A 576,716-nucleotide genomic window follows, 5' to 3' on the forward strand; every position below is an offset into this window, starting at 1 on the left:
AAGTCTCTGTTGTGGTAGTGCAGCAAGCAGAAGAGGAACGGGCAGGGGCTCACTGATGGTGGCGGTCTCCGTGTTGGAATGCAATGGGCACCCTCCACTGAGGAAATACTGGGATAGTATTTCCAGTGGAAGCAGGCTACTTATATATTTTTCTGTAAATGTCACTGTGTCTGTGCCTTCTGCCCTCTCTGGTAAGCCACCACTCGCACATTATTTCTCCGTGAGCGGCCATCAATGTCTTCCGCTCGACGCTCTAATACATGGACATGGTCCATCAGTGAGCGCAATGTTACATGTATTTCCTGAGTTTTCGGTTGTAGTTCAGAGAGAAGATGTTTGATGGTCTTAACTATGTCTGTTAATTTTTGATGACCACGTGTAGTAGTGTGAGGTCAGTTGTGATGTGATCTATCTTACTGTCCAGAGACGTGCGTGTGTTTGTCAGTGCGGTAGTGAATTTTGCCACTGCTGCTAGAATCCAGCTTCTCCCCAGTGGTATTAGCGGATTCTGGTTGGTCTGGTGGGTCATGGTCCTTTCCACCCTGAGCAAAAGAGAGACGTGCAGATGCTCCAAGCGATCCTGTGCGAAAGCGTCCCATAGCATTGTCATGTCTATACAGTAGAAGTCTATTTGTTTTGTTACTCTTTTTAATATATGTATATATAGGGGACCCGTTTGCCGATGTTCAGCACAGTTATGGCAGCCTGAGCAGCCCCTCTAATTGCAGCAGAGATTTGAGCTGAGGCCTATAGCAGGTATTGTGTTAGTTGTGCATAGTAGGTGCTATGTCCAGCCAAGTTAGCAATAGACAGGCTGTATTTGCTGGGAGGCTAACACAGCTAGCTCTGATGCATCTCAGCAGGCCGGAACAACCAACAGGCCCTCAGTGCATTAATGCTATTAAGGATGGGTGGTAGGTTTTAACCAAGCTTAGTTTACATGAGTCTGGAGGTCCTGGAGCAGAAGCGCAAGCGAGGTATATAGTGTTTGTTCGGCAGCGGTGTCAGCGCATGGCTCACCGGGTGAGAGGGGGGATGTGTAGTCAGTTAAGGATGCAATTAATTTGCACTTACTTCAATGGTGGCTCCTTTATGTATAATGCAGGCTGCTTCTGAGCAGTCCCAGTTAAGGAGGATATCACAGTAGATCTTCACTTCGCTGCCAGAGGAGTGTGCGCTCGTTGCGTTGTGTCCATTCCTGGAGACTCTCTGCTCTGTTTCAGGTCTCTCAGGGTTGACAGGGGTGCGAGTGAGGGGGGTTTCCCAGTTTTACCATGCACCGACTCCAGCCCTTGTTTGGCAACTCGGTCAGCTCAGTGGCGGGGGTCTTTTAGGGGGAGGTAGCGATTTTCCGGTTTGGGTCGCCACAGGGCCTCCGGCCTCCATGTTCATTGCTCCTCCCCCACCTCTGGCCTCATCAGCGGCCTCAGATCATGGGTAGCTGGGGACCAGTGCCTCACCACTCTCTACAGTGCTCCGCGAGGGTTCAGGCGTGCAGGGAGGACTTTGCCTCCTTGTTGGGAGCGAGTGTTGCCAGGTGCGACTGCTCAGTGTCTGTGTGTCATGCAGTTAACGGGCGAAGTTCACCTCCGTGCTGAGGGCCGTGCCAGGCCTGGCTGCTCTTCTCCATTCGCTACCTCATCGCTAGTCACCAAAGCCAGCCAGTTTATCCATGTGTAGCACGGGGGTTGAGTCCTTGTCTATTTTGGGTAGATGCCTGGCACAGAGCAGGATAACTGATAATTAGATGGGGGTAGTTGTCAGAGCGCACTCACAGTGCGTCTGTCACGTTGTCCATGCAAGCCATGCCCCTGCCACCTCTGGATGTAATGGCCATTTGTGATCCGCTAGACGCTGTTGGCTGAGTTAGTTCACCCTGGTGTTCTATGAGCCTGCCAGGTGGTTCACAACAATGAAGATTCCTTTGGAGTTTCAGCCATTTCCAGAGGCATAAGTGCCGTTGGCACAGGATCCATGACACCATCCAACCCTGTCTGTAGTACCACATGGCTGTAGTGTTGCCCATGAGCACTTGTACAAGCCTTCCCTTGATGGATGGCAGGAAGGCTTTAAGCATCAAGCAGATGACCCTCATCTCTAAAAGGTTGATATGGGTCTGGGGGCTTCGGAGCTCCACCTCTCATGTGGCCACTCAAGCACAGAAATAGCACATTTGTCACCACTATCAGATCTGGGTGGAGAAAGAAGAGGGTCTGCCACTGTTCCAATTGCAGTCCAGCAACAACCACGGCACATCTTTTGCAGTCTCCTCTGAATTTTCAGTTGGAGAGGTCCCCTTGATGTTGGGTCCACTGGGTCTTCAGATGCAACTGCAGAGCCTGCATATGCCACCTGCCATGCTCGACCAGTCACAGGATTTCAGTTACAGCAGCCTCAGAGTCGACCTCACTAAAATCCAGGGCTGAAGCTGAAAGAACAGGATCATAGCCTGAATGCCCTGGACTCTTTCCTGTGGAAAGGCATTAAACCTGACAGTGTCCAGAATGGCTCCAATGAAGGGGACAGTCTGAGAAGGATTCATGGTTGTCTTTGGCACATTGATAGTAAACCCCAAAGATTACAGGAAGTTTGATGTAGTCTGGAAGTGGTTGATGACTGCCTGGGGTGAATACAGCTAGTCATCGAGGTAGGGAAAGAGTAGCACACCTAACTACCATAACTTTTCTGAACACCCGAGGGGTGCTGGTGGGACCACAGGTGAGCACAATGAACAGAAAATGTTTCTATCTCACCAAGAACCAGAGGTAGCACAGAAGGGCCGGCTGCAAGGGGTTTCTGGAAATAGGCATTGTGCAGGTTCAAAACCACCATCCAGTCTCCAGGGTCGAGAGCAGACAAGTCCTGGGGGAGGGTGAGCATTTCAATTTGTTTTTCTGCAGGATGGCTTTGAGAGGGTGCAGATTTAGAATGGGTCAAGGACCTCCATCCTTCTTGGGCACCAGAAATTAGCAGGAATAACTACCAGGCCCTACTTCTGGCACAGGCACCGTTTCGGCAGCCACTTTGGCCAAAAGGGCTTGCACTTCTTGCTGCAAAATGGAGAGTTGGCGCTCAGTCAGGCTCCAGGTGGATGGTAGAAAGTGTGTCAGGGACATAGGGAAGGACAGTATGGGATTCCTTGACCAAAGCCACAAAAGGAAAGCTGGAATTGTTGGAGAAGGCAAGGTTGGGCAGAGTCCTCCTCTTTTTATAGCTATCTTGAAAAACATCATATCCCCAGGTCTTGGGCTAGGATCCAACACTTATCCAGTGGTACCAAACTGTTCTGCTCTGCTGCCTGTTGTCTTTTCTCGCAGGGATTCCTACCTACATAGTGTAGGAAGTTGGCTCTGTATGTGCTATTTCAAAGTAAGGAATAGCATGCACAGAGTCCAAGGGTTCCCCTTAGAGGTAAGATAGCGGCAAAAAGAGATAATACTAATGCTCTATTTTGTGGTAGTGTGGTCGAGCAGTAGGCTTATCCAAGGAGTAGTGTTAAGCATTTGTTGTACATACACATAGACAATAAATGAGGTACACACACTCAGAGACAAATCCAGCCAATAGGTTTTTGTATAGAAAAATATCTTTTCTTAGTTTATTTTAAGAACCACAGGTTCAAATTTTACATGTAATATCTCATTCGAAAGGTATTGCAGGTAAGTACTTTAGGAACTTCAAATCATCAAAATTGCATGTATACTTTTCAAGTTATTCACAAATAGCTGTTTTAAAAGTGGACACTTAGTGCAATTTTCACAGTTCCTAGGGGAGGTAAGTATTTGTTAGGTTAACCAGGTAAGTAAGACACTTACAGGGCTTAGTTCTTGGTCCAAGGTAGCCCACCGTTGGGGGTTCAGAGCAACCCCAAAGTCACCACACCAGCAGCTCAGGGCCGGTCAGGTGCAGAGTTCAAAGTGGTGCCCAAAACGCATAGGCTAGAATGGAGAGAAGGGGGTGCCCCGGTTCCGGTCTGCTTGCAGGTAAGTACCCGCGTCTTCGGAGGGCAGACCAGGGGGGTTTTGTAGGGCACCGGGGGGGACACAAGTCCACACAGAAATTTCACCCTCAGCGGCGCGGGGGCGGCCGGGTGCAGTGTAGAAACAAGCGTCGGGTTCGCAATGTTAGTCTATGAGAGATCTCGGGATCTCTTCAGCGCTGCAGGCAGGCAAGGGGGGGATTCCTCGGGGAAACCTCCACTTGGGCAAGGGAGAGGGACTCCTGGGGGTCACTTCTCCAGTGAAAGTCCGGTCCTTCAGGTCCTGGGGGCTGCGGGTGCAGGGTCTCTCCCAGGCGTCGGGACTTTAGGTTCAAAGAGTCGCGGCCAGGGGAAGCCTCGGGATTCCCTCTGCAGGCGGCGCTGTGGGGGCTCAGGGGGGACAGGTTTTGGTACTCACAGTATCAGAGTAGTCCTGGGGTCCCTCCTGAGGTGTTGGATCGCCACCAGCCGAGTCGGGGTCGCCGGGTGCAGTGTTGCAAGTCTCACGCTTCTTACGGGGAGCTTGCAGGGTTCTTTAAAGTTGCTGGAAACAAAGTTGCAGCTTTTCTTGGAGCAGGTCCGCTGTCCTCGGGAGTTTCTTGTCTTTTCGAAGCAGGGGCAGTCCTCAGAGGATGTCGAGGTCGCTGGTCCCTTTGGAAGGCGTCGCTGGAGCAGGATCTTTGGAAGGCAGGAGACAGGCCGGTGAGTTTCTGGAGCCAAGGCAGTTGTCGTCTTCTGGTCTTCCGCTGCAGGGGTTTTCAGCTGGGCAGTCCTTCTTCTTGTAGTTGCCGGAATCTAATCTTCTAGGGTTCAGGGTAGCCCTTAAATACTAAATTTAAGGGCGTGTTTAGGTCTGGGGGGTTAGTAGCCAATGGCTACTAGCCCTGAGGGTGGGTACACCCTCTTTGTGCCTCCTCCCAAGGGGAGGGGGTCACAATCCTAACCCTATTGGGGGAATCCTCCATCTGCAAGATGGAGGATTTCTAAAAGTCAGAGTCACCTCAGCTCAGGACACCTTAGGGGCTGTCCTGACTGGCCAGTGACTCCTCCTTGTTGCTTTCTTTGTTCCCTCCAGCCTTGCCGCCAAAAGTGGGGGCCGTGGCCGGAGGGGGCGGGCAACTCCACTAAGCTGGAGTGCCCTGCTGGGCTGTGACAAAGGGGTGAGCCTTTGAGGCTCACCACCAGGTGTCACAGCTCCTGCCTGGGGGAGGTGTTAGCATCTCCACCCAGTGCAGGCTTTGTTACTGGCCTCAGAGTGACAAAGGCACTCTCCCCATGGGGCCAGCAACATGTCTCTGGTGTGGCAGGCTGCTGGAACTAGTCAGCCTACACAGACAGTCGGTTAAGTTTCAGGGGGCACCTCTAAGGTGCCCTCTGTGGTGTATTTTACAATAAAATGTACACTGGCATCAGTGTGCATTTATTGTGCTGAGAAGTTTGATACCAAACTTCCCAGTTTTCAGTGTAGCCATTATGGTGCTGTGGAGTTCGTGTTTGACAGACTCCCAGACCATATACTCTTATGGCTACCCTGCACTTACAATGTCTAAGGTTTTGTTTAGACACTGTAGGGGTACCATGCTCATGCACTGGTACCCTCACCTATGGTATAGTGCACCCTGCCTTAGGGCTGTAAGGCCTGCTAGAGGGGTGTCTTACCTATACTGCATAGGCAGTGAGAGGCTGGCATGGCACCCTGAGGGGAGTGCCATGTCGACTTACTCGTTTTGTCCTCACTAGCACACACAAGCTGGCAAGCAGTGTGTCTGTGCCGAGTGAGAGGTCTCCAGGGTGGCATAAGACATGCTGCAGCCCTTAGAGACCTTCCTTGGCATCAGGGCCCTTGGTACTAGAAGTACCAGTTACAAGGGACTTATCTGGATGCCAGGGTCTGCCAATTGTGGATACAAAAGTACAGGTTAGGGAAAGAACACTGGTGCTGGGGCCTGGTTAGCAGGCCTCAGCACACTTTCAATTGTAAACATAGCATCAGCAAAGGCAAAAAGTCAGGGGGCAACCATGCCAAGGAGGCATTTCCTTACACAACCCCCCCCCAAACGAAAGAGGATGAGACTAACCTTTCCCAAGAGAGTCTTCATTTTCTAAGTGGAAGAACCTGGAAAGGCCATCTGCATTGGCATGGGCAGTCCCAGGTCTGTGTTCCACTATAAAGTCCATTCCCTGTAGGGAGATGGACCACCTCAACAGTTTAGGATTTTCACCTTTCATTTGCATCAGCCATTTGAGAGGTCTGTGGTCAGTTTGAACTAGGAAGTGAGTCCCAAAGAGGTATGGTCTCAGCTTCTTCAGGGACCAAACCACAGCAAAGGCCTCCCTCTCAATGGCACTCCAACGCTGCTCCCTGGGGAGTAACCTCCTGCTAATGAAAGCAACAGGCTGGTCAAGGCCATCATCATTTGTTTGGGACAAAACTGCCCCTATCCCATGTTCAGAGGCATCAGTCTGCACAATGAACTGCTTAGAATAATCTGGAGCTTTTAGAACTGGTGCTGAGCACATTGCTTGTTTCAGGGTGTCAAAGGCCTGTTGGCATTCCACAGTCCAGTTCACTTTCTTGGGCATTTTCTTGGAGGTGAGTTCAGTGAGGGCTGTCACAATGGATCCATATCCCTTCACAAACCTCCTGTAATACCCAGTCAAGCCAAGGAATGCCCTGACTTGAGTCAGGGTTTTTGGAGCTACCCAGTCCAGAATAGTCTGGATCTTGGGTTGGAGTGGCTGAACTTGGCCTCCACCTACAAGGTGGCCCAAGTAAACCACAGTTCCCTGCCCTATCTGGCATTTGGATGCCTTGATAGAGAGGCCTGCAGATTGCAGAGCCTTCAAAACCTTCCTCAGGTGGACCAGGTGATCCTGCCAGGTGGAGCTAAAGACAGCAATATCATCAAGATAAGCTGTGCTAAAGGACTCCAAGCCAGCAAGGACTTGATTCACCAACCTTTGGAAGGTGGCAGGGGCATTCTTTAAACCAAAGGGCATAACAGTAAACTGATAATGCCCATCAGGTGTGGAGAATGCTGTTTTCTCTTTTGCTCCAGGTGCCATTTTTATTTGCCAGTACCCTGCTGTCAAGTCAAAGGTACTTAAGAATTTGGCAGCACCTAATTTATCTATGAGCTCATCAGCTCTTGGAATTGGATGAGCATCTGTCTTGGTGACAGAATTGAGCCCTCTGTAGTCCACACAAAACCTCATCTCTTTCTTTCCATCTTTGGTGTGAGGTTTGGGGACTAAGACCACTGGGCTAGCCCAGGGGCTGTCAGAGCGCTCAATTACTCCCAATTCCAGCATCTTGTGGACTTCCACCTTGATGCTTTCCTTAACATGGTCAGACTGTCTAAAGATTTTGTTTTTGACAGGCATGCTGTCTCCTGTGTCCACATCATGGGTACACAGGTGTGTCTGACCAGGGGTTAAGGAGAAGAGTTCAGGAAACTGTTGTAGGACTCTCCTACAATCAGCTTGCTGTTGGCCAGAGAGGGTGTCTGAGTAGATCACTCCATCTACTGTGCCATCTTTTGGGTCTGATGACAGAAGATCAGGGAGAGGTTCACTCTCTGCCTCCTGATCCTCATCTGTTACCATCAACAGATTCACATCAGCCCTGTCATGGAAGAGCTTAAGGCGGTTCACATGGATCACCCTCTTGGGGCTCCTGCTTGTGCCCAGGTCCACCAGGTAGGTGACCTGACTCTTCCTTTCTAGCACTGGGTAAGGGCCACTCCATTTGTCCTGGAGTGCCCTGGGAGCCACAGGCTCCAGAACCCAGACTTTCTGCCCTGGTTGGAACTCAACCAGTGCAGCCTTTTGGTCATACCAAAACTTCTGGAGCTGTTGGCTGGCCTCAAGGTTTTTGGTTGCCTTTTCCATGTACTCTGCCATCCTAGAGCGAAGGCCAAGTACATAGTCCACTATGTCCTGTTTAGGCTCATGGAGAGGTCTCTCCCAGCCTTCTTTAACAAGGGCAAGTGGTCCCCTTACTGGATGTCCAAACAGAAGTTCAAAGGGTGAGAATCCTACTCCCTTCTGTGGCACCTCTCTGTAAGCGAAAAGCAGACATGGCAAGAGGACATCCCATCTCCTTTTGAGTTTTTCTGGGAGCCCCATGATCATGCCTTTTAATGTCTTGTTGAATCTCTCAACCAAGCCATTAGTTTGTGGATGGTATGGTGTAGTGAATTTATAAGTCACTCCACACTCATTCCACATGTGTTTCAGGTATGCTGACATGAAGTTGGCACCTCTGTCAGACACCACCTCCTTAGGGAAACCCACTCTGGTAAAGATACCAATGAGGGCCTTGGCTACTGCAGGGGCAGTAGTCGACCTAAGGGGAATAGCTTCAGGATACCTGGTAGCATGATCCACTACTACCAGGATGTACATATTTCCTGAGGCTGTGGGAGGTTCTAGTGGACCAACTATGTCCACACCCACTCTTTCAAAGGGAACCCCCACCACTGGAAGTGGAATGAGGGGGGCCTTTGGATGCCCACCTGTCTTACCACTGGCTTGACAGGTGGGGCAGGAGAGGCAAAACTCCTTAACCATGTTGGACATATTGGGCCAGTAGAAGTGGTTGACTAACCTCTCCCACGTCTTGGTTTGTCCCAAATGTCCAGCAAGGGGAATGTCATGGGCCAATGTTAGGATGAACTCTCTGAACAGCTGAGGCACTACCACTCTCCTAGTGGCACCAGGTTTGGGGTCTCTGGCCTCAGTGTACAGGAGTCCATCTTCCCAATAGACCCTATGCGTTCCATTTTTCTTGCCTTTGGACTCTTCAGCAGCTTGCTGCCTAAGGCCTTCAAGAGAGGGACAGGTTTCTTGTCCCTTACACAGCTCCTCCCTTGAGGGTCCCCCTGGGCCTAAGAGCTCAACCTGGTAAGGTTCAAGCTCCAAAGGCTCAGTTCCCTCAGAGGGCAGAACTTCTTCCTGAGAAGAGAGGTTCCCTTTCTTTTGCTGTGTTGCAGTTGGTTTCCCAACTGACTTTCCTTTCCTCTTGGTAGGCTGGGCCATTCTTCCAGACTCCAGCTCTACTTGTTCACCCTGTGCCTTGCACTGTGCTCTTGTTTTCACACACACCAGTTCAGGGATACCCAGCATTGCTGCATGGGGTTTTAGTTCTACCTCAGCCCATGCTGAGGACTCCAGGTCATTTCCAAGCAGACAGTCCACTGGGATATTTGAGGAGACCACCACCTGTTTCAGGCCATTGACCCCTCCCCATTCTAAAGTAACCATTGCCATGGGATGTACTTTTCTCTGATTGTCAGCGTTGGTGACTGTGTAAGTTTTTCCAGTCAGGTATTGGCCAGGGGAAACCAGTTTCTCTGTCACCATGGTGACACTGGCACCTGTATCCCTCAGGCCCTCTATTCTAGTCCCATTAATTAAGAGTTGCTGTCTGTATTTTTGCATGTTAGGCGGCCAGACAGCTAGTGTGGCTAAATCCACCCCACCCTCAGAAACTAGAGTAGCTTCAGTGTGGACCCTGATTTGCTCTGGGCACACTGTTGATCCCACTTGGAGACTAGCCATACCAGTGTTACCTGGATGGGAGTTTGGAGTGGAACCTTTCTTGGGACAGGCCTTGTCTCCAGTTTGGTGTCCATGCTGTTTACAGCTATGACACCAGGCCTTTTTGGGATCAAAGTTTTTACCCTTGTACCCATTGTTTTGTGAAGAGGCTCTGGGCCCACCCTCCTGTGCAGGTTTTTGGGGGCCTGTAGAAGACTCTTTACTATTTTTAGTTTTGGTTGTCTCATCACCCTTCCCCTGGGGAGTCTTTGTGACCCCTTTCTTTTGGTCACCCCCTGTTGAAGTCTTGGACACCCTTGTCTTGACCCAATGGTCCGCCTTCTTTCCCAATTCTTGGGGAGAAATTGGTCCTAGGTCTACCAGATGCTGATGCAGTTTATCATTGAAACAATTACTCAATAGGTGTTCTTTCACAAATAAATTGTACAGCCCATCATAATTACTTACACCACTGCCTTGAATCCAACCATCTAGTGTTTTCACTGAGTAGTCAACAAAGTCAACCCAGGTCTGGCTCGAGGATTTTTGAGCCCCCCTGAACCTAATCCTGTACTCCTCAGTGGAGAATCCAAAGCCCTCAATCAGGGTACCCTTCATGAGGTCATAAGATTCTGCATCTTTTCCAGAGAGTGTGAGGAGTCTATCCCTACACTTTCCAGTGAACATTTCCCAAAGGAGAGCACCCCAGTGAGATCTGTTCACTTTTCTGGTTACACAAGCCCTCTCAAAAGCTGTGAACCATTTGGTGATGTCATCACCATCTTCATATTTTGTCACAATCCCTTTGGGGATTTTTAACATGTCAGGAGAATCTCTGACCCTATTTATATTGCTGCCACCATTGATGGGTCCTAGGCCCATCTCTTGTCTTTCCCTTTCTATGGCTAGGAGCTGTCTCTCTAAAGTCAATCTTTTGGCCATCCTGGCTAACAGGAGGTCATCTTCACTGAGAGCATCCTCAGTGATTTCAGAAATGTGGGACCCTCCTGTGAGGGACTCACTATTTCTGACTAACACAGTTGGAGACAGGACTTGAGGGGTCCTGTTCTCCCTATTTAGGACTGGAGGAGGGACATTGGCCTCCAAGTCACTAATTTCTTCCTCTGTGAGGTCATCATCAGAGGGGTTGGCTTTTTCAAACTCTGCCAACAGCTCCTGGAGCTGAATTTTGGTAGGTCTGGAGCCAATGGTTATTTTTTTGATATTACAGAGAGACCTTAGCTCCCTCATCTTAAGATGGAGGTAAGGTGTGGTGTCGAGTTCCACCACCTGCATCTCTGTATCAGACATTATTCTGCTAAGAGTTGGAATACTTTTTTAAGAATCTAAAACTGTTTCTAGAATCTAATTCAAACTTTTAAACTCTAAAAAGACAATGCTAAACAGGGACTTAACACACAAGGCCCTAGCAGGACTTTTAAGAATTTAGAAAAATTTCAAATTGCAAAAATGAATTTCTAATGACAATTTTGGAATTTGTCGTGTGATCAGGTATTGGCTGAGTAGTCCAGCAAATGCAAAGTCTTGTACCCCACCGCTGATCCACCAATGTAGGAAGTTGGCTCTGTATGTGCTATTTCAAAGTAAGGAATAGCATGCACAGAGTCCAAGGGTTCCCCTTAGAGGTAAGATAGCGGCAAAAAGAGATAATACTAATGCTCTATTTTGTGGTAGTGTGGTCGAGCAGTAGGCTTATCCAAGGAGTAGTGTTAAGCATTTGTTGTACATACACATAGACAATAAATGAGGTACACACACTCCGAGACAAATCCAGCCAATAGGTTTTTGTATAGAAAAATATATTTTCTTAGTTTATTTTAAGAACCACAGGTTCAAATTTTACATGTAATATCTCATTCGAAAGGTATTGCAGGTAAGTACTTTAGGAACTTCAAATCATCAAAATTGCATGTATACTTTTCAAGTTATTCACAAATAGCTGTTTTAAAAGTGGACTCTTAGGTCCATATTTATACTTTTTGACGCTAAACTGCGCTAACGCAGTTTAGCGTCAAAAAGTTTTGCGCCGTCTAACGCCATTCTGAAGCGCCATGCGGGCGCTGTATTTATGGAATGGCGTTAGACGGCGCAATCAGACCGGCGCTGCCTGGTTTGCGTGGGAAAAAACCACGTAGACCAGACAGCGCCGGCGTAGGGGGAAAATGGCGCATGGGCGTCTTAAAATGGGGCAAGTCAGGTTACGTCGAAAAAATCGTCTTAACCCGACTTGCGCCATTTATTTTCGACGCCCATCCCCCATCAACATGACTCCTATCATTGTAAAGATAGGAGTCATGCCCCCTTGCCCAATGGCCATGCCCAGGGGACTTCTGTCCCCTGGGCATGGTCATTGGGCATAGTGGCATGTAGGGGGGCACAAATAAGGCCCCCCTATGCCACCAAAAAAATATATTTAAAAAAAAAAAATTATACTTACCTGAATGTCCCTGGGGTGGGTCCCTCCATCCTTGGGGGTCCTCCTGGGGTGGGCAAGGGTGGCAGGGGGGGTCCCTGGGGGCATGGGAGGGCACCTGTGGGCTCATTTTGAGCCCACAGGCCCCTTAACGCCTGCTCTGAGCAGGCGTTAAAAAGTGGCGCAAATGCGCCGTTTTTAGCCACGCCAACTCCCGGGCGTCTCTTTTGCCCGGGAGTATAAATACCACGTAAAGGCCTGGGAGTCATTTTTTAGACGGGAACGCCTCCCTTGCATATCATTAACGCAAGGAAGGGGTTCACGCTAAAAAATGACGCACATTCCGGGAACTTTGGCGCTATTCGCCTCTAACGCCATAGTATAAATATGGCGTTAGTTGGCGTTAGTTTTGCGTCGAAATTGCGTCAAAAAAAACGACGCAATTTCGGCGCAAACGGAGTATAAATATGGCCCTTAGTGCAATTTTCACAGTTCCTAGGGGAGGTAAGTATTTGTTAGGTTAACCAGGTAAGTAAGACACTTACAGGGCTTAGTTCTTGGTCCAAGGTAGCCCACCGTTGGGGGTTCAGAGCAACCCCAAAGTCACCACACCAGCAGCTCAGGGCCGGTCAGGTGCAGAGTTCAAAGTGGTGCCCAAAACGCATAGGCTAGAATGGAGAGAAGGGGGTGCCCCGGTTCCGGTCTGCTTGCAGGTAAGTACCCGCGTCTTCGGAGGGCAGACCAGGGGGGTTTTGTAGGGCACCGGGGGTGACACAAGTCCACACAGAAATTTCACCCTCAGCGGCGCGGGGGCGGCCGGGTGCAGTGTAGAAACAAGCGTCGGGTTCGCAATGTTAGTCTATGAGAGATCTCGGGATCTCTTCAGCGCTGCAGGCAGGCAAGGGGGGGATTCCTCGGGGAAACCTCCACTTGGGCAAGGGAGAGGGACTCCTGGGGGTCACTTCTCCAGTGAAAGTCCGGTCCTTCAGGTCCTGGGGGCTGCGGGTGCAGGGTCTCTCCCAGGCGTCGGGACTTTAGGTTCAAAGAGTCGCGGCCAGGGGAAGCCTCGGGATTCCCTCTGCAGGCGGCGCTGTGGGGGCTCAGGGGGGACAGGTTTTGGTACTCACAGTATCAGAGTAGTCCTGGGGTCCCTCCTGAGGTGTTGGATCGCCACCAGCCGAGTCGGGGTCGCCGGATGCAGTGTTGCAAGTCTCACGCTTCTTGCGGGGAGCTTGCAGGGTTCTTTAAAGTTGCTGGAAACAAAGTTGCAGCTTTTCTTGGAGCAGGTCCGCTGTCCTCGGGAGTTTCTTGTCTTTTCGAAGCAGGGGCAGTCCTCAGAGGATGTCGAGGTCGCTGGTCCCTTTGGAAGGCGTCGCTGGAGCAGGATCTTTGGAAGGCAGGAGACAGGCCGGTGAGTTTCTGGAGCCAAGGCAGTTGTCGTCTTCTGGTCTTCCGCTGCAGGGGTTTTCAGCTGGGCAGTCCTTCTTCTTGTAGTTGCCGGAATCTAATCTTCTAGGGTTCAGGGTAGCCCTTAAATACTAAATTTAAGGGCGTGTTTAGGTCTGGGGGGTTAGTAGCCAATGGCTACTAGCCCTGAGGGTGGGTACACCCTCTTTGTGCCTCCTCCCAAGGGGAGGGGGTCACAATCCTAACCCTATTGGGGGAATCCTCCATCTGCAAGATGGAGGATTTCTAAAAGTCAGAGTCACCTCAGCTCAGGACACCTTAGGGGCTGTCCTGACTGGCCAGTGACTCCTCCTTGTTGCTTTCTTTGTTCCCTCCAGCCTTGCCGCCAAAAGTGGGGGCCGTGGCCGGAGGGGGCGGGCAACTCCACTAAGCTGGAGTGCCCTGCTGGGCTGTGACAAAGGGGTGAGCCTTTGAGGCTCACCGCCAGGTGTCACAGCTCCTGCCTGGGGGAGGTGTTAGCATCTCCACCCAGTGCAGGCTTTGTTACTGGCCTCAGAGTGACAAAGGCACTCTCCCCATGGGGCCAGCAACATGTCTCTGGTGTGGCAGGCTGCTGGAACTAGTCAGCCTACACAGACAGTCGGTTAAGTTTCAGGGGGCACCTCTAAGGTGCCCTCTGTGGTGTATTTTACAATAAAATGTACACTGGCATCAGTGTGCATTTATTGTGCTGAGAAGTTTGATACCAAACTTCCCAGTTTTCAGTGTAGCCATTATGGTGCTGTGGAGTTCGTGTTTGACAGACTCCCAGACCATATACTCTTATGGCTACCCTGCACTTACAATGTCTAAGGTTTTGTTTAGACACTGTAGGGGTACCATGCTCATGCACTGGTACCCTCACCTATGGTATAGTGCACCCTGCCTTAGGGCTGTAAGGCCTGCTAGAGGGGTGTCTTACCTATACTGCATAGGCAGTGAGAGGCTGGCATGGCACCCTGAGGGGAGTGCCATGTCGACTTACTCGTTTTGTCCTCACTAGCACACACAAGCTGGCAAGCAGTGTGTCTGTGCTGAGTGAGAGGTCTCCAGGGTGGCATAAGACATGCTGCAGCCCTTAGAGACCTTCCTTGGCATCAGGGCCCTTGGTACTAGAAGTACCAGTTACAAGGGACTTATCTGGATGCCAGGGTCTGCCAATTGTGGATACAAAAGTACAGGTTAGGGAAAGAACACTGGTGCTGGGGCCTGGTTAGCAGGCCTCAGCACACTTTCAATTGTAAACATAGCATCAGCAAAGGCAAAAAGTCAGGGGGCAACCATGCCAAGGAGGCATTTCCTTACACATAGGGTCACCCTTGAGTGCCTGTTTTCCATCTCCGATGAGAGGCAGAGGTGTACCTTAACAGTTTAAACATGGTGAGGTTGAAAAAGGAATACAGGAGTAAGCAAACTTTAAAACAGCAGTCTAATTTGCCATTAAGAAAGAGGAAAATGATATGAATTACCCCACCTCCTTTACAAATGTGAGATTCATCAACCAAATAAAATAATTGAGTGACTTTTTCACAGCAAGATGAATATGTTAATTATCTTTGTAAAATTGTTTTTAGTGGATGATCTAACTCCATTTTCATCTAGTTTACAATAACCCCTGATGTTGGACTAGATCCACAGAATTAAACCCCAAAGCTCCCATGCGACTTTGTAGTGACTTCATGCTGGCCTGGAAGTGAAAAAGCTGAGTCACATACAAGCACCACCTGTGCACACTGAAATCAGTTTCATAATCTTTCTCCTCTGCACCCTCAGATGTGGAGCTCTTCAATCAAGTTACTGGTGTGGTGTGCCAAACTCTTAACTTGGAACCTTAGTATGATGTCTCAGACCAGAATCAGCAACACCATTGCAGATTTCATCACTCCTCTCGCCATAGACTCCAAACATTACATCTTCTTGGGAGACATCAAGGGGCATATTTATGAACCCCTAGCGCCACTGGAGCATCACTTTACGTGACACTCCAGTGGCTCTAACCTCTGCTCCATATTTACAAGGAGGTGTAACGCCACTTTTTGTGGTGTTACACCTCCTTGTAAATATGGGCCCCTCCAACGCAGTTATCTGCGTCAGAGAGGTGTGCAATTGGTGTTGCTGTGGGCGTGCCACAGCAACACCCATTGCATTTTGTCGCTACCTCAGATCTACAAGATTTCGTAAACCTGAGGCATCACCAAAATCTAACCCCCAGGAGTGGTATTAGCAAGGCACAAAGAGAAGGAATACTTTTATTACTCCTCGGAGCAAAATCCCAGAAATTATTGTTTATGTGCAGGAACGTGTCCCTTCCTGGGCATAAAAAATCATTTGAAAATGGCTCTTTGGCACTTCTGTGTGTGCTGCATTTCGCAGCGTCGCCCTCTGTCATTTTCCCATAAATATGGGCCCAACTTTCACCTGGACGGACCCTACTGACACCAACTCCACCAACCTTTTGGAAAGACTGAACAACATCGGCCTCAAGCAACTAATCACCGACCCCACGCACAGAGCAGGCCACACTTGGGACCCCATTGTCTCATCTAGCTACAAAATTATGTACACCCACAACTCTGACCTCAACTGGACGGACCATTCCATCGTACACTTCACCATCACTGAACATACTCGTTCCTTCCCCACCCACCACAGCACACCCTCCCGCAGCTAGGCCAAGGTCACTCAGCAACAATGTACTGGTGCCCTCAGCATTACTCAGCCCAACTATCCCCCAAACCTGGACCAAGCAGTACAGAACTTCAACAACTGGATGTCAAAGTAGCTCCCACAAAAACCAGCCAAACCTCACAGACCAGCCAAACAAGCCAAATGGTACACCCCAAAGCTTAGCAAGACAAAACACAGATGCAAACAACTTGAGAGAAGATGGCGCACCAGCAGGAACAAAATCAACAGAGCCACATTTAAAACAGGCCCTAAATGACTACCACAGACAGATCAGAACAGCAAAGAGGAAGGCCCTGACTGTCCGAATCGATCTCCGTGCCAACCAAACCACTGAACTCTTCACCATTGTCAGAGAGTTCCCTGCAGCCACTGAAAACACCATCCCTGCATCACTGAAGCTCTGCGACTCACTTGCCAACCATTTCGACAAGAAAATAGCAACCATATACAATAACCTCGATCCTCAACCCTCTAGCACACCCAGCTTCTAATCAACCAACACTACCAACCACCTGCTCAATGCCTGGAAATAACTCAATGAGGCAGCCACAACTCCCCTTATGAGCTCCATCAACTCGGGAGCACCCAGTGACCCCCTCTTCTGACCATCTCTTCAACCTCGGAAGAGACAAGATCAGCTGCCAATTTTCCACCATCATCAACGCTTCTCTAACTACGGCCACCTTTCCCAATGCCTGGAAACATGGCGATGTCAGACCACTCCTCAAGAAACCCTCTGCAGACCCCAACGAACTACAAAACTACCTACCCATGTCCTTGCTCCCCTTCCCTGCCAAAGTTCTGGAGAAGGCCATCAACCTCCAACTCACTGAACACCTAGAAAGAAACAACCTACTAGACTCCTCCCAATCAAGTTTCAGAACCAACCACAGCACCAAGACAGCTCTGATTGCTGCTTCAGACAACATCCGCGCTCTTCTCAATAGATGAGAATCCGCTGCCCTCCTCCTGCTCGACTTATCTGCTGCTATCGACACACTTATCCACCGCCTGCACCAGATAGGAAAAACCAACAACGCACTCAGATGGATGGCATCCTTCATCACAGGACGCACCCAGAAAGTCTGCCCCCCCTTCACATCACAAACCAGGCATTACATCTGCGTCATTCCCCAGGGTTCATCCTCTTCCCCACACTCGTCAACATCTACATAATGCCCCTCAGTGACATTGTGATATCTCACAAAATCAACATCATCTCCTAGGCCGATGACACTCAGCTCCTTTTATCGCTCTCTGCCATCCAAGAGGAATTTCCACAACTGCATGAAGAGTGCCTCAGCGTGGAAGAAGAACAACTGCCAAAAGCTGAACACAGACAAAACGGAAGTTCTTATCTTCAGCCAACGCTCCACTCTGGAACAATTCCTTGTGGCCAGTGGAACTCAGCTCCACCCCCATGCCGAAAGACCACGCCTGAAATCTCAGCATCATCCTAGACCGTGTACTTTCCATGAGATGTCAGGTCAACTCTGTCACCTCAGCCTTCTACCACACGCTAGGCATGCTCAGATCATTTTTCAAGTGGCTCCCCATCAACACAAGAAAGACCGTTACTCATGCTCTTATTACCAGCTGCCTTGACTACAGCAACACACTCTATGCAGGTACCAACACCGAACTCATGCTCAAAACAATACAGAATGCTGTGGCCAGACTGGTTTTTGACCTGTGCAACACATCTCCCAGCTCCTGATCCAGAAGAGATGCCACTTCAAGCTCCTCCCCCAAGTCTACAAAGCCCTCCATGACTGAGGACCCGCCTACCTGATCCGGCGCTTTCACTTCAAGCACCCCACAGGAACTTCTGCTCCCCGGGCCCTCGTACAGATCCCTACCTCTTGCTGCTGCACCGCCAGGGGTCCCTCCCTTTCCTTTCTCACCACCAAGGCCTAGAATGCCCTCCACCTCCGTACCACCCCCTCGCTGACCAAATTCAGGAAAGGACTCAAAACCTGTCTTTTTGATTAAGACCTATTTCAAGCGCCTGGCTACTCTCACGGGTGACAAGCTGCACTTTACAAATACTTGATTGATTGATTGATTGAGGAGTCATCTCCACGGAATGAGGAGGTGGGAGGTCAGCAAGTAATCTGTGGTTAGAGAGAGTATGGAACAAAAACAGCGTTACTAAAAGTAACTTGTTCTTCTGATGGATATTTCTAGCAACAGATATCTCACCTTTAGAATAGGTAATATGAAAGTATCACCTAAAAGTGGCAGGCCTTGGGAGTTGACTCAGACCAGAATGGTTTGCAGGACTGAGCAAGCAAAATGGTCTTCAAGGCAGTAGTGTTTTGTGAATGTGTGCACTGAACCTAGGATTCAGCCTCACAAAAGTCTATAACCGGCACCCCATTGCTAATGCTGTTTCACTTGCCTTTGCTCTAGTGGAATGAGCACAGAGGCCTTCGGAGGGTTGTGTTTTGGCAGCGTGTAGCAAATGTTGATGCAGAGGACTATCCATCCCTTTCTGCACTGCTTTCTCCTTCTTTGCTCTGGAGGATCCAACAAAGAGCTGATCATTCACACAATGCTCTTTCATGGGGTCATTGTATAAACTAAGACCTCTTTTTGGGTCCAGTCTATGAAACCTCTCCTTAGAAGGGAGAGGTGGTGCAAAACAAATGCTGGCAGAGTGGTAGTCTCCTCAACAAGAAAAGAGGATATAACTTGGGTAAGAAGGCTGTCTGGGTTCTCAGCACTATTTTGTCTTGGAAGAAGTTGGTGTAGGGAAAAAGGTTTTGAGAGTAGTTGAAGTGAACAGCTGTGCATTGTCTCAAAATGCATAGATATGCAAGTCAGCAGTAAGTATAAGCCCACGTTGTGGTATAATGAACAGCTTTGGGTAAAACATGAGGCAGACCTTTGATAAAAGGTAAAAAAAGCATCACAGCAGCTGATTTAAAAGGAGGGGGAAGACCAGGTCAACTCAAAAAAAGGCTAAAGAGGCTGACAGCCAACCCTAAACAATACCCACTGCAAAGTGTTGCTTGGCCAACAATAGAACAAATAATAATACATCCAACCTTTGGCTTACAGAGGGTTGGTATAAGTAGCGCCACACCAAGCAAAAAATGTATCCCAGCATCCTGCAAAGATGGAATTTGTCGAAAGTAGTAGAGCTGCAAGGATCACACTGACTACTTTGGGTGGCCAATCAAATGCATTTAACTACTGTTCAATCTCCATAAGGTTTGGGCTGTGGAGACAAAGAGGATCCACAAGACTGGGAAACCAAGAAGACTCGGAGCTGTCCTCAGTGAGACCCAGGATGGAGCACAAAAAATCAAGTTCATATCTTGAATGTCCCTGGCCTTGAACACAAGCGTGTTTAGTACACCCCCAGCAAAGGAAATCCTCTGCATGGGTCACAGGTGGGACTTGGCGGATTGAGAAAAAACTTTAAAGATGTCAGTTCAGCTGTCATCCAGAGGTGGCGCACCACTGACTGTGAGCCTCCCTTGAGCAGCCAGTTGTTACCCCCCAATCTTCAAAGATTGGCAGCAACCACCACTATTACTTTCATGAAAAGCTGAGGTTAAGCGGAAGAAGAGCACAGCAAACTGAGGGGCATATATGGGCCCCTTTTCGTCACTCTCACATCAGGCAGCATGGCGCAAGAGCAACACAAATACAAATTTTGATTTATGAAGTCACCCCAGGTGACCTTGCAAGGCCTTGCTTGGCTTCATAAATCTTGAGTAATGTAACGCAGCGCAAATTTCTGCATTGCATTACTATTGCCAGGGAAGGGTTTCCATGGGTGTTCTCACACAACATTCGTGGATTTTCACACATTCTCAGATTTACAAGATGAGGTGAACCTGGGAATGGGTCAAAAAGATACACCTCCAATGGTGAGGTATTAATGAGAAGAAATATCTTGATTTCCCATGGTTTTTTTCCTCATTCTATGTGCAATGCATCCTGCAGCACATATAAAAAGAGGAAAACAATTCTGCATTCACTGCAGGCCCCCTTGCACCACGTTGTAAAGGGCCCTGAGTTGTCGCTTGGCAGCCCATTGTGCGCCACTGCAGGAGAAAGGATAAGAATGCGCCATATTGCCTTAAAGACAGCGCATTCCTGTCTTTTTCCAGTGACGCAGAGCAGCAAGGTTTTTTGCTGGCATTCACCACTTTTTCATAAACATGGCCCTACGTGCTCGACCCCACTGTTAACTGCAGGTAATATTATATGGTTCCTACTAAAAAGGTAGGACTGCCTATTAGGACAACAGAACTTCAGGATGTAGGGACTGAGTCGGTCTACACCATCAGGAAATGTCAGCCCAATTCCTAGCTAGCTCACAGTGTCTCACCAAAACCCCTAAACTTCCCCGGGTAACAGATGATTTTGGCAAAATCAAAATCAAATCAAATCATTAACATTTATAAAGCGCGCTACTCACCCGTGCGGGTCTCAAGGGGCTAGGGGAAAGGGGGGGGTTACTGCTGCTCGAAAAGCCAGGTTTTTAGGAGTCTCCGGAATGCGGAGTGGTCCTGGGTGGTCCGGAGGCTGGTGGGGAGGGAGTTCCAGGTCTTGGCTGCCAGGAAGGAGAAGGACCTCCCACCCGCCGTGGAGCGGCGGATGCGAGGGACGGCAGCGAGCGCGAGGCCAGAGGAACGGAGGAGGCGGGTGGGGACGTAGAAGCTGAGGCGTCGGTTGAGGTATTCCGGTCCCTTGTTGTGGAGGGCTTTGTGTGCGTGGGTGAGAAGTCGAAAGGTGATCCTTTTGCTGACTGGAAGCCAATGCAGGTGTCTCAGGTGTGCGGAGATGTGGCTGTTGCGGGGTACGTCGAGGATGAGGCGGGCCGAGGCGTTTTGAATGCGTTGCAGGGGTTTTTGGAGTTTGGCGGTGGTCCCAGCGTAGAGGGTGTTGCCGTAGTCCAGGCGGCTCGTGACGAGGGTGTGGGTCACGGTTTTTCTAGTGTCTGCGGAGATCCAGCGGAAGATCTTGCGGAGCATGCGGAGGGTGAGGAAGCAGGCGGAGGACACGGCGTTGACTTGCTTGGTCATGGTGAGAAGAGGGTCCAAGATGAAGCCGAGGTTGCGGGCGTGGTCTGTGGGGGTCGGTGCGGTGCCGAGGGCCGTGGGCCACCAGGAGTCGTCCCAAGCGGACGGGGTGTTGCCGAGGATGAGGACTTCCGTTTTGTCAGAGTTCAGCTTTAGGCGGCTGAGCCTCATCCAATCTGTGACGTCCTTCATGCCCTCTTGTAGGTTGGTCTTGGCGCTGGCGGGGTCCTTGGTGAGGGAGAGTATAAGTTGGGTGTCGTCGGCGTAGGAGGTGATGATGATGTTGTGCTTGCGTACGATGTCGGCGAGGGGGCTCATGTAGACATTGAAGAGTGTCGGGATGAGCCTTGAGGTACGCCGCAGATGATCTCGGTGGGGTCTGAGCGAAACGGTGGGAGGTAAACTCTTTGGGAACGGTTTGAGAGGAAGGAGGCGATCCAGTCCAGAGCCTGGCCTTGGATCCCGGTGGAGCGGAGGTGGGTGATTAGGGTGCGGTGACAGACGGTGTCGAAGGCAGCCGAGAGGTCGAGGAGGATGAGGGTGACTGTTTCACCGTTGTCCATCAGGGTTCTGATGTCGTCTGTGTCTGAGATGAGGGCGGTTTCCGTGCTGTGGTTGGTTCGGAATCCAGTTTGTGAAGGGTCGAGCAGGTTGTTGTTTTCCAGGAAGGTGGTCAGCTGTTTGTTGACGGTCTTCTTTATTACCTTGGCTGGGAAGGGCAGGAAAGAGATGGGGCGGAAGTTTTTCAGGTCGCTCGGGTCAGCCGTAGGTTTCTTTAGTAGGACGTTGACTTGGGCGTGTTTCCAGCATTCGGGGAAGGTAGCAGAAGAAAAAGAAGAGTTGATGACGGCCTGGAGGTGCGGGGCGATGATGTCGTCGGCTTTATTAAAGATGAAGTGAGGGCAGGTGTCCGAAGGGACGCCGGAGTGGATAGAGTTCATGATGGATTTGGTTTCTTCAGTGTTGATGTGTGTCTAGTCGTTGAGGGTGATGGCCGGGGGTGCGGGTTCGGTGATGCTTGGTTGGGTCTGGTGTCCGAAGCTGTCGTGGAGGTCGCTGATCTTGCGATGGAAGAAGGTGGCGAGGGATTCGCAAAAATCCTGTGAGGGCGTGATGGCGTTGGCGTTGGGGTTGGAGAACTCCTTGACGATGCTAAAAAGTTCTCTGCTGTTGTGGCTGTTTTTGTCCAGTCTGTCGGTGAAAAAGTTCCTTTTGGCAGCGCGGATCAGGTGGTGATGTTCGCGGGTAGCGTTCTTGAGGGCGGTCATGTTGTCAGCGGTGTGGTCCTTGCGCCAGGCCTTCTCGAGGGCGCGACAAGTTTTCTTTGATTCTTTGAGGGTGTCAGAGAACCAGAGAGGTTTTTTGGTGTTGGCCTGTCGATGCGTGCGTTTGAGGGGAGCAAGGCTGTCTGCGCAGTTGGAGATCCAGTTCGTGAGGCTGAGGGCTGCGTCGTTGGGGTCGGTGGTGAGGGTGGGTTGGTTGGCGGCGAGTGCGGAGAAGAGTTGCTCTTCGGGGATCTTGTTCCACTGTCGACGAGGGCTGGGTTGAGTGAGGAGGTGGCGGGTCTCGCGTCGGAATGTGAAGTGGACACAGCTGTGGTCGGTCCAGTGTAGAGCGGAGGTGTGGCTGAAAAAGATGTGTTTGCTGGCGGAGAAGATAGGGTCAAGCGTGTGTCCGGCGATGTGGGTGGCGGTGTTCACCAGTTGCTTGAGGCCGAGGTTGGCGAGGTTGTCGAGCAGGGCGGTGGTGTTGGGGTCGTTGTTCTGTTCCAGATGGAAGTAGAGGTCGCCTAGGAGGATGTAATCCGGCGAGGGCGTGCGGGGAGATGAAGTCGGCGATGGCGTCGCTGAAAGGGGCGCGCGGTCCGGGGGGGCGGTAGACGAGGGATCCTCTGAGGGTGGTCCTGGGGTCGGTGCGAATCTGAAAATGCAGATGTTCAGCGGCGAGAGGGGTGTCTTCGGTGGAGGTGGTGACGCTGATGGAGTCTTTGAAGACGATGGCGATACCTCCTCCTACTTGGTTGGTGCGGTCTTTTCTGGAGATCTTGTAGCCTTCGGGGATGGCAGTGGCGATGTCTGGAGCTGATGAGGTGTTCATCCAGGTTTCCGTGATGAAGGCGACGTCCGGAGCTGTGGAGTCCAGGAGGTCCCAGAGTTCAACGGCGTGTTTGTGGACAGAGCGAGCGTTGACCAGGATGCATTTGAGGTGGTTGATGGCGCGTGGGCTGGTGGTCGTGGTAGTTGCGTGGTGGAAGATGCGTTTGCAGGAGTTACAGGCGAAGGGTCCGTGGGTGCGTTTGGGGTGGGCTTGGAAGCAGGTGTTGGAGCGCCCGGGGTTGAGGGCGTGGAGGGTGGTGGGGTCGTAGCGGGTCAGCGGGGTACGGGAGAGCTGGGGACCAGGGGTCGTGGCGCTGGGCGCGGGCCAGGCGCGGATGGGCGCAGACGGGCTTGCCTCTGGCGCGCCCGCTGCGCAGTCGCGCAGCGGCCGCCATAAGAGGGAGGAGGTGGGGGAGGGGTCAGCTGGGGGCGAATGGGAGCTGGGGGGCGGGGGCGTGCAGGAGGTCGCGGCGGGAAAGCGCGAGGGAGGGGGGACAGGTAGAGTGAGAAGAGCTGGGAGAGGGGGTTTTAAGGGTGGAGGGGGGTGAGTGTTAGAGTTTTAGGAGAATAGGGAGATAGATAGGAGTAGGGTTGAGAAGATAGGGGAGGGGGGGTGGTAGAGGTGGGTGAGGGTGAGAGGTAGAGTGAGAGGATAGGAAGATAGGTAACAGAGGGGGTGTCGGGACGGGGGGAGAGATAGGGAAATAGATAGATGGAGAAATAGGTGGAGAGATAGAAAAATAGGTAGATCGGAGGAGGGGGTGAGTGAGGGAGTTAGATGGAGGGATAGGTAGAGGAGTGAGGGAGGCAGGTAGCGAAAGGGTAGATAGGGGTGATAGTGAGGGGGAGGCGAGTGAGGGAGGGGGGTGAGGCAGGAGCAGGAGGGCAGAGACAGGGGCGGGAAGAGACAGAAGTCGGAGAAAAACCGAAGAACAGAAGAACACAGAAGACCAGAGGAACACAGAAGAACAGAAGAGAAGAACACAGAGGAAGATACAGGAGGCGAAGAAGCAGAAGAGCAGAAGAACACAGAAGAGCAGAAGAGAAGAACACAGAAGAACAGAAGAGAAGAACACAGAAGAACAGAAGAGAAGAACACAGAAGAACCGAAGAACACAGACGAAGATGCAGGGGACGAAGAAGCAGAAGAGCAGACGAACAGAAGATCACCAAAGAAGATACAGAAGACGAAGAGCAGAAGGCATTAGACCACAGAACAAGATGAGGAAGAAGAGAGGCGACAGGAGAGGCTGAGGAGCACACAGAAGAAGAGAGAAGACGGGGAAAAGAAGAGTACAGAAGAAGATTGCAGAGGAGGAGCGAGGAGGAAGAGACAGAGAGGAGGAAAAGAAGCAGGAGCAGGAGAGAGGGTGAGTAGCGCGGGGCAGGGCGAGGGGCTGGGAGGTGGGGGGTACTTACTGTGAGGTGGGTCTCAGGAACCTGGAGGAGCTGGAGGAGCTGCAGCGGCAGGGGGAGCGACCTACCCTTGGGTCAAGATTCGCTACCACTGTCGCGCAGCGGCCGCCATAAGAGGGAGGAGGGGGGGAGGGGTCAGCTGGGGGCGAATGGGAGCTGGGGGGCGGGGGCGTGCAGGAGATCGCGGCGGGAAAGTGCAAGGGAGGGAGGGGGACAGGTATAGTGAGAAGAGCTGGGGAGGGGGTTTTAAGGGTGGAGGGGGGTGAGTGTTAGAGTTTTAGGAGAATAGGGAGATAGATAGGAGTAGGGTTGAGAAGATAGGGGAGGGGGGGTGGTAGAGGTGGGTGAGGGTGAGAGGTAGAGTGAGAGGATAGGAAGATAGGTAACAGAGGGGGTGTCGGGACGGGGGGAGAGATAGGGAAATAGATAGATGGAGAAATAGGTGGAGAGATAGAAAAATAGGTAGATAGGAGGAGGGGGTGAGTGAGGGAGTTAGATGGAGGGATAGGTCGAGGAGTGAGGGAGCCAGGTAGCGAAAGGGTAGATAGGGGTGATAGTGAGGGGGAGGCTAGTGAGGGAGGGGGGTGAGGCAGGAGCAGGAGGGCAGAGACAGAGGCGGGAAGAGACAGAAGTCGGAGAAAAACCGAAGAACAGAAGAACACAGAAGACCAGAGGAACACAGAAGAACAGAAGAGAAGAACACACAGGAAGATACAGGGGACGAAGAAGCAGAAGAGCAGACGAACAGAAGATCACCAAAGAAGATACAGAAGACGAAGAGCAGAAGGCAGAAGACCACAGAACAAGATGAGGAAGAAGAGAGGCGACAGGAGAGGCTGAGGAGCACACAGAAGAAGAGAGAAGACGGGGAAAAGAAGAGTACAGAAGAAGATTGCAGAGGAGGAGCGAGGAGGAAGAGACAGAGAGGAGGAAAAGAAGCAGGAGCAGGAGAGAGGGTGAGTAGCGCGGGGCAGGGCGAGGGGCTGGGAGGTACTTACTGTGAGGTGGGTCTCAGGAACTCAGGAACCTGAGAGCTGGAGGAGCTGCAGCGGCAGGGGGAGCGACCTACCCTTGGGTCAAGGGTCGCTACCACTGTCGCGCAGCGGCCACCATAAGAGGGAGGAGGGGGGGAGGGGTCAGCTGGGGGCGAATGGGAGCTGGGGGGCGGGGCGTGCAGGAGGTCGCGGCGGGAAAGCACGAGGGAGGGGGGGACAGGTAGAGTGAGAAGAGCTGGGGGAGGGGGGTGAGTGTTAGAGTTTTAGGAGAATAGGGAGATAGATAGGAGTAGGGTTGAGAAGATAGGGGAGGGGGGTGGTAGAGGTGGGTGAGGGTGAGAGGTAGAGTGAGAGGATAGGAAGATAGGTAACAGAGGGGGTGTCGGGACGGGGGAGAGATAGGGAAATAGATAGATGGAGAAATAGGTGGAGAGATAGAAAAATAGGTAGATAGAAGGAGGGGGTGAGTGAGGGAGTTAGATGGAGGGATAGGTAGAGGAGTGAGGGAGGCAGGTAGCGAAAGGGTAGATAGGGGTGATAGTGAGGGGGAGGCGAGTGAGGGAGGGGGGTGAGGCAGGAGCAGGAGGGCAGAGACAGGGGCGGGAAGAGACAGAAGTCGGAGAAAAACCGAAGAACAGAAGAACACAGAAGACCAGAGGAACACAGAAGAACAGAAGAGAAGAACACAGAAGAACAGAAGAGAAGAACACAGAAGAACCGAAGAACACAGAGGAAGATGCAGGGGACGAAGAAGCAGAAGAGCAGACGAACAGAAGATCACCAAAGAAGATACAGAAGACAAAGAGCAGAAGGCAGAAGACCACAGAACAAGATGAGGAAGAAGAGAGGCGACAGGAGAGGCTGAGGAGCACACAGAAGAAGAGAGAAGACAGGGAAAAGAAGAGTACAGAAGAAGATTGCAGAGGAGGAGCGAGGAGGAAGAGACAGAGAGGAGGAAAAGAAGCAGGAGCAGGAGAGAGGGTGAGTAGCGCGGGGCAGGGCGAGGGGCTGGGAGGTGGGGGGTACTTACTGTGAGGTGGGTCTCAGGAACTCAGGAACCTGGAGGAGCTGGAGGAGCTGCAGCGGCAGGGGGAGCGACCTACCCTTGGGTCAAGGGTCGCTCAAGGGTAGGTCCCTCAATCATGAGGGTAGGGTCCCTCAATCATGACCACTGTGACTCCCAAGGAAGCTGTGGGTACAGATCTTACCCTTTCTCTGTCTACTCATGCATGCCCAGGGTAAATGCAAGAAAGATACGAATAAAGGTTTTCAAACAGTTATTGGAACAATTGTTTTTTTGCATAGAGAGAATCACCTGCAAATATTAGGTAGATGAAACAAAGCATTGTAATCAGCATTACTAACATGGTGAACAGAATAAATAATTCAACCATGGCAATCTTATCTCCATGTCTTCCTACCTATCACTACTTACACTCTGAGAGCATAGTGGGTGTACCCACTGCCAGATCTCAAAGGATAGCGTGAAACCCCCATACCTGGATAGTTGAGCCAGGGTGTCGGTCTAGGGTCTGGTTGTCAATCCTCTGCAAGGTGGAGTCAGTCTCAGCAAAGCTGCATATCGAACACAGGATCTGTTTCAGGACAATCATGGCCAGAGTGCACCTCTGAACCATGTAAGGCAATGCACAGTTAATATCATCAAAACAACACTGTGTTTGGAGACAGCTCCCGGAATCTAGACATATCACTGCATCAGAGCTGTCCTTCTAACGGTCAATGCAAGCATTAGGATATCTTCTTCTATGTTCCTGATCTTGAACAGAATATACAGACTTCATGGCAAGAAAGGCTTACTGAAACAAGCAACATGTACCGTAGGTTCTCAGAACAATATTGTGCAAGAATAAACATGTTAAATAACTCTGTTAAGAACAATGTCGGACGTGGCCAAAATGGTGACTGAGTAGGACATGTTTTCCACACCTCTGCCACCGGGCCCTTCAAAATGACCTCTAGCGTGGTACCGAGCCCCTAAGAAGCAGCCTCCCTGCCCTGTCTTAGCTGCAGAGCACACTTGGAGCGGTGAGACCTGCACACAACACTAGGCACCAAAAGACGACCACAGTGGAGCTTGGAAGGGCCCAATGCATACCCCAAAAAATGGCAGCCACACACTCCTGTATCCCCATCGCTTGCCTCCCCTCCTCCTACAGCGAACACAAATGAGTGGGGGGGACCTGACGGCAACCACCAGCAGAGTCCGCTTTATCTTCTGGATGCCTGGCCTCCAGGGAGGGAAGGGGGCAGTGGGCTCTGTGGCCTCTCCCTATTGGAGCGCACCTGCAAGTGGCTCCCATCTGGCGGCAGGAACCCTCTGCTCAGCTGGAGCGCACATTGTATGGCGAGTGGCTATCTCGTGGTTGCAGGAGCCCCCCGCGCTCACATGGAGGGACATCAGTTGACAGGGGACCACAGGGCTGGGGATACCCCTCGACAGTGTGGCTCATCTACGGCGCCCACAGCAAAGGAGCCACCCACTGTTACTTGGTTAGTCTGGGGGCACTGATGAGCGGACGCACTGCCTCACTAGCGCACCATGGATAAAGTGGACTCCTGTCCCAGTAGCACTCATCAACCACCTGCACAAAAGGCCTTAGCAGTAGGGCACTGACTGCCACCCTCCATCCAGGGGATTCTCTGACCCACTGAGGGCCCCAGTCAGTAGCCCCGATGCTGGTGACTTCCCACAGTCTGGCTGGTTGGGGTTGAGCAGGCAGGCGGTCCGAGGTGCAACAAAAGTGCCCTTTAGTGGATGTGCATCAAAGACTTACAACGCCGGGACCCAGGGAAGGGGGCCTGCGGACCTCTACCAGTGCAAACCTTCCAGCCTGGCTTCCTGTTGCACTTGGGGCCCTTTGGCTGCGACCTGGTTGTCAAGCCGCCCTGACAATTAGCAGAACACCTAGAAGAACATCTACTGCCCTGCACATCAACTCACAGCCTTCTGACTACCCAGCAGATGACCTTGAAAATCAAACATGGGGTCCCTGGCCTTGAGAAGGGGGTGGAGGCTCTCCCTTGAACCTAGGGTGGATTTGGATCATTGCTCCCCACTGACTGCCTCAGACTTTCGCCACCTGTGCGGGGCCGTGCCCGGAATGGCACCACACACCCACAGCATACACAGATCTCCAGCACACAGCCGTCCCCCCTCCACATGGCAGTGACTAAAAACAAATGTGACCATTGGTATGACAGATGCTCACCCACTTCACAGTGGCCACTGCCAAAGATACTGCATCGGACCCATGGCCTCTCTCGCAGCCCGAACCTGGAGAGCCGTCTGACCAGGACTAGACCCCTGGGACCTGGGCCTTCCTCTTTGACTTCCTGAAAACAGACCTCGAAGAACTTAGAAAGACCTTCCACAGGACATACAGGAGCTACAGCAGGACCTGTCCACGGTTTGTGAGAGGGTCTCTGTAGTAATCTGCATAGCCAGTAGAGTTGGAAGTCCTTTATTCCAGTAGTAAGTTCTTGAACAGCAGTGGTAATAACATAACAACTCCCAGCACTCCAGCTTCAGCTTCAGCCTCCAGTCTCCTCTCTCCTCCACCTAGAATGCTCCTTCCTCTACATTCCATTCTCCTCTTACAAGCCTATCACTACACATCTTCCCCCTTACACATCCTCACAAATAATACGCAAAATTAAATATTATTTACAATTTGAAAATTCCTCAATACTCACTTCCATCCTCTACTTAATTTTGCACAAGTTTCCCATACTCCATTCTCTCCCATCATCCAACTTAACCACAGTATTAGACACTTTTACTACTTTTTGTGGTTTAGAGAATTTGCTTTCACCCTTCTTCACTATACCAAATCTTTTCACTGCCACCCAATCACCAACTTCCACACTGATCTTCACTTTTTTCCTGGTGTCATAGTTTAACTTATTACGCTCCTGCTGATCTAATACTTTCATTCTCATTCTTCCCCGATGAACCCACACCTGCTTTTTCTCACATAACCACCAAGGAGATTCCTTTGTTGATGGCTCTCTACGTTTAAGAGCAACAAATGGTGACACTCCTGTTACTGAATGTAGGGTCACCCTATGTGCCCACAACATTCTGTTCAATTCCATTCTCCAATTTAGTCCATTAGCCAAGGAGAGCTGAATATTTTCCATAATAATTTGATTCACTCTCTCCACCAATCCATTAGCTTGCAGATGGAACAACGCGACTTTCTCATGCTTAATTCCTAATCCAGTCAGAAACTCCATACTTGCTGACACTAATTGCACGCCATTGTCAGTAACCAAAACTCTTGGCACACCTTCCTCCAAAAACACTTCCTTGAGAAACTCTATAACATTGCTAGTAGTAATTTGTTCCACAGTTTTAATTACAAACCATTTACTATGGTAATCTACCAAAACGACAAGAAAATGATTCCTCCTACCCAATCTATCCACTGGTCCTATAAAATCTAAGGCCAGCTTCTCCCATGGTTGTGTTGGGAACTGTACACATCCCAAAGGTGGCTGCCTGAGGGCCCTAGTTTTATCACTGTTTCTACATGCTACACATTCACTCACCATCCGCTCCACCTCTTTATCCATCCCAGGCCACCAAGAGAATTGTCTTAGTCTCCTCTTGGTCAAACTCCTCCCTAGATGACCTTCATGCACTAACTTTATCAACCTCACTCTCAATTTCTTAGGAGGAACACCTTTCCCACGCCTTAGTACTTTCCCTCCCTGAACACTTAGGCCCATATTTATACTTTTTTTAGCACCGCATTTGCGTCTTTTTTTTTTACGCAAAAGCAGCACAAAGTTCCAAAATACAATTGGAAGTTTGCACCAATTTTGCGTCAAAAAACAACGTAAATGCGGCACTAAAAAAGTATAAATATGGGCCTTAGTTCATTTCTTACTTCTAAATATTGTTTCATATTTTAATGTAAGTGACTTTCATCACCATCTGGACTACATATGAACCTTTTCAATTCATCATATTCCTCATCGCCTACCATGGCATCCTCCCATTCTTCTTGTCCTAAAGCCAATTCCTCATCAATTGGAGACGCCTCTACTTCCATTTCACACATTAGTGAGACCTCCTCAGAACTCTCATCAATTGGCAAACGTGACAGAGTCAGCCACAATGGTTTTTTCGCCCTTTACAAATTCCACGACCAAGTTAAAGTCTATAGTGTTAATCAACCATCTAGATATTCGAGGTGTCATGCTTCCTTCCAAACCCGGACCACATTTGAAAACCTGCAGCAGTGGTTTATGGTCTGTGCAAAGTACAAAAGGCAGTCCCCATAGATAGTACCTGTAATGATTAATACCCCAACAATAGGCCAGTGCCTCTTTCTCAATGGCCCCTGAAGTCTACGAGACTCATATCCAGTGATTTTTTCTTCATTCTCCACCATCTCCACTAGAATCAGTCATTAAGATTGTTTTCTTGCTCACAACAAAATGCCCGGGTGTAGGAGCACTGATAATGGAACTCTTAATCCTCATAAATGCTGTCTCACATTCTATTCCCCACTCAAACACTGTCCCTTTTTTTAATAACAATCTCATTGGTTCAACAACCTCAGTAAAATCATGCACAAATTTCGAACACTATTCTGCTAACCCCAGAAATGATTTTAGCTGATCCTTGTTACATGGTCTTGGCGCCTCCCTAATCGCTCTTACAATACTTTTTTCGGTTTTATTCCTTCAGCAGACACTTCATGACCCAAATAATTCACTCGATCTTTCCTCAGCTGACATTTTTATCTTTTCACAGTCAACCAATGAGCTTCAATTCTCTCTAAGACTTTCTCTATTAGCTCATCATGTTCTTTCAGAGACTTCCCCACCACTATGATGTCATCCTGGAAGCACAACACATTTTCCAGCCCCTTAAAAACATTTTGCATTATTCGTTGAAATACAGCTGATGTGAAGGCTAGCCCGAAGGGCATTCTACAGTAGCGATATGCACCCAAAGGAGTAACAAAAGAAGTTGGTGGACGCGAATCCGGATGCAGGTTAATTTGATGGTAAGCTGCAGACATGTCCAGTACACTAAACACCTTACCACCCCCCACCATGCTCAGCACCTCCGTGATGTTCAGCAAGGGCTGTCTATCCACCCAAATGTTTTTATTCAAATCCCTTAAATCAATGCATAAAGAATCTTGTTCCCCTCCTTAGGTGCCACGACAATAGGCGCCAAGCATTCCGAGGACTCTATTGGTTCGATAATTTTCTCCTCCAGTAATATGTTAAGCTCCTGCTGGAGTGGCTCCCTCATCAAAAATGGAATTGGCCTTACCTTGTGAACTACTGGTATTTCATTTTCCTTTAAAATTATGCAGTGTGTAAATTTCTTCAATTTACCTAGCTTGTCGGTAAACACGTTCCGAAATGTTTCAAGAAATTTTTCAGACCATTCCATTTCTGTTCCTTGAGTCTCCATATGTTACGATATTCACCTTTTTCACAATCATGACTGGTTCAACTGCATTAGGATCCAGCACTATCTCCAAGTCCTTCTGATGTCGCTATCCTAAAAGATTAGATCCTTCACGAGTCACGTACACCTTCCCGTGTACTCCATTGCCTTTGAACAAAATATCCATCCATTTAATTCCTAAGATATTGATTCTCTTCCCTCCGTATCCAACTGCTTTCACATCTGCACTCTGCAAATCTCCAATCTTTCCTTTCAAAACTTCTACATATACATCCTTGGATATCAAAGTAAATAAGCTACCAGAATCCACTAGTACCCTTACAGACTTAGACTCCAAAATTATGTCACAATGGGGTTTTTCCAATTTGATCGCGTGCTCCTTCTTCAAGTTCCTACCATTTTTAGATTCCATATTTTGCTGGTTAGTTTCCAACACGCCATTAACAGTTAGGACAATCTCCTCATCCTCTTCTTGTGCATTGTCCACAGACTTAACACTATTATTTAAAAAATGTCCTTTTGACCTACATACTTTGGCCAAATGACCTCTTATTCCACACACCCTACATGTTAGGGTACGTGCTGTACACATGGGATTTGAAGCGATATGTCCCGGACACCCATACCTATAACACAGAATGTTAGGATTTTTCTTCATTCCTTTGTTTCCAACAGTCTTTTCTTGTTTCTTCGCTTTAAACTCTTTCACCCCAACTATATTTTCTTTGTCTGAATCCTTTATATAACTCTTGGCCTCAATTTCTTTCATCCACGTTTCAGTATGTTCCATACTTCTTGCTATTTGTATGCACTCTTCTAATGAAGGATCAATAGATAACAATTTCTCCTTCACCTTCTTGTTGTTCATACAGCGTACAATCTGGTCACGTATGAGAGAGTCACTCAAATCCCGGAAATCACACGTTACAGCTAATCCCCTTAATGCGGCGACATAAGTCATTACATCTTCATCATAAACCTGGACTCTAGAAAATAATTTATGCCGTTCGAACACTACATTTATCTTAGGTGTAAAATGTCTCTCCAACATTTGCAATGACATCTCATACAAGTTCATGGGTTGTCCCTCACCCATGCCCAAGGACACTTCAGGTAAATCATCGTATACTCTCCGGCCTTCTGTCCCTAAATGATGTAATAAAATTGCTTGTTTTCTAACAGGACTATACTTGTCTTCTCCAATTGCTAATAAGTATGTAGTGAAAATGTTCTTCCATCTTTTTAGGCGATTGTTGGTTCTCCAGGTAGTGGTAAGAAACATGGGAGGTGCTGAAATGCTTTGTTTAGCCATATCTGTAATAAAAGTAAAAATAACTAACTACCAAAAAAAAAAAATTCATAAACTAAAATAAATAACTAAAACAATAATCTAAAATAACTATCTAAAATAATAATCCTCTGTGATTGCTTTCAATTCACACCAGAGTTAGATAATCATATTTAGTCTTTTTTTTTTCTTCTTCTTCTATTTCAGTAGATGTGTATATTAGTCCTCCTTCTATTTCAACTGCTTCTAACTTCTAACATCAACAGTGAATAGTCCTCTTTCTGTTTCAATAGCTTCTACCATCGACAGTGAACCACTCCGTGCTTGCACAGTTACACTTCTGCAGACTTCCTCTGAGATATAAGTAATTACTTCCTTCTTTCTTTTCCTTTTTAATGCTCTTTCTTTTATTTTTTTGTTTTTGTTCAACGCGCCGTGGGTCAAACACGATCCAACCTTGTTATTATTATTTTTTCCATAGTAGCGCTTTTCAAATGTATCGCAATTTCCTTATATTTCTGTTCAACGCGCAGAGGCGCGTTGAACTCCATCTTAGGATAGCCTGCTTTCTTCCTTCGTTTTGATGCGCTTCTCGCATGAGCGCTAATACACATGACGGAGTATCTCTTCGAATATACTCAGAGTTTTGATGCGCGTCTCGTGTGCGCGCTAGTGCACGCGATGGTGATTTCTCCGAGTATAGTCAGCGGGGATGTGCGAGCTGAGAGTCCTGCATGCGGCAACTTTATAAGTAAACATTGCACACCTTTATTGTTGACACGCAAATCAAAATACATTAAAATAAATGAAAAAAAAACCTAAAATCTACTTCAAGAATTACATTTCTTGGAGTAATATAATGTCTATCCGATTGGCAACAGATTCAGACCAACAACTCACAGTTTATACACTCTGCAGTCCTTCGTGCTACTGCTTTTCATACTTCAGAGTTTAGGTTCAGATCCTCAATATCACCATTTTTACCCATTTCTTCTCTTCTCTAAGTTTTCCTGGTCACCTCCACTCTTTTTTTTCCCTACCCTTTTCTTAATTTCTTCTATTGCTCATGTTTCATCCAGGGGTTGGGAGCTGTTGAATTTTCTCTGCCCCCTGCACAGAGTCCCTCGTCGCCAATTATGTAGTAATCCGCGTAGCCAGTAGAGTTGGAAATCCTTTATTCCAGTAGTAAGTTCTTGAACAGCAGTAGTAATAACATAACACTCCCAGCACTCCAGCTTCAGCCTCTCTCACTCCCAGCCTCCAGTCTCCTCTCTCCTCCACCTAGAATGCGCCTTCCTCTACATTCCATTCTCCTCTTACAAGCCTATCACTACAGTCTCCACATTAGAAGACAACGAAACCCTGCGGGATAGAAGGTGGAGATGTTGCGCCAGGTGGTCATCCAGCTACACGAACAACACAAGGAACTCATGTCCCAGGCAGAGGACCTTCGAAAACCACTCTTGGTGCCGCACCATCTGCCTGAGGGGGTCCCCGTGGGAGTGGAGGGCTCAAACATACAAGTATATACCCAAGTGTTGTTCCACTTTATCTTGGACCGAGAGTGGTGCTATCTTCTAGCTGGACAGGGTGCACCGTGTGGGCTGGCCCTCGAGACCCAACACCAAACCACCTGATATTCTGGCTTGTGTGCATAACTTTCAAAATAAGGAGGACATTCTTAAAAAAGCCAGAGACAAAGAACCTATCCATTTCCAAGGTCACACTATTGGGCTGTACCAGGACATCTCGCTTGCCACCCTACAGCGCCGCAGAGATTTTCGGCCCATTACCAACTTCCTGCACTCTAAGGAGGTCCCATAAGGATGGGGACATTCCTTCAGACTGGTCCTTCGATGGGAAGGTCAGCTCCATGAGCTAAAGACTCTTAAGGATGCCCGCCCGGTCTTTGTCATGCCGGATGACTCCCCCCTTGCTCTATATCTGGTTCTCCTCTGGGATCTCCATCCAGATCATTACAATGGCAGACAATCGGCAAACACAGGAAGTACCTCCAACCAGGACCAAGGGAACGCATCCAGGAACACAAGGCAGTGCTGGGAAGGCTGGCTTACAGAACTCGCAGAGCACCCCCCCCCCTCCCCCCCCCCCCCCCCCCCATGACTGACATAATGGTACCTAATAGCACCTCAGCGCCTACCTTAAGCTCAGCCACCCTATAATCTTTATGGCCTGTGGCGGAAGAGGACTATGCTCTCTTCCACCACTTACCTGCCCTACTAGAGCACTGGTCCATGCCCAATGCAGTTCCTGCAGTCACCGATGGCCTTTACTGGTTTACTTTTTGATTGTTGGGAGAATGTTATTGATGTTTGTATTCCTTCGTGCCTCCCACTGGCAACACTGTACTTTAGGCAACAGTGAGCTCCTTGCTAGCGCATTAGCTCTGCATACTCATCCCAAGACATGGTTTTTAGCCACCGCAGACAGGCCTCTTACTCCTCTCTACCTTCAGGAGATTAAAGTGACAGCCTCAATATAACAGGCCTCAACAACCCTACTTAAAGAGCGGCTCTCCTACCATTCCTTGAAAGCTCAGGCAGTGACATATGCCTTTTACAGGAGACCCATCTGCTCCCTAAGGGTGTCACTAGAATGCAACACCAGGCCAACTCTGGTCTTCCATCAATACGAAATGGGTGGAGTGGCAATTCTGTTAGCCTGAAGCTTTCTAGCCAAAATTCCTCACTAAGATCAAGGTCCTGGCCTACAGCTGCTGAATGGGCTCCTTCCACTTTACTTTGGCAAACATTTTTGCCCCCATCGAGGGCCAAGAAGTATTTATCATAAGTGCTCTCAACCCTGTACTTCATCCCCTAGATGCTGCAATACTGGTCTGAGGGGGCGACAGGACATTAACCTTGTCATGGACACTAATTTCAACCACTCCACCCACTGCTTCCACCAAACCAGGACCTTCTTAGCCACGGCCTTAGCTGGCTTGTGTACTGCGGGCTACGAGATATCTGGCGCACAGCACACCCCACGTCATAAGACCATAATTATTTCTCCATGGCCCACAAAACCTATGCTCGTATCGACTACTTCCTAGCGACCCCAGCCTTACAAACCCTCGTACATGACGTTTCGTAGCCCATAGATCGCTGTCTGATCACACTTCCCTGTCCCTCGTAGTGAAAATTCCTTCTCCCCAAATCAGGCCATCACACTGGTGCCTCTGAGACAGCCTGCTCCGTTTGCCATCCTCAAATGAAGTGCTGCGTCGGTTTGTCGCTGACTACCTATAGAACAATGACTTCCGGGAGACACCCTTGGCCTCCATTTGGGAAGTGCTGAAACTACTCGTTAAATAGGAGCTCATCTCTTTGTCGGCTGTGGAGAAACACTGCCGAAAGGAGAAATGGCAAAACTTAGAGCAGAAAGTCCTGGAGCTGGAGGCCATACATAAGCGCACAGAGGCCCCCTTAAGCGGTTGGTCGTAGACCGAGCACAATGTACCATGGCGCGTGGCAAACACAAATACTATTTAGGGAGTAGCCACCGTGGTAAGATACTGGCACGTCCCCTGCGGGACAAAATCCATGCAGGCTCCATCCACACGATCCATACGGAACCGTCCACAGAGGTATCCATTGATGCACATATAGCCAAGGCCCTTCAAACCTTCTATGGCAACCTTTATGCAGCAAACAAGGATGTTAACACTGAGGCACTGGAGTACCTGGACTCAATATCAGTCACCTCCCACTCCCCCAAAGCGACTCAGGGGGATTGGACAAATCCATTATGATAGAAGAAGTCATCCCAGCCATTGCACGCTTAAACTCAAGTAAGTCCCCTGGATCAGTCAGCTTCACACCACTCTTTTATAAAGTGGTCTGCCAGGACCTAGCCCCATTGCTTACACACGTTTATAATTCACTTGCTGACACCGGATCTCTTACTAAAACAATGGTAGATGCCTTCATCTCTGTGATCCCAAAGCCCAGTAAGGACCCAGCCCTCTGTGGGTCTTACAGATCCATATTAATTTTGACTGTTGATGCCAAACTCTTCACTAGCATTTTAGCTCGCCACCTTAACCCTCTCATGCCCGGCCTAATGGAGCCAGACCAAGCGAGCTTCATACCAGCTGCCTTAACACTCTCTTGCCCAACCTAATAGAGCCAGACCAAGCGGCCTTCATAGCGGCCCGCCAATGCGGCAACAACACCAACGCATTTTACACGTCATAGATAAGATCCACAGAAATAGGCTGTTCTCCTCTTAAATGATGCTGAAAAAACATTTGACAGTGCCCATTGGCCATATCTGTTTGACACCTCAGATGACTTGGTTTTTCGCGATAGATTTTGAAGGTGGATCCAATGTATTTATAGCACTCCTAGGGCATCGGTGTGTGACAATGGAGTGGCGTCCGGGCCCTTCCCTGTCAATCAACCAATCATAGCATCTGTAAAGCACAGCACTATCACCACTAAGGGTATCTGGGTGCTGAGGGTGCTGTTTCTCTGTCAAAAAGCCACATCTTGAGTTTCCTTCTGAAGTCCGCCAGGGAGGGAGCTGTTCGGAGGTGGAGGGGCAGACTGTTCCAGGATGTAGGTGCTGTGTAGGCGAAGGAGCAGCCTCCTCTGCGGCTGCGATGGATGCGGGTGTGTGTGCAAGTTTTAGCGAGGTGGAGCGTAGTTGTCTTGCTAGGACGTAGGTCAGTCATTGGTTGATGTAGGATGGCTCTAGGTTGTGGAGAGCCTTGTATGTGAGAAGTGTGAATTTGCATCTTTTCTGGAAGGGAAGCCAGTGGAGGTTCCTGAGGTGTAGGGTGATGTTTGAGCACTTAGGGAGGTTGAGGATGAGTCTGTCTGGCTGCAGTGTTCTGTAGAGTCTGGTGCCTTTTAACTAGCTGGGAGGACACTCTGGCATAGAAAGCATGCCATAGTCGAGGCTGCTGGTGACCAAAGCGTGCATGACTGTCTTTCTGGTGTCGGTAGGGATCCATTTGAAGATTTGGCAGAGCATACGGAGAATGTAGAGGCAGGAAGAGGCGACTGAGTTTACATGTTGATTCATGGACAGTATAGTTGGATCATGGATAGTTGGCACTTGAGGATGATACTGAGGTTTCTTGCACGGTCTGATAGAGGGGGCGTTGGTCTGAGTTCTGTGGCCCCCACACAGAGGTGTTCTTCCCAAAGATCAGGATTTCCATTTTGTCAGTGTTTAGTTTGAGGCAGCTGGTTTTCATCCATGTTGCTACGTTGGTCATGGCGTTGCAGAAGTTGGCTTTGGCATTGTGGGGGTCTTCGTGAGTGAAAGGATTAGTTGAGTGTCATCGACGTAGGAGACTATATTGAGTCCGTAGGATCTGACGATGTCTGTGAGGGGAATCATGTAGATGTTGAACAGGGTTGGGCTGAGGGAAGATCCCTGGGGTACGCCGCAGGTGATATTGAGTATAGAAGTGAAGGGAGGAAGGCGGATGCTCTGCTTGCGGCCTGAGAGGAAAGAGGCAACCCACTTAAGGGCGTTTTGTTGAAGGCCTATGTTGTGGAGTCTGTTGAGGAGAGTGTGGTGGGAGACTGTATGGAAAGCTGCAAAGAGGTCCAGAAGGATCAGATCTGCAGACTCTCCTCAGTTGAGAAGGGTCCTGATGTCATCCATGGTGGCGATCAGTGCAGTGTCTGTGCTGTTTTCTGTGCACCGGGAAACACAGCAGGGGTGCCCCCTTTACCCCTCTGTCCATCCTGTACATGGAGCCCCTCTCTCACAGACTGAGAGCGAATATGGCAATTTCTGAGATACCATTTGGTGGAGACTGCCACCTTATAAGCCGCTATGTTGGTGATGTGATCCTAGCTATCATGGACCCGCTGAACTCCCTTCCCGCTCTTGTGGCAGAATTACAGGACTTCTGGAGCATTTCCGGGTTTTAAGTTGACATGCAAAAATCTCAAATTCTCAATCTCTAGTTAACCCCATCACAGGAGGCCTATCTACGCTCCAGGTTCCCCTCTCAGTGGGCCACTGAATCTGTACCCTACCTGGGCATTAAACTCATCCGACAAGCGGCACCTTTCCGTCTGGTGCCGCTTGCACCTATCTTGGCTAGGTAGAGTATAAGCCCTTAAAACGACACTCTTACCACGTATTCTCTACCTTTTTCAGACCCTCCCACTGACCCCTCGACCACACACATTACTCTCCCTCCAAATGGAACTTAATACATTTATCTTGGAGGGAAAGAAACCTGGGGCCATATTTATACTTTTTGACGCAAAACTGCGCTAACGCAGTTTTGCGTCAAAATAATTAGCGCCGGCTAACGCCATTCTGAAGCGCCATGCGGGCGCCGTATTTATTCAATGATGTTAGCCGGCGTTAGCCGCCGGCGCTGCCTGGTGTGCGTGAAAAAAAACGACGTACACCAGGCAGCGCCGGCGTAGGGGGATATGGAGCTTGGGCGCCAAAAAATGGGGCAAGTCAGGCTGAGGCAAATTTTTCGCCTCAACCCGATTTGCGCCATTTTTTTCGACTCCCAACCCCCATTGAAATGACTCCTGTCTTAGCAAAGACAGGAGTCATGCCCCCTTGCCCAATGGCCATGCCCAGGGGACTTATGTCCCCTGGGCATGGTCATTAAGCATAGTGGCATGTAGGGGGGCACAAATCAGGCCCCACCTGAACTTACCTTAATGTCCCTGGGATGGGTCCCTCCAGCCTTGGGTGTCCTCCTGGGGTGGGCAAGGGTGGCAGGGGGTGTCCCTGGGGGCTTCGGAGGGCACCTCTGGGCTCCTTCCGAGCCCACAGGTCCCTTAACGCCTGCCCTGACCAGGCGCTAAAAAACAGCGCAAAAGCGGCCGGACGTCATTTTTTTTGACCCGCCCACTCCCGGGCGTGAATTTTGCCCGGGAGTGTAAATACGGCACACATGCCTCGGAGTCAATTTTTTAGACGGGACCGCCTACCTTGCATCTCATTAACGCAAAGTAGGTGTCCACGCTAAAAAATTACGCAAACTCCATGGACTTTGGCGCTAGACGCGTCTTACGCCAAAGTATAAATATGGAGTTAGTTTTGCGTCGGAATTGCGTCAAAAAAGACGACGCAATTCCGGCGCCAACAGAGTATAAATATGCCCCCTGGTTTGCACAAACACCAGTTTACCATTCCATCCAAGGCAGGGGTCTTGCAGTTCCCTTCCTGTCACATTACTTCCAGGCCTCACAGCTCCGCTTCTTAGTGGAATGGAGACGCCCAGCCTCACAGAAACACTGGCTCTTCATGGATCAGGCTGTAGCCAGCTCTCACATATGGAAAGAGCCTTGGCTCCCGGTAACCACCTAGCACAGGGACCATATTCCTCACCAGTGACAGGGTCAGTCCTCAAAGCATGGGATACCGTGGCGCTCAAAGCAGGTCTAACTTCTTTCGCCTCCACTGTGACCTCCATCCTGTCCAACCTGGTCCTTACTCAGAGGTTGTGCCTCAACAAATTTCAGCAATGGACAGACGGGGCTATAAACTCACAGGCTGCTTGTTTTGATGCCAGTGGGATAATCCCATTCGAGCAAATGAAATCTGACTACGCCCGGGAGGAACCTGATCATATACAGTATCTCCAGGTGAGACACAAGGTAATGCATCCCTTAATCAGACTTCATGCTGAGGCCCCTTACCTTTTGAAAAATGGGTTTTCCTAAAAAAAGACGACAAACATCTCATCACTGAACTTTATGCCCTATTCAATGAAAGTACACCTGTATCCTAAACTGCAGGGCAGACTAGATGGGAGGCCAAACTCAGCAGGATCCTCTCAGCCCAAGATTGGGAAGGCGTGTACTACAGAGCTTGGCCTTCAGCCCACAATATGGCCATGCCTACAAGTTACTCTCCTTTTGGTACCTGACCCCTGCTCAGCTCCAATCATGGAACCCGGAGTGCTCAGAGGAATGCTGGGGGGGCCTCGGAGGGACAGGCACGCTGCTGCACCTCCTTTTACATTGTGCGATTGCCCGAATCTAGATCGATATGGGAAATGTATCTTAAATGCTATTGATATATATATATTGCCTTTTATATTATGACACCGAGATTCCCAGCCTACGCCACCTTAGGGTTACCTGACCCCCTTACATATGCCCTTCATTCTGTGAAGAGGAAACTCATGGCCTTGGCACTGGGGGATGCGCACCAGGGGATTCTTTCCCTGTGGGGTACCGGTGGGATTCCTGAACGCACTGCGAGGCTCTACAAACTGTGGTTCATACTGGAGATGGAAACGTTCTCTCTAGTAGACGACCAGAAAAGCGATTCCTACCCTGAACTATGGGAGCCATTTATCCGTATCCTCTCATCTGAGTTTAGTGAGCTTACTTGCCCGGTTTACCTCAAACTGCTCCGTTTATTCCCTCCGCCCGGCCCAAAGGCCAACCATACACCCATCTAATGTCTTTGCTAGCCCTGCATACTAGATTCCCGCTACCGCACCTAGCAAACCTCCATTGTAACCCATGTCAGCCACATCTCATGAAGGAGCAGTGGGGCGGGGTGGTTTTGTTTGTAGTAGTTCTGTTTTTTAAATACCACATCAACGCTGCCTGCCCCGGGTTGTAGGCGGACAGCTGCGCATAACGAGGTCTGTCTGTTCTAGTTGATGCTGCCGGCTCCCTGGGTTGTAGGAGAACAGCCGTGAAAGCTCACGTCATATGGTGGTTATGAATAAACAGAATTGATTCATAAAAACAATGTCAACATAAACACTTATAAAAAGTAAAACTAAAATGGAAAACAAAAGCAGACCCAAGAAGGCTTCATGGCAATAATACTGGCGGGACTGAAGAACAGATATATAAAAATTCGCATGCTGCTAGGCCAGGAACACCATCTAATCCATTCGGTCCAGAGCGGAAATACTCTGAGACAGGGGAAATATTTTGCATACCTTTGAACTGCATCACAGTTGTATCTGAATAAGGCAGATAGCCTCTGATATTACTGCAAAGCAGAGACAGGATTTTAGTCTAGTTTTGCTTTCTCTCCTAACTCAACTTAGCCCTGGAGTGGAGTGGGGCCCCAATTCCTTGGTGTCAAAATCAGGTCCAGGGCTGGCACCAGTAGAGTTAGTGTCAGCACTGACATGGAAAGGACTGGTGTGTACCCAGGGCTGGGGTAGAAGTCTGAACAGGCATTGTTGCAGATCTCACACCCAGTTAGCACTTAGGGAGAGCATGGGCAAACAGCGCACGAGAGGGAGCAAGAAGCATCTGAATAAGTGGCAGCATTGCCACATTCAGGGGCCTCGGGGCACATTTGTCACAAACACTGAGTCATGACCAAGGGCACACAATGTGTGAGTCCAAGAACATCTGCTTCCTACAGCTAAGCAAATGAATGGAATCCTGTTGTTTTCAGAGGTTACATAATTCCTGGCATAATGCCTAGAGTAATTTGGGGATGTCAGAAAACTGAGAGGTTGGAACTGACGTCTGGACCCATGTTGAAGACAACAGGAGGAAAGAAAGTACTGAGAGTCTAGCACTTATATGTAAGACTGGTCTATCACTTCTGGAGTGATACACAGTTACATCAGCGCTAAACAGCTCCACTTATCGGCATGCAGAAGCATTGTTGTACAATTCTCCAGACCCAGTCTGGTGCCTAGGGATATTGTAACAGTGAGAAATCTGCAGTTAAAAGTATCATCAGAAATAGAAGTTAAGTACCTCCAGCAACGCTTTTTCTGGTGGAAATGCTATTTAACTGCAGCCTCTTTAACTCCACAGGTACCAGGCTTGATTCAGAAGACTCCTGAATGCCAGCTGGTGGCGCAATCAGCCTCCATAGCGACTCCATCTCACCTCTGTACATGAAATCAGAAAGCTGCATATAGGTGCCTCCTTGTGTGCAGGTCAGTTGCCTCCTAAATTTCCCCACTCCCTCAGATGTGGACCATGACCAGCAAGATTCAGATCTTTCCGGTAGTTTGACAAAAACACAACTTTGGATGTTACCACAGAACAGAGAGGTGGGAGGCGGTAAGGAATCTGCAGTTAGCATGTCCAATAGAAAATGCATTACTGAAGGAACGTAACTTGTCATTTGCGTTGATTTGTAACCAAAAGTAATGCAGTGCAATGTCCTCTTTTGCATTACTTTCATCAAGGGGGTGTTGTTCCATGGGTGGTGCAAAAGTATTCCTGTGCATCCATCCATGAATTGTGATGCAAATCCATATCTACAAAGAACTATAGACATGGATTTGTGCTGAAAGGCTGCAGCTCCTTGAGGGTGGTGTAACAAGAAGAAATATGTGTATTTCTTCTAGTGTTTTGCTCTGTGCATGTGTGCTGTTTTTTGCAGCCCACATTCAAAGACAAAATTACCTAAAAGCATAGTTTAGTGCAGGAAGAGACCCCTTCCACTGTGGCACAAGGGTGCCTGCATAGGGACATGGCTACTGAAAGTGCACCAGCGCAGGGAGAGTCCAGAACTACTCCATTTCATTGAAGATTTCACGCAGTTCTGCTCTCTCCAGTACACGCAATGCGATGTAGCAACTTTGCTTGCTGCTCAGCTTTGCATTAACTCTTTCTAAATCCGGTCAATATCTGTAGAACGACATGGAAGTTTTGAAGGACCAACTATGCAAAATTACCCTCTTTGCATACTTGAGAATCAATGCACTAGAGCCAGATTAAAGTATGGACAGATTCCTGGCATCTACCCTAGAAAGAAACGCCCTAAAGCCAGGGTTGTAGTTGCACTTTCACCTCGGTGAAATGAGACTCAAAGGCCCTTTGGAGCAACCTTTATGGCCAATGCATGACACTTTTGGTGCAGAGGACAACCCATCATAATAAGGCAGCTTTTTTCTTTTTCACAAAGACAAGCCCAGGAAATAGTTGATTACCAACCCGCTACTCCATGGTCATATCAATTAAGAAATCAAGGCCATACATCGGGCCCTACCAGTGTAACCTCTCCTCCTCTTTAGGATGCAGAGAAAAAAGAACATAGAGAGCATGATGGACTGCCCCACGTGGACGCATGGCACCATTTTTGGTAAAGAGATGCTAAGGTCGTAAGTACCACATTGTCTGGGAAAAAATAGTATATGGGTGCTGTACTAATCAAGGGCAAGCCCCCTGAGCAAACATGCCCTGTGTCATCTCTGGGTGTAGACAATATGCATGGCTGGCAAGATGATGCCTGCCAAGTTCATTTGCACCGAAGTTGAGGGACCCAGCTAGATGACTGACAGTCAGGAAGCTTCTGTGAACTGCCGGCTAGTGCCATAACCTCAACAGCTCTAGGCAGATGAACTGTGAGCCCCACATTGTGATTGTGCTGTACGTTGACATCTGGATACATCTACCATTGATTCATTCAGCTCCAGAACATTTATGTGGTGCCACTTCTCCACCTAAGACAAGAGACATCTGAACCTGATATCTACCTCATCCAGGTTACCTACCTACCCAAGAAATGATGCAACTGTCAGTACCATGACTTCCAGAGAGGGGTATTGTGAATGGCCTGCCACAAGTCAGATTGTTATTAGTCATCCACCATTGGAGGTCCCAAATCTCATACACAGAACTTGTCAGAGAGTTTTGATGAATGCTTGCCTCACTGCACATACAGTTTTTATTGAAGGGCCCGCATGTGCCACTAAGTGTAGGGAACCAGCATGATAAAAGATGTGAATAGAAAGGTTAAGGCTAGAATAGTACCTCTCACTCAAAACATCAGGACCATAGCATCAATGTCCCAGACTCATTGCAGAGGAGGAAAATCCTTCAAGGTAACAGTGTCAAAGATTTACCTGATAAAAGTGCAGCCTCTTTGAAAGTTGAAGAGGAGAGATTGACTTTTTGATGGAAAAGCCTAGGTTTGTCAATGGTATTGTATTGTGCAGGTGATCGGAGACTAGCTGAGGCAGGTCCCCTACTTGTGAAGATGGGTTACGGCTACTGATATGACATTTGTTAAGGCCCACTGGGTCAATGGACAGGTCAGGACACTGAACTGCAAGTGGTCTGATCCCATCATAAAGTTGTGATGTGAGACGCAGGTCTTTGACTTGAAAGTAGGGCTCCTGAAGCTCTAGGGACACTATTCAATCCTCTGGTGCCTAGTGAACTTTCTACCCCTCCCCCGACCCCCAGGCTAACTCCCTATCAGTCTCATAAAGTGGAGGGCAGAAGGACTTGCGTACCCTCTACTAATCTGGAGCCATGGCTCAATGCCAGGCCAGTTAACCCCTTGTTTCCCTCAAAAACCCTTGCCTTTAGTGTGCTTTCCACCCCATGGGGAAAGTTTGGGGCAAACCCCCTCAAGCTATCCCATAAGAAGGCAGAAAGAGTGTTTTGCCCCATTTGTGGTGGGGGTATTGTTCCATGCTAGGGTGGAACTTCTGCAAACCCATGTTGTTTCTGCCATGGTGTCTGGGGGGTGGGGGATTGCAAGGGTTCCAAATGGAGGTAAACTCACCCAATCCATTCCCAGGGGACGGGGAGGAGACTGCTGTGCCCATTCTGGAGTAAGGACAGTCTAAAGCCTGGGTTAGCCAAAACACCTTTTACTTTTTCCCTGGTGCCTAGCAGGCTTTCTGCTCCTGCAGGGGGCAGATTGAAGGTATACTGGGTGGACGCCCCAACTGCTTCTTTGTTTTCAGCCTATTTTCCTGGTGTCTATTGAGGAATCTAACCCCCACCCCCAAGGGAGGCAGCAGAAAAACATTTGAGCAATTCAGGGATAGGGGACACGGCTCAATGCCTCAATGAGCTGCCACCACCCTTTTTTACCAGGTAATTTCAATGGTGTGTAGTAGGCTTTCTGCCCCTCTGGGGGGGGGGGGGGGGGATTGGAGATCTGAAACACACTCAATCGCCTCTCTGAAGGAGGAAGAAAGACTGATTTATCATTTGTTTCTGGGGGGGACAGCTTGCTAAAACTTGGGGTGGCTTCTCCTCCCCACCCCACCCAGGTGGTCTCGGAGGGGGAGCTCTGCTCGGGGATCACCCTCCTGTTCCCCAGCAGCATGTCCTGAAATGAAAACAAGGAAATCCGTCTGCTGCCAGCCCTAAGGGGATTCCCTGCCCTGGGTGTTTGGACACGACCACATCAAGGCACCTGGCAGGGACTGCTGTCGACCTGGAGATCACATCAATAGCACCTAAGCAGTCAAATGGCAACAGGTTGCAAAATCTCTTTGAGGAGATTTGCCCTAGTCTCCTTAAAGGTGGGGGACAGTTCTATCCCTTTTGCCACCGTTCCAACCACAAAAGTGAAATTACTCTAAGGGAGATTAAGGACAGATTTCCAAGAGGGATCTAGGCCACTGGCATTTTCTAAGTCAAGAAATAAGCTAGCATCAGTAAAAAAATAAAATTAAAATAAAAATAATGAAAGAGTAACAATTTATCCGTCCATCATCATCATAATCAGCACCATGTTGGCAGGTTGAAGAGCTTCTTGCATGGCATCACTGTCAAACCTCAACAGCCTCCATCCTCCTGCAGTATTACTATCGGAGGCAGGAGACCAGGAGGGGGCTTCCTGCGCCCTTGGTTGTGCCTTGCTATGCCCTGGGGTGCCTGGTTGGGACGGTAGCTTAAGATAGGTCTGAATCCAGTGCCAAAACCGAGGAACTGGCGAGGTCTGCGGGATAGGGGTGGACATACAGTGAAAGGTCTGAAGAGCAGACGATCAGAGGGGAAGGAGTTGGAATAGTTGCAGCATTGCTCCGAAGGCCTCGACTTGGTGCAGATTTAACAATCATATCAGAAAAAAAGAAGCTTAATAAGCATGAAGAAAAACTATAAGAAAAAATAAATTGCACAACAAACCCACCTGTTAGAATTTAAAACGCGTGATGTGAAATGTGAATTAAAAGACTTCTGTGAGAAAACAGGTTATGAATAGAAAAGAAAAGGGCAACACACTTAAGGGCCAGATCAGGCAAACAAGCACCGGCAAAACCTATAGATCTTGGCGATTGGCTTTGCCAATGTCCATGTCTTTTAGCCATGTTGTTTAGCAGCGTCCTAGCGCTTTTGCCCCCGAACTTTCAGCCATGTTGAACAGTAGGCACACTGCTATACAACATGGCTAAAAGCCAATGACAAAGCCAATAGCTCTCGCATTGCTAATGCTTGTTTTCCTTGCGGGTGGGCGGAAGAGGCAAAGCACACGACAGGAGGGAATGGGAGGGAAGAAGCAACATAGACAAGAGGAAGGTGGGGGCATAGATCAAGAAAAACACGCTCACATTAAATTTGCACAATGGCAAGTAAAGTGCAAAACACTCCATGTAGCGCACATGAGTAGGACGCTTTCCTGGCAGATCATGTACCTTGGTTTCCTGCTAATGTCATTGCTCATTGGCCCCATTCCACGCTCCCGAGCTCCTGGAGCTGCTCTGTCAGGTTAACAGAGCAAGGGGTAACGCGCGGATCTCCCATGTTTTTCCTGTTTCTGTGGGAGTAGTTCATCCGGTGCAGGTTGTATTTAAGTTGAATTCCAGGACGTGCATTGCTCTCTTTATTCGGTTATAAAATGAGGGCTAAAAGCATCAGAAAAAAGCTGGTTGTATTAACTACTCGTGCATGGATCCGTGAAAGTTGAGACCTGTGCGCGCGCAGGGTGAGCCTGATCAGTGAACCTGAACCAGGTGCTCACGCAAATGAATAAAGCCAGGAAAAACTAGTAAAAAAAGAAGTAACATGAGAGGGAAGGAAAAAAGCAATGAACCGAAAAAAGGGGCGTCAGAATAAAACAAAGGTTTTTTTCCAGAGCGGTATCTGTTTACCCCTTTGTCCCTGTGCTGGTGGCGCCCGTCTTTACATTTTGCCCTTTTGTGTCTCGGCCCTTCCATGAAAGGCAGAAATGCAAGCAGCCGCTGGGACCAAGTGTTGGAAGCATCAATGCACTGCAGCTGCCTGGAGGAGGCTGCTGAGTCGGGGAGGCGAGCCTGCCTTAGGCTCATCATGGCCCATGCATGGGCGTCATTTAGGGGTCGCGGATGCTACCCCTGGCTTCACCTTTGCTACGCCTGGCACTGCCTTTGCGACCCCTGGCCTCAGAGGTGGCAAATTCAGTTCCAAGAACACATTGGCAACTCGTCCTCATGGACATCAGTTGGGGCTCCGCTCGCTTTAGGTCAGTTTTTTTAATAACACTAACAGTGAATGATAATGTATTATTTACTAATAGTGTAACAAAAATGGAGAGCAATTAGCTGGAATATGCCCTTCCATGGCAGCTGAGCTAAGTAAAAAAAAAAAAAAAGTTCTTACATTTATGCTGTGTGCGTGCTGCGTGCATGCTTGGGGGAAAGAGTATGTATGTGAGAGAGCGCATGTAAGTGTGAGTTTGTGTGCATGTGGAAGTATGTGTCTGAGTGAAAGTGGAGGTCAAAGGGCGTGTGAATTCACTTCCGCTACCCCTAGCACTTTGGTGAATTGACGTTCATGAGCCCATGCTCCCATTAGTGTTAAAAACGCGCAAAGTACTACTCTCTGTTTAAAGCACACAAACACAGGACTCCAACTGAGAAGGCTGTGACTTGCTTACGAATGTGAAGTGCAGGGAAGAAGGGTCAACAAGAAAGCCAAGACAAGTGTGGGTGGGCTGGTGGGTGGTAAAGAAGAAACAGATGGGGTAGGAGGTGAGAGGGAAAAGAAACAACAGAGATGGGGCTGGGTGGGAGGCAGTGCTTAATTTGTCCTTGTTGTTTCCGGTGCTGAGCACCAGTACTTATTTTTGAGGGCCGGGGCTTATTCTTCTGCCTCAAGCATTTGCTGAGAGCAAAAGACACATATGGGAAAGACGGAGGAAGAGAAAAACGAAAAAGCGTCACAAAGGTAGAAAGTAGAAAGCTGCAAGAGTGAGCTGAAGGGGCAGAGGTGGGTGCAAATGGATTGAAGGGGCCCGAGATAGCTTCAGGATACGCGGCTTCAGTATTCCGTGTTCCCACATTTAATTGCAGCAGCCGCATGTTTAAGAAGAGGGCTTTGAGCACCTGCACCTTTTTATTTACAAATTAAGCACCGGTGGGAGGAGAAAAGAAGCAACACAAATGGGGGGCCTGTGGGAAGCGAAAGGAGGGACTGAACACACGAGCACTCACATGGAGTGCTTAAACAAGCAAGCATTTGCAATGCAATGGGTCTTGCGTTTGCTCGAGTTAGAGCTATTAGCATTGTGTATTCCTAACTGGACTTTTCTTGCTACATAAATTGAAAATGAAAAGTAAATCAGTTGACATAAGCAAGCCGATTCAAAGCACCCTGGCCACCATGAGTATGAGCGCGAAGGAGGGACACAAAAGGAAAAAAAAAAGTTAGCTCTCAGTCAAACGTATCGGCAAACATGCAATTATCCATGTAACCGGGTCAATGGCCAAGGTAGTAACAAAACTGCCCCAAGGAGGGCCAAACGTAAAGCATTTACCAATAATAACAAAGGATTTTTTGAATTACAAGCCCATGAACAAGTGATAGTGATGGGCATGTGGTGGGCGTGGTTAAAAGCCCACAGATAGATTACAACAGGCCGGAGCACTTGCGCGCTCGACCTAAAAAAGGTGAAAGGACATCGCTGAGTCATTCTGTAGGTGCACACAACCATTATGACGCATGTACATGCCTACAACACTTACATGGAGTGCTTCACAAAAAAGATAAAAAGTAGTTCCCTAAATGTAAATAGTGGAAAGACACAAGTCGCCCAAACAAAAGGATGGTTCTGAAGTTAAGCTTCAGGGGAGTACAAGCACAATAAGAAGATGACAAGCCATTGAATAAAAGAAAGCAAATGAGACACCGAGCCAAGCAAATGGTACACATTGGGTGGGATTAAAACCCACTGGAAGTATTTGGTATGGCCCATAACAGGTTTTTGCCTATAGACAGCTTAAAGCTGTCTAGCAGCCGAGACCGAATGACAAACACGTTATCATACCAAGCTAGTTATCAGCCCCTCCAGCCCAAATATTTTACAAAAATAACTGGCATACTGTCAATCCCCTTCCCCACCAACAGTCCATGCAATACCCTTTCTTCTCTTCCTGCAAAAACACAAAATATTAGCTGATGTCTTGCCACCATGAGCCATCATCTTTCATACCAACCCAAGTTCAAAAAGATGATGAAAGATGGGAAATCCCACCCATGCTCTTCACCCCATTCTGAGAGCTCCTCCTAGACCTATGGCAGCCAACATTCTAAACTTCTGTGACAAAGGTGTGCTACTATGGGTTGTAAGACAAGTAGCTGCCTAGCCTTTGAGAGTGCACACATCATGATATTCCTGCATCACACACCCATGGTGCAACACCACCAGGCTTCAATGATGGGAGTTAAACACAAACAGAGACCTAGGCCTTAAATACTCAGCTTTTTCCAGTTAAACTAAAGATTATGGCAAACCAGCGCACATACTGCTTTACAGTGGCAGAAGAGGCAGGGGACTGGTTGGAGAAGCAAGAGAAAGCACCTGTCCCCTGCGAATGTTACTTGCCCTTGGCTAGGCCCTCTCAACCAGGTAGGTGCACCCATCTCTGCTATCCTTTCTCCCCAGACAACATTGTATGCTCACAGGTTTTTCACCTCCTGATCACAGAGCAAGAGATTCAGATGCACTATGTGACCTACAAATCTCCAGCCTTAGATGGCCTTGCAATTGAATCTTATAGCACCTATATGGATCTGCTGGTCCAAAGACTAGCTGAGTTATACAACTCTGCGCTACATGAAAGGGCACTAACTCCTTTTATAAGGAAGGCTCTCCTGGTTTCTATTTGCAAGAAACCCCTAGCCATTGTGAACAACTATAAGATCCAGAGTTAAATTCTGGCGGCCAGATTATTTGGGACCATGCCTGATTTGCGCAAATGTGGTCAAAATGGCTTTATTCCTGGTAGGTCTAGTTGCACAGGTGCCTCTGGTCTTGGTGTTAACTGGTCGAACTCTTGCTTGTTCCCACTTAACCACAAGTGCCCTGTGCACCACATAGTTGTGGTTGGGCACCTGGTCGTACTGGTAATCCTTACACTTCTGATACCCAGGTATCAAAGTGTATCACAATAACAAAGACTTACTAGATTGCATCCTGATGAGGGCAGTATCCTTAACGTATGGCCTACATTTCATTTTTGAGGTCAAGTCAATCATTCTTTATTCGGTCAATTTGACCGTACAAGCACAAATACTCATGTAGAAAAACACAATCCAATAAAAGAAGTGAACAGACTTCTAGAACTGGCATACGCCTGATCACAATGAAATTGAAGGCACTTCCCTCTCTGGAAAATCTCTCTGGCATGAGACAGCAGTTCGCTGGGACAAAGTAGGCACTTTCCTTAGGCAGAAAAGAAGCGAGGGGATTACAGAAATGAGCTATTGTTTATTGATGGGATGATCGATTGACTACTTTTATAGGAGCTGTGAGAGGCTACACAAGACATCCTGGAGAGCCTCTCCTGTGTCCTCGCACACTTGAAAGTTACACTTTGCTACACTGAGTGAGCTGAGCCGCGCCTGGGCACACTGCCATTCCGCTAGACCTCCCCAGTCATTTTTTATGTCGAGCATAGCAGCGCGCATGCGCTGCTTTTTGGACGTGTTGGTATGTATCTGGGCTTTTAACAATGCCCACCTCACGCCCATTACTACCACTCGTTCGTGGGCTTGCCCTTAAAAATCCTTTGATGACATTGGCAAATTGCTCTCAACAGCTTTTTTTCACCAGGAAACAAGACAAATAAAAACATCCAAAAAAACAATTTAGACAGGATCTCCTACGCACATCCAACATAGCACATTTATATTATGTAATTAAGTATCATTGTTCTACTTCAAATGACAACAGAAGATGTTCAACAGACTCGTAACTTCCACTCAGCGCAATCCAATTACTATAGCAGGCGGATGTCCCAACTCCCCAACACCACTACTAACTTCAGTGACACACTTAACATCCTAAGCTAAGGGGCTAGCTAAATAAGACAACACCTTTGGCAGGCCTCTGGCTATACACACTAAACGTAATACCCAATCAACCCATACATATTAATACACAGTTATTCTAAACAACAACAGAAAGAAACTCCCCAAACTCATCCAGAAACAAGTCTGGAGTGATGTGTAAGCCAAATAACCTAGAGAGCCCCTATGCGTTTGGCAGGACCTCTGACCAATATGCATTAAACTTCATAACCAATCGACGTAGCAATCATAAAAATATTATTAGAAAGCTTACTGTAAACAACAACAAAACCAAACTATAAAAATGTTAGTGACGTTACTGCTCATAAACCCAACCAGAGTTTAGTCTATAAGTGCCTGTGGGGACTCAGGCTACACGTTTTTCAGAGCCTCTCTCTCACATAATGTTTAAAGATTTTAAAATAACATTGCCCTTGTTGTAAATAATGAGTCAGATAAGATGGATAATGTCATTAGAAGGCATGGCTGCAGGATCTGCCGTGTTTTTTCTTTTTTTGTTTCTTTGGTACAGGTCTTCAGGCTTTGAAAGGCCCTGCTTCAGTCAGTTGACCTCAGCCCCTCAAAAAGTGTAACATGTCTCTGTCAAAATCCTTTAAATGTGCACTTGAAGGTACAAGACCATAAAGCCAAACTAATGGCTCAATGCTTGTTATAAAAATACATTTAGTGTAATGTCTACGTGAAGGAGACACACAAAAGGAAACAGAAGTTCGCTTGCAGTCAAACGTATCGGCAAAAGTGCAATTATCCATGTAACCGGCAAAAGTGAAATTATCTATGTAACAGGGTCAATGTCATGCAAAGTGCTCAACTACTGCCCAGCAAGATCGTGCTGCGTAGGAAATAAAAATAAAAAGTAGTCCAGAAGCTATTCGGAAAACATGGAGCCTCGTATGTTTTCAGTAGTTTACCGGTGCTCTTGAAGAGGGTTAAACACCAGAAAACGCTTGATGTATGCATGCCTTTCGCAAATTAAATCAAGCAAATTTTAAAAGGTCAAGGCCACCAACCAACAAAAGTGATGGGTGACATGGACGTGGTTAAAAGCCCACAGGGAGATTACAACAGGGGGCAGAGCGCTTGCGCCCCCAACCCTAAAAAGTAGCTTTAAAAATGGGAGCAGTGGATGGACACAAGTACTTCGTACATGCTCTAGGGGAGGGCCAAACACAAGAATAGGCATGACGCACCATGCCATGGCAAACTGCATCAAAGGATATGAAAGTGATTTTGAAGTTAAAAAATGGTACGCTTGCAGGCAGGCTGTAGCCCAATAGAATGAAAACAAAATGTCTCAGAGACAGCGCATGTGCTGTCCAGACGAGACCTAAAAAAAGCCCTGGAGGAGTCAATCTGCGCCAAGTGTAATTAAGGAACGCAAAGAGCAAACCTAGTGCTGTTTTTTTTCTTTAAGTGAGAAAGCATGTCCAGGGAAATATTTCCATTTCTTATTTTGAGGATGAACGTTATAAGGTTTTGAGTACCAATGCTGCATTATGGGATTTGAGACCTTCTTCAAAGTGTATATGGGGTATGGCTAATGCGCCGATCAAGATGGCGGCATAGTGCTGAGCTCCGTGTCAAGGTGGAGCTTTTGTTTATTTTAAGACCTTCAAACTTGTGCACTACTCTTAATGAGGCAGTTCCTAATGTTTCGCTTTGGCCTCATCTTCAGCGCACAGGGAGGCTTTTCCGAGCCTATCGTTCAAACCCTGAGTCATGGCAGTGAGTTCCTGTCATGCAAGCGGCCACCATTTTGTTGGTGTACCAATCACATTCGCTTTTCCTTTTTCCTACAAACCACACCTGAAACAACACATTGGCCTTACACTCATGTGCTGCTCTGAACGAGGCATCTCCTCAGCTTCTGCTTAGTTTTGTCCAGGTTTTCAGCTATTGGGGAGGCTTATTTAAGCCCATTCTTGATCCTGGAGGCACGGCAGCGAGTTACTGTCAGATGCTTGTGGTCACTATTTCACAGATGCACCCGCCGCGCTGTTTCTCTTTTTCTCACTAACCGCACTTGCAACAACGCATTGGCCTGCCTTTATTTATTATCAACATTTGGTGTCAGTCCTGTCCTCAATTCCATCAATAAGTGTGGTAAAATTTATACTGCAGCAGTGAATGAGCCTATAATGTTGACTGTCAAATACTTTACTAGTGTATCACTTAATATGACTTAATATGAAGTGATTCTCTCTCCCTACTTGGTTTTCATTGCACCTTACAAGTGCCTCATCTATTTCCTTTTGTGTGGGCTTGAACAGAATCTTCTTCCGTCTTGGATATTAGCCTCTATTGTACTATTCAACTTTCACTTTTAATACTATTTCTTCACTGCATACTGTCAAAGAAATCTGCACACATATGCCATCTACATAGTATATGGGAAGAACCAGGCGTTTCCAGAAGGCTCCAAATCATTTTGTGAAATACGTCACAAAGGCCAGAGATAGCCTTGCTTTTTTGAAACCCTTTTCATCTGGAGCGAAACCTAAAAGGCCCAAGAATGATCCCCCATCACGTCCTCTCATAACCCTGTTTTGCATACCACACTTGATGAAGTGAGGGGCCTTAAACCTTTTATGTCTGCAACTAACGGAAAAACTGCAACAAATCAAAGATCGCTGAATTACTATGGACAGTAAGACGTTTGAGATGGAAGAACAAGTTACTGTTCTCCAGAATGAGGTTACCAAGATCCCTGTGCTAGAACAAGAAATTCAAAAACTTAAAATACGTACTGAAGACCTTGAAAACAGAAATAGAAGGAATAATCTTCACCTGTATGGTCTACCTGAAATTCATGAGGGCCAAGATCTACTCACTTCCCAGAAAAAATTCTTACCTGACCTGCTAGGTCTTCAAAATAACCCCCTATCCCCAATCAATATTCAATGAGCACATCATCATGGCTGCCCTAAACCCTACTCATTTTAGACCTAGAGGCATCATATTGTTATTTATGGAATTCACTGACCTGTTGCGCGTTTTGAAAGCTACTAAAGAAAAACATTGTCTTATTTGGGCTTGGTCATAACATTTTCATTTCTCAAGATCTCTCGAATGCTTCAAAACCCAGAAGAAAAGTATTTCTTGGCCTTCGACCTCAAATGAGACAATTGAATCTAGTTATGGCATTCTACATTCCTGTATATGTAGAGTTACTGACGAGTGCACTCTAAGATCTTTTGACGATACTGTGAAACTAAAGTAATTTCTTCAGAATATTTCATCAAATATTTCAAGTACCAATGCATAATGTTTTTAATATCATTTTGTGATGCACATATATATTACAAGTTGTTCCTTATCCTTTCATTTAATGGCTTTTAAATATAGTATTTTTTTCCTCCATCTCTCTGCTGTTCCTCTTGTTAGGTGCCGACACGTTTCATGCTAATTTGTTATGCTCTTTACCTCAGATCTAGATTTCTATCCTCGATCTTCCTTTTCAACTTTCCATCTATATCCTATCCCTACCTTTGACCCTTTCTTTTCTTTATGTATTTATATACATTTTTCCTAATTTCCTTTTTTTTTTAACGTATCAATATAAAACATACAGTGCCTATATGTTTTGTCGTTATCATAAACAGTGTCTTTTGTTTCATGTTTTTTTGCAGCTCATCATCCATGTTCCTGTCTCTCCTATTCATTTAATCCGCAGTATGTTTAATGTTGTTTCATGGAATGTTTGTAGTCTGGGACATCCAATTAAAGACAGAAGGTACTATTTCATTTGTCTAAATTTAACCCCCATGTTATCTTTTTACAGAAAACCCACTGTAATGATGTGGAATCACTTAAACTAAAAAGACAATTCATAGGCCAGGTTGCTTTCACTCCTGCCATTAATTGTAAAGGTACTGTTGTTATCATGTTCCATAAATCTCCAAATGTACAGTAGACTCAATGAGATAATGATGGGTGATCGGTCATGGCCAACGGTATCACTTATAATAAACAAATCTCTATTTTTATTATATATAGTCCTGTTAAACCAGATCCTGCATTTTGGAACTCCATTAAAATAAAATCGGTTAACATTGATAATCCCAACACCATTATAGCAGGAGAATTTAACCAGTGGCTAGACCCTTTTATTGATCGGAAATCTAAATGTAACCATGATACATCCTACAAAGCATTCCAGTCTATTACCTCTCGTCCATTATTTGATGTTTGGAGGACGGGTCACCCTGATGCTTCTGAATTTACAGTTTTCTCTAATGTTCATCATACCATGTCAAAAATTGATTATATTTTAGTTGCTAAAACCCTACTTCCCTCCATTCAATCCTACAAAATTGCCTCCATTTTTATTTCGGATCAGACCCCTGTTTTATCCTCTTTTGATTTATCTCTTAACAATTCTAAAACTGGACGCTGGAAATGTATTAACTCTCTCTTATCACTCAAACATTTTATCACAGAAACCACTGCTTTTATTTCTAAATTGTTTTCCAATTAATCAGCTCAAAGATACCTCAGTTTGTAATAACTGGGATGCTTTTAGAGCATCTTTTCGGGCTTTTACCTTTGCATTCTCGCCAAGAGGAAAACAGATTGTAAACTCTCAATATCTTATGTTATTACAACAAATTAAAACACTCAAAACATTCTTATGATACCTCTAAATCCTTATCTGCTTAACATGATCTAATTGCTGCCAAATCTACCCTCAATAAACTTGGGACTATTGATATGTGTAATATCCTGCTCAATGTTAAATCAAATATCATGGAGGCCAAAACAAAGCATAAAATGTTAGCTAATTATTTAAAGATCAAATGTGACCGTAAAAATATTGGGCCACTTTGTAATGAACTTACTAATATAAAGGCATTCTCCGATTCTGATGTTTTTCAAAATTACTACAAATCCTTATTTAGTGACGGCACCACTCCTTCAGAACATGACATTAAAATGTTTTAGTGATCTTCCTACACCTCCTATTACTGATCGTTCTGAAACCCTTGAAGCTGACAAAACCATTCAAGAAATCATTGATGCCATTTAATCCTTAAAACAAAGCTAAAGACCCATACCCAGATGTTTTTTCTATAAAAATACTCTCCGCCTTCTCTCATATATTTGCTCCCAAACTCCTTGAACTTTTTAACTCCTTTCTTTCGAATTCAAAGGCTAATGGCTCCTTTGTGGAATCACTAATTGTGATTATTCCAAAACCAGATAAGGATCATACCCTTTGTAAAAACGATTGTCCCATTTCATTAATTAACTTTGATTGCACACTATTTGTCAGATTTTAGCATCACACCTTTAAAATGTTACTCCCCGTCGTGTTAAATACAATCAGTCCGGTTTTAAGAGTAGGCTTGCTGCTGATAATGGCAGGTTGTTTTCTAATATTCTGACACCTGCTAAGAAATTTAAATCCCCCCTTGCAGCCTCATCTCTTGACGCTGAAAAGGCTTTTGATCACATTAATTGGCAATTTACGTTTACCACTCTCAAAGGGTTTGGTTTTGGTCCTCATTTTATTTCATTTATTAAATTATTGTACTCTGATCCTCGTGCCAGTATTTTTGTTAATGGATGTTTCTTCCTGTGTTTTACTCTAGAGGTACCAGACAAGGTTGCCCTCTCTCCCCCTTTTTTCATTCTCTGTTTAGAACCTTTTCTTGAGTCTATTCGCTCCAACAAGCTTATTTCTGAGTTCACTCACAATTCCCTTGAAATCAAATTGCCGGCTTATCATCATGACATTCTAATATGCATGTCTAACCCCAATCCTCCATAAAACCTTTTATAAATGAAATTGATCTATTTTCTAGCATAACTGGTTATAAACTAAACTTCTCTAAAACTGAATTCTTACCTTTGAATTCCTTGTGCTATCAATACATGTTCACTACTACTAATTTTACTTGATGCCCCTTTAAAATTAAATAGCTAGGTGTTTGGTTTTCTCCCAATATTTCCAGCATAATTAGTCATAATATTCATATTTTAAAACATAAAATAAAAAAATTACTCTCCTCCTGGTCTCCTTGTCATGTATCATGGTGGGGACTACTAGAAACCCTCAAAATAATGATTGTACCTCATGTTCTTTACACACTTTAAATGACACGTTTTAAAATACCAAATTATTACTTTTCTCAGATCAACTCTATTTGTACCAAATTCCTATAGAATAACAAACACGCTCGCATAGCTTTGTCTAAACTTAAACGTCGAAAGAACGAAGGTGGGGTATGTTTTTCTGATTTTAAATTATACCATTCTACATTTTAATCTGACAATTTTATGCCTTAGTCAGTACCTGTCATGATTCCCCTATACCATGCTGGATTGTATTTGAAAGATTGCTATTCAAAGATTTATCTTCTAAAGATGTCATTTTCATGTCTAATTGTGCTTCCATTTCTAAATATAAAGTTTTAAGTATTCCCAACATTTACTGCACACAATATTTTTAGAAGGTTTAGATTTTCATCAACAGTTCCTCTCCTCATCCATTTGGTATAATAAGTTTATAAAATGTTTTCACACATCATTTTAATTTAAACATTGGAAAGAAAAGGGTATTTTGTTTGTTCATCAACTGGTAAGACAAAATTCTGTTATTATTTTGGACTGAAATTCCTTTATTTCTATTATAAAAAACAATCATAAAAGTACAAAACATTACAATTTACAAAATTCATATAATGAACAATCAGACATGTTAAAAACCTTAAAACGTTAAAAAGAAACATGGTCATAACCCGATCATAGGTTCTTAAATAAAAAAATCATATATTCTATCTACAGAAGCCCAAAAACCTAAGGCCCAAAGTTCATAATTTTGTTCCAACGCAAGGCATTTTTTTTAAAGTTAGAAACTGCCCCTGCAACCATAGAATCATCCAGCAGTTGTAAATATAAGAAAGCAGGGCGATATTGATAAAAACCCTTAGTTTTAAGAAAGGGGTTAAGAAATCTTCTTCTAAGAGAATCATAAAAATTACAGGACAAGACCAAGTGTTCTAAGGTCTAGAGCGAAGCATTGTCACATGGGCAATTTTTTTGATCGCAGATGGCTCATAAGGGCGAGGCGGGAAGCATAAGTTGCAACGGATGGAACCTAGTCAGAACCTGGTGAGAAGGACTCTTTTCCATGGGTTTCTAACAAAGGAAAGATAGGGTTCTGGGCCAAGAATAGTATTTGAAATAATCAGGGCCCCGGCTGACTTAATACCTAAGGCCGTGTTTCCTCTACTTTCACTGAGCTGCGTTAATAGCAGTTCCTTCACAGTGTTTTTGTCAGCCCGTTTTGACGTTTCAGGATTAAAAATTAATTCTGGGCGCCCTGCTGATAAGGCTAAAGATCTAATATAGTTGAGCCATGGGATTTTAAGGCCTAAGTCACAACTGAGGCAGTCCTCAATGACTTCCCTGTTCAACTTTGCCATTTCCCCACTCCAGACAGATGTCCACAACAACATAGGTGCAATTTTAGCATGATCTTCCACAAAGACCAGACCCAACTCCTCATGCATAAACCAGCTTGAGATAGCCGGTCCCACCCCTAACAGCTTTCTGCAAAAACTATTTTCTTCGCGCTGAATAGATATACAGTTGGAGTACCCCCAGATTTCAGCACCATATAACAGTATAGGTAAACATTTCATCTTGTAGATCTGCAGCAATGGTAAAACAGGCTTGCTCCCAACTAAACGAGCAAATCTAAAGAGCGCCCCCCATGAATGGTCAAAGCAAAGACAGCGGTTTGCGAGACATTTGGTCCACGTACAGTGCTCATCAAAGGTGACACCCAGATATAAGGAGGTTACCCTTGTTACCACCTGATCCTTAATTAAGATTGGTGTGAGTTTTGGGTTCTTCTTCCCACAAACCATAAAATGTGTCTTACAAAGTGTTAACATCCAGTTGCAGGTCGCCCATAAAATCAACAAACAGATCCACCAGAACTTTAGGACCATTCAGTGTGCGAGAAAGGATGACAGCGTCATCTGCATATAATAAAGAGGGGACAGGATTATTTTTTCCCCCAAGTCTCCCGATAAAAATGGTACCTCACTTGCGTGGGTAGGCCTAATGCTCGCGACAGGAAACACAAAATGGACTCATCACATTTTCACATTGAAAGCTGACATGTTGTTTGCAAAGTGCCTATCTGTAGATTTTGGCCTCTAGCTCAGCCGGCACCTAGGGAAACCTAGCAAACCTGCGCAGGTTTGAAAACTAGACACCTAGGGGAATCGAAGATGGAGTGACTTGTGGGGCTCTGACCAGGTTCTGTTACTCAGAATCCTTTGCAAACCTCAACATTTGGCCAAAAAAAAAACTTTTTCCTCTCATTTCAGTGACAGAAAGTTCTGGAATCTGAGAGGAGCCGCAAATTTCCTTCCACCCAGCGTTCCCCCAAGTCTCCCAATAAAAATGGTACCTCACTTTTGTGGGTAGGTCTACTGCCTGCGAAAGGAAATGCCCCAAAACACTATCTAGACCCATCAAAATTATCAAATACAAAACTACCTGTTTTTGCGGGGGAGGGGCACCTGCGTTTTTGGCCCTGGGATCTGCATCCATCTAGGGAAACCTACCAAACCCAGACATTTCTGAAAACTAGACACCCAAGGGAGTCCAGGGAGGTGTGTCTTGTGTGGATCCCCAAATGTTTTTGTACCCAGAATCCTCAGCAAGCCTCAAATTTGGCTAAAAAAAATATTTAAAAAAATCACATTTTTCGCACATTTGGGAGTGGGATCACCACACCGGGACAAATTTCCTTCCACCCAACGTTCCCCTCAGTCTCCCGGTAAATAATGATACCTCATTTGTGTAGGTGGGCCAAGTGCTTGTGACAGGGAAGAACCAAAAACATGTTGAAACTGAGGGGGAACCAAAGCAGGTCCAAAAGGGCAGTTTGAAAAAAAACATTTTTAGGCTGACAAGTGCAGCAGAATTTTATCGGTATAAATGAGACAATGCTGGGTGGTAGGAATTTTTTGGATACCTGCAGATTCCGGAAGGTTCCATCACAAAAATGTGGGGAAAATGTGTGATTTCCAGCAAAGATGGATGTTTGCAGGGCATTGTGGGTAAGAAAATGGTGCTGGGTGCATGTGAAACACACCACCCTGGAATCACCCAGATGTTTAGTTTTCAGATGTGTCTAGGTCTTGTGGATTTTTCTACATGGCAGAGTCCCAATGTCCATAAAGTGCAGCACTCGAAATTCCAAGTGGGAAGATTTTGAGAGTTAGCTAAGCTCTCATGGCCCATATGTAAAACAAAAACCCCAAATAATCAAATGTCCTCTTGCTTGCCATGGGATAAGATGTTTTAGTGTGCGGGGGAGAGCTGAAAGACTGTTACCCCTTTCAGTTGGGGTGGGGGCATAACCAGGCCCATACTGGTTGGTAGCCACCACCCCACTATTTTTTTTTAATTCCCTGGCATCTAGTAGACTTTCTGCCCCCCCCCCCGGGGTGCGGATCAGGGGTAATTGCTCCATCTGCCCCCTGGTGGGCAAAACAACTTTGGGCCCATTTATTTGGAGTGGAGGTATGGCCATAACCCCCACCCTCTTATTTTGGAAAAAAAATCTTCCCTGGTCTCTGGTGGGCTTTCTGAGGAAGCAGAAATGGCCTAAAATAAATTTGCCCCTCCCCCCCCACCTGGGGAGCGACCCTTGCCTAAGGGGTCGCTCCCCTTGCGTGAAATTGACGCAAAAAAAAAAATCCCCGGTGCCTAGTTGTTTCTGCCCCCCTTGGAGGCAAATTGGCCTAACAAAAATAGGCTGATCTGCCCCCAAGGGGGGGCATAAATGGTCTAAATACAATGTGCCCCCCAGGGGAGTGACCCTTACCTAAGTGGTCGCTCCCCAACCCTAAAAAAACAACAACAAAAAACAAATAAAAAAATGATCCCTGGCGCCTAAAATTCCTTTCCTTCCCTTTGAAGCCTCTCAGGCCCTCATCACATGATCGGAAGAGAAAGGCTTGGCATTTCTCTTCCGATCGCACTGGAAGCCGAGCTTCCAGCGCGATGGGGAGGAGCCTGCTGATGAGCTCAGCGCGTGATCGTGCACTAAAGTCATCAGACGTCACTGGGGGGGTCAAGGGTGGAGGCGGAAGGGCTTACCCTTCCATCCCTGCCATGGGGGGGGGGAGGAGGGAAGCCCAGGAGCACTGTGCCGGTGGACGTAACCATTACGTCCCCGGCACAGAAGTGGTTAAAAAAATCTTTGCCATGGGTAACTAGATGTGAATTCAGGCCATTGATATATAATAAAAATAGGATTGGTGCCATAACACACCCCTGCCTGACTCCCCTAGCTAGTTTAAAGACATCAGAGCATTCCCCTGCCTTTCCAAATCTAACTGAGGCGTTAACATCTTGGTTGTGCACCCGAAGGAAATTTACCAAAGGTGGGGCTGCCCAAGACCTTCCAGGATTGACCATAGCTTTGATCGAACAACCCTATCAAAGGCATAGCTCAGGTCCATAAAGGCAAGGTAGACAGCGCCCTTCTTGGCTACCACATATTTCCCCACCAACAGGTTAAGATTAAGGCACTGTTCTATTGTCCCTATGCCCTCTCTAAAACCATATTGAGCCGGGCAGAAAATATGATTTGCTTGGATCTATTCTTCGATACGAAGGAGGACAATGCGTCCCACTATCTTAACCGTGGAGTCCAGCAAAGAGATGGGGCGGTAACACGCTGGGTTCTGTCTACACCCGGTTTTAAAAACCGGCACTATTACTGCTGACTTCCATGAGCTAGGGTTACCAGTTTGCTATGCAGTGTTAGGAACATTCGTCAATAGCGGAGCCCACAGGGCAACGTTTTCCCTATATAAGCCCATTGGGGCACCATCTGGGCAGGAGGCTTTATTGGAAGGGCTTCCCATGATGGCAACCTGAACTTCCTCAAATTTAAAATCTAAGTGCAACGGAGAGGGAGCAGCCACGTCCACCTTCCCCAATTGTTATACATTGTTCAGCGAGTAAACCCTCTCGAAGTGGGCAACCCATTTTTGGACGGGTATGGTGGTCCCTATTATGTCAGGAGAAGCTTGATAAGCAGGCTTCCCATTCACTATACGCCACAAGGATCTCACATCCCCGAGCTTGCAGGCACCCGCTAACTGCTCCCACCTCTCTTCATTGAGACATTGATTCCTAAGTTGTATTGCTTCCTTGTAAGCAGCGCTAGCTTCACTGATAGAGTGGGGGTTCCTTGGGTGGTCCTCAAGGACTTTGAGGAGGGGTTTACTGGCAATACAGCAATTCTGATCAAACCATTCATCTTTATGGTCTTTTAACGGTCCTTGAAGATCCAACATAATGGATCCGAGGCTGCTTTTCAGAGACTGAAAATCACCCAGAATGGCCACTGGTGGGGCCTCAAATAGTAAGAGGGAGCTAGAAAACACATTCCTGCATCTCTTCACAACCTCCACCACTAAGGATGGGGATCAAAACTTTCTGCCAGCTGAGCCTCCTACCTTGGTCTTTTGGAATCAGCCCAAACACACCTGGAGTCAAGTTCACAGTCCCAGTAGCGGGAATAACCATTCTAGCTTCAATGGCATTATGGTCACTAAATGGTTGGTTGTGCATTAGCCCCTTGTTAAAACACTCAGCAAAACTATTAGAAATTAAAATATAATCAATTTTGGTCCCTTTTCCCCCACCCAACAAAAATGGGTTTGAGTAAGTCACCACTTGCCACTCTCTCCAGTATAGTACAGAGACCGGCATGTCTCACTTCAGTCACCAGCAGTTTACCTCTAGGGTCAGGGGGTTCTGTGGGCGATACCCATTCATCCATAAGGAGCATCTTGGCATTAAAATCTCCTGCTAAAAGGACATTAAAACACCCCAACTTAGGGGCACCCTCTTTTCCAAGATCAGAAGTGCTTGGAATAGAGACCTGATCTGACCCCCCGAGTAACAAACTGAGTTATAAAAATTTACAACAAAGAAATGAAACTTTTCAGAAACCACAACCCAAGATATCTGTATATCACTGTGCCTAAGAGGGAGTGGAACAACTCGCAGCTGTACAGTTACTCGAAATAATAGAGCCAAACCACCACTAGCTCTTGACCCTTGTAAAGGAGTTGCTAATACAACGTGGGTCTCAAAACCTTCTACAGAAAACAGCTCCTGTGCCCATGTTTCTTGAAGTAATATGACGTCATACTGGGAGATGAACGTAATCCACTGAGGGTCTGAGAGTTTATTCCCCAGACCTGCACAGTTCCATGAAAAGAAACTTAGTTCCCTGGGTGCGCATGCGGGAATACCCTCCTGAGGAGCGCAACCATCTGGCTTAACCCCACCGGAACCCCCAAGGGCACAGTGGTAGTTGTCAATCTAATTCACCAAGATCAGACACAGGGGTGAACCTATTTCTGGTGGATATCGTGGGAGCAGACCACAGCCCTAATCTCTGCTCCAGATAATTAAAACCCTTAGCTACCAACGGGGTGGTGGGCTTATAGAAAAATCCAATGGGCAGAATCCTAATGCCGGGTCCCATCATAGAAGGTTGCCTGGGAGTGAAAATCAACCTCCCCGCCATATCTGGGGTTCTACAATTAATCACCACACAGTCACCCTCAATCAATTTATTTGTAGGACCAATCCACTCAACTCTTCGCATAAATAGTATATTCCTAGAATCCATGGGGTGAAAAGTAGTGTTTTGGCTTAGCCAGTGACAGACTTTGTTCTGCAGGTTTTCAGTTGACTTACCATGGGAAACTCAAGGGGTGGTGGGGGGGGAAACGACACCAGCTAATACTGCCATGTATGGGCAGCACTCGGGTGGCAGATTCAGACGGGGCAGTCTTCTGGATGGTGCAAATCGAGGAACCTTACCCCCGTTATTTCTATGGACCCCCTCTATGGATTGCCCCTGAATCACCATTTCCCTCCCAACTTCACGAAACAAGGGGCCTTTATATTACCTAATGAGGAGCCTGCAGCACAAGACTGTGAGGGTTGAACATTAGAAGGAGCTGAAGGCAGAACTCCTGAGAGAGGACAGCCTCTCTCCCTAAACTCTAGATTACTAACAGCTTCTCCCTGTAGGTGACTATCCTCGCATCTTCTTTCCTCCAGCACCGGTGACCAATGAGTGGTCAGCGTGGGATATGGCCTATTCAAAGTGGAGATCAATGTCTCCAATTTGGATAAACTTTCTAGGACTGGAGCCAGACACTACTCGATTATGTTTTAAAATTTATCCAGTACAAGATCCCACTCCTGGCTACCATCCGGGCCCCCCCCACCTTGCTGCTCATAAAACCTGCTCGCTCTGGCTGCTTGGGCTGTCGCTTCCCTTTAACTGGCGGGGCACTCAATTTGTTTATAGGTGGGGTCTGTACTAAAGAGTCCACCAAGTACTCCCTCCCAGCTACTACCTCTCTTGGGAGGGAGTCGTCAGGGGAGTCCCAAGGGCAAAATATCCGGGGACCATACGGAGTAGTGGAGGGAATGTGGTACCATGGAAGGACCCTCAAGTGGCCTGCCACTGGGGCCTCCCCCGGCTCCAAAGATAACCTCCTTTCAGCCAAGTCAATTTCTTTTGCAATCACTCCCATAGCCCAGGTTAGGAAGGAGTCAATTGTAGATCCCTTTTGAGGATGCTACCTTACTAACCTGTAGTTTGCGTCTTCCCATATTGAGGCCCAGACCAGCCTCCTTAAGCCCGCCCTTGGCCGGGCGCGCCCTGAATGCTCCCCGCGCAGCAGTGTGCCCCCTCACGCTTTATAGCGCTCATTGGAAATGGCAAGTGGGTGCAGGTGATGTCAAAAATGGCCGCCTCCTGGGGCCACAAAGCAGTCTGGGGTATGTAGTCCCTTGCAGCAGAGTTTAGCACGTCCCGCGCAGTGGTGTGCCCCCTCGCGCTTTATAGCGCTCGTTGGAAATGGCAAGTGGGAGCAGGTGATGTTGAAAATGGCCACCTCCTGGGGCCACAAAGCAGTCTGGGGTATGTAGTACCTTGTAGCAGAGTTTAGTGCTTCCTGCGCAGTGGTGTGATCCCCCTGCCGCTCCATAGCGCTTGTTGGAAATGGCAAGTGGGAGCAGATGATGCCAATAATGGCCGCCTCCTGGGGCCACAAAGCATTCTGGGTTATGTGTTCCCTTGTAGCAGAGTTTAGCGCTTCACTAATCCCAATTTGGCCCAAGTGGGCATTTCAGATATCATAGCTCATTTGCATCCTCTCCCATCAACCCTCAGCATACAATTTGTCCAAATTCAACTCACCAGGGGATTTGCTTTTAAACAGGATTATATCTTCTGATTCTAGTAATCTCGGTTTCTTCTCCCTATCTCCACCTCTTTGTGTCTGGATAACCCTGTAGACTCCACAGCCAATCAGCACTTCGGTTTCCTGGACTTGGCTATACCACCCTGAATGCGCCCGACATCGTCTGATCTCGGAAGGTAAGGAGGGTCGGGCCTTGTTAGTACTTAGATGGGAGACCATCTGTGAATACCAGGTGCTGTAGGCACAAATTCTGTTTTACTTTTACTCAACTGCAAGCACAATACAACTTACCAAACCTTTCTTCAAGAAAAACAAGCTTATATCTTCTGTTCTTCAATCTTCCTTAAACACTAATACTTTTCTTACCTCTCTTGCACCAATTACACCCTCATCACCATATATAATATTAGCCATGCTTCAATTCCTAAAGCTGCTTTAATTTATAAACTTATTATCTCCTAACTCTCTATGTTCAAACACCCTACTAAATTATTATGGGAGAACGACCATTCAGTAACATTTACTGCTCGGCTGTAGGATAAAATGTGGCTAAAACTGTTCAGTACCTCCAAAGCTGCTCGTATTACACAATCTTTATTTTTTATTTATAATGGAGCTGTTATTACTCCCGAATGCATCTCTAAATTTGATCAAAGTTCCTCCTCACTAAGTTGGTCTTGCTCTATATCTAATGGCACTCTAACCTGTTTACTATACTATTGTTCTCATGTCTTTGATTTTTGTAAGGTTATTTGGTCTAAATGCACACGCATATTCAGACATAATTTCAAACTATCTATTCAAAATGTTTTTTTTAGTCACTATAGGCATCATTACTAGACTGCCAGACTCGTGGATGGAGGTCAGACCGCCACCAATGTGGTGGTCTAAGCGCCACATTACAATCCTGGCAGCTGAACTGCCAGGGTCAGAGATCCCAGCAGTCTGGAGGTAGGTGGCGGTCCTAATCCGCCAGGGCAGCGCTGCAAGCAACGCTGCCCTGGGGATTACTACCTCGTTCTCTGCCAGACTTTTCATGGTGGCAAAATTGCCATGGAAAGGCTGGCGGAGAACCGGTACAGGGGGCCCCTGCACTGGCTATGCGCTTGGCATGGGCAGTGCAGGGGCCCCCTGGCCTGCACCCTCGCAATGTTCACTGTCTGATCTGCAGACAGTGAACATTGCAAGGGTGCTGGTGCACCCTGTAGGCTACAGCATTGCTGCCAGCTTGATTTCAAGCCGGTGACAATGCTGTAGCATGTTTCTCGCTAGGCTGGCAGGTGGAAGCCGAGATTTCCTCCCACCAGCTTATCGGCAAACTCTTAATGGGGGCCGGTGGGGAGGTTGCCTGTGTGGCAGCAACCTAACCGTCAGAAGTTTGGCAGACGGTAAAAACCGTCTTCTGAACTCGTAATGACCCCCTATGTCTCCTGATTTTATGCACATTTCACCTAAGCCTGGGTTGTTAGACCTCTTCATTGCTTTTGCTCCTAAAGTTATACTTTCATGCTGGAAAGACACTTCTAAAATATCTGTGTGAACATGGTGGAATTTTATTTGTGACGAACATAGAATATCCAATGTATCTTTATTAACTACTTTTCAAAAGATTACATCTGATCTATACTGGTTTCCTTTCAATACTTATCTATCTTCTTATTTATCTACACTCTAATATATCTTGCTTAATTCTTTCCTCTTCTCTTTCTTTTCACTATCTCTACTCACTTTTCTTCTTCTTTCCTCTGCCTTGCTATTCCCCAATTTTCTTTTTTCTCCTTTTTATATATGAAATGATATGATTTTGGTTATATTTAATATGTTTTTTTCTGACTTTAATATTCCCAGTTATCTGTATAATTACAGATATTTGTTACCGTTAATATATTACTTCAAATAAGCATTTTATTATTTATTGTTGAATCTTCCAATAAACAATATTTAACAAACAAAAAAACAAAATGTATATAGGGCTTTGAGATATTTTCCTCGTACAACAGTTGTAAAGAAAATAAAATGTTAATACATTGTTGCTTTTGCATCAATTTAGTATTGTTGCTTTATTTGTGGAGTTGTTTCTTCAAGTTTCCATAGTGTTTTAGCATGACATACGTGAAAGGAACTGAACGGAATTTTAATTACATTTCCCTCGAGAGGTAAAAGAGCAGTTTCTTTTCCATTGTGAGAGCACTGTAGTGAGTAAAACCTATTTAAGCCTTAAACATCGTTTAGTAATATACCTGTAGTTGTGGTAACTTTAAGAAGTGAACGCAACCCACCTGTGATATTTCTATAAGTCAGAGGTGCATCATGCATGCTTTTTCGTCAACAAATTATTATTTTCCAAACGAAACGTAATGTATCTAAATTAAATACAGTTCACGTGGTCAGCAGTTCTTTACATATATATGGAAAATGTCACTTACCCAGTGTACATCTGTTCGTGGCAAGTTCCGCAGCAGATTCACATGCTATGCACAGGTCCTGCCATCTAGTGTTGGGCTCGGAGTGTTACAAGTTGTTTTTCTTCGAAGAAGTCTTTTCGAGTCCGAAATGACTCCTCCTTTTCGGCTCCATTGCGCATGGGCATCGACTCCATCTTAGATTGTTTTCCCGCAGAGGGTAAGGTAGGAGTGATAGAGTGTAAAGAGAGAGATGTCCATGCAATGGAATAGAGATGTATCTACAGAGTTTAAATAAAGGAATGTTTATATACATATGTACACATTTTAATTATAACTTAAACGGCTACAGGCTTCCAGGGAGGAGAGAGGGCGCATGTGAATCTGCAGCGGAACATGCCACGAACAGATGTACACTGGGTAAATGACATTTTCCGTTCGATGGCATGTGTAGCTGCAGATACACATGCTATGCATAGACTACAAAGCAGTAATCCTCCCCTAAGCGGTGGTCAGCCTGTAGGAGTTGAAGTTGTCTGAAATAATGTTCTTAATACAGCCTGTCCTACTGTGGCTTGTGGTGTTGCTAGCACATCTACACCGTAATGCTTGGTAAAAGTATGAGGTGTGGACCAAGTGGCTGCCTTACAAATTTCGGTCATTGGTATGTTTCCCAGAAATACCATTGTTGCTCCCTTTTTTCTAGTGGAGTGTGCCTTTGACGTAATGAGCAGTTGTCTTTTAGCTTTCAGGTAACGAGTTTGTATACATTTCACTATCTATCTGGCTATGCCTTGTTTGGATATAGGATTACCAGTATGGGGTTTTTGGAATGCGACAAACAACTGCTTAGTTGTACAAAATGATATTGTTCTGTTGATGTAATAAATTAGAGCTCTTTTAATATCTAATGTATGCAGTGCTCTTTCTGCCACTGAGTCTGGCTGCGGGAAGAGGCCTGGGAGTTCCACTGTTTGGTTTAAATGAAACGGTGAGATGGCTTTTGGTAGAAATTTAGGGTTTGTGCGGAGTACAACTTTATGTTTGCATACCTGTATAAAGGGTTCGTCAATAGTGAATGCTTGTATTTCACTAACTCTTCGTAATGAAGTGATTGCCACTAGAAATGCTACTTTCCAAGTTAAGAATTGGATTTGACAAGAGTGCATGGGTTCAAAAGGTGGACCCATGAGTTGTGTAAGTACAATGTTAAGATTCCAGGAGGGTACTGGTGGAGTTCTTGGAGGTATGATTCGTTTTAGGCCCTCCATGAAGGCTTTAATGACTGGTACCCTAAATAGGGATTTGGTCTGTTTATTTTGCTAATAAGCAGAAATTGCTGTGAGATGTATTTTGATGGATGAAAAAGCTAGATTTGCTTTTTGTAGGTGGAGTAAATAACCTACGATGTCTTGTATGGACGCATTCAAAGGTGTTATGTGTTTTGCTTGACAGTAGAAAACAAATCTTTTCCATTTGTTAGCATAACACTGCCTAGTGGTAGGTTTTCTTGCCTGTTTAATGACTTCCATACACTCTGGTGGAAGATTCAGATAGCCAAACTCTAAGATTTCAGGAGCCAGATTGAGCATCGCTGGATCGGGGTGTCTGATCTGCTGTTTGTGTTGCGTCAGCAGATCTGGCCTGTTTGGGAGTTTGACGTCTGGTACTATTGACAGGTCTAGCAGTGTGGTGTATCATGGCTGGCGTGCCCACGTTGGTGCTATAAGTATGAGTTTGAGTTTGTTTTGACACAGTTTGTTGACCAAAAATGGAATGAGTGGGGGAAAAGCGTAAGCAAATATCCCTGACCAGTTGATCCATACAGCATTGCCCTTGGACTAAGGGTGTGGGTATCTGGACGTAAAGTTTTGGCATTTTGCGTTGTGGTTGGTGGCGAACAGATCTATGTCTGGTGTCCCCCACTGACAAAAGTATTTCTGGAGTACCTGGGGGTGAATTTCCCAGTCGTGAGTTTGCTGGTGATCTCGACTGAGGTTGTCTGTTAACTGATTGTGAATCCCTGGAATGTATTGAGCTATCAGGTGAATGTTGTTGTGAATTGCCCAATGCCAAATTGTTTGTGCTAGGAGGCAAAGTTGTGATGAGTGGGTTCGTCCTTGTTTGTTTAAGCAGTACATTGTTGTCATATTGTCTGTTCTGACAAGAATGTGTTTGTGAGTAAGAAGAGGTTGAAAGGCTCTTAGTGCTAGAGAGACTGCTAGCAGTTCTAAGTGATTTATGTGTAGCTATTTCTGTTTGCTGTCCCATTGTCCCTGAATATTGTGATTGTTGAGGTGTGCTCCCCATCCAATCATTGATGCATCTGTTGTGAGAATGGTGAGAGGCACAGGGTCTTGAAAAGGCCGCCCTTTAAATTTGTGGGATTCCACCACTGAAGCGAACTGTGTGTTTGGCGGTCTATCAGCACTAGATCTTGGAGATGACCATGTGCCTGCGACCATTGTTTTGCAAGGCACTGTTGTAAGGGCCGCATGTGTAACCGTGCGTTTGTGACAATGGCGATGCATGATGCCATCATGCCTAGGAGTTTCATGACAAAACTAACAGTGTAGTGCTGATTTGGCTGGATTTTTGGCAACCTGGTGTGGAACGATTGCACTCTTTGTGGGCTTGGACTTGCAAGCGCCTTTTGAGTGTAGCTCCTAAGTACTGCTGAATTTGCGATGGTTGCAGGTGTGATTTTTGGTAATTTGAGAACCCTAGTGTGTGTAGGGTATCTATTACATAACGTGTGTGATGTTGACACTGTTTTTGAGTGTTGGCTTTTATTAGCCAATTGTCTAGATATGGGAATACATGCATATGTTGTCTGCTTATGTATGCTGCTACTACAGCAAGGCATTTTGTAAAGACTCTGGGTGCTGTTGTTATCCGGAAGGGTAATACCTTGAATTGGTAATGTTTTCCTTGTATAACAAACAAGAGGTATTTTCTGTGAGCTGGATGGATGGGTATATGGAAATATGCATCTTGTAAATCCAGTGTTGGCATAAATTCTCCCTGTTGCAACAATGGGACTACATCTTGTAGTGTCACCATGTTAAAGTGTTCTGATTGGATGTAAAGGTTGAGAGTCCTGAGATCTAATATTGCCTTAGCATTTTGTCTTTCTTGGGAATAAGGAAGTACAGGGAGTAAACCCCTGTTCCTTTTTGATGATGAAGCACTAGTTCTATGGCTTGTTTGAGCAATAGTGCCTGTACTTCTGTTTGTAACATTGCAAGATGTTGCAATGAAAGTTTGTGTGCTTTTGGGGAAATGTCTGGAGGAAATTGTGTGAACTCTATGCAGTAACCATGTTGGATAATGGATAGTACACATGTCTGTTGTGATGTCTAACCATTGGTCGTGGAACATTTTCAGTCTTCCTCCCACAGGTGAAGTGTGTTGAGGGAAGGTGATAACAAAGTACCTGTTTGTTGTTAGTGGCTTGCATTGAGGATTGGAATTTTCCTCTAGACTTGGGAAATTGTCCTCTGTAGGATCCCCGAAATCCCCCTCTGATATTGTGTCTGGTATGAGGTCTTGGATTGTGAGGAGGATGGCTCGGAGGGCTGTGCCCTAAAGCCTCCCCTATATTGAGGCTTCCGAAATGTGCCTCTGTATTGGGATGAATAAAGGGCTCCCATCGCTTTAGCAGTGTCGGCATCTTTTTTCATTTTATCTATGGCTGTGTCCACCTGTGTGCCGCATAATTGCTGTTGATTAAAGGGCATGTTGAGGACAGCATGTTGGATTTCAGGTTTAAAACCTGATGATCTGAGCCATGCATGCCGTCTAATGGAGACAGTCGTATTTATTGTCCTTGCGGCTCTATCAGCTGAGTCTAGCACTGACCTTATTTGGTTGTTGGTAATCGCCTGTCCCTCCTCTACTACCTGCAGAGCTCTCTTTTGGTGTTCCTTGGGGAGATGTTGAATAATGTCCTTCATCTCATCCCAATGAGCCCTATCGTATCTAGCGAGGAGGGCCTGCGAATTAGCTACGCGCCACTGATTGGCTGCTTGTGACGCCACCCTTTTCCCTGCTGCATCAAATGTTTTGCTTTCCTTATCTGGAGGGGGTGCATCTCCAGAGGACTGCGAGTTAGCTCTTTTCCTCGCTGCGCTGACCACTACCGAATCAGGGAGCAGCTGTTGTGTGATGTACACGGGGTCTGAGGGTAGGGGTTTGTACTTTCTTTCTACCCTTGGTGTTATAGCTCTTCCTTTAACCGGCTCCTGGAATATCTGCTGGGCATGTTTGAGCATACCGGGGAGCATGGGTAGGCTTTGGTATGTGCCGTGGGTTGAGGACAGTGTATTAAATAAAAAGTCGTCCTCTAGAGGTTCCGTGTGCATTCTTACATTGTGGAAAGCTGCTGCCCTAGCTAAAACCTGCGTATATGAGGTGCTATCCTCAGGTGGAGAGGGCTTAGATGGGTAGCACTCTGGGCTGTTGTCTTACACACTGGGTCATCATAAAGATCCCATGGATCTGTGTCCTGATGTGACTGCATAGTGTGTGTAGGAGACTGTGCAGTGGGTGTAGCAGGTGGAGAGACAGTGCGTTGAGGACAGTGAGGAGAGAACTGGCGAGGCGGAGATTTTTCTCTTGGCACTTTAGCCTTTGGCTGATCAGTGTCCAAACGTCCATGGAAGGACAGTTTTCTTTTAATTTTGAGGGGAGGTGCTGTGAGGATCTTGCCAGTGTCCTTGTGGATCTGTATCCTGGCTTGTCTGTCATCGAAATCCTCCATTTGTTGTAGCTCTTCCTCAAATCTATGTCTTTCTTTTAGCTGCTTCGAAAGTCCATGCTCCTCTGTGTAGGAATGTCTTTTCGGCTCCAAAGCTGGTTTCTTCGGCATCGAAGGTCCCGGGGTGGTAGCTGAACTCGGTTCCGAAAGTGATTTTCGGGGTCTCGACTCGATGTTGTATGGTTTCGGAGCCTGTGTCTTGGCTCGAGTCTGAAGACTTCGAAGCGGGTGTGGCCTTTTTCGGTGCCGAAGGTGTTGCTTGGTCACCGGTCGATTTTTTACAGGTGGAGCCCTGGCCTTCCGGCAGTGGCGTCCCCGAGGCCTTATGTTGGTCTTGGTCGGGGCAAGCGTACTCACATGCTGGCCCGCTGCCGGTCGACGTCGGATTCCTCGGAATCGGAACCTTGAACGGAGATGGCAGTGTGAATCATCTCTTCTTTCGCGTCGAGGCGTTCGGTGCTCTTGGACACCATCTGTAACCTTCTCGCACTTCGGTCTTGAAAGGTCTTTTTGGAACGGAAGGATTTGTAGGCTTCACAAGTATCCTCTCGGTGGTCTGGAGACAAACACAGATTATAGACCCGATGTTGATCTGTGTAGGGATACTTGGCGTGGCATCGAGGGCAAAATCTGAACGGGGTCCGGTCCATGAAGCTTTGACGCTTCTTGCGGTCGGGCCGACCAGGCCCAAGTTGGGCAACCGAAGATGTGTCCCCGCCGGTACCGAGGTGTCGATGCTAGATGGGACGCGATCGAGAACAATAGCAACGAATTTCAGTGAATTATAAGTTTTTCCGACTCGAACAACTGGAGTGAAGAGGAACACGTCCGAACCTGATGGCGGAGAGAAAACAATCTAAGATGGAGTCGATGCCCATGCACAATGGAGCTGAAAAGGAGGAGTCACTCGGTTGCGTGACTCGAAAAGACTTCTTCGAAGAAAAACAACTTGTAACACTCTGAGCCCAACACTAAATGGCAGGACCTGTGCATAGCATGTGTATCTGCAGCTACACATGCCACCAAACATATATATATATATACATATATATATGTATGTATAATATACACACACACACAAACACACACACACACATCAGGTTAAAATCCTCAACACCTTCCCTTTTGCACAAGATAAAAGGTGTTCTACATTGTGCATTACCTATCATAGCAAGGCAATGTGACAACTTTACAACTTAAGAAAAGACAGCACAAGTAGGTTTTTAAAATATATATTTATAATTAGGTTCAGTCAAAATCCACATCCTTCCAATCGCTCTATGTGCAAAAGTACGCTTAACAGTATTGATCAGAAATCATATTTTTATTGCAGTTAATACAATTTAAAGTTCAGCTTATAGATTGCATAATACTAAGCTGAGAAGAACAGTGAAATAGCATGTGATGCTGTAATTACTCATCACACCAGTTAAAAGCTGGCATCTGGAGCCTGTATGATGTCACAGATTTCCGCTTCTGGCATCATCTTCTGTGCACAGGCCAGATTGCGAAATACATTTCCTGACTCCGATTGCAGATGGACCTGCTTTGAATACCTCAGTTAGAACGGGAGTTAGAAGAATTTGCTGAGGATTTAATGTTTTACCATTAAAAAGTATACTGACAGAATACAGAGCGCGACTCATCTGAATATATAGGTATTTGCTCAAAGAACTTCAATTTTTTACAGTGGTGGATGATGGTTTATAGAAACACAGCATTTCCTGTACAGAACTACTAAGCAAAATAGCATGCTTTTTCAGCTTTTCTTAAGAGGCATCACTGAAATATTTAAATATGTCCTGCACTAAGCATAAGTTTGCTCCAGAAAATAAGGAAGAGTTACACAATTCTATGGGATAGCATTGTGGCCATAACAATTTATTCTCATGACCTAGGATCCCAAATATAACCTTTGGAAAATGTGAAATATATTTCGCTTGATGATAGAGTATACCACTTAAAATTGTTGATACAGTTAACACTCAAGTTTAGAAACGTGCTTGGTATGTATAACTTCACAGTGGCGTTTTGAAAGGTTAACACCATTGAAAGTCAATCATAAACAATGAAGAAGAAAAGAGTTCCCTGAGCTAGAAAGTTACATTTATACAGCAACCACTCAATAATTCCCACAACACCTGCTGGTGGAGTCCTTCAGCACACCGACCTTGGAGGATCATTTCAAAACTGGATTACATTCAAGACACAAGACCATGCTTAAGACAACTGACCAATAACAACTGCAAAAATATAAACATTACAACACAGAATATTTAAAAATATTTTCTAAAATATATAATTTATTAATCTATCTGCTTGAAATCCTTTGGCTAGGTGATGCATTCTTAATCGTTGTTTAATTTACAAAGTACCACATGCCAAAAGCTACTGAATGGCATTCACTATGTCCTTTACATAAAAAATGTAATTACCATGTAATATAGTGAACATGCTCAAGATGCAAAACAGGAAAAAGAGACATACTGGGAGAAATATAACATAAAAAATACACAGCATCAAGCTCAATGAAGGCAAAAAATGAAATTACATTTTAATATTAGCTGGGACTGGTACTCTAGGACATCCTATACTGTATTAAAAAGGAAAAGAAACTTAGATTGATCACTTCAGAGGTGGCCTAAAATACTGCAATAGCTATAACGTCTGCATTGTGGCAGAATTCGCATAGCAAACAATCACCTGTACCCTATTTTATCTTCATTTTTAGTCATCCGTGGCTTGTTCAGGTTGGCGTTGTTATCAAGAAGTTTGGTTATATTTGTAAATTGCCAATATTCTAATGTACTAATGTTCAAGATAAACAAATGACAAAAAATTATGTTTAATAGAAATATGAGCAGTGTTTCAAAAGACTGTTCTTTTGGAACCACCGGACAATGGCAATTCAGCCAGTCCTAGAAATAAAGGGCAATGAGTAAACACAGCACAATTGTGTCTAAATACCTACTGTTTATGACATATGGTAGTCCATGGACAAAAGCTAGCTTGCTATGACCAGGCAATGTTTAATTATTCATTACTGAATGTCATCAAACAGACACTAAAATGTTCTGTACATACCATAAGCACGGTTCAGACACTAATCAAGAATCGAGAAGCAGAGTCAAGATCAACCACTTCAACCAGCAAGTTACTAAGTTTCACAATTTTAATATCACATTTTGCACATGTTAAGTACTATGCCTTACCACCACCGTTTTGAAACTGGTCAGTGCAGTCACCTGGAACTAGCCCCCACATTTGTATTGTGACTGGTCCTTGCAAAACACAATCTGCAACTAGGGACTTGTGCTTAGCTGTAGATTTCCAATTTCACTAAAAAGTAAGGTCAAACTGCACAGGTGTAGTGTATAAGGAAGCACAGGTAACCGACATTATCCCTAGTAGACCCTGAAATTCCATAATATTCATGTATCAACGGGTAACAAAAAAAAAAAAAAAAATCGAGATGCAGCACATTCCCTTGGATGCTAAGCTGGTCCTGAGTGGTTTAAACAGTTGAGTTTGCAGACCAACTTTTCCACCCCCAAATGCATATAGGAGATTGCGTATAACCACTTCACAAAGTTTTTTAATTTCTTTTAGTGTTGTGCAAGCGATCTTCATTTTAATTTAACTATATATACATATATTTCATTGAAGTGAGGTACTCCTAAAAATATGGTAACACTGGAGGAAATTAATAGAATATTCAGTGAAAACTGCTTGCTGTGGCGTAGCACAAAAGGAACATTATACTAACGTTTGACTAGTTGACATGCCACAAGAGAATTGTGCCAATGTAGGTTTACACATTTTGTGCGATAGTGACATTAATCTCAAACGTCGTATTTTGCATTACACGCATTTAGTTTCAGACTTTTTTACAATAAAATACTATAAACATCTCCATCTTTATTCATAAATATTTGTTTTTAAAATATGTTTCTGAAACATATACAGTTAATGTAATTGACCCATCTACCCTGCCTGGGTTTAATTAGTGGAAGTCCTTAACGTCACCACTATTGCCTCCCTGAAACCTTAAGGCTAAGTGTGCTTGTAAATCAAAATGCAGACAAGAAAACAAGAAAATAAGTCAGCTGTGGCCCGATTGCTACCCGCGGCACGTGCATATAAAGCCATACATTATGTACATTTATACAGCATTTAAAAGGCATCATGGATGAAGTTACATAGTACAGTGTAAGAATAGATCTAACACATACACATTTAATCAAGAAACATACTGTGTAGAAGGCTAAATGCAAACCCATTGAAAACAAGCATTTTGACACGAGATATCTGTTGACAGGTCATAAAAAAAAGAACAAAGAACCCCAAATTCTATGAAGATTATTGTACTCCAGAATACCAATGCACATAAGAAAAGAAGACCCTGAGCCTTTCTTCTTATCCCCACAGTTCTTCCGTCCGTCCAAATTTGTAGATGAGAGTACTGTGTTCGAATCAGATGGGGGAGGGGGCACAAAATAAGAGACGTCAGTAAACTAAAGTACATACAAAATGGCATACAATGTGCAAGTTGTTTTAGTTAAATTACAATTGTTTAAATCGTGTGGTTCATCAGCTCGCATCCTCTGGAAAAACATTAGCTATATATATTAGCACAATGCTAGAATTTCATGTTTTTCATGTAATGTTGTCACAGTTTGTACCAAAGAAACTGAGTACTTAGAAATGGGAGAATGCACCTGTGTTGTGTGTCCTATCCCACTCAAACATGCTTGTCCCTGATATAATAAGTGTTTCCATCTAGGATGAAGGCAACCAGGATGGAGACCGTATTTACAAACAAATTTAGAGTTGACAAACCACTATCATCAAATTTCAGAACTGCATGGAAGTCATGCTCAGCAGTGCCCTTAAATATTTTTTTACTTACCTATATCTTTGGCGCCAGTTGAGGTATCTTCACAAAATCTTCCCAAGAAATTTTGATACTCACGTCAGCTGCTTTCTGGAAAGTTCTGGGTGATCTCTCAAGCAGGGGCTGAGAAAAAGGGACCGGGGGAGGGGGGGAGTGGGTGGGGGAGGTTAAACAATTTGTGTGTTCCCATGGTAATTCCTATACGGATTTTGAACAGGAAAAGTGCCTGAGCGGAACTACACCAAATTTGGCAGAAAGGTAGCTCTTGGTCAAGAAAGTGCCCTTCTTGTTATTTGGTGTAACTCCGTTCAGTAGTTTAAAAATATTAAAGAAAAAGCAAATTTGTATACATAGGGACACAAAGGCACCACAAGCCCTTCCAATCTTGTGCTGAGATCTGACTGGCTGCCAGCACTTCAACAAGGAACTGTTGGCATCCATGTTAGGACTCTGCTTCAGCCGAGGCCCTGAAAAAAAGATTTAAAAAAACGAAAAAGTGGCCAGGGTGGGGACCCCCTGATCCCTTATCTTTGATGCTGAGGTCACAGAGACCCTCTTGGAGCAAAAAAGCATTACAAAAAAAACCTTTGGCAGGAGATGCATTGAGTCCACAAAAAATGTAAAAAACAAAAATAAAACCTAAGTGCAGGCTCCTGCGCTTGTTTAAATGCAGCCCCCGGGTGGGTCAGGTCCCGGGCAACGTCAAATTTTAAATGCAGGGGGGCCTCCCGGCCCCGCTCGCAGCCCTGGAGACCACCACCTTTCTAGGGCTTATGTGTAATTAAATGCGGTGGGGCCACTCAGTCCCCTCCCCACAGCCCCTGGGACCACCACCTCCCTGGGGCACAAATTAAAAACAGTGCGGGGTGGTCTGGCCCTCCCCCAGTAGCCCCGGGGACTGCCAACCCCTGAGGGTCTAATCAAATACACTGTGGGGGGCTGCCAAGAAGTCCTCGGGTACCACCAGCTCTTCGGGGCTCAAATTAAATACAGTGTGGGGGCCATGTGGCCCCCTCGCAGCCCCGGGGACCTCCACCTCCTCAGGGCTCTAATAAAATACTTTGGGGTAGGCTGCAGGAGCACCACCACCCAGAACTGCCACCTCCCCTGGAAACAAATAAAAAACAGTGCAGGGCGAGGGGAGGCGCCTGGCCCCTCCCAGCAGCCCAAGGGCTACCACCTCCCCGCGACTCTAATCAAATACACTGCGGGGGACAGCCCTGCCCTCAAGCAGCCCCAGGCACCACCATCTCCCTGGGGCGCCAATAAAATAGGGGAGGGGGTGGGCACCTGGAACCTCACCAGCCCAGGGGACTGCCACCTCCGCAAGGCTCTATTCAAATAGAGTGCAGTGTGCCACCCGGTCTAGCCGCAGAACCGGGCATCGCCACCTCTACAGGTCTCAAATTAAATACAGTGTGTGAGGGATGGAGGGGTAGGGGATGGTGGTGTAGCCCTCTGCACACTGGGGGACCACCACCTCCCTGGATCTCTAATCAAATACAGTACAGGGGAGCCAACTGGCACAACCTCCTTCTCCCCCCCCAGACCCAGGGACCACCACCTCCCCATAGCTCAAATCAAATACAGTGCGGGTGGTGGAAAATCCCCCACCCACTCCCAAAAAGTGCAGCCCCGGGGACCACCAACTCCCTGGGGCTACTTAATGTTGGAAGGGGGGCCAATGATGGCCCTGGGGACCACCTCCCCCCAGGGCTGGCTCCTGCTTTGTCCCAGGGTGCCCACCCCCAGGACATAGTTGTTTGCTGTGACTTGGTGGGGGGGAGCTTTGACACACATACAAGGCCCTACACAACTTAGGACCCACCCACCTCAACCACTGCATCACCTTCTACTCCCCCACCAGACCTCTCCCCTCAACAGACACTAGCCACCGTACCCCATAAGGAAGACCCTTCGCTTACCTCGCAGCAAAGAGCAGGAACACACTGCCCCTGCACCTCAGGCTATCACCATCATTACCGCAATTCAGGAAGGACCTTAAAACCTAGCCCTTAAACTGAAGGACAACCCATCTTGTGCCTTGATACCCTTACAGGTGTGTAGTTGCACTCTATAAATCATGATTTGATTTGATAGCACTGGAAAAAAAACAGACACACGGCCCTCCCTCAAACGTTAAGTAGCCCCAGGGAGGTGGTGTCCCCGGGGCTGCAGGTTGTGTGCCCCACTCACTGTATTTGATTTGAGCCCCAGGGAGGTCGTGAAGCAAGAGCCCTAAATAATTTTCTACCCCTAGTCATTTTTAATCTCTTCCATACCAATCCTCTTCTCTTTTTTTCATCTGACCGGCTCTACACTAACTGCCTAAAAGATCTCCGGCAAAGAGCCCCTTTGTGGGGCCCGTCAGGCATTGCAGTGCCGGCCTGACGAGGAGCATAGCCCTATGATGAAGCATGTCACCGGACGGTGAGTGAGGGCTCTTGCTTCAAGCAATATTGCTTCCCCCCCTCCCCCTTTTTTGTCTCTGGAAACCTGTCTTTACTACTATAACCCTCGATCTCTTTTTTCTCTGATTCTGATTTTTCTCTGATTTTGGAACTGTGTGTATACTTTGTGGAGTATATAATTGGGAGAAATACACACTGGACCAGGAGATATTCGTTTTTTCTCCAAATCTCCCGTTCTGCCCCTCCTTTTTTGAAATTGACTAACTATAACTACCTACTGACAACCACCACTAGGTAATGTATATATAAAATAACATATCCCTCCAGTTTAGCCAGCAACTCTGAAACACATCAAGATATAGCTCTGATGGTGATAGTTGGCTCTCTAAGGCAATTTCATACTTTTTGAAAACTACATTACTGGGGTCAAATGGATTCTACACTTGCTTAAAGTCATACCAAAGCTTTTGCGTCATTATACATCAACACACATTTTAAATATGCTACCATGTTGTATTTGCAGTGAGAACTGCAGATTTAGTTAAGTCATTTTTCTACTGTACTCCATTGCATCTTTTCCCAAGGACTTCTTTCCACAAGTAGAGCTAGGCAGCTGCTTGTTAGAGTCTATCTTGTATTTAGATTAATCACATATGTTTTCCCATGCTTGCTGCATTATAAAAAAGATAGAAGGGGAAAACTATTGAATTTAGCATGATGTGCTCCAAAGGTTCACACGGCAAAGCGCTGGTCCATTGACATTGCGAATTGCACCTATAGTAGTTTTACTGCTTGCTAAATTTTTTCATTAACATTTTTTACACATCTATGAGCTTTTCCAAATATCTGTTTTTTTCCACAGAACCAGGTGCATCGTGTGCTGGGAAATGTCTTCACTCTGAGATCGAAGGGGGCAAGCACTAGATCAGATTCTACACCAGGCACCAAGGTAAGGGAGGGATTTCTCCAGGGGAAGTGAGGTGGATATAGGCCCAGCACTGGACTTGGTAATTTGGCTCAACACTGTAAGCAAGCTGAACTAAATAAATTTTTGTTTTGCTCTTAGTATGTGGCATGTCATGATGTGTTAAAGGTGCACCATAATGTCGTCTGGGTAGGAGATGACACAATAATAGAATTGTCGATTAGGTAGAAAGGCGAGGAGTCCCACAGCAGATGGTGTAATCCATTGTATAGAGAGAACGCGGGCTCTTGAAAATAGTGTGGGTATGAGCAAATGGGAAGGTGACCCAGGATTCGAAATACAGACCCATAAATGATGAAGAGGCTCTCTGATCTAGCCACTTGCTAGCCAACCCAGGGGCACAACCCAAGACTGGCTGAACTACGCAATCTTGTGAGTGTGAGTGCGCGATACAATTCATCCCTCCAGCCACAAGATCAGTTAAAGAAATAACAAAGGGACACCTCCCCTACTTTCTGTTGCCTACCCTTTTCCTAATCCACAGAATGGGCTGTAACACAAACCCAGCGGGCACCGCCTGGTTTTCAGTGTATGAATAAAAGAGACTTTATGGGGGAAGAGAAATCTTAAAGTAATGAACTTCTACTAAAGGGGACTCTTCCCAACTATAAGTACCACCACTAAGGTAAAGGTATGTGTGCGTTTCTGAAACAGTGGGTAGGACTCATTTAATGATGAGAAGAAATCCTTTCCTGAGAGAGGTACCAATGACAATTAAGTATCCTAGGGAGGAATACTAGAAATAATGAAATTTAAGAGGGAAGGTCCTAGAAATATAATAGATGCCTAACGATGCCCCCGTTTCTAAACTGGTAGGAAAAAGCAAATAAACAGAAACATGAATCTGAATTACTTGACATGAAACAGACTCAGGAGAGGCTGAAATCCCAAGTAAGCCACATTAGAAACAGAGTTAGGGTTTGTGCTCCTATTGTCCCGGCTTCTCCGTCTATTTCACCAGATCACTGAACCATAAGAAAAAGTGACAGAGGACGAGAACCAAAGGGACCAGGAATTGCTGGATATTTTAAACCTCCCCATGTCGGCTGCTTATACTGGTGGTGCACCAGTGGATGCACATAGAAATGAGGCACTAACAGCAGGACTGCTGGAGGAAGGTCTACAAGGAGGTGACATGCAAACGAGTTCAGCAAGCAAATGACAGTAGGAAAGAAGAAGGCATGCATGTAGCAAGATGAGATGCAGACTCCACTACTGTGTATTGGTCCAGGCCGAGATTTTGCTGTCCCAGCTGAGTGCAGGGATCCATGTAAGCACTTCCCTAATATCACCCGAGAAAGTGTGAGACAGACTGCAGAGAGACTGGCTGGGAGTAGGATTGAAAGAGAGGAAAGAGGACTCCCCTCACTCGAGCAACACAGACAATGAAGACCCTTCTTTGTCAGCCACAAACACTTTCCTTTCTCTAAGAGACTACCCCGGCCGTGCGGGAGGAGTCACTTTTCACTTTCCCTGGACTCCTTCTGATTTCATGAGTATTAAGTTTCCCAACATTTTTTGACTCCTCCTGATTTAATGAGCATTACGTTTCCCAACATTTAAGAGAACACTACCCAGTTCTGTGAGGAGTGCAAAGTATTTCAAATTCCTTAAACCTAACTGAGTTGATGTGAATCAATTCTTGCGTTTGGGAGTGCCAAGTGAAGTAAGAGATCAACTGGTTGAGAATAATTCCTGCTTCTGCTTCTTCAGATGTCCAGGTCCAGCTAGCTCTACCTGTTCTGGGTGGGGCGGGTCAGCCAACCAGCCCCTTTGCAGCTGTACAATAATGCACCCACCACCTCTCACCATTACCACCTCTGTCTGGGGTGAACAGTTTTCTCTGAGTTACTGACTCCCCTCTGGGTTTTGCCCAAACCCTTCCTCACTGCCCTCATTCTCTGGCTCCTGTTGGGATATCTCATGGCTGCGAAACAGGCTGTTATCGGAAAGAGAAACTGCGCTATGCCTGTCCTTAAACAGAACCACCGAACTGTGTACTATAATCACTCCTACTTGCTGTTGATAAATCTTTCTTCCTGCTAGATTTGCACTTGCATGCCCACTGATGTCTTAAGGGGGTCTGCTTTTGATCAGAGAGCTCCCTTAGAAAAAATGAGACTTGCACTGACCGGCTCTATAAAGGGCAGATGGTATCAGAGTCTGCAGGCACCAACCTAGAAGACGTCGAGTCGGGTGACTGTTACAACCCAAAAAGCTAATTTTGTCAGACACTGTTCATCTTGATTGCTCAGAACATTAACAGTTTTGTGAGCACTGGGACCCTAGTAACTGGAGCCTTATTGTACGTCAAAATGAGTGTGACACTATTCTGAAGACTGTACCAAACTACATTACCCCCTTTGAACATCACTTTTTCTCTAACATGGTTCCTAATTATGGTTTATGACAGGGTAGCTGTACACGAGTAAAAATGACAAGATAATAGAGGAAACTGCCCAGGCAATATCCACCTCTTTAGGCCTAATAACTGATCAGCAAGACTCCCAGAAGACCATGCTCGTACAGATTAGAATGGCCCTGGACGTTGTCCTAGCGGTCAAGGAAGAGGTCTGTGCCTTACTTGGGTCAGAATATTGTACAAGATCCCCAACACCTCGTAGCCTTCGTGGACAAATAAACTACATCAAGAGTAGCATTAGGAAGCTTCACAAAACTACAGGTACTCTTGCTAAGGATGAAAGTGGCATCTATTAAATATCTGGGATATTTGGAACGTGGGGAATGAAAGCTTTTCAAATAATATTTGCAATTCTAAACTCAATCCTGTACATTTGGATTATATTGGGCCTATGTATAATCCAACATGCTTTAGGAAATGAAAATGTTGCCCATGCTTGTCCTCTAGATAATGGTAATAATTATGTAGAGAAGGGGAAATGCAGAATTTATCAGATTAACCGCTATGAATTGTGGAAAAATGTCAACACACTGTGAAAAAGGAGGTAATCTCAAAAAATTGTACACCTACTCACTACCGAAGCTTCAGCAGTATTGCATACTAACAGGCATTTTAAATGTACTGCCCTGGTGTACACTGCACATTTAGCCCAGCTGTTCAAGTGAACACAGCCTGACTTTGAAAATGACATAGTCAAGTGAGATCTGCAGCCGAAGTTAGCTTTCTATGACACACCAGTGTATCTCCTTCCTGACGTCTTCTCGCATTCTTCCCACGAGAAGAGCTACGCACTTGCCCATTAGTGTCCATCTTAAGTTTTGGTTTAATCAGTGTTCTTTCCTCTGCTTGCTACACTGTAGAAAATGTATAATAAACAAAAAAAAATTAGCATTATCTGCTTCAACAGTTCAGACGGCAAACTGCTGGTCCGTTAACATTTCCAACTGTACTTTTTAAAACTATTTTTGAAGCTTGCTATACTTCTGCATTAAACACATTAAACGTCTATGAGCTTTCCTGAATATCTGTTGTCTGTCACATCTCCTACAATATGACTTTGCATCTAGGGAATCAGAAAAGCCCAAATAAAAATCTCCTCTGATTGTTTACATACTGAAGAGCTTCTGAGTTAGTTTATCTTTACAGTGAACCTCATTTATGGTACATAAAGCAACTTTTTCTGCAAATTAAATCCTCTACTTATGGACACCTTAAGGATTCACAGCCATAAGAAAATTATGCATAGGAAAAACACCTAAGCATTTTCAACTTAAAAAAAAAAAAAATCAAGCACAGGCTGCAGTGGGAATTAGGTGATGCTAATTTACGCCCACAAACCCCGCTGCACCTACAATGTACTAGTCCCCTAGTTCTTATTAGAAATTCCACGAGACATGGATTTCTCCAACATAAGAGAAGCTGGGTGGGCTGGTTATCAATTGCCTAGATATCCATGATGAAGAACTGCAATTACAAGTAAAACACTTCCTGCTCCATCGTGTAATAATCACTAGCCCGGAAGACCAAACAGAATGAGCACATGTAACAAGAGTGGGGTTATGGGGGAGAAATACATGATATAAATCATGGAACAATTTCTTAAGGGTACTTGCCTTTCCTTGGAATACGATTTGGCATCAGAATCAATGAAGTAGTACCTTGAAAAGGCATGGACAGATAATCAAGTGGAGCATATTTAATATACTAAATGCGGGTTATCCAACTGAGCTCCCTTATACATTGGTTGAGGGTTATCTAGGTTTCGATTGGCACTTAGGTTAGCATTTTGATAAGAAGCAAATGCAATAAACTACCACCTCGCTATCTGTTTAAATGCATGAGCACTTGGTGGTGACTGAGTCGAGAGTTGTACCTCCCTCAGGTCTTTTGCCTTGCCTAAGTTCTCCCTCCCAAAACATCAGAATCAAATAATAAATGTCGTGGATCCTCTGTGGAAGAGGGAAGGCTCAAAGTGATATTGTATACATTACTGTCCTCAATAAACAGGAGACGCTGAGGGCCCTAGGTAAGACTTGGGCACATTGATGACACGGTTGAACAGCAGGGATGTTGTTACCTGTGACACCATCTGCAGTGAACTGGCTTGGAGCAGTCAGTTGCCCAGGTAAAAGAATACGGAGATCCTGACCTGCGATGATCTGTGACCACGCCCTTCACCTCTGAGAAGACTTGAGGTGCTGATGTCAATCCAAAAGGGATGACCGTGGTCTGGAAGTGACTGGTCCCTACCATGAAACGCAGGTACCTGCTGTGCGACTGCACGACTGGTATGTGCAAGTATGCATCCTGAAAGTCAAGGGACATCATCTCGTTTTCTGCTTCCAGCACCAGAAGGACCTGAGCATAGACAGCATCTTGAACTTCTTGGACAAGTAAGAGTCCAGGAGACTGAGATCTAGGATCGGATGAAGACCATCATCCTTCTTGGTGATCAGAAAGTAACGAGAGTAGCACCCCAGCCCAATTTCCTGCTCTGGCGTCAATGCTATCCTTCCTTTCTGCAAAAGGAACAGATCACAGACAGAATGTGGAACAAATCAAACATTCACCCCTAGTCTCAGAACTGGGTTCAATACATATTTTTTTCTGCTCACTATGCCATCCAGTTTGGACCCCACCAAAAGCAAATCAGTCTTGACCCTGCTCGCCATGGGAAACGTCCAGCCCAAACTGCCAACCCAGGTCCTCCCTTGACCGGAAACAAGCATTCTGGGACCGGTTTCGGGGTATCCCACCCTATCAACCAGGTTAGCTTGAATCCAGAGGCACAGTGAGCATGGGACCCATGCCTGGGCATACCCTTCCCACTTAGTGTGACAAAAGCAAAAAGAACAGATGGACAGAATGCAGCATAAATCAAACATTCACCCCCAGTCACCGATCTGGGTTTAATCCATCAGCTCGTGCTGCAGTACCCGCAGATGGTCCTTAATTTGAAGGACCTACTGGTCTGTGTTTTGGTCCTATAGGCTTGTAAAAGGAGGATACCCGTTCTCCTATGGACTGCACATACTACTTTAGAGGGAATTAAATCAGCTTTATTGATGGTGCTGGGGAGGAAAAAGGAGGAGGAGGAAGCCTGGTTCTGGCATGCGCTTCCCTTTCCACTGAACTTGTACTGTCACAAAAAAGGATTGTTGCAGTTGCATGGCCTGGCGTTGCCTATACTGGAACCACTCCGAGAAAACCCTGAACCTTCTAAACTGATTAAAGTCCTTTGCTGGGATTGAAGCCCTAGAGACCTGGCCGTCTTTCTTCTATCTTTAAAGTGTACCAATGATGAGTCATCTTTATGTCGGAAGGGACACCCTCCATCAAATGGCATGTCCATAAATGTGGCTTGGACCTTGCCAGAAAAGCCTGTAGGATGAATCCAGCTGCAACACTGTAGGGCTATTCAAGACGCTTTGCCCATGGCTACAGAGTCTGCAGTCCAGACTTGCCATGATTATGTGTTTGGGCACGTTCTGACCATCACAGACTACCTCATTAAAATTATGTTTGATATAGTCAGGAATGTTGGGCACAATCATTGCAGTCATGTCACATAGGACGTGTATAATGACCAAGAAGACAAGCTTCATTGAGGGGAGGGCAACACCAGGCTATCGGTGGAGAATACTTTCTTTCCCATCCCTTCCAACTTTCTGGACTCCCTATCTTGTGCATGGCTGACAAATATCCTGGGTTACGGCTGAGTTAAGCTTTGTGCTGTAGATGCAGGAGGATGCCGGTACCATAAGTCTCCAGCAAAGAATAAAAGGTTCCATACCCTGGTGATGGCCTGTATTGCCTTGCAACTGTGTGACTCGCTGCTGGAACTTTGGTTACCTCTGCCTGGGCCTCCTTCGTGGACTTCAGGAGCATCTTATTAAATGGGAGCAGCAACTCTACTGACGTGGTTGCAGTCTGGGGACTTTGGTGAGAGTGTTTGGTTTGTGCTCCACTGAAGGGAGAAGCAATTCAAGCACAGCTGCTGCTTTCTTTAGAACTGTGTGAAACAACGCCATCTCTGATGGGAACAAGCCGTGTGGGTGGGTCTATGTATGTATCTGGTGATATATCTAGCCCATCTGCCTTCTGCAGGGCTGGCAAATCTGCTGCCTCACATACTGGGAGAAGTTGGAAAGGCTTGTTTTCACCGGTGTCTGAATGACACACAATCCCCTATTCACCTTTCCTCCTCAGGCAAACCTTGGGGCTCCATTCTTTAATGTAATGTTCTAAATGGGGCTAGAGGTTGTGATGGCGCCGGCACTGGGGTGAGAGGGACTGGTGAAGGCCCCAGTGTTGGAATGACACTACTGTGCTGAGTGGGTCCAATAGAGCTAGAGGGACGCTCAGCACCAATGAAGACCTGATGGCAAACCCTCAAACAGAGCCCATACAGCCCCATAGGTCTTGATAGCGCTCCACAGGGGACCAATTCCCACCTGAACATTCATTGTGGCATGGAGGAATACAGTTTGGTGTACTCCTGACAGCAGAAACTCTACCCAGGGTCGGTACCGTCAAAAGCACTGGCGATAGAAGTGGCACCCGAACAAGAATTTGCACTGGAATTGGAGCCTCTTGAAATGGTATGGAAAACCAGAACTGATGCCAGGGTGGATGGTCCAGTCATGTTACCACAACTCCACTTCTGGCAGCGAGATGATGCTGGCGACCCCCTTCCAATGCACAACAGCTATATTAGAAGTTTCCGGATCCAGTCTGCTGCCTGGGATATTCCAGAGATCAGGAATCTACTGGCAGAATTAACCATCAGAATCCTTGGTTTTCGTCTCACTCAGGGATTAAGCTTAACTTTTTTGTGGCCTGCTGTTTGTTTCAGATGAGGATGATAAGAAGAACAAGTTACTTACCTTCGGTAACGCTGGTGCAAGGACAAATTCAGAAGGTGAAGAATCCACAGGTAGTTGTATCCATCAGAAACAAATCTTATTTGTGCATCTACAAGCTGCCATGATTTAAAGTATCAACTATTGTTACGTCAGTTACTTGGGACATCCAAATTCAGAAATTGCAGGTCACCCAATATATGATAGTCAGACTGGCCCACAGCCTGAGGGAAATGTTATTACATTTCTGAAGCCTCTAAGGTGCATTTGCTCCCACTGACATAGTGTTCTGAATTTGTAGCACACAGTCGTCTACTGACTAGGCACAGGTGTATTCATGCCTTATTTTCCAACTATGTTTGCCGGCACCTTCTCCATTCCAGGGCTGTCAAATATTTTAAACACACATTTTTATATCCACACACAGCACTGACCACAAGCAACCTTAGTTAGGCAGTGGCATGGTCAACTAGCTCAGCACCATCAAATGGGATGGTATGTTTCACATGCAGGAAGGGGATCCCGTCTGCTTTACGCAGTACCCCAGCCTAGTGTTGCAGTGTTCATAGCCACGGTAGCCCTGAAGAGTTTCCGATGGCAGAAGGCTGCTCAGTATGAAGTATAAGATGAGAGTTTTGAAGTAGGAGTACAGTTGTACAGAGGATCAGAGACATCAGATGCTCAAGGACATGATGTCAGGTACTAAATCCCTCTTCTTGCACCTGCCACAGAAGGCCAATGCCATTGTACTGTGACAGTAAGTGTGCTTGGAGTTATATCACTCCTAACTCAGATGGTGATCTTCCCAGTCTCTTTTGGCAGACCCACCCTGTCCAGATGGTGGTCAAACATTTTCATGTGAAGTAAGTTTCTGTTTAACTTGCACTAAAGGGAGCTTAGAATTGAGAAGGAGGTGTTGCAATACTTTTGATTCTACTTTCTTTCATAAGGTTTGGTGCTCACCTTAGATTTTTTGGTCACTGATTTTGCTTCTTTTTTCTGCAGCTGTTTTTCCGCCTCAAAAGTCTCTGTTAAACTCTTTCGCTACTGTCTCAGGGTAGTTTTGATATCTTGCTTCCTATCTGCTGTAAAGCTCTTCATCTTTAATCAAAAACTATTCATATTGTTAAAGAGACTTTTTCTGCCTTTTGTGGCTTTTTCGACCTAACTAGGACCTTCCTAAGGAGACGTGTGACTTCTTTTATCAAGTATGTATAGCACAGCAGCTAATGGGAAGAGTCACCTGTACTTAGGGCAATCATGAAGGAAACCTGAGACACCATCACTATGTCCAGCCCTTGACAATTGCTCTTCGCACTCACTGTTCGCAAGACCCTCGTATGTAATTTTGTCTATTAACTGAGGCTTTTTATATCCACATTTCTAGTCAGGGCTGTCTTTCTTTCTTCAGTAGTCTCTCATTCCCAAAACAAAGCTTTACCTGATGAACAGTGCACTGACAAATGAGTTACATATTTCTACACCAGCCTCTGTGCTACTTGCACATTTTGAGCTTGCAGCTTCTTAACCATTCTTGCAGCCTCTTATTTCAAACTGCAAAGACACTCTTGTAGGTGTTTTTATTGCCATATTGTACCAGGCTTTGCAGTGTAAAACATCACTTTTAAAATTTTGTTTTCTTAATTTTGTCTGGTTACAGATAGCTTTGTTTGTACTCCAGTGCAATCACATATGGAATAGGAGTTATAGAAATGATGAACTAAGAATTCATTCAATCTACGTTCATTTGTATGAAAAACTATCCCCTGATCTACTTAGGCAAGCTCTGGGTTTGAAATTGTGTTTGTTCCTTTGAGAAAAACTATCTCCCATGCTTTGTTTGAAACAAGTTCACATGAAGTGGGGGCGACAGAAGGGCATTAAGCTGACATAGTAATTGATATTTTAGTTCAATAGTGACCCAAAAAAGATCACAGCTTGAACATTACAAAATTAGAATGAAACACCTGATTAAAAAAGAAAAATAGCAGAAACAAGCAAGATGGACGGTATCTCACAAAATGTGCATAACATCTTGCAAAAGTTTAATTTTTTACTTTTTCCTTACATGGCCTTTACAGCAACAGTGTTATCAATTGCTACTTACCTGAAAAATATTAAAGCATTTTGAAAGAATATGGCTAGACCAGGGTAAACTGGGATACCTAAAACAAATATATAATAACTTGATTTAATTAATTTTGCTTTTGCAATTTCACTTTAAACAATTAAAATGGATGAGGGTGCTGCAACACGATTTACAAGCAAACCGAAAAACCATGAAAACAATACAAAGGTCAACATTTCTAAAATTAAATGCAATCTTAGAACTCAGAAATCAAAAATATGAAAAAATATCTAAATGTTTTAAGGAACAAAGTTCTACCAGTTGAATTCCCCATTTTAACCCTGTTACATAAGAAAATAAATTACTTAGCTGTAAATTCTCAAGCATAGGCATCTTTCATAGATTTACATGCTCAAATCAGTTCCCGTGGACATCAAATTCCTGTTATGGAATGCAGCATTACTGCTGGCATTAATATCACCCAGAAGAGTAAGTGAAATGCACGCCTTCATGATTAAGGAGCCTATCATGCGTTTCACATAAAACTATCATACTCAGAACCAATCCAAAATGTATACCCAAGGTCCCTTTGGATTTTTCATCTTAATGAGCCTGTGATACTAAGAACTTTCTTTACAAATCCTCAGTCAGCAGCGGAAAGATCCCGTCATACATTAGACATCAAAAGATGTCTGAAATGTTATTGACATTGGACCAAACAGTTCAGAAAAACAGATCAACTGCTGGTAACATATAGAAATAATCATAAAGGTGCCCCAGTCACAAAGGCAACCAATCACTCGAGGGGTCTCAGTTGCTATCCAGTTCTGTTAATCCAAAACTGGCAGACCAATCGCAGCTAGAGCTTATTCTACTAGAGCGGTCTCTACCTTGACATTGTTTGCTGGAGTGTCTCGCATGAAGATTTGTCATGCTGCGACGTGGAAGAATGCACATTCATTCACACAGCATTATTGCCTGGAATCAGCACAGTGCAGGTATGCGGCTGTTGGACAGGCAGTGTGAAGTCATTTATTTCAATAAGGTGAGCCTTTTTGTTTTGTTACATATCTCTGCATATGTGTTTATACCACCATCTGCTATTGTAATATTATGATGATTGTACAAATACTGTAACTGGTAACTACTCTGATTCAAGCTTGTGAATCTTTGAAAGATCCAATACTGGAGAAGAGAATAAGTTACCTGTAACTGTAGTTCTCCAGTATTGGCATCTTTCATAGATTCACATGCAACCCACCCTCCTCCCCATAAAGGCTCCCCTTATTGTTACGGGATTACCTCTGACACTAGTGCTTGAAAATCTGGGGGAATCAGCCTATAAAGTGTGCGGTCTCCTGATAGGCTGGAGTTTGGTTCCTTTTAAATGATATGGATAAGTTATTAAAGTGAATGTTTTATTGCCATTATGGTCTATGGTAATGTTATGTACTGCTTTATTATGGTACCGTGGGACTCCCACTTCGACGATGGGGGGTGATTTAAGAACGCAAATCTATGTGAATACTGGAGAATGTATAAAATACGTAAGATATATGAGGTGAAAAACAGGGCTAATTATGTCAACCTATTATATTTACCCATCACTATGACAATAACATATTTAAAGGCCCGAAATACGAGAGATAAGTCTCCAAGTGATATGGCTAATATTTGTAGGTAGGAAATGAGTTGCTAGTGAAACAGACTGCAGTAAATAACTATGCCTAAGATCCAAGCACTACGAACTGAACTATAACACAAACTATTGAGACTAATAAAATCAAGAGATTCACTACATACACTATAAGCTGATTATCTCTTTAGAACTTGTATTTGTAATAGGTTGCATGCAAGAAAACAACCACATGAGTCCACAGATCCAGTTTCAGGGATATGAGAGAGATTCAGGTTGTACAAAACAGAATTGCCAAGTTATGCACCACAAATAATCCCAATGTTTTTCCATAATCAACAGCATTACCCTATCTGTTGAAACAGGGCTTCACGACTTTGTCTGATTTATATGCCAACCTATCTCTCAAAAGTTTGAATTACACAACACACACCTGTGTTATCTGCATTAAATTCACAATTCTCTCCTCAAATACTGGGCATTTTCAGATTCATTTCACATTTTATGTAATCCCTTTAATGACCGTAAACCCCATTAAGATAAGAAGTTTGTCACCACTTAATACTTCCTTGGAGCACATCATGACTTTTGGTCAGGTCATCCCCCGAACTGTATACATGTGAACCAGATGGCAGAACCTGACCTAGAGGGTGCAGGCACATCTTTACCATAATCAGCAAGCAGGAAAATGTAACAGTCAAATTTGTGCTACAAATGTAGTCTGAAGCTCACTATGATGGAGCAGGACATCTTTTGGCAGTAGGGCCCTTTACTTTCTTCATTGTTGTCCACGCGCTGTAGTATCTTCCAATACAAGCCTTGGCTAGCACAGAGTAGTGCTGTTTTGCCTGAGGCCTACTCACTGGCCTCAATGACAGTGTGCAGGGTCAATGTCTAGACAGCTGTGGAGGAATGCTGAATACTCTGCCAGAGGTTTAGCATGGCACTTATAACGCCATAGAATGAGCAGGGATAGATGAGACTTTTCAAAATGTTGGAGATTCCTGAGCTTGGAACTAAGGAAAGAAAAGCAGACTATGACAACTCGAGATCTTGCTGTGCAAGACAAGGGAAACTCTGAAACAATGAAGTCTTGAGAAGATACAAAGCCAGCACCACATTTAACCCTGAAGCACATGATGCTTGGGACTGTATGAGAGACTCTGAGGCAAGCTCATATTCTCACAAGATCGGAAATGGGAGCGAGGAAGGAGGTGTCTGACTCCTTGGCTTGGTGCTGCTCTAGTGTAAATGCAGCCTCTCAAATCAAATCAAATCATTAACATTTATAAAGCGCGCTACTCACCCGTGCGGGTCTCAAGGCGCTAGGGGGGGAAGGGGGGGTTATCGCTGCTCGAACAGCCAAGTCTTTAGGAGTCTCCGGAAAGCGGAGTGGTCCTGGGTGGTCCTGAGGCTGGTGGGGAGGGAGTTCCAGGTCTTGGCCGCCAGGAAGGAGAAAGATCTCCCACCCGCCGTGGAGCGGCGGGTGCGAGGGACGGCAGCAAGTGCGAGGCCAGCGGAGCGGAGGGGGCGGGTGGGGACGTAGAAGCTGAGGCGTCTGTTGAGGTATTCCGGTCCCTTGTTGTGGAGGGCTTTGTGTGCGTGGGTGAGAAGACGGAAGGTGATCCTTTTGCTGACTGGGAGCCAATGCAGGTGTCTCAGGTGTGCGGAGATGTGGCTGTTGCGGGGTACGTCGAGGATGAGGCGGGCCGAGGCGTTTTGGATGCGTTGCAGGCGGTTTTGGAGTTTGGCGGTGGTCCCCGCGTAGAGGGTGTTGCCGTAGTCCAGGCGACTCGTGACAAGGGCGTGGGTCACGGTTTTTCTGGTGTCGGCGGGGATCCAGCGGAAGATCTTGCGGAGCATGCGGAGAGTGAGGAAGCAGGCGGAGGACACGGCGTTGACTTGCTTGGTCATGGTGAGAAGAGGGTCCAAGATGAAGCCGAGGTTGCGGGCGTGGTCTGCGGGGGTCGGTGCGGTGCCGAGGGCCGTGGGCCACCAGGAGTCGTCCCAGGCGGACGGGGTGTTGCCGAGGATGAGGACTTCCGTTTTTTCAGAGTTCAGCTTTAGGCGGCTGAGCCTCATCCAATCTGCGACGTCCTTCATACCCTCTTGTAGGTTGGTCTTGGCGCTGGCGGGGTCCTTGGTGAGGGAGAGTACAAGTTGGGTGTCGTCGGCGTAGGAGGTGATGATGATGTCGTGCTTGCGTACGATGTCGGCGAGGGGGCTCATGTAGACATTGAAGAGTGTTGGGCTGAGCGATGAGCCTTGAGGTACGCCGCAGATGATCTTGGTGGGTTCTGAGCGAAACGGAGGGAGGTAAACTCTTTGGGAGCGGTTAGCGAGGAAGGAGGCGATCCAGTCCAGGGCCTGGCCTTGGATCCCGGTGGAGCGTAGGCGGGTGATTAGGGTGCGGTGACAGACGGTGTCAAAGGCAGCCGAGAGGTCGAGGAGAATGAGGGCGACTGTTTCACCGTTGTCCATCAGGGTTCTGATGTCGTCTGTGACTGAGATGAGGGCGGTTTCCGTGCTGTGGTTGGTTCGGAATCCGGTTTGTGAAGGGTCGAGCAGGTTGTTGTCTTCCAGGAAGGTGGTCAGCTGTTTGTTGACGGTCTTTTCTATTACCTTGGCTGGGAAAGGTAGAAGAGAGATGGGGCGGAAGTTTTTCAGGTCGCTTGGGTCAGCCGTAGGTTTCTTTAGTAGGGCGTTGACTTCAGCGTGCTTCCAGCATTCGGGGAAGGTAGCAGAAGAAAAAGAAGAGTTGATGACGGTCTGGAGGTGCGGGGCGATGATGTCGTCGGCTTTGTTAAAGATGAAGTGCGGGCAGGGGTCCGAAGGGGCGCCGGAGTGGATAGAGTTCATGATGGATTTGGTTTCTTCCGTGTTGATGTGGGTCCAGTTGTTGAGGGTGATGTCCGGGGAAGCGGGTTCAGTGGTGTATGGTTGGGTCTGGTGTCCGAAGCTGTCGTGGAGGTCGCTGATCTTGCGATGGAAGAAAGTGGCGAGGGATTCGCACAAATCCTGTGAGGGCGTGACGGCGTTGGCGCTGGCGCTGGGGTTGGAGAACTCTTTGACGATGCTGAAGAGTTCTCTGCTGTTGTGGCTGTTTTTGTCTAGTCTGTCGGTGAAAAAGTTCCTTTTGGCAGTGCGGATCAGGTGGTGGTGTTCGCGTGTAGCGTTCTTGAGGGCGGTCATGTTGTCAGCGGTGTGGTCCTTGCGCCAGGCCTTCTCAAGGGCACGACAAGTTTTCTTTGATTCTTTGAGGGTGTCAGAGAACCAGAGAGGTTTTTTGGTGTTGGTCTGTCGATGCGTGCGTTTGAGGGGAGCAAGGTTGTCAGCGCAGTTGGAGATCCAGTTTGTGAGGTTGAGAGCTGCGTCGTTGGGGTCGGTGGTGAGGGTGGGTTGGTTGGCGGCGAGAGCGGAGAAGAGTTGCTCTTCAGGGATCTTGTTCCACTGTCGATGAGGGATGGGTTGAGTGCGGAGGTGGGAGGTCTCGCGTCGGAATGTGAAGTGGACGCAGCTGTGGTCAGTCCAGTGTAGGGCAGAGGTGTGGCTGAAGAAGACGTGTTTGCTGGCGGAGAAGATAGGGTCGAGCGTGTGTCCGGCGATGTGGGTGGGGGTGTTCACCAGTTGTTTGAGGCCGAGGTTGGCGAGGTTGTCGAGCAGGGTGGTGGTGTTGGGGTCGTTGTTTTGTTCCAGATGGAAGTTGAGGTCGCCTAGGAGGATGTAGTCCGGTGAGGCGAGGGCGTGCGGGGAGATGAAGTCGGCGATGGCGTCGCTGAAAGAGGCGCGAGGTCCGGGAGGACGGTAGACGAGGGATCCTCTGAGGGTGGTCCTTGGGTCGGTGCGAATCTGAAAATGCAGGTGTTCAGCGGCGAGGGGGGGTCTTCGGTGGAGGTGGTGACGCTGATGGAGTCTTTGAAGATGATGGCGACACCTCCTCCTACTTGGTTGGTGCGGTCTTTTCTGGAGATCTTGTAGCCTTCGGGGATGGCGGTAGCGATGTCTGGAGCAGAGGAGGCGTTCATCCATGTCTCCGTGATGAAGGCGACGTCCGGGGCTGTGGAGTCCAGGAGGTCCCAAAGTTCAACGGCGTGCTTGTGGACGGAACGAGCGTTGATCAGGATGCACTTGAGGTGGTTGATGGCGCGTGGGCTTGTGGTCGTGGTAGTTGCGTGGTGGAAGATGCGTTTGCAGGAGTTGCAGGCGAAGGGTCCATGGGTGCGTTTGGGGTGAGCTAGGAAGCAGGTTTTGGAGCGCCCTGGGTTGAGGGCGTGGAGGGTGGTGGGGTCGTAGCGGATCAGCGGGGCTTGGGGGAGCTGGGGACCAGGGGTCGTGGCGCTGGGAGCGGGCCAGGCGCGGACGGGCGCAGACGGGCTTGCCTCTGGCGCGCCTCCGGCGCGCCAGCAGCGTGCCCGCTGCGCAGTCGCGCAGCGGCCGCCATAAGAGGTAGGAGGGGGGGGAGGGGTCAGCTGGGGGCGAATGGGAGCTGGGGGGCGGGGGCGTGCAGGAGGTCGCGGCGGGAAAGCGCGAGGGAGGGGGGGGGGACAGGTAGAGTGAGAGGAGCTGGGGGAGGGGGTTTAGGGTGGAGGAGGGTGAGTGTTAGGAGGTTTGGAGATTAGGGAGAGAGATAGGAGTAGGGTTGTGAAGATAGGGGAGGGGGGGTTGTAGAGGTGGGTGAGGGAGAGAGGTAGAGTGAGAGGATAGGGAGATAGGTAGTAGAGGGGGTGGCGGGAGGGGGGGAGAGATAGAGAAATAGATAGAGAAAATAGATAGAGAAGTCGATAGATAGGGAAATAGATAGATAGACAGATAGGTAGGTAGGAGGAGGTGGAGAGTGGGGGAGTTAGATAGTGAGATAGGGAGCTAGAGAGATAGGAAGATAGGAGGAGTGAGGGAGGTAGATAGCGAACGGGTTAGCTAGGGGTGAGAGAGGGGGAGGCGAGTGAGGGAGGGGGATGAGGAAGGAGCAGGAGGGCAGGCTCGGGGGAAGAAGACGGAGGAGGTTGAAGAGCCGAAGACAGGAGAACAGAAGACAGAAGACCAGAAGACAGAAGAACAGAAGACCGGAAGAGCAGAAGACGGAAGAACAGAAGAGCAGAAGACAGAAGAACAGAAGAACAGAAGAACAGAAGAACAGAAGAACAGAAGAACAGAAGAACAGAAGAACAGAAGATCGGAAGAGCGGAAGAGCAGAAGAACAGAGAAGAACAGAGAAGAACAGAGAAGAACAGAGAAGAACAGAGAAGAACCGAGAAGAAGAACACAGAAGCACCGAGAAGAACAGAGAAGAAGAACACAGAAGACCGGAAGAACACAGAAGAACAGAAGGGAAGAACAGAAGAACAGAAGAACACAGAAGAAGATTGCAGAGGGGGAGCGAGGAGGAAGAGACAGAGAGGAGGAAAAGAAGCAGGAGCAGGAGAGAAGGTGAGTGGCGCGGGGCAGGGCGAGGGGCTGGGAGGAGGGGGGTACTTACAGTTAGGTGGGTCTCAGGAACACAGGAACTCGGGAACTTGGAGGAGCTGCAGCGGAAGGGGGAGCGACCTACCCTTGGGTCAAGGGTCGCTACCACTGTCGCGCAGCGGCCGCCATAAGAGGTAGGAGGGGGGGGGGGGGGTCAGCTGGGGGCGAATGGGAGCTGGGGGGCGGGGGCGTGCAGGAGGTCGCGGCGGGAAAGCGCGAGGGAGGGGGGGGACAGGTAGAGTGAGAGGAGCTGGGGGAGGGGGTTTAGGGTGGAGGAGGGTGAGTGTTAGGAGGTTTGGAGATTAGGGAGAGAGATAGGAGTAGGGTTGTGAAGATAGGGGAGGGGGGGTTGTAGAGGTGGGTGAGGGAGAGAGGTAGAGTGAGAGGATAGGGAGATAGGTAGTAGAGGGGGTGGCGGGAGGGGGGAGAGATAGAGAAATAGATAGAGAAAATAGATAGAGAAGTCGATAGATAGGGAAATAGATAGATAGACAGATAGGTAGGTAGGAGGAGGTGGAGAGTGGGGGAGTTAGATAGTGAGATAGGGAGCTAGAGAGATAGGAAGATAGGAGGAGTGAGGGAGGTAGATAGCGAACGGGTTAGCTAGGGGTGAGAGAGGGGGAGGCGAGTGAGGGAGGGGGATGAGGAAGGAGCAGGAGGGCAGGCTCGGGGGAAGAAGACGGAGGAGGTAGAAGAGCCGAAGACAGGAGAACAGAAGACAGAAGACCAGAAGACAGAAGAACAGAAGACCGGAAGAGCAGAAGACGGAAGAACAGAAGAGCAGAAGACAGAAGAACAGAAGAACAGAAGAACAGAAGATCGGAAGAGCAGAAGAACAGAGAAGAACAGAGAAGAACAGAGAAGAACACAGAAGAACCGAGAAGAAGAACACAGAAGCACCGAGAAGAACAGAGAAGAAGAACACAGAAGACCGGAAGAACACAGAAGAACAGAAGGGAAGAACAGAAGAACACAGAAGAAGATTGCAGAGGGGGAGCGAGGAGGAAGAGACAGAGAGGAGGAAAAGAAGCAGGAGCAGGAGAGAAGGTGAGTGGCGCGGGGCAGGGCGAGGGGCTGGGAGGAGGGGGGTACTTACAGTTAGGTGGGTCTCAGGAACACAGGAACTCGGGAACTTGGAGGAGCTGCAGCGGCAGGGGGAGCGACCTACCCTTGGGTCAAGGGTCGCTACCACTGTCGCGCAGCGGCCGCCATAAGAGGTAGGAGGGGGGGGAGGGGTCAGCTGGGGGCGAATGGGAGCTGGGGGGCGGGGCGTGCAGGAGGTCGCGGCGGGAAAGCGCGAGGGAGGGGGGGGGACAGGTAGAGTGAGAGGAGCTGGGGGAGGGGGTTTAGGGTGGAGGAGGGTGAGTGTTAGGAGGTTTGGAGATTAGGGAGAGAGATAGGAGTAGGGTTGTGAAGATAGGGGAGGGGGGGTTGTAGAGGTGGGTGAGGGAGAGAGGTAGAGTGAGAGGATAGGGAGATAGGTAGTAGAGGGGGTGGCGGGAGGGGGGGAGAGATAGAGAAATAGATAGAGAAAATAGATAGAGAAGTCGATAGATAGGGAAATAGATAGATAGACAGATAGGTAGGTAGGAGGAGGTGGAGAGTGGGGGAGTTAGATAGTGAGATAGGGAGCTAGAGAGATAGGAAGATAGGAGGAGTGAGGGAGGTAGATAGCGAACGGGTTAGCTAGGGGTGAGAGAGGGGGAGGCGAGTGAGGGAGGGGGATGAGGAAGGAGCAGGAGGGCAGGCTCGGGGGAAGAAGACGGAGGAGGTAGAAGAGCCGAAGACAGGAGAACAGAAGACAGAAGAACAGAAGACTGAAGAACAGAAGACCGGAAGAGCAGAAGACAGAAGAACAGAAGAACAGAAGACAGAAGAACAGAAGAACAGAAGAACAGAAGATCGGAAGAGCAGAAGAACAGAGAAGAACAGAGAAGAACAGAGAAGAACACAGAAGAACACAGAAGAACCGAGAAGAAGAACACAGAAGCACCGAGAAGAACAGAGAAGAAGAACACAGAAGACCGGAAGAACACAGAAGAACAGAAGGGAAGAACAGAAGAACAGAAGAACACAGAAGAAGATTGCAGAGGGGGAGCGAGGAGGAAGAGACAGAGAGGAGGAAAAGAAGCAGGAGAGAAGGTGAGTGGCGCGGGGCAGGGCGAGGGGCTGGGAGGAGGGGGGGTACTTACAGTTAGGTGGGTCTCAGGAACACAGGAACTCGGGAACTTGGAGGAGCTGCAGCGGCAGGGGGAGCGACCTACTCTCAGCAAGTCATCACTTGAAGATCGACTAGGACATTGGTGACATACAGTAATATTCTAGGTTTCTTGACCTTTGGTGGTAGGGGCAGAGAATTGAGGGCCTGAAAATCACTGTTGCAACAAGGGTTCTCATTCACCACATCAACAGCCTCTGCCTGCCCAGTATCTTGCATCAAGCAGAAGAAATGCTTAACCATAGGAGAGGAACATCAGGATTTAGATGGGTCATATCCAACTGAGAATTCAACAGAGCATTCCTGCAGACGCAGTCAGGTTTTACTCACAAATGCAACCCCTCCACAGAGTCACTGGTACAGACTGAGAAGGGCCCCATAGCTTATACAGAGAGAGAGAGAGACATTCATAACCTTTGAGTGAAATAAGTCAGCGGCTAATGCCCAAAAGGAAACACTAGCACAGATCCACAGTACATTGGTAACTTGAGGTGCCCATGCCCAAGTAGGGTGCGGAAAAGTGGCTTTCATGCAGAAGAGGATTTTGTTCCAAAGGGCAGTTGGCAACTGGATGTTTTGTTGCTAATTACGTAGATCTTGACAACCAGATCTGGCTAAAGAAGGTTGTCAACAACCAAGGAAAATGTCTATGCAACCAGACACTTTCGCCCGTCCTGGGTTACAAGCACCACTTGGTTATAGCCACTGAAGGTGACTGTCACACAGGATATAGTGGTAGTCCTTTGTTTAAATTGTTCTCCGTCTCATTGACAAACATTTATCTGAACTGTGCTACGCCTCACACTCACTACTTGTCTGCTATTCTTAATGAGGAAATCCAGGTCTTACATTACTTGCTCTGCTTCCATGTTATATTGTTCTGAGGGTCTTGTACCAATAGTAGTTCTGAGCCCAATGGTGTAAATCAGATAACAGTTTCTCAAACAGTCCCAGAGGAACTGTAACGTGGAAAGCATCCAGAAGCTATTTTACTCCACTTCCTGGCTATTTAGGAAAAAAGGTTGTGTGCTGCTGCTATGCTTCTTCACAAGGCCTGGAATACAAAGATATATTTGAAATTCGTAGTGGAATACAGATTAGTTTCTTTAAAAAAAAAATGCCCCCCCCCCCCCCCCCCCCCTTTACTGTTTAGGCTTGCTATCTAGTGGCCACCCTACATTCCTGATTAACAATGATTTAAGTAAGCACCTATCAGCCTCGGACATTGTTCCGAAAGTAAAATATCCCACACATGGGAAATCGTTTATATTATGGGACACTAGTTACCACACATACAGTGGGAGGATTGTAAATGCTGTACACAAGGAAAAGCCTGCAGAATATCAACAATTTAAGACTTGTAATGCTGAACACATACACACTTCCTCATATGCAATAAGAAAAATCTCAGACTCACTAAGAAAGCTACATGCATCCTCTGAAAATCTAACAAAGGTTTCTATGAAGTGTGGTGCCAGCTATGGGAATGATGTATACAAAAGGCTATGGGTGGAATGCCTGACAATCTAGGCCACTAGTAATTACCTGGACTGCATCGCTGCCCATCATTTTTCTGCCCACCATGCCACCTCAGAGATGAACCAGCCAGCCTGAACGGAACAGGAACAGAAGCAACCTCAAACCAGTTTTGCCATGTTCAGACCTTGTCAGTAGTGCTCATCCTGAGTGCTAAGGGAAGGTGCGCAGGGGGCCCATTTCTGGGCATGCCTGCCGTCCTTTGGGCATCACACAGAAGATTATATAAAAGGGCAGGTGGTATGCTTGAATTAATTACTGTGACTTGTACTTACTCAGGGCCGCATCCGAGCCCATCATGTTTTTGCCCACAATGCCACCATCACTTATCTGTTTTTCTAAGCTAAGGCAATGGTAGCAGCAGAACTCTTAGGCCTGAAAGCGAGTCCCAAATAAACAACACTAAGGCAAGTATCAGAAAGACAAAGATAAATCCATGAGTTCAGAGTCTAAAATGGATCTCTTACTGCCTAGAGTAAATGTAATCACCTATCTGACAAGAATAGATAACTGCACAATTCAACTACAAGAGGTTATGGCTACACTCCTTTGACAAAAACCTCGGATCATGAACCCTTCAAGTGAACTTCTACAAATTATAGTGGTTATCAGCCTGTATTTTCAATAAGGTTGAAGTGACAATTACACAGATGTGCAAAAAAGCATGAAAGAAGAACATTATGCACTCATCAAAAACAGCAATATTCTTGTACCTTGCAATTTTTACCATCTTATTTCTGTAATTATTACAGATGTCAAGCAAAGCTGCAGGCCTCAAACTGGAAACCATTTCCGTAAGCTGGTCTCCTTAGACCACATGTGGTTTATACTGGGGATCCAGTGCACGAACAAGGTCTAACACTAATGAACCAATTGTCCTTTCAAAGATCTTACTGGCAAGTCAGCCTCATTGAGCCTTATTACACACCAACATTTGATTCTTTGGACTGACAATTCTGTAGGGTGGCACTCAAATTTGATAATAGTGGAGGGTCTCTTAGTTTTACTGACATACTCCTCCACCGATTGTTATCAGCCAATAAATACAGAGGTGATCTACTCTATTTCTCACACTATGCACTTGTCACCACTCCCTTTGTTCACGCATGTTTTTCTTGAATTGAGCACGATTAGGACCTTCTGAATGATATAACATATCTATCTCTCAAGACAGAAAATCAGAGAGACAACATTTTCCTGTGTTCGATGAAGTCACTCCTGATACTATTTCGAGGTATTGAATGAATATGGATAGGTTTGAGCTGAAATATATTTGTCCAAATTTCTAGTCAAGCCTGAAGCACACACACAACGTAGAATGTTAACCGGGAAAGTAAGTATGTTTAATAAAAACTAAAAGAAAGAAAACAACCTATTTTTACATCAGAGTCCACTCACCCCCAGTGACTCACAAACTGTATACACCTACATACTTTTCTACCAGTGGCCCAGCCTTCACGAGTTGAGGTAAAGGCTTGCTTTGAACACTGCCTTCATGCCCCACAACCCAGCCCCCTTCCTGAAGCACTTGGAAATGGCCACCATCAGCATAAGCATATAGATAAGTAAAACCACTGCTCTTACTGGCTTTGTCAAACCCCATGCAATATGGTCGAACTAGCAGCTTTCCCTCAGAAACACTTCCAGTTTAGCAGGTGTTTGTAGGTAGGATGTGGTAGCAGCTCTAAATTTAATCTAATTTATAAGTAAATAGTCTTTACAAGCAGAAGTTATCATTGCCATTAGCAAAGCAGATAAAAGAACATTCTGGAGTTCATAAGTGTTAATCTTGATAGCTTGTACTAGAAATCTTTACAGGTGCAACTGATTCACTGATGTGACCTATCATTTCATTTATCATTTATTCACCTTCAGGAAGGGGCACAGCGGGAGTAGATTTTGATAAAACACAATCTAATAAATTAGCCAACATTTGTTACAGCTGTATGGAAGCAATTTTGAATTGCTTCTTACCTTGCGAGACGTAGGCGCCAAACAAAATCCACATAGAAGCAATCAGCGATCCAAACATCATCATGAAGCCAATAAAGAGCCAGATCCGTGCACCTGTAGGATAGACGTTCAGAGATGGGAATCACAAATGATACACAGCAATGACGAAAGCATGGTAATGTATATCAAGCTCAATTCAACTGATCAAGGGGCCTGGTTTACTCATCTCCATTCAACCCTTTAAACAGCCACTGGTATATGCATTTCTGGGTGTTAAATACTTCTCTCACCATGCCCACACAAGGAATGCACTTCCCTCATCATGCCCAGTCTAGGAATGTACTAGGTCAAGCCTGCTCCTTTACAGCACTGTTCAAACTGTATAAAGGTACAATAACCCAAATAACTGCATAATGTCTCTAAAGCAGTAATGCTGCTACTTGTGAAATGGTTTTATGTTTCAGTGACATGGTAAGCTTACTTCACATTGTAGAAGTGAGCCCTCACACTAACATCAAAAAGCTGGTGGTAACCACATGGAAAGGATGTCTTTAAGGCATGCAATAACAGTATTGCTCCACATTAGTGTTCATTTTAGTCTGCAAAACACTCAAACCCAGCCTTCATTAAAAAGATAATCTACTCAGAAATTACAAATACAGATTGACTTAGCGCAACAGACCTTTAGTTCATATTGTTCTCTATAGAATCTGCTGGATGTAGCTAGGAGATGTGCCATATGTCACAGAATAAAAACTGGAATCCCATCCAGAGGATCATTAAAAGTCCTGAAATCCCATTCAAACTCTGAACTGCTCCTGTCAAGTTCAGTGAACAAAGTAGGTGAGCACGGAATTTGCATTCCCATAACTATGCAAGATTACGTAAACATACTGCATAATTATGTGGACTGCATAGCTGTCAGTAATGTTACATTTCAGAAAATGTGTCCTTGTGTCGAGTTTTGACGTGAGAACACATTTTGTGCTCAAAAAGTAGCTTGAAAAACACAAGTGCCATGAAAAACAGCTGCTTGCATTCTGTTTATTTGCTTTGTTCCAGTGCTCAAATTTTGCCACAAACAGCGGTATAATTACAAAACGTGATGTAATTTTGGGAATTTCACATAACACAAAATTCCCAAACTTACAAAGGCGCAATTTTAACTTGGGCCGGGCCCAGTCCAAAGCCCATTTGCAAGGCGGTGAAACAATTCACTTCAAGAAGCCTAGTGAAGACATACTCATCATGCCACTGCTGAGGGCGTATTTCCACTCACGTCCTACATCTGATCAACACACTTCCATTATTTAATCAATCAATTAGTCAGCTGTGGCAATAGATTAACTACACTATCAGCCACTAACATCACAGACACACAATACACGTACAAGTTGGCTGTTTATATAAAAGCATTGCAACTCTGACTTCCTAAGAAACATTCCTGCCTCCCCTCCGTCAAGCATTCTCAAGGTACAGAGACTGGCATTGCCAAATAGGGGCATGACATTCATTACTAAGGCACTACTCATTCTGTGTCTGTTCTAGACCTTAAACTTACAAACGGTACTTTATTTCTTTTTAAAAATTAACGTTAATCATATTCTTTACATTAATATAAACCTGTTACAGATTTAAAGGGGCATCCAAATGAATTGTGTAAAACAGGTTTCACATACAGAGATGCACGTTTGTAGCATTTCATAGCCAAGTTACCCTCCTATTAAACAAGAGATTTTACATCTACATAGTTTGTTTCCATTATTCACAGATGCATACTGTAATTACCTGTAAATTGGCTAAACTTACAATCTGGCTGCAAGTGTCATGTTGACAGGGTATCACAAATGAAGACAAAACGCAAATGCCTTTCCACTCTCCTGACAATATGCTTCATATTAGATAACAAGTAAACTGCTTCACGAGGTTTGGGGGGTCGCCAACATTTTCTATAATGAGAGCTACAGCTGATCAATGAAAATAGTCCAGAGCTACTAATGACTTTGATCATTGTTGAAGTAGTGATCACACTTTGAAGGATTACCTTAGTCACCACCCGGAGCTCCGAGAACTTGATTGCACAGTATTCAGCAGTTCAATCAAACGGGATAAAACAATTAACATACGGAAGATGGACAGATTTTACTGCAATCAATTGATGTTATGTTACTCAATGAATCGTGGGAGTGTATTAACAATAATAAAACAAGCATTGGCAAACCAATAGGTCTTGTCTATGCAAGAGCTGTTGCGTTGCCAATATGCTTTCGCCATGTTGTATACCAGCATGGTTACTGTTCAGCATGGCTAAAAGTTAGTACGGTAAAGAAAAATGGCATGAAGAGGAGTATTGTAAAGTGGCGTGTTATGGAGTGGCATAGAGGGGTGTAGACTAAAGTTGAGTGGTATAGAGTTCAGTGATGTGGAGTAGAGTGGCATAGAGTGAGTAGAGTGTAGAGTGGAGTAGAGGCAAGAGTGGAGTAGAGTGTCGTACAGTGGAGTAGCATTGAGTGTTGTGGTGTAGTGTACAGCAGAGTGGCCTAAAGGGTGTTGTGTAGAGTGTTGTAAAGCGGAGTTGATTGTTGTCGAGTGAGTCCTGTAGGACAGTGGAATGGCCTATAGTGGAGTACAGTCCACCTGTGTGTAGCAGAGTGGAGTAGTGGGGAGGGGTGGAGTAGTGTGTCGTAGAATAGAGTGGAGTAAAGTTACATGGAGTGGCATATGAGGAGTTGCGTAGAGCATCGTAGACTGGAGTAGTGTTGTAGATTGGCATAGAGAGCTGTAGAGTGGAATATAGTTTAATGGAGTAGAGAGTCAGAGTGGAGTACCACTGAGCGTAGTGTCAGAGTGGAGTAGAGTGGCCTATAGTAAAGAGGCATAAAGTACAGTGGTGCAGAGTAGATTTCTGTAGGGTGCAGTGCAGAAGAGTGCATTGGTTTCGAGTAAAGTGGCGCAGAGTGCACTGGCATAGAGTGGTGCAGAGTGTAGTGGCGTATAGTGCAGTGGCATAAAATGTTGTAGAGTATGGGTGTGTAGAGTGCAGTGGCACAGAGTGGAGTAGCGTGAAGTGAAGTAGAGTGGAGTGTCACCGAGTGGAGTGGCGCTTAGTGCAGTGCCACAGAGTAGATTGTTTCAGAATAGAGTGGAGCTGTGCATGGCAGAGTACAGTGACGTAGAGTGGCTTGGCATAAAGTGCACTGGCGTAGAATGGAGTGGTACAGAGTAGAGTGCACTGGCGTGCAGTGGTCTAGAGTGTAGTGCTGCACAATAGAGTGGCATAGAGTGGAGTGACATACTGGAGTGGCAAGGAGTGCTGTAGTGTATATTAGATTTATGTGGGGTAGAGTACAGTTGTGTAGGACAGAGAGGTTTAGAGTGACGCGGAGAAGGGTGGAGTGGTGCAGAGTAGACTGCAGTGGTGTGAAGTGGTGCAGAGTAGAGTGGAGTGGGGTAAAGGCTAGTAAGCATGGTGTGGTAGCGTACTGCTTTACAGACCTTCAATTGAAATGACCATTACATTAGCACAGACATACAGTTTTGCTGATAAAAGTATACAGAACACAAACAATGTTTGGAAATATCAGCACTTAGTGCACCAATTTGTTTTCAACATATCTGTTTCACCACACTGCTTCATCTGTGCATTTCCAATTCAGATATATTCTGAAATATCTGCACAGTTATTCACAGACATTTAAATTCGGTTGTGTGCTAGGAAAGGAAACAAAATAACATTGTACAGTCTTCCTCAATCACACCCTGAGTGGACAGCCTGACTGTCACATAAATCTCACCAGTTTAAAGTAAAAGACAGAAAAGTAAACCCCAAGCTCCCTGGAAGACCGAACCTGATAACTGACCTCTATCTTTGAATGCACAGCAAAATGTGACAAGAGCAAAGGTACCTTAGTAGCTTTATGGGCACGTTATTTTAGCCATAGGCCTGCTGCGCAGAATCTCTCTTCTGCAGTGATGTATTAATAGCCTTTATCTTGCATACTTATAGCACAAAGACTGTTTTCTTTCCTTGTACTCTGACATTCTCGTTCTGTGCTCTGCTCGAGGCAGTCTCAAATATGTTGCTGGCATAAAGTGTAACACCACAATCTCTGCCTCTCCATGGACATGCATGTTTAACGTTAGGGCAGTTTTCCTAGAACATTAGTTGTTTCATTATAAAACGTCTCTGTGCCCCCTATACGTTAGAGGGAGAGTTCCAGCCAGAAGTCTGCCACTGCATGCTGTCGCTTCACTGCAGCTGTCAGCTGAGACTTGCTGTCTTTCTCTGCCTAAATGAGAGAGGACTCTTAGGAGACTAACTACTCTCTTTGCTATGTGAGACGAATGTAAGTGGGAGAAAGGGCTGAGATCTGTTCCACCATGATTTCCCGAGAAGTCAGAATGTCATGCACATGGCTGCCACAAATCACCACCACTTCCAGATGATGGTGAGGTACGGCTAGCTGGCCGAAAGGGTTAGGCCAACAGATGTCACAAGAAGTGGAATTGGACTAAGTTCCCCACAATCTGGTGGTGCCATCGCCCGAATCCAGCAGTCTCGTTGGTATAATGAGAGCGAACACTTCAAATTAAAGGCCTGTTTACAGAAATTCAGTTCTGTTTGAAGACTCCGTAAATAGGGTTTGAGCAAAGAAAGGGAAGAACTCAAGCTGGGCAGGCTAAAACAAATAGAGAGAATAAATAGAAAGCAAGCAAATGTGAGTTACAAACCACAAAGCAAGGGTAAGCAATGGGCAGAATGCATTCCCAGGGAAGCTTTCTGAATGTCCACGTGATGTTGTTAGCAAATCAGATGGCTGCATTGTCTGGTAAGCTTGAACCTAAAAATGAGATTGTTGCCCCGGTGTACAGTTAGCATATCCAAGACCCAGTCAGCTGGATATGCAGTTATGGAACAACATGGTGAAAACAGGAATGGAGAAAATAAAACGCATATCACTCTACTGATTTAATGTGATTCAAGGAGTCACGAGGATGAATTGAATTGACTAGGAATAAAGGAGATGTTCTTGTACGAGGTGAATCGAATCATATGGAAATGCCTGTGATGTGAATATGCACATCATAAATGGATGGCTACGGATTGATGGACTTCATCTTGACTCATTTTGGGATATTCTGTGTCTTTGAAATGTATTTTTGGTCACCAAGGATAAAGAGAAGATGGGCCGTCAATTTGATATCACCAATTGTTATTGAACATATCATGAGTATTATAGGATTTAAACCACATATGAAAAGGGAACATTTACCTCAAAATATACACTGAATTCCTGTTTTTTATGTTTTTTTATGTATTATTAACACTAAAATGAATGAAATCATGCAACAGGAAATAAACATGTCACACTTTGGCTGAATTAATTACGCATTATTTGGGGATTTATGTTGTACTATGACCTTAACTGTCAGTTCAAATGAATGAAATCAATTTCAACAACTTAATGCTTCTAAATTTATAAACCATATATTCATTTATGAGTAGTGGTAATGCCCATAATGTTAGTAAACTGGTTCCATGTTGGGGAATATCTGGTTAACATTTTAGATGTTTGAGTATGGTTGCCATGAGTGTGTTTTTAAAATAGCTGTACTTCTGGATCATGAAACCCATGTAGAAGGTCTAATACTTTTAGTCACTACTTGGAGTGTTGCCTGTCTTTTTACGGAGTGCTGGATGTACTTTGTTTGGATATGTATAAGCTTATCTTTCAGATGTGGTTGTTAATAATATGGTTACAATACTTTTTGCAGGACCATGTTTAAAACTCAGTATTATGAGCACTGACCACCCCAATGCATACAACAGGGGATACCAACAGTAATCTTGGGAACCGCCTTATCAATAGAAAATGCCTCCATCTGATTTTTTTTTTTTTAATATATGTTTATTAGCATTTGGTGGTTATACAAACAAATACATAGTAGACAACGTCATCTCAACATGATGGTAGTTCATTAAGACTAATGAAAATGAACATGGTTACAAGAATACATAGTTTCCATCAGTCATTGGCATGTGAGTCGTGCTTTCCTAATCAGTTAGTGACTCTTGCATCCGGTTTTGATCCTCCATGGCTCTCCATTTGAAAAGTCTCAAATATGCGGCTGCTAATCCTTTATGAGCTTGATTTCAGGGCTTACACAAAACGCTTCCCGTGTCAGGTTTCCCAAATGACTCTGGGTCAGGAATAAGGGGGACTGGGGAGATGGTAAGAAAAAAAAATCCATAACTGTGGAAACAATAAAAAATAAAATGAAACAAATAATTGAGTTTAAGTGAAGTGTCTCAGGGAATTCAACTCTCAGATAATAGGAAATAGGTCGGGGGAGCGGTGTGAGCCATGTATGAGTATCTGGTAGCCTCTATGGTAGAATTCCTTAAGTTCAGCGATGGAGTAAGTGGCATGACACATACGGTGCACTCTGGGAGGTGTGGAACGTGGTGCAACACCTCAGCTATCAAGAGTTCTGGTCCCCTTCGTGTGGTTGCACTTCATCTCTCTCCCCGAGTCGCCTTCATTGCTCACCTCCTCCCGGTCGTCTTGAGCACACTTTCCTAAGTGTGAATCACTTTCCAGATTTTCCCAGTACTCCCGTCGACAATTCAGCTATAGAGTATTTCCTAACCCCTCTGGCGTCTTCCCTATGGAGGGCTTTTTCTTCGACTCTGGCCCAGGTAGTCACATCTCTTACCCATCTCTCAAGCACGGGTCCCATCCCAGATTTCCACACATTGCTATTCTAGGTTTGGCCTGTATGAGGACCAGGTCGAGAGACCAAGTGCCTACTTTGCATGCTTTGGGTCTGAGGAACCCTCCCAGGAGGCAGGCCTCCACTGTGCAAGGAAGAGAGCGACCCAGCGCCATATGCAAGCAGCGGAAGGATAGAGTATCCCCATGTCATATGGTGGAAATCTGCATGAGGTAGCCAATACCTGGGACATTCATGAGGCTCCCCCTGGTGTATGACCTGCAGTCGGGGTGAGGGGGATAGGACATGTGCACAACATTAAATTGTAGGAATTTCAGCCTCGCATTTCGAGGGACCTTCTTAGGGTAGGCTAATATATTACTCCATTCCCCATCTGTGTGTGCGGCCTAAAACCCCAACCCATCTGGCCCTAAGGGTCAGCAATGGTCTCTGACCCATATTGTTCAGGGACCCATAAAACCACATCACTAGGTGCCACGCCAACACCACAGAGAGCAAGAGCTGCAGTACTGCATGGGGTGTAAGTTTGCCCCATCCCAAAGGCCTGCTAAAGTCCATACCAATGCTTCAAAGGTCCTAAACTGACCATGGGGCAGTGCAAGTTGCTTGTATAATTCTTCTAGAGGTATGAGAGTGGCCGACTGGTAGCAGTCTCCTACCATCATCATTCCAGCCACGGTCCAATCAGAGCTAGTGGCAGTAAAATAAGCAATAGGGTCCCCATGCAGTAGACCCATCAACGGCAAGACAGGGGCATAGAGCGGTGCTCTCCAGGTCCGCGCCATGCAGCAGCGCCAACATTCAGGGCCACCAGTAACAGGGTGCTGGGTTGTGGAACAGACACTTCAGGATGTAGCAGCCAGGCCAGCCAAATTCCTTCATTGGGGGCTTTGGGAGTGGGGGGGAGTGGGGGGGGGGGGGGGGGGAGGGGAGGGGTCAAGCCCATAAGGTCAATCGTCCATCTCATCCCTTTGGGACCCATCAAGCCACTGGGCGACCCACTGCATCGTGCTGCCAGATAGTACAGTTCAAAGTCGGGTTCCTCCAGTCCTCTGCCTTCAATGGACGTCTCAGGAACTTGAGCGACATTCTATGGTTGCTCTCATCACATATCTGGTCATAAAACAGAATATCTAACTGTATGCACCATGCAACAGGAACCCTAACCAAGATATTTGTGAAGAAAGCAGGCGAGTGAGCATCACCATTTTGGAAAATTATATTTGGGCCATAATGGGCAATCGCAGGGATCTCAAAAAAGTGACATTGGTTTTAAGGGAGCAAATTGCTCTTCCTAGTTTACCCTCTCGCAAGTCATCCAGGCTGTGATATATCTGAATGCCCAGATATTTAAAGGTTGTGGGTGACCACATAGGTCCCAGAGGATGGTCAGGTGGTTGGTGAGCTCCCTGTCTGCTGGGGATCATACAGGTTTTGGCCCTGTTTACACGTCAGCCCGAAAGTGCCCCAAATTTTTCCGAGCAGCGGATCGCCACCAGCAACCCTCAAGGGTCGTCAAACAGGTGCAGGAGGGGGTCATCTGCATAAAGCAAGATGATATGTTCATGACCATCATTTACACCAATGCCTCCACCCTCCCTTCGAAATAATTCCGCTGGGGGTTCAATGGCCAAGGTGAATAGTAGGGAAGATAGGGGGAGAACCCTGCCTCATGCCATGAAATATGTAATACATGTTGGAGATTGTAGTGCCAGTCTTAACCTTCACCTTCGACCCAGTGTACAGAAGTGTGACCCATTTAATCCAGCCTTCCCCCGGTCCCATTTTACGCATGATCCTTGTTAAGAAGTCTCACTTTATCGAGTCAAGGGCCTTCTCGAGGTCCACTGACATGAGCATTGCCTCCAGTAAAGCCTGCACCTCAGGGTGGGAACATGGTACTATCTCCTTAGGTTAAGGGAGATACTGTGGTTCGGTATGAAACAGATTTGGTCCCTATGGACCTGAACCGACATATAGGGGAGCAATCTACATGCTAGAATCTTACTTAAGTGTTTAGCATGGACAGCAGGTGTAATGCGGAGATGGGTGTGCCCAAGACCTTTGTCTTAGAGAGAGGTATCACTGTTGCGCTCCTCATGGAGTCGGGTAACCGGCCCATCCTCAGGTACTCAGTGTATAGCAATTCCAGCTTCAAAATGAATTGACCTACAAATGCAGAGAAAAAGTCTGCTTGGAGTCCATCTGGTCCAGGGATCTTGCCTGTGGCCATTTCCTCAGTGGCATGCTTTATCTGCTTCACTGTCACTGGTCCTCCAATGACCTTCTGTGCCTCCGGTGGCAGCTTTGAGAGTGGCAGACGGTCCAGGAATTCATCCTGTGAACCTTCTAGGAGTAGCTCCTGACAGAAGTAGAGCTCCTCACTGTAATCCCTAAACACATCATTAATGGCCCCCGGGGAGTAGATTTGCACCCCCGTAGCTGACCCGGAGATGCCTAATGGGTGTGCCTCAGAGTTCAGGTCGAATGAGCCGTGCCAAGAGCCTCCCCGATTTATCCTCCTCTTCGTGAGCCCGGGCTTTGTAATTTTTATAGTTGTGACATTGCAGGAGTTCCAGCATGGTACTGTGACATTCCTTCGCTTCAGCTCTTCCTCTGTAGTCCATTTCCTTCGTGTTCTGCTCTTCCTCTATAGTCCATTTCCTTCGTGTTCTGCTCTTCCTCTGTAGTCCATTTCCTTCGTGTTCTGCTCTCCCTCTGCACTCCATTTTCCTTCATTTTCTGCTCTCCCTCTACACTCCATTTTCCTTTGTTTTCTGCTCTCCCTCTACACTCCATTTTCCTTCGTTTTCTGCTCTTCCTCTACACTCCATTCTCCTTCGTTTTCTGCTCTCCCTCTGCACTCCATTTTCTTCGTGTTCTGCTCTTCCTCTGTAGTCCATTTCATTTGTGTTCTGCTCTTCCTCTGTAGTCCATTTTTCCTCCTCCGCTCTCTCCCTCGTCCATTCTTCTTCGCTTTTCCTCTGCTCTCCTCCTGCCCTTGCTCCTCGTTTTTCGCCTCCTTCTCCTGTGGTTTTTCCTCTTTTTCACACTTTCCCTTCTTTCTCTTCTTTCCCTTCTATCTGACCCCCCCGCCCTCTGCTTTCCCGCCGCCAGCCCGGTGCGGCCCCGCCCCCCCTGCTCCCATTCGTCGCCCCCCCTCCCGCCTCCAGCTGACTCCTCCTCCCCCCTCCCTCTTATGGCAGCCGCTGTGCGGCCGCGCCGCTGGCGTGCCAAAGGCAAGCCTGTCTGCGCCAGTCCGCGCCTGGACCGCGCCCAGCGCCACGACCCCTGGCCCCCATCACTCCCAAACCCCGCAGCGCCGCTACGACCCCGCCTCCCTCCACCCACTCAACCCGGGACGTTCTACAACCTGCTTCCAAGCCAACCCGAAACGCACTCATGGATCCTTCGCATGTCTTACCTGCAAGCATACCTTCCACCGCGACTGCACCCCGCCCGCCAGCCCACGCGCCAATAACCACCTCAAATGCATCCTCATCAATGCACGCTCCGTCCACAAGCACGCCATTGAACTATGGGACCTCCTGGACTCTATCGCACCGGACGTCGCATTCATCACTGAGAACTGGATGAACGCCTCCTCGGCCCCTGACATCGCCATAGCCATCCCCGACAGCTACAAGATCGCCAGGAGAGACAGCACCAACCAAGTCTGAGGAGGAATCGCCATCATATTCAAGAACTCCATCAACGTCACCACCTCCACTGAAGACACCCCCCTCGCTGCTGAACACATGCACTTCCAGATCCACACCGACCCCAGGACCACCCTCAGGGGAACTCTCATCTACAGACCCCCTGGTCCACGCGCCCTCTTCAGCTAATCCATCACAGGCTTCATCTCCCCGCACGCCCTAGTCTCGCCGGACTACATCCTCCTCGGAGACCTCAACTTCCACCTGGAGCAGAACAGCGACACCAACACCACCACCCTGCTCGACAACCTTGCCAACCTCGGTCTCAAGCAACTGGTGAACACCCCCACCCACATCGCCGGACACACGCTCAACCCCATCTTCTCCGCCAGCAACCACGTATCCTTCAGCCACTCCTCCGTAATACACTGGACTGACCACAGATGTGTCCACTTCACCTTCAGACGCAAGACTCTCCACCTTCGCACACAACCCATCTCACGCAGACATTGGAACAAAATCTCCACTGAACAGCTACTCTCCACTCTCAGCCACAACCAACCTACCATCACCACCGACGGCAACAACGCAGCCCTCAGCCTCACACAATGGATCACCAACTGGGCTGACAACCTCGCACCCCTCAGACGCCTCCCAAGACAGACCAACACCAGGAAACCTCAACGGTTCACAGACGCCCTCAAGGAATCCAAAAAAAACTGCCGTACCCTCGAGAAAACCTGGCGCAAAGACCACACCGTAGAAAACATGTCTGCCCTCAAAATCGCCACCCGCGAACACCATCAGCTGATCCGCGCCACCAAAAGAACATCCTTCAAAGACAGACTGGACAAGAACACTCACAACAGCAAAGAACTCTTCAACATCGTCAAAGAGCTTTCCAATCCCAACGCCAGCTCCAAATCCATCACGCCCTCACAAGAACTCTGCAACTCCCTTGCTACCTTCTTCCATCGAAAGATCACCGACCTACACGACAGCTTTGGTCCACAGACCCAGCCAACCACCACAGAACCCAAAGCCCCAGCCATCACCCTCAACGCCTGGACACACATCAGCGCGGAAGAGACCAAAACTACCATGAACACCATCCACTCCGGTGACCCCTCGGACCCTTGCCCCCATTTCATCTTCAACAAAGCCGACGACATCATCGCCCCCCTATCTCCAGACCCTCATCAACAGCTCGTTTGCATCTGCCACCTTCCCCGAGAGCTTGAAACACGCGGGAGTCATCGCTCTCCTGAAGACACCTACGGCGGACCCCAGCGACCTGAAGAACTTCCGCCCCATCTCGCTCCTCCCCTTCCCGGCCAAAGTCATCGAGAAGACCGTCAACAAGCAACTGACCAAATTCCTCGAAGACAACAACCTGCTCGACCCCTCCCAGTCCGGATTCCAAGCCAACCACAGCACAGAAACCACCCTCATCGCAGTCACCGATGACATCAGAACTCTGCTGGACAACAGAGAAACAGCCGCCCTCATCCTCCTCGACCTCTCGGCTGCCTTCGACACTGTCGGCCACCGTACCCTAATATCCCGCCTCCGCTCCACCGGTATTCAAGGACAGGCCCTGGACTGGATCGCCTCTTTTCTCTCTAACCGCTCCCAAAGAGTCTACCTCCCGCTGTTCCGCTCGGATCCCACCGAGATCATCTGCGGCGTCCCACAGGGCTCCTCGCTCAGCCTGACTCTCTTCAATGTCTAAATGAGCCCCCTCGCCGACATCGCACGCAAACACAACATCAACATAATCGCCGACGGCACCCAGCTGATACTTTCCCTAACCAAGGACCCTACCACCGCCAAGACCAACCTGCAGGACGGAATGAAAGGCGTCGCAGAATGGATGAAACTCAGCCGCCTGAAGCTGAACTCAGACAAAACGGAAGTCCTCATCCTCGGAAACACCCAGTCCGCCTGGGACAATTCTTGGTGGCCCACGGCCCTGGGCACCGCACCAACCCCCTCAGACCACGCACGCAACCTCGGATTCATCCTGGACCCGCTTCTCACCATGACCAAACAAGTCAACGCTGTCTCGTCTTCCTGCTTCCTCACTTTCTGCATTCTCCGAAAGATCTTCCGCTGGATCCCCGCCGACACCAGAAAAACTGTGACCCACGCCCTTGTCACAAGCCGCCTGGACTACGGAAACACCCTATACGCAGGAACCACCGCAAAACTCCAGAAACGTCTTCAGTGAATACAAAACGTCTCCGCATGCCTCATCCTCGACACACCCCACTACAGCCACATCTCCGCCCACCTGAGACACCTGCACTGGCTACCCGTCAACAAAAGGATCACCTTCAGGCTCCTCACCCACGCACACAAAGCCCTCCAGAACAAGGGACCTGAATACCTCAACCGTCGCCTCAGTTTCTACACGCCCACCCGTCAACTTCGCTCCACCAGCCTCGCACTCGCCGCCGTCCCTCGCATCCGCCGCACCACGGCAGGTGGGAAATCCTTCTCCTACTTGGCGGCCAAGACATGGAACTCCCTCCCCGCCAACCTCAGGACCACCCATGACCACCTCGCCTTCCGGAGGCAGCTCAAGACCTGGCTCTTCGAGCAGCAGTAACTCCCACCCCCTAGCGCCTTGAGACCCTCACGGATGAGTAGCGCGCTTTATAAATATTATTGATTGATTGATTCGCTTCAAGAAGCCTATGATGTGTAAAGGGATCTGCTCCTAAACAACTGTTTAGCACATGAAGTATGGCATCTAGAGTACGTAGCTACTCATTTAGTTCCCTGCAGACTCTGACTGACTGTCCCATGCAGAGGCCACAGATCACCACCTTAAAGGCCTCCTATTCTATAAAGGCAGATGATGCAGAGTCTCGATAACTGGTAAAATACTCTGTGATGGTGTTGTGAAGGGATTCTCTGTAGCAAGCATCTTCAAGTGCTGTCGGCTGGAGTTGCCATGTAAGTATCACTGGTCTATCATTGATTGACAGGAACCCCAGAAGCAGTGGGGTGTGGGCAGAGAGGGTGCGACCAAGGTATTCAGTAAAAGTCACGTATTAACTGAAACTCTCTGAGCACACATCTGTCTAGCCTAGGGTCAGTGCATAAATGTGGGAATAGAAGGAGTAGTCCCAGTCTATACCATGATGAGTGCACTACACATCAGTCAGCTCTCAGTGTTGTAACCACAATGCTATTCTATTAGCCTGTGGTCCAGGTAAAGGGGGGCAGCTGAAGCGGTCCAGGAGCATGTTTGGGTCACAGCTGAAGTCACCCTTCCCTCCCCAATGAGCAGGTCCCTGCTTGCTTGATGCCCCAAGGGTGCAGACAGTGAATGGTCCTTATTGGTTGCATTGATGCTCCCCAAGGTCACCTCCTTCCCTAATAGTCTGCTCCTGACCTGAACTTATCACCCTTCCTTATCTATTGAGGAGTGTGTACGTTCAAATGGAGTCCTAGCCCTGAGCACACATCTGTCTAGCCTAGGGTCAGTGCATAAATGTGGGAATAGTAGGAGTAGTCCTGTTCTATACCATGATGAGTGCACCACACATCACTCAGCTCTCAGTGTTGTAACCACTCATGGAAGCCTTCTGCTATTCTATGAGCCTGTGGTCAAGGTAAAGGGGGGGCGGTTGAAGCGGTCCAGAAGCATGCCTGTGACACAGCTGAAGTCACCTCCCCCAATGAGCAGGTCCTTGCTTGCCAGATGCCCTAAGGGTGCAGATAGTGAATGGTCCTGATTGGGTGCATTGATGCTCCCCAAGGTCACCTCCTTCCCTAATAGTCTGCCCCTGACCTGAACCTATCACCCGTCCTTATCTATTGAGGAGTGTGGAAGTTCAAATGGGGTCCTAACCCTGATCTGCTTAAGCAGAGTAAGAGGTGGCATACAACTGGCTGCACCACACACGCCACAGCCGCTCCACTTGTATTCCCATGAGATGGCATCGCAAAGTGCACCACCTGCATCTAAGATATTTATGAATATTGTGCTGCTTAGATTCAGACCCTAATCCCTGGATGTTCCAAGTCAGACTCTATTCCCTGGATGTTCCAAGTCATACAAATGAACCTTGGGTTCCTTGTATCTGTCTAGTCAATCCTGCCATTAGTTCCAAATAGCCACCCCCAGACCAACCCCAGACTCACACCTCCCACCTCAATAAACTTTACACTCCCTGAGGCAAATATGCGTCTCAACTTCGAACTCCCCATACCCAGGGCAGGCCAGCAACAGCCGAGTCCCCAAACGTACTGTTACAGAGTCATATGCAAGGCTCACTAGACTCCTAGGAGTGGCCAAGTGGTGAGGGGGCAGGCAAAACTACTCCGACACCAGCATTCCACTCCGGCCTTCTCAAGGCCTCAAGCCCCTGTTCTGGCTGTTCAGGGACTTAAGTTTGGGCAGTCACCTCACCTCCCATATACAGGGCCGTAGAATAGTGGCAGGTGGTGTTTGCAGTTGTCCTTAGTACCTCACCAACTGTAAAGTATTGCAAAGGACAGCATACCAAGTTCTGCATGTTACTACCAAATTAGAGAAAGTCATCAAATGATTATGGGGTCACGACAGGGAGACCCACCACCATCCAACACAGATCCCTCCGACTCCGATGACTGTCTCTCCAATGGACAGCTGATTTCTGTTTCCGAAACTGACTGTACCATAATGTATGCTGTTGTCTGAAGTGCAGCCGCACTCTCTCTCCTGTTCAGCCAGGCTCCTGGTTGGGTTCAGTGTTCCTCTGCTTCTAGCCCTGCTAGGTTTTTTCCTAGGTCTCTGCTTGTTCTGTCCAGTCACCCTTCTAGGGCCTGGTGGGGTTGTTCTTGCTCTGTAGGCATCCAGCCTGTCCTGTGCCGCTTGAGGGTCTTCACAAAAGTGAGCTAAACCATCCCGGAGAATCTTCAGCTTGGCTGGGAATATCAAGGAATACTGAAGGCCCTCTTCCCTAAGTTCCCTTTTCACCTCAAGGAAGGAGGGCCTCCTAGCCTGCACTGCAGCAACATAGTCTGGGAACATTTCCGATGATGTATGGACCTTCTGTTCGTGTCTTTTTCAGCAGAACATCCCTATCCCTGAAATGGAGTAGCCTGGTCAATAGTGGGAGAGGCCATTGGCTAGATGCTGCTGGAAGTTTCTAAGGCAAAGAAGGCTATTAGGAGGTTTAGGGTAACTTCTGTCGACAGCCAGTGTTCAAGGTAGGACACCATGTCTCTGCCTTTTGTTTTTTCTGGGAAACCCAAGATATGAACATTGTTCAGCCACTTGCGGCCTTCTGCATCTTCAGCTCAATATTCTAATGTATTCACCCTGTAGTTCAGGGTTGTGCCCTGTAGGGACAGCTCCACTTGTGTAGGATGCATTTCTTCAAACCCATGCTCTACTTCTTTCACCTGGTCCGCTAGGTTATGGTGGTCAGCTTTCAGCAGACCCAGTCCCATTGGGACAGCACTAATGTCCTGTTGGAGTGTGGATTTAGAGTCTGCTATAGCCACTAGTATTTTGTCTAGTAGAAGTTGCAGGGGAGGCACTGTGTGTTCAGACCAGTCGGCATCCCCAGATGCAGTCATGGTGGGATCACTTGCACCCACTTGAATGCTAGACTGTCTAGACCCAGGTTTCCCCAAGTCAACAGGGAGTTTCGTAGGTTCAGGTGAGGGCAACAGAAGAGGAAGAGGGCAACAGAAGAGGAAGGGTGCAACCAGACTGTGTAACTGGATAGAGTGGCAGTTCCCGATGTCTCTCTGCCCTAAGGCAGCAAAGCTGAGAACGGTGTGTTCTCCAAATAGTCAGGCCCAACATTGGGGCCCCCCCTGTGGCGCCGCCCGCTGTCCCTACACTCCTTATTGTTGGTCACATGGGGTCTCACCACCCAAGGGGGGTGTTTATACTGCTCCTATAGTTCCTTCCAGGGGCAGTGCTCCAACTAGTCCGCCTCCCACTCTGGTGGCCTATATCAGGCCTGGCATATCTGTCTTACCCACTACATGCTTAGCAGTACCAGTTCTGATGGTGTCAGGGCAACAAGCCAATCGCTACTGATGCGTGAGGGCTGTAAGGGGCCTCTCACCCCACCTCTGATGCCACCTGCCCTGGCCCCAATGTGGTTTCACTTGTTCCTTCAGTTATCCAGAAATAGAAGGATGCCAATGGGAAGGTCTGTTCGGGTGTCTGAAGTGAGGCCTTCACTGTTGTTCTCTGCCGCCACTTCCAGCAGCTTTGGTCATGAATCACCTCCCCCACTCCCCTCAGTCCAGTGATGGCCATCTAAGGTCGCAGGGGTTGCTGGGTGTCCAGATGATCTTAACACTCACCGGTTCCAAGGCAGGAGCGTCACGGTTCATATCTCGCTTCTAACAGGGTTTCCATCCTCCGGGGTCACTTGTTCAGCCTCACCACAGTTCTCCAAGAGACGTCAATCATTGGTGGTGGCTCAGCAGCTACCAGCAGGCAATGCTCCTCGTGCCACTGCGTACCCATCTCCCTGTAAAGAGCTAAGAGGTCCAGGGTGGAGCTAGGTGGGGCCGTAGAGCACAAGGCCAGATTAACCCCCCCAGGGGTATCAGGAGCTGCCAACCCTGTCTGGGGCAGAGCTGGGAGCACCCCACAACTCCAGGAGGGGTGTGGCCAGAAAAGGAGGGGGTCTGTTTGGCAGTTGCACTTCTGCCTCCAGTTGGTGCTATCGGCCACACAGATCTTGGTGCCTGTCTCCTGCTCGCGCAGTGCAATGGTCAGGGCTCTAAAAGTCACTGGTGTGCTCCGGATGAGAGCAGTATTCACTGGGCCTCACCTCCGCGTCTTCCCTTATTTTGCCACCTTTCCACAGCTGTACATACTGGGGCTTTAGGTAGCCGTAAGCAATAGTTCCAGGGTTGGAATGACCTTTTCAGCATGTGCAAACCTACTAACTTGCATGTTTTGGGGGTTTTCCCAGGCTGTTCTCTAATCCTTCCCATAATGCGAAAATGTATTCCTGACAAGGGCAGAAGTAAACTTTCTTCCAGGGGTGGGTCAAAGTGGTTGGAAGGAAAGTGAACTTGTAAACACTCAACAGATTTTCGCATGAGTAGATCTACATATACACATTTGCTCATGCTAAAAAGCAGTCCACAAATATTTTCTAGGAGTACAATTTCCTGGCCTACTTCTGTAATTTCTTGATAATGCTAGGACATATATCATTGGTGCACTTTTGTGACTTTAAGAATTGGGGCCCTAATTAGGTCTAGCATTAACCAAGACCTTTTGTTTTTATTAGAATTCTGTTTCTCTATATATCTGCTGGCTTCACTATGAGTGACAGCATTGTTCTCTTTTACAAGGAGCATATCAGCACACAAAGTAGTTTTGTTCAGTACCAGGAACTGCTTTGGCAATGTGTGCATTTTGAGACCAAAAATATTTTTGCGAGTGTTTTTTATAAAAGGGATGGCCCTGTAGCTCCCCCAACAATAATGTTTTACAAAAACCATGTCAAAACAAGACATGCATTGACAGACTCAAAAGGCTGACCACTAATGTTGGACCTACTGGCTGCTTTGCCAATGCTTGTTTATTTTCATGTTTCCCATAATCTTGTTGAAACTGGTTACGCTGATTTTCCATTCTGAATATTTTTGAAAATCCTGGCATGCATCAATACATTTTACTCTGTGATGCTTCAAAGAAGTGGTACCTAAAATTTCACAGGATTTTAGAAACACTTTTTTCCTAGTTGCATTTTTTGTGAACCTTTTATTTTAAAAGCGAAGAATTCTCAATCTTGCTTTCAAGCTTCTGCACATGTTTGCTTCTACTCAGAGAGCATTCTGGGAGCATTTGACGTAGCCTCATATTGCTGAACATTGCAAACCTATGTACACATTTTAAAAACTACTATCATTGGTAAAAACACAATATACACACAAGCATGGAGAAGTCTACATGAGCTGGTATCATTAGCAACAGAAAACACCCAGTGGGGCATATCAGGAATAAATGGCCACACCTTTTTGTGCGTCAAGAAGAAACAGTTTTGTCAATTTAAGACACAGTGACAACTGTGTGCTCCAACATCCAATCATTATACCCTGAACAAAGGGTCACACTACAAGCGGGGCAAAGGAAAACAAAGAACACACTACCTTGAAGCAAACTAAGATTTATGGATTTTAGCTACATATAACAGTGACCTTTAATGTAGTGCGATCCAGTAATTCAACTAAAGCACACCACCAAAGAAAAAACACGTTTAATACTAAAACCAGACGTATACCTCATTTTGAAAGACAAACAGAAGGACATAAATCCCCGTCGATGAAAGACAGCTAACTTTTTGGAAAATAAATATTCCAAGTCACATTTAGGGAAACAAAACAAAAACCATTCTATTCAGCTCAGAGGTCCAGACAGGGATAAACTGCTATACTTATAATTTACATCAAATGTTTTGCATACTAGCACATGAGAACAAAATATAACACACCTCCTCTCCCAGGAACAACCTGAGAATAACACAAACGCAAAGATACTTGAGGCTGAGGAGGCCCTGAAGTTACAAAAAAGGAACGAAAGTAGCCAATCCTGTATGACAGATTCCAACCACAGAGCAAATATGTTACTCCCTGCTGTCCAATGTCTGCAGAGACCCACCAACTACAATAATGAAAAGAGCAAGATCACTTTCCTTTTAAAAAGGTTCCTAGGGAGGTGTGGGGGACAGAGTTTGCAGTGCTCTCGAACAGACATGGTCGCATGGGGCTCCAGTGCATCTTTTACAATGGGGCCAGTAACAGTGACAGAGGTCCATGAAGGAAGGAAACTGGGGCACACATATTTAATCAGAATCGATGGAGCCCTCAATAGTCTGGATGGAACACTCCAAAGCACTTTAGATCGCTCGCAGTAGCTGCAGTAGATCCATCCTCCAAGCCTGTAAAAATCCAAAAAGGTGCCTAAGCAGGCTGGAGTGGCTCATTAAGTCTTTTTCACTCTCAGGGCACAAAAACACACAGCATATTCCAATGGGAGGATGAGGTCGTCTGAAGTTAAGTTGGAGGAACTCACTAGAGTAATTTTTGAGGTTCCTCAGGGTTTCAGCCCCAAGGAGAGCAATGACCACCTGCAGTTGACTGGTGTGGCAACAATAGAAATGAGGAAGTAAAAGTGTGTGTTGGGAAAATTGTGGAATGCAGAGAGCTTGAAGAATTTGTGACTGCAGCCTGATGTGACTGGTAGACAACAACACAACAGAAAGACTTTTTCAACCTGCAAAGGTCCTTTACCTCACAGTAGAATAGGGAAGTAGATGAAATAGTGCCAGGTTGAATCCTTGGTGAAAGACCGACTGCAGGAATTGGCAGTCACCACCAAATAATGAAAAGGTGTCTTCAATAGAGGACAGCCTGGAAGAATTAAAAAACAGATTGACACAGATGGCGGCCAAAGCAGGTGGTATGAAGCACAGGCTTACAAAGCTACAGGGCCGAATGAAGGAGCATGATGGGCATCCAGCAGCAGATGAATTTAGAGTGCTGCCATGCCAGCAATAGTAAGACTAAAGAATGATGTGGGAGGCTTAACACAGCCTAGGCCTTGAAATGGAGGATTCCAGTGGTGATTCCATTGCCTTAACCCAGGAACATCAAACACCTTATTACAGCAGTTACTACCAACTGAGGGGCTGGGATTAGGAGCTAAAACACAATTGGAGGCTCACAAAGGAGAAGACACTTGAAGCACGGACTATAACGCATGAAATTGGATCCACAACACACCAGGAGGCTTTTACCACTTTAGTTTCTAAAATCAGAGTTAAAGCTGATGCAATAAGATACTGAGGTTCCCTGATCTCAGCAAAACCACTCAAAACAAGAGGCGTGAAATGCAATCTGTAGGTCAGAATAGCTGACAGTGGGGCATGAAGCTGCTGTATGATACTGAGCCAAACTCTACATCAAGTATGAAGGGTAAGAATCCTCCTTTAGAGATCTACAAGCAATGCAGTACTTAGTGGTGTCGTAGGTTTTCTTTTAGCGCATACAATGTGCATCTTTATTTTAGCTTCAGGCCTGCGGCCTGTGCCCTTTTACCTAAATACATGTTTTATTTGTTTATTTATTATATTATATTATATTATAGTACAGCTTGCTTTTTAGCAGGGTTGTTTTTATATTCTTGTCAGTTCCTTTGCACGACATTTCATTCTGTACTCTGCCAAAGGCAGTCACTGCACACAACAGCTTACTTGGCATTGCCAGTCCAAGAGTTACAGAGTCAACCTTCTCAACATAAGACATATTATCACTCAGGCCTGTTCTCAGAACACAGCAAGTTTTGTTATATAAACAGCACACAGGCTGAAGAAGGTTAGAGGGGACATTTCAGCCAACCATCTTATGCAGTGCACCACTTTGTCAACAGCTCTGCCAACCGGGAGGACTGCCAGCAGACCAACAGGCAGACCCTTGCTCTACAGGCATGGGGTCGGGGGCTCCTTTAATGGACTAGTAGGGGCAGAAGGACTAACATTGCTATGTTCTCATGTTAGATGCTAGAAGTGTAGGTAGGAATTCTAGGATTCATGATTATGTCAGAATGCTGGGACGGTTTATATATTTTACTCTAACGGTCACAATCATCAATATATTATGCTTCATCTTCCTAGTAATTGCAGCTCATGCCTTTTATCATAGAATGCAGTTTCTTCAATAAATGTATTGAAACATATCCTGCATTTCTCTGTATGTCTTCGCATGTGTGAGACTTGTGCAAATGTTAGAAAGGGAAAGATTTGTTCCGACACAACTTCCCTTAGGAGCCGAAGTGTCATGTTTTTAGGCTGCCACAAATCACCTTTATTTTCTACGTTTAGGCGAGGTGCTGCTTGCTAGCCGAGTGGGTCAGGCCCACAGCTTCCAGTCGGCGTGGGACTGTCTCAGTCACCCACGCACAGTGGTGCTGCCACCCAATTCCAAGCAGTTTTACCCCCACGATAAGTGTCATATGACAGTGGCTGGCAGGAACCTTAAGATCAAGATGTGTGAGACTGAGGTGGACGAGTGAGGCAGAATTAGACCAAGATTGAGAAGTGACTCTCTTTATTGGATTTTAAGTTGGCTGCTCGATGAACTGGCCAGTCACCTGTAGGGTAAAGAGGTCAATGGAGATCAAAGATATTGTAGTAGTAATGGTTTACATACCTCTATTTCCTCCACCCCCATGGTTTGTTCTGGGTTCTTATTACCATTTAAAAACTCAGCAAATCCTTCTTACTGTTAAAAACCGAGCAAATGAATGCTGTTTAATTAATTTTCTCAGTGATGCAAGAAAAGGTTAACAGGCAAACATTCAGGAGCTATTTTAATTTTGCTGATCTGTGATTACTGAAAAATTCAATAAGCAATACACGTTATATGGGACAAAAAGGACATGTGATAATTCTTTGTGATGTGCTTCATCCACCAAGTTCTAAATAATAATCTTTATGTTAAAAAATAAAAGAACAGCCCATAATTCTCCTATAATAAAATAGCCATACATTCAAGCTATATATCTTCAAGTGCATCCCTGTGAGAAAAGAGGGCTCATCACTAAGTATATTTAAGGCTCCCAGTTTTGTGCTTTTACTGATTTTTACAAATAAATACAGGCATAAAACAACATGCTTCCTTTGTGTATTAATTTTTAAAAGTAGAAAAATACTGAAAATTATGCTTATAATGATTGACTCTGCATGTCGTCTATTGTGAATTCCAAGACAACATATCCATGGGGAGTTGAAAAACAGATTAAGTTATCTTTAAATACAGGAATATGTTAAAACATATTTGTAGAAAATTGCTAATATTTACCTATGGGTGTATTGTTTTGCTATATTTGGCTGCTGAATATGCTAAAATGAGACCGGTATCAAAGTATGAGTGCATGTTTATCGGTTAAATAAATGTGGAAATGTACCTTTTTTTACTCCACTGATTCGCAAACCACAAAATGACTATGGATAAATACTAATAAGATGGACAAAAAAAAAATATGGATAAATACAGACAGAAATGTTTTTTTTTTTTAAATTAAAAATTCCATAAGACCCGGAGCCCTAATTATATGGAAGAATTACAGTTCAGTATTAATTGCTCTAGCAAAAACAAACCTACCAGTCCTTCCTAAGCAACCATCACTGTAGCTGTCACCTCTCACTTGCGCATTTGATACAGCATTGATCCTGAAAACCAAGACAAACAAATATTTAATTACGCTTTTAGAAGGAAAAATTAACAAAAAAGAAAAATCAAAATAAGGTCTGGAGCATTTCTAAATTCTAGATCAATACCTAGCTTAAGTACATGAGAGGCCCTACTGTTTGTCGAATCAAATAGTTCACCTAGTCGTTTCTGATATCCGCTGGTGTAAAAGCACAATTTATACTTTTTTCAGTGTACCAAGACAATTATTCTATAATCCGGGTTTTTCTGGTCAACCCAATTTTAAAATATTTTGTTTTAATAATTTGAGTTTTAATACTTTGTCTTACAATGAGATGACCTTATAAGTCTGCACTGAACAGCTGAAGGGGTTCTGTCCTCAATGGGTGCTTCATTCCACATTGCTGTGGTAGTGAACACTTCAAACTAAAATTATTTTGGTACATCATTTCTGTCACTGGTCTAGGTCAAATGACTAGATTTGGAGAATATTTGATGCGGATCCACTATTAAAATAAAATATGTAGAAATTCACAGAATGGGGCAATTAACCAAGAAGATACAAGATATCTACACTCACTGTTTGTAGCGAGCAAACTGCTTCCCGCCAGGCGACAATGGTGCCAGCACGCTCACACTCAGTCTACTATTTAAAATTTCTCCACACCGCCACCAGTATGTAAGAAGCAGCACACCATTTCCTTTGCAGGTCAGTTTAATGGCACAAAAAGAACAGCACATAGCAGTAGCCTTTACCAAGATGAGGGTAACTCTATTGGTTGCCAAAGCAACAGGCTTGGTTGAAGAACATAAACAACAGACCTCAACTGCAGGGAGCATTCTGTTCAATACCCATCCTTCTCAGTTCATACATTTCCATAGCAATCATGATAATAGGAGGGGTTCCACTGTTCCGCTTCTTACATACTGGTGATGGTGTGGAGAACAAATATATATATATATATATATATATATATATATATATATATATATATATATATATATATATATATATATTTATCTACACACACATGTATATATATGTTACTGCTGTCATAAAAGATTCACCTGCTGAGTAACAGATTAATAGAACCAAGCAACTGCCCAACGTACACATCCAGATGTACAAGATATGATGAGGAGAACAGACATGGTCAAATACAGTTGATCTGCTACGCAATGACAATTGCTAGGTAGATGACTATGTTCCCGGGATGCCAAACTGCTGATCGTGCCAATTACTCTTTTTATCACTTTTGACTAGGCTTGCAATAGAATGCTTTAAGCATCAAGAGAATATGCAAACCTTGACTTGTGCTAAATAAATGAAGTCATGGATCTGTATTCTTTAGTGACCAGGTTACACAAAGATTTGTTATTAATATAAGATAAAGTGTAATAGGCATAGCCAATAGGTTGCGCTTTTGGGACCTTATAAGTATTTAGCCATGCAGAAAATTAAACCTTTATCAGAAATAAACTGTTTTGGGCATTCCATCATACACTCGGCATTAGACTGTAATGGTCAGAACATCCTACATGTGGTCTAGAGGGAACCAGAATAAAAATAGCATTTGGAAGAAACATGGTCATGTAACCATATGGATAGCCACTAGAGGGCATAACCACAAAAAATAGAAAGGCAGAGAGCATTGAATTGTAACCTATATTCAGCCCCAGAGGTCATAGTGCATTACACATTTTCAAGCCTGTCAGGCCTGATAGAATATTATTACAAACAAGGGCCCTTAGAACACAAACTACTCCAAGGTGTAAAGCAAATGCTCCAGCTAGAGAGCCTTAAAAGACACTGAATGGTCGGAGAGGTTATGATTTTTTGGGTACCTCCAACCTCGTGTGAGGCCTCCGAAGATGAGATGGACAGAAAGAGCACATTGAACTGAACGTTTTAGTGGTAGTTCCATTGTCCTTGGACCACCACAGGCTGAGTTATGGACAAAAATGTGTTGTGAAAGGAATGACCCGCAAAGCATTACGGGGGCGAGTTTCCGAGTGTAGTGAATATTGTACTATCAGCTCTCCAGCTGTGCAGGGGATCCAGGTTGAGGGTTTCCCTTGTGCTTTTTCCTATTTAAAAGGTGCCAGCTTGTACATTTTTTTACTGCTAAACTTGGGAAGAATTTAGAAACGGGGCTGCAAATTTAACAGGTGCTCATGTGAAGTGCTCCAATCTTCCAGTCGAGTTTGCGCTATTTAAATAAATAACAAAAAAAAAAAGACTCCCCCTCCAGTTTGCCATAGGAAGAAACTCCATACTTCCGAAGCAGAAAGGCAAAATAAAAAAGTAGTGCAACAACACTGCCTGGCATCAGCATCCCTGACTCCTTAGAACCAAGGTCTTCAAATTGTTTTGCTCTGAGGCCCCTAAGCACACCGCTGCCAAAACTTTGTGGCAAGGATTGAAAGAGTAGGACAGACAGGGCTGACCTTATGAGATCATATTAGGAGTACCTTTTCAGTAGCTCATGATCCACACTAAATATGAGTCTTATAAAACAGCAAATACATCAAACAAAAAAAATTATTGAACCAAACATACTGCTACCCATAATTAGGTGGTTATGAGCCACTTGCACTCCTAGGCCAAAATGCAAGTGCAACTACTGCACTAATGAGAACTGAAGTCCTGCGTAGTAGGCTATCACCTCTGCCTCTTTCACCACTTCCCCACATTCCTTAACATAGCACAAATGTGGAAACACGCTCTCTATCCCTTTCAAGAAAAAAATGAGCTCCCAACGTCACCCCCTTTTCTCCGCAAGGGTGACCTTTTTCCTAATGCTAGAAAGGAAAATAAGCCCCCATGCCCCTTTTTTAAAGTGAGACAGTCATAACTGTGATGCAATGGGCCCCTTAGACTCCTGGGCGCCAGTACTGTTACACCTTCTTCACTAACGATAGCTACTGTTTTGCAAAAGCGGGCGTCTCAACTGCCCTTTGATTAAAATAAGGCCACATCTCCTCTCCCAATCCTCTCTGAAGCCAAACTAAAGTGTCTCCTCTTCTTCAAGTTTCACAAAGTGTGCACTAAGCCCTAATGCAAGAAAAAAATCATAGCAGATCAGCAATGATTAGGATCCAGTTGTCTCTTCACACCGCTGGACCGTGGCACCACTTTACCTGCAGGACCAATGATACTTTCTGCCCTTTTGAGTTAAAACAAGAAAGGATGATATAGGCCCTAACACAAGCAAGGACAATGGGCTCCCACTCTTCTTTTTTGTATTATGACAGCCAATATTGGGGTGCAGTGGTTACTTAAACTATTGATCACAGTGCATCCTGCAACAAAAGCAGCAACAGCCCTTCGGAAAAAAAGCCCCATATACTGCTCCCTTCCTATGGGGCATCTCTCTAAGGAAGCTGTCTGTCCATCTATAAACAAAACAAAAAAAACGAGCTACCACACAGTGCCCCCTCTTCTTGGCCATATCTTTGACACTATCCGCGGAACTCACTTCTTTCCACTTTCTCTTGGGACATTGCTCTGAGGCCCCAGGGGTCCAGATGATTAGGGTGAGACTGCCCCCAAAGTGAAAGGGGAGGTCAGAGAGTTAAAGAAGAAGCTGGCCTTCTCACAAGGCTTTAATTGATGGCATCCATTAAAGCTTCATGATGACAAAGATTTATTTTTAGGAGGTGAAATAAAGTTGCTATCATCCTTTCTTGCAAAACATTTTCCATTAGGTGCAGTCTGATTATGTTTTGCTAAAATATCGATTTGTAATTCTCTTGTTTTATCTCAAACACTACATCATTTTGAGGCAGCATAGATTGTACTGTGTTTAATACTATTTTAAAATAATGACTTACATAATCAGTGCTTTCTATCACAAGCTGTAACCTCATAGCACTATAAATACACAAGTCAGTATTCCTCACTGTGCCAACTAGGATTCAATTATGTGCCTCTCTGTCTCATATACACAGACATCTGAAGTGACTGCATTAACCAACTGTGGTGTCATAATGTTAAAGAGTTCATTTCTCACTGATCAGTTTAACTTGCGATTACTTTCATTTAAGCTTTGTGTGTGTTATTTTATATTAAGTTAAGAATGCAATAAACAACAAAATACTGTCAGAATATTTTGTTTTGGTTAGCTACCTCTTTCACATTGCCACCACTTTCACTGACCCTCGCTCCCATTGCACTCTGGATCACAGTTTACTTTTATGCACTTCCAGTCTTGCTTGTAAATGAAAATAGCCTCACATGCCAAATAAACAGGGTCACACTTCCAGGTAATCTTCATTTACAAGTACTTGCAGAGGTTTTTGCGTCCCCACCACCACAGGGAATGCAGCCACAGACCCCCGGAAGGACACACCCCACAGTTGGAAGACCTCTGCCTTAGAAGGAGTGCTAAGGAAAGGATCTATTGCTGATAGTGTGGAAGAGCAGCAAGCATTTGATTCCTCTGAGATGTCTTGACACCTACGTACTAGCTAATATCACCCCACAGCTCCCTGGCTGGTCAACAAGAGCCTTGCCTCTATAGAGAGGTAGCTGAGGAGACTACTACCTCGTACAGGACAGCCTCACAGGAGTCACTGATTCCTCAGTGAAGAAGGACATTTCTGAGACCCTACAGAGGTTTTCAGGCTGGGGCCAAATGGGGGTAGCCTCTCTCTCTCAGTCTTTAATTTCTGACCCCTTCTCTCACTACCTCTGTCATCACTCAGTGCCCCTCCTTCTTGCTTCAACCTTTTGTACCAAACTTTTCTAACACACTTTTCATAATAACTCAATATACTTCTAGCACGTGTCTTACCTCCCTCTATCTCATTACTCTTATAACTCTCTAATTCACCTCTATCTCTGTAATAGCCTTCCCGTCTCTTTCTCTACCTAATCCTTGTATCTCAACTTCACCTTTCTCACAAGACCATATCTCTTTCTATCCTTTACCCCTTCTCTAAAGTTCTCTCTGAGTAATCCATTTGTCTGACCTGTTTTCCTGTCCTGCATTAAGTTTTGACCCTCTCTCAACCTCACAGTTCATTTTTGTCTGTCTTTCTTTCTGTTGTATCCATCTCTCTGCTTCAGAATAACCTAAAACTAAGCAGTGTTATCAATGTCTGTCTTTCTTTTAGTACGGTTTGGCTGGCACAACATGCAGCGTGAGGATTTGCATGCTTTCTTTCTCCCAATTCTTAAGTTTCCACACATAATACTATACTGTTTGTCATCACAGCTGAAAATGGATAATAAATTCAAAGTAGTTGTTCTGAGTAGGAAGGTCCACAATAGGTCTTGCCCCTAGCCCCCAAAATCTTTACGAAGGCAACTCCTGACGGGAAGGCAACTCCTGATCTGGGCCACTCACAAATCCCCAGGAGGAAAGCAGGAACTCTGTGCCTCCTAATGGTAAGTAAAAAATGAAAAGGGATCACTCCCCTTGTAGAGATGCTTCCTCCCTCCACATTCCATTTGCACTACTGCTACCTCATTATCTGCACACCTCAGTCTAAAACCTTACCCATCTCTACCACTCTACTTACATTTTCCTTTTATCTCTGTATCTATCTTTTGCACCATCACACCTTTATCCATTTACTTTAATCTTTCCCTAGCTCTCTATCTCACCTCTATCTCTACCGCATTTCTCTCTACTTCACCTTTTTTTTTGCTATTAACTTCTCTTTACCTCTCTCCTTCCCCACTTCTCCCACTCAGCAGTCAGTGGTCACCAAATAGCCAGAGAGATATACAAAAAAGGAAGATGGGATAAGAGACAAGGGAGGCAAAGAGAATTAAGAAGAAAATGATCAGGTTTCATTCACTAGAATTATGAAAATCTTCAGAATAGTGCTTTGATTTTCACTGTTACAGCAGAATTCCAGTTGTGAAGGTTTTTAAAAAAATGTATTTGTGATTACTGATATCCAGCAAATAAAGCTACAACGCAAGCACTATGTGCATGTCTTCTTTTAATATTATGCACTTGTCACTAAACATCCACCAAGCCACTCTTGTTGTGTCCTTTCTATATTGAAAGAACAGGCTACTTTATTTATTGAATTCCATGTAAAACATTACTGGAAGACAAAACAAAGGAAGCTTGAAGCGCAAACAAGCATTGGCAAAGCCAAAGGCCTGGCCAAGGGAAGCTTGTCATTTTTTCAGTTACCATTTTTTTTACAGTATTGTCAATAGAAATCAAACATTTACAAGTAAAAAAAGAAAGTAAAAAACAAAGTCTCTGTCGAAAAGGTTGTGTGCACACATTTGCACAGAAAGTATTAAAAATGCACCCATTTCCAACAAAATGCCATCCCTCACACACAGTACAAGATAGCCAATGGATGAGGCAGGCTTAACCCACTACCCCAAGCTATATGCATTTGGGTTGGGGGAAGAGCAAAATAAGATTAAGCCTTAAACAAACCACTGGAAACAGGGGGCTGACCACCAAAAGCCCCTTTAAGTATGTATGTATATTTATTTTTAATAAAACATAAGAAAACTAATAGCAAAATATGATTAAGCCTTGAACAGACCACTGGATAAGGGGGGCTGACCAAAAGCCCCTCTAAGTATGTATATATGCAACTATATTTATTTTTAATAAAACTTAAGAAAACTAAGGTGGTCTTTAGGACAGACCTAAAACTAAGCAGCCTTATCAATGTCTGTTCAAACTTTTGTTTAGTACTGTTTAGCTGTAGACGCCATGCAGAGTGATGATTTGGCTGTTTTTCTTGCTTCTGTTTCTTAAATCTCAGTGCATAATTCATTATTCTTTCTCATCACAGCTGAAAATGGACAATACATTCAAAGAAGTTGTTCTGAGCAGGGGGGTCCACAATATGCCTTGTCATAGCCCCAAAAATCTTTACGACGGCACAGCCCACAGCCACTGGGAAGGCAACTCCTGATTTAGGATACTAGTCATTCAGAAACCCTCCTGGTGGGGAGAAGACTCATTCGTAGCTCCTGGAACCAACAACCCCTGGGAGAAGGGGCCTCCTAATGGTAAGGCAAAAATTAAAAGTGATGACTCCCCTATTAGAGATGCTTTCGAGCACCTCAAGAACACACGTTTGCATCATGCACAGACCGTGTGTCCACTTAAACCACACTAGGAAGTGATGCATAACGTTAATACTTGCAGCAGGGTTGGCATGGATGAAGAAGGATGTGTGCCTGCCTCTAACACCTTTGACGAGGATCCCATCCATAAATGCCATAGCACCAAATACTCTAAAGGTCCTGTGAACGAACAAGCTCAAGGGAAAGGCTCAGATATGTTGGAACTGGAAAATCTGTGCTACCCCAGATCGTCTGAATTGGTTCGGCAGACAAAGTGGTTAACTATGTTGCAGGCAGAATCCACAATCCCATAAAAGGAGCAAAGGACTGCTTGTGGGCAGAGGGTCCTTGCCCACTCCTGCAAGGGAAGGTGCTCCTGAGATGAGGAAAGGTATCAACAGGTCCTAATGTTTTGCCAGGAAAATATGCGGGTTAATAAGTTAAGACTGAGTGAGATATGTATAGCAATGCACTGAATGTTATCAATTAAAAATACTTAAAACACAGAAGAAATTAAATTCATACATTTTTTGTAAACGTGACCCTTACTGCACTGCAAGTTGTTGTGTACTTAAAGAAATAAAAATTATTGTATTATTAAAGATTTTAAATTATTATCAATAATTGATAAATGATTCTGTTACTCACATAAAGAAAGCTACTGTGGAGAATACCCCACAAGTGTGAAAGGCATGGTTCAGCTCCTTTGAATCTGAATGGACAACGGCTGCATCTATCAAAATCCACCAACCTGTAAAAAACTAAGGTAACAGCTAAATTAGACAACTAAATTAGCACAGTCATGGAGCACAACGCCAGCAATCACACAATTGTCTATCTGTAGTCAGCAATCATCCGTATAGTCTATCTGTAGTATTTACATTACAGTAGAGTAATAATAATCTGAAAAAGTTCCATTGATGTCCTGGTAGAACAGCAATATTTACGTGGCTTGACAAACTGCTGGAAGATTATGGATCTATTTTTGAGCATGAAGTGAAATAAAACATGGAAACACCAACATATTATGGTGCACTTTCAAGATAAGTTCTCAATGAAACACTTCACCACACAAACGGTAATGCAGTACCCCCCCTTTCTTTTTTACCCTCAAGAAAAAGGGAGGATGGGAATAAATAGAGAAGGAGGAGAAAAGATAAACTGAAAACCTAGAACTGTACTCCACAGTCAGCCAAGATACCACTTTCCACACACCCCTAACTACACATGGGAGACAATAAAAAGTTTACTACAGTATGAATGAGAGAATAGTCCAGTCAGATGTCGCTTGCATCGATCCAGATATATTTGCTCTTTGCTTGGACTCTAGAAAGCCTCGATCTGAATGCACTTACATAAGGCAGGTTTTGTCACCCTCCACAACTTGCAACTTTGCTCGGCTGTGTTGTGTAGCTTACCTCTGAAAATACAATGCTCTTGTTTGTCTTCAAACATAAGTTTACTCGGTTTTGCTGCAATGCAAGTTATTGCTTCTTTAAGGTTAGAATTATGCACGTCCACATTGATGGTAGCAGCCCCTTTGTGGACATTCTCATTTCTCTGCATATTTTCATCAAAAGTCTACTAACGCTGTAGCATCACTTTTCTGAAGAATCCCAGCAATAGAGCAGTCCACGTTATTCAACTCTGCAAACAATGTAAAGTGCAATACCCTATTTCAATCGGCTTGACATCGAAGTTCAAGACACTGGGATCCAGACATGACACGAACTCTTAATGCCTCACTTTGAAACAAGTACTTTTGGAAAGCTTACTCGAAGGCCTCAACCTTCACTGCACCCTTCTCCAGGGTGTTGACCCTTATCTCTTTTCTGCAGATCTTCAAAGCAACTTCCTAATTTTGACCATCCCTCAGTCATTACTGGTCACAGAGGCACTCATGTTCTTTACCAAGTTAATAATGAGAGCCTACCTTGGGTTAAATGGGATGCTAGGTTCTGTCACTCCATTCAATGTATTGGGTGGTCCCAAGTTGAGAACATCAATAGCAGATAAAGTCTTGATTTGCCTAAGGCCTTCAGATTTTTCTCTGTTAGGGGCATTCTGTGGTACATGTAGAGGATTCATCCTCCTCCTGCCTCCTCGTTGTGGACTCTGCTGAATCCCAAAATTCTGGACAGCTGTGGTTCTGTGTCCATCTGTACTCTCTTGTCTTCCCACAGCCAACAGCCAGAGATTGAGTCCCTATAGTTTCTGCCCTATTGCTGCCACCTGCACTTTTCCTGGTCATCCAGATAGGGGACAAATACTAGAGATCCTGCAGTGCTGGGTCACTGCAGCAATCAAAGGAAGTCTTTTAATGAGAGGCTACCGCCGGCCGCCCAACCCTCCTTCCCCCCAGATGGCCAGGAACAGGGCCAGGAAAGTCACAATCATCCCCTTTGGGTTCTCACCACCCTCTAGCTGTCTGATGTACCATCTTGGATTGACAGAAGAGAGGCAGACCCTTGAGCCAGAGAGCACCACCAGTTCCAAGACCCAGATATGTTCCCCTCGCCCCTTTCTGGGCTTAAGGCCATTATAACTATGCACATTGCCAAAAAGGGAGCTCTTCTGGAAAACTTTGGACATACAAACATTCAAAGTAATTTGATGAGGTGGCTAAACCTATGCCCAGGAATAAACAATAGAAAAGCATACGTAAGAGTACCAGACTTTCAGATTTCCATTCACATTGCTCAGACATAGTGTGCATCTGCCACACTTCTATTTATACACCACATGCTTTTGAATAACACTCCTTGTTTAGGGAGGTGCCTTCAGGTGCTGGTGCAAGTCCTCAAATAAAAAAGGGAGACACTTTGTTGTTAGAACTAAAATTGTGGCTTAGATGTAGATGATCAATGTTTAAGTTATATGCTGCTACATTATTAGGCCTGCAGGTATTAGTTATGTGTCTGGCCTGTAAGCATTCTGCACCATTACCGCCAGGGGCTAACCGTACACAAAACGTCTTTGGACCCTTCCCAAAAGGGACTGTCATGTCAACAATAAAAGGTGTGGTAATGAAGCATTGGAAATAAATAACTTTAATTCAGAACACAATCCACGAAAGCACAACACTTTACATACCAGAAATATCAGCACAAATATTCAGAATACTTTTGAATGCAGGTATTTATGTTTACACATTTAAGTATGTGTAACATTATGCATAATATTCACAGCACAGAATACTTCAAATGATGGTATGACAGATTCCATCTTCATAACTGGCAGCCAGCCACAGACTGGTCTGATCATTTCCCATTTCCATTTGACATTAAGCATAACTGCCCACTTATTACAAGAAAACCAATGATGATGAAAAAGGCTCTCTCTTGCCTGGAAGATGATCACTCCCATAGCAATTGAGGAAATCGCCGTACAAATTCTAGACCACGTCTATCCGACAAAACATCTCTAAATAGCATTCTTGTAATATGAGCACATGATCGGATACAAACTAGATCAACTGGCAGCTATTAAGTCGAGAAGAATACAGTGTAAGCCAAATCAACCTTGGTTCTCAGAGCACATCACCACAGAGAAAAGGACATTAAGGAAATTTGAAGAAGAGTGGAGGAAAAAAACTCTGAACAATCGCTCACAAAACAATATATATTTAGAAAAACAGCAATAACTATGGTAGTAAAATTGCAATACTATAAAAGTCAAATTCTCACCTTCTGCAATGTATCACTCTTCTCATACATAAAGAATATTGCGAAGCCTAGAGCAGAACAAGACAGACTTCAAAAGCCATACGTCACAGCTTCAAATATAGGCAAAATAGGAAACAAATTCGATCTAATATTTAAGTCTCCAATTTCATATTGTAAATTCATGAAAACATGGCAATCTTTTGCTGCCATCTCACATACTGAAAACCCTTCAACCAACAAATTACTTCAGAGATCGTCTCCCGGTAGGAATCATAAAAGAAAATTTTCCAAGACCTTTCCTTTCTTGTCTCTCACAGCATTTCTGCTACCCGATCGCGATGCGATCGGTCAGCAGAAATGCCCACGAGACACCAGGGATTTTTTTTTTTTAAAATATTTCAATAAGGGGAGCGGCCCCTTGGACAAGGGACGCTCCCCATGGGGGCAAATGATTTCTAGGCCATTTCTGCCCCCCCCCCCCACCTTCCCGAGGGTAGAAAACCACTTGACACCAGGGATAAAAAAATTTTTTTTTTTTTTTTTTAATGTTTGGGGAGCAACCCCTTAGGCAAGGGTCGCTCCCCGGGGCCCAAATTATTATTAGGCCATTTCTGCCCCCCCACCCCTGGGGCGGATCGGCCTTGTGATCTGCCCCCGGGGTGGGGGGGCAGAAACTACTAGACACCAGGGATTATTTATTTTATATCATACTTGCACATAAGGGGAGCGGCCTCTTGAGCAAGGGCCGCTCCCCAGGGGGGCAAATGATTTTTAGGCCATTTCTGCTCACAAGACACCAGGGAATTTTTTTTTTTTTATACGAACGCATAAGGGGTGCGGCCAATTTGGCAAGGGCCACTCCCTGGGGGGGTTGGGGGGAGCAAATATTTTAGGCCTTTTCTGCCCCCCTGGAGGCAGATCGGCCTAATTTAATTAGGCGGATCTGCCCCCGGGGGGGCAGAAACCTCTAGACACCAGGGATATATATATATATTTTTATTTACTTTATGTTTTTATGTATGGGGAGCAACCCCTTAGACAAGGGTCACTCCTCTGGGGGCAAATTGTACTTAGGCCATTTCTGCCCCTCTTGGGGGCAGATAGGCCTATTTTTGTTAGGCCAATCTGCCCCCAAAGGGGGCAGAAACCTCTAGACACCATGGATTGGTGTGTGTGTATGTGTGTGTGTGTTTTGTTTGGGAGGGCAGCTCCTTGGGCAAGGGTCGCTCCCCATGGGGGCACAATACTGTTGGCCATAACTGCACCCCTTGGGGGCAGATTGGCCTATTTTTGGAAGGCCCGTCTGCCCCCAAGGGGGGCAGAAAGCCCACCAGAGACCAGGGAAGATATTTTTTTTTCAAAATAAGAGGTTGTGGGGTATGGCCATACCCCCACCCCAAATAAAGGGGGCCAAAGTTGTTCTGCCCACCAGTGGGCAGATTGAGCAATTACCCTCGATCCACACCCCTGGGGGACAGAAAATCAACTAGATGCCAGGGAATTAAAAAAATAAGAAAATAGTGGGGTGGTGGCTACCAACCAGTATGGGCCTGGTTATGCCCCACCCACCTCAACTGAAGGGGCTAACAGTCTTTCAGCTCTCGCCCGCACACTAAAACATCTTATCCCATGGCAAGCAAGAGGACATTTGATTATTTTCGGTTTTTGTTTTACATTTGGGCCATGAGAGCTTGGTAACTCTCAAAATCGTCCCACCTGGAATGGTGAGGGGTGCATCTTTTTTTACTTTGGGACGCTTCCATGTAGAAACATCCACAAGACCTAGACAGATCTGAAAACTAAACATCTAGTTGATTCCAGGGAGGTATTTGCTTCACATGCACCCCGCACCATTTCCTTAGCCACAATGCCCTGCAAACCTGCTACTTTGCTGGAAAGCACACATTTTTCCTACATTTTTGTGATGGAACCTTCCGGAATCTGCAGGAATCCGCACAATTCCTACCACCCAGCATTGTCTCATCTATACCGATAAAAATTCTGCTGCACTTGTCAGCCTAAAAATGTTTTTTTTTCCCAAACTGCCCTTTTGGACCCACTTTGGTCCCACCTCAATTTCGAGATGTTTTTGGCTCTTCCGTGTCACAAGCACTTGGCCCACCTACACAAGTGAGGTATAATTTTTACTGGGAGACTGAAGGGAACGTTGGGTGGTAGGAAATTTGTCCCGGTGAGGTGATCCCACACAGACATGTTGGAAAAATGTGATTTATTTAGCTAAATTTGAGGTTTGCTGAGGATTCTGGGTAAGAAAACATTGGGGGAATCCACGAAAGTCACACCTCCCTGGACTCCCTCGGGTGTCTAGTTTTCAGGAATGTCTGGGTTTGGTAGGTTTCCCTAGATGGCTGCTGACCCAGGACCAAAAACGCAGGTGCCCCCCGCAAAACAGGTAGTTTTGTATTTGATAATTTTGATGTGTCCAGGTAGTATTTTGGGGCATTTCCTGTTGCGAGCACAAGGCCTACGCAGACAAGTGAGGTATCATTTTTATCGGGAGACTTGGGGGAATGCTAGGTGGAAGGAAATTTGTGGCTCCTCTCAGATTCCAAAAATTCCTGTCACCGAAATGTGAGGAAAAAGTGGTTTTTTTGCCAAATTTCGAGGTTTGCAAAGGATTCTGGGTAACAGAACCTGGTGACAGCTCCACAAGTCACCCCTTCTTGGACTCCCCTAGGTCTCTAGTTTTCACAAATGCACAGGTTTGGTAGGTTTCCCTAGGTGCCGGCTGAGCTAGAGGCCTAAATCCACAGGGAGGCACTTTGCAAAAAACACCTGTTTTCTGTGGCAAAATGTGATGTGTTCATGTTGTGTTTTGGGGCATTTCCTGTCACGTGCACTAGGCCTACCCACACAAGTGAGGTATCATTTTTATCGGGCGACTTGGGGGAACGCTGGGTGGAAAGAAATTTGTTGCGCTTCTCAGATTCCAGAACTTTCTGTCACTGAAATGTGAGGAAAAAGTGTTTTTTTTTTTTAACCACTTTTTGAGGTTTGCAAAGGATTCTGGGTAACAGAACCTGGTGAGAGTCCCACAAGTCACCCCATCTTGGATTACCCTAGGTCTCTAGTTTAAAAAAATGCACAAGTTTGGTAGGTTTCCCTAGGTGCCGGCTGAGCTAGAGGCCAAAATCCACAGCCCGGCACTTTGCAAAAAAACGGGACGCAAATTTGGCGTGGGTAGCTTATGTGGACAAAAAGTTATGACGGTCTAAGTGCGCCCTGCCCCAAATAGCCAAAAAACGCCAGCCACCTGAGGGGTAAAAGGCCTGGCATAGAAAGGGGTTATAGGTTGAGAAAATTTTAGGTGAGTAATGATGTGGTTATTTGCAGCATAGAATCAAAAATATGAGAATGTAATATTAAGGTTGGATTGTTTTTAAATGTTCCCTACCTATTAGTCCTGAGGAAGACCCGTTTGGTAGCCTGGAATTGGCCCAAGAGTTATAGAGGGTTGAAACTTCGACGATATCGCTATAGCCTGGATGGGCTTCTTTGGAATGGAGTGAAGAACAAAAGTGGGGAATAGAATCCGGACATTAACAAGTGTTGATTCAATAAGAAAAATGGTTAACCAACAGGCTTTTTAAAAATGAAATTTGTTAATGGATATGTGGGGGATTTACTGTCGGCTTTTGTGTTCCTAATCACGAGCACTTGTTCTCTCGCACTTTTTCTGTCCTTTTCTTTTGTGTTGATATGGTAGGGGGTTTAATGGATATTGAGAAAGATTATGGAAGCAATTGTGTATAAAATAAAGGATGGATTCTGAATTTTGTTTGTATCTATGCTGCATTTATATATTTTTTGTAAATTATTTGTTTGATTAGATAAGAGATGGAAATAATTGCTTCCAGATGGATCAATGTTGTTCGGTAAAATCCACAGCTAGGCTCTTTGCAAAAAAACAGGTCAGTGTTCATAAGAAAAACTTGATGTGTCCATGTTGTGTTTTGGACCCTTCCCTATCGCAGGCACTAATCCTACTCACACAAGTGAGGTACCATTTTTATCGGGAGACTTGGGGGAATGCTGGGTGGAAGAAAATTAGTGGCTCCTCTCAGATTCCTGAACTCCCATCATCAAAATGTTAGGAAAAAGTGATTTTGTTTTGCTAAATTTTGAGGTTTGCAAAGGATTCTCGGTAACAGAGCCTTGTGAGAGCACCATAAGTTACCCCATCCTGGTTTCCCCTAGGTGTCTTGTTTCCAAAAATGCACAGGTTTGGTAGGTTTTCCTAGGTGTGCACTGAGCTAGAGGCCAAAATCCACACCTAAACACCTTCCAAAAAACACAGCAGTTTTCAATGTAAAAATTTGATGTGTCCATATTGCATTTTAGGGCGTTTCCTGTTGCGGGCTCTAGGCCTACCAACACAAGTGAGGTACTATATTTAATCAGGAGACTTGGGGGAATTCTGGGTGGAAGGAAGTTTGTGGCTCCTCTCAGATTCCAGAACTTTGTAGCACTGAAATGGGAGGGAAAAGTGTTTTGTAGACAAATTTTGGAGTTTGCAAAGGATTCTGCGTGCCAGAACCTAGCGAGAGCCTCACAAGTCACCCCATTCTGAATTCCCCTAGGTGTCTAGGTTTAAAAAATGTATAGGTTTGCTAGGTTTCACTAAGTGCAGGCTGAGCTAGAGGCCAAAATCCACAACTTGGCACTTTGCAAAAAAACAGGTCAGTTTTCTTTGGGAAAATTTAATGTGTCCACGTTGTGTTTTGGGGCGTTTCCTGTTGCAGGCACTAGGCCTGCCCACATAAGTGAGTTACCATCTGTAATCAAGAGATTTGGGGGAATGCCGGGTAGAAGGAAGTTTGTAGCTCCCCTCAGATTCCAGAACTTTGCAGCACCAAAATGTGAGGAAAAGTGTTTTTTTTGCCACATTTTGTGGTTTGCAAAAGATTCTGGGTGAGAGCGCCTAAAGTTACCCCATCCTGGATTCCCCAAGGTGTCTAGTTTGCAGAAATGCCCAGGTTTGCTAGGTTTCCCTAAGTGCCGGCAGAGCTAGAGGCCAAAATCCACAGCTAAGCACTTTTCCCAAAAAAAAGGCAGATTATAATGTAAAAATGTTATGTGTTCATGTTTTTTTAAAGCATTAGTATTAAAGTCCATTGAAAAAACAAAAGGAATTAGTAGCCAATTCACACTGATTAAATACACCCAAACTTCAGCCAATCAGAGCAGAGACGCTGAAGGGCTCATCCCCTGCAGGTTCATCATACCTCAGATTTTGAGCACAAGTGTAAATAAAGTAATAGAGGTATACCAACTAAGAACCTCTATGGGAAGGAGAGAGGGTTGCATGTGAATCTATAAAAGATATAAATACTGGAGAACCACAGTGTACAGGTAAGTAACTGGTTTATTTTCCCCAGTAGTTTATCTTTCACAGAATCACATGCTTGAATCAGACTCGTCAGCAGTATCCCATGTATAATGGCGGTGGGCTAGACAAACCATCCCACCATGAGACACAGGCTTAAATACTATCATTCAACTAAGACAGTGAAATTGTATAAATCAAGACAGATGCAGCATAGCATGAAGGAATCATAACAATAGCGTTTTAACTGGTAAACAATTACAAGCAGAAAACAATACAGAAGATTTGAGCTTAAAAGCTACACATCTTAAGAGAACAATCTTCGGAGGGTAGCATTGCCAGCCACTACATCTGCCTTATTCCAGGCATCCAGGCAGTAATGATTTGTGAATGTATGTTGTCGCCCTGCAGATGTAGGGTAGAGACACCCCTGCAAACACAGCTGATGACGCTGTATCTTTTCGAGTTGAGTGAGGCGTCACTTTCAGAACCAGAAGAAGTCCAGCCTTCTCATGACGGAAGGCTATAGTTGAGGATACCCATCGAACAATACTAGCCCGCGTCAGGGCTTGTCCCTTCCTTGGAGCGGAGAAAGAAATGAGCAACTGATTTGATTTTCTGTAAGTCCTTGTTCTTTGCAGGTAGAACTTCAAGCAACGCTTTATGTCCAGCGAATGCAAGGCTCTCTCTGCTGACGATGATGGATTAGAGAAAAATAAGGCAAAATGATAGGTTCATTGAGATGAAAAGTGGTAGGCACCTTAGGGATGAATGAAGAATTAGTAAGTAGAATGATTATCATAGTTCCTTCATAGTGAAAGCCTGTATCTTACTAATACACCTGGTGGATGCAAAAGCCAACAGAAATACCACTACATCTCATGAATTGTGACAAGAAAGTGTTCAGCTGTCAGAGTACTGAACAAGGTTTGACAGGAGGATAGGCTCAGAATAAACCTTTCATAAACTCCTTCACGAGCCTATTGGAATACAAGGACAATTGTCTAGAACGTCTTTTGTATCTGGAAATTGCCACGAGGTGTACCTTAATTGAGGAATGTAAAATTCTGGATTTGTTAAGATGTAACAGATAAGGCAAAATCTGCTCAAGTGTTTAGGAAAGAGGGTGAAAAGACTGGGAAGTACACCATGAGCAGAATTGCTTCCATTTAGCGAACAACATTTAAGCTTCGCTGGAGCTCATGCCTGTTGGAGAATCGATTTGCATTTGTTAGCAATTATTAAAATTCTGAATTCAGTGTGTTGAGGAGCCAAGCTGATAAGTTGAGTGTGACTTTGTGGAAGAACCACTTGGCCCTGGTTCACTGAGAGAAGAATATCTGTCGCCGCGAACTGTATGAGTGAGCACTCTGATGAAGCTTGGTGTACCAAAATTGTCTGCCCACGCCGGGGCTATTGGACTTAGTCGTCATGGTTCCCTTTTTAATTTCTTTAGGACCTTTGGAATGAGCGGAAACAGGGGGGAATGTGTAAGCAATAATCCCTGTGCATGAAAAGTGGAAGGCATTTCCCCAATATCCTGGCTGAAAAAATCTAAAGCAAAAACTTGCATTTTTTGTTGAGGTGTGTAGCAAATAGATCTAGGGTAGGGTGCCCCCAAGACTGTAAAACTTTTCGCCAACTGCTTTTGATTCATTTCCCATTTGTGGCATTGCTCGTTCTGTCTTCTGAGGGAATTGGCCCACCCTTTTTGCACTCCTGGGACATGTTCCACTTTGAGTGATATGCTGTTGGCTATCAGCCACTCCCATATTTGCTGTGCTTGGAGCAAGAGAGCTTGAGATCTCGTCCCCCGTTTCTGCAAATAAAACATGGTGGTAGTGTTGTCGGTTCAGACTAGAAGTGATGAACCTCTTAGTCTCGGATGAAATGTCTGAAGACCTTGAAATACTGCCTTCACTTCTAGAAGATGTATGTGACAATAATTCCTGAGTGGACCATTTCCCATGGACCTCCAGATCCTGTAGGTGTGCTCCCTATCCGTCCATGGACACATCTGTTGTCATCACTATTTGGGGCATCGGAGGCAGGAAGGGTAGACCCTGAGAGATGTTCTCTTTTACTGTCCACCAGGACATTGCTGACCTCATTGCTGGGGTTATCGGAATTATGACCTCAAAAGAACCCAGAGATTGTGCCCACTGTGCATTAAGCTGATCCTGAAGAGGTCTTATTCATAGGCAGCAACTGAAAATTAACAGGATGCAAGATGACATTATCCCCAGCATGGATTTGTATGTCTTCACAGGAACAGACTTCTTTGCAAAGATCTAGCACATTAGCACCTGCAATCAGGAAATTCTCTCTTCTGTGGGAAAGGCTTTGAAAAGCTTGTTATCCAGGACTGCTCCGAGAAAAGCCAGCGATACTGAGGGGACGAGGGATGATATTTCTCTGTTGAGGCAGATATCTAGAGATTGGAACAGACATAGAAATCCCTCCGTGGACTTCTTTGCAGACTGGAAAGATGGACCCTTCGTCAACCAATCATCCAGGTAAGGAAATACCTGCTGACTGGACCTTTGCAGGAAAGCTGCCACTGGTGCCATACACTTGGTGAAACTCCTGGGGGCTGATCTTAAGACAAAAGGGAGCACCTTGAAATGATAATGGTACCCTGCCACCTCGAACCTGAGAAACCTTCCGTGCTTTGGATGTATTGGTACATGAAAGTATGCATTCATTAGATCCAGGGAAGAGATAAAGTTCCTTGTATCTATCAGCTGCAAAATCTCCTGCAGAGAAAGCATTCTGAAAGGTTGCTTTTTGATTTACTTGTTCAATAAGCTGAGATCCATTATTTGTTGCCACGTTCCTGACTTCTTTTTGATCAGAAAGAAGTGAAAATAAAAACCCTGACTGTGCTAGGTGTGCGGCACCTCCTCTATTGCGTGATTTGAGAGAAGTCATATTTCTCTTTTGAGAACTGGAAGATGCTGATGGGATGTCTTCCAAGGAGGAAAATTGTGAGGCTTTTGAACAAATTCTATGGTGTGACAGTGCTGGAATACGTCCAACACCCATTTGATTGATTGAAGAACTTGGTTAAGTTGTGGCCGAACTGACATGGGACCGTGGTGACAGGGGTGTGCAGAATGTCATTGTCTCCTATTGATATCCTCCAATCAGCTGCCATACTAGTGTACAAGCAATAAAATGTGCTAACATCACACCCATCCTCCATGACCTCTGCTGGCTTCCTATTTCAGCAAAGATCACCTTTAAAGTGTGTACCCTTCCTCACAAGGCTATAATGAAAAGCTATGACCCTTATCTGTATGAACTCCTGGCCATTGCTGGCAGAGCTAGAAATCTGAAGTAGAGACTCACTTCTACTTGAAGTTCCTAATATCAAATGTGCCTCCACCACCAAGCAGTCAGTCTTGGGGCCGGCTGCCTCTACTTAGAAATCATTAACGGCATGCATGAGGACATCAACACCATTTATAGTGTCAAGGAAACAACTTAAAGCCCATCTGTTTAGACAACACCTACACTAAGGTCACACTGCAACACACAATCCAAAACGATTGTTTTAACACTATCTTATTTTAAATCACAGCTGGTTAAATATGTTATTGTCCTACGTTTTTATGCTTCTTCTCTCATGACTGTACACCCTTGTTTATTACATTTCAGTTTTTCTAGTATTCATCAGTTCTGGTTTATTGGAAATCAACCATATTCCACTGTGGTCCTGATTGCACTATGCTGATGTTAAATAATTAAAGGTTGGGTTAAGACCTTGTTCTTTCATGGCTGTGATTTAAGCTTTCTTTACAAAAATTAATGTGAGGAAAATACATTTATTTTCCGTGGGTATTGCACAGAGTTAAAATTGCTTCTGATTTAGAAAAGTCAACCTATCAATATACATTCCTTCCATGCAAAGTCCCAACTGATGCAAATGTATCACTTCCATTTACTCAATGCAGTCCATCTGGCACCTCAGCTCAAACACCCAAGAAGAACTACAAGCCTTGCCTTATATGGTACACTGCTGAAACACCAAGGGAAAAAGAACGAAAAATTACTTAACTTTAATGCAAACATCTCCATCATGGGTGTCTTTGAAGGTCAAATATCTCTTTGCATGCTGAAATTCCTAAACACATAGGGCCTGATTCTAACTTTGGAGGACGGTGTTAAAACATCCCAACAGTGGCGGATATACCACCTACCGTATTACGAGTCCATTATATCCTATGGAACTCGTAATACGGTAGGTGGTATATCCGCCACTTTTGGGACGGTTTAACACCGTCCTCCAAAGTTAGAATCAGGCCCATATTTTTAAACAATGTTTCTAAAAAGGAAACAGTACAACTACCTGAAAACACAACTGCTGCCTTGAGTTTTTAATGGACAGAGAAAGCAGCAAAAAGTGCTTCTACATGTGCATCTGTAGAACAGTGGACAACTGATCCAGACGTTATATTTCTAGAACTCTTAAATCTGGAAGCTATCCTGTTAAAGTGCCATGCCTAGTGGGTTATACCATAATTAAAAATGAGAAAAGATCTGGATGCTGCCCTCTCCCGTAAAAAACAACATGCATTGCAGCAAGGCGAATGGGACATACAGGGAGTGCAGAATTATTAGGCAAATTAGTATTTTGACCACATCATCCTCTTTATGCATGTTGTCTTACTCCAAGCTGTATAGGCTCGAAAGCCTACTACCAATTAAGCATATTAGGTGATGTGCATCTCTGTAATGAGAAGGGGTGTGGTCTAATGACATCAACACCCTATATCAGGTGTGCATAATTATTAGGCAACTTCCTTTCCTTTGGCAAAATGGGTCAAAAGAAGGACTTGACAGGCTCAGAAAAGTCAAAAATAGTGAGATATCTTGCAGAGGGATGCAGCACTCTTAAAATTGCAAAGCTTCTGAAGCGTGATCATCGAACAATCAAGCGTTTCATTCAAAATAGTCAACAGGGTCGCAAGAAGCGTGTGGAAAAACCAAGGCGCAAAATAACTGCCCATGAACTGAGAAAAGTCAAGCGTGCAGCTGCCACGATGCCACTTGCCACCAGTTTGGCCATATTTCAGAGCTGCAACATCACTGGAGTGCCCAAAAGCGCAAGGTGTGCAATACTCAGAGACATGGCCAAGGTAAGAAAGGCTGAAAGACGACCACCACTGAACAAGACACACAAGCTGAAACGTCAAGACTGGGCCAAGAAATATCTCAAGACTGATTTTTCTAAGGTTTTATGGACTGATGAAATGAGAGTGAGTCTTGATGGGCCAGATGGATGGGCCCGTGGCTGGATTGGTAAAGGGCAGAGAGCTCCAGTCCGACTCAGACGCCAGCAAGGTGGAGGTGGAGTACTGGTTTGGGCTGGTATCATCAAAGATGAGCTTGTGGGGCCTTTTCGGGTTGAGGATGGAGTCAAGCTCAACTCCCAGTCCTACTGCCAGTTCCTGGAAGACACCTTCTTCAAGCAGTGGTACAGGAAGAAGTCTGCATCCTTCAAGAAAAACATGATTTTCATGCAGGACAATGCTCCATCACACGCGTCCAAGTACTCCACAGCGTGGCTGGCAAGAAAGGGTATAAAAGAAGGAAATCTAATGACATGGCCTCCTTGTTCACCTGATCTGAACCCCATTGAGAACCTGTGGTCCATCATCAAATGTGAGATTTACAAGGAGGGAAAACAGTACACCTCTCTGAACAGTGTCTGGGAGGCTGTGGTTGCTGCTGCACGCAATGTTGATGGTGAACAGATCAAAACACTGACAGAATCCATGGATGGCAGGCTTTTGAGTGTCCTTGCAAAGAAAGGTGGCTATATTGGTCACTGATTTGTTTTTGTTTTGTTTTTGAATGTCAGAAATGTATATTTGTGAAAGTTGAGATGTTATATTGGTTTCACTGGTAATAATAAATAATTGAAATGGGTATATATTTTATTTTGTTAAGTTGCCTAATAATTATGCACAGTAATAGTCACCTGCACACACAGATATCCCCCTAACATAGCTAAAACTAAAAACAAACTAAAAACTACTTCCAAAAATATTCAGCTTTGATATTAATGAGTTTTTTGGGTTCATTGAGAACATGGTTGTTGTTCAATAATAAAATTAATCCTCAAAAATACAACTTGCCTAATAATTCTGCACTCCCTGTACATGGATTCAGACAGAATACCTATGATGGAGTAGTAGAATCACAAGTATATAGCTTCATTTTCTGTGGGATTCCCTTAGATATTCATAAAAATTAGATAGTACAGCATCAAAAAATTTGATTTGTCCTGACCATAAGCATATGTATAATCATTATACAAAGCTATTTTGAAAGTAAACCTGCCCCACTAGTGTTTTGCTTCTTGAGCTAGAGTAAGTTAGGTAATAGTTAGCAAAGGTCTGGGCTGATCTTAAGCGGCCGTGCATATTTTCTGAAATAGGGAAATTTCTCATCAAACCTGCTGATGCTAATTTCCCTCTAGAGAGGCCTAGAGTTAAGCAGTAAAGATCTATCAAGATTTTTGGTAGCAGCCTATGGTTACAATGCAAGGAAACTGTCCATCTAACTATATGGACTGCTTGGAAGAAATTCTCCTACAACTAATATTCAACAATGAGTTTTGTGGCTTCTTGTATCTCTTTGGTAATGTACCTGTAATAAAAGGGAGCACTTTTCACATTCAATAGATGTATAGACATCTCTGTTGAGTAAGAAAATCAGAAGAGAAATAAATCTGCAATACCCAACTTTCAAAGTTTCTTTTAGAGTGGGTATAAAATTAGTCAGATTTTCTTGAAAACAGTACGAAAGGAAGCCCCATTAACTTTGATAGGACTTATTCAATTCTTGTGGGAGAGAGAGATTAATAACCAAAGAAAATATAAATGACCCCCTAAAGAGTCTTTAAAACAAACTGTGAAAAAAAGTCAAGAGAAGGAGAATTGCAGTAAGCTCTACTGGCAGCAAAACATAACATGAAGAAGCAATAAATGCAGGCCAAATTTAGCTAAATAAAGCAGACAGTGTACTAGAGTTTCTTACTCGCAAGATCTCATGTCTGCCTTTCCAGACACCAGATACAGAACCTCTTCTCTTGAAGGTGTATGAAAATAATGTGAAAATATATCTAGCTTCTTTCAGGATGGTTGTGCAGTCAATCAGAAGGCTCTCATAGCTGTATCTTTAGTTCTCAGGAGCCAAACTTTCAAATCCCGAGGTGAAAGGGTTGAGAAGATAATCTTGTCTGAGTGCAACATAGGCCTTCCAGGCTGTATGGAAACCTCTTATGTTAACAAATGGACAATTCCAGAAGCAGAGGATCCACCCTGGGTTGTGGCTAGTCTGGAGTAGTGAGAATTATCTTGGCATTGTTAAGCTTGAACATAGAGATCATCTTCAGAGATAGAAGGATCGGATGCAAACTACAAAGAAATACTTTCTCTTCCAAATTAAGTGCTCAGAAAACTTAGGAAAGCGCTTTGTTGCTTAATTCGGAGCAGTATCTGCTGATCTCATCTGCCTTTGTATAATGAAGGCCCTGGAGGTTGATTACGCTAGCAGACAGTTCTCCAATGACATTCCTGTTGCAATTAATTTTTCCTTGGCAGGTTCTTGGAAGCAATCTCCTCTCAGCATGATCCTCTTCAAACAACTCACAGCTATGGACTGCAAAGTTGTGGATTTCATTTGAATCCGGTCATCCCAATTCACTTAAGTCTGACATCACTGACCCTAAAGGATAGTACTGAAGAAAGATTTGTGCTTAACCTGAAGCCTGGCAAAGAAATGTTGCAACAAAGCCCAGCATAGAGGAAACATGTCTGAACGTCAGATGTCTTTGGTAGACAGCACAGCAGCGTGTATAAATAAAAGCCTGCCACACGTCATCCTAAGCACTGAATGCACTGAGAAGAAATTAGAGTAAGTTTTTATGCATAGGCAAAAAGACTTAGCTCTTGGAGAAGCTTGACTGTAACTTGTTAGTTCTGAGGAACCTTTGAGTGAGAGCTAGCTTTGAGGCATAGGTATTTGGGGAAGGAATTCATTAAACTCCCCCTACCTCTACAATCAAAGACAGATGCAACCACAGTCAGGCATCTTGGGAAGGCCCTGGGGATGGAATTTAGTCCAAAAAGAAGCACTCACTAACATGTGTGTTGCCAATTTATACTCCTAGTACATGTCTGCTTTTTTGTGAAAGACCATCTCTGCTCTCCGACTCTTCTTTTCTCCTATTTTTATGTGGTGACAGGGTGCTTCACATCTTGTAGTGTTTCAGTTTGATATCGTGCAAACCATTAATAACACTATTCTCATGCTCTTGACTCTGGCATATCAAACAAACTCCACAACCTGCGAGTCATGGCTTACAAAGTTCAACCGCTCAGGAAGGATGATTGATTTGGAAATAAAATATCGATTGGAGCCACGGTTATGCATCAAAGACTAATCACCAGGAGGATCAAAGGTGTTCAATTATGCTGTCACTTTCTATCAAACCTGTTCCTGCCACAATAGTATCTTACCCACTTACCTAGTACTGAAGCACTATGCCACTTAGGCATGGGTAGCCGAAGTTGCGGCATGACTATGGTGTGGTGTGGGAAGGTTATGGTGTGCTGTCTGATCGCTCATGCACTACGTAGGTGTTGTTTGAGCAATGCAAGATGTCTGGAATTCTTAAAACAAAGTTTGTGGAAGTAACTCACTCTCGCAGCCCATCATATCCAATCTCATAAAACTGATTTATGGCTGTAATTATAAGCCTCTCTATAAAACACCTGCACTTAATACCAGAGGAAGAACAAACAGTTACTGCTTATAAGTTACCGCTTTTTTAATTACACTTTCAGGATGATTGTATTTAACATAGGGTCTTTCCCCGCTCAGCCAGAGGTTCAGAATATAATTTAAGGTTCTGTTATTATTTATTAAATTAGATATACTATTTCTTCCTTCAGTTAAGGTATCACTGTAACTTTACTAGATCAGCCAGGATATAGGATTGGGGACACTGCATAAATTTATGACAAAATGATTACACTTAATATCTCATGTATAATAAATTGTGCTTCTGGCCCTTGGCAGTCCTGTCCCCTTCCATCTACCTGGGCAGAAGAAAAGAGCACTCCCCACAAAACACCAGTGCAAAACATACTCTATTTGCGAGGGCTCTTGGACCATGATCGATCACTTACCTCACAAATCAACTGAGTCTCAAAACAACATTCCACCACTTGCTTCTGTAACAATGTGTTCTGCTTATGTGCCACTGTTCTCAGAAAGTGTCCCCAATGCTCACTGTGGTCATATGCTGCTTGGATTACTGCAACCGTCTATACACTTGTCACCCCAGCATCTCTCTCCCTCAAAACTCCTTGGAGTCCAGAATTATGCCACTTGTCTATTGCGTTGGCTGAAACAACACAATCAGATCACAGGGGCCCTAATATCCCTCCATTTGTTACCAGTAAACACAGTGGAGGACAGGAAGGTTGCCGCCACACAGGCTTCCTCCCCCGCCTGCCCCATTAAGAGTTTCCTGCTAGGACAGCAGGCAGAAACCTGAGTTTTCACCCGCTGGCCTAGCCGGAAACAGGCTACAGCATTGTCTCTGGGCCCTCGTAACAGATATGACGGCAATGCTGTAACCTGCAGAGTGCACCAGAACCCTTGCAATGTTCACTGTGTGCAAAGCAGGCAGTGAACACTGCGATGGTGCTGGTCAGGGGGGCCCCTGCACTGCCCAGGCATAGTGCAGCACCCCCCCGGTGCCCCATGCATCTGTTCTCTGCCAGCATTTTCATGGCATAAGTACCGCCATGAAACTACAGGAGGAGAAGGGGGTTGTAATCCCCAGGGGAGCTCTGACGGATTAGGACTGCCACCACCGCCAGACCGCAGGAATCTCCGATCCTGGCAGAGCTGGCAGTTCCCTGGCAGCCCGAACACCAGGGTTATAATGTGGGGCTTGGACCGCCGCATTGGTGAGGGTCCGACCACCATCCACGGGTCTGGGGGTTTAGTGACCGCCAGACTCGTAATGACCCCCTACGCCTCTTACATACGGTGCTACATAGTTGCTCTCATAACAACATATCAAATCTGTTTACCATTACAAGAAGTCTCAGGTCTGCCTATCAGGGTATATATCATATAGATACAAGACATATAGGCCCTCATTAGAACATTGGCGGTAAATGCAGCCAACATACCATCGTCGTGGCTACCAACCGTCCACCAAAATATGACCGTAGCTGGAATTCCGCCAGAAGGATGGCAGAATTCCGGCTATGGTCATGGCGGCGCTGCTGCCACCAGCAGCGCCACGCCACTAGAACGCCTTGATACGGCCTGGCGGTGTTCTGCTGGCGGACGCTGCTGCTGGCAGCAGCGCCGCATCCTGTCTCGTACCGGAGGACCCCCTGCAATCAGGTAAGTCGGAGTCTCTAACATGGGAGGGAGTTGGAGGGTGTTGTGTGTGTGTGACTGTGTTTGTATGCGTGCATGCGGGTGTGAGGTGTGTGTAAATGAATGGGTGTGAGTGTACCTGTATGTAGTGCTGTGTGATTCTGTGTGTGCTAGAATGTTAGTTAGTGAGTGTTGCTGTGTGTATGAATGTATGTATGCGTGGGTGAATAGGGGTATGCATGTGTGTATAAGTGTGTATGTATGAGCGTGTAGGTGTGTGTATGTCGGGGGGGGGGGTTGGGAGAGGGGCGTCTGAGACCCCTATCAGTGCCAGGGAAGGAACTCCCTGGCACTGATAGTGCCTACCGCCATGGTTTTCATGGTGATACGGAAGCCACGGAAACCATGACGGTGGGTGGGGACATATTGCCATGGGCGGCCTAGTGACGGCCGCCGGGCTGGGGACTGTAATCTCCAGGACGGCGGTCGTTACCGCCGTGGCAGTCGTTGTGTTACATTGGCTTTTCCTTTAGCCAAACCGCCAATGTCATAATATGGCGGTATGTACCGCCGCCAGCCTTTACCAGTACAAAAAACTAAAATAAAATAAATTCATATGCCAAGTCAAGAATAAACATGAAGAATTAAGCGGTACTTAAGGGTGAGTTGAAATGTCTGACATTCAGACGGGATTCCAACAGGGGTCATGGTTTTGAGGTGTGAAATATGATATGGATGGCTAGGTGCCCAATAATATAAAAGGTAGGCGATAAAAATAAAATAAAATAAAAATCACTACATTTTCAAATTCAATTTAAGTAGCAAAGCATGTCCACAGCTCCTGAACGTACTAAGTTTACCAAGAACAACTTGCTATGAAACCACATTTTGAGCAAGTGATAGCAGTGTACACAAGAACAATATGTAGTATTAGGCAAATGTCCAATTAACCATGCCATCCCACCGAATGTGACTGCTCATCTACAAGCTTCGCTGCAAAAGGTCCTCAATTGCCTAGTGTGTGAAAACAACATAGCATACAAAATGAAATCCTTAAAATATGCAACGCTTTTCGATAGCAGCTTTGATGCATGATAAAATGGGCTTCGAGGACTCTATTGTGCTGAAGAAACCTCATTTTACTTTGTTTTTGTTTAATGGCAAAATCCCTCCAAGACTTTATGTGAATAAAGATGGTTACGCAGTGACGAGCATGGACACTCTGCTTATGCTGTAATGCTCCTCCATTTTTTTGTGTTGTCAAAGGATCCTTCCTGAGTTCTGGCTGACCACCGTCCAATACCCATATTATGACAGTGGTGGATGCACAACGGTCAGACAGCCAGCACCACCAGTTTTCCTCCACTGGAGGGGCTGGCCCTGGGGATTACAAGTCCCTTCTCCACCAGCGATTACATAGCGGTAGCATGGGCAGTGCAGGAGCCCCCCATTGCCATCCCCGGTGTGCTTTTCACTGTCTGCAAGCGCAACAGTTCCTGGTGTACCGTATGCAACGCAGCATTGCCGCTGGCTCTATTAGGGACCGGTGTCAATGTTGTGGGCTGTTTCCTGCTGGGCAATCCGGAAACCCATGATAGGGCCAGCGGGAAGGGGACCCCACGGGCGGTAAGCTGACTGCGGGACTTCCGCAGACAGCCTTTTCCGTCCGCTGAAGTTGTAATTAGCCCCTTAGTGTCTGAAGGTGAATCTGGTGATGGGCTGTTCTGCTTGTTCCCTGCCTCTAGCCTTCTGCTCCTCTAGTCTGATTTACACAACTATTTTACTCACATATCTTTACAAATTTGTCCTCTTCTATACAAAACTTTGTTTAATAACATTATGACATTTTGGATCACAGCAAACATGACCTTCCTGTTCAAGAGGCCACTAATACCTTGGTTAAGGCCTCCAAGGTGCCTCGTCAAGTGGACCACACACTTTGTTACATGAAGTCTCTCTTAACCAACGGATGCTGTGGGTGTTTGGTTGCCACAGTTACCATCTTCTCCTATGTCTAACCAACAGCTACAGTATCAAAACGAAATGTGTACAAGGGCAATGAAAATTCTATGGTTTATAGTGATGTATAGTTAAATGGATGAAGTTTTCTCTTTTATATATGTTTAAGCAAATTTTATTATGATATGCAATGCTAATTTTTGTGGATTTTACGCTTTATCTATGACAACATTTATGTGTAAATAAAAGGGAAATTTTGTATAAAGTGATAGTTGAGTACAGATTTATTATGTCAAAAAAATGTGGTTCTACAGCTATAGGACACTCATTCCTCTACCTTGGTTAGGTGTTGAGGTGGTGTGTTTATGCAATTATAAATAATATTCCTTAAGGGAAACATTTTGTTGTTGTATAATCAACAGCTACACCTAAATCAGAGGTAGGACTTGCTGTTGTCCCTGGCCTAGGACTTAGCAAGCGTGATCTTTCTTTGTCTGATAATGCCTTATCTATGCAAGAAATACTCTTGTGCCTAATCTTACATGAAACCCTTTGTAAATGGGGCTACATGATCTTTCCAGTTTCACTGATAATAGCATTCCCAAACAGGAAGGTGTTAACTGATTTATCCTTCTTGAATTTACTGCCCTATATGCAATCATACTTTGAAGGTATGCCCAGAACATTAGTCCTATTAAGCACACAACAAACTAGACTTATTGATCTATCAGAAGCAACTAGGGGCCCTGCCTTCGAATGCCATTGAGCCCGACACAGACTATTCTAAATTAACTCTAATTCTATAGTAAATGTGCCAAGAGAGGGAACAACGTATACATCTTATTATCCCATGCTGGTATTTTAAAGGGGAGAGCCACACAGGTCAATCTTTTATGGTAAGCACCCACCCCAGAAAACATCAAAGTAAGCTACGGTTATCATAAGAGGATCACACTGGAAAGCTAAAATTAAATACTTCCAACCCAAAACAAATCATTCAGAGGTGGCATCAGGCTCAAAGATGTTGTATTCACATCCTCAGGGAAGATTAATTGTGCCATACATCACCTCATTGTTCAGAACATCATTGAGAAAGGGATGGCTTCTACTTCTTGACAGAAGGGTATTGCTAAGCCTGTTACGTCCTTTCTGAATTGTAAATAGTTCTGTGCATTGGACTATGCAGTTGCCCTCCCAACAGGGTACCCTGCTTTGTCAAGCCTTAATATCCTGGCAAAACAGAAGACTAACTTCACACAGGGAGACATAAAGGAAGAAAATATAGGGAAACCCCCTAAGAGAACCCACTGGAGAATCCAAGAGATTTTGGAGTAGACACCTCACCCACTGATCAGTGGCATGCTTTATCATCAGCACATATACACACCCTGGTATTGAAACAGAAGACCTGCAAGGCTGATAACGAAGAAGTTACAAAAATGTACTTTTAATCATTAAAAGTGGCACCTTTGGCAAGCAATGAAGAAAATGAACTCTATAACAGACACTCTGCTTTTTGAGGGTCCCGAACTTATGACTATTGACTCAGAAGCTATTGCTCTTTTTGAGGAACTATGGGGGTTTGGTTACTATACCAACTAAGTCTTTTTCGGCTTAATGAAGAAAAAAAAAATCCAGAATAGGCAAAAGCCTCTGAACGGTAATTAGGGGATAAAGAAAAAACTATCTTAGTTCAGATTTCAAATGATTTGTTTGACAATAATGCCCCACTCTGCCCTAACTATTCTTCAAATGATCTGCAATAAGTAAATTCTGGCATCAATTCTGGCTGGAATACTGACGAGGCCTAGGCAAAGGGTCTGTCCATACATTCTGGTCTCTTGGTTTGGAATGTCAATGAATTTAACTCAACTGACAAGATGGATTTGTTTATTCCTGGCCCCACGATATACCTCTGTAAAAAACTGTTGTCCAGAGATTTTCATTCTTGATTTGTGTTTTTGGATCATTAGATAAGTAATTTTGCTTGGGTAGACATTGCTGATCCGGGACGAATATTTCTGGACAATATTTTGAAAAATGGCAGATGTGTTGCACTGATGATGTAATACTTCAGTATCCATGAGACCTATATACTTCATTTTGGTGTCAAAACATAGGTTGTGGGGGTACGACAGTCTTATAGAGACAGAAAATAGCTCCTCAGAGCAACCCCTATTCTATTTTCAAAAATGACGGCTATAATAGAGGAAGAAGAGACATACAGAAATGAAACAAATAATAATGGCTTTTAATCCTTTTATGTACACACCAAACAATGCTTATGATCTGAATATGAAAAAAAAATACATTTGAGAAGAGCATATAAACAAAGACATCTTTTGTAGCACAGGTTTTGGAGGTACTTGTGCGTGTAAGTTCTGTGCGTAGAGGCTTTAGAAATTTAGTAGGTTTTAGAACCCCATCAATATCTTTCCAACCAAGTTCACATGGATCTTTCTCTACATATGCATGATCCAAAACATTTAGATATCTTCTGTTCAAGTAAAATGCTCATCTAATGTGTCCACGCACAGAATAGGACACCGTTGGTAGGTCACTTAGCAGGACTGATCTCTTGAACTCAGTGTACCGAAGGTAGGTAAATAGGTGACAGTCGGAACTCGTTTTCCACACATGCACAAGGTATATTTTAAAGTCACATTCTTCTTCTGCCTCAGCAAATTCTTTTAGAAACTCCATAGATTCAGCAGTTAAAGCTCTAAGCTTTATTTCAATTTTGCTCATAGTGCCATCACCTGTAAGAACACTTTCCTTGATAAGAACACTGGGCATCTCTGGGTCAAGTTTCGTGTACAGAATATGAAGCGGGATAAAGTGTATTTTCTTGTCTGTTCTATAACTTATCCATCACAATCCTTGACTTATGAACATTGCAACAAATCTAAGTAGCACAATAATACCATCTGTGGAATTTGTCAATACAATGACTCTATTGGAACCATTTCGAACAGCCCACTCAACATGTGGCACAATATGAAGGTCAGCTTCCTCCAATTTGCTGTTAAGTTCTTGAAAAATATGGCCCGTACCTTTTGAATATCTGTCTGCAGGCACAGACTCCTCACTGGCAATCATTCCACTTGCAATAATTGGAAATTCAGTGTTCACTGAAGTATCCACAATGTTTAGGCGAGTTAATAACTCCAGGTTCATCTTGTTCGATGTTGATGATGCACAGGTATAGGTGTCAAACTTTTTATGCAGGCAAGGTCAATTGTTTCACTTGCAGAAATTTGTCTGATTCTCTCACATTCTTTGACAGATAGTTCAAGATAACTGTCAAAGACAATGTGAAGTTCTTGCAAGGCACACCCTGACTTTCATATCTGTAGAACAGTCTGAATGACCTCTCCAAAGTTTTGCATGGATGAAATTTTGACCATCTACAATTGTGACATACAGTCCACACCAACAGCAGTTTTTTAATGAGGACACCTTTTCAAATTGAAATTCTTCAGGTGAAAGTTTTTTTTCATGCTCTTGTAAGAGTTTGTGCTTTGCTGGTTTCGTTGCAGCATCACCATCAAATAATGCGTTTGTTTACAGAAGATCATGCAACAGAATGTCCTTGGATAAATTCACCCCTTTCTTTCGCTACATCCATCTCTCTATGTGCTTGTGAATTATTTTTTTTGTAACCTGTTTTGTAGTGGTTAGTTGAACGAAAGTCTTGCAAAGGCAATTAAAGCATGAAAGTTTAGCTTTAGTGACTATGTCAAACAGAATCTCAATACAAACCTGCTTCTGTTCTGCATGTAGTTTTGATCCATGTTCCAGGACATCTAGTAGATGTGTCTTTATAATGTTATCCACATATTGTTTGGTCACAAATTTTTGTAGTCGCACAGGCTCAGTCATTTCAAAGGGGTTTCCTTGCTGCTGCATGAAATGAAGAAGGCTGTCAACATGTTTATTAAAACATTCCCCCCTCTTTCCTACAAGTTTGTGGTGAGGAACAGTTTCACAATGGTCCATTAATTTTTAATTTGTCATCGCTCTGAAACATTGCAAAGAGAAAGGACTTCATGATAAACTAGCTGCCATTGAGCAACATATTTGCTTTAACGTGTCTGACCAACCATTCCTTTGGAGCTTTTCTGTGATCTCTGGATCGTTTGACCCAGTTTCATATCTGGAGCCAAAGCATTCAACCTTCCCTCTCTGTCTTTCACCACAAAATGTGTTAGGATGAATTTTCTGTAAAGGTATGGTTTTTCCACCAATAGCTTCTTCACTCTTTCCAAATACCAGGACGCATATCTCAGGTAGCTTATGCAATTGAATTCACGAAACACAGTAATCAGTGACTCCACAGTCTTCATGTGTAGCTACCAATCACCTTCCTAACCAGCATGTACCAAGTTTTTCACTAGAACTGTCATGTGTAAAACATTTCCCCAGTACTTGCAAAGTTCTGATTTTTCTTCACATTCTTCGACAAACTCTACAAACTTGTTTTTCAGATTTTGAACTGAGTGTACTAAATATTGCCTGGCTGCGCATTACGTCTTTTAAATGAAGTGCACCCTCATATCTGAGATAAGGTATGCAAAACCTAATTTGTCATTCTTGCCCCAGAAAGCATTCTAACACAATGTTTCTATAGCCTCAGATATGATGAGCATACCTTGTAACAAACTAACATAATGAGTTCCGCTCAATACTGACTGACAGTTTTGCTACTGAAGATTTCAGCCTCAATTACTGCATCGTCTATGCTACATCCAGCCAGATAACTTCCTGCAAACCACAACTTTTGTCATGTGGAAAACGTCCATCATTGGATGAACATCTACTGAATTGCTTATAAAAAATGTCATCTACAATACTCCTTACTATGTCATTATAACTTGTTGATACACCAATCATATTCATTGACGTGATTAGCTCTGTACTTATGCACTGGTCATAGATTGCATGGGCATTTATCATGTGTGGTGAAGTTTTCTGTTTGCAGTGATGTACTTCATAAAACATGCTTTGGAAAAGACAGTACATTTGCACAGCATAAGTGTCAGATCATGGGATTGTCTTCCACTTCTTCGCTTATATCTTCAAAGCCATCATCAATATTGTTGACTTCTGTTCCAAACTCAAGAACTTTAGTTTCTAGCAGTTTTGCTTTGCTGATACTAAACAATGATGTAAAAAATGTTAAGACAACACCAGGCATTCTTGTTGACTCCCATGATTTGAAGAGCCCTGGGACACCACAACATTTGTCATCAAGTCCAAAATCTAAATCTTTGAGGACGTTTCTTACCACAGTTACTGTTGATTTTACTGCAACCTATGATCTTATTTTGGCAGCAAGAACTTAAGCAATCAAATCAGCTGAGAACATCGTGCGTGGCTCATTCTTTTTGTTAGACTGATAACAATGAATTCTGTCATTGTACACTCTCAGCAGAAAAATATTAATTTCATTATTATGGACCAATAAAGTTTCGCCAATGTTGACCATTATTTCCCTAACTTCACAGCGAGCGAACCCGTAGCCAGCACTCAAGAGTGGCTTTAAAACTTAATTTGCTTTTTCAAAGAGTGCAAACTTAACTGAAGGCTGGCGATTACTTTATTGCTGGAAGCTCATTGTACATTTATATTTTCAAATGTATGCAAGCATGCAGTTCGGGGGGAGGCGGGGATACAAATCCGCTGCAAATATATTCACCTCACTGTTTAGATCAGCTAATCGGCTGAAAACTTCATTTTAGTAGAAACTAGCTGCAGATAAAACAGGTCTGCCCTTTGAGGCTGGAATACTCTGTACTTTGTTCTTTCATCAACCGCTTTGGCCCTTGTTTTGGCTAAACCACAGATAACACATTGAAGATCCTCTGCTTTCTGATCAATTGTTGGAGGTGGACGAGGGGTAGCCATCAACCTTTCTAAGTGGATGGGCATTGGGTTTGGTTGTTGCTTTCTCAGAAGACTCAGATTCTTGTTGTGATTCACTGGTTTCTGCTATTTTGGCAAATTTTTTCCCGGCTTTTTTTTCCCCATTGTATAGACTTGTAGCACTTGTTACGATGATAAAATATTTGATCCTCTTCACCCATCAGTTTCAATGTTTTCATCTTGCAGTATTGCTGCAGTACCTCAAACTCTTGTCTGTCCATCAGCAGTTGATGTTAGCTTTTCTTTTGGATTAGTTTGGAATATGAGACATTTTTCTTTGTTGAAGGAGTCCTCAGATCTTGTAGTTAGCAACACACTGTCAGGAGGTAAAGATCCTCTGCTACCACCTGCTTCCCTCATGTTTATGAATTTGATGGCAGAAGAGTTGCTCTGAGGAGTTATTTACTGTCTCTAGACTACTTGACCCCCAAAACCTATGTTTTGACATCAAAATGAAGTATATAGGTCTCATGGTTCCTGAAATATTCCATTATTACTGCAACACATCCGCCATGTTTAAAAATGTTGTGGTGGTGGAGAAGGAGACTGGTCACTTACTATGTATGAGAATCAACAAAGACAGAGCAGGTGCATATCTTTTTGTGCAGTTATTCCCTCACACGTAATACAATACACCCTGCCTAAAAGCTGTAAGGCCTGCTAGACGGGTTACTTACATATATTACATGCTGTATGCCAAGTCTTGTTTTCACTTTTATCTGCACCAAGACATGCAGCCTGCAATGGCAGCCTGTCATGTGCTTGGTGAAGGGTCCCTTAAGGTGGCACAATTCGTGCTGCAGCCCTTAGGGACCCTCTGTAGTACCCCAGACACTAGGTACCATTTACTAGGGACTTACAGAGGGAGGGTACTAAAGGTTTTGCCAATTGGGGAAACAACTGTACTGTTTTGGGGAAAGAGCTCTGGCACTGTGGACCTGGTTATCAAGAACAAAGTGCACTTTCAGCTACAATTACATCAGATACCAGGCAAAAAGGGTAGGCTAACCATGCCAAAAAGGGTGCTTTCATACACTTATAAACAAAATTCCTGAATCTGCTATTCAACCAAACAGCTGTGTAGAAAATAGCAGAATATTCACTTTTCTTGCTGGGACAGCACAATTTCGTTAGCTTAAAAGGCCTCTTTATTGATGATAGTCCTGCTGGACCTACCTTTATATCTGGCTATTTCTGATTTACTATGTTTTTATTTCAATAGAACATTTAAAAATGTAAACCTTTTTTGGATCGCAGATTTGAGCAATAATGACCATTTGGCCTAGTATTCTCCTCAATCTGCTTACATAAAAACAAAATCTGTCTCTACAAGCCCAACTTTGAAGCTATGAATGCATAGGTTTAAAAACTGCAAAGAAACAATCCGGGTGAAAGTATTTCAGAAATATTATGAAGACTGAAAAGTGTGTCTAAAAAATGAGAACCATGTGGCAGATGGTTTGACGCAAACTACCGGGAAGCTAGAGAAAGTCTTGACGTGGTCTTCGGAAGATAAATAATGGTGTCAAGGCCTCTGTCCTGCAAGCCCTGAAAAAGGTCTAAACTTAAGTATTGGAATCTCCTCCTTCACAAGAAAATTGATTATTATAACGCCCTTTGGATTAGAGGTAGTCAGAGCTTAAAGCAGGACATTCAAGTGAATTGTAGGCACTAGCCCATAAGGCATCTACTATTTCCCCTGTTATTTCCAAGCCTGCCATCCCTGAAGAAACCTGAGAAAAGTACATGCTGGAGCTATACAAATGAAATCCTGAAATAAGGCCATACCTATCAGAAGGACTTTAGCAGCCCGATGACAGGCTTTTGGAATTATTGGAAGCCACCCCCTATCAAAATGAGTTGAAGCCTTAAATATCTTCCCTGCAGTATGCCCAGACTGCATTCCTGCAAGATGTCGATCTGGTGGGACTCCATTTTAAGCACCACACTTTTTTTAAATAAAAAAAAAAGGGTCACCATTAAAGGAGTGATTCATGTTGTGGTGAGTTCTTAAAAAACTGATCCTACAGAAGGGTGATAATTTGTTATCATCCAACGACAAACTGATTACCGTGCTCAACATTCTATCTAAAATCTATGCAAAAGTCCTTTTGAAGTGTTTAACATGTTGGGCTACCAAAGAAGATGTAATACCTTTGCAACAACGAAGTTATTGTCCAAATCACTCATGACTGATCAGTGTTTGGCACTGTGTTCATTAGTGAAAACTACAACAGTCTTCAGATAAAGCTCTGTTGCGGTTTTGTGGACTTCCGCTCCGCTTCAGACCTAGTAATTTTTAGGCTGAAATATACCTGCCAACCTTTTGTATATGATCCAGCAATTACACAGCCACAATTGAATGCAGACTGGTGTTAAAGGGAAGGGGATTTAGAATAGGAGGTTCCCTAGGGAAAATAGTTTACAGTGAGGCTGTGTCCTTGTTTGGCTGACTTTCCAGAAGCAATCAATAGTCATTTCTGTTCACAGAAAATTGGCAAATATCATGTTGCACACCTGATGAATAGGGATGATTTAATTTTGTTGGACTGTACCCCGGCTGGCTGGCAAACAAAGGTCATATGACGTTATACAATTTTCTAAGGCCCTCATTCACCCTGAGGCACCTTGATACTAGCAAAGCCGGTCCAGAACTGGGACTTGGGTTCTCTTATAATCGCATGGGATAAAATAAAGTTTTAATCAGCTTTCTAAAATGTGCATGGCTATCCATGCCTTTTAGTTCCACAGACAGAAAGTTCCAGTGCTTAGCTATCAGCAAAGAGAAATAACTGCCTCCTCATCTGTTGCATTTCATTCTAGATACCACAAAATCTTTACTCTGCTCATCTCACAGAGACATACCAGTTGAATATCGATTTAATTGTAGCTGGTCCAGTCCCACGTAATGCCCTTTGCGGAATGCTGAGGGCCTCAAACATGGATGGATTACAGACTGGCAAGCAGTGTAAGCCCTTCAATGCCTTTGAGGTAAGCTGATGCTTTGGGATTCCTAGCACCAATTTCACAGCCGCAGTTAGCACTACCTGCAGTCTAGAGTACAATGCTTGGGTAATTCCCAAATACAAGGTGCTACAATAATCCAGACACAAAGCTGTCAATGCTTGGGTGACAGTTTAGCACGAGGGCTGAGTAATGCAGGAAAAACATTTCATCAACACCCTGGCAATGTAGTAAAAGGTAGCGTCACTTGGTGGATATGGGCTCTAAAAGTACTGGGGGATGATTGCAAAACAGAATTAACTTGACTACTGACGTTGATAAAACTAAAATGCTTATCTTTAGGCAAAGCAGGCAGAGGTCCAATGGTATCTAAGAAATCAGAACTTAGAGCAGATGAACTCTTATAAACAGCTGGGCCTCAGCTTTAACTCTAAGCTGAAGTGATGAACTCAATTCTCCAAATCAAGATGTTCCCTATTGGGTACTGTTAATGCTATTGAGAGCAGTCTGTGGAAAATTAATACCCCAAGCCCTATAAAGGTTTGTGTATGAAAATACGTTTTGCAGTTCCCTCCAATACCATGATTTAGGCTATCTGTTTAGAATACACTGACACATGGAATGTATTTGCTAATGTTAGAGTTGTTAATCCTTTATCAATCAGAGCACTCTATACCTAAAGACAAAATATCGTTCCCTGCTTGGGAGTCCCTTGCAGGTAAAAATATTAAATTAACAGTTACTCTGCACTCATTGGCATCCAGCCTTGACCTTGATCCTCTATTTACTGATTTGTGTTGCCCATTACATTTAATTACACTGAAAAAGTTATTAAAAGATAAAGTGCAACTAGCAAGTTTTAATATCACAGTGCAACTTGTCTAGCTACAAAGAACTCCATAAAATAATCTGTACAGTGTATAGGGTCAAAAGATTATTTACCCCTAACTGTTTGATGTCTTGCACAGACACATTAGGGATTTGATTTTCAGACTGTGTACTGGATTGGACTTTTCCTTGTTATTTGGAAATTTACACCCCAAAATTGCATTGAAGATGGTGACACTGTCCATGTAACATAAACGTTAAATACTCCTCGGTATACCTTTTACTTGACTGTCTTTTTATCTTGGAAGAGAGGAAGACATTCCTGTGCCTTCTTTTAAAAAATAAAAAATAAAAATCGGTGTCAGGATAGGCTAACAGCCTTGAATTAGATTTTTGCTCTTCCTTCGCCCAAAAATATATTTGCAATTGGCCAATTTTTAACAGCATTCCTAACAAAATTTTCCACAATAAACAACACTTTTAGCCTAAGTTGATTTTTTGGTATTTTTTTTTTATCCTTATTGCCATCTATCTTACATTAATATGACTTTATTTCTTTAGTCCTCTTACATATTTGATGGATTTTGCATCGTTATCTGGGAAACCCAATGTAGGGACTGTATTTATGTATCAAGCTGCAAAAAGTAACTTTATTGTAAACCACTAATGCACTTTATTACCCTTTGTCTTGAGTGTTAATGGACTTTACTTTTTTGGTCTTTATGTGAAAGCAATCCTGCACATATCAATGTCAATACATGTTGAGATTTTTAATGTTATCGAATATTTAGGATATCTGAATCAAGTTTTAGATATTCTGTTTTTGAATGTGATGCTGGTTTGTTCTTACAGTGTATTTCCAAGACATGTCAATCATGGCCAAAACATGACCTAAACAGTCACAGATGTTTCTGTTTCGCAAATTTATGAGCTGTTGCAATGCTGTTTTTAGGCAATTAATGCCAACTTATTCTTTGTCCAAATAAGTGTAAAGATTAATTTCAATACAGACAGTTAGCAGCATGTATTTCTGCTTTATTTATGTAACTTGCATAGTGTTCCTGGACCTGAAGACTATAGCACTACATGACATTGTACAACTTAACAAAAATATGAATAGTCAAGAGTGAGAGAATAGCTGCTTGCTCTCCCGCAAATGTTGTACTCTCACTACTTGGTAACCTCGCCGCACAGTGTGGAATGGTACTTACAAATCAATAGTTCTGTGTCTACCATGTCATATTTCCAGATCTATCCTGCCCCTCTACCATCGCCCTGATTGGGTAGATCATTCATTGCCATGGATGCAAGTTACTGCTGACAAGAAAAAAGGACAAAAAGCATATTCCCGTGGCAGCTGACGCAACTTGTACCTTTGGTTGCTACTGCTAGGATCAGTCATGTCACCGCCTCCTAACATGCTGTTCTCCATAGATCGGATGAAAAAGATCATGCTTTGAAATACCTTAAGCTACAGACATCCCTGTTGATCACCCTTACAGGGGTGTTTTTTTGGACTGAACTAAGTGTGCATAAGTGCGTGAGAATGTGTGTAGGTGTGGGTGGGTGAGTGAGCGAGAGTACACAAGTGAGTGCATGAGTAAGAATGCATGTGAAAGCGAGACTGAGATGGTGCATGACTGGGAAAGTGACAGCAAGAGTCACTGAATAAGAGTAACAGTGGGGCTCTCATCAGGTTCTGTAACCCAGAATCCCTTGCAAACCTCAAAATTTGGCGGAAAAAACACCTTTTCCTCACATTTTAGTGACAGAAAGTTCTGGAATCCGGGAGGAGCCACAAATTTACTTCCACCCTGCACTCCCCCACAGACAACAGACCTGTTTTTTGCAAAGTGCCTAGCTGTGGATTTTGGCCTCTAGCTCAGCCGGCACCTAGGGAAACCTACCAAACCTGTGCATTTTTTAAAACTAGACACCTAGGGGGTTCCAAGATGGGGTGACTTGTGGGGCTCTCACTAGGTTCTGTTACCCAGAATCCTTTGCAAACCTCAAAATTTGGCAAAAAAAAGATTTTCCCTCACATTTCAGGGATGGAAAGTTCTGGAATCTGAGAGGAGCCACAAATTTCATTCCACCCAATATTCCCTATAAACATGGTACCTCACTTGGGTGTGTACGCAACAGGAAATGCCCCTAAACACTACGTGGACACATCAAAATTATTAAATACAAAACTACCTGTTTTTGATGTTGGGGTGGGGGGTGGAGGGGTGGAGACATGACCTGCGTTTTTGGTCCTGGGCTCAGCAGACATCTAGGGAAACCTGCCAAACCTAGACCTTTCTGAAAACTAGTCCAGGGAGGTGTGACTTGAGTGGATCCCCCAGTATTTTCTTACCCAGAATCCTCAGCAAGCCTCACATTTAGCTTTAAAAAAGAAAATCAACTTTTTCCCCACCTTTGTGTGGGATCACTGCACCAGCACAAGTTTCCTACCACCCAACGTTCTCCTCGGTCTCCCGATAAAAATGATACCTCACTTGTGTAGGTGGGCCAAGTGCCTGTGACAGGGAAGAGCCAAAAACAGGTCGAAATTGAGGTGGGACCAAAGCAGGTCCAAAAGGGCAGTTTGAAAAAAACATTTTGAGGCTAACAAGTGGGGCAGAATTGTTATGCGCATAGATGAGACAATGCTGGGTGGTAGGAATTTTGTGGATACCTGCAGAATCTGAAAGGTTCCATCACAAAAATGTGTGATTTCAAGCAAAGTTGGGGATTTGCAGAGCATTGTGGGTAAGAAAATGGTGTGGAGTGCATGTGAAGCAAACCACCCTGGACTCACCCAGATGTTTAGTTTTCAGATGTGTCTAGGTCTCGTAGATTTTTCTACATGGCAGCGTCCCAAAGTCCAAAAAGTGCAGCCCTCGCCATTTCAAGTGGGACGATTTTGAGAGTTAGACAAGCTCTCATGGTCCAAATGTAAAACCTAAAACCCAAATAATCAAATGTCCTCTTGCTTGCTGTGGGATAAGATGTTTTAGCGTGCTGGGAAAGAGCTGTAAGGCTGTTACCCCCGTCAGTTGAGGTGGAGGGGGGGGGGGGCATAACCATGCCCATAATGGTTGGTAGCCACCACCCCACTTTTTTTTTTTTTTTTTTTAAATTCTCTGGCATCTAGTAGGCTTTCTGCCCCCTGCCCCCCCCCCCCCTTTCCAGAGAGAGGATCGGCGGTAATTGTCCCATCTGCCCACCGGTGGGCAGAGCAACGTTGTCCCCATGTATTTGAGGTGGGGGTATAGCCATACCCCCACCCTCTTTTTAAAATAAATAAATAAATAAAAAAAGGTCCCTGATCTCTGCCCCCCTGGGTGGCAGATGGGCCTTACAAAAATAGGTTAAGCTGCTTGCAAAAGGGGGAGAGGGAGAGAAAAGGCCTCATAAATAACTGCCCCCCAAGAGGTCCCTCCCTTTTTTTGTGTATGTAAAAAAAACAAAAAAACCTCTCTGGTATCTAGTGGGCTCTGCCCCCCCCCCCCGGGGCAGATCAGCCTAATTAAAATAGGCTGATCTGCCCCCAGAGGGGCAGAAAAGGCCTCAAATAATTGCCCCCTGCCAAAGGGGCTGCTCCCCTTATATGGAAACAAACATAAGCAGACACTAACACAAAATCCCTGGTGTCTAATGGGCATTTCTGAAGCCTGATCGGGCTGGAGAAATGCTCACAGAGACATGAAAGGAAAGGAAAGAAAAGCCCTTTCCTTTCATGTCTCTGTGCCACCCCCAACCCCAGGATCTGAAGAGAAATTATTTGTCTTCCGATCGCGATGGGGTAGCCTCTGATGAGGTCAGCGCGCAATCGTCACTGGGAAGGGGGGTGGGGTGGGAAGGTGGTGGAAGGGGAAGCGATTTGCCATGGGAGGGGGGTGGGAGGCTTATGGGGGGAGCGCTTACATCCAGGGGAAGGGGTTAAAGCTGTGACTACAGCAATATGGCAGTGAAGATCTAGCAAGGGGACAATTCTGTTCGTCACTTCTATCTGGAGAAAACAGAACTAGATAGCCTGGTCCCCTAGTTCTCAGATTAAAGTCCATGTGAAGTTGAAGATTCCATACAGGTTTAACAGAAGGCCAAATGCTAATCAGAGGATCAGAGGCATCTGTGGATGTCAGTAAAATGGTAGTCTTGTTAGGTATTAGTTTTAGAGAATTTAGCAACATGCTCCCTCGAATTTGATTGGCAGCTTGTTATAGATCCAGCGGGCACAAAAGTAGGATCTGAGCCTGATTCTGAGGAAGACTTAAATTGAGCTAGATGGTGCCAGTGTACGTGTAGAATCAGGCCCTGACTTACTAGAGCCGATGTGCCAGGAGCCACAGATATTTGTTAAACAGAAAAGGTGACAAGACGGAACCCTGGGGACATAAAAAGGTTTTCAAATGCAAATTCCAAAAGGAGCAAAAAGGGACTGATTAAGTCCTGTCTGCCAAAAACAATTCAGCTATTGGAGTGTGTAGTACCCATGAAGCAGGTTTTGCTTAATATAGAAATCAGAAAACCTTGGTCCACACTGTTAAAGGCTGCAGACAGGTTTAATATTAAAACCCCAACATCTCTGCCGCTGAATATTTTCCACATATTATTATTAGATACCAACTGGACTACCAGTTCTTTGCTTCTTCATTAGCAAGACCTAAATGGAAAGAAAAGGAAGCATTCTGCAAACTCCTGAATATGAAAGAAAACAGACTCTTCCAGGACTTTTCCCAAAAAATGCGGAAGCAAAATGGGTCCAGAGTGACGGCAATTAGAAATGGGAGCAGTCTAAAATCTAATGAAAGCTGTCCTTACACACATGGATTCTTGCTTTAGTGAATTTGGTGGGGCGTTCATGTGGTGGGGATAATGAGGATTGGTAGTATGCATTCTTGTTCAAAATGCTGCTCAATATTTTATCGTCGAAAAAAAATAGTCAATACCTTTTACACAGTTTCTTGGAGGCAAGAAATGTGGATTAAAGAACAGCTCGAACATCTCATTTAGTTTTCATTCGGGAGCAATTCCTGGGTGATCCCAAATTGGTACAGTGCTAGTTCAGCAACTTGGAAATTTTTGGAAGGTGCCAAGTAGCCTTTCATTCTCCTACTTTCTAATTGCAAGTTTCAGACTCTCTGTTTTACCAGATCAGGGAGAGCCATGTATTTTTCTCAAATCTCTTCAAAATCAGTTTGTTCTTCTTTTGTAGGGATAAAAGTAACTCAGGGCTTCAGAGATGCCAGCTTTACTCTTGCACAGGTAACAACTGAAGTTTACATCCTCATTAAGAGGCCATGCCTGAAGCAGTGGTGACAAGGCATAACAAGAGCAAAGTCTCTTACAGTAAATTGTCAACTGAAGTAGAAGAATCTATCCTAGTTTAGTAAGCTCATAATGGATGATCTAAAAAGGAGGTAAATTTACAGAAACAAAAACCTTTAGCTTAAGGATAGCTAAATTTTTAATCAAATTCAGCGTCTCACTGTTAAGGGATGTAAACCATACACTTAAATTGCTTTAAATGGTGGCATTCTCAACACTGAGAGCTATTTTGCTAACAATACAATAGTGGTAGCTTAATTATACAGAAGAAGCATGTAACAAGCAATATACCAGTAATAAATAAAAAGAAATATTAAGGATTTTACATGAAAAGGCTCTGAACTGCCACCTGGAATTGAATGGAAAAGACTTCCGTTTAAAATTATCTCTTGGTGTGAAACAATAGCAGCCCCTCCATGCAAGTAACTAGGCCCATCTCTGGAATATTTTAAATCCTTTTGAAACCAAATCAGTGAGTAATGGCAAGCAGACTTTGAAGAGCAAAGTTTCACTCTCTTTGGTAGGAAAAATACCTAACAAATGGAAATTAAGCATACCTGCAATCAGGTCCCTAGATGTAACTATTGATTGCAACATGACTTTAATATTTAAACAATTATGCTTCTGACCTGTTTAGGTTACTCCTGAAAGGCCAGAAATGCATCCTTTAAAACACATTGAGTAGATCTACTAATACAGCTCTGGGACTAACTCGGGTTTGGATGAAATATGAAAACAATGTTAGGGTAATAGAAAATTAAGTTAATATTTTCAACAAAGGGCAACTTAATAAATGCATACCTGGATGTCAACTGTCTAAATTGTCCAAAGGGCAATTAAAGTTCAGGAAATAACATGTTTTAAAAATAGGTAAAAAAAGAAAACCGAGGAGGGGACCATAAACACTGTATCAGGTGAATTAAACCTTGACAGAATTAGTCCCACTATATGGACCTGCTCAACAAGTTGTTCCCCACACTTAGGAAGCTACGTTTCTTGATGGCAGGTGTGATGCTTTTTGCAATGCTAGTTGCTCTAGCTCTTACCTTTGCTTAAGTTGCACATGGTGCATAATACCAAACATAAAGTGTAAAAAGGAAAGAGATATTACTGGAGCACTTACCAAAACACCTGCTATCACAGAAGCAATTGTGTTTCTTTTTTCACCCCAATCAACACATTCACATTCTGGCCACCGAAAGTTATCCAAGAATCCTGCCATTTCACTTTCTGCTCAGTGTGCTTTTCTTCAACTGTACATGTAGGGCTCATTAATCCTAGACCCTTAAACATAAAATAAAAGGATAGAAAGTGAAGGTATGTAGATAAACGTTGCAAAACTCTGTTATTTGATAATATTTACAGTTAAGTGCTGATGTTTAAGATATCCCTGCTGGTGAGTTGTTCAGACAGTGACATGATAATACACATGCAATGCAAACAATACATAATGAGCCATAGGTGTTTAGAAAATATGTACATCTTTGGCCAGGCAGATAAGAATTTGACACACACTCGTCCAAATACATTAATGTGGAAGCTTGGGAGCCACTGAGTGCCAAATTACACATAGGTTACTCTACCTATAGCTACAAGATATAAGACTGCCTCAGCAAATGAGGAATTCAGTGGTATCACGGAGAGCAAGGCTGAAAATGATGCAAGCTAGGAACATTTACAGTTAGTTATCATACAGGATAACAGATGCCCACCCAAACATAACCCTACATAATACATATGCTGTGTTAAAATGTGTCACTAAACTACACAACAGTTTCAAAATACACATTAATAACTATTTCATATTCCTAATTTGCTCCTGAAATACATTAAAAAAGATACTGTTTAAGGAACGAACACATATTTAAGAGTGCATTTCATAGTGAGCATCCTGGCTCATTGGAATGCTGGTCTATATAACAAAACTTTATTAAGAACAAGTCTTTTCAAGAATGTTAGCTGAGTGTCCTTGACATTTTTTTTTTTTTTTTTTTTTCATAGTCTCAATAATAATTTACTGAATAGTAGTCAACGCTATGATCAGACTACAGGAATATTACATTATTCCAATATGGTATCCACCACAGGCTGCAACATGCACAGTTTTGAGTGTTCATCCACCAAATAATATAGTATATTAGTTTTTGTAATTTTTGTCTCATCATTCTCCAGAAGGGTACCGGAAAAAAAGCTAGGCTTTGTATGCTAGTCACTTCTAGCAACCATCATGTTTGCTTAGATCAGTCAGGGATGTGGAATTCCTATCGCCCGACGCCCGGGACATCTTGTTTGGGGGCAACAAGTTTTTATGTTTACTTTGTCCTTGGGACAAGTAGGCCCAACCCCCTGCAGCACAAACCCTTTGGCTGCCTGTTTACAGAGAGTTGAACTCTCTGCAGTTGAGGTAATGTGTTTCCAAAAGATAATGCTGTTCGAACTTGTATTTATGGTTCATTATTTGAAAGCCTTCATTATTAGGGTGCGTGCTGTAAATAAATGTTTTAAGGTCACACTTCACTACTGACGTTGGTTCCAGTACAAAAAAAAAACGTGTTCACACATGTTTGAAAAGTTTAGGCTAAGAGGCTAAGTATAATGCTCCCAGAATGCTCTCTGATTATATGCAAATGAAGTGTCATTTAGTAAAATGTGTTGATGCATGCTAGCATTTCCCAAAAATATTTCTAATGGAAAATCAGTGTAACCATTTTCAACATGATTATGGGAAGCATGAAAATAAACAAACACTGACAAAGCCAACTGATCTGACATATTTTTATAAGTCTTTTAGTTTCATCAATGCGTGTCTTGTTTTGACATGGCTTTTGTAACACTTTATTGTTGTGGGAGCTACCAGGCCCTCAACATTGTAACAAACATTGGCAAAACCCCCCCAAAAAGTTTTTGAACTCTTAAAGCACACGTTGCCACCAGCGGCATAACAAAGGCCCCACAGCCGCCCTCCAGGGGGCCCCGTCAGCACAGCACCTGCCCTGAGTGAGTCTGGAGAGGGGGCTCCTCCATGTTCTTTGCAAAGGGGCACCCTCCAGTTTCGTTACGTCACTGATTGCCACTGTAGTTCCTGACACTGAACAAAACTACTTTGTGTGGCAATATGCTCCTTGTGGAAGAGCAGAATGCGATCACTCACAGTAAAGCCAGCCGAAAGAGAGAGAAATAGAAGTTTAATAAAAACAAAATGTCTTTGTTACCACCAGACCTAATTAGGGACCAAGACCCACATGTAGGTAGCTTTTTGCATGTCGCAAACAGCGACTTTCGCTGTTTGCGACATGCAAAAAGCACACTGCGATGCAAAACCCAGTTTTGCGATTCAGTAACCTGGTTACCGAATCACAAAACAGGTTTGTGACTCGCAATTAGTAAGGGGTGTTCCCTTCCTAATTGCAACTCGCAGTGCAATGTAGAATTGTTTTGTGACCGCGGGCGCAAACCAATCTCAGTTTGCACCCATTTCAAATGGGTGCTAACACTTTCGCAAAAGGGAAGGGATCCCCATGGGACCCCTTCCCCATGGTGAATGTCACTGTAAACATTTTTTCAGAGCAGGCAGTGGTCCTGCTCCTAAAAAATGAAATGAAAACGTTTCATTTTTCGTTTTTGTTATGCATCTCGTTTTCCTTTAAGGAAAACGGGCTGCATTACAAAAAAAACCAAAAAAACCTGCTTTATTGAAAAGCAGTCACAGACATGGTGGTCTGCGGTCTCCAGCAGGCCACCATTCGTGAGGGGGTCGCAAATTGCGACCCACCTCATGATTATTCATGATGTGGGCATTTGCGAAGCCCTTGCGAATCACAGATGGTGTCAAGGACACCATCCTACATTCGGATTTGCGACTCGCAATTTGCAGGTCACAAATCTGAACCTACCTACTTGTGGCCCCAAATTCTTAAAGAAAGTCACAAAAGTGCACCCATGGTATATGTCGTACCCCTATAAAATATTTGTGAACTGTATTTTAGCGTGGGTAAATACGATGTGTAGATTTGCTCATGTGAAAATCTATTGAGCATCTGCAAGTTCATTTTCCCTCCAGCCACTTTCTTCCCAACCCTGGAAGAAGTTCTAATTCTGCCATTGTCAGGAGTAAATGTCCAACCTTTCTTATTATGGGAAAATATTAGAGAGAAGCTGGTAAAAATCTTTAAAACATGCAGGTTAGTAGGTTTGCAGACTCAAAGGCATTCCAGCCCTGGAACTATTGCTTACTGCTTCCTCCAGCCCCAGTATACAGATCTGCAGAAAGGTGGCAAAATAAGGAAATTGCTACAGTAGGGATTTAAACTCCAAGTATTCAAGCCCTACTATGGTAGTAGCCCTGGCATAATCAGAGAGGCTATTAATTGCTGCCATAATTTGTCGCCACACTACATGGCACCAAAGGGACAAGTAGATCTTTTTACAGGACAAGTAGATTTGAGAAGCAACCTGTCCCCTGGACAAGTAGATATTTTAATAAATTCCACACCCCTGTCAGTGTAGAGTGTATTAGCAAAAGCAGTCTTTTCCAAGCAGGACTTACTAATGATTGGGGTTTCTCGATCAATGGAAGATACAAATTCAATTGAGTAGAACAATAAAAAGTAGTATTTTAAGGGTGTTGGCATGCAACAATACTTTTCATTCATGGGCAGAGCAAAATTGAAAGTCCCAGCTCAGTTGGTAGAGATCTTGAATAAATGTAAACCTCTAGTTAAAAAAAAACACCTGTTAAAGAACCAGACACTGCTAACTATTGGCAAGTTAGAGGGTTATTGAGAGTTTTACAGATGCTGGACATCTAAAGAAAAATGGTCATGTCCTGTCCGCTCTATTTAGGGTATATAGCCAGGTGTACAATGTAATAAGGCAAACAAAACATAAAGTTTTGGCAGCTATCCACCAAGCTCAAATTAATCGTCTTACACTTTTTATACTTGAGCACCTTACAAGTATTTAGATAATTTATGCTGTTTTGTGAAGATCGGTAGCTCATATTTATGGTCATTTGTTTATTATACAGTCTGTAAGGTTTCTATGAAATGGCTTGCATTTGTTTCTGTCCTCATTTTAGCACTACAGTATTGATTTAACAATAACATGTCTGTAATAAATTATATACAGCAGTAGGAATGTCAACATTCATGGAAATTCTTAAGAATGTCAATGATTTTAATAAATGTTGTAGGATGTGGCACAATGATTAAAACAAAACAGATACAATAGGCAAAGTAAGATAGTATTAGTCATTATTTCTGAGTGTCATTAAGTGGGTAATAAACATCTGTGTTAGCATCAAGAAAACTCTAGGGGTGAACAATCGCTTTACAAATACTAGTTATGTTACTTTTACAGTTTTACTCCCGTCCTCAGTATTAAAAGCTGTGTTAAATACACTGCAACATTTATAAAGTACTGCTGACTATACAGAAACAGAGAGCTCTACATGTAACTAAATCAATGTCATATGGCAATAAAGAACTGAGTGCCAGGGGGTATGATGGTAGCAAATGCTATGGGTATTTAATTTATTTGGGTATTTAAATCATACCCTAACCCTATTGTAATGACAAACGTCTTGGAACTACTATGAAATGACAGTGAAGTAATAAACTGCAGATCCTCTCCTAAGTTCACATGTTAACTTTAAACATTTTAAAGCACATCCTCATAGTTCTTTTAAAAAACTTTTTGGGGCGGTAAGACATAGCCACACAAGCACAACACGTTTAGGTAAAAAACATCCTAAAAAACAAATAAAATCACAATTGAACACTAATTTAAAGGATAAATACAGAATAAAATACTCAGTAACAAGCATTTGAAATCCAATGGGTCTCACTTTTGCTCAGGGTAGAGCTGTTAGCATTGTAAATTCCTAACTGGACTTTTCTTGTCACTTAAATTGAAAATGAAAAGTAAAACACTTGACATAAGTGAGCTGATTCAAAGTGCCATGGCTGCCATGAGCATGAGCGCAAAGGAGAGACTCAAATGGAAAAGAACTTCGCTTGCAGTCAAAAGTATTGGCAATCGTGCAATTATCCATGTAACAGGGTTGATGTCCAAGGTGGTAACTAAACCGCCCAAAGGAGGGACAAACGTATAGCATTTACCAATGATTAAGGGTTTTTGAAAGGCAAGCCCACGAATGAATGATAGTGATGGGTGTGCGGTGGGCGTGGTTAAGAGCCCACAGATAGATTACAACAGATCAGAGCACTTGCGGGCTCTACCTAAAAATGTGGGCAAACACAGTGGTAAGCCATCAGAAAGTCATTTGTTTTCTCCTACTAATTGCACATTTTAATAAAGTGCAGATGGAACAGCAGAGGGCAGGAGAATTCAATGGCTGCAGATACAGCAAGGTCTCCATACATTTTTTAATGCCACAAACGCTAATTAACGGGACTAAAAACTTTTTAGAAAGGGCCCTATAATATGTGCAAAACAGAAATGGAGCAAACTCATCACAGGGACAAATCAGCACGTTAGAATAACTAAAATAACCCAATGAGAAGCTTAACTACCACCTTACCGAGTGCAGCCTAAATCTGGTTAACAGGACTCTATCCCAAGTGGAATCAATCTAGGACAAATAAGGTTACATATGTGGGGAGGATTGCAAGCTGTCATATTCCCTAACTGAAATTTTAACTACTTAATGTTCCTCTCTACACATTCTATTCCTGGTTGTGAACGCCTTCTTAACTCAAGACATATCAGCTCTGGATATATAAGTAGGGGCACAAAAAAGCTTGGGTCTCCCAGGATCAGTCAATTTCCATTTAATATGGGGCAACCAAGGGCTAGCCAGGCCTCCGTCACAAGCAAGGCAATCCAAGATCACCTTATTGTTCAAGGCTGTGTGTTGGTTCGCCAAGCTGGTGTACCAAAGTGATAAGATCTTCGACAAACCCAACACCAAGCTACTGATGGACAAAATGAGAGGCACATGATGGAGGTACACCCAAGAGGTGGTGCACGGCCCTATTCTCTTCTATCTGGAGAGCAGAGATGTTAGAATAGCCCCATAAGTGAGGATAGGGAGACATTTGCTCCCAAAACCTTCCAGCGAAGGGGCCATAGGTTTTCTACCAATGTCCAAGGCTAACCTGTAAATAAAACCAGTGGCACTGGAGCACCTCTGAGCAGTTTTATTCATGCAGGGGCCCCAACTGTCCTTGGCATCAACAACCACCCCCAGATATGAAAGTTCCTGGGTGGAAGCAACCTGATGATCTTGGGAGGTAGACATTTCTTCACATGGTGTAGGTTTTGGAACGATATGCCTTACGACCCATGAAGCCCACACATTTCTGAAAGAGTATTTAGACTTATATGAGTTATACCCATTAGGACAGCGTCATCCACATAAAGTAACGCAGGGACTTTTTTCCCCGCTCACCAGTGGAAAGTCCGCTGCACAGGCGGACAACGTTTTCTCAAGGCCACTGATGTACAGCAGAAAGAGTATGGGGGCCAGAACACATCCCTGGCGAATGCCCTTACCCAAGGCGAAGCTGGAGGTGCGCTCGCCAGTAGGGCAATACCTGACAGACACTGATAAGTCGAAATAGAGTACACGCATAAAATAAACTAACCCAGGGTCTACCCCTAGTTCCTTTAGCATGTACCACAACTTAGGCCTAACCACACTGCTGAAGGCACAAGACAGGTCATGAAGGCCAGGCACATGGAGCCCTGATTAGCAATGGTATACTCGCTAATAAAGATTGAGACGTTGCTCCACAGTGCCCAGACACTCACAGAAACTTTACTGAACCTTCAACAGGGTGTGACTCGACGACCCAGGATGTCAAACAGTCCACAACAATCCTCCCAGCAATTTTGACAGCAGAGTTCAAAAGAGATATTGGCCGATAGCAGCTGGGGCACTGCGGGTCACCTTTTTTAAAAATAGGGACAACAATGGCAGAATGCCATGAATCTGGAAGGTCACATTGCATAAAGGCATTAAAACAGTTACAAAGTAGTGGAGCCCACAATTGTGGGCGGATTTGAACAAATCCGTAGGGGCCCCATTCGATCCTGGGGCCTTATCAGATGAAGACTTAGCAATGGCCTCACAGACCTCTTCCAAGGCAAAGCTAAAAGGAATTGGATACACCATCTAAACCTCTTAAGACACCTGGAGCATAGCTGAGTGATAGAGAGCATGGAAATGGCTCATCCAGACTTCTGGGCTAAGGGAAGTGATGACGGAGTTGTCATTGTATCCCAGAGAGCCAATGTCCTTAACAGCCCTCCAGAAGGACGAAGATGCCTTATTGCTACAGGACAGCACCAAACTCCTCCATTGCTCTGTTTTGATTATCATAGTTATTTTGACAATAACACATTTTCTACATGTATTTAAATTCCCAGAGAAAGTACAAATTGTTAATATAACAATAGCAGCAAATTCCATTATCTTATTAAAAAGGCAGAATGAAGTACTAAAAATACCCATGGATGGTCTCAATCACATTTTTCATAGGTTTAGCATAAGAAAATGCCAGAATTAAGTGGTTTCAGATCAGTCCTCAGGGATGTGGAATTCCTATCGCCCGACGCCCGGGACATCTTGTTTGGGGTCAAGGGCAACAAGTTTTTATGTTTACTTTGTCCTTGGGACAAGTAGGCCCAACCCCCTGCAGCACAAACCCTTTGGCTGCCTGTTTACAGAGAGTTGAACTCTCTGCAGTTGAGGTAATGTGTTTCCAAAAGATAATGCTGTTCGAACTTGTATTTATGGTTCATTATTTGAAAGCCTTCATTATTAGGGTGCGTGCTGTAAATAAATGTTTTAAGGTCACACTTCACTACTGACGTTGGTTCCAGTACAAAAAAAAAAAAAACGTGTACACACATGTTTGAAAAGTTTAGGCTAAGAGGCTAAGTATAATGCTCCCAGAATGCTCTCTGATTATATGCAAATGAAGTGTCATTTAGTAAAATGTGTTGATGCATGCTAGTATTTCCCAAAAATATTTCTAATGGAAAATCAGTGTAACCATTTTCAACACGATTATGGGAAGCATGAAAATAAACAAACACTGACAAAGCCAACTGATCTGACATATTTTTATAAGTCTTTTAGTTTCATCAATGCGTGTTTTGTTTTGACATGGCTTTTGTAACACTTTATTGTTGTGGGAGCTACCAGGCCCTCAACATTGTAACAAACATTGGCAAAACCCCCCCAAAACGTTTTTGAACTCTTAAAGCACACGTTGCCACCAGCAGCATAACAAAGGCCCCGCAGCCGCCCTCCAGGGGGCCCTGTCAGCACAGCACCTGCCCTGAGTGAGTCTGGAGAGAGGGCTCCTCCATGTTCTTTGCAAAGGGGCACCCTCCAGTTTCGTTACGTCACTGACTGCCACTGTAGTTCCTGACACTGAACAAAACTACTTTGTGTGGCAATATGCTCCTTGTGGAAGAGCAGAATGCGATCACTCACAGTAAAGCCAGCCGAAAGAGAGAGAAATAGAAGTTTAATAAAAACAAAATGTCTTTGTTAACACCAGACCTAATTAGGGACCAAGACCCACATGTAGGTAGCTTTTTGCATGTCGCAAACAGCGACTTTCGCTGTTTGCGACGTGCAAAAAGCACATTGCGATGCACAAACCCAGTTTTGCGATTCAGTAACCTGGTTACGAATCACAAAACGGGTTTGCGACTCGCAATTAGTAAGGGGTGTTCCCTTCCTAATTGCAACTCGCAGTGCAATGTAGGATTGTTTTGTGACCGAGAACGCGGGCGCAAACCAATCGCAGTTTGCACCCATTTCAAATGGGTGCTAACACTTTCGCAAAAGGGAAGGGATCCCCATGGGACCCCTTTCCCATTGTGAATGTCACTGTAAACATTTTTTCAGAGCAAGCAGTGGTCCTGCGGACCACTGCCTGCTCTGAAAAAATGAAACGAAAACGTTTCATTTTTCGTTTTTGTTATGCATCTCGTTTTCCTTTAAGGAAAACGGGCTGCATTACAAAAAAAACTTTAAAAAACTGCTTTATTGAAAAGCAGTCACAGACATGGTGGTCTGCTGTCTCCAGCAGGCCACCATTCGTGAGGGGGTCACAAATTGCGACCCACCTCATGATTATTCATGATGTGGGCATTTGCGAAGCCCTTGCGAATCACAGATGGTGTCAAGGACACCATCCTACATTCGGATTTGCGACTCTCAATTTGCAGGTCACAAATCTGAACCTACCTACTTGTGGCCCCAAATTCTTAAAGAAAGTCACAAAAGTGCACCCATGGTATATGTCGTACCCCTATAAAATATTTGTGAACTGTATTTTAGCGTGGGTAAATACGATGTGTAGATTTCCTCATGTGAAAATCTATTGAGCATTTGCAAGTTCATTTTCCCTCCAGCCACTTTCTTCCCAACCCTGGAAGAAGTTCTAATTCTGCCATTGTCAGGAGTAAATGTCCAACCTTTCTTATTATGGGAAAATATTAGAGAGAAGCTGGTAAAAATCTTTAAAACATGCAGTAGTAGGTTTGCAGACTCAAAGGCATTCCAGCCCTGGAACTATTGCTTACTGCTTTCTCCAGCCCCAGTATGCAGATCTGCAGAAAGGTGGCAAAATAAGGAAATTGCTACAGTAGGGATTGAAACTCCAAGTATTCAAGCCCTACTATGGTAGTAGCCCTGGCATAATCAGAGAGGCTATTAATTGCTGCCATAATTTGTCGCCACACTACATGGCACCAAAGGGACAAGTAGATCTTTTTACAGGACAAGTAGATTTGAGAAGCAACCTGTCCCCTGGACAAGTAGATATTTTAATAAATTCCACACCCCTGAGTCCTCAACCGTACAGTAGGGACACACGCACAGCTTTTAACCACCCCTTTACAAGATCGGAAAGGATCGAACAAAGTTATGAACTACATACCAGTTTTATCCAAACTGTTGCAGTTTAACAGTTGAAGGTATGGCAACGAATTTTCATTTGCTTTGTTTATAGAACAGATCCATATTTACCAGATCAATTCACTAGGTTTCAACAGGATGACAACGTATTGATCAGGCAGTGATTTATCCAAATTTACTAAGAGATGGACTGCCATACTTTCAATAAGGAACTGTTTGCGCTAAATTGATGCAATACAATAATTTCTACAGAAAAGATAATTTTATACTGAATCACCCCCATAGTCAGACATTAAATAATTTCCTATTACTTAATCATTTTTAAACATCTTTAAAACGTATTAAGCAAAAGGTTACAGAGATCATGACAAGTTGGCTACTGGTCAGATTTAGATGTGTAAAATGTACTTAGTTTAGCTGGGAAGAGATTAAAATGTGTGTTTCTACAGCATTTATTACTATCATTGAAATATTATTTTTGGTAGACAGACGTTCTCCCCCACCCCAAAAAAAAAAAAGCAGGAAGCTACATGTTAAATTGTTTTTCTCAGTTCATTTTGACTTATTTTTAATTTCAATTAAATCACGCCCTTAAAGCAAAGGATTGCTAAGGTGCTGATGTAATTCAGAATTAGTACATAGGGTTCTGAAAACCTCTTCAAAGAAGTAAATAGGTGGTCCATTGAGTAATCGATATTATAAGGAAAAAGTGAGAAAATAGCCAATAACCTGCATAAAATGTAATCAGAGTCTCTTCTGCAGTCCGCCCAATTAGTTATTGACGACTGCTGATAACATCAGCCAATAGCTCCCAAATATCACCTTGCTAAACAGCCAGAGGTATCAGTATCTCTAGAGAATTAAACAAGTGAATTGCAGATGGCAGTGACTCTGCTCTCAAATCAGCCTTTCACAAGAACAATCTAAAACTTGGACAATTTAAATAAAAACACACATCTGTTCAGAATGGAACACCAAATTAGCTTGTCAAAGAATTCTGGCGCTCTGAGATAGGGTGTTGTTTCGGGCCCAGTATGAATAGATTTAACTGGACAGGATTATGAACAGCTAAAAACAGGAATGATTTGTTGAGTTTCAGGAGATTGATGTATCAACTTTTTTGTATGTTATGCAAATGTTACAATTGTCCCACAAATAAAATATATACAAAAGCTAAAACAAAGGTCAGACACACAATATGTGCCACGAATCAAAAAAGTGTTTTCTGGTATGTCTGTAGAAAGTAATTAAGACACACTTGTGTTCCTTGAGCTAAGTTTAAAATTAAACAGTTTTGCTAGGAAAGATGCACAGGGTCTTTTCCCTGTAGTTCTATAGGTAACAGCCTGCCAATACAGCTCCACTTGTAACATTTTGCTACATCAATCTCCATTTCCTTAGTTTATTTTGTTATTGTATTCTAATCTGATAATCATACTTAAACAATTATGTATCCTTTATTAGAGCTTCACCTTCTTCACAGTATGTTAACAATAGTTTGCCTCACTAAAAGCATTTTCGAAAAAAGGAGAATGAAGACACAGGGGAAAGGGCTTGCATAATCCTTATTTGAACTCGTCTTTCACTGCATTAAAGTTGACTAGAAATAAACCTCAGACTTCTAACGACAAAGTACTCCTTTACTCACAGTCCTCCAGAGTCCACCTCTTCAAAATTCCTAAAATCTGCAAAAACTGATTCGCTAGAAAAGATATTTCAGTTGACCTCAAAACGGAGTCTGCATGCTTTATGTGCTCTGCTAAAGAAACAGGAAAGGATGTTCTCATACTGGTAAATGCAACCAAAAGGGCACCAAGAATATATCAGCACCCTCTTTAAGGTAGAAAACTGTGAGACACAACAAATATAGTACATTTTGTGGTACAAGTAGAAATTACCTACCTTGCACAGGGGTGTGGAATTTAATAAAATATCTACTTGTCCATGGGACAGGTTGCTTCTTAAATCTACTTGTCCGGTAAAAAAAATATACTTGTCCCTTTGGTGTCATGTAGCGCCCCAACAAATTACAGCAGCAATCTCATTATGTAAGAGCTCTGATAATAGCCTCTCGGATTATGTCAGGGCTACTACTATAGCAGGGCTTGAATACTTGCAATTTCAATTCCTACTGTAGCAATTTCCTTATTTTGTCACCTTTCTGCAGATCTACATACTAAGGCTGGAAGAAGCAGTAAACAATAGATCCATGGCTGGAGTACCTTCGAGTCTGCAAACCTACTAAATTGCATGTTTAAAGGGTTTTCACCAGCTCCACTCTAATCTTTTCCTATAATGAGAAAGTTGGAAATTTACTCCTGACAAGGGCAGAAGTAGAAGTTTTTCCAGGGTTGGGAAAAAAGTGGTTGGAGGGAAAGTGAACTTGTAAATGCTCAATAGATTTTCACATGAGGAAATCTACACATGCACATGTGGTTGTGCTAAAATACAGTTCACAAATATTTTCTAGGAGTACGATTTCCTGGTCTACTTTTGTAAGTCCTTGTAAATTCATGAAAGCCTCTAATTCAAAGATATATACCCTGGGTGCACTTTTGTGACTTTCTTTAAGAATCTGGTCCCTAATTAGGTCTGGCGTTAACAAAGACATTTTGTTTTTATTAAACTTATTTCTCTATCTATCGGGTGGTTTTACTGTGAGTGATCACATTCTGCTCTTCCACAAGGAGCATATTGGCACACAAAGTAGTTTTGTTCAGTGCCAGGAACCACTGTGGCAATCAGTGGGGTAACGAAACTGGATGGGGCCTCCCTGCAAAGAACATGGAGGGCCCAACCCCCTTCAAATTCACTCAGGGCAGGTGCTGTGGGCCCCCCTTGGAGGGGGGCTATGGGGCATTTGTTACGCCACTGGTGTTAATGTATGCTTTTTGAGACCAAAACCTTTTTTTTCCTTTTTGCCAGTGTTTGTTACACTGGTGAGGGCCTGGCAGTTCCCACAAAAATAAAGTGTTACAAAATCCATGTCAAAACAAGACAGGCACTGGCGAAACCAAAAGACTCACAAAAAATGTTGGATCAGTTGGCTTTGCCAGTGCTTGTTTACTTTCATGTTCCCATAATCTTGTTGAAAACTGTTACACTGATTTTCCATTAGGAACATTTTTTGGAAATACTAGCATGCATCAACACATTTTACTAAATGATGCTTCAAAGAAATAGCACCTAAAATCATAGTAGCAAAACATTTTTTTTTTACCCTTCCTGCATTTTTTTCTGAACATTTTCTTTTGAAAGCAATGAATAATCACTCTTGCTTACAAGCTTCTGCAACCATTTGCATTTAATCAGAGAGCATTCTGGGAGCATTATACTTGGCCTCATATTGTTAAACTTTTCAAAAGTGTGTACACTTGTTTTTTTAAACTTGAACCACTGTCAGTAGTGCAGTGTGACTTTAAAATGTTTATTTACAGTGCTCCCTCTCCCCCCCAATAACGAAGGCTTATAATTATTGAACCATAAATACAGGTCTGAACAGCATTAACACACATTACCTCAGCTGCAGACAGTTTCCTTCTCTGTAAACTGGCTGCCAAAGGGTTTGTGCTGCAGGGAGTTGGGCCTACTTGTCCCAAGGACAAAATAAACATGATAACTTGGTGCCCTTAACCCCAAATGATATGTCCTGGGCGTATGCCGATAGGAATTCCACATCCCTGCTTATACCACTTGTGCAGAAGAGACTCTCCACAGCGACTAGCACCACCAAAGAAGCTACAGAAGAAACATACCAAGAAATCCATTCTGAGAAAAGTCCACCATGTCACCACAACCATAGAAAGCAGGCATTACAAGCAAAAAGAGCCCTGCTTGCCATCAATGTGATCAAAAAACTCAAAAAAGAAACAAACACAAGCAAGCAACATCCCAAAGACATAAAGCAAGACATACCCTAGAAACTTGTCAATTGCAAGACACAGCATCACCCACCATACCTTTATAGATGCAACTGCAAACTAGCAAGAAATAGCAACCAAATTAAAATGACAATAAAAGCTTCCTGAAAATTGTAGGACTCATTCTCACAACCGTAAGACAATACCCCACATACCTTCACTATCATATGGTTTGGAGCAAGATCTTTTCGCAAAAAATAATATCCAACACATACTCACTTCAAACATAAACGTAAAAAAGCCATGTGAAATGTTCATGATTTGCCTTAAGATAACTGTAGCAACAGCTGGCATTTTTTTACTATTAGTCATACCAGGCAGTACCACAAATGACTCTTCTGTCTCACAACCCTAGCATTGCAAGCGTGAAATTCTCAATCCACTTGCTTTCTCTGGAAATTTAAATGTTTGCATCTTTTCGAAGAGCGTTCCCCCACTTGTCCTGATAAAAACACTATCCCACTTGTGCAGTTTGGCCTAGTGCCTGTGACAGGCACAGATCAAACCTGATCAATATGAGTCCAAGGGGGATTGTAATCTTTATCCAAAATCTAACCCAGGAGCCAAAGTCTGAGATTTGCAAGGGATTCTTGGTAAGAAAACCTTGTGAGAACCACATGTCACATCACCCTGGAACACCCAGTGTCTAGTTTTCAGAAATATTTGTATATTGTATTGTGTTATGATAGGTTGCCCTGGGATGTGGTTGAGCTAGGGCTCAAAATCTGCAGCTACTCACATCGTACAAAAAGTGTGGAATCTGCATGGTGAAATATGAAGCTTCCAGGTTGCATTTTGGGGTGTTTTGTTTCCCAGGTGCAAAGTCTAATTACATGTGGGGGTACCTTTGTTTTTTTCTTATAAAAATCGAGAGGTGTGGGTCACAGAATAGTAGAACATTTGTTATTACAAACTGGATTTTACCTTAAGGATTGTTGTATAGTTAGGCACACAATGAAAATTCATTTGAGGTGCAGCTCAGTTGTTGGATCTGGGCATTGTCTGTTTTTGGGAAACCTACAAATTCTACAAAGTGCCACAAACAGAAGGAATTAAAAGTATATTGCTTTTGTGAATTGGTGAACATGGCAAAACTTTAAAGATTAAACTGTTGCCACAAATGGCTGCTTTTTCCAACTCATTTTCGTTGTTTGTTTATTTCAACAGTTGGTTTCTTTGTGAAAACCTTGAGGGGGATCTACACAAATGGCCTCATGCTAAATTTAAGATGATCTATAGTTTTCAAAAGTGTGTAGCCTTCTCTGATCAGCCATGGGTTTCATACCTGCTTCCACCACAAACTGCCTGTACGTTAAAGTGACATAAATTAGGAAAAATGAACTACCTCTTAGAAAAATGTAAAAACTGTGGTAAAAAAAAACAAAAAACGTTTTTTGAGACAACTGCTTTTTCCTGAAAGCTGGAAATATGATAATCCTAACACAACAATCCTGTCAGTGTTGTCAGAAAAAATATGCTTCATTGCATGCACTTTTTCCCCATTATACCTCAAAAAACAAAAAATAGCTAGACTTTGGCTATGAATTCCCCTGCAAGGAAATCCACAAACACTGGATGTTTGTGAAAAAAAGGACACACTTTTGGCGTGGTTACTTTATATGGGAAAAAAGTTAAGGCGGCATACATGCAAAGTACTCCAAATAGCAAAAAAAGGTTTCGCATTCTAAGGAGGAAAGGCTTATCAGCCAAGGTGTAAATAGCGATAAAACGTCAAGTAACTTAGGGGCCAACTGCAAGTTTGGCGGTCCCAAAGCGGGACCACCAAACCCGGGGGAGGACGCCACTGATCTGGCTGACCGGCGGAAACCTTGAAATAGAGCGTTCAAGAGGGTCAGACCCGCAGAAACAGTGCTACGAGATAGCATTTGGCTGCTTTAAGGGAGCTGAGTACTGTCTTATAGCACAGAGAGGGCCGACTAGCATCCTCGAATGTACACTGTCAGCAAAGCTGGGCAGTGGAGGACCCCTTCACTGCCCATTCCGTGGGCATGGGCAGTGAAGGGGCCCGCGCTGTGCCCCCCAGCACTTATTCTCTGCCAGCCTTTTCATGGTGGGGAAACCGTCATGAAAGGGCTGGCGGGGAAGAAGGTTGTAATCAACAGGGTGGCACTGAGTTCAGCACCGCCCTGGCTGATTACAACCAGGACTGTGGTCAGCCCATTGGGATCTTGGATCCTGGCGGAGACTACGGTCTGTTGGCAGGTCCACCTATCAAACTCATAATGTGCCACGAGTTTAGCTATTTTGTGACGCCAGGCTCATAATCAGGTCCTAAATCGTTGAATGTAGTATTCAGCACCCAGTTAGACAACAAAAGAAAAACAGCTACTGAAGATATCTTGAAAGCTGACAACGCAGTAAATGAATCTAAAACTTTATAGCTTGAATTTAACAAACAGCCTAGACGAGGTAAATTCCATTACAAAATGGAGACAATCAATCAATTAAGAGGACAAATACATGATCCTCATGTGTGACCCGCACAAAGAAGCGGGTCGGCATTTTTCCAAAGAAGGTGGAGGAGAAATCCTGCCATATCTCCTAGACTCCCCATTAAATCGTAGAGATTATGCTATGAGACTTAAAAACCAATAGAAAACATTTAGCACACAATGATTTGTAAAGTTAAAGGTAGTGATCCTAATGATATTTCGAGTCAGCTGGTAACTCAGTGAGTGACTCAGATAAATGAGCGGCCGTAGCGCAGGTCATCTCCCAGATCATAAACACCGGCAAGTAAGTGACGTGGCTGAAGCACCTGAATGTCACGCTTACCCGTCGCCTGGCAGCGTCGCAGCAGGGTCTCGGTTACGGTAAGAACGGTAGAGTCAAGCGAGTCGAGAGTTACCAGGGTCTTACTGGCCCTGCGCGCAGCCAAGTGCCACTCCGAGGCGGCAGAAGGACGGGCTCTCGGCTGGGCGCAGTGCTCGCAGAGTAGGACAGACAGGTCTGCAGGCGGTGACAAGCACGTCACGTACGTGCACGCCGGGTGGCTCCCATCCGCGGATGGCGTCTCAAAATTCTTTTAGTTGGCCTAGAGAGCAGTGTAAAGTCCGAGGAAGTGCGTTATTTCTTTGGAAGGGGAAGTGCGACAGAGGCGTCTGGAGGATACAGCGCCGTGGGCCCCTGCTCCCCAGAACACGACTTCAGCCTATAAACAGCCTGTCAAGGTCAACAAGCCCGTCAGTTTTAAAAATTAAATACTGACAACTACAAGGGCATAGCCCAATGTTCGTGGTGGGGCCAAAAGGGTGGGGAGTGGGAGGAAGGGGGACCACCTGGCAAGAAGCAAATGTTGGGCTGTGGCAGTAAACATTCAGGACAAAGGTGCATTTTTACGGACACGTCTGAAAACGCCGCACGATTATAAAGTAGATAGCTAGTAGGAGTTAAAATAGGTTTATGGTATTTAGTTTATATTACACATTGGAGTATTGAGCAAACATTCACATATGGCTGGAGGCAATGAAAGGTAAAAAAGAAATAGCAAAGTTATACAGCCCAAGCAGAATCTGACACACTTTCCAGGAGGCAGTTTTCTCAATTCTTCCCTGTACCGTGAATGACTGCACCAGAAGCAGTGCCATGTTGTTGCACGTAAAAGAGTTCACAGCACATTGGAGGAATTCAAAAATAACACAGCTGACACTCATTGGCCAAATGGGCACACCTGCTAAGCACACTATAAAACACACCTCTTCACAGACCACAATCCTTTGCATTTCTACTGCAACACAAGAAGGCGAAGCACATTTCTACTTTACACCACATAGATTAGGCACCCCTTTTCTTTTCAACATCCTATAGAACACCCTGCACACATGTTTGTCCATTAACACCCTATATCAACCCACCCCCAGTTAAGTAAGTCCCTGTCACCCCCCCCCCCCCCCCTTAACCATGTCACGTTCCAGGAAGCCCTGTTTTTCTGAACGTGAGTTAAGAGTCATGGTTGATGAAATCATGAGAGTAGCGCCACAGTTGCTTGGAGCCCAAGTCCAGCACACTAGTTTCGGAAGGAAAATGGAAATGTGGGTAAGGATTGTCGACAGAGTGAATGCTGTAGGCCCCCACATACGCACAAGGAACGACATTAGGAAGCGGTGGAATGACCTGAGGGGCAAGGTCCGTAACCTGGTCTCCAGGCACCAGCTGCAGGCCAAGGAGACTGGCGGTGGCCTTCCCAGTGCCCCATTACGACTTTCTCCTTGGGAGGAGAAGATCCTTCCCATCCTGCATTCTGAGGACTTCACAAAAATACCTGGGGGATTGGATTCTGGTAAGTAACAACACAAAAAGCACTGCAAAAATGCAATGTCCTGTATGCTAACATCTCAGCTTTACCCACTGTCTGGTTTATGTACCTCACCAACAGTCAATACCCTGAGTATCTGAGTTTAAACATTGTCAATATATATCATTGAACCCAACCTCCCATTTACCAAGGCCGAACACATACCCAAATGGGGCCTGGAAATCTTACAATAACAAAAACACACTCCAGGATTCGTGGGATGTCCAAATATGTAAATATATGCTCAAACCTAAAGGCAGCCTGCATACAGATATGTCATACCAAACATTTGTCAAGTGTGTGTAGTAGAGAGAGTGAACAGACTGCAACTCTCAGCAGGCACTGTGTAATTCTAAACAGCAGCACAGTGCACGCCGGTCCAATTACCCCTGTTTGTCAACTCCCAAATGAATTGTTCCCACCTTGGGGGACACCATTGTCAAGTGTTTGGGAGTAGAGAGAGTGACCTGACTCCAACTCTTAGCAGTCTGTGTTTCTGGGACTACAAACACCAGCCAAGTGGTCACTTCTCCAAATACCCCTGTATGCCTAATCCCAGTTGAAGTAAACTCACCTGGGGGGGATACCATTGGTAGAGTGTGTGGAGGACTACAGTTCCCAGGAGGCCCTATCTCCCCAACTACAAACACCAGCCCAGTGATCACTTCTACAAATATCCTTGTTTGCCTAATCCCAATTGAAATAAACTCACCTGAGGCGGGATACCATTGGTAGAGTGTGTGGAGGAGAGGGACTGACCTGACTACAGCTTGTCTCACCAACTACAAACACCAGCCCAGTCCTCACTTCTCCAAATACTCCTGTTTGTCTAATCCCAATTAAAGTAAACTCACCTAGGGGGATAACGTGTCCAGTGTGTGAAATACAGGGAGTGAGCTGACTACAGCTCCCAATATGCCATGTTTCTGTAACGCCAACCACCAGCCCAGTGTACCTTTGACCAAATACATCTGTATCAACTCACAAATGATGTTTACATCCCCGGCGGGGATAACATTTGTTCAGTGTGTGAAGTACAGGGAGTGAGCTGACTACAACTCCCAATAGGCACTGTTCCTGTGACTCAAACCACCAGCCCAGTGTTCACTTGACCAAATACACCTGTGTGTTAACTCTCAAATGAAGTTTACTCACCCTGGGGATACCATTGGAAGAGTGTGTGCAGTAGAGGTACTGAGCTGCCAACAGCTCCCAATAGGCCCTGTTCCTATCACTCAAACCACCAGCCCATTGTTCACTTGACCAAATACACCTGTGCGTTAACTCTCAAATGAAGTTTACTCACTGGGGGATACAATTGGTAGTGTGTGTGGTAGAGGCACTGGGCTAACTATAGCTCCCAATAGACCCTGTTCCTGTGACTCCATCCACCCGCCCAGTGTTCACTTGACCAAATACACCTGTGTGTTAACTCTCAAATTAAGTTTACTCACCAAGGGGTGAGGGGGGATACCATTGGTAAAATGTCCATAGTAGAATCACTGAGCTGACTACAGCTCTCAATAGGCCCTGCTCTTGTGAGTCAAACCACCAGCCCAGTGTATCTCAGACCAAATAAACCTGTGTGTTAACTCTCAAATGAAGTTTACTCACCTGGGGGATACAATTGGTAGAGCGGACTACAGTTCCCAATAGGCCCTGTTCCTGCGACTCAAACCACCAGCCCAGTGTTCACTTGACCAAATCAACTGTGTTAACTCTCAAATGACATTTATTCACCTGGGGGATACCATTGGTAGAGTGTCTGTAGTAGAGGCACTGAGCTGACTACAGCTCCCAGTAGGCGCTGTTCATGTGACTCAAACCACCACGTAAGTGTACTTCAGACCAAATACACCCTTGTGTTAACTCTCAAATTAAGTTTACTCACCTGGGGGATACTATTGGTAGAGTGTGTGTAATAGAGGTACTGAGCTGACTACAGCTCCCAATAGGCCCTGTTCCGGTAACTGCAACCAGCAGCCCACTGTTCTACTGACCATATACCCCTTGTAGGAAGTTGGATCTGTATGTACTATTTCAAAGTAAGAAATAGCATGCATAGAGTCCAAGGGTTCCCCTTAAAGGTAAGATAGTGGCAAAAAGAGATAATTCTAATGCTCTATTTTGTGGTAGTGTGGTCGAGCAGTAGGCTTATCAGAGGGTAGTGTTAAGCATTTGCTGTACACACACAGGCAATAAATGAGGAACACACACTCAGAGACAATTCCAGGCCAATAGGTTTTTTTTATAGAAAAATATATTTTCCTAGTTTATTCTAAGAACCACAGGTTCAAGATTTACAAGTAATACTTCAAATGAAAGGTATTTCACTTAGGTACTTTAGGAACTTTGAATTAGCAAAATAGCATATACAGTTTTCACACAAATGGCAATAAGCTATTTTAAAACTAGAGACAGTGCAATTTTCAACAGTTCCTGGGGAAGGTAAGTGTTTGTTAGATTTGCAGGTAAGTAAACCACCTACAGGGTTCAAAGTTGGGTCCAAGGTAGCCCACCGTTTGGGGTTCAGAGCAACCCCAAAGTTACCACACCAGCAGCTCAGGGCCGGTCAGGTGCAGAGGTCAAAGTGGTGCCCTAAACGCATAGGCTTCAATGGAGAAGGGGGTGCCCCCGTTCCAGTCTGCCAGCAGGTAAGTACCCGCGTCGTCGGAGGGCAGACCAGGGGTTTTTTGTAGGGCACCGGGGGGGACACAAGTCAGCACAGAAAGTACACCCTCAGCGGCACAGGGGCAGCCGGGTGCAGTGTGCAAACAGGCGTCGGGTTCGCAATAGGATTCAATGGGAGACCAAGGGGTCTCTTCAGCGATGCAGGCAAGGGGGGGGCTCCTCGGGGTAGCCACCACCTGGGCAAGGGAGAGGGCCACCTGGGGGGTTGCTCCTGCACTGGAGGTCGGATCCTTCAGGTCCTGGGGGCTGCGGATGCAGTGTCCTTACCAGGCGTCGGGTCTTTGAAGCAGGCAGTCGCGGTCAGAGGGAGCCTCTGGATTCCCTCTGCAGGCGTCGCTGTGGGGGCTCAGGGGGGTCGACTCTGGTTACTCACGGGCTCGCAGTCGCCGGGGAGTCCTCCCTGTAGCGTTGTTTCTCCACAAGTCGAGCCGGGGGCGTCAGGTGCAGAGTGCCAAGTCTCACGCTTCCGGCGGGAAACATGTTGTTTTCAAAAGTTGCTTCTTTGTTGCAAAGTTGCAGTCTTTGTGGAACAGAGCCGCTGTCCTCAGGAGTTCTTGGTCCTTTTAGATGCAGGGTAGTCCTCTGAGGCTTCAGAGGTCGCTGGACCCTGTGGAAAGCGTCGCTGGAGCAGTTCTTTTGAAGACAGGCCGGTAGAGCTGGGGCCAAAGCAGTTGGGGTCTCCCTCTTCTCTGCAGGTTTTTCAGCTCAGCAGTCCTTCTTCGTCTTAGGTTGCAGGATTCTATCTTGCTGTGTTCTGGGAGCCCCTTAATACTCAATTTAGGGGTGAGTTTAGGTCTGGGGAGTTAGTAGCCAATGGCTACTAGCCCTGAGGGTGGCTACACCCTCTTTGTGCCTCCTCCCTGAGGGGAGGGGGGCACATCCCTATCCCTATTGGGGGAATCCTCCATCTGCAAGATGGAGGGTTTCTAAAAGTCAGTTGCCTCAGCTCAGGACACCTTAGGGGCTGTCCTGACTGGCCAGTGACTCCTCCTTGTTTTTCTCATTATCTCCTCCGGCCTTGCCGCCAAAAGTGGGGCCGTGGCCGGAGGGGGCGGGCAACTCCACTAGCTGGAGTGCCCTGGGGTGCTGTAACAAAGGGTGTGAGCCTTTGAGGCTCACCGCCAGGTGTTACAGTTCCTGCAGGGGGAGGTGAGAGGCACCTCCACCCAGTACAGGCTTTGTTACTAGCCACAGAGTGACAAAGGCACTCTCCCCATGTGGCCAGCAACATGTCTGGTGTGTGGCAGGCTGCTAAAACTAGTCAGCCCACACTGGTAGTCGGATATGGTTTCAGGCGGCATCTCTAAGATATCCTCTGGGGTGTATTTCACAATAAAATGTACACTGGCATCAGTGTGTATTTATTGTGCTGAGAAGTTTGATACCAAACTTCCCAGTTTTCAGTGCAGCCATTATGGTGCTGTGGAGTTCGTGTATGACAGACTCCCAGACCATATACTCTTATGGCTACCCTGCACTTACAATGTCTAAGGTTTTGCTTAGACACTGTAGGGGCATAGTGCTCATGCACTTATGCCCTCACCTATGGTATAGTGCACCCTGCCTTAGGGCTGTAAGGCCTGCTAGAGGGGTGACTTATCTATACCTGTAGGCAGTGTGAGGTTGGCATGGCACCCTGAGGGGAGTGCCATGTCGACTTAATCAATTTATCCCCACCAGCACACACAAACTGGCAAGCAGTGTGTCTGTGCTGAGTGAGGGGTCTCCAGGGTGGCATAAGACATGCTGCAGCCCTTAGAGACCTTCCCTGGCATCAGGGCCCTTGGTACCAGTTACAAGGGACTTACCTGGATGCAAGGGTGGAAACAAAGGTACAGTTTAGGGAAAGAACACTGGTGCTGGGGCCTGATTAGCAGGCCTCAGCACACTTTCAAATCATAACTTGGCATCAGCAAAGGCAAAAAGTCAGGGGGTAACCATGCCAAGGAGGCATTTCCTTACACCCCTGTCTGACAAATTCACAAATGAAGTATAGCCACCTGTGTGTGGCCAACATACAGATCAGGCTCAGCTCAGAGATGTCTCTCTACCTAGCTCCATCATGTCCTGATACCCAAGATTACACTATTGAGGGCAGGAATGGCACCATTACCAAGTGTACCTAAGGCCTTAAGCCAGCAGCAGATTGGTAACAGCAGCAAACACATTGACACACCACTGCACACATGGTGACTGCAGTCACATGCACATCAAGGCACTGTATTTGCAGTATCTCACTCAACTAGTCCTCCAAATTGACAACAGTACATCTTGATTACACACTATTTTGGATTCAATGTTGGTTAGATGTCACTTACAGGCCATCATCCAAAGTGCAACTGATCTGCACACCTCATCAGCCGCTTGAGTCTAGTACAAGCAAGCTTTGCACATCATGCCAAATAGTCCAATACCATGCTAACATGGCACTAAAGCCTAACCTAAAACTTAGGAATGACCAAAGTCTCTGCTTACTGTAACACTAAAGCTGTGGAGGTAGATGTCACACTTCAACCAGTAACAATGTACTTTGTTCATCAACAGGTCAAGATGCCATTGTTCCAACCAAGGCCAGCCATCAGACACCCTCTCCCCCCCTGGATGAAGCTCTCAGTGTTGACAACTCTACTGGACAAGTGGATGTGGAGGAACCTCTTGGCATATCCGGGCTACTTGGTCAGACAGCAACAGTGAGTCCCACAGTGCCCACAACACCTCCCAGCCCTGTTACATCAACGTCTCAGACAACAGTGCACCTCCCAACCTGTGTACCTCGCACAGTGTCCACCAACGTGTTCCCCCCAGTCCTGGATCCCGATGTTGAACTAGACAGCACTGACAATGAGTATCAAGGAACCAGTGGTAGCGGTCACCCTGTGCCGAGAGCACAGGCTTGTGAGGGTAGGATGCGTGGGAGGGATGCTCTGTCTTGCTGTCACGTGGCCACTGAGGCTGCTGTCAGCCAGGATACCATCTTGGGGGTCTACCAGAAGTCCCAAGGCGTGATGAGCCAGATTTTGTCAGAACTCCAAGAAATGAAGCAACTGCAGAGGGACATGCACAGAGATATGAACCAACATATGGAGGCCCACAATGATAACATGGCATCCCTAACAGGGGTGCTGAGGGATATTCACACAATCCTGAGCAGGGCTTTTCCCCCACAATCTACCCCTTCCTGTAGCCCAAGTACATCAGGCACAACATCTGCAGCAGCCACAGGAAGGGAGGCCCTGCCAGAGGCACAACCAGCCTTAGACACACCTGCCTCTGTAGTAGCTGATGCCCCCCCTCGCAAACGGGGACGTCCTTCAAAGACTCCAGGAAGGGTGGGTGGCAAGACGCCCACCACTGCCAGCAAACATCCTCTTCCATGATGTTCCTTCGTGTGCTATACATTTACTCTGTTGCCTGTTCCTGAGACACTTTCTACTTCCAATGGGAGGAATACTCTGGATATCCAATGGTGTGACTTCCACTCCAATAATATCGTCCACGATGACTTTCCACTTTCCTGCACTTTGAATTTCCTTTTATGCACCAAACCCAATTTATGTTTGTGCACTGCAATAAATATACCCGTTTACAAATGTATTATCTGCTATCATTAGTTTAACATTTTGCAATGTTGATATGTCTGACCATGGGAACCATACAATGATGATCAAAGGTGCTTGAGCAAAGTAGGGGTATGTTACATGTACACAGTGTCCAGCAATGATTACAACCAATCCACACAAAACAAATGCATACAAGTGTCTTGACAAAGTAGCAGTTTTATTGCATTGTCAGCACATAGTTACAGACATATTGGCAGCCTTAGCAAACTATACATGTAACAATCATAGTGGATAAATGTCAAACTCACAGGTACAGACCTCAAGACCATGGAAGGAAGGGATGTATCAGACATTGTCCTGTAAAACAGTATAACATTTGTGTGTTTGATGTAATCAGTTGGAGCCATATCTCCCACCACAGTAAAGTAATCCAACATCACATATTACACAACTTGGACAGATGGCAGTACAACTGTTACTGGTCACAGGTTCATTTCAATCCAGTAATTGTGCATCTGGTGGTATGACACAAACCAATGTCAGTGATGTGGCACTGGCACTTTGACCTACAATTATGTAACACATTAACAGCAACATACAGGTCATGCAAAAAAATTGTTAGCCAATGTGAAGGGATATTAACATGATTTTGGCCTATTCCAAGATATTTTTTAGAACACATGATGCATTGGGGCCACCACACGATCAGGAACAAGTCCAATAGTGTCTACTACACTTCCATCCTGTCGCTGTACAAGCTGTCTTGGCATAGGCCTCCTATACCCAACCTTGGGACCAACATTCCCTGAAACATCATGTGAGGAAAAGGCCTCTTTTTGACATGGTTAGCCCCAACTTTTTGCGTGATGTTTGATACAGCCTATAAGTTGTAGTGCCCAGGGCCCCTGCGGACCAGGTTCCCTCTTCCCCTCCAGCTCTTTCCCTAAAACGGTTGTGATGCATTGGCACAATTGGATACACCCTTAACTACCACTATAAGTCCCTAGTAAATGGTTACCTGTGTATCCAGGGCATAGGGTACAAGGGGTAGGCCCCTGAGGGTTCAGCACTGATTGTGCCACCTTCTAGGGCTATGCATCTAGCTGCACCCAGCACTGCCATTGCAGGCTGAGTGTCCTGGGGCAAACCTAAAGCATGGACTCAACATGGCACACTGTTTGCCCTGTCCTCAATACACTACACTTACTATGGGTACGACACCCCTCTGGCAGGCCTTGCAGCCGTTAGGCAGGGTGCTCCATATTATATGTGAGGGTATAGCTGCATGAGCAATATGCCCCCACTGTGTCCTTAGCAAACCTGGGACATAGTGAGTGTACAAAGCAGCCATTTTAATACATGTGCAGGACACCGGTCAAACACAAGTTCCCCAGCTACATGATGGCTGCTCTGAACCATGGGTTGTTTGGTATCAAACAACGCAGAATGATAAACCGAAATTGGTACCAGTATTGGAGTTATCCCTAATTGTACCCAGGGGTCACCTTAGAGGTGCCACCCTGCAAAAGCTAACTATCCTGGAATGGTTGCTGACTGGTTCTATCCAGCATGCCACCTCTGGACAGCTAATATACAAACCTTGGGGGACAGCCCTGTCTCTCTGGTTTGTAAAACAATGCCCTTCCCGGGCAGAGGAGCTAACACCGCCTCACTCAGGAATGTGCACTGCCCTGCCAGTGAGCTTCAAAGGGTTTGCTTCCCTTGAAACTCTACCCCCAGGCCTGCTGCTAGCAGCAGATGTCCTCCCCCTTCGCAAACCCCCACTTTTGGCAGGAGAAAAGGAAGTAAACCACTCAAAGGATAGGAGGAGTGGCCCCACCTGGCATGCACCACCACTAAGGTGTTGCCTGCGAGGTGGACCCTCCATTTAATTTTCCTCCATCTTAGATGAAAAGGAAATAGCCAATGAGGTTTAGGAAAGTTACCCTTCCCACAGGAAGTGGTCACTATAGTAAGTGTCCCCTTGGACACTACCAGGTTCCCCTAAAACACACCCTAAATTCAGTATTTAGTGGGCATCCCTAGACCAAGAAACCAGATTCGAAGGACACAGAGAAGACTAGCCCAAAGAAGATCCAAGGCACAAGAACTGTGGACCTGCTGCACAAAGAAAAGGTGCCAAACCCTGCCTGCTGCACCTAGGACTTGACAATCGCCGCTGAGGAGGAATTGGACACTGGACTCACTTCAAGAAACCCAGAGGACCTCCAGGCTTCACCAACTGCTCAAGAGCTACCTCCAGAGTGGAGGTACCACTCTGCAACAAACCGATGAACAGCAACCCAGTGAGGGTCCCTTCACTGACCGGCCAATATCTCCAGAACCGGAAGTCGCAACTGGACCCTATAACAGACCAACGACCACTGGGACAAAACCTGCAAGTGTGCCAACTTTGATGGCACTGCGCCCTCTAGTGGCCAGACTATACCAATACCCTGGGTACTGATCAGCTGATGTCTGACACCAAGAAAACCAGCTCAGCCAAAGGTGAAAACGGGCCAGGAGGAAGCCCTAGTCGAGGGACTTCAGGAACACCTTGGACCTCCCACCAGAATACCCCTGTTGTTCTGTAAGCGACCGACAAACAGAACTACCTCCAACTCCAAAGCACACCGTTGCGCACAGCCTCTGGCTCACTGATGCGCTCTGTACCTGGCTGCCCTGTGCCCTTCAACCAAGAACCGGCTGTGCCCCAAGGGTCCCTCACCCCTTGCAACCTCGACCCTCCAAGGAGACCCCAAGGAACCACCTTTAGCCTTGCAAGAGCAGCCTTTTCCAAGTCGTCCCCCTCAGTGGCCCTGCACCAGCTCCAAGAGACTTTTCCACGCTGCTCCCGCTGGAACCAGGAGCCGCCCGAACTTCTCCCGTTGGCACAGTGTGCCCACCAATGACCTCGACCGACCTGCAAAAGCGGAACTTGATAAAGCAACTGTGTGATTTTATATGTATTTTTAAAGGTGACTTCCTGTTGATTCCTATGGTGCGTAATTACGCACAGAAAGACTACATTTATTAAAACTTCAAAAATCCATACCTTAAAAAGTACTTAACCAATTGTGTACTCTTGGTCTTAAAATTTATATAAAAATCTGAAGCATTTTTATAAATTGGTCTCAAGTTATTCCCTCGAATGTGAGATGCATGATTTATACTGGGAGTACAACAAATGCTATGCACTTCTCCAAGATTGGCTTAACTGGTCGTCCAAGCTACCTCAAAATCTAGAGCGTTAGGTGATCTAGTTTTTACCTCTGGAAACCAATGTGTGGTTGCCTGGACTCCCTGCACAGTGTGCCTAGGTTCGCACACTACCTAGAGGGCCAGCCTCCTACACATCCCATGTCCACATTGTATGTCCGAACAGCATCACATACCTGCTATTGTCACAACTCTGCATTGCCCACATGAAGATGACATGGTGAAAATATCTGAACAAAATCAGGAGTATAGTTATGGAACCATACATATGACAAGTCACATGGGAAGCATATGTCTAACAGAATTTATCACAACAAATCTGACACAAACAAAGCAATAATAACAATATGTGGATGTGACAAAAGCTATCTCATCAAACAGCCTTTGGCTGAGCTTCAGCTCCCTAACTATTTTCAGGACGTAACCACCCACATCATCCTAACTACAGATCATTGTACTGTCCAAGTCATGACATACTTACACTCATGAGAAGAAGATGTTGATGAGATCGTTCCTCTTCACCACTATCATCTCCATCTAGCATTTCAGGATTCTTACCCCGTGGCACTGTAGGCTCCTCCTCTTCTGGAAAGTAAGGGATATTCCTCTGCAGGGTGAGGTTTTGGAGCATGCACCATGCCACAGTAATCTGACAAACTTTCCTGGGTGAGTATAGGAGGGCTCCGCCAGTCCGGTCCAGACATCTGAATCTGGCCTTCCAGAGCCCAAAAGCCCACTCCACTGCCTGCTTTGTTCTCCCCTTGGCTTCACTGAAGCGGGCTTCCCCTTGTGTAGTTGGATTCCTCAGTAGGGTTAATAAGCAAGGATGGTTTGGATATGCTGAGTCTCCTGTTAAGGAATAGGACAGGATTGCAACAATGAGTCACTCACTTCATGATTGCTTCACCTGACACTGCTTACACACAATCAGGACTGATGTGACTTACCAACCAGCCAGGTCCTCTCTGTTGTGCAGTTGGGAAATGAGGTGAGGTATGGTGCTCTTCCGCATTATGAAGGAATCATGGGTTGATCCAGGATAATGGGCACACGTGAGACGCAGAGATCCGCCAAACAGACAACTTGCACATTGATGGAATGGAAGTTCTTCCTGTTGCGAGAGACTCGTTCAGTGGCCTGCGGTGGCACTAAGCCAACATGTGCGCCATCAATGGCCCCCACCACATGTGGTAGGCAGGCAAAACCATAAAAGTCAGCCTTCACATTGGCCAAATCCTCACGTTGGGGGAACATGATGTAGGTGTCAGTGTGTTCCAAGACTGCTGATAGGAAATCCTTCAACACCTGATTGAACATAGGCTGGGACATACCACCAGCTAGGGCCACTGTATTTTGGAAGGACCCTGTGGCCAGGAAGTGCAATACTGACATGACTTGTACAATAAGTGGGATGCAGTATGGATGCCTGTTAGCTGGCATTCAATCTGGCTCCAACTGACAGCATAAGTCAACTATTGTTTGCCTATGCAGATGGTATTGTTGTGTAGCCATTTTAGTTATAGCTTCATGCACGTTATTTTAACACACAAGGCCAAGCCGTAGTGCACTCTAGCCTAGATATATTTTATTCAGCTTTGTTTTATTATTGTTCCAATAGCCACTTTTACGGTCTTGTTTTATTTTCTGTTTATCTAGCTGTTTTGCCTAGGCCAGCGCTCTGTTCTCAAACAAGACATTCTTGCTCACTCTGCTTTTTCCAAGGCTACAGCAAGGTACATTGCCGGTGAACGTGGTAAACGTTTAGTCTCCGACATTCGTAGAAAACATCCTTACGTAGGGACATTTTCTCAGAATATTAGTTGTTTTATTATAAAAACACGTCCCTGTCCCTTACACATAAGAAGGAGATTCCAGCCAGAGAACCACGTCTGTATGCTGATTGCCGAATGCTTCGCTGCAACTGTTTTGCAGACCGCAGGCCTTGGCTCAGGTATGGGGGATGATGTCTTCCCAAGGGAAGAACCAAAGATGGGGGGATGGGGAGAAATAATGGTCCAGTGTAGAATCTCCCTAATTTGATACTATGTAACAAAAATCACGATACACTGTTCCAAAAAGAAAGGGACAGGAGAAAGAGAACAAATGAGTCCTAATATGTAGGAGCAAACACCTCACACACCCAAATGGGTGTCATGCTTCATCATTGGCGTTGCTCCTCGTCAGACTGGCACTACAATGTCTGACGGGCACCCCCCGAGGGGGGGCTCTTTGCCGGAGATCTTTTCTCGATGATGCCAAGACCCCAAAAGTGGGTTCGGGAAGGTATAAGAGAAAAGGAATACAATAGGATAAAATTGACTCATAACCCTAATCTCAGAGTAACAGATTTATTAGTCCATATAGGGTATGGGCCAAGATTAAAAACAATAGGGGGAGTACACCTGAAGCAATGATCAGGTACTCTCAATCACACTTGTTGCAGTAAGGGAGGTGAGGCACTACCAAACCTTCCCTGAAAAAAGGGTAAACATGTTTCACGTCTCTATGGTCCAGCCGGATCTCATGACGCTTCTTCAGGACCAAAAACAACATAAACTTCTCCTACCACAAGTTACAATAATGTTAAGGCTCCTATAACCTACAACTGTTAATTATTATGTCTCCAGTCACTTACACATAATCTGAGGAAACATTGAACATACTAATCCTACACGTCGCCCTAGAAACAAATGAGCACAGGTCACTTGTGGGCTAAATCAAAGTTTGTTAATACTACGCAGTCTTTCCGGTCGGATTTAAATGTATTTACATTTCGCCTTTAGAGAAGAATGTTCATGTCAACGCATGTGGCAAGTTGTTTGGCAAAAAATATCATGGCCATTTATTGAGAGATATTCCCTATAGAGTGATAGTTGTGTAGTAATGTTATTTAAATTACTGCCAGTATTACAGTTACATCAGTCAGGGCACTACAACTTATCCCAATATCTTTTTACATTGTAGGGAGGAGAGAATATAGATATTTGACTTTTCTCCTTCTTGATTTTCTGGACCTGTTAGTACTCTAAACCATTAGAACTACTTAGTGTACTTTTAGATGTATACAACCTCAACATGGTGGCTGTTCAAGAATATCATTGAGTCCCCTTTTTACTGATACCCTTTTGGCTATTGGCTTTGTCTTTATTCCATTATAGCCATCTACTTTTGAGAAGTGCTATACTAAAGACCTTATGTTGTTTTCTGTCTACCTGACTATTAGTAATTTTGACAGCCGGCCAGTGGGCCATGCAGTCCCATGAGGTGCATTCCTCAAACTAGGAGGGTAAGCATTTTTTCCTTTGACATACATACACTAGTATGCCACTTTCTGCTCCATCACCTGATTGCTCACAGATCTACACGTTTGTGTTGTACAATATCACTAATGAATTGATATTAACAAACTTTGATTTAGCCCACAAGTGACCTGTGTTCATTTGTTTCTATGGCGACGTGTAGGATTAGTATGTTCAATGTTACCTCAGATTATGTGTAAGTGACTGGAGACATTATAATTAACAGTTGTAGGAGACTTAACATTATTGTAACTTGTGGTAGGAGAAGTTTATGTTGTTTTTGGTCCTGAAGAAGCGTTATGGGATCGGGCTGGACCATAGAGATGCGAAACATGTTGACCCTTCTTTCAGGGAGGGTTTGGTAGTGGCTCACCTCCCTTACTGCAACAAGTGTGATTGAGAGTACCTGATCATTGCTTCAGGTGTACTCCCCCTATCGTTTTTAATCTTGGCCCATACCCTATATGGACTAATAAATCTGTTACTCTGAGATTAGGGTTGTGAGTCAATTTTATCCTATTGTATTCCTTTTCTCTTCTACCTTCCCGAACCCACTTTTGGGGTCTTGGCATCATCGAGAAAAGATCTCCAGCAAAGAGCCCCCCCTCGGGGGTGCCCGTCAGACATTGTAGCACCGGTCTGCGGAGGAGCAACGCTGATGATGAAGCATGACACTCATTTGGGTGTGTGAGGTTTTTGCTCCTACATATTAGGACTCCTTTGTTCTCTTTCTCCTGTCCCTTTCTTTTTGGAACAGTGTATCGTGATTTTTGTTACATAGTCTTCCCAGGGGAACCTGAAGGGCAGAATTAGATCTTAACACACTGTGCTCTATCATAGCCTAGGTAGGAGTTAGTCTACTGCCTTTAGTGACAATATGGTAGCGTTATTCTTACGCTTCACTCTCCTTGTCACAATTTTAATACTGTCATGCTGTGTCGTCCTGGTTATTGCAGCTCACGCTTAGCTATCTAAGATGCAGTTGCTTCATTAAAAACATTATTTAAACATATACTGCCTCTGTTTGTCACTGTATATATGAGTCTAATGTAACTGAGAGAAACAGATGAGACCTGAGTGACCACGGCTTCCCTGAGAAACCTGTCATGGGCTCGGCTGCCCAGTAGTCCCTACCCTTGGGTAGAGATGAGGCACTACTAGTTAGCCGGAACAAAACCTGGATTGGAGCGACAGGTGTCACCTGCTGTGGTTCAGACTCAGTCCCCCCACACTGCAGGCGATTCTGCCGCTCAAAATCCAGTAGTCTCATTAGAATAATGAGAGCATAAGCGACATGGCGCCGTCAACGTTTGGTCAGGCTCTAATTTTCAGGTCCTCCTGAGTGTCTCTGTCTCATTATATACAACAATACTTCAATACCATATGTGGAGACGTCTGTGGTACTGAGGATATCTGCCCCAGCTACGTAGGTAATCCTATCTGATGCTGGAGGCTGTTCAAGCTTGAACTCTGAAAGGAAAACCCTATTTGGTGTACCTTCTCTGAATGACTTTACTATCTAATATGGCGGATCTGCAACAGGTAGCAATAGCAGTCAATATGAGACAACCTCTGACTGCACATTTATTAGCAAATCGCCTAACAGCCCAGGTGGGTCCAGTCACATTTGTGGTGGACGCCCATGCAGCTTATAGAACAGAACTCTTCTATTCTTGGGTCACATTTCCAGCAGTTGATGAGAACACAAAATCATTTCATCACTACACACTTGCAAGCACACCTGGACATTACAGGGCTTATGCATATTTAGAAATACCTTTATCTTATCAAGAACATAATAATTGACTTGATGGCGCCCTACCCCACACAATTTTACCAGTAAGGTTAGGTCCTCTAAGTAGTGATGGTCCTACCTGGCCTTTATTGGCCATCTATACACCACACCCTGCAGTAGTGACTTTAGAAGTAGCTGAGGTTCGTCGCTTATATATCGAACTAATAGCGACATATAGACGATTAGTACAGTTTGTGATACAAACATTAAATACAAACCCAGCACGTACTGCTCCAGCACAACCACATGCAGTGACTCCAGGTATAAACCCTGCGACTGTACATTCGATCATGGGTAATGTACCCGCCAAACGAGAGGAAACTCTGTTTTGGTTAGCATAAAAAATAAATGTGCTGGAAGCAGTATTTTCCCATACTGGACCTCAGGATAAACATAGAATTCTAAGGCTGTGCTTGCCATTTGGGATGGTCCCTACAGTAGATAACTGTTATACCTGGGGCACAGTATTTGCTGCGCTTTATACAACCGCACACAGTACACCGACACTTGCCAATTTGCCAGAAGTGTTGAAGCAAATTCAGGATGAATACGGGGCCCTGGAATTGGGGATGCAATTGATGGGTAATTTTGCCACGGTATCCTCAATTATTTTAAGTAATCTTAAAGGGGAAGCAGTAGCACTAGCAGTGCACATGCGGTTCCGTGAAGTTCCTCAACAGGATCAGGAATGCAAGCTGCCTAAGATTATCGCAGAGACCTGTTCTAGCATTGGTCGAGATAGTCTAGGGGCCAGACCAACTAAACCACAATTTCAGGGCAAATCTAATAAAGATTTTTCCAAGCAAGCTCCTGAGGGTAATAAGAAACACTGGGATAAAAAAAAAAAATCCTAAAAAAGAGAGTGGAGAATCTCCGCGTACGGAGACCCCACAGAATAGATATATTCTCAGAAATAGAGATAATATAATAATGCCTGATAGATATCAATATACTGATACACGAAAATCTCATTCCTTTCAGGACTCATCGGAAAAACACAGTGAGAGAGGTGGGCGATCAGACCGAAGAACAGAGTATGTGAAACCGAGACAGGAATCACAATGCTCATCTGAGGGTTCGATTAAAACGGAAGAGAAACCTCCCCAACAGAAACCCCAATTTAAAAAGAAAAAGGTGGCAGCAGTCGCAGTACGACATGCCACTCAAAAAGAGGGTCCTCTTGAAGAACAGGAAGTGGGCACTAGCACTGCTACACAGCGCAGCAGAGGTCACAATAGTTCACCGGAGCCTTCTAGAGCATCTGGAGGTGTAAGCAACTGATGACTTTCTACAAGTAGAAACTGCGGACATGCGTGTCTCCACGCCTGATAGGGTGTATAAAGTAACGCTACAGTAAGAAGGAGACATTGAGGCCATTTTTTGGGATTGTGTAGTAAATATATATGATGTCTTGTTGGCCAAACAAGATTGGCCACCTGAATTTGTCCGTACCTGCCCATATGAAGAAGATGTTATTAAACATTCTTTCTCGCCCCTTGTTCCAGAGGAAATCGCTGAATCCTATGCCATTGATTGGGCTTTGGCATAGGCACCTGCGTTATATCACAATCACGTAGGATGGGAGAAAATAATCCCCCCTACCATGTAATTCCCGTTAAAAATGAACCTCAATCTCAGCACCCAATAAAACATGAAGCAAAAGCACCTGTGAGAGAAATACTCACACATCTAGAGTACCAGGGCGTAATTGAACCCTATGCCTCCCCAATGAATAATCCTTTATTCCCAGTAGCCAAACCGGACCATTCATACAGAATATTCTTAGACTACAGACACTTAAACAATCATACACCCACATATGCTATACAAAACTCACATAGCACAGCACTGATGAACAACATAGTGCGTAAAGAATACAAAACAACACTGGATATTTCAAATGTTTTTTTCTGCTAGAATATAGCACCTGAGAGTAGAGACGTAACAAGTTTCTGTGCACTAGGCTCCCAGAAAAAAATTGGTTGTTTACCTCAGGGGTACAAGAACAACCCAGGACTGTTCGCAGCTCGTGTGACTGCAGTTTTGCACGACATTGACCCTGAAGTGTTGTCCTATGTAGATGATATCTATTTTACGGATGATGAATTGCTACAACATTTAAGACGGGTAGCCCGATTGTTGTGGGATTTTCTGAATTTGGCTACTAATTCAACTTCAAAAGAACAAAAATAGCCTTCTTCAACGTCCTGTTTCTGGGATATGAGCTATCGAGTGAAGGAAAGAGCCTAGCGCCACAATTCTTAGAAAAATGCGCACAACTACAACCTCCAAACACGATAAAAAAAACTCCAATCTTTATTGGGTTTTATAAACTTTGACAGAACTTACATTCCAGATTATACTTCATGCATAAAACCTTTGTATGACTTAATCCATCCTGACTTTTCAAGTACATTTTGGACAGTCGAACACACACAAATACTTAGGGAACTGCAGACAGACATGCTTGCAGCACAAAACTTCCACACGAGGGACAACAAAACACACTTGGTCATCAGAGTAATTGCTGGGGCCATTGGTTTCATTTATGTAACCTTTAATGAGGGTAAGACCGTCCCAATAGCTTACAAATCACATTTATACTCAGTAGCAGAACAACGCTTTGCTCCCACTGAGAAAATTCTCACTGCTGTTCAGATGGCTGTCATTAAAGAAAGACCTCTAGCCCAGGGTAAACGCATTATTGTCATTTCTCTGATTCTAGCCCTAGAGGCTGTCACAAAAGCAAGCGTCCCTAACGCTAAAGCATTACATCCACGTTGGATACAGTGTGCCACGTCTTTGACAGCCACTGATGTAGACTACATCTTTGACCCAAAGTTACAAACTCAAGAATTTCTACAATACGAGCTGGAATACCCAATTCCAGCAAACACATTGCCTATCGAACAATATCACAGAGTCATGCACACTGATGGCTCAGCACAACCTGCAGTAGGCACAAAGCATCAATCCTCTGCTGCTTGTGCAGTCATAAGAGCTATATGGAGGACAATAAATTCTGTTCACTCCATACATTTACACAAGCCCTAGGGGATTGGCACAGCACAATTAGCAGAGCTCAAAGCTCTGTTGATGGCACTGGAACATACGGATCCTGCACAGTATATACTTATTATTTGTGATTCGTACTATTGTGTCCAGTCCTTCAATGAATATCTGCATTACTGGTGCCAGAATGGGTTCAGAGATTCTAAAGGCAACAACATTAAACACAGACTTCTGTGGGGGAAAGTAGCGGATCTGAAGGAAATGCTACCAAATATCCATGTTGTACACACACTTGGATACCAGCGCATTGGAATACACATTGCTGGGAATGCATTGGCTGATGAAGCCGCAAAGTCAGCAGTGGCTGTGGCTGCAGTAACTCTGAGTTGGAAATCAGACGCAGACATATGGGCTGCTGTGAAAGCTACGGCTGATGGTACGCCCTATCCAAAAGCATTTCCTGACAAATATTCCTATTGAATGGGAGGTTTCCTGAACGTTTAAGTTAAGATACCAAGTATAGGGGTGCGAGATATCCCCAAAAGAGATATAAGACCATAATTAATTGAAGCAGCGCATGAAGAGGTAGCATCTGCCCATGCTGGTGTGGTGGCTATAATATCAATCCTGCAAGCCCACTATTGGTGGCCAGGCCTCTACAAAGAGACCAAGCAGTATGTCCTTTGCCAACAAATTAAAGTTTCAACTGCCAAACGCCAGCCGCAGACACCACTGTTGATTTCAAATATACCTTTACAATGTGTGTACTTAGACCATTGCGGTTCCCTAACACCGGACAGTGCATACAAGTATATTCTAGTCGCTGTTTATTCTTGCTCCAGATTTCTATGGGTGTGGCCACAACACTCGGCTGATGCTCGGACTGTTATTAAAGATTTGCGAGTCTTTATCGGTACATATGCAGTTGCGACTTTCCACTCGGACCAGGCTTTTGCCTCCAGGGCATTCAGGGATGCCATGGCTTTGTTGGGGATCCAACTCCAGTACTCGTCTCCATTTCATCCCGAGGGAAATAGTGTTGTGGAGCGATTAAACCATGAGTTAAAGCAATCCTTACCAGCCAGAGTCTTAGGTACGGGTCGTAGTTGGCCTAATCACCTGTATGGAGTTCAGAGAGCAATTAACAATCTGCCTAGAAGGTCCTTGGGGGGTTGTACTTCATATGAGTGCCTTTTTGGAACTCAAAATGTATGTTCCAGATCTTGATGGTCCTGGAGTGGAGGCAGCAGAAACACCCTTTGACATAAATGAATGTGTCACTGTCTTACAGGATTTACAACAGTTCTGTGATGACAATTCTCCTCTCAGTGCTGCCTCCACAGGAATCAAGGATGTACCTGTAACGCCTACCGGCTGGATTCCTAGAGTCGGGGATCTAGTACGTGAAAAGGTTGCTGTGAAAAAGGAATTTGGTCCTTCTTATCGAGCACCAGTTTTGGGACGCCATGGCTTTGTTGGGGGTCCAACTCCAGTACTCATCTCCATTTCATCCCAAGGGAAATAGTGTCGTGGAGCGATTAAACCATGAGTTAAAGCAATCCTTACCAGCCAGAGTCTTAGGTACGGGTCGTAGTTGGCCTAATCACCTGTATGGAGTTCAGAGAGCAATTAACAATCTGCCTAGAAGGTCCTTGGGGGGTCGTACTTCATATGAGTGCCTTTTTGGAACTGAAATGTATGTTCCAGACCTTGATGGTCCTGGAGTGGAGGCAGCAGAAACACCCTTTGACATATATGAATGTGTCACTGTCTTACAGGATTTACAACAGTTCTGTGATGACAATTCTCCTCTCAGTGCTGTCTCAACAGGAATCAAGGATGTACCTGTAACGCCTACCGGCTGGATTCCTAGAGTCAGGGATCTAGTACGTGAAAAGGTTGCTGTGAAAAAGGAATTTGGTCCTTCTTATAGAGCACCAGTTTTGGGAATCCACGGTCCCAGAACTGTAATTCTACCACCGTTGGCAGGTGCCAAAGAAAATCGTTTTGTCTCCATCGACAATGTCAAACTACACCATGTGGCCAATCCTGCACAGCAGACCAAGGGGAACAACCAGTAGTTCCCGAATCCCTCTCACTACTGGTCAAGAAGTTCCTCTACAAGTTGTGAGCTACAAGACAGACACCTCTCCGAGCTTGGGAAGGGTAGAAAATGATCTTGCATTGGTTCCACCAACATCAAATAATACAGAAATAGTTGATCTATTCGATACAGCTTCAACACAAACAGATGGTGCGATTTATTCTGTGCCACCGCGAGAAACGCCAGCTCCTCCAACTAACACAGCTCCAGTTTTTGCACGAACTGCTTCTGGATATTTTGTTGACATCAATGACGACGTCTCAGACTCATTCGCTTCTTCAACACTTGAACTGTCAAACGCACGTAAGCTAATGAACTGGCCTAAAATAACATAATTTGTTCTTCCATGGAACTATCTATGGCTTTCCTACTTTGGAGTGGTTTTGTCATAACTTTCTCTTTGTTAATACACAAACATTTTCTTCATAAAAAATCAATAGTTGAACTGGTGGATGAGGTCTTAAAACCACATTTTTCATCACACAAGGTCCGAAAAGACTTGTCTTTTGTGAACACTTCCGCAATACCAATTCCTGATGGGATTTTTTGGGATAAAGTAACTTTTGATATACATGGCCCTACGGAGTTCATTCAAATACCTTATGTGTTCAAACTCTCTATGAATGATATAATAATACCAAACATTGTTTCTGATGATCGGGATGTGAAAACAGTTGATTCTATGATGACTGAATTGCAGTATTATACTGTATTTGAAAACGAAGATGTTTATCAATCTAAAGAAAATTATGGTGATATGTTTTGCTATAATTATTATGGGCACCATTTCATACACAGAGCAAGCAGCCCCAAAACAGTTTTTAATTATACACAGTGGGAACATTGTCTGACTCCACCACAAAGGAGTTCGAAAATGTATTCTGGAAAGTTTACATATTTTTCTGGGCATGATGTTAAAAATGCTGAGTCGTATTATTTTAATTTGCCACCTACTGAAAACATACGCATATTATTGACAAATACGAAATGTATATATTCGGATTCCTTTGTTTCCCGGTTGACTATAGAAGGCTATGAATATTAGCTGAAGTCGATTGACTTAAAAAGTGTGTGGGAACTAGACACTGGCAAATAAGGGGGAAGGAAGCTTTGTTTAGAGCATGCCTGATACCTGTACAAATGATATTTTTAAATGAAACAGTACAACAAACAAGTTGTCTAGGCTTAGCAAAGATCAAAGAATTAAACACACCCAGTATACCTGCCCATGCAAAATTTTACAAATGGCAAAAATATACAAATGCAACTGAAGATCAGCTCGACGAATGGGTCCAGAATGGTACATTTAATGTTTCACTGACATGTCCTGGCAGGTGGTTATTGTGGCCAGTAGATACCAATGGGTGTCACCACTGTTTTATCAACTCCTCAGGGAGTTTTAGAACTAATAGGCCGGACCCTCACTATATATCATCCGAACATGCGGGTATAGTTACAACATACAGTGTAGGGAAACTATGCCAGCAATGGTTAAGAACTTCCTCACTAGATGCAGTTAGAGAACACCTCAGTCTCCTGTCCAATAATACCGATTAACAGGACTTTTTGTTAGGCCCCAGGAAACACCGCAGAAAGGGTTTCTTATATGAAGTAGATAATGAAATCTGGAAGCTTTCCCAACAAGAAGCAGCTTCCCGGTTAAGGCAAATAGACCAGGAAAATTTAAAAAAGGCATTAGCTGTTGTGGATAATGGGATTAATACCCTGTCCGACCGGATATACACCTTAAATAACGTCTCTTCTTCTATAGACATTATACAAATGGATATGTCTTCCTTACACCACGGACAGAGTCAGCTAAGGTTCATTATGCAGTTGGGTTGGACACTTCAAACATTGAAGGCGGGTCGCGTTCCCTGGCAGCATATCAGCGCAAGGGAAATATTTTCTTCCTTTAATTTAACGCGACAACAACAACTAATGGCTAAGAAGGAAGCGACTTATGTCATGTTAAACATCTAAAAATTAGAAAAATTGCCTTTTACTGTGGCTGAAATACCATCTGCTGAGTGGCTAATACACGGGGTCATTAATCTGCCTATTTCTACACTTCAGTTCACCTCCTGTTCAAAACACATTCCGGTAGGCAGATATGAAAGGCTGGGAGATAGTTACATCCATTAGGTGTGGGAGCTACCCTTCTCTTACAAATGTCTCACTGGCATGAACGAGGTCTTTCTTAGCGGTAGCGAATGCAAGACTTCAGTCAGCCATTTGATGGTTTGTAAACAGCTGTCTTTGCATGGAGAGTGTAACGCGTCTGCAGCAAACTTAGCTTGTTATCGGAAGGGAGTTCCTGTCCCCTTGATTAGACCTACATTCCAGGTGCTTTCAAACGGCAGCTATGTCCTCCTCAATGGTGAAGACTGTTGTGGGATGCGAGCCAGAATAGTTTATGTTGTTTCGGTCTCTAAGATCGTTACATGCTGCAGGAACGTACTTTTTCCCACCACTAAGATAAAAGAGGTAGCTGATATTTGGCCTCACATTGCTACTTCAAATGTGAATTTTGACAAGTTGAGCAGACTCAAGGCTTTATTGTTTCAAAAACATGTGGCTCTTACTTCTGCACGCAAGACTTACGCACTTTAGGTGGCAAGGTCATCAGCAGAGATACAGTCCCTTTTAAGTACCAACTTTCCGAGACACTTTGGTGAACTCATGGGACGTATATTGAATGTGCCCAGCACTACTGGAATCACAAACTTTTTTAAGGCTGTTGGTTCTGGTTTCATTCACACGTTTTCCTCCATATTAAGTCTAATACCATCAGCCATCCACTCAATTTTCTCTAGTATTTTTGTGGGATTTCCAATAACGTTGGCTTTATTAGCTGGCGTTTTGCTGTTGCTATTTTTCATGCACAATGGCTGTCCCGCCGCAACAAGAAGGAATGAAAGCGCTCCCATCAGCGCAGCTGTGTCGTTAATGCATGATGCAGAATTTTGGAGCAAAACTCCTGGAACAATTGGAGTGTGACTGGTCTCTGTCTTTCTACGCAGCGCTTGCTTTCATTGGACGCTGATCTGTTGATGTTTTTGCTGAGGGCTCATTACCAGACATGCGTGTTGAGGTTGCGTTTGCTACGGGAAGCTACTTATGAGTTGCCCTTCCTGGAGGATGTGGCTCTTAACTCATCCCTGGGTACACCACGGAATGCTGTCTTGGCTGATGCTGAGGCTATGGAACACAACTGCTCCTTGATCCCTCTTGGCAATGCCTTCCCAACTTTAACTTCTGCCGAAGTGGAAGATCTCCTTTCCTCTATGGTCCCAGTATCCATTGGAACTTTTCAAAAATAAATTTGACTTTTGAGATTCGGTCTTTTTATGCCACATGTTCATGTTTTTAATTGTCCTTTTATATGCTCAACTGTCCATTCAACTTGTCATAATTGACATTAATTTTTACATGTATATCTTAGGTTGAGCTTTTTTAGTAGCAATTTTTTATATAATTAGGCTTTAACCACCTCCAACCGACAAGGGGAGGGTGTTGTGTAGCCATTTTAGTTATAGCTCCATGCACGTTATTTTAACACACTAGGCTAAGCCTTAGTGCACTCTAACCTAGATATATTTTATTCAGCTTTATTTTATTATTGTTACAATAGACACTTTTATGTTCTTGTTGTATTTTCTGTTTATCTAGCTGTTTTGCCTAAGCCAGCACTCTGTTCTCAAACAAGACATTCTTGCTCACTCAGTGCTTTTTCCAAGGCTACAGCAAGGTACATTGCCGGTGAACGTGGTATAAGTTTAGTCTCCGACATTCGTAGAAAACATCCTTACATAGGGACATTTTCTGAGAATATTAGTTGTTTTATTATAAAAACACTTCCCTGTCCCTTACACGTTAGAGGGAGATTCCAGCCAGAGAACCCCGTCTGTATGCTGATTGACGAATGCTTCGCTGCAGCTGTTTTGCAGACCGCAGGCCTTTGCTCAGGTATGGGGGATGATGTCTTCCCAGGGGAACCTGAAGGGCAAAATTAGAGCTTAACACGCTGTGCTCTATCATAGCCTAGGTACGAGTTAGTCTACTGACTGTAGTGACAATATGGTAGCGTTATTCTTATGCTTCACTCTCCTTGTCACAATTTGAATACTGTCATGCTGTGTCGTCCTGGTTATTGCAGCTCACGCTTTGCTATCTATGATGCAGTTGCTTCATTAAAAACATTATTGAAACATATACTGCCTCTGCTTGTCATTGTATATATGAGAACAATGTAACTGAGAGAAACGGATGAGACTTGAGTGACCACGGCTTCCCTGAGAAACCAATTATGTCATGCGCTCGTCCGCCTAGTCATCCCTACCCTTGGGAGGAGATGAGGCACTACTAGTTAGCCGGAACAAAACCCAGATTGGAGCGACAGGTGTCACCTGCAGTGGGTCAGACTCAGTCTCCCCATACCGCGGGCGATTCTGCCGCTCAAAATCCAGTAGTCTCATTATTATAATGAGAGCATACGCAACAGTATAATCGGATGATGTGGCATTGCTCCATGGTCTGAAGGTCTGGCAGTGGAAGATAGACAAGAGGTTGTCACATCCTCCCTGTCCCACAGTATCTGTGTGCCCAGACATGATTTGTAACATTAGTCACTGTGTCCACTGCAACATACAATTTGCCTACCAACAGTGTCGTGACAACGCAGTCCTGACTGGATAGACATGACACACAGTACACATCCCAGCTAACAGGTACACAAGGATCACATGTGACTCCCATGTTTGCCTACACATATCTCCACAACATGGATTTATGGGAAATCCAACTATCTGTTACACAATTGCCCCTCCAAATGTGACTGTAATTTCTGACCACCAAAATAACAATTGGCAGTGGTGTAGCATGCACCGTTGTCATATGCCATCTGTGCCATGCAACACACTACAATGGTGGTTGTGTAGTAGGACCTCAATGACAAAAACAGAATAAGGATGTTTGTGTTAATCCAACACACACATTGTAGGTGTGACGCAGTTTATGGGGCCATTTACATTATTTCAGACCGCCAAAATGATGGATGCCTAGCCTACTCCACTGGACATTAGGAACAGCCTGCAACCGGCGGCGGAAGTCGTCTTCACGATAGACGGTTTAAACCGCAGTGGACACAGCCATAGGTTAAAGTTGTTGCCAGTGGCGGTCACAGCCCAGTGGCTGTGTCTGTCAGTGGTGATGATATCGTATGTAGCGGATGTGACTGCCATCATCTACAAAAACCATCACTTGACTCCTGCACTGCTGCCAGCAACACCTTCACTACTTGAGCTGCTGTATGCCGCCTCTGAGAGCAATCATTTCACATCCAGCAGGTGAAAGGGCCCTTTCCTTCTCTCCAGGGGAGCTAAAGAGGCTTGTGACCAAGGCCCTTCCCCTGCATGGACAGCTATGTGGCTCACTAGAGGAGCAGGTAAGTCCCTTATGTGCATAACTGACTGTTGAACACCATTCTTTCCCTACTCACATGCTCCAATGTGCTGTTAGATGTCTTGTGTGCCTATAGTTGCAGTCTGTGGCATCAATGGGTTGTACATAGTGCAGGTAGTGGTGACCAGTATTATGTGTTGTGCCCATTCACATTGTGTTGTGTGATGTTGGTTTGGGCCCTTCATCCTCCCTGTGTTTGATGCACATAACTAGCCAAGGAGACTTTACTGCCATCCAGTGACATCTCTATGTTCATGATGGTTATAAATGTCAAACAAGATTTTTGTGCATGACAGCATGAGCTGTGTATGCATCTTGTCTGGGTAATTTGAGGATCTTGTAAGCAATGTTTGTAGAGCCACTGATCTTTCACCAGACATCTGGCCTTGCCAAACTGTGGTTTGGAGACATTTCATGACTCACTCTGTCCTTCGGGTTGCCACACAAACCACATGCCACATTGAAGATTGGCAATTGATGTACTGTTATGCATTGAAATGATTGGGGGGCGTGGCCAAGCCATCTAACATGGTGGACGTGAGCTTCTAGAGCTACGCGTCGCGCCCAGCAAATCCGACAGCTTAGGAGGGGACTGGTACCACCCGATGGGCGACCAAAACTGAGCCCCTATGGTCCCGCAATTTGCTGGGGCTGAAACCTGCACTTTCGGCGACACTGTGGCGGTGATACGCCGCACCTGGTTGGCCCGGGCCTATGAGGCTGCATTGCGGGAAGTAGAGACTGCGCTCCGAGGGTGGGATGCCCTCGGAGCGCGATACATGACTGGCAGTAACCCCCGAGGAGGTAAGAACGTGCCCCCGGGGGAAGGGAAGCACAGAGCAGAAGCACGGTCTTTGCAGGCCCTTTTAAGGGCTGAAGACTGCCTCGAGCCACCTCACTATAAAGTCCAAGGGAGTGCACGGGACAAGAAACACATTGCAGCAGCGAGGGGGGCACCCTCTGAAGAACTGAACCCCTCTGCCCAGTTGTAAACGTGAAGCCACCTGCAGAAGGCACTTGGAAATTGATCAGGCTCCTTATTTGGTGGCCACCTGACCTGCTGCGGGCCTGTGCGCTCTGGATACGCCCCACAGGATCGGAGGGAGTATCGCTTAGCTGGAGGAGAGAGGGCAGTAAAAGACCGGGCTGCTCGTGCTGTCAGTTGGTGGAGAGCCGTTGAACCCGACAAGCGGGCCCGACCTGCCCCAACACATTGGACCCCCGAGCGGAAGCGGGACACAGGGTAATCTCGGCACTCAGCCGCCAGTGCACAACAAAGGGACCCACGCATAGAGGGCACACCCAGTGCTGATTGCTACAGAGCCGGCCCGCCAAGGGGCTCATGGAGTGAAACTTGAAACGGGCCCTGGTGATCCCAGTCGCCACACGGATGCACTCCCCGAATGACAGCTCATCTGATCGGTGCCCTTGCCCTATCTGAGACCGGCCAGAAATGCAAGCTGGAAACAGGAATTAGCGAGGCAGTGCATAGCGATCTGCGGACAGGCAGAGATTTCTTGTAACCTGGATCATGGTCGGGATAGGGCGCTTACGCTCTGGTGCTGGGAAATCGCAGGACACAGTGGCGCAGGACAGTCAGAAACTGGATGCGGTCCTGTCTACTTGCTGGAAGCCAAAGTAGACAAAGTAGACAGAGTGACAAGTGATCTTGTCTTACTGCATGCTGATCACCGCAAGTTAGCGGACAAAACTAGCGAGATTGAGGTAAAGGTGGACGAACTGGTACCGACGACCTCCCGCCTGAAATCAGAGATGGAGGAGGTACAGGCCTGGGTGATGGAATTAGACCGCCGAGTGGATGATGCGGAGGGTCGCTCCAGGAGGAACAATATCAGAGTAGTGGGCCTACCGGAGGGCGCAGAGGGCCAAAACCCAGTGGCCTACTCAGAGAACTGGTTGAGGGGCCTGGTACCAACTGGCGGACTCACCCCCTTCTTTTCAGTGGAGCACGCCCACCGAGTTCCCACACAGTCGAGGCCACCGGGGAGTCCTCCTCGCCCCTTCATCATTCGTCTCCTCCACTACGCAGACAGAGAAGTTGTATTGCGAACTGTGAGAACCGGCACACCCCTCCGAGTGGACGGAGCACAGGTCTTGTCCTGGACTACTCTCTAGCGATGCAAAGAGACCGGGCCTCCTACCTACCATTGAAACGCAAACTCAGGTCCCTTGGTTTGAATTACTCCCTGCTTTTCCCTGCCAAGCTACGAGTTGTGGCGGAAAACAAATCGCACTTCTTCACCACGCCTGAGACGGCATGGGAGTGGCTTGAATCATCAGGACTGGACACGAGTGGAGTCGCTGAGAGGCCAGCATTGTTGCCCCGGTGCAGGCGCAGCAGGACCAGGTGGGCCTGAAGGAAAGGCGAAAACCTGGCCGGCCGTGTGATACGAGCACCTGATCTGGAACAATTAATACAAGAGAGGAGAGAGGCAATTAAATCTGCTGCGGCGATAAGCACGTCCCCTCTAGTGTCAGAATCGGACACCGAACTGTCACAACCAGCAAGTGACCGACCTGCTACCCCGGACCGCCTGTCGGAGCTGAGCCTCGCCGGGGGACCTCTTGTGACACCTGCCACGGCAGACAAGCTCTTTTAAGGGACTATTAGGTGATACAGCGTAACTATACACTGTTGGAACTCCCTTGTCGATGTAATAGAACCCCATTAATATGTTTGAAGAAGCGAACCATGGGCGGGTCTGGTTCACAGGGGAATGTGAAGTATGTTGAGTGGCTGTGTGAGCGACCACCGTCGCGCCACCCCCGCACACTGCACCTCCCTGTAGATGCACGTTGTGGGCCCTCCCCTATGCTCCCCTCCACAATCCTATTATTAGCTATGACCGGGCTGTACATCCTGTGTGGAAACTGCTCATCTATAGGATTGGCCTACCCCATACTCCTATTAGTGGAGATACATTATGTGTGGTTGTGTGGCTACACGCTACTGTTTTCATTGTTGGGTTTGGGCGGTGACCTGTTGTCTAACTGCTCTAATGGTATTAGTTATGTTTTGGTTCTGCTGGACTGCGCCTATTACACACCTAACCGATAGCTGGGAATGGGCATTTGACGAAACAATGCTATGCGAAGGGGAGGGGAGAGGGAAGATGAAAGAGGCTTTGTTATCCATAATATATCTTCATATAGAGCAATTACCTAGAACGTGAGAGGCATACACACCCCCAAGCGGCGATACGCCATTTATTCCTACCTTAAAAGGCACTCAATTCACCTGCCATTTTTACAGGAGACGCACCTGGTAGGACCGGAGATCCCCCGGTTGCGTCAGCGCTGGAGAGGGCAACTATACGCGACAGGGCACTCAGCTTATGCTATAGGCGCGTTGATTTGGATCAGAGCTGGCACACCCTTTGCAATAGAGGAGCAGATAGTGGACCCACAGGGTCGATTTGTGCTGGTACGGGGGAGACTGGCGGGACACGCTGTAGCACTAGGCTCTATATTCACTCCGAATACAGACCAGACAGCATTTTTACATGGCCTGTCTCAACATTTGGTGGTGACTGCCTCGCGCGGACTAGTGACTTGGACACAGCAGTGGCAACTAGTAGACATATGGCGGCAGCAGCACGCCCAAAATAGGGTTTACTCCTTCTACTCGGCTCCACACTCTTTACACATGCGATTAGACAGAATGCTTTGCACTCCTAACCTAGCCTCTGTAATAGGGAACACGGAATACATGGGGCGCACGCACTCGGACCACAACCCGCTACTTGCAAGCCTTAGCTGGGAAGCCACCCGAACTGCTGTACCTACTTGGAAGCTGAGGCCGGAACTATTAGAAGATGCAGCGCTCAGGGGTTCACTGGGTGCTGCGATCCTGGAATACTATTAGCTCAATGATGGCACCGCTTCATCGAGCCTAGTGGAGTGGGACGCATTCAAGGTCTTTGTCCGGGGCATTGCCTGGGGACCCAATGCAGCCTGCGTCACTCCGTTGAACGTGACCTGACCCGAGTGGAGCGAGTTTTGTTGAGGCCAGAGGGGGAGGCAGCCGACAGTCAGACTGGGTCCCGGCAATTGGTAGCTGCACACGCTGAGCACCTGTCACTCCTCGAGCGCCTGCGATGTTGGAACTACACTGCGCACTCGGCAAGAACTCATGCATCGGATGATAAAGCTGGTAAACTACTAGCCTGGTTGATCCGCCGAGACAGCGAGAGGGGACCGATATTGTAGATCCGCTCGTAGTTAGGGGGATTAGTATACGCGCCCCGTGAAATACTAGCTGAGTTTGTAAGGCACTACAGGGCGCTCTATACCTCGGAAGCCCCTCCTGGAGATAATCTCTGCGCTGCATTCCTTTCCGAGGTGGAACTGCCACGCCTGAGGCGCCACTCGACCTTGAAGAGATAAAGGCCAGCATTCGCGAACTCGCATCTGTCAAAACGCTGAGCCCGGACGGGTTACCAGTAGACTTCTACAAAGCCTTCACGTTGCAGTTGGCACCCAGGCTGCTTCGTGTATACGAAGATGCCGAACGGAGGGGTTACTTACCAGCCACTCAGGGAGAGGCGATGTTGGTCTCTCTTCCTAAACTGGGGACGGATCTTGTAGAGATCGGATCGTACCGGCCCCTGGCAATGTTAAACACGGACTACAAAATACTAGCGAAGGTACTGGCGTAGCGACTGGCACCAAATGTCCCAGGTTTAGTCCACCCAGATCAAAACGGGTTTGTCCCGGAAAGAGACACATCGCATAATATCAGAAGATTGAGTCATGAAGTATGCGGGTCGGGCGTGGCCGAGAGCGGGCTGCCTTATCCTGGACTTGGAGAAGGCCTTTGACTCTCTGGAATGGCCCTACCTGTTCAGAGTGTTGCGGCGGCTTGGAGTTGGACCCTCCTTCGCCTGCCTGGTTAAACTGCTATACACCAAGCCGCACGTCCGGGTAAAGTTGGGATCTGCGATATCGGAGCTGATTCGTGTATACAGAGGCACAAGACAGGGCTGCCCTCTTTCGCCTTTACTGTTCTCACTCGCCATTGAACCTCTGGCAGCAGCCCTGCACGGTAGGGGGACTGACTGGTGAATCCTCCTTGGGGACGGTATGCACGCAGTATCGTTGTATGCTGATGACCTCCTTCTGTATTTTAGAGACATCACGCAAATTCCGCCAGAGGTCGGGACACTCCTGCAACGCTTCGCGAAGCTATCCAGCCTTAGGGTAAACTGGTCTAAGTCATGCATCTTCCCTTTCGATCCGGGACTTTCGGACCCCAGGATCAATTTGGCCGGGAGCCCCGTTCCGTGGCAGCCCTGCACATTCAGATATCTAGGCATCAGAATCTACCATCGTGAGGAGGATCTGCTTGAGGGCAACCTCACAAAGGCGGTGTCCTTGGTCAGGTCCCAAATGCCGTTCTGGAGGACATTGCCGCTATCGGTAGCGGGCAGGATAGCACTCCTGAAGATGGTCGTCCTGCCGCGCCTCCTATATTTTTTCTCTATCCTCCCACACTATGTTCCTCCTGGCTTCTTCAGGGCCCTGGAAACGGGGTTGAGAGACTTTATTTGGAGCGGTGGCAGATGTAGAGTCGCCCTGAGGAAATTGTACCTTCTGCCTGATAAGGGTGGCCTAGCGGTCCCTAACTTAGAACACTACTACCTGGCGGCCCAACTTCAGTGGATAGCCAGGTGGCTGGCAGAGGTTCAGCTGGCTGACACAGCGTCGGAAAGTGGTCCCTGGCCACTATTGTGGATTCAACACCTATTTCATCCGCTTACACGAGCACCAATCCCACGACAGTTGTTCCTTAAAGAGGCCCACAGATGCTTCCGTAGATCCCTTCGGCTGACAAGACAGGTGACCCCTATTGCACCGGCTTTGGCATTAGCGGGCATGCCGCACGGCCCCATGGTCACATCAAACTAGGAACTGCGGGCATAGCACAAAGCAGAACTGTTCACTTTGGACGATCTTTATAAAGAAGGCTGGTTGATCCCGTTCTCTAGGCTTCAGGACATGGGACTACCTCCCGGTCAGTTTCTATTATACAACTCCTTGCTGCAGGCCCTGGGGACTGGGTGGAGAGACATCTCAGCGGCTCCTCCCACCCACTTGTTGATACTATATCTGCAGATGTTGGGTCGGGGTCGTCCCCTGATTAGTTGGCTTGCAGATGCGCTGCACACTCACACGGCCCTGGATAGCGGAGCACTGCGTGCGTTATGGGAAGCAGACGCGGACGCTCCAATAGCAGAAGCACAGTGGGGGGTGGCTCTTTCGGGACACCTTAGCATACCCGCAACTCCAGATTTTGCCTCATACAATACTACCTGGTCCACAGGGCCTATCTCACACCAGCCCGTGTGAACAAATACTTTGCCCGTAGGGACGCGGCCTGTCCTAGATGTCAGGAGATCGGTGCAGACTTGTTACATATGGTATGGTCTTGTCCTAGATTGGGCCCCTACTGGCAAGAGGTAATTGATAATCTATCAAACTACACGGCTTGTCGGATCCCCTTTACTTGGGAGGCAAACATACTTGGACTGTTCCCTAGAAGCAAGCGACAAAGAGCGGAGGTACGCTTCACGGACCTAGGGCTCATTGTGGCAAGACGGCTGGTGACTCGTAGGTGGAAATCACCGGACCCACCACCCGTGCAGGCCTGGAGACGCTCTCTTGAGGTATGGGCGGGAGCAGAAGAGGCGGCGCTGAGGAGGGCGGAAGCGTTGGGTCTACGCCAATTTCCGCTGTCTATTAGCTGGGAAGAAATGATGATAAGATTGCGGGGCATGGGCGGGGATCCTGACGAGGGAAGCTTGGATTAGTTCTCCTAAGTGTCACTGGGGGAGTGTTGCACCGTTCTAGGAGATTAGATGAGTGAGTTGATGAGCCTCGTGCTCCACTAGAAGACTGCAAGACATAGTTTGTTATGCTGTGCACCTGACCTTACCCCTTCGCCCGACATGTTTAAATGAAGCAGTTTGGCCCTCCTGTCTGATCGGAAAGCAAGTATGTGCAAATAATAATGTAGTTATTCGCAACCAGCAGTTATTTCCAGTTTGCACAGTTAGTTCACATAGTGTTAATAACATCTGTCTACTCAACAATGACACTTAAACTCATGAATCTAAGTTTGCAAAAGCATTGCACAAGTGAATGTTGCTTAATTACATGCTTACCTCCTCGATGTTGAGTTCAACGCCTCACGCTAAACTCACACGACACACTAAGAAAATACCAGTTGAATACTCTAAAGGAACAAATGTAGTTGGTCTCAGTTTGCGGATGGCCTGAGGCTAAGACTAAACATAAAAATGATTTGCATAGTGTTACGTAACTTTTTTAAAATGCAATGTTATTTAATACTGTAATTGGACAGTGGTTAATAATACTGTTGCTGCATAACGCACGGAGTTAAAATTCTGATGATTTATGCATACGTTGTAATATTGTAAAACCTAAATAAACAGATTTATGAAAAAAATTAATGCATGGAAATGATTGAGATGTGAGTGTCATGTAGGTTCTGTATGCTCAGCCTGCAGGGACCAGGTCCTGTCAAATGTGTCTTAGTATGGGACATAGACCAGGCTGTGGAAGTGTCACTGTGGGTATGCAACTGTGGCACTGTGCCCACTCCATGTACACCAGTAGATCCTGTCATGTGGCTCTATGTGCAACATCTGCCCTGTATGCCTTAGTTCAGTGACTAGATTAGGATTGGGTACAGAGGTAAATTCCAGAACTAGCCCATAAGTACATTTTGCATCATTGTTGGTGTGTGACTTTGACTCATGACAGGTCCCGTACTCCCACAACTCTGTTGTCCCCTTCTCAGAAGTCAAAGTTGTCTTGTACACACTCATTGCACAAATGAGAGGCCCAGAGTACAGACATTGTGTAGATTCTTGGAGGCCCATGACATGTGAGTCAGTAGCTTGGTTACATATCAGACACTGGACAAAGCATACCTTTGTAAGTTGGATGTCATGTTTGTAGTTTTGATACATATGTCCGAAGGAGTGTACTACAGGTACATACCACAGCAACCCCCTTGAAGTGGCTGAGTCTGCATTTCGGTAGGCCACATGTCCACACATGCACAAAGAAGGCAATTCATGTACCCTGCATGCCAGCACCTTCATTGTCACTCAAGTGTAAGGGTGAAGTCTGTACTGTGGAAGTTGCCTGTAGGGACTTTATGCAGTGAGTCAATCATGCAGAGTGTAAATGTGCTGGTCCATTTAGGCCTAAGGAGTTTACCCTTCAGAAGCCACATCGGTGTGTAGTGTTTTATTGTGGCTCACATCACAGTACATGTTGCTGGAACATGGGATACGTGATGTCAGTAGGCTTGCTTAGTGATTGTAGGCCATGACCAGGGTAGTGGGTCAGCCTGCAGATGGATGCAAAAGTGTGTAGTCAAGTACCTGTACTAATTGGCATGTGTGCTTTACACTGGTGGTGTGTTCACAGATTGACCATTTTATTGCTTAGGAGTTATGAAGTTTTTTTGCAAAACCTTGTATTTGTAATCACTTGATTTGTCTCTTGCATCCATACAAGTAAGTGCCCATCAGAAGAAGGATTTTGAAAACCCATCTCCTTGAAGGAGCGGACTCTGGGGGTCCACAGCCAGCGGAGGGCCTACTGTCGCAAGAGATAGGAGGACTGGAGACACAGGGCCAGGAAGATTGCAGAGGTCCAGCTTTTGCTGTCCTCCCAACATGGGCAGGGTGTCCATCGAAACATGACCCCCCCCTAATGGCCCGCATCCTGGTGGTGGCATACCCAGACTTGGAGGGGCTTTGAAGAGAACATTGGGGCCACAAAAGGGTGAGTATGGGGCATATTCCTGTATGTCACATTGCAAAGTTTATATGTTAGGTTTTGACATCTCCCCTTGATGATTAGGGATGAGCCATACGTGACACAATAGGTAAGTAACTGTCTAGCTGTACTGATGCGCCTTGCCTATTGGCCCAGGGACCTAGGATATAACTGTGTACAACTGATTGTTGTTGTAGTGGCTGTCAGTTCTACGCTACAGACCACCACTCCTCTGTGTTACAGGCCAAAGCAAAAGGAGTGATGTATCACTGTCCTCAGCCATGTGCCTGGTCAAATGTGGAAATTAGCAACTGCCCCCCAGAGGCCACTCGTCTTCAGTGTGTGACAAGTGCTGGTGCCTCACTACTGTCTGTCATGTGAAGACGGTCAACATACATGTGACAGAGCATATGTTGTTCTTTGGGTCAGGTAGAGATCCAAAGTTACCCTTGGTAAGTGGTGAATGTCCATTGACATGATTTATGTGCCGTCACTGTTGCCAACATTCCTTTCTCTTTTGATAAAATGTGTACACTGCATTTTCATGCATGGCCTACCTGTGTTCATGGGATGTTTTCTGTAGTCACTCACATACATGCACATGACTACCTGTGTTTCGAACATTACATTTGCAACGGGGACACATTTCATGTGGTACAACAGACAGGAGTGTATCTCCATTGTATGTTCGCTCACACATACCCTCACCCATCAAAGCATGTCATCTGGCATGTACAACTGCAGTTGCAATGAGGGACATGATGGGTAAGACTAGTATATTTCCATGTCATTGATGTGTCATTATGTGTAAGAGCTGCACATGTGTCATGGGGAATGTGTGTTACCTGACTGTTGGCATTCATCATGAAGTGACTTGCAGTTATGTAGACGTTATATGTGTTTGTGTACAACTATTCATCCACAGACATTTGTGTTTTCAGGACCAAAATGGAGACAGTGGTGTTGCTTCCCATTGGACAACATGTTCAGGGCCTTCTACAAGTACTTGCAAATCTCTGGGCCTCTCCAACATACAAATGACTAATGACATCTACTGATGCAATCATAGTATGTTATTGTAAGGGGTGCCAGACATTAGTGGTGATTTCCCTGGAGCTTGCGGATACATTGTGCTGTGGATTTTGGGGACATATGTCCCTCACAGTTTAAAAATTGTTCTCAACAGTGTACATTTCCATGCCAAATGGGTAGCATATCTGAGCAACATGAGTACTACCTCCATGACTCCATTCGAACAAATTACACATGGCGATGTGTGCTCTGTTGACATGTTTCCAGTGTGACATGAGTATTTCCGTGTCATCCTCTCCAGGCTACTGTACTGCTGTCAGCAACATGGCAGGTTTTAGGAGCATCATTGCTTGTTGTTGTGTCATTGTGTATGTGACAAATAGATATGTAAATGACCTTGCCATTGGCCTACAACTGTATGCCAACATGTAAATGAGATGTGCTCCATGAGGCAAAGCATTGCAGGTGATGTTGTCTCCTACTTGTTCATTAGTTACTGTGATAGGGCAAATTCAGCCAAGCAATTGTAGTTGTCTGAGAGCCTGATCTTCACATGAGCAACTGTTGCCAGTTCAAATGGCCTGCATGTATATGGTATGGTACATGTAGGGGGTACTTTGATGTAGTTTGTTGCTGGTGCCTACTTGACGTCATAGTAATGTTTGCTAATAAACAGCTGTTCAAGTGTGGTCAGGAACATGTGGTGACCCTTTTCCTCTGTGTATTTGCAGCATCTGCACAGGTAAGCGAGGGAGACAGAGCACAACCAAGTGGGGAAGCATCTGGCCACGGTACCTCCAGTCATGATACAACTGACAGGGAGGGACCCAGTGGCCCGGAGGGTGAGGGGAGTGCAACGGAGGAGATAGGATTGACATCATCATCATCATATACTTCCTCCAGTGGCCTCTCCCTGTGGTGGCGGGCCCATCTAGACCTTCTCCTGAACCATCATTGTCCACCACCATCAGTTTCATCTCTACCCTCCCTGTTACTCCCCACCCAGTTGGCCATGCCTACTCACCCAAAAAGGTGGGTGTCTCCTTTGCCACAGGCACCTCTGCCCTGTTACCTCTACATCCCTGAGTGAGACAGCTATTGACCTCCTGAGGAGTATCTCTGTGGGGGAGACTGCCATTGTGAATGCCATGCAGGGGTTGGCCAGCCAGCTTCAGCAGACCAATGCTTTCCTTGAAGGCATTCATAGTGCCATATCTGGCCTACAGAGATCTTTTCAGGCTCTGGCCTCCTCACTAACGGCATCTAGTCACACTCCCCATTCCTCCCCCCTTTACCTCTGTCTTCCCAATCTAAATCACCTCATCCCATACCCGTCCCAAGCACACTGACACATCCGCACACACACACCTCAACACACACAAGCAGCAAACATTGACATAAACACCACAAGACACATTCAGCCTCAGAAACCACTTCACCAGACACCACCCTCACTGACCAACACACCTCATGCAGCATACGCACAGTCACCACCACAGCAGCCAGTGACACATCCACCACACTCACCATACACCCAGACACCAGCACAACACATAGACACATCCAACATACCTGCAGGTACAACCCCAATAGACACACACATCAAACCACATCCAGCATACTGGCAGACATCCACAACACCCAGCATACCTGAGGCAACACCCCAACAGACACACACATCCACCACTCCCACTTCACCCAGCACCTCCACCTCCCAGCCCCCCAAGGCATGCACACATGCACACTCACACACGCAACAGACATCACCCATCCAGAAGCATACTTCACACACACACTCAACCAAGGCATCTAAGGCCACACATGACAACCACTCCCTCAACCGCCAAATCCCGAACCTCTTCCGCAGACCATCCCTGTGTTCCTAAGGAAAGTTTCTTATTTGACCTTGATCTTTCGGCTACTCCCTCCACCCACCTCAAACCGAAAAGGCCCCCACCCACTTTCCAACCCGTCCCTTCCACCTCCAAGTCCTCACCTGCCACACCTGCCCTCCCTGCAAGCACTCATGCCCCTCCTCTCTCCCCAAGAGGAAGGCCACCCCTCCGAAGAAGTCCCCTCCTTTCAAATCCACCCATCCCAAATCCAACCCCTCCCCACTCAAGGGTGATCCCTGAGATGCCTGCTCCCCACTTGATACCCCTTTCAATGGAGGTTCCCTAGTAGTGATAGGAGTCAGGTGTGGGCACAGGAAGGTGCATGGACATTGCATTTGGACTGGCCAAAGGCCTTTGCTCTCACTGATTTGAAGATCTTAACCCCAAGTTGTTGTTTTATTGGGTACACCTTTGTCCTGCAGTTTATTTTCTACCTTTATATTGCTTCTGAGTTATTTGTGTTGTATGCATAGAGTTGTGTGTATTTCAGCCTGCTTGCTGAACAATTTGCTGTTGTTTGCAATACCTGACTTTGTGGGCAGTCCTGGTGTCCCCCTAAGACAAAGGTAGATGTTGACTGTATGGATATGTGGGTGTTAATCCAAAGGGGGTGTCATGGCATTGTGTTCTGTTTGTTATTGTAAGTATTTCATCTGGTGTTGTCCAATGTCAGCATGTACGGTTTTATATGTGTCCCCAATGATTTGGATTGTACATTAATCTTGTGTGGAAGCTGGAGTTTAGTGTGTACACGTGGAGGGTGTTTACGTGTGCTAGATTCTTTTGCATTTGACTGAGCATGTGTCCATTTTGACGTGTGTACGTTGCAGCTACTTCATCTAGATGTATGGCCCATGCTGTAGCTGTTGTATGTGCTTCCTTAACTTGCATTTCCACATTGTACAGATAGGCATGTGACTTGGCTCTACTATTCTTAGTCCCGAGCAGAGCCAAGCCAGTGACCAACATGGATGCACAGCGTTGAAGCTCCAGCAGAAAAGCACCCCGAACACACCAGAAGAGCCCCTAAAATGACGCTCCTAAACAATAGAGACTCAAGGTAAGGTGGGGGCAACGGAGGGGTCGGCGCACACACAATTGGCAGAAACAACTGATCATGACGATTCGGCAGCAAGACGACTCCTCCACCCGGCCTTGGCCTCGGAGGCCCAGCAGTGACAGGAGCTGCTGGAGAGCCTAATGCTCAACGCCAGAGCGCCACCCGAGGCAGCCTGCTGCCCTCACCTGCAGTGACTGTGCCTTTGCCGCCTTACTCGCTGGTGTTGGCGGGAGTGACATCAAAGAGAGTCAACTGGGTGTGACTGGGCCGCGCTTCCGGTGCGGCTGGCCGTGCCGTGACTGTGCCTGGCGTGTTGAGGCCACGTCAGACCAGACCGCTTTTGGATAAAATATTAAATACTGTGTTCCGGCTTTGTCATGATACTGCCCGGGTCAGCTGGGGCCGTGGGCCCAGGTGCTGCCGGCGACGCGTGGTGGCTAGACTGCTGGATGCTGGATTTGATTGGCTTACTGTGGCCCTGGTGGGGCAGGTGCTGAATGAAGCAATGATCGCTACGACCGCCGGCAGTGTATGCAGTGGCATCTGATGTGCCGGTGTAACGCCCTGGCTGCCTCAGGTCTGATAACACACTAGGCTTCTCCCCAAGCCTCTCCCATGTGCTTAAGGGCATAACTCTCCTCACCTACTATTGGCCCCGGGACACAGTGATAGTCTGCGTAGATTCTAAACAGCACAAACTTCCATTTGAAAAGCCCCGCCTACCCCCTCCCTCAGACATCAGCACCACCATGGAGGAGGGTGCGGTGGGCGGCTAGGCCCTGGAACACCACACAGACATTAATCCAATACTGCAAGAACTGTGCTCAGGATTTCAGGGTTTAGACGAAAGGTTTGATACCTTGGCTGCTTGTTTGGATAAAATGGGGAAGCGCCTGGCGGGCAGGACACCAGACTGCAGGGGGCCGAAGAGCGAATATCAGAAATGGAAGATACACAAAATCTTTCGGACAAGCGCTTACAGAGACTGGAGTCCAGGCTGCGCATGGCTGCAATAAAGTCCGAAGATCTAGAAGCACGCGCCGCCGGAACAACCTCCACATCACGGGGATCGCGGAGTCCACGGACACCTGAAGATTGGACACCTATGTAAAGAAACTACTGGGAGAGCTACTGGGCCGGGGTGATTTTACAGATACATTTGTTGTAGAACGGACCCACAGATCCCTCAGCCCTTGCCCAGTCCCTGGTGCACGGCCCTGCCTTATTGTTGCGAGGGTGCTTAACTTCAGAAACCGTGACACAGCATTACGACTGGCGAGAGAGACTGGCTCACTGACATACCAGGGGATGAAAATATCAATATTCCGGGAGTTGACTATGGCAGTGCAGGAGGCCCGCCACAAATTTATGTATGCCAAGGTGGCGTTGCATAAGCTAGGGTTCCACTACGGCATGTTATATCCAGCCAGGCTTAAGGTCGATGCAGGTGGCAAAATCCCTGTTTTTGACAACCCTTAAGAGACCTTAGACTTCTGTAAGACCTATGCAAAGCTAAGTCGCACTCAGCGCAGAACTCCTCTGAACACTCCATGCTGGACATGCATTCCTCTGGTAGCATGGACTTGTTCCCACATGAGTGAAATTGCATAATCTTCTGATAACTGTATAAAATCCAGTCGGTGCCGGATGCATGGCATATTAGTCTCTGTTTTTTATTTTTTTATTATTGTAGTTACCTGCTCTTCTACATGTCTGCTGCATACAGAATGTTATGTATGTGGTGTTCACCGCCAGGGTGTTGCTTCCCTCCCCTTGGTTGATACCATGTTAATAGCTGGAAGTTCTTTGTACATGTCTTTGGGGTTATTGAGGGAATTCATCTGGCTTGTTTTAGCTGAGTGTTTGGGAAGTTTTGATACGTTTGAAATATTGTTTGATGTTTGTCTACTGGCACGTGACGGCTCACCTCCACGCGCCTTATTGAGTACCCCTAGATGTTTCCATGACAGTTAATATGAGTGGATCTATCTCCACGTTGCCTTGGACCTTCATGTCCTGGAACATTAGGGGCCTTAACAACCCTCGTAAAGTTGAGCAGGTGATGCAGTATTTGACTTTACTTGATGCCACAATCGCATTCTTACAGGAGACGCATCTGCACCACGCTCCATACACTCCTTCACATCCGAGTTGCTTTTTCTCCACTTACAGCTCTCATTCACGTGGGGTCTGCATACTGATACACAAGAAACTACTGTTTTACCCTATCTCCATGAATGCAGATGCCAATGGCAGATATATATTGGTTGAGGGAGTGCTGGCCGGTCACAAAGTATTAGTAGCTAACATCTATGCCCCAAATACAGATGATCCCATATCTTTTCATACTCTGCTGACCAAACTAGCTCGCACGAATGCAGATAACAATCATGGGCGGGGACTTCAAAATGATACTCAATCCATTACCAGGCATCGCCCCCAGTCCCACGTGGCTGACCTGTGCGAACCACTTACTGCATGCACTTTCTGATCATTCACCCGTTGAGATGAAATATATCATCCCACAACCAGGTGTAAGGGAGCACTGCTGTCACTTTCCCATCTTAGCTCTTCAAGACTCACTGTTCCGTGTCCACCTACAAATGGCCATAACAGAATACTTTGACTTAAATACAGGGTCAGTCTCTACATATGCCAACTTATGGGAGGCATTCAAGGCCATGTAAGGTGTATATGTATTGCTAAGTCAGCTGGCACCCTCAAGTCCATACGCACCAGCCTAGTGTGGGTGAAGGCTGCACTTCACGACCAAGATTAAGCGGGTGCCCGAGATGACAGGTGTCCTGGGTTGGGGGCTTGTGCCGCACTTATGGAGGAGTTTCGAGAATTAGTGGACTCTGAAGTCCTCTATATGGGGATATATGCCACTGCGCGGTGAGGGCGAGTGCCTAGGACAGATACTGGCACGCCTGTTTAGACCACTGCACTTGGTGAGATGCATCCCAGAGCTATATACTTCTGGCAGAAGCATAGGGTAGGCATTGAGGAGGTGCAATCAGAATTTCTTTCCTACTTCACCACACTCTATGGCAGTCATTGCCACCAGGACGACGCAGCACTGACTAGCAGCACTGACTAGCTACCTAGAGGAAGTGGCCATGGTTTGGGTCATGTTGGCACAACAACAATACCTCAGTGAGCCCTCCACATGTGAGGAAATAGTATTAGCAAAAGACACGTTGAGTGATTCCAAGGCGCCCAGGCTAGATGGCTTTACCGGGGAGTTTTACAAAGCTTTTAAGAAGATCCTAGCCCCACAACTTTTGGAAGTGTACAACGAGGCTCTCACTAAAGGAACACTGAGGTAGTCCTTATTCTTTTACCTAAATCTGGCAAAGACCCCATTATTGCATCTCGTACGTCCATTATCACTATTAAACTTTGATAATAAGACACTGGTAAAATTATTGCCAATGCGCCTAGCCCAGATGATGGCTAGTATCATCTTCCCTGTGCAATCAGTTACTCTACTTGAGCCCAGCTGCATAAATCAGAGTGAATAGAACACTTTCCACTCCCTTCCCAATTTATAGGGGGACCCGCCAGGGCTGCCCCCTCTTCCCTTTGCTTTTTATAATTGCAATGGACCCATAGGTCTGAAAACTTAAAAAAAAACAAGCATTTGCAATGCAATAGATCTCGCATTTTCGTGGGTCTGTTGGCATAGTAAATGATTAACTGGACTTTTTTGGCCACATAAATTGGTTGACCCTGCCTCATAATGTTGTATTTTCCTGCCATATAATTCCAGTGGCTCAGCATTTAACTAAAGCACTTCCATTTACCTTCCTCCTCTATCTTAAGACATATACAGTTATCATATAAAGCTTTATCAGAAATAAACTTTTGGCATTAGAGTATAATGCTCAAAACACCATAACAAAAATATCATTTTGGATGGATTGGAGGGTGAAAGGAAAGAGGGAGTCAGGAGTAAACATGGAGAGGACAAGTGGCGTAGTAACAGTGTCATGGGCCCAGGAGTAAGAAAGGAAAATTAATGCTGGAAATTCAGTAGGAAAACAGAGCAGTAATTAGAGTTAAATGAGGTCCGTAGGTCTCTGGGCCCTGGTGCCACTGCACCCGTTACTCCATTGATAACTAGGCCTCAGAAGAGAAAGTGGAAGGGGCAGAAAAAGAGAAACAAAAGGAACACAACAGACAAACAGAAGAAAGAGAAAGAGTCACAAAGAAATAAAAGAAAGAAGGGAAAGAAAGAACAAGAAAATGAAAACACAACTAAGAAGAAATAGAGCAAATGTGTGAGACAAAAGAAAAAAGAGAAGGAAGCTAGCGAACGAAACATAATGAGAAAACAATAATGAAAAGTGTGAAAAGAAATAGAAAAATGAATGTTAGAGAAAAAAAGAGATGGTGAGAGAAACAATCAGCAATAAAACCAGGGCATGTATGTACTGACACATTTTCCACAGACACGGAATGGGAAAACCACTTTGGCACTTCGGGTCCCGACAAGTAACTTGTGGCTTCCACATACCGACGGAAATAAGACGAATTTATAGTAAAACATGAATTGGCAGATAAAGATAAGAAAAACACCAGAGAAATGAAGGAAGAAAGACATAAAGAAAAAGTGAAAGGACGCATACAGAGTCAAAGGAAAGAGCAAATAAAAAAAGACAAAGAAATAATGCGGGGAAGAAAAAAACAGAGAAAGAATGAATGAATGATGAAGAAAAAAGAGAAGAACAAAACAAGGAAAGAAATAACCATGTTTTTGCAAGTTTGAAAGAGGAGGTAGGAAGAGGAAGAGGGAAATAAAAAAAGGGAGAGGAGTAGAAATAAACAGTTGAAAGAAAGAGCTAAACTGGTAACTTGGATTTTAAGAACTGGAAAGAAAAACGTGGTGGGGAGAAAACATTGAGATTAAACAGAGTAAAGGAAAGAACGGAGTGAGGTAGGTGAAACAGACCCTCCCTAATAAAGGTGGCAGCTAAGGATAGATGTAATTGGTTCCCACACCTCCGCAAACAGAAATCAGAGTGTGGAACAGCAGGGAGCACTGCACAACAGCAGGAGGTGCATTAGTACAGTTGAATGTGAACCCCAATACAGCAATATTTGGGTGCTTCAGATCAGGATTGGGGGTACAGACAGACCTGTGTCCCGGCCCAGTGCTGCAATAACAGAAAGGCAGAGGGTGAGGAATAAGAAACGGAGTGTCGTGTAATTCTTGGTATTGAAATAATGGGGCGCTGCAGGTTAGGGTTGAGGTGCACTGACAGAGTTGTATATGGGCTGCAGTGTGGAATACTAACGGTCAGAATTTAGGTATGTTAATGGAGCTATGTGTGAAACCTAGTATTGGCATGCCAGTGTTGCCCAGTATTAGCCTGGAGGTGCCCTGGTGAAGCTGTGAGTAGGGCCCAGCATGGGAGTGGCTTTGCCTCTGAACCACATAAGCGATGAGGGGTGTGTGTGTGTGTGTGTGTGAGCCTTAGTACTAAGAAGAAACATGCACTGGATGTTAAAAATTGATGGATTCTAGTGGAGTTGTGGTGGTTCCCATCAGCAGTGGCATTGGATGTTGGACTTGAGGTGCACTGGCTGAGCTGTGTTTTGCTCCTTTGGATCCAGCCTTGGCTTGGCAGTGGGACTGAATATTAGAACTGATCTGCTGTAACGGAACTGTATGTGAGCGGGGTCCCAGTATAGAAAAGGCGGTGACCTCGCTGGGGTAGAACTGAGGTGCACTGATGGAGCTCTGCCTTAGGTCCCAGTACTGGAACAGCAGAGTGTACTGACTATAGGAACTGAGGTGCTCTGGCAGACAGCGTGTGTTAGGTTCTGACACGGGCACGGCTGAGGAGCTTGGAGTGTGTGAACTGAGGTGCACTGAAGGAACTGCACCTGAAGTCTCAGTACTGGAACAACAGTGTGGACTGACTGTAAGAACTTAGGTGCTCGGGCAGACAGCGTGTGTTAGGTTCTGGCACGGGCACGGCTGAGGAGCTTGGAGTGTGTGAACTGACGTGCACTGAAGGAACTGCACCCGAAGTCTCAGTACTGGAACAACAGTGTGGACTGACTGTAAGAACTTAGGTGCTCTGGCAGACAGCGTGTGTTAGGTTCTGGCACGGCTGAGGAGCTTGGAGTGTGTGAACTGAGGTGCACTGAAGGAACTGCACCTGAAGTCTCAGTACTGGAACAACAGTGTGGACTGACTGTAAGAACTTAGGTGCTCGGGCAGACAGCGTGTGTTAGGTTCTGGCACGGGCACGGCTGAGGAGCTTGGAGTGTGTGAACTGACGTGCACTGAAGGAACTGCACCCGAAGTCTCAGTACTGGAACAACCGTGTGGACTGACTGTAAGAACTTAGGTGCTCTGGCAGGCAGCGTGTGTGGGGTTCTGGCACGGGCACAGCTGAGGGACTTGGAGTGTGTGAACTGAGATGCACTGATGGAACTGCGCCCGATGTCCCAGTACTGGAACTGCAGTGTGTACTGACTGTAAGAACTGATGTGATCTGGCAGACATCATGTGTGGGGTTCTGGCACGGCTGAGGAGCTTGGAGTATGTCAACTGAGGTGCAGTGATGGAGCTGCGCCTGAGGTCCCAGTACTGGAGCAGCAGAGTGTACCAACTGCAAGAACGGAGGTGCTCTGGCAGACAGTGTGTGGTGTTCTGGCACTGGCATACCTGAGAGCCTGCAGTGTGTGAACTAAGGTGCACTGATAAAGCTGCAAGTGGGATCCCAGTATGGAGCAGAAGTGGGCACTATCTCTAAGGATTGCAGAGCCTTGGTAGAGTTGGGTGGCTAGGCTATAAGCAACTACAAGCGATCCTCCGTTCTGGGGACCACAGAAAGGCACACTTGGTACAGAAAATCCAAGCCCAGGAAGAGCAGGAGCCAGGGAGCTGAGAGAGGGTGCATAGAGCCCACAAAGACCAAATGTGACCAAGATAACTGCCTTATTTATATCCTTGTTTACAGCTAAGCTGAGAGTAAGAATGCTCTGCAAATGAAAAGGGAAGCTTCCCTGGACAGGAGCAGGAAACAAAGTAAAAGAAAAGTCCCCCACTGACCAGATAAACAGGACAAAGCGTAATTATACAGTAGCTGGTCCCTGCTCCCGCACAGAAGAAGGAGGGACAAAGAGGCATAACTGACCACTAGCAAGCAAGGACTTTTAAATGACACTGAAACTAACAATTGAAATAGCCTGAAGCCCACAGAAGAAGTATACTCAAAAGTATATAAGAGGTTGTATGGTTACGCTCAACCTAATCACCTTTCTATTGTTTGTCTATGAAATACATAGAGGGCCAGTCCCAGTCCAAATATTGAAGGAGCAAAGTGTACTATGTTCCAGGGCAGCATGTTTCCATGAGCAGTCCTGATGCACCATCCCCATTGTGAACTTTAGATATCTGTCACTCATACCATTGTGCATCCCATTGATCTTCCATTGTGTTGCAATGTTGGTGATGTGTGGGTCCCCTGCAGGACTGATTAATGTAAGCGGTGTTTGTATTCTGTGACTCATCCATACATATGTGTGTTAAATCTGATGACAGTACATGGCATGTGTGGCATGTGAGGGTGTTTCCCATAATCCCTCATCTGCTGCATAGTCCGCAGATTGTAACAATCATCAGTGCAAGGTCGGGAGGGGCTGCTCTGGTGCTGGGAAGAGGAGTGCAAGCCAGCCTCAGTAGGGAGTTCTGCAGAAATCTCTGAGTAGCACAGCTCGTTGCAATCCCCATATTTCCTAAACAAAAGGCGTCCGTAAAAGGGATCATCACGAACAATAGACGTGAGATCCAAATTACGGACTGTTCTGCTTTCCCTCTTATCTCCTATCGGAGCTTACAGAACCTCTCTGGAATGCACTTCTGAGTTTAAAGAAGACATTTATTGTTATTAATTCCCCACCCCCAAGTTCCTGAGAGACGAAATTAGTAGATTGGAAGCACACGTTTAAAAGTAGTCGCAGCAATGAAAGCAAAATATATCAAAGTACTTCTCAGTTGCAATGTACACAGCAGATATAGGTGATTATAGTATAACATAATTGCAAAGCAAAGCATAAAAGTCAAAATTCATCACCGTATGGGCAAGTAGGGCCTCTATTCAGCTTCATCTTTCTGGGGTCTGCAAGTTGATGACTCCGGTCAACTGCGAGAAAGAGATTCTCTACCCAAACGGGAGACTGGCAACTGACGTCTAGTTCCAGTCTGAAGTCAAGCAGATTCAAATCTAACTCACTGTAGCCCAGAGTCATCCTTAAAAGCAAACTCAGTGTGAGAGCTGAATAACCTTGGAGAGGGGCCCGTCCTCCTGAGCAAATTCGCTCTCATACTGGATTGCGAGGTAAACACAAAATTTACGTGCTCTTATCAGCTAAGGTCTGGTGTGAAGAAAACAGCTTGGTCCATCTTGTGGAAAAACACATCTTGGAAAAACACAGACATCTGTAATGTCTCAACTGCAATGTCTAACTCTACGTTAAAGCCAATAGGCAGCTAACCTAAATATCAAAAGTAATGTCTAATGTCATGTCAAAACCAATAGGCAGCTAAACTGAATACAGAATGTAATTGCTAATGCCATGTCAAAGCCAATAGGCGGCTAAACTGAATGTGCTACTGGTGAACATTGAGCCACTAATATGCGCAGTGGTGAAACACAAAGTCATTGGTAAAACACAATTAATAGCATCACACGAACGGACTGTGAAATTTATGGACGAGTGATCATTCAAAGAGGACATCTTTGTGATACAGAGTCTTAGCTGTTCCTTTTTAGGTCAAGCCTGCCAGACAGTGCACACTTGCACATACCAAGAATGTACAGGGGCTTCAGCTCATGGCTTACCATTTTTTACAGTCTTATATAGAGTGAACTCGACCCAAGGGTATTGGAGTACTTTCTGTGAGCACCAGTTACATTACAAGGATGCATTTTTTTTAGGCATGAAGAGGTTACGTAATTTGCCCAAAATCACTGGATGTTCAACCAGTGGAGACTCGAACCTGGTTCCTCAGGTCAAAAAGTGGCAGCTCTGCTGCACCCTCTCCCCCCTCCAATCACTGGTTGGCTTCACTGCCACTCTCATTTTCCCACTTATTTGTGTCCCTGCTTGTCAGTCTTTTACCAGTCCCTCTCATGAAGCTTAGCATCTTTGTCATCTCTTTGCTTGGTTCACTTCTATGCTTCCACCTCTTGCTTTTAGGGAACTACTGTTTTCTTATTATTTCAACACTACAAGAGAGTCCATGTTTTTCCCAACTATCTCCCATGTGTGCTTTGTTCCCCTTTTATGTTACTCTCTCGCCCATCTGCTTCTCTCCCCTTACCCTCACTCTGCTGTGCTCTCATGCCTCTGTGTACTTTCCCCTTGTGTGTTTCTCCCCCACCCGGGTGTTGCTGTCTCCCTCATGTGCATCTCCTCTTCCCCCATGTTGCTCTCTCCCTCATGCTCTGCCCTCAGAAGTCCATTGCTTTCACAGAAAGCCTAGTTGTGCTTTGAAGAGTGTTTCTTTTAGTTCCACACTTTTTATTGATATTTTAGTTCAGTGGTCCACAACCTTTTGACTTCTGTGAACCCCGAATTCAACATTACTGGAACTCGAGGACCCCCACTGAATCATTATTGAAATCTGGGGACCCCCCCCAACTGAGTCATTACTGAAAGCTGGGGATGTAATCTGTTAATATTATTTAATTTTGTAAGCAGTCGCGGACCCCCTGAGGAGCTTCGCGGACCCCCAATGGTCCTTGGACCACAGGTTGGGAACCACTGTTCTAGTTGGTCCTCCATGATTTCTTTTAAAGCATGTGCTAATATAAGTAGCAACTATACAGCTATCAAACAGCTTAAGCCATCAGGAAGCGTAAACAGAATTTTCATGCCAGCGCAACTGGAATCTTATAATCTGTGATATAGCATTTGTCGTCGTAATTGTTTTATATAATGTGTTGTTACTGTAGTAACAGTTGTTGTAATTAAATGTTACAATTTGCTTTTTGAGAGCAGTGCCACATGTTTAAGTTTCAACCCCTGATTTTACAGTATATCTGTTTGCTTCTGTCAGCACATCTGAAGTTGCAAACGTTTATTTACTCATTCATCCAAGCAGGTCTTCAGCCATTCTCCTAAAACAAATACTAACAATACATTTAGCAGCACTGGCGTATAGTACGAACAAACCCATCCATGTCAGTAAACAGAAGCTCCACCGCAGCATGGTGTCGGTGACCCAGTATGCATGATCGTATTTGTATTTAGATGACAAACTATTACTGCAGTAAGACATATTTATTTTATGTTACAAACTTTAAGTGAAATGTCTTTTTCTTTATAATACTTTTTATAAATTTGAATATGGAGCCACCATTGTTTAGGCATTATTTTCAAAATTTTCAGTTTGTAGAATGAACGTAATTGCGAAGGCATGTTTGCTCAATCTAATAAACAAAGACATGTACAACAGTGCATTACACTTGCTGGTAAAACAATTGTTAACAATGCAGTTAGCCAAAGCAGTAGTCTGTTACAAACTAAACTGTGTGTGAGACTTCAGATACTTCCCTTTCCTTTTACAAAATAATGGTAAAAAATACATACAGCATAACCAGTGCCATTTAACAAACAACGTCCTGTGTGACACTGCAGACACTCAAAGTTGTTCTTAAAACAAGTGGCAACGATATATTTTGGTAAAACACTGCTGTTCATTGCATGAAGTCATGGATGACAATGCAGGTATAAATGTAACTAGAACAGTGCCATTATATTGTTTCAAAGAGAGTGTTTACCTTTGATGTTGGAAATTCATTAAAACTGGCAACTAACGACTTTCACTCTGAACACTCAAGTTCTCAAGTAGCACAACTTAGTGACTAAATTCACCAAAGCATCAACACACTAAATGCAGCCATCCATCACGGTGCCTACACTCATGTTTCTTCTATGGATCGACACCCTTGTGGCCGAAGCTACAATAACTTGAACAATAACATGTAAATCATGTTACACAAACAAATTGCAGATTATCACTGCAAATTTATCTTATCATAAAGTCACACATTTTTTTTAAAATGGCGGGAAGTAAAGGATAACGGCATGTATTTGTACAAATCTTACATTTTAGGTCTTCTCACCTAAGACAGTGCATGCACTGTCTGTTCCAAGACATTTTGTGAGATTACAGCGGGCTTAGAGCCCACCCATTTTTTAGCTTTATTTTCACTCTCATTTGGTTGCTTTTTATTCATCAACATCTGTGGGCTTTCCTTCGCCTTCTGGTGCTTGTTCTTCTCTTGGAGCATGGACCCATTACTTGTGTCCTTCCACTGCTCCCTTTTCTGATGCTACTTTTTTTTTCTTTTTGGTTAAGCTCTGTACAAGAGTGCCTGTGATTTCCAGCGTCTGAGCGTGTTCCTCTTTCTCACACGTGTTTCTATCCTTGCCCTCCCTTCCTCAGTTGCTGTTCTTTCTTCTTCAACCTTCGTTACCATTCTTGCTTCCCCACCCGCCTCCATTTTCTGTGTGTGTTGGACCTTGCCCTTTCTACAGGGTCGCCCCACATTTTTGCCTTCTTCGGTTTCCTTTGCTGGTCCTGTTTTTTGGCTTTTAGGACTCTTTACACTTTTATCCTGCTATTCAGTGGTACAGTGCTTATGCTTGCTCCTTAAACATGGTAAACTTGGCCTACATCTGATTGGTATATTTAATCTACATATACGTCCTATGTTATGCTAAGAGGATTTGTATAGTGCGATTATCACCCGAGGGCCATCAAGAGGAGTAGGCCCATTGGGCTTCTAGTCGAATAGCAAGGTCTTCCGTTTCTTGTGGAATTCAAGAAAGGTTGCTGCAGTCCTGATGTGGAGTGGAAGGCCAGTCCAGAATTTGGTGGTGATGTAGTAAAAAGAGAATCCTCCTGCGTATGCGGGATATCACATCAGGTGGAGTGAGGCTGAGGGCAGTTTCTTGATGGGTTGGTAGAGGTTGAGGTGGTGGTTGAGGTAGGCAGGTCCAAAGTTGTGGAGGGCTTTGTATGCATGGATAAGCAGTTTGAATTGGCATCGCTTCTGAATTTGTAGGCAGTGTAGCTCTCTGAGGTGGGGCGTGATGTGTGCATTGCAGGGGATGTTGAGGATGAGTCTGTCAATGGTGTTCTGGGTGGTCTGGAGCCTTTGTAAGAGTTGATTTGTGATGTTGACGTAGAGTGCATTGACTTAGTCTAGTCTGCTGTTGATGATGGCCTGGGTGTGCATCTGCTGTCGATAGGGAATCAATAAAATATTGTGTGGAAAATATGTAGGATGAAGAAGCAAGAGGAGGTGATGTTGTTCACTTGTTTGGCCATTGTGAGTTTTTCATCCACAATGATGCCTTCGTTTTTGGTGTGGTCGGTGGGGGTGGGCGTGTGTCCCAGCTCTGTTGCCCACCAGTAAATTGTACTACATGTTCCCAGGGCCTGTTAATTAAATGCTACTAGTGGGCTGCAGCACGCATTGTGCCACCCACTAAAGAAGCCTTTTAAGAGATTTCTCAGGCCTACCACCTCAGTCTGTGTGTTCAGTTTTAAACAGCCACTTCAACGTGGCAAGATACACCTTTTTCCAGGCCTAAACCTTCCTTCTTAATACTTATAAATGAACCCACAGATAGGTCCTAAAGGCTCACAGGGCACTTTGCACTCTATTAAAAAAGTAGGACATGTGTACTTATGCTTTACATGTCCTGGCAGGGAAAAACTCCTAAAGTTGTTTTTCACTATTGTAAGGCCCATCTCTCCCACTGACTAACACTAGGTTATCTTATAACATTTTACAAGGGCTACCTTCAGATTGGGAGCAGATCGAGATATGCTGTTTACACTCAAATTGTAATTTTAAATCCTCTTTAATGTTCAAATTGGATTTTAATTTACTATTCTGAAAATACAATTTTTAGAAAGTTGCCATTTTCTTGTCCTACCACCTGTGCCTTTCTGCCAGTGTACTGGATCACATGACTGTGAATGGCTCTGCTGTTGGGGTTTGTGCATTGCTGCCAGACATGGAGACAAAGGGGACTTAGGTTTGGAGAGGATTGGCTGGGGAGGGGCTGTACCCAGCTTCACTTACAGTTAAAAGGTCTTTGCCTAAAGTACACACAAAGGAACATGGCACAAGTTACATCCTGACTTCTATCAACCTACACAGTTTGGAGCCTAGACCAAGGGAAGAACTGACCAGAACCAGTTTTGGGGGTGGTCAAGGAATTCACCCACACATAAGCTGGCACCAGATATACGAAGAGGACCTTCAGAACCGCTCTTCAGAACACTCCTGAACCTGTGGAAGATTCAGAAGAAGGACTGCTCTGCTTCTTGAAGGACTGCCTTCCTTGATTCCAGGCTACCCACAGTGACTCCAGGGGTCAATTGGCTAACCTACTGTGTGAGCTACAGTGACACAGCAAGTTTCCAGAGGCCTTCCTGCATCTAACCAGCTGCAACTGGACCTACCTGAGCCCTGCTGCTGGCTTCTGCTGAAGTGAGTTCTGATCCCCAAGAAGTGCCCCCCCAGGTACCTTGGCTAACATCGGTGGAAGCTTCTCCAAGAAGAAAAAAGTAAAAATCCTGAAGTTGGTCTCCTTCTGACTGCAAACAGGCTCATTCGCGCTGAAGCTCTGCTGTCTGCGATCACTGCCAATGCAAAGATCTGTTGAGACCTGCCTTTTGCACAGATGGTGACCGTCTGCGTCGATTGGCAAAACTAGATTCACGTTGCGTTCCAACAACGACCATCCACAATGATCAACCACACCGAGGCTCCAGCGACAACTGGGTCTTTTCACTGCAGTAATAACTGTTTGCGAAGCTCGACCTGCTCTTTGCATTCAAAACTTCCTCCTTGCTGCTTCCTCCAAAGGGAATGAAACTCTTCACACTGGACTTGAGAAGCAGACTAATCTGGTCCCTGCATCCGACCCATGCTCCATCATGGTCGGCCTGAACTTGTCACTACCCCCGGTCTAGCGCAACCAGATGACCGCAGTTGTACCTTTAGGGCAGTGGTCTTCAATCTTCTACTGCTGCGCCCCCCCCATGGGAAAAAAAATCATCAGGCCCCCCCTCCAAAATGTTCACAATTATTGTATTAATTTGGCAATGCTAAAGTATGTCTATACTTACTTAACCATTGTAGTTAAGTTCTGTTCCTGTTTTCAAAATGCAATAAAATACATGATGCCAAACATAGTGTTCTAGTCAGGCAGGCAGTACTAATGTGGAAACGTATCCACAGTGTGATTATTAGAAGTGGGGATGTTTTTTTTTAAAGAGTATTCCCTTTTGACACATACTCCAAGCTTGGATATAAATGACACTACAGGTTAATGATGGCCCATTACAGAGCAGTTTACTGCTGTTTATTTTTCGTTACCTTAGAACAAAGCCCTATTATGAGCAAAAAGCTTCTTTCAAAAGGGTTAAGTACAGGTTAGTTTAGGGACTTTTGTGGCTCACCCTGACAAGGACTGTTGCCTGAGTGGGGCTTCCGTCCCCTGAACCAATAACCTGAATTCTTGCAATGTGCTTTCCCAGTCTGCCTCCACTCTGCTGTCCATTTATTTCCCTATCCATTGTCTGTTTGATTCCCCACGATTGCTCACCTACCCTGCATTGTTCATGTACTTCCACATTCCACATGGGAGCATTTATAATCATTCATTTGTAAATGTTGCTGGTAGGTGTGCGGTATGAACTGGATATTATCTGGGAGAGGGAAGAAGAGCCCAGTCTGATGGTAAATTCCCCAGTGTACACTTTGGTAGTAAATGTACAACCTGTACAGCAAGCGACAGTGTGTGCAGTCTCGGATCTACTAAGTTAATAAACTGTTTGCTCACAGGTGTCTCTTTCTCTTCCTGTGCCTCTGTCCACTGATCTGACAATATGTCAGCTCTCTGAAACAGGCGTAATGGTAGAAATAAACACCAAGGGCCTACTGCCAGGTAGGTCACCAGCAGGGTTTACACATTCAGGGCTGTTTATTAGCAAATGGCTATGTTTGTATCTCAATAAATGAACATGCCCCTGATGTTGCATTGTGCAGGCTCCCTCCTGTGCTATAGTTCCTCCCTCCCACCTAACCTAACAACAGGTACCTCTTTTGTAGATCATTTGGGCTTAAACAGTGAGCTTGTCCTTTCAGAGTATTAAAAGAGGTGGGCAACCAAAATGAGGAACAATTGCCCACCCTCAGTGCCTTTGTGCTGACAACGGCAGGGGACAAACCTGCACAATGCTGGATGATTACCACCCGGTAACAGTGAGAGATAAAAGCAAGTTAACCATATTCACATCAATATCAAACATTCAAATATTACAGTTTTTGAAATCATATCACCAAATGGTTCACCTCTATCTAACAGTTGCAATATCCCTGGAAAAGCCTTAATGAGCCCTGTGCCCATACAACGTATGCCTGTGGCAGTCCAAATGGTGCAGGAGCGAATGAAAGAAGGGCTGATTAGCAGTTCTGGACTGATGCCAGCTCAGTACCTGAAAAAGTTCAAGGACTGCAAGAAAAGGAGTGGTCCATTTGAGACATGGATACATGGAGTATTGCATGATTGGAATAAATGGGTGAGAAGGATGGAGGCCAAGGATTTTCAGTCCCTTAACCAGTTGATGGTAGCAAAGCAAATCAAGCAGGAGTGCTCTACCCCATGTAGGCAATACCTGTCAGACCTGACAGAGAGGATTCCATAGAAGCTTGCAGTGTTGGCTGACAAGTGATTAGTTATCAGGAGGCACAAGGGGCTAGAACAGCAGAGTCGTAAGCCAGAGGGGGAGAGGATCTCTTCACAGACTTGTTCCATACTGGAGAGAAAGGATCAGGGTAATTACCACGTGACCCAAGGGCACCCAGAAGATATAGGAATTTTAATGGTTTGTCCAGGAAGAAGCATCGAGAGGAGACAGGGAAGTGCTTCCAAATTCAACGTGGTGACCTGATAAAAGTACCACCGGGTCAGGCACTTCAAGAAGGACTGTAAGAAGAAAGAGCCTGTACCAGCTGCACCCATTATGATGAATATGCTACATGTGGGTGAAGGAACCAGACAAGGCCCAGTTGTGCTCAACCTAGTTGCTATGGACATCTGGCCCAGATGCTCTGAAGCACACTCATCATAACACAACAGGATTAGTGCAGGAACTTACTATCAATGAGAGGAAAGTGCCTGCCCTAAGATACTGGTGTCTTCCACATTATAGTTGAGAGAAATACCTTAACCCTGAGGAGAGTCTCCCTGGACCAAGTATGCAGGTTTGATAGCTAGTGGGGAGGGCATGGAGTACCACAATTGCCTGAATTGAGGCAGAGCTCAATGGCTAAGTGGCCATGGTCAGTAGTGGGGTAAGTGAAAAGCGAGGTGCTGATTGTCTCTTGGTCAATTATCTAATTGTGCCTGGCATACTGCCAGGAGCAGAAGCCTGTATGACTTGGTCCATGTTAACTATATTATCCAGAGCACAGGCTGTGTGTCGGAAACTGGGACCATCCCCAATTTGCAGGGCACAGGACAAGGTAGTTTGAAGGAAATGTCAGACTCTGGGAAGGCATAGAGCATAGAGGTACTCACTTCTGCTCCAGGTACTCACTTCTGCTCCAGCGAGAAAGAAGAATGAGGGTTCTAAATTGGACCTGGTGCCCAGGTCAGGGAAGCTTCCAGAGTTGCAGGGTTTGTTAGCAACTGAAGGGCCTACCCAGGATGATTTCCACAAGGCACAGGAAAAGTGGTCTATGCTTGTGGGACTTCGGAAGGAAGTCCAGGAGCAGGTCAACAAATGAGCAGACAGGAAGCACTATGTTGGCAGGGAGGCTGCCGAACTGTATAGGGAGCAGGTGAATCCTCAACCAGAATCTAAAAGAAACCTAGTGGTTCTATTTGTGCACAGGAATGTTCTGTTGTCACTGGCTAACAAAATGCCCTTCGGCAGGACACTGGGCATCAGCAAACCCCAGGATAGGTTGGGTCCTCTGGTGCACTAGCCAGGGATGTGCAGAGATACAGAGACGTTCAGTAGAAGCTGCCCCGATTGCCTAAGAGTGGTAATTCAGGAGCGAGAACAAAGACACTGCTAGTGCCTCTACCAGTAGTATGTGTTCAATTTGAGCGGATGAGAATAGATATAGTTGGTCCATTTGACCTCTCTTCAAGGTCAGGCAACAAGTGTATCTTGGTTGTGGTGGATCATGCCAACAGGTATCCTGAGAAACTACCTCTAAGGAGCATGACTGCACCAGTGGGTAGCAAGAGCTGTCCTGGAGATCTTTTCTACATTTGTATTTCAAATGACAATTTCTGTTCAGGGAAACAAATTTATCTCCTCCTATATGAGTGAGATATGGGAGCAAGCTGGTGTAACATAACACTTTTTCACGGCATACCGCTCCATAAACCAATTGTTTGGTGGATCACTTTAACAAGACAGTGAGGAGCATGAAAGGAACTCTGTCAGAGAACCTCTGGAGGATGTCTGATCTCCTCCTGCAATTTCTCTTGTTTGCCTATCAAAAGATTCACCAGATGGGGATATGGTTTAGTCCATTTGAGCTTCTATATGGACACCTGGAGAGAGATCCACTCTCTTTAATCAGAAAAGGGTGGGAAGGAACCTCAGTGTCTTCACAGAAGGATGTTGTGGACTGTGTGATTGGGGTCAGGAAGCTGATGGCCCAGTACATGTGCCAGGCAAAGGAAAACCTTCAGGCTAGCCAAGAGACAAGTTACCTTGCTGCTGTGTTGCAAACGGAAGGGGCCATCGCCCAGAGCATGGTGTTCATGGCCACTTTTGCCTAGAGGGGGCAGTGATGGAGAAGAGGACTATCACCCAGAAGTAGAGTGTGCTAGAGCAGTGTAGTGGGGTGTGACCCTTAGGAGAAGAGCACTTATTCAATTTCCTGGACCCAGGAGCACCCGAGACTGGATTAACCAGATTCAGGAAGCTTACCGCACGAGTGGAGGAGCGCCGTGAGCACCTGCCACTGCATCCTGCTGAACCGCACCTCGAGGCAAGAGTGGGTAAGAGCGATTGCAGGGCCATCATGTCCTGGGGATGTGCTCAAGCACTACTGCTCTGCGACACCATGACTCTTTGGGATGCCATTGTGGAACTTCTAAGACTCGTACTTTCTAGTGAGGCCTAACTTGAATGATCCCCTCACTTGAACAGGGAATAACCACCATTCTTAGATAAGGGAGTAGGACTTAAAGATGTACCCAGGCAATGCTGGAACGCTGACGTTATGAAGACTGTTTGTATTTTTTGTTGCGTGTCGTATTTCAATTTGTGTTTGTATATAAATACCATAACACAAAAGGGAGAGTGGGGGAAGAGTTCGGCTCAGAAAAAGAACCTGGGCCACATACTGTCTCCCCACATTCAGAACAATATACACAAGGAGTATGGGGTGTGATTAGGGGACCAGTGGCAAAGAAATTGCCCTTAGTCCGTAAGTTTCAGACTTTGAGACTTGGTAGTGTGTCATGGGTAACTTTGAAGGGGGAAATGAATTTTCTTTTATGGACTAGGTGGTCTCACACACTGTATAGGACAGTGCCACCTGGACGGACTCAACCTCACCGTTAAAAGAACTTGGAGGGAGTACTGAAATTAGAATTATCTGGATAAACAAGGGATCCAGTTGTGCTATGGAAAAAATAAAAATACCTAACCATTCACCTGTGTAATAGTACACCTTTATTCGTGGTGACCTCCTTTGGCTCTCGGAAGTGGGCAGAAACATGTTGGCCATTAATCAACAAATAGGTGACCCTTCGAGCCATTATTCTCTATAGGTGTCCCATCACTTGTTTTTAACCATACCAACAGTCCTCCCCGCCGCTGAGATAACTTCGCTAGTTACTAATAAAACAGGCTGCCGAAGTGCTTCTTTCAATTCACTGATGGTCACTGTAAAGTGCCACTTGCCTCCAACGGCACTCCTAGGCGCTGGAGTCCATCTGTACAGTAAGTGTTTTGTGGGTTAGAATACAGTACACAATATGTAAGCAAGCACTTTTGCTTGCTATGTTGCAGAATTACGCATTAAAAGCAAGTGAACTGTAAAAGACTAATTAAAAGAGAAAATCAACAAAGGTATTTTCACCAGACCACACCCAACCTTTGAGTAGTAAATTCACATTGCTCAGATTTTGAAACTGCAACCTCCGGGGTGCGAACCATAGTAACAGCAGTTACAAAATGATACAATGCTATTACATAACACTTTGGCTGACATGTAGTACTGCAAGAATACGTTATTGTTACACAAATTAACAGGACTCATTTATCAATCTCAGAAGGCCCAAATTCTTATTTTGTCCTGCCACGACCTGACCACGTGACCCAGCGATTAACAGTACAGAGGCCTAACGAGTTGGCTTACCTCTTTCCTTCAATGGCCTCGACATCTAGGTGGTTGTTGTAAATCCAGTTCACTGATTGGAAGGGAGGTGTGGTAAGACTATACCATGTTTACGCCAAACCAAAAAGACACAACAGTGATCCACAAAACACCATGTAGTAGGAAGGGGTGATAGACTTAATAAAGGATTCCTGAATTTGAATACAAACATGCAGTGATTTCTGCATTTTAATTATTGTTGCCTGTGATACTTCTAGCCAGATAGATAGCTCAGAGGGTTGAATGCCTGCAGCAGGCATCTGTGTGTAACATGCAGGTTATAAGCATGAATAGCAGTAAGGCAGTACCTTCTGTCCTTGAGAGGTGAAGAAAAAAAGTATCATTACTTAACTAGGGGATTTTGGAAGCACTTGTTAAAGGGAATTGACGCATTTAATTTTGTGTTTTGCCCTCTATCACATGGTAAATTTTATTTGGGATGCCTCACCCATGTTCTTTTCTTGCATCTAGCTGAGACAAATGGGGAAAGACCTAGTAACCTGCCCCATTCACAACATGCCCTAAACTCTGGCCCACAGTACCCAATGCAAACTCCCCCCACCCAAAAGAAAAGTGTGCCCAATGTCTCGCCCATCATCCAAATTTCAGCTGATGTTCATCCCAGGCAAAACATTGCAGAGCCTTGTCTTCACCAATTCCCAACCAGAAAACACACCAGCAACATCATACCATAATGGTCTGATGATGGAGAGAATTCAATGACCTCTGAATTGTCCACCGGTAAGCAATTGAGAGACCAGTTTAATGTCTCATCTAGGACAGCGCATGCACAGTCACTTGCATGATCTTTTAGTTTTCTGTAGAGGAGGCTTGGATGCCACCGGAATTTACCATTGGTTGGCTTCACTGTCACTCTCCTTTGCTTAGTTCCTATTGGACAGCTGCCGTACGCTTCTTTCCTCTTTATATGTTTGTCCCTCCCCTAAGTCATTAACTCCTTAACTTGTGTCCTTCCACGGCCCATTTTTTTAGGTGCTACGTTTTTATGTGGATTTAAGCGCTCTACCAGAGTGTGTCTTTTTTAGCTGGTTTCCTTGTGTACTTCTTACCTCCCACCCACTGTTGTTTTCCCTTTCCTACCACCCTCCGGCTGTTCATGTTTTTTGCTTGCTTCCATCTTCGGTATGTGTTTTTGCATGCCACCTCCTGCCTTACTTCCAATGCCCATATTGTTGGTTGCTGCCTCCTCATTCCTGCTGTCCATATTGTCGCTTGCCCCTTCCTACTGTCCGTGTTGTTGCTTGCCACACCCGCTCTCCGTGTTGTTGCTTGCCCCCTCCCACTCTCCATGTTGTATCTTGCCCCTACATTCTGGTCCGTATTGTTACATGCCCACTGCTGCCCAGTGTGTGCTGCTTGCCACTCCCCGTGTTGCTGCTGGTCTCCGGAAGCTGTCTGTGTTTTACTTCCCCCTGCCTCCTGTCTTTGTTGTTGCTTGACTCCTCCCCCAATGTCTGAGCTGTTGCTTGAACCTGTGTCATAGCACTTTTGTTTAAAAAAAAAAAAAAAACTTTCAGCCATGCATTGCTGTCGTTGCTTGCCCTCTAAACTCCCACTATTGTCTTTGCTTGACCCCCACCACCTCCATCCACATTGGCTAAAAAAAACTTGAAAAAAAATGGCAAAGCCAATACCTCTCATATGTGAGACCTATTCGCTATGGGCTTTGTCAATGCTTGTTTTGTATTGTCTACCTCGTTAGCAAGTATTCATTGAAAGGTTCCAAAAAACAACACAGACGTCACAGAGGGTAGCAGTTAATGTTTTATACTAGGGCTTTACTTTATTTGCCTTTAACTATGAAGAGCACTTATTTTGCTGCTGGACAGTGTCTCCATTTACAGTTCGTTTGGCAGCATTCTTAGTACGTATGTTTTTAAAGTTAAAGTAACTAGTCCTTTCAGAAAAGTGGAACTCTGTATAGAAAAGTCAAACTAAATTTCATGAATTATTAGGAATGGATAATGTGTGCTTTGTTTATGTAGGTGTCAAAAACACCAAGATGTTCTAAAGACCCACAACTTTAAACATTCTTTGCTGAAGCTGAATTCTATGAGCTATCCTGGAATTTTCCCAAATACCCACCGCTAACATTCCACCCACTGTCTTTACTCCAGCCCTGGGTTAGTCTACTGATCCCCACAAATCTTTCTGATTGCTGATGAGGAAAAAGTTAAATTGTGTGCACTCATCACACAATTCACTCTGTAGCTGTGTGTTTGTGTGAGGGAACTTTTGAAACCAAAGGGCAGTGGAGGATGAAATATACAAATGTATTTTCGATCTTAAAATATTCACCCATTCTAAGGTCTCACCTACACAGCGCATGTGCTATGCTGCAAGATGTATTGTTTATAATTTAGTGGGCTATCAACCAACCCAAAAACATTCTATTATTTGTTTTCATTGTCACTCTCATTTACAATCTTTTGATTGCTTAGCTCCCATAGGCTTCTCTTCCTTTCTTGTCTTAGCCCCTCCCTGGAGCATGGACCAAGTACATGTTCTTCCTAGTCTTTGTCCTTCCTCGTCTTTTTGCAATTTACTACTTTTTTTATTTTATATGCATTTGAGTATTATTTTTGGATGTGCAATGTCTTTCCTGCTCTTAACAAGGATTTTGTATTTTTAATTCGAGGAAGGCGTATGTGAAACTAGCAGAATTAAATAGAATTGCCCAAAGTTTTGAATTCACCTATTTCACCCAGCCCTAGCATGGACCAGTCTTACTGCAGTCAACTGACTAAGAGGTTGGAAAAATCAGTCTGTGCCATATTGTGGTTATCAAGGCTTGACATTCAACTGTCACGATTCACTGTCTGATGGGCATCTTAGACCCCAGGATGGACATGATGCTGGGGAGAATTGGGGCATCTGAGGCAAACAGGAGACAGCAAAGACGATTCAAATGAGGGAACAGGAGCAGAATGGAAAGAGGGAGAGGTGAGCTGCTGCGATGAAGATGGCAAGGAAATCACATGCATAAAGGATGGAAATACTAGCACTAGTCAGGAAAGAGGTATTGTGGATGGAGGGAAAAGAGGGAAACACTAGTTGGTCCAAGGAGGAAGGAGGGGACAAAGAGCTGGGTGAAAGAGAGAGCAAATGGGTGAAAGATTTACATCCATAAAGAATTAGTGAAATATGGTTGAAGGAGGGAGGCAGGAGCTGCTGCAAAGCATGAAGACAGCAACTATCTGAAAGATAAAGTGAGAAGCTGCAGTTAAAGAGGGGAAATCAAATGAGGTCAGCAAGAGAAGTAGGGTTGAATGAGGACAAGAGTGTTGTGTGTGGCCTGCAGTGAAAGCCAGGAAATAGAGAGAGATGGAAGGAGAATGAAACCTAAGTGTTCCTACCTACTGTTGCTATAGCCGAAGGACCCATTATGAAATGAACAACCTACATCCCAGTTAAATGGCTCCTGACTCTGGGCTTAAGAAGACTCTGCCCTTAAATATGAACACATGGGTAAACAAGGGAGAAAAGGAACCATAAAAGATATGGGGTGCTTGGAAATTGCAGGCAGATTGCACGTCCCCTTCAGAGAGAATTCCAGGTGCAGGAGGGTAGAGTGCTGTGCGGCACCAAGAGACTGCTCAGGGATGTTAGGCACTGGGTGGCCAGGGAAGCATCAGGGAAGCCACATTTTACTCACTAGGTGGTGGTGGAGCAATATCAAAGAGCTGCTCAGTAAATTGACACGTGGACACTGAAGGGCTTTCAAGCAACAAAGAAGTCATAGTTTACTCTAAATGAGGGAGAGAGACAAAGTTTCTATTTTTCATTGACAACAGCGTGAGGAATATGTTCGGCACTAGTCACTAAGGAAAAATCCAAAGCAAAAATGTAGATACCTGAAAAAAGCTGCGGGTTGGTTTAAAACCTGACAAACAGCTAAGTCTGTCAGTGCCTGATCGGTGCTTGTCCAAACATGGCAATGGCTGATGGGCTAACCCAAGTCCTGCTCTGCATGTCATATGTTGTGTTGACACGAGGTCTGTCTGACAGCCAAGGCTGCATTAGCCTTACCTTCATAATAAAGTGAAGTTGCACTTCTGCAAGGTCTCTCTTTTTTCATAGAGTCTCATCTAGCAAACCCGAATACAGACGTTCATTTTAGTGGAATCAGAAATGTATAAGAACAAGTATTCTTGATTTGGAACCAGTTCCCATTCAGTGTGAGATTGTGATAAAATCACCTATTTCAAAAGTATATATTGGTTCGGCACACTATTTTTAAAAATCTTCAGCCAAATGTTGTTGATCAAGCCCAGAACTTCAAGGAAAAAGTTACAATAAAGGATCTTTTTTGATCTTACAGTAGCCAAAACAGGAGACCACGGGCATCTCAGAACCAGGAACGCACATCCTTCTGATCTCTTCCATGAGTATAACCATAATTATAAAGTTTGTTGCTGCTCAACTAAGTGCGCATATTGATGTTCCGCCCTAGTTATTATCCATTGAGGTTTTAGGTCTGGTCAATATACAGAAAATAGCTACCTTAGCATAATTGACAACACTTTCCAGTTTCTTGATACAGGAAGCCCATTCTTATTAATTCTTCTAAACATGCTGTTTTCATTTGTCACATTTGACCATGACATACTCCTGATGGCTCAAACCATATCTCATAAATAGATTGCAGCGATTGAAGACTGATAATATTTTCTCTGAACTCGTAGGAAAGCCCTTAGGTTTACCTGAAGGCTCAGTGCTGGCTCTCATACTCTTTAACCTCTAGCTTGGGACATTAAGTGAAGTACCACGCAAACTCAGTATCTTTGCACAAGTATGCAGATGATGCTTAACTATATCTGAGGATGCACTGCACACACAACACCCCCACATTAATCCCTTGCATATCATATGTCCTAGCATATACAATGCATGAAATTGACACTAAACCCTCTAAAATGAACATTTCTTATTGCCCACCCCAAATCCAACCCCAGCTTTCAAATTACTGGACTGAGCTTATAAACAAGCGAGATATCGCTCCCAAATTGGTTGACACAACCAAGTCTCCAAGTTCCCCCCTTCAGACAAAACATGGTGTCAACAAACATATTCAAGCTATCGCTAAACAAAGAATTTTCAGCCATCAGATTCTTTCTACCAAAAGCAAATATGAAGACGATTATACAAACAGCGGTGATTTCACGTACTGAATACAGACATTACATACTAACAGAACTTCTCAGATAATTAGTTGCATCACTCACACTTTGCTGCCTAACTCATCACTGCAACAAAGAAATGTGAGCCCATTGCTCCAGTCCTTGCCAGCCTGAAATGGTTACATCCGGAAGAATATGTGTAGTACAGCAAGTCTCACTCATAACACACTGTACATAGGCACTGCTGAACACCTAATGATTACAGTCAGCAACCCAGTAAAGCAAAGAACTTCAAGATGATTTAAAAAATCGATTTTCGAGGCAATGTCCACCTGATGCGCTCCTTTTCATCGAAGAATTTTGAATTGTCAAAAATGTGACAAAGAATCATTGGAGACTAGTGCAGCTAGAGGAAGACTGTTCAGGTAAGTGCACTCTAATGGCATGATGCTGGACAATACAGCTAGTGTTCACCCACAGTGATGATTCTGTGATTTCCAGTATCATTTATACAGCACTGCACAAGGCACCCAGATACCTAATAAATATTGTCAACATCCCCGGAGAGCAAAGAACTTTAAAAAGATTTCACACTGATGCACTCTTTTGCAGTGATTGTCACAGGATCTTGAATTGCTAACACTGTGGCCCAGGCTCACTGAAGGCTGGTTGCAACCACAAGAGATCTATGTGCATGCAGTTTAATCCAATGGCATTTTGCAGGATCCCTCACCCAGTGCAACCCGCAGCATCCACACGGCTTGGGCTGCACTGGTAATTTTGTGATTTCAGTCCCCTGGAAAGGTGTTCTGCCATCAAGTGGAAACATCAGCAGGCAGGGAGGAGTTGAGAAATCCCAAAGCAGAAAAAGGATGTCAAACCTGGTCTTTCTTTGCACGTTTCACCATTGTCATGGTTCTGGGGGTAGAGGTGTGGTCAACCCTATAAACTACCCTTCTTGAGATGGTAGATTGTTAAGGAGACTACTGAAAATTACCAGTTCAAGATGAAGTATGTGTCTTTGGTATGATGTCCGTTTCTGTTTTTATCATACATAAGGGAGGCAATCACAAGAGGAAGACACATTGCAACTCATGTGTTCATCACTCACTTGTTCTCTATTTTTGTTATTAATTCCATTACTTTTTGGAGCTGGATTCCATTTGGATTCTTCTCCTGGATTCTCTGGCTTAGCTGGTCTCTCTATCTTGTGTCAGAGAGAGTTTGGTGCCTGGCTTTTCAGCTGCAACATAAATCTCCATCTTTAGTCAAGCATTATCAGATTGCCAAGAAGGTTTTTTTTTTTTTAACCTCAATGGATTTTTCCTCTTGTCTGGCACCCTCTTAAGGAGACCCCAGTCACATTTCACATGAGTTATTATTATACTGTGCAGAGTGATATTCTACTGGGAGAAACTGCTCTTTTCTTGAGTGCAGGAAGTTGGCTCTGTATATACTATCTCAAAGTAAGAGATAGTGTGCACAGTAAGATAGTGGCAATAATTAGATAATTCTAATGCTCTATTTTGTGGTAGTGTGGTCGAGCAGTAGGCTTATCAGAAGGTAGTGTTAAGCATTTGTTGTACACACACATGGGCAATAAATGAGGAACACACACTCAAAGACTTAACTCCAGGCCAATAGTTTTTGCACAGAAAAATATATTTTCTTAATTTATTTTAGAACCACAATTTTCAAGATTTGAAGTAAATACATAAAATGCAAGGTACTCTACACAGGTAAGTTAGGAACTTTGAATTAGAGCAGTAACATACACAGTTTTAGTTAAAATGGCAATAAGCTATTTTAAAAGTGGACACTGCAACGATCAACAGTTCCAGGGGGAGGTAAGTAATGGTTAGTTTTTCCGGTAAGTAAGGCACTTACAAGTTCAAGTTCTTGGGCATAGGTAGCCCACCGTTGGGGGTTCAAGGCAACCCCAAAGTCACCGCACCAGCAACACAGGGCGGATCAGGTGCAGAGGTTAAAGGAGGGCCCAAAACACATAGGCGCCTATAGAGAACAGGGGTGCTCCGGTTCCAGTCTGCAACAGGTACCTGCGTCTTCGGAGGGCAGACTAGGGGGGTTTTGTAGAGCACTGGGGGGTACACAAGTAGGCCCACAAAACGCACCCTCAGCAGCACAGGGGCGGCCGGGTGCAGTGTGCAAAGCAGGCGTTGGGTTGTCAATAGGAATCAATGGAGGGACCTGGGGGTCCCTCTAGCGGTGCAGGCAGGGCATAGGGGGCTTCTCGGACCAGCCACCAACTGGGCTAGGCAGAGGGTCGCCTGATGGTCACTCCTGCACTGGATTTCGGTTCCTTCTACCCCTGGGGGCTGCGGGTGCAGTGCTTGGTCGAGGCGTCAGGTTCCTTGTTGCAGGCAGTCGCGGTCAGGGGGAGCCTCTGGATTCTCTCTGCATGCATCGCTGTGGGAGTCCAGGGCGGTCGTCTCGGGTTAATCCCGAGGTCGCCTGTGAGTCCTCCCTGTAGTGTTGGTTCTCTGGAGCTCGAGCCTGTGGCGTCGGGTGCAGAGGGTGAAGTCTCACGCTTCCGGCGGGAAGTGTGAGTTCTTTAAAAGTTGCTTCAAAGTTGCAAAAATTTTGCTGTTGGCGAATAGAGCTGCTGTTCTCGGGAGTTTCTTGGTCCTTCGGTTCAGGGCAGTCCTCTGAGGCTTCAGAGGTTGCTGGTCCCTGTCAGATGCGTCGCTGTGCAGGTTCTTTGAGTCTGGAGACAGGCCGGCAGGGCTGGGGCCAAGTCAGTTGTCGTCTCTGTTTGTCTCTGCAGGGCTTTCAGGTCAGCAGTCCTTCTTCTTCTTTGTGTAGGTTGCAGGAATCTGATTTGCTGGGTTCTGGGGTGCCCCTAAATACTAGATTTAGGGGTGTGTTTAGGTCAGGAGGGCAGTAGCCAATGGATACTGTCCTGGAGGGTGGCTACACCCTCTTTGTGCCTCCTCCCTGAGGGGAAGGGGCACATCCCTAATCCTATTGGGGGAATCCTCCAAACTCAAGAAGGAGGATTTCTAAAGGCAGGTCAGGACACCTTAGGGGCTGTCCTGACTGGTGGGTGGTGACTCCTTGTTTTTCTCATTATCTCCTCCAGCCTTGCCGCCAAAAGTGGGGGCAGTGGCCGGACGGGCGGGAATCTCCACTAGCTGGAATGCCCTGGGGCGCTGTAACAAAAGGATTGAGCCTTTGAGGCTCACCGCCAGGTGTTACAGTTCCTGCAGGGGGAGGTCAGAAGCACCTCCACCCAATACAGCCTTTGTTTCTGGCCACAGAGTGACAAAGGCACTCTCCCCATGTGGCCAGAAACTCGTCTGGTTGTGGCAGGCTGGCAGAAACTGGTCAGCCTAGAACTAGGAGTCGGACTGGTTTTCAGGGGGCATCTCTAAGATGCCCTCTGGGTGCATTTTACAATAAATTCCACACTGGCATCAGTGTGCATTTATTGTGCTGAGAAGTTTGATACCAAACTTCCCAGGTTTCAGTGTAACCATTATGGAACTGTGGAGTTCGTATTTGACAAACTCCCAGACCATATACTCTTTATGGCTACCCTGCACTTACAATGTTTAAGGTTTTGCTTAGACACTGTAGGGGCATAGTGCTCATGCACATATGCCCTCACCTGTGGTATAGTGCACCCTGCCTTAGGGCTGTGAGGCCTGCTAAAGGTGTGACTTACCTATGCCACAGGCAGTGTGAGGTGGGCATGGCACTCTGAGGGGAGTTCCATGTCGACTTAGTCATTTTCTCCCCACCAGCACACACAAGCTGTGAGGCAGTGTGCATGTGCTGAGTAAGGGGTCCCCGGGGTGGCATGATATATACTGCAGCCCTTGGAGACCTTCCCTGGCATCAGGGCCCTTGGTACCATGGATACCATTTACAAGGGACTTATCTAAGTATCAGGGCTTTGCCAATTGTGGGAACAAAGGTACAGTTTAGGGAAAGAACACTGGTGCTGGGGCCTGGTCAGCAGAGTCCCAGCACACTTTCAATCATAACTGGCATCACCAAAAGGCAAAAAGTCAGGGGGTAACCATGCCAAGGAAGCATTTTCTTACACCCCCCCCCCCCCCAAACGAAAGAGGATGAGATTAACCTTTCCCAAGAGAGTCTTCATTTTCTGAGTGGAAGAACCTGGAAAGGCCATCAGCATTGGCCACCCTCGTCTACCTTTTCACACAGCAACTGGTCTGCGCAGCATACCCTGGGTGACTCCTGCGTGGTGCTGACTGCCCGACAACCACTACAGTGCAAGCTTGCATCCATACGCGACTCTGCCAAGAGTGGCCCGTCATCTGCCACCGACCGGCAGGCTCGCCCCTGTGTGTGCAGCCCTGTTAGAGCATGTGATCCTCCCGCCTCCTGCTCACACGCGTGCCACGCTCTGCTGGCCAATGTCCAACACAGTCTCACCAGCGCTCCTCTGCCTCTGCCCAGGGACTCCCAGCCACACTACCTGTGGCCTGCTCCTGCTGAGCCTGCCACGTGTTCACAGCCCTGCCTGCTCAGTTCAAACAAGGACGTGCCTCCTTGAAGCTCCGTGAGTGCATCCTGCAGGAGCCAAACATGAACATGAGAGACATCCTCATCCGGGGCCGCTTGAAGGAGCTTTTCAAAGCTCGTGCGGCGCACATGGAACAGGCACCAGCTGTCCAAATCAAAGCTGAACCCGTCAATGCTGTGGTGGCAGAGACCACCAAAGCCAAATGCACAAGGTCAAAACGAGAGACTTTGCAGAGGTGCAGAGGCCCCCGCCGCACCCTAGGGGCTGCCTAGCTAGGCGAAAGACCTGCAGTGCATGTGGCAAAGTGAACTATTTCTCAAAAGTCTGCCGCTCATCGCCCAGGGTAGCACCAAACACATCCAAGAAAGCAGTCAAAGCAGTAGCTATGCTGCCCACCACCTCATTAGACAGCAACATGGATGATGACCAAGAGGTAGTTCAAATAGTGATGGAGGGAGAACTAACAGCCGTGGCTACTTACCTGCCAATTGGTGGTGCACGATCAACCACTTCCAGCTTTAATAGACACAGGGGCCTCAATCAATCTAAAGTCGCCACGAGTGCAAGTATATGCTTTTGGAAACACTCAATCCCTACAGATAGCCAGCGCCTTAATGACAGACATTGCACATGAAAATGCCAAGCTCACGACCAAGGGCTATGTGTCGCAAGAAGGGTCTGGGTTCCTATTCAGTTGCTAAACAGAGCAAAACTTGAGTCTAGTTCAATTTGCATTCAGCGTTCATGCCAGCAGCCTAGGAGACCTAACCAAATAATTTGAGATACTCTTCACTGGCATCAGGTGCCTAGAAGGCCCCCCTCCAGCTGCATGTCAATGGTTCTCTAACCCCAGTCACTTTAATTCACAAAAGGGTGGCTTTCCATCTTGGCCCAAAAGTGGAATGGGAGGTTCACACCCTACAGCAAGCAGAGATTATAGAAAAGGTATCCGGACCCACACCCCCGGTGTCCCCTAACAGCCCGATGCAGTGCGCATCTGCATGGACATGCAACCCCCCAACCATGCCATCAAGTGTGAAAAGCACCTGACGCTGACCATAGATTACATCATTGGAGACCTCTCTGGTTCTAAATGGTTCTCCAAAATGGAACTCTGGTCCGGCTACCACCAGATCATGCTGCACCCTGACTCCTAACCACCTTTTCCACCCACACAGGCCCCTGGACGTACACCCGGCTGAATTTTGGCATTTCCAGCACAGCAGAAGTGTTCCAGCATACGATCAAAGAGGTCCTACAAAGGGCTCTAGAGAGTCCTAACTGTCAGTGACAACATTCTGGTGCATGCCCCCATGATGGCAGTCAACTGGCTGGCCTGCGAGCAGTGTTTGTGAGGCTTCGGGAATGCGGACTGACCCTGCACTGCGAAAAATGTGAATTCTTGAAAAGGGACATTCACAAAGCCCCAACCTCTGTCTCCAGGGTCAGATGTGCCCTAGGCATGGTCAATATTGTGCGCTTTTTATGAGATAAATATCTGAGATCACTAACCCGTTACGGGATCTGACCAAAACCAACCACCCATGGGTGTGGGGCCAAGACAAGGAGTGCGCTTTAAAAAAAATGAAAGAGGCCCTCTCCTCTGATACCACCCTGGCATATTTCGATCCTTGATGAGAGTCTCAGCTAGCGGTCGAAGCCAGCCCAACTGGTTTGGGCGTGGTACTGGCTCAGAGGCAAGACTGTGGGGAGTGGGCACCCACTGCATATGCCAGCAGAACACTGACACCCAATGAGCAACAATACTCCCAGATAGAACGGAAAGCCATTGTCATCCACTGGATGTGTCAGCACTTTCACCTATATCTGTACGGCAAAGCATTCTCGGTCTTTACCAATCACAAGCCACTCCTCCCTCTCTTCAAAGGTTCGTCATCCAAACCCCCACCGAGGATTGAGAAGTGGATACTACAGCTGCAAGAGCTTAACTTCAATGTAGAGTACCAGCCTGGCACATGGAACCCTGCTGACTTCCTATCACGCCATGCACACCCAGCCACTCCCTGTGAGTCCGAAGAAGCTCTTCAGACAGAGGAGTACATCAGGCTGGTGTTGGATCATGCATGACCACTGGCATATCTCTTGCAGAGGTAGTGGAGGCCACCAGTCAAGACGACTGTCTACAAGTGGCCATGGAGGCCATTCGATCCTGCAACTGACATCCTCTACAACACCCTGCAACCTTCCACACTATGGAGGCCAGAGCCACGCTACAAGCCCTTTCATCATGTCCACCACGAGCTCTCCATAAGTGAAGAAGGCTGTCTGCTGTGAGGTCCCTGCCTCATGCTACCCACCTGCCTGAGACATCGGCCCATCCTTCTAGCCCATGGGGCCCACCAAGGAATTGTGAGGTCGAAGAACCAGCTTCGGAGCAAGGTCTGCTTCCCAGGGCTGGATAAATAAATAGAAGACATGATTAAAGGGTGTCCTGACCCACTGGCAGAGTCAGTGCTGACTTTGGGAGCCTTTTCAACAGGTCCCACATGCTGATAGTAGTAAGTGACTATTCCAGGTACCCAGAGGTGGAGATTGTATTATCCACATCTGCATCTGTCGTCATACAGAAAATAGAGACAATGATGCCCATCCATGGCCTCTATGGTGAGATCTGCACCGACAACAGACCTCTGTTTAACAATCATGAGTGGTCTGAATTCCTGAAATCCTGCAACACGAAACACCAGCGTTTTGCGCCAAGGTGGCCCCAAGCAAACAGAGAAGTTTGTAAAGACTTTATCAAAGACTATCCACATAGCCATAGTGGAAGCACAGAACGTTAAAAGTGCCCTATACACTTTTCTCCGTGAATACAGGATTACACCCCATGACACCACAGGAGTCATCCCGAGCCATCTGTGTTTTGGGAGAGCAGTGACAGATGCCATTCCACACCAACCTCTTTGGTCACCCACACACATGCCCCCAACCGATCCATGGAACAGGGGTCTTGTAACAACGACTACGCTTCGTGGAAGTGGAGGGTATGGAAAAGTACCAGCTGAGTGGGGGAAACTGTGCAGGTCAAAGACTGTCTTCCGGGGAGAAAGTTTTGGTTACCCTTCGAAGCTGAACTGTGGACAGTGACTGCCATCAAAGAAACCATGATAACTGCCGTGAAGAGTGGAAAGACTGTCACAAGGAACATATCCCAGTTCAAGACGTTCTCTATGCCCTCACCCTCCGGGGACAAGGACAATGGTTCTTTGAGATGGTCCCCCTGTGCGACAAAGAGGATGCTACCCTTCCCACTGAGTCCCCATTGCGAAGAGCACACTTTCAAGAAAGGGGCTTGGCATCAGGACTGCAGTACTTGCCTGGACCTTCTGCTTTGACAGCTGGTAAGACCCAGTGGTCGGGCCGACACAGCACCGGCCATAATGTTTAAATATCCCCATTTAGAGTGGGAAAAATAAAAATTATAACCACCACCCACCTACGATTCCTCTTGTCTATTACTGGGGTCTACACAACATCACTCTCCCGCCCTCACAACGATGCAAAACATTTGGAGTGAAACCCCAAAACATGTGACTTCACAAAAGCAGAGACGACCCTCTTAGCAAAGGAAGTGAAACCACGTGCAAATCTTATATGTTGTTTTGCAGTGACAGAAAATCCAAGCAAAAACGTACACAGGATTGCAGTTGTTTCTGTATCCTTTAACACAATATCAGAGCCATGGCAGAGTTTAATATTTGATGTGTCTTACAGTTAAACAATGCCTTGTTCTCATTGGTCCCAAAGTCAGCAACCCTACATAATGGGAACAGGTGATGCCCTACAGACTTCTGAAAGAACAAATCTAAGTTAAACCCGGAAGTGACTCAACTGAACATGCTGTAGATAAATATGGTTTGTCGCAGAATGTAAATCATACTTAAAGGATCCATCATTCTTTACCAGTGGAAGTGCATGTACTTTGGGAACAAAGTGGGCTAAAAATTGTTTTTGCGGTCACTGCATTCTGTTACTACCTTCACTGTACACAAGGGATTTACATCATATTCTGCTAAAAAGCCAAGTGTAGTGTGCTTGTACAGTGGTGGTGATTGTATATTGTCCAGCAGTCACTGCTGTTGCTCCTGAGTGAGTACCTTACTTCATACATAAGGCACCAATGAAGACTATATATTGCGCATAATTAAATGCACTACAACAGAACATGTAACCCTAAATATGTGTTGATAGAGTGGTTTTAGCACACACACTCACAGGACTGCTAGACGAAGTTTCACAGGTTTGGCTTTTAAATGTTACATCCCTCTTCACTTCGCCAGTGCACTCAGGATGGGGGTAGGAGACAGTGGCAAAACAAAACCTGAGGGCCCTCCCCCTGCAAATTAGATGGAGGAGCCTCCCTCTGAACTAACCCAGGAGCTCTCAGGCCAGGGTACTGTGCAGAGGGGGCACCCTGAAGCTCACCCCCGCACTGCATGGGTGCGGGGTCCTTTGTTACACCACTGGTGGTAGAGTTGTGTGTGTAGATATAGTCAGTCTAGACAGTTTGATACATGTTTCACTTTCATCAGAGGCTCTGAAATATACGCTTTTCAGGGTAAGTTACTATTATACTACATATTCAGTTTTGGTCCCAATACTGGAAGTGAAATGCAAACCAACAGTCACATGAAAGTCAGTATACACGTCTCTTGTTCTAAGAAGGGAGATAATTTAATTTAGGCAATTAACAGGAGTTAACTGTCAAATCAAGACTATATAATTCACTGGAAAAACATGAACCCTGTTAGAAATGGCCCTATCTACAGGTTCACCCCCAAACCTTTTGCTTTCCTCCTCCTACCTTTTGCTGTATTTCTGTTATTTGACCACAGGACTCTGTGCACTTTACCACTGCTAACCAGGGCTAAAGTGCTAGTGCTCACTCCCCTACACATAGTTTGATTGGCATATGCCTGATTGGCATATTTACTTTACATGTGAGACCCTTGTGGAGTGGTATCCCATATACCCAAGGCATGTAAATGAAATGCTACTAGTGGGCCTGCAGCACAAATTGTGCCACCCAAATACGTAGCACCTTAAAGCATGTTCCAGGCCTGCCATTGCAGCCTGAAGGAATTGTCCCACTGCCATTTCGACTTGGCACATAAAACCCCTTGCCAAGCCTTAAACTCCCCTTTTATTACATATATGTCACCCCTAAGGTAGTCCCTAGGTAGCCCACAGGGCAGGTGCTGTGTGATTAAAAGGTTGGACATGTACTTTTAAGTTGTACATGTTCTAGTAGTGGAAACTCCCAAATTTGTATTTTACTACTGTGAGGCCTACCTCTCCACTAGGATAACAATGGGGATTCCTTATTACAGTTAATACACTGTAATTCCTAAATGAGAGGAGATAGCTATCTCATGTTTGGTACCTATGAACTTGTAATGATAAACCCTATTTAATGGTAAAGTCAAAATTATTACAAGTTTGGAAATGCCAATTTTAGACAGTTGGCATTTTCCTGACCTTAGCTCTCTCTGTACCTTCACCTGCCTTAGGTCACATGGCTGGGTATAACTGACAGTTGAGACTTTGTAAATTCACCCCAGGCAGTCACACAACAGTGGGATTAGCAGAGCCTGAATGGCCTTTCCACTGGCAGGATGGGAGGGACAGAGCTGAGCACAAGCCCAATTGCACCTGAATAGGCTGTGCCTTGCCACCACTCAATAGGTTTAACAACGGTGTATTGTCAGTGCAGGCAGCTAGGAGCCAGGACAGGGGAGGTAGGAAACTCTTGGAACTTTAAAAAAAAAAAAAAAAATTCTAGAAACTTCCCCCAAATTTTAGCAGCAGGGCAACACGGTATAAAAGTAGGGCCCTTCGACCCACTCTTCAGTTCACTACTGGATTTGCGGAAGTGTCTCTCAGAAGATTTCTTGCTACTGTGCACTCTACCAGTCTGTTGCTATACCTGTAGGACTGCTTTGCTGACTGGAGCCTGCTTTGAAACCTTTAGAGGCCAGCCCTGCTGTTGATCCCTGCATCTTCACCTGCACCCAGGACTTCCAGAATTGACTCCAAGGGCTACTTTGCTGGCCTCCTGTTAAGAGCCTAGGGACATAACAGGCTCCCTCCATTGTGTGCCCAAACCTGGACCCAGCCTGAATGAGCCTTGAACACCTAAAAGGTCTCCATCCACTCCTGGACCATTGGCTGTGGTGCTAAATGTGGCCAATTTCTAAACTGAGGACTTAGAAAGAAATGTGGCCAAAAAAGTGCTTTGAGAACCAGGAAGAGACCAGTACACCAACTTGCTCACCTATCCACCTGAGATGCATTACAGGTTGGAGTGACTTTGTGGCTTCTCCCACTAACAACTTCTCAGCAGCAGCAAATCTATTTCAGCAGTCCTTCGACAAAGGGGTATCTTACCTCGTGGAACTGTATTCGGCTCCAACATTCTGCTTCGTCCCGCTGGAGATATTTGACTTCCATTGTGACGATTAAGTCCAAAAGTGGAATTCTTTCCTGCGGCTTTGTTCCACAGCTCTCAGATGATGATGCTGTGTCACAGGAGACTCATGCAGCCTTGCCCTACTGAACATCTACCTTTTCAGAGACTTTTTTCTTAAAAAAATGTTTAAGTCGAACGGTAAGCTCTGACCGCGCCCAGTCCACTATGTATATCTGAACTGCGATCCATCGTGGTTGACCTTAACTTTTGAATTTGCCCTAGTCTAGCACGACCAGATGTCCGCAGTTGGCACTTTTTGCTTTTAAGCGCTATTTTTTAACCTTAAATTTTACAAATTCAGAACTCTGGTTCTACTGATTGGATGTTTGTCGTTTTGGTGTCAAATAATTTATGAAATATTCTCTATCTTTTAATAAATTGGTTTGAGATTTTTCTCATGAGATGTTTTCACTTTGTTATTGTTTGTGTGCTGCATAAATACTTTACATATTGCTTCTAAGTTACGCCTGCCTGCTTTTTGGTGCCAAGCTACGTAGGGATAAGCACAGGTTAATTTAGCAACTTTTTGTGGTTCATCTTGCAAGGGATCGTTGCTATTGCTTGGCCAGGGTTCACACTCCATTCAACCAACAACCCAATTTTTCACAAACCCTATTTTCAATAATTCTCCACATCCCATTATACGGTGTAGAACACCAAACTATTCACCTATCTTCGAATTACAAATCCCAGCAGTATCATTATTTCCATTTGCAAGAATACTGCCTCTGCATTCCAATATACCTTGGAAAGAGGATGATGTCTTTGAAGAAGTGCTTAGTGCCACCAAATGCGATACTTTAAAGTACTGTCTTTGTTAAGGTTCTACTGGCCATTGCGACAAAATACATTTCACTTGCCCTCTCTGGAGGCGGTATTCACCATGATTTTTTTGGCATTGAAGGCTACTTTGATTATTTAGCACCATGACAGGTGACCTTTCTAAAAGTACATTTCAGCTCCTCTGATGCTGCACAATATGTTTGAGGAGATACAATTTTCGTTTTGTCTACAATAGAATTTGGAGACTGCTTGTACTAACTTTTATCTGAACCACATTGAAAAAAAATACCGGCAATCATTTTTAGTGCTGTCTCAAGACAGTGCTGATGAACACTGCTAAATTGATTCCAGGTAGGTTCTCTGTGTCTGCTCATGAATATGGGTAGGATTTAGAGTTTGGTGCAAGGTTACTGCATCACAAAGACAGATATTCCGTCCACCTTATTACAAGTGTATTGTATCATAAGGCACATTAGATCCTAATGCAAGTCTCCAAAGTTGTGGTTCTCCGTCAAGGACATCCACTGTATGACTACAGCATTGAGATCATTGGGGTTGTTGCAAGGGAGCGTCCACTGTAGGACACACACTTTTGGAGACAACTGCTGTTGGAGTGGTATGTGGAACATGTAGGGGGTGATTCTGACTGCGGCGGACGGCGGTCGCCGCCCGCCAAGCGGTTCCCGCCGAAACACCGCTCCGCGGTCAAAAGACCGCGGCGGTCATTCTGGCTTTCCCACTGGGCTGGCGGGCGACCGCCGAAAGTCCGCCCGCCAGCCCAGCGGGAAACACCCTTCCCACGAGGAAGCCGGCTCAGAATGGAGCCGGCGGAGTGGGAAGGTGCGACGGGTGCAGTTGCACCCGTCGCAAATTTCAGTGTCTGCAAAGCAGACACTGAAATTCTTTGTGGGGCCCTCTTACGGGGGCCCCTGCAGTGCCCATGCCATTGGCATGGGCACTGCAGGGGCCCCCAGGGGCCCCACGACACCCCATACCGCCATCCTGTTCACGGCGGGCGAACCGCCAGGAACAGGATGGCGGTATGGGCTGTCAGAATCCCCATGGCGGCGCAGCAAGCTGCGCCGCCATGCCGGATTCCCATGGGCAGCGGAAAGTCGGCGGTACACCGCCGGCTTTCCGCTTCTGGCTACGGCTGTACCGTTGCGGTCAGAATGCCCGGCGGAGCACCGCCAGCCTGTTGGCGGTGCTACCGCCAACCTCCGCCATGGCGGTAATTACCGCCAGGGTCAGAATGACCCCCGTAGTGTCTAAGAGTGCATTACAAGATAACAATTATCTTCCTAAAGTGCCCTCTTCAGGATGTTTGGAGCCCCAGGCAAGATATATTTTGGGGCCCCTGGTCAGACTTCAGATTAAAAGGTAATTCAATCCCTCGGTCTGCCAAATAATATAAATAACATTTTTGTAAATGGAGAAACTCAAAAACAGCTGTTGGACCCGTCCCTTTTACCAGGGTTATCCCCAAACGTTTTGCCTTCCTTGTCCATGTTAATTGACCCTACGCCATCCTCCTTCCTTCCACTGTCCCTGTTACTTGACACCATCTCTCCATCCATTGTCTGTGTTGCTAGACACCAATGGGTTCCCTCCCTCCTTTCCTCTATTGTCCATGTTGCTTGCATCCACCAGCCTCCTTCCTTCCTCTATCTGTGTTAGTTGATCCCAAAGACCATCCCTCCTTCCGATGTACATGCTGCTTGCCCCCACAAGTCCTCCCTCCTTCCGTTGACCCCAAAGGCCCTCCCTGCCATTGTCTGTGTAGCTTGACCCCACCAGTCCTCTCTCCCTTAGTTCTCCAGGTTACTTGACCTTCCTCCCTCGAGTGTCCGTGTTGGTTGAGCCCCCCTCCCTCTCTCTGTTGTCCATGTTGCTTGACATCAACCACCCTTCCTTCCTCCATTGAGCATGCTGCTTCACCTAACCTAATCCTAACCTAATCTGTTGTCCATGTTGGTTGACCTTACCCAACCTCCCTACCTCTGTTGTTCATGTTGCTTGATCCCACCGGCCCTCTTCTCCCTCCATTGTCCATGTTGCTTGACCCCATCCAACCTCCCTTCCTCAGCTGTCCATGTTGCTGGACCCAAACCTGCCTCCCTAAGTCTGTGTTGCTCAACTCAACCTGCCCTCCCTTCATTTGTTGTCCGTCTTACTTCCTTTCACCCACTGTCCCTCTGTTGTTCATGTTACTTGAACAACATTGTCAATGTTGACACACCAACCACCATAACAAAATAAATGAACAAGACATGAACACAGCTGACGAGGTCAGTTCTTTTCTCCCCTCAACCTCCATTCTCTGTGTTAACTCCCCACTCAACCTCAGTGTTATCTCCCCCCTCCCTCCATGCTGCCTCTCACCCTGCAATAAAAAAGCAGTGTGACAGCCAGTGACAGCCGAATCAGGGCCCTTGTTTTCCGACACCTGCTGAGATTTAATAGAGGTACTGTCGTAATTGCTTTGACTACTTCACAGTGGGGAAAAAATTACTTGATCCACTGCTTCTGTTATATGACGAAAAAAGGATGTAAACTCATGACAAAAGAGCTTTTTAAAATGGCTAACTCACGCTCATGCATATATAGTTACTTCTAAAGCATGGTTGGCAGTTAGGTAGGGCTCTGTCTTGCTCACAATGTTCCAAAACCCTGCACTATTCTTGGTGGTGCTCACTTCCATTAGTTACTCCCATTCATGATTTCTCCAAGCCTTTTCCTAATTTACAGACAGGTTTTATATTCCCCTAAGATTCCTGATTAGGGCCTGATCACAAATTATGCTAGTAAAGGCCTCAGAAATCACCCGATTTGCTTTATTGCAAGGCTTGTTCAACCAGCTGCATTAGGAGGGGGCATCCCTCGGGTCGGTCGAAGCACAAAGTTGTAATTTTATATATCTTTTCTCTTTGCTGTGCCAGAGCTAATTGTGGCCACTAAGTTTTTGAATGGACTTTCAATCCTTTTAAAGATGGCCGTCATTGCAAGGGCAGTGATCTCTGAATGGTTTTGTGAAACTTAATTACAAAAACATTCAAGACAGCAGCCTATACATGTGCATGTGTGCATTAATGAGCGTCTAATTTTTAAAGTTTTTGTAATAACGGTATGAAAACTACATAAACAAGTCTTGGCAAAGCCAATAGGCTGGCACCCAATATTAGACCTCCAGCCATTTCTCCAGTCAATGCCTGTTCATGTTCCTCTTTTTATGGGGAGGTGTATCCTCGTTAAACCCCCTATTACTCCCCCTTCAACTATTTTATTTTTCTTGAGGGAAGAATATCCTCTTCCCCCGAAAATTCCTCTTCAACCCTCCTTGTTTCTCTACCCTTTCCATGTTGAAGACGCTGAGGCCCTATCTTTTACTCTGCTACTTGTTTTCCACTCCTTCTTCTGATTTACCCCATCCCTTTTCCCCACTTAACTTTGCTTCCCCTTTTTCATCTACCTATTCCTCTAATTCTTTCACAGTCGAAACAACTGGTACAAGTGATGGAAAGTCCAAAAGGAGCTAACCCATTACTATTGGTGTAGTAAACTGGCACCTATCCAGTGTACCAATGTAAGGGAACACTATGCAGATAGTCCAAGGCGACCCTTACTGGCTGACAGAAGTTAAAATAATAACCCTAAAAGCCCTCTCTTGTGGTAGTGTGAGGAGTTAGGCTTATCAGAGGAATGTGTTAAGTATTCATTGCACACAGTGAGCCAGTAAGCGAGACCCATACCCAATAAAGAAATCAGACACCAATTTATAAAAATAACACTTATCTTTATATGAATTTAGAAACCAAGATCATCAGAATCAGATAAATACTTTTGGAGATATGAATTTTTATACATGTCAAAAGTTGACACACTGCAATTTCTGGAGCAGTAATGTTATCCTATAAAGAAACGCATGTATTGCGTTCGGTCACTTGTCAGTGACTTACAGTGAGTATGGGGCAAGGTCCAAGGCCACACCAACAGGTCACCTCAGGGGGCTATGGGGCTTTCAGGTGCAGAGGTGTGTTACGGCGTTGGGTGTCCCATTAACTTCAATGGAGATCAGTTTGGTTAGAAAGAGGGGGTCCAGTTTGGGGGAGCCAACAGGGGAGCTTGACCCTTGAGATGCTCATGCACATAGGGACACCACCGGTCTTCTTCTCTTAGGGGTGGGGGCTCCGGTACAGTGGTGTCTTATGGCTTCGGGTTTGTGTGCCAGAGTCATATATGGTTGCAAGGGGCCTGCAGAAAGAGGCTGCAGACAGTGACTGGAAGTCCAGTCTGGCTGTATCCAAAGATGAGCTCGGCTCTTGTGGGTATTAGAACTTCATGGACACCATCACCTCCTTCAGACTTGGGATGTGGAGCATGGGTGCAGAGGTACTTTGAGGTGTCAGGTAGCAGCGGTTGAGGACTCTCTGTTTGTCTTGGGTTCCCCAAAAGCGGGGCAAGCAGGTCAGGTGGGCCACTCTTGATGTGGGTCTCACTGCCTCTGAAGTCCATTGATGTGCAGGCTGGTTTTCCTCGGCGTTGGGGCCCGGACTGGACACAACAAGCCTTGGCTGCTGCAAGGAGCCTGGGACCCAGAGTGTTGGTGCTGTGTGGCTACGGTCTGTACTGACATCCCCATACTTGGAGGGAGGATGGATCTTATCTGTAGGAGCATTGTGACCGCTTCCTGGGTGACTGCTGTATTGGTAGCCCCAGTAAGCGGCAGGATGGTGAACTGGACCTTGATTCTTTGGTGCCTGTGCTGCAGGGGGGTAGATCCTCTACTCCAAGGGAGATTCTCTGGTAGTTGGCATAGTACTGGAAACCTTCTGGTGTTCTTGGAGTCTGCTTAGTGGCAGGATGAGTCTTTGTCTTCCATGATTGTCGGGGGCAGCAGACAGGCTGGCAGGGTTGGCACCAAGTCACTTGTTGCTCCTCTGTTCCTGGGTCAGCAGTCTTCTTTGTCCCCTCCTTCTCTTTGTCCATTGAAAGCTGAGTTCCTGGTATCAGGAGGTCCCCTAAATACTAAATTTGGGTGTTTTAAAGGGAGTGAAGCGGAGTAGCCAATGCACTACTTACCCGGGGTCACTACACCCCCTAGATGACCACTTCCTTTGGGGAGTGGGCAGCAAGATGGTGGGATTCCTAACTTCGTTAGGGTCTGAAGACGCTTGGGGGGGGAGGGGAGCTACTGGTTGTAGAGCCGTGTCTTGAGGTGTTTCCTGAATGTTAAGAGGTCTTGGGTCTGGCGAAGGTGGAGCGGTAGGGAGTTCCAGGTCTTGGTGGCTAGGTGAGAGAAGGATCTTCCTCCAGCAGTGGTGCGGTGGATGCGGGGGATGGAGGCAAGGGCGAGGCTGGCGGAGCGAAGATTGCTGGTGGGGGTGTGGAAGGTGAGTCTTTCGTTGAGGTAGGCTGGGCCTGTGTTGTGGAGGGCCTTGTGTGCGTGGAAGAGGAGTTTGAAGGTGATCCTCTTGATACTGGTAGCCAGTGAAGGTCTCTGAGAAGGGGGGAAATGTGGTCATGGCGTGGGATGTCCAGAATGAGGCGGGCGGATGTGTTCTGGATTCTTTGCAGTTTTGTTAGGAGTTTGGTTGTTATTCCTGCATATAGGGCGTTTCCGTAGTCCAATCGGCTGTTGACCAGGGCGTGGGTGACAGTTTTCCTGGTTTAGACAGGAATCCACTTGAAGATTTTGCAGAGCATGCGGAGAGTGTTGTTGCAGGAATAGGGGATGGCATTGACCTGCTGAGTCATGCTGAGTGTGGAGTCCAAGATGAAGCCTAGGTTGCGTGACTGGGTGGTGGGTGAGGGCGCAGTTCCTAGCGAGGTGGGCCACCAGGAGGCATTCCAAGTTGAGGGGTTGGTGCCAAAGATGAGGATTTCTGTCTTGTCTGTGTTTAACTTGAGGTGGCTTAATTCCATCCAGCTGGCGATGGCGTGAAGTCCGTTGTGGAGGCTGTTCTTTGCAGTTGTAGGGTCTTTCGTGAGGGAGAGGATGAGCTGATTATCGTCTGCGTAGGAAACTATGTTGATGTGGTGGGGTTTGTGCGATGTTGGCGAGGGGGGCCATGTAAACGTTGAAGAGCGTGGGGCTGAGCAAAGATCCTTGGGGAACGCCACAGATGATTCTGGAGGCTTCTGACAGGAACGGTGGGAGGCGGACTCTCTGGGTTCTGCCTGAGAGAAATGACGAGATCCAGTCGAGTGCCTTGTCGCGGATTCCAGCGTTGTGGAGGCGTGTGCAGAGAGTGTGATGACATACCGTGTCGAAAGCTGCGGAGAGGTCCAGGAGGATGAGTGCTGCTGTTTCTCCTTCATCGAGCATGGTCCTAATGTCGTCTGTGGCAGCAATGAGTGCAGTCTCAGTGCTGTGGTTTCTGCTGAATCCGGATTGGGAGGTGTCGAGTACCTTGCTGTCTTCCAGGAACCGGGATAGTTGGCTGTTTACAATTTTTTCCATGACCTTGGCTGGGAAGAGGAGAAGGGAGATCGGCTGGTAATTCTTGGGGTCGTCTGGGTCTGCCTTTGGTTCCTTTAGCAGGGCGTTTCTGCGTGCTTCCATCTTTCTGGGAAGGTGGCTGACTCAAAGGAGCTGTTGATGGTTTTGCAGAGGTGGGGGGCGATGATGATGTTTGCCTTGTTGAAGATATGGTGTGGGCAGGGGTCCGATGGTGATCCGGAGTGGATGGAGGCCATGGTGGTGGCGGTGTCCTCTATGTTGACAGGGGTCCAGGTGTGGAGGAGGTGGGTGTTGCTTGGAGCGTTGGGTTCTTGGGTGTTTGTAGTCAGCTGGTGGGTCTGGGGTTTGAAGGTATTGTGGATTTCTTCTATCTTTCGACGGAAGTGGGTTGCCAGTGAGTTACAGAACTCCTGTGATGGCGGGGGTTCGTTGGAGCAGGGCCTGGGGGTCGAGAGCTCATTGACGATGCCGAAGAGCTCTTTACTGTTGTGAGCGTTGGCGTCAATGCGGTTTTTGAAGTGGGTCCTTTTGGTGGTGCGGATCAGTTGGTGATGTTTGCGTAGGGCATCCTTGAACGCGATGTGGTTGGAGTTGGTAGGGTCAAGGTGCCAGGTTTTTTCCATTCTGCGACATAGCCGTTTGGATTCCTGTAGTTCTGGGGTGAACCAGCTGGCCTTGATTCTGTGGGAGGTGTTTTTTTTTTTTTGAGCAGTGCAAGGGTGTTGGCGCAGTCTTCTATCCAGCGATGCAGGTTGGTGGTGGCTATGTTGGGGTCTCGGGTCCAAGGGGGTGTGGCCCGGGCGAGAGTGGAGATCAGTTGATCTGTTGATATTTTGCTCCAGTTGCGTCGGGGGGTTGTGTGCGGTGGTGGTGAGTGACTGGTTTTTGGTAGGAGAAGTGGATGCAGCGGTGGTCTGTCCAACTGAGTTCGGTGGTGTGGCTGAAAGAGACGTGGTTGCTGGCTGAGAAGATGGGGTTGAGTGTGTGGCCTGCGGAGTGGGTGGGTGTAGTGACAAGTTGCTTGAGGCCGAAGTTGGCGAGGTTGTCGATTAGGTTGGTGTGTTGATATCGTTGTTATTTTCTAGGTGGAAGTTTAGGTCACCAAGGAGGATGTAGTCTGTTGAGGCGAGGGCTTGGGCGCTGATGGCGTCGGCGATGTCGTCATAGAACTCCGGTGTGGGTCCAGGGGTCTGTAGACCAGTGTTCCTCTGAGTGTGTTGTTGGCGTTGATGTGGATTTTGAAGTGGAGGTGCTCGGCGGAGTTGATGGTGTTGTGGGAGTTGGTGGAGACTCTTATGGTTATTTGTGGACTATGGCGATTCCTCCTCCTGGTCTGTTGATTCGGTCTCTTCTGGTGATCTTGTAGTTTTCTGGTATGGCTATGGCTAGTTCTGGTTCTGAGGCGGAATTCATCCAGGTTTCAGTGAGGAATGCGACGTCAGGCGAGTATGTGGTCAGGAGGTCCCAGAGTTCAATTGCATATTTGTGGACGGAGCGGGTGTTAAGTAGGATGCATCTTAGGCGGCTGTCTGTTTTGATTTAGAGTTTGGAGGTTAGGTTGCAGGTGAAATGGCAGGCTTTGCAGGAGAAGGGTCCTTTGGTGCGCGTCGGTGTGTACTGGAAGCAGATGGAGGAGCGTCCTGGATTAAGGGCGTGGAGTTCGTTGGCAGTGTAAAGGTGTTTGGTGGCGCCGGAGGCGTGTTGGCCAGAGGGTCTGGCGCTGGGCGCGGTCTTGGCACGGACGGGCGCAGACAGGCTTGCCTTTGGCGCGCCTTCGCTGCGGCCGGCCTAAGAAGGGAGGTGGGAGGGAGTGGCAGCTGGGAGGAGGGAGGGAAACCTCCAATGGGAGTGCATGGGGTGTGGGCAGCAGGAGTCAGGAGCGGGAAGAGCTCTGAGGAAGAGGGAGGGGAGGGGGGGGGCTTACGGGATAGGAGAAGCCAAGAATCCCAAACAAGCCCAGACAAGCCCAAAACAATGGCAGCACTTACCGGAGCAGTGGTGAGGAGGAAGCGACCTGCCTGCACAATAAATCTCATACTGGCATCAGTATGAATTTAGTAAGACGAGGAGTTTGATACCAAACATCACTAATTTCCGTGCAGCCATCATGTAGCTGGGTCCCTCATGCTGACCAGTGTACAGTACATGATTTAAGATGGCTGCCCGGTCCCTTGCAATGTCTACGAATAGAACTAGACATCACAGGGGCATATCTGCTCATGCAGATAGGCCTTCACATGTTTTATAATGCACCCTGCCTTAGAGCGCCTAAGGCTTGCTATAGGGGTGACTTACATATAATGCATGCAGTGGCTTTGGCATGGTGCACAAATGTGTGTGCTATGTTGTGTTTTCACTCAGTGCGTGCATGCTGCTGATACGCAGTCTGCGACGGCGGGGGGGTGCAATTTGTGGGTAGGTCCTTTAGGGTGGCATGAGTTATGGTGCAGCCCTTAGGGATTCTCTGTATTATCCTTGCCCTAGGTATCAGGGGTACCATTTACTAGGGACTTACAGGGGTGCTAAAGTCTTGTGCCCATTGTAGCAATCAGACATAGAGGAAAGAGCACTGGCATTGAGGTATGTTTAGCAGGACTCAGTGCACTGTCAAAGTTGAAAACCATCATCTAGTAGTTCTAAAAGGAAGCAAAAAACTGGAAAGGGGCATCTGAAAGAAGCCCAGTTTCCTACAACTGGCCTCTTGAAAGACAATTATGAATTTTTAAAGACAGCCCAGTTTGGTCCTAAATTGGACTTTATACATTAACAACTGTGCCTACTTGGCACTATTTAGTAAACCCTTGATAGACCAAGGATTCTAGACTTTCAGGGCTTGGTTAACTGACACCCTAAAAAGCTTGGCTGGGATCTGGGTAGTTTTCCTGTCTTCTGGACATTTTAAGACTGTTCAGTGGACTTCATAATAGGGCTGCAGATAAACTGAGAAACCTAGCTTTTCGGCGAGTAGCACACTACTCCGGAACCCAAAAGGAATTAGTCGTGGATTAGTATAGGGAAATACAAGTACAGTATTAGTATTATGAGTTAATTTGAGCTGATGATATGTGAGTTTGTTAGCTGGATTGACTAGAGTAATTGAGTGATAGAGGAGGGAAGAATCCAGAAGTGTTAATTGGGATTTTATAGTAATAGGATAAGGCTTGGGATAAGAAAAGGAGAGATGGAGGAGGGAAGAGTCTGTGGAAAGGGTTAGGGAGATCATAGTAGCAGAAGGAGTTTTGGATGAGTCAAAGGTAAGATAAGTGAAGGAGAATTTAGTAAGGTCGTTTGGGAGATCATGGTAGTAAACTGAGGTTTGGGATGAGCTAGATGTGGTAGAGGAGGGAAGAGCTTAGGCAGAGTTATTTTGGAGATGAAAGTAGTAGAATGGGTTTGGGATGAGTCAGAGTGGGGATGAAGGATAGATTGATAGAGGCATAGGGGGATGGGGAGACAGAGTAAAGCTTACAAGAGAGTACATTTATATTTTTTGTATTTATTTTATTTATAAATATTTGTTTAATTAATACTTTTAATTTTTCTTTTATTTATTAATATATATTTTTTTACTTTAATTTAATTATTTATAATTTGAATTTTATTTATAGATTTTATTTTAGTGTAATGTAGGTTTTACTCCTCTGTTTACTTGCCTGGTAAGAGGGTTATTAATCTTTAAAGTTTAAGGGATAACTGGACCCTGATTTATCAAGTGTAATTTGAGAAGTTATACTTACCCCCTTATTGTAAATCTTGTCTGCCACCTCTGTAGTCAGGTGCCTAGAGGGAGTAATTTAGCTATATAACTGAAGTGCATTAGTACTTGTGGTCCTACTATAACAGTGGTAAAAAAGAGCACCCATCAAAGATACTGTCCAGTAACTACTGACTGCCACCGACAATAGATCACACACAATGGGGTGTTTGACATGTAGGATCCAGGCAAAAGCAGTATCACATGCCAGCTCTGTCTGAAACGGTCCAAATTGTGAGGTTTCCCGGGTGGCTGGATAGGACACCTGCCTCAGCTTTCAAGAGCAAACAAATATTTGTTTCTGTCACCTGTTAGTTCCAAAACATGGATGGAATGCATCCAAGCATCAAATAACAGTTCAAACCGCTTCTAGTTTGCTATGAAAGCATATTTTCAGCTAAAGTGGATTCCCCATGCATGTGGAATCATAAAACTGTCCTCAGCTTGTCTGTAAATCATGTCATATCAGTGCAGTATTTTCTGACAGCTATAATGGACACCAAATATATGTATATATTTTTTGGTGTGTGTGCTAAATAACTTGGGTTTATATCATAGGATACTCTTTGACATCAGTAAATAATTAAATAGCTCAATGTGCAGGATAGTGGAACACATTTTCAATTCTAACATGTTCACTTTTAAAAGTTGTGCACAACACATGCCTACAAGAGGCATCTGTCTCGTTTCCAGCATTTCTGTTAGTCAAGCTATGCCTGCGTGACATCCTCTTCTTGTGTTTGACCCTCCTCTGAAGGATGTACCAAGTACTTGCGTCCTTCCACTTCTCCCATTTTTTTTAGCTACTTTTCCTGTGTTCCAGAACTCCACATGAGTGGTTGTGATTTCCCCTCTGCTCCAGTCCGTTTGTTTTCTACCCCTACCCGCCCACTCCCATTTTCACAAATGACCCCCACCCTCCACACACTGAGCCCGCATTGCCCCCTCACCTGCCACCCACCATTGTTCTTGTTTTGTCTGCATGTTTCTATAAGTATCTTATGCACATTATAGACTTGTGTGTATATGTGGATATATATATATATATATGTATATGTACACACACACACACAGCCAGCGCATAAATACATAAGACTTGTAAGTAGATGTCTAGTTAAGCACAGATGCGAATGTATGCTGGATCCCACACACATCACTCCCCTTCATATTACCCATATAATTGCGCCTCTTTATTTCCCTGCGTAGACTCAATGAGCATTATTGAGACCATGTACTCCGACGGACTTGCATATTCCACATAGATGTGTGCTTGTTTGTGTGCACGTTGAGCAGACACCGGTTCATTGAGAGCACCTTGGGTTTGTGTAAGAAAACATCAGATACAGCGGCTTTCAGAGCTAGGCACAGGTCATCCATACCCTCTTAGGCAAGGATAAGAGTGGGCAGATTGTGGGTCAGGTGATGGCTCCTTTGCTTACAGCAGAGAGCAGCTGCTCCTAAGTTGCTTTAGTTTTTCGAGCCACTGCCTGCCTCACTCCCTCCATCTACGCATGGTGTGGCATTAAGATCAGAACTTCTGACTGTGGAACTAGGTTTGAGTCTTGTATGCTCAACATCCTGTGATAATGGGCACTTCACTTAACCTTCCCATGCTCATAAACAATGCATGTAAGCATGTGTTTGCTTTCTCCAGCTAAAACTCCTCCAGACCAAGAGTTAGTGTACAAATATCTTAGGGAAGAAAAATTGTCAAAATGTGTCTACAACACTGCATCCCACCAACTGAACTGCCCTCATTAGGCACAGCAGGATGCTGTAGTGCCCATTAAAAAACAGAAATCACAGAATTTTATCCATGGGATCGCAGATAGGATTTCCAGGAAATACTAAAAGGAGTTGTGGGGACTTCAGACTGAATCATCACCATGTCTAACTAAACTGCAAATCTGGCTCTTAGTTACTGCCATGGTCTGGTAATGCACTGTGAAGTGGAAAAGGTTGACTCCTCAACCTCAACACACAACATCAAATTATCAATTTGGGGATCATCCCTTTTTGAGTCTGTAATGCTATCTGTATGTAATCATCGGCTCCATTTTGACCACTGACTCCATTTTGTGCTTAGCTTAGCTTTACACACCGTCACATTGGTGGCGCAGATATTTTTCTGTGCACAGCTTGTGTAACGTGTTTTCGCTCTTCCTCACCAAGGATGGGCACATAACATGGGGGAGTATCAGTGATAAAATGTACCAGGCTGAGAATGTTTATGGTAAGGTAAACATTGTGAGAGTTGACCAGTCTCTAGCGTTTATCTTTTCAACACTGACCTGGTGCGGCCAGCGTTTGAACAACAACTTACTGTATGGGAGGGGGAGTTTCTAGAATTCTCCTCTCCAGTTTGTTTAAAGGATATAAGGAGAGGAAGCTTGACAGCTGGAACTAGAAGGAACTCATTCTGAGGAGGGACGCCTTGCCCAGAATCCCATTGTGGGTAATTCTCTCTCTTTCCAGTTGTTCGGGTTCCACGACTTGAAGCTGGCAGACAAACAGATGATGTCGAGGTCAAGCCCCATGGTGATGCATTTTTAATTCTTATTTTAAGCTTTGCGTTGTGCATGTATCAATACGTAGTCAGCGCATGAAACTTGAGAAGTGCCCTAATAAATTCATTACTCAGAATAAGAGAGCTGCATTCTTGCCATTCCTTTCCTTTTGTCTCCTCTCAGTCTGAGGTAGAGCAGAACAATTTGGCGTAGCGGCAGTATGCGGTGGAAAAGGTTGAAAAGTGTAAGGTGAAAAGTGAAATATGTTTGGCAAGAAGTCAAAAGCAGCTTCACAAGCCATTTCTCAAGTTTCATGTGAAATTCTAGGGTGGATTAAAGAACTTTAAAATGTCCTGCCAAAAGAGTGGTCTTGTGGGTCGGAGCCCTGGGATGAATGTCTTGATGAGAGTGAGCCAAAGGATTTGCTCATATGTTTATGAAAGGTACCTCTTGAGCAGGGTGGCAATTTATTAATTTTAGGTAGGAGGCAAGAGGAGATGGATTTTGTTGTCAGCTCATAGAAAAACGCATGAAAAATGTAAGCAATTGGAACATGAAAACCAGCAATTGGAGAGGCCGCTTGTTGATACTAAAAATACTGTAACCATGCTGTCTTGTCAGAATAAGTTATTGCAAGATAAGGCCGATACATATCAGCCTGTTGCAGACATGGCAGCTGTCAAAGTTGCTCAGAACAGATTTCGGAAATGCAGTGGTAAAATAAATCCAAAGAAATTAATTTAGCAATTGCCAAAGCAGGCTTAGATTGGAATCCCAAAGAATGGTATATGAATATTTGGGACAGCACTGATTTTCCAAATTCCAGTGATGAAGAGGTTAAAAAAGGTGGGCGCCAGTTTGAGACAGAGGAGACAAAATTGGTTTGTGCACAGCCAATATTTAGATGTAAAATACAAGGCACCCCACAGAACCCGGGAGGAGTTGAAATGCATTCTACAGAAGATTATAGTCAGTAAGAAGTTAATGATGTTATGGACAGATTTAAACAGAAAAGTGGGGAAGCACTGCTTACGTGGATGGTGAGATTGTTTGACACGGGTACTTCAGGAGTGACATTATATGCAGGAGATTCAAGGAAGTTTGGTACTCTTAGCACTGACCCCCTAATACAAGAACAATGCAGGAGTTATGGGAATCAAGGAGCGACCAATTTGTTACAATCGGCAGTCATAGGATGTAATCAAAAATATCGTACTGAATCAGATTGGCCGCCAAATGATAAGCCCTGGTACACGTTGAGAGATGCTATGCAAAGAATTAAAGAAGAAAGTATGACAACTGCTATTCTATTAGATGAAGCTCACAATTTGTTAGAGGCTCCACTGATCATTTCAGTACGACATAAAATAATCTGCCTTGCCCCTCCAGCTTACAAGCCAGTAAAAAGGAGTCTCCTAATTAATCAGACAGGGCAGAGAATCAAAGATGTGCTGGAAGCAGTTCCTGTGCTAGGAGAGCTGGGAGACTGGAGTAAACCAGAGAGAGCCTCGAGATCTGAGGGTCGCACATATAACAACAGAGTATCTAGGAGAGACATGTTTACGGCATTACTGAATGATGGTGTCAGCAAGGAGCAAATTGATGGAATAGATACTAAAAGCTAGTGGGAGATGTACCGCAAAAGAGGGCTGGACCGAAAGGAAAGCAGTAGAAAAGTAAACAAGTAGGATAATAAACAAGTGAATTAGGGCCAGACACAGGAGGATGGAAAAGGAAGGGAAAGAAATGTTTCTTCACGAGGGAAAGATGAGGAAGTTTTGGACAGTGAGTGGTTAACTGAGAACAGGGAAGGAGGAGAATCTACTCGCAGATATGAAAGTATATATATATATATATCCAAACCTGTCTTGGGCAAAGTTGACAGGTTTAAATCAGATTAGGATACAGGCCAAGCTCTGGTACAGGGATGGGCTCATGAAGATAACAAACCCCATGTTGATTTAGAAATACAATGGAAACACAGAAATTTTGAAAGAGTCCGAGCTTTAGTTGACACCGGAGCAGAGGCCTCTTTAATTTATGGAAATTCCAAAAACTTTACTGGTCAGCACTACACCATAACAGGGTTGGGTGGAAAACAAACTCCTGCCGTGCAGACTACTGTTCAAATGAAAATAAGACGAACACCAAAAAGAGAATATACTGTTCTGATTGTGCTCCTTCTAGAATATATATTAGGAATTGACATTTTAAAGGGAATGACTGTATTTGGATGATGGTTATCATCAGTTTGGATCAATGAGATAAATTTCGGTGTCAGCCATGAGTGTGGGCTATCTGAAGATACAACCAGTGAAGGTGCCCCCAGTAACCAAGGTAATTCGCTTGAAGCAGTACAGTATTCCAGGAGGGCATGAGCAAATAAGTAAAACTCTACAAGAATTGATTGAGGCTGGTGTGATAGCTCCAACCACCACTGAACGGAACAAGCCTTTTTGGCCCACACCCAAAGGTGACGGGCGCTATAGAATGATGGTTGATTACCGCAAGATGAATAAACATACACACCCTTTAACAGCGATGGTCCCCAGTACCATCACTTTGATTGATATTGCTAATGCTTTCTTTTCTATATCAGTGGTCCATGAGTGTCAGGATCAATCTGCTTTCTCACATTGTGACAGACAGTTTTAGATGCAATCTTTGCCTATGGGGTACATCTGTCACTGGCTGGTAGCAGAGCACCTGAATGAAGTATCTGTCATTCCAGGGATGCAATTGATCCATTACACCAGTGGTTCCCAAACTGTGCGCCGCGGCTCCCTGGTGCGCCCTCAAAACTAGCCAGGGGCGCCGCACACAGTCTGGAAACCACTCGGAGGTGCTTTGAATCGGCAGCTTTTCATCGTGGTATTGGAAACAAAACCCCCTGCATTAATTATTGTGACCAGCGGAGGGCGCCAAAGTACCATTAATAATATCCCTATGACCAAAGAACAAAAATAGTTTCCAATAAATGGGTTTCAGCAACCTGAAGGAGAGAATAAAGAAGACAAACTGTAAATAGTGTAGGTACAGGTACAGGCTGGGATTACGTTCCCCCACCGACCAAAAAAAAGTGACATAATGGGGAGCCGTGGCCAACACGGCCAATAGGTCAAGGGAGCCGGGGATCGAAAAAGTTTGGGAACCACTGCATTACACTGATGATTTGATGATTCAAGGAGAGACACAAGAACAGATGAAGACTCAGTTGGAGCAGGTTGTAGAACTCTTGAAGAGTAAAGGGTGGATGATTAATTCAGACAAGAAACGTGATGTTTCTAGGAATTCAGTGGAATCAGAGACATAGAGAAGTGTTGTCACAGGCAAAACAAAGGATTTTAGAGTTTGCCACTCCCCGCACTAAGCAGGAGACACAGCGATTAATTGGATTGTTTGGTTTTTGGAGACACCATAACCCTCAGTTGAGTCAGATCGCCCACCTTTGGACAAGAAAGAAACATGAGTTTGAATGGGGTGAGCAGCAGGAGTGTGCGTCTCACTTGGCAAAGGAGGCGATTCAACAGGCCTTAGACCTATGGGCAGTACAGGAAGGAGACATTGAGTTGCATGTAACAGTTCAGGGGCAATATGCAAATTGGAGCATGTGGCAAAAACAGGGAAGAACGATGGTGCCCCTGGGTTTCTGGAATAAAAAGCTACCTGATGCTGGAGAGCGATATACTCCCTTTGAGAAACAGTTACTTGCATGCTACTGGGCTCTAGTAGATATTGAGCAAATGACCCTAGGTCATTATGTGATTTTGAGACCTGATATTCCAATAATGCAGTGGATGATGAGTTCTCCCAAAACTCACCACATAGGACATGCACAAGAAGCTAGTATCATATGTTGGAAATGGTACATACAAGACAGGGCCCGAGTGGGACCAGCCGGGACAGCAGCTCTACATGAACAGGTGTCACAAGCCCCTATGCAGAATGAGAAGAGGGTGCAGGAGGTATCACAAATAAAAGAGTCACCAGTGATGTGGGGTGAGCTCTTTGAATCCTTGTAGAGAGCATGTACGGTTTACCGATGGTTCAGTCAAGTATGTGGGGGGCCAAAAGAAATTGGAAAGCAGTGTCATACTACCTGATCACCAAGAAGCTGTTGACCACTACAGAAGAAGGGAAGAGTAGTCAATATGCAGAATTGTACGCTGTGTATTAGGCATTCAATCAATCAAACAAATTTCTTAAGCGCACTACTCACCCGGTAGGGTCTCAAGGCGCTGGGGGGGGGGGGGGGGTTACTGCTCGAAAAGCCATGTTTTGAGGTGTTATCTAAAGGTTAGGAGGTCCTGGGTCTTGCGTAGGTTGGTGGGGAGGGAGTTCCAGGTTTTGGCGGCGAGGTGGGAGAAGGATCTGCCGCCAGAGGTGGTGCGTTAGATGCGGGGGACTGTAGCAAGGGTGAGGTCCGCAGAGCAGAGCTGTCGAGTTGGTTTGTGGAAGTTGATTCGTTCGTTGAGGTAGGCCAGTCCGGTGTCGTGGAGGGCCTTGTGAGCGTGGACAGGGATTTTGAAAATTATCCTCTTGTTGATGGGCAGCCAGTGTAGGGATCTGAGGTGGGCGGAGATGTGTTTGTGGCAAGGGAGGTTGAGGATGAGACTTGTGGCTGCGTTCTGGATTCGCTGGAGTTTTCTCTGAAGCTTGGCTGTGGTCCCTGCGTAGAGGGCGTTGCCATAGTCCAGTCTGCTGCTTATGAGGGCGTGGGTGACCGTTCTTCTTGTTTCTAAAGGAATCCATTTGAAAATCTTGCATAGCATGCGAAGGGTGTTGAAGCAGGAGGATGATATGGCGTTGATTTGCTGAGTCATGGAGAGAGTTGAGTCCAGTATGATGCCGAGATTGCGTGCGTGGGTGGGAGGTGTTGGGGGGGTAGTCCAAGGGTGGTGGGCCACCAAGAGTCGTTCCATGCTGTCTTGTTGGGACCGAAGATGATGATCTCGTTTTTTTTCTGAGTTCAATTTGAGGTGGCTTGCTGTCATCTAGTTAGCGATGGCAAGGAGTCCGCCGTGTAGGTTATTCTTGGCAGTAGATGGGTTCTTCTTGAGGGAGATGATGAGCTGGGTGTCATCAGCGTATAAAATGATGGTGAGGCCATGGGGGCATTGAAACAAGAATTACCTGGTGCTTGTCACATGTATACTGATTCTTGGTCCACCGCCAATGTGTTAGCCACCTGGCTTCCCACATGGCATGCACATAAGTGGCAAATACATTCAAAGGAGGTGTGGGGTAAAACATTGTAGCAGGAAATTTGGTAAATGCTGTAGCAAAGTACTGTTACTGTTTATCATGTAGATGCCCAACATCCCACCGACTCACTCGAACGCTGGTTCAATTCCCTTGCTGTTAGGGTTTGTACACAGCAAAGAGCATGTCCCCTCTCACTGCACTAGTGGGTTCTGTAATAGCTCCCTTTTAAACATACTATTGAAAGCCTTTCTTGTTATCTCATCTTCCCCCCCCCCAAGGCTTCTGTGTATGTTGTTTAATGTGCTGTTTTGTTTACACATTGGGCCTTGCTTTTACCAAGGCTTCTTTAAAACACTCCTCCCTAGGCCATGTGTTAATCCAACTCATTTGCATGATAACTGAAACTCTGCACACCTTTCAAGAACATGTGCAGCATGTGAGGACCACACCCAGCCCTTCAAACCACACCCAGCTCTGCACACCTTCCAAAAACATGTGCAGCATGTGAGGACCACACCCAGCCCTTCAAACCACACCCAGCTCTTCGAACCACACCCAGCCCTGTCTATAAAAGGCATCCCCCGAGCCTCACCCAGTGCTTGTGCTCGTCTACCTCCCGCTTACCTGAGAACAGATCCCTCGGCGCTGGCAATCCTGCTCTTTACAGACTTTCTTTGACTTCAATGGGCGCAGCTGCTGGCTCTTCCTTCCTCCGGTTTCCGGTTCCTCCTTGCCTCAGCCTCTCTCCTACGAGTAACCTGCAAAAGAGAAAGAAGACAAGGTTAGACTGATCAGTATCTCTTGCCAGCAACAAGTAAGTGCAAAACTTTTTATTACCTGAGGGAGCTTTGACGGCAATTTCTGGATTCCTGTATAGACAGATTGAGGCGAAGTGCCTTCCACGAGCATTGTGATTCAGGCTCTTTGTTGCAGGAGTATTTTGCGGAACTTTGTGAAGCGGACATTGTTTTTTTTCATGGAACTTTTGGGAATCGAACAGTGGAAACCATTGACAGCAAGGCAAACAGTAAATCAAGGACTTGCACAAATTACATGCTGTATTTTGATGTAAAAGTACAGTATTTGTTTTATAAAAGATTCTGGAAATATGGGAAAAGTGAGTCTGCTATTGGGAATTTAGGCTTTAGTTATATTATGATGAATGTTTGATATTGGTAATTCTGATAACGGTATTTGTTTAATGTTTTAGAAGCTTTACAGTAATAGAAAACACATCCCAGAGCAGTAACACATTCCAAACCTGGAAACTAGAGACCAGGATCCAAGAGGTACTTTTAGAAGAGAATTTCTAATAAATAAAGGGATAGTCAGGAACCCATTTAGGAATAGGTTGCACTTATCTGTTCTTTGTTTATGTTTCATTAGGCACCAGTTTCTACAGAAGTCAGAAAGGGCCGCAGATTTGTGCAGCACTTCAACAGTGGAAACGCAAGAACGGTGTTGTCTCTTTTTTTTATTTTATCCACTTCCCCCCTTCCGCTTCTGTTCTTAGTGCACTGTTTTAAAAACTAGTGTGCTGGAACAAGCAGTTTCAGGGTGGGGTCGGATTGTCTTCAACCTCCATCAGAACTGAACAAGAACTCAGGTGAGCTGGGCTTTGACAGAAGCACAAGCCTTAAAAAATTTCAGTTCTGGTGGACGATGAATACTGGGGAAGAAATAGAGGGCATTGACGTCACGGATATGGCGCAGGCCCTAAATGAGGACTTGGCTCATAATGAATCAGTGTCTGGCATCTTGCAACATATGCAAGAGGAAATAGAGAGATTAAAGATGGAGAATACCTCTTTAAAACAGGATTTAAGCAGGTATAAATTTAGGGGATCTCAGTGGAACACAGCTTCTACGCCTTTGTTTAAAACCTCCTCAGAGACAGGGGCGCCATCAAAACAAACAACTTTGCCTTCCCCAGTTGAGGTTACTGTTAATGTTCCTAATGTTGTGCCCTTAGCAGCACCTGAACGTTTTCATGGAGATAGTAACAAATTCCATGTTTTTATCAATCAATGTCAATTACACTTCATTTGTAAGCCACAACAGTTCCCTACTGATGATACGAAAGTGGCATTCGTCTTGTCTTATTTGGGTGGCACAGCAGCCAATTGGTCAATTCCTTCCGTGGATAGAGATGATCCCATCCTCCATAATTGGAATCAATTTAAACGTACCATGACCAGCCTTTTTGCAAAACACACTTTCATGCAGGCAAGTGATAATGAGCTTTTAAATTTTAAACAAGGTAACAAGGATTTATTGACCTATCTCACTAGTTTTAATCGTTTACTCACCGAGACACAGTGGCCAGAAGAAAAGCGTGTCTCCCTTTTTTATAAAGGTTTGAGAGACGAGTTAAAAGACGCGCTGGCTCATATAGTTGATTTGCCAAAAGACTATTCGGACTTTGTAGATTTAGTTGTGAAATTAGAACATAGACTAGGAGAAAGAAAGGGAGATAAATACAAACTGGAATCACGGTTAACTTTTATTAGACACGAGAAGAAAGACACAGATAATAAACTCCCTGAACCAGAGCCTATGCAAATAGGGACACTCAGAGGTCCACTCACATCAGAGGAAAAAGAAAGAAGGAGAAAATGTCAATTATGTTTATATTGTGGCAGGGCAGGTCACTTTGCCAGAGAATGTCCAGTAAAGCCTAAAACTCCACGAAAGGGTGCTGTTTCCTCCACCTCCTCAACTGAATCGGGAAACGATTAAGCTCAACAAGGGGAGAGGTTACTTGTTCGAGAAAACATCTTAATCAAACCTCTAATGCTGCAGCCTTCAGGGTACCGCACATACCTAGACATTTCATAATTCAGGTCGTTTTAATTGTTACTACCCAAGTGAGGCATTCTCTCCCTGTCCTACTGGACTCAGGCGCGACAGGAAATTTTGTGGATAATAAGTTAGCTGAAATCTTAGGACTTCCTATGTGCCTAAAGCCTTGTCCAGAAGCGGTATGTGCAGTGGATGGGTCAGAATTGACCTCTGGATTAATCACAAAACAAACAAGTCCACTTGTTATGGTCTGTCAGAACGGGCACACAGAGGTGATTAGCTTTGATCTGATAGATACTCCTAATTTTGGTTTGATTCTCGGGGTACCCTGGTTAACAACTCATAACCCAAAAATTGATTGGGTGAATAGAACTGTTACTTTGGATTCCTCTTTCTGTAGAACCAATTGCTATCAAGAAGCAGGTACAGAACAGAGCACAGTATTACACTGTGCTAGTGTTACACAAGATGAACCAAGTCTCCCTCCTGAATATTCTGACTTTAAAGACGTCTTTGATCCAGTAAAGGCTAGTGTGCTGCCCCCACATCGGTCTTATGACTGCCGTACAGATCTCATCCCAGGGGCCCCTTTACCTAATAACAGAGTATATGCTTTGACTGACGAAGAAACCAAATACTTAAGAACCTACCTAGATGACCTACTACAGTCTGGGTTCATCCGTCATTCCACATCTCCGGTGTCATCTCCACTCTTTTTTATCCCGAAGCCGGATAAATCCCTGCGCGCGTGTATCGATTATAGAGGACTAAATAAGGCTACAATAAAGAATAAATATCCTCTTCCTCTAATACCTGTGTTGTTGGATCAATTAAGACATTCTACTGTATACACTAAACTAGATCTGCGGGGAGCTTACCACCTGGTCCGAGTAAAAGAGGGGGATGAGTGGAAGACAGCTTTCAAGACAAAGTTTGGTTTATTTGAGTACACAGTAATGCCCTTTGGGTTATGTAATGCCCCTGCGGCATTTCAGTTCTTTATAAATGAGGTCCTACACGAATTCCTGGACGTTTGTGTCATAGAATACATAGACGACATCCTCATTTACTCTAAGAACTCAGAAGAACATACCCAACATGTTCGTGCAGTATTATCAAAGTTAAAAGAAAATCATCTTTTTGCTAAGTTAGAAAAGTGTACTTTTAATGTCAACAAGGTGGACTTTTTAGGATACTGCCTGTCACCTCAAGGAATAACTATGGATGTAAAGAAAATCAGTGCTATTGCTGATTGGCCAGAACCATCCTCTGTAAAAGATATTCAGAAATTTCTGGGTTTCGCCAATTTTTATAGGAGGTTTATTGCACATTTTGCAGACATTGCGGCCCCAATAACTACCTTGTTGCGGAAAGGGCAACGATTTCTTTGGACTGATGAGGCGGCACACGCCTTTCAACTCCTAAAACAAAAGTTCACTTCAGCCCCAATTCTGAAACATCCTGATCCTGACTTGCCCTTTTTTTTGAAGCGGATGCTTCACAAGTAGCTTTAGGAGGAGTTCTCTCTCAACGAGATGCAGTAGATGGCCAGTTACATCCTATAGCCTTCTATTCCAAAAAGTTATTGCCAGCTGAACAAAATTACACTGTGGCTGAAAGGGAACTACTAGCTATCAAAGTAGCCTTTTCAGAATGGAGGCACCATTTAATGGGAGCCAAGTGCCCAGTTACAATCTTTTCTGACCATAAGAACCTACAGTTTTTTGGATCACTTAAAGCACTAACACCACGTCAGATGCGCTGGTTAAATTTTTTTAGCACATTTGACTTTGTTATAACCTATAGACCAGGTGCACAACAAATTCAATCTGATGTGTTATCTAGATACGGACATACCTCAGACATGAAACAAGATAAAATAGGAGAACCCATTATTCCTCCCCAAAAGTTGTTGGCACCAGTACAACAGAAGGATTTCATCACAGATCTATATAATGCACACATGCAAATAGCACCTCAGGATTGGTTAAAGGATTCCCATAACACAATACAACGAGGTTTATTGTATCACGACAACATGCTGTTAGTGCCCACCTCTGAATTACAAACACAGGTGATAATTTGGCATCACGCCTCACCGTTGGCAGGTCATCCTGGTTGGGTAAAAACCCTGGAAAATGTGCAAAAACACTTTTGGTGGGACACTATAAGAAAGGACATTAAGCAATTTGTCACTACCTGTCCAATTTGTGCAAGACATAAATCTTCTCATAAGGCTCCTGACGGCTTGTTAATACCAATGCCAACACCCAAACAACCTTGGCACACTGTGAGTGTAGACTTTATTGTAGGTTTACCACCTGTAAAATCCTTCACAACAGTGTTGGTTATAGTGGATTTTTTTTATCTAAAATGGCACATTTTGTACCATTACGGAAATTACCCACGGCGGCAGAATTTGCCGATATTTTTATAAGGGAAATTGTGCGTTTACATGGTTTGCCAAGCAAAGTGGTGTCAGACCGAGGGAGCCAGTTCAACTCCAGATTTTGGAAAAAATTATGTGAAAAACTGAAAATAGATGTGGCCTTATCCACTGCTTTCCACCCAGAGACAGATGGACAGACTGAACGACTGAACCAAACCTTACTTCAAACGCTACGTTGTTTATTGGCTGATTATTCTAGTGAATGGTTGGAAGCTCTTCCTGTAGCAGAGTTTGTTTATAATAATACTGCGCATTCAGCTCTACCTTGCTCACCATTCTATTTCTTGCAGGGGTATCATCCAAGAGCTATACCCATTTTGTTAGAAGATTCCCTGTTGCCTACAGTAACGGATAGACTAACGAGGTTAGGTGACATACAAGACAAAGCCAGGAAACATTTATTAAAGTACAAGGAAAGCATGAAAAGACAAGCAGACAAACACAGGTCTGAGGCCCCAATGTATAAAATTGGTGACAAGGTATGGCTCTCCACAAAGAACCTAAACATAGAGGGATCCCGAAAGCTGCAACCACGTTTCATTGGACCCTTTAGTATAACTGCCATAGTAAACCCGGTAACAGTAAAATTAGATTTACCAAAAGAATATCCAGTACATACTACATTCCATGTGTCCTTGCTTAAGCCGTACAACTCAAAAACCCGACCTGAACCACCACCTCCACCCATACCAATTAAGGGAAATCTGGAATATGAAGTGAAAAGCATAAAAGACTCAAAAAGAATTAGTGGACGTCTGTTTTATTTAGTAGAATGGAAAGGATATGATGAATCTGAGAATTCATGGGAACCAGCATCATATGTACATGCCCCACAGCTGATTAGACGGTTTTATTTAAAAAATCCAGGAAAACCCCGTCCTGTAGGAGGGCCTTTGAGGGGGGCAACTGTTAGGGTTTGTACACAGCAAAGAGCATGTCCCCTCTCACTGCACTAGTGGGTTCTGTAATAGCTCCCTTTTAAACATACTATTGAAAGCCTTTCTTGTTATCTCATCTCCCCCCCCCCTAGGCTTCTGTGTATGTTGTTTAATGTGCTGTTTTGTTTACACATTGGGCCTTGCTTTTACCAAGGCTTCTTTAAAACACTCCTCCCTAGGCCATGTGTTAATCCAACTCATTTGCATGATAACTGAAACTCTGCACACCTTTCAAGAACATGTGCAGCATGTGAGGACCACACCCAGCCCTTCAAACCACACCCAGCTCTGCACACCTTCCAAAAACATGTGCAGCATGTGAGGACCACACCCAGCCCTTCAAACCACACCCAGCTCTTCGAACCACACCCAGCCCTGTCTATAAAAGGCATCCCCCGAGCCTCACCCAGTGCTTGTGCTCGTCTACCTCCCGCTTACCTGAGAACAGATCCCTCGGCGCTGGCACTCCTGCTCTTTACAGACTTTCTTTGACTTCAATGGGCGCAGCTGCTGGCTCTTCCTTCTTCCGGTTTCCGGTTCCTCCTTGCCTCAGCCTCTCTCCTACGAGTAACCTGCAAAAGAGAAAGAAGACAAGGTTAGACTGATCAGTATCTCTTGCCAGCAACAAGTAAGTGCAAAACTTTTTATTACCTGAGGGAGCTTTGACGGCAATTTCTGGATTCCTGTATAGACAGTTTGAGGCGAAGTGCCTTCCACGAGCATTGTGATTCAGGCTCTTTGTTGCAGGAGTATTTTGCGGAACTTTGTGAAGCGGACATTGTTTTTTTTCATGGAACTTTTGGGAATCGAACAGTGGAAACCATTGACAGCAAGGCAAACAGTAAATCAAGGACTTGCACAAATTACATACTGTATTTTGATGTAAAAGTACAGTATTTGTTTTATAAAAGATTCTGGAAATATGGGAAAAGTGAGTCTGCATTTGGGAATTTAGGCTTTAGTTATATTATGATGAATGTTTGATATTGGTAATTCTGATAACGGTATTTGTTTAATGTTTTAGAAGCTTTACAGTAATAGAAAACACATCCCAGAGCAGTAACACATTCCAAACCTGGAAACTAGAGACCAGGATCCAAGAGGTACTTTTAGAAGAGAATTTCTAATAAATAAAGGGATAGTCAGGAACCCATTTAGTAATAGGTTGCACTTATCTGTTCTTTGTTTATGTTTCATTAGGCACCAGTTTCTACAGAAGTCAGAAAGGGCCGCAGATTTGTGCAGCACTTCAACAGTGGAAACGCAAGAACGGTGTTGTCTCTTTTTTTTATTTTATCCACTTCCCCCCTTCCGCTTCTGTTCTTAGTGCACTGTTTTAAAAACTAGTGTGCTGGAACAAGCAGTTTCAGGGTGGGGTCGGATTGTCTTCAACCTCCATCAGAACTGAACAAGAACTCAGGTGAGCTGGGCTTTGACACTTGCAGATGACAAAGCCAAAATTTCAGAGGCAGAGGTGGCAATACCAAATTCTGACTTGTTGGGGATGGCTAAATGGGACGTACCAAAAATGTGGACACCTGGGAGAGAAGGCCACTTACAGGTGGGCAGAGATTAGAGGGATGCACGTTCCCCTAGACTTCATAAAAACTGTGATCATGCAATGTCCTATTGTTGTCATCAACAAGCTTTATTCGGTCACAAGCCATTTAAGCAACACAATAATAAATAAGCATAATAAAAAAGCATAAAAGAAGCAATACATTACCAGTTAAAACAATTAAATAACAAAGTCCACTTTAAAACACAATTGCCCAATAGAAGCTCATAAATCGGCCACATCACTCCCTGTTTGCAGAAACATTTTACGTATATACCATGCTGCTACTAAAAACTTACTAACGGCAATGATTAATACACTAGACCTGTGACTTTTTAAAATCATCAATGCCATCGCACATTTGTTCATCCCCATTTCCCGACAAATCGTACAAATTCATTTGGACCTTGGGAAAGAATAAGCAGGGCAAGAAAACATAAAATGTTCGACCGTTTCTGGGGCACCACCACACACAGGGCATATTTCGGAGGTAACAGTGTCCTATTTGTCAACACACACAACAAAGATCTGTTCCGCAAACTGTCAGAGGTCAGTTGGGGAGAGGGAAGTTACCAGGGCAGATATGGCAAATTGATTACATTGGGCCACTAACGACTAGTCGTTGGTGTCAATATGCTTGCACAGCAGTGGACACCTATTCTGGTTACCTGATTGCCATCCCTTGTAAACGTGCCCCTCAGTATAATGCAATCAAAACTCTGGACCCGTCAATGTTATATTATGGAGTCCCGCTCCAGGTCCAGAGTGACAGTGGGTCACATTTCAAAGGGAAATTGGTACAAGATTATTGATTACAACACAATATTGAGTGGATTTATCACATTCCTTACTATCCACAAGCCGCAGGACTGATTGAGAGAATGAATCGCTTGCTGAAAGCCCAATTACGAAAACTATCAGATGGAACTTTGAAAAACTGGAGAGAGCATTTAAATGAAACCCTCCAAATTTTAACAACAGGCCACTGACAAAGGCAGAAAGTCTCCTGTGGAGAATGTTAACCCCAGCATTACAAATACAACCTCATGTAGCGGCCAACACTTTCATGTATTGGGACATAAAACCAGGAGCCTTAGCTCCTTACCGAGCCACACCAGAATCTACAGGTCTTGATTTACATGCTTTAAAAGCGTACACATTAAAACCAAGAGACATGGCACTCTGTGATACAGGTGTTGGAATACAGATTCCCCCACAGCATTTCGGATTGATTGCTCCCAGACCTGGGTTGGCACTCAAAGGTATTCAGGTCTTGAGTGGGGGGGGTGAGTGATCGATGCAGACTACCAAGGAGAAATTATAATTATTCTCCTGAATAGTGGAGACACTAATTTGATGATACAATCTGGAGACAGAATTGCCCAGTTGGTGATTATCCCAGTATATGGAGGAATAGTGAAAAAGGGGACTGTCCCAGCCCTTCTTACAGTGTAAGGAGGGAGGTTTTGGTTCAACTGACAAAACCCTTGGTGCTAAGGTCTGGGTAGAATCCCCAAATCGTCCTCCTGAACCAGCAGAAATCATTGCCAAGGGGAAGGATAACATCCTCTTGGTTATGAAGCCCGGGAAAGAAAAGTGGGAGGATGTACTAGCTGACAAATGTTATTTGTGAGAATGATCATACTTGTCTCTTTTACAGATCATACTACAAGGTGTATGTGTGCTGGCTGTGCTGCATGGACTCCTTTCAGGCCTGTGTGTATGGGGTCAGGAGGGACCGAAAGTGCCCAAATCCGAAATGATTGATCCACCATGCCGATCGACACCTTTACTAGACTTGACCGAAAATGTCTGGACACATTTAGCACAGGTCATACTCAACAAGTCAGATTTCTGTATGGCCTCCATGCAAAGTACGGTGGACGTCATATCTACCTGTCTGACTGCAATACCAACACCTGCAAAAATGTTGTTAGATATCTTCAATGCTACTAACCAGGATGCAGAGGTCCGTGAGAGTAATGTTTTATCCCAGTCCAGTCCCTATGAATATTGCCAGTTTTGCCAAGAAACAACTGACGAAAAGTGGGAAAATATTACCCAAATAACTGCGTATAATATTACCACCAGCGACGTCTGTTATCAAATGTCATGCAATTCTCATGGAATTGGAAAATGTGCTCAACAGCACCTGGAGGCAAGAGATACCATGGGAACAACAAACTCTATGCCATTACCAAACTGATAAACATTGCAAAAACACGACAAACAACATGTCTTATCATTGTGAGTGCCGCTAGTCACATCAAACATGTCAAACTACCAGTCGGACTGGTTGTTCCAGTGGTTGCCCGATTTTGGGCAATGACGCCATGCTGTAGGTGGGATACTTATAGTAATTCCCATCATTATTATTTTACGTTGCTGTGTACAATGCATACCTATTCTGCTTACAATGTTCAAACCTAAAAGAGCTAATTTTAGACCAGTATATTGTGAGTCACTGGTCAAAGGGTGGAGAGTGTAATGCTATCTGTATGTAATCACCAGCTCCATCTTGACCACTGACTCCATTTTGTGCTTAGCTTTGCACACGTCACATTGGTGGTGCAGGTATTTTTCCACGCATAGCTTGTGTAACGTGTTTTTGCTCTTTCTCAACAAGGATGGGCACATAACATGGGGGAGTATCAGTGATAAATTGTACCAGGCTGAGAATGTTTATGGTGAGGCAGGGAACAGCTGAGTCTCTGGAAAACATCATAAGAGTTGACCAGTCTCTAGCGTGTTTCTTTTCAACACTGACCTGGTGCGGCCAGCGTTTGAACAATAACTTACTGTATGGGAGGGGGAGTTTCCAGAATTCTCCTCTCCAGTTTGTTTAAAGGCTATAAGGAGAGGAAGCTTGACAGCTGGAACTAGAAGGAACTCATTCTGAGGAGGAACACCTTGTTTAGAATCCCATTGTGGGTAATTCTCTCTCTTTCCGGTCATTCGGGTACCATCACGTGAAGCTGGCAGACAAAGAAATGATGTAGAGGTCAAGCCCCATGGTGATGCATTTTTACTTCTTATTTTTAGCTTTGCGTTGTGCATGCGTGAATACGTAGTGTGTATATATATATATATATATATATATATATATATATATATATATATATATATATATATATATATACACACACACACACACCATTGTTGAGTTCTGTGATCATGTGCCAAGCTTGGATGAAGTCTGATAATGCCTGACATATCCCACCGTCGTGTTGGAATCATTTAATATGAGGCACTATTGAAGAGCCTTCATGTGCCAGCGTGCCTGGTGACCAGAGAATGCAGGTGGCCAGCAGACCTGGCAGGTGAAGAACAGTCATAATCAGAACATGAGCTCTTCCCAAAATATCAACATCATATCTTCAAGGTCCAATATACTTTGAATAAGAGAGAAAGCTCACAGAGATATTTTGTCCAGTACTGCCCCTAAGAACAGAAGGCACTAGGAGGGTTCTATATGAGATTTGGGCAGGTTGATGGAAAAGCCAATATCAAACAGCAGGCATGCTGTTGCCTGCAGTTTCCCCAACACTGGGAATGGTGAACCCACCTTGAGCATCGAATTGCCAAGGTATGGGAACACTGAGATACCAAAACTCCATAAAGGCGCCTCAACCACAACCGTCACCTTAGTGAATACCAGAGGTGCAGATGTTAGAGCAAATGGGAGGACTGCAGATTAGTAGTAGGTGGAACAGCAGGGATGCTGTTGTCTGTAGACTGCCCAGCATTATATGCAACAGATTCACCCTGAGCAACCATTGTTAAGGTACAGAACATTGAGAACCCCAACATCCATGGATATGCAGCCACTACCACCATCACCGCGGTGAATACCTCATGTGCCGATGTCAGACCAAACGGAAGGACTACGATCTGGTAGTGAGTGGAACCTACCACAAATCACAAGTTCCTGCTGTGCGGCTCCAGGTTTGGTATATAAGGATATGCATCCTGAAAGTAGAGGGACGCCATTCAGTCTTCCATTCCTAAGTACCTGAGTCAGAGACAGCATCTTGAACTTTCCCTTGTGAAAATAAAATTTAAAAAGCCTGAGGTCTAGGATTGGATGCAGACCGCTGTCCTTCCTGGGAACCAGGAAGTACCAGGAATATCACAGCTGCCCATTTTTTTGCACTGGCGACAACTCCACTGCACCTTTTTTCAATCTAGTTTAAGATTTCCTATACAACAATGGCACAGAATGGAAAGCAATGAAACAGTAGCGTGTTAATATATAGGCTGCTAAGAATTCACTAGACACTGTCATGTAGATTAGTGTCTAACAGTTAACGAGTATATGACTTGTGTATATTTTCTAGTTGGAAAGCAATAGGAGGTAATCAGGCTAGACAGGTATTGGGTCAGACATAATACCAATATCTGAGCCAAATACAACCAGCAGGACTTCTACAGCTGCAAGGGGCAACCTGACAAAGAGGGTTTGGCAATACATTATTGAATCGAGATGACAGGCATTTGGGTGACAGAAAAACATCAGTGAACACCCTCAACCTGGTAAACTGAGTGGTGATCCAAGAGGGCAAAGTCCATCTTTCATGAAAGATGGGGTGGTTAGTCCAACATGTGGGGCTAATAAGCCTGACAAATGCTATGATAGGTGAGCATAGTGATACCAGCAGTGGAAGTCATGATCTTATGATCATTGTGTAAGCCTCTGTTCGGAAGCTACTTGTTGGAGAAGCTTGGTTTAAAGGATAATCAGGTACAGCTCCCCTAGCAAAGGAGATTCGAAGAGACCCCAATAAGTTGAAGAATGACAAGCTGGACAATTTATGTAAAATTAACTTGGTTATTTTTCTGCCTTGTGTTGAGTGTGACGCATCAGAGAGTTGTTTGGTAGTCGAGCCTAGAATAAAAGTGACCAGGCTGGTGGTTGGGGGTAGGGACGTTTACATGAAAAAGCGTTGTCTTTGGGGGCTTAAGGTTGTTTATTCTGAGTGTAAACTTTAACTTGCACAATTGAAAAGATCACGAAGAAACAAAACAAGAAAACACACTGAGTTATCTTTTAAGGAGTATACAAAGCATTACTGGGTGTAAGAATGAGGTTATATCCATGTTCAGATTGTAAGACAGTGTACGTTTAGTTTGCTTTAACAACAATATTTTCGAGCCGAGAATTATATTGTTATTTTTCAGTACCAACTGTTGTAGTCTTTCATATTTTCAAGAAACCCAAAGATCTACAAATTCAGTTTGCAGCAGAGTAAAACACATGTAATAGCATAACTGAAATAATGTTATGTTTGTCTAAGAATCCATTATTTCAACAGAAGTCTGATCCATGCCAGGAATCTGTCCTTAGATGAAGTTAAATTCACAGTTTCTTCCTCCTGTTTCCTTGTGGATTCATCCTCTTCACGTTTAGCTTCCATTAGTGCCTGGTAAGTCTTCTCTGCTTTGCCAATTTCTTTCTCTGCATTAAAATGAACCATTTGCCAGTTTAGAAGCGGAACAATCAGATTAAAGTCGTTAATTCGTTTGTTAAGCTTCTTAATGTTTTCTCTGAACTCTTCACAGCTCAGGTTCCAGAGTTTTAGTTTTTGTGATGTCAGTGGCTCGCTGTACTTCTTTCTAGCGTCCACAATCTCTTTTCTTAAATTTTGAATTGTTTCTCGTATTTCTTTTTGAAGCATGATCCACTCAGGCTGGTATCCATTGTCCATCAGGATCCTATTCAGGTTATGAGTCATCGGATCGACGTGTGGACAATACGAAAATTTGTCCAATGGCTTCCCCCTGCCACTAAGGTTATCAAAATCTCCCCTGGCCATTGACTCCTGGATGAGATCCTCCACCAAACGTTCAATGGATTGAGTTATTTTGGCCTTTTTGCTCCTTTTAATATCTTTGGCAACCATTGCACTCTCGCCATACTGGCTCACGAGTTTCTGTTTTTTAAAGTCCATCACTAGTTCAGAAGCTCGATCTACGCGAAACTGTACATACTGCCTTTCTCGCTGGCTTGGAGTTCCAAATCCAATGCCTTCATAACTTAAGTACTGCCTGTGCTGTGGAGCTTTGTACTTCAATTTATCATCATCTTCTTCATCTGGCTCAATGCCTGGTTTTGCAGACTTTGCTATGTCAGAAATCACAGCTCGATAGGCTTCGTCTATTTGCACAAACAAGCTGGCATCAGCGGTGGCGGAGCCGCTGTCTGGATGATATTTTTTGGCAAGCATACAGTATGAATTTCTCACATCTTCTATTGAACATCCTTCATCAACATCAAGCAGACGATAGTAATCTTTCAAGCTCTTTTTCGAGGCATACATCGATAGCATTCTACAAGCAGCTGTATACTGGCCAGGAAGTATGTGGTATTTGTAAAGAATATCCATGGAACTTAGAAATGCAGGGAATCCGGGGTTGTATGTCATTTTAATGCAGAGACAATTCATTATCCAAATTACTTGATATAGAGAGAGCCCACCTATAAAATTAAAGAAAAAATAATAATTTGTTTTAGCCAAATAAAAATAATGTATTTCTGACTGATCTCTCTAGTTCAAATGAAGATCCAGTTCTAATTATTTTTAAATGTCGGATGTGCTTGTTGGCATGGCAGGTTACAACCACAAGTCAAAATCCTCTGTGTGTGCTCCTAAGGTTTACGGCAAGGCTTTCATTCTCATACTTATGTGTCTCTAAAAAGTAAAAAAAAAATCACACCATACTACACATATTGATTTGATATGAAGGAGAGATGAGGTCTTTGGGTTAGAGCTGGACACACATTCTCAACCGCGTATTCTCAGCAGATGACAACTTCACCATCTCTCACACCTCTGAACATCTTTGGACCGACCACAAGCGTGTCCACTTTACCTACACAAAGAACACTGCATGCCACTATGACCCTCCCACCCCCTTGGCAGACGCTGGGGCAAAATTATAGAAGCACAACTCACCAACGCCATCAACCACTCCCTCCCACCGGACGCAAATGAAACCGCACGCATTCTACACCGCTGGTTATCAGAATGTGCCGACAACATAGCCACCATTAAGGAAGCCAGCAGAAAATCGACAGAGCAAAACACCTAAATGGTTTATGGCAGACCTACAGGAATCCAAGCGCTCCTGCAGACGACTGGAACAGAAATGGAGGATCAGCAAATCAACCAAAGACTGCACAACTTACAAGAATGCAGTCACCACGCACCACCAGAACATCAGAGGCGCCAAAAAATCTGCCATTCAAGCACCCCTCAACACCAGCACCCACAACAGGAACGAGCTCTTTGCCATCGCAAAGAGTTCACAAACCCCGGGACAGACACCTCATCCATCCCTCCCTCCCAAGAACTCCACAACAACCTTGCCACCTTCTTTAATCGAAAAATCCAGGACATTTACGAAGGCTTCAGGAACCAAAACCAGCCAGCATTGCTCACCACCACGGACCTAGCACCTCACCAGATCCTGAACTCCTGGACCCCCATCACCAAAGAGGACACCCAAAGACCGATGAACTCCATCCACTCTGGAGCACCCTCGGATCCGTGCCCTCACCATATCTTCACTCTAGCCAGTGCCACCATAGCACTGGAGCTCTGCCGAACTACCAACCGATCTTTCGAGACTGCCACCTTCTCATTAGACTGGAAGCACACCGAAATCAATACGCTGCTCAATAAAACCCACCGCCGACCCAAGGGAGTTGAAAAACGACAGACCTATCTCTCTGCTCCCTTTCCCAGCTAAGGTAACAGAGAAGGCCTTCAACCAGCAACTTATCAAATTCCTCGAGACACACCAAATCCTAGCCCCATCCCAATCCAGATTCAGAAGCAACCACAGCACTGAAACCGCACTCCTAGGAGCCACCGATGACATACGCACCATACTAGACCACGGAGGTATGGCCGCACTCATCCTCCTCAGCCTCTCCGCTGCGTTTGACACCGTCTCCCACTCCACCCTCTGCGACAGACTACAGGACGCCAGCATCCGAGATAAAGCACTGGATCCGATCAGGTCCTTCCTTACCAGAAGAACACAGAGTGTCAGACTACCGCTGTTCTCGTCACAACCCAAAGACACATGCTGCGGAGTGCCCCAAGGATCTTCACTCATCCCGACACTTTTCAACATCTACATTGCCCGCTTGCCAAGATCATCAAACAACAATGGGCTACGCATAGTCTCCTACGCTGACGATCTCTAACTGATCCTCTCCCTATCCAAGGACTCTGAAGGGGCAGTCTCAGCCTGGATGGAAGCCAGCTGCCTCAAACTCAACTCGGACAAGACCGAGATCCTCATAATCAGTTCCACCCCTTCCACCTGGAACAATTCCTGGTGGTCCACCGCACTGGGAAACGCCCCCACGGACCATGCACGCAACCTTACCATCATCCTGGACTCCTCTCTATCCATGACCTGCCAAGTCAACGATGTCTCTTCATCATGCTTCCACTCCCTCCGACTCCTGCAGAAGATTTTCAAGTGGATTCCCTCCAACACAAGGAAGACTGTCGCCCATACACTCGTCACTAGCAAACTGGACTACGGCATCACCAAGAAACTTCAACCAAGACTACAAAGAATCCAGAATGCAGCAGCCAGACTCATCCTAGACATCCTCCGACACAGCCTCCTCTCCTCCTACCTCAGAGACCAACACTGACTCCCAGTCAACAAGCGCATCACATACAAACTCCTGATCCACACTCACAAGGCACTGCACAACATAGGACCTGCATATACCTCAACCACCACCTCGCCTTCTACGTACCCAACAGACATCTCCGTTCGTTCCAGCTCGCTCTTGCAGCTGTCCCCAAGATCCACCAAAATGATAGCAGGAGTGAGATCCTTCTCCTACCTAGCAGCCTGGACATGGAACACGCTACCTCTCAAGCTCAGGCAGACCAAATCACTGAAGCAGTTCAAGAAGGACCTCAAGAACAGGCTCTTCGACTGAGCAGCACGCCCAGAAACAGCACCTTGAGACCCTATGAGTGATTAGCCACGCTCTTCAAATCTCTGATTGATTGCTTGAGAGCAACATGTATAGTAGGCCAAAATGTCAATTTTATGAACATGTTTGAACGGATTTTCCTTTGCAAGAAATAGTGGTGCAAAAACATATCTGTAGTAATTATGACTACAAGTGTAGGTAAGGTAAAGATCTTTTAATCAACATATAGACCGCTGCGATGTCGCAGCTACCGGCTCAACCGTCCTCTCGAGCTCCTCTCTATCACGAGCTCGAGACGTAGAACAGGAGTCACGAGGACGCGGCAATACTACACTATCTTAGTCAAATATTCCTTTTACCTAATAGGATATTGACAAACAAATAAAGAGATATTTTCATAGCACTTGATTCAACCAGGATACTCTCCACTGCTCATGGGTTTGCTGTGCCTGAAAATAATTTCAAAGACTGGAATGGTAGAAAGTGATGACATAGATGCATTTCAGGAAGCATCAAAGTTATACTTAAGCCTCGATGTTAAACAAACATACACAAGATTGAGTTTACAGATATGCTGTCATTTTCTTATTAAACATGTGAAAAAGTTATACCACAAGGTGGATACAATTGTACAGGGGAACACCTGACCAGTGGCAGATCTGGGGGGAGGGCCAAGTATGCTTCTGCACCCAGCAGCTTTCTTTTTTTCCTAGTGTGCTCATACTATTGGTTCCCACGAAGATATTTATGTTTAAAGAATGCAGTAAGTGGCATGACTGAGGTGCTGCAACCCTTTCGCAGTGAGTTGGTAAGCAGAAGCAGCTAATGGCAGGCCCTGCGTTCATGCTCACTAGGCAACACAAACAATCATGAGACAGATGTTGCATGACTATTGACTGTGTTGCATGCAATGAAGTTAAGAGCAGAAGTAGGACCTCGAGCTAAGTAGATATGCGAGTAGAAAATATGTCTGGGCCTGATCCCAGTTCATGTGTTCTGACCCCTAAAAATCTAGGTGCATTTGGCTAACACCCGATAGCCGTATTTAACTTACCTGTAAGTCCACAGTATATGTTACAAATTGTACCCAGAGCTTGTAAATGTAAATAGTGAAAAGCAAAGCTCCAATATTGGAGAGGGTCCAAAATCACTATTCTCCTGTGTAAAGTGCCTTATTCATAAGATGGGGGATTTGACCAGAGGACAGGGACCCAACGTCCTCTAAAGTAAAGTATGCAATACAGGAAAAAGGGTTCCTCATTGATAGAGAGCTTCAACCATTTATGACCAATTTTTCTTCATATGTTAGAGACACCAAAGATATCCTACAAAAGCTACAAGACAGAGTGGCAATCAGATTTTTTTCTTGCAACTATTGATGTTGTCAGTCTCTATACATCTATTAAACAGAATGATGGCCTTGAAGCAGTGAACAAATGCTTATCTACCAGATCAGTGCAGTATTTGACACGGAATGCAATGATCCTGGACTTTCTCAAATTCAGTCTTGAAAACAACTACTTTCTCTTTGATGGCAATTTTTATTTACAGCTACAAGGGACTGCGATGGGGGCAAAATTTGCTCCACCCTACGCATGTATCCTGATGGGAGCTGTGGAAAATTATTGGCTCTGGTCAGATTGCTCAGAACATTTCATCAAACATATTATTTTCTGGGGGCGATATATTGATGATATTCTGCTTATTTGGCAAGGCTCAAAAGCCTTTCTTCATCAATTCATTCAGTCCCTTAAACCAAACCCTTGGGACATAGGTTACATCTATCAAATTTCTAACTCTTAAATTGAGTATCGCGACCTATTGATTTATGTTGAAGATAAAAAACTGCAGACTAAGTTTTTTCGCAAATAGATTTACTTTCTCTTTATTTGAAACTAACTCTTTTGTTTCTTTCTTTCTTTCTTTTTTTCTCAATTTTGCTCTTATATCTTTCACTTTTCATTTTTCCTCTTTTAATTCAGGTGTTGTACCTGACATAAACATGATTCAGCAAGTATATATATCTTTTGCCCATAAAGATGGCCTAATCCTTGCCCCAATGATCTAGTTTATCGTTCAAAAAATGGCTGCTGCTTTTCTTCCCTTTCTTCCTCTACGTTTTAAGATGGCGCTCCATGTCCCTAGTTTTGGTAGTCCGTCGTTTGTTTTTATTGTAAACCGAACGACGCTAGGAACTACCTTGTCGATAAAAGCTCGTTATTGTGAGCGCGACGTTCAATGCGCCCGTTCCGCTTCTTACGGCTCCTTGCCGTTGACAGTCGGCGTCTCCGACTTCTATGCATCCTTAAGGTAAGAAACAGGAGCGCTCCTGTTACATACAGAGACTTAGTTTATTTGACCCAGCGTATGCCTTTAGTTAATAAGTACAACCTATTTTACTATTAACAAGGTGGTCCTTTTGACCAACGAGCCCCGTAAACACCGAATGTTTGTTTTGATGGTCTAATACAATCTGTATGTTCATCTAAGTTAGTCATTCAATTATACTATACAGTAGTTGATTTCATCATTATTATTACTTTTTCTTCTCATGTTTCTTTTTCAAGTCTGAAATGCCTCAATAATTGATTAATATTTTTTTACAGAATATGACTGATTTAATATTCAAATTATAAATGCTTGTTAATCTTTACGGTATGTTCAGCTTAATATTTTTTCTAATCTTTTTCTCTTGTATCATCATTATCTCACTTTTCACTTTCTAGCACTGGTCTATCCTTTTTTTCTTTGGGACACTTCCAGTTCTTTCTGGACTTGGGCACCAGATGCTCCATCACTATTTCATCACTCTCCTGTACACTTTTCTGTAATCAAAAACCTTTTTTAAAAGATTCTTTTTTTTAAAGATTTCTCTTAAACTTGAGTGACTATGATACTAGTCGAAATGACCTCGTTTATTTCTCGGACTTAATTTTTGCATTGTATTCACAGTTTCTATTTTTCTTTCTACCTACCCGGACAGAATAACATCACAGAACCGGTAGCATGTTCGATTCTTATATGATTCGAAATTGTTCTATATTTGGTTCTATCTCTAATTCCCAAGGACTTTGTATCTCACTTCAATAGTTTACTAAAAAAAAAAATTCCCATGTTTGGGCTTAAGATTCTTCCAACTTTTGGAACTCCATATCGGTAACACCTTTCACACAGAATTTTGCTTTTTTGCTCACGTTTCGGTGGTTTTTGAAGGCTTCTCGATAATTCTCTTTCGCCTTATCTTGACCAACACTATCAACGAGTTTGACCTTTCTTTTTTCTTTCAGCCTTGAGAAAGCCCCGGCTTATATAGCCAGAGGGGGCGAAACACGTGTTGGCTGTTTCTTTCTTCTCGTGTCATTACTTTGGATGTTGCCTTTGCTATGGAAATGAAGTGACTGAATAGCAATGCAATAAACTTCGAACTTGATAACCCCAAGATTTCGTTGAGTGGAACTTTACCTTTTTCCTGTAAATGTAAATAGTGGCCTGCACCACATACTGTGCCACCACTGGAGTGACAAAGTGGACACCATGGCTCTACGTGTCCCACTGCAGCCTGGTCAAGCAGCTTTTAATCTTCCAATCAGACATGACGAAATAAGCACTTGCTAAGTCCAAACCATAATTTTTTTTAATGTTTAAGTAACCCCTATTATAGGCCTTAGTAGCCCATGAGTAGGAGTGCTAAATATTAAAAAGAAGCATATGTTCCTTTTATGCTTTACATGTCCTGACAGGGATAGCAAAAAAATGAGGGGGTGGGGCGCCGTGAAAAACAGTAAGTCCCCCTCCGCCCCCGTTCCTAATTAGAGCTGTTGGTTGCTGGAGGGACCCACCGGAACTCATTTTTGGGAACCGGCACTTATTTTTCCTTAGCGGATATTAACCACGAGCAACTGATGTAAAACCACGCAAACGGGAAAGAAGAATGGATAGAAAGAGAGAAAACCAGGCACACAGAAGAAAGCGGGGACCGGCAAAGTATGATAAAGGGACAGCAGTGTCTGAGGTGACTACACACCTCACACCCCTGGTATTCGGTGTGCCGATTTTTAACATCACTGTCAGAGCGGAGCTTTGGGCAGCATCGGCACTCATTCTTTTTACAAATTAGGCGCTAGAGCCCCAAAACCCTTACATCGGACCATTTCATCACCTTCTGCTTCCAGGAAAATTCAGAACCAGGACTATTACACAGGTTATCCACACCCACCAGCTTTAACATTAGACACCTATCTATAAGGAGGTGGACGTAGGCCGCACTGAAGGAAAGGTGTGAGACAGAAAATTCATTCTCCGAGCCTGTTCGGACACTTGCCAGGTTCCGAATTCGCTCTAAGCCAAGAGCGAGCTGAACCATCGAAAGATCTGCCATGTAAAGCACTCCAAAAATCATTTATAAATATGATACACACTTTTGAACGTTGAAAAATACATTTTCCATTTGTAAGAGTTTGAGGCTAGTACATTATACATCATAGTATTTAGATGTATAATGTAATACATAGTGAGATGTATTAAAAAGTAAAGTTTCTAGATAAAAGATTTGAAACATTCAACAACCCCCTCTCTGTGTCTTAATGACGATGCCACGAGCTAGTGAAGAGACGAGAGTTGAGCACTTCATAGCTGGTCAGTATTATTGTTATATTGTTTGTAAAGCATACGAGGTGTTTCAAAATCAGACATTTTGAAACAATTACTTCATGGTGCTCTTAAATTAGGCAGTCAAGTACTATGTGGTGCACTAAACAAAATATGTCTCAAGATTACAGTGTGTCATCGAGTCATGACGTTGGTATATGAGCCAAGGTGTAGTAACTATGCCTTCTGCAATTTCGCTACTGAACATACATCTCCTTCCGACTCCAGGTTAATTTCACAGAACAATACTCTGAGGTTGTCTTTCGAGAGTAAATTACTACTTTTTGTTCAAAAGTGCCAACCTGCAAAATGGAATTATATGATGTTAAATCAAAGTGATGATCTCGGAAAGTGGCGGGACATAATACTTGCCACAAGTCACCCAATTGTTTTGAAAATTTGCCTCGGGTGCTCTTGTACACAAATGTACCCATACATTCACACTTACTGCATTTCACTCACGAACACACTTTCACACTCACTCACAAATACTGGTGTGCGGGGATCTGGTTTGAACTCCTGGGCTTCTGGTGTTCTGTTTTAACAGTGCAGCAAGTGCAGTGATAGAGGAACCCCGACTCACTCTTACTCCCTCGCACAATCTCCCCCTCACTCACTCATTCATTCAAACGTACTCACAGTGCTTTACTCCCGCACTTAAATTTTTCCATACTTACCCTCATTCACTCATTGATTTCAATCACTCAGAAACACACACTTTCACTCACATACACACAGAAACAACACTGACTTATCCTTCTCACTCATCTTTCTTCTTTTGCTGGCACCTCAGAAGCTCCTTGGCAGCAGCAGACCAGGAATCAAGCACTGGACATTGGAACCAGCAGGTCATGGTTCCTAATGAGGACTCAGAGAATGCAGCTGTGCTAGGTTTAAGAAAACCTTCTCCAAGCTTCTTGATAGGACTGGAAGCACAGCCCCATAAGAAGCTGGGACACAGCTGAGGATCCTGTCCTTGCTTCTCTGGGTGACTCCTCATTGGCCTGAGGGATGCACTGATGTGTGCCCTGACAGCCACATTTTAGCAAACATTGTGCTGTCTGATGCATGCACAGTACATCTGCTAAATAAAACGGACTGTGCCTGTGTGAGGGGGTCTCAGATGAACTACGCCTTGACATGCACAATCCGGTCATCCATCTACATAGAGCTGTGTTTTTAAACAACTCTTTAGCTAGATCATCACTCAGCCCCTTCTCCTCCTTCTGTAATCAGGGACCTGGTGGAGAGACTGAGAGGGCTGACCTGCGCACTGCAAAGTTCATGTAAACTCTGTCAATTACGTGGTGGCTCACAGGTGGTAGGGCAACTCCTTGAAGCCCTTGAAGAGGATCCACTCCTGTCTATAAAAGAGGTCATTCTAGAAAACTGTTTGATTTAGTAAGGGAAGAAACAGAAAAGAAAATGGCATTATTTTACAGCAGAGCTATTGTTCAATTTATAATGATGTTACACGTGTTTTCCTTTATACTGCATAGTCTAGCTCATGCTTACAAACTTACAGGCTCAGCAGCCCTCACATAGCTAGACTGTGCGACAGGCATTACACAGTAAAGCTATACCCCATTTCCACAAACCTAACAGTCCCAGATCTTACACAGTATGCCTCAAGTACCATAGAGAACCATATCCAACAACTTGATTGTTTCAGGAACCTACCTCTGCACCCTCAAGAACTACCTTATGATCAAATTGAGCCAGCTATCCACAGCCTTTAATGGCTGATTCATAGGAAAACCGATAGAAAGATCTGCCTTAATTAAGACTGTTACAGGGGACAACCTTTGCTCTGACTACCAAATAAACTTCTGCCCTGGCATGAAACCTGCCCAGATATCCAACTGGGGTTACCCCACAATAACAATGGGCAGAAATTGAGTCCCGATGACGCCAGTGTGACTTCAGTGAAGACGACTTTCGGTGATGTCTTTTCTCCTTCTTTGACTTGCAAGAAAAAGTTTGGCCTCACATTCTTTCAAGGCCTTTGGATTCATACGTTGACAAGAATCGCACTTGTCAACGTCGTGGTCGGAACTAAGACACCACAAACAGTCAGAATGTGGGTCTGTTACCGACATTTTGCCTCCACACTCTCGGCAGGGCTTGAATCCTGACTTTCTTTGCGACATTGTAATATCTCAAAGTAAAAATAGCCAAAAACACACTGTAACTGTCGAGCAGCAACAGTAGCTCCCTCGAAGATAACCGTTTCGAATGGCACGGAAAAAGGGAACTGACATCGGCACGTCAGCGAGGACCTCTTATTGCCTGTATGACGTCAGACGGCGTGGCATGGGCAATTGTGACGTCCTCGTCGACGTGCAGAAGCTAGGAAGAAGATTTCCGTCGAATGCTGGCGCAATGGGAGTATTCAATAGGCGAGGAATCCACAGGTAGTTGTATCCATCAGAAATTGAGTTGTTGCACTACTACTGGTGGGACTATCTGCCACTTTAGGCACAGTCCACCCCCTGACTCTACTACTGACACTCGAGGAACTTGGCATCATTTCAGCTCCTTTTCACCAGCAACTTCAATTCAATATTTCTGTTCAAACTCTTTATAACATCCCTGCCAACCTCATCAAGTACTTCAACTTAAGATCCTCCTGGCTGCCTCCATGCCCTCTACCCCGCCCTCGTTGCGAGTTCAAGGCCCTCCACCACCCGCAGGCACCCGCCTGCGCCTCATCCCTGGTGTCTAGTGGTTGCCGTAAGTATTGTGTGTCTGTCCTGTTATCGTATTTTGTATTGGTGCCCTTTTGCCTTTTTGTGCCTTTTTTGCTGCCTTTTTCCTTCTTTTCTCTTGCCTTGCTTGTTTGTCGGCTTCAGCTGCTCTCGCCTTTCCCGCCGCTGCGTCCCCTCTGGCCCCACACCCCTCGCACCTCCATTTGCCCACCGCTCCCACCTCCCAGCTGCTCCGCCCTCCCACCTCCCCTTCTTAATGGCGGCCGCTGCGCAGTGCACAGAGTAACCCCTGACCTGATTTTAGGTCAGGTTTCACTCCTCACGCCGGGCAGCTCCTCCTGACTGCCTCTGTGCCTTCTACCCCGCCCTCGCTGCTGATGCCATCCACTACCCGCAGGCACCCGCCTGCGCCTCATCCCTGGTGTCTAGTGGTTGCCTTAAGTATTGTATGCCTGTCCTGTTATTGTATTTTGTATTTGTGCCCTTTTGTCTTTTTGTGCCTTTTTGCTCGTGTTTTTTTGCCTTTTACTGCCTTTTCCTTCTTTTCTCTTGCCTCGCTTGTTTGTCGGCTTCAGCCCCATTCTCCTTTCCCGCCGATGCGTCCCACCCCATTTGCCCACCGCTCCCGCCTCCCAGCTGCTCCTCCCTCCCACCACCCCATCTTATTGGCGCCCGCGCTGCTGGCGCACCAGAGGCGCACCAGAGGCAACCCCGTCTGCGGCCGTCCGCGCCTGGATCGCGCCCAGCGCCAGACCCCCTGGCCCGCACGCTCCCCACGGTGCCAGACGCCACTACAGTGCCGACGAACTCCATGCCCTCATCCCAGGCCGCTCCACCGCCTGCTTCCAAGCCACCCTGAGGCACACCCACGGACCCTTCTCCTGTCGGATCTGCAGCTTCACCTGCCCTCAAGCCGCCAAGCACCACGCCAGAACCACACACAACCACCTCAGCTGCATCCTCCTCAACACCCGCTCCGTCCACAAGCACGCCGTCGAACTCTGGGACCTACTCACCTCATCTTCCCCAGATGCCGCCTTCCTCACGGAAACCTGGATGACTCCCTCCTCGGAACCTGACATCGCCATAGCCATCCCCGAAGGCTATGAGATCACCCGCAGAGACCGCACCAACATACCGGGAGGAGGAATCGCAATAGTCCACAAGAACACCATCAGAATCTCAACAAACACCGATGACACCCTCAATGCTCCGAACCCTTACACTTCAAGATCCACATCAACGCCAACACCACCCTCAGAGGAACCCTTGTCTACAGGCCCCCGATCTCAGTTCAGCGACTCCATCGCCGACATGATCAGCACCCAGGCCCTTGCCTCCACAGACTACATTCTCCTCGGCGACTTGAATTTTCACCTCGAGAACGCCAACGACAGCAACTCTACTGCTCTGATCGACAACCTCGCCAACCTCGGTCTCAAACAACTGGTCACGACGCCCACCCACTCTGCTGGCCACACACTCGACCCAGTCTTCTCCACCAGCAGCCACGTCACCTCCAGCCATACCACCGAACTCCATTGGACCGACCACTGCTGCGTCCACTTCACCTTCCAGAAACCCACCACTCACCACTGCCCACAACAGATCCCACGCCGCAGCTGGAACAAGATCTCGGAAGACCAACTGATCTTCATCCTCGCCCGGGCCCCGCCACCCAGCACCACCGACCCCAACACAGCGCCCCTCAACCTCAGACACTGGTTAGACGACTGCGTCAACACCCTCGCACGGCTCAGGAAATCCTCCAACAACACACTAGTACCAAGGCAATCTGGTCCACCGCCGACCTTCAGACCTCCAAGCGGCAGTGCCGGAAAATCGAGAAGGAGTGGCGCCACAAGCCAACAGACAGCAACCACGCAGCTCTCAAGACAGCCATCCGCAAGCACCACCAGCTCATCCGGACCACCAAAAGATCCTTCTACAAAGATCGCATCGACAACAACGCACACGACAGCAAAGAGCTCTTCAGCATCGTCAAAGAACTCACCAACCCCAGGTCATGCTCCATCGACCCCCCTCCATCGCAAGACCTCTGCGACTCCCTCGCCACCTTCTTCCATCGCAAGATCACGGAAATCCACGACAGTTCAACTCCTCGCCCCCAACGACCACCACCAACGCCAACGCACCAAGCCACACCAACATCTTGCTCTCCTGGACCCACATCAACGACGAGGACTCTGCAAAAATCATGAGCACCATCCACTCCGGATCTCCTTCCAACCCCTGCCCCCACCATGTCTTCAACAAAGTGAGCCCCATCATCGCCCCCCAACTCTGCATGATCATCAACAGCTCCTTCGAGACTGCCACCTTCCTGGAGAGCTGGAAGCACGCCGAAGTCAACGCCCTGCTAAAGAAACCCCGAAGATCTCAAGAATTACCGACCAATCTCCCTCCTTCCCTTCCCGGCGAAGGTCATCAAGAAGATCGTCAACGGCCAACTGACCTGCTTCCTGGAGGACAACACCATACTGGACATCTCCCAATCCGGATTCCATAGGAATCCCAGCACCAAGACCGCCCTCATCGTTGGAACCGACAACATCAGGACCATGCTCGACAAAGGCGAAACCGCGGCCCTCATCCTCCTGGACCTCTTGGCTGCTTTTGACACCATCTGCCACCACACCCTATGCACTCGCCTCTATGACGCCGGGATCTGCCACAAGGCCCTGGACAGGATCACATCCTTCTTCAGAGAGTCCGCCTCCCTCCCTTCCTGTCGGAAGCCACCAAGACCATCTGCGGTGTTCCCCAAGGGTGTTCTCTTAGCCCAACTCTTTTTAACATCTACATGGCACCGCTCGCTAACATCGTCCGATCCCACAACCTCAACATCGTCTCCTATGCCGACAACACCCAGCTAATCTTCTCACTCACCAAGGATCCCGCCACCGCCAAAACCAACTCCATGACGCACTACATGCCATAGCCAACTGGATGGAGAAGAGCCACCTCAAACTTAACTCGGACAAGACAGAGATCCTTATCCTCGGCTCCAACTGCTCCGCATGGGATGACTCCTGGTGGCCAGCCACCCTAGGAACTGTACCTACACCCACCACCCATGCATGCAATCTAGGCTTCATCCTAGACTCATTGCTCACCATGACCCACCAAGCCAACACCTTTTCATCTTCCTGCATCAACACCCTCTGCATGCTTCGCAAGATCTTCAGATGGATCCTCATCGAAACCAGAAGGACTGTCGCCCACGCCCTCGTCAGCAGCAGACTGGACTACGGCAACGCGCTTGTAGGAAGTTGGCTCTGTATACACTATTTCAAAGTAAGAAATAGCATGCACAGAGTCCAAGGGTTCCCCTTAGAGGTAAGATAGTGGCAAAAAGAGATAATACTAATGCTCTATTTTGTGGTAGTGTGGTCGAGCAGTTGGCTTATCAGAGGGTAGTGTTAAGCATTTGTTGTACACACACAGGCAATAAATGAGGAACACACACTCAAAGACAATTCCAGGCCAATAGGTTTTTGTATAGAAAAATATCTTTTCTTAGTTTATTTTAAGAACCACAGGTTCAAGATTTACAATCAATACTTCAAATAAAAGGTACTTCACTTAGGTATCATAGGAACTTTGAATCAGCAAAATAGCATGTACAGTTTTGGCAAAAATGGCAATAAGCTATTTTAAAACTAGACAGTGCAAATTTTACCAGTTCCTGGGGGAGGTAAGTATTGGTTAGTTTTGCAGGTAAGTAATCCACCTACAGGGTTCAAAGTTGGGTCCAAGGTAGCCCACTGTTGGGGGTTCAGGGCAACCCCAAAGTTACCACACCAGCAGCTCAGGGCCGGTCAGGTGCAGAGGTCAAAGTGGGGCCCAAAATGCATAGGCTTCAATGGAGAAGGGGGTACCCCGGTTCCAGTCTGCCAACAAGTAAGTACCCGCGACTTCAGAGGGCAGACCAGGGGGGTTTTGTAGGGCACCGGGTGGGACACAAGTCAGCACAGAAAGTACACCCTCAGCGGCACGGGGGCGGCCGGGTGCAGAGTGCAAACAGACATCAGGTTTGTAATAGAGTTCAATGGGAGACCCGGGGGTCTCTTCAGCGAAGCAGGCAGGCAAGGGGGGGGGCTCCTCGGGGTAGCCACCACCGGGGCTAGGGAGAGGGCCACCTGGGGGTCGCTTCTGCACTGGAGGTCAGATCCTTCAGGTCCTGGGGGATGCAGGTGCAGTGTCTTTACCAGGCAACGGGTTCTTAGAAGCAGACAGGTGGATTCCCTCTGAAGGCGTCGCTGGGTGGGCTCAGGGGGGGTCACCTCTGGCTACTCACAGGGTCACAGTTGCCGGGGAGTCCTCCCTGTAGTGTTGTTTATCCGCAGGTCGAGCCGGGGTCGTCGGGTGCAGAGTGGAAAGTCTCACGCTTCCGGCGGGAAATGTGTGGTCTTTAAAAGTTGCTTCTTTGTTGCAAAGTTGCAGTCTTTGTGGAACAGGGCCGCTGTCCTCAGGAGTTCTTGGTCCTTTTAGATGCAGGGTAGTCCTCTGAGGCTTCAGAGGTCGCTGAACCCTGGGGGACGCGTCACTGGTGCAGTTTTTCTCGATGTGGGGAGACAGGCTGGTAGGGCTGGGGCCTAAACAGTTGGTGTCTCCGTCTTCTCTGCAGGGCTTCAGGTCAGCAGTCCTTCTTCGTCTTCAGGTTGCAGGAATCTATCTTGCTTGGTTCTGGGGGCCCCTAAATACTCAATTTAGGGGGGGTGTTTAGGTCTGGGGGGTTAGTAGCCAATGGCTACTATCCCTGAGGGTGGCTACACCCTCTTTGTGTCTCCTCCTTGAGGGGAGGGGGGCACATCCCTAATCCTATTGGGGGAATCCTCCATCTGCAAGATGGAGGATTTCTAAAAGTCAGAGTCACCTCAGCTCAGGACACCTTAGGGGTTGTCCAGACTGGCCAGTGACTCCTTGTTTTTCTCATTATCTCCGCCTTGCCGCCAAAAGTGGGGCCGTTGCCGGAGAGGGCGGGCATCTCCACTAGCTGGAATGCCCTGTGGCGCTGTAACAAAGGGGGTGAGCCTTTGAGGCTCACCGCCAGGTGTTACAGCTCCTGCAGGGGGAGGTGAGAAGCACCTCCACCCAGTACAGGCGTTGTTACTAGCCACTGAGTGACAAAGGCACTCTTCCCCATGTGGCCAGCAACATGTCTGGTGTGTGGCAGGCTGGCAAAACTAGTCAGCCCACACTGGAAGTCGGGTATGGTTTCAGGGGGAATCTCTAAGATGCCCTCTGGGGTGTATTTCACAATAAAATGTACTCTGGCATCAGTGTGCATTTATTGTGCTGAGAAGTTTGATACCAAACTTCCCAGTTTTCAGTGTAGCCATTATGGTGCTGTGGAGTTCGTGTATGACAGACTCCCAGGCCATATACTCTTATGGCTACCCTGCACTTACAATGTCTAAGGTTTTGCTTAGACACTGTAGGGGCATAGTGCTAATGCACCTATGCCCTCACCTATGGTATAGTGCACCCTGCCTTAGGGCTGTAAGGCCTGCTAGAGGGGTGACTTATCTATGCCATAGGCAGTGTGAGGTTGGCATGGCACCCTGAGGGGAGTGCCATGTCGACTTAGTCATTTTCTCCCCACCAGCACACACAAGCTGGCAAGCAGTGTGTCTGTGCTGAGTGAGGGGTACCCAGGGTGGCATAAGACATGTTGCAGCCCTTAGAGACCTTCCCTGGCATCAGGGCCCTTGGTACCAGGGGTACCAGTTACAAGGGACTTACCTGGATGCCAGGGTGTGCCAACTGTGGAAACAAAGGTACAGGTTTAGGGAAAGAACACTGGTGCTGGGGCCTGGTTAGCAGGCCTCAGCACACTTTCAAATCATAACTTGGCATCAGCAAAGGCAAAAAGTCAGGGGGTAACCATGCCAAGGAGGCATTTCCTTACTTCGCTCTATGCAGGAACCACAGCCAAGCTCCAGAAGAAACTACAACGTATACAGAACGCCTCCCACGCCTCATCCTCAACATCCCACGCCGCAACCACGTCTCAGCCCACCTCAGAGACCTACACTGGCTTCCCATCACCAAGAGGATCACCTTTAAACTCCTCATCCACGCCCACAAAGCTCTTCACAACACAGGCCCTGCCTACCTCAACGAGCGACTCACTTTCTACGCTCCCACCTGCCAACTACGCTCTGCCAACCTTGCCCTCGCTGCCATTCCTTGCTTCCATCGAACTACAGCCGGCGGCAGATCCTTTTCCCACCTCACCACCAAGACCTGGAACACCCTTACCGCTTCCTACGACAGACCCAGGACCTCCTGACCTTCAGGAAATGCCTCAAGACCTGGTTATTCGAGCAGTAGTAGTTCCTTCCCACCCCTCATCTTCAGCGCCTTGAGACACTAGCGGGTGAGTAGCATGCTTTACAAATGTTTGATTGATTCATTGATTGATTTACACTCATCAAGACTTAATCATGGTCTATGTGCCGTTGAATAAGAGATATCAAGCAAACAGCTGAAATTATTTTCCAATACTGAGGTCCTAACCTGGGGAGAATAAAAGAACAACCACCCTACCTCCATCTGGCCAATGGAACACAACCCCACTATCAACATCAAGTGAAAGAAGAAATCTCACACTGGTCACAGACTCCAAATTTTACCTGTGAATAAAGTAAAAAACGCACCTTCTTTGCCATGAAAATTATTTGATACATGTTCCCTCAACTAGAGTTACTGCAGAAATTACAGATCCCCTTGTTTGTGTCTCTAGCAGACTATACTACTGATCTTTACCTAAAGGCCTCTTGGAAAACAGTTAAGTATCCAAACTGCAGCAGCACAGTAGCTCCAACATCTCTGCTTATTCACAGATTAAAACACTCCCTTTTAGAGTCACACCTGGCAGATCCCCCTCCCACATACCTACAAGAAGCAATGCATTGGCAGAATCTAATGGTGGAATCTAATTATACAGAATAATACAGACCAACACACACATTATTCAATTGACTACCATAATAATATGAGCACCAGATAAATTGTAGCCATTTCCATTGAAGAACCACAACTGATCAAGGATGATTGATTGATTCCTAGATCCATTAAAGTCTGGTCAACATGTTTCACACCTTGTTTGTCCAGGATGAATTAATGGCATTTCATCAGGACCTAAGGACAAACCTAATCTACTCCGGTAGCCAGAAAATGCTGTGTATTATATGGTCCTACCTAATCCACAACATTAGATGTTGAACAAGAATGGAAAAGTAAAAAAAAAACCTTGGGAATGGAGGGATGCCCGGCGTCGGGGATGGAGGTAGACGGGTAGGCTAATGGCAGTGATTACTGGAAGGTCAGGTGACCAGTGATCAATCTAGGGTCCCCTCTTTCCCAAGGGGTCCTTTTACTTTTTGATTAGGGTCATCTATGCATCTGAGAAGAAATACACCCAAAGTCAGAGTGTATGTTGTAAAAATTAAAAGAATGTTCAACACATAATGTAGTGGATTATGTTGGACCATATAATACACAAGAATTAACTTTAACCCTAATGGTTAGTGAGTCCTCCCCACCTACAAACTTGAAATCTGCATAAGTGTGGCACCCCCATTGCTTCCAGCCTCAGAACACTACTAGACGTGAAATGAACAGAAGGGGGACTGCACTGACTGAACCTATGGACCTCAGAAGGTTGCAACAAGAAAGACTGCACCTGCTGAACCAAGATAGGGCTTCAGAAAGAGAGGTGCTACAGCTGTTGAACCAGTAAACACAGACCCCACCACCAAACGGCTGGAACTGCTCTCCCCTTTACCAAGGACCAGTGGGCGGACTCTCATGGATACTTGGCTAGCCTCCTGTTAAGCTTCAGGGACACAAATGGTGCAGAAGCACTGCACATGCACATTCCCCGCGGCGGACTAGTGGTCACTGGTCTTACCCTGGACTCCACTGGTGTAGCCAGTGAGATCAAGTCCTTGCCTACAAGAGGTGCCCCCCAAGATCCTGGTCCCTAGGCTTGTGAAAGAATGTACTCTTCCTCCCCACGGAACTGTAACTTGTGATCCTAGTGATAAAGGCAGGTTTTGGCATAGAATCAAAGCATCATGCAAAATCACTACTTGCTCGTAGGTAGCCTCAAACACCATCGAGAACAAAGGCTCCAAACAGACATTAGGACTTCATCTGTTGGTCGAGCTCGGACCCAATGCCAGACTCATCCTGCAGTGGACCCCTCGACAATCCATATCAGGGGAAAAAGAACCAGAATCATTTCTAAGTGTGAAGGTAAAAGTATGACTGGGACCAACATGGTCTCGGCATGTGACCCACACTCAATCATGGTTGGCATGAAACTTTGATTTTGGCCCGACCTTTGCATTCAAGGCTTAAAGACTACTGCTACAAGTGAAAAGCAGTAATTTATAAAAACGTTTTGAATGACTTGCAGTGATTTAGCAAAACTGTGCAAAACTCATAATAGGAGGCTGGCCCTCTATGTAGTTGTACACTGTTGGTTTACAGAGGCAAAAGCTAGACCACCGAATGCTCTAATTTTTATGGTAGCTTGGTCGAACATTTAGGCTAATCTCGGAGAAGTGCAAATCATTTGTTGTACTCACAGTATTAATAAATGAAAACACACACTCAAAAGAATAACTTGAGACCAATTTACAAAAATACTTCAGATATTTTTATAACACTTAAGATCAAGATCATCAAAATCAGGTAAGTACTTTTTAAGTTATGAATTTTGAATATTTAGAAAATGTCTCAGTTCTGTGCGTAATTACACACCATGGGAATCAATGGAGAAATACTTTACAAATGCATATAAAATCAGGCAATGTGTTTACCAATGTCTCCTCTCCGTTCTAGGTCATCGGAGGGCCCTGTGGAAAAGCTGGAGAAGTTTGGATAGCTCCCGGTTTCGGTGGGAACAGCTGCAGAAAGTCTTTGGAGCTGGTGCAAGGCCACTGTGGGGGATCACTGAGAAAAGTACTGCACAGGTGTACATCAAGGTGAGTCAGATGGGTCCCTTTGGAGTGTTGAGGTCATAAGGGATGAGGGACCTGTAGAACACAGCCGTACCTTTGCTGCAGGGCACAGGGTGGCTTTGGGTGCGGAGCAAATCGGTGAGCCAAGAGCTGTGTACAAAGGTGCCATTGTAAGCAGGAGGTAGGTCACTTTGAGGGTCGCTTGCAGGTCAGCAGGGTAACTCTGGTGGGATGTCCTGATGTTTTCTGAAGTCCCTCGACTGGCACTTCCTCCTGGTCCTTTTCCAGTCCAGAGTGGACTGTCCTTCTGGGTGTCCGACGTTGGGAGTCCAGTACCCCTAGCTATTGCATCGTTCAGCCACTGGATGTCACAGTGTCACCAAACTTGGCACCCATGCAGGGTTCATCCTCCGGGTCTGCAGGGTGGAATTGGATCCGACTGCTGTATCCGGTTCCTTGCTCAGTAGACAGTCAGTGAACTGGACTTTACTGGCTTTTGGGTCTCTTATGCAAAAAAGTGATCCCATCACGCTGAAGGGAGATCTTTGGTGATTTTTTTTTTTTTAAATAAATAACTTTTATTGGTTTTGCAAAAACAATAAAATTAAGATACACACAACATGGCACCAACTGGTACCTGGAGACGGTCACCTCCCACGCCCCAAACACGCTACCATAGACAAGGTTTACAACCAGTATACGGCTGCACGGACATATTCTAAAGGGGAAAAGAAGAGAGTGAAAAGAGAAGAGGGGAAAACCCCCATGAGTTACCACTGGGGGTGGCTCCACCAGCTGACCATGCAGCTCATGAGCAAGTTAAGTGCACCACGTGGCCTCCCATTTCTCCCACACTCTTATTATATTTATTTGGGCACCCCCTGGCTTCATATACAAGTTTTTCGCACTGGGCACACCAGTCCACTCCTCGTCTCCATCTGGCCAGCGCAGGTGCCGCCCCGGCCTTCCAGTCCGCCATTATGTCTCTTTTGGCCACCAGGCATGCCACTCCCAGAAAGATTCGGTCTGCTCTTCTCAATCTCACTTCCCCCATTACCCCCAGCAAGAGTGGCAGCGGAACCACTTCCACCTCACCCCGCAAGACCCCTGAGACCTCCCTCATAAAAGCCCTACAGTAAGTCGCTATGTATGGGCAGGACCACGCCATGTGGTAAAAATCAGCATCCGGGCCCGAGCATCGAGGACAGTCAGCTCAGGGCCAGAGCTTAATGGGCGTGACGTATGCTGTGTGTTCAGATAGAGGGTCTGTAGCAGTCGGAATCGAGTGGCTACGGTTAGGGTCCGAGGGGCCATTAGCGCTTCCCTTCAGTCCTCCTCCTCTATAGGGCCCACCCACTCCTCCCACCTCTGGCGAAGCCTATCAAGTGGACGAGCGGTGTTAGTAATCAGAGAGCGGTAACTCTGTGAGACCCTGCCCTCGCCCAGGCTCCCCATTAGCACCCTCGCCTCCATGGGACTGTACTCAGGTATGGTCTCTCCTGCTCGGACGTATACCAGTAGTGCATGGCGCAGCTGTAAGTACCTGTGGAACTGAGTCCTGTTCAGTGAAAAGAGTCGCTGAAGCTCTTCAAAGGATCGCATGTGTGACCCCCCCCCCCTAGACGTCTCCCAGCGTGGAGATTCATATATTTTCCCATCTCTGGAATCCTTCCAGCGCCGAGACCTCTGCCAACCATCCCCCATGCCATAATGGGGTCTGCTGGGTAAGACGGCCCCACCAGCCCGACACTCTTTGGGCTTCGCGCCAGCCCAATAAGACCACCTTAGTCACCTCAGGGGTCACTCGGGGGATTGGACAACCATATAGTGCTTCAAGGACCCTGGAATAGCCCATCGTTTGGAGCTCCAGTCGGTACGCTGGGTCCGTCCAACCTCCCCCCATCCAATAGTTTATTACGAGTAGGTGCATCGCAAGGTGATAATAATAAATATTGGACATTCCTAGACATCTCTTTGGCAGGTATTAAGGCCCAGTCTAGGACAGGTGCCGCACCACAGGAACTGACATGCTACTGTGTCCATTTCTTTGAACCATGTCTGAGGAATTGGGTGTGGAAAGTTCTACAGTAGGTAAAGGAGCCTAGGGAGGATCATCATTTTATAGAGTGCTATTCTACCAAGCAGATTGAGAGGAAAGGCCCGCCAACGTTGGAGGTCGTCTTTAACTCGTCGGGTAAGCGGTGCGACGTTGAGCGCCCATGCCAGCTCCGGTAAATGTAAATTAGCACTTGTATAGCGCACTACTCACCCGTTAGGGTCTCAAGGCGCTGTACTCATACCGCTATGGAACCCCTCCTGGCTTTTCCCTGTGAGGCGCCCACTCCTGAGCACCCCCAGGGTGAAGCCAGGCATCCAAGCGCTGTTGGGGCCGTTGTGGAGATTAAGCAAGCTATTGCCCAGAGTTGCAGAGTGGGACCCATGAATTAGATTAGGCACCGAGGCGAGAATTATCTGGTCAAGGGGAATTGAGCCCAAGACCTGCCGAAGCGGGACTTGAACCCTGGTCTTGAGCCAGATCTCTGCTTCAGGGTCTGCCGCTCTAACCATTGAGCCACACTTCTCCGGTAGTAGGGCCACCTGCACTCCCAGATACTTAAAACTGTTGCGCCTAATAGGGATGTTTTGTTGCCACTCAACGCAGTCTCTGGAGGGATGCAGGGGGACCAATAGGGATTTGCTGGGGTTCAAGGTCAAGCCTGAGGCCTCAGAGAAGAGACCCAGGATTTGCAGAATTCGAGGACCACTTTTGGCAGGGTTGGAAAAGTATATAAGCACGTCATCTGCGTATAATGCCACATGGTCCTCCGGCCCAGCGGGCCATGACCAGCCCTCAACTAGAGGGTCCTCTCTCAATAGCTTCGCCAAGGGCTCTATCGCGAGTGCGAAGAGCAACGGGGACAATGGGCACCCTTGGGGGGTGCTCCGACAGATGGGGAATGGGTCCGAGATCACCACATTCACCTGGACTCGGGCAGTCGGGTTAGAGTAGAGGTGCTTCACCAGGCCGTGGAATTTGGGCCCAAATCCATTACTTAGCAGGACGTGGTCCACGTAGGTCCAATCCACGGTATCAAAGGCTTTCTTGAAGTCCAGCAAGAGAAGAGCCAAAGGAGACCGGGCTAGGGCTCCGCGGTGGGCTAGGACTACGTGCAGGCGCCTGATGCAGTGTCTTGTACTTCGTGAGGGCATAAACCTGCACTGGTCCGGGTGTACCAGTGAGGGAAGCGCCACCCTCAGCCTGGAGGCAAGAATCGTGGATAGTACCCTAATCTCGGTGTTTAAGAGAGAGATGGGGGGGTACACCGAGCACTGTCGCACGGAGGTTGGGTCTTGAGGATCACCACGATAGTGGCCTGGTCGATCCCAGAAGGGAAACAGCCTGTTTTTTCTGCTTCCTCGTACATATTTAGCAAGTCAGAGCCCAGGATATCTCCGCATCTACCGTATAGCTCTGCTGGGAAGCCGTCTGGGCCGGGTGTCTTACCTGGTGACAACTTAGCTATCGCATTGTTGATCTCAACGAGGCTTATGGCCTCGTCCAGGCTTTCCCTGATCACTTGTGAAATCTTTGGGAGGACAATGTCATCTAGGAGAGGGGACTCCCTTTCGGCCAGCGGCCGGGGGTGCTCTGCCTATAGTCGTGCATAATAGGAGGCAAAGCTCTGAGCAATGTCACCAGGCTTCTTGGAAAGAGTTCCCGATTCATCAGCTATTTCAGAAACAATTCTGTCTGCTAGTGGCCGAGTGGCTAGCCAGTGTAGGAGTTTCCCATTTTTGTCCCCCCAGCCGTACACCTGAGCTGCTGATGCTCGCCAGAGATGCTTCGCAGTTTCCAGCATTAAGTGTCTAATCTCATCTTTGACCATGGTGAGTTGCCTCGAAATGGAGGCTGATGCGGAGGCCACGTGTCGGCACTCAAGTCGCAACACTCTAGCCTCAAGCTCTGACACCCGTGTGTTGCGCGCACGTTCCCGTATGCGAAGGAGATGCTTGGCTTGTCCCCTGAGAGTAGCCTTACATGCAGCCCAAACCGTGCTCGGTGATTGCACTGACCCTACGTTTTGCTCGAAGCATTGGTTTAGATGGTCTCTAACCGCTAGGGTGTACTCACTGTCCTGTAGGTGGCAAGTGTTCAGGCGCCATATCGGGCGCTGGGCAGGGTCTGCACCTCCCAACCAAATTTGTAGTGGTGTGTGGTCTGAGACCCCGTGTGGCAGTATCTCAGCCCCGGTGACACTGGTGATATCCAGCGCTGGCATGAACACAAGGTCAATTCTAGAGTGTGTCTGGTGGGCTGCAGATGTGTGCGTGTATTGTCGAGTCCTGGGGTGCCCGATTCTCCAAACCTCACACAGACCAAGGCTCTCAGCCCAGCCACTCAAACCTGACAGGAACGGCTGGCGGATACGGTACCCATAACATCTAGCCTGGGGTCTAGGACAGAGTTGAAGTCTCCCCCTATTAGAGTGGTCCCCTGGGGGAGTCCCGACAGCACCTGGCGGAGAGAGAGTAAGAAGTTATCAAACGCAGTCGGGGGCGTAGGCACATACGAAGTTAATCGGCAACCCGTGGAGTGAACCAGTCACTACAACAAATCGTCCTTGTGGATCGGACTGGGTGGCAGTAACCACCATGGGCAATGAACGATGGATTAGAATGGCTACCCCCTGGAGCCCCCACCCCCTGGAGCCCCTCGAGAATCCAGAGTGGTAGACTTTGTCATATCCACCTCACGCAAGCATGGGGCATTTGGTGCCAAGCAAATGGGTCTCCTGCAATAAAACCACTGAGGGGGCATACCTGCGAAGCGTGTTAAACACTGCGGGCCTCTTGATCTTGTCTAGGAGTCTATTCACATTCCATGAAAGGACCTGTGTCAGTGAGGGCCATGCGTGGAGTACAGCGGTATAATGGAATGTCAGGTGCCAGTCAGTGGGCCTAGGGGCGACTGTCTCAGACAAAGGGATAAACTAAAAGAACAATAAAGGAACCTTATTGAAACATCGCTGCTTAACCCCTCAATGAACTTCCCACCCGCCAACCGCCCCCCACCCCATTCTTCTACCCCGGAAGCATCTGTCACCCAACAACCCAACCAAAACAACACAGCCAATTGGACTGTCATTGGAGTGGAGTGGTGGACCTCTCCATTCAGACGGATCATCTGCAATCAGTAGATGGAAGTCAAAGACTACAGTTGGTAAACAATAGGCAAAAAGCATTAAGTTGTAGGCAAGACCCCGCTCTAACCCACATGTGTTTGTGCCAGGCAGTATCAGTCACCCCTGAAGTACACCAGGGAAGAGCCGTGTCTCCACAGTCAGCCGAATATAGGGGTTTGACTCAGGCGGTCCCCTTCCATCGCACATGCTGGGTCCCGGATCTCCGAGGTATCTGCAGGATCCCTTTCTGTTTGGGGGCCGGATCTTAGCCGTGATACCTCGCCTACAGGGCTATCGGGCCCCCCGTCTCCCACGCCGGGACCTGGTGCACCTTCGTCCTCTTCATGCACCTGTTCGGCAGGCGGAGCCATGCCCCAGGGAGCCCCTTACGGGTCCAGGAGGGCCCCTGCGAACCCCGACGCCTTCCTCTTTCTGCAAGTCCCCTGCCTCCTCTGGAGACTTGAAGAAGTAGGCCTTTTCACCCATAAGGACTTTCAGGCACGCAGGAAAGAGGAGCATGTACAAAAGTTGCATTGCCCTGAGCTTTTGCTTGATGTGCTCATACGACCGGCGTCGGGTTTGGACCTCTCGAGTGTAGTCTGGAAATATCAGAATTGTGTGGTTGTTCCAGTGGAGGTCAGTGCAACGCCTGGCTTCCTTAAGGATATTGTCACGGTCCTTGAAGTTTAGGAAACAAGCAATCATCGGGGGCCACCCGGGGGGGGGGAGCCGCAGGGCCAGGGCCCTGTGCGCCTGCTCGGTTGCAGACCAAGGTGAAAGAGTTTGTTCTGGCATCCAGGATTTGATCCAGTGCTCTAGGAACTCAGGGGCCCGATTTTCTTCTGCTCCTTCCAGAAATCCAATGAGGTGCAGATTATTACGCCTGAAGCGGTTCTCCGCATCTACGGCGCGGTGGTGCAGTTCGTCAGTTCGAGTCTGCAGTTGGGCCACCTTGGTCCTGAGATCAGCTAGATCGTCTTCTGTTTGAGAGACGCGACCTTCCACCTCCATGATTTGGCCCGCTGCATTTCTGAGATTTTGCCTTATAAAGGCCCATGTCCTCTCGTACATCCCCGATCTTGGTTTCTACGGCTAGCTGCGATGACTGGATGGCTTGAAGGATGGCATTCACCCCGCCCACAACTGGTCCCCCAGATGCCATGTCTCCCTCACTCCGGGAGGTCGCCGGCATGGTAAATTGGTCAATCCTCTGTTGGGACACTGGGGGCTATCTGGCAGATCAGTCCTTACCCATGTCGCCACGAGGGTCAGGCGGGGCCCCCACTGTGCCGCACATCAATCACACCTGGGCCCCTGACCGAACAGTGCGTCCTTTATATTCACTGACTCTCAGAAGGGACATCTCCAGGAGGGAGTCCCAGCTCAGTCAGACAGTCTCTATGAGAATCCTCTGGTCTGCAGATCCATGCAGTGGGCCTCCACCCACGGGGTTTGTCTCCCGGTGCAACAGGACAGCGCTCCTAGGCGAAGTGGCGGGGTCCCGGGCAGTCCCTTCTCTGGTCCAAGGGGCAGCTGACTCAGGCCTCGTCCCACCCGATTCCAAACACAACTGTCCGGCCTCACCAGGGGCCCCTCACCCCCGGAGACTGTTGTAATTATGCTGCTCCCCTGAGGAGGGGTCCTCTGGAGGTGGAGTGTTCACATCCGCCGTTGTCTACGTCCTAGCCCCTCGGGCAGCAGGCCCAAAGCCACGTGTCACATCCGCTGCCCCCGTGCCCCCGCTCCTCCTCAGCTCCTCTGGGGCCCCGGCCGTGCCTCCGGCCCGGGGGAGTGCCAGGCAGGTCGTCGCCCCACCCACCTCCTTTCGGCGAGTCAGCTACGGATCCTTCTGTTGGTAGGGAGATCTAGGGCCCCCCACGGCTCATATGTTCTTCCTCACTGCAGGGGCCTGGTCTCCCCCGAGGCTTCAATTGCTCGAGTTGGCACAATCGCCACCTCTAGGGCCCGCCACGCACCTCGCGCCGAGCCCGTCAGCCGCCGGTTGTCGCAGCGCATCGGTCATGGCCGGTTCGTCTGCTTCTGCCTCTTCCCCCAGGGGGGGCGCACCTCTGGATTCACGGCCTGGGACCAGTTCTCCTACCCCGGGGGACCGCTACTGCCGCACGCCTGGTTGACGAGTCTCGGGCCGGCTCCCAGGATCCAAGGGGTTGGTCTGTATTTGCCGAGGCTCCGCCTCCTCGGGCGTCGCTGCTGTAGCCTCACGGGGCTCGTCCGGGTCGCCGTCAGTCGGGTCCGTCCAACCGTCCCATCCGGCCCTCTTACTGCCTCTCCGGGTCGGCGTGCTCAATTCAGGCAGCGACGCAGAGGCTGGGAGCCCGGGGAGCAGCCTCAGCTCCCGGCTACCATTTTCTGGCCGCCGATCCGGCCCCGGTCACTTGCTGGTTCGCGATCACAGCCGCATCACGCTTACTGGGTCGCCGAGTTCCCGGCTGGCCAGGGAGCCTGCAGGAGCAGTCGGGGGTGATTTCCGGAACGGGATGGCAGAGGCTTCAGCGGGCGGATGACGGAGGGGTCCTGAGCACTCTTATCGTGCGACCGCCATCTTGACCCCCGAAGCCACGCCCCTCTTTGGTGATTTTTAAAAGAGTGTAGGCCCCTCAGTGGCGATTGTCAAGTCCTGGGTGCAGCAGGCAGGGTTTGGCGCCTTTTTCTTTATGTGAGCAGGACTTCACTTCTTGAGCCTTGAGTCTTCTTTGTTGCTGGTCTCTGGTCTAGGGGTGCTGACTAAATACTGTATTTATTGGGCATTTAGGGGAGTACCTAATAGTGACCAAATGGTCATCTACCTTAGGGTTGCTACACCAACTATTTGACCACTTCCTGTGGGCAGAGGTCACTTCCGTATCCCTGATAGACTATTTTCTTATCATGCAAGATGGAGGAAAATGAAATGGAGGGGTCACCTCGGCTGCAACACCTTTGGGGTGGTGATTGGCTGGTGGTGGAAACTCCTCCTGTCCTTGTGTGTTTTCCTGCCATTGCTCCTGCAAAAGTGGGGGTTTGCAACGGGGGTGGCCATCTGCTGCTAGCAGCAGGCCTGGGGGTCAAGTTTCAAAGGCAGTAAGGCTTTTGAAGCTCACTAGCAGGGCAGTGCACATTGCTGAGGAGGGAGGTGAAACACCTCCACCCAGGAAGGGCTTTATTCTGGGACCCAGGGTTCCAGAATCTTGTCTGGTGGTTGCAGGCTGGTTGTGACTAGCCAGCAACTATGCCAGTATTAGTTAGCTTTGCAGGGGTCACCTCTAGCGTGGCCCCTAGGTACATTTTGCAATAAAATCAATACTGGTACCAGATTGAATTTATCATTCTGAGTTGTTTAATACCAAACAACTCAGGGTTCAGAGTAGCCATCAAGTAAGCTGTGAAATTCGTACTGACCAGTGTCCAGCACATGCATTTAAAATCGCTGCTCTGTTCACTTACTATATCCCAGGTTTGGCAAGGACAAAGTAGATGCATATTGCTCATGCATCTATACCCACATATACAGTATATATAGTGCACCCTGCCTTACAGCTGGAAGGCCTGCCAGAGGGGTGACTTCCCTATATTGCATGCAGTGTGTCTTGGACAGGGCACACAGGCTGTCAGCCATGTTGAGTTTGCATTCAAGGATTGCACCAGGACACTCAGCCTGCAGTAGCTGTGCAGGGTGCATCTAGATGAATGGCCCATGAGGGTGGCACAATCTGTGCTGTTGCCCTCAGGGGGCCTACCCTTAGTACCCCATAGCCTGGGCACTTAATTACCATTTACTAGGGGCTTATAGTGGCAGCTAAAGGTGTTGCTGATTGTATTAATATGTTTGCAATTTTAGGAACACTGACACTGAGGACTTGGTTAGCAGGATCCCAGTGCACTCCAATCCAAGTTGCATCGAGAAGCCAGGCAAAAAGTGTGCGTGTGGGGGGGAGAGGGTGGGTGGGGGGTTGTGGGGTACAGCAACAGGGTGCCAGTTTCCCAAAATCATAACTCTGGTTCCTTTCATCAGATTTTTGTTGTTTTGGTGTCTATTTAAAGATAAAAATATGCACTGTTGTTTTTTTTATAAATTGGACCAGGATTTTTATTGTGTCATGTTTCTTACTTAATGGCTGTTTCTGTAAAGATAAACGTTTTGCACTAGTCTCATTTAGGTTAAACCTGCCTTCTCTGTGCCACAGCTGCGCAGGACTGAGCAAGAGTTAGATTTAAAGAAACCTAACTAGATCTGATATAGAATACTGACGTTACTACGTGGTGAGGTCTCACAATCACTGCAACTAATAATCCACTTTTTCACATATGCCACCCCTGGCCTAATTAAGGCCCTGGCATAGCTGTGGCAATTGTTAGTATATTGGAAGAATTCTTGGCATGATTGTTACTACCCCAGACATAATGCTCACCATATTTGGAATTATCCAAAGACAACAGACAGTCTTCGTGGGATCGGATCACCTATTACCCAATGGGTAAGCTGTAGAAATACAGTACAACACATAAGAAGTTAAACAAGTGTGTCACTCTGTTGCCATTTACACGTGTGTGGTATAGGCATTGGATGAGTTCAACCTGATCAGAATGTTCACTAGCCTTGCCTTGGGCTGAGGTCATCCATGACATAGGGGTGGAATGTGGAATGTAGAGATGGAGCAGTCATCACTTGATGAGAGCTGTTGGGCTAGCTGGATGGTGGATGGGATGTTCAAATAAAAGAACCTACAACTTCTACATCAAGAGTTTTGCCTTTCTTCATTTGGTATTTACTACACTGGCGACGAGGATGGGATTGAACATCTCAACACAGGAGGCACAGAAGGCCATCTCAAGGAATCTACCTCTGTTTACTACAAGTTTGCTGTGTTTTTCAACCTTGACAGATGAAAACAGCTTCGTTTGTTTCCTTATCTTCAGCCTATCACGTGTATATATAAGGTACTGTTGAACTGGACTTTCTAATTATTTTGTTTTCTGTTTTGCCATCGAGTTCTTCCTTTTAACGGATGAGCGCGTGAGGCAGCTGCACGAGCATTCAGAAGGGAAAGAATATCGATCGCGTGCATCTAACGCGAGCCGATTTCAGTAAGCATTTCATGTCAGCGCGTGTGTTTGTTTTCAAACACTGAGTCATCGCGTGACGCCTCGCGCTGCCAGCACGCATCTAGCCGATGTCAGCAAGCATTTCATCTTACCGCGTGTATTTGTTTTCAAACACTGAGTCATCGCGTGACGACTCGCGCTGCCAGCGCGCATCTAAAACGAGCACTCTTGCTCCGGAAATTGACTTTTAAACCTCTTAATGTTTCTGACACTTCTAGAGTGAGTTGAAATACCGTATTTTAAACACGCACAAGAAATTTTCATCGAACTTCAAGTTTTTTTTTTAACTACTTCAGATTTGTTTTTGAAGATCTTCGTATGTCACTGAAATTTGAATCCATAATTGTTGGCATGTACTGAACTAATGTATGTGACAATAGGATATATTCAATCATTATAAAATCTCAGCAGTGAACATTGAAATTCATAATTTTTGCTGTTATGTATTTAAGGTGACTTGTGCAACGCTTGACTTTTTACACTTAACTTAAGTGAGGCAACGAAAGGAACTCAACATGCAAAATATTCCTCCTCCACCGTTTTTTTTAACTTCTCCAGGAGAACCACCAATAAAATGGTCCAAATGGAAAAAATCATTTTTGCACTATTCGAGGGTGTGTGGAACAAATGTATCTAGTGAAAGAAAGACTGCTCTTCTCATGCATTGCTTAGGGTGTGAGGGCCAAGAGATATTTGAAAATCTACCGGATCTTGGTGAGGAAGCTACAGATATCAATGAGTTTGAAATGTGTTTGAAAAAACTGGATTTACATTTCCTACCTAAGATCAGTACCATCATGGAGCGGTTTCATTTTGGCATGAGAGAGCAGAGACATGGAGAGACTATTGAACAGTATATAACTGCGCTTAGGAAGCTTGCATCAACATGCAAATTTGGTACCACGTTAGAAGAAAGAATTCGTGACCAGTTTATGTTGAGGTGCACAAATGATAAAATTAGACAGGAATTATGGAGCAGAGATAATCCAACGTTACAGGAGGTGATAGTGCTGGCCAAAAGTGTAGAACATACCATGGCGTGTGTTCATGAACTGGAGAAAGAAAAGAAAAGTGAAAAGGTGGATGTGAGCAAGATTGTTACAAAACCAGAACCAAGTGCTACCATGCAGTACAATGTAGAACGTGAAGAGAGCAAGGATAGTCTTTCTATGGTGACACGATTTAAAGATGCAAAATGTTTCCGTTGTGGGAATCCAGGACATTATGCGTCCTATAAAAAATGTCCAGCGGCCAACTCGATTTGCAGGTTATGCAATAAAAGAGGGCATTTTGCCAAGTGTTGCAGAGTTTCCAAGAGTCAGACTTCTGTGAAGGTAGTTGAAGACTGCATCCTGACGGTTTCCATGGGCGCTGTGAAGAGAAAACACCCCAAGGATATGGTAACCATTCTTGGGGTATCATGTGAAATGTTGTTTGACTCGGGAGCTTGGTTAACCCTGATATCAAATGAAGTTTTTGATGAACAACTCAGTCATAAAGTTACGTTAAAAGATCCGGATGTTATTCCTGGAGGTTATGGTGGTCAGACTATTGATCTCAGAGGATATTTTGAAGCTGAAATTACCTACCGGTCTAACATCATCCGTGGGAAGGTTTATGTTCCTGTTAAGGGAGACAATGTTCTGAGCTGGCCTCATCAGGGTGACCTGAAAGTAATACTGGATCCAAATTCGCCTTCGCCTGTCATGACTAAGGAAGATTATGTTAACTCTCTAACTTGCATTGAGGAGTTGCAGGTACAAAAAAATGTTCTCTTGCCTGTTTTGGTTGAGGAATTCAAGGAAGTTTTTAGTGAGAAATTGGGTTGTCTCAAGAAGTACCTTCACCAAATAAAGTTAAAGAAGGGTTCTATTCCTGTAGCATCCAAGGTACGTCCAGTTCCCATCTCTTTAAGAGATGATGTGGAAAAAGAAATCAAGAGACTTTGTGATGAAGACATCATTGAGCCGGTGGAGTCAGCTGAGTGGATTTCCCCGATTGTAGTAGCCAGGAAACCATCAGGGGAATTAAGGTTATGCATAGACTTAAGGAACCTCAATAAGTGTATAGTCAGCGATCAATTTCCCTTACCCAACATTACGGAAATGGTCACGATGTTGTCAGGTTCTAAGTATTTTAGTAAGATCGACCTAACTTCTGCGTATCATCAAATTAAATTGCATCCAGATTCGCGTAGTTACACCACTTTCATCACTCCGGTTGGGACCTTCAGGTTCATAAGAATGCCTTTTGGGCTGGTTTCGGCAGCTGCGGTGTTCCAACGTTTAATGTATAATTTATTTGGATCAGAGCCTGGAGTTAAGTGCTACCAAGATGACATTTTGATATATGGGAGGAGTGAAGATGAGCACAATTCTAGAGTAAGAAGAGTTCTAAGTATACTCAAGGAGTATGGTCTGACTTTAAAGCCAAAGAAGTGTTCTTTCGGTGAAACGGAAGTTGAATACCTTGGTCATAAGATAACTGCAGATGGATTGAGTCCAAAACCTGAGTTAGTAAAAAACATTTTGAACTTGCGGGCTCCAGAGAAAAAAGAAGAATTATTATCATTCTTAGGAATGTTAGAGTTCCATGCTAAATTTATTCCTAATCTGGCGTCCAAAACACTCAGCATGCGGAGACTTGTCAGGAAGAATGTTGAATTTGTGTGGGGTATAGAATGTCAGAAAGAATTTGACTGTATCAAGGCAGAGTTATTCTCAATTGGGTCATTGAATTCATTTGATCCAAACAAAAAATGTGTCATTATGACGGACGCTTGTGAGACTGGTTTGGGGGCTGTGTTGTTGCAATATCTGGGTGATGGAAGTCCTAAACCCATAGTATTTTGTTCCCGGACTTTAAGAGGAGCGGAGATCAATTACTCCACAATAGAAAAAGAAGCATTGTGCGTGTATTGGGCTATCAGTAAATTGAGAAATTTTATATGGGGTAGAGAGTTTGAAATACTTACCGATCACAAGCCTTTGGTAGAGGTCTTCATGAAAAAGGGTCTTGATTTGATCTCTGGTAGAATCAGTAGGTGGGTGGTCAGTCTCCAAGATTATGATTATACAGTGCGCTATGTTCCTGGGGCATACAATAAGGTTGCAGACTGTCTTTCGAGACTGAGTGTGGAGGTAGAAGAGTTACAGGAGAAGGAGATCCATGGTGATGTCTCTGTATGTATGGTCACTGGAAGTGTGATCAAACACGATGAGAGGGTGAGAGCTGTGGGAGAGGATGAGATTCTGCAGCGGGTTTGTGAACTAATCAGGGGTGGCTGGAGGAATGATGTTAAACAGGACAAGGATCTGGTAAGTTTCAGGAGAGTAAAGGATGAATTATCTGTAGAGGATGGTATCCTTTTACGAGGTCTAAGGTTAGTTGTTCCTGCTGAACTAAGAAACAAAATAATTGAGTTGGGTCATGAGGGCCATCAGGGTATGAGCAGGACGAAGGCAAGGATTAGGTTAGATTATTGGTGGCCTGGGATGGATTTGATGATTGAAAGGTTTGTAAGGGAGTGTGCTAGTTGTTGTAGTAGTGACAAAATTTATAAGACTAGAGTTCCTCCTATGTGCATGAGGGATATGCCTAGTAGACCTTGGGAGGTAGTGGCTGTGGATATTGTTGGACCTATAGGTGGAAGAAGTGGTTCAAGTTATTTGTTAGTTTTGATTGATCAGTTCTCAAGGTGGGCCGAAATTGGCATATGTAGTTCCACTGAGTCCAGAAGAATTATTGACTTTCTTTTAGATATTTTTGGTCGGGAAGGTTTGCCAGAGGCTATTTTGACGGACAATGGACCTCAGTTTGTGTCACGTGAAATGGAGGATTTCCTCCAAAAGAATGGGATCCAACATAGAGTGTGCTCTTTGTATCATCCGGAAGGAAATGGTACAGTTGAGAGGTTTAATAGGTGTGTGAAGGAGTGCATTCAGTTGGAAGTGGCGGCAAATAGAGATTGGAAGGAAGGTTTGAAAAGGTTTCTTTATATGTATAGAGTTACACCTCATTCCAAAACAGGGAAAGTTCCATTTGATCTCTTTAGAGGCAGGAAAGCAAATACCTCTCTTTCACCAGCATGGGTGTACTGGAGCAAGAGTGTATCAGAGTGTAGGGGTGTGAGTGAGGAGAGTAATTTTGAAAAGAATTGTGTGCAGAAAAGAAAGGAATATTTTGATATTAAAAGAGGTGCACAACTTCTTAATGTTAAAGTTGGAGAACTTATTATGGTAAAGAAACCAACGTGGAGAAATGGTGGAAGTAAATTTTTAGGTCCGTTTGAGATTATCAAATTGTTTAGAAATGCTGTTAAGGTTAAGGATGGTAGGATTTGGAATCTTAATAGAGTAGTTAAATTTGAGGGAGAGTAGTTTTGTTTATTTCCCTTTAGTTCCTGTATTTACTTGTATGTTTATTCTTTATTAAGGGGAAGGATGTGTGGTATAGGCATTGGATGAGTTCAGCCTGATCAGAATGTTCACTAGCCTTGCCTTGGGCTGAGGTCATCCATGACATAGGGGTGGAATGTGGAATGTAGAGATGGAGCAGTGATCACTTGATGAGAGCTGTTGGGCTAGCTGGATGGTGGATGGGATGTTCAAATAAAAGAACCTACAACTTCTACATCAAGAGTTTTGCCTTTCTTCATTTGGTATTTACTACAACGTGTGCTACAAATACTTAGTGCATGGAAAGCTCTCCATTTCTGAACATATTTCCTTTCAGCAATTACCTATCGAAGTCTAGACATTTAAAGAGTTTTAGTGTATCAATTTGCCTGTAGATCAACTACAATGTTCAGCATCGCCCATCGTGTGGAAAGGACAGTCTTTACTTGTGTTTCCTCCAAAGGAACTTCTGCACCTCATGCCAATATCTCTGCAGTATTCTACACCACAATATTGTAAGAAGTCTATGCAGTCCTCATTGCACCACAATATAGGTGATGTATTGTGTCCCTTTTCCCATATTCTTTCCCCAATGTTGTTTATATAGTGTAGGAATCTAAACATTATCATCCTGAACCGTGCTGCAATGCTTTCCTTTGGGACACATAAGGACTTCCTGCCATTCCTTATCCTCAAGTGCCCCTAATTAAGTCTTCCTATTGCATCTTAACTGCAAGAATGTGTCTGGTGTACGAATTACTAGTGCTTCATAAATTTGCAATACCTTCTTGGTGAGCAATGTAATGTTGTTGTTTTTTTGTGTTTTTTTTACATTTAGAAAGTGCAACTGTTTCCTTTAAAAGTGTCCAGGTGCTGATAAAATAAAATAGAGAAGGCCACCTTTTGTGTTGTATTCCCCCAGATTTTTCCCTTCTTGTGATGAAACTATTTTTGCTGACTCTAGGACTGTGCACTTTACTCCTGCCAACCAGTGGTAAAGTGTTTGTGCCTCCCTTAAATGTGGTAAAACTGGCACACACCTAATTGGCACATTTAATTTACATGTAGGTCCCTAGTTTGTGGTATTACACATTAGTTTTAAAGCTGCAATTTCGACCAGGCAAAATAAACCTTTGCCAGGCTTAAACCTTCCTTTTAATACTTATGACTCACCCCTAAGGTAGGACCCAATTGCAAATATTTAGGCCTGGGTTCATGGTATTAAAAAGGTGACATATGAATACTTAATGTTTTATATGTGCTGGCTGTGAAAGACCTCCAAAGTTGTTTTTCAATGTAGCATTCCCTCCCATAGGAAAACACTGGGTTACACTATGGCAACATATTCAGAAATTACACTTTTAGAAATTGGCCAAAGTTCCTGCCTAAGCCAAAAGGGGCCTTGCTGCCGCCAATCTGCGGATAGCTCCCCTGTGGTGAGATATGGATTTCTCCCAGACAGTGGACAAAGGGCTTTGATGTGGAGAGGTGCTTTTGTTTTCCTTGACTAGGATGGCTCGGGGCTATACACAACTGCTTCCTGAGATTCAAACGGTGTCACTGTCACTGGCAGATGCAGCTCACATCTAGGCCGGTCTCCCTTTTTGTCTAGCTAGTCAGCCTGGCTCCAAACCCAGGGGGATGGGGGAGCTGCCCTAGAATTGGTTTGTAGAGACACCAAGGGAGCATTTCCCCATTATCATAGCCACACCTCTGAGAGCGCAGAAGGATCTCTGAACAAGGTCAAAAAGATTTCTGCCATGTTGGATATAGGTACAGAGGAGCACCGTGACATAGTTTACAGCAAAACACAGAGGAAGTGCTGCAAAAGTGGGTATGGTCACCCCTGGAACTTTTACCCCATTTGTTAGGGAAAGGTGAGGTGTTTCCCCAACCCATAGGCTGTCACTTGGAATACACGTGGATTCCCAGGACCCTCCTAAGATCACATCTGGACCTGTGGAAGAATACAAGAGTACTGGATCTGCTGTCTGTGACCTGAAAAGAGCCTTGAAGACTGGAACTGCTCTCCCTATTTTACGCAGGACAAAGAAGTGAACTCAAAGGGTCATAAGGCTGATCACTTGTTTGGGCTATAGGGACACAACAAGATCCAAGGTGCATTTTCCTGCATTCCCAGCTGACCATTCCCCACTGGACATGCCCTGGGCGTTGCTTCTGGCTTCTGCCGCAGTGAGTCCTGACCTCCAGGTACTATCCCCCAAAGGTCCTTGACCCTTGGTATTCTCAAAATGTGCTCCTTCTGAATTTTCTGAAATCTGGGACTTAGAAACCTTTTGCCATCTTTTGATCTGACCACCGATAAGTGACCAGGATTAACCAATAATCTGATCGCTGAATGTGTAAAGATTCAGATTGCTCCTGATATCTTCTTTTCTGCAGCAGCAAATACGTGCCAGCGGGACCTTGCGAAGAAGGTGTGTGTCCCTGTGGAGCCCTCATTGGCTGCATTCAGCAGCCTAGACCCGCTAGAAGGTAGCTCCAAAAAATGACTAAGTCCAAGATAAAATTCTTTGACAGGTAAAAGCGTACAGGATTTTGTCTGGGTGGAAATTCGAATTCTATTTCCCCGCTCAAAGCTTTAATGCCAAAAGTCAACAGCTTCACCTCGGCCTCATCCAGTGGCTATAAGACGATGTTCAGCCCACTTCGGCAACAGCCTTCTGCCTTGTTCTGCTGAGGATTTTTGACTTCCATTCCAGAGATTAAAGTCTGAAGGTAGAACGTTTGACTGTGACAAACGTGGTGTCTGTATCTGACCTGTCCTTCATCGTGGTCAGCCTTAAACCTTAACCTTGTCCCGGTCAAGCACAACCAGATGACTGTAGTTGGCGCTTAACAATTTTTCGTCCCATTTCGAACCTTAAATTAAATAAATTGTAACTGCAGCTCTCCTCACTCTGTTTTTCTAAATTGGTTTTGATTTTTTCTTGTGTTGAGCTTTCACTAGCCGCTATGGCTTCCATTGCGACAGCCAAAAGAAGAAGCAATAGAGAAGACCCTTGACATGTACTTCGTACAATGGGAAAGGGTTGAGACAAGATCCCATTTACAAATACTCATGCTTTAGGGTTCAGTAAGTTCTCAAGGAGCATGAACAATAATGTCCAATCCAGTGAATCAAAAGCCTTCAGCAGATCAATTTGCAGAATCGCCATTTTTTCTGGTAATTTGGGTGCAAGGTCGATAAAACTAAAAACTCCTTTAATATTATACCTCGCTGACCTGTTGGGCACAAAGCCACTTTGGTCCAGATGACCGAGTGTTTCAATCATTGTTACAAGGTGACTTGCAAAGATGATTTCCAAAATCTTGGCTTCTGGCTTCAGAAGAGAAATAAGACAGTAGGAATTACATTTATCAGAGGTTTGCCATATTCCTGTCCAGCTAGTGTTCCCTACAGACACTGACGTAATGACTGTGGAGTGATTGGAGAGATTTCTGGTATGAAAGTCACTGCTAAAGGGACAAAGAAATGGTTTATATGAGAGAAGGATTTGTGTGACCCACAGAAAAATTTATAGTTTAAGGTCTGGTTTTGTGTATGCAATACATCACATAAGGAGTAGGCTGACACAGAAGATGGCGAGACACACAGAACATGTCACTGGGTGTTTAAATTTGGAAATTTATCCATAGCTTAATTTATAACCACACTGAAATCTCCTCCAATTATCATTGTCCCTTAAGAGGCTTCTGCCAGTAACCTGCTGAGTGTGTTGAAGAAGTCTGTTGATACTGTTGGTGGTAAGTAAACATTTAGGTATGTTACTGGTTTTCCTTCTATTATACTGGACATCATTGTATGGCATTCCACCTTGTCTACTCAGAATGCTAATGGGAATTGTTTTTTAAATTGAATTGCACATCCCCTCAAACCGGGTATAAACCCGCATGTAGCAGGTGGACAAAACCATATCTGCAGAGGAACTCACAATTATTTCCTGTTTCTTGTCTCATTAATATATCAAAAGATAGATGTTTCGAAGATTGTAGGATTACAGTGCATTTAATCTTGTTCAGCAAACCACTGACATTCCATGATAGGGAATAAACTTCTCCTACCTCATCAAGCTGTCTAGCACTATTCGTAATCTGTCTCCAGGAATATTAATACTGATTTCATCCATGTTGTTGTGTAGCCACCGTTTAAGTAGTGCTATATTGCTCCTGTAAACTCAAATCCTGTTAAACCATGAAACTTAACTGACACCCATTCTCTGCACTCCCCATCATGAAGTTTCTGTCATTAAACAAATAGGGTATGCAACTACCATCTGGTCGTGGAATAGGAAAGTCCTACTCTGTAGCCAGATCTGCAATTTAAGAGCACTCAGAAAGGATCGCTTAACTACTAAAGCTGCCTACCCTTTGGGACATGTACCTAATGTTTCAGTATTTATTCCCTGCCTGTATTTCAGATACAAATTGAACCTGGACGGAAGTAATTATGATTAGTGTTAGACCTGACAGCCTTACGGTGGTGTTCCCCCAAACCTTTTACCTTCCTCCTTCTGTTTTTGCTGAATTAGTTTTTGTTAGACTTTGGAGTCTGCACACTTTACCACTGCTAACCAGTGCTAAAGTGCTTGTGTTCTCACCTTTAAACATGGTGAAATTAGCTTATACCCAATTGCCACATTTAATATATTTCTAAGTCCCTAGTAAAGTGGTACTACCTGTACCTAGGGCCTGTAAATTAAATGCTAGTAGTGGGCCTGATCTCACAGTCTCTTACTGGAACCATGCAACCCTGACGCAAGCCAACATCGCAGCCCTTTGAGCTCATCAGAACCGCGCTGCATGACGCATCATCGATGCAGAACTCATATCACTTCTCAGGACGGCAGCTGTGGGGTGCAATGGTACGCAACCAGGATTTAAGGTACATGTCTCAGCAAGACTAACTTGGTCTCTGTTTTCGAACCGTGCTCCATTGCGGTTGGCCAGAGCTTGTGACTTTGTCCCAGTCCGGCATGACTAGATAACCACAGTTGGCGCTTTGTGCTTTTAAGCACTATTTGCCCCAAAAACCTTAAAAATTTGATATTTCGAGTTCTACTATTTGGATTTTTGTTGTTTTGGTGTCAAATGATTTATTCAAATGTACTCTATTTTCTAAGTAGGTGTGGGATTTTTCTTGTGCTGTGTTTTCAATTTATTATTGTTTGTAGGCTACATAAATACTTTACACATTGCCTCTAAATGAAGCCTGACTGCTGAGCTAAGCAACCAGAGGGTTAAGCACAGGTAAATTTGGGGTATGCTTGTGTTTCACCTTCGCAAGAATTGTGGCTACTGCTTCAGTATGGCTTTACCACCCTCAACCAGTAACCCAATTTCTTACTTTTGAACTTGGATGGGAGTAACTATGATTATCCTTTGTGGGACTTCCATATACTAATTTGCTTAACCTACTTGAATGTGTGAGTAGTATATTTCCTCCTCTCCTTATCCCGCATGCCCTGAATATCACCCTCCAACTTCGATCCTCAAGTCATTTAAAGTATTCAGTTTTCATAATTCCTTAATTCTTTCCCAACCAACATAGTCTATCCTAATGCCTCGACTATCCCCACAGTATGTTCTCCTTCATTTGTTACACCTCTGCCAATTGGCATGAGATGTTTCTCTCTGGGAAAGATTGCTGGAAGCAGATCTTGGTTACAGATCTATACAAGGTGTGTCATTGGTTCCCAAGCTCAGGCCACGACTGTAAGTTGTGGTATAAATGCACCCTCATGCATCCAAATACAAAACGAGACAGGAAGAAGTTGTATGCTGCCAGATACATGAAGAAGTAACAGCTTTCGTGTACATCCAGCTCTCACTCCAAATCGAGGGCAGCTCCTGCAATGGGTCAAATTCGTGCTTTAGGTCCTCCGGTAGGTCTAAATCCAAACACAAGCATAGAAAGTAAAGCAGAACTCGACTCAATCCCACCAATCTGACTCCAAACAAAAGGTGCAAGGGCATCACAATGTAAGTTGCACTCCTTTCAGGTCACCGGCACAGGAATGTATTCCTCAGTAGGTCCCAACACGCCACTGCAAATTTGTAGTGCCTTACGGATCCCTCTGGCATGTCTTTGGGCCCCACAAAACCAGTGGGTCCACCCCCGGCACCACATGTCGCCTTATGACTCGTTAATGGGCCAGTTCCCATCACCAAAATGCCAGAGAATGATCCAGTACAGACACCAATGTCAGGCCCAAAACTGACATTAGCCCAGATTCAATCGATGTCACACTGCAAAATTACAAAAGTGCAGCTAGTCATCATGCATCCTGGCTAACCCAGTGCCTATACTGCAGCATAGCTATCAGCAAATGAGCCACTATGACCCTCTGCCAGAGCAAGATGCACTTTGGGATGCTGATAATAATGAAGTTGAGGGGTGTGTAGGAAAGTACCATCTTGCCTAGCATGTTACCTCCATTTTTACTTGTGTGTCAGTTTGTTTTTGCCTGTCTCACTGGGATCCTGCTAGCCAGGACCCCAGTGCTCATTGTTGTGGCCTGAATGTGTGTTCCCTGTGTAGTGCCTAACTGTGTCACTGAGGCTCTGCTAATCAGAACCTCAGTGCTTATGCTCTCTCTGCCTTTAAAATTGTCACTGCAGGCTAGTGACCATTTTTACCAATTCTAATTGGCACACTGGAACACCCTTAGAATTCCCTAGTATATGGTACCTAAGTACCCATGGGTATTGGGGTTCCAGGAGATCCCTATGGGCTGCAGCATTTCTTTTGCCACCAATAGGGAGCTCCAACAATTCTTACACAGGACTGCCACTGCAGCCTGAGTGAAATAACGTCCACGTTATTGCACAGTCATTTTACACTGCACTTAAGTAACTTATAAGTCACTATAATGTTATGTCTAACCCTCACTTGGTGAAGGTTAGGTGCAAAGTTACTAAGTGTGAGGGCACCCTGGCACTAGCCAAGGTGCCCCCACATAGCTCAGGGCAATTTCCTCGGACTTTGTCAGTGCGGGGACACCATTACACGTGTGCACTACATAAAGGTCAATACCTACATGTAGCTTCACAATGGTAACTCCGAATATGGCCATGTAACATGTCTAAGATCATGGAATTGTCCCCCCCATGCCAAATCTGGTACTGGGGTGCCAATCGCATGCATCCCCGGGGCTCCAGCATGGACCCCGGCTACTCCCAAACCAGCTCTCTGGGGTTTTCACTGCAGCTACCCCTGCTGCCAACCTACAGACAGGCTTCTGCCCTCCTGGGGTTTGGGCAGCCCAGTCCCAGGAAGGCAGACCAAAGGATTTCCTCAGAGAGGGTATTACACCCTCTCCCTTTGGAAATAGGTGTTAAGGGCCTGAGAGGAGTAGCCTCTCCTGGCCTCCGGAAATGCTTTGAAGGGCACAGATGGTGCCCTCCTTGCATAAACCAGTCTATACCAGTTCAGGGATCCCCCAGCTCCTGCTCTGGCTCTGGCGTGAAACTTGGCAAAGGAAAGGGGAGTGACCACTCCCCTGTCCATCACCATCCCAGGGGTGGTGCCCAGAGCTCCTCTAGTGTGTCCCAGACGTCTGCCATCTTGAATGCAGAGGTGTGAGGGCACAGTGAAGGCCCCTGAGTGGCCAGTGCCAGCAGGTGACGTCGGAGACACCTCCTGATAGGTGCTTACCTGACTAGGTGGCCAATCCTCCTCTGGGGGCTATTTAGGGTCTCTCCTGTGGGCTTCTCTTCAGATAACGAATGCAGGAGTTACCCAGAGTTCCTCTGCATCTCCCTCTTCTGCCAAGGATCGACAGCTGACTGCTCCAGGACGCCTGAAAACTGCAACAAAGTAGCAAGAAGACTACCAGTGACATTGTAGCGCCTAATCCTTCTGGCTTTCTCGACTGTTTCCTGGTGGTGCATGCTCTGGGGGCTGTCTGCCTTCACCCTGCACTGGAAGCCAAGAAGAAATCTCCTGTGGGTCGATGGAATCTTCCCCCTGCTAACACAGGCACCAATCTTCTGCTTCAGTGGTCCTCTGGGTCCCCTCTCATCATGACGAGCGTGGTCCCTGGAACACAGGAGCTGGATCCAAGTGACCCCGACAGTCCAGTGGTCTATCTGTCCAAATTTGGCAGAGGTAAGTCCTTGCCTCCCCTCACCAGACAGTAATCCTGGGTACTGCGTGAACTGCAGCTGCTAGGGCTTCTGTACACTTTTGCAAGGAATCCTTTGTGAACAGCACAGCCCAGGTCCCCAGCACTCTGTCCTGCATCGCTGAGTTGGCCGCCGGCTTCGTGGGACCCTCTTTTGTAGTGTTGAGACGACCGCCGTGCTCCGTTTTCTTGAACCCGTGTTCAAGTACTTCTGCGGGTGCTGCCTTCTTCTGCGTTGGCTCTCTGTGTTGCTGAGCGACCCCTCTGTCTCCTCCTCCAAGGGTTGACCTTTTGGTCCTTCCTGGGCCCGGGCAGCACCCGTTTTCTTCAACCACGACCTTTGCAGCTAGCAAGGCTTGTTTGCGGTCTTTCTGCAAGGAAACAACACTGCATCCTCCAGCACGCCGTGGGACATCTTCTGTGCAAAGGAGAAGTTCCTGGCATCTTCCGCTGTTGCAGAATCTTCAGCTTCTTCCACTCGGAGGCAGCCATTTTGCACCTTCATCCGGGGTTTAGTGGGCTCCTGCCCCCCTGGACACTTTCGTGACTCTTGGTCCCCTTTCTTTGCAAGTCCTCAGGTCCAAGAATTAATCTTCAGTGCGTTGCAGCCAGTTGTGGTCTTTGCAGAATCTCCTATCACAACTTTAGTGTGTTTCTGGGGAAGTAGGGTAACTTTACTCCTACTTTTCAGGGTCTTGATGTGGGGTACCTTGGACACCCTTAGTGTTTTCTTACACTCGGAGTGACCTTCTACACACTACACTAGGCCTGGGGTCCCAAAGTGGTTTGCATTCCACTTTCTTAGTATATAGTTCATGTTGCTCCTAGGCCTATTGCATCCTATTGTATTCTACAGTGTTTGCACTACTTTTCTAACTGTTTACTTACCTGATTTTGGTTTGTGTATTTTACTTACCTCCTAAGGGAGTATATCCTCTGAAATATTTTTGTCACATTGTCACTAAAATAAAGTACCTTTATTTTTAATAACTCTGAGTATTGTGATTCTTATGATATAGTGCTATATAATATAAGTGGTATAGTAGGAGCTTTGCATGTCTCCTAGTTCAGCCTAAGCTGCTCTGCTATAGGTAACTCTATCAGCCTAAGCTGCTAGAACACTACTAATAAGGGATAACTGAACCTGGCACAAGGTGTAAGTACCATCAGGTACCCACTATAAGCCAGGCCAGCCTCCTACAGGGTGGCTTCCTCCCCCCTCATTATACTCATAATAACCTATGCCTTGATTTACAGAATAGAATTGGAAGTTGATACCTCTCCTGAGACAGAGTTTGACTCGTCAAATGAGCCACCAATGGTAGAGAGTGCCTCATCTGCAGTAGTGGTTCATACAGCAACTGAGGTACTAGAATTGCAACTGCCCTCCACTAAGAATTCATGTTTTAAAAGAAATTCTGCAACCTATGCCAGCCACATCTGAGCCCCTACTTCCATTAAATGATGTGCTCACACATTCAAGTGGCTACTTGGTCGAAGCCATGTTCCTGGACACCTGTGAATAGGCAGGTGGCCAGACTACACAGACCTGTGCCTGGTGACCTGATTTTCTCTCCAAGCAACCCTGGATGGACAGATGCATCACTGTTGGGTAGGGAAGTCAGCTGGGGAGGTGGAGATCAGAGGACTCTTGTCTCCAGAGGAGGGGCAACTCTACATTAATCTGCTGGAGCTGGGGTCAATCTACCTGGTTTTGAAGGCCTTCCTGCTAAACATCATGGAAAGCAAGGTGCAGGTTCTGACAGACAACACCACCGCTATTAGGTACTGCAACAAGCATTGTGAAGTGGGGTCCTGGGACTTGTGCCAGAAGGCTTTGCATCTCTGGAGAAGGTTGGAGTGCCAGGGCATCTTCCTGATCACCAATCACTTGGCATGTTACCTGAATACCACAGTAGAGAAACTGAGCAGACACTGCCTGGCAAATCATGATCGGCCTCTACATCCTGAGGAGGCGCAGGGCATCTTTTTTTAAGTCTAGAGAACTTTGGCTATATATTTTCCCCACCAAAGCGTTCACACAAAATCAACAATTCTGCGTGCTGGATCTTCATTGGTTAGGCAACACATTCATGCTGGAATGAGACAAGGGACTCCTGTATATCCTCCAGCCCTACCTCGAATTCTGAAGAACATCAGAAACAACAGACACAAGTCATACTAGTGGCCCTGGATTGGGCCTTTGAGTGCGGTACTAGAACTCTTGCACATGAGCATCTGTCCTCCAGTCAGGCTGCCACTTCACAAGAGCCTACTGTCATCAAAAGGCAGGGTCCTCCACCTGAATCTATGAAACATACAGCTCCTTGCATGGAGATTGTATGATAGTAATTGAATACATTTGACTTGCCACCTGAAGTGGGTGATGCCATCCTCACTGCCAGATGCCCTTTCACAAAATCCCCTTACGCTGTGCTCTGGAAAAAATGTGTAGCCTGGTATGGTGGTTGGTGTGTGGATCCCTTACAGGCAAAGCTTTTCTTGTGGTTTTATCTTTAGCCTAGCAAGGCCTTGCAGTAGACTATAGTAAATGATCTTTGGCGATCTGTTCTACATTTGCTGGACCAACTATCCTTGTTCAAATCACCTGCTGTGATGAGATAGATCTTTTAACAGTTTGAGACACATTCTCTAAGGCCATTTGCAATACCACTTTTAAAATTTAAATTGGTCTTGACTTTCCTCATGTGTGCGCCCTTCCAGCGTATTTCAGGGTTGCTGCATCTCTTGACCTTGAAGACTGTCCTCCTCATTGAAGTTTCATCAGTTCATTGCATGAGTGAACTTGAGGCTCTTTCAGTGCAACTGCCCTACAACACCTTCTTCCCAGACAAACTGGTGCTAAGGGCTTGGGCGGCCTTCGTACTAAATGCTGTGACTCCCTTCCACGTTCAGCAATCCATCCCTCTACCGGCATTCTTTGCTCCTTAAACCCTTGAAAAAGGAGGGGAGCTTTATCGGTTGGATCCCAAAAGGGCTTTTCGTTTTCACATAAATGGCACAGAGGATCATCAAGTGAATGATCAAAGTTTTGTGGGGTTCTCTTGAACAAAGAAAGAGATGGGTGAGCAGAAGAGGACATTGTCAAGGTGAACAGTCCTCTGCATTACGATCAGCTACACACTGGCCAAGAAGCAGCAGGTCTGAGAGTTCATTCCACCATGGTTGTTAAGGCTGCTACCACTATGTTGGTGTGAAGAGTGGGAGTTAGTTGATACATTCACAAAGTACTACTGCCTTGACAGCTAGGTCTGGTAGGAAGGAAACTTTGTTTGCTTGATTCTGCAACTTTTTGGTCACCTTGGGGGGGGGGGGGGGGGGGGGGAGGTGCTGCTGTGGTATCTAACCTAAGGTGAGGAATCTGAGGTTAGAAGTATCCATCAGAAGAACAAGTTACTTATGCTCTTTCTGGTGGATACTAACCACAGTTACCTCACTGCCCTCTCACCTTCCTGTTCTGTGGAGTGGCCTCTTTTTTAAAACATATAAAAAGGTTCCAAGTTAGTATTTAACACACATCAACTAATGTCCACATGGTGGGTATTCTAAGATGAATAGTCTGAGGTTTATAGAGTATCCACCAAAAGTGTTCTTAAAGGTAAATAACATGTCTGTTTTTTCATTAACAGAACTTCAGATTGGAACTGAACCACATATTAGTTTATGAACTGAGCTCTTTATTTATTCATGCATCCAAGAGGTGAAGTTATTTATATTAATTTAGAACGTTTTTTGGACTGAAATTGTATATGAATATTTATTCACTGTTTTATTTGAACTGCTAATACTACTGACATTTGCAGTATTCATGTCTAACAGTATTTTTCATACCACATTACTTTATAGACATTTGGTAATTATTGTATGTGTGAATTTACAAACCATACATGAGTAAAGCAGGATGAAGGAATGCTAAAGGAAATGTAGGGAATTCAATTTAGGCTGCTATTTACATGCACTTCGATATATGACTCGAAACTTGCCCTCAGTTTACTTGTTCCTATGTGGAAAGGGCTCATGTTGATTTACCCTCAGAGTAGTTGAAAGATTAAAACTACCACTTTTGTATTAGACCCACGGTGCCAAGAACAAGTCAAAGGAGATCATTATAGTTGGAGTTCAGAAGAGGGCTGCAGGCTTAACTAGAGCTACCCCCAGAAACGTAATTGAGCCCATAGATAGACTATTAAAGGCCCTGCTGAACAAGATGGCAACATCACCACTGAGACCTAGCATAGAAGGAATCACTGTTACTGAAGAAAGCACTAAGTGCAGTCAAGTTGAGAACTGATAAGTTTTGCAACTGCAAGAATATCAAAAAGCACCATTCAGACAGATAGCCAAAACATAAATTACTCAAATATGAGAATCTGTTCCAAACAAAAATGATTAGTGATTGAAAATCCAGACACCTCAAAAAGGATTGAGTTCCTAAAAACGGTTGCAGGCTTAATGGGAGCAGTACAAGAATATAGAACATTAATTATCTGAGAAACCAGGAAAATTGCAGATCATTGCTGCAGTGCAAAAGCATTTCAGGTGACAATTGACCAGTAGTACAAGGGCACAAGATCAACACCTGACACGGGTAACCAGAATGGCACTAGAACCATTCCACGGACAACCTGGCATATCAGTACAGTCAAGTTCTTTAGTAAAAACAAGTGTTGTAGAAAAATAAAAAAAGCAGATATTGCAATTAAAATTTAAATCGACACATTTGCAGAAAAATGTTTCCACGGAGTATTGAATGAAATTAAACTGCCAAAGGTCTCTAATGAAGCCTTTCTCTGGCGATTAACCTGTGACAAAGGGAGAACCCAATTTCGAGATATGGCACCACGTGCGTACTTAGTTATGGGCAGACTGGAAAGCATCTGAAGCTGGAAAAAAAAGTGTATTCTAGAAAGTCTAAGTATGAGCCATATGAATTGTGCAATTCTTGCTACAAAGAAAATGGATCTGCTGGAAACTCACTCTGGGCCTGAAGTACTAAAATGCAATTTTGCTTTTCCTAAGTAGAGGCTTTACAGAAATCACTATTTAAGAAATGCAAAATGCTATGTACAGAGATACTGATTTCCTAATAGCGATTCCTAAAAACTAGAAATCGCTATTAGGAAATCGCAAATAAGGAATCCCAACGCATTTGTGTCAATGGACCAGTTTTGATTTTATCAAATAGTGATTTCCTACTAAGAAATCGCTATTTGGAAATGCAAAACCAGGGATGGCAATGGGCAAAAGACCCCTCCTTAGTGCACCCCAAAAATAGTGGTGCACATGTTGAGTACACATATGCCCAAGGGGCATGTGTGTGCTTAATTGCGAATACAAATAAAAATAAACATTTTGGGGTCCTTTTTTGTTTTTTAATTGCACGTGGTTACCATCAACTTCAAATCGATGGCAATTACATTTCCTAAATGCCCAAATCACATTTACGAAAAATGCTTTGTACATCAGAATAGACATCGCAAATAGGTAATCCCCATTTGTGATTTCTTATTTTGGGAATCACAAACTGCGATTTCTACAGGGTAGAAATCACAATTTGCCATTTCCTAAAGGCCTTTGTATATCAGAAAAGGTCGTTTTGCATTTCTTAACGGCCCAAAATACCGACTCGGACCATTAAGAACTGCACAAAGGCTTTGTGCATCTAACCCTTTAGGAATCCAGATACGGAAAGAGACACCTTGATGTGTTTCTATGCCACAAGATAAAGTGATTACTTAAGTTCAAAGAGTAGAGAATAATGTACAACTAGCTTACTAAAAGAATAGAGTCCGAGCTATTGAAATTGTTTCCTCAAAGTTGGAAAAAAAACTCTGTGAGGGGTCAAATCAGATTTTATAGTGTTATTGAATTTAAAACATAGGCATAGAGTGAAAAATCTACTGTCTTATGCTGAAATAAGGAGAGATATTTTTGTGGAGTGGAACACCAGAAAAATACTAACGGCAAGGCTAATATATCAAATGTGCGTTCAGACTCTTGTCCATTGGAGTTGAAAACAACATCAAATTTCATAAAGAACAATTCTGTACAAACTGAGCAAAAACAAAGAAAGATGATCACTAAACACATGACTTCACAGAAAGCTTAAGAACAAATTATAACTAAATCTAACAGAGGAAGAGGATCACAAGCTTCATGCAAACTGTTGGAAACAGAAGTTTTTAAGGGCTTGGGACCTTAGAGATTCACTTAAGATAAGGAAAAGATAGTCCAAAGAAAGAGATCATACCTTAAACAGTAAATTTAAGAAGAAAACTCTTAAAAATGTGTTCTACAGATTTCCTAATATCCTCCTGACTGATAATTAAACAAAGACAGAAAGGCCATATTAGAAAGGAATGCAGAAAATTGCATCTAGGGTTCTACTTAAGAATCAGATCAGGGCCTTTGCAGAATATTAAAATGTGAACAGGTGGCCGGTATTTCTTTCCAGGAAAAAGTGGCAACTCTATGCACTCCCAACAGCAAAACACTTCCCATACACGTCACACTGCGCTCAGACATGTTCTATCTATCCATTTACAAACATTTTTACTATTATGAGTCCCACCTCTCACTCATTTTTGCTTCAAATTCATGCATTGCCACATCAAAAGGACAACTCTGGTCCTCCTGCGCACAGAAACACTACCTAAATAGGCCACATGACAGACCTAACTATCTGATACCCACCTATAAATTAGGTTCTGCACAACCTCAGTGATACACACTGCTTTATAAACCACAACTCCAGTTTAAAATAATACATGCTTTTAAATTTTTTTATCTGTTATTATTTTAAAATATTAGCCTGCATGTTGGAGAAGTATGCATGTACACTCACTGAATATCTGTTAGCACCAATAAAGGATGATGGCTGTGTCTCTGAGCTGGCAGTGGAACTAGCCACACAGATGCATAAACTTTGATCAGTGTATTTTTCCGTGTCTTATAATGAGCCAACACATACGCAAAACCATGACAGCCATTTACCATATAATGTTGCTACGTGGAGCCTAGTTTAGTCTCATTGAATTCAGTACACTCTACTTCCATGGTGCAGTCTTTTTTTGAACCATCTCTTTATTAAGTTTTTAAGGGAAAGAGAAAATGGATGTCCCAGGGTTATTACAGCACATCTCAGGAGTACAGACAATACCAAGCATAGGTGAAAATATTTTCTATCATTTAGAATTCTATGTCAGGACCAGGGGCTTTGGATTATGCTTCTCCTTCTTCTACTGCAAAAAACACAGCAGTCAAGGAAATACAAAGAAAACAGAAACTACATTTCCTATGAGTCAATATGTCCATCTCTTATAATGGACCACCAAACAGGTATCATTTCTACATATAAAACCCTCTGATTCTGAAATCCTTCCTCCTTCTTTGCTGCTGACACAGTGTGAGTTAAGTGCCTTTCTTCCCTTATCTATGCATATGTCTTATCGGTGTTTATTGCTATTATATTACTCAGTGCAGTGCATTTCTAGTTCTCATAGGTGCCTGATTGTTTGTAATTACTGCTGGCTTTCGGCACTGTCAGAAACGCGTTCCCACTTTTCATCAAGCTGGTGTAGAGTCGGCGAGGGGACTTTGGCACCTATGCATCACCCGTGCTTGGAGGAATCTGTCCTCCTTTCTCCTCTGGTGCCATGCATGAGCAGTACATCAGTGTTTCAAGAGACGGATTTGCGTGCTCGGCTCCACCGAGGACTTTTCTAGGGATGCAGAGAGACCTTAAAGACTGCGTTAATCCACCGGTTTTCCCCCACACCGGATGGGGCTCATCAAAACATCTCAGAGCTCTGCTCTAGGGGTCAGGTGCCTCCCTCCACATAAAGAATTCCAGCCAGGGCGATTTCATGCTCTTTTTCACTTGAAGGGCTACCCTTCCCCCCTTTGTTCCTTCGATACTACCTCTAATCACTCGCTTCCTTTCGCATCTTCTGGCGTGGGGCACATAACTATGGCGAGGAGGATCACTATGGTGATTTCTCAGAGGTCCCATATGATCAGCACATGGAGATAAGGTTGGTGGAGGCTCTGGACTTCCACATGCAGGACTCAGTTAACAAAGCCTTAATAAGGGCCCTCCGACCCTTTGCTCAGTCCATCTTAAATTTTTGAAGGAGGGAATTTGCCGCAAGCTTGGGGACGACCTCCCATCCCACCTTAGAGGTGAAACCATCAGAGACTGTTTTTTCTCATAAAGAGTCCTTGGATCAGGTGTCTTCAAACTGAGGGGCGGGCCCTCTAGGGGGGCCTCAAGTTATCTAGGGAGGAGGGGGCGCCAGGATATGGCCAAAAGAAGGAGGATTATGTTAATAACAGGGATTTGTTTTAAGCTGAAAAAATGAGTAGCAGTAGACCGCTCTGTAATGATCCACAATTAACTTGTTTTGTCATTAAAATCCAGAATGGGAGTATGTGTCAAAAAGGAAGGGACCCCAAATACTCTTCAAAGCCCCTACTCCCACGTCTAATAATCATACTGTGGATACTTTCACATGTTATTAAGGCCTCCCTGACCAGAATAGTATGGTTGCCATCAACTTAACTGCAATGTTTAAATAAGTGTAGACATATTTAAACACTGCCAATTTAATTGTGAAAAATTCTGAGGGGAGCCCCAAATATATATATATTTTTTTCACTGGAGGTGGGGAACGACATTAAAATGTTTGAAGACCATTGCCTTAGATAAAGTGACAATCTGGCCCTTCTCAACCATGAATATGGTGCGACTGAAGCACCAGGCCCTTCAGGATCCTCTTAAGGGAGCATCCCTCTTCAGACTCGGGTTTCCACATTTCTGACTCTGACCAATCTCAAATGTAACCTCTATCTTTCACTAAATGCAAAAGTAAGTGCCATAATTCCTGTGAGACGCTCTCTGCATCTCAGAGACAAAACGTACAATTTAACCCTGACATCATCATCCACCCCTACTACACGGAATGGGACCCATACCAAGAAGTAGCTGATTATGTATAGTCACGTTTCCAAAAGGGGTTCAAAAGAGAAGTGCGTCATACCTTGCGCTCCAGGTTCCCTCGCCCCTTTATACCAGAACTCAACCCTAAAATGGCTACCTTCTTCAAAAAATACACCAAAGACCCAAAAAAGGGAACTGACCAGGCCTGGCAGGGAGACCAGGAAAAGTTACTCGATGTATATGGTCCTCTCACCAAAATCCTCGTCTGACAGTTCAGGCCAAAGACCCCAATTCTACGGTAGACCCTGATGTCCTCTTGGAAGCATCCCAACACACCATTTGTTATCTAGGCAACACCAAGTGCTCTATTTTGGCCGAAAGATGCAAATCTTTTCTCATCCGCATTGATCCTAAATTGGTGGATCTGGCCCCCTCTGAGGCTGGTCCGTTAGTAAATGGTCCCTCTTTGGGGATAAGTTTGTAAGGATTTAGGTAAATATGTGACCATCCTTTATGCTTTGGATAAACCCGGACATCAATAAAGAAGGTATTCAACTGTGGTCTTCTTGCCTGGGCCAGGCGCTACGGAAGTTGTGCATCAGGCCATTTTGCTGCCCAGACCTTATCCGGGGGATATTACTCTAGCAAAGAAAGAGGTACGGCCAACTACTCAGGCTCCAAAAATGTCTAGCCCTCCAGCAACAGAGGAGGCAGAAACCATTTCCACTATAACACTCTCTAGCGGACTCCTCATATTCAGGTAACATTGATTCCTTGTTCGGAGGTTTCCTGAGGGGGTGGCAGAGTGAGTTTATTCTTACAGGATTGGAAATAGATTACACAAGACGCTAGGGTGCTAGGAACGATGCTGGGGGTTCCACCTGGAATTCTATGTGACTCCCGTCCAGGAATTCCCCCCACCCCCATTTCCTTTTCCCAACACAAGAGTCTTTTTATAGACAAAGACATTTCAGAGGTACTCCGCAAGGGCGCAATAACATGCTCTTGTCATCATCCCAATGACTTTGTAAGCACCATTTTTCTCATCTAGAAGGGCGGAGGCTTCCACCTAGTTCGAAACCTTTCTCAATTCAATACTTGGATTTTCTACAGACATTTCAAGATGGAGGGCATCCATCTTCTTCAAGATCTGTTACAAGAAAGGGATTGGATGGTGTGTCTCAATCTAAAAGACGTGTATTTGATGATCCCCATTTTTGAGCCCCATTGAAAGTTTCTTCAGCTCTTCTGGAGTGACCAATGCTACAAATTTACAGCTGTTGCATTTGGTCTGTCCTCAGCCCCTTGGTGTTTCACCAGGCTGGTGCGGCCTATTGTTCAATGCCTCAGAGAGAAAGGAGTGCAACTGACCATCTATCTAAACGACACCCATATTATATCCCAGCAGTGCGACACAGTGCTATTCCATCTCTCAAAACAGGGTCACAATGAATGGGGATAAAACCGAGATTCTTATATTTGGGGCAAATACTTCTATCTTCTATCACCGCTAGTGGCACAAGGCCTGTGTGGACTTTACCCACTCCCATCACAGCAGCTAAGAATCTTGGGGTCATCTGCGACTCTTCCTTGGCCTTTGACATGCAGGTCAACAGGGCCACGAGTGCATGTTTCTGGTTGGTAAAAATCTTTAAAAAGGTTTTTCCTTTCATACCGTGAGAATTAAGAGTGACGGTGGTCCTCCACTCTCAAGGCTCAGGATATCCTTAAGACATTCTTAAGTGGTGCTCCTCTTGTCGCCCTTTAAGGTCCATGGACCTTAGGCTAGCATTGGTACAGCGGTGCAAAAAAGTAAAATGGGGTGATCGGGCTTTTTCGGTAACCACTATGGAACTCTTTATCAGCCAAGATTAGAGAAATGACTCGTCTTTTATTATTTCGTAAGCAACTTAAAACTTGGCTGTTTTCATAGTAGTTTCTGCCTGGATTGCGTTTGTTTCTCTCTTCCAACTTTGCGCTTCGATACCTATGGTCTGAATGTGCTCTATACATATTAAAAATACAAAATACAGTAGCGCATGGAGAGACTGACTACTCCCTACCTCCCCCAGCAAGAAAACCAAGGCGTCCATTGGCAATGTCACTGAACAAATCTGATGGATCTAGAGGAGGAAAGAGAATCACATGCTCACAGCACCACCATGTGTATAGGTGCCTTGGCCCGGCATCCCCTCTAGGGTTCCCACCACTGCATGCAGATTTTGTTTTTTTTCACTGGAAATCTCGCTGAAACAGGCACATATGCCCCTATAAAAACATTGCAAGAATTCTCCAAATCAGAATTGAAATCTAGAAACACATTCACCCTTCCAGAAAAAAGATATCCCACGAGTAATAGGTAAGCCACATCCCCTGGTGATGACTTATAAATAATATTGACGATTAAATCAAATGTCACATTACATTTATACAAAAAGTCCTACAATCTGTAAGAACACCGAAAATGTTCACAATAGTAAAACCAATGGAAAAAGAAATGCATGGAGTTATAAATGACAGGCAATAAGGGCTCAAAACATGAACTATTTGTTCCTGACTACAAACACACACCTTGCAAAGACCCCTCGCCCTGAAGGGCAGTTTCCGACTTGCTTCAGACCTAGACCAGTCAGACATTTGCTATTTCACGGGCGATGATGGGACATGTAGTTCCACACATACCAATAGACACAGAAAAGGGACTACAGCGGCAACCCCTGCTGAGCATTTTTATCAATGCTATGTAATCCTTGGGAGCTGTGCTTCAACTGAATTAGAATTCAGGGAAACTCAAATCAACACAAAAACTATTATCAGTTTTCAGTTAACAGACGCAGGTGTCGGGAGAGGGGGAGGCGGTTCATGCAATCACTTAAATAGCGGAAGGTCTTCAGAGTCAGTAAAACAAGTAAAACTATTTTTCAAACATTTTATATAAAACGTTTAGAACACCATTTCAGCCGTCTCTTCTTTAAATAAAGTTTTTCTTCTGAGCCGGCAGGCACTTTAACCACAGACTTCCTCTAACAACCCATTCTGTGACCTGAAACGTATGTAAGTGGCGGCCATCTCAGAGCGGAACAAGTAGAAAAGACCGAATCATTCAAGTACCATCTAAATAGATTGAGTTTGTCTTGATTTGTTTAATTACTTCTAGCTTATGTTGCTTCTCAGCCTTCATTTTATCTTGCAAGTTTGCCCATAACAACGTGAACGGCCAAACAGTTCACTCGTTCATTCAGTGTTACCGTTTGCATCACAGCCGATACTAGAGTGCTGCTCTGTTTTGCATAGTGCTGCACGCGGAGACCTGCACGCGGAGACGCCGTGCTGCTGGGCTACAAGTGTAAATCGCAGCATTTCCTACGGGGGCGGTGTGCAGCGACTCAGCTAATAATGGCAGTTTAACTGCACTTTATTGGCCACAGAAGATTTGATACTGCAGATTCCAAATACCGAAGTCAATTTGCTGTTTTTAATCAATGTCATTTAAAAGTATATCTTTTGAAAATACGTTTTAAAACTAAACAATTTTATTACAAGACCGGAGGCTCCTATTATGCAGACTTTTCTTGCTTTAATTACGAACAGCAGCCAAGCAAGAACTACAGTATCCAGAAACAAAAGAACTACAAAATGACCTCATAGTGTAGTAACCAATGGGATATCACAATGCACTACTAATATCTTAACTGCGAGCAACAAGTCCTCTTTTCTTGCTGCTCGCAGTCAAGATAAGTACCTACATTACTTGCTCGGTTGTTTATTGTGCTTACTGTTATTACCATTGCATTGTGAAACTTGTGTGTTTAGCGCGCGGTTATTATAAGGGAACGCGCGTCCTTTTTTCTGTCCTTCCGACACAGCGTCTCTCAACGGCCGTCTTCGGCCGTTGAGGACGCGCGCTCGAGCGCGTCGCATTCCTTTCAGCGCACGCGTAGCATTCCTCACATTCTTTGGGCCGGCATACTTTGTCAGCTGATACTCGCGTCGCGTCTTTATTTCCGACCGGGTTTGCTTGCTATTTGAGCATAATTGGCTCACTTTGCCTCGTTTGGCATTCTCAACTCCTGCCCTCGTCTGTCAGTCGACTTCGACTGCATTGAACCGCCTCCCTTGGCTCGGTCCCGCCCCTTCAGACACTCCTTTTTCTTTTTCCTTTTTCTTTTTCCTCAAAAAAATTAACCCTTCGGTGACCAGTGTGTTTTTACATTATGGCTGGGGAAGAGGATTCCCAGGTGTTTCAGGAGAGTTTGAAGTCCTTCATAAGGGACTCTGTACAGCAGGCAGTCTCAGTTTCCATGTCTGAGGTTACCAAAAATTTTGAAGCCTCGGTTTCAAAGATGATGTCTTCTTCCAAATTGCCTTTTAATAAGAGCAGGAAACGTGCGACCACTCTCCCAATGACGTCCAAAGGCGTTTCCTCTGGTCCTTCCACCCGAGAGGTCTATAAATCGGGTCCCCCTCCTTCTCCTTTATATATTTCGCAGTTAAGAGACACGGATGACGATGATAATGTTTCCAGCCATGAGGGCGATGTGGACGGATCAGAAGATCCAGTTTCTTATGGGCCTCTGGAGAAAAGGCGTAGAATTTCTCCTCCTGACGGTGGTGACGTACACCTAGTGTCTCACGATTTAGTCGACCATGCTGGTGAACCCTTATTTGATCCCTCCTTCATGGTCCATCCAAATTCAAAGGAGTGGTACCCATCAGAGCATGTGGCGGATTATGTTTCTTTCTTTTTACGTCACCCTCTGGATAAGACTGCTCGTAATAAACTCAAGTCAGAGTGTCCTCGTCCCTCTCTTCCGGATAATATAACAGCAACTCCGGTAATTGATCCTAACATGCTGATGTTCTTCTCAAAATTCGGCAAGGATCCCAAAAAGGGCGTGGATAGAGCCTGGTCGGGTTGCCAGGACAAGCTTCTTGATTTGGTGGGCCCTCTCACCAGAATTTTTGATTTGGCGGAAGAAGCAAAAATGGATAGTAACCCTATTGATCCGGAGGTCCTTTCAAACTGGGCGCAACGTGCTATTTGTATGCTGGGGAACGCCAACACTCAACTTTCGATTGAAAGGAGGAAGAGTCTGCTTTTAAAGATCGATCCCAAATTAACTTCTCTGGCCTCAAAAGATGAGGGTCCTTTGGCCAAAGGCCTGTTATTTGGAGATTCTTTTATTAAAGATTTGGGCAAATATGTGTCCACCTTTGCCTCTCTGGATAAGGCCCAGCTTTCGATGAAGAAAATTTTTTCGTCTCGGGTTTTTGCCAGGGCCGGCAAAGGCAGGAGTCGCTTTGCCGGCCGCTCCATCAGGAATCAATATTCCAACAGAGACTCCTTCAACCAGCAATCTCAACCTGAATCCTATTCAGGATACAAACCGAAGTTCTATCCCCGTCGTTCAAGAGGCTACCGGTCCAGAGGTTACTCCAGCAGGGGAGACCAAACCTCCGGTAAGTATTTCCGCTTCTGGCCTTCCTCCTGTAGGGGGCAGATTAGCTCTGTGTCTCGATTCATGGCGTTCTCTCACCTCAGATCCCTGGGTGATTCAATCTGTTCAAGGGTACCAGTTAGAATTCTATCAGATGCCAGTTCAGAGTCGCGTCCCTATACCCCTAGTTTTTTCCCAAGAGCAAAACGAGCTTTTGCGCGTCGAAATCCAATCTCTCCTGGCCAAGTGCGCAATAGAGCCTGTTCAATTCGACTCTTCGGGCTTCCTCAGCACCATCTTTCTAGTTCAGAAGAAGAATCACAAATTTCGTCTGGTGTTGAATCTCAAGGCTTTCAACAATTTTATAATCTATCGTCACTTCAAGATGGAGACTATTCTCCATCTCAGGGACATTCTGCTTCACCGAGATTGGCTAATCAGACTGGATCTGCAAGACGCCTATCTCACAGTCCCAATTCATCATTCACACAGGAAGTTTCTTCAATTCCAATGGCAGGACTCTTTTTACCACTTTCGAGTTCTTCCCTTCGGCCTTTCTTCCGCTCCTTGGTGTTTCACCAAGATTCTCAAACCCGTCGCAGCCTTTCTCCGGTCTCACGGGGTGCGTTTAATTCTCTATTTGGACGACTTCCTTTTGATGGCACAGGACAAAAATCTACTTCTAGATCATCTTCAACTGTGTCTAAACCTCCTTCGCGATTTAGGTTTTCTCATCAATGTGCAAAAGTCGGTTTTAGTTCCGACTCAATCTTTGGAGTTTCTCGGTTTTCGAATAGATACCACTCTATCGGTGTTGCAGCTCCCGCAACACAAGGTTTCATTGATCAAGAAGGAGATTCGCCACTCCCTTTCCCTTCCGCAGATCTCTCTCAGAAATCTGGCACGCCTGGTAGGTCTGTTAGCTTCTTCCATTCAGGCAATCTTCCCAGGTCCTTTACATTATCGAGCCCTGCAACGGCTCAAAATACGTCATCTTCACAAGGGTCTCGCTTATTCGGATCCCTTGGTCTTAGATGCCGAATCCAAAGAAGAGCTTCAGTGGTGGCTAACCCATCTAGATGCCTGGAACGGCAGAACTATCTTCTCTGCCGCCCCAGATCTTGTATTAGAATCCGATGCAAGTCGGACGGGTTGGGGCGCGAGATGTGGTCAGTTCTCGACTGGGGGCGCATGGTCTCTGAAGGAGTCCTTCTTGCACATCAACAGTTTAGAGATGCTTGCAGGTTCCTTTGCCATCCGCACTTTTGCAAAGAACAGGGTAAGTTGCACCATCCTTCTCAGGATGGACAATTTGTCCGCGGTCAGATACATCAATCACCTAGGAGGTACCAGGTCAAAGATACTCTCCTCTCTGGCAAAACATCTTTGGTAATATTGTCTGCCTCGTCGGATTTCAGTCAAGGCGGTTTTCCTGCCAGGCAGATTCAATACAGTAGCGGATTGGTATTCCAGACACCTTCACGATTCCAGCGATTGGCAACTGCACCCTTCAGTGTTCAGTCACCTTTCTTTTGTCTTTGGAGAAATGTCTATAGATCTGTTTGCTTCTCGCCTCAATTCTCACCTTCCTTCATATTTCAGTTGGAGGCCAGATCCACAAGCCCTGGCCACAGATGCCTTTCTTCAGATTTGGCCGACTTCCCTTCTATATGCTTTTCCCCCTTTCCTTCTCATCCCCAGAGTCCTCGCTCAGGTGCGCAGGCAACGGTCTATTCTGGTGATTGTAACTCCTTTCTGGCAGACCCAACCGTGGTATCCGACTCTATTAGAGCTGGCGATCGCTCCGCCTCTTTGGCTGCCCCAATTTCCCGATCTCCTCTTGAATCCTCAGGGCCATCAACATCAGTTGATTCTCGACGGATCCCTGTTCCTCATAGCTTGGAAAGTTTCGGGTCGTCCTGGGGAGTCCCAGGAATTTCGGAGGACGCTGTTAAATTTATCCAGCAGGCCAGAGCCCCGGGAACTTCCAGGGCCTATAAGTCAGCTTGGTCCCTTTGGTGCAGCTGGTGCCTGGACAGGAATTCAGATCCCTTTTCAGCGAATGTAGTATTAATTATAAATTTTTTGGCTTCTTTGGCTTCTCAAGGTAAGGCTTATCGCACTATTAATTTGTATAGATCTGCCATTTCCGCGGAACATCAAAGAGTTGATGGTAGGCCAGTTGGAGAGCATCCCCTGGTATGTCAATTGTTAAAGGGAGTAAGATACGTTAATACACCGTCTCCTAAATATAATGTTATGTGGGATGTTACTCTGGTGTTGCGTTTTCTTACCTCGTGGCCTGATAATGAATTATTATCTCTTAAACAGCTTTCGGCTAAGTTAACCATGCTTTTATGTTTAGTTTCTATCAAGCGGATCTCAGATGTTAGAGCACTGGATGTTACTTCCTTTTTCTTTTCTCCCCTTGGTGTTTCGTTTCAGATCAAAAAACGTACGAAAACTAACTTGTCTAGTATTAATTATCCATATTTTCCCTCTCAACCCAATATATGTGTTGCAAATTGCTTAAAAACTTATGTAACCCGTACTGCAGATTTGAGATCATCCTCTTCATCCCAACTACTTATTTCCTTACAGAAACCTCACCTTCCTGTGTCTTCCCCTACCCTGGCTCGTTGGGTTAAATGGGTTATGTCCCTTGCTGGCATTGATATTAGTGCCTTTGGTGCCCATTCGGCCAGGGGGGCTATGGCCTCTCGTGCTTTTTGGGCAGGTTCCTCTTTACAGGATATTCTCAGATCTGCAGACTGGTCGAATTAAAATACGTTTAGAACTTTTTATTGTAAACCGATTTCTCATGTCTCAGATTCTGTGATTGCAATGCTTTGAACATGCATAATAGGAGCCTCCGGTCTTGTAATAAAATTGAGATTTTCCTAGCCTTGGTGTCTGAAAGGCTAGATTTTATTAAAGACACGGAGGCGAGTATTATCCCACCACGATTTAACCCGCCCTGTTTCTCTCTTTCAGTACCAACTCCCTCTTCCGGTGTTGGCTCAGCGTGATACACACCAACGTCTCTTACCAAGCTTGGATTTGTGCGACATCGACTATACCTTCCAGTCGTCCTTCGGTCTCCGTCATCTTCGAGATGGTTGCATGGACTTTATGACTTTGGTTTTTTATGTTCTATGTGATTGTTTTGGTTACTTCTCCTCTTTAGTTCGCATCAAGAAAAGAGGACTTGTTGCTCGCAGTTAAGATATTAGTAGTGCATTGTGATATCCCATTGGTTACTACACTATGAGGTCATTTTGTAGTTCTTTTGTTTCTGGATACTGTAGTTCTTGCTTGGCTGCTGTTCGTAATTAAAGCAAGAAAAGACTGCATAATACTCGCCTCCGTGTCTTTAATAAAATCTAGCCTTTCAGACACCAAGGCTTGGAAAATCTCAATTATGGTGATCTCCAAGTCATTACAGACACTATTACTGATGTAACCTAGCTGGTTTTATAGCGGCATGACCCGTATTTTAATGTCTTTGCTGGTATACAAAAATTAGGAAATTCACCTGAAGCCAGTATTTCTTCTGTTTATCGGTACATACTTTAACCCCTTCGCTGCCAGGCCTTTCCCCCTGAGGCGGCAGGCCTTTTTTTGGCTATTTGGGGAAGTTCGCGCTTAGGCCTTCGTAACTTTTTGTCCACATAAGCTACCCACCAGTGGAGGCCGGCAGTTTTAGGAGGGAGGGGTGCCGGCGGGAAGCACACTCACACACTCATTCATTCTTTCACACACAGACACGCACGCACGCACACACGCACATCCATTAACAACACTCATAACATTCAAACATGCACGCACGCACCAAACATTCATTTTAAAACATCACACACACTCATTCTTTCACACACGCACGCACATCCATTAACACTCATAACATTCAAACATGCACACATGCACCAAACATTTATTTTAAAAGATCACACACACTCATTCTTTCACACACACACGCACAAACATCCATTAACAACACTCATAACACTCAAACATGCACGCGCGCACCAAGCATTCAATTTAAAACATCACACACATACACACACACACACCTTCAGCCTCCAGGTCCCAGGAGGGTTGGGACTGCTGCCTTCCCTCCAGCCAATGAGGGAAGGCAGCAGTCCCAGCCTCGTCACAGATTGGTATGGGGTCAGTGAGACTGCTTACCCCACCCCGCTCTGTGACGAAGTGTCACTGATTGACACCCGCCCTGGACGCTTCAGGGCTTAAACCTGAAGCACACAGGGCGAGTGTCAATGGGTGACGCTTTCCTCGTCACCCAGGGGAGGGCCTCGAGGCACCTTTGCTGAGCAGAGGAGATCACGCCCATAGGAGCTGTGACTTCCTCAGCCCAGCAAAGTTCAGCTCAGGCAGCCAGGAGTCTGCGCAAATCGCACATGGCTCACTCCTGGCTGTCTGAGCTGAAAATGAAGAGTGTCTGTCAGGCTGGCCTTTGTTCAGCCTGACAGACACTCTTCATGAAGGGCACGCCCTAAAGGACGGGCCGCCACTGCTACCCACACCAAATTTACGTCCTTTGTTTACAACATCCTAGGGATTCTAGAGGTACCCAGAGTTTGTGGGTTCCCTGGAAGGAGACCAAGAAATTAGTCAAATACACCCAAAAGTTTTTTTTTTTTTTTTTTAAAGAGAAAAAAGTGCTGCAGAAGAAAACTTGCGTTTTTTCCCTTGAGAATGGCATCAACAAAGGGTTTGGGGTGCTAAAATCACCATCTTCCCAGCTTTCAAGAACAGGCAGGCTTGAATTAGGAAACCCAAATTTTCAACACAATTTTGGCATTTTACTGGGTCACACCCTTTTTTAAAAACTATTTTATGTGCTTTCAGCCTCCTTCCAGTTAGTGACAGAAATGGGTGTGAAACCAATGATGGATCCCAGAAAGCTAAACATTTCTGGAAAGTAGACAAAATTCTACAGCCATTTTTCTCCACGTTTTACTCAGTAACTTTTTCCTGCAATGTCAGATTTTTTAAAAGCATAATACCGTTACATCTGCTGGACTCTTCTGGTTGCGGGGATATATAAGGCTTGTAGGTTCATTAGGAACCCTAGGTACCCAGACCCAATAAATGAGCTGCACCTTGCAATGGGTTTTCATTCTATACCAGGTATACAGCAATTCATTTGCTGAAATATAAAGAGTGAAAAATAGGTATCAAGAAAACCTTTGTATTTCCAAAATGAGCACAAGATAAAGTGTTGAGAAGCAGTGGTTATTTGCACACCTCTGAATTCAAGGGTGCTCATACTAGCATGTGACTTACAGGGCATTTCTCAAATAGACATCTTTTTTACATACTGTCTTACATTTGGAAGAAAAGAAAATGTAGAGAAGACAAGGGGCTATAACAGTTGTTTTGCTATTCTGTGTTCCCACATGTCTCCCAATAAAAATGGCACCTCACTTGCCTGGGTAGGCAAAATGCTCGCGACAGGAAACGCAACATGGAACCATCACATTTTTGCATTGAAATCTGACGTGTTTTTTGCAAAGTGCCTAGCTGTAGATTTTGGCCTCTACCTCAGCCGGCACCTAGGGAAACCTACCAAACTTGTGTATTTTGTAAAACTAGACACCTAGGTGAATCCAGGATGGGATGACTTGTGGGGCTCTCACCAGGTTCTGTTACCCAGAATCCTTTGCAAACCTCAAAATGTGGCCACAAAACACTTTTTCCTCACATTTTGGTGACAGAAAGTTCTGGAATCTGAGGGGAGCCACAAATTTCCATCCATCCAGCGTTTCCCCAAGTCTCCCGATAAAAATGGTACCTCAATTGTGTGGTTAGGCCTACCGCCCTCAACAAGAAATGCCCCAAAACACAATGTGGACACATCACATTTTCCCAAAGAAAACAGAGCTGTTTTTGAAAAGTGCCTAGCTGTGGATTTTGGCCTCTAGCTCAGCCGGCACCTAGGGAAACCCACCAAACCTGCACATTTTTTAAACCTAGACACCTAGGGAAATCCAAGATGGGGTGACTTGTGGGGCGCTCACCAGGTTCTGTTACCCAGAATCCTTTGCAAATATCAAAATGTGTCCAAAAAAACACTTTTTCCTGTCATTTCGGTGACAGAAATTTCTGGAAACTAAGAGGAGACACAAATTTCCTTCAACCCAGCATTCCCCCAAGTCTCCCCATAAAAATGGTACCTCATCTGTGTGGGTAGGCTTAGCACCCGCGACAGGAAATGCCCCAAAACACAACGTGGACACATCACATTTTCCCAAAGAAAACAGAGCTGTTTTTTGCAAAGTGCCTAGCTTTGGATTTTGGCCTCTAGCTCAGCCGGCACCGAGGGAACCTAGTAAACCTGCACATTTTCGAAAAACTAGACACCTAGGGGAATCTAAGATGGGGTGACTTGTGGGACTAGCACCAGGTTCTGTTACCCAGAATCCTTTGCAAACCTCAAAATTTGACACAAAAAATACTTTTTCCTCTCATTTCGGTGACAGAAAGTTCTGGAATCTGAGAGAAGCCATAAATTTCCTTCCAGCCAGTGTTCCCCCAAGTTTCCCAATAATAATGGTACCTCACTTGTGTGGGTAGGCCTAGCGCCCGCGACAGAAAATGCCCCAAAACACAACGTGGACACATCACATTTTCCCAAAGAAAACAGAGCTGTTTTTCCCAAAGTGCCTAGATGTGGATTTTGGCCTCTAGCTCAGCCAGCACCTAGGGAAACCTACTAAACCTGCGCATTTTTGAAAACCTGACACCGAGGGGAATCCAAGATGGGGTGACTTGTGGGGCTGTCACCAGGTTCTGTTACCCAAATCCTTTGCAGACCTCAAAATTTGGCCACAAAAACACCTTTTCCTCACATTTCGGTGACAGAAAGTTCTGGGATCTGAGAGGAGCTACAAATTTACTGGTTAGTAGCCACCACCCCACAATTTTTTTATTTTTATTCCCTGACATGTAATAGACTTTCTGCCCCCTGGGATGTGGATCGGGGGCAATTGCCCAATCTGCCCACTGGTGGGCAGAACAACTTTAGCCCCATTTATTTGAGGTGGGGGTCTGGCCATACCCCCACCCTCTTATTTTGAAAAAAAAATCTTCTCTGGTCTCTGGTGGGCTTTCTGCCCCGGGCTCCCAAAAATAGGCCGTTCTGCCCCAAAGGGGGTATATATGGCAAACAGTAATATGCCCCCATGGAGAGCGACCCTTGCCCAAGGGGCTGCCCCCCCCCCAAACAAAACACACACATACACACACACCAATCCCAGGTGTCTAGTGGTTTCTGCCCCCGGTGGGGGCAGATTTGCCTAACAAAAATAGGCCGATCTACCCCCAAGGGGGGTAGAAATGGTCTACATACAATTTGTCCCCCGTTGGAGCTAACCTAGCCTAAGGGGTCGCTCCCCATCCATAAAAACATAAAGTAAATGAAATAAAAATATATATCCCTGGTGTCTAGAGGTTTGTGCCCCTCTGGGAGCAATTAGGCCGATCTGCCTGGGGGAGGGGGGGAGAAAAGGTCTAAAAATATTTTGCACCCCCCCCCCCCCGGCGGGCGGCTCTTGCCCAAGGGGCCGCTCCCCTTATGCTTAAGTATGATTAAAAAAAATCCCTGGTGTCTAGTGGTTTCTGCCCCCCCCCCCGGGGGCAGATCGGCCTAATTATATTAGGCCAGTCTGCCCCCATGGGGCAGAGAAATGGCCAAAAAATAATTTGGCCCCCAGGCGAGCGACACTTGCCTAAGGGGTCGCTCCCCACATATAAAAAAAAATAAACAATTTTTTTTTTATCCCTGGTGTCTAGGGGTTTTCTGCCCGATCAGCCTAATTATATTAGGCTGATCTGCCGCCCCCCCACCCGGTGGAGCGGCCTTTGCCCAAGGGGTCGCTTCCCTTATGAGTAAGTATAAAAACAATAAAAATTCCCTGGTGTCTAGTGGTTTTGGCCCCCCCCCGGGGGCAGATCGGCCTACTTATATTAGGCCGATCCGCCAGCTGGGGTGGCAGAAATGTCCTAAAAATAATTTGGCCACCCCAGGGAGTGACCCTTGCCTAGGGGGTCGCTCCCCACATATAAAAAAAAAAATAAGCAAAAAAATATGTATCCCTGGTGTCTAGGGGTTTTCTGCCCACGATGGCCTAAGAATAATTTGGCCCCCTGGGGAGCAGCCCTTGCCCAAGGGGCCACTCCCCTTATGCATAAGTATTGATAAAAAAATGTCCCTGGTGTCTAGTGGTTTCTGCCCCCCCCCCCGGGAGGAGCAGAAATGGCCTAAAAATAATTTGGCCCCCCTGGAGTGACCTTTGCCTAAGGGGTCGCTCCCCATACATAAAAAAAAAAAAAAAAAAAAAAAATATCTCTGGTGTCTAGCCCAATTATATTAGGCCAATCTGCCCCCAGGGGGACAGGAATGGCCTAAAAATAATATGGCCCCCTAGAGAACGACCCTTGCCCAACGGGCCGCTCCCTTAATTGAAATACAATAAAAAAAATCTCTGGTGTCTAGTGAGCATTTCTGCTGCCAGATCGCATTGCGATCGGGCAGCAGAAATGCTTCGGGAGACATGAAAGGAAAGGTCTTTCCTTTCCTTTCATGTCCCCCCGCCCCACCTCCCAGTCAGAAGAGAAATGCAAAAGCATTTCTCTTCCGGGGTACTTCCAGCGCGATCCAAGGTGACCTCTGATGGGGTCAGCACACGATTCTAGAATCTGAGGGGAGCCACAAATTTCCTTCCACCCAGCGTTGCCCCAAGTCTCCCGATAAAAATGGTACCTCACTTGTGTGGGTAGGCCTAGCGCCCGCGACAGGAAATGCCCCAAAACACAACATGAACACATCACATTTTCCCAAAGAAAACAGAGCTGTTTTTGCAAAGTGCCTAGCTGTGGATTTTGGCCTCTAGCTCAGCAAGTACCTATGGAAACCTAGCAAACCTGCACATTTTTTAAAACTAGACACCTAGGGGAATCCAAGATGGGGTGACTTGTGGGGCTCTCACCAGGTTCTGTTACCCAGAATCCTTTGCAAAACTTCAAATTTGACCAAAAAAACACTTTTCCCTCTCATTTCGGTGACAGAAAGTTCTGGAATCTGAGAGGAGCCCCAAATTTCCTTCCACCCAGCATTCCCCCAAGTCTCCTGATAAAAATGGTACCTCACTTGTGTGGGTAGGCCTAGTGCTCGCGACAGAAAATGCCCCAAAACACTATCTGGACACATAAAAATTATCAAACACAAAACGGCCTGTTTTTGCAGTGGGGGGGCGCCTGCGTTTTTGTTCCTGGGCTCAGCATCCATCTAGGGAAACCTGCCAAACCAGACATTTCTGAAAACTGGACACCCGAGGGAGTCCAGGGAGGTGTGACTTGCATGGATCCCCCAATGTTTTCTTACCCAGAATCCTCAGCAAATCTCAAATTTAGCAAAAAAAACACATTTTCCCACATTTCTGTGTGGAATCACTGCACCGGGACACATTTCCTACCACCCAATGTTCCCCTCAGTCTCCTGGTAAAAATGATACCTCACTTGTATAGGTGGGCCAAGTGCCTGTGACATTGAAGAGCTAAAAATATGTAGAAATTGAGGGGGAACCAAAGCGGGTCCAAAAGGGCATTTTGAAAAAAAAAACATTTTTAGGCTGAGAAGTGCAGCAGAATTTTTATCGGTATAGGTGAGACAATGTTGGGTGGTAGGTATTTTGGGGATTCCTGCAGATTCCGGAAAGTTCCATCGGAAAAATGTGTACTTTCCAGCAAAGTTAGAGGTTTGCAGGGCATTGTGGGTAAGAAAATGGTGCGGGGTGCATATGAAGCACACCACCCTGGAATCAACCAGATGTTTCGTTTTCAGGTGTGTCTAGGTCTTGTGGATTTTTCTACATGGCAGCGTCCCAAAGTCAAAAAAGTGCAGCCCTCACCATTCCAAGTGGGACGATTTTGAGAGTTACCAAGCTCTCATGGTCCAAATGTAAAACCAAAACCCAAAATAATCAAATGTTTTCCTGCTTGACGTGGGATAAGATCTTTTAGTGTGCGGGGGGAGAGCTGAAAGACTGTTACCCCCTTCAGTTGGGGTGGGGGCATAACCTCTGGTAGCCACCACCCCACAAATGTTTTTTTAAATTCCGTGGCATCTAAAAGACTTTCTGCCCCCTGGTGTCTCTGGTTGGCTTTCTGCAACTTCCAAAAATAGGACGATCTGCTCCCAGTGGCAGATATGGCCAACAGTAATGTGCCCCCATGAGTAGCGACCCTTGCCCAAGGGGCTGCCCCCCCAAACAAAACACACATATACACACACACCAATCCCTGGTGTCTAGTGGTTTCTGCCCCCCTTGGGGGCAGATTGGCCTAACAAAAATAGTCCTATCGGGCAGTAATGGCCTAAATACAATTTGCCCCCCAGGGGAGCAACCCTTGCCTAAGGGGTCGCTCCCAATAGATAAAAACATAAAGTAAATGAAATAAAAATATATACCCCTGGTGTCTAGAGGTTTAAAAAATGTTAAAGAATTTGCTGACTTATATTGATGCTCATTTTTGCTTATCAATAAATTCTTGGTGAATAGTTGCTTATGATGCTAATAAAGTTTGATTAACAATAAAGTCGAATAAAGGTTTTGATTAGAATTGTAACTAATAGGGAATAAAAACGATTAACCTTTTTGAGAGTGATGGTCCCCACCGACACCAGGAAAACCGTGACCCACGCCCTAGTCACCAGCCGCCTGGACTACGGCAACACCCTTTATGCTGGGACCACCGCAAAACTCCAAAAACATCTGCAACATATTCAAAACGCCTCCGCCCGCCTCATCCTCGACGTACCCCGCAACAGCCACATCTCCGCACACCTGAGACACCTGCATTGGCTTCCAGTCAGCAAAAGGATCACCTTCCGACTTCTCACCCACGCACACAAAGCCCTCCACGACAAGGGACCTGAATACCTCAACCGACGCCTCAGCTTCTACGCCCCCACCCGTCTCCTCCGTTCCACCGGCCTCGCGCTCGCTGCCGTCCCTCGCATCCACCGCTCCACGGCGGGTGGGAGGTCTTTCTCCTACCTGGCAGCCAAGACCTGGAACACCCTCCCCACCAGCCTCAGGACCACCCAGGACCACTCCGCATTCCGGAGACTCCTCAAGACCTGGCTTTTCGAGCTTTTCCCCCTAGCGCCTTGAGACCCGCACGGGTGAGTAGCGCGCTCTATAAATGTTAATGATTTGATTTGATTTGATTTGATATGGTATTTTCTTATTTGATAGGGCTTTTCATGGTGGTTTTTATTGATTTAAATGTATATTGATGATCCATTGGTTACCGCTTGACTAGGATACTCCATGCGATCCAAAAGGTTAATTGATCTATACGCGTCCCCTTGTAAGTTTACTTACTAAGGACTAGGCGCGCTAGCAGAGGGCACTGGCCCTTTATCTATACCCCTAGAAAGGAACTTAGCAACTCTCTCTGCCATAAATGAGTTCAATTTGCCATAAAGTTGGCTGTTCTCTTCCCCATGAGTGTGCTTTTTGTGTTTATTCTTACATGTATTTTGCATGGAGACAGACTGATAATGGAGGTCTCTTCGAGGACAAATTGCCCACAGCAAAATATGGTGGTTCAATGCACATGACAAGGCATTCTTGGTTCCTGTCTTTAGGACAGATCAGTAGGCCCTGTCTCTGAGAACCTTATCTCAGTTTGGCTGAAATACACATTTAGCCCAAAGCATCACAAAACATGAATGAGAAAAAAACAGTTCTGGTGCTTGGAAACACTCCCTGGAAATTCGCCCAGCCAAATATACAGTGGCTTCACTTAGGTTGCCTAATATATTTGTGTGGGCTGGTTTATGTCCCATGGATTTCCTGTGGCCTATACTTCAGTGCTCTGACTGCACTCAAAGAGTCTGTGCTTCTTCTATGGGAACCCACATCTTGCCCACTTGATGTCTGCAGTCCCTCCTTTGTGAAGGCCTATCAAAGGTGAAAGGGGTCACAATTGTTGAACCTGGGATTTCAACTGGCTTTATGACAGTTCCCCCAATATTAACTACTTGCCTCTTAAGTCAGAAATTTGTATTCCTCTAATCTGCTGGAGAAGATGTCTTCCTCAAAAGAGAGGATCATCTGCCCATGAAAAGGAATCTGGAAGTTGCTGTTTGCCACACAGTTGAGAAGAAGCTTGGACTATGGAGCAGCCCTGTTGCTGTGACTTGTCTGAGAAGAAGATGAGTGTGGAGAGGACCCCTGACCAGAAGGATAATGAGCATGCCCATCCTGAATGAAGCCTGCCCGGGCATGCTGCTGACTGAGTAAGACGCCCAGGAAAATGAGAGCTTCACAGCCTGCCTGCAGAAACAAACTGACACTTCTGCAAAAGGGTCAAGGACATAGTAAATATTCCACACCTTTCAGTGTGCTGAGACTGCATCAACCTGACCCTTTGTATACCATTGCTTCACTTTTGTAGGGATCCTTATCTGCCCTTTTCCAGGTTCTGTGGGCACCCAAAGGATTTCCTCTTTCACTCTTGGTTTTAGGTTAGGGGCCTGATAACTGAGGATGGTTGCCCTGAATAGTAAATTGAACGATCTCTCTAGCTCTTTCTGAGAAATGTAGCCTAACCCTAAATTCAAGTTCCCCAGTTAACACTAGGGACTTCTGACTTCAATGCCTTAGTGCTATACATACATATGCTACCAGAAAAATTGTGGGCTGCTGTTCCCAACATACAAGGGCATTGGAGTTTTTCACCTTACCCCAGGGTTGGTGTTATCTGTTGCTATTGATATAAATCCAGCCCCTTTATACCCTGATTGTGACAATGACTTTGTCATGACTACCGGAGCCCAGTCATCCCAACAAATGCACACTTGAAATTTAACATTTAGGTCACTTCTTTAGCACCTTAAGTTGGCAGTCCCGTTCATCTTTGAGTGATGGGTCTTTAGGATTGTATATCAGTGATGTGCTTTGTGTTATGATAGTAGATCCTTAGATGCCTAGGCTTAAACCCATTACGTTGCCTCCTTTGCAATCAGAATCACTTAGAATCTGGTACAAAGGCCAGATGTTTCCTAATATTGTGCCATTCGTTCTGGCAACCTTGTGCCATTAATGGGAAATGTTGCAAAGCCAAATTAAATATCCTGATACCCGGAGTTTTTAGAGAACAGCAGAGAACTCACAGAACTGCCCTTGTAGAAAAACGTTGTCACTGGAGCTGAGTTATTTGATTGCATTGTTTGGTTGTAGGACCTTCCAGTCCCAGCCCTACATTTTCTTTGTGAAAACAATAAACTAGTACGTAATGTAGAGGTTTCTTAGTACGAGAAATCAACCAAAAAAGGCAAATTTCTCAGTTCCTCTGACTCATTGAGATGTGGGTGAGCTGCATGGATTCTTATACATTGAAGTGGGATGAAAGTGCATTTGCTGCACAGGTGGAAGCAGTATCCTGAATGAGATCCCCCACCAGGGAGATGCAAATTTATAAATGTGATGGCTGGTTCTCGCTAAAGCACAGGGACAACGGCTTGCACAGACTTTACAGATTGCTGGATAAGTTCTAAAAGACGTTCTTAGTGTTTTTAAAATATATAGCTGAGTGGATTTTGAGTTTTATTGTGTGTGCCTACAGCGCCATACTCTGGGCTACACACCTCATATTGCCTCTTATAGTAAGCCTTGAATATTTGACCTAGATATCTTTGGTCAGTCAAGTGTTGAAAGGCAGTGACTTGGTTATTCAACTAGAGTTCCCCCAAAGCCCTGGGCAGGGCAATTTACCAAAATGTAAATGTCTGTAAATAAACTGTGCAGACATTTCAGAATATACCAGAATGTAGATTTTCCTAGTATATTATGACGGAAAGTCTTAATTTTATTAAAGACACGGAGGAGAGTATTATGCTTCTCTAACTTGCTTTAATTCCAATAGCAGCAGTCAAGAACTACAACTCCCAAAAGGCTTGAAACACATAAAGCCGATGGAAGAGAAAAACGTAATCATTAAAGCACCAATCAGAACAACAGGAGGTATGTAATCACTAAGCTTGACTGCGACCAGCCCTCTTTCTTGATGCGAGAAGGCTAGTGAGTACGAGAAAATAACAGAAAAATAGCTAAAATTATCGCAACTGCTAAAGTCAATGAACAAATATCATGAATCAGGTCCAGACAAAAACGAAGTGAAGAAGACATCTGGCAGGAAGTAGAGAAACTGCAGCGGTAAGGATCCAATTGTCCAGCAGGTACGTATGTGCCCAACAGAACCATCCTCCGATCAGGTAGAAGATTGAGTTGGAGTGGAGGTTGCTGCAAGGGAGGGAAAACAAGACAAAATCAGAAATATCTCCTTGTTGAGGTGGGATAATACTCGCCTCCGTGTCTTTAATAAAAAATTAAGACTTTCCGTCATAATATACTAGGAAAATCTACATTTTATGTCAAGAACAGAGGCTCATATTATGCTGCTTTAAAGCATATTAAACACTACTGACGTAGCAGTATGAACTGGCTTACAATAAAATGTCCTGAAAACATTGTCATTGGACCAGTCAGCCGATCTCAGAATGTCCTCTAACCTAGACCCAACCCAAGAAGGCTTGAAGCCATGGCCACTCTAGCTGAATGAGCCCCAAAAATGGAGACATCTATACACGCTAAGGACATCACCCAACGAACCCATCTGGCTGGAGTCGCTGAAGACACCGGATTATGAGGTTTCCGGAAAGAAATGAGTAGTTGGGGAAAAGAGGACGTTCTGAGATTAGCTGTATGTTCTTCATAACATTTGGGACATTGTCCCACACACAACTTAGGTTGATCTGGGAAATACGGATAAAAAACAGTATGTAAGTTAGTCTTGGTACGTTTGTTAATGGAGAACAATACCCCGTGGGGGCAAACTGCTGAGAAGTAACATCCAGCGCCCTAACATCCGATAAACGCTTAATGGAAACTAAGCAAAGTAACATGGTAAGTTTTGCTGAAAGCATTTTTAAAGACAGATCAGAGTTATCTTGCCAAGACAAAAACAAATTCAAAACCACATTGACATCCCATAACTTTGAATATTAAGGCAGTGGAGGAATCGGAAATTTTACTCCCTTTAACAGACGACAAAGTAGAGGGTGTTCACCCACAGGTTTTCCTTTGACATAGGCGTGATGCATAGAAATAGCTGACCTATACAAGTTAATCGTCCTATAGGACTTACCTGCACTAGCTTGCGCAGCCAGAAAGATAATTACATAATTTATATCTGCTGAAATTGGATCGAGGTCCCTTCCCATACACCAGCTTGACCAAAGAGACCAAGCGGAAGAGTACGCTTTCCTGGTGCCGGGAGCCCAGGCTTTATTGATGAAGTCAGTAGCTTCTTCCGAAATTGGGATGGTAGATGGGGAAGGCCTGACACTTTCCAGCCTGAAAGGATGAGTGTTTTGTTGAGTACCAGAGGGCGAGGATTGCCTAACGAATCCAGCAGAAGGTAAGAAAAAAGAGGAAGAAGGATGGGAAAATCGATTGCCAGTTCTAAGAGAGGGGGAAACCAGATTTGTGATTGCCAAAATGGTACCACCAGGACCACAGTCGCCTTCTGCCGCCTGACTTGGGCCAGAACTCTGGTGATCATTATAAATGGAGGAAAAGCATAATTGACCGTCTGTGACTAATCCTGAAGAAAAGCATCGGAGGCCAATGCTGAAGGATCCAGGCGCCTACTGAAAAAAAGAGGTAGTTGGGCATTGAGGCGAGAGGCAAAGAGGTCTATGCCGAAGGGGCCCCATTTGTGGAGGATAGACTGGAAAACTGAGGGATGAAGTTTCCAATCGCTGTAATCCCTGAGGAAGCGGGAATGCCAAAACGCCGCTTGATTGAGAAATCCCGGGAGGTATTCCGCAGGGAGAGATATCTCGTTGCGACGACAATATTCCCAAAGGCTTTTTGCCAGGTCTGCTAACGGCTTTGATCTGGTTCCTACTAGATGGTTTATGTAACGGACAGCTGAAACATTGTCCATCCGGAGGAGAATGGTACACCGCACCCTGTCTTTTGCCAGGCTCTTGATTGCAAAAGAGCCCGCACGCATCTCTAAATAATTGATGTGCAATTTGGACTCCCTTAACGACCATGTACCACCAGTCGAGATTAGACCACAATGGGCGCCCCAACCCGTCAAACTTGCATCGGACTCTAACACAAGATCTGGGGCTGATGGAAAGATAGCTCTGCCTTTCCAGGCATCTAAATGGTCTATCCACCATTGGAGTTCTAGGCGGGATTCTTGATCTAGAATGATCAGTTCCGAATAGGCAAGACCTTTCCAGAGATGACAACTTTTTAATCTTTGGAGTGCTTGATAATGCAATGGGCCGGGAAATATGGCCTGAATTGAAGAGGACAAGAGGCCCACAATCCTGGCCAGAGATCTCAGAGAAATCTGAGATTTGCGGAGAGTTCGTAAAATCTCCGATTTGATGGAATGCACTTTCTGTTGAGGAAGATGGAGAGTGGAAGAAGAAGAATCTATTTAGAATCCCAGGAATTCTATCCTTTGAGAAGGAATAGTGCTTGACTTTTCTTCGTTGACTATGAAACCCAACTGGGAAAGAAGGGAACAAGTTATTTGTAAATGGGATTGAAGAGTGTCGAGGTTCTGATGTAAAATAAGGTAATCCTCCAGATAAATCAGAAGCCTGATGTCCAAAGACCTGAGGTGCGCTGTTATCGGTTTCATCAGCTTTGTGAAGCACCAGGGTGCTGACAACAGGCCGAACGGAAGGGAAGAAAACTGGTAAGTTTGACCAAGCCATTGAAATTGAAGATATTTGCGGTGACTTGAATGAATGGGAACTGAAAGGTACGCATCCTGAAGATCTAAACGCACCATAAAATCTAAGGGGAGGTGTAAAGAAATGGCTCCCTGTTGCAGTTACCCCCCACTTTTTGCCTGATACTGATGCTGACTTGACTGAGAAGTGTGCTGGGACCCTGCTAACCAGGCCCCAGCACCAGTGTTCTTTCACCTAAAATGTACCATTGTTTCCACAATTGGCATACCCTGGCATACAGGTAAGTCCCTTGTAACTGGTACCCCTGGTACCAAGGGCCCTGATGCCAGGGAAGGTCTCTAAGGGCTGCAGCATGTCTTATGCCACCCTAGGGACCCCTCACTCAGCACAGACACACTGCTTGCCAGCTTGTGTGTGCTGGTGGGGAGAAAATGACTAAGTCGACATGGCACTCCCCTCAGGGTGCCATGCCAACCTCACACTGCCTGTGGCATAGGTAAGTTACCCCTCTAGCAGGCCTTACAGCCCTAAGGCAGGGTGCACTATACCACAGGTGAGGGCATAGGTGCACGACCACTATGCCCCTACAGTGTCTAAGCAAAACCTTAGACATTGTAAGTGCAGGGTAGCCATAAGAGTATATGGTCTGGGAGTCTGTCAAAAACGAACTCCACAGCTCCATAATGGCTACACTGAATACTGGGAAGTTTGGTACCAAACTTCTCAGAATAATAAACCCACACTGATGCCAGTGTTGGATTTATTAAAAAATGCACACAGAGGGCATCTTAGAGATGCCCCCTGTATTTTACCCAATTGTTCAGTGCAGGACTGACTGGTCTGTGCCAGCCTGCTGCTGAGAGACGAGTTTCTGACCCCATGTGGTGAGAGCCTTTGTGCTCTCTGAGGACAGAAACAAAAGCCTGCTCTGGGTGGAGGTGCTTAACATCTCCCCCCTGCATGAACTGTAACACCTAGCAGTGAGCCTCAAAGGCTCAGGCTTTGTGTTACAATGCCCCAGGGCACTCCAGCTAGTGGAGATGCCCGCCCCGTGGACACAGCCCCCACTTTTGGCGGCAAGTCCAGGAGAGATAATGAGAAAAAAAAAAAGGAGGAGTCACTGGCCAGTCAGGACAACCCCTAAGGTGTCCTGAGCTGAGGTGTCTCTGACTTTTAGAAATCCTCCATCTTGCAGATGGAGGATTCCCCCAATAGGATTAGGGATGTGCCCCCCTCCCCTCAGGGAGGAGGCACAAAGAGGGTGTAGCCACCCTCAAGGACATTAGCCGTTGGCTACTGCCCTCCCAGACCTAAACACACCCCTAAATCGAGTATTTAGGGGCTCCCAGAACACAGCAAGAGAGATTCCTGCAACCTAAGAAGAAGAGGACTGCTAAGCTGAAAAACCCTGCAGAGAAGACAGAGACACCAAGTGCTTTGGCCCCAGCTCTACCGGCCTGTCTCCCCACTTCTAAAGACACTGCTCCAGCGACGCTTTCCCCAGGGACCAGCGACCCTCTGAATCCTCAGAGGGCTGCCCTGCTCTAGAAGGACCAAGAAACTCCAGAGGACAGCGGCTCTGTTCACCCAAGACTGCAACTTTGTTTCAAAGGAGCAACTTTAAAACAACTGCGTTTCCCGCCGGAAGCGTGAGACTTGCTACTCTGCACCCGACGCCCCCGGCTCGACTTGTGGAGAAACAACAATTCAGGGAGGACTCCGCGACGACTACGAGACTGTGAGTAGCCAGAGTTGCCCTCCCTGAGCCCCCACAGCGACGCCTGCAGAGGGAATCCCGAGGCTCCCCCTGACCGCGACTGCCTGCTCCTCAGATCCCGACGCCTGGTACAGACTCTGCACCCGCAGCCCCCAGGACCTGAAGGATCCGAACTCCAGTGCAGGAGTGACCCCCAGGAGGCCCTCTCCCTTGCCCAGGTGGTGGCTACCCCGAGGAGCCCCCCCCCTTGCCTGCCTGCATCGCTGAAGAGACCCCTTGGTCTCCCATTGATTTCTAAGGAAAACCCGACGCGTGTTTGCACACTGCACCCGGCCGCCCCCGTGCTGCTGAGGGTGTACTTTCTGTGTGGACTTGTGTCCCCCCCAGTGCCCTACAAAACCCCCCTGGTCTCCCCTCCGAAGACGCGGGTACTTACCTGCTGGCAGACTGGAACCGGGGCACCCCCTTCTCCATTGAAGCCTATGCGTTTTGGGCACCACTTTGACCTCTGCACCTGACCGGCCCTGAGCTGCTGGTGTGGTAACTTTGGGGTTGCTCTGAACCCCGAACGGTGGGCTACCTTGGACCCAAACCTGAACCCCGTAGGTGGTTTACTTACCTGCAAAAACTAACAAACTCTTACTCCCCCCAGGAACTGTTGAAAATTGCAGTGTCTAGTTTTAAAATAGCTATATGTGATTTATGTGAAAAGTGTATATGCTATTTTGATTATTCAAAGTTCCTAAAGTACCTACCTGCAATACCTTTCATTTGAAGTATTACATGTAAATTTTGAACCTGTGGTTCTTAAAATAAACTAAGAAAATATATTTTTCTATACAAAAACCTAATGGCCTGGAATTGTCTCTGAGTGTGTGTTCCTCATTTATTGCCTGTGTGTGTACAACAAATGCTTAACACCACTCCTTTGATAAGCCTACTGCTCGACCACACTACCACAAAATAGAGCATTAGTATTATCTCTTTTTGCCACTATCTTACCTCTAAGGGGAACCCTTGGACTCTGTGCATACTATTCCTTACTTTGAAATAGTGCATACAGAGCCAACTTCCTACAGGAGGCGAATATCCCTCAAATGAAGAATTGTTTCTATTTTGAAATGCCGATACACAACAAATTGATTGAAATTCTTTAGATTTATGACTGGCCTTTACTTTTTGTTCTTCTTTTGGACCAAAAAGAGCGAACTGAGAAACCCGGAGGGATCTGGAGACGAAATTTGAATGGCCTGCTTTGAAAGGAGAGAACGTACTTCTTCAGACACAAGAAGAGACATCTCTGTAGAGAAACTTATAGGTCGAGGAAGATAAACTTGGTGAGGTTCTGAATAAAACTCTATTTGGTAACCCTGAACAGTATTTAGAACCCATGGATCGGTAGTCAAGGAGCGCCATTTTTGAATGAAAAAACGGAGCCGGCCACCTATTGGAGGAGGGCCAGAGGTAAGGCTTACCTTGAGTGTTGCTGAATCTGAAACCGCGTTGTCCACGACCCCTGTACCCTCTGCCTCTTTGGGGGTAAAACTGGGGTTTGTAAGGTTGATATCCGTAGTTGGAGTAAGAGGAGCCTCTGGATCCCTGAGGATGAACGGACCAGATGGTAGAGCGGCTCCTGCCTGTACCGGCCCTGGCGAAAACCCGCTGGTTAAACACTTTTTTGATGTTCTGCTGCACTTTATCGATGGAGGAAAATGTTGATACAAACTTTCCCAGATCCTTGATAAAGGAATCTCCGAAGAGACGACCTTCAGCTTTTACCCCAGGATCCATGGAGGCCAGATTGGACAACTTAGGATCCAGTTTGTGTAACAATCCTTTCCTTCTCTCGTGGGTAATGGCAGCGTTGGCATTACCCAATAGACAAAATGCCCTTTGAGTCCACAGAGAAAGCTCGGAAGGATCATTGTCGGCATTGTCCATTTTTGCTGACTCCGCCAGATCAAGAATACGGGCCAGAGGCCCCACCAAATCAAGGAGTTTATCCTGGCAGTTTGACCAGGCTTTGTCCACCCCTTTGCGGGGATCTTTGCCAAATTTTGAGAAAAAAGTTAGCAGGGGTTGGTCAATAACTGGGGTTGTAGTGATGCTGGAGAAAAGAGACGGTCTGGGACACTCCGATTTCAGTTTGGCTCTCGTCTGCTTGTCCAGGGGAAGCCTTAACCTGGAAGCAATATACTGACCCATGTGAGCCGCAGGGGTCCATTCAGTGGAATTAGGATGGTGGAGGAAGGAAGGATCAAACATGGGGTTACCCTCTGAATCAAAAACAATTTACGCTGAAAAGGGATCAGTAACCTCCAATTTAGGCTTTTTCGGGGGGAAGCTTGTGACAGCGAGCCCCAGAAATCTGAATCATCATCCAGATCGTCCACGTCACCGACATCATCATCGGTATCCGATATGTGCGATATCACAACCTGTTTTGGCGCTGAAATAATATTCTTTGTCTTAGACTTACGTTTCCCATAAGCATTCTTGGAATTCCCCTCCTGGGAAGGAGGCCTGGGAGGAATTTCATCCTCAGTCATGGGTGAAGAAGCTTCACCAGTCAGAAAATCGCCATCTGATGGTTTTTGCACAGACAAATCCTTGTGTTTTCTTTTTCTGCTATCCCCCGCAGACTGGGCCATAAAGGATTTGTAAACCATATTCTGAACAGAATTCTCAATGTTCTTGGACATTTTATTCATTGTGGCTGAAACAGCCTTAGCCACAGCCTCATTAATAAATGCTCCAATTTCTTTATTGTCTGACAAATTAGAAAAAGAATCTTCAATCTCCATACTATTAAATTGCAGTAACCAGCAAATAAAGTTTGTAAAAGATGGAGCAAACCAGAGTTGAAAGGGTTAATCCAGAGCCAGAGATTGCAAGGCCTGTAAATGCCCCCAGAGGCGTGGCTGAGCGTCTGAACAGCCCTGTAAACGAAGAATTGAAGTTTCTGTGTCCTGGAAAGGATTATCGTGGAGCGTGTAGTAGCGGTACACAAATGAAGGTGCGGTACACAAATGAAGGTGAGAAACGCCTGAAGAAACCACACGGAGCTCCGAGCAGCAGGGGGCAAAGTAAACGGAAGCGGCTCGAGTGGAGCACGACCGTTTAGAATCCCTGAGGCAGCAAAGCTGCCTCAGACGCCTGCGAGCGCGGTAAACAGACGGGCGATGACAAAGCCCTGAACTAAACGCGCGGAAGCGCTAATAAAGTTAAAACAAATATAAACTTGTAAACATACTCAAACAAAGTGAGCGCTGAAGTAATAATATAAAAAAGAAACCAATTAAACACAATGAATATCGCAGAAAGGAAGGAGGAGAAAAGACGTCACTTATCTTGACTGCAAACAGCAAGAAAGAGGGCTGGCCGCAGTCAAGTTTAGTGATTACATACCTCCTGTTGTTCTGATTGGTGCTTTAATGATTACGTTTTTCTCTCCCATTGGCTTTATGTGTTTCAAGCCTTTTGGGAGTTGTAGTTCTTGACTGCTGCTATTGGAATTAAAGCAAGCTAGAGAAGCATAATATGAGCCTCCGTTCTTGACATAAAATTAGATAAGCACAAATATTTTCAGTAATTCTAAAGTGTGGTTGAAACAAATATTTTATTATCATCAACATAAATCAATACACTAGGTGATGACATTTCCACACATTATCGTTGCCACTCTACTTTGCAACACTGCACTCTGTGCTACTGCACTCTTTGCCAATGCACTCCTTGCCACTACTCTATGCCACTGTACTCTAGCCAGCACAATTCCACTATATGCCAATTGACCCTACTCTGAAACAACCTACTCTACGCCTCTGTACCCTATGCCACTCTGCTCCACTCTGGCCCACTCCACTCTATACAACTGCACTCTACACCACTCTACTCTACTCTGTACAACTCTGTGCCACTGCCCTCTATGCCGCTACTCTCTACCCTGCACCACCCCTCTCTACACCACTTCACTCCACTCTGAAACAATCTACTCTATGCCACTGCACTCTATGCCACTCTACTACATGCTGTGTCAATCTACGCCACACTTCTCTACGCCACTGCACTCTATGCTACTCCCCTCTAAACCACTGCGTGCTATGCCAATACACTCAACACCATTTTACTCAGAACCAATGCACTCTATGCCACTGCACTCTACAACAACTACTCTGCACCACTGCACTCTATGCCACTATATTAAACTCAGCAACACTGTGAGCCACTGCATGCAATGCCCCTCTACACCATTGCGCTCTATGTCACTGCACTCTATGCCACTCTATTCTACTTTGCACCACTGCACTCTACACCAAAGCACTCTAGGCCACTGCACTCTACAGCACTCTACTCTAAAAGACTGCACTCCCGGACACTGAACTTAAAGCCACTTTACTCTGCATCACTGCATTCTATGCCACTCTACACCATTGCACTCTACGTCACTGCACTCTGCGCCACTCTATTCTACTCTGCATCACTATACTCTTTGCCACTGCTCTCTGCACCACTGTACTCTGCACTGCTATACTCTGCACTACTATTCTCTACACCAATGCACTCTATGCCACTGCACTCTAGGACACTATACTCTATACCACTGCACTCTACTGTGTACCACTCAACTCTACACCAATCAACTGCACTCTATGTCAAAGCACAAGAGCAATAGCTCAGGGTAGCATTCCAACCCATCTTATTTTACTCACTATGCCACTTCAGACAGAGGCCCACCTAATTCAAATTGGTGCTGACCCAATTCCTCATAGAAACTGTCATCCCAAAGCTTGGTCATCTCAACGCTCCGCCTTGCAGGGCAATACTTCTTTAGTTAGGAAATTTGACATTCAACCTCCCCAAATCTCACGGACTGAACTACACCCAAGGCCCTGGGACAGCAATTTCAAATGACTGCGAGTTCCACAGATGCCACCCTATCAACAGAGTACTCCAGGAACCGGAGAAAAAGCCAGGGGCGTAGCCGTAGACATCATTGGTGAAGCAAGTGCAGTGGCACCAGGGTCCAGAGCACTGAGAGGCCCATTTACTCATTATAATTGCTGTGGTTTACTACCCTAAGAGCATTCAAAGGGACCATTTTCCATGTTTGCAGCAGGGACCTTGACGTCTATGTTACTCTACTGGAAAAGGGCTCCACTTATCCTTCGAAATGCCTAAAGTCACAGAGCGCCTGTGGTTTCTTTTCCTTGTACTTTCTGTTGCACGATAAGGAAGTCAACCTTGTCTACACGTCACCTTCTGTTCTGGTATCCGAAGGTGATTCTTGTTACCTGATGTAAAGACCAGTGCTATATTTGTAAAGCAAAGAGTGCCAGTACCCAATATGCTGTTCAGAAGCCCGAGGGCGGTGCGATTAAATGTCACCGAATACCAAGGCTGGTAATCTTAAACCCATCTTGTGCCTCTTCAATTTACTGTCAGACAATCCAAGGTTCCTGCTTTCTCCCTTTGTGACTTTTTTTGTCTTTTTCTTCCTCCGTCTTTCAGCTTTGTATTTTTTCCCTTCCTTGGTCACAGTAAATATTGGAAACATAAAGATAAGTGCCAGTCCCCAAACATAAGTGCCGGTGGCCAGACTGGCAACCACCGTCTCAAATTAAGCACTAGTAAAAACAAAAAATAATCTTAATTATCCGTTCCTCACATACATATATGTTGTTATGCACCTTGGACACCGAAAAGTTGCCTTCCAATCCATCCCTTTAAGGATTTAGGGCCTGATTGGTGAACAGGTTACTCCATCACAATGGTGAGGGATAGCCTGTCCGCCGAAATCTAAATCCCACAGGGAATAATGGGATTTAGATTTCGGCAGCCGGGATATCCGACACCATTGTGACAGAGTAACCCCCCTGCCAATATCTAAATCATGCCCTCCATTTTAAACAGGGGCATAGCTTCAAGGAGGAGGGGGTGTGGGACATCACCCCCCCCAATAAATGTATTTGTGATAAATAGTTGTGTAAAGGTGCTTTCAGTCAGGTATGGTGAGGTGTATGTCGGATTTTACCAGAAATATTTACACACACAGACAAAAACGCCCACACACTCTAAGCCCCTCTCTGTTTTGAAAGACTTCAAAAATGTTGTTTATTTCCCTAAATATTGTGTTTTCTCTTACTTACTACACCTACCAATACACATCCCTTTCCCTTTCCCCTGCCCCTAAAGCACCTCTTGCGTGCCCTACTTATTGCCTAATGTATTTTAACATCATGTGCCAGTGTGATTGTCGGGAAATCTGAAGCTGACACCCTCCAATCATATTGATCAAGCTACGCCCTTGTTTTTAAAATGTCTTTATAGGGTCGAGCTCAAAGCGCTCTGTTCCTGGTGTAATCTCTCTATGGGCTTGTAACCACGCCCATGTCAAGCCCATCAGTTTGGTTGGTACGTGGGCTTACCTTTTAAAATTAACTTGATTTCATTTGTGAAATGCATGCATACGTCATGCTTTTTCTGGTGATTAGCACACCTTGAGCGCACCGGCCAAGTACTGAAAACACATGAGGCCCCATGTTTTCCATATGGTTTCTGCACTATTTTTTCTCTTTATTTTGTAGGCAGCGCAATCTTGCTGGGCAGTAGTAGAGCGCTTTGCATGACATCGACCCTGTTACATGGATATTTGCACTTTTGCCGGTTACATGGATAATTGCATTTTTGCCGGTTACATAGATAATTGTACTTTTGCCTATATGTTTCACTGCGAGCAAACTTCTTTTTCCTTTTGTGTGTTTGCTTTGCGCTCATGGCGGCCGTCGGCCCGCTTATGTGAAACTGTTTTACTTTTCAGTGTATGCGGCAAGAAAAGTCAGGTTAGGAGTTTACAACACTGATAGCTTTAACTCGAGTAAACGCGAGACCCATTGCATTGCAAATGCTTGTTTTAATTTGTCCTGATGCAAAATTACATTCTATAGTACTGGAAAACGTAAGTCCCTTCCATAAATTAGGACTGTTTGCTATTTTATAATGGCATGAGAATAGTTATCTCACCTGGTTATTTTAGACTACTCCGGTATTCTGTTAAGTACTTTTTTCCCCCCAGATATTTCGACCTATGAAAAACAAGAGATATGTTAGTCCAGTGTTCCATTCTAGAGTTTAGCATTTTAAGAAATGAGGCTGCAATTTTCTTTTGGTTACTTAATCTGTCAGATTGCGAGTTCTGTACAGCTGCCACATCTGTGGTGACCGTGCTTCCAATAATCGGTGACCTTAGAAAAAGTCACATTTAAATGCATTGAAAAATGATGGATCCTGCCAGCAATCGAGGACCGAGTCCTTGACGAAAAGGCGATGCTCCCTCGCAATGACTGAAACTCGACGTCTACGGCACGTGCCTGAGCGCTGAGGCGCGCCAATTTCATTCACTGACCCTTGATTGCTTTTGCGAATTTCTTGTCCTTCCTTAATTGCATGGCAAATTAATTGTGCTATATGAATAATAAATACTGAGACCGGGGTTGGCCAGTAGATTCCAGTCGAGGTTCATCCTGGGTCAGCTGCATACGTACGACCTCTTCCACGACCAAAGACTTCTATTTTCTGAGGCCACATAAAGGGGAATATTCTTTTTTTCAGGTGAGTGGGGTGCCATAGAAGCCATTACAAAAAAAGGGCCAAGGGATTTCAAAAGCGTCACTAGTCATCTTATTGGTAAGTAGTGCTATTACATACTACGGAATGATGTAAAAAATTACGATATGTATGTTAATTACACAAGTGTAATACTATGTATGTCGCCATGTTGTTTCTTAGAGTCCCTGTGTGATGTGTTCTGCACAATGTGACCGTGTGGCTCCGGCTATGACTTCTGTGACGAGTCTTCAGTCGCAGGGTGCTATGACCTAACCATATATTTATTCATCTAGGTTTACTCCTGTGTTTGGAATTCATGTTGTGTTTTTTTTAAAGAGAATTCCTGAAAAGCAGCAATGGAGTTTTCCACGAGTTATCATGATTTGATGCAGAAAGGCGGTGGCTGTGCATTCACGCATGGGAACGTTGAGCAAAATTGCGTTTGCACTTGCTGACTTAATAATATCATTGTCACAGCGAGGAAAATAATTCCCCTTCCAGAAACCATTTTAGTGGCGTTTCCTCCCTGTTTGTACCCTGGATAGGGATTTACTCATGTCATTGATATGTTTGTTAGTCGAGGTTGGGGAGGCGAGAGTGAGAGCCACTGAGCCTTATAGAAACTGTGGAAGACTACAAGGAGTTAGAGGAGAAGGGAGAGACAGCAGCAGCAAGGACCTGAGAAAAAGAAAGGAGGAGGTAGGGAGAGAGAAGAGAGGAGACGAGGTTCTACTGCTCCAGCCATCTCTCGTCTTCTTCCTCCACCCCCACTCAATCCCAACGCTTCTCTCATGCTTGTGACAGCATGAGAGAAGCGTTGGGATTGGCCTGAGCAGGCGGAAATGCCGCTCATGGAGGGAGTGGGACACTGTGCTTGGACTCCACCCGGCTGTTCATAAAAGTTTCAAAGTCCAAATATAAAAAGTTGTCAGAGGCTTCCCGTGCAGCATAACCGAGGTGGGCTCCAGGGAGGTAGGCTTCAATTTTATGTTTGGCCCGGACAAAGATTTCCGTCATGAAAAATTGTCTACGTCCGAACATAGAATTCTGCACTGATGTCTCCTGCGATGTCTATCCGAAGAGGGCTCCAGGGAGGTCGAATCCAACTTTTGACTTCGTCTTTGAAGAAAATCTTCAAGAAAAAAGTTAGAAGGTAAAACTTTGACAGAGGTCTCCTGCTCACTGTAGCCGAGCAGGGCTCCATTGTGGTCTGCCTCAAATTTGGACTTTGCCCCGGCCAAGTGCGACTAGATGTCCAGATAGAAGCTTTTAGTTTCTATGCGCTAAAAGCATTTCATCTTTAGAAATTCATATCTCCGGTTCCCTTTCTTGGATTTTTGTCATTTTTGTGTCATTTAAAGATAAAAATATAATAATCTATTTTTATAAGTTGGTGTTGGATTTTTATGGTGTTTTGTGTTTTACTTATTTACTGTTTTGTGATTTTTAAATGGTTTATACACCTGTCTCCTAAATTAAGCCTAACTGCCTGTTACCAATCTACCAAGAGTTGAGCTGGGATTAGTTTCTTGAGACCTGACTGGACCTAGTGAGGATTAGGGGCCTATTGCTAGGTGTAGGTACTTACATGCCCTTACCATTAATCCACTTTCCAACACCTGTCAAACATCTATAGTTCCCTTTGTCTGTACTTATCCTTATCCCTTTTGTTCACCTTCATTTTACTCAACCTTTCAGAACCTCTTGGCTCTCTCAACTGAGTTCCACTTCAAGTGCCTCTACCCAAGAGCAGACACCTTGATGCCAACACTTTAATCTCACCTCTGTCGTTTCCTAAAAGGGACACTTATGAGAAGCCTTCCACAGGTGTTTTCCTGCCTTATCCCACTCCTTTCTGGACCCAAATTTACAGAAACTTAGTCTCACAACCTCTCCACCATTACTCCTGAACATTTTGTAATCCTCAAACCTAACTTCCTTTTGAGCCAACAACTAAAATCCATAACTTCTACAGGATGCCCTCATCTCCCCATTGAGCTGCCTTCTCCCTCCCCCTATGTATGACTATGGCTTTACTCCCCAACAACATATGTGCCCCGGGGTCCTCTCTCTAAATAACACATTTTCCTCCATAACACTTTTTCATCTCCTGCAGGTCTTTCTTAATTTTTCAAGCAATACCTTACCAGTAGCCAAACCAAATAGTTCTTCCCCAAATGTTATACTAATAAATCATTTATTCTTTTCTGCAATTCAATAAGAGTGGGCAGCAGCTGATCCCAAAACATACTGCTTTTCTCCCCCAATCTAGACTTAACTGCTATTTACTCAACCTCAACAGCCCCAATAGGCTGCTTTTATAGGTCGAGGCTTCCAAGCAGAGCAAGCTGTGTGGTTGCGAAATATGCATTCCAGGCTCCCAAGAACATACAAGGGCTTAGAGCTCACCATGTTGCGTACCATTGGTTGGCTTTATGGTCACTTTATTGTCACTCTCATTTGCTTGCTGCGTAACATCTTTCCTAATTTATATTGTGTTTATTCCTCTCCTGGAACATAGCCTTTTTACCATCCTCTTAACTGGCTGATTTGTGTCCTTCCACTGTTTTCTAGGTCTCTCCCTCTTGTGTTTTTCTCCACTCTGCTGCCAAATTTCCTCCCCTAGCCACAACTTTGTATTGTGTGCTTCTTTTCTCATGGCTGGTTGCTCTCTCCTGTGTACTTCTCACTCGAACCCCCATCCTGCCCCCTACCACAGAGCTCTTCCGCTCCCCTCAATCATTAAAAAGATGCAATGCTAGTGACAGAGGTACTGCTCCTCAAAGAATACAAGGCTGTTGCTCCAAGCTGTTGCTCCAAGCTGCACAGACAAGAGAAAAAGTATTGAGCAGGGTGCTTCAGGTGAAGTTCATAAAAACTGTTCAACAGAGACTACAAAAGAAGTGTTTACCTATTGTCCTGTTCTGAAAATCCCCATTCACAAAACTTTCTTGCCAGCAGGACCCTTAACTGAAAAACTCTGATAGAGAATGCAACAGGAAACAACTGAAAAAGGTAGAGCTGACATAGCATTATGTTCATTTGGAAAGGAAGCCACTCTCCTCAGGTATGGGACATCACAGGTGCTTGTGAGTACCTCCTCATAATTAACTTTGTAAATTAAAATCACATCATTCATGATACGTTTGCTCAGATGCTACGCAGAGAGCGGTTGCCAGGTGTTTAGGTAAGATGTAAATTATCAACTTTCTCCTATCTCAATTAGTTGTTTAAACTAACATCGAACCCATGCACATGACCAAAGTCTCTGAGGTCCTGCAGCAAGTACAACATGAATCTCTGTAGATTAGAACAAGTGAGTAGAGGGTCATCGGCAAAAACAATAGTATTGTACAGTTCACCTTCCTATGCTACACCATCAGAAGACTGATTGTTTTCCTGATGGCCATCACCAGAGGCTCCACAGCTGCAGTGAATATCAGATTGCAAAGGGCATCCGTGCCAGGTATCCTGCTTTAGCACCATTGGCTCAGACAGAAAACCTTCCAGGCTTCCTCTCACTGATAGGGGCCTCAACCTTCATTGGGTTAAGGCCTAAGAGAAGAAGGACCACTGAACATGAGAAATATAGTTTTCTCCGTCAAGTGATAACAACACAGCTGGGCTTCCTGCCACTTAGGTACTTGTAAAACATGTACACATTATCTCAAATCTTCCTGTCTTTGCCAAACTCTTCGTAATCTATATTAACGAGTGCTAGAAGTAGCGCATCCAGGTATGAAGCCAAGATTTGGGAATACAGTGTGGCATTGCTATGTATTTTTTTTAAATAAAAACATTTTATTAGTTTTAGTACATATATTAGTACAAACATTGTAACTTGCCTAGCCCTCCCCTCAAGCAGAGTGGTAGAATTCGATGTTCGGTAGGTAGGATAATTTCAACTTGCGTCTTACTTTTCTAACTTTGGACTTTGCGTTGATTGGGCACTGGTTCACTGTTATCATTTACATTTATTCTCTGCTTAACAGGCAAGTGTTGCACAGTAACATAGTGACTTGTTGATCGCATATCAGTATGTACACTTTTACCTGAGGGGATCTACCCACCCTCCTCCCTCCCGCTTTTTCAAACTAACGGTCTAGTGCTAGGCTGATATAGTGTATTAATTAATGAGTGTGTGAGCTAGGTCCCTCATGGGGGTTGGTAGGTGTATTGTTTCTGTAAAGTGTGGCTTAGGTACATCCAGAAATGTGTTTCATTATAGTCTATGGGTTATGTAATGTACCGGGGGATGTCTGTGTCCACTCGCTGAGGGCCTTTTTTGGAGGTCAGATGGTCTGTCATTCTTTTATTAGCTGCTCCCATTCATCTACTAGGGTGCTCCAGGTTTCCGCTCTGGCAATTGGGCCCTAGCCCCTCAAGCCTCTCTATGCGGATCGCTTCCTCAGCTTTGGACCATTTGAGAACCTCCCTCACCCATATTTGTGATCTAGGCCCTGATAGTGCTTTCCATGTGATTGCTATTTCTTTTTTGGCTAATACGTGGGCCAGATCTTGGAATTGATTTGTGTATTTATGCTGGGGTTGACGTCTATAGTTTCCTAGAAGGCAGTAGCCAGGGTCGTCCGGTATCTTACGCTCTATGTGGTCAGATATCAGTCGTATTACTTTGTGCCAGAAGGCACGGGCAGTTGGGCAAGTCCAGAACATGTGTATGAATTCGGCCCCTTCCTCTTTGCATCTGGGGCAGCAAGCCTCCAAGGCTCCGTAATGTCTCTTTATTCTTCCTGGCGTAAGATATGCTCGATGCAAGACGGATGTGTTTATCAATTTAAAGCGGGCATTTCTGGAAGCTCTCGTGGTCCAGGCTAGGATTTGTTCCCACGTGTTGTCTTCTAATGTTTCTCCTAGGTCTACCTCCCACTTTAGTTTAAGATCCGAAAGTGGTCTGGACTCGCTTGTGCGAATTTTCCTGTAGGGAGTTGTAACTGCTCTGGTTGTTTCTAACTAGGTATTGCATTACTGTGGATGTGGGGGGGTTCGATGTTTCCCATACACCAGTGCTTCCTGATTGTGTTTGTGTTTGCTCTGTGCGTTAAGAAACCTCCTGGTGGCAGTCGGTATTTGTCACGAAAGTCTGTGAATGTAGTAAGGAGTCTGACTCATATAGTGTGCCTAGTGTAGTGGCTCCGGGGGCGTCCCCCCATCTTCTGATTGCTGCCCAGTTTCCATTATGTGGGAATGTTAATAAACATCTTAAGAGCATTTCTGGTGAGTAGGGTCTGGGGCATTGCGCTTTGCGCAGATATCTTCTCCAGCATCTATGAATGACCTCTAGGGCTCGAAAACCACCAGGTCTTGGGCCAGCGAGGTTCAATATTACCCCTGCCATCGCGTTAAATTCAGGAGTGAAGGGTAAGATTTCACTTTCAGGTGTCGTACGGGCAGCCACCCACCTAGCCAGCCATTGAAGCTGGCCAGCCAGGTAATAGTCTTCAAAGTCTGGGACCGCCAGTCCCCCTTCCTCAGTTGTCCTACGCATTACTGCTAACGAAAGTCTGCGTCTGCCCGTTCCCCATCTGAATCTAGTGAGAATAGAGTTCAGAGCGTTGAAAAAGCTACTTGGGATCCACACTGGGAGAGTGACGAAGAAGTAAAGCAGCCTAGGAAGAACTATCATCTTTAATAATGCTATTCTGCCTGCTATGGAAATGGGAAGTGTTGCCCAGAACCCCATGGACCCTTTGATACTCCTTAATGCTCGCTCAATATTACCATCATAGAGGTTCTGTGGATTGTGATATATATGAACCCCTAAATATTTGAGGTTCCCTGGTTCCCATTGTAACTCTCCCATATCCTGGGGAGGATGTCTTCCCTTTTTAGATGGGAAGAGGTTGGATTTCGCCCAGTTCACCTTGAGGCCTGAAAGGTCTCCAAACATTTTCAGCAATGATTGGGCTCCTTGCAGATCTTCCTCCGTGTCTCTGAGGAATAATAGAAGGTCGTCTGCGTACAGTGCAATGTGATGGGGGTGATCTGCTATTGAGATGCCTCTGTAGTTTCTGCCCTCCCTAGCAGCGCAGGCCAGCGGTTCCATCGCAGTGCGAACAGCAAGGGTGAAAGGGGACAGCCCTGTCTGGTACCTCTCGCCACTGTGTAACTATCAGATATGGTGGTACCCTTGCGTAGTTTCGTCCATGTGACAAATCGGATGCCCATTCCTAGTCTACTAAGGACTTCGTAGAGATATTGCCATTCCAAACTGTCGAATGCTTTTTCAAAGTCGATGGCTAGCACTGCTGCCTTGTCTTTATCGAAGCTATCGCTATTCATTAGAGCTATGAGGCAGCGTATGTTGTGTGCTGTTTGACGCCCTGGTATAAAGCCAGCTTGGTCAGAATGTATGACTTGGGGCATATGGTGCATGAGTCGTGTTGCTAGTATTTTACTTAGTATCTTATAGTTTGTGGTTAACATTGACAGCGGTCTGTAAGAAGTGTCTTCTGTGGGGTCTTTCCCTGGTTTCAGTAATGGTATAATCAGTGCTTCTTGTGCAAAAGCTGGGAAAGATTGGGTTTCAGCTGCTAAGTTATACTGTTACCAACCTGGGTCCCAGTTTGGAGAAAAAAGTGGAATAAAATTCTATTGGTAGCCCATCTGGACCTGGCGTTTTGTTACGTGCCATAGAGCTTACTGCAGCCTTCACTTCTGTCAGTGTAATTGGTGCTCCCAGGTCCCTCGCGTCTAATGCGGACAATCTGGGGAGTGGCAGACGGAGTAAGAAACTCTGAATTTCTGATACTGAGGGGTGTACTTTGCTGGAGTATAGGTCTGCGTAGAATTTCCCAAATTCTTCGTTGATGGCTCTCTGTGAGGTCACCCGGAATCCCCCAGGCAGGGCGAGTTCCACTATTACTGAGCTTCTCTTATCAGGGTTTGCAAGCCATGCCAGGAGCGTACTTGCCCGGTCTCCCTCCGCGTGTGTTCTAGCTCAGTATGCCTTGTAGTCATAGCATCGTAATCGATCTATTGCTGGCATTGTTTTTTCCCGTTCTGCAGTGAGGGAGCCTCTCTGGTCTGGGGTTTTGGGGCATTGTTGCTCTAATTCCCTTTGATTACGCTCTGCTTTTTCTACATCTTGCAGTAGGGTTCGTCTCACTCCAGAGGCCACAGAGATAAATTTTCCCCTGAGAACCACCTTGAATGCGTCCCATTTGATTAGCTTGGAGGAGGCTGAGTTCTCGTTTGTATCAAAATACACGTCAATCCCTTCACCTATGGTATGTTTAAATGCTTCATCCTCTAACATGAGAGGCTGCAGTCGCCAGGTGGGTATGGGTGCATTTGTCCGGAATAAATTCAGGGTAGCCATGAGCGGGTTATGATCAGATATTGTTTGAGCTAGATATTCGCTTCTCTGCACTGCCCTGTACATGTCTGGTGAGGTTAGGAAGGTATCCAGCCTGACGTGTAGGTCATGCATATGTAAGAAATATGAATATTCTCTGTTTTGGGTGTTTTGTGCTCGTCAAATGTCTATCAGGCCCCAGTTAGTTAGCCAAGCCCGATATGCGTTTGCAGTTCGTATTGTTGGTGATGTGGAGAGTGGGGTGTGTGATCTATCTAGCGCCGTGTCTGCAATACAATTGAAGTCTCCTCCCATTATTATCGCACCCGAAAGATATAATGCTAATCTAGTGGATAAGGTAGCCAAGAACTCTCTCTGGTTTGAGTTGGGGCCATAAATACTTCCTAGTGTTATCTTTTTGCCATCTATTTTTCCTGTAATTATTGTGTATCTCCCCAGAGGGTCGTTAAGCGCTGTCAGATGTTGATATGGGATCCCTGCTTTTATCCATATCAGTGTGCCTCTAGCAAACGCCGAATAGGTTGTGTAAAAAAAACTACCTCTCCAACGTTTCTGGAGTGCCCGGCCCTCTGTCGCATCTAAGTGTGTCTCCTGGAGCATTGCTATATGGATTCCCCTTCTAATGAGGTATACAAATACTTGGTGGCGTTTGGCCATAGATCTTATCCCCCTAACATTCCATGTTAAACATTTTAGGTTTCTTAACCCAGCTATTTGTCATAAAATTGTGACTGTCTAGCTCATTATTTTGCTCCATGCCTAGTTCGTTCCTCATAAACTGCAATTTTTTAAAATAAAAAAAATCCCAACTCCCCTTCCCCAGAGCAAAGGACATAGTGGCTTCTCCCAAACTTTCACTCGCCAACAAAGTTGAAACAAACTTTCTAAGCCTTGTTGTGGTCCTCACAGTCAATATGGGGGTGCTGCGTCACTCTTCAGGTGAACGGGAGCCCCAGGAATCCAGACTCGTCTTTACCACGCTAATCTTTGATGGCGAGGGAAACGTTCCTGGATGTTGCCTCTGATGTATTGCCAGCTTCATGATCGTAGGTGTGGTTTTCTGTTCCCATTGGAGCTTTTTGTTACACAGTTTGTCGTGTGGTTGAGCTTTCGCAGTTTGTCGAATATTGTTTAGATGATGTCGTCTGCGGTACCTGGGGCGATCACAGGCAGTAATATGCTTGATTGCGTGGAAGTTGCTGTCCCACTGTCAGAGTCCGAATGTTCATCTTCTTTCTGTGGGCTCCGGGGCGGGGAGGTTCCGGGGACCCCGGTCGCCCTTCCAATTCTAGCTGCTGCTTCCATTGCTTGTCTTCTTTCATTGAGCGCTTCGTCTATGGTGAGGGGATCATGTCTGTAGGTCGACTGATGTCTAGTTGGTCTTGGTTGTCGTCTTTTCCCTCTGTGTTGTGAGCTAGCATTTGTTTCGGATGTTGATCTGGACTCTATCCATGCCCAGGTTTCTTCTGGCGTTGAAAATAATTCTGTGCCTGATGGAGCGACCACCCTGAGTCTGGCAGGAAAGTGCATTGAATAAGGGATCTCTAGTTAGCGCAGTTTGCGTTTCACTGCATAATAGTTCACTCTGCGTCTTTGTACTTCCCTGGAGAATTGGGGGAAGATGGAGACCCTGCTGTTTCCTACAGTTAATTCACCTTTCTGCCGTGCCTGTCTCAGTATGTGATCTCTATCTCTGAAATGGAGCAGTCTCTCAATCACCGGTCCTGGGGGGCTTCCGGGGGGGGGGGCTGTCTGCTAGGCACTCTGGTGGTCATTACAACCCTGGCGGACGGTGTTAAAGTGGCGGTAAGACCAACAACAGGCCGGCGGTAAAAGATTTTGAATTACGTCCGTGGTGGAAACCGCCAACAAAGACAGCCACTTTAACACTCAGACTGCCACAGCGCTACAAACAAACAGTGCGGCGGTCACCGCCAACAGACAGGCGGAGGACAAAGTACCGCCCACAGTATCACAACCTACCAATCCGCCACCTTTTCCAGGGCGGATTCACCGTGGACAAAAACACGGCGGAAACAGGACTAAAAAGGGAAAACGCTCACCTCTACACACCCCACGAGGAATCCGGACGCCATGGAACCAGAGCTGCAGATCCTTCCAGCCCTTATCTTCTTGCTCCTCTACCAGGAGCACGAATGCCGGCGGCTAAGACAACAGTGAGTACTGCACCTACGACACAGGGGAGGGGGGAGGGAAAAAACAGGGACACACACACGCAACACCCCCACCCACGACAACACACACACTAATACAGCATGATACATTATAGTTACACCCCCTAGCCCCCCCGGAAGAATGCAAAGACAAAAGAAAATGAGTGTAACCATTGTAATATATTAAAATCAAGAACGCAGAAATATATATATATACACTATAAACAAAATATACACCAAGAATAGTAGTCCAGGTAGTGCTCCAATGAAGTCTGTGGAACACTGGGCCCACACAAGATCCCCGACCATGACGGAGAGAACACTGCAGGGGCATCATAGAGCAAGAAAACAGGCACCTCAGGGGGAGGGAAAGGGGGGGCACCTCAGCCGGTTGAGTGCACGACGCCAAATCCACGAGAGGGCCACATGCCCACTGTTCCATCCTGGGGAGTGCAAAGCCACAGTCTCTCAAGTCTCTACAGTGGGTGGGTTGCCCACTGTTCCATCCTGGGGAGTGCAAAGCCACAGTCTCTCAAGTCTCTACAGTGGGTGGGTTGCCCACTGCTTTATCCTGGGGAGTGCAAAGCCACAGTCTCACAAGTCTTTTCAGTGGGTGGGTTGCCCACTGCTTTATCCTGGGGAGTGCAAAGCCACAGTCTCACAAGTCTTTTCAGTGGGTGGGTTGCCCACTGCTTTATCCTGGGGAGTGCAAAGCCACAGTCTCTCAAGTGGATAACAGTCTCCACTGGTTCTGGAGGGGGCTTTGTGCCCAGAGTGCTTCATCCTGCTAAGGACTGAGGTAGTGGATGCCTTTCTCCACTGGTTCTGGAGGGGGCATGGTGCCCAGAGTGCTTCATCCTGCTAAGGACAGAGGTAGTGGATGTCTTTCTCCACTGGTTCTGGAGGGGGCATGGTGCCCAGAGTGCTTCATCCTGCTCGTGGCGGCCTCAGTAGCGTCAGTGCCCTTGGCGCTCATGGGCCAGCGGTGCTTGTGGCGGCGGTGCCCTGTTCAGCGGTGCTTGGGGCGGCGGTGCCCTGTTCAGCGGTGCTTGTGGCAGCGGTGTCCTTTGCAGTGACTCAGTTGCTGGCGGTCCTCTCTGGCCCAGCGGGGCTGGTGCTGGCCTCATGGGCAGCAGGGCAGGTGCTGGGGGTTGCCTCTTGGGCAGCTGCTGGCGGTGGCCTCTTGGGCAGCACGGCAGGTGCTGGCGGTGGGCTCCTGTGCAGCGGGGATGATGGCGGTGGGCACCTGGGCAGCGAGGCTGATGGTGGTGGGCACCTGGGCAGCAGGGATGATGGCGGTGGGCTCCTGCGCAGCGGGGATGATAGCGGTCTTCTCCGCCATGCTGCTCTTCCCAGACCTGCTGACTTTCTTGTGGCCCTTCCCCACCTTGGAAGGTGTGGCAGCTGACTCCACACTCCCACCTGTACCTCTGGGAGCGGCTTTGGTCTTCCCCCTCTCCCACCGGGCACTGGCCAACTTTAGATGCTTCACAGGAGGGGACTGTCCATGCTGTGGCTCCGTGCCACACTGGCTGCCCTGGTGGCCGGTGCACTCCAGATTCCGGTGACTACAGGCACCACTGGTCCCGGAAATGTTGTGGCTGAGGTGCTAGGTTGGGACCTGGAGAGTCGGGCCTTAGGAGGTGGGCGGGGGGGGGGGGCGGTGTGGGAAAGAGATCAAGGTTGGACAGGAAAAGTTTTTGGGAAACACTGGGACGGGTAGCTGGAGGGGGTTTGGGAGTGGAGGAAGAGGTTGTGGTTGTAGGAGGTGTTGGTTTGGTGACTTTGGGTGAAGGTGCATGCGCTGGAGGCTGTCGTGAGGTGGATGGCTGTTGGGTGTGTGTGTGCCTGCGTTTGTGTATCTTGGGAGGTGGTGTCACAGACACACTGGGAGAGGACACAGGGGATGTGTGAATGGTAGTGGGGGTGGTGGTGACTGCACGTGAGCGGGGTGTGGTGGTGGGTGTGCTGGTGATGGAAGTGGTGGCTTTTGATGTAGTGCATGTAGGTGTGAGTGGAGACGAGACTGGGAGGGAGAAGGGAGACGCGGAGGAGGAGGACACAGTGGAGGCAGTGGATGTTGGTGTGTCTGCATGTGTGTGATGCTTGTGTGAGTGTCTGTGGGATGTGAGATGCTTATGTTTGCCAGAGCTTCCCTTGTGTGTTGACATGTGTGCATGCTGGTCTGAAGGTGTGCTTGGGATAGGCTGAGGTACAGGGGATTGGGTCTGGGTGGAGGAAGTTGGAGGGGGGAGACTAGAGACAGGGACAATGGCTGCCATCAGTGCTGAGGCCAGAGTCTGAAAAGCTCTCTGAAGGGCCGCCTGACCAGAATGAATGCCCTCCAGGAATGCATTGGTTTGTTGCAATTGCCTTTCTACACCCTGGATGGCATTCAAAATGGTAGACTGCCCAACAGTGAGGTACCTGAGGAGGTCAATGGCCTCCTCACTGAGGGCAGCAGGGGTGACTGGGGCAGGGCCTGAGGTGCCTTGGGCGAAGGTGATGCCCACCCTCCTGGGGCTGCTGGGAGGGCGGTGCTGGTAGGGGGGTGGCGGCTGTACCTGTAGATGCGGGGGGCACAGATGTTGCCGCCACCACAAGCGAGCTCCCATCAGAGGACGAGTCTGTGTCACTGGTGTCAGCTCCTGTCCCCGCCGTGGAGCTCCCCTCGCCCTCTGTCCCACTGGTGTACTCCGACTCCGTTGCCTCGCCTTACAGGGCCATGTGGGATGCAGCTCCCTCCTGCTCCGTTGCCACTGCTCCTCCATCTGATGATGCTAATGCACACAAGAACAGGGAGAACACAAAAAGGGGGGGGACGACAGAAGAAAGACATGTTGAGTGCATGCATTACCGCTACAGTTGGCGGACACGACAGACACAGAAGCACTCTGCACTACGCCGCGCACTTGGCCTCCACTGTTCAATCCCTGGGACATAGCCTACAAGGCTATGGACGACATCTGCGCACATCGATTTCACAGGAGCCTGACTAGGTGTACTTGGCACTGTATACAGGTGGGGTGGGGTGCTATAGGCTCTGCCAGCTCAAGGGGACCTTGCCTCCTAAACTCGCCCTGGCCTAGGAAAACCCACAGCCCACCTCCCCCACCCAGACACCTCCACTGCGCGCAAAATCAGCAGAATGAGAGTTTACTCACCCCCTTGTGGCTGCTGTGATGCCCCTAAGCGCCCATCCAACTCCGGGTACGCCACCGCCAGGATCCTGAACATCAGGGGGGTCATGGTGCGACGGGCACCCCTCCCATGTTGGGAGGCCATCCCCAGCTGGGCCTCCGCCATCTTCTTGCTCCAGCGGTGAATGTCCTCCCATCTTATCCGGCAGTGGGTGCTCCATCTGTGGTAGACCCCCAGGGTCCGGACGTCCTTGGCGATGGCACGCCAAATATATTTTTTCTGGTGTGCGCTGACCTACATAAATTGTACAGGGGGAAAAGAAAAGTTATTACCAACTGCACCGTCACAGTCATTGGCCACCATCCCTACCCTTGCCATGATGCACATGCACTCACCGTTGTTTCATGCACGCCTCAATCTCCCCCCCCCATCTTTCATCCACCCCACTCCACACAGGCATAGCCCATACAGCATGCTCCCAGTGTATTTACCTGTTTGTCTGGAGGACCGTAGAGTAGCGTGTACTGGGGGAGGACCCCATCCACGAGTTTCTCCAACTCCTCCGATGTGAAGGCAGGGGCCCTTTCCCCAGTCGCACGAGCCATTGTCTCTTCCAGACCGAGGTCACAGCAGCACTTGCAGTGTAGGTCCTCTCCTGTCGAAGATCAGGTATCGAGTGATTGAACAGATAGAAAATGGCGGTCACGTCCGCGGCGGTGCGTACCGTCACCGCCGGCGCACCTCATCATTGGCTCCTGGGCCCCATAGGGTCCAATGTTAACCAATGCAGGATTGCACCGCGGTCTTCGACCGCCTACTGCGACGGTGTACAACGCCAGCGCAGTTACCTCCCATCCCACTGTCCCACTTTACAGGTCAGGCAGCCGCCATTTCAGGGGCCCACATGGCTTAATTTTTAACTGCGTCACACATACCTAGGCCTAGCCTCAACACACATACAGGCCAAATATCGGATTATGAATCGTGTTCGGTGTAAGCTGTGTTCATGTACCTCTGAGTTGTTTGACTCTGTGCTCGCTGTTGTCCTTCATAGGCACAGTCCGCTGGGACATGTGAGGAGATGGCGGCATCCTCCGGTGTACAGACCGCTGGTGGACCTGTCGACAATGGAGGAAAGACATGTGATCATCACCTACAGGCTTGACCGTGCCACAATCCAGGAACTGTGTGCCCAGTTGGAGCCAGACCTGATGTCAGCTATCCGCCATCCCACAGGAATCCCCCCTCAAGTGCAGGTGCTGTCAGTGCTCCATTTCCTTGCAAGTGGGTCATTTCAAACAACAGTGGCCTTAGCATCAGGGATGTCCCAGCCTATGTTTTCCAACGTGTTGTCCAGAGTGTTGTCTGCCCTGCTGAAACACATGCGGAACTACATCGTTTTCCCTCAGGTGGCGGATTTGCCTACAGTGAAAGGAGACTTCTATGCCCTGGGACATATCCCCAACATCATAGGTGCCATTGATGGGACACATGTGGCTTTGGTCCCCCCACGCAGGAGTGAACAGGTGTACAGAAACCAGAAGAGTTATCATTCCATGAATGTGCAGATGGTGTGTTTGGCAGACCAGTACATCTCCCATGTTAATGCCAAGTTCCCTGGCTAAGTGCATGACGCTTACATCCTGCGGAATAGCAGCATCCCTTATGTGATGTGCCAACTCCAGAGGCACCGTGTGTGGCTATTAGGTGAGCACCTGGAAGCAAGTCAGTGGGAATGGTTGTCTGGGTCTGGGGATATCACTCCAGGTTAGTGTGTGTCTAACAGTTGTCCCTCGCCATTTGCAGGTGACTCTTGTTAACCCAACCTGTCATGGCTACTGACCCCAGTGAGGAATCCCAGGACAAGGGCAGAGGAATGCTACAATGAGGCCCATGGGTGAACACGGCGGATAATAGAGCGGACCTTCGGCCTCCTGAAGGCCAGGTTCAGGTGCCTCCATATGACAGGTAGTTCCCTATTCTACTCACCAAAGAAGGTGTGCCAGATCATCGTGGCCTGCTGTATGCTTCACAACTTGGCTTTGCTACAACAGGTGCCTTTTCTGCAGGAGGATGGTCCAGATAGCGGTGTTGTTGCAGCTGTGGAGCCTGTGGACAGTGAAGACGAGGAAGCAGAAGAAGAGGACATGAACAACAGGAACTCGGTGATCCTGCAATATTTCCAGAGAGACACAGGTAAGAATACAAACCTGCCTACTACACATACTTTAACACTACTACCTCTCTACTGTCTGTCGTTTTCACCCAGTGTATGGTCACTGAGTTGTCACTTTCCCTTACGATTTCACAGATGTGAGTCCCACTGTGTGACATCTGCTTTGATTCCTCATGGACTAGAGCTGTGTGACATAGGTATGTTGACATTACAATTGTAGGAGCATTTTGCCACAGTAATTGCTAATACACTATTCCGAAATCACAGACTGTCTCCAGATTGTTTTGTGCTTCAAGGGTGTTTATTTAAGTGCTCAATATTGGAGGGGGTTGCAAAATAGTGAGGGTTGATGGTGGAGGACTGTCCATGGCAGACTCCAGTCTATTAGTCTCACAGGTGCATTGCCCAAATGGGCATAGGAAGTGAGCTGGGGCAGTTTATGGATGGACAGGGTGACAAAGTGAGACATAGGGATGACATACAGGGTGGTCTTATTTCTTGGCGGGGTCTTGGCATCGTTCTCTGTCTTTGTCCTGGATCTCAGGGACCGTTTGCGGGTGGTTCTCCCTCTGCAGGGGGTGGGGTGCTGGTGTGGTGGTCCTGTGGCAGTGTCTCGTGTCCACTAGCGCCGGCGGAGGTGGTGGGCAGTTCATCGTCTATGCTAGTGTCAGGGGCCCCTTGTAATGCCACAGTGTCCCTCCTGGTGTTGAGTACTTCCTTCAGCACCCCTACGATGGTGCCCAGGGTGGAATTGATGGTTCTGAGTTCCTCCCTGAAGCCCAAATACTGTTCCTCCTGCAGGCGCTGGGTCTCCTGAAACTTGGCCAGTACTGTTGCCATCGTCTCCTGGGAGTGGTGGTAGGCTCCGATGATGGAGGAGAGGGCCTCGTGGAGAGTGGGTTCCCTGGGCCTGCCCTCCCCTTGTCGCACAGCAGCCTCCCAGTTCCCCTGTGTTCCTGGGCCTCCGTCCCCTGGACCGTGTGCCCACTACCACTGCCCCCAGGTCCCTGTTGTTGTTGGGGTGGTGGGTTAGCCTGGGTTCCCTGTACCGGTGGACACACTGCTGCTTGACGTGTCCTGGGGACAGAGGTATGGGCCCGCTGGGTGGGTGCTGTGCTGGTGTTTCCAGAGGGGGGAAGCTCTGTGGTGGCCTGTGACTGTGTCAGGGGAACCGACTGTCACAAGGTCACCGATGGGCCAGGCTGGTCATCTAGATCCAGTTGGACAGAGCTGCTGTCATCACTGTGGGCCTCTTCTGTTGGTGGTGGGGACATGTGTGGACCCTCCTGTCCGGTGACGTTGGGTAGGGGTCCTGCAGGGGTATAAAAGGATGCTTATTACATCTGTGTGTGCCATGGTGTGCAATGGTTGGGTTCCCGTGTACCCCAGTGCTTGCATTCCTGTGTAGGACCTTGTGTGATGATGGTTTAGGGGGGTGTATGGGTAAGTGCATTGGCCATGCTTTGGTGATGGGTGTCCATGCTTTCTTGTTGCATGCAGGACTTGGTGTTGGGATGTGTGGGTTGTGATACTGAAACACTTGTGAGGAGTAGGAGTGATGGGGGTGAGGGTGGGGGTATGTGATGGCATGCAGGTAGGGTGGGGAATGTAATAGTTAAGATTTGACTTACCAGAGTCCATTCCTCCATCTACTCCTGCGAGGCCCTCAGGATGCAGAATCGCTCCTCCCATGTTGTTAGTTGTGGGGGAGAAGGTGGGGTCCACCGCCAGTCCGCTGGACCGCGATGTGGTGTCTTGAGACCACGGAACGCACCTTCCCCCGTAGGTCATTCCACCTCTTCTTGATGTCATCCCGATTTCTTGGGTATTGTCTCACTGCGTTTACCCTGTCCACGATTCTTTGGCATAGCTCCATCTTCCTTGCAATGGAGGTGTGCTGCATCTGTGATCCGAATAGCTGTGGTTCTACCCGGACGATTTCCTCCACCATGACCCTGAGCTCCTCCTCCGAGAACCTGGGGTGTCTTTGCAGTGCCATGGGGTGGTGTGGGTGATGTGTGGGGTGGTGTGTGTGATGATAGGTGGGGGATATTTAGTGGTGTGAGGTGCATGGAAGTTCTGTGGGTGATGGTATTGTGTGCCTGTGGATGCTTGGTAGTTGTTTGTGGTGTCTCTCTCTGGCCTTCGTTCATGATTTTTGGTCGTAGGGGGTTGTGGGTGATGTGGGTGTGTGTTTTATATTGTATTGAGTGTGTGGGAGTGGTGTGTGTATGTGCATCAGGTGTGTGTATTTCAAATTGTCCAATGTGGCTGTGTTTTGTAAATGTGTGTGTATTTTGAGCGCGGCGGTGTGTACCGCCAATGGAATACCGCGGTTGAAAGAGCGCCGCATGGATTCGTGTGTCGTGATAGTGTGGGCCTATTTCTGTTGGCGTGACGGTGGAGGATTTGTTTTCACCAGTTTATAACTGACCTTTGGTGTGGCGGACTTGTGTGGGTGTCTGATTCCAAGCAGTGGGTCATAATGGCCGTGGCGGGATTCCGCGGCCGCTGCAGTGTGTTGGCGGTCTTCTGCACGGCGGTAAGTGGCTTTTACCACCAATGTTGTAATGAGGGCCTCTGTGTGCTCTTTCCAGGGCAAAAAATGTGGATAGGCCTTCCGGGGCTACCTCCGTTCTTAGCCAATTTTCCAGAAAATCCACCATGTGTGCCCCTTCACTTTTTTCTGGGATCCCTATGATCCTAATGTTATTGCGTCTTGCCCTGTTTTCTGCGTCTTCTGCTCTGTTTTCAAGGGACTTAAGGCGATTATATACATCATTGAGTCTAGTGCTCAATAGTGTTAGTGTTGGGAGTGCTTCTGCTATTTCCCTTTCAGCCGTGGTTACCCTCTCAGCTATTTGTTTGTGGTCATCTCTCAGAAGTCCCAAGTCTATGCTCAGTGTGTCTATTTTGACTTCTAACGCTGTTCGGGATGCCGCTATTGCTTGTAGTACAGCTTGTATAGTTGGCTCCTCGGGATCCTCTCGAAGTGGGCTTTACGTTGCAGGATTCGGGCCCTCTGATCGTGTTCTGGAATGTAGAGGGGCTCCCATGTCGAAGTCCCTTTTTTAGTGGTCTTCCCCATCTGTGTGGTATGTGAACCTGAGGTCTCACTGGCTCAGCGTATTCGCAATCAAGTTCCTCTGATTTCTCGTATTGGGCGAGGAGGGGTTCCCTTATGTTTCTCAATTCTCCAGCTGTTTGTGGAGTTCCTTTGTGACCTCAGTTTCACTCTTGTGCGGTGTCCTTTATGTGGACAGTATGGCCCACCTGTCTCTGGGCATTGTACTCTGGGTTTGCTTCGCTTGATGTCAATGTTAGGTGGCGGTTTCCGTTTTGAGTCTCAACTTTTCGTTCTCTACTTTATTCTGTGTTCTTCTCCTTTCGTCTATTCTCTGGATACTTGTCGGAGGGAGTAGTCTATTTATGGGTCCTTGTATCCATATCGATACTGTATATATATAGGGGATTCTCATCACTATGTGCCGTTTTTCAAGTGTTTCCTACACCAACTGGTTCTCGAGGCCGCTCACATACATGTCCACCAGTGGCCCCTGTCCAGCGCTCTATTGTCTCTGGGCATCGCGGACCGTTCCGGAGTCACCGGCTCCTTTCTAGCTGTCCCCGAAGCCGCACTCCCGGGCCGCCGCGCCCTCCGTCACCAAGTATCAGCGCTGGGAGTTCCTGTCTCTGTTTCAGTAGGCTGCTATTCTCTGGTTAGGAGCGCTAAGGGCCCGGGCTCCCCCGCTGCCCCCTTGGTAAGTATTTTTCTCCCCGGAGTTGCACTCGTGCGCCCTGCGGCCCTCCGCGTTGGTCCCTGTGGTTACCATTTATTTTGCTGGTGTCTTTGCTCCCGGGGACCCACCATCTGTGCCCGGTAGCCGATCTAATCTCGATCGCTGTCCTCCGAGTCGAACTGTACATGTCCCTGGGTGTCCTCCGCTTCCACTTCTCAGCGGTGCCTCCCGGTAGGGAAAGCCACGCCCAGGCGCCCGGCGCTGGCTTCAAGGGCCGCAGGCGGCCGCCATCTTGCGGGCGCCGTCAGGTTTCTGGTGAAGAGTACTTTCTGGGTCGATTTCCACTTTAAAATTCGCCTCTGATGCAAGCTCTCCGCTTCTGACAAAAGTAATCACTCGCCATCTCCAAAAATGCTATTTCAGGATGGGTTATTACGATGTGGTTACGGCCGCGGGTCCCGTAGCTCCCGATTTCTGCAGCCTACGCCATGCTGGTCTTGGCCACGCCCCGTGTGGCATTGATATGTAGAAGTGTTTTAGGTCTTTATGAAGCACAGGGTGGTAGGCTTTTCATGCCTCATGAATATGTAGATTTGTGGTGTCATCCATGGAGTCTATCACTTCTACCCTATGTTTGCAGAAATTGATTGAATCATGAAGTGGGCCATGTAAAAGCAGTTGGGAAATCTTACAGAAGCAAGGAGGCAGACATCATGCTAGGTAGTTTAGATGGCATAAACTCATCCATTCTCTTTCTTTACTGATAGGATATTGCAGCTGCTGTCTGTCCTCCTAGGTAAGGCTTGCTAAACGCATGTCTTCCAAATAAGTCTTGGGTCCTCTCAATATCACTGCTGTATAGTCATGATAGGAATCCTGGAAAGCTTACATCAAAATCTTTTTCTTTGAATTTTAATTTCCAGTCCCTAGGCTCAATCACATGAACATGTAGCAGCTTAAGTTTGATCTTTAATTTAAAAGTAAGCCCCCCCTGTAAATGAACAGTTGCTTGGCCTTGAGTGGAGATCATATTAACCTATTACAGAGCAAACCACTAAGCTTCCCCTCACAAGTCAGCATACATAAAGCTTTCTTGCACCCTTTACTTTTATAATTTGCCTTTAAGGCTCTCAGTTCCCCTCCCCTCATAAATCTTCTTGTTCCCAGCTCTGATCCTCTTAAGGTTTGCTCTGTGCACCATGGTTACCTTAAATATTTCTCACCGAATATATTGAATGGCATCCCCAAGACTGTTCATTGCAAAGAATCTGTATTACAATTTTTGGCGCATACTTAGTAATCCTTCACGTGACACAATGCAGCAAGTCACTCAATGCACTGCGTTGAGTGAAAGGGATAGAGTATAAATGTACCATTTCTAGTAAGATATGGCACCTTGCTGCTCTCTCATTTCGCTAGCGCATTTCAGACAACCTAGCGCCAGTTCAGGCACGGCGTGGTGCAGGATTGTTTTTGTGCAGGAAGACAAGCAAACCTTAGAGGCAAACACCTCTTTCTGGTCCTTGTGCAGCACAAGATACCTCTCAAGCGTTTGTCAGAGATTGGTATTACATACACCGTTTATAATTGGTTTGTCTCATTTCTAAAAGACCTGACTCAAACTGTATGATTTGCCAGTTTTCTTTCTACTGGCAAGCAGATTGGGAATGGTGTTGCTCCAGGTTTGTCTTTCAGTCTAACTCTCTTCAATCTGTACGTGAACACCCTTGCTAGTCTGATAGGGTATTCTGGCTTCAACTTTCATGCCTACGCTGTTAAGAATACGCAGCTGATCCTAAGGCTGGATGGTAACACTGGAATCACCTCTTATTGTTTCTCCTCCTGCCTACGGTATTCACTCACTGGATGAAAAATAACTCTCTAGCACTTAACGGTGACAAAACTGAAGTCTTTATTTTCTGAGAACCCAGTATGGACACAGAGTGGTGGCCTTCCACTTTAGTTCCCTTACCGTCTCCTGTCGATCATGTCAGAAACTTGGGAGTCATATTCAATTGGAGTCTCAGCCTTAAAAACATATTCAGTCTTTTACAAGATCTTCTTTTCGTCCCCTAAGTGTTTCCAGGACAATTCTCACTTCCCTTCCAGCATCAGAAAGGAAAAACCTTCTCTAAGCACTCATACCATCACGACTAGGGTACGGTAATCTACCTGTAGGCCTACCTTCCTACCTGTGTATAAAGTACAGCTGGCACACAACGCTGCAGCATGCCCATGCTTGGACTGAATGGGGTCCACCTATTTCCAACCACCTGAGACAATCACATTGGGTGAAGCCTTTTCAAAGCGCTCTGCATTTGCCATAAAACACTGCACGCCATGACACCAAGCTCCTACATGACGGCCACCATATTTTAATGGTAATCCACTCCCCCATGTTTTCTACAGTCTAAATCTTAATATTTACTCCAAACACTGAAATACAAAAAAAAACAGTGGCTGATCACTGCCAGTTTTGACATCTAAGGCATGGAATGACATGCCCATCTCCATCCATTCTCAATCTAACGTTTCCATCATCAAAAGTGAGTTAAAAGCGTATCTATTTAACAAATAATAACTGCTACTCTTTTTGTTTTAATATTAAATAATTTGTCTTCTTCTATGGCAATTATGCAAATGATTCCTTTTATGTTGCATTATATCATTAACATGCATTACTTTATGCAGCAAGAAATGGAGCTTCTTCTGCCTTATCACATAAGTGGTTTTGTGTCGCCGGTAGTTCAATTTGTCAAATTTACTTACAATATCACGTAAAGACATTTGCATCAGTTGCAATTCGATTGAGTATGAAGGTGGTAAAACCTACCTGCAAAATTCTAACTCGCTCCGCAAAAAATGTATTTATTAAAATAGAACTGGCGACAATGCACAATTTAAAGCTGACAGATGGAACTCTCATCTACAGCCTTTTCTTCTGACATATTCAAATGTTGTTTTTGCAGATCTGTTTATATGATACTGCCACCAACAAACTGAAATAGCGGCAAGAACACCAGCAAAACCAAGCTGCATATGTGATGCCAAATGATATGAACCAGTTTCTTTCTAACGTGGTTCTATTTGGAGATAACCATATACTATTGTATAGTCTCAAGTCTAGCTGTAACCTGTTATTCTATTTCCGGTTTAGTATAGTGATGGCAGACCTGGTGCTTGTGATTGGCGGTGGTGCGAGAGAACATGTCCTGTCCTGGAAACTAGCCCAGTCTCCACATGTCAAAAAGGTCTTTGTTGCTCCTGGAAATGCTGGGACTGCAGACAGCGGAAAAATATCAAATTCAGGTTTGTGGGCAAAAGAATGGAAGCAGGATTTTAGAAGAATTAGGCATTTAAAGCAGAGTTGCATTTATTTAGAGAAAGCATTGTTAAAATGTGAAACTGTGAATATGAAATGACGTATGAACCCATAAATACAATGATTTTGAGACTTGTGATCCATATGACATGTGTAAGATGTATTAAACTTAATTTCTTTTATAAACCAAATATTCAAACTATTGTTTTAGCTTTGAGTGTGACTTGTTAGTGTTACCCGAAGTCATTTTAGCTACATAAGGTTAATCTGTCACTTTTATTTCATATATCAGTATATATCTTTGACTGGACCTGACTTGTTTACATGTTGCAGCAATATAGTTGCATCCTGAGATCTCATTCCTCATCCTCACAATATTTCTCTTTCATTCTGCGCATTCGCTGTTTGTTACAAGACTATTGTCAGTTCATTCTGGGCTTAGAGCCCACCCATTCCTTATCATTGGTTGGCTGTATTGTCATTCTCATTTGCTTGCTTCCTATTCGTTAGCTTCTTTGGGCTTTATTTCCCCTTCTTGTGTTTGCCCTACCGCTGGAGGATGACCGAAGGACTTGCGTTTTTCCACTGGTTGCATTTTTTTTGCACCTACCTTTTTTCTTTTTGTTTAAGCACTCCTTAAAAGTGCATAAGCTTTTGAGCTGTTTCCCTCATGTGCTTCACTTCCCTCCGCGTTCCCCCTGTGTCGCTGTCTCTTACACGTATGTCCTGGCCCCCCTCTGCGCTGATATTTCCCCTTCTTCCATGTGTGCTTCTGTGCCCCATGTTGCTCTCATCCCTTCATGTGCTCTCCACACGCGTTCATTCATATGCTTCTCCTCCCGCTCACATTGCTGCCTCCACCCCGCTTTCTCTGATCGCTTTCCAGATCGCCATCCTCATTGTCATTGAAAAAACAAAGTTTAATGATGTTGTCATTACATTGCATCATTTCTGAGGCAGGAGCAAACATGTTTGATGCATGCACATTCCTACTGTGCTTATTTTTTTACTTTTTTTTAATCTTTCCTTCATGCTGTGAAGCATCTGCTTTGTTGCTGTACAGCATGAAAAAAAGATATTTGTAGAGCCAACAGGTCTCTAAAACGAGACCTATTGGCTTTTCAAGTGCCTGTTTGAAAGGTGTGTTGGATGTTCAGAAAACTGGGTGAATAATAAGCAAAATGCTGTTTCTGTATTAAGCTCAGTAGTTTTAGTGAATAAACATTTATTGTATGTATGTGCCCAGCTTGTTCTCACAAGAGAATGGCCCTAAGGGCCAGATGTAGCAATATACGAATTTGCGAATCGGAAAGTGCGAGTCGGTGCGACTCGCAATTTCCGATTCGCAAATTCGTATGCAGAATGGTGTCTCAGACACCTTCTGCGAATCGCAAGGGGGTTGCAGAGACCCACCTCATTACTATTAATGAGGTGGGTCGCAATTTGCGACCCCTTTGCGATTCCCTGCACTCACAGGGATGGTGGCCTGCTGGAGACAGCAGACCTTCATGTCTGTGTCTGCTTTTTCAATAAAGCAGTTTTTTTTTTGCAGCCCGTTTTCCTTAAAGGAAAACGAGTTGCATTACAAAAGGAAAAATGAAACCATTTCATTTCGTTTTTTTCTGAGTAGGCAGTGGTCCATTGGACCACTGCCTGCTCTGAAAAAATATTTTGGGCGACATTCACAAAGGGGAAGGGGTCCCATGGGGACCCTTCCCTTTTGCGAATGAGTTAGCACCCACTTCAAGTGGGTGCTAACTGCAAATTGCTTTGCGACCGCTTTCGCGGTCACAAAGCAATTCTGCATCGCGGTGCGAGTCGCAAATAGGAAGGGAACACCCCTTCCTATTCGCGAGTCGCATTCCCATTTTGCGAGTCGGTACTGAATCGCAAAATGGGAATGTGCATCGCTATGGCCGTTTTGCATGGCGCAAACTGCGATTTTCGCAGTTTGCGCCATGCAAAACGGTTCATACATCTGGCCCAGAGCTTCTGTGCTTTGCCCCATCTTCTTCAAGTACATCTATGATTGTGTAAGCTGCCCCCTTGTTTACACAAGCAATCAAGAGAGAAACTGAGAAACAGGCCACTCCATAGGAGCATACCCGAACCAATCGTGCTCTGTCTGCTCCCAGCAGGCCAGTAAGAAGCTTCTATGTGGCCTATGTTGAATATCCTTGTGAGGTCCTTCCTAGTACCCCCACAATGACTTTTTTGTTTTTTTATGAGAGATATTGTGATTGGTAGAGTTGTGCTTCACAAATGGATTGCTTGCTCTCCGAATTTTTTTTGGTACTGCATTTGCTGTGTTGATGGTTTGGCAGAAAAACATCTAAGGGCATTTTTATGGCAATAGTGGCGCAGAACAGCAAGTTATTTATGAAATTCGGTGCATTCCAGTCTTTTCCCCTGGCGCTGGTCCTGAATTAGCTGCCTAGCGCCAACGTGGGCACACATTGTTTTTGCGCAGGAAGGGTTACCTTCCTGCACAGAAACAATCCATGGAGGCGTTTCTTTTCTTCTATTTGTACTGCAAAATGCAGCACACATAGAAAGAGTAAAAAACGAGGAGAAATAAAGATATTTCTCCTCGTTATGTCTCTTCTCGGGAGGCGTACGATTTTGACGCATTCCCAGGTTTACAAGTCCTTGTAAGTCTGGGAATGTGTCAAAATCTATGGGTGTTGCCTGGGAAAACCCTCTGCAAAGCCCATGGAACAGCCCCTGACGTAGAACAAGGCTACACAGCGACTTGCGCTGCCTTCCCTTACTCCATATCTTTGAGGCCATTCAAAGCCATGCAAAAGTGACGCTCCGGCAGCGCACGCGCTTGTAAATATGCCCCCGGTCTTCATAGTAATCATTTCAATGAGCCTGTGCCTCGCCTTACATCAAAAAAATTTAACTATTCTGTTATCCTTTGCATTTCCTATTACAGTGATTAATAATGTAACCACTGGTTAAAAATGTTTTAGATGAGCAGAGTAAATAAAGATGTTACTTAAGACATATTTTTTGTCCAGAATGCAAGGCACTAAACGAATATTTGGAAAGCAGCAAAATAAAAACCTGTCAACATTTGAAAACAGGAAATGTATATTTGCTTTTTATTTTTTTATCCATGCTTCCATAACTGTTGTAGCTAAGTGGTGACTTAATGTGACACTTCCAGCCACTTAAGGCTCTAGAGCCAACAAATCTTACCAAAATGCTGCTTGCCAAAAGCTCAGGACCAGGTGAAGATGTCTCACATTAGATGGTGGTCATCCATGTGTTACCCTATATTGCACCAGGTCCCCTCCTGAACCGTACATCGCCCACTGCTCCTCTGACACACAACACTCTGGCCCTCATTACAACCCTGGCGGTCGTTGGTAAAGCGGCGGGAAGACCGCCAACAGGCTGAAGGAAAAAAAATGGAATCACGACCGTGGTGGAAACCGCCAACAGAGACAGCCACTTTAACACTCCGACTGCCACGGCGGTACAAACAAACAGCTTGGCGGTCACCGCCAACAGACAGGCGGAAGACAATGTACCGCCCACACTATTATGACAGGCCAATCCGCCGCCTTTTCTGGGGCAGATTCAACGCAAACAAAAACACGGCGGAAACAGGACTTGGAAGGGAAAACTCTCACCTCTACACACCCCACGAGGAACTAGGACGCCATGTAGCCGGAACTCCAAATCCTCCCTGTGATTGTCTACCTGCTCCTCTACCAGGAGCACGACTGACGGTGGCGACGACCACGGTGAGTACTGCACCTACAACACAGGGGAGGGAAAAGAGAGTGCCACACACACACGCAACACGCGAAACCCCCACCCTCACCCACAACAACACACACACAAATACATGCTGAAATGTTACACTTCCCCCCCAAGCCCCCGGAAGAACGCAAGGACAAAAGGAAATAATTTGAACAAATGTAATCAAGAAAAATCCATTACTCAAAAATATATATACACTATTAACAAATATTTACACCAAGAATTCAAGTCCAGGTACTGCACCTATGTAGTCCGTGGACCACTGGGCCCAAAATGCATGGGTGAGGCCCACACAAGATACCTGATACAAATGGAGAGAACAAAGCAGGGGCATCAGGTCGAAATAAAACAAGCACCTCAGGGGGCACCTCAGCCGGATGAGTGCACGACGCCAGCTCCACAAGGCGGCTCCATGCCCATTGATGTATCCTGGGTAGTGCAAAGCCACAGTCTCTCAAGTCTCTCCAGTGGGTGGTTTGCCCACTGCTTTATCCTGGGGAGTGCAAAGCCACAGTCTCTCAAGTCTCTCCAGTGGGTGGGTTGCCCACTGCTTTATCTTGGGGAGTGCAAAGCCACAGTCTCTCAAGTCTCTCCAGTGGGTGGGTTGCCCATTTCTTTATCCTGGGGAGTACAAAGCCACAGTCTCTCAAGTCTCTTCAGTGGGTGGTTGGCCACTGCTTTATCCTGGGGAGTGCAAAGCCATAGTCTCTCAAGTCTCTCCAGTGGGTGGTTTGCCCACTGCTTTATCCTGGGGAGTGCAAAGCCACAGTCTCTGAAGTCTCTCCAGTAGGTGGTTTGCCCACTGCTGCATCCTGGGAAGTGCAAAGCCACAGTCTCTCAAGTGGATAACAGTCTCCACTGGTTCTGTGCCCAGAGTGCTTCATCCTGCCAAGGACTGAGGTAGTGGATGTGATACTCCACTGGTTCTGGAGGGGGCTTTGTGCCCAGAGTGCTTCATCCTGCCCCTGGAACTGACCACCAGCCTCGTACGAATGACCACTGGGGATGGCAGCCATGTCTGCGGTGGTGCCACTGGCTCAGGATGTGGCGTGGCCGCTGGCGGTGCTGGCGGCGGTGTCATGAGCGGCGGTGCTGGTGGCGGGCTCACTGGCCTCGGTGCTGCTGAAGGGCACAGTGTCTGCGGTGCTGGTGAAGGGCTCAGTATCTTGGGTGCTGGTGGCGGTGGCCGTGGCGGTGGTGCATGTGGCGGTGCCGGTGGCGGTCTTGTCCGCCGTGCAGGTTGGCGGCGACTTGCCTTTCTTTTTCAGGCCCTTCCCCACCTTGGATGGTGGCTCAGCTGTCTTGCCACTTCCAACTGTTGTATTGGCTGAGCCCTTGGTTTGCAGGTGCTTTGGCCTTCTCCCTCCGGGATGTGGGCAACTTCTTCTGTTTTGGAGGTGGGGGAATGTCCTTGGCCTCGCTCCTTGGGACACTGGCAGCCCTGCTGCTTGGCGCTCTCCAGAAGCCGGTTACTGCTGGCACCACTGTGCCCGGTGATGTGGTGGCTGAGGTGCTGGGTTGGTACCTGGAAAGGCGAGCCCTAGGGGACAGAAGGGAAGAGGTCAAGTTTTGACAGTAAAAGTTTTTTAGACACACTGGGACGGGTAGATGGAGGGGGTTTGGGAGTGGAGGAAGAGGTACTGGTTGTTGGAGGTGTCCTTTTGCTGACTTTGGGTGAAGGTGCATGGGCTGGAGGCTGTCGTGAGGTGGATGGCTGTTGGGTGGGTGTGTGACTGCGTTTGTGTACTTTGGGAGGAGGGATCACAAAGACGCTGGTAGAGGACACAGGGGATGTGTGAATGGTAGTGGGGGTGGTGAAGGCACGTGAGCAGTGTGTGGTGATGGGCGTGCTGGTGATGGAGGTAGTGGCTGAGGATGTAGTACTTGCAGGTGTGAATGGAGATGTGACAGGGAGGGAGAAGGGAGACGTGGAGGAGGTGGACACAGTGGAGGCAGTGGATGTTGGTATGTGTGCATGGGTATGATGCTTGTGTGAGTGCCTGTGGGATGTGTGGTGCTTATGTTTGCCAGAGCTACCCTTATGTGTTGAGGTGTGTGCAAGCTGGTCTGATGGTACTGGGACACAGGTAAGAAGACATCACTGCCTCCTACATCTGATAAAATTGTTCGACCTCTCATCTGTCTGTCACTTTCACCCAGTGTATGGACCCTAAGTTTTCACTTTCCCTTTCGATTTCACAGATGTGGGGCCCACTGTCTGACCTCTGCTATGTTACCTCATGGACTAGAGCTGTGTGACATAGGTATGTTGACAATAGAATGGACATTGCTGTTTCCCGCAGTTATTGCAAATACACATTTGTGAAAGCACAGACTGACTCCAGATTGTTTTGTGGTTCAAGGGTGTTTATTTAAGTGCTAAATAGTGGAGAGGGTTGTAAAATGGTCAGGGGTGATGGTGGAGGAATGCCCATGGCAGAGTCCAGTCTATTGGTCTCACAGGTGCATTGTCCAAAGGGGCATAGGAAGTGGAGCTAGGGCAGTTTAAGGATGGACAGGGTGACAAAGTGGGACAGAAGGATGACATTCAGGGTGGTCTCATTTCTTGGCGGGGGTCTTGGCATTGTTCTCTGTCTTTGTCCTGGATCTCAGGGACCGCTTGCGGGGTGGTTCTCCATCTGCAGGGGGTGGGGTGCTGGTGTCGTGGTCCTGTGGCGGTGCCTCCTGTTCACTAGCGCCGGCAGAGGTGGTGGGCAGTTCATCGTCCAGGCTAGTGTCAGGGGCCCCTTGTTGTGCCACAGTGTCCCTCCTGGTGTTCACGAGGTCCTTCAGCACCCCTACAATGGTGCCCAGGGTGGTATTGATGGATTTGAGTTCCTTCCTGAACCCCAAATACTATTCCTCCTGCAGCCGCTGGGTCTCCTGAAAGTTGGCCAGTACCGTTGCCATCGTCTCCTGGGAATGATGGTACGCTCCCATGATGTTGGAGAGGGCCTCGTGGAGAGTGGGTTCCCTGGGCCTGTCCTACCCCTGTCGCACAGCAGGCCTCCCAGTTCCCCGGTTTTCCTGGGCCTCTGCCCCCTGAACCGTGTGCCCACTGCCACTGCCCCAGGTCCCTGCTGTTCTTGGGGTGGTGGGTTAGCCTGGGTTCCCTGTAGTGGTGGACACACTGCTGCTTGACAGAGGTATGGGCCCGCTGGGTGGGTGCTGTGCTGGTGTTTCCTGAGGGGGGAGGCCCTGTGGTGGCCTGTGACTGTGTCAGGGGAACCAACTGTCCCGAGGTCCCAGATGGGCCGGGCTGGTCATCTAGATCCAGTTGGACAGAGCTGCTGTCATCACTGTGGGCCTCTTCTGTGAGTGGAGTGGACATGTCTGGAACCTCCTGTGCGGTGACGTTGGGTAGGGGTCCTGCAGGGGTGTAAAGGCATGATTATTGCATCTGTGTGTGCCATCGTGTGCAGTGAGTGGGTGACTCTGTACCCCAGTGCTTACATTCTTGGGTAGGATCTTGTGTGTTAATTGTTTAGGGGTCTGTGTGGGTATGTGTAGTGGACATGCATTGGTGATGGGTGTCCATGCTTTGTTGTTGCATGCAGGGCTTGGTGTTGGGATGTGTGGTTTGTGATAGTGGGACATATGTGAGGAGTTAGAGTAATGGGGGTGAGGGCGAGGGTGGGGGTATGTGATAGCATGCAGGTAGGGTGGGGGATGAAGTACTTAAGATTTGACTTACCAGAGTCCATTCCTCCAGCTACTCCTGCGAGGCCCTCAGGATGCAGTATAGCCAAGACCTGCTCCTCCCATGTTGTTAGTTGTAGGGGAGGAGGTGGGGGTCCGCCGCCAGTCCTCTGAACCGCAATGTGGTGTCTTGAGACCACGGAACGCACCTTCCCCCGTAGGTCGTTCCACCTCTTCCTGATGTCATCCCGTGTTCTTGGGTGCTGTCCCACTGCGTTGACCCTATCCACGATTCTGCGCCATAGCTCCATCTTCCTAGCTATGGTGGTGTGCTGCATCTGTGATCCTAATAGCTGTGGCTTTACCCGGATGATTTCCTCCACCATGACCCTGAGCTCCTCCTCAGAAAACCTGGGGTGTCTTTACGGTGCCATGGGGTGGTGTGGGTGATGTGTGAGGTGGTGTGTGTTGTGATGTGTGGGGTGATGTTTAGGGGTGTGTAGTGTTTTGTGCGTGGATGTGTATGTGTGATGGTGTTGTGTGCCTCTGTATGCTGGTGTGGTCTTTACTTTGCTGTCTCTCTGCTTCTGCCAAATTTTTGGTTGTAAGGGTTTGTGGGTTATGTGGGTGTGTGTTTTATATTGTATTGGGTGTGTGGGAATGGTGTGTGTATGTGTATCAGGTGTGTGTATTTGAAATTGTCCAATGTGGTAGGGTTTTGTAAATGTGTGTGTATTCTGAGCGTGGCGGTGTGTACCGCCAATGGAATACCGCGGTTGAAAGACCGCCGCGTGGATTCGTGGGTCGTGATAGTGTGGGCGTATTCCTGTTGGCGTGACGGTGGAGGTTTTGTTATCGCCAGTTTATCACTGACCTTTGGTGTGGCGGACTTGTGTGGGTGTCTAGATTTTTGCAGATTCTGAGCTGTGGGTTGTAACAGCTGTAGCGGATTTCCGCTGCGGTGTGTTGGCGGTCTTCTGCACGGCGGTAAGCGGGATTTACCGCCAATGTTGTAATGAGGGCCTCTGTTCCTGTGAAGAGCATCACATAAGGCTATCCTGAGGTGCATCATTATTGGTTTACTGGTGCTCATCACCCCTTAGCCCCGCTACACCTGGTAATGTGCGATGTGTCTGATTTGTTGATCTGAGAGCATATCTGTCTCTATGCTTGACAAAAGAAGTGTGTATAACTGTATTGGCATGTGTGCATTTTTTTAAGCGAGCATGTGTACCTGCACGTTACCTGCTTCTTCCAGCATGCACTGTACGATAGCCAATGCTTGTTGTTTATTCGTTCCAAGAGGCTCCTTGTTATATCTGAAATCTTCAATAAGCCGTAACATTTTAGTCCACAGCTCTTTACGCATTGCAGCGTCACTTTTCTTGCTCTAAGCACGTGTCCATAGTTTATGCATGGAGAGTGCTTTTGGCTAAAATCTGGAAGGGGCGATGAGCGAGTGGTACAAGGCACGTCTCCTCTGTCTTGCTTGCCTCAGTTATTAAGAATGTGGAAACGACTGTGAAGACGAATACTAGAACTTGGCATAATGACGATTCCGAGTATGTCTTCAGGACACCACTTCTCCTTCTGCCTTCCTAGTTTCAGTCTTCCTCACATACGCAATGACTGTGCCGAGGAAGACTGGAGCTTAGAGTAATGAAGATTACTGGAAAGTAAACGGTACAGCATCATTTAATCACCAATTCGCCACCAGAGGTTGCAGAGATGCATGAACGGCTATCAAAAGCATGCAAGGTCAAGAACACTTTCAAACCTCCAGGCTGCAAGGTGTGGAGCTGTCCTCATCGAAAACCAACCCTGCGCTGCAGTTCACGCTGCAATTTGTTTAGGTCAGGCCTAATTGTCTGGCTAAGGTTTTCCCAAAAAATACATACATGTAATGATGAGACTATCAATCAATATTCTTTCACTAATGATCTGTTTTAATGTCACTCAAAAAGTGACATTGCCACTACAGCACAAAGTATATGTGAATGGCCCTGCACACTACAGCCACTTGATTGAGTCACTGCATTTTGCCCCTGCACATGTATACCCATACCTAACAAGTAGTGCCCTGAAACCAGAACACTTGTACATCCCAGTGATTAGTAGGGTGTCAGCAACTATCTCCATAACACTTGAAACATTTATTGCAGGTTGCAATATTGACTCATCAATATTAAACAGCTTTCGTATATTTATTTATCCTTTAGAGTACCAAGACATTCTAGTAGAAAAGCGTATATGCACATTTCTAGGCTGAAGTCAGACCCCTCAGCTTTCTGATTGACATTTTAAACAACTGTACCTTACTTGTGAGGAAAGAGTAGTAACAACTTGAGTAACTGCTTCAGCTTATCAGCCCTTGAACTTTCCCAAACACTGGTGTTGCAGTTACAGGTATTCATTGTGTGGAACAGTCCTAGGATGTTAAATCACCAGGTATAGTTGTGCAGTTGTCATCCTCCTTTGGGGTGCACATCCTGGGGCTGCATGAACTAACATTAGTAATACCGATTTCCTAATTGCGATTATCTCCGAATCACAATTAGGAAATCAGTATTCCTAATCCATGAAACTCTTCATTTTCATTGGCGATTCCTATTAGTTTGTAAATAGACCGACCTCATGCATATTAATGAGGTATGGTACAATTTGCAACCCATTAGGAATCACAGGCGTAACAGAGAGGGTGGCCTGCTGGGATCAGCAGACCACAGTGTCTATGATTGCTTTTCAATAAAGCAATCTTTATTTATTTTTTAAAGTAGCCTGTTTTCCTTAAAGGAAAATGGGACATGGTTAAAAAAAAAGATGAAACTTTGCGGTTTCATTTTATAATGGTAGGCAGTGGTCTGTGGGGCCACTGCCCGCTCTTGAAAATATTATTATTTACATTCTCAAATGTGAATGGGTTACCACCAGTTCTAAACTGGGGGTAAAATATCACTGTTTGCAACTGGAATTCAGTCGCAGACCAGTAATACATAACATACCGATTCAATGTTTGGAAGGGACACCCTATACACACCCCTTCCAAATACCAAATCGTAAATGCGATTCTGTAGCAAGTTACCAAAATGTTTTTTACCCTTTGTACATTAGAAAAAAAAATTTTCTGGTTATAAACAGCCCAATTCTGGGAATTGGGCCATTTGCGACCAGAATAAAACTTTGTTCATCTGGCCTCTAGTACCTAAAAAAAAAAAAGGGAAATGTTTAAGGGTGGAAGTCGGTCCATGGCAATGTTAACTTTCAGAAGTTATTATGTTTGTTGACTGTAAATTTTTTGAGGATAACTCTGGCCTAGGTGCAAAACAGTCCTGTATGTATTTTCTCAAGACATCAACCTTGTGTGGCTTTTATATACCTCACTCTTCCAAAGTGAAAGTATACTCCCAGGAAGGGCTACGATGCCTTTTTACTGTTCTCTGAGGACCTCGTTTGGAAGTATATTGCAATAAGCTTTACATCTCCATTTCACTCTTCAGTGATGACCTGTGTTGGTACTATAGTACAACTGCAGCTTTCCATCTCCATTGCACTCTTCTGTGAGGATCTCTGGTGGTAGTATAGTACAACTGCAGCTTTCCATCTCCATTGTACTCTTCTGTGAGGACCTCTGTTGGAAGTTGAGTACAATATGTTTTGCATCTACAATGTACTCTTCTGTGATGACCTTTGTTGGTAGCATAGCACAACCACAACTTTTCATCTACATTGCACTCTTCTGTGGGGACCTCAGTTAGTAACATAGTGTAACTGCAGCTTTCCATCTTCATTGCACTCTTCTGTGAGGTCTTCTGTTGGCAGTCCAGCATAACATCAGCTTTCCATCTTCATTGCACTCTTCTGTGAGGATCTCTGGTGGTAGTATAGTGCAACTGCAGCTTTCCATCTCTATTGCACTATTCTGTGAGGACCTCTGTCGGTAGTAAAGTAAAATATGCTTAGCATCTACAATGTACTTTTTTGTGACGATGTCTGTTAGTAGTATAACACAATCACAGCTTTTCATCTCCTACGCACTCTTCTCTGCGGACCTCTCGTGGTAGTCCAGGGCAACTGCAGTTTTCCATCTCTGTTTCACTGTTCTAAGAGAAACCTGGTTGGTAGTATAGCGCAATAGCAGCTTTCCTTTTCCGTCTTCATTTTACTCTTCTGTGAGGACCTCTGTTGGTAGTATAGTGCAACTGCAGCTTTCATTCTCCATTGTACTCTTCTGAGTGTCCTCTGTTGGTATTATAGCGTAACTGCAGCTTTCCATATCTATTGCACTCTTCTGTGAAAACCTCTGTTGATAGTACAGTACAGCTGTAACTTTCCATCTCCATCTCCATTGTTCTCTTCTGTTAGGACCTCTGTCGGTAGTAGAGTACAATATGTTTAGCATCTACAATATACTCGTCTGTGATGACGTCTGTTGGTAGTATAACACAATCACAGCTTTTCATCACTTTTACACTCTTCTGTGAGGACCTTTGTTGGCAGTATAGTGCAACAGCAGCTTTCCATCCCTATTGTACTCTTGTGTGGCCTCTGTTGATATTATTGCATAACTGCAGCTTTCCATCTCCTTTGTACTCTTCTGTGAGGACCTCTGTTGGTAGTAGAGTACAATATGTTTAGCATCTACAATGTACTCGTCTGTGATGACGTCTGTTGGTAGTGTAACACAATCACAGCTTTTCATCTCCTTTGCACTCTTCTGTGAGGACCTTTGTTAGTAGTAGAGTACAATATGTTTTGCATCTACAATGTACTTGTGAGGGCCACTGTTGGTAGAATATTGCAACTACAGCTTTCCATCTCCATTGCACTCTTCTGTGAGGACCACTGTTGTTAACATAGTGCAACTGTAGCTTTCTGTCTCCATTGCACTTTTCTGTGGGGACCTGTTACTAGTATAGCCCAACTGCAGCTTTCCATCTCCACTGCACTCTTCTCTGCAGACCTCTGTTGGTAGTCCAGGGCAACTGCAGTTTTCCATCTCTTTTGCACTGTTCTATAAGAAGCTTGGTTGGTAGTATAGCACAATATCAGCTTTCAATTTCCGTCTTCATTGTACTCTTCTGTGAGGACCTCTGTTGATAGTAGAGTGCAATATGTTTTGCACCTACAAAGTTTTCTTCTGTGATGATCTCCATTGGTAGTATAACACAATTATAGCTTTCCATCTCCACTGTACCATTCTGTGAGGACTGTTGTTAAATTAGTGCAACTGTAGCTTTCCATCTCCATTGTATGTTTCTGTGAGGGCCTCTGTTGTTAGTCTAGCATAACTGCAGTTTTCAATCTCCATTGCAGTCTTCTTTGAGGACCTCTGTTGGTAGTGTAGTGAAATGCAGCTTTCAAACTCCATCTTCATTGTAATCATCTCTGAGGACCACTGTTGAAAGTATAGCAAAGCTGCAGCTTTCTATCTCAATTGCTCTCTTATATGAAGACCTATGTTTGTAGTATGAAAATTCAGTATTCAAGCATGCTTATATTCTACTCTGAAGACACTCTTTGAAGTGCAGTGCACGTTTTCCTACTACATTGCCCTCATCTAAGGCTGAGGAAAACTTGGACCTAGATGCAGGCCAGTGCAGTATGTAATTTCTCATGATGTCAGCTTTGTCAGTTCCTTTGTTTTGTGTGGTGCATTTATGGTTTTGCTTTTACATAGAAAAAATATGGAAGTTGCATAACTCACCCTTCCAAAGCCCACGTATGAATATTCCTGTGTATAGGTAGGTATTAATAAAACAATGCAGGGAAAAAAAGTTGAACTGGATGAACCATCAAGTATTCACCCAGGAAGAGCAGTGACACTCAGAACGTGCTGTCAAGCTCTGATTTTTATGCCTGTTGTTGGACCTGCCCATTTTTGCACAGTTATCCCCAAACTTTTTGCCTTCTTCCTCCTATTGTTTCTGACTTATTTTGGTTGGCTTTAGGACTGTGGGCACTTTACCACTGCTAACCAGTGCTAAAGTACATATACTCTGTTTAAATTGTATTGGTGATTGGTTTATCCATGATTATCATATTTGATTTACTAGTAGGTCCCTAGTAAAGTGCACTATATGTGCCCAGTGCCTGTAAATCAAATGCTACTCGTGGCCCTGCAGCACTGATTGTGCCACCCACATTAGTAGCCCTGTAAACATGGCTCAGACCTGCCCCTGCAGTGTCTGTGTGTGCAGTTTTAAACTGCTATTTTGACCTGGCAGGTGCACCCACTTGCCAGGCCCAAATCTTCCTTTTTACTACAAATAAGTCACCCATAAAGTAGGCCCAGGGAAGCCCCATAGGCATGGTGCAGTGTATTTAAAAGGTAGGCCTTGTATTGGTGTGTTTTACATGTCCTGATAGTGAAATACTGTTAAACTTGTTTTTCGGTATTAGAAGGCCAATCTCTCCCGTAGGGTAACATGAGGATCACCTTGACATAACTTTTAATGTTTAATTTCCCATTGGGAGCAGATAGAAATATGGAGTTTGGGGTCTATGAACTTACAATGTAAAAATACATATTTTTCTGAAGTTGGTGTTTGAATTGTAAGTTTGAAAATGGCACTTTTAGAAAGTGGGCATTTTCTTGCTTAACCATTCTGTGCCTATGCCTGTCTGCTGAATACACATCTGGGTCAGGATGACAGTTGGGCTGTTTGTGTATTTACTCTAGACAGTCACACAAAGAGAGCTGAGGTGTGCCCTGCTTATCCTGATGGCCCATTACCAGGCTGATCGGCCTTCCTGAGCTAGAGTGGTGGGAGTAGCTGACACCTGCACCTGAATAGGGCTGTGCGTGTCCTCACACAAAGCAGTTTCCATTCCCCTGGAGTGTGTCCGGGGCCAGGGCAGGGAAAGGCAGGGTCTTGTGCACAACAAAGACTCATCTTTGAAGTTTGCCTACTTCAAAGACAGAAATGGGTATAAGTACTGGACCACTGACACCACATAGTTAGAATCCTTCTGGACTGAGGACATTCTGCCAGGAAGAAGAGCTGGATTCTGTAGGAGGAACTGCCACTCTTCCTGTTGCTTTGATGTGCTGTCCTGCTGCTTGCTGCTTCCGTCCGTCGAAGGAAAGGACTGGACTTTGCTTTCTACATCCTGCTTCCAAAGGTTCTTGGACTGAGCTTGCCTCCTGTTAAGAAGTCTCAGGGACCTCAAAGAGTTCGCCTGCAAGAGCCTGGGCTCTCTTGCTGAGAGTCCTGACTTGTCAAGTGGTGCCAAAATCGAGTTCCTGAGCCCTTTGGAGTGAGTTCTGGTGTAACCAAGAAGAAACTAAACATGTCGACTCCAGAGTGACTTTGGAACCGACACCGCTGTCTGACTCCACACTGGTGCCTGCACCGGATCCGTGGTCCCCACTGGCTGCAAAGGGGCAAGCACAATATTTACCACACTGAATTCTGATGCAAGCACTGTTACACATGAAACATAATACCATACATTCTCATTTTTTTATTGTATTGCCATGTAAAAGAGTCAAGGCCAGATCTATTGGCTTTGCCAATGCTTGTTTCTTTTTTTGTAGTTTTATATAGCACAATCTTGGCCCAAGAGCACTTTACGTGTGGGATTACAATATACCAGGTCAGATTCATTTTGTTCTGAGCCACAGGGAGATTACGTGATTTGTCCAGAATTACAGGATGTTGAGCTCACAGCAAGACTCAAACTGGTTCCCAATTCTAAAGTTGGAAGCTCTGACCATTAGGCCATATCTCTTTCCTGTTCTTCTTCAGTCACCACCAGTCACTAAATGAGAGATTGTAGCCACCTGAGCTGATGTTCAAGAAGGTCTTTCGCTCGGTCATTTGAAAGCAGAACTGCTCTGCGTTGATTAGATGGTCGGCAATTGCTGTCAGGGCACCTTCAAATGTAGGGGATCAAACAAACTCCTCCCACCTCCTTATGGGATGGCCTTGGCTCACAACTCTTTGTGTCAACAGCATGATGCCCAAACTACAGTTCGTGTGTGACAGATGAAATAGATTATTGGATAAATAAGATTATGATTAAACTTAAGACCACCTTAGAGACACAATGATCCTATAACCAGATGTGCTGTGAAGTAGTTAAATGGCAAAGGTGCAAAAGAAAAGTAATTTTAAATAAAGCAACTTTTTATTCAAAGTAAATGCTTAATTCCTCCTATCTTGTTCTGAATTCCACTCTATGTTGACTTTTATAGTCAAAAGCTTGTTTTATTGCCAATTAGTTTGCATTGACAATTTTCCTGATGAAAGGTTGATCTGGTTACCCAAAAGGTGAAGAGAAGTTATAAGATGAGAGTTGACAATACTGTTTAGGCTGGCAAGTTTCTTTCTACTCTAGTAGTCACGTATGGGCATCCAAGCGCTCATTAAGCTAGGTTGTATGAGTGTAATTAAACATACTCATAGCATTTTGTATAGTACTAAAATTGAATGTTGTACGGTAAAGAGATAAGTCAAAATTAGAGTTAAAGAAGCATTCTAAACACAATGTATGATAGTAACTACACCTCATATAGGCTAAACGTAAGGCCCTGATTGTTTTGTGAATCAATCTGTTTGTATTCATTTATTTGGTATGTTTATATTTCGAAAGTAACAATATACAATAGTAAACAGGTTGGTACAAAAGAACTGATCTTTTGAGGGTTACATAAACTGGAGAGAGGAAGAGGAAAGGGGTTTTTATTTGGGTGGTGCTGGTAGATACATATATACCATAGGCACTTTGCATGCCTCTCATCAATGGCAATGGGCTGGTCACTTTAGTAAAGTGGGTTCATGGAGTCCACCTTCTATAAGGAACTGATGGACCTAGGTGCATTCTGAAAGAGCAGAACTAGAATAGATTCTCTAAGGATGTTACATCAAGGGAAGTGCTCATCTGCTAAGTGTAGTGAGCCGGCCAGAAAGTATAGGCTGACTTTGCAGACAAGATAGAGCAGATAAAAACAAAATCATTGAGATACATCTGATAGAGGAGTGATAGGGAAGAGGCAGGCAAACTGTGCATTTAGGGGCATATTTAGGAGCCCTAGTGCCATCAAACGCCCCATTAGCGTAATTTTTTACGCTAATGTGGCGTTAGAAGGCCAAAAACACTGCGCCATATTTACAAAGTGGTGCAATGTATGCATTGCACCACTTTGTAACCCTTTGCGCTACATTATGCCTGTCCCAGGCAGATATGCAAAAGGGGCATCCCCCGTTAGGGAGGGGCAAAAAAATTTCACAAACAAATCTCAGATTTCTTTGCATCATTTTGTTCAGCACTTTTAACACCTGCTCAGAAAGTTAAAAGGCGGCCATTGGTTATAGTGGGCCTTTGAGTGCTTTGCAGGATTAGCATCAAAGTTTTTGATGCTAATCCTGCAAAGTGCATGACTGGCATCAAAAATTCTGACGCTAGTCCTCTAACTACTGCCATGGTACGCCGTATTTTAAATACAACGCACACAGGGTGACGTTAGGGTGGCGCAAAGGAACGCAAGAAAAGATTCTTAAATATGCCCCTCAGTTTCTCTTCTAACAGTTTCTTATTCATGTTAATTCTTCTGTTAATAGTACCAGTTTATTTTTCGTTTTTCTTTTAATAGCGTCTCCTTCTTTTGTGCTTTTTAGCTGTGTCCATCAGCAATCGGGCCATTCTCACCCAGTTCTGCAAGGATCATAACATTGGTCTTGTGGTGGTTGGACCAGAAGAGCCACTTGCTGCTGGTAAAGTTCATATTATCTATTTTCTTTTGCTCCTTTGATTAGCGTAAAGTTGGACATTTAAAACTGAGAACAGTCACATACATTTTGAGGTGCACTAGATTAAATACAATATTAAGTAAGAAAGTCTGCTGTAGTGCAGCTGTGGGAGGCACACTTTTTTGTGGGTCTGGTTGGCGATAATCTGTACAAGGCTGAGCACATATGGCGTGTCACACACTAGTTCAAGTGCTTGCATTCTGCTTTGGGTGCACAGAAAACCTCCAACATATATCTCGTAAAGAGATACAGAGCCTCACTTCGGTACTTTTTTACTTACTCTGCTTCTAACCTAGACTGCTCTAGTGGCTCCCACCCACCAGTGAAGTAACACATCTCTCTCCATCCTAAAAGTATGCTAGGTCTGTGTCACACCCCTCTTCTAGCAAGCAGATGCAAGGCAGGAGATAATTTCCCTTAATCCCCCTCCCAGCTCCAGTTAGGTGTCGGGCTGTGCTGATGGTCTATAACAGCAGTTCCCAACCTTTTGACTTCTGTGGAACCCCATTTTATCATTACTGGAACCCGGGAACCCCTACTGAATCATTATTGGAATACAGGGACCCACCCACTGAATCATTACTGAAAGCTGAGGACCTAATCTGTTAATAATATTTAATTTTCTAGGCAGTCACGGACCCCATGAGGAGGCTTCGCGGATCCCCAGGGGTCCCTGGACCACAGGTTGGGAACCCTTGGTCTATAACTAACAGGTACAAACTGTTATATCTACGGACATAAGCCACAGGGGCAGCTTAAAGATTTGGAGGGCCCTGAGCCAAACCTATTTTGGGGGCCCCTGTCCGGAACAGCTTTGAATTTATAATCCAATTTCAGCCCTTTCATGCCCTCTTCGGCCAGGTTACTGACAGTGCACAGGCACGCTCGTCCAGATTCTAAGTGTGTTTACAACTAATATTTAGGGATAGTGAGGTGTGGTTTTAATAATATAACACAGCAGCACCTCACTAATATTACTGCAAATAACCTCTGTGACACTCTCCCAGTTCTCATTTGTGAGGTCTTCTTTTGATCTAAATGTAACTTTTTTATGGATGTTGCATGAAACAAACACAAAATTTCTTTGCAAAATGTCTGTAATAGACCCTCGCACATCACCCACATTAAAAATAAAGGAAAACGGTATTTAAAACAATCTATTTAAGAATTATTCAAGGCCATCAGGACAAGACTCTCAGTAGAACAGAGCTGGCTCTATCAGTCGCCCCCTGAAAGGCTGGGGCCCTGGGACAGAGCCCACTTTGCCCATGCCTTAAAACGTCTCTGATTACCCAATATCTGTAGGTGGGAACCTCCTTAGTAAGTAATATCTCTCTGGGCACCAGAACCTACCCCATGAGACTGGTCGCTCTTAGTCGTGATTCACTGTACATTAACCTCTTACTCTTTTCCAAGAACTGTGGATTTGGGCCTGGCAACTCCTTCACCTCTTCTTCTCTTGTGTGTCTGATGAAGACGGAAGTTAGGAAACAGAAAGCATGAGGGTGTCTGCCCACCTGTTTCTTGATGAGGCTGGTGCTTGGTCGTACAGCTCTTGGGTACCCTCAGGTCTAGTCTTTTCCATCAGAAGCTCCCAGGGTTGCTCTTCGGAGGGATGATTATAGCTCCCTGCTATTCATAATACTTTGTTAAGCTTCCACTGATGCCTCCAAACGTGACTTTCTTGATGCTCAGCAGACAAGGCAGTTTCTGCAGTGGTAGGAGGTACACTAACATGTCTGTAGACAAGGTGGACCCACATGTATGCTCAGGATAAACTAAAGGTCTTGTAGTGCTCATCAAACACGGTGAAACAAATGCATCAGCCATTACTTTTTTAAGACTGTGAGAAAAGCATGGGTACAGTTGGTGGTCACATAAAGTGTAAAGTCATGAAATTCTTCTACTGACAGAAGGGCTTGGGATTTTAGGTATGGATTTATTAAAAAGTCACAAATATTTTTTTTTTACTTTACATATAAGCTTTAGGAGGTCCAGCGCCTTACTAAAAGAAGATTGTTCATTAAAAAAAGTTTCAAAATGTGGGGCAGTCCTTTTTACAGACAGCACCTTGAAGAACTATAATTCAAGGTTAATATGTCTATTTTCTGCTGTTATACAGCATACATTTCATTACATGCAGGTTTACACAAAGTCTGAGCAATAAATACCAAGGGCCAGATTTACAAGGCCCTACTGCCTCCTTGTGCCACACTATCATAATTTTTTTGCCTGCATCATGCATAATGTATGCAAGAGGGCGTTCTGGCATTAGGAGGACCACAAAAATGGCGCAGTGAAATCTACAAGATTTCCCTGCGCAATGTTTGGCATCAGTTTTAACGCCTGCTCAGAGCAGGCGTTAAAATGACACACCCATTGAAAACAATGGGCCTCCTTGCCCTTTGCTACACTAGTGTCAACATTTTTGACACTATGGTAGAAAAGCACCAAAATAGTGTCAAAAAGTTTGACACTATTATTCTAATGATCGCCGTGGTGCACGGTATTATAAATATGGCGGACACATGGTGTTGTTAGGTGGGGCAAGGGCAATGCAAGAAAAGTGGCGCATCAGTACCGATGCGCCACTTTCTTGTAACTCTGGCCCCAAGTAAGTAAACCTTTAGCTAAGCTGAGGATGGGGATCTGCACTCGTAAATAACCTTCTATTGCTATGTAGGATTTTGGCATCATATGGCATTATCCACCTTGATCTCTTTTTCATGTACAGGTATAGTTGATGACCTGACTTCAGCTGGGGTGGGATGCTTTGGCCCAACAGCAAAGGCAGCCCAATTGGAAGCCAATAAAAGATTTTCTAAGGAATTTATGGACCGACACAGTATACCAACTGCTCGATGGAAGGCGTTCACTAACCCCCATGAGGCATGTAGCTTTATTACATGGTAAGTTCAGTCACTTCAACTATGTTTGATGACATATTGCTTTTATTGGGGGGTCCTTGGCGTCATTATCCATAGCTAGTCTGTTGGTGTGTTCTCCTTTCGCCTCTTATGCTTTCATTAAGAATGGCTAATAATTTCCAACAAGGCCAGTAACTGTAATTACCAGCCCAACCAGGAATCAAGGTGGTGCAAAATTACCAGGTACAAAGTCCTCCAGGTCAGATCTGGCTGGCATTGTTCCAGGTAAACGCATAGGATTTTTGAGTTCACGTGCAGAAATCAGTGCAGTACTTATTTCAGCTTTATTTCCATTTGCACAGCGGTGTACAAGGGATCAGTTTATGATCCCTGTGAAAACCAGGATCCAGTGTCACAGATAAGCCCAACACTGGCCACTTTTACTAGGCAGCTCATAAAGATGGCCTCATTTAAAAAAATGTTTGTGTATTGTATTGTATTGTATCATTTATATAACACAACACACTCTGATGTTCATTGGGATTCTGGATGTCCTTATTGATATGCAGGTTTGAACAGGATGGTGGTTGTTGAATATCCTATATGGAAGGTGTTGGAAGACGTGCACTGAAAACGAGCGGTCATGTGTTAAGAGTTGTGAGTGGGATTATTGGTGTTTTCTGCTATGAGAGTATTCATAAACTCACTGGAGGGCTGAAGGTCCCTGGTAGTGTAGGGAAGAAGGTCTTCTCTACAGTAGCTCTATGCTTCCTCATTCCTTATTTCAGCATCTTTGACCCAGGAGGTTTTTCTGCACAGGAATTCAGTGAGCCTCTGGCGGGGCTCTTCATGTTATGGTACAAGTTGCTTCCCTGCAGTGAATTTTACTCAACTGGAGAATGGGCTAAAATGAAGACTAATGCCCCAATATCCAGTCCGTGATATGTCTCACATTTGCAGACAGCTGATTGATAGTCATTGGTTACACTAATTTGTATTTGCAGGCTAGGTTGGGGGGGAAGCTTTCCTACTGACCCTTCTCATTAAATCCATGTAGTGTGTTATGATTGGAACCCCTCACTGCCCCTAGGATGTGTGTGGGTACTGAGCATGTTGTGGTATTGATGAGGTGTCAGGGTAATCCAGGTGTATGATCCCCAGATCTGAAGGGCTTAGCCCTAAGTTTATGTGACAATTAAATCAGGTGTGGACCGTGATTGACCTATTTGCCCTTCCCAGCTCTCACCTCTCCTCCCTCCCTGGGTAGACCACTGTAGTCAGGTTCCACCTCAGATCATAAACCCCTTTAAAAGGACAGGTAAAGGTTCTTTTTTGTTCAACCCACTAGAACATGACAGGTCAGAATTTGGTCTGCAAAAAGCCACACAATTAGTTACTGTAGCCATTGCATGGAGTCAGAAAGCCCTAACCATGTACGCTGGATCTAGCAGGAGCTATGCACTTGTCTGTCTTTTACCACCTCTGTCAATGCCAACATACACAAGAACATGAGGGCCAGTGGTAGAAATGGGCAAAGGGAACTGAGTAGCAGAGAAAAAAAGAACTAGGCTCTACCACTCTGACTCCTAATTTCTGCTTGACAATGATGACTGTAGGGAGTAGTGGTATCTATAGGCACACAAAGCTATTTTTAGTAAATTTCTATTGGATACCTGCATCTAACTTGCAGTGAATCCCTATGCCGTAGTGAACTCCATGTCACAAACTCTCCGCACTTTGATTTTGAACGTGTTATTCCTGAAACTAAATGTACAAAATATGAGTATCTTAAAAATATGTTCCTCATCACGTCTCCATATGAGTAAGATAACTACCTCAAGCTTGGCCACTATGCTTTGTCTGTGCAAGATGAGTTGTAGTTTCTACTAGACTCCTGGACCACTTCAAAGTAATTGGCAAACATTAATTTTCTGTAATTCCTATTTTAGCAATTCCCAAAAGCTTTACTAGAATACTGAATACCTTAAGTATAATCATATGCACATAGCATGTACTGCAGATTCCTGTGATACCAGTTCTCCTGTTCCATCACAGGATAAAGATACAGCATAAAGCAACACTATTACAGTCTTTACAAAAGTTGCAGTTAAATGTTTAGAATAGTTCAAAGTTTGTTTTCACAACACAACTCAACTTTCAGAATGCTTCTCTGTATTTCCAAATGTCCCTTAATTACCTCCAAAGAAGGCAACTGTTCTTTTCAAAGAGAACCTAGCTCCACATAGCAAGGTCTTGGCAGCAGTGACATTATGTCACGATTTCTGGCTAAGATACCATCCAGCAGATATTCAAGATGGCTGTTACCTCCAAACTACATAAGAGTTTGTGGCCTGATGGGAAAAGTAGTTGCCCAGTTTGGTACGCAGTTGTGCAGTGCATTTTTCACACACATGAAACCACATACCAGGCAGTGCCAGCACTCTGCAAGGACCGCCAGCCTTTCCTTCCATGAAATGGGCTCAGCATGAGTGTGTTTGGAATATGATGATGCCAGGCGCTGACTTTTAAGCAGCAGGGTTGGAATGGGATGAAAAATAGGCCCAGGCACCAAAATAAAAGTGGTCCCCATTAGCAAAGCAGATAGCTAAAAAAAGGACAATATCAGGGAAATCAACAGTAAAAGCCGGCCCACCTGGCCATAAAACCGGCCTACAACTGCTGAAAAACTGGCCCTCAACTTGATCTGTCAGACAAGCCCATCGGGTACTTCTTGATTTCCAAATAGGCCAACCCGACCCTGTTTAGCGATAAGTAATACTTTCCAACGTGGTTTCTGATACATGGCCACCACGCTAGTCTGAACAAAAGTGATGTGCTGCCTGCCCATTCAGTCGTCAAATGGGCAGCTTTGATCATGACAGGTTAAGTTGTTTGTGAGACAACCTTTGATTGCAGCATAGGAAAACCTGTTATTACCACCGATTCAGACATTGTGTGGATGCTTTGAGATCTATCTGACTCATCACACAAGGGCATGGTATCAGACTTGGCCTCAGAAAAGTCTGTCTGAGGTCCGAACTTGACATCACGCATGGCTGATGACCTTTGATTTCTGCTTTCTCACTGGTATTTGTGACTGCCACCCGTGAACATTAAAGGGCAGGTAATGTATGTGATATTGATGAGTTGAAGTCACATGGTTGGGGTTGGTACTGATGGGGGCTGCATGACTAGATGTGAATTCAAGATAATGAGTGTATGATGGATACCCTGGGAAGTGGGAGTTGGGGATCGTTTATTTGAGTTACCCTGGCATAGCTTATTGGGCAAACACTTCCACATGCAGGACTGCAGAATATATGACAGAACAACTAGGTCCTAAACAACTATAGCCTAAACCACTACTGCTAAACAACTAAAATGTCTCTACAACTAAGTACTGAACAACTACTGTCTAAACAACAATTGTGCCTGAGTAACAATTGCTTGAACAACTAATAAATATATATATATTCTAAACAACTAATAAACCATAAAAACCAAAAAGAAAACCTTAACTTAAAATTAAGTGTTCAGGCAAGTGTTATTCAGGCACAATTGTTGTTTATACAGTTCTTCTTCGCTTGCACAAGACAGAAAATGTATTCTTCACCCTTTTTTGACACTGAACCTTATTTGCCCACGTCATTCCAAAACAAGAGAAAATTTAAAATATCTCAGTACAGTTTTAAACATCTGTTTCAATTCACTCACAAAGATACACTTTAAAAAACGCAGGGCCTGGAATTCTAGAGTTAAATACACATTGGTTTTAGTGTGTAGTGCTTTTGACATTTTTAACATTTATAAAAACAGCATTAGTCAATTCAAAATATTTGCTCAAAGACACTGCTGATCCAAAACAGGACTGTGTTAAACTGTTAACTACGGGCTACGTGTCCTCTTCCGATTCGAACAATCAGGATGTGTAATTTGCATAGTGACTGGTTTGCAAATCGATGTGACCTCTAGCCGGATTCACCGTTTATCAGTCCCGCACCTTGCAAACTTCATGCGACCCCATCCCAGGGCAAGCATCGTGGGCCCATGGTAGCCTGTGGTTGGACACTGCACAGGTCCATGAAATTTGCTCTGGGTTTGCCTTACCGAGTGTTTAAGATGAAATAAAATTCACCTGCCTTAGCGCCTTCCTGGAATGTTTCTGGGTGATCCTCAGGTGAGGGATAAGCAAAACGGGGTGTCCCAAAACCGAAATGTCAATGTGTACAGGAAAATTTGAGAAGCAATACAGAAAAAACAGCTGAATGGAATTACACCCAATTTGGCAGGTAGAACTTTACTCAAAAAGTTTGATTTTCATAAATTGGTGTAAATCCATTTAGCCGTTTTTGAGCAATGTGGTTTTAAGGGGGTGCTCAGAGTGGGCTTTAAAGGGTTAAAAATAGGCATATTTAGACAGTTGGTCCGACATGAGACCCACAGGGCTCCTATGCTACTGTAAATTAAAAAAACAGGGCAGACTGATGGGCTGAGGGAGCTTTTTTTCACTACTGGTCATCTCGGTCCTGTGGCTAGCTACAATGTGAACAGAAATGTTGTGACCGCCTTTGGAGAATAGGGAGGACACCTAATCCTGAAGCTGAATTTAAAAAAACATATAATGGAGGCAGAGGAAGGGATATGCTGGCCCCCTGGCACTTCTGGAGTGGGGCAGTAGGACCCAGAGGGACTGACCCTCTGTCTCCCCGAGGCCAAATATAACAAAAACAATTGCGCTGCTGATACTACTGTACTTGTGCTGAGCCCAGCGCAGCCCTCCCATGATGTCAATTGAAGTGTCAGTGATGAAATCTAACCTATCATGAGTGATGTAATATGTGAGGTCAAAAGCAGTGCATGCCGGTGGTGCATGTTAAAGTTAGCACAATAAACTATAATAGGCGAATTTCAATTTTTAGCTGTTCAGTAGTGATAGTCAGTATTCCCATAGATAATAATTCCTCAGACGTTTCACCGTCAATAACTTTGCGTCTGTTTGATTAATCTCCACAAAGCTTTGCAGACCTATTGCTTTTTCCACATTGGCGGATGATGCAAAGTTTTGCAGTGATTGATCAAGGGGGTGCCACTCTACCATGGACTGTGTTCTTACAAATGATGTGATTTGCAATGTGTTGTTATGAATGTTATGATTTCAGACGGTATAAGTGATGTAAGTACCTGTATTCCATGTACTCGGGCTGGGGCTGAGGAGACTACAACTCATTCAATCCCCCTCCTCCAGTTTCTCCTGTAACATTTTGACACACTAGGAGTCACACACAAACATTATCTGCTGCAGCTGTCTTTCAGTGGCAGTAACCAGGAGATTCTGGAGAAATGCTTCAGTGGGCCACAAATGTGATATGCACCTGTGATCCCCAGGTAAGGTACTCCATTTTCGTCCACCTGTGGCTTTAATCACTAAATAATAATATCTGCAGTGGGAGGCCTGGTGCTGGAGTTCCTGGCTTCCACTGAAGCTGTGAGTCAGTAACAGAAGGGCAGACGATGTAAAACGGATCTGCATGATTTACAGTCCTAGTAGCTCCCTTTAAAGGACACTATGGTTTCTTCTTCTCCCCTCTGCAGCTGCACCCAGTAAATTATAACAAATTATAGCTTGAAAATCCACTGGCAAAAGAGGTGGGAGAGAACACATGATTTACTGTTAGTACTGTTAGAAGGAGCATTATTGTGTGGGTAATCATTCGGGTTCCTCACCTCAAGATTGTGACTCCAAAAGTGGGCGGCAAATGATTATAACATGGTTGTCATAGTTGCATGTAATAATATTGCTTCCTTGTTCAGAGCATGACACGAAATGGACATCTGAAGTACTAAAATCACCTGTATTCATTGATACTGCCATAGCACTTGTCAAAACAATATGCTGTTTTCTTTAAGTGCTGATTTTTCCACAATGGTTGTAAAGGCAAATGGTCTCACCAGTGGAACAAGTATAATCATTGCTGATAGCAAGGATGAGGCCTGCAAAGCAGTTCAAGATCTGACACAGGTAGGTTGCGATCTGCATGACATTCTGAAAAATGTATCATATTGCACTTACCAGTTGTTTACTTTGATTTTTGATCCATGTTTTACTTCTTTTACACCTTGCATACTTTTTTATTACTTTAAGATTTTCCTCATTTCTGTTCCTTTATTTTTTTATTTATACATATATTTCTTTTTTAATTCCACTTTACCCCTTAAGGAAGTTAACCCCTGTATACTTTTTTATTTTTTCTTCCCTTCTCTTCCCCTTATTTTCCTTGTCACATGATTTCCCTTTCTCCTTTAGATTTTATTTTAATTTTCCTCTTCTGTTTTCCTTTTTTTTATTATAGGGGACGCTACCCTCCACCTCCCTTGTTTTCTATTCCCTTCCCTCTTAATTTTTCCGGTTATTTTATACTTTGCCGAGCCCCTCTTTTCAAATTGTTCGTTTCTTCAATTTTGTTTCTTAAATATTTGAATTATTTTTATTTTAGCCGCATTACCTTCCAAATGTTAATATTAGAATTATAAAATTCAAATACTGATGCGCATAAACCTACAGCCCCACAAAGTGTCCAGCTCAGAGAGATTGGTGTAGGAGCAAGTGTGGCTTGCTCTAGCAGTACTCCTTAGTCAATCAATTCAGGAGTTTGTCAAGAATAAATGAGGACTACATTAAAAGTCACAACATAATCTTTGTGACTCGGGCCTGGTGTGTACAAAAGACCAGCAACATTACAAGACATTGAAGAAGCGTGACCACCTATCCACAACTTCAGACTTTCTTCATTGACACTCACCTTTAACGTTCAGACATCTATGCATAACACAAACACCAACAATGTTCATACTTTGCCGATTCTCCACAATTCAATGCTGTAGCGATCGCTTTTCATTCTTAGACACATTAGCTGTAGCTCTCCACCCAATTTAAAAAATAGCTTAGATCTACTTGGTTATCCCTCACCCACCTGAAAAGTCCCCTTTCACTTTGCCTCCTATCACTTTCTTACTTCTCACAATTTACTCTCCTAAAAATGCTCCATTGCTCAAAATGTGGTAACAAGTGCTGCCACAATAGAACAACAGTAAGTGTTGGCGTGGCTCACAGAAAGGTAGCATTGGGTTGCATAAATGAGTGTTACCAATAAAGAGACAAGAAATGCCTAATATTATGTTGCAGGACAAGACACTTGGAACAGCTGCAGAAACCATCATTGTTGAAGAGCGCCTTGAAGGTGAAGAACTTTCTGTAAGTTAACAGTTTTCAAAATAATGATGATCAAAAGAGATGCACTCCAACATTAGATAGGACACTTTCTGTCCAGGCTTCTTGAGTTTTTTACATAGCAGAATTTCATAGGTACATTAGTGGTTATCATTAATGTGTTACTTTTGAAAAATGAATCTTCTATGAAAATGCACTTTCAAAAGGTTGAGTGAGTGATCACATTCAAAAAAGTGCACTCACAGGTACCATGAAATCTTCAGAGCCTGCACCGATTGTGGCACAAACTGAGTGCTCGGGAACTGAGTTAACCTGATCTTGTAACAATGACCACCAACACCTGTCAATGTTAAGGCCGATGAAAATTGATCAAAATAATCTATTATATGCTCTTTGTTCCTAAATGTCTGGATTCTGTTTTTGTCCTTTTTACCACCAGACTCAAACAGTTTGGCCTCACAAAAGGTCATCAAGTGGCCCGGCTTGAATCAACTGGGTGGAAATTATATTCTTTTGTTTACATTTCTTTATTGGCATTTAAAACAAGACTTACTTTTAGATTACTGGAGAAATCAAGAAATACTACCAGAGAGACAGTATTTATAATCAACCCAGCGTCCCCTTTCAATAACAGCCTGAAGGACCTGGTACAGAATCAAAACAAGATGAAAAAATGCGAGAAGGGGTGAGGAAGATACATATCTGGAGTTTTTGCACCTCACCAGTCAGAGGAGTAGCCAACATACATAAGACATTCTTACAAGTAATTAAAGAACACTATCAAACCCCTGGCCAGAGCTACGGTCACATGGTAAGTGAGAGAATAGGGTGTTGCATAACCTATATAACTTGCAAAGTGGCAGGGTCACTGTATAGTCACGTGTGGAGGGCAGGAACAGGGGGAGAACCCATGGTCGGAGTGATAGCGCGTCAGAACCTTGATAAGTAAATTTACAAGGAGACACGCCTAGGCCGATGAACCTTTTGACCACGTTTGGAGACTTCCCAGTACGAGGTATCTTTCTGGCATCACAATCAATAGATCAATGATTCCACCAATATTCACAATAACTAATCAACAAGTTAATCACTTGCATTCAATAAGAATCAGGAAGTCGGACACCATGACCTTTCAGTCATAAGTAACCACGCCAATTTAGTTAAAAGTTAGAATATTTATTTCCCTATTCGTTACAATCTAATATCATCTCCGTTAATTTCATTAGCAATCAATCTCATTAGTAACTCTTCAAGCTCATAATTAAAACACAATTTATCAAAGTATAGAGCGTTTACGACCAGCATTAACATGTCATTAGTAGGAAACAGTTTAGCGAGTTGCAATGATATGTGATTCAACAAAGCAAGAATTCAGTCATTTGTCTATTTGCGTCAGGTTTTAGTGAACACCTTAACTACCCTCGAATTAGCATCAGCATGTTGGACTTCATGCAAAACAATTTAGCAAACACAAATTTGGAAAACATCTAACTCTGGCCCCTATCAAAAGAGCAGTTGGTACCTAGAAAGAAAAGGCAAACAGACAATTACAATTTCATCAGATAGTTACCCCTCCAATGAATCAGCAAACAGCGTCAGTCTTCGTCCTCAGGACATTAGTCGCTTGGGCATCAGCAAGGATAGGACAGGGCAAAGTCTCGGTATGGCATAGCTAAAGACTAAGGCTCTTCCCTCATAAGGAGGAGAAGTAAGCATCGGTAAGGACGTGGATAGAGGATGGTTAAAGTATCAAGAAGAATTACAGCAAAGTCTGAAAAGAACAATGGCAAAAGGGTTGCTTAAGGCAGGATGTCAGAATAATGGCAAAAGTGTCCCAATAATGGCTGAGTATGGCTAATAATGGCTGATTTCTTCACGGGTCTTGCGGTTATATGAAAACAGTCGAACTAGCCCTTAATTCCCTATTGGATCAATTTTGGTGCATCATTATCTCTGTCCGATAATTCTCCACGCACCTCACTAGAACCTTCCACAAAACACAGTTCTCATGCAGTTGATTGGCTCCTGTAATTGACGTTTTCATCGAATGGAATGTCAGGTAAGAAAAGTTACACTTTACGCTCCAGTCAGTAGTCCCATTGTCTTCTCCTACTCCAGACAGCCTTGTACCTGTTACGAATTACACTGTTGCATTCGGCAAGAATGTCTCCTTGAGCAAGTCGGGTCCCATGAGAAAGAATTTACTACGGCTACACACACACACACACATATCTCTAGCTTCTGGAAAAGTACAGCTTCATGTCCTTCAGGAAAGCAGCACATTGCACGTTAGGAAAACACAGTTTAATATGAGACCAGGCAGCTAGTCCCAGACCCTCGCTAACTAAGGCCTAGTAATTTAGTTAACAAAACCCACATACATAGCTCTAATTATGATATACTAATACAAATTAATACATTAGTACATTATTAATTAATCATTAATAAGTTTCATTAGTCTTTGTATACACTGTTGGCCACTCCCCGTAGGCACATTTCAAACGCGTGTATTATTTTCTACGTTGACGCATTTTCTATGCAGCTTCATTACACATTATATTGCAAGCTTTTCATGTTAATATTAATTCTAAAAGTCACACTCCAACAGGAGTCCTCCTAGGCACACTGGATTGCCCGATAGGTATTATACGCATACACACAGGTTCTAGATGTGTCAAGATGTGTGTTCTAGGAGTCTGTGTTCAACGCACATTGACAGGAGCTAGATACTAGGGTGTGGGTGGGTTTATTTTATCAAACAACTTGAGATTTCCCAAAGTGTAGCCATGCCCTCTCTCCCTCACTGTTGCTGACCATGGGCCATGGTGTCCACCTCTGCCAGAGACCAGTGCAAGGGCCACTGCAATTGGGCGACTGCAAAGTACAACTCCAGGTCTGGCACTCCGAGGCCACCCTCGAGCATAAGCATGGGAATCAAGACCCGCTTCTAAGTAGTTCCCGACAGAAGATCGGACTCTATCTCTTTCAGATTTCTGAAGGTTGACCAGCTGGTAGTACCGGAAGCACTGTGAAAAAATAAGGGAGTCTTAGGAGGACCAGCATCTTTGCAATAGATGCACAGCCTATAGGTGAGAGAGGCAACTGCATCCAAAAATGCAAGGACTGCTGGATTGAGGTCACGGCCCGGCCCTGGTTCCCATCATGGAGATCTTTGTCAGTCTGGTGAACATTCGCACTGAGATATGGAAAAGTCCTGCAGCTCGAGGGGAGGCGCTCACGCCATATCAAGTCCCTACACCTCGTCCACTTGCTGTAGGGGGAAGACACATGATTTACCCCAGTTCACCCTGAGGTCAGCCAGGTCACCAAATCGATGTAGCAACACACAAAGAGCCGGCAGAGAGTTAGCATGATCTCTTAAGTATACCGGTATGCTGTCCGCGTACAGGGACACAATATGCCAGTCATTTCCCACCAAAATGTCCCATGTCGGGCCCCTTGCAATGAAGCCGCCAGTAGCTTCATGGCTAAAGCAAAAACGATGGGAAAAAGAGAACAACCCTGACAGTACCCATTCCTGTGGCAAAAGAAAGCGAGATATGGTTTCCAGTGCACACCCTGGCTTGTGGTTCTATATATAGTAACCTGACCCAACCAAGATACTGAGGGCCCACCTCACAATCTCTAACACCCGAAGCAAGTATGACCAACCCAGCATATCATACACTTTCTCAAAATCCAGTGCGACCGCTACTGAAAGATCAACCATGTCGACTACCGATCCCATGATATGGCAAAGTCAAAGTGTGTTGAGGCACATCGCCCTCTGTGTAATGAAAGCACTCTAGTCAGGGTGGATAAACATTTCAAGCACTGGTAACAACTTATCACTGAGGACCTTGCTGAGTATTTTGTAATCAATGTTGAGCATTGATAACAAGCAATAAGAGCCTATCTCGAGTGGGTCCCTGCTCGACTTTGGTAATATTACAATGAGGGCGTATGCCTTCGTTATGCGCTTCCTGGTACATGGCCAACATTTTGGGAGCCAGGGTAGCCCTGAATGTTGCCTAACATGCCAGGGGCAAGCCATTCGTGCCATGGTCTTTACCACTGGCCATCTGCTGTATCTCTGTCTGGATCTCCTCTATCTGGAGGGGTTTCTCCAGCTCAAACAGTTGTAGCGGAGTTAGGCAGGGAAGGGTCACTCCCTGAAAGTAGTCCCACACTTGGTCAGAAAGAAGTACCGCAGGAGTAGAATACAACTGCTCGTAATACCAAGCAAACACTGTGTTGATATCTGCCTGAGTTTTGACAGCATAACCTGCATTGTTCCATATAGCGCCTATTAGGGTCTTAGAGACCTCAGAGCAGCAACCATGCCAGCATTTGTACCGGCTTATCACTGTCTGTGTGTTGGCAAGCGAGATAAGCCCTTTAGTCCAGGCAACAGAGCTGTCCAACCCCCTTGCGTTATTCGCGACTTAGGTCTGTCAGACGTGGCCAGTGGCAGGCAGTGTCACTGCCTCGACCTCCTATGACTGTATACATGCTTCTAAATCCGCAAAGGTCCAATAGAGGGATGCCTTAACCCCCAAGGTCATGGCTCTACAATGCCACCTTCATGACCACTTTCATGCCAACCCAATTCCAGTCCTTCGGAGCCTGTCCCAACATGCTCCTCAAAATAATGTTGGAGGTGCTTGGCCACGGTGACCCTGTGTGGCGTATCACTCAGTGCATCCGGCCTGAGCCTTCATGTGGGGATGGAGGCCCGGGTCCCCCCCATTGCAGCTTGACCATCGGGGGCTATGATCAGATAACGTTCTGCCCAAGTATTCAGAGCTGTGTATCAGAGGAGAGTAGTCAGAGTTGCAGAAGAAATCATCTAATCGCTTATGCACCTGGTGACCCGGAGAATAATATGTGTATTCCGCCTACCCGAGATGCCCCAAACAACAAACATGCAGGTGGGATACCCTGGACCAGTGCTGAAAGTGCTTCTTCGCCTGAATCCCCTGTGTGCCTGGTAGAGGAGGTAGGGAGCAGTAGAAATCTGCTCATGTATGCAGGATAAATCTACCCCCCCACCCAGCCTCGGGGCCCTGGGATGGCACAGCAGGGATGGTGACACAGTGTCCAAAAACTCACCCTGTAGAATATTAGGCACGTACAGGGACACTAGCAAGATGGGGCGTCCATCAAGAGTCCCCTCAAAGGCCACATACTGGCCCTCCTTGTCAACAAGGAGCCTGATCTTCAAGATGGGCATCCCTGGTGCCACCAAAAACAAGACCCCATGTGCATATGTAGAGTAGCAGGTCCCGAAAGCCTGACCACTCCAGCGCCTGCAAACCTTCTCTAATCCTCCCTTCATGTGGTGTGTCTCCTGGAGGCATGCAAAGTGAATGTGCCTGCGCCTGAGTTAAGGATAAATTCAGTGTCTTTTTGCAGGGGTTGCTATGCCTTGGATATTCCAGGTTAATGTGTTAAAGGTGTTGGCCATGGACATGTACACATCACCCTGTGATCACCCTCTCCTGAGATGTCCCCCCTCTTGACTGCCCATACTCCCCATCCGCTCCCACCTATGTCCCTCGCAATCAGGGAAGAATAAACAATAAAAGAAACTGAAACACAACACTGCTACCCCAGGCTTAAATGCTCGCCAGAATCGTGCCATAACAGCCTACAAAAGTTACTGGCCAATAACACTTATCTGCAACAATGGAATGAAGCCACATCCAGGCCACCTCAGGGGTTGTGAAGAAATGGATCATGCCAACGTCCAACACTCAGAGGCGGGCCGGGAATAGCAATGCGTAAGCTAATCCCAAGGTGCCTTAATTACCCCAAATGTACCATGCTTCTTCTATACTTCTGCTATGTAGTCTGGGTATGTCGTTGTGTTGTTCCCGTTGAATGTTCATGGACCTTTGGCATGGGACAGCTGCCATCCATCTGTTCTTGCATGAACATCTGAGAGGGCCTGAGTGACGTGAGACAGGACTCTGTTTCGTCAACTCGTTCATAAAGTTTAGCATGGTCAGTCCTCAACAATCCAATCTCTGCTTGAATTACCCCAAACTGTGCCTCCAGTGCAGTCTTGGACTTCCAGATAGCCTGCAGAATTTTATCAAACATCCCTGTATGTTTCTCCAGTGTACTTGAAGTTGGCAAATTGGATCTTCCAGCATCTGGGTGGCTGCCAGCATGGCCATGATGGATTTCTGGGCAGAGGTTTCGGTGTCTAGAGGTGAACCATGCCCTCACCAGCTGCAGAGTCCCAACTGATGCACAACCTGCAGCTCTCCGGTACCATCAGTAGCAGTCAGTAGTCATGCTCTGGTGCTGGACTGCACCATGCACCCTGTGGGGGGAAAACCATCTGGGGCGCTCTCTGGGCTACGACCCTAATCACTGCAGAGGCAGAAGCATCACTAAATGTCTGTTCTGGACAGCATCTAGTCCGCAGTCCAGGACACCCCACCAACAAGCAGCTCTGTGTATGCAATTATGCAGGGTCCCCTTGTAAGTCTAGGTGCAATGCCGGTCTCTGCACCCATGCACCAGACCCACACACCATGTGGTACAACTGGGCTGAGGGTGGTCCTAGGCCACTTTTATTGGGTCAGCACTGGGTCAGTGTCTTTCTCAGCACATAGAACACCTGGGCGGTAGCAGCTTCATTTCCCCCGGGGTGCGCAGTGAGGCCTGAAGGGATGTGCATACAGTTGGGGTTCGCGCTAGTCAAAGTTATGGTGTTTCCATGAACCTCCAAGCACCATACCAGTCCATGTGTCCACCTAGTCCACGTATCTCGCAGTGGTGATGGACCGAATATACTTCAAAGCCGCTGTAGTCAGAGCAATACTTGGTCAAAGTCTCATCAGATGGTTGAGGCACCCAGGTGGCAGCAACTCACAGCCTCCAGGGACGCCATCACTCAATCAGACCAGGGTAGACAGTTTGCAGGCATACCTCCGTTCTGCTGTTAGGCCCACAATCCTGGAGAGGAGTAGCACTGTTGGCATGCAGGCCCCAAGCACCCGGGCCCGTTCTTCCCAACATGCCACACACCAGGGAGACAATGGATCCTTCCAGTGTGGAAGGAGTGTCTTGTGCACTCTGTAGGGTCCCCCACTATGCAGCACCAATTCCAAGTGTGTGCTTTTCACTCCGCGATCTCAGGTCACGTCTGACCAATCAGGCCACAAGCACCGTCCTTCTTTCTTGTTCTGGGGTGGGCTTCCAGTCAGGCCGCTGCCATCTGTGTGCTGTCCCCTGTTAGAGAGGGGATGAGACACAAATTTGCCATGCTGCGGGCGGGAACGGTGTAGCATGGTTGAGGCTGGGCCTGATTTGAGACGAGCCACAGAGCATGGTGACATCTTCGCCATACTCCCCTCCCCCAATGAAAATGATTATAGGACATGAATGCCCAACTGGACCAATTTAATAATGTTGACAATTCATGCCGAACACCCTTGAGAATGAGATGACAATAAGGTTAGGAATGGAAGCCATAGTTGCAAGATTTCTTCTCTTCCTGTAATATCTCATATCATACATTTGGGTCCGGGTCTACTAAGGATTTGTGTTGCTGTTGCATCATGAAAGTCAATGCAAGGCAACACATGTCCCTAAGTGATATTTACTAGGCTACGCAAGGGCCTATTTTCACCGCTTTCTGTGACTTTGTAAAGAAATGTAAATCAATGGAGCGGCTTGTGCCATGTTCCATTACATTACGCAGTGGTAGACATTTCATGAGTGGAGCCTGGGTGTTCCTGTGGATCCACCCATGGAATTTGACGTAATCCAAAATTTACTGAAATCATTAAACCTAGGATTGTATCAGAATGGTGCACTTCCCAAAGATGGCGTAACAAGGAAAAATAGTTTTCTTTGTCCTCGTTACTTCCTCTTTCTATGCTTAATGCACTTTGCATCATGCATGTAAACAGGAAATTACCTCTTAGGATTGTTTTTGTGCAGGAAGGCATCTCTTCCTGCACAAAACAATCTTGCCTGTAATGCAGCACCCTTGCATTATGGCGCAAGGTCCCTTGTACTGGTGGTATCTTAATACATATGGCACATTTCTGCTCCCTCCGTTTTATGGAGTGCAGCACAGCAAGTTCCCTTGATGTGTTGCATTGTGTGAAACCTTAGTGCAGGGATCTCCAACTTTTTCTAAAATAAGAATTATTTATGTGCAATGAAAATCATCCTGATCTACTAACGCAAAATATTAGTGTTACAGTAGTGGCCACTTCAGACAATATCCCACTAGTGGCCATTGCATGTAGGATTACTAGCAGTGACCACCTCGGTACATCAGGCAGTGTCACCAGCAATAATGTCAAATACCATAGCAGTCATGTATCCAATGCCCCCTGGTATTTAGGAAAGAAAAACAGCTATGAGACTCCCCCGCACATCATCAATTGCCGTTTAACCTACCAGCATTAAATATATTATTTCTTCAGCTTTCTCGTTCTAATAATCGACACATTTTAATTTTAAAAACATAATTTTGAACCTTGTAATCATACCGAATTTAACCAAACAAAAGCTTTTCATTTACTAGGTTGCGCTGCACATAGGGGAGCTAATCGTTGGAGAACCCTGCTTTAATAAATCTGGCCCTTTGTGTCTTGTGTGAGCCTTTTATTGGTCACGTGTAGGGTACTCTGTCTGTACTTTCTCTAATATAACTAGGTACAACAGTAGGAGATCTCTAAGTAATGTCACAGGAGCACATATTCCAGATCTAGTTGCAGAATTATAAAACTTAGTCAGTCTTGCACATCTTACACACATGTAGAGGGGATTCATTTGCATTCCAATCATCATTTAAAAAAAAAAATATATTTATTATTTTCTGTCAGCAACTGAAAAATACACAACTTATCCCACTTTCCCCCCTCATCCCTTCCCCTGTTCCCGCTCCAGTCCATTGTTACCTTATGTTTCTCCCCTTTTTCTCTCTTTTAATTTTTTTTTATTTTACTTCCCCTCTGGTCACTGTCCTTTGTAGTCCCATTTAGGCTTGCTTGACACATTTGGTATGTATACATGTCCTTATTGCTGTTTCTCTGCGATATCTGATTCTTCTGATGATGCACTTTGTTCCCTGGAGTAATTTTGAGGGTTTTTCAGGCGATCGAGCAGGTCATCCCATCCCTGGGTCCCTTCTACACTTCTTGTCCCTTTTGCTACTTCTTGGTGTAAGACCTCTCCCTCTGCTTCAGCCCATTTGACTAGTGTGTCTCTCCATCTTGGTATCTGCGGGCCTCTTGGGTCTTTCCAATGCATTGTGATCTCCCTTTCGCGAGTATCAATGCTAGGTCTATGAACTTATTTGTGGGGTTTTTCCGATGTGGTCTGGGGAAACCCCCTAGCAGTGTCACTGTTGGGGTGGGCCGGAGTCCTCTATTTGATATTGTTGTAATAGTATTTAATATCTCCTCCCAGTATTGTTTCACTATTCTGCACGTCCAAAGCAAATGTATTAGTCCAGCTTCTTGTTCCACGCATCGGGGGCACATACTGCTTGCATTTTGATACATTGAGGCTACCTTTGCAGGGCTTAAATATGCTCTAAGAAATATGTACAGGTTAATCAGTTTGAGTCGGGCGTTTCGGTAGACTTTATATATGTGTGTTGTGATTTTCCCCCATAGTGACTCGTCTATACTGTCCTCAGTGTCATCTTGCCATTGGGTTCTCAGTCTATCTAGGGGATGTAGTGTGTCTTTTTGCAATGATTTATAAAGTGTTGATATCGCTTTCTTGTGTCCTCCAATTGTACATATACTATGACATCCGGCATGTGTGGGGGTTCCTTTATTCCTTGTTTCCAGTGCTTTTGTATTAGTGTTATAAGTGCTCTATGTGTGAGGAACATCCCTGCCGGGACTCCACGATGAGTCATTAGGTCTCCATATGTTAGCAGTTCTCCATCTCTAAAAAGGTCTCCCACCAAGACGACGCCCGCCCTCTCCACTTTTGTGACTCCCATAATGTTGCTGCCCCCTGATAGTGCGGTTAGGCTGGCCAAGGGGAGGTTTGGCGAGTATGGGTGTGTGGTTCGTGTGCGTTGTAGGCTGCATTTCCAGCAATGGTTCAATACTTGAAGCTCCAATGGGCCCATCCTGCGCCTCCCACCTGGTGTTAGAAGTATCCCCGCAAGCACTGTAGCTGGGGCCTCCCCTGTATGTGTTTCCGGTTCAGTCAGGAAGGTTGAATGCCATTTCCTGGCCTACCATTGAAGCTGCCCGCCAAGTAATATAATTCCATATCTAGGGCTGCCAGCCCTCCTTCTGCTGTTGGTCTTTGGAGTTTATGTAAAGCCAGTCTATGGCATCCCGCTCCCCATATGAAGCTGGTGATAATAGTGTCGATCTCTTTAAAAGTTGAGCGGGGATTATTACAGGTAGTGTCGAGAAGCCATATAATAGTCTTGGCAGGCCACCATCTTTACCAGCGCTACTCTGCCTGCCACTGATAAGGGTAGTGTCTTCCAGAATTGGACATCAGTTTTCAGCTTCCGGATCGCCCTGTTAACATTACCTTCCAGTAGATCTCCCATGTCATGGTATATGTTGACGCCCAGGTATCGAAACATGGTCTGGGACCAGCCCAGTCCTCGTCTGTTTAGGACCCGGGGCATTCCAATCATCATTTTGGGCAGAGTCCTCATCTTGCAGTCTTGATGCAGGACGGCAGTGCAACCTGCTCATAGCAAAAAAACTTTTTTAGCAGTGCAGATATGTGTTGACCATAAAGTCAGTGTAATGGCGGATCTGTGTGCTTTTCCTCCAAGCTGGGAAGAATATTGTAGATTATAGAGACTTGGTTTGTTGCCTCAGTACAACTAGATATTCTTTATTAAAATCTGGGAGGTACACCAGACAAAAGATTAAAATTGGCATGAATTGTGTAGAAAATGGTCCTTAAAACACATATTTAACAAATTTAAAGAAAGTGACAAATGAATGCTTGATTCCAGCACATATGTCCCAGGAAGGCTAAGAGGATAGTTTAGAATAAGGAGGAGATACTGGGAGGAGTTTCAGAGAAAATGCTTACCCTATTATGATTTCTTGCTTGCCATTGTTTGTATTTTAGAAACAAGACTCCAAGCAGGATTTGCATAAGAGGGACTTTTTCTTGTTATCCTTCTAAGCCCTCCCAAGCAGCATACATCTATGTAGGATTGGCCAACGTAAGTAGGGTAGGCCTTCTGACATTGCAGTGCCAGCAGCACTGCAGTGTATTGGACGCTTGCTGAAATTTCTGATGGTGAAGACAACTAGTTGTTATTAGCTTTATTAGCTTAGTATTCATTTTAACCTCAGATATGCTACTGAGATTAAACAATTAAAAGTTAAGTGTTCATCCAGCTTGCAAGGTTGGTTTCAGTACTTGTGTGTTTCCTCGGTGGGACTGTAGGGTGATAGATGATAGATTTATTTAAAAAAGTTGGCTTGAGAGGAGGAGGTGCTGATGGCCCTGCCCTAATGAAACATACATTTCAGCACATGGGAAGCCGTATGTAAGGCATCATATTAACCAACTATAATTGCATGTTACATACGCCCTCCAGGCATCTTCCCGTCTCGCAGAATGTATGAAGGGGCAAGGGAACAATCTTGGAGCCTTACACTACATAAAAAATCTGACCCTCTGCCACCCCCCACTCTCATCATGTACACACTTTGTCCCACCCCATCCCAAATTTTTAAATAAATACCTGACCTCCTGCCACTCACCCCCTTCTTCCTCCGAAAATTGGCCACTGCCCAAAATCCAAATAGTAAATAAAAATAACTGGTTTCCTCCTCCCTCCCCCAATCTTGTGCCACCCAGCCCCTCCCTGCTCAAAGCCGTGCTCTGTGCTAACAACAGCTTTGTGCAAGACCCTTGTCATCGTATTGTCCTGTCAGCGCGGGTCTGCATAGACACATGTAGCCTTTGTTTTCCACCACCCTCAGGTCTGTGGAGACCCAGGAAAAGTGGAAGAAAGCAGATAAGATTTCAGCTGCACTACACGGGGGAGCTACATGCGCTTGAGTTAATTGAGTGCATGCGCATGAATGAACTGAATAGACTAGAACGGCTATAACACCATTGCGCTTGGGTCTCTGGAGAACCAGGCAAGATTGCGGGACAAGGGAAGTGAGCTTGTCCCTTTATGACGTCACAACAGTGGGTAACCACTTTGGTTACCCACTGGTGTTGTTCACAACAGACTTCCTATGGAAGCCGCATATAACTTTCTGTTACTAGCCAGCACAGATTACATTTCCCTGCAGTAATATATGAATTTTCTCACAGTGCTTGTGTTTTAGTGATGGTGTCTCAATAGCCCCCATGCCACCAGTAAGGGAACACAGACGATTGCTTGAGGGGGATAAAGGTCCAAGCACAGATGGAATGGGAGCCTACTGTCCGACACCTCAGGTACAGTGTACATGTATTTTCCCAATTTCTTTACTAACCAATTGTTGTATGTTTAAGTATAGTGGAAGGTTGAGGGGTGGAATGTAGAATGTGGGGAGATGGAACCTGGGGGTTGGAGGTTGAGGCATTCTGATATGGGAGACGGTTGAGAAAGGATGTGTGGACCAGCTTGAGAAAATAAACTTAAGAAATACAAGATTACGTGTGTCCTCATCTTTACATTTTGGCGACGAGGGAAAGGAAGATTCAATGAAAGAAGTAGTGGACTTTTAAAGGTTTGACAGGATGTACTCCAGGCGCACACTACGGAGGAGGTGAAGGAGTAGTACTTCACGCAATTTCAACAGAAGGAAACACATGAATTGAACGGGTGCGCGATATGGAGGCACAGCAGTGAAGGTGGGCTTTCAGTTTTTATTTTATTTTAGTGCTTTCTGTTCCTCCTTCTTCTCTGCCTTTGCCTGCCCGTTTGAACTGCCGTTGTGGGTTTGGTCGCGCGGCCTAATTTAAACAACGCGCTGCGCGACATCCTTTTCTGGATCCTAGAGCGTGCTGTACATTCTGTGCTCTACGCGCAGTAGCGAATCTTCGCATCGTACCGGATTGAATTTAAGTGGAAGTCTGCCGTGTTGAGGATTACATGAGGATTACATTAGCAATATACCTTACTTGTTTGCGCAGCCCTGTGTTGGAGTACACCTGTTTCTTGCTGTTTCTGCCGTCTGTGCTGTTCTCTGCATATTGTTCTGGGCGGAGCCGGGACTTTGTCTTCTAGACATAAACAAAGGACTATTGGATAGTTTCTTCTATTATTGTCACTAAAGAAGGTCTTTAAAGGAAAAATGCGGAAAAGGAACATCTTTGTGACAAATATTCATTAACTTTATGAACAACTAAAGTCACTTACATAAATGTCATTTTTTTTTTCTTCTTTTTTTCATTTTTTTTTCTCCCCCCTTTTTATATATAAATATACTTATTAAAAGGAAAAGGGAGAAAAGATGCAGTTTGAACCTCCTGCAAAGTTTTTACAGAACAAGGGAGAACCACCATTGCATTGGACTAGGTGGAAGGAAGAGTTTTTGACTTATATGAAAGCTATTGATGATGACGAAATGTCACAAGATAGGAAGAAAAATATTTTATTACATTGTTTAGGCTCTGAGGGGCAGATGGTTTTCAGAACTTTACCACCAGTACTGTTACCAGATCATACGGAGGGAGAAGTGGACGTTTTCAAGGAAGCGCTAATGAGATTGGAGAAGAGATTCAAACCTACTGCAAGTCTGGCATTAAATAGATTCAAGTTTTATACTAGGGCACAGCATTCTGATGAGACATTTGATGAGTTTTTAACAGCACTACGAGGATTATCTATACATTGCAATTTTGGTGATATGACTGATGAGATGATTCGGGATCAAATTATAGTGCATGTGAAAAGCAGGAAGATCCAAGAACATCTGTGGGTTATGGGGGATCCTAAATTGCAAGATGTAATCTCTACTGCAAAAGCTCTAGAGCAATCTGAGAAGTTGATGAGATCTGTACAGGATGTCGATAAAGTTAATAATATAGAATCTGAGGTGGTGGGTGCAATGATGGGTAGTAATTCGAGTGGTAATCCTGGTTTTAAGAATACTGGTGTGGGTAAGAAATGGGTGAGACAAGATAGGATGGAGAAACTATCCTGTTTCCGTTGTGGTAGTGTGAACCATCTTGCATCGTCGCCCCAATGTCCGGCAGATGGAAAAGAATGTATGAAATGTGGAAGGTTGGGACATTTTGCTCGGGTATGTAAAGATTTCAAGAAAAGTAACTATGTAGCCAAAGGGAAGATGGCGTGTGTTAGTAGTGGTAAAGATGGTCATGATTGGCTGAAGGGTGATAATGAGCAAAAGGGCATGGTGTTGTCACTCAAGCATGGGGATGAAATACGGTGCGAACAGATAAAACGACCTAGATGTGAGGTACAAATCGCTGGGAGGAGGCTGGAGTTAATGGCAGACTCGGGGTCACCTTGGACAATTGTTACACAAGATTATTTTAAGCAAGTCTTTGAGGGAATTTGGGAATTGACCGATTTGAAGGAACCAGATATTATTGCTGAAAGTTTTGAAGGGAGGACTATTGATGTGACTGGTTTTGTTGAAACTGGAATCACTTTCAAAGAGAGACGTGCCAATATTAAATTGTATGTTGCAGTTAAGGGGGTTAATGTCCTAGGATGGAGGGACCAAGGAAAATTGGGTGTAATTTTGAATCCCCGGTGTAGTGAACCTGTATTAGTGATAGAGTCCAGGGAGGCAACAGAGTGGATTACTTCTAAGTTTCCACAAATTTTCACTAGTAGATTGGGCAAATTGATCAACTACAGCCACAGAATTAAAGTCAAGGCTAATGCCAAACCTGTAATTCAGAAACTTAGGAATGTTCCCATTAGTGTCAGAGATGAATTAAAGAAGATCTTGTCAGATATGGTGAATGAGGGTGTGATAGAAGAGATTGAATTCTCTGAGTGGGTTTCTCCGATCGTTTTAGCACGAAAATCTGACAATTCTTTGAGACTGTGTGTGGATCTGAGAGCTGTAAATGTTAACATCATTGTGAATTGCCATCCTTTACCCAAGATAAATGAGGTCATTAGTATGTTGGAGGGGGCGAATATTTTTTCCACATTGGATTTGAGATCGGCGTATCACCAAATTGAATTAACGGAAGATTCTAGACATCTCACGGCGTTTATCACCCCGCAAGGGTAATACCAATTTAAGAGGATGCCGTTTGGATTGGCGTCAGCAGCGTCAGTCTTCCAGAGAGCGATGTTTCATTTGTTTAAAGACATGGACAAATATGTGAAGTGTTTTCAGGATGATGTTTTAATTTTCTCAAAAGATGAAGTTGAACACAAACTGCATGTAGAAAATGTTTGTAAAGTGTTGAGTGTGAATGGTTTGACTTTAAGGGAGAAGAAGTGCAAATTCTTCTTGAAATCTGTTGAGTACCTAGGTCATACAATTTCGGGAGAAGGTGTTGTACCAAAACGATCCCTAGTGGAAGCAATAGTAAATGCTCCTGCTCCTGATGATCGTGAAAAATTATTATCATTCACTGGCTTGTGTGAGTATTATAGCAAATTTATTGAGAATTTTGCTACAAAAATGGAGCCTTTGAGGGAGCTTACGCGAAAAGGAGTCCAATATGTATGGACAGAAAAACAGAGTAATGCATTTGAGAGGATTAAGAAAGAGATAATACAGGCGCCTACTTTGAGACCTTTTTGTGTGGGGGCACAATGCATAGTTACTGTTGATGCAAGCATGTATGGGATTGGTGGGGTTTTATCTCACAGATGTGGGAGAGACAAATGGAATGTTACGTTTGCTTCTCGCACATTGACGGATGCAGAAAGAAGGTATGCAGTATTTGAGAAGGAATTGCTAGCATGCATTTGGGCTGTGGAGCACTTTCGAGACTATATTTGGGGGTTCAATTTCATTCTGCAGACAGATCATAAGCCTTTAGTAGGTATTTTATCTCCTGGGGGAGGTTGGAATGCCACTGCCCGTATTGCCAGACTTGTTTCCAGGTTGCAAGAGTATTGTTTTAAAATGGAGTATGTGCCGGGTAGAAGTAATGCTGTAGCGGATTGTTTGTCGCGTCTTCCACAGGATGAAGGGAAAGGTGTGAGTATTGTGGAAAGGGATGTGGTATCTTCTGTGTCTGGATACATGTCTGCCAAGTTTGGTAGTATACATGAAGATGAGTGGATGAAGTGTGATGAGGAGGATTTAGTTTTCCAAGAGGTTAAGAGATATGTGAGGGACGGTGGGCCAGGAAGGAATTGTATAGCTGCTGAGTTAGAACCATATGGTAAAGTTAGGGATGAATTGCATATAGAGAGTGGGTTGTTGTTTAAGAATGGGAAGTGCATTCCACCCAAGGGTATGCGAGATGTGATTTTGAAACTGGCACATCGTGGTCATCCTGGAATGTCTTCTATGAAAAGATTGATACGCACTTGTTTTTGGTGGCCTGGTTTAGACAAAATGGCAGATCGGGTTGTGAGGGAGTGTTGTGTGTGTGTAAATGCGGAGAAAATGCTGAGAACAGTACCTGCTCCCCTTGAACCTATTCCCTGGACGAATTGTCCGTGGCAGAAGCTAGGTTTTGATGTTTCTGGCCCATTTTTTTCTCTTCCAACAGATACACGTTATGCTTTGGTGTTAATTGACTATTTTTCCAAATGGGCAGAGGTGAAGTTGGTTGCTCAGGCGACATCTGCAGCTATTATTGAGTTTTTCAAGGAGGTATTTGCTAGGGAAGGATATCCGGAGGTGTTGATTTCGGATAATGGCGTCCAACTGACTTCTGGTGAAATGCAAAGTTTTTTAAAATATAGTAATATCAAACATGTTACTACACCTCTGTATGATCCTCAAGGGAATGGTCAAGTAGAGAGATTCAATCGAGTTCTTAAGGATAGTATTTGCTGGGCAAGAGGATTTGGGGGAATGTGGAAAGAGAAATTAAGGGAGAAGTTGTGGTATTATCACATTAACCCGCAAAGTACCACGGAAGTGAGTCCATTCAAATTACTGAAAGGAAGACATCCTGTGTCTAAATTGTGTCCGTGGTGGTTTAAGAAGAAACTGAGTAAGGACTGGGAGGATATCTCAGTGGAGGAAGTTAGAGAAAGGGTGAGGGGGAAACAAGAGAAATTTAAGAAGAGATATGATGACAAGTGGAAGGTGAGGGAACCTAGTTTTTCGGTTGGTGATTGGGTAAAGGTGCGTGAGCCAGGTTTTGTGAGGAAAGGTGCATCTAAGTTTGGCAGGGCTTTGAAGGTTGTAAAAGTGTTCAAAAAAAGTGTTGTTACACAGGATGGTAAAGTGTGGAATGTGAGCAGATTGGCAAAATGTGCTGGTAATTTTGAGTATCATGACGGAAATTGTGGAACTGATCCGTTAGTGATGTTTGGAAGTGGGATGCAATCTGGTGTTTGTATAAAAAAAGGGGCAAGTTGTGAACAACAGGAAGTCATGGAGAATGGTTCTTGTGAAGGAGAGGCTAATATGGAGTTGGGTGACAGTAATGGTAATGTTACTATGGATGATCATTCTGTTGTGAATTATCATCCTGTGAATTATAATTCTGTTGCGTCACGTGTAAAGTCCTATGTCAGGACGAGACGACAGCCTGCAAAGCTCAAAGACTTTGTTTAGAAAAAAAGTATGGTGTTTACATTATGTTTTGATTTACAATACATTTTCTGTATTCTGTTGTTATATGTATTTTAATGTTTATATTTCTTTTGTTAGTTTTGTTTAAGGAGGGAAAGTGTGTTGTATGTTTAAGTATAGTGGAAGGTTGAGGGGTGGAATGTAGAATGTGGGGAGATGGAACCTGGGGGTTGGAGGCTGAGGCATTCTGATATGGGAGACGGTTGCGAAAGGATGTGTGGACCAGCTTGAGAAAATAAACTTAAGAAATACAAGATTACGTGTGTCCTCATCTTTACACCAATATGCCTTTTCTGTACCTCTGAACTGTGTAGAGTTAACCATGTCTGATCATCTATCCTGAATGTTGTCATAAACATAGATGCCTAACACACTATACCGGAAACCTGTAACACTGAGTAAAATTAAAGTGGAGGTAAATGATCCCCTGTTCTACCAACAACCACTGTAAGAAAACCAACATTATAAATGAGGATGTCTATGTACTAATGAATGTATGAATGAAGGAAGGACACTGATCAATTCATACACATAAATATATGCTTTAGAGAGAGAATACATACATTAATCAGTGTGTGTGTATACTGTGCCCTTTGCCTATCCACAAAGTTGTTTGTGATTGTGGCTCTAAAATACTATTACCTGGATGGTAATAACTTACAGTCATTCATTCTGTTTTTATGAAATGCACTTGCATATGATTTTAATGGTTTGCTGTATTTTGTAAAAAATCTTGTGGCGTGTTGTGATTTTCTGTATCATTTATATTCAGTTTTGCGGTGTGGTGCAATGAGTTGTAGCCTGTCAAATGCTACGTGGTGTTATGTTTTTTGTTATATATGTTATGTAGTGTGATGAAGGTTGTCACATATCGAATGTGGAGTGATGTATTACTTTGTATATTACATGATGTGATGTAACATGTTATATGTTATGTTATTTTGTATTTATATGATAGACTACATTAGTAATGGCTCAATTGGTGGAGTGTATTGTGATGTATCTTGTTATTATCATAGCCTACCATGTCATGTTGCATGTGATATAGTATAGGTTATTGTGTTGGAGAGATGATGAATTAAATTATCATTATTAGGAGGGAAAACAGTTTTACAAATACCAACTCATTGAAAGTCTGGCTTGCCAGGCTGCTAAGTTTGTAGAGGCTATGGTCTCCACTCTCCTGATGGAGGACAGCCCACCATGTTTAGAAATAGTCACCTGGAAGACTGGGATTACATTGTCATTATGAATGACTGTGGTTGGCAGTGACAATATATGCTGCTGCTCCAGTGACTCTCAAGCTTCGGCCTACGCCAGGTACAAGGCGCCTTGAGGCTTACTAAGAGTTGCCGCCTTGTGCTAAGCTTGCAAGAAATTTGTAAAACAATCAAGATGCTTTACATGTGAGTGCCCCTCTTCTAACAAGCATCAATAGATATATGAAATCCACTGCAACCACCCTTCTCTGTGTGCCTCCTTTTAAATGTGAATCATCCAATTGAGGTGTCCCGACCTTCCCTTGTCCTGAAGAGGTATTTTAAGTGACTCCAGAGGTCGAAACGTCAACAATATAATAATCAGATGTCTTTGATTACCATTTGTGGGCTCATGCTGGGAACTGTATTCTGTACCATCCACCCCTGATGCTTAGACCATTGTTGTTTGTTTTACTGTATATATACACACACATGTATTTCTAATTATGTCTTAACTGTTTGTGTAATAATCGGGGGCACTGAGCCATGGGTTTAGTAAATATCATTGATAAACACTTGGTAGAGTTGTACATGCAAGGCAACCCCGTACTCTTAGCCAAAGTAGGTAATGGGACAAAGAATTGCAAAATGAGAAGGTAATGTAAGGGGAGGTAATGTGAGATTAATACACATAATTTCTCATTTCTGTTGATTTTCAGTTTCCATTAAACGTGTTGAGGAAAATTAATGATACTATAATTCAAGAAACCATTGATGGACTACGGCAGGAGGGCATACCATATGTAGGTGAGAGGATTTGTGATATGCCCCTGTGCTCTGGTGATAATGAGAAGTCCATTGTATACCTACCTTTGCCTTGAAAAACATATGCTACTGTGAAAATATCGTGGAGGTAACTGAAAATCCTTCAATTTGTAGTGGAAAATCCAAATATGGAGCATAATCCACCAGCTGAATGTTGTCCACCACAGTGAAATTAGTGTGAAGGAATAAAAGCCACTGGATTTTAATCCATACTTAGTCTAGAATTTGGGGGATTGCCAGTTCCCACCAAATGCTAAATAGGGTGGACGTGGATTATTTCTGCACTGGAAACAAGCATGGCAGATTGTCCCTGAACTGTAGAGCTATTTTTCATTTTCCTCCCCAGATCTACCATGCTTCACATGGTGGCCCCAGGGAATAAATATGTATTAGAAGGTCTGCCCTAAATAGGGCGGGCCATCCAACACATTGACCACGCGGCCCACTGGTGGGTGATCCACTGAGTCATAGGCTTCTGATGGCAGAGTCTGCGGCTCTGCAATGGAAACCTGTAAATGAGATGGGCCTGTTGAGTTTGGTGGGTCAGGTGCATCACCAGTTTATTCAAGAGTTCCCACGCTGACAAACCACAAATCACCTCTAAAGGGCTTGGAAACATGTTATCTCATTATTCCATATTTTATTATTTAATAATATGCGGGCATTACACCTTCTAAAGGTGGAAGGATGTGATATATGTAAAATTATTTAGTGGATTTGTGCAGCATCATTAACTATAATTTGTAACTGGATTAGTAAACCAGGTTGTTACTTGGTTCTTGCCTCTGGGCAGTCTGTAATGTAATATAAGAGATACAGAAGTATTATATATGCACAGATTGAAATTATGGTATGTGTAATTATATTGTCCCTATAAAGCCCTATTAACAATGATTTATTACTGGATTAATAACTGAGGTTGTTGCTCAGTTCCTGCAGCAAAATTATGTGTGGAGTAACTTTACCAGACCCTGCAGGCCTGTGCTGTACCCTGTCTCTTGCATACTCACACTGCAGAGTCAGTGTGTTATTGATAGACCCATGCCATCATTTCAGGTCCTGTGTCCACCCTCTTGGCCAGGCAGGTGGGGGCCTGGGTTGGTGGGGGTCCAGCTGCACAAGCCCTAAACATTCAGCACAAGGGGGGGAAGATGGACTTGAAACCTCATACTTGGGGGTTTGGAGCTCTGCTTTTAGATCTTTGCAGATGTGTGTGGGAGTGAGGGGGATCCACATTTCCAGTCTATCAACGGGGGATTTGTCTTCTTTCAAGGGGGATTTGTTACAGTTTTGCAGTGAATTTCAAACATAGGTAGCAAAAGAAGACTGCTGGTTTTGTCCAGTTAACTAACTTGCTGACAGTGTGGTAAGAAGTAGGTAGTATTCTGGTGCCAGCAAGAGGCCCAAACACTTGCCCATAGTTCATCACCCCCACGGAACCCAGTTGCAGAGAGAGAACATAGTGCTTAGGTGCCCGGCTGCATGATGCTGTCGAGAAGGGAGCAGATGGTCCACAAACTCGAAACTGTGCTTGCAGGTGGGGGCTGGAGTGGCAAAAAGAAATGCGGCACGGACATGGGGTGAAACCTGAGTACTTGTCTGAAAAATGTCAGCTTTCTGGCAGACACAGCACTTTTGGGAAGCTAAGCTCGGCTCGACATGAACAGTTTTAGATTCCGAAAGTCTCCCCCCCTCCAGCGGTTATTTTGTGAGCTGCTCCAGTGATCTGGAACGCTGTGCTGACATAAATCTGAAAGGGCACTTCAATCCATGCTTTTAAAAGGGACCATAAACAGAATGCTCAAAAGATCTCTTGTATTCTGTGCCCACCTCATACCCCTTGACGTTCAGTACAAAGATTTCATTATTACTTGAAGCCTTATAGTCCCGTTCTTCGCTTCTGTGTTTTTGGTGTTATTTCTGTGCTAGGCTTTGTAAAACACTCTTATACTCTGTGCTCAGGGGCATGACATGCTGTATCAAGAATCTAAATAAATGAAAGCAATAAAGCGAATAGTGCAAGGATGAGTAACCAAGTGCACAGATGATGAGTGATTAGTTGCATGGACAGATGGATGACTGAAAACAATGAAGAGTTACTTCCAGGTATAAGCCAGGCCGATTGGCTTTGCTAAATTATACCTGCATTGCAGTTTCAATACACCCTTGTTGCAACTGTGACAGATTAACACGCAAGAGAGCTGATCACACACACTCCACCTCTCAGCCAAACCATGGCACAAATTTAAGGATGGCCTTGTGCCATCTAACATCACATTAGCATCATTTTTCTGGCACTAATGTGGCGTTAGATTGCCAAAAATGCCACGCAATATCTATAAAGTGGCGCAGTGCAAGCATTATGCCACTTTGTGACCCTTTGCGCCACATTATACACGTGGCATGCATAATGTATGCAAAGGGGGCGTTCCGGTGCAAGGAGGCTTGTAAAAATGGCTCAATGAATCGACAAGATTTAATTGCTCCATTTTTGGCATCATTTTTAATGCCTGCTGAAAGCAGGCATTAAAAGGATGCACCCATTGGAATCAATGGGCCTCGTTGCACTTTGCTCCACTAGCGTCAGAATTTTTGACGCTAGTGGAGCAAACGCCACAATAGCATCCAGAATTTTGACGCTATTGTTCCTAATATCGCCATGGTGCGCCGTATCTTAAATATGGCGCACGCATGTGAAGCGCCACATTTCTTAAATCTGGGCCTATGTTTCTCCCTATGCCCTTTGCTGCCCAAACTCACTTTCAGTCACCTCCAACACCTTTTGCTACTTCTCTGTTGCTGTGTGCAGATCTACATGATAGAACAGCCCTGAAAACTTGAGTTACAGCCCTGAAAACTTGAGTTGCATAGTAAACAATATTGACCATGAAATTGTAAAATGGCAAGCGCATGTGCTAAATCTAATGTTTTCATTTTCTTTACAGGCGTGCTGCACGCCAAAATAATGCTGACTAAAGAGGGGCCAAAAGTTCTAACCTTCAAATGCTGCTTTGGAGAGACAGCCTGCCAGGTCTGTATTTATTATAAAAATAGAGAATATCTGCACCGTAGAAAGGCCACTATACTTTTACTGGCCGGAGGATTTCCAGGAGTTGGAAGCACTGGTACCTACTAAGAGTTGGACCAGAGGTGGGGTGTTGAGGTGTCCCACTTAGGAATGGGGAATAACCAGGGGAATCAACTTTAACAAACACAGTCCCTCCTGCTTAGTCCTCATCCTTTTCCTGATTTCCAGGGTCGTAGCTTTGTCAGAAAGATGGGGGGGAGGGGGCATGAGCCACAGATTTTCCAGCTATCACACAGGCATATAATATTAAAATACACTATATGACAAGCAGGGCACACGACAGGAGCTCAAGGAGCAGTGTAATGGGAGAGGAATGCAGATTGGTAGGGGTCCTAAGGGGAAGATTTAAGAGCCCCTAGCGCCTCCTTGCGCCACAATAGCGTCATTTTTTAACGCTAATGTTGCCCAGTGAGGCCAAAATCTCCGCGCACGCCTTGCGCCTCTTTGTAACCCTTTGTGCTGCATTGTGCCTTCACCAGGCATAGTGTATGCAAAGGGGGCGTTCCCCATTAGGCACTTTTAATGGCACTTTTATCAGCACTTTTAACGCCTGCTCAGTGCAGGTTTTAAAAGGAGGCACACTATTGTTTTCAATGGGCCTCAATGGTCTTTGCAGGATTAGCATCAACATTTCTGACACTAATCCTGCAAACTAGTTCCGGATTAGCATCAAACATTTTGACACTAGTTCCCTAACTACCGCCATGTTGCACCATATCCTAGATATGGCGCACACATGGTGATATGAGGAGGGTGCTAAGGGGCGCAAGGAAAGTGGCGCTGCACTTGGTATAACATCACTTTCCTTAAATCAGGCCTTAAGTGGGAGAAAGCACAATGGCTCAAATTTAAGAGGGCCTAACGCCTCCTTGCATCACATTAGCATAATTTTTTATTACGCTAATGTGGCTCAACAAGGCCTAATTCACAGCACCATACTTACAAAGTGGCGTAATGCATGCATTGCACCACTTTGTAACCCCTGGCGCCACGTTATGCCTTGGATGTTCCCCTGTTAGGGGGACCTCAAAAATGGCGCAGTGAAATCTACGAGATTCCACTGTGCCATTTTTTGTGGCATTTTTAATGCCTACACAGAGCATGCGTTGAAAGGAGGCATACCACTTTTTATAATGGGCCTCCATGTACTTTTCAGGATTAGCGGCATCAACGAATCCTGCAAAGTACAACAATAGCGTCAAAAATGTTGATGCTGTTGTCCCTAACCTGCGCCATAGTGCGCCATATGTTTAATACGGTACACACATGGTGGCGTTAGGGGGGCACTAAGGGGTGCACGAAAAGTTGCACCGCATATAATGCAGCAGCATTTTTCTTAAATTTGGGCCAATATTTTGTAAAATAACCAACATTTTTTAATTTCAAAACAGAGAGAGGAGAGAGTGTGTGTGGGTTTTGGTCTTTGTGTATGGAAAAATTCCTGGTAAAATCCAACAAACACCTCACAATACCCGACTGAAAGCCCCTGTATTCAATTCTTTACCTGAAAATACATTTATTAAGGCGGTGTAACACCCCAAACATCTCCTGAAGCTAAGCCCCTGCTGATTTCCCCTCATTCTTTACCTGACTGGCTGCTTCAGGTAGCTGGATTCTCCAGGGAAGTGGAGCTGCTGTGCTTCAGCATCACCCATGCTTCCTTCACAAAAATATTCTCATGCTAAATATTAATTAATGTAAATTAATTTTGTATATTTATTTTAAATGCAGAACACCATTAAAATGTACAGGGCTATTAACTTAAAAATAACTTGAATGTTTAATTCATTTAAATACATTAAATTAAATACAATTATTTTTCTAAAGTCTAAATTAAAAAAATAAATTCTCACCTGAAGTAAAAATATTACATATTTATTGTGCACTAATAATTATTAAAAGTGATGTATAAAAAAATTAAAAAGAATGTAATTGTATTTTAATACAAATTAATATTACATTGATGTATAAATTAAATATAAACTGTTAAAATCATTTATAATTGAATAATGAATATGTTTTTTAGAGTTGTTCTACACTAAATTTTATATATTCATATTTTTAGCTAATTTAATTTAAAATTATTTCCTATGGGTTTTTATGTCCCCAAATCTGTAACTTTCCATAGGTGAATGTTGCAGCACTAGTGGTTGGCTATGTGTGGCACTGGACTCACTCCAGTTTTGAGCTGGAGGAATTTATTACGGTTTTGGGGTCCTTTTTTAGCTGCAGTAACTTTAGAAATGCAGTTTGTGAATAGCAATGGGAGGGTGTCCCTCGTTAACACTACCTAAACCCCTCCTTACTTCTCCCTAAACTCTCCCATTTATTAATAAGTATGACTTTTTTCAGCCTCTTCCCCTAGTCCCTCCCATCATTTACTATTAAGTGGTAAACTTACATGTGTGAGGATCTGCCCAGAGAAAAGATAGGAGCTGTAGAGGTGGAGATTTACACTCGTAGGTTTGTGAATAGCATTTTGTAGTACTTTCTGTACTACAAAATGCAGTTTCTGAACAGGCATCAAGTTCAAAAAGAGATAATGGGCACACTGGGGCATGTGTGAGAGTCAGGCAGTAACAGCAGGAGAAAGGAAGAGCATTGTATGTTGACGTATGTTGCAAGATCAATGTCCTTTAAAATGCTCTATTTTGCACTAACTATCTAAAACAGGCTCTCCAACAGGTGGATACCGGCACCATGTAAGCTGCAGCTGAGTAGTTTACACATTTTAATAGCCTGTGAGCAGAGGTGATGATATACAGCTGCCCACCTGATAGGGTACCTATTTAAAACACTGCCCGTTTTTGTGATGACTCAAAAGCTAACAGTGCAGTATTGTGCAGCCTACCTTCGTCTGAAAAATTATTTATGTACTTCTTTTTCTCCATTCTATCTTGCCTTTTCTTCCTTCTCTTTTATTTTTCCTTGCTTTTAGGCCTTTACCTCCTTTTTAAAAATAATATATCCCTCTTTCTTTCTCCTTCTATCTTCCTAACGTTTACACTACCTCACTCTTTCCCTACGTATTTCTCCCCCTTCTTTGTTGTGAAATATTTTTTTGGGTGCCCTTTTTTCTTCTTGTTTATAAATTACTCTTGCTATTTGCCTCTACTCTGTTCTTTGTTCTCATATTTACCTCAGCATTTCCCCTTTTCCTTCATGTTCCCTTTTTTGTTTCTTTCTTACTTTTTACTTTCTTCTCCTCATTCATTCTTTTTATTTCTCCTCTTTGCTCTTCTTTCTCTCGAAAATTATTGACCTTATTGTTTCATTCTTTTTCTCCCTTTTTGTCTTTTTCCTTTCTTCATTTCATGTTCCTGTCTTCCCTCTTTCTTGATTCCACTCTTCTTTCTTTACTTTCTTTCTTTTGTCCCATTTCTGTATTTCTCTACTTCTTTCATTCTGTGCTTTTTTGTTTTCTTTTTTCCTTCTCTTCCTCCTCTCATTCCTTCTAATACACTTCCTCTGTCTTCATCATTCCTCCATTATTGTTTATCTTATATTTTTTGCTGTATTTACTTATTGTACTTTTTCCTCTCTTTTGTCCTTTCTTCCTCCACTACTGTCCTTGTCTCAATATCTGTCTTTTTTGTTTCTTCGTTTTGTTTTTTCTAGTCTTTCCTTTCATTCTCCATTGTTTCCTTATGTTACTTTCCATCCTTTCTATTCTTTTCTCAATCTTTTTCTCTTGCTTTCTTTCTTTTCTTTTTCTTTGTTAGGCAATTTCTCTTTGTTACTTTGTCACTTTTGTGTCTTTTGCCCTTTTAATGTTTATTGTCATCTTTTCTTCTTTCTTTTCCTGGTTGCTTTTGTTCTCTTTCTTTTTCTCTCTTTCTCTGCTTATTTCTTTCATAATTTCCTTTCTATGGCTGTTGCCCATTTTCTCTCATTCTGTCATTCTTTCCTCTCTCAGTCTCTCTCTTCTTCTTTTGTCTCCCTCTCCTTTTTCTCTCACTTTCTCTGGCTTTCTTTCTCTCTATTTCTTCCTTTTACTGTCTCAAAGGCAAAGGAACACAACTGATCCGTAGGAACCCAAAATGTAAACCTTTTATGATACGGCTCCTGTACCATTAATACGGTATGCTCACAGTAGCAGGGCTGGGTACTCTAGTGACAGTGTTTAGATTGTTTGGTGTAAATGTATTGCATTTATTAGGTAGTAGCTTACAACGGTCATCAACCATCATAGGTGGCTCTCACTATTGGTAAGGTGGGAGGCCTCCCATTCTAAAGTGTTCTTTGAACCCTACTTGTATCTTACCAGCTTTACCGGCCAAGTGTTCTTAAGTATGAACTTTTGCACTGTTTTGTTCTATGTCCTAAAATATTCTTTGAAGGGGACTCTTAATACTTTGAGTATGCTCTTCAAAATTCTATCTTGTTTTTGATCATCACTTCGTTATTGCTCATGCTTTGAAAATGTCCTTGGGAGAGGACTCTCTTGTAAGTTTTAAGGTGGTGAGATCATTTCCTGAACTCCAGCTCCAGATTCCCCAGAGGAAACAGCACAGCATCCTGGAGCAGCATAAGAAGCAAAAGGCAAAAATGGTTTTCACTGCCCTAGGACCACTTCTCTGCCAAAGAAGGTTGCCTCTGAGCCGCCACCCCGCAACCACAAGGTCCTCGTTGCCTTACCGCACTTGGGAGCCAACAGGGTGGGACATAGCATAAAAGTGGTGGGGCAATCTCCCTACAAACATATCATGGTTAGAAGCAAGACAAGCTTTATTTACACACAATGGAGAATGTTTCCTTTACAGATCTCTTGAGCAGCAGAGGCCACATTTTCATCACCAGCATGAAGAGCAGATGGTAAAACTTTCTCCACATCAGCTGTGTAGCTTGAAGTAAGAAGAATATTCTTCACATAGACTGGGCAATATGGCGAGCTCCCTTTTCAATTAGCATTAGTAGTAGTCAGACATTATTGAAGTGAATACTTCTGTAACGCCAGAAGAAATTACAGAAGAATGTCAGACCTGGTATTCTGTCTGATTAAACTATAGATAAATATATATTCATGGGTCCTATTAGCTGTGTAATTTCACAAATATCCTAGTGATAGGAAAGGTGGCACAAGAAAACCTTCTACCTCGATGATATTACAGGAGAGTATATCACATAGCCATTGACATGGATGGTGGAGCAGTGATGTTTTTTTTTAATAATCTTCATTAAAAATTTATAGCTGCGCAATTTAGATCTACAGTGATTAATTGAAATCCATTGGTCAAGGAAAGGATTTACTCTATACTGCAAAATCATTTTAACTCTCTACTGATGCTTTCTTCTTCATCATCAAAGATAAAGAGGTGCAGTGTTTTCCAAGTTTTACTTAGATGTCTAACTCTCAGCAGGTGATTCTTCCATTGCTGAAAAATGATCTTTACGAAGTGCTTCAGTCGACCATTGATGGCAGGCTCAGCAGCTATACACCAGCATGGCTGGAAAAGAAAGTTGCCCTCACTGCGTTCATGACAAGTCATGGGTATCCTTTCCGCTATTCAAGGGGACTGGAAATTACAGGTAAGCTGTTGCTCATGCAAATTGCATAAGTAGAGGCATGTTGTGTGTATGTAAGCCACTGTCATGATGACATAATGCCTTACTTTGTTGTAAAGTTCTCAGTCCACAAGTTCAGTGTCACATTCAATATGTTTTTACAGGTACACTATATTGTCAAGTCTTCACAAGCAGAACCAATTAAATGCACACTCTACCTGGAGCAATGCTCTTCCCTAGCCCATCCTATGTCTTATTAAGCAAACCACCAAGACCCTGGCCCTCCCTCTATGGAGATCTCACACATCATACATTGTCACAAGGCAAGGCAGTAACATGAACGATATACAAGACACATAACATCTAATGACTGGACTTAACATTTTGTGATTTTCTTCATAGAAACAAATAAAGATCATGCAAAACAGAATCATCCCAATACACAGAACAAAACCAGCCTCAATACAATTCAATCCATCAAATCATATATCACGCACAAGCACTTAGCAACAATACGTTGACCACCAAACCTGCTCTGTGGACTGCCAACCAACCAAGGTGACATAGGGCCTGTAAATATGTTGCCTGTGTAATGCTGCTTCCTGGCAGTGACTGACTGGAGATTCCTCCTCTCCCCCTCTTGTACCGCATGAGGCTGGATTCTGACGCAGGAGACAATCTGGAGTGCAGCTGGTGGTTTCACAAGACCTATCTTGGCTAGGGGCACGCTGAGGCCTGTGCGGTTGTCTCAGATCCTAAGTTGCATCTGGGAAGTGCTCGGCTGGTGCTGCATCCCATGTGGCCAATGCCTTCTGTGAGCAAATCAAAGGAACAGACATAACAGCGGCGCTAAGGATGTGAACACGGCCCCTGGAACATGTTGAGGCTCGTGCTGGAGCGCAGAAAGGGGCTTGAGGACTGAGGCCTGGACATGGCAGTTGCTGGGACTCTGTGAGGCTGACAACGCCCATTTCTCCTGGGGCATAATCGACATGTGTGGCTAGCTGGGGGTCATCCGGGACAGCAGCTACACTGTGGGAGCTCTTGACCCATTCCGAGGGGCTGGCGAGATGTAGAACCCTCCTGTGGGAGTGGGGGCTAGCACAGACAGCCCTGTGGACCAGCCCAGCGGGCCTAGAGGACGTCTCTGTGAGGAGGCTAGGCTCAAGGGCCGCTCGTGAGTGTGGCCACATAGGCTGCACCTTATGAGCTTGACTGCCTTGTTGACCCCCCGGGCTACTAGGTTGCGGGACGGCTCTCATGCACTGGCTTCCCTGGAGGGGTCTCTGAAGGCATTGTAGTCCAGCCAGAGCAGACATCGATGATTATGGCCCCCTGGAAGATGCAGTCTTGCCCTCCATGTGTCCTGGACCTTTGTTAGTGACTTGCTGGTCCCTCTCAGGGGAGGATGCATGTTGGTGGTGCCATGTTATACAGTTCCCACTAAAGGGTAGGGCTGCATATCAGGGTGACACAACTTCAGGACGAGGGGACTGAGTCCATCTCCAGTCTGATATTTTGTAATACATGTGGTAGGGCACCTCAGAACCAATTTTGATGTTTCTGAAATGTTAATGGCATTTCTAAATCATTGTAAGTTCTGTATTGGACTGGAAAGGCAGCATCAATGTATGTATGGTATGGAATGTGTTTGTATTAGCATCGACTGCAGGAAAGGCGACCCAGGAGTAAAATACTTCAGTTTTATAAGAATCATGGCCCTCAACCATGAAGGTAACATTCCAACCCCATTAGATAGCCCATGTGTTGTTAAGTGTGCTGTAACAGAAGGTCTGCAGTTAGCAGGAATATTTATTACAGTCATTTTTTTTTTTAATGGAATTTAGAAAAGGAATATACTATAGTGGGGTATGTTTTTAAATGTTTAAGCTTGAACAACCTACAGACAAATGTAGGTGCTTTGTATCATGCTGAGAATGATATATTCCCTAACACTATGGACGTCTCAGATGTTAGGAGAATAGGGGTCCTTCGGCACACATAAGAACTACTCAGGATACCCATTAAAAGATAGGACTGTGTTTTAGGGTGGCAGAACTTCAGTTTGAGGGGCCTGAGTCCACCTACACCATCAGTAACTACAGCCCCAATTCCTAGCTAGCTCACAGTGCCTCACCTGAACCCCCAGGATTTCCAGGGGAGCACATGATTACAGCAACCTCGGACATTACACTCTGACTCCCAAGGAAATAGTGGAAACAGGTCTTACCCACTTCGTTGTTTTACTCGCGCATGCCCAGGGTACACCCAAGAAAGATACAAATAAAGACTTTCACACATTAATTGAAACAATTGTAGTCTTGCATACAGAGAGTGAGCTTTGATAATTAGGCAGATGAAACCATGGATTATAACCAGAGTTACAAATGTGGTGAAAAGACGCATTATCTACAATCTTAGAGCATAGCGGGTGTACCCTCTGCCCCTCTGCCTGTGCCGATCTAAAAGGATAGCCTAAGACCTCCATACTGGGAAAGCTAAGCCAGGGTGCCAGTCAAGAGTCGAGTTGGCAATTCTTTTCTGCCAGATGAAAGATCAGTATCAGCAGAGCTGCATGTCAAACACAGCATACACTCCTAGGCATTAGTGGCCGGAGTGCTCCTCTGACACCTTCGGGGCTGTGCACAGTTGATATAATCAAAACCACACTGGTTGAGGCACAGCTCTGATGCAGTGATATGCCTAGATGTTAGAGACTGTTCTCCGAATGGGCAATGCAAGCACTAGGATCTCTTGTTCTGTGTTCCTAGCCTTTAAAACAGTGTACAGATTATATGTTGAGAAAAGCTAACTAAAAGAAGCAACATGTACAATGTATTGTGTGAAATGTCATTGCTATAAGCTATGTCAGCTAAAGCGCTCAAAATGTAAAATATAAAACTAAGCTAAAATTGAGAACCAACGTGGGCCCAAGAAGGCCTTTCGACAGGTGGGTTCTGCCTGCTTGGTGAAGACTAGGAAGAATTGCCTCCACTGCAGCTGTCTCGTGGACTGTTGCTGCCCTGTTCCCCCCTTCATTTTGGAGTCATCACTCATTAACGGTATCGCTCCTCGTGGAGAAGTGCAAGCCCCAGGGCCCCTGTCAGAGCAACACCAAGGAGTACTATACCATGGCCCAGGTGAGCACCCACAGACAGATGCACCCAGGGGGCTCTCAGAGTGATCCTAGTCCGGAGTTGCTGCCAGGGGCAGCCTCCAGAGCTGAACTATTGACGGCAATCAGGGCTCTAGAATTGTGCTGGAGGGAAAGATAGAAACAGCGTTAAATAATCTCAATGTGCTCCATGCAGAACTACTCAAAGTCTCTGAAAAAGTGCGTGTGGCTGAGGAGACGACTGGGAGTCTCAAACTGGAAGTGGCTACCATTAAAAAGTAAATGGCTGGTGTCCTATCTAAGGTGGAGATACTGGAGGCCTGGGCTGAAGACACGGAGGGGAGGTCACGTCGCAATAATGTTAGGCTTCTGGGCTTTTTGAACGTGCTGAAGGGAGATCAACAGAGCAATTAATTGAAAAAATGTATGCAGGATGTCCTGAAGCCAACACACCTTTCAGCTTATTTTGTTGTGGAACATGTGCACAGGGCGCTGACCGTCCCATCAACACCTGGGGCACCCTCTTGTGCGATCATAGCCCATGTTCCTAACTATAAAGATAAAGACAGCATCATTTGGGATGCCCTGTGAAACAGATACTGCCCATTAGGACGACCACAGAATCTCCATTTATCCTGATTACTCACAGCAAGTTCAGGGGGAACAGAAAATAGTTCATGGAAGTAAAGAAAAAATTGAAAGCTATGGGTCTGAAATATATGCTTCTGTATCTGGCCAGTATGCGAGTGATCTCAGTTAGAAAATCATACTTTTTCGACTGCCCAGATGACGTTTGGAGATGGCTGGAGATGAGGGAAAAGGTGCTGCAGGGCAAAATTGGGTCTTGGAGGAGTGGAGTCCTCGCCGTGGCTGGAGGACCAGAGAAAACGACAGACAGACAGAACTCTGCTCCAGTGAGGGACCAAGGACATCCTGAATAGTGATCCAGGGAGATGGCACCATGGCATTGGATCCTGCTTTGATAGAGTTGTTGGGGGGTGGGTCCTCAGTTGAGATGTAGGAGCCAGAGTGGAGTGCCACCGGGACAGCGGGGAACTGTTCAATGTCTGCCTAAACCTTTGTTTAGCTTCTGGACTGCATATCACATATGAGGTCTGGCTGGAGATGTGATCCAGACTGTCTGCCGGTGGGGAGGGCGGAGGAGCGACTAGTCTGGTGGCCTCGTGTATCCACTGCAATATTGATCCTCTACTTTTGGGTGGGGGGACATGATGTCATGTGATACTTAATTTCTGGATTGTTAGGGAGCAGATCAGATGGTGTAATCGAATATGTTTTCTGAACCTGTATTTGTGCACGGGGTGGGAGATTTCCTCCCACTTTACTAGTGGTAGGCCTAGTTCTTTATGTTTTGGGTTTATGCTGTAGGTCCTGACAGCTTTATAGTGATGGGTGAATATGCTTTTTGTTGGATTGTTTGTTGGGGGAAGGTTCGGGTGCTGTTTGGTTTGCCACTGCTTTTTGTGGGGGTTTGTTGGAATTGGGTTACTCCTCATTGTCCTTTTTTGCACCATGACACATGATGGGAGACTAATATCACTGAGCCACCAATGCAACCGGGAAGCGGGTGCACAAAATAGTTCACATGACCCTTCAATATGGGCTTCAGTAATGTGATCTCCTGGAATGTTTGAGGTTTAAGGGACTTTGCAAAAATATACTGGGTTCACTACTTCTTGAAGCTCACTGAGGTCCACATAGCATGTTTACAAGCAGCAAATCTTATGACCAGCAAAACACATACACATAAACTGATGAAAAAGTGGAGAGGAACTGGCATCTGCCTCCAAATATCCTAACGGATGCTGCATATAGGGCATCCCTGGCTGATGCACTGATGGATTATATGAAGCACAACTGGGGTATAATGGTTACTAGGACCAATTAATGGTTACTAGGACCAATTAACGGGAGGCTATGAAAGCAGGGATGCATTGTGTTTGCATTGGGTCCCCTATTGGGATATGCAAAGAACTGGAGGCGGTTGTGGCACAGCAAGAAATACAGAGGGGAGATCAGACTCCCTTGAGGTCAGACAGAGTGGGGGGCTTGTGAAAGTGAAGCCCAGTTTACACGACCTTTGAAATATGCTGGACAATCTTTTTAGATGCGACACCGCTAACAGCTTGAAAGAATACTCACTGTTTCTCTGCCGAGGCTTATCATGGTCTTTGGATACTCTCTGTAGTTCATGCTATGTAATTTTCTAATCATCATTGGCCTTTGGAACTTAACAGTACAACTTGATACTTCCACAAGTTGGACCCTTGAAAAAGTCCATTTTGACGAAACACGTGTCGGCTGTTGTTCTTCTTCAAACATGAGATTGATATTGGCCTTTTGACACCATGCCCACTGTGTATTACTGGGTCGGGCGATGTGTTTCCTGAGACAACACAGAGGAATAAATTGAAATTTTCACATTTCTGCGATGTGCGGTGGTTCTTCTTCTCCTTACAAATCGACTGTGGCCTTTTAAGGTGACAGCTTATGCACCCTGTGGCTGGGTGCTAAACCACTTGGGCACTCCTTCCTGCAACATAGACTCCATTACCATGGATTTTGTACATTCCTGGACGTGCACACCATCTTCACATAGCCACAATCTTTGTTGTTATTTGTGTATATATACTAAGGATACATACACAGTACAGATTACCCCTACACTGAGAGGGGGACAAGTTTGGGAAACTCATGGAATGGATTTTAAGGTGTAAACAGCAGGCGCCCCCCTGTAGTGCACCTGCAGGCCTCAGGGTAGAGAACTGTTACCGGATGACAGGACATACTGAAGACTTTTCAGACACACCCTCAGATGGTGTACAGAGCCAGGGAGACTGTTGTGGGGTGGAGGCATTTCTCCAGAGGATTACACTCCTTGGCCTTGCCCCTGAGAGCATGCAGGAGTTGGATAAGGAGCTCTTACTGGAGGACTTAAGAGGGCCCATATGGGACCATAATAAATGTAATGTAATGTAATGTAATGTAATAAATGAGATGGCTTCCCTGCGGAGTTTTACCAAACTTACACCTCCCATTTGTCAGGACCATAATAAATGTAATGTAATAAATGAGATGGCTTCCCAGTGAAGTTTTATCAAACGTACACCTCCCATTTGTCGGAGCGGCTATTAGAGGTCTTTCAGGAAGCACGAGTCATGAAGTTTCTCCCTCTAACCATCCACGAGGGCCTCATATGCTTACTGCCTAAACCGGAAGGGGACTCTGCCGACCGCTCCTCATACCAACCCCTTACGATGATTGACTCAGATGTCGAGGTACTCTGTAAACGTTTGCCATTAGTGCATGGCGATCAAAGCAGCGTCATCCAGAGTTGGAACACGGTGATGAACATACGTCAGCAGGCTAATATCTTACATGAGGTTGTTGATGAGAAGCAGGAAATGACACTTGTGGCTAATGATTTGGAGAAAGCCTTCAACACAGTGGACTGGTTATACTTAATGCCAATGGGGATTGGTCCTTCCTTTAGAGACTGGGTGCAGCTACTATACACGGAGCCCGTAGCCCGGGTTCAAGTGGGAGGTGCAGTATCAGATAGTTGTATGGTGGAGAGGGGCACCCATAAGGGATGCCCCACCTCTCCTTTGCTTTTCACCTTAGCACTGGAGCCCCTGGCTGTGTTGTTACATCAGGAGATGAGGGACTGGGGAATCAAGGTAGACAACACTACACACATTATCTTACTCTATGGGGAAGATGCGCTTTTTAATGTCTGCTCCCCCAGAGAGGAAGTACTGGCTTTAATGAGACATATTGTGACAATTCTAGAGGCGTCTGTGCTCTGGGTCAACAGGCGTTGTTTTCCCTGGGTGGATTAGCAATTGTCCCTCCTGGAGCTTGGATTCTGTTGGGAGACTGAGAGTTCCTGGTATCTTGGAGGCATGGTGGCCCATATGGAGACACAACAAAATCTTTATAATATAGAACGGGTGCTGGGGAGTCTCTGCTGGTGCATCCAGTTCTAGAACAGGCTAGCCTTGTCTAACATGGACAGGGTGGCTATAGCCTTGCTGCCTGTACACTGTCCAGAATTCCTTATGTCCGATTGCCCCGGGTGTCTTCAGGAGACTGGACAGTCTGCTAATCTCCTTTGTATGGCCCGGTCGACGTAGCAGAGTAGCTCTACCAGTCTTGAAGAGAGACATGGTTGATGGGGGTTGGCACTGCCAGATGTGCAGCACTGCTACCATGTGGTCCACTTGCAATATGTGGCACAGTGGCTCACTGACTCGGACAACTGGGAGATGTGCTTACTACCCTACACAATCGGTGGTGAGACGCTGCCTCAACTCCACATGGGGACAGACTTCCCGGTTCCCTGCCTGGTACAATAGAGGGCAGTTGTCTTTGGCAACCAAAGTAGCAAACTCCTCAGAACCTTTCAAAAGGTGCAGAAATGAGAAGTCATCAAGAACTCTCCAGAGGCTACATTTCAACACTGAAACACAATCTTGCTACCTCTCCACTACCCAGAGTAGATAAAAATATTACAGTGTTCAATATTCCTCAGAAAACGTCCACTTCATTTCCATTGCATGAGCACCGCAATAAATCCAGTCCCACATAGTGCATGACATATTCTAAGTGACAGAAGAAAAATCAAAGTATTAAAAAAACGATTCCACCACTGCTTGCCCACCATCTGCCATCAAAATCTGATCACAACCTTCTCTCTCAAGATTGTGATAAGGATCAATGAATCATTCCCACAGGATTTATTGATTAGGATGCTCAAACATAACATAATGACTATGTTGAAAGGCTTAAGTGAGTTGAACATGTATCACTCTCATCTCTAACACCCCCCATTCCTGAATAAGGGCATGACAAATGAGACAATGCCAAAGCTCCAGGAATATGTGTAGGAAGCTAGCTCTCTATATGGTGCACTAAAAAGATGTACACCATGCAGAGTCTCCAGTGGATCCCTAATTGGTGGACAGAGGCAAACGTAGATAATAGTAACGCTTTCTTTTGTGGTAGTGTGGGCGAGCAGATAGGCTTATCAGAGGGCAGTGCAAAGCATTTGTTGTACTCACACAGGCAATAAAAAAGACACACACTGAAGGAACAAATCTGAGACCAATTTAGAAAAATAACACTTCTTTTAAATATATTTTGTAACTAAGAAGTGCATAAAAGAGTAAGTACTGCTTTCGCTATTATTTCTTACAGGTGAGTAAAGAGTTCAACCCTGTGCGCCTTTACTCACAATACAGTCTTGTGTGAGGAAAAGTCAATAATGCATAAAGGCAAGTACAGTTGGTTTCAGGGGTTCACATTCTGGGTTTAGAGATGTAGGGGCCCAAGGTCCAAAGTACTACCAGCAGTTCATCTGGAGCTCTCCGAATTCCACTGAGAGCAGGGGGGCTTGTGAGGTTGTAGCTGGGTGTGCTATGGAGAAGGGGGGGGGCACCTGGAAACAGGCTGCAAAGAGGGACTTGGGGACAAGCCAGAGAGCTCCCAAATGGGGGCTTGGGTTGCAAGGGGCCTTGGAGCAAGGGGGCACAGACGGTTTTTCAGGATTCAGGCCGCGTGGCTTGGATGCAGAGTGGATAGGGCAGCTAGGCTCTGTGCGCAAAGATGCTCCTTGAGGTTAGGGGTAATAGCTGGCAAGGGAAAAAATCAAGACTGCTGGGCTTCTCATAAAGTGGGTGTCAGTGGTGCTGATGTCCCTCAAAAGCTGCTTGGTCCTGTGCAGTGGGAATCCGGAATGGACTGTCACTGTTGGTGCTTGGTGCAGGGCATCTGGTACTCCGGGGACTGGTGCTGCATGGTTCCAGTGGGTCCTGGTGTCGTCACTCGGTTTGGAGACAGTCCTGGTCTTCCAGAGCACGTGTACCTCCTCCTGGTTGTCTGTGGTGTCGGTCAGGGCCGGGGAGCTGCAAGGCGGTGGACTGGCAACTTGTGAGATGTTAGCAGGCTACCCGAGGCTTTGGTAGTTCTCCAGCTTTGTAGGACAAGTCACTCTGTTGCGATTGTCGAGAGAGATGTGGGCAGGCAGAGTTTCATGTAAAAAAGACATGTCTGTTCCGCTGGATGCCAAGCAGTCCAAAATGCTTGATCCTTCTTGGACCATAATGACATAATGTTTCTGACATGAACCTTCTGTTTGTAGTTCATTCATGCTTGGACCACAGGCTGCTGCTAGAATGTGTTGAAAAGTGGGGGTGTGCATGTAATATGTAGAGTAGTGGAGCTCTATACTCATGCAAAAGTGAATAAGCACTCAACCAGTGATTGGAGGAGATGGTGGGTTCCAACAGTGGTAGTAGAGTGTCTCTGACTTGACAACACTGCATGCCACCGCTGGTTTCTCCCTGAGGTCCTTGGTATGCCACTACATGCTGTTCTTGGCATTGAACATCAGACAACAGCAATGGCCACTTCCATTGTACACTGGTAATACAGCTTTACAACTGCCTAGGACAAAATACCACACTAAGCTTCAAAATTACACTTGAGACATGAAGGAGTGATTTATGCACCAAAATTGCACAAAACATATTTACTGGATGTTGGTGGTCCACTGTGAGAGACCCAGAAATTAGGAGTTATTCCATTGCTGGGGCAGAAATCACAAAATCTGGGTTTCTGCTGACCCAGAGCTATCCTTCCCACATCAAATCATGGGCTTCTGAAAAACAAAAACTGCTATCCATGCTCCATTGAAGGGTCCGCTTATTGTTGCAGCTGAAACACCAAAAGGAATTTACCAAGTGTGCTCCTAACAAAGAAATGCACAAATTTACAAAATCAGATAGCGCAAGTGTCCCGAATACAACCCCAGGTCGTTGCTAATCCTTATTCAACAATGAGAGGCATGGAGGCAGAATGATCAGAGTATAAGGTCAGTAACGTTGGGATAAGTTGAATTTACAAAAAAGCATTTCCCTGTCACATACAGCACCAAGAAAGGGCCTCTGCAAGTACCCCAGTATAGGTTCTCATACAATTACCTTTGAAAATCCATATTGAAAATGGTGAAATCATATATTGAACACGACTGGAGATAATTCAAGGGGTCTGACAGCAAAAACTATCTTAAGTGCCTAAAACTCAACACAGACAAAATAGAAGTGCTGATCTTTAGGAACAACATGTCTCTGTGGAACAACTTCTGGTGGCCTACCGAACTAGGACCAGCACCCACTCTGACTGACCACACTTTCAACCTTGGCATCATCCTGAACAGCAAGCTTACTGTAACAAAAACAGATCAACATGTCTCTTCCAAGGCTTGGTCTGCCTTTTACAGCCTGAGCCAAGCTGCTACCTGTAGGTGTGTCGAGATCTGGGGCTGCAACAATACAGTGGTGGGAGATTTGCTTCCTGGAGAAGCCAGGGGGAGGAAGCGGGTGGGGAGATATGCTGGACTTTAAAGGCAGCAGAACAGATATCCCAGGAAACAGGCCAGCCCCCACTTCTTTGAACCTCTGCTAGATGGCAGTCCCCCCTAATTAGATTAGGAGAGGGGATGGAATAGAAATGTAATTAGATGTTAGCCACAGCTCTGGGTAGATTACACAAACACACACTCTCCATTTTGCTTTTTGTTAGAATAGTGCATTCTGGGTCAAAAATATGCCACACATCTCAGGAAGTTGTCATAGCTGAGGGAGGTAACTTTACCCCCATTGGTTGGAGTTTCCTGGCCTCTTGCCAGCCCAGAATGGAGAATAAATATGGGAGAGCTGCAGGACCTCCTCAGATCACTGCCTGGAACATTAGAAGAAAAAAGACTGCCCTGCTGGACTCTTGGACTGCTCCACAGAAGGCTTGCACTCAATAGGACTGCTCCTGCTTGCACTCTCAAGGCTCCAAATGTAAGGACTGTGCCTGACACAAAGGGAAAGGAGTGGACTCCCTGATCAGCAACAGACACAGAGGAGCTGGAAGAAGTCACCTGGAAGCCGAAAGAGAGGATCAAACCAGCTGACCAGTGGAAACTAGATTTTCTCTGGACTGTGCTAGTGCATTGTGAGAAAGTGAGTCCTAGCCACCAAGAGGTAATCCAGAGTGTCTGAATCCCTGGCCGGAGCTACCGGGTTCCTATTTTCCCCCAAAGGAACACAGAAACAACAAGATTTGAACGTTTGAAAACTTTCTACAAAGTTTTGCTAAAAAACTCCAGGAGGAGACCAGTTAAATGTCAAGCTGGCATTCACGAACTGCAAATCGGCCTGACCATGCTTGCATGTCCCGCTGAAACTCTGGAGCTTCTCACCATCGATGCTGAGAACAAAGATTTTCAGGGGCTCACCGAGGTACCCCACTGCATTAGGCCGTCGTTGTTGAATCCAACTCTGGATCCGAGGAGCTCATGGAATCACTTTTGAGAGAAAAGCTCCAAGAAAAAGACGAAGGAGCATATTTAACAAGCGGTTTGCGCCACCAGGGTGTGACACTTTTTATGATGCACCAGGGGCGCATGCTGCAGGCCCATATCTACAAGGCCACGCAAAACCATTTTGCATGGCTTTTCAGGGCCTCGTAGATATGGAGTAATGTAATGCAGTGAAAGTCCCTGTGTTGCCTTACTGTGTCAAAGAGGCGTTCCATGGGCGTTGTGGTGGGTATTCTCACACAACAACCATGGATTATGATGCATTCCCAGGTTTACAAGGATTTGTAAACCTGGGAATGTGTCAAAAGCCTACGCCTTGGTCGTTTTGGTGGCATTTTATATTATCTATTATAAATTGGTGTTATTGTGTTTTGTCTTTTACTTATTTACTGTTTTGGTGATATTTATTGCGTTACACTTACCTGTCTCCTAGGTCAAGCCTGATTGTTTGTTGCCAAGCTGCCAAGGGTTAAGAAAGGATTAATTTATTGAGACTTGACCGGACCTTATTATTGACTGTGGTATTGCTACTAGCTGAAGGTGCATGTCTCCACCTGATAATAATCCACTTTCCTACACTAAAGTAATGTAAAGTAGTATTGTGACCTACTTTGCAGGGTGCAACCCTTGGGTGGTACTTGGGCTTTCCCATGCAACTACCTATGTGTTTTGATGTAAGTCTCTATCTACTAACTAACATTGATAGGCATAGATTTGTGTCAATAATTACACCTCCTCAAGCAGGCGTAAAGTTGCCGAAAAGATTTCTTCACTCCAAATAGTTCAAACTTTGCATGTGTGCTGCACTGCACACATACAACATGTAGACAGTTTTAATCTATGGCAAATCATATTATTTTGTACTGAAAGCTACTGTTATATTCTTTATTATTATCACAATGTTTGCCTTTCATTCCTCCCATGGTATGTCCCCCTTGGAACCTTCAGGTCACAATGTTCCATGTGGGATGGTTTTGGCAGATGTAACTGTGGGTTAAGGTTGCTGTTTCTTACTTTGGTAATGTTCAACTTTTAGTAACATGGTGTAAACATTCTAGATCACAGCACTGATTTTTGGCTACAATTTGCTTGAACCTGAGGTCTGCAGTCTTGGCCCTTCACCTGTGTGTGCAGCATCTGATTTGAGAGTCTCTTGTTCACACTCAGCTATGCAGCAGTTTTGTACTGGCATTTTCTACCGAAGGTTTAAGGACTTCAATCAGCTAGTTCAGGACTCATTCTATTGTTTCTGGTTTTGCATGAACTTGAATTTACCTTGAAAAACAAAAGGCAAGAGGTGTTTAGCAAAACAGGAATGGTTTGTTTAATTAAACATTATGGCCTGGAGACCAGTTACAAAAACGGAGTCTGAGGGCTATCTCAAAGTACAATTGATCTGCATGGTGTTTTATACATTTCTCCGAGTGCCATTAAACAATAACAACATTCCTTTTAGGGTAAAGAATGTGAGTAGGTGTTTTGGAGTTGTAAACACAGTCCTTGATAGCAAATACAGGTGGGCCTTGACCTTGCGTGGACACAATGAGGGCTTTTGGGTAACGTTTCCACATGTCCAGCCTGAAGGGCGTGTGATCACTGCATTTACTTTGTGTGCTGTGTTCTGATTGGCTGAGTATTCCTAACTACATGTGGCATCTGCCTTTATGGTGTTTTTAGGAACGCACACACCCCTCCGGACACTTGTGCTTAATTGAGGCCAATCTCCTGGGACCTTTGTGGTGTCACTGCACCTATCTGTGGGATTGATCTGAGTTTCCTGTTCACACATTTGTCTGCTGGATGCATGCTGCCCCACCTGTGACCTGTCAATCAGTAACCTCAGGCCAAGGTCCCAGAGCCTGCCTGACCACGTACTCCTGAGTTGGGATTGATGGAGACTTCATAACGGATGAATTCAACAACATTGATGCAATTTTGTTTTTATATGTAAACGTATCATGGTGCACATACATTGACTTTTCCAATATTAACATTCCCCCCCAGCTGAATTTTCAACTACACTACCTAACCCATACTTCATGTCAGTCACATTATTGGAGACTTGTACTATTACTACTTACCTGGTTACTTGCATTCTACCCAATTTGAGGAATGCATTTTTTTTACAGCAGGAAACTCCCACTTGCAGAAAACCACACAAAAACAATAATAATTTGAAAACGGGCAACAATGAAGTGCACAGACTTGTCAGCCACTGGGGAGACAGGTGAACCATTTTGTCAACCACTCTTGCTCAGGGGCACTGCTCTCCTCAGACGTCTCTTTGTAAACGGTGCAATGCTTGGATGGCAAGAGTCAGGTTGCCACTGTCCATTTCATTGCATGGTATAAACTGCCACAGCATGAGGCACCAATATTGGTACACCCCCCCCTTCATTGTGGTCAATAAGTCGAAAACCTATCGATGTTGCATCACTATGAGGTGAATGGCTCTAGGTTCTTCTTTGATCTAATTAAGACCGAGCTCAGTGCTGTTCATCATTTTGAGCATTTCCCACCTGGTTATTTGTAACCAGCAGACGTTCACTTTTGCCTGCCCTGTGAAGAAGGGTATGGACTCTTTCGCTGATATTTGTGCATCAGAGAACAGTCGGAATTCTTCTGGAATGTTCCTGTACTGTGCCAAGGCCCCACCTCACTCCTGCAACAAAAAGGAGAGAACACTGCAGGGGCATCAGGTCGAAAATACACAGGCACCTCAGGGGGACGGGGAATGGGGGGGCACCTCAGCCGGAAGATGGTGTGTGGCTGTATAGTGACGGATTGCTATATGTGTGTCATAATATGGGTAGCAGTATTCCGCTGTGGCGGCGGTATGTTGGCGCAGTCATAATGAGAGCCATTGTCTTGTTTGTCCTTCTTTTGGGTTTTGGTACTGCAAATTTTTAGGTATGGATGAAATGGATGCTTCACATTGGGGGTTTTAACTTACTGTACATTTGGGTTCTGCATTTGTGTGATGCCATTGCTTCCCCAAACAGTTAACCCTTCCTTCCGTGGTTGTGACCCCGGTTCTTGTTGGGCTAGGTTCCCTATCTGTGGTTGCTGTTGCCACATTTTTGTTCAACTACCTGACCCCTGTTGCAGTGGTGCGATGGTGGACTGACTTCCCTGAGACTGAGTGTAAGGTACGTTCGGATTTCTGTGGCTTGGTTTTCTGGATGGAGATTTTGCAGGGACGGGCCCAGGCTCATTGGCCTTTGTTTGTGATATGCCTTGAACCGGCATCTCTCGGCCATGTGACCCATTCTGTGGCAAAAGTAACATTCTATAAGGTCTGGCTGCTACCAACCTCTCTGGTTTCTGTAATTTTAGCTACGTTGAACCCCTCTGGGATATTGCTGTGGAGTTCCCTTCAGAACTGGTGCCATTTGCACATGTGAGGTCAATTGTGCCCCTTCGAGGGCAGTCTTTTTCAATTTGTGTTGGACCAGTTTAGGGGGTCTCTCTGGGCTTGCTCCTGTCTTTTCTTGTCCTTTTATTGTTTCTTGTTGTGATACTGTAATATGTGAACTTGTATTTTTTACCAGGGTTTGGTGTCTTATCCCACTACTCTGTCCAATGCTCTTTGTATTTCGGTGGGCAGGCCCTTCTTGAGAACATTGTAAAATAATATGACCTTAGGCCCGTATCAGTCCATGGCTGTCCTGTCTCTTGTTCCCATCATTCCCTCATCCTATCCAGAAAATCTCCCTAGTTTTTGTAGTTTCTGTCATTAACCCTCCTCCATCAGAGCAGTCAGGAAACATTTCCCTCAGAGCCCTCCACATTTGGTGCCTGTACCAATTGAATGTGGCCTGTCATACTCAGTATTTGTTAGCATGATTGCTGGGATGCAAGCTCAGGTGAATACCGTGTTAGTCTGCTCTCTGATAACATTGCTCAGCAGACTTTGACATTGCCTATTACTAGGTTAATTTCCACGGTGTTCTTCTCAAAGCATGGGATCCATTTCCCCGCCCCACCCAACAATTGTAGCAATTTGGTTCTTAGTTCTTCTTTTTCCATCTGAGCCCATGGGAAAATAGATGGTCCCTGACGTGCCCTTCTGCAGTAACGGGCCTATTCTGCATTTGGATAGCTCCACTGGTTTCTCTCCAACATAGCCTTCTCATCTTCTTAGGCAATCCTGCATGTAGGGCAAGTTCCACTTGGGATTTCCCCCTCCATGCCAGATGCAGTCTTCCACAACAGCCATGTCCTCTGGTTCAAAGGATCCCCTTCTCCAGCCAGGGTCTATCGCACTGGTTTCTTCCCTCTGTCCAGTGGGCTAGCAAGCAACAGAATGGTTGCTTAAAGATCTCACCTTCCTCTCGAGCTACTATCTCTCTTGGGGTTAGTTCGTCTGTCCTCTATGTTTGGTAGGCGCAGCAGACGTCTTTGCCGCAGCTCCCCTCATGTGAATGCAAAGGTGCCATCTTAGTTCTCCTGTGTCTAAGTTTAGTTTGCACCAGGCAACTTTGGTCTCTTATTTCCTGGTCAGCCCCTCTCCTATGCTGATGATCTGGTGAGGCTTGGATCCCAGCCAAAAGCCTCTCATCTACCTCTGCCTTGGACTCTTCCGAGAGCGGTGGTGCTCTGTACCTACCCTTGCTCTCAGGTGGAGGGCGCGCTGCTCTACTTTCCCGTTGTGTTTGCAGGATGCGAGCTCTCTCTTTCTCTCTGTCTCCTTAGTTCCTGCCTTTCCTCTAAATCCCACCTAGGCTGCCTTCTTTGTTCTGAGCTATACACTGTTCTTTTTGTTCAGGACTTGACCTCAAACACGCTTTCTGTTGTTTCTTTGGCTACTTGGGCAAACCCTGTGGTTGCCCCCCTTGGCATTGGATCCAGGAGGACTGAGTCTCCTTTCCTCACTCCGCTACTTGTGTCACTGTCCAGAACTGCTTTCAATCTCCCTGTCACTCAAATGTGCTCATGGGTGGGAGTACATGTTCTTCTTGCTGCTGAGGTTCGGTGGGTTGAATGTGATGGATGGTGTGGGGCGTTGAGCTTTGGGACGATCTAGCGCTAAACTGGCATGGTTCTGGGACTGCCTGGGCTTCTTGGTCTGTAGGTCTGTCAGGGTGTGACCTAACAGGTCATTGTTCGGTAGGGGACCCTCCAGCTCCCTAGACCAGCTGATTGGTATATACTTAAGCGGGAATCGGAGGCATCGAGGAGAGCAACTCCATTCCTGCATATGACAGGGTAGGTGCGGACGTCTTATTTGCTGATTGTGAAATAGGATTATCAGTCTCGGCCTCCTTGGAGATAGCCCATAGGTCTAAAAGAGCTTCTCTCATGTCCTTCTTTTGCCCTACGTATTTGGTCCGTATTGAGTCCTCATGCGTTTGATTATATTAGTGTCAAAGGTTCCCTCCTTTGGCAAGGGAAGCACATGTGCTTTGGTGTGTGTATTTCATTTGTGGCAAAACTTATTACGTTTTTTAGCCTGTGTGGGGAGCCTGGCTTACATGTGTTTTAGTTATACCTCCATGATAAGTTGGGCAGTAATTTATGGGACAGAGCTCAACATTATTTACAGATGCATCAATATGAACATTTCATAAACACAAATAGCAATGCATCTGAAGGGTCACAACCTGGACAAAAGTGCAATTATTAATTCAAACGTCCCGAAATTTTGGCATCAAATAGCAAACTTTACTTTGTTATTAAATATCGATTGTGAGAAATAGCAATATCTTCATATAGAGTATGAGTCATCAACAAAACACAATACTCAAGACAAAACATAGTTGCATTAATTTACCAGCACCACAATATAAAAAAAATACATCAATTTTCAACCATATTGAAGGAAAAAATGACTGAGAAAAAATTATGACTGTCAAAAATGCCTTAGCCCGGTCCTTGTACATGCTATCCTGTGACCAGGGGAAGCTCTGTGTGGTACACGGGACTAAGGGTCTGATTTAAGAAAAGTGGCGCTGCACCCAGTGTAGTGGCACTTTTCTTGCACCCCTTAGCGCCCCCTAATGCCACAATGTGTGTGCCGTATCTAAGATACAGTGCACCATGGCAGTAGTTAGGAAACTAGTGCAAAAAATGTTGATGCTAGTTCAGAGCTTTGCAGGATTAGCATAAAAAATGTTGACGCTAATCCTGCAAACCCCATTGTAAACAATGGTGTGCCTCCTTTTAACGCCTGCTCTGAGCAGGCGTTAAAAGTGCAAAAAAAATGATGCAAATAAATCTCTCTTGGATTTCTTTGCTCCATTTTTTCAGCAACCCAATAGACAATGCCCCCTTTGCATATGGCGCAGGCATAATGTAGCGCAAAGGGTTACAGAGTAAATTTGGCGCAGCGATTTTGCCTCGTTGCGTTGGGCTACATTAGCATACAAAAATGACGCTAATGTGGCACAAGGAAGCGCTAGGGGCTCCTAAATCTGTCCCTAAGTAAGCCTGATAGTCTGTCAATATTGGCTCGAGGACAAACATAATAACAATTTATGCAGAAAAAGGAATAACTCAACATCCATAGCCCTTTTTGGCCAAACACAAGCTACACCTAATTTCCTAGAACCAAATCTTTTTCACTAACGTCCAAATCACTCCCTATATCACATCCAGGGGTCATGCGTACAGTCTGTGTCACGCCAAGCAGTCCAAACCAACAACATCTCTCACTTCTTTCAGATACCAACAATGTTAAGAAAACAATAGCACTGAGAAAACGCTTTTAGACTAAAAAATAAGATTGAGATGCCGGCTCTATATCACACCCAGAGCCCAATCATACCATCTGTGTCATGCCCAGCGGTTCAAGTGGTGAGGTCTCAAACCTGTACCACACCCAAGGGACAAACGTACCATTTGTGTCATGCCCAGTGGCCCAAGTGAAAAAACACCTCTTGCTTATTGAGGTCCTGGCTCTATATCACACCCAGGCCTTATGCGTACCATCTGTGTCACGCCCAGTTGTCCAAGCGATAAGACACCTCTCAAAATTGAGATGCCGGCCCTATATCACACCTAGGGGCTATGCGTACCATATGTGTCACGCCCACTGGTCTAAGCAGGAAAACCTCATTCAAACAACTGTCACCTTTTCTACCATGCTGACTATTAAAAAAGGTGACTTATACTGGTTACGCTTCTTCCTAATTTGCCATAGTCTCTTACCCTTCTGACGGCGGCTTCAGGGCGGACCTCCACCCCACGGATTCAGAAGAATTTACAAACAAATTGAGGGCATGCTCACCTTTCTTGTTGCACAAATGTGAATCCGTCTGGGCAGGGTCCCTTTCCCTGGTCGCATTCAGGTCAGAGGAACCAATCAGCTCCTGGCTGATTCACCAAAACATTTCTCAGATGTGAATTTACCCTGAAAAAACAAAAGACAAGAGGTGCTTAGCAAAACAGGGATGGTTCATTTAATTAAAAATTACAGCTCGGAGAACATTTACAGAAACGGGATGTGAGGACTGTGTCAAAGTACAATTGATCAACACGGTGTCTGTCACTCTCTACACAGCCAGTTGCACTTAAGGATGCTCAACTTCAGCACATCAAGCATCACATTGAGTTTTGCCAACATTTAGGCCCATATTTACAAGTTGCCTGTGCCGCCGGGACCTGCTGTTTGTGATGCACTGGCGTTGCAGGCTGCACACCCTTATCTACAGGGCCATACAAAGCCACTTTGCGTGGCTTTACATGGCCTTGTAGATATGGAGTAAGGCAACACAGCACAAGTCGCTGTGTTAGCCTTACTTTCCTCCACGGAGACATTTTTATGGGTGTTTCGTAGGTGTTCCCATGCAACACCCATGGATTTTGATGCATTCCCAGATTTACAAGGTTTCGTAAACCTGGGAATGTGTCAATAGCCTATCTCTCCCCAGGGGTGGTGAAAGAGTGGCGCAAGGTGGAGAAATAAAATTATTTCTACCTGCTTTTTCCTCTTTCTGTGTGCTGCATTCAGCAGCACACGTAGAAGGAGGAAACCGCCTCCATTGATTATTTTTGTGTCCCTTTCTGCCCATATACAATCATCCCCTCAACACCAACACCTTCACACCATGTGCATCAGCACAGGAGGAGAGGGCAGAAATGCGCTGTATCTTGTAGATACGGCACATTTCTGCCCTTTTCGGGTGACACAGGGCAGTGCCACCCTGTGCCATGGGCCTCGTAAATATGGCCCTTAGTGTATCCCATTGCATATTGAGGAGAGTGTGTTCCGCTGTGGTGGATACTATATGGCTATTATTACTGTTCTGCCAATTTGTTCCATATCTGAATACTGGCTTCCAGAGAGCTAAAGTTAACTTTATCCTCCTTCTAGAGTGTAACCTTTGTACTGTGTAACATTCCTAATTTCCACTGACTTTTTCTGTTTCCATGCATGAACTAACAGCAATCTTTCTTCCCCACCTGCAGGTTGTGCTTACCACTTGTCTCAGACACAATTGTGATAATTTGGTAGACATTTGGAAGTATATTTTAATGCAGTTTTAATCCTTGCAGAAAATCCTACAGAACAAAAGGGATCCCCCACTCCAGTGCATGAGGTGGAAGGAGATGTTTCTGACTTATCTAATTAACTATTGATGACAATAAAATGCCTGTGGAGGGAAGGAAAGGTATTCTGCTTCATTGTCTGGGCTCTGAAGAGCAGAAGGTGCTCTGAAAATGTACAGAACGTTACCTAAAATAGCATGATGTCTTAAATGTGTTACTGCCTACTATTAGTTAAAAAAGGCGATGCAAGAGTGGTAACAGCAAGGATGAAAATACTAATTAATTGAGCATTCCCTAACACCCATCATCAGTATTTTGAGACCAAAATAGCACCGGAATATTGACACGAAAAGAGGTTAAAAATGCACCATTAATACTAGATATGCAGTAATGGTAGTCAAACTGCTACACTGTTGCTATTCATGGTGTTGTCCCCTGGATAATCTTAATACAATAATATTAATGCCAAGCATAGATCTGCATGCAAACAAACAGATTCTAATGTGCTCAGGGGATGCTTGCTACAAAAGAGAAGTCCTTCTTTGCAAATAAAGGTGATGAACGAAACAGTATTTTTTTTATTTTGCAGGCCTTCCTCAGGTCAAGGAACTCGGGCTGGAGGTGTTTCACGCGGAGACCACAATGAAGGATGGCATCGTGGTAACTAATGGTGGTAGAATCCTGGCAGTGACGTCTATTAAGAGTGACTTTATGTCGGCTTCAGATGAAGTCATCAAAGGGCTGCAAACCATAAAGTTCATAGGAGCAGTCTACAGAAAGGACATGGGTTATCAGGCAATAGCGTTCCTCCAACAGTGCAGGTGTGCATTAGAAAGCATCATCGAACATATTGCTTGGATTTTCAGTGTCAATGATATATTGCAAAACCTTTATGTTACTTAGCATAGACACTGCTGATTGACAACCTAATAACCCTTCGGATGTTTCCACATCAGACAGCAAAGGGCATGCAGTTCTGCAGCTAAGGGTACAGTTATGTGACTATCAATATTACATGACTGTAGTTAATGTGATGTTCCTTAACATAAAAGGCCTGATTTGAATATATTTAGGGTAATGTAAAACCTAGTGTTCAACAGCAAACTGCTTAAGTTGACCATTGGTGGGATTATTTTGGTTGACATTTCCAACAACGTAATTGCTGCAGCTGTACCACAACAATGTGGTGGTAATTTCACTGGCACTGATTTCACACGTCATCTTTATCATATTCATGAAGAATCAATGTATTTTAATTTACTTTTCATCTCTAAATCAGATCCAAATATGGCATATGTGAAGCATCTGTGTTTCTTTTATTTTCATTTTTTTCTATATTAGCGCCATACACAATACTGTACAGAATAATACTGATTTTCATGGTACCCTTCTCAACACAGATGTAAATGAAGGTGTTGCCCTGTCTTCCAGTGGATGTGGGATTTCAGGTTATTCGTGGATTTGCAGGATCACAGCTTGATTTTTACATTTCGATTTACATGGGTTTTCCTAAATATCACCTTTAAAATCTTTATTTGATTCAACATTAAGCCTCTGGACTGCAGCTGGAACATGCTTCCTGGCCACTCATCTATTAACATCTGAAAAAATATAATTGGTTTCCCAAACCCAAGATAGGTCTGTTATGGAGTTTGTGCATTAGCCATGAAGTCGTGTATGGTACAGTCCTATGCTTATCCTTAATTTAATGAGTCCCTACTAACCCAATATAGCCCTTCACAACTACTCGTTGTGCAGACTGGCACTACCTAATATCAAAAAAATAGGAGCCGGAAGTCATTTTTTTTTGTTTCCGTGGCCAAAGATTGGAACTGGTTTCATGGTTCTCTGTGCATGATCCCTGACCTGATGTTAAGGGAATGATTGAAGTCATTTTTGTTTAGTGTCCGAGTGTTTTCTGATGGATCTGCACTCGTTGATTGTGTTCATTTACTTCTAGTCATAGGATGCCCATAGGGTTAGCAGAGCACTCTAAAAAACTACTAAACAAACAAAATCCTCTGAACAAAAGTGCCCCACTTTTCAGCATTTAAGTGTTAGCTGGACAAAGAGAGTGTGAGAGGGCATGGTACCAAACTATCGGGACCTAAATCAACAGTCAATGGAACAAGCTTTTTACTTTTAGTAAAATTAATAACTTGATTTCTACAGCAAAATGCCTCTTTTTGTATGGACACCCCGTATTATGGCACTTTCAGAAAGTTGTCATTTTTGTGCCTGAGCCAAATGTCCCTTTCCGCCATTGTTCAGAGTTGCCTGACTGTTAATGCCTCTCCAGTGGTAAGATGTGCTTTACTCCCAGGCAGTGGACAAAGTTCTTGTTTGTGTGGAGATAATTTTCATCCTGAGCAGAATGGCCTGGGGGGCTGTACTTTACCCTGTCACTACAGATGAAGCTCATGCCTAAGCCTGTCTCCCTTTTGTCCTCATAGATAGCCTGTCTCAAAGCTCAATGGGAGGGAGAGCTGCCCTAGAACTGGTTTGAAGTGACCACAAGGGAGGGTTTGCCTATTATCATAGCCACACCTCTGGGTGGGCACAGGAAGCTCTGCAGAGAGGAAGGAAGAACAGTTCTGCTATGTTGGATTTAGGTAGAGAAGGGCACTGTTGAATAGTTTAAGGTAAAGTACTCAGATATTGCTGACAAAGTGGTTAGGATCACCTCTGGGAACATTTAACCCTTTGGGTTGAGAATGGCCAGGGGTTTCCCCCACCCACGGGCTAGCATTGGGCATCAATGTGGCACCCCAGATACCCTCACCAGAACACTTATGGACCCACAGAAGACAGGGGAGGACTGCACCTGCTGTTTTGACCTATGAGGAGACCCTCAAGGGGTGTACCTGCTCCCACATGTACCAAGAACTGAAAAGTGAACTACAAGGGTCAGTTGGCTGACCTCCTGTTAAGCTACAGGAACACAAAAGCTAGAAGGAGCCCAGAGAATCAGTTCCAACTGGTCCTGTTCTTGACCCTGCAGGTGGCTTCTACTGGAAGGATTCCTGACCCCTAAAGCGATCTCCCTGGGTGATCGATGCATCTCGGCTGGAGAAACGACGCAACACGGGCTTGCAGCTGCTGCTAATGACGCAAACCCCATGCAACACGGTTTTCCGACACTGCGACCGGATTTCTCAAGCATCGTCGCTGTGCATCAAAAACCAAAGCAAGCTTGCGTGGATCCAACGTGCCTATCTGGAAATCAATGCATTGTTCTCTTGCAGGAGAGAAAAACGATGCATCATCTACCCGACCGAAGAAGAAAACGATGCAAGGCCTCACTTGCGAGAAAGAAATTGATGCATCGCTGACTTTTTGGACGCACGCTCGCCCGGGCGGATTTATTTTTGATGAAACCAGGAACTTTGTGTAACAACAACATTTCCATAGTTTTCTATGGAGTAGGACTCTTATTCTTTTGAAAATTCATATCTTGACTTGTCTATGTTGGATTTTTGTCCTGTTGGTCTTGTTTGATTTAGATAAATATTGCCTATTGGTCTCCACTTTGTAGTGTTTTTACTGTATTACTGTATGTGAGTTGGTACAAATACTTTACACATTGCCTTTGGGATAAGCCTGACTGCTTGTGCCAAGCTACCAAGGGGGTGAGCAGAGGTTACCTTAAGTATGTATCTCCATTGCCCTGACTAGAGTGAGGGTCCCTGTTTCGACAGAGTGCAAACTGACTGCCAACCAGAGGCTCCATTTCTAACACGATTATACCACCTTTGAGATAGGCTTTCACTGTCTCAGTACTCACTCCTCCTCAGTGATTTGTAATTCTCCCTTTGAGGCCCATCTATTCTGCTCTTTCTACCTGTTGCTAACTTACTACACTTCTCTAGGTTTGGTATATTGTATGAAAATAGATGCACACTTTAAGTTAACTATTGTTTGGTGACATGTCATGCCAAAGTGGCGTCATGCTAAAGGGAGGATTCTCCCTAATATGTCAGATTGTTTCCCGTAAATGTTCCATTTGCATGTTATCAAGGCCCACGACCCCAACAAAGAGAACACCCCCACAGAAGATTAGGATTCTGTGGCACTGAAGGACAGATTTCCTGTATCTCAGTAGTGACACCTAACACGGGCAGGTACTGGACCGCTCCCCTACGCCACAGTCACTCACAGCAGTACTTGTCCCGGTGGTCCAGCCTCACTGTGTGCAGTAGATGCAAACACAAGAGTAGTTTTACATGCAGAGGGCCCCACACCTAGAATTCTCCTGATCATGCCCATCTTCCATTGTCAACTCCAAGACAACTGACTTGGCAGAGCCTCGGAGGCCCTAGATCTCAATTGTAACTGGAAGTGCACCTCCGCATTCACAGACTTTGCACCGAGTTGTGCATGCCTCCACGTCTGCTCTTTAGACTCCACACTTTCCATATCGCCAAGCAACCAGTCGGAATTTCAGTGTCTGGGTCAGTTGTAGCAAAGAAAACAAAACTGGAAAGAACATTGTTTTACGGGCCATCATCACATTTGCAAAAGAGATCGCTGATACCACCTCAAAGACAAGATACTTTTTAGTGGTAATGCCTCTCCTTCCTGAAACCAGGCGACTTCATCATTCAAATTCAGATATTTAAAATTCAGCTGAGAGCTGAAAGGGAGATTGTTTCCCCTCATGGCATCTGCTGAGTCTTGGGTGTTATGCATTTCTGTGTTTGATGAGAATGACTTGGATATGCTGTTAATCCCTTTTTCTCAGAGAAGAGATTTTCATTTCTTGCTAAGCATTATTTCGCACTGAACAGCATCAGTGCAACTTGTATTCAGCGGTATGTGATCAAAGATGATTCACAACAATGGAGGCACTATTTTTGTGGAAGGACAAAGGTCCAGCTTTATTAATGCTTTGTCCTGGGTGTGTGTTTTCTTTTTAATGTAAACCCAGCGAAAAGTGTTCCGCAGGGATTTCCCATCCAGCGCAAATCACAATTTGCATTGGATAGTTTCCCAAAGTAACGCAAAGCGCTGCCTGGGGTTTCCAACCTTTCCTAAAGTAAGAGCTACTTGTGATCATTGAAGACCGGTGTGAACTACTGCCCAATACAAGATTTGATCAATGTTCACAGAGGCCAAATAACTTAAAACACTGTCCCTAGAGTGCCCACCCCTGCTACAGGGAGCACACAGCATTAATGGCACAGGAGCTGGATTGCAAAAGGTTTACATTTGGGTTCCGTATGGATCCTTTTTGTCCGTTTGCTCTTGAGAAAGAGAAAGGGAGAAAGAGTGACAGAGAACATGAGGGTAAAACAGAGAGAAAGGCGGAAGAGAGACACTGGGAAAGGAAGAATAACAGAATTAGAGAAAAAAGGCAAGAAAGAAACAAAAGAAAATAAGAAACACAAAGAGAAAGACAGAAGAAACAAAAAAAAGCAGAGAAGGAAAAAAGAAAAGATAAAAAATGAACAGAAAAAGAGACAAAGGCAGAGTGAGAAATTAAGAAGAAAATAAAAAGGCAGCACCCAAAATAGTAAGTATAAAGAAATAAAGCAAGAAAAATAGAATGTGAAAATAATGGAAAGTAAGGCAAGGAACATGAGGAAAAGAAAGAATAGAAAAAAGAAAATTAAGAAACAGATAGGAGCGATGGAGAAAAGGACAGTAGTTGAGGAGGAAAGGAGAAAAGGAGAGGAAAAGGTACAATAAATAAATACAACAGAAAAAGAGATTCGAGAAAGAATAACACAGGAATGATGAAGACAGAGAAAGAAGATAAGACTGAGCGAAAGGAGGGACAAAAGGAAGGAAAATGAGAAAACAGCAGAGAAAAACATAAGAAGAGAAAGACTGAAGTAGGGCAAAAGAAAGGAAGTACAGAAGAAGGAGTGAAATCAAGAAAGAGGGGAGGAAAGAACAATAACTAGTGATGAAGAAAGAATTACAGAGAAAAAGAAAGAAGCATGGAAAAAAGGGGAGAGACAAATAGAAGGAAAAAGTAGAAGAAAGAAAAAGTAAGGAAAAATCAAAGAAGGAGAAGTGGAGGAAAGGGAGAATGTTAGAGCTAAAAATGAGAAAAAGAACAGAGTAGAAACAAATATAAACAGTGAAAGAAAAACAAAAAGAAAAAATTGAAAAATAATGAACAATAAAGATGGGGCAAAGAAAGAAAGAAGTAGGGAAAGAATGAAGTAGTGTAAAAGACAGGAAGAGAAAGAGAAAAAAGGAGAAAAAGATGAGATAAAAGAAATTGAAAAATGAGAGAAAGACATGAAAGCAAGAAAAAAGGAAGAGAAAGAAAGAGATGCAAGTAAGAAGGGATAAAAAAAGTGATCCACCTGTTGGAGGCTCCTGCACTGTTTTGCGTTAATTTGCTCCAAGGGCAAACCCTTGAAGTGCCGGCCCCGGGGGAGAGGAAAACAGGCCATATCTTAGTAAATATGTTGCTGTTCTGGTCTCTCTCTTGCAACACAGTACAGCAACTTTAGCTGCTGATTTACATTGTATGAATTTTTCGTAAATCTGAGCCAAAGTGTAATGCTTTTTATTTCTTCCTGTCCTGGTCCCGCGCTTGTAAAACTCATGCAAAAAATTCCCCCTGTTTGTGTTAATGCACCATAGTGCCAGATCCCATTACCCAGCAATCATCTGCCTTCATGAAAATTCAAAATGATCAGGTGTTAGACGATGATACTGATGATGTTAATGAATATAATAATATGAAGAGTGGGGGATGTCTGCTTGGATTTGGGACAGATGATCAGAAACTTGGGCAGAGTGGCCGCATTTGTTGTTGGACAATAGGGACCTTAATGGATAGTGTCCTAGTAATTAATTAAGTGGGACATGTGGGTCCCGAGGCTAATGTGAATGAGATATTTGGGAGGAGATAAATATTTCTTAGTCCTGAAGAAGGTGCCGTTTACATGTTGGTGCCACCGAAACACGTTGACGGAATTTGAAAGCACGATCTACAGTACATGGATTATATGTATATGTTATTGAATGTACTCGTAGAGATCCAGTGACATAAAAAGTAGGAGTGCATCTCTTATAAAAGACAAATTGGATTTGTTTTGGGAAATTCTCCCTTTTGTTTTGTACATGTTATGTTGGTGTATCTGTGCTTTTATGCATATGAAATTTTTAATTTATCAATTTTAATAGAATATTCTTAAAGCTTTGTATATTTTTTCACACCCCTGTGGTGTTGGGTTAGGATGTGTTGTTGTCATTGATGAATGAGTGATTGCTCTGAAAAGTATTTTTTTTACCGGGGGAAACGTTTGTGGTTCTTAGTTCTTGAATTTTTGTTCATCTGTTTTGGCTCAGAGTTCTGTGCGGTGAATTCAAAATGATAATGTGGTTAAAGGACACAATCACCTATACTACATAGAGAGGGGTTTTCCACCTGTGCAAAGATGGTTATAAATCAGTATTAAGATTTAACAAGATTTATCTTTCTTACATTTTAGAGGCCTGAAACGCAATGACAGTGGTGAATGCGCTGGTTCCAGTATCCCATTGATATGCGCAGTAAAACCATTGGCTACTGGTCTGCCGAAACCAGGTGAGAAATAGCATGAAGTGGGAATAAACACATATGTTTTGTGTATTCACATTTGGCTGCCTGCATCCAAACATACAGTGGGGAATCGTATTTTCTTCTTTTTCATGGTGTACCTTGATGATGTCTAACCTTCTTCTGCTTCAGAGAAATCGAGTCCTTAATCTTCAAGTAAGATGGACGTATGATTTCTTCATTATGCTGTTCCTTGGCCATCTTGCTCTCCACCTCCCTTCCTATGATCATTCTCTATCAACTTTATGCCCTCTCTGCTTCATCTGTTCTCTTGCAGCATTTTCAGTTTTGGTAGCCCCGTTTCCACTATTCCCTTTTGTTCCAGGCCTTGTATTGCATTGTGCTGCTGCTCCTCTTCCCCCCTGTGTTGTTTTTACACCTCCCTTTGCACTGCCCCTTCAAATGTCCACCTTCCCCTCGTCTAACCTCCAACTCTTCATTTCTCCTGACACTATTGTAAAATGACCCTCTGCTTTGTAGCTAGGCTTGTGCTACTAAACCCACAAACATAATGTATTAGCAAAAACAGTAACCAGCAGATAGAAATAAAAGTAGAATGTGTTTTACTGACAACAAATTGAAGAATTCATTAAAGATAACACCATAAAACCTATGGGTAAGTCATGGTGCACAACCCTAGGGTGAGAGGAAAGAGGACAAGAAAGAGAAGAGGGTAGGGACGGATAAAGGAGTAAGGCAAACACATACGAAATGTGGGATTGTGGTTAATTAAGTGTGAGACAGGGTAAGAAGAGGGTAAAGTAGGGAGGTCAGGAGAGCTGCATGGGACCTTTATATGACATGTAAGAACCATGTCTAAGTTACTTAACCTTATAACAAAGTCCTACAAGAGAATTTGCAGGACTGCAATGTATGGGGTTTCCTCAAGTAAATACTTCTCGGACAGTGAAGTCTTTAAGATGGGAAGATGGGAAATGGCAGGTGAATGTTGAGATTGGTCCCATTTACCTCGATAACTACATTTGGAGTGAAAAGTAAAGTGGCTTGGAAAGTAAACCCAGTCAGATGAATGGAAGGATGCAGCTGTTCAGAGAATGGAAGTGCTCTGCTTTAGAAGAGCTGCTGTGTAACCAGGGGTGGTTTTTGCCTGACAGCTAGTCTCCCAGACATGAGGTAACATCACCTGGAGCCTGCTCAACTTGCTAGAGAACATTGTGAGTCTGCCTAGTGCCAAGAAGCCTGTCTGTCTGCTCAGAGAGACAATGTGCATGGAAGTGTGCCAGGTACCAACCTAAATTGAGAAAGGTTGCCCCAAGCCTCGGTGCATGGTTCATCTGGAAAAATATTGAAGCAATATTAACTTTCATTATCAGTGTGCTGAGTGGTATCTCCGCAGTGACTTGGGAGCCTGTGGTCTTCTACCGACATGCTGTGTATCCAGATGTTGCAGCCGAGGACCTTCTCCGCACCTCGGAAGGGACAACTCTGACACAACCTGAGAGATTGTTGAAGGACTATGCGATGTGACTGGAAAGAGTGCGGGACGACACCCACAATCACTCGGGCAGGTAACATAAGACTTTCAAAGAGATTATGGGGGTCATTCTGACCCTGGAAGCACCGCCAACAGGCTGGCGGTGCTTCCTGGCCAATTCTGACGCCGCGGTCAGAAAAGGGAAACCGGCGGTTTCCCGCCGGTTTTCCCCTGGCCAAAGGAATCCTCCATGGCGGCGCTGAAAGCAGCGCCGCCATGGGGATTCCGACACCCTTCCCGCCAGCCTGTTCCTGGCGGTTTACACCGCCAGGAAGAGGCTGGCGGGAACGGGTGTCGTGGGGCCCCTGGGGGCCCCTGAACTGCCCATGCCACTGGCATGGGCAGTGCAGGGGCCCCCTAACAGGGCCCCAGCAAGATTTTCAGTGTCTGCTTGGCAGACACTGAAAATCGCGACGGGTGCCACTGCACCCGTCGCACCTCAGCAAATCCGCCGGCTCCATTCGGAGCCGGCTTCATCTTTGCTGGGGCTTTCCCGCTGGGCCGGCGGGCGATCTTTTGCAGATCGCCCGCCGGCCCAGCAGTCGGAGTCGGAATGCCCCCCGCGGTCATCTGACCGCGGGGCGGTGTTTGGGCGGTTTGGGAATGACCCCCAATATCTTGCCCTAGAACTGTATAAATAAACACAGTCAGTTGGCCACCCAATATTTCGGCATGATAAGAGACTGAAGATCCACCGCATTGGGGCACCCATCAAACAGCCATGATAATGTACTCGCACCTGGGCCAGTTAGAGCCTGAAACTTCTCATAAGGAAATGTGTTACAAAGACAAGCGGGGACTACGGCCGCAGCAGGATGGCACTGTAGGAAAGTACCATCTTGCCTGGCATGTTACCCCCATTTTTCACTGTATATATGTTGTTTTAGTTGTATGTGTCACTGGGACCCTGGTAACCCAGGGCCCCAGTGCTCATAAGTGTGCCTGAATGTGTTACCTGTGTAGTGACTAACTGTCTCACTGAGGCTCTGCTAATCAGAACCTCAGTGGTTATGCTCTCTCATTTCTTTCCAAATTGTCACTAACAGGCTAGTGACCATTTTACCAATTTACATTGGCTTCCTGGAACACCCTTATAAATCCCTAGTATATGGTACTAAGGTACCCAGGGTATTGGGGTTCCAGGAGATCCCTATGGGCTGCAGCATTTCTTTTGCCACCCATAGGGAGCTCTGACAATTCTTACACAGGCCTGCCACTGCAGCCTGAGTGAAATAACGTCCACGTTATTTCACAGCCATTTTACACTGCACTTAAGTAACTTATAAGTCACCTATATGTCTAACCTTTACCTGGTAAAGGTTAGGTGCAAAGTTACTTAGTGTGAGGGCACCCTGGCACTAGCCAAGGTGCCCCCACATTGTTCAGAGCCAATTCCCTGAACTTTGTGAGTGCGGGGACACCATTACACGCGTGCACTACATATAGGTCACTACCTATATGTAGCTTCACAATGGTAACTCCGAATATGGCCATGTAACATGTCTATGATCATGGAATTGCCCCCTCTATGCCATCCTGGCATAGTTGGCACAATCCCATGATCCCAGTGGTCTGTAGCACAGACCCTGGTACTGCCAAACTCCCCTTCCTGGGGTTTCACTACAGCTGCTGCTGCTGCCAACCCCTCAGACAGGCATCTGCCCTCCTGGGGTCCAGCCAGGCCTAGCCCAGGATGGCAGAACAAAGAACTTCCTCTGAGAGAGGGTGTGACACCCTCTCCCTTTGGAAAATGGTGTGAAGGCAGGGGAGGAGTAGCCTCCCCCAGCCTCTGGAAATGCTTTGTTGGGCACAGATGTGCCCAATTCTGCATAAGCCAGTCTACACCGGTTCAGGGGACCCCTTAGCCCTGCTCTGGCGCGAAACTGGACAAAGGAAAGGGGAGTGACCACTCCCCTGACCTGCACCTCCCCTGGGAGGTGTCCAGAGCTCCTCCAGTGTGCTCCAGACCTCTGCCATCTTGGAAACAGAGGTGCTGCTGGCACACTGGACTGCTCTGAGTGGCCAGTGCCACCAGGTGACGTCAGAGACTCCTTGTGATAGGCTCCTTCAGGTGTTGCTAGCCTATCCTCTCTCCTAGGTAGCCAAACCCTCTTTTCTGGCTATTTAGGGTCTCTGTCTCTGGGGAAACTTTAGATAACGAATGCAAGAGCTCATCCGAGTTCCTCTGCATCTCTCTCTTCACCTTCTGCCAAGGAATGGACTGCTGACCGCGCTGGAAGCCTGCAACACTGCAACAAAGTAGCAAAGACGACTACTGCAACTCTGTAACGCTGATCCTGCCGCCTTCTCGACTGTTTTCCTGGTGGTGCATGCTGTGGGGGTAGTCTGCCTCCTCTCTGCACTAGAAGCTCCGAAGAAATCTCCTGTGGGTCGACGGAATCTTCCCCCTGCAACCGCAGGCACCAAAAAGCTGCATTACCGGTCCCTTGGGTCTCCTCTCAGCACGACGAGCGAGGTCCCTCGAATCCAGCAACTCTGTCCAAGTGGCCCCCACAGTCCAGTGACTCTTCAGTCCAAGTTTGGTGGAGGTAAGTCCTTGCCTCACCTCGCTAGACTGCATTGCTGGGAACCGCGACTTTTGCAGCTACTCCGGCCTCCGTGCACTTCCGGCGGAAATCCTTTGTGCACAGTCCAGCCTGGGTCCACAGCAATCTAACCTGCATTGCACGACCTCCTAAGTTGTTCTCCGGCGACGTGGGACTTCTTTGTGCGACTTCGGGTGAGCACCGTTTCACGCATCCTCATAGTGCCTGTTTCTGGCACTTCTCCGGGTGCTACCTGCTGCTGAGAGAGCTCCTTGTCTTGCTCGACGTCTCCTCTCTCTCCTGGTCCAATTTGCGACCTCCTGGTCCCTCCAGGGCCACAGCAGCGTCCAAAAACGCTAACCGCATGATTTGCAGCTAGCAAGGCTTGTTGGCGTTCTTTCGGCGGGAAAACACTTCTGCACGACTCTCCACGGCGAGAGGGATCCGTCCACCAAAGGGGAAGTCTCTAGCCCTTTTCGTTCCTGCAGAAACCTCAGCTTCTTCTGTCCAGTAGAAGCTTCTTTGCACCCGCAGCTGGCATTTCCTGGGCATCTGCCCATCTCCGACTTGCTTGTGACTTTTGGACTTGGTCCCCTTGTTCCACAGGTACCCTAGATTGGAAATCCACAGTTGTTGCATTGTTGGTTTGTGTCTTTCCTGCATTATTCCTCTAGCACGACTTCTTTGTCCTTAGGGGAACTTTAGTGCACTTTGCACTCACTTTTCAGGGTCTTGGGGAGGGCTATTTTTCTAACTCTCACTATTTTCTAATAGTCCCAGCGACCCTCTACAAGGTCACATAAGTTTGGGGTCCATTCGTGGTTCGCATTCCACTTTTGGAGTATATGGTTTGTGTTGCCCCTATCCCTATGTTTCCCCATTGCATCCTATTGTAACTATACATTGTTTGCACTGTTTTCTAAGACTATACTGCATATTTTTGCTATTGTGTATATATATCTTGTGTATATTTCCTATCCTCTCACTGAGGGTACACTCTAAGATACTTTGGCATATTGTCATAAAAATAAAGTACCTTTATTTTTAGTATAACTGTGTATTGTGTTTTCTTATGATATTGTGCATATGACACTAAGTGGTACTGTAGTAGCTTCACACGTCTCCTAGTTCAGCCTAAGCTGCTCTGCTAAGCTACCATTATCTATCAGCCTAAGCTGCTAGACACCCTATACACTAATAAGGGATAACTGGGCCTGGTGCAAGGTGCAAGTACCCCTAGGTACTCACTACAAGCCAGTCCAGCCTCCTACAGGCACCACCTCTAATCAGATCATTGGTCACACAACATTCCAATTTGAAGAAACCCTTAACTGGGTCCCATTACTTTGTGTAGCATTACATTTTGTAATGTTATAAAAATACTTTTTTTTTACAAGACAAGTACTGGGCTGGACAGCATCTTATTGTGTTTGTTAAACAATTCTAGCAATATAGTGAGTACGTTCAAATAGATAGGTTTCTTGGCCCTGAACCAGGTATGATTATTTGTCAAAAAGGAATGATTTAAAAGTCTTTCTGAAGTTCAGGTAATGATGCTGTTTGCAGCGATATGATGTGTGAATTCTAGCTTTTGACTGCAGCCACAGACAAGGTTCTAACTCAGTATTTCAAGGACCGATTTGTATGCTCTCGGAGGAAAATTGTTGATTAGATCTGACATTTTGTAGTATGGCAAGGCACCAAAATGTCTTTGTCGATAAAACAGATTTGAAGATAGAATGGTGCACATGGCCTTGAACGTCACACGTGAGTGTATTGGGAGCCAGTAGAGACACTTCCTGGCCATTGATATACTGAGTAAAAAAAAAAAAGAAACAACAAGGCAACCGTTTTTCTCTTTTTGTGCACCCAGGATATGGAACAACATTGCCGTTTCCATTCATTTCTCCTTCATGACTGCCCCACCCATCTCCAATTTTAAAAAGAGCTGAAACCACGCTTCTTGGTAAACACCACGGGCCTCATTATGACTTTGGCAGTCCTAGAGTGGACTGCCAAAGCTGTGGGGAGGACGTCACTGTCATAACGGAGGTGTCCCCTCCCAAGCGTATAACAGTGTTCCCCCCGGGCTGACCGGTGGGAACATTGTATTATGCATTCCCGCTGCCCTGACCGGCGGGAACAGTGCTACGATATTGGCCTCGGTTCAATTAAGGGAGTTGATCCCAAAACCCTAACACTACAGCACCATCGCAAGCAAAGCAGACAGTGCACATTGCGATAGTGCTGGGCAGAGGGGCCCCTGCACTGCCTATGCCATGGGCAGTGTAGGCCCGGCTGTGGCCCCAAGGCCTGGTTTTCCACCAGCCTTTCCATGGTGGGGTCCCAGCCATGGAAAGGCTGGTGGAAAGCTGAGTTGTAATCAGCGAGGCAGTACTGAGTTTAGCACCGCCCTGGCTGGTTACAAGTCTGACAGCCATCACACCATCGGGAACCATGTTCCAGGTGTGGACACGGTCCCCTGGCAGGCCAGGGTTGTAATGGTGCAGTCGGACCTCCACAGTTGTGGCGGTCCGACCATCACTACAAGGCAGGCGGTCCTTGGACTGCCAACCTCGTAATCAGGCCTTACATCAGACAAAGTGACAGTCGCCCTCAAATTTCAGAACGTAGCTATCCTCCAATCACTCATTGGCTGTATCTTTGAATTTGATCCTGTACAGTGCTTTGCTGGCTTTCGGCTGTTTTTGCACTATCTAAGCACTACATGTATGCCACAAACTACTGAAAAAGCACTATAAGCTAGAAGTTTGGCCAGGTGCCCCGTTCCCTCGTATTTGTCACAGGACTAAAAGGTTACTACTTACTCCATTTCACTTCTTTCTGGCCTGTAGTATGGGAAGGCACACTGTCTGATGGAGCTAAGGGAGAGCAGCCATCTTAGCAGTCCATAACCAGTTCTACCATTTTTTCAATATGCATACAAACATAATAAGTAGTGATTGCTGTTCTCCAGAAGCCTTTGAGAATCTCCAGAGATTTCTTTTTTAGGATTTATGCTCAGAACAAGGTGCTCTTTTTCATCATTCTTTCCTCATCTAATCACCTGTTAAAATATATGTGTACATTTATCTATTTTATCCAAGAAATGTCGTAGAACAGTGTTTGGTAAGATTATTCATTATTTTGTCCCACTTGCAGGTTACCACTTGGGTCACATAAGATGTTCTGGAGTGTTTGACTTGAAAACCACTGGATACAGCGACCCTATATTAATATCCAAAGCTAATAGTGTTGGAGCCAAGTTAGAGGTAACCAATTGCTTTATACCAGGAACATAAATTATAATAATTATTTGCAGACGTAATTCCCTAAATTGTGCATGGATATCCAAGCATGATGATTGAATTCCTGCCTCATTTATACCTTTTTCTACACCTACGGCCTTTCTTGAAGTTAAGGGATTTAATTGCTATCACGATAACGAAGTTTCAAAAATTTACTTAAAGTGGAAGGTGTGCAAAGGGAGAGCTTGTTCTGTTTCACGTTTAATAGCATTGGCTTGGCAAATGAAACATATTTCAAAACCTCTTAAAATATTCATAAAGATAAGGAAAGTTATCTCAGTCTTAACCATGTGGCATAGGGGATTATCAGTCACAGAGCAGGATAATATATCCTAATAGCCCGTTGCCAAGGGCTTTATTGGTTGTTAAAGGCCCGGAACGCAAGTTACAGGCCCAAGCCACAGGTGAGGGCCTATAAAGAGGGATAGGGCCTTTAACAACCGGTATAGCCAGAGGCACAAGGGCTAAATCTATTAGAACATTCCCCCTACTAAGGGTAGAATGTTCAAAATTAAAAAGGGAGAAACAAAAAGATAAGCATTGTAATGTTGGAGCATAAGGCTTATACTAGCCATTATAAGACTTGAGTCAATACAGTGGTTCCCAACATTCCAATATTATAATCTCTGTTGCGTGACTGTCCCTAGTTGGTTATGCCTGCGGAGGAACGAGGACTCAAATAATGAAAAGTAAGAAGAAATATAATGAAAAATAATTCCAGGTCCCCAAAAAGAGTGGCTGTGCTCAACCCCTGCAGCCACCGGCACAAATCAACCAATGATTTGAGACATGTATGCCCCTTGATGCCATTTATGATAACAATCTCTAAGAAACCCTAGGGAGAATGTTGTTCTGTACAGTCACTTTACAACATATCTAGCACAGGGTAGGGGAAAGTCAGTAGAAACATGTGAAAAATGCTCTAAGTAGGGAAGGTTAATCACCTTTAATGAAAACATCTTTACATCTGAACCAAATATTTCAGGCCGTTTCAAATCCTTTCTTATAGTCTGGAGGAATTTGTGTTATTTAATGATTTTGTATGAGTTAGTGTTTGCAACTAGTGATGACATCTCCCATTCCCATATGTATCTGTGAAGTAGTAAAGGGCCATAAGCGCCTTTGTCTTTCTTTATGTAAATGAGACTAAGGGCCTGATTTAGAGTTTGGCATTTTGATTACAAGCTTGACCGAGTACCCTGTCTGCCCAACCCCCAGTCCACCTGCCCTATTTAGTTTCAGATGGACGGTCAGCTTTCCATCAGCTGTGTCCCCAAAGGCTCCTCTGATAGAAAGGTCAAGATGGCCTGATGTAGTTGCTTGACAGATCAAGGTAAAAGGCTGTCTGCCTTATTTAGGACAGATGTCCTTTTTTGTGTAGTGACGAACAGAAAAATAAAAACAAGATACCCTACACCCAGGAAATAAAACTGCCCTGGTGTGCTGGTCATTAGTTAATTACTTTTCAAAAACAAAATCAGAGTTTGGGAGTTTCTTTTGAAAACCAAAAAGTTTGATGGATGGCTGTCAAAACTGACAGTGGCCATCCAGCAGACTTTTGGTACCTTCACAGGAAACACTATAATGGCGTATTCACTTTTATATATTTTTGGCTCTTCCAGGGTTCCACCACAGCAGGAAGATTAACTGGATCTTCGATCTTTATAATAATGTTGCTGTCTAGGAGGCTTCCTGGCTCCTGAAAATAGAGAAGGAAAAGAACTGGCCTAAAGTAGCAAACAGATACTGGCAAATAGAGGAGAGGCCCCTATTGTATGCCTTAATTCTTGTACCTAACCCCGGGCTACTCTTAGGCTGCTGTAACGTGGTATACAGGCTTTTCAAAAAACCCTATAACCAATTATGTCCAGTCTAATGATCTTGTTTTACTCTCGACATCAAGGTTTATTACACTGGCATGGATGCAGGATATTTGTGACCATGAATACAAAGATAACATTGATAGAAGCTTCACCTCCTTCCTGGCCTTCTGAAATTTGGCCCAGAGTACATGAGTGCCTTACTCAGCAATTTACGTTCGAAGTTTAAAAGCAAGAGTGAATGATAGGAGGCCACCTCCAGAGGGCCGAGGTGGGGTGTGGGTAGCATGATTGTTATGGCTCCCTGCTTGTAGGAGTAGTGAACCAATGTGTGTTGCCTCTGCATGCATGCAATGTGAGTATTTGGGGGGACCAATAATAGTTCATAAATCGTATAAAATGTGGTTGGACATCTGTCCAGGTGCCAGATTTTGTATTGCCTGTCTAATCTCATCTGTGGTGCTCCTAAGACTCCTGTTGGTGCCAGGGTTAATGGCTTCACCTGTGCCTCACTACTGTAGCCCTGCAAGTCTCCTTCAGTCATGCCTCGCTAATGTAGCCCTGCAGTCTTCATCAGTCACGCAGTCAGTTTCAGCAGTACATCATTTATTTTCAGCTGTATAAACATCACTCTGCCTTCAGGGATCTTTAATGATGTGATGGAGCATCTTGAGGTGGTACCTTTCAGTTTCCAGTCTGGCAATCTCTCTGCCTAGTCACTTTCACTGTGTTCCCTGGCCACACGCTCTGTAGTCTAGTCGGTGCTGATATTCTACTGTTTCCCTGTGGGATTGTCACAACTTTGCTATTTCCTCCTGAGTTGTGGGTCTTCCACTGCCCGGCCCTCCACCTGACACATCACCCCTTCCTGTTGAGTAGCCTCTCTATTCAGGGTCGATTTTTTCCATATGACATTTGTGTGCACATACAACGTAGGCAAGCCTTGAGGGTCTCCCGCTCAGCATGCCATCCGTCACTCCCTCATTTGTGAAGTAGTATCCCAACGGCACTCCCGTTGGCTGCAACCTGCAGGGTCATGTTTGTCATCCTGAATGCATGTGGGTTTAAACCAGCACCAGATTATGGTCTGACAGTGTATGCCCTAGGTGTTCAACAGGTTTGGCCCTTGCACGTGTTCCAAATGTAGATATAATATCTTGCCTTGAGTGTAAATTGTATATGGGAGAGCCTGAACATATAATCTACTCTTACTAAGTTTAGCAAGCATCATGCGTCGATCAGGTCCCAGTGTTAATCCCCCCCATAAAGCCCAAGGCATTCTTCACTACTGGTGTACGGGGTAGTGGGAGTTGTGAGGGAACTGTTAACTTGTTCCTGGGTGAGGCCCAAATGTAACTTGGGCGGTCTTTTGGTGTCCTGTTATGAGCAAGACGGCATGGCAATAAATGATCACAGAGTTCACTTGAGACCTCAGCGTAAAATCATTAGTGACTCACCCATTTTATTGATGTAGCTGTACCCGAGTTTGTAAATGGTTTCCTGTAGGAAAAGATTATGTTATCCCTATCATGTTTTTATGATAATATACACAAACAATATAGGTAATCCTAATAGACTTATACCCAAAGAGGTAGTTAGTATGGGTAATTAGTAAGGCACTATACCCAATCATATGATGTGGTCATAAAGTGTCATGTGCAGGTAATTTATTGAAGAAAGAAATCCCTCTCTGTGGGGGATGAAAACCAGCTTCTGTCCTACCACACTCTATCAGCAGTACTCCGCAGAGAATGTCTACATTGTGGTCTATGTACTTCAAAAATTTAGATTGAATTAGGATTTCCCTTTGAATGTTATGGAATTTATTTTTGTAATAACTCCTGATCCCTACATCTAACGGTATTAATGTTGGTGTCATTTAAATGCTTAACAGCGCCATTTAGAAGCAGTATATCCAGCAGAAATTGGTGAAAATCCCATCTGCCCAACTTTCACATTCCCTTACCTCGGTAGGCCTCCCACCACCATGAGGCTGACATTTTTCCAGTCTGGGACCGCCATGTACAGTATGGAGGTTTCAAACAGAAAAAATATAAAACATAGGAAACAAAATACATGTTGCATTTAAATGTTCCTACAAACACCTCCCAATATGTCAGACACACTAGTTTTACATGTTCTGAAGAAAGAACCCCGTGTTGCTGGTCTGTCTGTTCTTGGCAAATATAAAATGCCCCAACTGGACCTTGAAGTGGCTTGTGACCTAGGAGCAGAAGGTGGTTCTCTGAAAAAAGTTTAATAAACTGGAAGCAAACTTAAAACACAGCACCAGGTCACCGCTGACTGTAGCACCTAGCTCAACATTTTTATCACTTTAACTCAATTTGTTTGAAAATGTTAAACCAATTATTTATTAGTGCAATGATGTTTTGATATTGTATCACATGCCGTTTTCTGTGAGAAAGGCCTTGGTGCTTGTGTCGATCTACATGTATCAAGAATTGGCATGTGTTGATTAGGACAATGATGAGAGGGTCCACCGGGACAAGCCCTACATTGACTGTCTTTGTATTATGTTACTAGTGTTTGAAGGTGAGGAAAAATTTGCTAAGAGTATAGTAGCTTTGTAGCATCCCCTTCCTGGGCCACTGAGGAATTTGAGGGAGATCAACTAGCTGCATGTCTCTGTGTTGGCGGTACCTAGAGTGGAGTAGAAAATGTGATGCTTGACATGATACAATATAAGCAAGTTAGATAACTATACACTTGTTTGGAGGTAACACAGTGAGTCCTACTGCTTTTGCGGCCACAAGATCTATATGAATCCATAAATGTCCTTTTGGAAGTCTATCTACATTTATGATCTAAATTTAGAAGAGAAGCTCTTTTGCTGTAGCAGTGGGAAGGTCTTGGACTGCATGTGGTCATACGTGTATTTAGAAGGTTATGTTAATTTGATAAACTTTCTTTCTTGGGCTCTCCAGGTTCATTTCGTTACGTGAAGGCCATTGGTGTCCTTTCTATTGTGAGGCTTGAAATTGTGTGACTTCATTTGGAACAGTTGATCTAGGTCTTACAAATTCAATTATTTAAGTATTTTTGTGCTGCTGCCTCAAAGCCCTTTTTTGTTCAGGTGTCATGATTTTGGCAGGGGTTGTCAAAAAATTAGTTTTCAGTTGTCATGACAACTTGAACGAACTATTGTAAGGGCTACCTTTATAGTGATATGCTTATATGGGCGTCATCGTACATAACAAAACCAAGAGAAGGGTTTACAGTCAGGAATCTGGAGGCACAGTATTTTCGAGAAGAGAGGGTCGGAACTGTGTCCCCCTAATGCTGGCCCATTGCCAGACACATGGGTGTCCCCACCAGCAGAATATCATGACCACGATTCCCTGTTTTTGAGATACAGGTCGTGGGCGCTTATGAGCGTCTTTGAAGCTGATTGTAACATAGCCAGAAACCAGTTTGAAACCCACTTCGTCTCCAGAATTGTGTCCTGTAACCCCTCCTTCCAGAACCAAAACCTTGAGACCCTTTTACATCTTATGTCCCAAAGAATATAGATCCAGTCCCGTATTTGAAGGTCGCCCATTGACTCATGATCTAGTTCCCTTTGGATTCCAGTTCACACTGGATCATGCATACCTTGTATTTTAGCCCCCGTGCAGACGTATAGGCTTTGGCCAAGGGAGACGGCCTCTTTGAAACTCTTAGGCTGGATATAGAGAAATGTGGGCAAAGGGCATACGGTTTATAGCTACTGAAGATATATTCAGTATGATACCTATACTCTTATGAAGCGTAAGAGCCAGAGAAATTCATTGAGACCCAAGAGGAAGCGAGATTTAGAGAAACACAGCAGTCCTTCTACCATAAACTAACATTGTTGAAAGGCCTCCTTGTTAGCAAAATTAGCACAACTTAAAGCATAAGAACCATAGTGGCGTTTGGAGTGTTTTATCCAATTCTCCTGTGAGAGTGACTTCTCGTTTCTTTTGTTGAGCTGTAAATTTGCGTAAGTAATAGGCTACTCGTTTTATAAAATACAACTCTGGCTCTTCACTTATTTTAATGTGTGTGACTACGATGTTATACTAAATAGTTGTTCCAAACCTATAACCACTTACTAGTGTAACACTTGACTGCTTTGCTAGCATGAAGAACCAAGTGTACAATGGGAGCCTGGGCTATGCATTTGGAGTGCAATAGTACCCCCTGGTGATCACTGGTGGGTGACAGTAACCACCACTGACATTGCCCAGTAATAAGTGAGTGCCCCTGGAGAAAAGGTCTTGTGGTTTCATGGTGAATAAAAGCCTACCTTTGCCTGTCATCTTGTTTTTCTATGATACCAAAGTTGTCAGTGAGACTGGCTGTATTTGGCAACATTGAGTCTATGAGTCAGGCTTTTATGTGATGGGGGCCCTGTGGAGGCTGGTGGACTGTTAAGAACACCTTAGATGATATTTTAAAAGTGCAGATGTCTTCAGCTTTTTGCTCATCTGTCAACTACCGGCTAGTGATTTTGTTATCTCTTTAGGTTGCCCACGCTTGTGATAAATATGACACGATTGGTCTGGACCTGATTGCGATGTGTGCCAACGAAATCCTGACACAGGGGGCAGAGCCCCTCTTTTTCCTGGACTCCTTAGTCAGTGGAAACCTCAGTGCTGGGGCATCTGAAGCAATTGTAGCTGGAGTTATCAAGGCCTGCAAGAAGTCAAGATGTGCTTACCTAGGTGCATTTCCATAAATTCTACAGATGAATGTTTTAAATGTGTTTAAGTTATGTACTTATTTATATCTGCAGATACCTTTGTAATGACACCACTAAAGGATAAAAAGTATGCAAATATTTGTAATGAACTACTGTCTGAATCCTAAATTGAAAGCTAAGCTGAAATTCAGCAGTGTGCAGACAGCTAAATATACTCCTTCACATGAGGATTTACAAATTCCTCAGGACATAAATATAATTCAGTGGGAAAAGATACAGTGAAATAAAAAGCTATAGTTGGTCTGCAGGGCCCTAGTTTCTGAAATGTATGCTTCTCATGGCTATGGTACGCAGATTCATAATCTTATGAATTATTCCTTCCAAATTTCAGACTGGAGCCCCTTTCCCAACATTTCTCCCGCAGTGTCAGGTGGCATCATACAGCTCGATGTGCAACTGGCATCAATTCCTGCTTTTCTATGCATCATCAACGCAGGTCAAGGGCTTGATCTTGGTGTCTTGCTGACAAAATTCCTCAGCATTAGGCAGCGACTAGGACAAATGTCTCCTCTAAAACATTCTTCAAACTTTGTTGTAGTTGTTGCAAGAACATACCCCTTTCACAACCAAATAACAACTACACACGATTTCTCGTATTGGACAACAATGCCACTTTCTCTGATTCTTATGCCTCCTTGCCCTCTGAGGACATCAGGAGAAGGGGGGTGAGGGGGAACAAGTTATTTCTGTCTAAAGCTTGCGAGAACACAAAAAGAAGAAGCCCTCTTCTTCATCCAGGACACAGTCCCTCTCCCAGGACTGTTCGGGGTATGAACTCTTTTCCCCAATGATGAACTCTTCCTCACTGTTGGAGAAGATCCAGTGTTAGAAAAGATGAGGACATCATTTCTGGGCCTAGTGGCTGACCCTGTGCAGGCCAAGGGCTTCCGACATGCTACACTGGATTTATTCAAGATTTCTCCTGCACCCTCTGGGTTGCCTCTCAAAATGGATCACGTTCTTGTGGCCTTGGCATCTCCAACAACTTTGAATCCAATGCAGCACCTCTACAGGCTCTCACCCCAGCACATAAACAGAAGTGGAAGTCTGCCAATGTGCCCCCGCCCCACGTCAGTCAGACCCTCCCTCACTGCCAGTGGGAGTGCCAATCACAGAGCTTTGAGACCGCTCTTGAAGTTGTTGACATTGGTAGTAATTATCCTTGTGGAAAAGAGGAAAACTGAAGGTGAACTTCAGTGATGTTCCCTTGGTATAGCACCTCTCGAAGGCTCCAAGGTTTGTCTAGATGGAGTAGATTTTTGAGTCCTACTTTGAGCTCTGAAGCCCGTAAAATCACAGATAAAGAGTATGACTGTACAGAAGGTGATGATATTAGAACAGGGATCTTTAAACTTTGGGGCGAGTGGAGGAATCCAAACAACTCTCAAAAACACTCTCCTCATTTGTCATCAAATATCACACTGTGTATATTTTTACAGTTTTAGGGAAACATGGCATCCAATAGAAAATTGGCAATCATGATTTTGATTGCATTTTTAAAGGGGGGGACTCGACATACTTGCATTGTTTGATTTGTACATTAAAATAAATAATTGTGAGAACATGTTTGTTGCTCTGGGGAGCATAGCAAGGGGGGCATGGCAAACAACAACTTGATGTCCATCGTACTGCCTAATTTGTAAAAAAGATAAGTGCCAGTGTCCTATTCAGGATGCCACTGCAGCCTGCACCCCCTCCATTGCCCGTGCCAGCGCTGGCAATGACAGTACCAACATAACTACTAATCATCACACTCCTACAGTTGTGAAAGTTTAGACTACTCCAGGCTAGGGATACAGGTAATTTGTTATTATAATTTTTTAATATATACTGAATTAATAAACAACTATTGTGTGCTCATCTTTGAATTACACAAACAGCACCACCATGTGGCACACTGTCAGAAGAGCCAGTGTTGCCAGTTAAGTGTTGGTGCTAAGCTCCAGAAACCACAGGCTCAAATTAAGCACTGATCATACTTGAGCCATAGCTGCCTCCAGGTTCTTCCCAGGAACTTCCCAGTTGCTAATGGACAGTTACATGGTCATTCGAACATAATTTATCAAACACTACTAACTGAAGTCTTAGGCATGCAGCAATGGGTATTTCGCTCAAGCTGTGTTGCATTACTTGCTTAGTTAACCAGCACTACCCATTCCCTCTTCCCACATGGTATTGCGTTGGGATTCATTCATAAGATGAAGAATCTGAAGAAAAGGTTACTTATAGTAACTATATTTCCTGCAGACTCAAAATTGTCCTTCCATGAAAAGTCAATGGCATTATTTATATCTCAAGGTATGTGAGCATATTATGGTGGTCATTACAACACTGGCGGTAAAAGCCGCTTGCCGCCGTGCAGAAGACCACCAACATACAGCCGCGGCCGCGGAATTCCGCCACAGCTATTATGACCCACATCTGGAAATCCGACAAAATTCAGACACCCACCCAAGTCCGCCACACCAAAAGTCAGTGATAAACTGGCGAAAACAAAACCGACACCGTCACGCCTACAGAAATACGCCCACGCTATCACGACCCACGAATCCACGCGGCGGTCTTTCAACCGCGGTATTCCATTGGCGGTACACACCGCTGCGCTCAAAATACACACACTTCTACAAAACTCCGCCACATTGGACAATTCCAAATACACACACCTGATACACATACACACACCACTCCCACACACCCATTACAATATAAAACACACACCCACATCACCCACAAACCCCTACGACCAATATTACAGAGAGAAGGCGAGAGAGAGACACCACCATCCACAAACTAGCATCCACAGGCCCTCAACACCATCACCCACACAACTTCCACGCACAAAACACCACACACCACTACATATCACCACACTTATCACCACACACACCACCCCACACATCACCTACACCATCCCATGGCACGGCAAAGACACCCCAGTTTCTGGGAGGAGGAGCTCAGGGTCATGGTGGAGGAAATCATCCGGGTAGAGCCACAGCTATTTGGAGCACAGGTGCAGCACACCTCCATTGCAAGGAAGATGGAGCTATGGCGAAGAATAGTCGACAGGGTCAACGCAGTGGGACAACACCCAAGAAATCGGGACGACATTAGGAAGAGGTGGAACGACCTACGAGGGAAGGTGCGTTCCGTGGTCTCCAGACACCACCTGGTGGTTCAGCGGACTGGCGGCGGACCCCCACCTCCTCACCCACAACTAACAACATGGGAGGAGCAGGTCTTGGCGATTCTGCATCCTGAGGGCCTCGCAGGAGTCGGTGGAGGAATGGACTCTGGTAAGTCAAATCTTAACCATTACATCCCCCACCATACCTGCATGCTATCACACACCCCCACCCTCAAACCCTCCCCTATCACTCCAACTCCTCACAAATGTACCAATATCACAAACCACACATCCCAACACCAAGCCCTGCATGCAACACCAACGCATGGACACCCATCACTAAAGCATGCCCACTGCACATACCCATACACCCCCCTAAACCAGCATCACACAAGTCCACACATAGGAATGCAAGCACTGGGGTACACGGTCACCCACCCATTGCCCACCATGACACACACAGATGCAATAATTATGCTTTTACACCCCTGCAGGACCACTACCCAAAGTCACCAGACAGGAGGGTCCAGACATCTCCACCCCACCCACAGAAGAGGCCCACAGTGATGACAGCAGCTCTGTCCAACTGGATCTAGATGACCAGCCCGGACCATCGTGGGCCTCGGGACACTCGGTTTCCCTCACACAGGCACAGGTCACCACAGACCTTCCGCCCTCTGGTAACACCAGCACAGCACCCACCCAGCGGGCCCATACCTCCGTCACCAGGACACGTCAATCAGCTGTGTGTCCACCACTACAGGGAACCCAGGATAACCCATGACCCCAACAACAACAGGGACCTGGGGGCAGTGGCAGTGGGCACACGGTCCAGGGGACGGAGGCCCAGGAACACAGGGGAACTTGGAGGGCTGCTGTGCGACAGGGGGCGGACAGGCCAAGGGAACCCACTCTCCACGAGGCCCTCTCCTCCATCATGGGAGCATACCACCACTCCCAGGAGACGATGGCAACGGTACTGGCCAAGTTTCAGGAGACCCAGCACATGCAGGAGGAACAGTATTTGGGGTTCAGGGAGGAACTCAGAACCATCAGCTCCGCCCTGGGCACCATCGTAGGGGTGCTGAAGGAAATACTCAACACCAGGAGGGACACTGGCACTCCAAGGGGCCCCTGACACTAGCATGGACGATGAACTGCCCACCACCTCCGCCGGCGCTAGTGGACAGGAGGCACCGCCACAGGACCACCACACCAGCACCCCCCTGCAGATGGCGAACCACCCCGCAAGCGGTCCCTGAAATCCAGGAACAAGACAGAGCACGATGCCAAGACCCCCGCCAAGAAATGAGACCACCCTGATTGTCAACCCACTCTCCCACTTTTGTCACCCTGTCCATATTGAAACTGCCCCAGCTCCACTTCCTATGCCCATATGGGCAATGCACCAATGAGACAAATAGACTGGACTCTGCCATGGACACTCCTCCGCCATCACCCCTCACCATTTAACTTCCCCCTCCAATATTTTGTATGTAAATAAACACACCTAAAGCACCAAAAGATCTGGAGTCTGTCTGTGATTTTGAAATAGTGTATTTGCAATTACAGTGACAAAATTTCCAGGAAATAGTAATGTCAACATACCTATGTCACACAGCTCTAGTCCATGAGGAATCTAAGCAGATGACACACGTTGGAACCCACACCTTAAGGGAAAGTGACAACTCAGTGACCATACACTGGGTGAAATCGACAGACAGGATGGAGGTAGAAGTGTAAAAGTACTTGTAGTAGGCAGGAATGTATTCTCACCTGTGTTTCACTGGAAATATTGCTGGATGACTGAGTCCCTGTTGTCAATGTCTTCTTCCTCTGCTTCCTCCTCATCACTGTCCACAGGCGCCACAACACCGCCATCTGGACCATCCTCCGGCAGAAAAGGCACCTGTCGTCGCAAAGCCAAATTATGAAGCATACAGCAGGCCACGATGACCTTCTCTGGTGAGTAGAATAGGGATCCACCTGTCATATGGAGGCACCTAAACCTGGCCTTCAGGAGGCCGAAGGTGCGTTCGATCACCCTCCTTGTCCTCCCATGGGCCTCATTGTAGCATTCCTCTGCCCTGGTCCTGGGATTCCTCACTGGGGTCAGTAGCCATGACAGGTTGGGGTAACCAGAGTCACCTAATAGCCATACCCGGTGCCTCTGTAGTTGACCCATCACATAAGGGATGCTGCTATTCCGCATGATGTAGGCGTCATGCACTGAGCCAGGGAACATGGCATTCACATGGGAGATGTACTGGTCTGCCAAACATACCATCTGTAAATTCATCGAATGATAACTCTTCCAGTTCTTGTACACCTGTTCACTCCTGTGGGGGGGGACCAAAGCCACATGGGTCCCATCAATGGCACCTATGATGTTGGGGATATGTCCAATGGCATAGAAGTCACCTTTCACTGTAGGCAAGTCCTCCACCTGAGGGAAAACAATGTAGCTCTGCATGTGTTTCAGCAGGGCAGACAACACTCTGGACAACATGTTGGAAAACATCGGCTGGGACATCCCTGATGCCATGGCCACAGTTGTTTGAAAAGACCCACTTGCAAGGAAATAGAGCACTGATAGCACCTGCACTTAAGGGGGGGATTCCAGTGGGATGGCGGATTGCTGACATCAGGTCTGGCTCCAACTGGGTACACAGTTCCTGGATTGTGGCACGGTCAAACCTGTAGGTGATGATCAAATTTCTTTCCTCCATTGTCGACAGGTCCACCAGCGGTCGGTACACCGGTGATGGAGTCGGTAATTAGGCCATGTGGGCCCCTGAAATGGCGGCTGCCTGACCTCTAAAGCGGGACAATGAAATGTGAGGTAACTGCGCTGGCGTTGTACACCGTCGTGGTAGGCGGTCGAAGACCGCGGCGCAATGCTGCATTGGTTAACATTGGATCCTATGGGTCCCAGGAGCCAATGACGATGTACGCCGCCGGTGATGGTACGCACCGCCGCGGACATGACCGCCGCGGACATGGCCGCCTCGGACGTGACCGCCATTTTCTAACTGTTTAATCACTCGATACCTGATCTTCGACAGGAGAGGACCTCCACTGCAAGTGCTGCTGTGACCTTGGTCTGGAAGAGACAATGGCTCGTGCGTCTGGGGAAAGGGCCCCTTGCCTTCACTGCAGAGGAGTTGGAGAAGCTTGTCGAAGGGGTCCTCCCCCAGTATACGCTACTCTACGGTCCTCCAGACCAACAGGTAAGTACACATAGAGCATGTTGTATGGGCTATGCCTGTGTGGAGAGGGCTGGTTGTAAGAAGGAAGGGGGCAGAGTACTGCGTGCATGAAAGACGGTGGGGGCATGTGCCACATGGCAAGGGTAGGGATGTGGGCCACTCACTTTGACGGTGCAGTTGGTAATCACTTCTCTTCTTCCCCTGTACATTTCATGTAAGTCAGCGCCCACCAGAAGTAGGATATTTGGCGTGCCATCGCCAAGGACGTCCGGACCCCGGGGGTCCACCACAGACGGAGCACCCACTGCCGGAATAGATGGGAGGACATTTGCCACTGGAGCAAGAAGACGGCAGAGGCTCAGCTGGGGATGGCCTCCGAACGTGGGAGGGGTGCCCGTCGAACCATGACCCCCCTGATGTTCAGGATCCTGGCGGTGGCCTACCCTGAGTTGGATGGGCGCTTGAGGGCATCACAGCAGACACAAGGGGGTGAGTACACTCTCATTCTGCTGACTTTGCGTGCATTGAAGGTGTCTGGGTGGGGGAGGAGGGCTGTGGGTTTCCCTAGGCCAGGGCGAGTTCCGTAGGCTAGGCCCCTTCGTAAGGCATGGCCCTGTGGCCCCCCCCCACCCCACCTCTGTAGAGTGCCAAGTACAGCTATTCATGACCCTGTGTCATCTATGTGTGCAGATGTCGTCCATAGCCTTGTAGGCCATTTCCCAGGGATTGCACTGTAGAGCCCAACAGCGGGACGTAGTGCAGGGGGCTGCTGTGTCTGTCTTGTCCGCCAACGGTAGCTGTAAGCCATGCACTCAACCTGTCTTTCTTCTGTTCACACACCCCCTTTTTTTGCAGTCTCCCTGTTCTTGTGTGCATTAGCATCATCAGGCGGAGGTACAGTGGCACCGGAGCACGAGGGAGCTGCATCCCACATGGGCATGGAGGCCCACACTACGGACTCTGAATACACCAGTGGGACGGAGGGCGAGGGGAGCACCACGGCGGTCACAGGATCTGCAACCAGCGACACGGACTCGTCCTCCGATGGGAGCTCCCTTGTGGTGGCGGCAACATCTGTGCCCCCCACTTCAACAGGTACAGCCGCCACCCCCCCTACCAGCACCACCCTCCCAGCAGCCCCTCAGCCTTCGCCCCGTGCCCGCTCACCCAGGAGGGTGGGTATCACCGTCGCCCCAGGCACCTCAGCCCCTGCCCCTGTCACCTCTGCTGCCCTCAGTGAGGAGGCCATTGACCTCCTCAGGTCCCTCCCTGTTGGGCAGTCTACCATATTGAATGCCATCCAGGGTGTAGAAAGGGAGTTGCAACACACAAATGCATTCCTGGAGGGCATTCATTCTGGTCAGGCTGCCCTTCATCGAACCCTTCAAACTCTGGCCTCAGCACTGATGGCAGCCATTGTCCCTGTGTCTAGCCTCCCCCCTTCAACTTCCTCCACCCAGACCCAATCCCCTGTACCTCTGCCTATCCCAAGCACACCATCAGACCAGCCTGCGCACACCTCACCACACAAGGGAAGCTCAGGCAAACATAAGCACCACACATCCCACAGGCACTCACACAAGCATCACACACATACAGACACACCAACATCCACTGCCTCCACTGTGTCCCCCTCCTCATCGTCTCCCTCCTCCCTCCCAGTCTCGTCTACACTCACAACTGCATGCACTACCACTGCAGCCACTACATCCCGCACCAGCACACCCACCACCACACCCCGCTAACGTGCACTCAATACCCCCACTACTATTTACACATCCCCTGTGTCCTCTCCCAGTGTGTCTGTGATGCCCCCTCCGAAGATACACAAACGCAGGCACACACCCACCCAACATCCATCCACCTCACGACAGGCTCCAGCGCATGCACCTGCACCCAAATCCACAAAAGTTACACCTCTTACAACCACCACCTCTTCCTCCACTCCCTAACCCCCTCCAGCTACCTGTCCCAGTGTGTTCAAACAACTTTTCCTGTCCCCCCCTTAACCTATTTCCCACCACCCCCGTCCAACCCATAGGTCCCGTACTAGCACCTCAGCCCAAAAATCTCCGGGACCAGTGGTGCCTGTTGTCACAAGTATGTGGAGTGCACCGGCCACCAGGCCAGCCAGTCTGTCACGGAGCCACAGCACAGCCAGTCCCCCCCCTGTGAAGCACCAGAAGTTGGCCAGTGCCCGGCGGGAGAGGGGGAAGACTCCAGCCAGCCAAGCCGCTCACAGGGGTCCCAGGGGGAATGTGGACTCAGCTGTGACTCCTCCCAAGGTGGAGAAGGGGCAGAAGAAACCTGCAAAGTCTGGGAGGAGGAGCATGGCGGAGAAGACCGCCATATTCCCCGCTGGCCAGGAGGGCCCCACCAGCCCCACAGTCGCTGCCCAGGAGGCCACCGCCAGCCCCATCGTCACTGTCCAGGAGGCCACCGCCAGCCTCATCAGCGCTGCCCATGAGGACCCCGCAAGCCACAGCCCAGCTGCCCAGGAGGGCCCCGCAAGCCACAGCCCAGCTGCCCAGGAGGGCCCCGCAAGCCACAGCCCAGCTGCCCAGGAGTGCCCCGCCAGCCACAGCCCATCTGACCCATGAAGGACTACCAGCCACAGCCCAGCTGGACAATGACGGACCGCCAGGGCAAGGACCGCTGAACAGGGCAAGCACCGCTGAACAGGGAAAAGACCGCCATGGCAAGCACCGCTGAACAGGGCAAGGACCGCTGAACAGGGCAAGCACCGCTGAACAGGTCAGAGACTGCCAACTCAAGCACCGCTGAACAGGGCAAGGACCGCTGAACAGGTCAGAGACCACCAACTCAAGCACTGCTGAACAGGGCAAGGACCGCTGAACAGGGCAAAGACCGCCATGGCAAGCACCGCTGAACAGGGCAAGGACTGCCGAACAGGGCAAAGACAGCCAAGGCGAGCACCGCTAGCCCATTAGCGGCAGGGGCAGTGACGCAACTGGGACCGTCACAGGGTGAATGCTGCACTCTGGGCACCAGTGCCCCTCCAGAACCAGTGGAGACTTGCATCCACTCTGTCTGTCCTGTACAGGATGAAGCACTCTGGGCACCAGTCCCCCTCCAGAACCAGTGGAGACATGCATCCACTCCGTCTGTCCTGCACAGGATGAAGCACTCTGGGCACCAGTCCCCCTCCAGAACTAGTGGAGACATGCATCCACTTGAGAGACTGTGGCTTTGCACTCCCCAGGATGGAACAGTGGGCAACCCACCCACTGTAGAGACTTGAGAGACTGTGGCTTTGCACTCCCCAGGATGGTACAGTGGGCAACCCACCCACTGTAGAGACTTGAGATACTGTGGCTTTGCACTCCCCAGGATTGATCAGTGGGCAACCCACCCACTTTAGAGACTTGAGAGACTGTGGCTTTGCACTCCCCAGGATGGTACAGTGTCCAACCCACCCACTGTAGAGACTTGAGAGACTGTGGCTTTGCACTCCCCAGTATACATCAATGGGCATGGTACCCCCTTGTGGATCTGGCGTCGTGCACTCATCCAGCTGAGGTGCCCCCCCTTCCCTTCCCCCTGAGGTGCCTGTTGTATTTCTATCTGATGCCCCTGCAGTGTCCTCTCCGTCATGTTCAGGTATCTTGTGTGGGCCCCGCCCATGCATTTTGGGCCCAGTGGTCCATGGACTATGAATGGTGCAAAACCTGGACTACTAATCGTGGTGTATATTTTGTTTATAGTGTATATATATATATATTTGCTTACTGATTTTTGATATATTACAATAGTTACACTAATTTCCTTTTGTCTTTGCATTCTTCCGGGGGGGTTGGGAGTGTTACTGTAATGTATAAATATGCATTGGTGTGTGTGTTGTAGTGGGTGAGGGTCGGGGTGGGGGTTGTAGTGTTGAGTGTGTGTGTCCCTGTTTTTTGCCTCCCCCATCCCCTACGTCGTAGGTGCTGTACTCACCGTGGTCTTCGCCGCTGGCGTTGGTGCTCCTCGTAGAGGAGCAGGAAGACTAGCGCTGGGAGAATATGAAGTTCCGACTCCATGCTGTCCTCCTTCCTCGTGGAGTGTGTAGAGGTGAGCGTTTTTCATTTGAAATGCCTGTTTCCGCCGTGTTTTTATCTGCGGTGAATCCGCCCCGGAAAAGGTGGCGGATTGGCCTGTCATAATAGTGTGGGCGGTACATTGTCTCCCGCCTGTCTGTTGGCGGTGACCGCAGCGCTGTTTGTCTGTACAGCCGTGGCGGTCGGAGTGTTAAAGTGGCTGTCTTTGTTGGCGGTTTCCGCCACGGTCGTAATTGCAAAAGTTTTACCGCTGGCCTGTTGGCGGTCTTACCGCCGCTTTAACACTGTCCGCCAGGGTTGTAATGACCCCCTATGTGCTTTATTTCTTGCTGTTGTTGCTCGAGGTTTGTTGCTTGACTTGCTTGGTTAGCACCACTACTCAGGCTCCCTTCCAGGGGTTATTTTTTGGGGATTCTTTCATAAGATGAAGAGTATGTTGGAGTTTGTATCCATCTGAAGAAAAGTTACCTATGGTAACTATATTTCTGTCAGACTCATAATCTTTCTGCCGATTCTTCATCGATCTCTGTCCTCCCCTGAGGAATTATTGCCATTATTAATAATATCTCAAGATATGTGAGTATGTTTATGTTGTATTTGTTGCTGTTCCTCTCTTGGTTCCTCTCTACATGCATCTGTGATGTGAAAGTTAAAGTCCAGACATTGAGGCCTGTACATTGGTTGGCAATTCTCCAGTGGCGTCATCTCTAGTTGCTGCTGAAGCTGCATGGTGCCACCTGGTGGTGCTAGAGAGCTATTGCTGGAGAAAATATTTACCAGTTTGGAGCCTCGAAAATATTATTCGTAGGCTGGCTGGCGCGCAGGAAGATAATGTATTCACCAGAAATATTGGGCCATATTTACAAGGTCCTTGCGCCTCCTTGTGCCACACTAGGGTCATTTCTTTACGCTAATGTGGCGTTAAGGAGGCCATCCCCCAGCGCCATATTTACAAAGTGGCGTAATACTTGCATTGTGCCACTTTGTAACACCTTGCATCACTTTATGCCTGTGCCAGGCATAATGTATACAAAGGGGGGCGGTCCCCCCGTTAGGAGTCCCAGAAATATGGCGCAGTGAAATCTGCAAGATTTCACTGTGTCATTTGTTCCATCATTTTTAACACCTGCACAGGGCAGGTGTTAAAGTGACGGACCCAGAGTAACCTATGGGCCTCCCTAGCACTTTGCTACACTAGTGGCAATAATTTATGGCGCTAATGCTGCAAAGCACCACAATAGCGTCATAAGTGATGACGCTACTGTGGAAACGATCGCCATGGCGCACAAATGGTGTCGTTAGGTGGGGCAGAGACGACGCAAAAGAAGTTGTCCATTGGGACCAATGCACCACTTTCTTGTAAATCTGGGCCATTGTACCAAACATAAGTAACATTTTCATCACGCAATTCCTAATGGGTCACTTCTGTGGCTCTGTAAAGCAGCACCATATTAGATGCTATGACCTGCAGCTACAGGTTGTATGCTTTTTTACAGTGCTTTTGTTTAAGTGCTGTTTTACCACAAAACATCATATAGCACTAAGGAATCCATTACGAGTTCCGTTACCTGCACTTGGGGTTAAGGGTGAAAAAATTAACCATTCCATTCTGTATCTCTCTGTGAGATAACCATAATCCCAGGTATGGTGAATAACATGCCTAACCCGGGATTATCAGGTCCATTACAGGTTTTTCCCAGTGTAGGGGAACATAACGCATATTTTTTCTCATGTGTAGGTAGTAAATGTTTGTGTGGGCAAAGTGGGTTAGAGTGTGTGAGGTGGGTGACAGGGAGGGTGCCAATGTGGGAGTGGCTGATGCGTACTTTCTGGTTACCTCCAGTTTACAAGCTTTATTGTCTCACGTCTGCCAAACAAATGTATCCATTCACAGGTCAGAGCTAGCTCCCTTATCAGACAAAACGATTTTCTATTCTTGGTCATAACGAGGGTGATTAATACCTGTGGTATTGGCACAGTGATTGCATCAAGGCCTCCAGCAGCCCGTCGTTGGGGGACACAAACATACACGTACACCGTATGTAAGTGTTACACCAAGTGAATTACGAGTGACCACCTCACATTTATTTATACACTCGGGCTGCTCCCGGCTCTTGGATTGCATGCTGTATACATTGTATGGTACAGGCCGGGTCGCACTCTACATTACTTTTAACCTTTCTTGAAATTAAAAAAGTAACATTTTGAAAAGTATTATTACGCATGTACAGCAGACAAAGGGCCTAATTTAGAGTTTGGTGGAGGGGGTTACTCCATCACAAACGTGACGGATATCCCGTCCTCGGTATTATGATCCCATTTTAGTCTATGGAGTACGGGATATCTGTAACGTTTGTGACGGAGTAACCCATCTGCCAAACTCTAAATCAGGCCCAAAGTCTCTCAGTCTCTGACTTGGCATTGTGTTGGATCTCAGATGACATGGATGTCCGCAACTGCTCAACTCTTGGCTCTTGGCTTACCAGTTTTCATCCTCCATTCAAGTGGTTGTGGATAGGCTGGACTCACTTGGATCCCTGATTAATGTTGTTTCGGTGTTTATATCCATGTGTGAGTTTTCAACTGCATTTTTCTCCCCTGCATCATCATCAGGGTTTTCCTGTTGTTCAAGCCTTGTAGGTAGGATCCCTTTGAACCACAATACAGTCCTGGTTGCCTCCGAATTTCCGCTCCATACTGTTATCATGGTTCCTCACACTCGCACAACTTCCCACACTTCTTTCTCAAAAGGGTGGCAATCCTTCATGACAACCTTATCACCAGCTCTGATGTCTGGCTCAACCGCTCTTCGATCTCAGCTGGCCTTCTCGTTGGTGATTCCCCTTTTCTCTTGGGTAGCCTGCACATCAATGACCTCTGGCTTTCACTTTGGTCCTGCAGGGATGCTGTCTTGGGCACACCTCTTTATCAAGAGATCACTCATAACATTCCTGTTGTGCTGTGGGGTGTTTGATGATATGCCGTCAGGAACTGATGCAGGCAGCACTCAATGTCTTCGCTCTTTTCTACTCAGCTTCAAAGTGCTCTGTTAAGTGTCCGCATGAACCTTTCTTCTTCCCCATTTGCAGGGTTATCCTTCTGTGTATAATGTTGACGCTGTGTAAGTGTTCTTGAAACTTCTAACCTTGAAAAGGTGGACCATTGCCAGTTTTGACTTCTTTGGGTAGTCCAACCAATGCAAAGATTCTTTCTAGAGCAGGTCTGACAAACTCAAACGCTGTAGATCCCACCAACTCTATGTCTGGAAACTTTGTGTGGCTGTCCATGATGATGAGAGTGATCCAGTTGTCAGGAAAGCATCCAAAGTCGATGCTGACAGATGACCATGGTTGGGTGCTGGCTTTTTCGGAAATCACTGGTGCCACTAGTGCCTCGCCGCTGGTCATGGTACATGAATTGCAGTCCTTCACCCTCTTTTTGACCCACTTATCCATACCAGGGCACCACACCTTGTTCCTCAGATGGGCCTTTGTTTTAACAATGCCCGGATGTCCTTTGTGTGCTACAACTTGGGCCCACAGACTGCGAGTGATGACAATTTGATGACCTCAAAGTACTAGTCCTTCCTCGCTCATACTAGTTCATCACAATCTTGCCATAGCTGTGTATGAGCGTCTTGTTCTTCTGTTATTAGACCTCGTACACCATCAAGGAAATTTCGCCAATGTCGTCCTTTTAGTGCCTCTTTGGCTCGTGAAAGACACACACCAGTCATTGTTGCTTCCTGGAATTCTACAAGGGGTAGCACTCTGGGACACGCCTTCTTCACAACCATCTGTACGAATCCTTCCACTCCTTGAAATTCCTCGCCCAGTGAACTTGAGCCGGACATCAGATCGTGTTGCCGGTTGGCTGGGTTGTTCATTCCGGGTCGATATATTACTTCAAAAGTATTGTTGAAGTTGCATGGCCCAGCTTTCAAGTCTCAGAGGTCTGTTTTGGGCAGTTCCAGCAAATAATGGGACTAGGGGCTTGTGATCCGTCACCACTTGGAACTTCTGGCCACATAGATAGAGGTGAAAATGTCTACAGGCCCACCAGATTGTGAGGGCTTTACACTCGATCTCATCATATCGTGTTTTAACTTCAGTGAGATCCCTGCTTGCATATGCAACAGGTACCCAGACCCCTTCACTTTTCTTCTGTCACAGTACAGCTCCCAATCCAACTGGACTGGCATCCACAATGAGTTCGGACTGTCTTGTGGGACTGAAGTGTGCCATGGTGGTGTCATGGAACAGTGCCTTCTTTATCTCTGGGCAGCTTTGTTGTTCCACTTCCATGGGATGTCTTTCTTTGTTATTGCTGAGGAATGTTCAGACAAGGTAGCCAAGTTGGGGATAAATCATCCGCAGTACTTGACCATTCCCAGGGCACTACAAACTTCAGAGGGGTTCTGGGGTACTGTGGCGGATCTGATGGTATCCCCCTTCTTTGGGTCAACTTGTAACCCTTAATTCGAGAACTGGAATCCAAAGAACTCCATGGCAGTGATATAGAAAGAGCACTTCTGATGGTGGACTGTCAGTATGCAGTTTGCCAAGCATATCAGTGTAGCTCTCAACCTTGCATGATGTTCTTCGAGGCTGTTAGAGAAAATCAAGATGTCATCACTCACGTTAATCACCCCTACCAGGCCAGACAGTGCTTCCAGAATGGAGACTTGAAAGACTTCGGCAGCGGATGATATTCCGAAACTGAGGAGCTTGTATCAGTGGAGTCTCACGTGGGTCGAGAATGTCATAATGTATCTAGTTGTTTTGGCAAGCAGCAGTTGGTGATATCCAGAATTTAAGTCAGTCTTGGAGAACCATTTGGCTCCGTTCAGGTCCACCACAATCTCGTCAGTAGGTGGGGTGATATGACTCTTCCCTACGAATAGCCCTCTTGGGCAGCCTCATATTGACACACAACCTGATGGCACCTGACTATTTGGGATTAGGAGCAAAGACCAGAGGTGACACCCCTGGTGCTGGCCCTGTTGCCTTTTCAATGACTTCTAACTGTTCCAAATCCTCCAGCTCCTTTTTGACTAGTGGACGTAGGTGAAACTGCACCCTTCTGTGTTGCAGCGCCACTGGAATATTGTTTCATCAAGGTGGAATTTGATCTGCACGCTTTTTATCGAACCTAGTCCTTTGAATAGTTTGGGGAAATCTTCAATAATATTTTCGACATGAGACTGATGTATCTGATGCGCGAAGAAGACTAACCCTAAGTCTTTGGCAGTGTGACAACCCAGTATGGTGCCAGTGTTTCCTTTGGTCATGTGGAGCTTGTCATGTGCTTTTGTGTCCCCATTCTCCATTTCCACTTCGATTCCACCTTCTCTGAGGCAAAAGGTCCGTGCCACCATAACTGTAAATTTGGGCTTTTGTGGGTATGATTTTCAGTCTTGGATTTAGCTGGTGAGGTGTCTATGACACTGACCGATGTGCCAGTGTCAATGAAGGCTGTGATTTTAACTCCGAGATTCCCACTTGGCACAATGGCAGAGATTTCCTGTGTTGATTGTCCCTGCCAGTGAATTAAATTGTAAACTCTTCCTCGTTATTGTCAGCATCAGAGTGGCTTGTGTACGTGCTGTTCAATTAAGTCTCTCCTTCCCTGTATCTTCCAGCGACAACTGGCTAAGACCTGCGTTTCTCTGCCTTTTGGTGCTAGAACTTGGCATCAGACTGTTGGTGCGGCAGACTTTCATAAAACGGTTTTGGCAACCACACCTCAGGCAGGTTTTTCCTTGTGCTGGGCATACACTTGGTGTGCAGTGCATCAACCCACAGTTTCCACATGTTCTCCCACCCAGTGTGGCACTGGCAACTGCCCGGGGTCTTGCAGGTCTTCGTTGCATCATATCTATTTGTTCTTTCTTGACTTTCACTGTGCCAGAAGCTGGTAGGGTGTTTGAAGTGCATGTTAGTGTTGTTGTTTCTATGACCTTGGGCCTGCTGTCTGCCAACCCGTGGTCAAAATTAATACGGTGGCAAGCGTTATGCCAGGTTGTGGAAGAATCAGCATCCTGAGGTTGGATGACTGGCATCCTTGTATCAGCTGTGCTCTGATTCCGTTGTGTCTGTTGATATCTGTGCACATACTTGCCAATTGGCATAGCTGTGCACAGAATGTGTGTACTGATTCCCCTTCTGCTTGACGGGACTGCCGGAGCTTGAATCTTTCAAATTCTGGATCCAGCTGCGGAACAAAATTACATCAAAGTTGCATCATCTCCTGTGTTGAGTACATTTTCAAAGAAATCATAGAGTTCATCTTCACCAATATGCAGCATCAGCGACCATTTGACGGCACCATTGGATCACGCCTGCTGTGAAAATAATGTTGGAGGTGCCCAATCCATTGGCGCCATCTTGGGGCAGCAGTCACCAGATCCGAGAGCTGGCTGAATGGAGGTAAGGCTGTGAATGGTGCATGTGCACAATGGTGTGGTGTTGGGAATGCAGCTCCTAGCGAGGGTGCTGACATGTTGCTTGAACACTTTCTTGCTCTATCCTGTGCTGCCTGATCCCTCTGCTTGTCTCTCCCTGTCGTTTATTACTTTAATCTTTCAAGAGGAAACAGCCTCTGTTGCACGGGCACAGTCCTTTGCTGCTGCGCATGTTCAGACTTGTGCCCTGTTTGCACAGCACAGGGAATTCAAAGCGGGCTGGGCCTTTCTGCTTTAGGGCTCCCAATGCACACCAGGTGACCAGCCAAGGTTGGACAGACACATTGCCAGGCGTGCGCACGGTGCAGCACTGTTACCTGGAGACTAGTTTAACATCGAGTCAGAGCCTCTGTGTGGCAGCTCCACTTCAGCCAAGTGCTCTGGCAGGTACACAGCGGGTATGCCGTGCGCAGCTGTGAGTGTGATCAACAAACACACCTGTCAGCGTTCTGGCCTCCAACGCATGGTAGCACGCTTTTTCTACCTTCCGTGCGTCGGGGTGGAAGGGTGGCGCTGCTGTGATGGGCACACTGCCAGGCGTACACTGTAGGGATATGGCTCTCTCTGGAGTCAGTCATGCTGTCCTGGGTGCAGCCTCTCCAGTGGAGCAGCTTTTTTGCATGCTGGACGGCGCGATGAGAGTTAGGCAACCTTACCTCTTTCCTCTTGCATGCGACAGGTATCCTGCCTCTGTCACCAACGTAGTATTGGTACACTGCATCCATCAAGGCCTCGCAGGCCGCTGTTGGGGGACACGGACATACACGTACACCGTGTGTAAGGGTTACGCCAAGTAAATCACAAGCGACCACCTCGCATTTATTTATACCCTTGGGCCACGGCCAGCCCTCACGTTGCCTGTTGCATACTTTGCATGATAGAGGCCGGGTGGCACTCTACAGTACCAACATAGTAACAGGAATACTTCAATCATACTTCAGTTATAGGGCCAGATGAAATTCAGGTGGCTGCCTACAAGGAGCAAAAATGAACACCACTACTCCTCACTCTCACCAATGCAGTCCTCGATATTCTTTACTGAGGCTCTACCAGCACCACACAAGGCTCCCGGGTAACATGCCTCCTACTCCATCTCTGTATTCCAATGTCTAAGATGGTTCACAAGTCACTCCCCTCCTTTTCCTTCGAAGAGAGGTCTTCACCAGGGTGTACCATCAGTACAGCTGTGTTTCCACCAAGACGTATCTCAGATTCACGTCCACTGACGATAGAGAGGGTCTCATTGTTGGGTCATAGCCGAACTCTGTTTTGCTCACTCTCAGGAGCACTACGCCTTCCGGTAGACATGTATTAGCTGTGGAGACTTATCGGTGCCTAGAAGCAAGCAGCCAAATAAAAGAAAAGGTGATCAGTGTTCAGCCATTTTGGGATCTGACTAACCACACTAACTACCAATCCAAGGGCCATTTTAAAGTAGGCAATGCATAATTTTACAGCACTTTAGTGAACAGTATTGTTAATCATGCATTTGATTGTGTCCAAGATTGCTCCTGTTCGGATATGGTTGGCTATTTGGTTAGCATAGAAGGCAGCGGGCCATCACCCATAGTTGTTTCCAGCTGCCCCGGTGCTCGTTACCACAAGTTGTATTGATGTGGGTGCCAGTGGTATCCTGCATGACCACTGGGTCGGGAAAGTGGCATTGTCTGTTGAATCTCTGATCAGTTTGCTGCTGTGGCCCCCTTCTGCTGGATGTGGCATATAGCATGGGAAGCGACCCTAGAAGCAGGTCAGCAGCAGCGCTATAACGGAGATTGGACACCAAGGAAAAAGTGCTCAGGGGACAGATATCTATCTGTGGGTCAGAAAGACTTTGGAGTAGGTGTAGTAGTTTGTTGCTGGAGGGGGTATTGGGAGGCAGACTTGTATAGGAGTGAGATGGGCTTGTTTAAATGGGACGGAGAAACTCTCTGGTATCAGTGACAGTCAGTAGGTAAGAGGCTTCACCGCCCCTTACTACATTCTCCCATTCCTTCTCTCACAAGGCCGAATGTAATATGTGGTGTATTATGTTACCTTATGATTACTGTTTCTTTAAGTTCTTTGTTCAATGTGTGTTCTTTGTTCCATATTGCATCAGTGCCCTGGCGGGGTTCTAGAGCCGGTGGTTGACAGTTGGAGGCTGGCTCTGGACTCGTTAGGGTGCTGCTGGCTGTCGTGGATCAATTAATAAAAATACTACAAAACTTACACAGGAGTCTGAGCGGTAGTTCCTTTCCTGTATTATTGGTTGCCCAATCCCAAAGGTCTGTGATCTGTGTAGATCTCAAAATGAGTTCCCCAAATGTATGTTTTAAACTTCTGAACTGCCCAAACGCAAGCTAAGGCTTCCCTTTCAATAGTGCTGTAATTACTCTCAGCACTAGAAAGGGCTCTGGATGCAAATGCAACTGTATGTTCTTGACCATCCTGCCACTGCCCAAACACCACTCCAAGCCCCTTTAGACTAGCATCAACTGTTATGAACGACCTAGAAGAGGGAATAAAAGATTTCAAAGTAGGAGCAGATAGAACAACCTGTTTGATGTGCTCAAATGCATCATCAACTTGTTTGTCCCAGACAAATTTGCTCCCTTTTTTAAGTAGTGACCGGAGAGGTTGAAATAATATTGCAAAGCCACTAACGAATCTCGAATAATATTCGCACAGTCCAAGAAAAGAGCGCAATTCATCTTTGTTAAACGGAGAAGGGGGTTTCTTAATAGCTTCCAGATTGCACATTTTGGGTTTAATGCCTTCAGCTGATATAGAATGACCAAGGTAGTCCACACTTTCAACCAAGAAATTGCATTTCTCAGTCTTGATAGTCAAACCACAATTTTGGAGAATACTAAACACTTTGGCGGTCCTTACAACATTGGCGGTAAAAGCCGCTTACTGCCGTGCAGATTACCGCCAACACACCGCCGCGGCCGTGGAAATCCGCCACAGCTATTATGACCCACATCTCGGAATCCGACAAAAGTCAGACACCCACACAAGTCCGCCACACCAAAGGTCAGTGATAAACTGGCGAAAACAAAACCTCCACCGTCACACCAACAGAAATACACTCACACTATCACGACACACGAATCCACGGGGCGGTCTTTCAACCGCGGTATTTTATTGGCGGTACACACCGCCGCGCTCAAAATACACAAACTCTTACAAAACACAGCCACATTGGACAATTCCAAATACACACACCTGATACACATACACACACCACTCCCACACACCCAATACAATATAAAACACACACCCACATCGCCCACAAACCCCTACGACCACAATTACCGAGAGAAGGCCAGAGAGAGACAATCATCACCCACACAACTTCCACGCACCTCACACAACACAACACTATATATCACCACACTTATCACCACACACTCCACCCCACACATCACCTACACCACCCCATGGCACGGCAAAGACACCCCAGGTTCTCGGAGGAGGAGCTCAGGTTCATGGTGGAAGAAATTGTCCGGGTAGAGCCACAGCTATTCGGATCACAGGTGCAGCACACCTCCATAGCTAGGAAGATGGAGCTATGGCGAAGAATAGTCAGCGCAGTGGGACAGCACCCAAGAAATCTGGAGGACATCAGGAAGAGGTGGAACGACCTAGAGGGGAAGGTGCGTTCCGTGGTCTCAAGACACCACCTGGCGGTTCAGCGGACTGGCGGCGGACCCCCACCTCCTCACCCACAACTAACAACATGGGAGGAGCAGGTCTTGGCGATTCTGCATCCTGAGGGCCTCGCAGGAGTAGCTGGAGGAATGGACTCTGGTAAGTCAAAGCTTTACTATTACATCCCCCACCCTACCTGCATGCTATCACATACCCCCACCCTCACCCTCACCCCCAGCACCCCAACTCCTTACATATGTCCCAACATCACAAACCACACATCCCAACACCAAGCCCTGCATGCAACAACAAAGCATGGACGCCCATCACCAAAGCATGCCCACTGCACATACCCATAAACCCCCCTAAACCATCATCACACAAGCTCCCACACAGGAATGCTAGCACTGGGGTACACGGTCACCCACCCATTGCACACCATTACACACACAGATTTAATAAACATCCTTTTATACCCCTGCAGGATCCCTACCCAACGTCACCGGACAGGAGGGTCCACACATGTCCACACCACCAACAGAAAAGGCCCACAGTGATGACAGCAGCTCTGTCCAACTGGATCTAGATGACCAGCCCAGACCATCGGGGACCTCTGGACAGTCGGTTCCCCTCACACAGGCATGGGCCACCACAGACCTTCCCCCCTCTGGAAACACCAGCACAGCACCCACCCAGCGGGCCCATACCTCCGTCCCCAGGACACGTCAATCAGCTGTGTGTCCACGACTACAGGGAACCCAGGATAACCCACCACCCCAACAACAACAGGGACCTGGGGGCAGTGGTAGTGGGCACACGGTCCAGGGGACGGAGGCCCAGGAACACAGGGGAACTGGGAGGGCTGCTGTGCGACAGGGGGTGGACAGGCCAAGGGAACCCACTCTCCACGAGGCCCTCTCCTCTATCATGGGAGCCTACCACCACTCCCAGGAGACGATGGCAACGGTACTGGCCACGTTTCAGGAGACCCAGCGCATGCAGGAGGAACAGTATATGGCTTCAGAGAGGAACTCAGAACCATCAGCTCCACCCTGGGCACCATCGTAGAGGTGCTGAAGGAAGTACTCAACACCAGGAGGGACACTGTGGCACTACAAGGGTCCCCTGACACTAGCATGGACGATGAACTGCCCACCACCTCCGCCGGCGCTAATGGACAGGACGCTCCGCCACAGGACCACCACACCAGCACCCCACCCCCTGCAGAGGGAGAACCACCCCGCAAATGGTCCCTGAGATCCAGGACAAAGACAGAGCATGATGTCAAGACCCCCGCCAAGAAATGAGACCACCCTGATTGTCATCCTACAGTCCCACTTTGTCACCCTGTCCATAATTAAACTGCCCCAGCTCCACTTCCTATGCCCATATGGGCAATGCACCTGTGAAACTAATAGACTGGACTCTGCCATGGACACTCCTCCGCCATCACCCCTCACCATTTCACTACCCCCTCCAATATTAAGCATTTAAATAAACACACCTAAAGCACAAAACGATCTGGAGTCTGTCTGTGATTTAGAAATAGTGTATTAGCAATTACAGTGCTAACATGTTTTTTAAATAGTAATATCAACATACCTATGTCACACAGCTCTAGTCCATGAGGAATCTAAGCAGATGTCACACAGTGGGACCCACATCTGTGAAATCGTAAGGGAAAGTGACAACTCAGTGACCATACACTGGGTGAAAACGACAGACAGGAGAGAGGTAGTAGTGTCAAAGTACATGTAGTAGGCAGGTTTGGATTCCTGCCTGTGTCTCACTGGAAATATTGCAGGATCACTGAGTCCCTGTTGTGCATGTCTTCTTCCTCTGCTTCCTCCTCATCACTGTCCACAGGCTCCACAGCTGCCACAACACCGCCATCTGGACCATCCTCCTGCAGAAAAGGCACCTGGCGTCGCAAAGCCAAGTTGTGAAGCATAGAGAAGGCCACGATGATCTGGCACACCTTCTTTGGTGAGTAGAATAAGGATCCACCTGTCATATGGAGGCACCGGAACCTGGCCTTCAGGAGGCCGAAGGTCCGCTCGATCACCCTCCTAGTTCGCCCATGGGCCTCATTGTAGCGTTCCTCTGCCCTTGTCAGTAACCATGACAGGTTGGGATAACCAGAGTCACCTGCAAATGGCGAGGGACAACTGTTAGACACACACTAACCTGTAGGGATAACCCCAGACCCAGACAACCATTCCCAATGACTTGCTTCCAGGTGCTCACCTAATAGCCACACACAGTGCCTTTGGAGTTGACCCATCACATAAGGGATGCTGCTATTCCGCAGGATGTAGGCGTCATGCACTGAGCCAGGGAACATAGCATTCACATGGGAGATTTACTGGTCTGCCAAACATACCATCTGTACATTCATAGAATGATAACTCTTCCGGTTTCTGTACACCTGTTCACTCCTGTTGGGGGGGACCAAAGCCACATGGGTCCCATCAATGGCACATATGATGTTGGGGATATGTCCCTGGGCATAGAAATCACCTTTCACTGTAGGCAAATCCTCCACCTGAGGGAAAACGATGTAGCTCCGCATGTGTTTCAGAAGGGCAGACAACACTCTGGACAATACGTTGGAAAACATAGGCTGGAACATCCCTGATGCCATGGCCACGGTTGTTTGAAAAGAGCCACTTGCAAGGAAATGGATCACTGACAGCACCTGCACTTGAGGGGGGATTCCTGTGGGATGGCGGATTGCTGACATCAGGTCTGGCTTCAACTGGGTACACAGTTCCTGGATTGTGCCACGGTCAAGCCTGTAGGTGATAATCAAATGTCGCTCCCCCATTGTCGACAGGTCCACCAACGGTCGGTACACCGGAGGATGCCGCCATCTCCTCACATGTCCCAGCGGACGGTGCCTATGAAGAACAACAGCGAGCACAGAGGCAACCAACTCAGAGGTACGTACCCACAGTTTACACAGAACACCATCCATACACAAAAGGTGGCCTGTATGTGTGTTGAATCTGGGCCTAGGTATATGTGACGCAGTTGAAAATGAAGCCATGTGGGCCCCTGAAATGGCGGCTACCTGACCTCTTAAGTGGGACAATGGGATGTGAGGTAACTGCGCTGGCGTTGTACACCGTCGCGGTAGGCGGTCGAAGACCGTGGCGCAATGCTGCATTGATTAACATTGGACCCTATGGGTCCCAGGAGCCAATGACGATGTACGCCGGCGGTGACGGTACGCACCGCAGCGGACATGACCGCCATTTTCTATCTGTTCAATCACTCGATACCTGATCTTCGACAGGAGAGGACCTACACTGCAAGTGCTGCTGTGACCTCGGTCTGGAAGAGACAATGGCTCGTGCGTCTGGGCAAAGGGCCCCTGCCTTCACATCGGAGGAGTTGGAGAAACTCGTGGACGGGGTCCTCCCCCAGTACAACCTACTCTACGGTCCTCCAGACAAACATGTAAGTACACAGGGATAATGTTGTATGAGCTATGCCTGTGTGGAGAGGGCTGGATGTAAGAAGGAAGGGGGCAGAGTGCTGCGTGCATGAAAGACGGTGAATGCATGTGCCACATGGCAAGGGTAGGGATGGGGGCCAATTACTTTGACGGTGCAGTTGGTAATGACTTCTCTTTTTCCCCTGTACATTTCATGTAGGTCAGCGCCCACCAGAAGAAAGATATTTTGCGTGCCATCGCCAAGGACGTCCGGACCCTGGGGTTCTACCACAGACGGAGCACCCACTGCCAGAAAAGATGGGAGGACATTCGCCTCTGGAGCAAGAAGACGGCGGAGGCTCAGCTGGGGATGGTCTCCCAACGTGGGAGGGGTGCTCATCGCACTATGACCCCCCTGATGTTCAGGATCCTGGCGGTGGCCTACCCGGAGCTGGATGGGCGCTTGAGGGCATCACAGCAGACACAAGGGGGTGAGTACACTCTCATTCTGCTGACTTTGCGCGCAGTGGAGGTGTCTGGGTGGGGGAGGAGAGCTGTGGGTTTCCCTAGGCCAGGGCGAGTTCCGTAGGCAAGGCCCCTCCGTAAGGCAGGCCATGTGGCACCCAACCCCACCTCTGTAGAGTGCCAAGTACAGCTATTCATGCCCCTGTGTCATCTATGTGTGCAGATGTCATGCATAGCCTTGTAGGCCATTTCCCAGGAATTGAACAGTGGAGCCCAAGAGCGTGGTATGGTGCAGGGGGCTTCTGTGTCTGTCGTGTCCGCCAACGGTAGCGGTAATCCATGCACTCAACATGTCTTTCTTCTGTCTCCCCCCCCTTTTTGTGGTCTCCCTGTTCTTGTGTGCATTAGCATCATCAGGCGGAGGAGCAGTGGCACCGGAGCACGAGGGAGCTGCATCCCACATGGCCCTGGAGGGCAAGACTACGTACTCGGAATTCACCAGTGTGACGGAGGGCGAGGGGAGCTCCACAGCGGGGACAGGAGCTGAGACCACCGACACGGACTCGTCCTCTGATGGGAGCTCCCTTGTGGTGGTGGCAACATCTATGCCCCCCGCATCTACAGGTACAGCTGCCACTCCCCCTACCAGCACCGCCCTCCCAGCAGCCCCTCAGTCTTCGCCCCGTGCCCGCTCACCCAGGAGGGTGGGCATCACCTTCGCCCCAGGCACCTCAGGCCCTGCCCCAGTCACCCCTGCTGCCCTCAGTGAGGAGGCCATTGACCTCCTCAGGTCCCTCACTGTTGGGCAGTCTACCATTTTGAATGCCATCAAGGGTGTAGAAAGGCAGTTGCAACAAACAAATGCATTCCTGGAGGGCATTCATTCTGGTCAGGTGGCCCTTCACTGAGCTTTTCAGACTCTGGCCTCAGCACTGATGGCAGCCATTGTCCCCGTCTCTAGCCTCCCCCCTACAACTTCCTCCACCCAGACCCAATCCCCTGTACCTCTGTCTATCCCAATAAAATCATAAAAAAGTCCCCCACGGGAAAGACACACCAGTCACACCTCACTCATACAGACAATTAATCTCTCTATTGATCAGCTAAAGTCAAAGGAATCAAGGGTGAATTTTGAATATAGTTCCAAGTAAAAACCCAAATCATACAAGACCAAAACAACCACATAAATACTAAGACATTGATAGCACATGGATAATCCATAATATAAATATGAAACGGCAGTGAAAGAAAGAAAAACGGACGAACGCCGCAATAAAGAAGTAAGGCTTGAACCTGTTGATTTATATATGGTTCTGACCTAGTTCAATAAATTTGGACTCCATGAAATATACTTCACAAAGACTGTGGATGTGAAGGATAGTATCTATTTGTATCAGTGTTGATGGTGTGAATTGACCTTTATGGAGGTTTTATCGAACCATCTTGGGGAGTACAATATATAGTCCTGAAGAAGGTGGTGAAAAAGGTTTGGAAGCCCACCGAAACGCGTCAACGTATTACCTTTACTGGACCCACAGAAGGAGGCTCTTATAGAATAAAGAGTGTTGATAATTATCGATAAGCCTATTCCTATCAATATTGGGACAGTTTGATTTTATAGACTATTGTATATGTCTTGTGTTTATCTCCCTTTTTATTGAATTTTACTTGACACTTGTGTTGTGCTATCAATGTTTTAGTATTTATGTGGTTGTTTTGGTCTTGTATGATTTGGGTTTTTACTTGGAACTATATTAAAAAATCACCCTTGATTCCTTTGACTTTAGCTGATCAATAGAGAGATTCATTGTCTGTATGAGTGAGGTGTGACTGGTGTGTCTTTCCCGTGGGGGACTTTTTTATGATTTTATTGTGCTACGGTACCCTGTTCCCCCGTTATATTGGTTATAGGAGGGTCCCCTCTCTATATTCTTGGCCTCTGCCTATCCCAAGCACACCATCAAACAGCCTGCACACACCTCAACACTCAAGGGAAGCTCAGGCAAACATAAGCACCACACATCCCACAGGCACTCACGCAAGCAACACACACATGCAGACACACCAACATCCACTGCCTCCACTGTGTCCCCCTCCTCGTCGTCTCCCTCCTCCCTCCCAGTCTCGTCTACACTCACACCTGCATGCACTACCTCTACAGCCACTACGTCCCTCACCAGCACACCCACCAGCACACCCCGCTCACGTGCAGTCACCACCCCCACTACCATTCACACGTCCCCTGTGTCCTCTCCCAGTGTGTCTGTGACGCCCCCTCCCAAGATACACAAACGCAGGCACACACCCACCCAACAGCCATCCACATCATGACAGCCTCCAGCGCATGCACCTTCACCCAAAGTCACCAAACGTACACCTCCTACTACCACCACCTCTTCCTCCACTCCCAAACCCCCTCCAGCTACCCATCCCAGTGTGTCCCAAAATCTTTTCCTGTCCACCCTTGACCTTTTTCCCACACCTTCCCCACCCTGTCCATCTCATAGGTCCGGAAGTTGCACCTCAGCCACAACTTCTCCGGGACCAGTGGTGCCTGTAGTCACCGGTATGTGGAGTGCACTGGCCACCAGGACAGCCAGTGTGGCACGGAGCCACAGCACAGACAGTCCCCCACCTGTGAAGCATCAGAAGTTGACCAGTGCCCGGCGGGAGAGGGGGAAGACTCCAGCCACCAAAGCCGCTCCCAGGGGTCCCGTTGGGAGTGTGGAGTCAGCTGTGACACCTTCCAAGGGCCACAAGAAACCCAGCAAGTCTGGGAAGAACAGCACGGCGGAGAAGACCGCCATCATTCCCGCTGCCCAGGAGTCCACCGCCAGCCCCATCCCAACTGCCCAGGAGGCCACCGCCAGCCCCATCCCAGCTGCCCAGGAGGCCACCACCAGCCCCATCCCAGCTGCCCAGGAGGCCACCGCCAGCCCCAGCCCAGCTGCCCAGGAGGCCAGCACCAGCCCCGCTGGGCCATGAAGGACCGCCAGCACAAGCCCCGCTGGGCCATGAAGGACCGCCAGCACAAGCCCCACTGGGCCATGGCTGACCGCCAGCACAAGCCCCGCTGGACCATGGAGGACTGCCAGCACAAGCCCCGCTGGGCCATGAAGGACCGCCAGCAGCTGAGACCCTGCAATGTAGACCGCCATCTGAAGCACCGCTGAACAGGGCACCGACATCACAAGCACCGCTGAACAGGGCACCGCCATCACAAGCACCGCTGAACAGGGCACCGCCATCTGAAGCACCGCTAGCCCATGAGCGGCAGGGGCACTGACGCAACTGGGTCCGTCACGGGGTGAGTGATGCACTCTGGGCACCAGTCCCCCTCCAGAACCAGTGGAGAGATCCATCCACTACCTCTGTCCTTCACAGGATGAAGCACTCTGGGCAACCCACCCACTGTATAGACTTGAGAGACTGTGGCTTTGCACTCCCCAGGATGGAACAGTGAGCAAGCCACCCACTGTAGAGACTTGAGAGACTGTGGCTTTGCACTCCCCAGGATTGAGCAGTGGGCTACCCACCCACTGCATAGACTTGAGAGACTGTGGCTTTGCACTCCCCAGGATGGAACAGTGGGCAAGCCACCTACTGTAGAGACATGAGAGACTGTGGCTTTGCACTCCCCAGGATTGAACAGTGGGCAACCCACCCACTGTATAGACTTGAGAGACTGTGGCTTTGCACTCCCCAGGATGGAACAGTGGGCATGTGGCCCCCTCGTGGATTTGGCATTGTGCACTCAAGCGGCTGAGGTGCCCCCCTTTCCCTCCCTCTGAGGTGCCTGTTTTCTTGCTGTCTGATGCCCCTGCAGTGTTCTCTCCGTCATGGTCGGGGATCTTGTGTGGGCCTCGCCCATACCGTGTGGTCCCAGTGTTCCACGGACTTTCTTTGTGCAGTACCTGGACTACTATGCCTGGTATTTATTTTGTACATTGTGCATATATATATTTCTGCCTACTTGTTTTTAATATATTCTGATGGTTACACTCATTTTCTTTGGTCTTTGCATTCTTCCGGGGGGTTTGGGGGTGTAACTGTGATGTATTGATATGCATTAGTGTGTGTGTTGTGGTGGGTGAGGGTGGGGGTGTTGCGTGTGTGTGTCCCTGTTTTTTCCCTCCCCCCTCCCCTGTGCCGTAGGTGCTGTACTCTCCGTGGTCTTCGCCGCCGGCGTTCGTGCTCCTGGTAGAGGAGCAGGAAGACTATTGCAGGGAGAATTTGGAGTTCCGGTTCCATGGTGTCCTCGTTCCTCGTGGAGTGTGCAGAGGTGAGCGTTTTCCCTTCGAAATTCCTGTTTCCGCTGTGTTTTTATCTGCGGTGAATCCGCCCCGGATTGGCCTGTCATAATAGTGTGGGCGGTACAGTGTCTCCCGCCTGTCTGTTGGCAGTGACCGCTGCGCTGTTTGTTTGTACCGCCGTTTGCGGTCTGAGTGTGAAAGTGGCTGTCTTTGTTGGCGGTTTCCGCCACGGTCGTAATTGCAATTTTTTTACCGCCGGCCTGTTGGCGGTCTTACCGCCGCTTTAACACCGACCGCCAGGGTTGTAATGACCACCTAAGTCTAGAGCTTGCTCATGCTCTTCTATGGTTGCCGTGTGGACTAGAATGTCATCTTGAAAAGCACAAACTTCCTTAAGGTGCCCAAACAAAGTATCCATAATTTTTTGAAAAATGCTCGCCGCTGAGGCCAGACCAAAAGGTAATCTGAGGAACTTAAGTGCTCCATAAGGCGTAACGAAAGTAGTTAAGTCTTGGGAGTCCTTGCTAAGAAGAATTTGGTAATAAGCCGAATGTAGGTCTATAGTTGAGAACAATTTTGAGTTCCCTACCGTGGTTATTAGTTCTTGGATATGTGGTAGTGGGTGACAATCAACTAGTATTTTTTTATGGAGCAATCTCAAATCTACACATAGTCTAAGGTCTCCATTTTTCTTTTTTGTGACCACTATCGGAGAAACCCACTCTGAGGCATTTGTTGGAGTAATGATGCTGTCTGTAACCAACTTGTTGAGCAACAATTTAAGTTGGTCTCTGATGGACAAAGGGACCGGCCTGACCTTATGAGAAACTGGAATAGCTCCTTCCTTGAGTTTGATAGTGTGCTCAAAACCTTTGACGTTCCCAACTTTATCTACAAAAATCTTGGGAAACTTACATGTGTAACGTTCTGGAACTATATTATTGGGTATGACATGTAAAACAGATTCTCCTTCATCCATGTGTGGCCTCTCACCTAATCTTATAAGATTCTCCTGCCCTGGCCATAGTACAATGCCCAAACGTGCTAAGCCTTTCCATCCTATTATGTTCCTCCCTTTCAATGCCACATACATTTTTGTAATAATGGATCTTCCTAACATCTCTAGAGCAGCATAGAAGAAACCCAATAGATCAATATCTTGATCCCCAAATGCCCTGGTTGCGATGTCAGCACTTTCCAGTTTTTTAGTTTCTGGCCATAGTTGGAAAAATGTTTTGTCTGCTAAAATGGTGACAGGAGCACCAGAGTCGGCCATAACAAATATTTTTTTTGAATCTACACTTGCTTCACATATTGGAACCTTGAAGTGTTCCACCAAACACCCCTTATTCTGATTTGGAAGATCCACAGTGAGAACCACATTAGATAGTCTGCTAGAACAATGGGCCATTTCCTCTGTGTCTGGAGTATACACGTTGCTGATTCTCACCTTGGACCCAGAATTAGAATTATAGCCTGACTGCTTACAGACTGCTTGGAAGTAACCAATTTTTTGACATTTCAAACACCTTTTCCCTACAGCAGGACAGGTAGGGTTGTTACCTATGTGATTGTGAGAACCACAACGGTAACAGGCCCTACCCGATTGGGGTTGAGCCTTCTTCTGTTTAAATGACCTCTCTCTGATAAAGCTTACTCCTGATTCGTCAATTAACTGATTAATATTCACTTGTTCACTTTGCCCATATGCAACACCTTGTCCACACACAACTCTGGATGTGATGATTGATCTCTCGATATCTTTAGCTAAGTCGACAACCTCATCTAAGGAAGGGTTGCGACAAGCTAGTAAGCGTTCTTGAATTTTCTTCGAATAGCAATGGAAAACAAACTGGTCTCTTATGTACGTATCAACAATGTTACCAAAGTCACATTTTGCCGCAAGCACACGTAAATTAACTAGATATTCATCAACAGATTCATCAGCAGACTGCCTGCACATTGCAAAATTAAACCTCTCAAGCAAAACATTTGAGTCATCTGAATATTGTTTTTTGATCCTCTCCTTTCCTTTGATGTAAACATCCCAAACAATGTTCTCTACCGCTGGTGGTTGAATAATTGGCAGATTGTCAAATATACGTTGACCAGCAATCCCAAGGTGGTTAAAAAGAAGCACCATTTTCCTAGCTGGTGAGTATCCAACAGCGTCTATCGCAGACAAATAGTTTAAAAAAATTCTCAGCCATTCATTCAATTTTATTTCTGGTTTGCCAGCTTTTTGCATGAAAGGAGGCGGTTGCATCACCAACTGATTTGATGCCATACTAATTGAGTATAATGAGCAAGTATTGTCTTATTGAGTGTTTCAAGAAACCAACAGATAAGAATGTAGGTAAATATTGTCTCACAAAACTCCTTCCTGTGAGATGGGAACAGGCAAAATATAGGCAAGTAAAATTTGTATACCTTGGATTCTTCCCAGCGTCTGGTTCAATGTCCTCAGCTCCTAATTTGTGTAAAACAGACACGAAGTGTTGGTTGGTGTTCACAAAACTAATCACGCTCCTTTATGTCAACCACGTCTGCAGTAACGTATGGAGCCTGATCCTGGACTCACATGATCAAACGAGTGTCTCTGAGCGTCCATAGTGACTAGCAGCGTATCCGGCGACGGAGCGTTGTCCTAGCAACCCAAGCGTCTAAGATAAACGCAGTTGAAGATGACGCGAGGTTGCTAGTGAGCCCTTAGCGTCATGTGACACAAGGAGGTACGCTCGCATGTTCACGCGCTGCGAGTCACCCGTGTGCTCGAACGCATAACGAGAAATAACCCTTTCTCTTGTTTCTCCGTGTCGAAGCTCACCCTGAGCTGGAATGAAGAAGAAGAAGCGCTGAGGGAAAAAACTGGGCAAGAACTAAAAATTGGTCCTCGAAGTCGCTCAATCTGCGTCGGAGAAACAACGGTTGCGGTCGGTGGATCAAATTCTCAACCCCACTCCTGGTACTAAAAATTGTAGGAGGGTGGGCAACCAATAATACAGGAAAGGAACTACCGCTCAGACTCCTGTGTAAGTTTTGTAGTATTTTTATTAATTGATCCACGACAGCTAGCAGCACCCTAACGAGTCCAGAGCCAGCCTCCAACTGTCAAACACCGGCTCTAGAACCCCGCCAGGGCACTGATGCAATATGGAACAAAGAACACACATGGAACAAAGAGCTTAAAGAAACAGTAATCATAAGGTAACATAATACACCACATATTACACCGAGCCATCACATGGATCCATGGCACTTCTCCACCCACAATGTTTCTAAGCCTGGTGAACAAAGCGCACAAAACCCTGACACTCAACAGATCAAACGCAAACCCACAACCTATTTACTCACCTGCGGTCTCTAACATCCAGGAAAATTGCCATCTTCTGAAACTTCTTAACCAATGATGACCATCTGACCAAGTCATAACATTACCCTCAGTACCCAAAAGAAAATACCTTGCCAAAGCACGTTGCGAGACACTAACCACAAGGAGCTTGGAGTCAGAACCAATGTGAGGATTTGTCACCAGTCACAAGGGCTGAAAGTTTGCGTACGTTTTGCCAACCCCCATCATAAAAAAGTATGAGCAATTACCGAATTTTGTGCAAATTGAGTAAACTACTGTAATGGAAATCATATTGCAGACATGAGCAATTCAAAATCTGGTCTCATTATTTTAGTGAAATGACGAGTCTATATTTTTCATGCAATTTAAGACCTGCAAACATTATAGTGCACTTACACATTATGTAGGCCATTGTTCAAGTAAGGAAGGAATGTTTTGCTTTTATAGGGGAAAGCAATCCTATTAAAGCACTTTACTCCATACATCCTGCTGTTGATGAGCTGCTGAGAACAATGCATCTCATGAACTGCAAAGAAAGACAGACTCATTTGCCTCTCAGGGCTCACCGTAACCGAGGCAGACTCAGGCATAGAGGCAAAAAGCCATCACTGATGACGAATAACTCAAAATACAGATTGATGGTAGTGTGGGCTGAGCAAAAATGTGATTGATACTTCCAGCAAACCAATGGCTGAAAGTGGCTGACCCATTGCCTTACTTAATGCATGTTGGGCTTTGGGCGAATCCATAATGTGAAGGGAATTGCTAAAGGGGGTTGATCCTTAGTCCTGTTATGTCTTATTAATATTTATGATTTTTTCCGATTACAAAATAAATGTCAGACCAGTCCAATTAAAGCCTCTACTGCCAAGAAACTCAGCAAAAAAGTCTCTGCCATTTTCTGGAGCTGCATGGCCCGTGCGCGTGAACAAAGAAACGTGGCAAGCCCAAGTACTACTTTAGAACAGCCCCTTGTGAGGAGGCAGGGATGATGTGTGTGTCGCCTGGCCATGTGCCTCTAGAGCCAGAATACAAATGAACAAAACACTGGTCCACGTGCTTGGAATGGAACTAATGGTGCAAACAGCCGGAGGGAATTAACTATGTCTGAACAGTCATCAACCAGGACTTACTGAGGAGAGTGCACGCACGAAGAGACCGTTTCATAATGTGGACCATGTTTTTCTGTTCTTTTCCAAAGTAATGTTGTTCTTTCTTGGTTTTGTGAAAAAAAGGAATCGGTGAATGCCCAATAGGAGTCTTCGGTTTTACCACAGAATCCTTTATACCTTAAAACACGGTGCTGCTGGTGGCCAGCCTCTAAAACAGAATACGCACTACTTTCACTGTGTTTACCAGCGCGAAGGATCGGACTTATTCTGCATGTGTGGAAATAAGTGTAAACTTATGTGGTATAGGTATAACTAGCTTTGATGCCGAAAGTGTGCATACGTCATGATTACGCCAGCTCCCATATTTTACGTTATAGTAACAGATGATGACAACACAATATACTGCACTCACATTCACTCTGTATCCTTTGTTTTCATGTTTGTTTTTCGGCATAAGTTTGGCCGTAATAATTTCCTCTACTGTATCAATATGCCAACATGTCTTTGCTGGTCTGGTTTGATAAGATTGTTTGTCTAGGTAATGTAATAATTGTCTGGTATAGAAGAAGAACAGGTGGCACGATCCACAATTGTATGCAAAAGCGCTTGTAGTGTGTACATTTGTGTGCACAATTCTAGTGCCCACATGTCCCGATTCACTTAGTGACCTCCGTATTCAGAGCAGGGACCAGGCACAAATTGCAAGTGCAGGGCTGCTTTTTCACACCAGACCTCCTCCAGCAGGAAGGGGCGATGCAACAGCATAGGCAACCATTGGCCCAGATTTAAGTGGGCATAGCTTTCCTTTGTGCCACATTAGCATCATTTTTTATGATGTTAAGGTGGCCCAACGAGGCCAACTTCGCTGCACCATATTTACAAAGTGGCACATGCATGCATAGCACCACTTTATAACCCCTTGCGCCACATTATGCCTGCGCCAGACATAATGTAAGTAAGGGGAGCGTTCCCCGTTAGAGAGACCACAAAAATGGCACAGTGCAATCTAAGAGATTCTAGTGCACCATTTCTAGCAACAAGTTTTAACACCTGCACAGAGCAGGCGTTAAAATCGGGCATACCATTGTTTTCAATGGGCCCCTATGTACTCTGCAGGATTAGCGCCAAAACTTTGGCGCTAATCCTGCACAGAACATCAGTAGCGTAAACAATTTTGATGCTATTGCCCCTGCCTTGCGCCATGGTGTGCCGCATATTAAATACAGTGCACACATGGTGGTGGTAGGGGGGCGCTAAGGGACACAAGAAAAGTGGTGCTGCATTGGATGCAGCTCCACTTTTCTTAAATTCGGGCCATTGTGTTCAGCCCTTTGAGAGGGAATGACATACACAGATCTGCGCCAGCCATACCCCCTAAGCCATTTCATACTTACATTTTGAACACAGGATCGGTGTGTGTGTGTGTGCAAAGGAATTTGTGCGTACACAACACATTTTTGAATGCATACTTTCCAGTTTCGCACATGCACAAAAAGTTGTCACCCAGTCCAGACGCACTCTGTATGTACTACATATCTGATGAGAAATGTAAAGCAGTTTAGGTAGTCTGTTTTTTTATTTGTGTTCCTATTTCTTCTTCTTTCTTAAACCCCAATATAACATTTGGTTGGACAATTAGGGGACAGCAAATATCAAATCTGTATTTTAACTTCACTGCGAACTGTTTTCTTTTTACCAGGAGGCGGCCCTCTTGAGATACCCAGTATGCTTCTGCCTGGGCAGTGCAGCCTTGCTGGGTTTATGGTGGGTGCAGTTGAGCGAGGACAAGCGCTCCCTCAACTTGAGGAGATAATAGAGGGAGACCTCATCATTGGCATTGCATCTGCGGGGTTTTATAACCATGAGTTCATCCTTGCCAGATGTATCCTCCAGAAATCCAGTTTAGAGTACTCCTCCCCGGCACCTCACCCTTATGAAGGACAGACTTGCGGTAAGATGTTTTCTCTTTTCAGCATTCTTAAGATGCTTAAGGTTTGTTTTCTGCATGGCATGGTAGCAAGGAGTTTACACAAGAAGGCAATTAGCTCAACTAGTAACTGCACACGAACAGATACGCTGCCTTTACCATCAAAGGGGGCGTGGTAAACAAAAGCTTGACTACCATTGCACTTGAGCTATAGCTGCCTCCAAGTTCTTCCCAGAAGCCTCCCAGTTCCTAACAGACAGCTACATGGGCATCCTTGCATATATTTGCCAAACACTACTAACTGAAGTCTTAGGCATACAGTGATGGGTATTTTGTTCAAGCTATGTTGTATGTCTTGCTTGGTTCTAGAGTCTAGATCCTTTAACCAGTGTAATGATTGCTGATTGCAGCTTACACAGCTAATGTGCTCGGCTGACATTGCAAGTAACAAGGGCCACTCACTCTCGGTGTATTTGGTTCCACTAGCAAGAGGGTTGGATTTAACAGCAAAGTAGCCTGTGCTGGAAGAACATGATGAGTTATCTCTGGTTTGTGAACCACTCAAGAATTTATCTGCATAAAATCAGTCTTAAAAAAAACTTCCAAAAGGACTCTGGGGTTAGGGTCCCAAACATCTGACTCAGGAACTGGGGCCAGGGTGTGGTAAAGGACATGCTCTGCAGACAGAATACACTGGGCATGTCTGAAGGCTGTGCACATTGGCCTCTGGAGTTAGGAGGACTGTGCACAGGGCATGGCCAAAGACCACAGATTACAAACAGAGACCACTGTGCACAGCCAATGGCCGTACACATTAAACTCTGAGGTCAGTGGAACTGGGAACAGATTGTTCCACCATACACATCACTTTTCATGAGTCAGTCAGCTGGTAAAGGTCTGTTTATCTAGCTTCTTCAGAAAGTAATCACATAAGCCAACGGAATAATAAAAGTTCAGTTGTGCTGAGGAGGACTTGGATGGGCTTTAACTAATTCCCCATTGAGAAGAACAGCTGTGCGATCAAGCACAGTAATCAGGGGATAGGAACCCACAACAAGACCAAATACCTCCTAGATGTGGGATTGCTTTGCGTGGACAGAGGGGGAAAAAGATGTGATAACACAGACGGCAACATGTAACATTTCTAATGTAGAAATGTCTTGAGGGAAGATTTGAAAGCAGTATTTTTCCAGTGCAAGTACTTTGGGTCACCAGGTTAAGATCCAACACAATCAGTGGTTTAGACACTATTCAAAGGACAGGAGTAGCCCAAAGGATAACGATGATGCAGGAGGGGAGCCACTGCTATCGACTTTATCTTTAGGATAGGAGTGGGCAGTGCTTTAAATGGGCCGGTACCGTCCCAGACTGAGTACCAGCACTTTTTTATTTTGCGAGGGAGAGTTCCTGCTCTTCTCAAGAAAAACATAATACTTTTAATTGGAGAGTACCAGCACTTTTTAGAAACAAGCAGGTACTCTGATAGAGAGTACCTGCACTTCTGTTTTTCCATTTCAAGCACTGGGAGTGGGTGAGAAAATATCTCATTCCCTCACAGGAAATATTGTGCAGTGTACTGATAGTGATAATCTTAAAAAATTATGGGCCATATTTATACTTTTTGACGCAAAACTGCGCCAACGCAGTTTTGGGCCCAAAAAATTAGCGCCGGCTAACGCCATTCTGAAGCGCCATGCGGGCGCCGTATTTATTGAATGACGTTAGCCGGCGTTAGCCGCCGGCGCTGTCTGGTGTGCGTTAAAAAAAACGACGTACACCAGGCAGCGCCGGCGTAGGGGGAAAATGGAGTATGGGCGTCCACAAATGGTGCAAGTCAGGCTGAGGCAAAAAAATCGCCTCAACCCGATTTGCGCCATTTTTTTACGACTCCCAACCCCCATTGAAATGACTCCTGTCTTAGCAAAGACAGGAGTCATGCCCCCTTGCCCAATGGCCATGCCCAGGGGACTTCTGTCCCCTGGGCATGGTCATTGGGCATAGTGGCATGTAGGGGGGCACAAATCAGGCCCCCCTATGCCACAATTTTTTTTAAAAAAAAATACTTACCTGAACTTACCTTAATGTCCCTGGGGTGGGTCCCTCCATCCTTGGGTGTCCTCCTGGGGTGGGCAAGGGTGGCAGGGGGTGTCCCTGGGGGCAGGGGAGGGCACCTCTGGGCTCATTCTGAGCCCACAGGTCCCTTAACGCCTGCCCTGACCCAGGCGCTAAAATCCGGCGCTAATGCGGGTTTTTTAGACCCGCCCACTCCCGGGCGTCATTTTTGCCCGGGAGTATAAATACGACGCATATGCATCGGAGTCATTTTTTAAGACGGGAACGGCTACCTTGCATATCATTAACGCAAGGAAGGTGTTCACGCAAAAAAATGACGCTAACTCCATGAACTTTGGCGCTAGATGCGTCTAACGGCAAAGTATAAATATGGAGTTAGTTTTGCGTCGAATTTGCGTCGAAAAAAACGACGCAAATTTGGCGCAAACGGAGTATAAATATGCCCCTATGTATCCACTGCAAAACCGTTGATGATATTAATGAACACCAACAAAGAAAGCCAAGTGGAAAGAGGTTTGGTGATCAGTGAGCACAAGAAGTAAATAACTGTTTGATTCTAAAATTAAAAATCAACTTATTTACCCCTTTCTTAGTTACAAAACACGTTTTTCACGAATTTCCAAGTTTCAGTTATTTTGCACACAAAAACAAAAAAACATTTAAAACGTTGTAGTTAAAAAGTGGTTCTTTACAGAGCCTGTATCTAGCCGCTATGCTTTTAGAATGCTCATAGCGTTTAGCTGGAGGCTGTGTATTACTGACTATGGGCCCACAGGACTTGGCACACATCGCGGGTGAAGGCCACAGCCTGCGTCCAGAACCTGCTGTGCACAACCACACACTGTATGCAGAAGGATCTCGTTGTAGGTTGGGGTGCTCAGTGCATGATACCCAAGGCTCACAACTAAGTGCAATAGGACCTGGGGCCAAAAAGAAGACCATGGCTCGTGGGTATATTCAGAACCGAGAACCCTCTGTGCATGCCTGAAGGACATGTGGACTCACATCTTGGCATCCAAATTATCAAGAGCTGCTTGTCTGCTTTGTTGTGCCTTATTTTCAGTGTACAACACATTAAAATTAAAGTCTTTTTTGTTTGGAAATCGTTTTACTGAAATGACATTGATATTGCTCCTTACTGTGTTAAGCTTACAGTGTCATGTCAACCCTGTACCTAAACCAACTACCATCTCCTCCAGCGAGGCTTCCCTGCTTGTCCTTTTACATTGTCAAGTACAAACGCTATCTCTGACGGCTGGATGACATAATATTGAGCACAAACATATTGCAATACTCAAATAGCGCAAACATAATCAGAAAACCGAATATAATGTTTACATACTGTGTATTTAAACTATATGGAGAAAATATATTGTGAACTAAAAAATTGTCAAAAACAGGTATGTTGTTTTTACTACATATAACATTATATTTCATTTAAATTTGGTAGTAAAGTTTAAGATCATAATACAATTAAAAATAAACATAATATTCAAAAAGATTCTAAAATACATTTTAAAAAGAAAATATATACTTTACAAAATTAGGTTATTTAAACAATTAATAAAAAATAAATGGCATTAGTTATAATTAAAAATAATAAACATATATACAAAACACTGATAAATTTTAGAACGAATAAGAAAACAAGAAACCAAAGAAATAAAAACTATAAAAAATATAATAATTTAATTTTAAATATATTTTAAAAATATTTTTACAAATACAAAATGTTAAAATAAATATACCCACTCCTAACTAAGAGCTGTATGGTGATACAACACATGCCTTTACCATGCAGACTTTACCACACATATTATATGTGTGGTAGATAGATAGATAGATAGATAGATAGATAGATAGATAGATAGATAGATAGATAGATAGATAGATAGATAGATAGATAGATAGATAGATAGATAGATGGATAGATAAAACCCATTCAGGCTTAAAGTGCCACATAAATTATGGAAAAAATGAAGCAGGGAACTCTGGGCCCTTCCCAAGTTGAGTTGGGGAGCAGCTCCTTTATATGGAGCAGCCTACAACACCACTGACACTCTGAATCTTCTTGCCTAAAATGTCTGTTTTTCTAGCAGAGTTTTTAAGCATAGGATTAGCACAGTGCCATTCACACTGAGCTAGAAAGTGACTAAACCTTTTGCCATTTTTACAGCAAAATCTTAAAGCATAGAATTAGCACAGTGCCATCCATTCTGAAATGAAAAATGACAAAAGCCTTTTACAACTCCAGGCACAATATGACAGCTTTGGATCAGTACAATACCACCAAAGCCAACCTGAAATGAATAAAAGCAACTCGTGACATGTGTTTCTCTCTAATTAGAGCTTGTCATCAAGGTATAGCTTTGTTCAGGCACAAGGGAGCATCAAGTATAATTCGAGAGAAATCTGTTTCAGGCTTAGAGTGCTGCATAAATTATGTAAAAAAGGAAGCATGGAACTCTGGATAGTTCCCAAGTTTAGGCAGAGAGCATCTCCTTTATATGGCGCACCCTACAAACCACGGACACTCTGAATCTGCTCACCCCAAATGTCTTTTTTGATAGCAGAGTTATTAAACATAGGATTAGCACAGTATCATTCACCGCAAGCTAGAAAGTAACAAAGCAATTTGACAGTTTTACAGCAAAGTCGCACCCAGGCCATGCACAGTGTTGCCATCAATGATGTAATTTCAGATGTTGAAGTGATGTTATAGAAGTGTCATAGTATATGTAATGAGGGATGTTGTAATTCAGATCATAAGCTGTGCTTGTTACTTTAGGGTACTAGTTATAGTTACTTGAGATAGCTATAACTGGTGACTTTCAGTGGTTTTGTTAGTTTAAAATGATATGTTTTAACTGGCATTTTCACCTAACTTTATTGTCCCTTTAACTTTATTTTTTTACAGTGAATTTCTAAGGTATTTTTCAACTCAAAGTATGAGAAATTAGGTTGTTGGTTGACTGGGGTGTGAGCTCTGGTCAAGCAGCAACCACAACTCTTGTCAGGGTAAGGCACAAGGAAACCCCAAATTAACCTGTGCTCACCCTCTGGTAGCTTGGCACAGAATAGTAAGGCTTAACTCAAAAGCAATGTGTAAAGTATTTGTGCAACTCTACAAACAGTAAAACAGTGAAAACACCTCACAAAGAGGATCTCACATCAGGTTAGTAAAATAGAACTTAATTAATAAATATAAAAAGACCAAAATGACAAAATCCAATAAGTACAACTTGAGTTATGAATTTTTAAAGAATAAACTGTAAACCAGGGCTTAGAAGCAAGAAGCTTCTACCAGGGATATCTGGTTGTGCCATACTGGACCAAAGTCAAAGGTTCAGGCCGACCAGGATGGACCGTGGGCCAGCTACAGGCTATAGTCTAGCTGAACCAAAGTACCTTAAATCCTGGTTGCGGAACAATGCATGGATCCAAAACAAAGATGTGCAGTGCAGCCGATTAGATGCATTAGTTACGATTGCAGTGAGGCTGTGGTGTGAGGTCCTGTTGCTGTCAAGGATCCCGTCGACGGGGCTTGCGATGTGAAGGCCAGTGTTGAGGATGCCTTGTGCAGCTGAGGCGATGCATCAATTCTGATGAGCGCTAAGGCTGCGATGCAGAGTTGTAGCATCGTCATCGAGGTTGCCGTCAACCAAGGTTGCTAGGAGCTTGCACTGGGGAAAGCATCATGCAAGGCGATGCATCGGTCCTAAGATGCGGTGATGAAAGTCTGTTGCATCAGTTCCAACCCACACAGTAGTAGCCATGCTTTGGTTCTGCTCCAAGCAGCAGAGGCTGTGTCAGTTCTGCTGGAGCAAACACCTTAGGCCCACTTCCAAGGGTCCAGTACTGGGGTGGCACCATTTGGCAGGGCAGACTCACAGATGACAGAGTCGAGGCGCAGGAGCAGGGTGATTGGTAGTCTGTTATGACCCTGATACTTCAGATCAGGAGGCCAGCCAACACGCCTTGGAGTCACTCTGGGTTTGAGAGATGCAGGCCCAGTGCTTCTCACTCCCAGGGAAGGTGGCAGCAGGTCAGCACAGCAATGCAGGAGTCCAGCAGAGTAGCCATCCAGCAGCATGGCAATCCTTCAACAGCCTAACAGTCCTTCTTCCTGGCAGAGTATCCACAACTCCAGAAGTGTACTGAAGTGGTGGTGTCAAAGGATCAGTACTTATACCCCGTTGGGCCTTTGAAGTGGGGGTGTACTTTAAAGACAAGCCTTAAAGTGCACAGAGTCCCTGGATTCCTGTCCCGGCTCTAGACTCACTACCAGGAGTTATACAGCCCTTTGTGTGTGCCAGGGACACAGCCTATTCAGGTGTAATTGAGGCTGTGCCCAGCCCCTCCCTCCCATCCTGCCCAAGATGGCCCATCAAGGCCCATCAGGTCACACCTAAGCTCCCATTATGTGCGGCTGTCTAGGAGAAATATATAAAGCCCAGCTGTCACCTCACCCCAGACATGTGAGCATAGGCAGGCAGCAGACACCAAATGGCTAAAATAAGAGATTGCTAACTTTCTAAAAATGGCATTTTCAGAATTGCAATTTAAAATCCGATTTCACCATAAGTTTTCATTTTAAATTGTGACACCAAACGTGGAAAATCTATCTCTACCCAATTGGAAGTTATACTTATAAAAGGTTATAAGGCAACTCCAAAGTTATCCTATGGGCGAGATGAGCCTTGCAGTAGTGAAAAACAAATTTGACTTGTTTTTCACTACCAGGAAATGTAAAACTTAAGTACATGTCCAACTTTTTTAATACACTGCACACTGCCCTTGGGGCTATCAAGGGCCTTCTTAGGGGTGACATGTGTATTAAAAAGAACGTTTTGGGCCTGGCAAAAGGTTTACTTTCCCAGGTCAACTTTCAGTCTGAAACTACACACACAGGCTCTGCTATGGCAGGCCTGAGACATTGTTTAAAGGGCTACGTAAGTGGGTGGCACAGTCATTGTTACAGGCCCACTGGTAGCATTTAATTGACAGGACGTGGGAGCACACAGTGCATTTTACTAGGGACTTATAGGTAAATTAAATATGCCAAATGGAAATAAACCAATGTTACCCGGTTTTACGGAATGAGCACAAGCACTTTAGCACTTGTCAGCAGTGTTAAAGTGTACAGAATCCTAAGGCCAGCAAAAACGGTCAGCAAAACAGGAGATCTGAAGACAAAAAGTTAGGGGAACCACAAAAAGGATGTCAGGTCTAACACAAAGTAAGATATTTTTAACATACCTAACTGTAACATCACTTTAACATTTGCTATTTTATTTAATTTCTAGGGTTTTTTAAGGTAATGTAATACATTATTACCATACGTAAAGCCAACCCCAAGCTGCGCACGGCCAAATGTTATGATAGCATGGGGTTGGCCAGAGGGCGTGGCCTGCGGCCTTCGACTATGTCCAGTGTGGGCTTGGATGCAGGGCTTTAACTATGGCCAGGCCCTGCTCCCACCCCCCACAGGTGCTCTGCCCACATTTCTGCCCCCAAGCTATGGACAACACGGGGCTGGAGGGTTGAGCTCAGGGTCTGGGTGTCATTTTAAGTAAGGCACACAGTCTACCTCACAGAGCCAATACTGGCCCTAGGGACCAATGTGAAATCCACCGTGCCCAGTACACATAATGTCCAGGGCTGCAGGTGAAGCTCTAGGGCCCCCGTGTTCCCACCAACAGCCTGTATGCACGAAACCTGAGTGTAGCAGCAGCTGGCTTTGCTCCTGCCCCGAAGGGAGCAAGAATTTTTCTGTGCAGGTTTTTTTCACCCATTGGTTGGAAGCATACAAGATTTCCCTTCCTGTGTTTTTGTAGGCAGGGAAACAGTGTCCTGGGGTGGGCTTCTCTTGGACACAGCACTGGAGCCGGTCCCAGGACATTGGGTGCCCTGGGCCATTCAATGCTTAGGGAGCGGGGCTGTGCGCCCACCTCCCTATTTTAATATTACAGCTCTGGAGATGGGGTCCAGAGCCTTACCAGGCTGAATCAGCCCTAGGGGATGTGGTCTCCAGGGCCCTACCATGCTCGGATAGGTGGGGTTGCATGACCTTTCCACTTTAATATAGAATCATGGGGTCCCCGGGTCCTTTGAGATGCTCAGGGAGCGGGAGCTGCACACTCCCCCTTTAATTTAACATCTGCCCTGGGGAATGGGGTCACCAAGGCCTCCTAAAGGCTTGGGGGGGCACATGCCCCCTTCCCCTAAGTAATCAAATGCACACCCAAGAGTTATTTATTTTTAATTTGCAGTAAAAGTATAAAAAATATATATCCCTGACATGAAATATACAAAGATTTTGAGCCTTAGTATTTCAAAAACTACTGAACGGATTCCCACCTAATCACAAAAAGCACTCTTTCTGATCAAGATCTAGCTATCTGCCAGATTTGCTGCAATTCCTTTCAGCAGTTTTGAGGTCGAGCCTAGACAGCGCTTGCGCTGTGGCTTAGCACCTGTTGTAGATGGTTTGTGAGGTTCAGCTCCACCCAGATCTTGTGATTTGTGTATGCTAGTGTCCTTTAAAAATCCTTGCTTGCTACTAGGTAACATTACCCTGTGTCCCACCTTCTCTCTTTTTTGTCTCCTCCCAGGAGATCGCACCAACTATTAGCTAAATACACTGCTCACCATTTTAACAGGTGTTCAGGGACTACTTTGATCTTTCATCTGGAGCACTGGAGAGGAATGCTCTTCTTTCTGAGCTCTGCTGTAAACAGGGCTGTAAATCTTAATCTTATCCGGTCACATTTTCTGGGCATTCGGAGACTTTCCACCCTTCTCCATGGGAAGACTCTCCTTACACACAGCTGCTCCCCTGCCTTTCCGTTTTGAACCCTAGTGAAAGCAAGCCTGTAAATCCTGTCATGATGCCGCTTTCATGTTTCATAATTGCATGCCTTTTATTTTATTAGCATGGCGCACCATAGCAGCTCCCTCAGCGCTCTGGAGACTGGGTGATTTTTTTTTGTGCAAAGGTTCCTTCGCTCCAATCGAGCGTGCACTTTACATTGCCCCCGGGGCATAAGCAGGATCTGACTACAGTGTTTCTTTGTTGTTGGGAAAACCAGTGTGCTGAGGGATTTCCCAGAGACCAGCGTATTTCTCAGAGGACTCGCGCTGCACAGATGGTAAGCACTGAGTCTTCCAAGCCGCCTCCTGCTCTGACATCAGCGCAACATCAGAGAGAAGGTATTTCCCTGATGCAAACAGCGAGGGAGTGCAGTCCTCCTCACAGCTTATATATATATATTGAATGCAATAACCAAACCCAAAGCCAAAGGTTTAAGATGTTATAGTTAGGAAAACCTAATGTATTATTTCTATACAAAACCAACTTAAACTAAACAAACCAAACAAATTCAAAAGTTATTGGTATATTAAAAGTTGTATTTTACAGCCCGCCCAAAGCTTACTATACTTCCCTCCGTACATAGTGTTGTGAACTCGCTAGCCAGACTACATTAACTATAACTCGCACCTTCTACGTCCACTGCTTATACCCCTTCATATTACATCACTAATAACATGTTAAATCATAGCATTGATAACAGCACTCATGCCATCTGAAATGTCATAATTTATGAGAAGAGTGTGCATGGTAGAGGGCCAAGTTATAGTTCACCCTAAACTTTTTAAACAATATACAAATCAATAAAAATACTTTTCCCTAACTCTACAGACCTTGCTAAACTGCCTCATTTCTTCCTATACATTACAAAAAGAGTGTTATGTTATATTTCACATTAAAGCACCAAACAAAGTCAAAGTGTAGTCTGAACAATATGGCTGCTTTTTATTTTGCAAGGAAATACCACGCCCCAATTTATCACTTAGTTTTTGCCCCTTATTACCTAAAAACAACTGAAAAAATTCAGATCAAATAACAAAAAGGACCCTTTCCACACCATAATCTATATTCAAGCCGAATTTCATGTACAGTAAATCCGTTCAGCCATTTTGCCACTATGTCTGTTTAAAAAAATCTATGGCAAGTGCATTGTTGGAAAAACTTGTTTTGGGCCCCCCTTGATGTGTGCACTCCCTAACTAATCACCACAAAACTTTTTCATCATCAGCCAATGTAAAAAAAAAGAATAGGTCTGCAAAGTTTTGTGGTAATTCACCATTAATGGTGAAAAGGTTATTAGGAAGACACAATCTGAGGAATTCCTATTTTTCAGAATCCTAACTAGAACTACAGACTGTATATATATATATATATATGTATATATACTCTTTATGACAGGGAACATCCGGAACAATGACCCCGGGAACAACAGCCTACGTTGTTAATGCAAGCGGAACCACGCTTGCGTTAACAACGACTCCCTTTTTCTCTGCCTCACCCACGTATGGGCTGAACAACACACATGCGTGGTTAAGGCAGAGAAAAAGGAAGTCACCATCAGGAGAGGACTCGGTCAGGTAAGTTGGGCTGGGGCAGGGTTGGGGGGTAGTTTTTAGGGGTAGGAGGGTGGATTAAGGGCTTAGGGTGGGAAGAGGTTGGGGTAATTTTTTTATTTTTAGGGGCAGGGTGGGGGGATCGGGGTAGTTCTGGTGTTAAGGGTCAGGGGATCGGGGCAGTTCTGTTTTTAGGGGCGGGGTGGGGGGTTGGGGTAGTTTTGTTTTGGGGGTTGGGGTAGTTTGGTTTTCGGGGTGGGGGTCAGGTAGTTTGGTTTTTCGGGTTGGGAGGATTGGGATAGTTAGGTTTTTGGGGGTGGGGGATCAGGGTAGTTTCTATTTTGGGAAGGGGGTCAGGGTAGTTAGTGTTTTTGGGGATGGGGTTGGGGTAGTTTGGTTTTTGGGGGAGGGTGAGGGGGCATTGGTTTTTGGGGGTGCGGGTTGGGGTGATGTTGTTTTTAGGGGCGGGTAGTTTTATTTTTGGGGGTGGGGTCAGTTGTTTTTAAGGCAGGTGGGGGTTGGGGTAGGTTTTAGGGCTCGGTGGGTGGGGGTATCTGGGTAGTTATTAGGGGCGGTGGGGGGGCGGTGTAGATTTATTTTTGGGACGGGTGGGGGGTCGAGGTAGTTTTATTTTGTGGGTGGGGTAGGGGTACAGGGTAATTTTGTTTTTAGGGGTGGGGTAGTTTTATTTTTGGGTTGGGGTCAGTTTTTAGGGCAGGCGTGGTGCAGGTGTGGTGGTCGGGGTAGGTTTTAGGGCTCAGGGTGGGTGGGGGTAATGGGGTAGTTTTTAGGGGTGGGTGAGGGGGTCGGCATAGTTTTTATTTTTAGGGTGAGTGGGGGGGATGCCATGTGAAAACCAGGCATGACGTTCCATACCTGCCTTTACTAGGCATGCCTTCACCGAAAATGCCAAAAAATCGTTGTAAAGGCATGCATGGTAAATGCATTCGTGGCCACAACGCGTTGTTCCGACCGCATTGTTCAGGCATGCGTGGTTGGTGCATGCGTTGTTCCATCATACTTTCCTTTACGATGCAGCCGTTACCACGCAATACCATTACCACGCAGCCATTACAACACATATACCTTTATTACGCATGCCTTTACTGCACAAAATTTTACCATGCATATGCCTTTACCACTCACGCCTTCACAACGAAAATGTAAGTATTTTGCAGATATATTTATATATATATATATTACCTACTGTCAGTTGCCAGTAGGTAGTTATTATTAGGACCAACTTTTTCCATAGCCGGAGCGTTTTTTTGTTTTGCCAATAACTTTGGTGCTGTTTGACGAATCTTCATGAAATTTTCATACTAATATAGCCTTAGAACCCGCCATAGCGGGCTCTACCGGCTATTAAAGGCCCGCTCCCGCGTTAAATGCCCGAGCCTAAGGCGAGTGCATTTAACAAGGGAAAGGGCCTTTAATAGCCGGAAGAGCCCGCTACGGCGGGTTCTAAGGCTATTAGAACATTCTGCCACTCAGGGCAGAATGTTCTATTAAAAAAAACAAATTGCTCACGGAGCCTGAGGGGATTAAAATCCCCTCGGGCTCCGTGAGGCTTTGTTCACAGCTGTTGCTGTGAACAAAGCGAACATTGGAATGTTGGCGCTGCGGGCTTTTACAGGCCCGTAAAAGCCCGCAGCACTCCATTGTTTTCAATGGAGCTGCCAACGTTCCAATGTTCTAATATGACACTCAGTTCAGCTGCTGTCTTGAAAGTTTTGGGGCTATCCGTCAAGAGGGGGCCAAGAAAATGAGGGGGTCCCAAAATATGTTTTCCCCATACATTTTCCAATAGTGTCTTTAGACACGCCTACAGTCCAAACCCCTGAACGAAATTACACCAAATTTGGCAGGAAGCTAGATCATGGTGCACAGATTGTGCTTTTTTGTTTAAATCCGTTCAGTAGTTCCTGAGATATTCAAGGGGAAAAATATAGATATCTAGGAACGCGGATCCTCCGTGGATCCAGTTGTCCCTGTGCTGATATCTGATTGGCTGCCAACACTTCAACAAGACAGTTATAATGGAGGGTCCTGTGGACCAAGCCAAAAGCCCCAGGGACCGCCACCTCCCTGGGGCTACAAAATGTTTTTTCTTTTTTACATTATAGTTAGGCTCACATTTTAAGCGTACAAAACCATAGACATTCAGCAGTTCTATTTAGAGTTATTTCAAGTAACTATAACTCGTGTCCTAAGGTAACTATAACTTGCGCTTTCACCATGCACTGCTAATTAACCCACATATTGCAACAGTCATGACATCTTTGATAACATAATTGATAATATGAATGTAACATTTGCAGAAAATTGTGCATGGCAGAAGTGAGAGTTTTAGCTACCTTAGGGCACGAGTTAGTGTTATTTGAAATAACTCTGACTATAACTGCTGAATTTCTATGCTTTGTACGTTTAAAATGTGAGCCTAACTATAACAGCCCGATAACCTTTGTTTTTTTAAAGTGAATGTGTGAATGTCTATGTTTTTTTTTATTCTACCGCCTAACTATAACATCCCCGTATGTTTTTTTCAGTAAAAAAAGGACCCCTTTACATTATTGAGTATGTGCCCCGGTGGGTGGTGGTCCCCAGGGCACACGGGTCCCAAATAGAGTCCCTTTTCTTTTTTTAAATATTTGCCCTGGGGGCTGTGGTCCCCAGGGCAGAGCATACATTATATTTTGCCCCTGGGGTATTGAGGTCCCCATGGTGCAGGGGGACCACAGCCCCCGTATATTATTTCTTAAATGCCTCAGGGAGGTAGCAGTCCCCGGGGCAGCCGGTGGGGGCCAGGAGCCTCCCCCACATTTCCAAATAAAGGCCCTTTGGGCTTGCCCACCCGGGCACTTTATGATAACGAGACCGCGCTTCATTTTTTAATTTTTGTTTTTATTTTAAGGCGGATCCGACATAGATCCGACTGTTATATTTTAATTAAAATGCTTTTTAGCCCTGGGGAGTCCCTTTGGGACCCCACCACCAAATCTAAGTGGTCAAGGTGTTCGTACCCTAGCCCCTTTTGTATTTTGTTTTATTATTTTTTTCTGGGACTCAGCTTCAGCCGAGTTCCGAGACGGCTGACAACACTTCTGTTGTTGAAGTGTTATCAGCCAATTAGATCTCAGCACGAGATCTGGAGGGGTCACAAATCCTTCGCTTCCTGATATATACAAATTTGGATTTTCATAGATTTCTCAAAAACTACTGAATGGATTTATACCAAATAACAAAAAGGGCGGTAGCCACTAGGTAGTTATAGTTAGTGTAGGAAAGTACCATCTTGCCTGGCATGTTACCCTCATTTTTCACTGTATATATGTTGTTTTAGTTGTATGTGTCACTGGGACCCTGTTCACCAGGGCCCCAGTGCTCATAAGTGTGCCTGAATGTGTTACCTGTGTAGTGACTAACTGTCTCACTGAGGCTCTGCTAATCAGAACCTCAGTGGTTATGCTCTCTCATTTCTTTCCAAATTGTCACTAACAGGCTAGTGACTAATTTTACCAATTTACATTGGCTTACTGGAACACCCTTATAATTCCCTAGTATATGGTACTAAGGTACCCAGGGTATTGGGGTTCCAGGAGATCCCTATGGGCTGCAGCATTTCTTTTGCCACCCATAGGGAGCTCTGACGATTCTTACACAGGTCTGCCACTGCAGCCTGAGTGAAATAACGTCCACGTTATTTCACAGCCATTTTACACTGCACTTAAGTAACTTATAAGTCACCTATATGTCTAACCTTTACCTGGTAAAGGTTAGGTGCAAAGTTACTTAGTGTGAGGGCACCCTGGCACTAGCCAAGGTGCCCCCACATCGTTCAGGGCCAATTCCCCGGACTTTGTGAGTGCGGGGACACCATTACACGCGTGCACTACATATAGGTCACTACCTATATGTAGCTTCACAATGGTAACTCCGAATATGGCCATGTAACATGTCTATGATCATGGAATTGCCCCCTCTATGCCATCCTGGCATAGTTGGCACAATCCCATGATCCCAGTGGTCTGTAGCACAGACCCTGGTACTGCCAAACTGCCCTTCCTGGGGTTTCACTGCAGCTGCTGCTGCTGCCAACCCCTCAGACAGGCATCTGCCCTCCTGGGGTCCAGCCAGGCCTGGCCCAGGATGGCAGAACAAAGGACTTCCTCTGAGAGAGGGTGTTACACCCTCTCCCTTTGGAAAATGGTGTGAAGGCAGGGGAGGAGTAGCCTCCCCCAGCCTCTGGAAATGCTTTCTTGGGCACAGAGGTGCCCAATTCTGCATAAGCCAGTCTACACCGGTTCAGGGGACCCCTTAGCCCTGCTCTGGCACGAAACTGGACAAAGGAAAGGGGAGTGACCACTCCCCTGACCTGCACCTCCCCTGGGAGGTGTCCAGAGCTCCTCCAGTGTGCTCCAGACCTCTGCCATCTTGGAAACAGAGGTGCTGCTGGCACACTGGACTGCTCTGAGTGGCCAGTGCCACCAGGTGACGTCAGAGACTCCTTCTGATAGGCTCCTTCAGGTGTTGCTAGCCTATCCTCTCTCCTAAGTAGCCAAACCCTCTTTTCTGGCTATTTAGGGTCTCTGTCTCTGGGGAAACTTTAGATAACGAATGCAAGAGCTCAGCCGAGTTCCTCTGCATCTCTCTCTTCACCTTCTACCAAGGAATCGACTGCTGACCGCGCTGGAAGCCTGCAAAACTGCAACATAGTAGCAAAGACGACTACTGCAACTCTGTAACGCTGATCCTGCCGCCTTCTCGACTGTTTTCCTGGTGGTGCATGCTGTGGGGGTAGTCTGCCTCCTCTCTGCACTAGAAGCTCCGAAGAAATCTCCCGTGGGTCGACGGAATCTTCCCCCTGCAACCGCAGGCACCAAAAAGCTGCATTACCGGTCCCTTGGGTCTCCTCTCAGCACGACGAGCGAGGTCCCTCGAATCCAGCAACTCTGTCCAAGTGACCCCCACAGTCCAGTGACTCTTCAGTCCAAGTTTGGTGGAGGTAAGTCCTTGCCTCACCTCGCTAGACTGCATTGCTGGGAACCGTGACTTTTGCAGCTACTCCGGCCCCTGTGCACTTCCAGCGGAAATCCTTTGTGCACAGCCAAGCCTGGGTCCACGGCACTCTAACCTGCATTGCACGACTTTCTAAGTTGGTCTCCGGCGACTCCTTTGTGTAACTTCGGGTGAGCAGCGTTTCATGCATCCTCGTAGTGCCTGTTTCTGGCACTTCTCCGGGTGCTACCTGCTGCTAAGAGGGCTCCTTGTCTTGCTCGACGTCCCCTCTACCTCCTGGTCCAATTTGCGACCTCCTGGTCTCTCCTGGGCCACAGCAGCATCCAAAAATGCTAACCGCACTATTTGTAACTAGCAAGGCTTGTTGGCGTTCTTTTGGCAGGAAAACACTTCTGCACGACTCTCCACGGCGAGAGGGATCCGTCCACCAAAGGGGAAGTCTCTAGCCCTTTTCGTTCCTGCAGAAACCTCTGCTTCTTCTGTCCAGTAGAAGCTTCTTTGCACCCACAGCTGGCATTTCCTGGGCATATGCCCATCTCTGACTTGCTTGTGACTTTTGGACTTGGTCCCCTTGTTCCACAGGTACCCTAGATTGGAAATCCATCGTTGTTGCATTGTTGGTTTGTGTCTTTCCGGCATTATTCCTCTAACACGACTTCTTTGTCCTTAGGGGAACTTTAGTGCACTTTGCACTCACTTTTCAGGGTCTTGGGGAGGGTTATTTTTCTAACTCTCACTATTTTCTAATAGTCCCAGCGACCCTCTACAAGGTCACATAGGTTTGGGGTCCATTCGTGGTTCGCATTCCACTTTTGGAGTATATGGTTTGTGTTGCCCCTATCCCTATGTGTCCCCATTGCATCCTATTGTAACTATACATTGTTTGCACTGTTTTCTAAGACTATACTGCATATTTTTGCTATTGTGTATATATATCTTGTGTATATTTCCTATCCTCTCACTGAGGGTACACTCTGAGATACTTTGGCATATTGTCATAAAAATAAAGTACCTTTATTTTTAGTATAACTGTGTATTGTGTTTTCTTATGATATTGTGCATATGACACTAAGTGGTATTGTAGTAGCTTCACACGTCTCCTAGTTCAGCCTAAGCTGCTCTGCTAAGCTACCATTATCTATCAGCCTAAGCTGCTAGACACCCTATACACTAATAAGGGATAACTGGGCCTGGTGCAAGGTGCAAGTACCCCTTGTTACTCACTACAAGCCAGTCCACCCTCCTACAGTTAGGACCTAATTTGTAAAGAAAAAGTGTTTCTTCACTTGCCTATATCTTTGGCACCTGTTGATGAATCTTCACAAAATTTTTCCAAAACTTTTGACGTTGACGTCTGCTGCTGTCTGAAAAGTTTTGGGGTCATCTGTCAAGCGGGGGCTGAGAAAAAATGGGGGGGGGGTCCCAAAACATATTTTCCCCATGTTAATTCCCATGTTTTGTTTTACCACAACTGCAGCCCGAATCGCTGGATGGAATTACACCAAATTTGGGAGAAAGGTAGCTGTTGGTCCAGAAAGCATCCTTTTAGTTATTGGGTGTAAATCCATTCAGGAATTTTTCAGATATTAAAGAAAAATCAAACTAGTATACATGGGGACGCGAAGGCTCTGCAAATCCTCCTGATCTCGTGCTGAGATATGATTGGCTGCCAATATTTCAACCAGGAAGTGTTGCCAGCCATCTTGGGAATAATGAAGGAGGTCCGTCACTGACCCCCGGCCCAGGGGACCACCTACTCCCTGGGCCTAACTTAAACATTGGAGGGGAGCCAGCGTGGCCCCCCTCGTGGAGCCATATATGGCCCTGGGGACCGCTACCCCCAGTGTGGCTGATGTTATGTCCTGGGGTGCCCCCACCCCTGGGACATAGTTGTTTGCTCTGACTTGGCGGTAACTTTAACAGTCAGAGCAAACACTCTGCTTCCAGTGGGCAGGAGATGGCAAAGTGCTCTCGCCTGCTGGAAGCGGAGGTTTCCTCTCTTTCCCTGCCCGCAGAGATGCAGACAGGGAAAGAGATTAAACAATTGCTCTTACACACAGGTAGCTTCATGTTTAGCAGGTCCCTGGGTGCAATAGCAGTGCAGGCTCCCGCAGGAGGCATGGAACTCACTGGGACTGCCTGGCCTTGAGGCTCCCACTGTGGTCCCCATCGTATACACTGGGTGCCCAGGGCACCCAGGTGGCATGGAGGGGCCCCAAGAAATGGGGCCCGGGGCTGAAATCCCCACATTAAGAGGTGGCCAAGCCCCAGGGGAGGGGGCTCCCAGGGGGCTCCCAGGGCCCTGAAGCTCATTTCAAAGAAATTAAACCTTACCAGGAAGCACTCACAAATATAAACATAGCAGGAGCCCCAGCTGCAGCTCCACTTCTGTAAAGGGGAAATGATTCTCACTTCTGGGTTGGCGAAGGCAAAACAAGTGTGTTTTCTCAGCAATTCCATAATGAAAAACTCTCTGAAATCCTTTGTGGAGGTGAATACATCTATGATCTATTGAAGCGCAATCTGCATGTGACTGTTATGAGCAGGTTATTTCTTGTCCTCTCCTGGTGAGAGCAGAGTGCATAGTTCTCCCTTTAAATTGCTATAAGTATGCAAATGTGCAAATCACATGGAAGCTCCGCCTGCTGGCCCCAGTAAGCAAAGGTCTTCCTGCCTTTTTCCAGGATGATGGACAGCTTACCATGGGCCCCCAGTGCATTTGCAGCCAGTTTTGGTGGCCTGTTTTTGATGCTGAGGGATATGAGGACATCTCCACAAAACAAAGAAGCACTTATGTCATATAGATAAGAGGAAGGACCCTGTTTTGGTTGAGATTTACGTCTTTGTAGTCTTGTTGGCTTCACTATAGGAGGATTCATGTGATTTCATATTTCTAAATAAAGACACACCAGGAACAATCATATTTCCAAAATGCACACAAGGTCACTGTTGACGTTTCCTTGTGCTCCATTATGCAGCTGTAGTGAAGAATACATACTGGATATTTACCCAACGAGGCAGAAAGAACTCCACTATGGTATATATTTTTTGCAGAACTGTGGACTGTTGTTGGATAAAAGGTGAGGTGAGCTTCCTTTGTGGCCAACTTAGTCACACAGGTACTGACACACCCACAAAGACACTCACACACCTACTCACAGACACACTCAGACACTCATGCACCCACTCAGACCCAGACTGCAGCAGTGGTTCGATTAACGTATAGTAATTTAAATTACTTTAAGTTAAAAAAGAACATAGAAATTCACTGAAAAAAAACCAAAGATTACAGGTATGTTATAGTTAGGAAACAGAATTAAATAAACATAGAAATTCATTTAAAAGACCAAAGGGAATTTATAGTTTACTCTCACAAAATCACAGAAATTCAGCATTTATAGTTATGGTTAGCTCAAGTAACTATAACTTGTGCCCTAAGATAACTATAACTCGTGCACGCACCATGCCCTGCTAATTACCCCACATATTACATCACTCATGACATAATTGATAATATCGATGTAACATTTGCAGAAAAACAATTCAGGAGAAAACTGTGCATGGCGGGGGCGCGAGTTATAGTTACCTTAGTTGTGCTAACCATAACTATAACTGCTGAGTTTCTATGGTTTGTGCGTGTAAATTCAGAACCTAACTATAACGTCCCTGTAACCTTTGTTTTTTTCAGTCATGTATACATATCTTATCAATACTTACCGGTAAAGGCACAAATACTTAGCTGCATGGTAAAGGCATAACATGGTAAAGGCAGCATTGTAAAGGCTGTTTCCCCGAACTAAGTAATAGTAGAGAAAGTGCTGGACTCTGCAGTGTTCAGATTTACCATTCCTACTCCAGCATAAGCAAAGGTAGGGAAAGTGTTTAATTTTAAAGGGCTCAGGTTAACTATTCCCACTCCTGAGCAACTGTAGGAAAAGTATTGGATTTTGGAGGGGTCAGATTTATTATTCCCACTCCAGCGTGAGCAAAAGTAACAAAAGTGTTTGACTTTGAAGGGGTCAAATTTACTGCAAACTCTGATATAAGCAACAGTAGGGAAAGTGTGGGATTTCGGAGGGGTCAGATTTACTAATCTCACTCCAGTCTTTGTAACAGTAGAAAAAGTGTTTGATTTGGAGCAGTAAGATTTACTATTCCCATTTCCCACTTCCATCTAAATCATATAAATGTATTTAAATATATGCCACACAATGGCAAAACAAACATATTAAAAAGAACAATAATATTGTCTTGCCTTCCAACCAGGTACTGTAGTAGGTAACTTATTCTGTATCATGCAGCAGTTCTTTCTTCTTGCCTGTGATGCTTATCTGGCTTTAGTTTCCTTCAACGTCCAGTGGGCGTGCCCTTTCAGTGCTTTTACCCAGCAACTTAAGTTGCCAAATAAAAAAGGCAGTATTATTAGCAAGTTATAGACACCAGTATCCCTGACCTGGGACACAAGAGAATAATAATATCACCCAAAAAGGATACAGCCAAGTTCTCCCTGAGTACCCTGGGCTGTCCAGTGGTTCCTGATGGGCCAGGTAGGTCATCCAGATCTTGAAGACCAGAGTTGCTGTCATCACTGTGGGCCTCTTCAGTTGGGGGACTGGATAGTGCTGGCACGTCCTCTCCGGTGACATTGGCTGGGGTACCTGTGGGGATGTAGATTCTGTCTGATTCTGTGTTATTGGACAAGTACAAGCTCAAGGGAGAGGGTTCGGTAGGGCATGGCTGCTCGTTTGTAGAATCACAAGCATGTGCAGCAATGAAACATAATATATCTGATGTATCATGGCAACAGTTCAATATTAACAGTATACTGACACTACATTTTTTTTCCACAGGAGAATTATTGCTTACCCCTGCTAAGGTATACAGCACAACACTGCTATCTGTTGTACGTACAGGCCAAGTGAAGGCATGTGCCCATATCACTGGCGGGGGCCTACTCGATGGCGTTTCCCAAGTGGTGCCAGCATCACTCGGAGTAGCATTAGGTAAGGACAAAAAGGAAATGATGTCAGAAGCCAGATTTTATTTACACAAGTTTTATTTAGTTTGTTTCAAATGTGTACACAGCACCACATACCTTGTATGGTAAGAGACCATTATATCACAAAACTGACAATCAGTGTGAGGGGAAGAACAGGGGTGTGGATTAGTTTCAGTGTGTACCAGGCAGCGTGTTTGTTGAAAAACAGCACGAAAACGAAGTAAGGCTGTTAAGTACGGGAGACGCCCTACAAGCATGTATGACTATCACTGTGTGCAACATCGTACTTCTGTTTTTCTCCTAGATATTCTGCCAGACTGGAGGCTCTTCTTCTCACTACAAGTTGCCCGCAGCAGTACTCTCGGATGATACTGTTTTGGAAACTGCAAGCTGTCGATTGTTTCCAGAACTCAAATTAATAAATCTAGAAACAACAGAGACCCAGTTTTATCAGACGCAGATTCACATTCACTGAAGTAATAGGGGGAGAGACTGAGACAGGCCTGCAGACCATGGGACAGCCCATCCGATGCCTTCCCGCTCCTTCACCATGGGGTGGGCAGACAATGCACCCCCCACAGAGACTTCCAAGCCTCCCCTAACCCCAACTCCCCTCAACCCCACCCGCACAACCCCGTCCTCTGTCCCACATCCCCTTGATCTGTCATGGCACCCCACTGGAGTTTTAGTACCTACATTGATCATGCGTAAATATCAGCATTAAAATCTCCAGAACCAAAGACCAAGTAAATCCAGGTCTGCAGGTTATTCCCCATTCTGTGGGCTTTAATCCGTAATCCACAGAAGATCACGGGAGCTTCCAGCTGGAATCATTGACTTTGATCCCACTGGAGGTAATGAGGATGTTGTAATGAGGGCATTTGCCTTTTGCTTGTTCATCCATACTATTTGATACTCTTTGAAAATGTGTTTGCGTGCATTGAATTCACTCCTTTGAGTTGCGAACAACCTGGATTATCCTAGCAAGGCTTTCAGTTTCTTTCCATCTGTGCTTCGTTCCATGCAGCTATCCTTTCCTCCTTTCACCTCTCTCAAAGAGCCCGCTTCGCTTTACCTTTCAACTGGATGCTGAGCTCCCTGCATCCTAACATGGCACTTTGCTTTCAGCAGTTTCTGTTCTCTGCCTTTACAGGCTTTTGATACCTGGGATGACCAGCAGGCTGCCCACTCTACAGTGCAGTCCATACTGTGCATGGTGCCCCTTCAGCTTGGTCCAGCTGGTACTTTGCCTTCGTCATTTCCCATATCTGACTTCACAAGTGATTGACGGTGGACAATACAGAGCAGCTCCAACCCCATCCGACTTAGTTTATGCTCCATAAACGATGGCTCTATGACCATAGCATTGGCAGTGCCAATGTATGTAGCCACGTAATATACTTGCATCAACCATCATGTCCTCGGATGCCTCCCATTGCATAACTCTACAGATGTGCAATGCATATAAACAGGGCAGTCATTTTTGTGGTTCAAAACTCTCACTCAACATTTTTTGTGTTCCAAATGGAGACAGTGATGCTTAGCAGCTGTAGGCTGCATCTTTGAGTAATAAACCAAAGAAGAGACACTAGTGAAATAAAGAAGGAATGGTATGAGATAGGAATGGTGTTTTTCATGTGGGAGGCAACAGTTACAAGGACACAAATGCTGTGCCAGCCCAATAAAGTATCTTTTGCAGCATAAAGTATATTAGTTTTTGCATGCCACCACCCACCAGTGGTATTAATTATTCTGCCCCACCTGTTAGATAGCTTAGCTCCATACCCTCTTCTTGAGTTAGTTTTCTGGCACACTCTTCAATTGGGTACAATATTCGATGAAACGTGAATCGAAAATGTGTGTGTGTTTTACAAAGCCAAGAGATTTAAGAAAGATAAGGATATCGTTGCAGGGACGGCTCGTCCGCTAGGGCGGAGGAGCATCGCCCCCGCCAGCAGCAGGAGCTACAAAACATTTATAGTAAAAACATAATAAACTTAGTTTATTATGTTTTTACTATAAAAGTGGGCAGTGCCACGGGCGTGACATGGACGGAGGGGGAGTGCACAGCCACCCCTCCCCCCTTAGTGCGCAAGTATGTTTGGCCAGCCGTCTCAGGCCAGCCAAACATACATGCACACTGTGGTCTCTCTAACCTGGCACTGTGTTGCCAGGCTAGAGAGAGCATGTACATGCTCCCAGTCTGCTTGGGCGTGCCCCCATCCTATCCTAACGCTGCTTTGAGCAGCATCAGGATTGGCTGCAGGGCAGGCTGGGAGTCTGTGTCTGCAACGACAGAGCAGTTCAGATGGAGCGGCGTGGGAAAAAGGTACGTTTTTGTTTTGGTCCCCCCCCACGGGGGTCCACAAAGCTTGTGCTGAGCACGGATGAGCAAATATGTAGCTAGGCCTGAAAAGGCCATTGCTGAAAGTATAGTTCAGTTACCAGGCATGCTTATATTTGTGTTGGGGTAGGAAATATCTGCTTAAACCGAGAGCATTGATTTTCTTTAGCTACGCATTTCTGTTTGGGTGAGATCAACAACCTTTACTCATACTGCTGTCCAGCAAAATGGTCCCCATGACCAACCCACAATACACAGAAGATGAGGGAGGGGTTATTCCAAGCTTTTCTTAGTGATACATTTGGTATTGAATGGAACAAATTATTTCACCATCTGTTCAGAGGCCAGGCAAAGTCAGGACTTTCATGTAACCTCTTGCTGTGGGAGGCCTTAGTCCTGTTCTAGCAAGGAGAATAGATTTCTAATTCATGAGGCAGAATTGACAGGACATCGGTGGAGGGAAGAAGAGGTTCTCAAAGCTACACCATGGTACTGCCACGTTGAACATTTAGTGTAGAGGGCTGTGGGAAATATTTTTCCACAAATCATCTTCTCAGAGCATGAAACTCCTCATCCTGTTACAAAAGTAGGAGTAGGAAGTGTGGAAGTTTATTTGAGATTGGATTAGGGGCCACTAGCAATGACAATCCTGATCAACTCTTTAAAAACTCATGCTTGAGCCACAACAAGGATATAACCTGCTTGGATTTGAAGAAGAAGGAAGACGTTTCTGCCTGCAAAAGTCCCTGCGTCCTTGCTAGACACTTTGCGAAGGCGTTCCTACTTCTGACCTGTACTTATACTTACAGCATTTGCCCCCAAAGTTGGTGGAGCCATTTGCCTACTGAGCTCAGAGGCCAGCCTGTATCATCTCCTAAGAAGAATATGCCTGCTGGTGGAACTCTCTGCAAGACCGGATGATTAGAAGAACCTGAGTGCAGAAGGAGATTTGTCTCTTGGGGGAATCTTGCTCAAGGAAATCGGAGTGCTGCTGAGTCTAGAATAGCCTGAGAGAAGAGGAAGCTGTTTCTCAGGGAGACTGAATAAGGGGGTCTGGATTCAACCAGCCAGAAACACCTGCAACTGAATTAGCAACCTATTCTTAATTTTAATCTTTCACCGGCAGGGACTCTCTGTGATGAGCCGCAGGTAATTCAAGCAGCATCTGCTGAACTTTCATTCAGCCACCGAGGGGCCTTCAATCAGGCACAGACTTGCACTCATCACTACCATATTCCCAGAGTGTTCTTCCCTTCTGCACTTGTGCTCAACAGCACTCCATCCAGCAGCCCTCTGTAGTTTTGTGTGTTCTTTGACACCCCATACTAGATCTTCAATGCCAATAAGCCGCTTCACAATGTAAGCTTAACTCCATCACACTGCCTTCCCTGGTCACCTCCAAGCGACTTACGCCTGTGAATTGGGAATTCAACAGCGCAAGCGCCCGGCTCCAAAGCCTGCAGCGTTAGATTTTGCACCAGTTCATGTGATTCTACACTGCCCAGTGGTTCAAACTGAACATAAGTGCACTGAATGACTTTGGACTATTTCAGCCCCAATTTAATTCTGTGGTAAATTATAGTATTTTACCTTGTAGCTTTGTTCAACGTTTATCCATTTTCCTGTATGCACGACATATATAATTGTATGAAAACCTGTATCTTTTCTCTAACTTAATTTGGGCATTTAAGTTCCTCACATTTACAGTCTTTTTGTTATTTGGTTATCTCGTTTGCATTTGTCACAAGGACTTCCTGTCGGGAAAGTTTCGCTTTTAGGCCACACTACGAACAGTAAGACAAAGTATTCTTATTGAAACTAGGTCGCTTCTGTGGGTCAGATTGTTTAGGCCTGTCAAAACTCAGGCACAGCTTCAATCATGATTGTCGCTTCTTTGCACCTTAGCCCAACTTTCAAATTCCCTGCAGCATGTCTCAAAGAGGAACTCTCTCTTTGTTTTTGAACACCGTGTAGCATTGTAGCAGGCAGTCTTGCATAGGCACTATAGAAATAGCCAATCCCTGAGTTGGTCATGGTCCCTACAGCTAAAGCATGGTGATCTTAAATAATTGTAGCTGAAACAATCCACCCTTAACCATGGTCCTGGAGATTTAGGTTATTGTCCAAGTAAGTGGGCAGATTGTTATCCATCTTTCTCATTTCATCACTTTGAAAAAGACAGACAGAGGTCTCTGATCTTGCTCCGGTGAATACCAAACAGTATGATAATGATTTTCCCTGCATACAGTAAGAGCCAGTTTGGACATATCCACATTTGCCTCTGAGAAAGGCAGCAACTTAACAATTGCTAGGTTGAAACAGCAGGGATATTGAGCATTTGTGTATTTTAAAGACAACGCAGTCACAGAGAAATTGCTTAAGGCGACAGTCTGGGCTCTTTGGGTACCAAAATTAGGAGGGCCAAATTTGTCAAGGTTATGCGTCACACCCTTGTGCCACGCAAAGTGATGCAGGGTGACAGAAAACATAGAATGAGATTTACCAAGCCACACAAGACCACTTTACGAGGCCCTGTATGGCTTGGTAGATCTGGAGTAACGCAAGACAACGCAAGCTGCTGCCTTGCCTCACTCTGCCCTGGGAAGGTGCTCCAGGGGTATAGCATGGATGTTTCCATGCATCCACTCATGGATTCTGGTGCATTCCCAGATTTACCAAGAAAGGCAAACCTGGAAATGCGTCAAAATCCTGCTCCGTTGTAGGAGAGCCATGACGAGGAGAAATATATCATATCATTCTTCAGCACACTTGGAAAGAGGAGCATGCCCCGAGGATTGATTTTGTGCAGGAAGGTGCCCTTTCCTGCACAAAAACAATCCTGCCTACAACGCAAGCAGCTCCAAGGCGCAAGGGTGCCTGCGTTGGTGCAGGGCAGCACATTCTGAGCCAGCGCAAGCAAGGAGAGGACAAGAATGTGCCATATAATCTGCAATTACTGTTTCCTCTGGCCGGTGTGGAACTCTGCAAGGCCTACTTGGATTGTCCACAAATGTTGACTAAATGGTTGGGAAGGAGGGGGGGAGCCTTGTTGATTGTCTTGTGATCTGTGAAGCTTATTCATTTGATTGTACTGTCTGTTTAGCAATCTGCTGTCTACCTGTCTTTTGGCATGCTTTCAATAAAAAGTTTATTTTGTAAAATGAGTGTGCCATGTAATATTAAATATGGTGTATTCCTTGCCCACTCCTTTTCACACAGAGCTGCAAGGTGTCTTGCTGCATTGTGTTCCGTGAAATAATGATAAATCTGGCACAGAGTCTTCTTCTAGTACAACACACACCTTCTGTCATGTGAAGACATCCTATCCCATGAGTGATATGTTTACATACATTTATCAGCAGATTAATTAGACGTTATGAAAGGACAATGGACATCAACTATAATAAATACCTAGCTCCATGTGTTCACAGGCACTGGGGGTCATTACGAGTTTGATGTACGGTTTTCACTGTCCGCTGAACTTCCGGTGGGGAGGTAGTCTGTGTGGCGGCAACCTCCCCGCCGGCCCCATTAAGAGTTTCCAGCTAGGCTGGCGGACAGAAACCCTGGTTTCTGTTGGCCAGCCTGGCTGGAAACAGGCTATAGCATTGCCCCCGGCTCGTAATCGAGCCGGCGGCAATGCTGTAGCCCGCAGATTGCACCAGCACCCTTGCAATGTTCAGCAGGGAGCCCCTACACTGCTTACGCCAAGTTCATGGGCAGTGCAGGGGCCCGCATGCACCGATTTTACGCCAGCATTTTCATGGCAGTGGTACCGCCATGAAACCGCTGGTGTAGAAGGGTGTTGTAATCCACTGCTTGCAGCGCTGGCCTAATGGATTAGGACCACCACTACCTCCAGACTGCTGGGATCTCTGATCCTGTCGGAGCTGGCGGTGCCATGGTAGCCCGAACACCAGATTTGTAATGTGGCACTCGGACCGCCATCTGCGAGTCTGGCGGTCTAGAGACCGCCAGACTCGTAATGACCCCTACTGTGTCCAGTCCAGAGCATTTCAACTAAAATTATTGCTACCAAGTACATTAGTCAGATTAGATCATTGAAAGCAGAAACCGTCACAATCCCCAAAATGCATTAGGTTAATACGTTAAAGCCCAGGTCAGCAAATAGTGTGCCTGACAACAGGGTCACGTGTCTACCGTAACTGCATCCTGTTCTACATATACTGATGTCAAGAATCATTGTGTCTGCTGACACATTAACTTTTATTTAGATGCACATTGCTGGAAGATTCCCGAAATCTTCTGTTGGTTGCAAAAACAAGGAGACTTCTCAGAGGAAGAAATGCTGCAAAGTTTCAATTGTGGAATTGGTGCCATCCTGATAGTACAGAAGGAGATGGCAGAGAAGATCTTGAAAGATGTCCAAAAATACGAAGAAGCTGCACTGATAGGATCTGTGGTTATCCGCCAAACAGGTCAGTCTTATTCCTACTTTGAAAAACTACATCAGACTTTAAGGTTATTGTTATATTCAATGTCTAACACTGTTTACAAAAATGTGTTTTGACATAATACTGAGCTTTCTATTATAGTATTGCATGTTCCCAATGCCATTTGTAATTTATCTGTGTCTCATTGCAGAGGCACGTCGGTCTTAAAGTTGAATTACATAATATGTCATTAATAGCATTGGTAGATATTAAGTGGCAATTTGGAGCATTTTCCTCATTCTAAAGACGTGTGCTGCCGTATAAGAAAAGACTGTATGCGCTACTGCTACAGGCAGGTTGGTGAATACGTATTCTCATCATCAGAATTGCCTGCTACACATTGTATAATCCACCAAGATAATTACCTACCTCATTTCACCAACATTAAGCAGACTTTGTATCGTCCATCAGCCGTCCTCCTGATTTGGAAGTTCGCGGGGTGGCATAGCCCTGGTGGACTGCAGCATGGTATGTGCTTGAATAAATTGCTACATTTTGTATTCATTGTCTAACATTTTGGCACAGGTTGAAATGAATATCAGTAATAATTGTCATCTGGCAAATTTTCAAGTTTTGTGAAAATTGGTAAGTGAACTCGACACTGGTACGCCATTCGGTATTTAAATATTAGTTGCTAGTGTGTACTTCCAAGAGTTGGATGAATATCTTTAACAGCAGGCTTTGTACTTGAATCTTCAGTTATAGTCTAGAGCAGTGTTTCCCAACCTGTGGTCCGGGGACCCCTGGGGGTCCGCGAAGCTTTCTCAGGGGGTCCGCGAGAGCCTAGAAAATTGAAAAATATTAACAAATATTGACAAATTAGGTCCCCAGCTTCCAGTAATGGACTCAGAAGGCGGGGGTCCCCGGAATCCCATGATTCAGTGGGGGTCCCTGGGTTCCATTAATGTTAAAGTGGAGGTCCACAGAAATCAAAAGGTTGGGAACCACTGGTCTAGAGTGCTCTATACACCTTTACTGGATCACTATAAAGGAGGCAAGCAAAATCAGCAGTAGTTTAAGAGGCAATTACAGATCCTGTTCCACTGGTTGAGGTAAAGGAATTTGGAGCAGTGTTTAGGAAACAAAATTGTGCAAAGAGAGGCATCATGTGCCAGTCTAGTTCGACTTAGAACTCTTAAGCTATTTAACCTATTTTTATCGTGTGAGTACCACGACTTATTGGATGAACGAGAAAAGTATGCTATCAGACTCCATTGGAGGGGCTTGCGGTCATTTGCCACGGATGTCACAGGGTCCCTCCTGCATACTTGACCAATTAGAAATCCTTCAGCGCCTGACACACAATGGTGAGCAGTCACATGCTTCTCAGTGATGTAATTTAGCGGTTGCTCCAGTTTAGGTCTCAACACATCTGCCCAATAACTAAATGTCCAACACAGTGTTTGACTTTCAAGAAAGAAAAGTATTTTAATGTACATCAGAATGGAATACTACACACAGACATGAGCAAAGCACAACTTAGGGCCTGATTTAGATATTGATGGGCGAGTTACTCTGCCACAACGGTGGCGGATATCCTGTCTGCCAAAATCTAAATCCCATAGGATGGTGTAGGATTTAGATTTCAGGGGATGGGATATCTGTCACTGTTGTGACAGAATAACTGTTCGGCAATATCTAAATCAGGCCCTTAATGTCCTAGGTGCTGTTTGCTAGAGCTGCGCCTTTATCTCATATCTCTCCCTGCCTTGTGGTCTAGGAACTTCCACCTGCGAAGAGGTGCAATAAAATGATTATGGCTCAGATTTATATCACTCCGATTAAGGTATTTCCGCTCAGTCTCTCACATTTCAAAAGTTTTAATTCCTGTGCAGTTTGGTTGCTCATTTCTTTTCACCTATGGTAGAACAGTCCGTTTGGGCAGCCGTCCTGCTTCATCTCTGTGTGCCAACTTCTCATTGGCAGCTTCATTTTTGGCCTCCTTGCTCGCTGCTAGCGCCCTCCTGGTAGATGCGGCTTCAGTAGTCCTGGCTCACCATGTCTCTGTTCGGCACTGGCAGTGCTAGAGCAGGCAGAGACAGCAATCCCCACAGAAGGGTTGATTTCGATGAGGAACAGGGCATGGGCAGGTTCTCCCGCACTGGTGCGGTCAAGCAAAGGCTGATCGCCTTCTGGTGAGGCAGCCATGCACAGGCAGATCTCCTTCTGGACAACAAAGGCACAAGCAAGGCAATCATCTGGGCAATATGGTCCGATACAGACGGAGCCTCTTCTGGGTATTATGGCCATGTACAGGGTGATGTTCTAGACAATATGGCCATTCACAGGATGATCTTCTTCTGGGCAGCACAGCCAGGCACAGGCCGCCTTGGAATCAGATCTTAGCCATGACTGAGCTTCAGCAATCTTAGGACAAGTTGTCTCAGTTCCTGTCAGGTACAACTTTGAGAGAGAATTGTCCAGCAGGCACCAGGGTATTCAGATTGCTCTCTGCAGTCACCCCTCTTCTTGAAGTTCCACCAGTATTGGGTATCCTCTGAACCTCCCACCTGCTGGAAAGTCACTGCTTTAGGGTTTAGGAGCCTCCTTCTCCGTCACAGATGTCTGACTGGCTTCTAGGGCAAGCATACTGAGTCAGACTCAAGTAATGTCCCTTCACCTCGGAGAAAACACACATTTTAGATGCACAGCAGCACTCTGAATACTCTGCAGAACACTTGCTTACTTGACAATAGAGATGTTGGAATTGGAACAACAAGTGGGGTCACACATTATACAGCAAAAGCAGACAAGAGATGTGTACCCACTGCCTGCATTTTCAGAACTGGTGTGGGATGGCTCTACTTTCAAATGGATGTATACCAATACAATGCACGCCTTTACCACACAGATGCCTTTTCCATAATTAGGTGAATATGTCAGAGCCAACATAATGTTTTGAACTTTAAAAACACTGTAATTCACACTACATAGTTAGTAGAGCTAACTGTAACTTGCGCCATGCATTGCTTATAACCTTGCATATTACCTCACTCATGACATGCTCTATGACATAATTTGAGACACCACTGATGACATCTCAAATGGCTTTCAGCCAGATCATATGTCCACCCCAAGGCAAAATTCAATTAAAAAGGGGGAGGGGCTATGTGGTCCCCCACCCTAAGCTTTATTAGGCTCCGGGGACACCATCCCCTGAGACTTAATTCTAAGGGGTGAGGGGATTGAGGACCCTCCTCCCAGAGGCATACTAACCCTGGGGAACCCAATCCCTGGGGCCAAATTCCATTACAAAGACGAGGGGCCACACAGCCCCCTCCTCGGGCATTATTTGGCCCCAGGTACCCCATGCCCAGGGGCCAAATTGCATAAAAAATGGGAGGGGGGCCATGCAGCCCCTCCACAAGACTTATTAGGCCCCGGAGACCTCATCCCCTGGAACCGCATGTTATTATTAAGGGGAGTGGGGCCATGACCCCTCCTCCCAGGCCTATTATGGCATCAGGGACCCCATCACCCAGGGCATTTCTAAATTATAGGTGGATGCCCCAGCAGCCCCAGCCAAACCCATGCATGGTGCAGGGGCCAGCATTGTTCCCATCTCGAGGGAAGCAGATATTTTATGCATGCTTCCTCTGGAAAGGTTCAATATGTGGTTTCCTTCCCACAGGAGTGTGGGCAGAAAAACAGATGTATGCTCCCAGCCGACAGGAGCAGACATGCCTTCCCTGCCCATGCTGCTGCAGGCAGGGAAGGCACGTTTGCTCCTGTCTGGATTGAGAGTTAAAAATGCTCCCGGAAGGCAGGAGCAAACACATGTCTAGCTGCTGCAGTAAAGTAGTAAGGAAACTACTCTGTCCCAGGGATGGACTCCCCAGTACAGAGTACTTGAGGTGGCCCCGGAGGATGGGGTCCCTGGGGCTTTTTATAGCCCAGGGAAGGGGCTATGTACCCCCTCCCTTTACACACGACTTTGGCCCTGGGGGAAGGAGTTCCCAGGGGCTATTAAGACTCAGGGAGGGGGCCCCATGCCCCTCTTCCCCCGTTCTTAACCAATCAGTGCCTAGGAGATGTGGACACCGGCGTTTACAAAGCCCACAAGAGCTCCTCAAACCCAACGGTCCAGATATACAAATATTTTTTAACTTTAATTTTTCAAAAACTACTGAACAGATTTACACCAAAAAGCACAATCCAAAGACCAAGATCTAGCTTCCTGCCAAATTTAATGTCATTCTGTTAAGTAGTTTTTGAGGTAGAGCTGCCCAAAGATGTCTATGGAAAATGCATGGAGAAATTTGCCTTTGGGATCCTCTTTTTCCTCATCCCTCACTTGACAGATCACTCCGAAGCTTTCCTGGAAGGGACTATGGTCAATTAAAAAAAAAAAAAAGTTTTGTTATTTTGTGAAGATTGGTCAAAGATATTAGCAAAGAAAAATGCCTCATTTATGGAAAAAATAATAAATATATATGTATATATATATATATCAATAGGTTCCCTGCAAATGTTGCAGTGATATTATCAATAATATCATAGAAGATGTCTTGAGTGACGTAATATGTGGGATATTTAGCAGTGAATGGCGAGGGCGTGAGTTATTCCTTTGAAGTTGTGGCCAGCCAATCACACCATTGCTATTGGTGCGTGGATCTGCAAATCCACCCGGATACGCGAAAGATCCACAGTGGATCTGTGTCGCAAGATATCTATTTTTGTTTTTCCTTTAATAACTTCAAAACTACTGAACGGATTTGCACCAGATTACAAAAGGCACTCTTTCTGGACCAAGATTTAGCTTTCTGCCAAATTTGGTGTAAATCCACCAGTGGTTCGGACTGTAGTTGTATCTAAAATCCCTATGGGAAATTGCATGGGGAAAATGCGATTTGGGACCCCCCCTTTTTCTCAGCCCCCGCTTGACAAATAACCCCAAAACTTTCAAGACAGCAGCCAAAGTGAGTGGCAAACTAGTTTAGAAAATGCCATGAAGGTTTGTCAAACGACGCTAAAGTTATTAGCGAAGTAAAAAATGTTTTTCCTATGAAACTAGGCCCTAACTAGAACTACCTACTAGCCACTGGTTGGGTTCGAAGGACTTTCGCGAGAGTTCTGTGAGCTTAACTTCTAAAAATAAAGTGTTCTGATTGCCCAAAGGGGCTTTTTTCCCTTGAGCCATCTCGCTTCTCAGGGAGGAGTGAGCCGTCTGATTGGCTGGCTGCAACATGAAGAAAAATGTTGCAGCAGCCATGACAGGACGCGGGGACTTAGTCCCCTGTCGATATAACATATAAGTGGACAGAGTAGGGAGACCCTGCCCCACTAGCCCTTGAAGAGGGACCACAGAGGGACCCTCAACCCCCTAAAAGGGCAAAAATGAAAAAATATTTTTTCCATGATTCTGCTGTACTCCAGTGGGATTGCAGGGGGAAAAAAACAAAATGCCAGCCACCATTTAAAAATTAAAATGACCCACGGGGTGGGCCAGGGTCTGGGGGTCAACATTTAATTATGTGTGGATGGTAGCGTGCATGAGGCCCTGCTTCCTGAGCCAAATTCAGCCACAGGGACCCTATCCCCAAAGGTCTGCTATTTAAATTGAGGGGGAGAGGGGCACTTGCCCCCCCCCTCCCAAAGCCTCTAAGGGCCTTGAAACATAAAAGTAGAGGCGAGGGGCGACACACAGCCCTCTTCCGTGGGCCTCTAAAAGGCCCAGGGGAGGAGGTGCATAACCCCCATCCATGGGACAGTAAAGGGGGATAAAAATTAAATTACAGGAGAGAGGTGCAAGTGACCCCTCTCCATAAGCCTCCATGTGCCCTAAGGAAATTTATTATACATTATTTTTTTGCTTGTGGTGACCCTTCAAGAGGCAGGGGCACCATCAAACACTTTTTCTCATGTTGTGGCGGACTACAGGGAGTGACACAGTCCTCCAGCAACATTAACAAAATCAGTAAGTGCCCTAGATCATTAAATCCATGACCCCGGGAGAACTTACCATATAGTTGAAGAGCAAGGCTCTCTGGTGGTCGTTTTTATGATTACTAGGTTTTTATGATTTTTATGATGTACTAAGCTGAAAAATGTTAAAAGGAAGACTCAGGCAAATGTTGATTTTATTTATTTGTTTGTTTTTAAAAACATGTCTGTGAATCTTTCTTTTAACATTTTTCTGCCCACAAAATGCAGTCATAAAAATAATGTTAAAAAGAAAGACTCACAGACATGTTGACTTTTTTTTAAACCTTTATTGAACATTTTTAGAGTAATTACGATTATCATAAATTGCATTCGGTGAATTGCTGAAATATATACTTCATTAAAATTATTGATGATTTTTGGATAAAGATGATATGTCTGCTTTATATATATTGATATGCTCACCCCTTAATAAAGCCAATGGGCCCACTTTTTATATGGCATTAGAGTGAACCCCACACCGGGCATGTGCAGCATGGGGCTGGCTTTACCTGTGGTAATAAAATATTACTTTACGCAAAAAAAACTAGAAATTCACAGAAAAAAACAAAGTTTAAAGTGACGTTTGAGTTAGGTGAAAAGGTCAGTGACAACGTAACGTTTGAACCTAAAAAACACTGAAATTCATCAGTTACCTTTATCTCTATTAACTATAGCTTGTGCCCTGTAGTAACTATAACTCACACCCTGACCATACACTGCTAATTACCTCATTAATAGCATGTTCTATGACAGCTTTAATGGTATCACTGCAACATCTGAAAATACATCATTGATGACAACACTATGTCCGGCAGGGACATGAGTGTAGAATGATGCTTCTTAAAACAGGGTTATCTCTTGCCTGGAGCATCCACAAAAGAGGCACTACGAGATTTTGAGGTTTCTGCACCTGTCTGTCTTCCGCCAACTGAAAGCATAATCAGGTAAAGACAAAAGGCTGGGCCTTACCTAAAGAGATACCTTCACCTTGCACATCAAAGCTTGCAGTCCCACTCTTCACCCCTACCATCCAACAAATGGCGATTCACGAAGACTAATCTGCAGTTCCTTGCTCAGCAAAAGGCCTCTTTGAATATCTAAAGGAGCCTTGTCTCTTCTTCACTCACTTTAGTGTCTTGGTCGCCTCCTTCTAGTTTCAGAAATGTCAACAATACGTTTGAGTGTGGGAAAACAACCTAGCCTCCAACTTGTGCAAAAGGCCAGGCAAAGCATAGTCAAAATAGATCCCACAGCCTCTATTACTCTTGGTCACTTGTTCACAACATGTATGTGCCTCACGGGCTACATTCACAAACATGCACAACATACACTTGGGACGTTGGTGCTAACATTTGTGTAAGCGTGTAGAAGTGAAGCATTACATGAGTGAGCCAGTAGGCCTCCATTTTAGTATCCCAGATAAAAAGGTCTCGTCACATCTACTGATTCACAAAACATGGTATGCTGCCTCTACAACTGTATTGGCTAAACCCACGAAAGGAAGAGTTGCCCACCATCTGTAAGTGAGGACATGCTTGGGCTGTCCCTCCAGTTTACAAGACAAGTCCAGGACCTCATTTAGGTTAAGGGGCAGGCCTAGGACTTTGCACACACACTAGATTAGCCTGAAGCTGGGGCCAAAATGTTTGGGGGCATGCCCTGAGAGATGATGGAGTAGGACGTACCAGCAGTGAGCTCCTGTGGCCGTGAAACTAATTCAGCTTAATCCACACATAACACGGCCCAAAGGTGCCCTTCTGGAGAGTTGCAGTACCCTGTGACTGCGCTCAGACATCTGTGACATCGGAAGCAACACAGAGAGGAGGGCAGGATGGTCATTACGGTTACAGGCTGCGTTACGACCGCACGACCTGCCAAAATAGCGGCACAAGCAGCTGAGGTCTAAGGGAACCAGCAGAGGATTATTGGGTGCTGGGCTCAGCGACAGGGGCCAAGAGAATGTGACACCACGTTCTTGTCAGGGGCTCAGCACCTCATCGGCCAGCCGCAGATTGGAGCGACCACACAGAGGAGGCCCTGCTCAAAGGCCGCGAATGTGGCAGCGGGTTCTGCGGACCAACATGGCCACACAGATGAGGCCTCACCTGGGAGCCATGAAGGGGACAACTGACTCTGTGGCCTAGAGCGGCCTGCTGAGCTGACAGGGAGAGGAGTGCAGTGGCTTTGCCGCCTTGACTGGCAGCCCAGTGACATATACGACCTGAGAAGCACCTGGGTCGAAATTCAGCAATTCTAGCAAATCCCCCTGGGGCCTCTGGCGGAGCGGTGAGTGGGTGAGCCCTGCTTGCAGGATGCGGCCCACATGGGGGCATCTGATGGGCAGCCCATCCCTCCTTCATTGACAGTGAAGGAGCATAGGGGGCATTTATGGCCTACAACCTGTGCATAGAGGACACACAACCCCAGCTGTGACCTCTACTGCATATACATTGGATTTTGACAAGCAGCCCCTATCTGTACCCCCTGCTTTGGGTTGGCGCGATCCACGGGGCATCTGGCCTGTTACTGGAGATGGTACAAATGATTTGGCGTTCTCTGGGGCACCCAGTGTGCAGGCTACTGAATTTCAGTCCCTAGGGGGGGCCTACAGCCCCTACTTTTCCCCACTTCAGGACTGGGTGTATAACGCTGATAACCACCCTATCCTTTAGAGAACTGGAGACACTGCCACCTGGGCCTGAACCTTGTGTGACTACTGGAACATCATCTCCTGGAAACACATTGCTCAATTGCTTTTCATCCCGCTGTGGGTGCCTTAGAGTACCTGGCCTCTTCTCACTCGGATCTGGTAGTGCCAGGGGGATGGGTCGCACCAACGGAGTCAAGGGACCCGAGGGTGCCGGTCGACCTCCTAGGGGTCTATCTGTACTACTGCCCCAGCTGCCGGCCAGAGCAGCGCTCTTAATGCCTCATCCCCAGCTCTCAAAACCATCTTGGTGGCCATAAACGACTCCAGGGAGGCCCAGAAACACATATTAGACACTGTGGTGGTAGACTGTGACATTCTTAGGCATTACCACAGCAAACCATCTGAGCGTTTGGTGACCATCCAGTGCGTTGTGGCTGACATACAACAGATGGTGGAAGGGAGCCTCACTAAATAAATGACGAGGCAATGGAGCACATTCACCTTTTGGAGCTCAGAGTACAGGACACCAAAGGGAGAGCCCGCAAAATAACATATGCCTTGCGAGGATACCGTAAAGAGTGGAGGGACAGAACATAGTTTCATTATTGGAAGGCTGGCTCCACTTGCAGGTGGCGCCTGAGGGACTTTCACATTTTTTTGTGCTGGACAGAGCGCATAGGGTGCCATCAATCCCTCACAGCCAGGTGCTTCACCACGCTCACTGGTTGCCCTGCTGCTGCATTACCGGGATAGGACGCATATCTTCCAAATGGCCTGAAACAAGGAGGACATATTTGTGGACAATTATATAGTCATGGTGTTTCGAGACTTCACACCAGCGGTCCAGTGACGGTGCACTTCTGTTGTGGCTGCTAAGGTGAGGTTTCGACAGGTGTGGTGTCATATGCCATGCTTTTTAGAGCCAAATTAAAGGTCCTGGGAATAATGGAACACACTTCTCCACAGACCCAAACAGACTTCACAGACCCAAACAATCTTTGGAGGTGGATCGACACTCACTCAAGGAACTTGGAGGTGCCTGGCGTGCCTGGGCACCCTTGGAAGCGTCAGTGGAAAGGACCTCATCCCAACCTTATGTCCCCCAGTGGCCCCTCCCGAGAATAGGCTCTGGAGGGTCAACTATGTGTAGTGGCAGCAGTGACGAATCTGAGGAGGACTGGCTCTGAGCTCAGTTCTTTCGACCACAGAGCAGGTTCACAAGCCTCAGACCCAAATACACCCTCCAATTCCACAATATATCCATCCTCTGAACTAGAGCTGCTGAACATCCCCAGCTCAAGAGGCCAATGGCCTGGGTTGATGATGCTGCACCAGCCATGGACACTACTACTTGGTATTTGTGTTGGGGGGTGGGTTCTTGGGCTGGGCTCACCTTGTTTAATTATGCTTTGCTTTATGTAACATGAAAGTCCAGGTCTTCACCGTTTCTCTGCGGGCATGACTTGTCCTTGTATGGCCGGAGTGGGTTCGGTGGCCTGGGGCCCTCCGTCCCTTGGTGACCACCACAACCCCATTGTTGATTACGCACCCAATTATTTCGTTTTTTGTTATTCTGGTTTATTAGAGTTTGGATGGTGGGACTGTTTTCTGTCTGTGCTCGGAATGGGAGACTTAGTTTCTTGTGTCTGTGGGTGTGTCTGAAAGAGTGTGAGGATGGGACAAGGTGGCCATGGGAGGCCCCGAACTCGGACATATCACCGGGGCTTGTGGATTGCAGTGGCCTGCATGCTACTTGACTGTAAGGTGATCTCCTGGAAAGTGTGTGGGCTCAATATTGTGGCCAAATGACACAAAGTCCAGGCCTATCTTAAGAGGCAGGGTGCCCACACTGCTCTCCTGCAGAACATACATATCACTGCCACAGAGGGAGGGACATGGAGGCCCCATGCATACCACATATTCATCCTTTGTGCAAGGGGTGCTGATCTTGGTCCACACAGAGGTACAGTTTCAGGTACTGGGGGAAAGAGTGGACAAGGAGGGGAGATATGCAGTGCTGCGTGGGTATTTGGGGGGAAACTCCTCACAATAGTTAATATTTACACCTCCAGCATTGAGCAGACAAAATTCTTAAATGAGATGTAAAGGGTTTTGGCCCTGCCCTAAGTGGGGGAGATTTTAATTGCATAGCAGACCCTTTCTTGGTCACAGAGCAAGAGTCTAGTAGACACCTGGCAGTTTTAACATCCTGCTGACCAGGATTACTCCTTCTACTCACCGTTGCACGACCTCCGCATGAGGGTAGACACATATCTTTGCTCCCCGAGCGTCCACATGCAGGTGTGACATTGAGTATATGGCCCAAACACTGTCCGACCATAACCCACTCATGGTCATTCTGGCCTGAGTACCAGCTGCCACATGTATATTCAGCTAGTACTTCCTTGGAAGATCAGGTGCTCTGTGACAGCCTAGGGGAGGATATTAGTAACTACTTTGCTGATAATGCGGGGTCCACTGTGTCAGCTTTGATTGAGTGGAAGGCTTTTAAAACTGTTTTTCCTGTGGACAGTGTATCGCTTGGACAGGAGGGGTGCGGAGAACATTACAGAGGGAGGTGAGAGCACAAGAGGTGAGGCTGCACACACTATCCATCAGTACAGGACACACTTTTGCAGGGGAAAGAGACCCTAGCGGCCTTAGTGGAACAGCTGTGATGCTTTGATTACAGAGTTTATTATCAGGGCCCATTCTGAGAGGGATAAAGCTGACACATTGCTAGCTTGGCTGGCGAATCCCACCAATCGCGGCTCACTCATATCAGAGGTGTTAGAGGAGGGTGGTGCACGGGCTTATTACCTGATTCATATAAATTACCTCTTCTTTGATTGTAGAGTTGGATGCGGGCTGCCACTGGCCACCTCCACCTACCTTAGACTTATTCCTGGATCTGCTGCCTTTACGGGTCTTGGAGCCTGAGTTTGCGGAGGGACAGGGAGCAGATATCTCTGACAAAGAGATTACTGCAGCGGTTCAGGCTTGGCGTGGGGCAAAGTACCGGGCTCTGACGGGTTACTGATCCAGTTCTATGCGGCTTACATTACTCAGCTGGCTCCTTGGAAGGTTGAAGTGTATAAATCAGCGCAGATGCCAGAGTGTTACCTCCCACAACCAAGGAGACCCTAATTGTTCTCCTGCTTTAGCAGGGCCTCCCCTAGCAGGAGTTGGTGTCTTACCGACCCTTTCTCAATGTTCAATGTAGACTATAAGGTGCTGAGTAGGGTGTTGGCAATGAAGTCATTCGCCCTCATGCTGGACCCATTCACAATGACCAGATGGGCGCTTTATTCCCAAGAGGTGCTCAGCATTCAATATCAGACAGCTGATGGCGCTTTTACCGCTGTTGCTCTTGACGTGCGGGTGGTCCTAACAGTGAACATAGAAAATACATTCAACAGTCTGGGCTGGGTCTACCTATATGCTGTGCTAAGCCACATTGGGTTGGGGGATGGGTTCCTGCATGAATGTGTCTGCTATTATGTGGCACCCACAACAAGGGTTAGAACAAGTGCAGTGGTCTCGGACTTTTATTCAGTGGAGCAGGGTACACAACAGGCCAGACTCCTGTCCCCATTGTTCGCTTTGGTGGTGGAGCCTCTGGCGTGCAGAGCACAAGGGGGTGGATATTACTATGGCATCATGTATCAGGGTGTTCTACACCATATCGTATTTTATGCAGATGACATGTTGCTCTTCCTCCGGGACTACGAAAGGAGTGCTCCTGGAGAGGCTGGACTCCTAGATGGGTCTGGTGCCCTGTCGGGTTTGTGCATAAATTGGTGGAAGACCAGCCTGTACCTCCTCCTGGAGACCCCAGGGGACCCTCAAGTGGTTGGGGAATTACAATGGGAGATTACCACCTTTCGCTATTTGGGGGTGCAGCTATACTGAACTAAGACTGCATTATTTGACAGTAACATCGGCAGGGCTCCAGGGGTCAGTTCGCTCTGGAGGACTCTTCCTATCCCTGTGGAGGGGCGAAAAGCAAGCTCCAAGATAATTACGTTGCCCTGGCTTATATTATTTCGCCACACTCCCTGTTGTGATTCCCTGCTCCAGATTCAGAGAGATGCACTTCCTGCTGGTAGATCTCTTACGGGGCTTCGGCCGCCACCGGGTTGCCGTTGTAAAACTGCAGGGTCCAATCCAGGATGGAGGATTGGCTGCTCCTGAGTTTGAGGCATACTATCTGGTGGCCCGGCTGCAATGGGTAACCAGGTGGACAGATGCTGCGGTGAGAGGAGGACGGTTTGTGGAGGGAGGCGTGCCACCGCTGCCCTTGTTATTGCAGCTCCTGCTGGAGCCTAAGAAGGCCCGGGTGGAGCCCTTTATATTGCAGCAAGTGGCCAAGCATTGCTGGGTGCCATACTTGCAGAGAACAGGAGTGGCTGCTCCCTGTACCCCGGTAATACCCCTCAAGTGGCCGGCACGTTTTTTACCCAATTACACAGCTCAACAATTAGGAGAACGGGTGGCTCTGGGGCTGATATCTCCACGGGATTTGTGTGACGCCGGGGTCTTGCAGCCTTTTGAGGACCTAAGAATGGTGCTTGATTTACCCGTGGCCCACGGGCCGTGGGTCATTTCCTGTTCCATGGGGCGGTCACTGCACCACTGCGAGGGTGGTGGCGGGGACAGGAGGAGCTGCATTTTCGCTCAGGGCTGTCATGTATTGTGTACATCAACTGGCAGGTACAAAGCCTTAATGAGCTTATATGTGGCATACCGAGCAGACACGTGCACTCCCCTTGCCAGTCTCAGGGAAACCTGGGCAGCTGACATTGGCACTTCCATTTCGAATGCAGACTGGGTCAAAATGCTGGTTCAGAGACTACTCTCACGGTGAATGGCTAAGGTGCCGGAGGGACGATGCTCCTCCCCTTGTTCCCCATCTTTAATGATTCTGACTTGGGACATAACGGACCCACGTGGCCATTCTTTGTGAACGAGATGGTGTGAATGCGACCTACAGACCGGGCACGAGGCTGGGAGCATGTTCATGTTGATGGACTGGTTGTTTAGCAGTGAGGGTAAGCATGATACGTTGTAGCACCGATATGCTTTGCATTATGCCTGGTCTCTTATAAGGAATTGTAATACTTTAACTGCTGATTAATCATGGATTCTGCATGGTGAATGTGATAAAAATTATAAACTTTGGTGCAAAAAAAAAAAAGAGGCTGAGGTAAAAAAAAACAGCATACCAGGTTCTCGCAAGTCAGGCACTCGGGGCAGGATAGCACGACTGTACACCATGCAGAAGAGAGCCTGATTACAGTAAAGGTGACCTCGACCCCTTGTACTCCATTAGGTTTAGCAGCGAGTGAGGTGGAAGAATTTCACAGGGGCCACAATGTGATGAGCTGAATGCAGATCATCTCTGTGCGTTGTGAAATGTTGGGCTTGAATTAGTGAATAAAGTGTTTCAATCAAAAGATGGCTTCAATGAAAGGACATGGTTGGGTGATGGAGCGAGAGAGATGTGGTTATATGGCTACAGATGACAAGAATACTTTGGAGAGTGAAAATACAGGGGGCTGAAAATCACAGCCACAACTCTGCAACGAATCAGCAATGAACATCTTTATGATTTGCATATGTTGGTATGTGACTTTGTTACCTTGGTGTTGTGATTTCTTTGTTGAGCTAGGAAACTGGAGTTGGAATTTAGATTTGCCAGGGCCAGGGATTTGGGAGTTTCTGGTTTTCGAAGACTGCAATATTTTAAATTTGGAATTAGCTGATTCTTATAGCTTTAAATGTTGGTTTCTGGAATTACGAGTTGGGGCAGGGGGCCTGAGAAGTGGAAGCCAGGAGTTAGGGGTTAGTAGTTGTAAGTCAAAAAGAGGTAGCTGGGAATCTACCTAGCTGTAAAGATGTATTTACTAGAGTTGCCTGTGATTTATCAGCCAACAACCACAAAGGAGCAAAAAGGCACACAGCCCTTGTTGACGTCTGCTCTCACCTAATTTCGATTGCACTCCCCCTGTTTATACAAAAACATTTTCAAACTCTAAAAAGCGCTAATTTATTAATCACACGTCTTTACAAGGAGACAAGAGTGTATTTTAGAGTGTGGGACTAAGGGTTATGTTTGTTAGAGAAAATAAAATAACAGCTGAAGACCCTTTTGTGAAACAAGCACTTTGCTCCCCTACAACCAGTTTTATTACATAGAACACGGAAAACTGGAACACCTCATATTCACTTTCAGTGTCTTTTTCTTCACCCTTAGCCTCTCTGAAGACACTTGTATGCAGGAGATAACTACAGCCCTAGATTTGTCTGTCATGGCAGTGTACTACTGAGGTAGCAGAGGCAACCTTCATCTCCTGTTCTCTCATGGCTTGTTGCAGGATCCTCACAAGCAGAGGTCTACAATCTTTTGAGTGCCTTACAGGCGGCCAGCTTGCACTCTCAGCGTTTTTCAACTGATGCAGAAAAAGTGCTCCTTGGGCCTAAGAAGGCGAAAGTGGCTCTCCTCATCTCTGGGAATGGTGAGTTTTTCACTGCCATAGGAAGTGTGGGAAGCAAGTCCACCTTTACACTCGTCTACATTTGGATGTTTCATTGGTGGCGCTACAAAAGGCCTTCCTGATCTTCCTTTGGGTGGTGTTCCTTGGCTGCACTAAGAGTCCTCGCTGGGTTTTTGTGGTGTTTGATGGTGTATCAAGTCTGTCTGATTTTCTTTTGTTGGCATTTCAGAATGCTGAGTCTGAAGGAGTTCTTGGGAGACCCACTCCCAGGGGTACTGCCCGTAAGACCAGACTATTCTGAGAGTGTGTGGTTGGGAAGTGTTAATCTAGTTTTGAGCCTGTTTTGGAAGTTTTTTCATGTTGTGTGAGGTCACCACCAGGGCACTGTTGTGGTGTTACGGGTTGCAGCGTCTAGTGGTGTAATGGATGAAGAAGTGTGACAGAATGACACACAGGTCATGGTTAGCAGTACAATGGCAGCTTTGATCGGCTACGTATGTCCCTTTATGGTGTTCGTGTATGTTACAGTCCACCCTTCAAAGTGAGGGAACAGAAGTTGGATTGGGCCTCATGAAAATATTATTGGTTTTTCTCCAGTTTCCCCTGGTTGTTTCCCTGAATGGCTGCTATCAGTTGTTATGTTGTTATCCGACTGACACATTTGGTAGGGAATCTCTTAATTGCAAGAGATAGTTGCAAATTGAGTAATCAGTTTTTTGGTGTGGTGCAGATCTAAAATGCAAAAGCAGAATGGTTGCAACATTTGAAGGTGAGCACCTGGCAAGTTTGAAAACGATTTATGCATATTTCAGGACCCACAGTGTGGGTGAAATCAAGGCCATATTCCTGAAATGAATAAGAAGTCATGTAAGCATATAGAGGCTATAACCAAGTTTCAGTCACCATTTCATAGTGTTAGACTTGAGATCCTTGACGTGGTTTTCCCTATCTTTTTGCCCTCTGACCTCCTGTTTTTCGGACTTAATTTTTGCTGCCTTTTAGGATTTCGGACACGTTACCACTGCTGACCAGTGCTAAAGTGCAGGTGCTCTGTACTCTAAACCATAGTAACATTTGCGTCTCCACAAGTTACATATTTAATTAATTTGCAAGTCCCTAGGAAAGTGCACCACAGGTGCCTAGGGTCTGTAAATTAAATGCTATTAGTGGGCCTGCATCACTGATTGTGCAACCCTCGCAGTAGCCTTTCAACCATGTCTCATGCCTGCCACTGCAGAGGATGTGTGTGCAGGCTGAAACTGCCATTTCGACCTGGCAAGAGTACACGTTTACCAGGCCCAAGCCTTCCTTTTTATTGCATATACGTAACCCCTAAGTTAGGCCCTGGTTAACCCCAAGGGCAGGGTGCAGTATATTTAAAATGTTGGTCATGCACTTTTAAGTATATCATGTCCAGGTAGTTCCAAACTACTAAAAAAATATTCACTACTGCAAGGCCTGTTAACATTGGAGTTACCTTGAACCATCCTTTAAGTGTAACTTCCAATTGGGAAAAGATAGAAATTTGGAGGATGGTGTCTTGATTCACAATTTAAAATCACAACTTATGGTGAAGTCAGATTTTAAATTTTAAGTCTGAAAATGCCACTTTTAGCAAGTTGGCATTTTCATACTTTAACCATTCTGTGCCTCTGTCTGTCTCTGTATACACGTCTGGGGTACATGACAGCTTGCCGCGTAGGTTCTCATTATCCTAATGAGACTACTGGATTTGGGCAGCAGAGTTGCCTGGACTGCGGGGGACTGAGTCTGAACCTGCTCAGGTGACACCAGTCAACCTAATCCGGGTTTGTTCTGCCTAACTAGCAGTGCCTCATCTCCACCCAAGAGCAGGGATGATTTGGGCAACTAGGCGCATGACATGAATGGCTCCTCAGGGGAATCGTGGTCACTCAGATCTCATCCGTTTCTCTCAGTTACATTAGTCTCACATATGCAACAACAATCAGAGGCAGAGTAAAGTTCATTAAGGTTTTATTGAAGTAACTGCATCTTATATAATAAAGCATGTATTGCGATAACTAGGACGATGAAGCACAACAGGATTAAAAAAGTGACAAGGAGAGTAACATGCAAGAATAACACTACCATATTGTCATTAGGGTTTGTATAGATAGTTTCTACCTAGGCTATGTTAGAGCACAGCACGTTAAGTTCTAATTCTGCCCTTTCGGTTTCCCCCTCAGAAGACATCATCCCT

The 576,716-nt window shown here is 45.7% G+C and overlaps 4 protein-coding genes across 11 annotated transcripts in view; 2 read left to right on the forward strand and 2 right to left on the reverse strand.

Annotated features, from left to right (window-relative positions):
• Nucleotides 1–75,022: 75,022 nt before the first annotated feature.
• On the reverse strand, nt 75,023–349,252 carry TMEM50B (transmembrane protein 50B). Of its 6 annotated transcripts, none has more exons than XM_069202466.1 (8): nt 349,153–349,240; nt 288,351–288,484; nt 171,434–171,594; nt 134,539–134,651; nt 126,786–126,853; nt 104,272–104,364; nt 91,484–91,541; nt 75,023–78,264 (listed from the first exon to the last, which is right to left on the reverse strand). In XM_069202466.1, the coding sequence occupies exons 3-8, from the start codon at nt 171,530–171,532 to the stop codon at nt 78,219–78,221; spliced, it is 477 nt and encodes a 158-aa protein (XP_069058567.1). In that variant the 5' UTR covers nt 171,533–171,594; nt 288,351–288,484; nt 349,153–349,240; the 3' UTR covers nt 75,023–78,218. The 6 variants fall into 6 exon arrangements, with proteins under 6 accessions (XP_069058567.1, XP_069058571.1, XP_069058566.1 ...); XM_069202470.1 differs by lacking the exons at nt 288,351–288,484; nt 349,153–349,240 and adding exons at nt 137,577–137,623; nt 187,927–188,097; XM_069202465.1 differs by lacking the exon at nt 288,351–288,484 and having other exon boundaries at nt 349,153–349,252.
• On the forward strand, nt 188,179–195,730 carry LOC138248678 (nuclear apoptosis-inducing factor 1-like). 2 transcript variants are annotated; one of them, XR_011194614.1, is made up of 2 exons: nt 188,179–188,321; nt 194,681–195,730. XR_011194614.1 is itself a non-coding variant. In XM_069202463.1 (2 exons), exons 1-2 carry the CDS (start codon nt 189,052–189,054, stop codon nt 195,511–195,513), a joined length of 1,212 nt encoding a protein of 403 aa, XP_069058564.1. In that variant the 5' UTR covers nt 188,367–189,051; the 3' UTR covers nt 195,514–195,730. The 2 variants fall into 2 exon arrangements, 1 of the variants encoding a protein (XP_069058564.1); XM_069202463.1 differs by lacking the exon at nt 188,179–188,321 and adding an exon at nt 188,367–189,430.
• On the reverse strand, nt 289,431–349,963 carry DNAJC28 (DnaJ heat shock protein family (Hsp40) member C28). Of its 2 annotated transcripts, none has more exons than XM_069202461.1 (2): nt 349,830–349,963; nt 289,431–295,945 (listed from the first exon to the last, which is right to left on the reverse strand). In XM_069202461.1, the coding sequence occupies exons 1-2, from the start codon at nt 349,939–349,941 to the stop codon at nt 294,771–294,773; spliced, it is 1,287 nt and encodes a 428-aa protein (XP_069058562.1). In that variant the 5' UTR covers nt 349,942–349,963; the 3' UTR covers nt 289,431–294,770. The 2 variants fall into 2 exon arrangements, with proteins under 2 accessions (XP_069058562.1, XP_069058563.1); XM_069202462.1 differs by lacking the exon at nt 349,830–349,963 and adding an exon at nt 349,153–349,256 and having other exon boundaries at nt 289,432–295,945.
• Nucleotides 349,964–399,891: 49,928 nt separating this feature from the next.
• The window catches only part of LOC138249601 (trifunctional purine biosynthetic protein adenosine-3-like), a 249,449-nt gene continuing 72,624 nt past the window's right edge, over nt 399,892–576,716 (forward strand). Inside the window, exons 1-18 of the mRNA XM_069203543.1 lie at nt 399,892–400,036; nt 417,083–417,178; nt 419,949–420,123; nt 425,989–426,100; nt 427,265–427,333; nt 439,616–439,746; nt 441,832–441,846; nt 446,923–446,990; nt 449,954–450,039; nt 455,457–455,625; nt 476,188–476,419; nt 483,053–483,147; nt 490,363–490,472; nt 496,836–497,034; nt 531,883–532,134; nt 552,477–552,629; nt 559,205–559,408; nt 574,376–574,516. Of these exons, the coding sequence (XP_069059644.1) occupies nt 399,892–400,036; nt 417,083–417,178; nt 419,949–420,123; nt 425,989–426,100; nt 427,265–427,333; nt 439,616–439,746; nt 441,832–441,846; nt 446,923–446,990; nt 449,954–450,039; nt 455,457–455,625; nt 476,188–476,419; nt 483,053–483,147; nt 490,363–490,472; nt 496,836–497,034; nt 531,883–532,134; nt 552,477–552,629; nt 559,205–559,408; nt 574,376–574,516 (2,452 nt within the window). The remainder of the gene's footprint in view (nt 400,037–417,082; nt 417,179–419,948; nt 420,124–425,988; nt 426,101–427,264; nt 427,334–439,615; nt 439,747–441,831; nt 441,847–446,922; nt 446,991–449,953; nt 450,040–455,456; nt 455,626–476,187; nt 476,420–483,052; nt 483,148–490,362; nt 490,473–496,835; nt 497,035–531,882; nt 532,135–552,476; nt 552,630–559,204; nt 559,409–574,375; nt 574,517–576,716) is intronic.

This window comes from Pleurodeles waltl, chromosome 8, assembly GCF_031143425.1.
Source record: "Pleurodeles waltl isolate 20211129_DDA chromosome 8, aPleWal1.hap1.20221129, whole genome shotgun sequence".
Taxonomy (NCBI): Eukaryota; Metazoa; Chordata; class Amphibia; order Caudata; family Salamandridae; genus Pleurodeles; species Pleurodeles waltl.

Coding starts and splice junctions, on each gene's coding strand:
- TMEM50B (XM_069202465.1), bottom strand. CDS start 171,532: ATGGCAGGATTCTTGGATAACTTTCGGTGGCCAGAATGTGAATGTGTT. Junction 126,854..134,538: donor TCCACAGTAGCTTTCTTTAT/GTGAGTAACAGA, acceptor CTTGGTTTTCAG/GATCAATGCTGTATCAAATG. Junction 104,365..126,785: donor TGGTTGCTTAGGAAGGACTG/GTAGGTTTGTTT, acceptor TCTATCCTACAG/GTGCACGGATCTGGCTCTTT.
- LOC138248678 (XM_069202463.1), top strand. CDS start 189,052: ATGTCACGTTCCAGGAAGCCCTGTTTTTCTGAACGTGAGTTAAGAGTC. Junction 189,431..194,680: donor ACCTGGGGGATTGGATTCTG/GTAAGTAACAAC, acceptor GTTCATCAACAG/GTCAAGATGCCATTGTTCCA.
- DNAJC28 (XM_069202461.1), bottom strand. CDS start 349,941: ATGCTGCGATTTACACTTGTAGCCCAGCAGCACGGCGTCTCCGCGTGC. Junction 295,946..349,829: donor TATCGGCTGTGATGCAAACG/GTAACACTGAAT, acceptor TTAATTTTATAG/GTGGGCTCTCTCTATATCAA.